This window comes from Biomphalaria glabrata, chromosome 8 (assembly GCF_947242115.1).
Source record: "Biomphalaria glabrata chromosome 8, xgBioGlab47.1, whole genome shotgun sequence".
Taxonomy (NCBI): domain Eukaryota; kingdom Metazoa; phylum Mollusca; class Gastropoda; family Planorbidae; genus Biomphalaria; species Biomphalaria glabrata.
The window spans coordinates 17,335,633-17,896,521 of record NC_074718.1 but is presented as its reverse complement, the minus strand read 5'-3'; the positions used below and the strand labels follow the sequence as shown (position 1 = coordinate 17,896,521).

The 560,889-nt window shown below is 36.0% G+C and overlaps 13 protein-coding genes, 11 long non-coding RNA genes and 1 pseudogene across 77 annotated transcripts in view; 14 read left to right on the top strand and 11 right to left on the bottom strand.

Moving 5' to 3' along the window:
- Positions 1-56,598: 56,598 nt before the first annotated feature.
- Positions 56,599-68,780, top strand: LOC129927909 (uncharacterized). 2 transcript variants are annotated; one of them, XR_008779563.1, is made up of 4 exons: positions 56,599-56,737; positions 62,018-62,113; positions 64,513-64,775; positions 66,689-68,780. It is a non-coding gene; the product is annotated as an uncharacterized LOC129927909 (long non-coding RNA). The 2 variants fall into 2 exon arrangements; XR_008779562.1 differs by having other exon boundaries at positions 64,510-64,775.
- A 4,734-nt stretch (positions 68,781-73,514) lies between these two features.
- LOC106064542 (MAM and LDL-receptor class A domain-containing protein 2-like) lies at positions 73,515-85,800 on the top strand. Of its 2 annotated transcripts, XM_056039118.1 has the most exons (4): positions 73,515-74,313; positions 74,405-74,515; positions 81,019-81,139; positions 85,587-85,800. In XM_056039118.1, the coding sequence occupies exons 1-3, from the start codon at positions 74,188-74,190 to the stop codon at positions 81,046-81,048; spliced, it is 267 nt and encodes an 88-aa protein (XP_055895093.1). In that variant the 5' UTR covers positions 73,515-74,187; the 3' UTR covers positions 81,049-81,139; positions 85,587-85,800. The 2 variants fall into 2 exon arrangements, with proteins under 2 accessions (XP_055895093.1, XP_055895092.1); XM_056039117.1 differs by lacking the exons at positions 73,515-74,313; positions 74,405-74,515 and adding an exon at positions 81,672-81,858 and having other exon boundaries at positions 79,064-81,139.
- Positions 85,801-87,338: 1,538 nt separating this feature from the next.
- On the top strand, positions 87,339-216,483 carry LOC106077022 (MAM and LDL-receptor class A domain-containing protein 2-like). Of its 6 annotated transcripts, none has more exons than XM_056039115.1 (9): positions 87,339-87,368; positions 90,300-90,386; positions 93,304-93,580; positions 94,525-94,686; positions 95,849-96,018; positions 96,114-96,224; positions 97,730-97,856; positions 102,391-102,588; positions 104,092-104,634. In XM_056039115.1, the coding sequence occupies exons 1-9, from the start codon at positions 87,354-87,356 to the stop codon at positions 104,346-104,348; spliced, it is 1,404 nt and encodes a 467-aa protein (XP_055895090.1). In that variant the 5' UTR covers positions 87,339-87,353; the 3' UTR covers positions 104,349-104,634. The 6 variants fall into 6 exon arrangements, with proteins under 6 accessions (XP_055895090.1, XP_055895087.1, XP_055895088.1 ...); XM_056039112.1 differs by lacking the exons at positions 87,339-87,368; positions 104,092-104,634 and adding exons at positions 89,348-89,521; positions 216,053-216,483; XM_056039113.1 differs by lacking the exons at positions 87,339-87,368; positions 94,525-94,686; positions 95,849-96,018; ... (2 more) ...; positions 102,391-102,588; positions 104,092-104,634 and adding exons at positions 89,349-89,521; positions 193,924-194,085; positions 197,316-197,488; ... (2 more) ...; positions 215,231-215,428; positions 216,053-216,483.
- LOC106060129 (multiple epidermal growth factor-like domains protein 6) lies at positions 129,931-132,838 on the top strand. Its single transcript, XM_056039120.1, has 2 exons — positions 129,931-130,062; positions 131,959-132,838. Exons 1-2 carry the CDS (start codon positions 130,014-130,016, stop codon positions 132,678-132,680), a joined length of 771 nt encoding a protein of 256 aa, XP_055895095.1. The 5' UTR covers positions 129,931-130,013; the 3' UTR covers positions 132,681-132,838.
- On the top strand, positions 148,421-165,520 carry LOC129927799 (C-type lectin-like). The gene is made up of 2 exons (XM_056039121.1): positions 148,421-148,585; positions 165,112-165,520. The coding sequence occupies exons 1-2, from the start codon at positions 148,534-148,536 to the stop codon at positions 165,366-165,368; spliced, it is 309 nt and encodes a 102-aa protein (XP_055895096.1). The 5' UTR covers positions 148,421-148,533; the 3' UTR covers positions 165,369-165,520.
- On the bottom strand, positions 153,917-158,196 carry LOC129927800 (uncharacterized). 2 transcript variants are annotated; one of them, XR_008779475.1, is made up of 4 exons: positions 157,610-158,196; positions 155,457-155,582; positions 155,038-155,106; positions 153,917-154,677 (listed from the first exon to the last, which is right to left on the bottom strand). It is a non-coding gene; the product is annotated as an uncharacterized LOC129927800 (long non-coding RNA). The 2 variants fall into 2 exon arrangements; XR_008779474.1 differs by lacking the exon at positions 157,610-158,196 and adding an exon at positions 156,778-157,599.
- Positions 216,484-223,787: 7,304 nt separating the features above from the next.
- LOC106076503 (uncharacterized) lies at positions 223,788-241,042 on the top strand. Of its 2 annotated transcripts, XM_056039119.1 has the most exons (5): positions 223,788-223,908; positions 226,046-226,997; positions 235,020-235,688; positions 240,256-240,376; positions 240,957-241,042. In XM_056039119.1, exons 2-4 carry the CDS (start codon positions 226,946-226,948, stop codon positions 240,348-240,350), a joined length of 816 nt encoding a protein of 271 aa, XP_055895094.1. In that variant the 5' UTR covers positions 223,788-223,908; positions 226,046-226,945; the 3' UTR covers positions 240,351-240,376; positions 240,957-241,042. The 2 variants fall into 2 exon arrangements, 1 of the variants encoding a protein (XP_055895094.1); XR_008779473.1 differs by lacking the exons at positions 223,788-223,908; positions 226,046-226,997; positions 235,020-235,688 and adding an exon at positions 239,472-239,712.
- A 3,484-nt stretch (positions 241,043-244,526) lies between these two features.
- Positions 244,527-245,030, top strand: LOC106058373 (40S ribosomal protein S12-like; annotated as a pseudogene).
- Positions 245,031-247,670: 2,640 nt separating this feature from the next.
- LOC106051288 (uncharacterized) lies at positions 247,671-252,190 on the top strand. Of its 2 annotated transcripts, XR_008779514.1 has the most exons (4): positions 247,671-247,685; positions 247,837-248,038; positions 249,300-249,433; positions 252,084-252,190. It is a non-coding gene; the product is annotated as an uncharacterized LOC106051288 (long non-coding RNA). The 2 variants fall into 2 exon arrangements; XR_008779513.1 differs by lacking the exon at positions 247,671-247,685 and having other exon boundaries at positions 247,832-248,038.
- Positions 252,191-252,958: 768 nt separating this feature from the next.
- Positions 252,959-260,139, bottom strand: LOC129927864 (uncharacterized). The gene is made up of 3 exons (XR_008779515.1): positions 259,993-260,139; positions 254,800-254,899; positions 252,959-253,117 (listed from the first exon to the last, which is right to left on the bottom strand). It is a non-coding gene; the product is annotated as an uncharacterized LOC129927864 (long non-coding RNA).
- Positions 260,140-261,232: 1,093 nt separating this feature from the next.
- Positions 261,233-265,698, bottom strand: LOC106051289 (uncharacterized). The gene is made up of 3 exons (XR_008779467.1): positions 265,386-265,698; positions 261,734-261,830; positions 261,233-261,364 (listed from the first exon to the last, which is right to left on the bottom strand). It is a non-coding gene; the product is annotated as an uncharacterized LOC106051289 (long non-coding RNA).
- A 524-nt stretch (positions 265,699-266,222) lies between these two features.
- Positions 266,223-272,845, bottom strand: LOC106051290 (uncharacterized). Its single transcript, XR_001214840.2, has 3 exons — positions 272,627-272,845; positions 272,334-272,433; positions 266,223-266,305 (listed from the first exon to the last, which is right to left on the bottom strand). It is a non-coding gene; the product is annotated as an uncharacterized LOC106051290 (long non-coding RNA).
- Positions 272,846-275,203: 2,358 nt separating this feature from the next.
- LOC106074519 (uncharacterized) lies at positions 275,204-281,981 on the bottom strand. The gene is made up of 3 exons (XR_008779516.1): positions 281,826-281,981; positions 277,825-277,915; positions 275,204-275,380 (listed from the first exon to the last, which is right to left on the bottom strand). It is a non-coding gene; the product is annotated as an uncharacterized LOC106074519 (long non-coding RNA).
- Positions 281,982-295,613: 13,632 nt separating this feature from the next.
- On the bottom strand, positions 295,614-298,476 carry LOC106074516 (uncharacterized). The gene is made up of 3 exons (XR_001218958.2): positions 298,309-298,476; positions 297,042-297,135; positions 295,614-295,723 (listed from the first exon to the last, which is right to left on the bottom strand). It is a non-coding gene; the product is annotated as an uncharacterized LOC106074516 (long non-coding RNA).
- A 4,648-nt stretch (positions 298,477-303,124) lies between these two features.
- LOC106074518 (uncharacterized) lies at positions 303,125-307,152 on the bottom strand. The gene is made up of 3 exons (XR_001218959.2): positions 306,922-307,152; positions 305,293-305,383; positions 303,125-304,647 (listed from the first exon to the last, which is right to left on the bottom strand). It is a non-coding gene; the product is annotated as an uncharacterized LOC106074518 (long non-coding RNA).
- Positions 307,153-309,394: 2,242 nt separating this feature from the next.
- LOC106072304 (uncharacterized) lies at positions 309,395-332,453 on the bottom strand. Of its 3 annotated transcripts, none has more exons than XR_008779566.1 (4): positions 332,344-332,453; positions 329,262-329,358; positions 315,255-315,379; positions 309,395-309,541 (listed from the first exon to the last, which is right to left on the bottom strand). It is a non-coding gene; the product is annotated as an uncharacterized LOC106072304 (long non-coding RNA). The 3 variants fall into 3 exon arrangements; XR_008779567.1 differs by having other exon boundaries at positions 315,255-315,345; XR_008779565.1 differs by lacking the exons at positions 309,395-309,541; positions 315,255-315,379 and adding an exon at positions 327,071-327,377.
- Positions 315,408-318,106, bottom strand: LOC129927912 (uncharacterized). The gene is made up of 3 exons (XR_008779568.1): positions 317,726-318,106; positions 315,870-315,965; positions 315,408-315,549 (listed from the first exon to the last, which is right to left on the bottom strand). It is a non-coding gene; the product is annotated as an uncharacterized LOC129927912 (long non-coding RNA).
- A 7,523-nt stretch (positions 332,454-339,976) lies between the features above and the next one.
- On the top strand, positions 339,977-382,914 carry LOC106072303 (zinc finger protein 664-like). 21 transcript variants are annotated; one of them, XM_056038892.1, is made up of 6 exons: positions 339,983-340,116; positions 341,285-341,421; positions 357,305-357,471; positions 357,701-357,868; positions 360,415-360,592; positions 377,704-377,889. In XM_056038892.1, the coding sequence occupies exons 2-6, from the start codon at positions 341,412-341,414 to the stop codon at positions 377,724-377,726; spliced, it is 546 nt and encodes a 181-aa protein (XP_055894867.1). In that variant the 5' UTR covers positions 339,983-340,116; positions 341,285-341,411; the 3' UTR covers positions 377,727-377,889. The 21 variants fall into 21 exon arrangements, 16 of the variants coding, with proteins under 16 accessions (XP_013088111.2, XP_013088110.2, XP_055894867.1 ...); XM_056038893.1 differs by lacking the exon at positions 360,415-360,592; XM_056038884.1 differs by lacking the exon at positions 377,704-377,889 and having other exon boundaries at positions 360,415-365,940.
- Positions 382,915-387,777: 4,863 nt separating this feature from the next.
- Positions 387,778-395,708, top strand: LOC106068094 (zinc finger protein OZF-like). 6 transcript variants are annotated; one of them, XM_013227396.2, is made up of 5 exons: positions 387,788-387,845; positions 389,881-390,015; positions 390,330-390,602; positions 390,891-391,055; positions 392,075-395,708. In XM_013227396.2, the coding sequence occupies exons 3-5, from the start codon at positions 390,471-390,473 to the stop codon at positions 392,969-392,971; spliced, it is 1,194 nt and encodes a 397-aa protein (XP_013082850.2). In that variant the 5' UTR covers positions 387,788-387,845; positions 389,881-390,015; positions 390,330-390,470; the 3' UTR covers positions 392,972-395,708. The 6 variants fall into 6 exon arrangements, with proteins under 6 accessions (XP_055894872.1, XP_013082850.2, XP_055894871.1 ...); XM_056038896.1 differs by lacking the exon at positions 387,788-387,845 and adding an exon at positions 387,857-388,128; XM_056038897.1 differs by lacking the exon at positions 389,881-390,015 and having other exon boundaries at positions 387,778-387,845.
- Positions 395,709-408,739: 13,031 nt separating this feature from the next.
- Positions 408,740-420,304, top strand: LOC106068093 (zinc finger protein 112-like). 2 transcript variants are annotated; one of them, XM_056038894.1, is made up of 4 exons: positions 408,740-408,874; positions 414,312-414,644; positions 414,909-415,067; positions 417,446-420,304. In XM_056038894.1, the coding sequence occupies exons 2-4, from the start codon at positions 414,513-414,515 to the stop codon at positions 418,352-418,354; spliced, it is 1,200 nt and encodes a 399-aa protein (XP_055894869.1). In that variant the 5' UTR covers positions 408,740-408,874; positions 414,312-414,512; the 3' UTR covers positions 418,355-420,304. The 2 variants fall into 2 exon arrangements, with proteins under 2 accessions (XP_055894869.1, XP_055894870.1); XM_056038895.1 differs by having other exon boundaries at positions 408,763-408,874; positions 414,480-414,644.
- Positions 420,305-435,041: 14,737 nt separating this feature from the next.
- Positions 435,042-471,395, top strand: LOC106053209 (zinc finger protein OZF-like). 15 transcript variants are annotated; one of them, XM_056038099.1, is made up of 6 exons: positions 435,042-435,188; positions 440,991-441,120; positions 441,908-442,036; positions 444,266-444,427; positions 448,805-448,862; positions 466,233-466,400. In XM_056038099.1, the coding sequence occupies exons 2-5, from the start codon at positions 440,998-441,000 to the stop codon at positions 448,823-448,825; spliced, it is 435 nt and encodes a 144-aa protein (XP_055894074.1). In that variant the 5' UTR covers positions 435,042-435,188; positions 440,991-440,997; the 3' UTR covers positions 448,826-448,862; positions 466,233-466,400. The 15 variants fall into 15 exon arrangements, with proteins under 15 accessions (XP_055894074.1, XP_055894073.1, XP_055894065.1 ...); XM_056038098.1 differs by lacking the exons at positions 448,805-448,862; positions 466,233-466,400 and adding an exon at positions 447,784-448,684; XM_056038095.1 differs by lacking the exons at positions 435,042-435,188; positions 448,805-448,862; positions 466,233-466,400 and adding exons at positions 435,487-436,391; positions 437,725-437,812 and having other exon boundaries at positions 444,266-448,684.
- A 24,724-nt stretch (positions 471,396-496,119) lies between these two features.
- On the top strand, positions 496,120-544,118 carry LOC106074118 (uncharacterized). Of its 2 annotated transcripts, none has more exons than XM_056039275.1 (3): positions 496,120-496,365; positions 530,512-530,569; positions 542,497-544,118. In XM_056039275.1, the coding sequence occupies exons 2-3, from the start codon at positions 530,545-530,547 to the stop codon at positions 543,444-543,446; spliced, it is 975 nt and encodes a 324-aa protein (XP_055895250.1). In that variant the 5' UTR covers positions 496,120-496,365; positions 530,512-530,544; the 3' UTR covers positions 543,447-544,118. The 2 variants fall into 2 exon arrangements, with proteins under 2 accessions (XP_055895250.1, XP_055895249.1); XM_056039274.1 differs by lacking the exon at positions 496,120-496,365 and adding an exon at positions 516,049-516,122.
- Positions 496,359-500,629, bottom strand: LOC106053723 (uncharacterized). The gene is made up of 2 exons (XM_013209323.2): positions 500,456-500,629; positions 496,359-499,492 (listed from the first exon to the last, which is right to left on the bottom strand). The coding sequence occupies exons 1-2, from the start codon at positions 500,469-500,471 to the stop codon at positions 498,615-498,617; spliced, it is 894 nt and encodes a 297-aa protein (XP_013064777.2). The 5' UTR covers positions 500,472-500,629; the 3' UTR covers positions 496,359-498,614.
- A 225-nt stretch (positions 544,119-544,343) lies between the features above and the next one.
- On the bottom strand, positions 544,344-545,403 carry LOC106074117 (uncharacterized). The gene has a single exon (XM_013234847.2). The coding sequence runs from the start codon at positions 545,401-545,403 to the stop codon at positions 544,453-544,455; it is 951 nt and encodes a 316-aa protein (XP_013090301.2). The 3' UTR covers positions 544,344-544,452.
- Positions 545,404-552,456: 7,053 nt separating this feature from the next.
- LOC106075834 (uncharacterized) overlaps positions 552,457-560,889 on the top strand; it is a 21,200-nt gene continuing 12,767 nt past the window's right edge. The window contains exon 1 of the transcript XR_008779502.1: positions 552,457-552,502. The gene's annotated coding sequence lies outside the window, so the exon portion shown is untranslated. The remainder of the gene's footprint in view (positions 552,503-560,889) is intronic.

Genomic DNA, 560,889 nt, shown 5'->3' with positions numbered 1-560,889 from the left:
AGTTCACTAAACTTATTCACTAAACTTATTCACTAAACTGATCTTCCAAGACATTGCGTTGGAGGGGATGGTTAAATAAAACCAAATATGTCACTATCCACACACCGTTCCTATGGGACAGTTTTTGTGTCGGACTTTGTTTAGAGTTTATTTATACACATTAGTAGACTTCCCGCTCCAGACTTCTAGTTCTGTATGACGTCATATTCGGCAGACATCTAATTCTGTATGACTTCATATTCGGCAGACTTCTAGTTCTGTATGACGTCATATTCGGCAGACATCTAATTCTGTATGACTTCATATTCGGCAGACTTCTAGTTCTGTATGACTTCATATTCGGCAGACTTCTAGTTCTGTATGACTTCATATTCCGCAGACTTCTAGTTCTGTATGACTTCATATTCGGCAGACTTCTAGTTCTGTATGACTTCATATTCGGCAGACTTCTAGTTCTGTATGACTTCATTTTCGGCAGACTTCTAGTTCTGTATGACTTCATATTCGGCAGACTTCTAGTTCTGTATGACTTTATATTCCACAGACTTCTAGTTCTGTATGACTTCATATTCGGCAGACTTCTAGTTCTGTATGACTTCATATTCGGCAGACTTCTAGTTCTGTATGACTTCATATTCGGCAGACTTCTAGTTCTGTATGACTTCGTTTTCGCCACACTTCTAATTCTGCAGACTACATTTTTGGCAGACTTCTAGTTCTGCAGTCTTCGTTTTTGACAAACTTCTAGTTCTGTAAGATTTCCTTCTCAGGAGATGAATAGTACGACTTTATACATATGGAAAACAAACTGCAGATAGAAAGTTGAGAGGAGCTAGTGAAAGTTTGAAAATTAAAAAAAAAACAGACCGAAAGTTGCTCAACAGGTTGTAACTAAAAGTTTTATCATAGTGACTGTCCCAAAAGAAGACGCTTTTTATTTTTCAAAACATTGGCAATAGAGTAGAAATTGTCAGTGTTGACATTATTGTTTCGGATATTTCCAGAGATAAGTTTTAGTTTTGACTAACTTTGGATGGATTTACTTGATTCAGAAGAAAACCTCAGCTGTTTCACTGAAGGGCGGAGCCTCCATGATGTATTGACGCTGGCGTGTACCAGCCTTCATGACACTCGCTTCTCACAAATAATGTGCTTTTGTTGATTTTTCTCCCAGTAATAGATAACTCTTACACCTAAATACATATTTTTAAACTCTAGGATTATGTCCTCTTGTTTCTTGTGATGGCCAACACTGAGCTATGGGCGTTGTCAACAGTGGGGGTAATATTATCGTCTGCTGACTTGATGAACGTCCGTGGCTCTCATTTTATATATATATTTGTCCTGATCATTCTAGACATTGAAACTTAGGCCATAATAAATTCGTTGAACATTTCAAAAGGTGCGTGGTTGGTAAAAGTACAATTGATTGCTAAGGTGTTGGCGGGGAAGGGGGGGGGGTGGTTGGAAGAAAGATCGAAAGGGTAAAAAATAATTATTCAACTGTATTCGATTCTAACAGCCCTGGGCTTTTGACAAAGAAATGGTTACTCAGTTACTCTTTAAGCTTGTTTTATGCCACAAATTATGTTTTGTTATATTTTTTTTTTACCTTCCATGTGGAGAGGTCAAGTCACTTAGTGACCTCTTCTTCAATACAACGGATTGTAACAGTTTTTAATGCAGGCCTATAATTTGGGAAGTAGCACTAGATCTTTAACAATAAAGATGGATATTTAATTTATTACATTTTTAAGAGTATAGGATAGATTGTAAATACATGAAATTGAGACAAAGTATACTTGTTTTACTAGGTGTTAGCAGTCAACCAGTCAACAAAACCATAATTCAATCATAGCATATGAGAGCAGATGGTAATACCACCAGGCGCCTGATTTTCTAAGTTGACAAATAAAAAGGAAGTCCAGAAATGTCAAGATGTTAAGTATAGTACAAACTAAACTGTTACAGTTTATAAACAGTCAACAAACAAACAAAAAAACACCGTTTTTTCCAGCAGTTCGCACAAGTAGAGAACCGCCATTCTTAGACACACCTAAGAGACAAATGGTGCAGACGCAGAGGCAGACGAGACTAGTCCTACCGTTCAACAAAGCCACCATATATGTCTGGTTCCGGATGGTTTACCAGATACATGGAGGAAATTGTTACGCTCTGCAGGACTACAGCGGGTGGTAACTACGCAAATGTTCGCTTGGGATGAACGCAATGTTTGTTTATTGTACAAATACATTCTTTCACAAAAGAATGTTTTATAGTTTGTCCAGTTCTCAAAGAGAAATCCTATATTTATATCCCACAATAGTCACTTAGTAGGACTGATTTTAACATGGGGTGTTAGCCGCAGGTGGCTAATCCCTAAATCAGAGTTTCTCAAACTGTGAGTCGCGCCTTATTTGCGTACGAATTGCGGGCAAAGGGAACAGGAAGGACATGTTGTATGTTAATGTAGAATGGACTGATTCTTTTATTTAGCATCGAACTAGATTTAAGAGTATGCAGTTACAAAGCATTAATATCAATATTTGGAAAAAGAAACATTAACGTCATGTTGTCATCACTGGATCTGTCGTATTGTTTTTTGTGGAAGAAAACATTTCCAGACGTCTTCGAAACTAAGATTTTAGAGTTGACCATCTTTCTTAATTCAGAGCGGTCAAAACGTTTTCTCTGAGGGGACAAAACATACCCGTTACAAAATATGAGAACGCAAGAATGATCTTATAATGATCAAGTCAATTACAAACAGATAAGCTTTACTGCTTCAAAAATTAAGCAGCTTGTAAGATTATAATGTTCTCTCACACTCCCTTGCTGGCTTAAAGGTTAGGGGGGGGGGTCGTATCTATTTCTTTTTGGTTTGGGATGTCGCTAGTAAAAGATAGAGAAAAACTGACAGAGACACAAGTATGGATATATTATCAACTTTACCGGAAGTATGGATATATTATCAACTTTACCGGAAGTATGGATATATTATAAGCTTTACGGGAAGTATGGATATATTATCAACTTTACGGGAAGTATGGATATATTATCAACTTTACGGGAAGTATGGATAAATTATCAACTTTACTGGAAGTATGGATATATTATCAACTTTACCGGAAGTATGGATATATTATCAACTTTACGGGAAGTATGGATATATTATCAACTTTACGGGAAGTATGGATATATTATCAACTTTACCGGAAGTATGGATATATTATCAACTTTACCGGAAGTATGGATATATTATCAACTTTACGGGAAGTATGGATATATTATCAACTTTACCGGAAGTATGGATATATTATCAACTTTACGGGAAGTATGGATATATTATCAACTTTACGGGAAGTATGGATATATTATCAACTTTACCGGAAGTATGGATATTTTATCAACTTTACGGGAAGTATGGATATATTATCAACTTTACCGGAAGTATGGATATATTATCAACTTTACCGGAAGTATGGATGTATTATCAACTTTACGGGAAGTATGGATATATTATCAACTTTACGGGAAGGATGGATATATTATCAACTTTACGGGAAGTATGGATGTATTATCAACTTTACGGGAAGTATGGATATATTATCAACTTTACGGGAAGTATGGATGTATTATCAACTTTACGGGAAGTATGGATATATTATCAACTTTACGGGAAGTATGGATATATTATCAACTTTACGGGAAGTATGGATATATTGTCAACTTTACGGGAAGTATGGATATATTGTCAACTTTACGGGAAGTATGGATATATTATCAACTTTACGGGAAGAGACTGCTTTTCTATTGAGCTATTTTGGAGATGGCGTCTCTTACAAAGGCCGCTGGAAACACAATTGAGACCAAAAGGAAATCTACTACCGAGGACAGTGGGGCGGTGACAAAAAGAGATCCTACTGTCCACCAGCAGACAACAGTTATGTCTGCACTAGATGTGTCAAAAAGTGTGACAGCTAGGACTAAGTTGTCACATGAACTAGTGCCCTCGTCTTCTGACTCCATGACAAGCTTTATTAGTATTATTGATTTTGTCACATTTTAAAGTATTTTGAATAGAAAAGGAGTTAAAAGGTCAATAATTTTCAATTGTTAATGCATGGGCTCGGCAAAGACATTTCACTGTGCAGTAGGCGTTCTACCGACAAGAGTGTTTAGAGATGTCAAAACTTGTGTCATCCTCATCATCAACCTCGTTGTCGTCATTATCATAACCATCTACGTCACCACTGTTATGAAGTGTGTGGGTATGTGTGTGTGTGTGTGTGTTTCTATGGCGACGTTGTGAAGAAGCAAGCGATTGGTACTGAATGATGCAAGATTGGTGGCATTGTCGTCAGCGGACTTAATTAGGACAGACGACTCCAGAACATGAGATGGAAAAGAAGTGCTACTGTAAAGAGTTTGATTTTGTTGAAAATACCATTTTATATTATTCCTAAAGTTTACTACATTGATTTCATTTCATCTCAAGTTGAATTTGATTATTTTGTAAACAATGTTATATTTAGTTGTTCACAAAAGAAATTATTCACGTGATTTCAAGTTTTCAAATGTTCAAATCTAATACGTTGACAGTGTTTTAGTTGTCTACCAGCGGTTTGGTGCTACAGGTCAACAACCATCCATAACAACCACCACCACCACCATCGTTCTCATCAACATTGTGTTGACATCCAGGTGATCCCCAAACAAAAGAAGCTGACATTATCCCTCTAAATCTCCCCCGCCCCCCACCCCGCCCCCGCCCTTTTCTGCTTCGCGCACAACCTGACTCCCAGTGTTACTTTACAATCATTATGTCGTATGCCAAAGAAATGTCTCAGACAAAAATGATGCATCCATCAAGGTCACGACCATAAGGTTAAAATCAGTTGATGTATGTTTTAATGGAGATGTGTAAAGCAGTAGAGTTTCAAGTCTGTTATTATGGAAGCGGTAAATAAATCACGTACAAGGCGTCTCACGCTCTTGCTGTCTCTCTCTCTCACTCTCTCTCTCTCTCTATCTGTCTGTCTGTCTGTCTGTCTGTCTGTCTGTCTCTCTCTCTCTCTCTCTCTCTCTCTCTATCTATCTATCTATCTATCTATCTATCTATCTATCTATCTATCTATCTATCTATCTATCTATCTATCTATCTATCTATATATATATATATATATATATATATATATATATATATATATATATATATTTATATATCCCTAGACGACTCTTGTATGGCCAACTAGGCGAAGGAAAGCGCTCGCAAGGTGGTCAAAGAAAGCGCTTCAGGGACACCCTCAAAGCTTCTCTGAAGGCGTTAAGCATAGTAGAACCAGCCACATGGGAGACAGAGGCACATGACAGAGCGCACAGGTTGCTGAGGGAAAGAGAACAACGCTTGCAGAAGAAAAAAGCCAGAGAAGAAAAGCAAGGCCAATGACACTAGCTCCAGCTGGAATAACCTGCCCAGTGTGCAGCCAAATATTCCGAGCTCACATAGGTCTCACCAGCCACATGAGGAGGCATAAAACCTTAGTGCAAAGTCCTCAGTCCCCTGGATGACAAAGTGGTCATCATCGAACCACCATGGACGGACTATAATATATATATATTCTAGTCGACCGGTGGCATAGCTTACCCCGCTATTTTGCAGGGCCAACCTTAGGCCACTGCTGCCTATGCGACCGCCTTGGGCCCTGCACTTTTATAAGACCCGCTATAATTTTAGGTCTATAAATTATTAAATTAAACCATTTTATAACTTATAACAAATTTCCCGCAGCCTCCTGTCGATATAACAGGAGGTCCTGGAAATCTCCTGAAATTGCAATTTATACGAAATGGTCTTGGAAATATCCGCAAATTATTAAAATCTTTTGAAAACTCATACCAATCTCCTGAAATATACAGACGAAAATTGTCATTTTTTTTTCACTCTTAAATTACCTAGGATAACTCCCTCCGTCCGAGTTGCAAAAATAAAAGAGTGATCTTTCCATTGTGTCCAAACACTTGAGCGTGCTCTGTCGCTTCGATAGTTACTACAGAGAAGATTACTCCCCCCCCTCCCCTTTTTTTTTAACGTGAGGTAGAAATAAAAAAAAAGAGTGATATTGCTACGGTCCTGCCCTGCTATGTTGTGATTATGTGTTCCCCCCCCCCCCTTCTTGTTTTCTCGTGGATTATCCGCAGAGTGATCTTTCCTTTACTCCCTACTACTCGTTTAAACTGTTGAGGGAAGAAGAGAATTATATATATATATATATATATATATATATATATATATATATATAGATAATAAGGTGTGCCTTCGAGTCCGAAGATTAGTGAGGAATGCAGTATTTCCCGATATGCCACCTATTTTTAGATCTTTATATTTGATGTAGCAACCAACCAGTCAATCAGATCATTCAATTGTTCGATCTTTTACCTTGAGAAAAATACGTACAAAATAGTTCTTACTAGTTCCAAGTTTTTAATAGCAATAGTTTGTTGTTGTTGTTGTTGTTTTAATCTAAACCAATGAATACGTTTCAGTCTTGTGTTGAGTTTGTACCCGTGTTTCACAAGCTCTGAGAACCATCGTTCTTGCCCAGTGATCCATATAATAAGCATCTTGTCTGCTCAGCTACTTCTCTGACTCCAGACTTTCCCGCGCTAATTTCTATCATTGGAACTGATTTAGGGCGAGGGTCTAGGAAGTGGGCGTGTCTACAGAAGCACGAACTTGGTTGGAAAGGGTTAAAGTATCAGCCTTATAGTCTAGTTCTTCACAGGATTACTTTTAATTACATCTTGATGGTATTTGGGGTTTGTGATGTTTTGATGATGTTTTTGTTAAAGTTTTGTTAATGTTTACTTAATTAAATATATCTTCCTCTCATCTTTAGCCTACGCACACACACAAAAAAAAGAGCAATAAGGTCTAAAAATTTACAAAGGCATGTAGCTTAGCTTAATCCCAGTGGAGCATAGGGCCTGAACAGTACTTTCCCATCGGACTTAGTGGGTCCATGTCCATCCTGCCGTCTTGTCTCTTGGTCTACTGATCTTCATCATGTTTGCTTTGGTTTTCCGGCCTTTCTCTTCCTCTGTGGGTTCCAGTTCAGGGCCTGTTTTTCAAAGCTTTGCATTGTCTGCCCAATCCAACACCATTTGCAATGTCTGCCCAATCCAACACCATTTGCAATGTCCGCCCAATCCAACACCATTTGCAATGTCCGCCCAATCCAACACCATTTGCAATGTCTGCCCAATCCAACACCATTTGCAATGTCCGCCCAATCCAACACCATTTGCAATGTCTGCCCAATCCAACACCATTTGCAATGTCCGCCCAATCCAACACCATTTGCAATGTCTGCCCAATCCAACACCATTTGCAATGTCACCCCAATCCAACACCATTTGCAATGTCTGCCCAATCCAACACCATTTGCAATGTCTGCCCAATCCAACACCATTTGCAATGTCCGCCCAATCCAACACCATTTGCAATGTCCGCCCAATCCAACACCATTTGCAATGTCCGCCCAATCCAACACCATTTGCAATGTCTGCCCAATCCAACACCATTTGCAATGTCTGCCCAATCCAACACCATTTGCAATGTCCGCCCAATCCAACACCATTTGCAATGTCCGCCCAATCCAACACCATTTGCAATGTCTGCCCAATCCAACACCATTTGCAATGTCTGCCCAATCCAACACCATTTGCAATGTCCGCCCAATCCAACACCATTTGCAATGTCCGCCCAATCCAACACCATTTGCAATGTCCGCCCAATCCAACACCATTTGCAATGTCCGCCCAATCCAACACCATTTGCAATGTCCGCCCAATCCAACACCATTTGCAATGTCCGCCCAATCCAACACCATTTGCAATGTCCGCCCAATCCAACACCATTTGCAATGTTCGCCCAATCCAACACCATTTGGGTTTTTTTCTTCTGATTTCTTGCTCTATCGTCCATCTTACATCAATGAAATAACACAAACGTTTGTTAGTCAATGCTTGGGGGGGGGGGGTACTTAGCTATATCTGGTTTATTTTGCCATGTACTCCTCCACTCTCTTTTGTTTTTATTTACTTCTTGGACCGGCCCGTTTACTCGAGTATCCTTTTTTTCCCTCTTTCTCCTCCCCCCACCTCTCCGAGTTCACAAACAGACTGTTTTACACTATTGAACTATTCTTTTGATTTTCAAGTTATTTCCAAATATTTGATAGGCTCTTTGACATTTTTTTGGTCTTGACCTTGTAATTACTTTTTACATCCAACAAATCCTAATGATGACGTCATACTTTAACACCCCCCCCCCAACGTTTACATTTTTTTTTCAATTTCAATAACACATTTCAGCATTAACCCTTTAGCACCGGGTATAGTCTAGTACGTGAAACGTTTCATTGAGTCGGCCCTCTTTAAAACGCCTTCCCAAGCACTTCTGACCTCCCAATCTGATATCGCCTTTCTCTCCGCCCCACACATATTTTCGACTCCCAGTATCACTTATTTCCCCCCCCCCCCCACACACCCTAGGTCTTAGGAAATAGTCCTACGTGAAATCTCTAAGTAGGCACAATATCGGTTGGAGAAAGTAACTTTTTAAATTATTGTATGCCTTAGGCTCACCTATCCAGCTGTTTATAATAATTATATGAAAATTTGGCGTCAATAATGGTCATAGAAGCTAATTGCAGGATGCCACTGAACCCCCAGTAGAGCCCAAAGACAACTCTGGATAGCCCACTAAGTGGTACAACTCTATCCTCAGACACAGTTTCATTACAGTATTTCTTTTTTATTGCGTTGGGTAATTTTCCTAAATAGGGATTTTAGTGTACAATATGTATTATGTATATTGACCTTGGCATTATTTTTTTTTGTTAATATATTTTACAATTTCTTTTTTTTTTTTGTTTGTTCGTGAGTCACTACCATAAGATCTCTATGAAAGTTATCCATATAGCTTTCTCTTCTTTGTCTCTCATTGTGTACCATGTCATTTAAAGAACAAAACCGGATACTCACGTTCCAACTGCAAACAAAGAGCAGATTGCTCTGTTAAACTATTGCCTGAAACTCTCCTTATAACATTAAGCCTTCTGACTTTGGGCGACGTACGCTTGTTCGCCTAGAACTTAAGCCAACACTAGAGGAGTAGAAAAAGACGAGGAGAGAGAAAGAGACATACATATTGGAGAGAGAGAGAGAGAGAGAGAAAGCTACACGAGAAAGATGTCAAAATAGAGACAGACATAAAAGTCAATTATGTGACAGAAAGATTTCAGAAACTCGTCCCAAATCTATTCAATTAAAAGGCGCTAAGATCGCTTCTTGTTAGCGGTCAGTTGGAAAATATACAAGGGAGCTAAGTCTCGCACTGAATCCTGGCAGATCATTAGAAATGTGGGAAAAGGGGGCGTGCAGGGAGGCAGCATGGGTCTCCCTGTTGGCTAGTAACCCTCATGATATGTATATGCAATGCTTTGATCAGTTTGAGTCCTTGCTTCAGGTCTTTGATGTTGTGGTGACGTCACAACCTCCTTCACATCAACAATAAACTTCATTATCTGCCGCCCACTCCACCCCTACGTCCTCTCACCTCAGTGCTTACAAAAACATATTTTAGTGTAGAAACAGGAGAACTCGCAGCGATTTGATGTAGTACAACAATGAAGATGCAATGTAGATAGCAAGTGTGACGCCGGTAAATGTAGTCCTTCTAGGCCTAGTCAGTTACAAGAATAAATCTTCAATGTAAAGAATGAAAAAACTTGATTTGTAGAATTAAATGACAAGCTTCTAGTCAGTGTCTAGTCTATTGTCTCTTAATCAGTGTCTAGTCTATTGTCTTCTAATCAGTGTCTAGTCTATTGTCTTCTAATCAGTGTCTAGTCTATTGTCTTCTAATCAGTGTCTAGTCTATTGTCTTCTAATCAGTGTCTAGTCTATTGTCTCATATATATGTAGAGCTCGTCCATAGTGATGGTCACTTTTGTCAGGGTCTGAGGAATTTGCACTAGCGTTTTGTGCCTCTTCATGGGACTGGCGAAACCTATGTCAGCCACACATTCGGCTGGACACTGGTCAAGTTTTTCCAACTGGAGCTTGTTTTCTTAGTGCAAAACGAATGAGTCGAATTCTAGTTAAAAATAGATCTATTCATTAAACAGAGTACCATTGAAGTCAGAAAGAATCTGAGGGTAGACATTTCACGGTACATGAGTAGTAGGTGTGACTTTATAGCTTCAGGGTCTTAGTTACAGTATGCACCTGTAGTTCAATGGGGCTACGTGATTAGAATAATTAATTTAAGGATTAGGTATAACAGAGGACTACAGACTCAAGTCCTAAACATTTTTTTACAATCAAATTTTTGTTAGAACGCGTTTGTATGTTTGTAAGACTGTTGAGGGAGGGTACAAATAAAAAATAAAAATTCATTTCATTTTTTTTCTTTAGCAACTTCACACGTCTGACAATGAGTTGAGTCATTGAGTCATTGAGTCATTGAGTCAATACAATAGGTTGGTATGTATAAGTTGATACCATTTATTAAGTAATATGCACCAGGATGAATACAGAAAGTGCTGAACTCCGGTGCAGCTGGTCTTAAGTTATGTTCAGCAATGGTTGATTAAATCCTGTTGTTAGGGAGTACAGCTTACACATTGCAGTCAAATGAGGAGTAAACATTTTAGGTCGCATCTAAATATTGAAACGTTCGTTTAGACCAAAAACAAATAAATAAATAAACAAATAAATAAATAAATAAATAAATAAATAAATAAATAAATAAATAAATAAATAAATAAATAAATAAATAAATAAATAAATAAATAAATAAATAAATAAATAAATAAATAAACAAATAAATAAATAAATAAATAAATAAATAAATAAATAAATAAATAAATAAATAAATAAATAAATAAATAAATAAATAAATAAATAAATAAATAAATAAATAAATAAATAAATAATACTAACGTAGATCGCCGGTGGTACTTCTCTATGATCTCTTGGTTCCAATCAATTGAAAGTCGTCATTTCTTGCAATGCTTGACTTCATAGGAAGTATTCTGAAACGACTCTTGTCTCTTCAACTCCGTGGAAATGTTTGCGTTTACTCTGGTGTCTTGACATCTTAGGATGTATTCTAAAACGACTCTGGTGTCTTGACATCTTAGGATGTATTCTGAAACGACTCTGGTGTCTTGACCTCTTAGGATGTATTCTGAAACGACTCTGGTGTCTTGACCTCTAAGAATGTATTCTGAAACGACTCTGGTGTCTTGACCTCTTAGGATGTATTCTGAAACGACTCTGGTGTCTTGACCTCTAAGAATGTATTCTGAAACGACTCTGGTGTCTTGACATCTTAGGATGTATTCTGAAACGACTCTGGTGTCTGGACCTCTTAGGATGTATTCTGAAACGACTCTGGTGTCTTGACCTCTTAGGATGTATTCTGAAACGACTCTGGTGTCTTGACCTCTTAGGATGTATTCTGAAACGACTCTGGTGTCTTGACCTCTTAGGATGTATTCTGAAACGACTCTGGTGTCTTGACCTCTTAGGATGTATTCTGAAACGACTCTGGTGTGGTTTTATTTTGAGAGCCACTTCCACTTCTAGTCTGCTTGACCTAAGTATTTTCCGTCTGAACGAATGGTCTGTAACAGAAGTATCTGCGTACACAGGGCGCAATCTTGTTTGTTTTATGCAACTGAACGTGATGGTGTAGAGGTGCCGCCTCACGCCTATGTTTTGTTGCACCCCATTAGAGCAAATAATTCTTTGTCCAGACATATTCACTTGAGTTTTCTTTGGGGGGGGGGGGGGGGTGGCGGAAAATTGAGACAGTTTTCACGTTATCAGATCAAATGTGAAGAGTTGTAAAAAAAAAAAAAGAGTGACTCGTGTCACTCTGCACAAACCAGGGTTTGCTTTAACTTCCTCTAAATGAGAGTTTGTGTGTCGGTAGTTAGCTCTTCAATAAGTTATCAAATCTATTCTGATTTGTTCTCCACTCAAAGTTTCACAAAGTTTGTCTCGAGACGACATTAAGACTTCTCTGTCTAAATGTGAAACTTAAAGCTAGCGTAAGACAGTCGATTAGTTCTTTCTTGTGTGTGTGTGTGAGAGAGAGAGTGTGTGAGAGTGTGAGTGAGTGAGTGTGAGTGTTTGACTCTCACGTGAAATTGAGTCAGTAAGAAGGACAGCAAAACAAAATCGAAATGAAGAGAGAGAAAAAGAGAAAGAAAGAGAAAAAGAGAAAGAAATAGAAAGAAAAAGAGAGAAAGGGAGAGAAAAAAAGATATAAAGAGAGATCTAATGGAAAGGAGACGACCACTGCGTTCAGATCTTATGTAATAGTGGTTTAATGGGTGAAGGTTATCTTTAAAGAGAGAGAAAGAGAGAGAAAGAGAGAGAAAGAGAGAGAAAAGAGAAAGAGAGAGAAAGAGAGAGAAAAGAGAAAGGGAGAGAAAGAGAGAGAAAAAGAGAAACAAACCAATAGAGAGAAAGAGACTAATAGAAAAAGTCAGCTGGTGAAAGAAAGAGAAAGGGGATTACAGAGATAATAAAAAAAAATAAAAATAAAAGATAAAAAGAAAAAATAGAGAGAGAAAGACACAGGACTCTCTAGTAGTCTAGAGCGTGAAATTACAAGAGAGTAAAAATAAAAGAGAGAGAGAGAGAGAAAGAGAAGTGAAAGAAAAAGAGAGCTCTACATATATACAGAAAGAGAAAACTGTAGAAGGAGAGACAGTGAGAGAAAGAGACTAAAGATTGTGGGGAAAAAATATAAAGAGAGTTGGAGAGATGAAGAGATCGAGGTGGGGGTCCCCCTCTCCGCCTTCTGGGACCAAATACTAACAAATGAGGCGCTACTCGAGTTCTACCATGTCTACACTATACTGCCCACTAATTTGTAACACTCACTGTCTGTCTGGTAAAAAGTTTGAACATGTTTTTTCTCCCACTTCCCATTCTCAAATCAAGTTGAAAGTTTGCACAATTATTCATTGTACCTGACAAAACATGCATCTATCAAAAACAAACCAAAAAATAACCGATTAGTTAATTAATCATAGGTAATCAATTATTTTGTTTGATATTGCAATAATGGGAATAAATGTTACGTAATGATGATAGATGTGGATACACTTTTTTTTCCTTTAGTATTAACAGTGATGTGTGTATCTCCCACTTGCCATTCTCAGATCCAGTTGATATTTTGCATAAACTAATTCATAGTCGATGGCAAAACACAAATCAATTTAAAAAAATTAACTAATCACTTAATCAATTCATAGTAATTATTTAATTCTGTTTTATTTAGCAGAAAGAGAGCTAAACCCTGCCATCTTGAGTGACTCTTTTCTTTTGATAAAGTTTTAATTTTTTTTTAAATTTAAAGTCTTTTGGTTTCTTTTGCTGATCAATTTTAAACCTATTTCGTTTGATCAATCTACTTTGTCATTGCATCTTTGTATCCAATAAAAACACTTTCCCTAATACAAAAACAAATGTAATCCTTCGCTGAAAGCGCTGTAAGCTATCAAGGGAAGTTCTATACAAACTCTGAATTCAGCCTGTTGGATATTGTCGCATTCGAAAGATATATCAGATTAAAGTTACGATAGTGATGTAAAACTTACATAGCCTAGTCATAGTCTAGTATCTTGACAACAACAAATCAAGAGAAGACAACGGATGGCCAACACGTAACTCCAATAAACAATAGCCACGGACCCACACATAAACCTCACAACAGAGACAGCCAGCTTCAGATTATTGCCTCACGCTGAGTTATGTTCCCCTGTATTTCCTATGGAATCAATTACCTCCTCTTGACTCGCTGGAAGACATTGGAAGAAGATGAGCTAGAAGGGGAGCTCATCGGTTTAATCATCAGCGACGGAGATGATCACAGTTTATCGTCTCCCCTTGGTTAGACTATACAGGCAACTTAGATAAGGTCACTGCTTAAATAATCCCCTTTATTTATTTTTTTCTACTCGTCTATCTTTTGTTGTTGTTGTTTTTATATATATATTTTTTTAGAAAATATATTTCTTTTATTTCAAAGCTTTTGTACACGATTTTTCGACCACTACTCAACCCTAGATCAAGCTGATAGTTTGCACAATTATTCATAGTCAATAACAATACACGAATAAAAAAAAAACATTAAAAATCAACAACAAGAAATACTTAGCTAACCCATTAGTGGTATTAATTTATTTAATTCTTTATAGTAAAAGGGAGTTACATCTTCCACTATTGAGAGATATCGCTGTGATTTTGCTTTTCTTCCCCGTTGATAAGCATTGTTTTATAAAAAGGTATTATTCTATTTTGCTTGTTCCATCTAGATTTCTTCAATAGACTTCTTGCGTCCAGAATTGGAAGAGAAGGCTATGGAGCCTACATCGAGTTTTTTGGCTTTGACTCTTTGGACCACCTGGTAGTGTTTGTAGTTTTAATGCGGAGACCATGGCAGTCTGTGAAGCTTTAAAGTCATTGACTCGGCAAGGGACATATGAGGGCAACACAGATTGTTGTGGTCACTGACTCAAAACCTGTATTACAGGCTTTGCAAAGCCCTGGACCATGGCCCCCCAATATCGACACTGTCATCATGGCCTCACACAACATAGAACAACACTATGACACCCATGTAATAATGCAGTGGGTACCGAGTCACATAGGTGTGCCTGGCAACACTATTGTGACCCACCAGGGAGTGCAAACACCACCCACCGAACAGGCTGCGAATCTTCATCATGCTCTGTCTATAATTCAAAAAACAAGCCCCAAAAAGCACGTGGAGTCTAGGAGAGCATGAGGCGCCCTGACCGCACCTCCCCAAGGAGGCTGTCCAGGCCTGAGCAAGCTATTATAGCACAGTGCAGGACAGGACGCTGTCTTGTTGGCTCATATTTCTCACGTTTGTACCAGACAGACAGTCAGACAAACAGACAGACAAAGTGAGTTGATATAAGCTTTGTTAAATAAAATACAATATATTATACACAACTAAAACCCAAATAAAACCCAACTAAAACACAACAAAAACACAACAAAAACACAACTAAAACACAACTAAAACACAACTAAAACACAACTGAAGACGTGCTAAACGTCAACTGCCTAACTCTGAACAGAAACATTCCAATACATTTTGAGAGAATGTCAGTTCCATCCTAAAGTCTTCAAATCTTGGACCTTGACGTGTCAATATAAACCTAAGAAAGTCATACAACCCAAAAATGTAAATTGTTTCTTATTTTTAAACAGAGAACAAACTTTTAAGGGAAATCTAAATTTAAATTGTATTTTGCTGAGGCACAGAGCACAGATAAACATTGAAACAAAAATAGCTGCATGTAAGTGTTCCAGCACAAGAACAAAACAAAGAGATTGATTTCAGAAAAGAAGCGCCTTAGAGTCCAGCATTAATTCCATCAGCTGATTTGTTCTTTCTTTAGCGATAAGCTCAAAAGACTTGATGTCATCATTTGTATCTTTATAAATATGAAAAGGGAATCACGCAAGTTTTGAAGACATACAAAATAACTAGCACGGCTCTATGATTACACAAATAAATATCACTTAATATTAATTGAAATCAGAGACAGAGAGGAATGAGTGTTTGTGTGATTGGGATGACGTCATATATTTATGAGAATGAAAATAAAAATAATAAAATTTTGTGAGAGTAAAGTCAAGAAAAGACGATATGATTAGATAATTGATAAATCTTTTCTCCTGACAAAACATTGATAAGTATTTAACCTATGTACATATGAAAATAAATAAGTGTATGTGTGTGCGTATATAAATGACCCCCAGAGGACTAAAATAAAAACAGAAAAATGTGATCACTAAAAAACAAAAACAAAGCAAAACAAAACAAAAACAACAACATTAATTTAAATTGAAATATTATACAGAAAAATAAAATCGAGGTGTGTTTTTTATTTCCCCACAGAAAAAATGTCCACAAAGTATCTCTCTCTCTCTCTCTCTCTCTCTCTCTCTCTCTCTCTATATATATATATATATATATATATATATATATATATATATATATATTGGTAGGCTGTCTTACAGTTGTAACTAAAGTTTATTAAACCTTTAAATGCTCATCATAATGTAAACTTGATTCTACACATGTGAAACATTTCATGGACTAAATCAAATAAATTTTTTTAAAAATTAAAAGCATTTTCTTCAATTTTCTTCTGAAACGTGAGCATAGCATACAGCTCTCCACGCGAATGATTTCGCCTTGCTTGCTGACACTGAACTCACTCTCAACCAATTCACTTTGACTGCCATCTCGTTCGGTCCAACCATTGACATAAGAAAAACTGAAGTAGTATTCCTGAAATATCCCATTAAAATCTGACCATCTTCACAGATCTCAGGCAAGTGGTCACTCCTTCAATTTAGAAAGCCACTCTACGGCATCTTGGAAGCTTGGTAACTGTCTCACTAAGACGTAATGCAGGAGTGTAATACGTAACAAAGGGGCCACGCAGAAACGCTTTAAAGACCAGCTTAGGCGCAAACTTGTCTTAGCTGACATAGAAGAAAGCACCTGGCTGCATGCGGCCTCGGAACGAGACTACTGGAGGTCACTCACGAAGGCCGCGGGATACACATTTGAGACCAAAAAGTAAATCTGCTGCCGAAGACATGAGTAATGTACAGAAAGCAACTAAGACTTATTGGGCTATTTACCCAAAAGGGCCAGCGCTGTAAATTTTGGAGCTTAAAGCCCCGAACTTAGTAACAAAGGGGCTTCATGGAAACACTGAGGCACCATCTAGCCTGGAACACTTGACAGCAGACGACTTTCAAAGGATACAACATAGATCTCTACTTAACATTTGAAACCAAGAATGAAGCTAGCCTGGAAAACGTGGAAAAGAGAACTCCAATCGACCACCAGCAGCAGGCAACAGATTTGAAATATTCATTCTAAGACATTAGTTAGGCCAGGTTCACATCTTACTTCACATTCACCTATTCTTTGGTTTGTGGACCGCTGGGGCACCACACAAAATCCGTCAACCTTCTTTCTCCATTCTTCTCTATCATTTGTCTTTGATAGAATTTCATTCTGATGTTCTTTCTGAAAATATTGAAACCTGCCTTTTTTACCTGCCTGTGTGGACCACTTCGGGGGCCGATTTTGAGTTTGTGTCTCCTCACAAACTGTCTTTGTAACCTTGTTTCTAAATGCATTTATTTAAAAGACATCCATTCTTCCAGCAAATCAAAATTCATTCACAATCTGGTGGTCTGCTATGAACGTAATCTACATCTGACCCGGAAACAGTTACATATTAAGAAATACTTTTTTAAAATTTGCTATGGGTAAGATGACATATATAATTTGGAATCATTTATAACTGTACACACTTGTATAGGTTACTCTCCCAGTCTTGCTTCTAGTATCTAAAATCTTAAATGAAGTCTGATTACTGCTTTAAAGGGAGAGCACCATACCATAGCTGCCAAATCTCTTATACTAAATAGATTTTTTCTCTTAAAAAAAGTAAACATTTTTTGTGTAAATGTAGTAGTTAGTATGACAGATCTTACTTAGCAATACAAATTAAAAAAATAATTTTTTTTTGGCAAAAAATCTAAAACCGTTTGCATAAATGTGTTAAAAATATAGCGTTTCCTCTTCTTCCCTAATAAGAATACTCCCGTGTTTGCTATTATTAATAGTGAGTAGTTGTAAAAGTGGTGTATTCTTATGAAAAAACTGCTTGCATAAGTGATTTAAAAAATTAAAGTTTTCGCTTTCTGAAAAGAAAAAAGTAGCCGTTGCATCAGAACCTTGAATGGTTTAAAGTATTATCATGTCGGATTTTCACTATCTTTTCTAGTTTACGAGGTCTAAATAGGACAGGCGGACAGACGGACGGACAGACTCTCACACAAAACTAATAGCGTCTTTCCTCCTTTCGGGGGCGCTAAAAATAGAGACAATAAAGTCATGCGCAGAGAAGAGCCTTAAAAATCCCCCATTTATTTTAACATCTAATTCTAAATAATTCTTTATCTGGAAAATTGAAAAAAAAAATCTCTTCCTATCTTGTAAATGAAAACAAAAATTATCAAAACAATATTCTAAGCCTTGTCTTGTCTCCCGTCTCATTGCCATTTAGAATCTTAAGTCATCTCGCTTTAATTACTGAGACAATAATAGAATAAACATTGTTTCTGTTGAACGTATAATTTTTATGAAGCTGCTTTTTAGAAATATAAGGCGACTATGATATTTACATTTTCTTTACGTCTCGATATAGGCGGGACGCTGTACGGTTTGGTTGGACTGTGATACCCAACAGAACTTTATTCTTGTTGTAAAATAGGTTTAAATGTTTTTGCATAAAATGTGGAGAAAAAAAAGAGCGCTTTTCTTAACATGTTATGATTGACGAGGAACCTAATTTTAATAGTGTAATTAATTCTTGAGAACTGAACACAACAAAAGACAAACAGAAGCCATAAAAAATGTTTTTTCCTTCGTGGTTTGTTAAACTGAGGAGGATGAGTATAAAAATAAAAAAAAAAAAAAAAAAAAAACTATTCTCAATGTGTGGTAAAAAAAAGTTTTAATTCTTTTAGTCTTCTTCAATTGGTTTGATGCGTCCTCCACAAGTGAGGTCTGAACTGATGTTTCTGAGTCTACTGATCGCTCGATAGGGAACTGATCCTCATTGGTTCATTAGTTTTGACCTAATTCGTTTTTATTCACAATTTTATTGAATCAGGTAGAACTCAATCTCAAATGTTTCATAAACAAACAAACAACAACAAAAAAACAACATAAAAAAACAACACTATTTTTTTTATTAATTATTAGTTTGAAGTGCAGAATTCTATTAGCTGACTATTTCTAGGCTATTAACACTGACATACAAACATTTGTAACTAATTTCAATCTGTGACTTACTTATTTAGCTGGCCAGAACTAATTCTATTACAGTCATGTGATAATTATTGTTTGTATTTTGAGCTGATTGCTAATAGAGCTCCCATTGCCACAGGTCATGACAATGTATTTATGAATAGCTCACTGTCTATTGGCCGCAGCTCATTATCGTTTAGTTACAATCAATTGTCTTGTAATCTTAGCAAATTTAACATTAATACTAACTTTATTAAACAAATTTTGTCAACCACATCTACACACAAACACACGTCACTAACATAGCGGTCACTCTGGGAGACACCGCCATATTGTATCAGTCAATAGACGATGTCACAACTTAGATGCTGTGGTTGTAGGGAATGCTTAAAGTGTAACAATGGTGTCAGAAGTGGTTAGATACAAGTAACACCTGTGATCTTAAGCAAATGTAGATATGGCCTTAAGTTGTTCCAGAATGTAAATTTAAATGTTAATTGTGAATTTAGTGCGTGTGTGTGTGTACTATATCAAATAATGACAACATATACCGGAAGTAAGTTAGAACTCAAAGTGAAACTTCACAGACTGAGGTTGACTTAAAAGAATATCTCACTACACCAAGACTGGAATATTTCAACTGATCATTCACTATATCTTCCCCGCGACACCTTCTCTGAGTATTCAACATAATGATAGGTAACAGTGACACTTACCTTACTGTCTTTCTTATGTCCAGTCAGTGAAGGTAGATGCCTCAGAATGGTCCATAATGTGTGAACAAAACAAAGAGAAGTAACTCCACTGGGTACTGCAGTTTAGTACGCAAGACGTCACAGCTACAGATCAAAGATGATTTCAATACTAGCTGGTTACGGTGTAACTCGCAGCTTTATTTACGTGCACTTCCGGTGTTTCAAATTATTAGAATTTTAGTTTTTAAAATTATGCATAAAAGGTTATTTTTTTTGTTCCCATTCGATCCACGAGTCTCTACGTTGGTGAGACCAGAGCTCACGACAAATTGTTGTAGACCAGGTGACGTGTGAGGAGCAAGGGAGACAACACCATTGTTGGCTGGTGCCGATAGATTATAGCCGCACAGTCTGCAAGTGGTACAGACAATGGGGGTGGGGGAATGGAAATCCTTCATAGTGGGGAATATGGTGGTGGTGGCTTGTGCTGAGTTGCCCCGGAGAGGGGAGAGAGAGAGGAAAAAAAAACACATTTCGAGTTAAAGATTTTAATTTATAGTAATGTTACTCAAGAGTGAAAGTGTGACAGACGTAAAGACATACATACTGAACAAAAGTATTGACAAGGTCATAGAGTTTTACAGTGTGACATAACATTAAAACATGTTCAACATTATACAGAGTGACATAACTTTAAATGTGTTCGAACAAACAAACAAACAAACAAACTCCCATCTAATGTAGAACAAAACAATCAAACATTCTGTCTCTGGCTAATCAAAAATTTATTTACAGACAAATAAAAGACTTAATTGAGCGAAAACTTTGCCATCGGCATGTCTCCAATAAACTGAAATATAACAATACAATAAAAATAAACAGCGCAATTAATTAACAAGAAACAGAGAAAAAAAATAAATCTTTATGGATTGGCCAATTGATTTCACTCAATTAACAAATACAAATGATCAGTTAGATCAACATATGGAAACTTTTAATTAAAATTTGTTTTTTCCAACTGGAGACATAACAATGTCTTCATTTATCCACCACAAACTTTCTTCATCTCTTGAGTTAGTGAACTACTCATTAACTAGCTCATGGCTCCGCCCACATCATCACACTAGCCTACAAATACTTTTGACCATGAATTCTAGTATCTGTTACCTTCCCCACATACCCCCAAAACTCCATTTCCTCCAGAGTCTATAGGACCTCAATGTTTGGATGAACAGGTCATCTCCATAACAACAAACAATCCTTTCACATTTCACGAAACACATTTTCAAAGCTTAGATCAACTCACTCTGTTTGTATGTGTGCGTATGTGCGACCTAAAGTTTGTACACGTTATTTCTCCGACACCCAATATCCGATGAAGCAGAAATTTTGAACAATTATTACTTTTATCTGACAATTATTTTGTTTGGTAGCTCAAACATGGGAAAGAAATAGTACTTGACTAAAGTATTGTTATAAGCTGAATTAGTTCCCTTAATTTTTTAGTTAGTCGTCAGAGTGAATACAAACACGAATAAGAAACAATAGATAACTCTACAATCTTCCATGTTCAGAGACTATTGCCTAGCAGAGTGGTCACCCCGTAGGCCTGAGGATCCTGAAAAGGCTTTAGCTTACAAGTTTCAATTCAAATCGTTTCCTTGTTGTTGTTGTTGTTTTAAAATACATTTACAAAGCGATCACTCAAATACCCAGTTTGTTCTACCTCTACCCCTGTCCAACTGGTCCATACAAGTGATAGGAACATAGCGTACGGAGAACGCTAAAAGCATGAACTTGCGCTAAACAAAAACAATTATTAGTAAAAATATTTCTAATCAGACAGATACCGTGAATTGATATAAGTTTTGTAAAAAAGAAATGTAATATTAACTACACGATACTTTGAATAAATATTTATGTAATTCAAATTTAAATTTTAATCAAAAAATTGAAAAGACCTGTGAATTACTTGAAAACACCAAGGGTTAAAAATTAACAACTACTTGTTGGCTGCTTTGATAATAAAATGTCTATTTTGTGTTTCAATAAAGTTTGTTTAGGGTTTAATTTCCTAAACACTTGACTGTCAAGATTTCATTTTAGAATGGATCATGTTTTATATTAGTGTCACATGGACAAAATTAAAACATTCAAATAGGTTATTACAAAACTTCTTTTAAATAACAGAACCATTTTAAAGGATTCAATATTGCGCTGATGGGTTTCATCTCTCATATTAAAACTAGAATTAGTAAATAGAGCCGGAAGTACCTTTTTCTTTATATATCTTTTGCATTTTTCAGTTCTCATTTTTAATTACACTGACATTATTAGGTTGTGAATTGAAGTGTACCTGAGAGAGACAAAAAATATGCACAAAAATACGGTTAGGATCAAACCCGATACAGGCTATAAATAGAAAAGGCATGAAACAAGCGTATGAAACTACACATCTACAGTACTTTATTTGACGAGTCTTTTACCCAAGATCTGTGTATATTTTTTAGGACTAGCCTTATTTTAAGTAGGCCTACCGCTATTTTCCGATACACAAGTTCACACACAAAAATAATAGAAATAGAAATAAGAATTGCAGAGATTTTAAAACTTTAATTATTTTTATAAGGTGTTATAAAGGAGTTACTGTAATCAATTGTGACTATTCATTAGCTATTTTGTGTCTGTTTTGTAATTTCTTAATGTTTTCTAGAGTTAGGGGGTCGTGTTTTCTCCTGATGTTTATACCTGCTTTCTCTTAGCAGATGTTGTGAGACATTGGTCCAAAATAATGCTAAGATTATGAATATAACAAAAGTCGCAAGTGAATGTATAAATGAAGTGGAAGTTGTTTAAGATGAAGTCCATTAAGTATAGTTGATTTGAAAAATTGATCTCACACATGCCATGGGCATTGTCATAATAGTCATAGATCTATAAAATCTAGTTCGAATCTGTAATCATAAATATTCAAGTCGAATTCGAATCGAATTCTTAATATTGTAACTATAGAACGAGTTACTACTTGAATTTAGATCTAGATTATAAATATATCTTCTTATCTTATATAATACAGACGTTACTTCAAAAAAGAAGATGATTACCTCCTACACGTCATGCATTTAGTCATGCATATTAACCAATGACCTAAACTCCGCCAAGTCACTGGTTTTCCTGGCTAGCTCAGGCAACCCATTCCATGCTCTAATAGCACTAGGGAAGAAGGAGCATTTGTACAAATTTGTCCTAGCATATGAAACGATGAATGTGCCTTTATCTTTGTGTCTTTCAGAGTATTTTATTAGCGGCCCCCAGTAAAGGGAAAAGCCGCTATTAGGTTTGTGTAAAATGGCTCTCTGTCCGTCTGTCAATCTCAGATCTCGAAAACTAGAAGAGATATCAAAAATATTATTTCACCATGCGATGCGGCTTGAAAAGTTTAGGTGCAACGGCTACTTTTGGTTTTCTAAAAGCAAACCGTTTAATTTATAAAATTAATTATGCAAGCGATTTGTTTTCATAAAAATACACCAATTCTAAAACAATTACCTAAATGTAAGGGCGCCAATGTTACAATATGTCAACAAAGAATACACTGCTATTGTGAATTTTTAATTATCCAAAAGTCAAATATATTTATAAAATGTACAAGAAATGTTCACAAGAAATATAAATATTAGTTAAAGGTGTTTTTTCTGGTCAAATAGCTGCTAAAATTAATAGAAAACATTTATGTTTGTTTACAAAAGCTAAGAATGCAATAAAAATTTAATTTTAAAATAATCAGATTATATTTATTTTTGTTTAGTGTCCACATCAGCATAAAAACCGTTTACTTTTGTGCGTTTTGTTTGTTGGTCGGTCACGTTTATATAAAAAACAACAACTACAATAAACGCTATTGAAAATCTTATTTAACCTTTAATTCTTTAATCTATAATAGATTGTTTCGGATATATATATATATAGTGTTACAAATGAACAGTGATAGGTAGAGGTCAACGTATGACCCCGGCGAGATGACACAGCAGCGAGTGTTCTCTGGAATCTACATGTACAAACAAAGACAGGATGTGACGTGTCCTCACGTGTTGTTCCAGGGGACGAACAGATCTAAGTAGGGGGACAGTTACTAATGAACAGTGACAGATAGAGGTCACTACGTGTGACCCCGACTTGATGACACTGCAGCGAGTACTCTCTGGAATCTACATGTATAAATAAAGACAGGATTGACGTTTCCTCACGTGTTATTCCAGAAGATACAAGCAGTGTTTGTGCAACTTTGGAGAAGCGATTAGGGACTCTATATAAGCCAGAAAGTTAATGTGAAAGCCAGTCGTATGAGTCGTGAGTGAGTCGTTGGTACTGTTGTCTACTGTGCGAGACAGTAGAAGAGAGATGTGTACTACTCGATGCAAGTTAACTAGGGTAGAGTTAACTGTCGTTAAAGTCTATACAGCGAACTACAGTGGACTTGAGCCGTTACAGTCGATACAGTCGATGTAAGACGTGTGCGGCTCTGATTCGGTAGACTTGAGTACGACTTGGTTCAGCTTTGGGAGACCTGGAGCGACACTGGGAAGTGTGTCGTTGGTCTGTTCTGTGGAATACGGCTCGATGCAAGTTGAGAAGAGATGAATTGCAACGAAGTGAAGAGATGAATTGCAACGAAGTATAGTTAACTGTAAACTGACAGATATTGTACAGTCTTCTACGCTACATGTTACAGTAACGAACTGTTAGAGTCATTAAAGTTATATGAAACTGAAAGTTTAGTCGTCAAGTTCTTTGCAGTGTTTTTATTTGTGTGCCAACTAATACATCTAGCCAGAAGATTCAGAAATACGTAACAATATGTATCATCGCATGGAAATGACATAAATGCCTGGGCATTAGCTGTGGTAGGAACGATGTCGCCCACACATCAGCCCCCCCCCCCTCTCTACGCAGCTGATGTACCCAAAGGATCGGCAGTGCCGATATAGTTTGGTTTGGGGTCAGCGGCGTCGCAGGTTCTGCCAGAGTGTAGCACTGGGTGCTGCAAACTGCCTTAAGGTCGCCAGCTCCTGATTTTTTCTCAGGGTTGACTCCCGAAGACTTTTTCATGTTTTTGGGTATAGCTGCAATGCAACAGAGGTTTGAATTCAGAGTTTTCCTTTTCCTAGGTGGGTAGCCAGCCAAGGCTAATGAGCCCCTCCTGCCCGAAGCTTACTGGTTAAGGCGCCAGTTACTCGCCTTTGCCTTTTCTCCTGTTAGTGAGAATAGTTCCACCGGACTTAATATCTGAGCCACACGTGAAGGCCAGGAGTTGGACTGGTTGTCAGAGGCTATTTGAGACGCAAATCATCAGGAAACATTTTATATAGGTAGTGGAGTGCTTACATCCATTACCACTTCCGGCAATGACAGGAACCGATGCTGTATTAAACTGAAACAAATATACTATTTTTAAATTTAATGTTGCATTGAGTCTAGGGATAGATTATCTAGGATTTATTTTTTTGGCATAAATCTAATCTAAATTACATCTAAATTATTCTAAATTTATATTATAGATCTAGATCTTAATTAAGAGTGCTAATAGGAAGTTAAGTTTATGTAGATCTACATCCTTATTCTAGTTCCATTTAAATAAAAATACTAATAGCTCTGTTGATAGCTGTGCTGAGACATCAAAGTACAAGCACGATATATCAATGCAGAAAGATTATCTAAAATCGCTCGTCTGACATATTGTACATATCCGGTAGAGATGACATGCCGTAATGTGTAATATAACTCTTTATCAATAATAGGATATTAGTTTGTAACCAGTTTGTTATTAAGAGCAATGCCTGGTCGAGCGGTTAGCGTGCTGAACTGATTTGTGTGTTGTTTGTTTTCATGTTTCGGATGTTCCTTCAGAGTTGACGATAGTTTACTTCCTAGTCCAAACCTCCCGCAGGACGACGGGGGATGGGAGCGGGCAGGGTTTGAACCAGGGACCATCGATAAATCCGAACGACAGTCCATCACGCAAACTACACGACCAGGCAGGGTTATACCCTGCCACTAGTGGATCCAGAACTTTGGATGGGGGGGGGATATGCCAGTTTGGGGGCTACTGGATGTTTTAAGATGATCTATTCTGATACTCTGTACGACAGATTTTATTGTACAGTAGTTTCGCTGAGCTTGTCAATTGTAGTCAAACTGGATCTCCATTAGATTGGATCTATAAAAATTATCTTATCTTAAAATGTTATTAAACCTTGGTTAGGCCAATAATAGAATATGCATCCTCTGTTTGCAACCCCTCAACTCAAGAAAACATTAAGAAACTGGAACAGACACAAAATAGAGCACTGATATTCATAACAAACGAATATTCACATTTGAGTAGATTAACACCTTTAGTAAAATCAATAAATTTAGAAAACCTTCAGGATAGAAGACTTAAAAGTAAAGTAGCAATTATACATAAAACACTGAACCATAATCTTCGAATACAAAAACAAAATTTAATAAAATACTCTGAAAGACACAAAGATAAAGGCACATTCCTCGTCCCATATGCTAGTACAAATTTGTACAAATACTCCTTCTTCCCTAGTGCTATTAGAGCATGGAATGGGTTGCCTGAGCTAGCCAGGAAAACCAGTGACTTGGCAGAATTTAAGTCATTGGTTAATATGCATGACTGAATGCATGACGCGTAGGACGTAATCATCTTCTTTTTTTAAGTAAAAACTGTATTATATAAGATAAGATAAGAAGAAGACAAGACAAATTTGTGTCTCAAGTAAATGATAAATTTGTTCAATTTCATTGTTTTTTTTTTTATCTAAGAGAAACTAGAAGATTTCGTAGAAACATATTTGATTTTACATTTTTAATGTTATTTCTTAGACATAAATACCACTGCATTGTTGACAATGCATTTTTTCCAGTGATAACTTAATAGCACGCACTGTTTCCTACTGATTCATTTGGTAAAATCTGTCGTACAGAGTATCAGAATAGATCATCTAAAAACATCCAGTAGCCCCAAAACTGGCATATCTCTCGTTGCCGTTAGATTAATTTCTCTCCCTTTATTAAAGACAATTATCTCCCCCAGGGGCACATCTCTTCGGCTCCCTACTCCCATTTGAGTGTGACCCCTTTTAAGTTAATAGGGCGGTACCCCTAACGTCCACCCCCTCACTCCCTGCTTTACAAGTAGGACTACACCAACGATATTAATTTCAGCTCCTGACAAATTTGCATAAGAGGCTGCGATGTGTAGTGACAAACACAGACGGTAGGGTCCCAGGAACTGTAAGAATTTTTTTACCGCCCCTGTACCACTGTTCACACTCCCCATGTAGAATGTTCAAGAAGACAAGAAACTGTTATTGGGGGTGGGGTGAGAGACGGTTGACAGTTGAAAAGGTTGGGAGGGAGGGCGCAGGGAGATATTCAAGGGGCGTCAAGGAGCGCGACAAGTATTTCTGAAGAAACAATATTTACTCGCATATTTCCCAGACATTGACTTTAAAAGAAGATTCTGTCAAGTGTGTGGGAAATACTGGCCCATTCGAACTTAGGGACACTTTTTTTTTTATCCTCAAAGTTTATGCATGTAAAGATAGACGCTGTGTTGCGTATGTAGCGAAGTTTAGGTCATTTTAAGGAGAAATAAATACAGCCAATCCAAATCAACAGAACTATTCCGTCTGTTAAAAATAGAAATGTGAAAGGTCGATAGTAAGAGCTGGTTCTACGAAAATGATCTTCAAAGGTCTATTAAGCTGTTCAACATTGTGTTTTGCTTCCCTCATTTGATGTTTATGTGAAGGTAAAAGAATAACTTGAGATCCCCCTTCTGTCGCTTGTTTTTGCGTCACTTGTTCTCATTGGTGGAAACTTGAATTCTACTCCATAAGCACGTTCATTGACATCTAATGGTGCAACTATATTATTGGAAGTGTATAGTAAGAGGTGTGGTTTGGGAAACTTTAGTGAAATGTAAATATATATATATATATATATATATATATATATATATATATATATATATATATATATATATATGGTGTATGCACTACACCATAATCATTTGTAACAACTGCAGTATTACATTAAAATACGTTATAAGCTTGCTACACATTTTATTGAATATCTGTCCATTAAAGGAAGTTCATATAAATATATAGATACCACAGTCACCATGCAGAGCACATATCAGAGAATAACACTCTATTTCAGCACTACAAAGCTAACTGTATAATGTCCCCTTGTTTTATCGCCCATCAAGTGCAGGTCTCTGGATCAACGTAAACTTCAATATTGCAAGTCCGACTGGCTTTGTGCATATTTTGTGTCACGTGATCTCATCGCTTTTACTTGCGCTAGATCTGGGCATTACGGCTCTCTCTAGGGCCTCATGGAAACACAACTGTACGTTCAATTGGATAGGGACTTCAGTAGAGCTGCTCTGTTGGTGGTTGTTGTTGTTTTTCTTTAGTAATGCACACATTGTTTGACATAGTTCCTTGTGGAGAATAGAGATGATTATTATTACTATTATTATTAAGAGAGGATTAAAAGATAAAGAATGGTCAATATTTACTAGAAGCTAAAAAGATTGTTTACTTGCATACATGTTGGCACGCTCTCATTGATTCCTGACTAAATTATTTTGTTTAAAATACATTCTCCTGTATAGCAGGAGTGCGCTGTACACATAATGTGCATCTAACTTTTGTTATTACAAAGCTTAGATTAACTCTGTCTGGTACAAATTATGGACACGTCATTTCTCCTACTTCCCATTCTCGAATCAAATTGAAACTTTATTAGTTAATGTCGTACAAGGATCAATAAAAACAAGGTTACAAAGACAGTATATGGGGAAACACAAACTCAAAATTGGCCCAGAAGTTGTCCACCCAGGCAGGTAAAAAGGCAAGTTTCAATATTTTCAGGAAGAATATCAGAATGAAATTCTATCAAAAGCAAATGACAGAGAAGATAGGAGAAAGAAGGTTGACAGATCTTGTGTGGTGCTCCAACGGTTGAGCAGACCAAAGGCCAGGTGAAAGTGAAGGTGAAGTTAGATGAGAACCTAGTCGAACTGGTGTCTTATAATGAGTGTCTAAGTGATCTAATTGTTTTGTACAGGGTCAATCTCTTATTGAAAGCCCCAAGAAAAAAAAACTTTCCTTAAAACAACAACAAATTCCTTTCGTTGAGTGTTTCCTGGTCTTGATGCACCTTTGCACTTCACGTGATAATATGAAAAACTTCGGCTGTGTTGTTTGTATATGAAAATAAAAATACACCACTTTTACAACTATTTACTATTAATATGTGTGTGTAGGTTTTAATGTTTTCAATAAAGATATAATTATGTCTATTTATTCGAAAATGAATTCTTTTAGTTTTTGTTTCTCCTATTTAAAAACAAATTGAAAGCTGATAAATGTCATACTGTGCAGGCCTCTGCTAGCAAGAGAAACATTTCAATATCATGTTCTCAGGAAGGAATCTGACTTTTCATTGTTTATATGTTTTACGTGTTTCGTTTGTTCCATCAGAATGGAAGATTATTACATCCTCCTCATCCAAAACTCATACAGGACACCAAAACTGTCGGGCGGCCAAAATGGCTCTGCCAAGACGTCGCGTACCCACCGCCAATAGTTTTATGTAGGCCTTAAACTTCGCTTCCATAGAAACAACAAAAATACTTCACTTTGATAGAAACAACAAAAATACTTCACTTTGATGTAAACTATAAAAATACTTCACTTTGATGTAAACTATAAAAATACTTCACTTTGATGTAAGCAACAAAAATACTTCACTTTGATGTAAACAACAAAAATACTTCACTTTGATGTAAACAACAAAAATACTTCACTTTGATGTAAACAACAAAAATACTTCACTTTGATGTAAACAACAAAAATACTTCACTTTGATGTAAACAACAAAAATACTTCACTTTGATGTAAACAACAAAAATAATTAACTAATGAGGAAACTATATTCAATAGTCCTTTAAGGAAAAATGTATGTCCCGTTGGGAATTTTAAGTTATTATTTACAAAAAAAAACAACTATAAATATTGACCTTAAAAAATAAATATTAGCCTACTAAAAACAAATCTTATTTAATAAGCTTATCTAGAACAAAAGCATTATTGATCTACAGAGAACATATATTATTATTTATCTACTAGGAAAATACAATAAAGCACTAAGAAAAAAGCTCTACATTAGATAATGTGCAATGTTCACTATCTTTAAAATAGTCCAGACTGTTGATTTCTGACACCAGTGTTCTAGAAATAAAAGAAGAGCATTGTTGAAAGGTTTCAAAGATTTGTTCAAATATTTTATTTTTTTTTGGGCTAAGAGTTGACAACAGACTTTACAGAGCCGGTTTTAAGTCAAACGTTTCGGCCCCAGGCGGCAATCTGGTGATAAATTCACCAAAAGGGTGATTGGCTTTTTGTAACCATCGCTGTACAAATTTGAAGATTGGCTTCAAGCAAATGTCTCAGAACTGTTGCTGAGAGAGCTGAGAGTTGAAAGTGTGTGTGTGTGTGTGTGTGTGTCAGTATGTGTGTTAAGTTGCGTGCGTGCGTGTTTGCATTTTGCGCACCGAGTCCATGAGGGGAGGAGAAATAAACACGTGTAGAGTCATATGTCAACAAGTTTGTCTTTGAGATTGAAGTCGGGGGTTCAAATCTTTTCTTGGTGAAACCGTAAAACAAAAGAAGAAATGTGACATCAACGTACTAAGTATTTGTGAAGGGGGAGGGAGAGGGTCTGATAGGGGGGAAGAGATGGGGATACACCCAAGTTGAGGAGCAGCAAAATGTTACAAACGACAGGCAACTCTGACCAGAACTATTCACCGGACACTGATGACCTTTCCACAGAACACGTTTTTTTCCCCTTCTTTTACCTGCACGTTTGCCCCAAACATCCAAGTTGTTGTTGTCTTTAGACCATGTGGTTAGTATCTAGTCTTTGGGTTGTTTGTAGGAGGGCCGGACAGACAGACTTATAGACAGACAGACAGACAGATAGATAGATAGATAGATAGATAGATAATCAGGATTGAAAACTATGAACTTTAAATATTGAAGATTCAAAATACAATTTGTTTATAGAAAGATATAAACAGATGGCTTACATAGGTATGTTGTTGTTGTTTTTTAATGCTCTTAAATGTCTATAAAATTCTCTTGTATAGATGGTGGCGGCAGTTGAAATGTTTAGCTCTGGAGTGTAGGAACTAAGTCCAATGAAGTTTCCTGTTTCTTTCAGAAAAACATCAGAGAAACATTTTCTTTCGTCTTCCAAAGCTTTGTTATTTCTTTCTCATGGAAATAAACAAATTCTAAATAAAAGTTTAATTTCTAAATATTACCGTAACTTGAGAGCCACGGCAATCCTAAACCAATGAACAAGATATAGACATAATTAAGATGTTCTATTTGTCTTCGAATGTCAAGATCAGAATCTTATGATCGATTGACGGGATGTAGAAGTCAATGAAATACTTTATTCCCCAACCTCTTCTTGTAAACATCTCAGACATAATACATTTCTGGACACTTTGGTTTTCTGAGAGCGGCTCTACCTTCCCAAACACTTTGCTTGCCAGACGTCCAAATGTCAAGGTCAGGAGAATCAAATATCATCAAGATATTGTCCGCCCGATGCCGAGTCTATTGAAAGACCAATTTCCGTTAAGCTCTTATCGACAACGACATTTCTAAACCCATTGTTTCGTCACTTCTAGAGCAAATAGTTTTCACGCTACTTAAAGAGTTAATAATTAATAGAAATAACTTAGATCTAGTTCTCTGGGAGAGATGAAGAGAAAGTAAATGGGAGAGAGAGAGAGAGAAAGGAGACAAAACTGGAAGAAAGAAAGACCAAGAGAGAAACAGAAACAAAATAAAATGGAGAGAGAAACAGAATGAATTGACTGAGAAGTATTAAACAGACTTCGTTTCGATTCAGAGAGTTTTACTCAAAGTGTCTAGAGAATTTATTAAAATGACCGAATGCAAGAAATCTTTAACTAGAACCTTTTTTCAGAAGCACTTGCGTCCTAGAGATGTGTATAGTGAATGGTGCGCTTACAACTTCGGGCAATAACAACTTTGCTTCATTTAATGAACAAATTAAACTGGTGAGTTTATTTTAGATAAAAGTTGTAACTGTTCATACAGAATATTATTATCAAAAATACCTGTATATCCAGGTAATAGATTAGACATAATGTGGACTGGTGAGCTATGACGCATCTCTTGTGTGGACTGGTGGTCAAGGGCTTGAATCAATCAGCATACAGTGTGACTAATAAATCAGAGATGAAAAGCAAACATGGATACGACTAAACTATTCTGAAGTAGCTCGTTCGTAAAATATACAATTCATTCCAGACAGACAAATATTGGGCGAATAGTTTGACAATGTTGTAGTTTTACAAAGGGCGTTATAATTATCTATCTATCTATCTATCTATCTATCTATCTATCTATCTATCTATCTATCTATCTATCTATCTATCTATCTATCTATCTATCTATCTATCTATCTATCTATCTATCTATCTATCTATCTATCTATCTATCTATCTATCTATCTATCTATCTATCTATCTATCTATCTATCTATCTATCTATCTATCTATCTATCTATCTATCTATCTATCTATCTATCTATCTATCTATCTATCTATCTATCTATCTATCTATCTATCTATCTATCTATCTATCTATCTATCTATCTATCTATCTATCTATCTATCTATCTATCTATCTATCTATCTATCTATCTAACTATCTATCTATCTATCTATTCATCTATTTATTTATCGACTCTTCCCGGTGGACTTTTTATTGCAACCTAATGTCCAGTAAAACTCTAAAAGACCAGATGTAAACATCTTTCAATATCAACTTGTAATAAGAAATAAAGAACACTGAAGATTAACCTAAAACAAGGCTTTATTAAACTAGAACGACACATGAACTGACGAAAGAGACTTGGACAGTAGCACACTAAATCAATGTTGTGAACACATTCTCACGACGTTACACAAACATAAACAAATAGCAACTATTTCACCACACAACTCTTGACTTTCCATTGACTCTAGGCCTACGTCTTTCACTGACTCCTCGTTTTATTTTATTTTACTAGCAGACAGTACTTAAGTTATCTTAACATGGCTGTGGACTTAACACAAGTGCGGGCAAGGGCAGGCTTAATTGCTTTGAAATGGTTTAGCGCATATCAGGGCTTGGGTCCAAGACGAAAAGGTGTACAAAAGAATGCACACTCCATGCATGTCTGGCATAATGAAGGGGTGCCGTATAATGGCGGTGGAGGGTTGTAGGGAAGAAGGGCAGTGTTACTTGTTTCCACAACCATTTTATGACATATTTTTAAAGAAAGAAGATTCCCAAATCAGACTCACTACTAATGACGTCACAGATTGCTAAATTATCGAAAAGATAACTTGTATTTTTCTACTTTGTTTTCATGAATGCATTCACTGTGACCGTCTTGTTACATCCTGACTCTGTTATTGGCTTCATCTTGTTTCATCCTGACTCTGTTACTGGCTTCATCTTGTTTCATCCTGACTTTGTTACTGGCTTCATCTTGTTACATCCTGACTCTGTTACTGGCTTCATCTTGTTTCATCCTGACGTTGTTACTGGCTTCATCTTGTTTCATCCTGACTCTGTTACTGGCTTCATCTTGTTTCATCCTGACTCTGTTACTGGCTTCATCTTGTTTCATCCTGACTCTGTTACTTGCTTCATCTTGTTTCATCCTGACTCTGTTACTGGCTGGCTTCATCTTGTTACATCCTGACTCTGTTACTGGCTTCATCTTGTTTCATCCTGACGTTGTTACTGGCTTCATCTTGTTTCATCCTGACTCTGTTACTGGCTTCATCTTGTTTCATCCTGACTCTGTTACTGGCTTCATCTTGTTTCATCCTGACTCTGTTACTTGCTTCATCTTGTTTCATCCTGACTCTGTTACTGGCTTCATCTTGTTACATCCTGACTCTGTTACTGGCTTCATCTTGTTACATCCTGACTCTGTTACTGGCTTCATCTTGTTTCATCCTGACTCTGTTACTGGCTTCATCTTGTTTCATCCTGACTCTGTTACTGGCTTCATCTTGTTTCATCCTGATTCTGTTACTGGCTTCATCTTGTTTCATCCTGACTCTGTTACTGGCTTCATCTTGTTTCATCCTGACTCTGTTACTGGCTTCATCTTGTTACATCCTGACTTTGTTATTGGCTTCATCTTGTTACATCCTGACTCTGTTACTGGCTTCATCTTGTTACATCCTGACTCTGTTACTGGCTTCATCTTGTTTCATCCTGACTCTGTTACTGGCTTCATCTTGTTACATCCTGACTCTGTTACTGGCTTCATCTTGTTTCATCCTGACTCTGTTACTGGCTTCATCTTGTTTCATCCTGACTCTGTTACTGGCTTCATCTTGTTTCATCCTGACTTTGTTACTGGCTTCATCTTGTTTCATCCTGACTCTGTTACTGGCTTCATCTTGTTTCATCCTGACTCTGTTACTGGCTTCATCTTGTTTCATCCTGACTCTGTTATTGGCTTCATCTTGTTTCATCCTGACTCTGTTACTGGCTTCATCTTGTTTCACCCTGACTCTGTTACTGGCTTCATCTTGTTTCACCCTGACTCTGTTACTGGCTTCATCTTGTTTCATCCTGACTCTGTTACTGGCTTCATCTTGTTTCATCCTGACTCTGTTACTGGCTTCATCTTGTTACATCCTGACTCTGTTACTGGCTTCCTTTTGTTTTATCTTCCACATCATCTGGAACATCGTTTCTTCTTACGCCGCGTACATCGACGTGAACAACATAGGTCAGTGAAGAATACAATCAGCACTTAGCCATGTGGTAGAGCATAACAACAGTCAGAGTCTCTCTCACACCCACCCACGCCAAACAATTCAACATTGCCACACACACACACACACACACACACACACACACACACACTACTCCCCCCAAACCTGATCCCCCAAAGTTCTGACACAATAAATAAACTGATTTCTTGTGTTACTCACACGACTGTGTCCTGCTCACTCACTTTGTTTTATCTTTGACTCACCCACACCCTTCATCCCTGCACACACACACACACACACACACACACATGAATATAGCTGCTCACCCTCAAACTCGTATCACAAAGTGTTACCGATGTGGCTAATTAATTATCTCACTAAATAGAAGCTAGCACTGACCTCTCGGGACCTTGTCTCGGACGTTATCATAACATGTGTTAAGTCTCAAGTTATGCTCTTATAAAAGAACTGCATTCAACATTTCATGTAAGTTCATGTTAAACAGAAAAATAACATTTCCATAAGCCACTTCATTAGAAAATGTCTTAAAGAAATATATAAATACTTTAAACATTTAAATTCCCAACAAGCAAGGCGTTCATTGTCCAGTGGTCACACATCACACATTAACTCACACTTACAACTTGTTAACAAGAGTGTCATAGAACTAACAAATAAGGTGTCATTATAATCAATTATCGATAAATGCTCTTTGTCGATTTCATTTTTAAAAAGCATATTCCATCTATCTGTCTGCCTGTCTGTCTGGGTGGATTCTTTTACAACTTTTTCTTCTACTTCCCAATCTCGGCTCAAGTAGACGTTTTGCACAATTATTTGTTGTTGATGACTAAACATGAATCAATAAAAAAAAAATTAACCAATTAGATAATCAATTGGTGGTAATTAGTATTATTTTATTTAGCAAACGGGGAGATACAATTTGCTATATTGAGATACACAGCAGATATTGAACGGTGCACTCCCTTTATCCAATGTAAGGTTTGTTTTTAATAAAAAGCATGTTGCATATTGTACTTCTATATATGATTGTGTTGCTATTATTAATTCTATGGATTAAAACGAGCTGGCATTTAAATCTTGTTTTAAAAATGGTAAACATGTAAGTGCATTTATGAACATTTATTATTTAAAAACAAAATGACCAAAATTTCACCTAACCTATAAGCAAACCAATAAATGTATTTCCAACATGATTAAAACACTTTAGTATTAGAAACGTCTTGCACAACATTACGCAGTTAATTGGAGATGGCTATCTGTCTGGTACACACCTTTTACACGTTCAGACTCCTACTTCCCATTCTCGGGTCAAGTTCAGACTTTACACAATTATTCATTGTTCATAACAAAAAAATGAATCGATCGAAAAATAGACCAATTTTTTGATTAATTTATCGTAATTAATTAATTTCAATTTAAATATAGACATTCTATCTAAGGGGAGGTAAGCCTTGTATAGAATATTTGGTCGTTTGCTTAAAATTTGAAACTAACAAAATCCAAAACTATACAAACCAAACAATTTTCTATTTTTATAAGTAGGCTACTCGTATAGCACAGTTGCGCAAGGAAATAAGAGCATGCAAACTCAAGACTTCGATTTCGAATTCAGACCCAGCAAATTAAAAAAAAATGCTTTTGAAAAAGTAGCTCGGAAAACACCTCCCAGATACCCTCTCCTAAGGCATTCTACTGGACCATATCATACTGAGCATGCTACAAGCATGAAAGTTGTGCCAAAAAGAAAACTAAAATAACCTTTATTATGACAAATACCAATACCCGTTTTACAAGATTTCCATCATCCTGTTGTCAAACACGGAATTAGGGCCCTTAGTGATACAATAGTACCACACAAGGTCCAATGTAGAGGTGCCTTGTAGCAGTCTCACTACCACCCAAGGTCCAATATAGAGGTGCCTTGTAGCAGTCTCACTACCACCCAAGGTCCAATATAGAGGTGCCTTGTAGCAGTCTCACTACCACCCAAGGTCCAATATAGAGGTGCCTTGTAGTAGTCTCACTACCACCCAAGGTCCAATATAGAGCTGTTTTGTAGCAGCCTCCCTACGACACAAGGTCCAATATAGAGGTGCCTTGTAGCAGTCTCACTACCACCCAAGGTCCAATATAGAGCTGTTTTGTAGCAGCCTCCCTACGACACAAGGTCCAATATAGAGGTGCCTTGTAGCAGTCTCACTACCACCCAAGGTCCAATATAGAGGTGCCTTGTAGCAGTCTCCCTTCCACCCAAGGTCCAATGTAGAGGTGCCTTCTAGCATTCTCACTACCACCCAAGGTCCAATATAGAGGTGCCTTGTAGCAGCCTCCCTTTACTCAATATACGTGTGTTTTTTCCATATATTTGTAAAGGTATTATTTGACATTTGGTTTGTTCTACTCACTTAGGATGATACTTATAGATTCTACTGTTGTTTCCAGGGGCAGGTCGAGAAGAAGCTCTATTTCCTACATAACTAATAGGCCTGTTTACTCAACACACACAAAAAAAAGGTTCGTTAACTCACTGGCCCCGTTCTTTCGTACAGTTATCTCCCTCTTGAATTCTCTGTTTCATTACAATGTCAAGTTTGACAACACAAGATAGACATGTACAATCTGATAGGGTGAAGTTCTCCCCCCTACGCGCCAAATTTTTAACTTTTGCCGTTTTGGAGTGAGACAGTGTGCTCGGCGCCCCCAGATATCTTTTTTTTTTCAACAAGTCACCCGTCTACGTCACATTTCTCAACACTCTCGTCTGCTCCAGAAGTGGGGGTCGAGAGAGTGGGCTCGGAGATTGTTATTTCACAAAACATCAGCCGGCTAGTGGAATGGTTTACAGTTACCATCAATGTGAATAGAGTGAGGGTTCGAAACTTCTCACTAAGTTGCGTAGATCAAACATTGGGGCTATCATCATGTTGACTTTTTGATTGGAAAAAAAATCATTATTTATCTAAACTTTATACTTTACAGCCAATTATTTTATATTTGTATAGATGTACTGATAGTATGTATATAGAAAAGTTATTTAAAAATGGACTATCTGTGATGAAAAAAAAATTACGTCGCTAAATCTGGACATTTTTGTTATTCTTGTCTTTAACTGTTCTTATATAAAGTATTTGGAGTTATTTTTTATGTTAGTTATGAGGTATTTGATCAAATGGTAGCAGGATGCTATGATATAACTAAAGACAGGTAACTAGTATTTCTGAGACGATATGACTATATCCTTATATTGATAAATACTTTCAGACTGAACTGTGTGCTTTGTTCTGTGTTGAGGATAAGAACCATATCGCTCCACAAGAAGATGTGCAGGCTGTGGGGTTTACAACTCACTTCTGTGATACAAGGAGCTGTGGGCTTTACAAGACACTTCTTTGATTCAAGGAGCTGTGGGCTTTACAAGACACTTCTGTGATACAAGGAGCTGTGTGCTTTACAAGACACCTCTGTGATACTAGGAGCTGTGGGCTTTACAAGACACTTTTGTGATACAAGGAGCTTTACAAAGCAATTCTGTCAAAACACTTAACTCATGAGATGTAAACAATGATTCACGATAGTGGATCTCACTTAATTTAGCAGGTCGTCTCTTCAATATTGATTAGCCATTTATGATATTCACCTAGTTACGCATAGGGTTTCTACCCAATGGTGCTGAACGTAAACATTCTATATGTGTCAGACGCGAATAGCTCAAAATTTTAGTGAAAATATAACAAAGGTCATTTCTCTATAAGGAAGTTCCGAAAGTTTTATAATAAAAAACCACAAACCTATATATACTACAATAAATATAGGTATTTGCTCTCTATTTACGATTTATTTAGGTAGGTGCTGTTTTACTATTAAACACCAAGTATAAGAATTTAGAAAAACCCAGGTTCGTTTCTTGTGCAACGCTATTCGCTAACACCGCATATATTTAAATTACATCAGTATATTTAGATTTATATATTAACATTTTATTCAATAGATATAGCCTGGCTTTATGAATGCGTTGGTAATATTATAGATCTAGAGCTACATATTATAGATGAGATTAGTAGATTTATACTAATAAATGAAGTGGAAGAGATCTATTGTTCAAGAATTTTAGACTCTACATATTTTTGTGTTCATCTCGTACAGCACAGCAGACAAACAAACAAACCGTTAAATCGCAACAGGTTCTGTGTCAACCGTTCACGACATTGACGGTTCTGCGTATATCAGTAGACCGTTGGCGTGGTCATATTGTAATGTACTAGTTTAGAGAGTAGGTTAGTTTTGTTAGTTAAATATATTGTGTATAGTTTTAGCGACGGTAAAAGTAATGACGTAGTAAGACAGACTAATGACGTAGTAGACTTAGGCGAACAAGGGACCAACATGGCGTTATGTTAGAAGTAGGTTGTGTTTTGAATAGTTGACCGTTAGAAACACTTTGTCTGAAAGTGATGTATAGAAGACGTCATTCTTCTAAAGTACTAGTCTAGATCCACTAGATCTACACACGAGTGATGGTATACCCTACTGCCACACTGTGTGCTTGTCTGTTCAACCTGTAAGGTTGCGTATTTTGTTCATTGGAGAGAGAGTTGGACTTAGCAATTTTTTTTGTATCTCTCTTGAGTGAGACAGCACCACTAGCTTGTCTCAGTATTGACTTTTGCATACTGTTGTTCCTGACCTGAAGATAGTGGAAGTGAAACATTGAGCTGGAACTTCATCTTTGTCGCCGTCAAGATTGTTTTGAGTCGTCGCAGACTACATTTTTGTCGTAGACCTCACCACACCTGTGAGCTTGTTTTCATCGGGGACTAAGCTGCATCACAGTTATTATTATTGAAGGATTATTATCGTCGTCATCAGTGAATCAGTCGCCATAGAAGAGATTCGTCGTAGACTTTTAGAAGACATTGAACTGTTGCTGCCAGATTGACTGCACTCTTGCCACTTTAGAACTCATTCGTCGAAGAAGAACCTGAGCTGTTACTGCCTGCCTTGAGGAACTGTGGAACCGGAAGACAGACAGACAGACTAATGACGTAAGAATGTATAATGACGTAGTAGACTTAGGCGAACAAGAGACCAACATGGCGTTATGTTAGAAGTAGGCTGTGTTTTGAATAGTAGTTGAATAGTACTTAGATATAACGACGTTTTAGGAAGACTGGACGGATTTCCCAGTGGTTAATAAAGTCTCATTTTATAGAACTGAATGTTGTTATCAACTATATTCAACTTGTAATGTTCTGTGGCTAATGTTAAGTAATAATTGATACATAGACATAGATCTAGTCGAAGTTAGATTAGATTAGCCCACAACAATATCACCACATGTGCACATGTCGTGAAACATTCAAATCAATAGTAAACACTGCACTCCTCATTAATCTTCGGAATCAATGACAGTCATTAAGTAGACTCAATATTTACATTTCAGATCGAATCTAGATTAGAAATCTAGATTCTATCTAGTCACTAGTCTGGATCTAGCTCTACTTTTCCAAAAAGGATTAATTATTAGATCTAATGGGCTACTATCTAGATTATTCTATTTAGAGTTTTTATCTAGATCTAGAAAGAATTCTATAGCTAGTCTAGATCAGACTCAATAGTACTATCTATACAATATTGAATATACTTCTACTTATAAATGTACTTTTCAACGCCAAGGCCTAATATACTAATATGTTTGTAAATGTTTGTAAAATGTTTTACATGGTTCGGATGTTCCTTCAAAGTTGAAGATAATTACTTCCTAGTCTAAACCTCCCACAGGACGACGGGGAATGGGAGCGGGCAGGGTTTGAACCCTGGACCATCGATAAATCTGAACGACAGTCCAGCGCACAAACCGCACGACCAGGCAGCCATCCTAGACTTAGTCTAAAAGACTCGCGAGATCTAGACTGCCCAGAGTTACAGTCTAGAGTAAATTCTAATGATCTTATATTCTATCTTGACAAGATGGTCGCCTTGTGTTTACAGCTATCAAAGATGAGTTCAATGTGTCGTTTTCTGGTATTCATATCAAACCGAACTCCTTAAAAGTTATTTAACTAATAAACTAATAACTTTAAATTATAGATAAAACTGAATTCAGAACTACTTCCACTAATTAATTTGAATTAACAACTTTCAGTTTAGGACTACTTTGTCCCACTACTGAATACTAATACGTACTCTAATACAAATACTTACTAATACTAGACTACTAATAATAACTAATAGTAATATAGGCTACTATATATATAGTTAGTTCTATAGGTAGATATATTGAATTGCATAAACATAGATCTATAAAATATACTTCTTCTTCTAGTTTAGGCATACTAATAGTTACTAAGATAGTAAGATAGGTAGATAAATAGTTTTATACTAGATCTAAAATTTTAGACTTGGAAGACTTATCAATAAGCCATAGCTTTCACTTTAGCCTTAAGCATTGTAAACTTTAAACTACATTTAGACTAGACTTTTAAAAACTAAAACCGAACAACAGTCATCATGAAATTGCTGTCTATTTATTCTGATAATTGCTAAATACATACTATTTAAACACAGATCTAGATCAGTCAACACTAAACTTAAAAAAAGAAACAGTCATTACCAATCATCACACTATAGATCAATGCATCTTCAAAAATAATCTAACATACACATCCAGGGGCGATCTTAGGGCAACTGCAACCTAGGCGATCGCAGTAGGCCCCGTGCTTTCATAGGCCCCCGCGCTAAATCTGGGTAATTATTAATTGCAAAATACATACGAAAAGTCATTCTCCAATGATTTACTTTATTCTAGATCTTCCGTTGACTTTCTGCTTGATGTAGATCTGGCTGCTCACTTTCCAACATGTTTGACACAAAGTTGATCGCGCTTACACTTGAGTCCTGGACAATAAGCAGAACACTAGGACCGAATGTTTTTAATTGTTTCTGTAAGTGCAGCAGCTCGTTAATTAGTTATCTTATCTTATATAATACAGACGTTACTTCAAAAAATAAGATGATTACGTCCTACACGTCATGCATTCAATCATGCATATTAACCAATGACTTAAATTCTGCCAAGCCACTGGTTTTCCTGGCTAGCTAAGGCAACCCATTCCATGCTCTAATAGCACTAGGGAAGTAGGTCTTCTGGTGTTTCTACTTTTGATAGAAATAATGACTGATATATTTTGGCTCTAATTGTTACTTTAAAATAGTTAATAGGTTAAAATCAGTTTATTTTGGTTGTCACTCCCATTCAAACTACCACTGGAAATGACCTCATTCTAACACGCCCCCCCCCCCACCTCTTACATACTAGTTTTAAGGGGAGAAAAGTGACACAATAAGTCACGAAGCAAAAGTATGTATGTGTGTTTGTATGTGTGTGTGTGTGTGAAAAGGGGGCGTAATTAAAAGAAGGTCGTTTAAATTCAACTTAACCTTGGCCCCTTTAAAATTTAGTGACCTAAGCATGTTAGAAATTAGTAAAATGTGAGCCATTTTATTGGAAATTTAAAAAAAACAACTTTGGAGGTGGGAATAGGTGGTTCTGGTAAAATAGAATGGTACATATATATATATATAACCTTGTAACATATGAAAAGGTGTAGCCAGTGTGTCGTAACATTATTTTGACATTAGTTTAACAATGGACACAACTATATGTAGAAATGCTGTAAAAAATACAAGATGATTATTTCCTTTTCTTTATTCCACCTCTAATACTTGTATGTATTGTTGAAGTTGCCATTGAAAAGTTTAAATAAAAACTTGAATAATTAATTTCGCTTTCACAAAACAAAAATATATAAATGACATCTGGACTTAGCAAGGTACAAAGCATTATGAAATCAGATTTTCTATAATTTATCTAGGTTTTAATGTTTAAACGTGACACAACGACGGACACAAAATTAATACCGCCCTGCCCCTTCAGATATATACTCGAGTAGCTTAGAAGAAGACGCGTTAGAGACATATGTTTACAATATTTACTTAAATGTCTTATGTACTTGATTAGCTGGCAACGTGTTGACAATTTAAAGTTGTAGAGGTCAGTGACTTGACCTTGAAGTCAATGTTACACCAAAGCATACCTAGGACTGGAACTGTCCGTCAGGAGTTTAGTATTCTTATTGAGCGTCATCTGGTCAGAGTTGACCAACAGCTCTTGACATGGGGTCAAGCTGTAGGATTAGACAGTAGAGGGTATGGGCAGGGGCGTCTGGTCAATTACAAGTCTGCATTTGACTTGATGTCTCAGAAAGTAGGCTGTGGGGTGCTGATGGATAAAGACTTCGTGCCTGGGATTGTGGCAGGCGAAAGGGAGGAGATATTAGAAGGGATGGATACCCCCCCATCAGCTGGTCTGGGCATTCGCCTTTTTTTTTAAATAATGCCCTCTGTGCCTCGAGACGTGAATGATAGAATTATGCATCGATTATTGTGTCAGGGGAAGTAATTCAATTAGAGTTCATTTCACGAACTGTTGAAGTGTAGTCTCCCTTACTTTAAATCGCCTACTAGCCAGTCTAGGCACCTAAGTAATGTATTCAACTCAATGCTAATATTTGTACACACTGTTTAGCTTTCAGTAGTTTGTCCATAGCAGCGCCACTCCTTGGCATTGTGACGTCAGTACTAAAAAAAAAGTTATAGTTCTTCTTTCAGACCTTGAGACCTAAAGGGTCGATGAAAAGGTCAGCTGTTTCTATGGTGGACTGATAACGAGGGTGTCATGTGGCCAGCACAACGACTAATTACTTTTATTTTCCTCAACTAAAGTCAGGTACTCATTAGGGTATGGTGGACTCAGGGGCGTCCTAAAAATCACTGAATTAATAAACCCAAGTTTTCACCGACTTTCGAAACCAGGGCCTCTTTACGACTCTACCTCCGCGCCCCGAAACAGTCACATGACAAAGTGTTCTATTAGATAAACCATGGTCGTTACGACTGAAGAAGGCCAGCAAATACTAATACTAATATGTATCATTGGGGGAAAATTTAAAAAAAATCGTACCATCACAAAACAGATACAAGACACAGATAGCAAAGACAAACAGACACAAAAACTCCTTTGTTCCCTTGGCAATCAAATCATTAAATAGAAACAATCTGATATAAACTTTTCACATCTGTCCAGACAATTGGAGCTGGTTTGGGGTGCAGTGGATGACCATTTTGCTCTACATGTTCCACAGTGCTTTATTTTTATTTTTTATAGTTATAATGTTTTTGTTTGGTGAAATGCACAAATTGTAAGACAAATTTCCTTATGGACAATAAAGATTATTATTATTATTTTGTTAGAAATGAACGAGTAGTCATTCTCTGGCGCTGCCAGGGCAGGGTCGAGTTTCGCTAAAGAGAAACAAAATTCATTGTAGTCCGTTTAACAGTTTCCACTGAGGAATTTTCTGGTGATGTGGCAGGTCTGCAGCAGTACCGCCCTCTGACAGGCAACGAGTATGTTCCTAGGAATGTTAAGGGCCTTGAAGGTGTCTGTGAGGTGAGTTGTTATTATCCCCTCGGTTGATATAACAATGGGGTATATTGTTATTTTGGACAATTTCCATAGACGCTTAATCTCCAAGCCTAGGTTCCCATATTTTCTTTGTTTTTCTATCTCAGTTTTTCTTAAATTATGAAACAGTGGTACGGCGATGTCGATAATGGTGGCGTTTTTTTCTTTTTTTATCAACGAACAGAAGATAATAATATTATTATTATTATTATTATTACTATTATTATTCAACAAAGTATTTAAACGATAGCAAACGAAATTGACATTCATACCAGAGTTTGACCTCTACATGACATCATAATAACAAGTGATGTTCACATCAGAATGTTGAATTGTATGTAATGATATAATTGCTAAGGGAACAAAGAAGTATTTATGTGACCGGTGTCTTCTATCAGCTCTGTGATGGTCAAATGTTAAAATCGTGACTTAAAAAAAGTATTTCTATTGAAATCTTGAGAGATTGCTTCAGAATGTTTTCTCGCTTTGTTTTTGTTTTTTTTTGCCTATTATTTAATTATGAACTTTGAGGATTTGACTCCATTTTTTTATTTTTGAAATATTTAGACAAGATTGTCTGCGCTTGGCTGACATTTAAAAAAAATCTGGACTTCTTTTGCCCTCACACTTTCTCTAAATAAAATTATTTGAACAGCAAAAAGACGAAGGTCTAGAGATGAAGGAAATCTACCAATTGTCCGTAATTATAACCAGAAAATCTTGTTTTTTTTTCTTTGTGTGTGTGTGTGTTAATTAGATAATCTTTTTTTGTGCGTATGTTTCGACCAGACAATCTAGTTTTGTGTGTGTGTCTAGGAACTAGGTATTTGTGTTGACCAGACCATCTAGATTTTTTATCGCTGATCAGACTTTAGGAATAATACAATATTGAGAGAGTCTCTTACATATAAATGTCTGCTTTCTTGTTCGTAGTCACGCTGGTCTAGATACTTTATTGACTAGATAGTAGTTGAAACAGTGACGTCTTAGTCGAATAGTTGAAATATTGACGTCTCAGTCCAGTAGTTGAAATATTGACGTCTCAGTCCAGTAGTTGAAACATTGACGTCTCAGTCCAGTAGTTGAAACATTGACGTCTCAGTCCAGTAGTTGAAATATTGACGTCTCAGTCCAGTAGTTGAAACATTGACGTCTCAGTCCAGTAGTTGAAACATTAACGTATCAGTCCAGTAGTTGAAACAGTGACGTCTCAGTTCAGTAGTTGAAACGTTGACGTCTCAGTTCAGTAGTTGAAACATTGACGTCTCAGTTCAGTAGTTGAAACATTGACGTCTCAGTTCAGTAGTTGAAACATTGACGTCTCAGTCCAGTAGTTGAAACATTGACGTCTCAGTCCAGTAGTTAAAACATTGACGTCTCAGTCCAATACTTGAAACAGTGACGTCTCAGTCCAGTAGTTGAAGCAGTGACGTCTCAGTCCAGTAGTTGAAACATTGACGTCTCAGTCCAGTAGTTAAAATATTGACGTCTCAGTCCAGTAGTTGAAACATTGACGTCTCAGTCCAGTAGTTGAAGCAGTGACGTCTCAGTCTAGTAGTTGAAACATTGACGTGTCAGTTCAGTAGTTGAAGCAGTGACGTCTCAGTTCAGCAGTTGAAACATTGACGTGTCAGTTCAGTAGTTGAAGCAGTGACGTCTCAGTTCAGCAGTTGAAACATTGACGTCTCAGTTCAGTAGTTGAAACATTGACGTCTCAGTCCAGTAGTTGAAACATTGACGTCTCAGTCCAGTAGTTAAAACATTGACGTCTCAGTCCAGTAGTTGAAGCAGTGACGTCTCAGTCCTGTAGTTGAAGCAGTGACGTCTCAGTCAAGTAGTTGAAGCAGTGACGTCTCAGTCTAGTAGTTGAAATATTGACGTTTCAGTCCAGTAGTTGAAACATTGACGTCTCATTCCAGTAGTTGAAGCAGTGACGTCTCAGTCCAGTAGTTGAAATATTGACGTCTCAGTCCAATAGTTGAAACATTGACGTCCCAGTCCAGTAGTTGAAGCAGTGACGTCTCAGTCCAGTAGTTGAAATATTGACGTCTCAGTCCAGTAGTTGAAATATTGACGTCTCAGTCCAGTAGTTGAAGCAGTGACGTCTCAGTCCAGTAGTTGAAATATTGACGTCTCAGTCCAGTAGTTGAAATATTTACGTCCCAGTCCAGTAGTTGAAATATTGACGTCTCAGTTCAATAGTTGAAATATTGACGTCTCAGTCCAGTAGTTGAAACATTGACGGCTCAGTCCAGTAGTTTAAATCCTGACAAGTTTTTAGAACAAGGCGTTTTAAGTTAACTTTCTCTTATTCATGTTTAGCTTTTACTGTCAAAAAGATGACTACATTTGTTATGTTTAAATGACTTGGTAAAGCCAATTAAAGTTGTTTTTTTATTCTGAGAACATTTCGCTAATTTATAAATCCTTCAATTTGGAAGCATTATTGTAACATCTAAGTGGCACAGAAGTTAACTAATGATCAAGTTCTATAGATAAACACAAGTGGACTCTTTTAACCAAAATGATTCTTGTTATGTTTTTTTTTTATGCCACAAAGCTTTTTTGTTTTAATGACTCCACAGAGGGCGCCGTCGTCTGTACAGTTTATGGGGCTTCGCCAGACACAGTCGAGATTCTTAGCTCGAACAGGCTGACTATAAAAGGAATAGGGATGCACTGGGCCTATTGTGACTGACCGGCGGTCAGATGAGACGCAGGAGAGAAGTTGAAGGCCGGTGCAGATTTGAGTGTGATTGGGGTGAGAGAGAGAGAGAAAGAGAGAGAGAGAGAGAGAGAGAGAGAGAGAGAGAAGGAAGAGAGGATTGAAAGAGAAACAGCAATGTATTTTCACTCATTTTATCCTTTCAACAAAAGCTTGATTCAGTATAGAAACAATTATTCAAATGATATTAGCTCAGCACACGTTAAGTTATCTATCATAGTAAGATCATCTCTTTAGAGTATTCTCTCTTTGTCGTATAGTTGTGAATCTAGTCATAAATCTAGTATATATATATATATTTTATTATATAATAAAAAAAAAAGGTGTACGAATCTTTGGGTTCTGACAATGAGAATCAGAAAATTAAAATTAAAGTCAGGGTCTTTTTTGGAAAGTAGTTACTTCATTCATGAAAACCAACACAGAATTTAAAATTTCATTCAATAATGTGATCATTCTGACTTAAGAAAGTCTGGGAGAACCGTATTGGAGAAGACGTATATCAAATACTTCTTTGTAAAAACCTTCTGAATTGAGCTTTTTGCAGAGGCTAGTCTCGAAAACATTATTAAGGATCCTACTATACTCGAAGAAACGACATATTTTAATTTAAAATTCAGTTTATTAAACATAGTTAATTAGGTGGATAATTTTGTCATTGGGGGGCACTAGAAAGGGGTAGTACATTTAATGGTCCGGCCTGCTGTACCTTAAAGTGGACGGCTTCACTGGTGCCCTTCCTACCCTTAAATCTCTCACATGTGGCTCCTAGCGCCATGCCCTGGAAAACTGCTTCGGATTTTGGACTAAAATTTTTAATAGCAGGATAATGCACCACAGAATATGCATTTTTTTTTTATTTTTGGGGCGGGGGCTGAACCCCTAACCTGCTTCTTGGCTACGCTTATGAAAATAAGTAAGACTTTGCAGCACCATGTCAACGTGTCTCACGCCTCCCTTGTGGGGACGCTTCTTACAGTTTCTGAAACATTGTTTAAGTTTGGTGTCTACATCGACAGTCTCCAGGACGCCATTTGGTCATTGAGTCTTTTGATTTCTGCTTCGAAATTGTTTCTTGTCAACTTTTGGCAAGCTGTAATGTTTACTTTGTCAAGTTGTAATGTTTACTTTGTCCAGTTGTAATGTTTACTTTGTCCAGTTGTAATGTTTACTTTGTCAAGTTGTAATGTTTACTTTGTCAAGTTGTAATGTTTACTTTGTCAAGTTGTAATGTTTACTTTGTCAAGTTGTAATGTTTACTTTGTCAAGTTGTAATGTTTACTTTGTCAAGTTGTAATGCTTACTTTGTCAAGTTGTAATGTTTACTTTGTCAAGTTGTAATGTTTACTTTGTCAAGTGGTCAATATTTGTTTCAAATTTATTGCTGTCCCCTCTCACTTGCTTTTTGTTTCTGCTTAAAGTCAATCACTACAGTCTAACTGATCTAACCGCAAATAATCTAGAATCAGCGTCTTAAGCGTAACTAGAATCTTCGAAGACATTGGATCAGATCATACAGGGAAAGCGCAACTCTGTACAGACTTAGCACAGCAAGAGTTATCCTGGACTTGTAATAAATGTTTACATATTTATTAAGGTAGGAAATGATAACTGTCAGTCTAGTTACCTCGAGGTCTGTGTTCATTTCCTGTCTCCAAGAGAACACTGTCTCATCTGTCGTCACGTGATGATTACAGTCTAGGACCACGTACAAGAACAGGAAGTTAAAAGAGGAGATTTAAATAAAGATAAACAAAAATTTTTGATATATTTGGCGTTTTGTTGATAAGAAGACTACTCGATGTACCTAGACCCTTCAAAACTGATGGCGTTAAACATTACAATAATAAAAATATAGAGTGTTAGCTGTTTACCCGACAAAGTATCGAAATTGTCTAAATAGCTTGGACAAAGTAGCAGCGACATTGTTCATATTGTTACGAATCTCACTATCCAGGCTCTCTGCAAACTGCACCATACACCAACTTAAAGAACTTGACAAGTCAGGGCTCCAAAATAACGTAAAGGTTTAATGTCCATAAATAACAGCCGATACTGTACAATTGGCAGCACGTAGAACAGTACAAATAGCTCTGCGATAACAAATATCTCTCCGATAACACCGTTCCGCCGTATCAAGTCTTGCACTGGCCTCTTCGTCTCGTTCCGGGCTTGCACTGGGTTCGACAGTTCAGGACTGACTTCACACACTTGGACTCGTTGTGTCGGACTCGATCACAGACCAAGATCAAGACGCCGTTCGTCTCAACTGTACTTGACAGTACTCCGCACTGAACCGTCGTAATGCTCCGTACAGAACCACACCGTTGAACTGTGCTGTAGTCGACCGTGTTCTGAACTCCTGTCGTGAACCCGCTTTCTGAACCGTCTTGACTGGACACCTCCGCTCTTTATATAGGGTCCCTACTGGCCTTCTAGAACCAGACGGAACGCCGCTCGACGTTTCTAGGTGGTCAGATGACTACAACTCTCGTGACGCTAATGAGCTCTGTTCACGACGGCGATTCTTCCCGAACCCTCTTGTTGACACTCGTCTCGGCCGATCGTCGTAACTCGTCACGGTTGACCGCTCGTCTAGCGCTGGCCTGGGGCGATTTGCGTCGGCTGACTACACTCACACCACTACCCCCATCTGTGCCACCACCAGGTTTATAACAATATTACCAAAAGTAAATGTCAGATTTAAGAGTGTCACTATTAACACTAAATATCTAGAACATTTTAGTTGTACAATATTTCTGTGACAATACCTCAAATCGTAGATTTTTGTAAAACATTTTAGAGTTGGAATGTTGTTAGGCTGTTAGTAGAAGTGGTCTTTCTTTTTTGTTTGAAAAATCATTATTTTCAGTTCAATATATATTCAAATCATAATCATTTTAACATAATAGATTTGCTTTAAAAATCGGATGTTGAAATTTGTTAATTAAAATTTGCATTACTCAAAGAAACATCTTTGTTCAAAATGTCTTTTGAAAGAGCTAATTTTTTTTTTAACCAAAATAGGTCAGCATTAAAATGACTAGTGTCTCTGTGCTGATGGCTAGTAGCTGAGCATATATAGAAGAATGACTTTAAACTTGACCTCCTACAAATAAACCTGAATATGACTAGTGTCTCTGTGCTGATGGCTAGTAGCTGAGCATATATAGAAGAATGACTTGGGACTGGAATCTCCTCCAAATAAACCTGAAAATGACTAGTGGCGAAAGTGTTCACAACTCTAAGGGAGGTAATTCAAATATAGCAAAATAGAGCCCTATTAAATCCCTTACATTGTGAAGGAACAAAAATTAATACCAATAATACATCTAGTCCAGATCATTCAATTGTATTTTTTAAAAAAAAGAAATATTGTTGTACGTTGTTATACATCTGATCGTCCATCAATGTTTTGTTTTAGAAATGTCAAAGATCTTTCAGCCAATAGTTCAATAATTTTCGTAATAACATCATTATTACTATCATCACATTCTTGCAAATTAGTTTGAACTCTACCAAATGTGACTTTATGTATACAGTCGCTCATCCGGACGTTATCCAGAATAATAAGATAGACTAAAATACTGCATATTTTACTTAATGGTTTAGTTCGGCGCGATACCCCCCATCTGAAGTTTTCTTCTATTGTTGGTAAAATGGACTGTTTATAATATTTCGCATTAGGTTATCTGGACGATCGATTTGCCGGACAAACATCTTTTTATCCGGATAATGGGCATTCCACTTTATAACAACAGCTAGGTTACAACAGTAGACACAAAGTGCCTCTCACTGAAAAAGATTCTATACAAGGAAGAGAGGAATGGAATGAAACAGATCGTGTGCCCAAAGGTCAGACTAAGGGTTGGGTGAAGGGGAATGAGATAATTTACTAGTTTACACATGGCTAAAGATATTCGCAAGTACATGGCCAGGAGAAAGAAGGAGCCACATAGCGTGCCCGACACAGATCTAAAAAGATTGACCTTCCAAATACTTTCTTTTCTAGTTTATATTTTTCTTCTACGTCAGTCCTTCCCACTGGCATGTCCACCGTCATTTTCATATCATCTAGAGCAATGTTTCCTAAACTGTGTTCTGTTGAACCCCAGTGTTCCACGAGGCCTGAATAGATGTTCCACGAGGCCTGAATAGGTGTTCCACGAGGCCTGAATAGGTGTTCCACGAGCCTTAATAGGTGTTCCACGAGGCCTAAAGAGATATTCCACGAGGCCTGAATACGTGTTCCACGAGGCCTGAATACGTGTTCCACGAGGCCTGAATAGGTGTTCCACGAGACCTGAATAGGTGTTCCACGAGGCTTGAATAGGTGTTCCACGAGACCTGAATAGGTGTTCCACGAGACCTGAATAGGTGTTCCACGAGGCCTGAAGAGGTGTTCCACGAGGCCTGAATAGGTGTTCCACGAGGCCTGAATAGGTGTTCCACGAGGCCTGAATAGGTGTTCCACGATGCCTGAATAGGTGTTCCACGAGGCCTGAATAGGTGTTCCACGAGGCCTGAATAGGTGTTCCACGAGGCATGAATAGGTGTTCCACGAGCCCTGAAGAGATGTTCCACGAGGTCTGAAGAGATGTTCTACGAGGTCTGAAGAGATGTTCCACGAGGCCTAAATAGGTGTTCCACGAGGCCTGAATAGGTGTTCCACCTGGCCTGAATAGGTGTTTCACAAGACCTGAATAGGTGTTCCACGAAGCCTGAATACGTGTTCCACGAGACCTGAATAGGTGTTCCACGAGGCCTGAATAGGTGTTCCACGAGACCTGAATAGGTGTTCCACGAGGCCTAAATAGGTGTTCCATGAGACCTGAATAGGTGTTCCATCAGGCCTGAATAGGTGTTCCATGAGACCTGAATAGGTGTTCCACGAAGCCTGAATAGGTGTTCCAGGAGACCTGAATAGGTGTTCCACGAGGTCTGAATAGGTGTTCCACGAGGCCTGAATAGGTGTTCCACGAGGTCTGAATAGGTGTTCCACGAGGCCTGAATAGGTGTTCCACGAGACCTGAATAGGTGTTCCACGAGGCCTGAATAGGTGTTCCACGGAGCCTGAATAGGTGTTCCACGAGGCCTGAATAGGTGTTCCACGAGGCCTGAATAGGTGTTCCACGAGACCTGAATAGGTGTTCCACGAGGCCTGAAGAGATGTTCCACGAGGCCTGAAGAGATGAAACTACTGGAATAATTAACTAGCAGGCCACCACGCGAATTAATCTCTCTAAAAAATAAGGGAAGTGTTTATTTATATCCTCAGAATAAGCGAAGTGTTCCATTAAGAAAAAAAGGTTGGGAAACGCTGATCTAGAGCAATCGTCTGCCAAACCTTCATCCCTCACCTTAACTTTCAGCTTCTCTATAAGTATATCCCTATCTGCAAACTGTGATTTCCTTCTATATTTCAATCATATTTTGTATTTGATCTGTCATTTTCATTATCAAAAGCTAAAAATAACAATTTAGCATTAATGACTAGGCTTAGGAATTGCTAATAAGTAGCTGATATACACAACTTTGATACAGATGCTAAGGTACAGAAACAAAATGTCAATCATATGTTATTAGCAGAGAGGGCGGAGTAAACTTCAGTTGAACAATCCAATACACACATGTTCATACTCTCAAAATATATTTTTAAAAAGTCACAATGCAGAGGCGAAGAATGATGTTTAACTTTTTTTTCAACATTAGCTAGATAATATAGGTAAGTGAAACACTAACTCTATAGCTAGATAATATAGGTAAGTGCAACACTCTCTAGAAAGATAATATGGTTAAGTGAAACACGAACACTATAGCTAGATAATATAGGCTAGTAAAAGACTAACTATATAACTTGGTAAAACGTGTTAGCGATATAATAATTTAAAATAGATAATATAGATTAGTAGAACACTCTCCGAGTCATAACACAAACTCTAAGCTAGATATATATAGATTATATAGTGAAACACAAACTCTATAAGCTAGATATATAGATTATATAGTAAAACACAAACTCTATAAGCTAGATATATAGATTATATAGTGAAACACAAACTCTATAAGCTAGATATATAGATTATATAGTGAAACACAAACTCTATAAGCTAGATACATAGATTATATAGTGAAACACAAACTCTATAAGCTAGATACATAGATTATATAGTGAAACACAAACTCTATAAGCTAGATACATGGATTATATAGTGAAACACAAACTCTATAAGCTAGATACATAGATTATATAGTGAAACACAAACTCTATAAGCTAGATACATAGATTATATAGTGAAACACAAACTCTAGAAGCTAGATATATAGATTATATAGTGAAACACAAACTCTAGAAGCTAGATATATAGATTATATAGTGAAACACAAACTCTATAAGCTAGATATATAGATTATATAGTGAAACACAAACTCTATAAGCTAGATATATAGATTATATAGTGAAACGCAAACTCTATAAGCTAGATATATAGATTATATAGTGAAACACAAACTCTATAAGCTAGATATATAGATTATATAGTGAAACGCAAACTCTATAAGCTAGATATATAGATTATATAGTGAAACACAAACTCTATAAGCTAGATATATAGATTATATAGTGAAACACAAACTCTAGAAGCTAGATATATAGATTATATAGTGAAACGCAAACTCTAGAAGCTAGATATATAGATTATATAGTGAAACACAAACTCTATAAGCTAGATACATAGATTATATAGTGAAAGACAAACTCTATAACTAGATATATAGATTATATAGTGAAAAACAAACTCTAGAAGCTAGATATATAGATTATATAGTGAAACACAAACTCTATAAGCTAGATACATAGATTAGATAGTGAAACACAAACTCTAGAAGCTAGATACATAGATTATATAGTGAAACACAAACTCTATAAAGCTAGATACATAGATTATATAGTGAAACACAAACTCTAGAAGCTAGATATATAGATTATATAGTGAAACACAAACTCTATAAGCTAGATACATAGATTATATAGTGAAACACAAACTCTATAAGCTAGATATATAGATTATATAAAACACAAACTCTATAAGCTAGATACATAGATTATATAGTAAAACACAAACTCTATAAGCTAGATACATAGATTATATAGTGAAAGACAAACTCTATAAGCTAGATATATAGATTATATAGTGAAAAACAAACTCTAGAAGCTAGATATATAGATTATATAGTGAAACACAAATTCTATAAGCTAGATACATAGATTAGATAGTGAAACACAAACTCTATAAGCTAGATACATAGATTATATAGTGAAACACAAACTCTATAAAGCTAGATACATAGATTATATAGTGAAACACAAACTCTATAAGCTAGATACATAGATTATATAGTGAAACACAAACTCTATAAAGCTAGATACATAGATTATATAGTGAAACACAAACTCTATAAGCTAAATACATAGATTATATAGTGAAACACAAACTCTATAAGCTAAATACATAGATTATATAGTGAAACACAAACTCTATAAGCTAGATACATAGATTATGTAGTGAAACACAAACTCTATAAAGCTAGATACATAGATTATATAGTGAAACACAAACTCTATAAAGCTAGATACATAGATTATATAGTGAAACACAAACTCTATAAGCTAGATACATAGATTATATAGTGAAACACAAACTCTATAAAGCTAGATACATAGATTATATAGTGAAACACAAACTCTATAAGCTAGATACATAGATTATGTAGTGAAACACAAACTCTCTGACCCACACCTCCCTCACCTTGTACTAGTTTATGGAGCCTTTAGTGTAAATATACTTCTACGGTTGATAATTATGTCGGATACTACTACCTACCAATTACTTCAATAACTTTCAAACATTATATTTTCACTAAGTACGTATATGCTAACAGATCTAACCAATTTAAAATGTACAGGTTAAATAGTAACTACATAAGAAACACCAGTACAGCTGTTAAGGAAATCTCTATACAAGTGTATTAAAATTGTTGAATCCTTACATTGACCTATTATGATGACAGATGAAACTAAGGTTTATAACTGTAATATAACTAGCGTTACACAGAACATTGAGTGGCAAAGTGATTTAACAAAATAACATAGTATAAGAAGGTGTCTGCAATTGACCCTAGTGGTTAACGCGATAATGTAAAATGGAACATATTAATTGTCCATTTAAATTACGTTCCACTTATATGCATATTAAATACACTTTTTCTCTTAAAAAAAGTAAAGATTTTTTTTTTGTAAATGTAGTAGTTAGTATAACAAAATTAATTTAACATAGCAATATATTTGAACAAACAATTTTTTTTACATAAAATCTAAAACCGTTTGCATAAATATATTTATAAATATGGTAAATAGCTATCTCCCTTACTAAATAACCTTCAGTGTTTGTTACTATTAATAGTGTATAGTATTAAAAATGGTGAATTTTAATGATAAATTGCTTGCATAGTTGATTTTAAAAATTAAAATTTTCGCTTTCAGAAAATATAAAAGTAGCCGTTGCATCTGAAATTTAAAGATCTAAATATCATGATGTCGTATTTTCACTATCTTTTCTAGTTTACGAGATCTAAACGGAACGGACCGATAGACCACATTAAACTAATAGCTTCTATTCCCCTTTTAGGGTTGCTAAAAATACTTAAAAAAAATCGTACACAAGGGAAAATCAACACAACGAATACCATGCCTCTTAAATACACGATTTATCTTATTTTAGTATAAAAACATAGTAACTATTAACTTTAAATAGTTACTTGGTGATTTTTTTCTATTTATCTAAATATTGTCTTTGACACTGAATACTATGTCAAAGTTTCAACTTGATCTGAGAAAGGCAAGTGGAAGAAAAACGTGAACACAATTTGTTCTATTTTATTACCAGACAGAGTCGAGCTGAATTTAAGCTTTGTAACATAAAAAAATATAAAAATACTTTAAAAAGAAAACAAAGCTACTATTAAGGGTAATTTTATCAATTAGTTTGAATCAGTCCTGTCATTATATGTACAATTAAACTAGATATCATAAATCTGTTCCATTAGAAATATTTTTACCAATTGTTTTTGCTTACCTTTAAGCTTTCTCAATGCACTGTGATTCTAACACTTGTTTGACCAGTTGTAAAAGGGGAAAAGAAGAAGGGGGTATCATGGGAATGTTTATCTGATATTTTTTAAAATCCATAAAAGAATATTCACTCAGGGCTCAAGAATCCTTAAGAGGACTAATTCTACTTATACCACCACATTTATTAAGTACGATTTCTTTACCTTGTTCAATATACCAACCAAAAAAATTAATTATCAATAGTTAATTAACTAATGATTATTGTTTTTTTTAAATTGATTCTTGTGTTGCTAGTTAAAAGAAATAATTGTGCGAAATTTCAGCAAAGCTTTCTAAATGATAGCATCCTTTCAATGAACATCAACAGCTAGTGTCAGTATAAACCAAGTGAAATGAAATTATCTTTGTCTTGAGTTTTCAACTCCAATGAACTTTGTCTCAACCATTGAGTTCAGACTGAAAACTTTTGGTATACTCTCAAAGACTTGTATGGCCACCTTTTAGAAACACCTCTGAGTTTCTATTCTTATCAATTGAATGAAAAACAATGGATGGGAAAACGCTGCCTGTTAACATGTGCTTGATAAATAGATTTCTTCATTGAGTCCAACTTACTGCACTAAGATGGCAGCTCTCAGGTTGGTCCTTTTGGCTATCGTTGGTAATGTCAACGCTGTGAACTTTACGCCTGGCTGCAGTTTTATTGGCGGTCAGTGTATGTACACTGTCCAGCTTGGCCACCAGGGTCAATGTGACGCACAACCGGTAAGCTTGTGACTTCAAAAGGATTATTAAAGTTAATAGAAGATAGAGTTACTTTATTTCAATGAATCATAAAAGTTAATAAAAATTAAGTTTCTTACAAGTGTTGTTAAAATTTCATCTTTAACTTAATCTAAACGTAGGGACATCCTATACTAACTGTCAACTCTCTCTCCTCTAACTTTTGGGCTTGACCAGGGGCGGACTGGGTATCAAAATCGGCCCGGGCATTACCATATAAACCGGCCCATAAATGGCATGTCATATATTTTCGGTGGGGGGGGATTTTAGACCCCCTCCGCAATATATATATATATATATATATATATATATATATATATATATATATATTGTTACGAATCTCACTATCCAGGCTCTCTGCAAACTGCACCATACACTACCAACTTAAAGAACTTGACAACTCAGGGCTCCAAAGTAACGTAGCACTTTAATGTCAATAAATAACAGCCAACACTGTACAATTGGCAACACGTACACTGTACAAATATCTCTCCGATAACACCGTTCCGCCGTATCAACTCTTACACTGGTCTCTCCGTCTCGTTCCGGGCTTGCACTGGGTTCAACAGTTCAGGACTGACTTCACACACTAGGCTCGTTGCGTCGGACTCGATCGCAGACCAAGATCAAGACGCCAGTCGTCTCAACTGTACTTGACAGTACTCCGCACTGAACCGTCGTAATGCTCCGTACAGAACCACACCGTTGAACTGTGCTGTAGTTGACCGTGTTCTGAGCCCCTGTCGTGAACCGTCTCTCGTGAACCTTGCTGTATTGAGCCCCTTTTCTCAACCGTCTTGATTGCGACACCTCCTCTCTTATATAGGGTCCCTACTGGCCTTCTCGAACCGGACAGAACGCCGCTCGACGTTTCTAGGTGGTCAGATGACTACAACTCTCGTGACGCTCCTGAGCTCTGTTCACGACGGCGATCCTTCCCGAACCGTCCTGTTGACACTTGACTCGGCTGACCGTCGAAGCTATATATTAGTGTGTGTATATGTAATTAATCCTCATTTTTTTCTACCCTAGAATACTCTCTTCCTATAAGTAGTGAAAGGCAGTACACACCGTCAAGGGACAGCCAGGGAGTCTGGGGAAGCTTATAGCGCTTCCCCAGTTGGGTCCGGGGCTTTGCCTCTCTCTCTCTCTCTCTCTATATATATATATATATATATATATATAGAGAGAGAGAGAGAGAGAGAGAGAGAGAGAAGAGAGAGAGAGAGAGAGAGAGATCTGTATATATTCCTTTAAAAGATAAGAGAAAGTAGAAATGTTAGAGAGGTACTTCTAAATATGAAAAGCTCTTGCTTCGTCCTAGTAGGCCTACATTCTCAAAAACGCGATTTGTATATGAATATATTATTTAAAATATAGATCTAAGTGATTCTAAATCTCCTTTCATTAAATATCGGATATGACAGCGCTATATAAATTTGTGTAATTATTGTAATAATTTTCATTATTAATGACTTCATACCAAGCATAAGTTTGCCATTAATCATAACGGTATAAAATTGATTTAGATCTAGATTTATGTTTTAATTAATTTTTTTTTGTCAGCCTTAAGAGTAGTACACAATAATAAATAAGAAACTTACTTTTTCTGTTCAAATCGCAGAAAGTAGAGCTTTATACCCATATTGACCTATGAATAAGTTGGGTGGTTTGCAATTTCGAGGTTGTGTGTATGTGTTAAAGTTAACTTCTATTAAGTTTTGTTTAAGAGCTAATTGTCTCCCCTTTTGCCGCGTTATATCAATGTTTTCTAACTTAACCTTTCCCATCCCTCTTTTTCATTAACTTTTAATGGAACCACCAAAAAACCGGTGAGGGAAGGAGCAAAACAAAAATAGGAGTGCCATTAAAGGCCCATGCCGACCAGCAAAATGATTCGGCCAAACACAGTCTCGAAGACATCAAAGTAGTGTTGAAGGCATACCGCTCGTGCATAGCAGAAAGTACGGTCTAACGTTTTACAAATGATAATACTTACAGTGTATAGTGTAATTCTTAAAATTATATTCTTGTTGAATTTTAAACAAAATTAATTGTAATAAGAATTAAAAACAAGAAAACGTGTTCGGGCCTTTGTGTCTTGCTGCTGTCACTTTTTTTTAAAAAGTAGTCTGCATTGAATATTTTTTTTCTTTGGTCGCGACCAGACCGGCCCATTTGGTACCGGCCCACCGGGCATTTGCCCGTTTGCCCATATTGCCAGTCCGCCCCTGGGCTTGACACTAAAATGTTTTGTTGGGAGGGGGCCGTTCCAATCAAAACGTAACATACTAGAATGCACTGGCCGAAACAAAAAAAAACGGGGAGTGGTTTTGAATTATTAAAAGTGTAGAAAAATACTAGAATTAGGTGACCAAAGGAATATAAGGGGGAGAATGGTTAGCGGACATGGTGAAAAACAAATATATATATCCTGGGAAAATATATAATAAAATATAATATAATATTGTTATAAACTTGGTGGTGGCACAGAGAGGGGTAGTGGTGTGTGTGTAGTCAGCCGACGCAAATCGCCCTAGGCCAGCGCTAGAGAAGCGGTCAACCGTGACGAGTTACGACGGTCAGCCGAGACAAGTGTCAACACGGCGGTTCGGGAAGGATCGACGGCGGTCCGGAAAGGTTCGACGTCGTGAACAGAGCTCAGGAGCGTCACGAGAGTTGTAGTCATCTGACCACCTAGAAACGTCGAGCGGCGTTCTGTCCGGTTCGAGAAGGCCAGTAGGGACCCTATATAAGAGCGGAGGCGACGCAGTCAAGACGGTCGAGAAAAGGGGCTCAATACAGCGAGGTTCAGAAAGCGGGTTCACGACAGGAGTTCAGAACACGGTCGACTACAGCACAGTTCAACGGTGTGGTTCTGTACGGAGCATTACGACGGTTCAGTGCGGAGTACTGTCAAGTACAGTTGAGACGAACGGCGTCTTGATCTTGGTCTGTGATCGAGTCCGACACAACGAGCCCAAGTGTGTGAAGTCAGTCCCGAACTGTTGAACCCAGTGAAAGCCCGGAACGAGACGGAGAGGCCAGTGCAAGAGCTGATACGGCGGAACGGTGTTACCGAAGAGATATTTGTACGGTCTTGTGTTACGTGCTGCCAATTGTACAGTATTGGCTGTTATTTATTCAACTATTAAAGTGTTACGTTACTTTGGAGCCCTGAGTTGTCAAGTTCTTTAAGTTGGTCGTGTATGGTGCAGTTTGCAGAGAGCCTGGATAGTGAGATTCGTAACATATAAGGAATATAAGGGGGAGAATGGTTAGCGGACATGGTGAAAAACAAATATATATATCCTGGGAAAATATATAATAAAATATAATATAATATAATATAACATATATATATATACTAGACATATGTTACCCGCGACCCGCGGGTCTTTATTTGCGCATTACTTTCGATATAGTCACTGAGAGTGTTTTGTAAACAATTAAACGAAATAATAACGTAATAAGTAAAGCGAATGTGTCAATGTAAAAATAGTGTGTATCAAATCAAAATAGCTAATAGGCTTCAATCCATTTTTTCTAATTAAAACATTTGCTTGTAATCCTACATATATTTGATTAAAATTTGAGATGAATACACTTAATTTTGTATGTTCATGTGTATAAAGTAGATCTTGAGGTAGACATAGATCTAGATCTAGACTAATCTAGAGTTAAACATTGGCTTTTATAGAGTTCATTCTGTGCTACGCATGCGTGAACTTTTTTGCATGAATGAATATAGGCCTATCTCAATACGGCTACGCAGCTTTAGCGAACAAATGTATTAAAAATGCTTTAGAAAAACAAATTTGAATGTTAAATTGATTAAAATATCAAATGAATGGACAATAATTAGTATGTTTATGTGTTAAAGCATAAAACTATCTTTGCGAAAAGAAGTTTTATCATCTTAGAGTTCAATAAGAGTTTTAGACCTAGGCCTAGGAATAGACTCGGTAGAGAGATGTGTTAATGTGTAACCATTTGGTAATGTCTAATGAAAGAATATTCGCCAGGAAATCTGTAGTCACAGATATCAGGAACTAACTTATGTAAAAAATGCTTTTGGATAATCTTGTGGATTGGATTTTGATGTATGCTAATGATCCTTTCACGTTATTTCTCTTTCGCTACGAAAATAAAATTAGTTTTGAGAAAATGGGTTTACCCGAAGTCGATACATTCTTATCTATTAAAAACGAAAAGAGCGATAGCTTTGTTAAATGAATGGGATTATAAAGTGAACAATTAAATGAAATAATGTTTAGTACGCGATTCATGAATGAATATAGATCTAGGCCTATCTCAACTCGGCTTCGCAGCTTTCGTAAGTGAATGTAGCTTTAGAAAACCAAATTTGAATGTTTATTTGAACAAAATATGAAATGAATGGACTTTAATTAATATGTTTATGTGTTAAAGTATAAAACTATCTGTGCGAAGAGAAGTTTTATCATCTTAGAGTTAAATTAGAGTTTTAGATCTAGGGATGGGATTATAAAGTAAACAATTAAACGAATTAATATTTAGTACGCGATTCATTACGGAATTGTCTAATGAAAGAATGTTCGTCAGGAAATCTGTAATCACAGATATAAGGAACTAATTAATGTAAAAAATGCTTTTGAAAAACAAAATTGAAGGTTAATTTTATTATATAATGAAATCAATGGATCTTCTTTTGTATTTTCATGTGTCAAAGTAAAAAACTATCTGCGCAAGGTGTATTTCTTAAAATTAGATCTAGGTCTAAATCCTTTCTATCTTTTCTCATGTCAACATTGTAGACATGGCCTAGATCCATAAAATACTATAGCTGTAATAGAGTCGGACAACTTTATTTTTTTTTGAGGGTCTTAAGTTTGTTTTAGGGCTACATTACATACACTACGGTCTAAGTTATTACCCAAGGAACATTCCTGCCTAGTTTTATCAAGATTGGTCAAGCGGTTTTGATGTCTATAAGTAACATCCATCCATCCATCCATCCATACATACATACATACATACATACATACACCTCACATTCTACTTTATAATATAGATATGTGTGTGTGTGTGTGCTTTAGAACATTTAGAAAAATGTTGGAGGCTTGTGCATGGTCATCTTTTAAAATTCAGACATTGTCCACTTTTGTTTAGACCCCGTAACTGATCGTAGCATTACTAAACCCTCCATTCAAATATAATTCTTGTTTTCTTCACTGGATGACAGTTGATTCAATCTTCTCTGTACTTCTCTGATTTCTACAGGTCCCTGTTTCCTCAGGAGCTGACTCCCAATGTTGTACAATTGTTCAAACAGACTTGGCAAACCTCCAGAAAGATGTTCAGAACTTGAAGCAACAAGTACGAGTTTAGAGAATGTGTTGTTTTTTTAAAAATGTATTTGTATATTTTTTTAACTTGTTGACTAATTAAGCTGTTGGTCAGGTCAGCGGGTGTTTACTTGTCTTCCGGCTGTCGTTCTAGCTGCGTTTAAATCTTACGAGCGCGTGTGATCCATTTTTAAATAGAAAAAACTTTCCTATTTCTTTGTTTAGTTATTGAAAAGCTGTTGTTGGTATTGCGCAGGCTGTCTCCAAATCTATTGAAAGTTCTATTTTATCTTTGCTTGTATTGTGATCAAAATATGTGCAACAAATTTTGTTATTCTTAAATCGAACTTTTAAAATAACAAATAAAAAGATTCATATAAACACTTAGCATTTTAAGCAGGCCACTGAAACATTAGCCCCCACCCTCTCTTAAAGAAAAACAAAAAGAGATTAAAAACCCCGTTTCAAGTTTAAGTGCAACGGCTACCATGGACGTAGCTAGGAATTTGGGGGCCCGGAGGATTGACCTCTTTGGGGACCCCTTGCATTTTGACATTCAACATCATGACATGAGATAATGTACTTAAGAAATATATAAGCCTACATTCAAATTGGTTCAGTATATCAGTAAAATTAACAAGAAATAATCATTAAGACTATTTTAATGAATAATACCGTTGTTTATTGGTGAAATAATGCACAAGTGACAAATCTCAATTCATATCGCTTCACGTTGTGCTTTCTGTGCAGCAAAGGCATCTATAACATCATCTACATCGATAGTGTCTAGTACTTGTGACTCCACTGGCATTAAAGCCATGCTGCTAAGCTTTTCTTGAGTCATTGTGATCCTGAGATAGTTTTCGATTTACTTAAGCTTTGAGAATGATCTCTCACATGATGCAATGGAAGTGGCCTGAGTTACAAGTATTCGAATAGAGGTTGCAAGGTTTGAGCACTCATCATTACCATATGAAGCCAGCTTCCTCAATATGTCAATTGGTGATTGTGGCACTGGTTTGTTGATAAAAAGTCCTCGTGCATCAATGACATTGAACAAGCGATTTGCCTGTATTTCATCAAACAAGAAAAAGGTAACACAGTTTTTCATCAGCGTGTCATCATCCATAGACTCCAAGAGATGTCTTTGTTCAAGAAGAAATCCAAAGGTGTCCGGTTTTCCAGCCTTTGGTATCTGTCCTTCATCTCCATATGAAGTCTGTCCAGCACTTCTGTTGCAACACGTTTAAATTGCAGTTCTATTGACAGTTCTACATCAGAACTCAACTTCCCATCAAGTCTTTTCTTTCTTCTGGTTGTTTTGATTACAGGGAATCCATAGTATTCACTATCTTTTTGTGCTTTTTCGAAGTATGGGTGATCAGTTTCGTCAATTTCTCATTATTTTGCAGAAAGCATGAAATAGTTTTAATTTCTTCAGCAGCTTCCCTATGTGCACTACTTCTCTCATCAAGAGACATTGTCACTTCTTCGACTGCTGCATCTTTGTATGAATCATCTTATTAGTCATACGTTTCTCCGATACGTTCATGGTCTCATTTGTTTCAGTGTTTTTATCAGGTTTCTTCTTAAGAGGATGATGAAATAAACTACCCTATATACCAAGTTACTTCCTGAGAGTAACAAGGCAATAGTCAGCGCTTCTCCTTGAAATTGAGAGTAACCTCACACGGAAAGTGTTATTAATCTGTGTAGATACATTCAACAGGGGCACTAACTCATATAGCAACGTGAAAAGCAAGATTACATGACAGTGACGCAATATTGATTTTAAAAACAAATTTCGGACACTCATTTGGGGGTCCCCCTCAAATGGGGGCCCGGGAGATCTTCAAATTATCTCCCCTCCTCCCCCACCCTAGCTCCGCCACTGACAGCTACATTTGATCTTTTAAAGCGGCTGTAGGCTTTGTTTGTCAGTCTGAACATGGCGCCCCTGAAGGAAACGTTCGTAAGAGAAGAAGATAAGTTTATTTAGGAAGAAGATAAGTTTATTTAGGAAGAAGATAAGTTTATTTAGGAAGAAGATAAGTTTATTTAGGAAGAAGATAAGTTTATTTAGGAAGAAGATAAGTTTATTTAGGAAGAAGATAAGTTTATTTAGGAAGAAGATAGGTTTATTTAGGAAGAAGATAAGTTTATTTAGGAAGAAGATAAGTTTATTTAGGAAGAAGATTGCACAATAGGTAGCGGCGGCCCTGCATATGGACTTGCACGCTTCTGTTCCGAGAAACTCGTCCACAACATAACCATGACCTTGCACTGCAGGAGCTGCAGAAATCTTAAAATAAACGTAATGCAACAGCTGCTTTATGCTACGTGACAAAAATAAAAAACAACATATATTGATACTTAACAAAATCTATAACTTTACATAGATAGATTTCAACATTCCTTTGTACTCAGTAGATTCCAGTCCTCACTGATGTCCTCAATAAAACCAAGTCAGACCTGAACGCATCACAAGAGTTTGCCGAGTCTTTGCAAGGAGAGAGAGAAGTTACAAAGGCTAGAGACAGAGATGAACAAGACAGAGACACAAAACGCTCACTTGCTCGCTCTTGCAAGGGACGAGATCGCATCTCTCAGAAGAGACCTGACAAACATGAGCTTACCTCTACGTACATGTCAGGCAGCCCTAGGGGTTACGACTGAACAAAATGTCACAACTGGTTAGTGCAGCATTGTAATTATAGGATTTTCAAATCTTAAATACAAGAGAACGCTTTCTAGTTCTCAATATATAAAGGAAAATCTCTGTAACGGATTCTTGTAGGAAATGTCATTTCTTCATCAATAATTTATTATTTAATTGTTTTATTTACTTTTAGTGTGATGATTCATTTTTCGGTTTACCCTTTTAGGCCATGCGATCAATGGGGCAGATGATGTTAAGGTCATCTGTTTCTTTGGCCAACCGTTAACGGGCAGGATTTTATGTGACCAGCACAACGATCAACCGCCTTTACTTTCCCCAACTAAAGTCAGGTACCCATTAGAGTTGGGTGGTCTCACAGTCTAATCTCGAAGTATAAAATTCTAGTCTTCAACTAGATTCGAACCCAGTATCCCAGGCTCGGAAGTCAAGCGCTTAATCACTCAACGACTGCCCGCCCCTTCCAGTTTTCCTTATAACAAAAGCAAATAAATGTCTCCTCATTCTAATACAGCTTCAATGTGTATTGAGAAAGTAATAGTGCGCCAGTCATTTTCTCTTTAATCTCTCCAAATTTTCTCTTTAATCTCTCTAAATTCTCTGTTTAATCTCTCCAAATTTTCTCTTTAATCTCTCTAAATTCTCTCTTTAATCTCTCCAAATTTTCTCTTTAATCTCTCTAAATTCTCTCTTTAATCTCTCCAAATTTCTCTTTAATCTATCCAAATTCCAGGACTAAGAAAATCTCTTGCTTTCACAAAGAAGCATTTTAAACTTGAGAGATTATGTCTCAATAGTTTTCATATGCTTCTTCGTCTTCAGCCCGCTTTCTTCGAGCTAGGCAAAGGCTTAAGATGTTATTTTCATCATCTGTGTAGGCTAAACTTTGAATGAATGGCAGGATTTGAACAGCAGTGGTGAGGATCACTGTCTATTAACTTGTTGTATATCTACACCATCAAGCCAATCAAAGGTCACTTTTTCCTTCTGTACCAACCTAACCATTACAAAAAATTAAATTTTTCTTGTCAAATTGAGTTCGATAAAGTTTAGAAATTAAAATACACAACAACCTCTACAGAAAACTTTCCTTATTTTCTTCTTGCGATCACAACAGCAACACTCGCTCTTTGACCACATGTAGCCTCTGCGTCAGTAAACATCTACCCAAAAAGCAATTTAACTTGTGGTCTTCACGTGTAGCTCACTTACTGGCTCCGGCCTAACTATTATTATTGACGGAAGCAAAGGCGATCAACTGGCTCTTAAATCATTAGGTTTCAGACAGAAGTTGCTGTTAACCTCAGTTGTCTTGGGCTAAACATGAGAAAGGCTTCTGAAGTCAACCCTAACAAAAAAAGAAGAATAAACGTGATCCTTAGGTACATTGCAAACAAAAAAAATAGTGCTACTCTCCTGCAGAACTCGGTGCACCGCTGGTCCTTGACTCTATCGAATACCTGCCATTTCTTCGGACGGATCAGCTGTGTAGGGAACTGCTCGGTGGTCGACAACTTTCAGGTTATAGCTGAAACCCAAACTTACATCTCATTGCTATGATATGCCAACAAATATGAACAGTGTATTATACAGAACAAATCATCTGACCAAACCTCATCGAAATTTCTTCAACGTGAACTGACAGCGGCATAAAATCTTGTAAAACAGAATCTCCTCTAATGTTCGTATACAAATATACTTATCGTTATTGCTATATCTTGGTCAGAGTTGGATATAGCAAAATATGTAGATTACGGTTATAGCTGCATGGTAACATAAAGCACTGTTCTCCTCCTTTCTCTTCCTGCTTATAGACAAGCCAATGTATTGTAACATTTTATATAGCTAGACTATAAGCTTATATATATTTATATATGACTGCACATTTAGTCGTTGTATTAGAGGGAAATAAACAACTGTATCTGACAGATTCTTTAAGTGGAGAGGTTCACCTGTCTTACTGTAGTTTCAACTCAACGGACAGCTGTGGCTACACTAAACTGAGTGGCACGACATCATTTTACTTGCTTCACACAGGAAGTTCCACTTTAACAGGACCTCGGGTTGAACACAGTAAGGGCATTAACACTGGTTAGTGGTTTATCTGACTAGAGTTAAGAGAGAGAGAGAGAGAGAGAGAGAGAGAAAGAAAGAAAGAAAAACTAATAAGCATGAGAAAGACAGAAAAGACATTACATTAATATTGTACTGTTGTTAGAGTGTTAATTTTAGCAGACACCGTAAGGTGAAAGGCCATTATTTATTGGTGTCATCTTTCTGTTAGATATTTTTAGATCACTGTCACAGATGCTATTATAGAATTATTTGTACATTTCACATTTAAAAGAAATATAAACCCTTACTGAGCCTCAGGAATTACCCCACAAATTTAGACCCTTGACAGCACCTCAGGTTTTACCCAAGACGTGATTATGATGTTGCAAATCTATTGGTTGATTTGAAATTAAACAAAAACATTTTTTTTAAAGAGTTAGCGCCAGAGAATTGGCGAGAGTAGAGAGAACGCCAGTCGATAAAATATTTTGATAGTAGTCAGTCGGTCTTCTAAGAGCTCTGTTTTAAAAGTCTTTGTGATATTTTGTGTTGATTGATTTGTAATTTGTACATAAGCTGTACTTACGTTTTATATTTAAATAAAGTTCCAGAGTTTTGTTTTAACAAAGAATCTTTTATTATGATTCTAGATCGTCATTTATTCAACTATTTTTAATTCAAGTAAAATCCCCGGCATCACAACACATTGTGACATTGTGGCATGTGTGTGTTGTGACAATCACAATAGCTAGAAGAGCTCTTTACAATCTGATTTATGGCTTGCAGAGTTTAGATGCAACGGACACTTTTTGACGACTGAAAGAGAATCGCTTTATTCTACACATTTATTGTGCTAGCCAAGCCATGTTTTTTTTTCTTTACAAGATAGGATGGGCCCAATGAATATTTTAGCAAGAATCTTGTTTTAATTGTTGAAACTCAAAAGTAATAAAATGCCAAAGAATCAATTGAGTTATTTGCACTTAAAAATAAACTGAAATACGTATCAGAAGTGTTATTTCAAAGAACTATTTAGCACTTTTATCACAAAAATAAACTCAAAAACTAATAAATAATGAGACTTCTGGACCTAATGACAATGGGCGAAACATAAATAAAGTCAAACGATCAATTTCAAAAATCCTTTGACTTGTTAACTTAAAAAAACAAAATAACAGACTTATATTACTTTTGTTTTTCAAAAAGGGAAAAATTCGTTTTTAATAGATTCTATTTCTCCTTTTATTTTGTTTTTCGATTAAACGTGATATACCGACAGACAGACGGCACAGAACTAGGCAGGGATTTTCATCTTACAGGAATCGATACAAAAAATGCAGATTTTTTTAAAAGTTGGAGACTAGCATTGCCCAATGTTTACACGAAAGGCACGCCACTTTGTATATGGAAGGCACGCCACTGTGTACTAAACTTTGAATAAAAAAAATGAATATCTTCACTTGTACCAGATCTAGTCCTACTATGATAAATTTGATCCAGTTGGAATTTTGTTTTAAAATTAGCTTTTGTGTAGAGCAACTTTCATGCTATTAATTAACACGCTTAGTGTCCAGTCTCTGTTGTAGACCACTGGGAGGACGGGGTAGATGACAGTGACCTAGCAAAGATACTTTACACCTGGTGTGGTGGCTCCTTATGATGCCATCCAAAAATTAAAAAAATAACACGAACTAATCTTAGAAAATACTTTTTCCCTCCTCCCCCCCGCCAAAAAAAAAAAAAAAAAAAAAAGAACAAAAATGGAAACAAAAAGTTTGGACCTGTCTACAAGGATGTGTCACAAACAATTAATACAAAAACATTTATCTTTTTTAAAACAACATAAGAAATAACTTTCTTTAAAATACAAATTTATCCTTTTTACAATTCATAGAGCGATTGTTGTTTTTATTTAAGAACTAATGAATATCTGATAAAAAAAAACAATGGAACATTTTTTACCCCGCCCCATCCCCCCCCCCCCCACCTCAAAAACTTGGGTGGACACGGACTTCAAAAACGGTTCTATCGATTTCATAGAAATTTGATAGTTGATGTACATCATTGGACAAAATGTACTAGCATGCTGAGCACTATGGTAAAACTCGTAGTTTGACTGTTATAAGTATAAAAAGAAATACATTTAAATTTGGCTAGAGGACTAGAAACAATGTATCAAAAACGGACCAAAAGTTCCATTTAAAAAACAAACTTTTATTCATTCTGTAATACAAGACAACAAAATCGTTCTATTGGTTGTATCAAGTATTTGCCTTTTTTGAAAAAGTATTTTTTTTTCATGTTTTTCTTAATTTTCTCTTGTTTTAAAATTACAATTTGATCAATTTATTTTATCAAAGGTTATATCAACTTACTCTGTCTGTCCGTCTGTCTGTCTGTCTGGTAACAAATTGTGCACACGTTATTTCTTCCACACCCAATTTCGGATCAAGCTGAAATTTTGAACTATCATGTCTTTTACCTGACAACACAACAATGAATTCATTAATTATTGGTCATTAATATTTTGTTTGATATCGAAACAAGGCGAATAAATGCTACTTCATGTGAGATGTGGCCGTGTATGCGGATTTATTTCCCTTATTAGATTTGATAATTAATTTTTCTCCCACTTCCTATTCTTGGATCTATTTGAAATTTTGCATAATTATTCATAGTTGATAACAATACACACATGAATTTTAAAAATTATTCAATTTATTAATCGCTTGGTGGTAAGCGTGGTCGAGAGGCTAAGTGCGCTTGTCTTGGATGCCTAGAAGGGGCTCTAGGTTCGACACCCGACTCGGGCAGAGTTGTGTTTACTGAGCGCCTAAAGGCAGCACGGAAAACCAACTCCATTCATCAAATGAGATTGGACCAAAGCGCTCTGAGCATGCTATAAGCATGAAAGTAGCGCTATATAAAAGTTATAATAATAATAATTAAACGTTTTATAAATCAGAAAAGGAGCTGGACCCTGTCATCTTGAGATAAATGACAGCTATTAGTGTTTCATTGTTGAATTTTAAAGTATTCTTTTTTCTTGTGCTTGTTCCTCGCAAGTAGAAACATGTATTTGATTTCACCTGTACAAACCTAGAAATGTTTTCAACTTTAGGAACCTATAAATGTTTTTAATCAGAAGAAATTTTTATACTGACTCCTAAAAGCAACCTATATATTGTTGTGGGCTAATCTAATCTGACTTCATGTTGTGCAATTATTACTTTAACATTAGCCACATAACATTACAAAATAGATAGACTTGATAACAACATTCAGTTCTATAAAATGAGACTTTATTAACCACTGGGAAATCCGTCCAGTCTTTCTAAAACGTCGCTATATCTAACTGCTATTCAACTACTATTCAAAACACAGCCTACTTCTAACATAACGCCATGTTGGTCTCTTGTTCGCCTAAGTCTACTACGTCATTAGTCTGTCTTACTACGTCATTACTTTTACCGTCGCTAAAACTATACACAATATATTTGTCTAACAAAACTAACCTACTCTCTAAACTAGTACATTACAATATGTTTTCACCTGTAGAAACCTATACATGTTTTTACCAGAAGAAACATATAAATGTTTTCCCCTTTAGATACATTTATATGTTTTCACCTTTAGGAACCTAATATCAGGTGACCGAGCCTCGCTCGGATGAATAATTTGTTAAGGAAGGATATATACCCGAAGTCATTTTGAGAATATTTTTGTACCGGGTGGCCGAACCTCGCTCTGTTAAATAATTTTGGAAGATTATATACCCGAAATCATTTTGGGAATATTCTTGTAATTACGAAAATGAACGATCGGATAAAGACTACTAATCTGTTCTGTTAGTTCTAATTGTAGGCCTAATTGTACATGTCGATTAAATTTAAAGTCTTTTAAGTCCTCCTACAGTCTAGACAAACTACAGCTCACGTCCGTCTTATAGTTTTACTATCCATCTTTTGCGTAAAACTATTGTAGGCTTACTATTATTGGCTTGGAAGAAAGTCTTTGCAATGTAACTTCTCTACGTTATAGGGTAAAACATGCACTTAGTGACAAAGTAAAATGGCGCATTTTTTCTTATTAGACTTAAATCATGGCATTAGTTTTCTAAAGAAACGTTTCCGTGGGGCACCTCTGTTACGCCAAACAATATGCTCGTTACCCATACGGGATACGTGCCCTGCCCAGCCTGACTGTCGGACTATAGGAAGTTCATACCGGCTTTTACCATCCATCCATCCTAGTGGTGCTATGGCCTGCTTTTACACATCCATCCATTCAGATCTCTCCTGGCCCTAACTCCAAGCTTTTTACCGAAGTTTATAGTTAAATGAAAAGAGGCTGCAGTGTACGCAAACTCGTTGACCGCTAGATGGATATCATGTTTAGTGTGAGCAAGTAAGGCGTAAAGAAGCTGTGTTATGACCATTTCCTTTGTTTTGGTACAGGAGAGGTAGACACTGAAGCATGAACACATGGTAATAATTCACCAGCAAAATAATAATAATAATAAGGCTTGTCTTAGAGTCCGAAAATTAATGAGGATTGCAGCTGTGACCTACATATCTTGCCACAACCAGGGCAAGCATAACCATTGTCCGTGATGCTCGATTAAGATTTTCTTTTAGCGTCTGCGTCTGTCCTCGGCAGCAAATTTTCTTTTGGTCTCAAATGTGTATCCGCGGCCTTTGTATAGAGGGAATTCTTTAAGTCCGACAGTTACGCTGGACAGAACAGTATCCTGTATGGGAGACGAATCTCAGACGAACGCATGCCAAAGGCAGTCTTTTTTGGTCAGATAAAAAGTGATCGACGTAACACTGAAACCCTTAAAAGACCAGCTTATGGCGCAAACTTGACTTAGCTGACATAGAAGAGAGCACCTGATTGAATGGGGCCTCAGGACGAGACAGCTGGAGGTCACCAGCAAAATAAACAACAAAGTAAAAGGTATCTACACCGCTCTACACAATTAAAGTGTAAACAACTTATTAAGCACTTAAAACACAATAACTAATCATATATCGGCACATTTAATTTCATTACTTTTCTTTCATAGTTCTATAATATATCAATCTACAATAAGATGGTGCGCAAATGTTTAATTAGGTCTATTGATCCTTTAAAACTCGTTATTGTTTGCAAAGAAATAATTTAGTGTTCTGCGATAAGCCTAGTGACGTAAGCAGCGTTTTTCCCGTTTACGTCATGGAAATTTTTCATTCATAAAACATTCTAGCCAAAATTAATTTTTCGATAATGAGGCATTTTCAAACCGATATAACGGTCGACCTCGAGTTTTCCCGATGTGGCCAATGAGTTGAGAATTTTTTTCTCACTAATATGCACATACCTTGAAATTTTAAAGAAAATCATTAGAGCCGTTTTTGAAAAAAAATTTATATATATATATATATATATATATATATATATATATAAATCCTATACTCTTAAGCGAGCAATTCTTGTATGTATGTATATATATATATATATATATATATATATATATATATATATATATATATATATAAATTTTATTTAAAAAACGGCTCTAACGATTTTCTTTAAAATTTCAAGGTATGTGCATATTAGTGAGAAAAAAATTCTCAACTCATTGGCCACATCGGGAAAACTCGAGGTCGACCGTTATATCGGTTTGAAAATGCCTCATTATCGAAAAATTAATTTTGGCTAGAATGTTTTATGAATGAAAAATTTCCATGACGTAAACGGGAAAAACGCTGCTTACGTCACTAGGCTTACCGCAGTATACTAAAATATTTCTTTGCAAACAATAACGAGTTTTAAAGAATCAATAGACCTAATGAAACATTTGCGCACCATCTTATTGTAGATTGATTTATTAAAGAACTATGAAAGAAAAGTAATGAAATTAAATGTGCCGATATATGATCAGTTATTGTGTTTTAAGTGCTTAATAAGTTGTTTACACTTTAATTGTGTAGAGCGGTGTAGATACCTTTTACTTTGTTGTTTATTTTGCTGGTGACCTCCAGCTGTCCTGAGACCCATGCAATCAGGTGCTCTCTTCTATGTCAGCTAAGTCAAGTTTGCGCCATAAGCTGGTCTTTTAAGGGTTTCGGTGTTACGTCAACCACTTTTTAGCTGACCAAAAAAGACTGCCTTTGGCATGCGTTCGTCTGAGATTCGTCTCCCATACAGGATACTGCTCTGTCCAGCGTAACTGTCGGACTTAAAGAATTCCCTCTATACAAAGGCCGCGGATACACATTTGAGACCAAAAGAAAATTTGCTGCCGAGGACAGACGCAGACGCTAAAAGAAAATCTTAATCGAGCACCGCGGACAATGGTTATGCTTGCCCTGGATGTGGCAAGATATGTAGGTCACAGCTGCAATCCTCATTAATTTTCGGACTCTAAGACAAGCCTTATTATTATTATTATTTTGCTGGTGAATTATTACCATGTGTTCATGCTTCAGTGTCTACCTCTCCTGTACCAAAACAAAGGAAATGGTCATAACACAACTTCTTTACGCCTTACTTGCTCACACTAAACATGATATCCATCTAGCGGTCAACGAGTTTGCGTACACTGCAGCCTCTTTTGATTTAACTATAAACTTCGGTAAAAATCTTGGAGTTAGGGCCAGGAGAGATCTGAATGGATGGATGTGTAAAAGCAGGCCATAGCACCACTAAGATGGATGGATGGTAAAAGCCGGTATGAACTTCCTATAGTCCGACAGTCAGGCTGGGCAGGGCACGTATCCCGTATGGGTAACGAGCATATTGTTTGGCGTAACAGAGGTGCCCCACGGAAACGTTTCTTTAGAAAACTAATGCCATGATTTAAGTCTAATAAGAAAAAATGCGCCATTTTACTTTGTCACTAAGTGCATGTTTTACCCTATAACGTAGAGAAGTTACATTGCAAAGACTTTCTTCCAAGCCAATAATAGTAAGCCTACAATAGTTTTACGCAAAAGATGGATAGTAAAACTATAAGACGGACGTGAGCTGTAGTTTGTCTAGACTGTAGGAGGACTTAAAAGACTTTAAATTTAATCGACATGTACAATTAGGCCTACATTTAGAACTAACAGAACAGATTAGTAGTCTTTATCCGATCGTTCATTTTCGTAATTACAAGAATATTCCCAAAATGATTTCGGGTATATAACCTTCCAAAATTATTTAACAGAGCGAGGTTCGGCCACCTGGTACAAAAATATTCTCAAAATGACTTCGGGTATATATCCTTCCTTAACAAATTATTCATCCGAGCGAGGCTCGGTCACCTGATATTATATATACATACATACAAGAATTGCTCGCTTAAGAGTATAGGATATGGGCCTAAACATAACAAAAAGATCTCGATGGATACCGGACTTTACTTGGCCACTATTGAAAGCAGCCAGTTTCAACCGGTCTATGGCTACTGTATCTATTTTTGGTACTCCATGAGAGGAAGTGACGTCAGACAACTGGATGTTAATATACGAGTAAGTTGAATAAACGAATCAAGAGACTTAGTAAATAGACTTTAAAGATTCTTCCCATTATTTCTACATCTTTATTTATTGTGACTTGTAGATTGGAGGAGGTACTGGCTACCCCGTCTGGTCCAGGTCTGGAGATCAAAAAGTAGACTGGTTGCTTGGTCAAGTTGACCTAGACAGTGAGTACACCTCACTTCCATTCAAGGTCAGTTCACACTATTGTGTTGTGTGTGTGTGTGTGCATATATTTAACTCTAACACCTAGAAGGTTTATTTTTTTATTTAACAACTAGATTGACTGGTTGATGGGCCGGATCAGTGCAGTGGTATTTTAGTCTAGGAACTTAGCGAGATGGGAGCTTGCACGTGATGTACACCATTACATATGCACAAATTTCCATATCAACACTTATGTTAAAACCATTTTTATTGAGCATATTGTCGTGGGTTACACGAAGCTTTGGCACAGCCGTTTTGGCGTAACCATTTTAACGCAGTTGTTTTTACATTAACAGTCATTTACGCGATACGTTCTGGTAGTACTCTACTAAAAGAAATTTTTTTTTATTTCACTAGACTAAAGAATATTTATAATATTGATTTCCCCATCTCTTATAGGGAAAATATAATTTCTTAATTTTGACTCTTTTCATGATCGCATGCTATGAACTATTGATGGCTGCCTAAGTAAAGTTCCCAATTTTGATCTTGTGATCTATGGGGCAGATGATGTAAAGGTCATCTGTTACTGTGGCCCACGGTTAACAAAGGTGTCATGTAGCCAAATTAAATAATTATGACTGACCAAACTAATTGATACAATTGCATTAAATAAATACGTATTTTTTAAAAATATTTTTTATTTTGTTCTTGTTTAGGGTTAGGGTTAAAGTTCATTTTCTCGTTCCAGATTTTATTAGCCGAGACGACAGTGATAGTGTTCTAGTGATCGGTGGCTCTGGCCCGTTATGTACGGTGACTGGTTAGTTCATCCCCTTGTCATTTCATCCCGGTCATTTCATCATTGGTCACTTCATTTCCGGTCACTTCATTCCCGGTCATTTCATCCTCAAATAACTATTTTCTTTAAGTCATTTTGTAATTGTGTTGTTAAGGGGTTGACTTTAAGAACTCATTTAATCTAATATATAAAAAAAGTTTATTTAGAATTGTTTCTTTGATACTTTGGACATTTGTTTATAATGTTTACAGTGTTTTCAATCCTCTCTCCATACCTGTTGAGAAATGAAAGAATATATATATATGGCTCCTTTTGTCTCGAAAGGCAATGGATGCGCCCAAAAGAGTCACTGGTTTTGGCTTAATCTTGAGACGGGGCAGAATCTGGTGTGGCTAATCAAGCCAATTCTAGAACGGCAGACTTTGCCACAATTCGTACATATGTATGCCTCTGATTTAGGGCTAGCAGACAGGGCAGCTTTCTTTTTATCCCTCTTGATTAAAGCCGCTTCAATTCTTTTGTTCTCAGCAAGGGTTGTCCCAGCACGCACAGTCTGTCTCCATGCACTCCGGTCTTTGGCTATGTTTTCCCACATACTTTCGCTGATGCCTGAGGCTCTCATGTCTCGCTTGCAGACATTTCTATATGTTAGTCTTGGGCGGCCCTTGGGTCTGACTCCTTCCACAAGTTCAGCATATAAGATATCTTTCGGGATTCTGCCATCTGGCATGCGGGTGACATGTCCGAGCCAGCGTAATCTTCTTTGTGTCAGGAGAGCATACATGCTGTTCATATTGGCCAATCTTAAAACTTCCTGATTGGAGACATGGTCCCTCCAAGAGATGCCCATTATGCGTCTCAGGCAGCGCAAGTGGAAACTATTCAATCTGTGCTCTTGGTACATGTATGTTGACCAGCTCTCACTGCCATAAAGGAGAGTGCTCACAACACAGGCGTTGTAGACTAGGATTTTGGTCGCTGTGGTCAATTTACCATTTTCCCAGACGCGCTTGGAGAGTTTTGCCAATGCTGTGGTAGCTTTTCCTATCCTTTTTGTCAGCTCGATGTCTAAGTCTAGGTTACTGACAATTGTTGAACCCAAGTAGGTAAATTCCTGCACCACTGAAAGGGTGTGGTTCCCAATTTGTATTATAGGTATTTCTGCGACGTCTTGTGCCAGAATTTCGGTCTTGGAGAGACTTATAGTAAGGCTAAACTCTTGACAAGCAGCTGCTAAGGCGTTCACTAGCTTCTGTAGACCTCCTTGTGAGTGAGATACGAGTGCCGCGTCATCGGCAAACAGCAGCTCCCTTATCAAGATACGACGCCTTTTCGTTTTGGCTTTAAGACGTGCCAGGTTAAAGAGCCTTCCATCGGATCTGCTATGGATGTATATTCCGTCTTCCAGGGATTTAAAAGCACTGGACAGTACGACTGAGAAGAAGATGCCAAATAGTGTAGGGGCCAGTACACATCCTTGTTTGACACCGCTCTTAATGGAGAATGGCCTGGAGGAAGAACTTTCAAACTGAACGGTGCCCTGCATATTTTCGTGAAAAGCTGACACTAGTTTTCTTAACTTATTTGGGCAGCCAATTCTCTCTAGTACAGCAAACAGACCGCTTCTGCTAACAAGGTCAAAGGCCTTGGTCAAATCAATAAATGCTATGAAGAGGGGCTGATTTTGTTCTCTGCTCTTCTCCTGTAGCTGCCGAAGAGAGAAAATCATATCTGTTGTAGATCTACCTGCCCTAAAGCCACACTGCGACTCTGGATAAACACGATCTGCCAGGATCTGTAATCGCTTTAGTAATACTCTAGCAAAAGCCTTTCCGACTATGCTAAGCAGTGAGATGCCTCTGTAATTGTTACAATCAGAGCGGTCGCCTTTATTTTTATAAATTGTAACAATGTTGGAGTCTTTCAATTCCTGGGGGACCATTCCTTGTTCCCAGCACAAGCTTAGCAGTTCATGGAGTGGTTTGATTAGGGCATGTTTTCCAGCCTTAATTACTTCAGCAGGAATGCCATCTCCTCCGGGTGTTTTCCCATGTGCAAGCATGTCAATGGCAATGCTCAGCTCCTTTACTGAGGGCGTTTCGTCTAATTCCGTCAAAACTGGAAGTGATGGGAAGTTGGAAACAGCATTTGGTGAGATGGCGTTTTCAATCTGGTAGAGTTCTGCATAGTGATCAACCCATCGTTCCATTTGCAGCGCACGATCGCTGATGATTGAGCCATCTTTTGACTTGAGCGGAGCACACTTGCTGGTGTGAGGTCCAAAGGCTTTTCTCATGCCCTCATATAGTCCTCTTATGTTACCACAGTCGGCACAAGATTGAATATCTTCGCATAGCTCCTGCCAGTATTTGTTAGCACATTGTCTCGCTACTCTTTGGGCATTGTTACGTGCAGCTCTGAGCCTTTTTAAGTTGCTTGGGGTGGGATCCTTCTTGTAGATTAGCATGGCTGCTCTCTTGTACGTAGTGGCAGTTTCCATTTCTGGTAGACTAGCTTCAAACCAGTCTTCGCTTTTCTTGGTTTTGTTTCCAAAGACCAGTGATGATGTTTGGTAGATTGTATCACGCATAAACGTCCAGCTTTTTTCTACCTCAGTCACAGAGAAGTTTTTAAAAGCTTCCTCTAATTTGTTCTCAAATTCGGTGCAAAGAACAGGATTTTTTGTGCTAGTAGTATTCAGGCGTGATTTTCTTTTTCCCTGTGATGTGTGGATCTTAGTTGGCAGCAGTCTTGTCCGGCAGGACACTAAAGTATGATCAGTATCACAATCCGCGCTTTGGTAGCTACGTGTCAGCAGTATATTTCCAATGTCCTTTTTTCGTGTCAGTATCATATCCAGCTGGTGCCAGTGCCCAGACCTAGGGTGCCTCCATGAGACACAGTGCTGTGGTTTTGTTTTGAAGTATGTGTTGGTAATGCAGAGCTTATGGTATGTGCAGAATTCAAGCAGTCTTTGTCCGTTCTCATTCATCTTTCCGATTCCAAAAAGCCCAAGACAGTCTGGCCAGGTAGTGTGATCTGATCCTACTCTGGCATTGAAGTCACCTAGAAGGATCATATGTTCTTTTTGAGGAATGTTTGCAATGGCTTCTTTAAGGTCTTCATAGAACTTGTTTTTGTCCTCCTGAAGCGAGCTTAGTGTGGGGGCATAGGCACTAATTAGAGTGACTTTTCCAGATGCTGTCATCATACTTATGCTTAGTAGCCGTTCCGAGCCACCAACTGGAGGGACTATCATGGGAAGAAGACTGTTCTTGACAGCAAAGACCACACCATGTATTAGAGTCTCATCCTGTGCTTTCCCTTTCCAAAAGAAAGTGTAGTCAGTCTCGCGGAGCATGCCGTTTTCGGCCAGTCGGGTTTCTTGCAGGGCTGCAATGTCGATATGTAGCCTTTTTAGCTCGTTGTTTATAACTGCCGTCTTCCTTGCATCGTCGATCTGCCTTAGATCATCAGTGAGACCAGGACACATTGTCCTGACATTCCAAGTGGCCAGTCGCATGACAGGGATTTTCTTTTTCAGTTTAATTTTTCTTCATTTGTTGCTTGGTGCAAGTTTCCAGCCTACTTGTCGTTTTAAACTAAGCTCTAAGCACCCATTAGAGCAGGCAGGCTGTGGCGGATCAGCACCTAACTGACTGGGGGCTGCCCAGGTTGAGACGGGCGGTAGCTGATCAGTGAGGCGCGAAGACCTCTCCCACCGTCAGAGACAACCCGTGGCGTCCATACATTACGCCAATCAAGTTGGACTTACAACCCGTAACTGTTGTCTCCCGTGTTGTTTTAGCCGCTTTGCAGCAGCACCAGAGTTTCCTCTCCGGGGCGCATTCCTGGGCCTTGGATAAAGGGGTCATGGGTGGCCCATGCGTCATGATCCCTCTCTCGACCTTGCTGATGTGATCCAAAGGAACGCATCGCATTACATTTGGCACCAACTCAGTTGCAGAAGCTGCCGGAGGGAATTTCGCAGCTGATACTCCCAACGCCTAAGGGGCTTCACTCCTGATTTCTCCTCGAGGTTGTCTCCTGAAGCCTCATTACCGCAAGGCAGTGAGGGTTTGAAGTCAGAGTACCCCTCTCCTAGATGAACTGCCTTACTAGGCTGACGAGCTCCATCTGCCCGAAGCTCCCGGTTTTGTGGCGCCAGGTATCCGCCTTCACCCCTTCACCTGTTAGTAAGAGCAGTTTCGCCGGGCTTAATATCTAAGCCACACGAGCAGGCCAGGTGCTGGACTTAGTTGTCAGAGGCTATTTGAGACGCATGCCATTAGGAGTATTTTATAGACAATGGGAGCTTAACCCCATTGACACCCCTGGCCATGACAACCTTTGAAATGAAAGAATAAATGTCAATAAATAAATACATTGTAAACCGGGGATTGTATTGGTAGATATTTTGTTTCTATTTCATGTAGGAATGTCAATATTATCCAGCGCATATTGCAGGATGTAATGATCAAAGGTCAAGGTGTTGCATGAGAGTCGAGAACGATTGGAATACTTATGGTCAAGCCGCTGATATCTCCTGAAGACCATCTGTCACTTTATTTTTGTCAATCGTTCTTTCTTGAATATAAACTTGTCATCTCACACCAAGATAGAACGTTTTATTTATTCGAAGAAACGCTGACTCCTAGAAATATACAACGCTAGCCAAACAATGGCAAGTACAGTAATAGGAATCAATGGATCGTCGTCTGTACTTTCTATCAAAAACCTATGTTATTATTTTAACATTTTCTCTCTATATATATAATTGTTACATTTGTATATTTTTAATAACATTTTATTCGATTCTTATTTAATGTGTCATTCTTTTAGTCACGTAACTGAAAATAAATATATGATTTATATTATTTTTGATGGATTAGAGGATGAAATGACCAGGGGATGAAATGACCAGGGCATGAAATGACCAGGAATCATAGGCCTAATGTACATGTATTAGATCGGTTCAAGAGTGGATAAACCTCTTAGTGTTAGCAAGGTGTGGTTAGTCTAAAGACCATGCTATTTGGTGAGTTAGGTCATCTACATGGATCTCGTTTCTAGCTAAATGTGGCTACATGAATAGACCCTGACGATACGTGTGGCTACCTGAATTGATCATGTCATCAACTTGAATAGATTATGCCATTAGCTAAGTGTGGCTACCTATATAGACCAGGCATGTAAATTACTTGAATGCTTACACATTGGTAGTTTGGTAGAAATGTCTTACGACACAAATGCAGCGCAGCGTTCCATTAGGAACTGAATACAACTCTTTGTTTCTTGTTCTTTAGCTTGACTTTGTTGCTACAACCAATGCCTACAGAGTGTACAACTCTTTGTTTCTTGTTCTTTAGCTTGACTTTGTTGCTACAACCAATGCCTACAGAGTGTACAACTCTTTGTTTCTTGTTCTTTAGCTTGACTTTGTTGTTACAACCAATGCCTACAGAGTGTACAACTCTTTGTTTCTTGTTCTTTAGCGCGACTTTGTTGCTACAACCAATGCCTACAGAGTGTACAACTCTTTGTTTCTTGTTCTTTAGCTTGACTTTGTTGCTACAACCAATGCCTACAGAGTGTAAAACTCTTTGTTTCTTGTTCTTTAGCTTGACTTTGTTGCTACAACCAATGCCTACAGAGTGTACAACTCTTTGTTTCTTGTTCTTTAGCTTGACTTTGTTGCTACAACCAATGCCTACAAAGTGTACAACTCTTTGTTTCTTGTTCTTTAGCGCGACTTTGTGGCTACAACCAATGCCTAAAGAGTGTACAACTTCGGGAACACTGTCTCATACTATATCAACTCAGATATTGGCATTGATGACGTCTATGTGTATAACACGTCCTGTGCAAGTAAGTAGAAGACGTCTTCTTGTCGGCGCTATTTTGTGGGCGCTATTTTGTCGGCGCTATTTTGTCGGCGCTATTTTGTCCTGGAATCGTGTTTGTTTGTAATAAGTTATTTATTAAATAATGTATACATTGATCGTGAACACGCGCAAAACTAATTGACTCAAAATATATCTAGACATCTCCTCAACGAAATCACCAGGAACTACCAGACAGTTTAAATAGCCAATCGCTGGGTGGACTTAGAGGCGTCCTAAGAATTTCCAAAATTAGTAATCTCGTTCTTCACTGAGATTTGAACCCTTGTCCCCTTGGTTCGAAAGCCAAGAATATTCTCACGTCCCCGCTTTCACGAGTATACTTTATAAAAAAATATTTCTAAAGAAACCTTATTCACCTTGACCACACTCTGTTTTGAAGTTTATTCAGCCTGGTAGCTTATAAATGAGAAATGATATTCTAGATTCCATGGACCGTGTCTATGTTACTAATGAGTGTTAAGATCTGAACTTGTTCTTCTCCAAATTTACCAAAGTGCCCACCAACGGCTGTCAAGCACACACTGAATAACGTCACTTCCTGTTACACGTTACACGCTACGCCAATGACGTGGGCGGAGGCCTATGACGTCTGCAGACGCGAGGGGTCAACATCAGCCCTTATCAGTATCGAGACAGAAGTGGAACAAAGGTTCCTTGTCAGCCAAATTATCCAAGACCCAGGTAGATTATCAAAGTAATTTTGTTTTTAATGCAGCGGGATAATTAATCAGAAAATATGCCGCATATTGTTAAACTAAGTTTCGATTGCCAACATAGCATTAATAACAGGGTATATCCTTGGATTTTTGTAATTTTTCTTCCGAAGATGTCCAGGGAAGTCTTTTGTGTGGTCGACTTGAGGTGTTCCCATTTTTCAGTAGCTTTGAGTTTTCAGAAGCATTTTGTAGTCGTGTTCGAAAATTCCGCAAACTGTATCTGGAGTTCAGGGTGGCACATCTTGCGTTCATCAGATTGGTGTGGTGGATTTTTTAGGGAGTAGATTGATCTCACAACATACCAAGAACAGTCTGCACTGTGATAAGACCTAATAAGCTTGACAAATTTTAAGCAATTAATTAGATCTAATTGATGCCAGTGTTTGGAGTGAGGATGCCGCCAAGATACTCTGTGCTGTGGCTTAGTCTAGAAATAGGTATTAGTGACACAGAGAGAGTGTAGTGACCAAACCTCGAGGAGCCTCTGTCCCATGGGCGTAGCCATGAGGGATGGGGTTCTTGGGGTTAACCCCCCCCCCCCAGAAATGAAATGAGTTTAAAATCTCCCTACAGAAAGTTTTGAGGTTGAAAACCTCCTCTTCAAGACTATTCTAAAGCAAACTACAGTAACCAAATTCTATGAGCGTAGCTAAGGGGGTTTTGAGTTTGTTTAAAAAAAAGATCCAGAGGTTTTTTTTAGTTTGAAACCCCCCAACAGATGTTTTTGACAATTAAACTTCCCTTTTCGATATAAAATCTAAAGCAAACTACAGTCACCAAATTCCAAGAGCGGAGCCATGATAGGTTACACATTTTTACCATTAATAAAGTGCTGAACTGGGAGTCGACCACTTAGTGACATTGTGACAGAGAGTCGCATGAGGTTTGCGGGACATGTTCTCTGACAAAATGAATTACGCAAAGCAGGAGTTGCGATGACATGGGGAAACAGGGATTTCCTTGTACAACTTGGCGCCACTTTTCATGGAGGACCTCAGAGCGGTGGACACTAGGTGGAGACAGCTTTCTGTCCAATGCGCCGAACGACGCGGAAGGATCTAAGTCCTAAGTAAGAACAGCAGATTAGGTTTTTGAACTAACATTTTTTATTAGCAGTATAATGCACTGTAGATACCTCAGAATATGCTTTTTTTGTTTTAAATACCGGAAAAAGTGCATGACGGCGGGGCGGGGGAGCTCTCAGCACACAGACCCCAGTGCTGGCAAGAACGGGGTGCTTAGAGGTTTTCCACTAACTCCAGGAAGAAAGTATTCTAGGGTAGAGTGAACGTCTTCCGAAAGAATGAAGGGTCAGAATGTAATAAAGATTAGTTATGCACAAACACACACACACACATTTACTTTTCCGACACCGAATTGTCCAATACAGTTTGCCTACTTCTTGCTCTAGCTATCCTAAATAGCTTTATATTTTCCTGGAAGGATTCCTTATAAATGCAGCCAGTCGTTTTTTTCCTATTGCAAATAGCACTTTTGCAAGCTGAATCAAACCATGGTTTTCTAGGCCGTTTTGGATTTCAGGAGGTTAGGGGTACAATTTTTCTGGCTATATCAAGTAGCTTGCTAGCAAAGGTATCAGCTAGACTCTTTTCATTTAGGATATTGTCTGTGATATTCTCGGAGCATCTTTTTTGGAATTGTTCCCAATCAGCTTTATTCAGCTTCCACCGCTGAGGTCGTCCCAATGAGGGGAGATTGTTAGTAATGATGATTGGAAAGTGATTACTTTCCCATAGATAATTGCTTACTCACCACTTAAAATCGTCCAGAAGTCCAGGGACGCATACGGTGAGGTCAATGCACGTGAGAGATCCAGTTCCTGGATGCAATTAGGTCGGTGATGCATCATTAAGTATGCTTAAATCATGTTGGAGGAAGATATCCCCCAGCATACGACCTCTTGTGTCAGTGTTGTTGGATCCCCACATAGTGCTAAGGGGGTTGAAATCCCCAAGGATTATGTAGGCCGAGGGAGTTGTTTTCTGAGGTCCTCTATGTCTCTTGGGTTTAATGGAGCGCCTGGAAGTAGATACAGGTTGCAGCAAGAGGTAACCTTATGTAGGGTTATCCTAGCTGCTACGGCCTGTAGTGTGGTCTGTAGTTCTACCCTATACTTCACAAAGATACAAACTCCACCTGATGCTCTCCTCAACAGTCCTGCTGTAAGTGCTGTAGCTTCGGAAACTGATGTTGTCTTTCAGAAATGTTTCCTCTAAGACGACAGCTACAGAAGTCTCTTATGTAGGGTTATCCTAGCTGCTACGGCCTGTGGTGTGGTCTGTAGTTCTACCCTATACTTCACAAAGATACAGACTCCACCTGATGCTCTCCTCAACAGTCCTGCTGTAAGTGCTGTAGCTTCGGAAACTGATGTTGTCTTTCAGAAATGTTTCCTCTAAGACGACAGCTACAGAAGTCTCTTTGGAGGTGTGTTCTTTGGGGGTGTTTTCTTCTGAGTTGGAGTAGGAGGAGGGGTAGGTGGGGTCAATGTGTCCGTCTGTGTGGCAATGGATTTTCCTATCTTAACCACAACTTGGGTGTATGTTTTTGTCAGGCCAAATTGGCCCTTGGGTAGGGCCAATACAGCCAATTTTGCCTGGCTAAAGATACATCGATTTCTTGCCTTGTACTCCTGAACGGCAACCTTCTGTTTCCATACAGGGCAGTCCTTGGAGTAAGCTGAAAGGCCAGCGTGACAGTTCGGGCTTTTGAACACAGATTCTTCGCAGAAACCCATCATAGTGTATCTTACTATCAACTTCTACAAGAAGTTCTGATGACTTATGCAGCTTGGATACACTCTTGGGCTCTCCCACTACTGACTTAAGTCCCTTGTAGATGAGAAAAGGGCTCATCTTTGTCAGGCTTTTCCCCTCTTCTGTGCACCTGACCACCAGAAATGATGGCCAGGTAGTACAGCTTCTTGTGGCCTCCTCCTTTTTCGCCTCTATTCTTCGCCTTTTGGCAAGTAGTTTTTTGGGTGTTTCTTTCCCATGGACATCAGTAATAATTTGGCACTTGTGCTCCCCACCCGCCATCGAGTTTAACAAGGGGATGGGCCATTCTGATGTTCAGAATGAGCCCGCCAGGGCTACACTGGTGCTATACTCATGTGTCCAATACAGCTGCTCCCTGATTGACCCTCCCGCCACTGCCCTCCTGCATATGTCGATGACCTATGCTTTTAGCTCAGCGTTGATCCAGGGCAGGCTATCTGGGTCTCAGGTCTAGAGGAACTTGAAGCCAAAATACTGTATTGTGGTAGTTTATACTCGGATAGACACCTACTCAAATACCAGGATCTCTTATCCCCCATTACCCGTCGCAGTCCACGGTCTAAAACGCAGGGAGATTTTAAAGGTAAGGAAACAGAGTGATGATTAGTGAAGTCGGACTGAGAAAAAAGAGAAGGCAGACACAATGATAGAAAAGAAGTAGGGCACTTTTGAGCTCCAAAAGTGCTAAGGAAAGAGGAGCGCAGTTTAACGTCATGTCTCGAGACGGCTCAAAGACATACTTTTATTTTCTCTCCATACACCGTATTGTGTATATATATGTACGTTGATCACAATAAAACTTTTGTTTTTACCTATTGTATAGAAGTTTCTCACTGCTTTACGTTTTTATATTCGGATTTCAATGTTAAAATAAACAACTTGATATTTCAAACAGCTTTATCTGTGGTGGGACAAAATGGTTTCTACACAAGCGGAAGTGACGTCGGGAATGAGCACAGCTTTAAGTGGACAGACACATGCATCCCTCAGTCACTTGGTCAGCCGGTTGGCACGCTGGTCAGCCTAATAACGTAGGTGGCAACCAGAACTGCTTGTTGATGCAGTACCCAGCTGATGACTACAAGTGGGGCGATATAGAGTGTGACAGCAAGCATCCTTTTATTTGTGAAGTCTACTACCAAGTTTAAGTTTTGTATAGAGTTTAATAACAAGCACCCTTTTATTTGTGAAGTGTACTAACATACCAAAGTTTTGTATAGAATTTAATAACAAGCATCCTTTTATTTGTGAAGTGTACTAACGGACCAAAGTTTTGTATAGAATTTAATAACAAGCATCCTTTTATTTGTGAAGTGTACTAACGGACCAAATGGTCCACAATGGTCTCTTGTATACAGTTTGATAACAAGCATCCTTTTAATTATAATCATCCTACTAATTATAATCACATTTGTATAGAGTTTGATCACAAGCATCGTTTTATTTGTGAAGTCTACTGTGAGGTTTAATTTTTGTAAAGAATGTAATACCAAGTCTCTTTTTGTTGTATATTTAAAAATAAAAATACAACCTACTTCTGATTGATTTCCAAGGCTTTTTTTAAATCTACTTTTTACGGACATCAACGAAAACATTTAAAAAAAACATAAAAAAAAACAAATTAGGAATGATGAGCATCCATGCCCACTGTATGGTACATTTAGTCCAAACCTTTTATGTTTATTTTAATGTAGCATTTAGTGTCAAGAGGCTAAATGTAGGTATATAAAGGGAGTTAAAAAGTCAGTCAGTCGTTGAAGTAGTTCTAGTTAGAAATGTTGCTTTTTCTTTTACAATAAAGTGTTGTTTTTTTGTATAAAATAGTTTCCATCACTACAAATTGTGTTTTAAATAAGCAAGTTGTTCCAGCGTGTAAATAGATCAGCTGCAATGTAACGGGTCTCAACTTGTACATCATTAGTGCTTCTTATCGGCCCTTTAAATCAAGGCACGTATGTGTGTAGTATGTTTGACCAACTCTAAGGTGGATCCCTCTAGTGGTGTAACATAGGCTGACAATGGGTCACGAATGCATTCCATTTTCCTAAGGGTAACAAATGTATTTTCATTGTGGCTCTAACATTTTCTGCTCTATAAAACGCCAAGCATTAATTTGGTACTTTCGTTTTTTGTTATAATTATACATATATTGTTAGGAAATTAATGACAATGAACAAAAAATAAAACTCCATACTAGCAATTGATCTCAATTTTCTTATGTCCGAATAGGTTGTACATCGTTATGTTAACTAACACAAAATTGTTCCAGACTTCGTTATTTTTGTTCAGCATTCTCCATACTATAAGAAGGCTGCTCACATCAAATATATTTAGATTTGTAAATCGAGGAAAATCTGTCGCTATCTGGACTTTTGTGATAAATAGATTTGGATTTATAATAGCTTTCTGTAAGATTACCATACGCAACTTATTCATCTTAAATCTACATAATTAATTTTTCATTGATTTTAGCCTTGTTCACAAAAAACGTTTATTTCTTAACTACATACTAGACATGGACACTCACAGCATCGCTTGTTGACTGCAATACGAAACAAACGTTGAAGAGTTCAAACTATCTGCAAATCATTGGATGCTATCAGTCATGTCAAAAGACCTTTCATTTGAAACACTTTAATATTGACATGTTCAGTGCTTCACAATGATAACAAAGAAGGTACATAATTAACTTAATGCAGAGGCGAAGTTAGCAGTTACACCTTTTTTTTTTTACAACGCTTGTATGAACTCACTCTGTCTGTCTGTCTGTCTGGTAAAAAGTTTGAATGAATACGTTATTTCTTCAACACCCGATCGCTGATCAAGTTGAAATTTTACAAATTTATTTTTGTACTTGACAAAAAAAAAAGATAAGTCCTATATACTTTGTGTGGAGAATTATGTCGCTGGTTTAAAGTTTGAAACTAACAATAGAGAACTATCCAACCTTCTATTTCCATAAGCACTTCGCTGGTACAGTGGTTAGTGTATTGGCTTGATGGGCTTGAGTCCTCGAGTTAGAATTTAAGTCGTACAACTTTAAAAACATTTTTAAAATATAAAATGCGTTTAAAACGTGATCACGGCAACATTCATCCAGTTACTCCCTTCCCCCTCCCTTTCCCAACTGGTCCAGACAACTTATAGGATCATAACGCACTGAGAAAGCTAAAAGCATGAAATTGCGTAAAACAAAACAGTTAGTTAAAATATTTCTAATCGCACAGATTTATTGTTGTTGGGCCAAGAACTATTATAAATTGAATGACTTGTGACTGTACCAAAATAATTGATACGATTACAATTTTAATAAGCTTTTTAATACGTTTTAAAAATTTTAAAATTATTTTTTTATAATATCTTGTTAAATTTTAGAGTGAAATTTATTAGGGCACTCCGAGATCACATCAGGGCACTCAATGATCTACACTAGGGCACTCCATAACCAATATTTTGGCACTTTATGCTCCACATCTTGGCACTCAATGGTCCCCATCAGGGCACTCAATAGTTCACATAATGGCACTCCATAGTCCACATCAGGGCACTAATGGTCCACATCATGGTTCTCCATGGTCCACATCAGGGCAATCAATGGTCCACATCATGGTTCTCCATTGTCCACATCAGGGCACTCAAAGGTCCACATCATGGTTCTCCATGGTCCACATCAGGGCACTCAATGGTCCACATCATGGTTCTCCATGGTCCACATCAGGGCACTCAATGGTCCACATCAGGGCATTCAATGGTCCACATCAGGGCACTCAATGGTCCACATCAGGGCATTCAATGGTCCACATCATGGTTCTCCATGGTCCACATCAGGGCACTCAATGGTCCACATCAGGGCACTCAATGGTCCACATCATGGTTCTCCATGGTCCACATCAGGGCACTCAATGGTCCACATCAGGGCATTCAATGGTCCACATCAGGGCACTCAATGGTCCACATCAGGGCATTCAATGGTCCACAACTCACCGACCTTTTTTGTTGTTTACAAAGAATGTGACGCCAATTTTTTTTTTACTGTAAACTTCAATGTTGTGGGAACAGCACAACGATTTACTACATACCAGTGTCAAGTGTTCGGCCGCTAAGTAATATAGCACCAAGGCCGTTGCTCTTGCGCAACACCTTAGGCAAACAGTCCAAGTGTTAGTATTATTAGCAGAAACATGATTGGTTGCCTGATCTTGTGGTCATCGTCTCAACTGCCAACTTCGATCCCCAGTTGTCCTGCAAGAAATTCGATGCAATATCTTAATTTCCGAAGGAACAATTAAACTTAGACAAGAAAAGACTACAACAATATAACGTTTTTAAAGTAGTCAAAGTAGCAGTTCTGACTGGTAGCGTCATGAGATTCATTTTATTGACATCCACGTTTGTATGCACACATCCTGGACAGTTTGTAGGTCAGCTTTAAATTTAGGGTTAGGGTTAAATTTAAATTTATTCTTGTTATTGTTACATTCAATTTTAACATTTAGCTCAGACTAATCGCGAAAAAAATGGTATAGTCAGAAAGACTTGGGTTTGGCCACATTTCGAAACGCCTTTGACTTTGTGATCTTATCATTTGACCTAAGTGAAATCAATGAAAACAATGGGTGATAAAACTTGAATTGATAACTCGTATTTGATAAATAGATCTCTTAATTTAGTCCAACTTATTGCACCAAGATGGAAGCTCTAGGGTTGGCCCTGCTGATCATCGTGGGTACGGTCAACGCTGTGGACTTTACGCCTGGCTGTAGTTTTATTGGGGGTCAGTGCATGTACACTGTCCAGCTTGGCCACCAGGGTCAATGTGACGCACAACCGGTAAGCTCGTGAACTTTTAAAGCTAATACGAGATTTAGAGAGAATGTTGGAATTAAGTTTCGTATTTACAAACAGAAGGTGAAAAGCGCAATTAGTTTTTTGTAGTCTGTACGTCTGTCTGTCTGTTACTTTTATGTCTCAAAAACTACAAGTGCTACCTTGAATCTGATTTCACCATCTTTTTTTTCTCGTAAAGTTTAGGTGCAAGTTTAGGGCTAATTTTTGTCTCCTATAAGTGAACAGGTTTTTTAATTAATAAAGCAACCCGTTCTTTTTCTTTAAAAAATATATCTCTTTTAAAACAATACATAAATGTCAGGGTAATTATATCAAAACGTATATTTACAAGTATATAGGAATATCGGCAATAACTCTGATAGCAAACAATGCTGAATATTTCGTCGCGACATTACTTTTATCAATGAAAACAAGACCATGGCTTGAATATTTCTTGTCGATGAGCGGATTCATCGATGGCCGACTCTGAGTTCGCTTAACAAAACAAACTCTCTATGTAATTTTGTTTCTTCACATCTTGGAAAAAAAAATTAAAACGTTGACACAGTAATCATTGTACAACTCGTTCATAATCCATGTTCCATTAAATACAGTAACTTACCGTCTCACTAAATACTGTGATCTGCCGTATCATTCAATTCAGTGACTTACTGTCTCATTAAATAAAGTGAATTACAGTCTCATTTGTTAAAAAAACCCTCATAAAATACAATCTCTGAAAAATAAGATTTAAAAAAAATGTTCTCTGTACTTCTGATAGGTCTCAGGAGCTGACTCCCAATGTTGTACGAGTGTTCAAACAGACTTGGCAAGCCTCCAGAAAGATGTGCAGACTTTGAAACAACAAGTACGTGTTTGTAGCATGTAGCATTTTGTTTTAACGTGTTTCTATATTTTCTTTTATCCTACTGAATAATCGGTTTATGGTCGGTGAGTGGATGGAGGTCAGTGGTTGCTTTAGGGTCAACGGTTGTTTGTTTCTGTCATGCTTCTGATCTAGCTTCAAATAGCAAGTTTTGTCCTCCTTCTAAGTTTTGTGCTGCCCACTTAGGAAAATACTGTCTCTAAGTTTTGTGCTGCCCACTTAGGAAAATAATGTTTCTTAGTTTTGTGCTGCCCACTTAGGAAAATACTGTCTCTAAGTTTTGTGCTGCCCACTTAGGAAAATACTGTCTCTAAGTTTTGTGCTGCCCACTTAGGAAAATACTGTCTCTAAGTTTTGTGCTGCCCACTTAGGAAAATACTGTTTCTTAGTTTTGTGCTGTCCATTTTAGCATTTATTATTACTTACTTACATATTACTCACATGTAAGTACATGTACTTACCATTACTATTCTTACAATGGTAACAATTTTGGCCAATGAATATTACCGCTTTTATTTTCTTATTGATCTGATATTTGTTACATAAACTGGTGCTGCATAACAACACATAAAGTCTCAGTAGGTTGGCCTCCTTCAGTGGTAAAACGACTATGGTTCATCTCGCGAGATGAAAGCCTGGGCATTGTTTATGGTCAGAACGATGTCACCCACACAGCAGTTCCCACCTCTCCGCGCAACTGATGTGACCAAAGGAACGAAATATCAGATACAGTTTGGGATCAGTAGCGCCGCAGGTTCTGGCAGGCTGTAGCATGGTGTGCCACAATCTGCCTAATGGTACCAGCTCCTTATTTTTCCTCAGGAGCTGTCTCTCGAAGCCTTTCCCGCGTTCGGGTATAGTCTCAAGGCAGCGGAGGTTTGGATTCAGAGTTTTCCTTCTCCTAGATGGGTAGCCAACCAAGGCTAACGAACCCCTCCTGGTTTAGGCGCCAGTTGCTCGCCTTTGCCCCTTCTGTCTGTGGTAACGGTTCCGTCAGGCTTAGTATCTGAACCACACATGAAGACCAGGAGTTGGACTGGTTGTCAGAGGCTGTTTGAGACACTAGGTTGTTAGCGTCAGAAGCGGTAATGGTCTTAAGCCCATCATTAACTATAAAAGTATCAGTATGATGACTTAATTAGTAGTAAACACTGAACAATTGTTTAATTATTTTTTGTTGTCAAAATGTTTTATCTTCATTTTCTTATTTATATGCATCTGTAATTTTCTTTATACATTAGAATTAAAAAAAAAAGATAAATAATAGTACTAAAGAAATCACTGTTTGAATACATAGAGACTTCATATTAAACGTAAATTGCATTGAAATGTTTTCACCTTCACCTATCGCTTAGTCTGTTGGAATGTTGGGGCATCACACAAGATTTGTCAACCGTCTTTCTCCATTCCAGAGTCTTGTATAGAACATCTTTCTATTTACACATGTGTTGTGAAACCTATCATATATCTCTCTATCGTGTGGTCATGTCAAGTTTTGCACTCATCCCAAATCTTGGGAATCGATTCCTATGCCTGACAGTAATTAGAATAGTTCTACAATTAAATGAATCTAAATATAATTGCTTAGCTAAGAATATTTTGAACAGTAAGTAGGAATCGATATTTTTTTTATAACCTGTTGCACATATTTATACGTACAGACTATTTGTAAACAATCTAAATATAACTGCACTGGTATAACTTCTGGATAATAAAAGTAGTAGGCAGCAAACTCTTGAATGCTGAAATTCAAAAGCTCTTGTTAATGCACGCTGTTTTTTCCACGTTAAAGACTAAATTTAAGTTTGTCTTTATTCATGAATGTTCAGCGAAAAAAAGGTGATTAATGATTAGAGTAAAACTAATTAATCTATGTATAGTAGATACTCTGGATAATGTAATTATGTTGAATATTTTAATTGGTAGTTGAATGAAGAGATAAGATTTGATTAGTCAATAGATCAAGAGAATTGTATACAGAGATCTTGTAAGTAAAGTTTCCCCTTTCAGACCTTCTGATCCAGGGGCTGGTCCTAACAAATGCGGGGCCCTAAGCGAAACGGTTTGCGCGGGGCCCATTCTGAATAGGGATAAGGATAATAAATGAACATTAAGATTGTGTATTAGAAAATTAATTTTCTTTGCCTTTTATTCATTCTTTACTAGGTACAAAATCACGATCAAATTAACTTTACGAGCCTTGCGTTTAGCGAAGTCATACAGTAAATCATCAAAATTCTGTTTCTGACATAGATCACGCTAAATTACAATAGCAGTATTGCCAAAATATTCAATCTATCTTCGTGAATTGTTGACCTCAAGTAATTGAATGACACCCCAATATGACAATTTAGTCTATTTTTCAGGAGATTTCAATGAGCCCGTGGAAAATCAGGAGGCCGCGGAAAACACTGTAATATAAGTTATTATAGTTGAATTTAATAATATACACCTAGAATTAGCGCGGGACCTATGAAAGTGCGGGGCCCACTGCGGTCGCATAGGCTGCAGTTGCCTAAGACCGGCCCTGTTCTGATCTATAGGGCAGTTGTTGGTCTTTGGTCATCGGTTAACGAGCAGGGTGTCATGTGGCCAGCACAACGACCAACCAACTTTACTTTCCCCAACTTAAGTCAGGTAACCATTAGAATTGGGTGGACTCAGGGTGACCCAAAAAATTCCCAGTCTTCACGGAGATTCGAAACCAAGACCCCCATGTTCGGAAGCCAAACGCCTAATACCTCAGCCACTGCACAGCCCAAAGTGAGATTGGTAGAAACATAAATTGATAGTTGAGTAAGTTCAGTAGAGTACATGATTGGATGAACAATACGATATATTGAACACCTACTTAAAGATATAATAGAGACTGATAGATAATACTTTTCTATTTCTATAGATTCCGGCCCTCACTGATGTTCTCAACAAAACAAGGGCAGACCTGAACATATCACGAGCGCTTGCCGAGTCGTTGCAAGGAGAGAGAGACTCTCTTCTGGAGATGTTACACAGGCTTGAGACAGAGATGAACAAAACAGAGTCACAAAACTCTCACATCTTAGCTCTTGCAAGGGACGAGATCGCTTCTCTTAGAAGAGACCTGACGAACATGACCTTAGCTCTACGTACATGTCAAGCTGCCCTAGGTGTCACAACTGGCCAGAATGTTCTGCCTGGTTAGTGATGTCTTGTCTTTATAGGAGTTCCAAATCTTAAGTACATGAACACGCTGTGTCGAGGTCTGCTTCAGTGGGTTAACACTAACGCTGTTAGGAAAATATTTATTATTTATTCTACAAGTTTAGTAATTTGTATTAAAAACGTTATCTTAATTAAGATAAGATAAAATACATGGATTTGTGTATGGAAAGCATGCATTCTTATATTATTTGTAAAGGACAAGGTTAGACTGTCTGTTAAATGCTAGAGGAAAAAACATTTTAAAATAAGCGCTTAGTAAAGAAAATGTCAAATATCTTTTGAGAACGTCCTACTAAACAGATCAATGGAAACATGAACACTATAGCTGTACTTAGCATCAAAAACAGAAGCATAATTATGCATTGTACAAGAGATATTAGACTCGAAGAATACCTTCCGGCCAATCATTACCTCCCATCTAGAGCTCCATCTACCGTTTAATCCACAAATCATTGTAAGCATTTATCCAACAATTACTCATTAATTTTTGACTCTGAGAGTGACTCATACAGGTGACCCCAAAATATTCAATATCCATTTTATATATATGTAAAACAAAACGTATCTTCTATAATGGCTGCCTGGTGGTGCGGTAAGCTGTCGTTTCGATGGTCCAGGGTTCTAGCCCTGCCCACTGCAATCCTTGTCCTTCTGAGGGAGATTTGCAGTATGATGTAATAATCTTCAAATCTGCACAAAGAAAAACAAATATATACAAAAAAAAAACGTATTGCCTTTGTCACACCTACAACGGTTTTGTCTGCGTTGGCTGTGGCAAAATATCTAGATTACAATTTGTTCTTCGTACCCAAATACAAATCTTGTATATTGTTAAATCATGCTAGACATTCTTTATGATAGCACACGTTGTTAGTAGGAAAAATCAAATAATAATAATAGAAAAAATAATTTTTTCCAGATTCTTTAAGTGGAGATGTTCACCTGTCTTACTGTAATTTTAACTCAACGGACATCTGTGGCTACACTAAACTGAGTGGCACGACATCATTTTACTTGCTTCACACAGGAAGTTCCACTTTAACAGGACCTCAGGTTGAACACAGTGCAGGCATTAACACTGGTAGGTGCAACATCTGAAATTAATTAAGAGTGAGAGATATGCAAAGAGAGAGAGAGAGAGAGAGAGAGAGATTGAGAAAAAAAAACACACACTTAAAGGCAGTAAAAAAAGCAAAACACTTGAACGCTGTACTGTTATTAGGCGAGAAGTGTTCATTTAATTGGTGCAGCCTGTGCTGTCACATTTAGATCTCCAGCAGGTAGAGCTCAAGTAAATCTGATTTCATCCTCAGTTGTGAAGGTTGAACAGCTTCTCTCTGTTTTCTCATGATAACTTTGCTGTGGTACTTTGTAAAATTCCTCTCTCTCCTTTTGTTTTCTTTCTCTCTCTTTCTCTCTCTTTTCAATTTTTTTTATATTTGTAAATATTTCACTAGTATTTGTGATCCAGTCTAGGATTCTATTTGGCCAGAGTAAGAATCTATTAGTCTCTATTTGTAAATATTACATATGCTCTCCCCTGTAGGCACCTAAATTTGTACCCACTTGTAGGAACATATATTTGTTTTCACTTGTAGAAATCTATGTTATATTTGTACTCACCTGTAGGAATATATATTTGTACTCACCTGTAGAAACCTATATTTTTAATCACCTGTAGGAATCTTTGTTATATTTGTACTCACCTGTAGAAACCTATATTTTTATCACCTGTAGGAATCTTTGTTATATTTGTACTCACCTGTAGAAACCTATATTTTTATCACCTGTAGGAATCTTTGTTATATTTGTACTCACCTGTAGGAACCTATATTTGTTCTCACCTGTAGGAATCTATGTTATATTAGTACTCACCTGTAGAAAAATATATATTTGTACCCACCTGTAGAAACCTATATTTGTTTTCACTTGTAGGAATCTATGTTATATTTGTACTCACCTGTAGGAATATATATTTGTACTCACCTGTAGAAACCTATATTTTTTATCACCTGTAGGAATCTTTGTTATATTTGTACTCACCTGTAGGAACCTATATTTGTTCTCACCTGTAGGAACCTGAATTTGTTCTCACCTGTAGGAATCTATGTTATATTAGTACTCACCTGTAGAAAAATATATATTTGTACCCACCTGTAGGAATCTATGTTATATTTGTACTATTCTGTAGGAACATATATTTGTACTCACCTCTAGGAACCTATATTTGTACTCACCTGTAGGTACCTATTTGGGCCTGGACATAAAAAATGAGCTCAGTACAGAACGGCAACCAGGGCTTCACACGGCCATTATAGAAAGCAGCCTGTATCAGCCGGCCAACGGCTATTGTATTTATTTTTGGTACTCCATGAAAGGAAGTGACGTCAGGCAACTCGACGTCAATATCCGGGTAAGTTGAATAAACGAATTAAGAATATTTAGTTAGTCAATACATTCCGAAGATTCTTCCCATTATTTCTACATGTTTATTATTGCGCCTTGTAGATTGGAGGAGGTACTGGCTACCCCGTCTGGTCCAGATCTGGAGATCAAAAAGTAGACTGGTTGCTTGGTCAAGTTGACCTAGACAGTGAATACACCTCACATCCATTTAAGGTCAGTTCACATAATTGTGTTTCTGTGTAAGTGTGCATATATTTGACTTATCAAGCTTATACTATCATCTAAAAAGAGATTCCTTGTTCATGGTCCCGAGTTTCGAATACTGGTATTTTAGATTAAGAACTTAATGAATGGGGATTTGCATATATTTAGGCGTTTATTATATTACATATGTAAGTGCAACCAAAAGATGTCTACTGTTGAAACAGTTCTTATTGAGTCCATTTATGTCGTGTGATAGGTTCAAGTATTTTTTGTTTGTCTTTGATTATGTTTTCTTATTTTTCTCTTTTTACTCCATATCCTTTGGTGGAGGGGTGGCTGAATGTTAAAGCGCTTAGCTTACCAACCGAGAAGTCCCGTTTCCAATCTTGGCGAACACTGGGAATTTAATTTCAAGATTTTCAAGACACTTCATGGATACTTACTTTAGTTGGGCAGGTACGTGACAAGCTCGTCAACCATTGGGTACAAGAAACAGATGGCTTTTTGATCGATCTACCTTATAGATCGCAAGGTCTAAATGGGGTGCCTTATTTGTTTTACCCAACATCAAATGTTAGAAATCAATCAGGCACAATGCAAACAGAGATGACTTGAAATGTCAACGATTTAATCAATGCATTAAAATCAATTGTTCTAGTTTCTTTAAGCTTACTAGATGCTTCCACGAGGAGGTCTGAAATTGAACTGAAGTCGGGTAGTTTCATAAGTTAGTTTTACTTTGTTTATATTGCTCATCATAATATTTAACCTATGTTTGTATTCTTTGCATCCAATGACATTGAAGTTGGAAGCTGTGTTAACAATGTTACGTTTCTTTCAAATTTGTTTCAACACAAAACGTAATTTTCGAGGTCAGAATTTCCTACTCCTGAAACGGTTGAACGTTTGCCGTTTCTGTAGCCATTGAGGTTTTACAGGGTGGGGTCGCTAGTCGGAAGAGATGGATACGTTTAAATACCTAGGCAGCATTAGAACAATCCTACCACGAGGTAGCGTGCCGAGTAGGAAAGGCAGGAAACCAAAAGCTGCGGCCTATTTGAACAAAATAAATAAAGAAATTTTAGGCAAAACTTGGACTCGACCACTTTTAATAAGGTTGCGACCGAGCATCGCATGAGGTTTGCGGGACATGTTCTCCGACACAATTACTTAAATCAAGAGTTACAATAGCAGGAAGGCCAATACAAGAAAAGCGCAAACAGGGACGTCCTCGTATAACTTGGCGCTACACTATCATGGAGGACCTCAGAGCAGCGGGAAGAGACTTGAGATAATGCCAGTGACATATCTTTATGGATACTGCTTGCTACCCAATGCGTTGAAAGGTTCGGGAGGATCTAAGCTAAGTGTGGCTACCTTACACGTAGCCTAAGGAACGTACCGAAATTCTTACTCATTAGTCAAACCCTTAAGCAGGACTCAATAATTATTAGAGACCTAAGGAAGCAGTTCCTTTAAGAGCTTTCTATTCCTCTTATATCTTTCTCACACAGCTTGACTTTGTTGCTACTACCAATGCTTATAAGTCCTACAATTACAACAATCGGAATTATGACTTTAATTACATCAACTCAGACATTGGGATTGATGACGTTTATGTGTACAACACGTCATGTGCAAGTAAGTTTATAATAATAATAATAATTTTATTTATAAAGTGCTGTTAACAAACAAAATGTAGGCTCAAGGCGCTGTAATAACATTACAAACACAAACATGACAGCTAATATGACAATTAATCTAAAAAAGTTTTAAACAAGTAGGTCTTAATGTTCTTCTTAAAAGTGGTGTAGCATGTCTGTCTGAAATGGGGAGTGAGTTCCAAACCTTTGGTCCGTGCACTGAAAAAGCCCTCAAATGTAGCTTTTGCGGGAGAAATGTGGCACCACTAAAAGCGTTGAGTCCATTGAGCGCAGGGCTCTCTGGGGGACTTATGGAGTAATCAGTTCGCTAAGGTACAAGGGCATCTCATTGTTATATATACACTGATAACAAAGTGTGGCGACTTTGTAATCGATTCTCGCTTACACGAGAAACCAATGGAGCGTGTGCAAGAGTGTAGTAGCAGAATATTGTCTTGTTTTTCTAAGGACTATTGAATTCGTGCGGCGTTGTTCTGAATTCGTTGCAGCTTGGCTATTTTGTCCGGGTATACCTGCTAGCACGGCGTTGCAGTAGTCAAGGCGGGAGAGTATGAATGCCACAGATAGCGTTTTTGTTGACTCCGTTGTTAAATATGGTCGGATCTGGCCTAATCTGTGCAGCTGCAGATAAAGACCTTTGCAGAGCTGACTTATGTGTGGGTCGAAAGATAGTGTTGAGTCGAAGAAAACTCCAAGATTCCGCACTACATGGACATAAGGAAGCTGGCAGTTCGTGATATAAAGAGAATCTGTGCTTTCGACTTTTGAGACTTTGTTCCGAGTGCCAATCTTAATTATTTCTGTCTTGTCATCTGCAAGTAAGTTTATGTGTACAATGAAATAGTAAGCTTACGACAGCTTTTAAAAGTGAACATTTCTAGGACTTAAAATTTAGCATCCTTCAGTTTTCTCAACTGTTTCATAGAACAAACAAGAAAAACATTTAAAAATACATTTTGAAAAAAAAAAAAAAAAAAGACAATATCTCCATGTGGCAGTCGTAATATTATAAAATGTATTTTTTAAATAAATAAAAAAATGGTTCAAACTATATAAAAAAAAAAAAGAAAAAAAAAAAAACTTAAAAAATTAAAATATTTCGGCATTAATGGTCCACTGCATCAGTGGATTAAAGACTTTCTGATAGGGAGAGAACAAACTGTAATAATAAATGGCTCTAAATCAACACCGATAACAGTAAACTCAGGTGTACCTCAAGAAACAGTCTTGGGTCCACTACTATTTTTAATTTACATAAATGATTTACCAAATTGCATTACTTTAGGAACAAAAGTCAGATTATTTGCAGACGCATGCATAATATATAGAACAATAAAAACAACACAAGACACAGATAGTTTACAAAGAGAATTAGATGAATTACAGAAATGGGAATCAAATTGGAGCATGTCTTTCCACCCAGAAAAATGTCAGTTGTTAAGAGTAACAAAAAAACTAAAACAAATTAATTCCACTTATCTTATTCATGGCAAACCAGTAACACAGACTAAAAACGCAAAATACCTAGGTGTTATAATAAATGAAAAACTGTCATGGAATCCACATATTGATGAAACTACAAAAAAATCAAACAAAGCATTAGGATTTATTAAAAGAAATTTCTATAAATCAAATAAGAACATAAAACTAAAATGTTATTTAACCTTGGTTAGGCCAATAATAGAATATGCATCCTCTGTTTGGGACCCCTCAACTCAAGAAAACATTAAGAAACTAGAACAGACACAAAATAGAGCAGTGCGATTCATAACAAACGAATATTCACATTTGACTAGAGTAACACCTTTAGTAAAATCACTAAATTTAGAAAGCCTTCAGGACAGAAGGCTCAAAAGTAAAGTAGCAATAATACATAAAACACTGAACCATAATCTTCAAATACAAAAACAAAATTTAATAAAATACTCTGAAAGACACAAAGATAAAGGCACATTCCTCGTCCCATATGCTAGGACAAATTTGTACAAATACTCCTTCTTCCCTAGTGCTATTAGAGCATGGAATGGGTTGCCTGAGCTAGCCAGGAAAACCAGTGACTTGGCAGAATTTAAGTCATTGGTTAATATGCATGACTAAATGCATGACGCGTAGGACGTAATCATCTTCTTTTTTGAAGTAACGTCTGTATTATATAAGATAAGATATATATCCGAGCCCGTGATTTCTACAATCAGATGCTTGGACGATATTACCGATTCGGCCAGCATCTTTACATATTTATTGGTGTTATCATTATATGGGCATCTAGGTATAGAACAAAACTCAAGACCTATACTTCTTATTTAGAATTCTTAAGATCTACTTCTAGATCTAGATAAAATCTATATTTGATTTACGTAAAATATAAGCAAAGCTTGGATAATCTTTCAATAAACGTAAAGCAACTTTAAATTTAACTCAGTCATCGGTAAATTTCGGCTCAATACGCCATGTTTTTAAATTGACTAATTCCAATGAGAGACCTGTTAATCTAGACTTAGAAGCCGATGCCACACTTTTCCTGCACATTGATTATTTTATTAAACTTTCGCCTTACATTCTGAAATTTCCGAGTGCGATATTCCTTTCAATAACGGGATAGTCCTTTCAAAATCGATGTTGGCTCTAGATCTACGTGTAGTTTTCAAGCCCAATTGACATTTATTAATTTTTTAATTTGAAAAATAAAACGGTTAAACTAGAGTTTTCCCTGTGTGGCCAACGAGCTAGTAAAATATTTTCCAGTGATATACATCTACTGTTAAATTTCTAGAAAAATGGTAAGAGCCGCTTTTGAAATCAACTACGCGTCCAGTTTCCATGCAGGTCCCTGAATTGCAATGGCGGATCTCTTTACCGGGTCTCTACCACAGTCTTCAAGTAGCTCAAAGAAGGTCTCCTTAGTTTCCAACAACTTCGACTCTTTCTAATCTCTGGATACACTGTTCTTTCTAATCTCTGGATACACTGTTCTTTCTAATCTCTGGATACACTGTTCTTTCTAATCTCTGGATACACTGTTCTTTCTAATCTCTGGATACACTGTTCTTTCTAATCTCTGGATACACTGTTCTTTCTAATCTCTGGATACACTGTTCTTTCTAATCTCTGGATACACTGTTCTTTCTAATCTCTGGATACACTGTTCTTTCTAATCTCTGGATACACTGTTCTTTCTAATCTCTGGATACACTGTTCTTTCTAATCTCTGGATACACTGTTCTTTCTAATCTCTGGATACACTGTTCTTTCTAATCTCTGGATACACTGTTCTTTCTAATCTCTGGATACACTGTTCTTTCCTCGCGTCTTCCTGTTCTGGTTCAATAGTGCGCTCGTACGCACCCCAAGCACTAGTCTATGGTTACAACAGAATTATGTTGTTCTCTTTCTGGTGTCTTGGCCGCTTCTGTGGCGGTAGGGAGTGGGTACGATTGTATCTACTTTTTTAGTTTCTTGGAAGGTACGAGTTGAATAGAGGTATTGTAAAAAACATTTATATTAAGCTAGAATTTAGTACATAAAAGTATTGCTGGTTAGGTAAGTTGATAGGCTGTCTCAATAACAATAATCACTTTAGTTCAGTACCAATACTTCCATTGTAATTTTTTTTTGAGTGAAAATTAAAATATGATCGATTTTTTTAAAATTGTTTATTAATATTACTTACGTTCAATCATATTAAAAAAATTAACCTTTTTCAAAGAATAAATCTCCAAATCAAAAAATATTTCTATTCAACAATGAACGATTTTTTTCTTTTGAAAAGTCATTAAGCATATTGTTTGTATGTCCTCTATTATTGTAATAACCAGGTGCCGTTGAATTTCACCCTTCTTTCTACTGTTGTTGTGTAAGGAATCTGCAGCTCATGATTCTGGTCTTGTCACACCTAGCTTGTGAAGTCTGGACTCTGCCTCATTGTAGCGAGCGGGTGGAAAAGGTCGTTAGAATAGTAGGCCAATAAAGAAGCAAAGACCGTTGGGTTGCCTAAGGACCAAATCCATTGCACTGGCGGGGAATAATACGGTCTGCAAGGCTGATGTGTTACAGATAAGGAATATAGGGGAGTTTCCCTGATGTGCTCAGCCATTAGCCTTGTTTATAATTCGAACTCCTTGGGATATGAGCCATCGGTAATAGGGAAGTAATTATTGACATCTGCTTGGATCTTTCCCAGACAAAAGTTCGTTCAGACAGGCAGATGGAGGAAGGCTTCCATGGGCCTAGAGTTCTAAGAGTGACAATGAGAAAGGACTTGATTAATCAAACGGAAAGGTAAACGTCATATCTCTAATTGCACCCAAACTTATTTCCAAACGTCTTGACATCTTGCTTCCGGGAGACGTTGCGCGAGAGAGCGAGGTGGACGTGTTGCACTAACGCTTTTAACTTTAAGCAAAATTCTAAGCGCAAGTCACTTAGTATTGCTCCACGACTCACAAAGGATGTTGCAGGTCACATGTTTATCCTATTGTTAAATTTCAAGATCTGAACTTGTTCTTCTCCAGATATACCAAGATGTCCACCAATGGCTGTCAAACACACACTGAACAACGTCACTTCCTGTTACACGTTCCATGCCACCCCAATGACATGGGCGGAGGCCTATGACTTCTGCAGACGAGAGGGACCCTATTCTGCCCTTGTCAGTGTTGAGACAGAAGCGGAACATATTTTCCTGGTCAACCACATCAAGCAAGATACAGGTATATAGCCATTTTTAGCGGCCCCCGAAAGGGAAAAGACGCTATTAGTTTTATGTGGCTTGTCTGTCCGTCCTTCCTTCCGTCCCGTTTAGATCTCGTTAACTAGAAGAGAGAGTGAAAATCCGACATCATAATATTTCAGACCATTCAAAGTTCTGTTGCAACGGCTACTTTTTTATTTTCTGAAAGCGAAAAATCTAAAAGTTTTAAAATAAAGTATGTAAGCAGTTTTTTTTATAAAAATACACCATTTTTACAGCTGTTCACTATTAATAGTAACAAACACCGGAGACTATTAAGTAAGGAAGGTGGTTATTTACCATACGTTACCACATTTATGTCAACGGTTATAGAATTTTGTCAATTTTTTTTTCTACAATTGTATTGCTAAGTTAAGTAAATTCTGTCATATTAACTACTACATTAAAAAAAAAATTGTTTACTTTTTTTAAAGAGAAAAAATCTAATTAGTAGGCATATAAGTGGAAACTAATTTAAAACAAACAATTAATAATGTTTTTTCATATTAACGAGCGCCTGAACTGCGGAGCAGTCAGTAAAGTATGGAACTCTTAACTAAATGAATTATTTATTTATTTTTTACGGAAATGTACTTCTTTTCTTGAGGCTTTGTAATAAAAGATTGACCCTTTACAAAACAATTACATCAATGAAATAATCCTTATAAAATATCAGTTAGGCCAGGTTCAAATCTAACTTCACATTCACTTTCACCTATCCTTTGGTCTGCTACACAGTTGGGGCACCACACAAGATCTGTCAACCTTCTTTCTCCATTCTTCTTTGTCATTTGCCTTTGACAGAATTTCATTCTGATGTTCTTTCTGGAAATATTGAAACCTGCTTTTTTACGTGCCTGGATGGGCCACATAGGGGGCCGATTTTGAGTTTTGTGTTTTCACACAAAACTGTCTTTGTAACCTTGTCTTTTTTTCTTTTACGAAGCAAAATATTTAAACCAAAAATTGGCATTTGATAACATTGCAGCAAAAGGAAAACATGAATATAAAAATTAAAGTAAAGGAAAAACCTTTTCAGACTTTGCAATCCACATCAGGTTCTTCTGTTTCTATGTCTGACTGTTAAACAGGGTGTCATGTGGACAGCTCAACAACCAACAGCCTTTACTTTGTTTTATCAAATGCCATGGTAACTTGATTTGAGTGAAAATTGAATATCCTAAATCTTCACCGGCATTCAACCCAAAACCCGAGAACTTTTGGTTCGGAAGACAAGCACTTTATAACCCCACCACGCCCCTAAACATAAATACACAGCGTTCTAAAACTTTCAAAAATTGAGCTTCTACTGCCAGCAATATAGTAACACTATGAACTTACCTTAGTGTTTATTTCTTGAACATAATAAAATTCGTTAATTTTTTAAATATTTTTTTACCTATTGTATAGAAGTTTCTGCACTGCTTTATGTTTTTAAATTCGGATTCAAATGTTAAAATAAACAACTTGATATTTCAAACAGCTTTATCTGTGGTGGGACAAAATGGTTTCTACACAAGCGGAAGTGACGTCGGGAATGAGCACAGCTTTAAGTGGACAGACACTGGCATCCCTCGGCCAGTCACTTGGTCAGCCGGTTGGCACGCTGGTCAGCCTAATAACGTAGGCGGCAATCAGAACTGCTTGTTGATGCAGTATCCAGCTGATGACTACAAATGGGGCGATATAGAGTGTGATAGCAAGCATCCTTTTATTTGTGAAGTCTACTACCAAGTTTAAGTTTGTATAGAGTTTAATAACAAGCACCCTTTTATTTGTGAAATAGACGGTACAAACCCTACGTTGTATAGGGTTTGATCACAAGCACCCTTTTATTTGTGAAGTCTACTACGAAATATAACTTATGTATAGAGTTTGATAACAAAGCATAAGAAACATAGGAAATACTTTACAAATGACACAAATAAGCTTATACGAAGTGTAATTGTATCACTTTGCTTAGAAAAGTCATGTCATTAAATTTGTAATAGATCTAGACCAAGAACAATAAATGATAATATTTTTACCATTTGTTTTGTTTAGCGCTACTTTATGCTTTTGATGTTCTCACAACGCTATGACCCTATCACGTGACTGGACCAGTTAGGAAAGTGAGAGGGGGGCGGGGGAGAAAGAAAGGGAGATCTGGTCTGATTGTATGGTCATTGGATTTTAAATACTTTATTACAAAAGAAGTCACGAATTCAAATTCTTGGACCAAGCCTCCTTTGGCCGAGGTGCTAACCACTCTGTTACTGAGGTGCTTATGAGTAGTAAGATTGTATAGTTAAATATTAGTTGTTTCAATTTAGATCGGCGACCTATAAAGTCAAGTACAATTTCTTTCCCTTGTTCGAGATACCAAACAAAATAATTAATTACCCACAGTTAAGTAACTAACTGATTATTTTTTTTATTGATCTTGTGTTGTCAGGTAAAACAAATAATTGTTCCGAATTTCAGCTTGATCCGAGATTGGATGTTGGAGAAATAACGTGTAGATTTTTTTAGAGAAATACATCTATTTTACATCTATCTATTTATCTATCTATCTATCTATCTATCTATCTATCTATCTATCTATCTATCTATCTATCTATCTATCTATCTATCTATCTATCTATCTATCTATCTGTATATGTCTATCAATCTATCAATCTATCTATCTATCTATCTATCTATCTATCTATCTATCTATCTATCTATCTATCTATCTATCTATCTATCTATCTATCTATCTATCTTTATATGTCTATCTGTCTGGCTGTCTATCTATCTATTTATCTATCTATCTATCTATCTATCTATCTATCTATCTATCTATCTATCTATCTATCTATCTATCTATCTATCTATCTATCTATCTATCTATCTATCTATCTATCTATCTATCTATCTATCTAGTCGAAAAAAAACTATTTTTTAAACAGTACTTATCAACGTAATTTCGAAGGACTGCAATTGGGTAATTATGAAGTACATTAGTAGGGACAAACTGGGTCACTTTACTAGGTTCTCCATTTATAATACATCTATATTCAGGTAAATTAAGCCTTCCTAATACAGTACAAGCCTGTCCAGGTAACTCTACTAGGCCTTCTGTATTCATTACTAGACATATATTATCCGCTGCTCTTAATTTGCGTATCACTGTCGATATAGTCACTGAGAGTGTTTTGTAAACAATTAAACGAAATAATAATGTTGTAAGTAAAGCGAATGCAGAATGCGTACTTGTAAAAATAGTATGAAATGAAACTATCAAATTAGCTAATCGACTTAAATCCATTTTTAGCGACCCCCGAAAGGGGAAAAGACGCTATTAGTTTTGTGCGAAATGTCTGTCTGTCTGTCCGTCTGTCCGTCCGTCCCGTTTAGATCTCGTAAACTAGACAAGATATTGAAAATCCGACCATTCAAAGTTCTGATGCAACGGCTACTTTTTTTTTCTGAAAGCGACAAATCTAATTTTTAAAATCAGTTATGCAAGCAGTTTTTTAAAGAGAAAAAGCTAATTAGTATGCATTATAAGATAAACCTAAATTAAGACGAATAGTAATCTTATAAACATGATTTTCGTGATCTTTTTTTTTATTGCGAATTTTTTTTTTTTTTTTTTTTTTTTTGAGCATTCGAATAAGAGATTGGACCTTTTTAAAACAATTACATCAAATATAAGACTTCAGTTAGGCCAGGAGAGACGCGGTAGCTGAGCGGTAAAGCGCTTGGCTTCTGAACCGGGGGCCCCGGGTTCGAATCCTGGTGAAGACTGGGATTTTCAACTTCGGAATCCTTAGGCGCCTCTGAGTCCATCCACCCAATTGGTACCTGATATTACTTGGGGAAAAGTAAAGGCGGTTGGTCGTTGTGCTGGCTACATGACACCCTCGTTAACCGTAGGCCACAAAAACAGATGAACTTTACATCATCTGCCCTATAGACCACAAGGTCTGAAAGGGGAACTAGTTAGGCTAGGTTCACCTATCCTTTGATCTGCTGTACCGTTGGGGCACTACACAAGATCTGTCAACCTTCTTTCTCCATTCTTATCTCTCATTTGTCTTTAATATAATTTCATTTGGATGTTCTTTCTGAAAATATTGAAGCCTGCATGGGTGGACCACTTCGGAGGCCGATTTTGAGTTTGTGTTTCCACACAAACTGTCCTTGTAATCTTGTTTTAAATAAAAACATTTGCTTGAAGGCCTACATATATTTGATTAAAATTTGAAATGAATAGACTTAATTTATTTTGTATGTTCATGTGTTAAAGTATAAAGTAGATCTTGAGTTAGACATAGATCTAGATCTAGAGTTAAATATTGGCTGCGCTTCGTGAAGGCTTTTCTCTGAGCATGCGTGACTTTTTGGGGGATTACCCTGTAGCAACATCCTCCTTAAATCTTGTCAATCTATAGATGCCAACGTTACACAAGCTATTGCATTACTAGTACTGACGATTATTTCCAGACGTGAATTCTAGTGACACAATTTCCAAGAGATATTTTAATTGGTGATTAATCACCAGAAATCGATATTACACCATTCAATATTTTAATATCTTTAATTGCAATCCTAAAATTAATAAACAAAAAGTCCAAGTAATATTAACTTAAATTATGAATGTTACTGTGATAGTATTAAAACGAATCACAACTAACAAGGCACCCCATGATTGCCTTAGTTTAAAATTTTAGACCCTAATATAATCCTCTACCTACCAATGTTATTTTTTAAATAATTGTCAGGATTATTGTAAAAACGTAGTTTAATCAATTGTATACTTTCAACAAATTATTTTTGCTGTACAGTGGTTTCAAGACTAAATGTGTACAACAATAATTCTTCGTGTACGTCTTAGATGACACATTTTATTACCAGACAGCGGGTTGAGCGTGCCATCATGATGTCAAGTATTCTAGGACTCTAAGAACATTGAGTCGATTATTGAAAGATGCCAAAGTTTATGTTAGTAGAAAAGATTGTAAGAGAAGTTCGGTAATCTCTGGTCATACTCTGGTGTTAGCTAGTACCCATGACCTGATGTTAAATGTTCGACTATCAATGTTGTGAATGTGATGTAGGTCAGAGTAAAAGGTAAGTCACGTATTGTACAGGTAGGTCTCCGTACAAGTTAGACTTACACAAACACTTCCAGAATTTTGTCACAACCATGACTCGACTAATTCATAGACAAGGGAAACAATAAATGATCATTCAGATGTAGTTAGAGATAACTCGTACCATTTGGGAATCAAACTTTAAAAAATTATTTTAACTCTTATGTGAGAATTGGGTTGTGTGCATGTCAAATAAATAATTGTATGTTCAGAATAAATGTTAAAATACAACAAAAGAGCAAATCCTACAACCTAAATTTAACAACCTATGAAAATGTTACAATATAATACAAAATAATTTTCTTGGTTTGCTATAATTGAAAGTTACCTAGAGAAGCTTGCATACTGTACCCTAAATGTAATAACTAAGGAATTCATAATTTTTAAAGTGCAGCAGATGCATAATATAGACATGTTAGTAATTATGAATAATCTGTTAGGCCCTTAGTTTATATTTTAGTTAGGTAGAGACGCACCATAGAAGACGTATATTGAACGGGACTAGTGACGCTTTGACTTAGTGGGTTGGAGGCTAAATAGAAACAGAAAATCAGCGATAGGATTCTATAGGGTAAAGACGTGGTTTATTGACAGAGACTTAGAATGTGGCCTTTTCATAGATTAAATAGTATCTTAATTGTACATCAGTGTTTCAGACTCATATCTCTACTTGTTAAATCGATGTTTTCAGTCTGTGTTGTTAGTTAATTACACTGGAATACACCCAAACAAGAAACTCATACATTTGCTGAGTAATTGGTCATAATCTGACAAGCATCAACAGTTGGCTGAAAGACAGACAGGCATCCATCACAAAATGTATGTACTATTTCTCGATGATGTCGACCTTATAACTGTGTGTACAGTTTGAAGACTGCATTTTAGTGGAACCGCCAAAGTGGCCACCTGCTACAACACTCCCCCCCCCCTCCATCCACTTGATGACAACAAGCTGACTGAGGAAACATCACACAAGTTAAGTAGAGTATGCAATCCAGGGAGAGGCAACCAAACATACTGGATAGAGCTCACTTCTTAGTTGCTGAGTAGGCCTGGCGTTTGTATCTCTCAGGTAGTGTGTACGGTCCTGTCAGCAACATGAACTTCACAGACACGTCAGTGCTGTCTTACAGATATGTCCAGACAAATATTTCATTCTTGGCAGCCAGTCTGCAGAGTTTCTGATTGATCCAAAGTTGCTGCAGTGACTGCGGTACCAACAGACCCAGAAAATGCAGCTAATTCATGATGCTGCTACTAGTATTTGATGGTCTTCCGGATGTCTGTGCTTGGACGAGGGCATCTGAAGAGTTTTCTTAATTCCAATGTCATTGTAGATTGGCGTAAGTGTTTAACCTGCCATTTTATCGAGCGGCTAACACGGACCGCAACTGCGCAAGACGTAAATAACTTGACCACTATGACTTTTACTCTTCACTCTAGTTCAAAGAACCTTTCAAATTTATCCCATCGAAAGACAGCTGGCTAGAATGTCTGCTCTTAAGAAAAAAAAATCGAATTAAAATTATGATTATTAGCAAATAACATTACCTCACGACTGAAGGCTGAATTTTTTATTTCACACCATTGATAGTGCAAGAATTGCAAGCCTATCGACTCTCAAAAGATCTATGTTTGCCCTATTACAATAATAACTTATCCTTATAAAACTACTTCAGTGGAAACACTACTTTTGAAATTGCTACTTAGAAAAAGTTAACTAAGTTGATGGTACAAAAATTGGCTACTGATAATCAAGGTGGCAAGGTGCACACATACACACACTAGGACTTGCACACGGGCGCTCTTGCACATGTTATGTTGTATGCACATTTCTCATATTATCAAATACAATCATTCAGTCATGTTTCAACTTGTTGTGGTGGATGTAGCCGATTGAATACTATTAGTTGATCCATAACAGATTCTATGTAAGATCTATGGAATGACTTGACTTTGTTAGTATGACTTTGTACAAGTCACGAAACAAGATAATTTCAAGATTTGACATAGTGTCATTTTAATGTTCTTTTTGTTTTAATTCTAGCTGTGTTTACAGCACACTCAAGGTCACTCTGTTGAGAGCTGGAACATCTGTCGAATCATGTCTCATCATGTCTAGTCATGTCTCATCATGTCTCGTCCAACTGTGTGCGTGTCTTTAAGGATAAAACCAAGACATGATGGTACTTACAGACCCTGATGTCTATTATCCTAGATGCTACGCTAAATTTTCAATGTCACATTCAGAAAGGACTTTGAATCATTTTTTTAGTCTGAGGTGTCCTATAAAAAGTCAATATATATAGTTATAGTACTCCTCTAGTATTTGGAAACGTTTTGTCGAAATATTTTGAAAATTACCAAATTAAGAAGTAACAACAAAATATTTCTCTTCTATTTCTTCTTTATGAAGCTGAATGTGAATGTTCTATATAATTCATTTAATGCTCCTTCATTGCTAGTGGTGTATTAGTTGAACTTGGAATAATGAAATTTTTCTATTAACAGTCCAGTTCATTATATCTACAAAAGACGGTGTGCACAATGTTTTCGTACGTCTGCTTATTTTATGTGGAACATAACAGAATTAGATGACAATTATATAGCAAAATCTCATAAATTTACAGTCATGTGAAGGCCCTCGTGTATTGCTTGTTATGTGTGGATAATTATTTTGAATTGGTAACACAATGGGCCATCAGAGATAATCGGAAGCAGGCACGCAATAAAACAGACAATGGAGAATAATACAAAACTTAAGGATTCACTTAGAAATGTATTTACATAAAATATACATAGAATATAAACAAGATTACAAAAAGAGTTTGTGTTATAACACAAACTTAGAGGCGGCCGCGTCGGATCAGCCTATTCGCAAGGAGTATTCAAGGCGTGATTTTGTTTTGATTGTATTGATAAATAATCTATCAATAGACGGAATGCAATATTAAATTTAAAAATAGTATATTAGGCTGCAACATTGCAATATTGATCTAGACGACGTTTGGAAATCAAAATCTACACTTTAAGTCTAGAAATTGAAATTCCATTTCCTAGTTAGACTAAAAAATGCCTTTATCAATTCGAGCCAGTTATCGAGTGTTTATAGACATTGGTGCACCGACTGAGTTCTTTTAGCATTTCATTTAAAAAATTAATTCCATTTCACGTCAAAAAATCCACTACGTCACACCGTCTACAAAACGCCTTCATCAATTCAAGCAATTTTTTGAGGGTTCATAGACATTGGTGCACCGAGTTTTCTACAATTACATTTAAAGAATCCACTGATATAACGTCAAAAGAAAAAAAATTCCACTACGTCACAATGGGCTAGACCCAAAAATGTCTTTATTAACACGAGATATTTAATGACATTGGTGCACTGAGTTCTAAACGAATTTATTTAAAGAGGATTAAAGCCGCATTTTTTGTGCGTTTTGTCTGCCAGTCTGTCTGACTGTTATGTTAATATATAAAAAAAAAGAACAACTAAAAGCTATTGAAAATTTGATTAACCTTTAATTTTCGTTTCGATACATCGCAATAGATTTAAGTATATATAATAGATTGTTCCAGATGTTGTATAAATAGTAAGAGAAAAAGAAATATCCAGATAATGTAACACCGCTAATTAAGGTTTTGGGATGGTCTTGTATAAAAATTAGATGTACCACAGCCTTGTGGAGAGATTTTCATTCCATACTTTGGTGTTTGGAAGTTGTTTTCCTTATCAATCGGATCATAATATTAACGATTATTAGATTTTGTAACGTTTTAGCTAGAAAATTAAATGTACTGTAAGAGAGAAGTGAGATTTTACATAAAAATAGACATAAAATATTTTTCATGAAAAATCTGGAACAACATCTTTTCGTAAATGCGAAGATTATTTGTTTTATTAATTTGAAGAAGGATTTCAAACAATTATTTGGCGTTAGTAGATTTTATATATAAAATTCGGAAATTTTTCGAGACAATTTGTAAAAAATGTAAATAATATAGGTCGAATTCTTTTAAAATTAAAATCCGGAACATTCTTTATTGATTAAAAAACTTTTGTTATGTTTCAGCAAGAAAATTAAATGTAAAATAAGTCTAAAAAGTGATTTTCAATAATCGTTTCTAGTAAATTACTTTCTTTTTTTTTTTTAAATCCTGAAAAACCTATTGTCAATATTTTTTAAATTTGTTCAAAGATGAAAATACGGAACAACTTGATATCGCTAATCAAATTATAGTAACGTATTGTCAAAGAATATAAGTGTAAAATTAGTCAATTTTGCGATTTCAAACAATCATTTGACATAATTCATTTTTAATAAAACAATATCCGGAACATTTTTACAGTTATTTTTACAGTCAGTATAGAGATTTTGATTTAGCATTTATATGCTTTTTTTAAAAAAAAGGAACAACATATTATTGATAATCTATTTTTGCAACGTTTAAGCATGGAAATTAAATGTTATATAGGTTAGAATGGCAAACAAATATTCGTTGGCATTGATTAGTTTTGCACAAAAACATCCGGAACAATCAATTGTAGATACTTGTAGATACTATTGAGATATTAGGGAGGAACATTAAAGGGTAAATTAGATTTTCAATAGCTTATAGGGTTATTGTTTTTTTTATTTAAGCGTGACGGACAGACCGACCGACCGACAAAACGCACAAAAATAAGCCACTTTTATTCTGATAGGAGCACTAAACAAAAAATAAATAAAATCAGATTATTTTTAAAATTATGAGGGAACTGATAGCACCATACGCTACTGCACGGATGTTGCTGCATAAAAAGTCAATTTTAAAAATGTGCGTGATATTTACATACAAAGTGCATTATTAGCCTTTATAAACAAGCATAAATGTTTTCTTTTAATTTTAGCAGCTAATTGACCAGAAAAAAAACACCTTTAACTAATATTTACATATGTTTTGAACATGTTTTGTACATCTTACAGAATATATTTGACTTAGTGATACTGAAATTATACATTGCATGTCTGCGATTTGTTAACATATTATTACATTGCTTCCTATACATTTACGTAATTGTTTTAGAATCGGTGTATTTTTATGAAAAAATCGCTTGCATAATTAATTTTATAAACTAAACGGTTTGCTTTTAGAAAAACCAAAAGTAGGCGTAGCACCTAAACTTTTCAAGCCGCATCGCATGGTGAAATAATATTTTTTCATTTCTTTTTTAATTTCGAGATCTAAATGTGACAGACGGGGAGAGGGTGCACATATCTCTTAATAATATATTTTATCATTACTATTTGCACTTTTTGAGAGAGCATGTCACCTTGTACTCAAGCTTATCTGAGTGTCCTGCCGACGTAGTAGCTGGCTGTGCTCCTAGGTGGAGGTCTTGCAGCTAGAGATGGCGCTGCTCCTAGGTGGAGATCTGGCAGCTGGAGATGGCGCTGCTCCAAGGTGGAGGTCTTGCAGCTGGAGATGGCGCTCTAGAGGGTCGCCGCTGACTTAGTGCCTGTGGAGTCTCAATCCAAAGTCACTGGGGTTGGTTGTGGACACAGTAGGGCGGGTTGCTGGCTACCATGGGCACTATGGGTGCTGCAGGCAGAGCTGATCTACCGTGGGCAGTGTTGTTAATAGGATCAGATCAGTAAATAGACGACTGCTATGAAGAATCGCTAAGGCACGTAGTATCAGATAAGTGTTGTTAATAGGATCAGTTTAGTAAGTAGATGATTGCTATGAAAAATCGCTAAGGCACGTAGTATCAAATAGACACGTAGTACCAAATAGGTGCCTAGTAGCTAATAGGCTGTACTCTCATGTACTGCGAAGTATCAAATAAGTCGTTAAATAAGCATGTCGTATCCATTAGGCACGTGATGCGGAATAGGCAGACACTTGAGGGAGGCATCAGGTATTCCACTACAAATAAGGAGGAGGAACAATAGAGTCTCGACTGTCAGCGAGCTGGTGAAAATTACAAAGTGTGGGCCTTTCCGAATTAGTCGATTTCCATAAAGGTCTGAAAGAGATGCGTAGGGAAAAGGTGTGGGGGGGTGGGGAGGAGAGATTTAAGATTCTATCCCACGTCGGTGGAACTGACCCAAAAGCAGAGTCGCACCTAGAAATATCAAGGAGCGTGTTGACACGGATTATCTCCTTGATCAAAGAGAGACGTGGGGGGGGGGGGGGGGGAGAATACAACAGGAAGTGTGAGGTGAGTAAGTTTGCCCAGATGGTGTCACCTATGAACACCAGACACCTGGAGCAGATGACCAACGCCCGTACTAGGACTTTGTTTCTTTCCTCTCGTCAAGGGGAGATAAGTGTTGTGATGTTGCTTATTCAGGCTGTCTTGAAGTCAACCAATTACTCTGCAAGCGTTTGGGTGTAATTGTTCGGGTGTATTCCGTGTAGTTGAACAACAATACATATAGAATAAAACAACACCTGTTTTAACGAGTGAAGAGATGTAGTCAAACTCTGATGAACAAGTTCACGTGGATTTATTCTGATAAAAGGCCACAGTAGAAGTCTCTGTCACTAAACACGTCGTTACCCTGGAGTATTCTATTGCTAACTGATTTTTCAGTCTCTAACCCAACATATCCCAAACGTCACTAGTCCCGTTCAATATGCGTCTTCTATGGTGCGTCGCTAAATAACTAACCTATATAAATAAGGTGTCTAACAGATTCCTCCCCCCCTTGAAAAAAAATATGTCAATATTTTTCCACTACTGTCAAGTCTTACAAGGGCATTTGCAATTTAAGGGGAAGACAACAAACATAAAATCTTGACATCTTCATCTTGACTTGACAATTCCTCATATTCATGTCAATGTTCATAACATTCCAGAATCATCTTCATTAGTACACAGTTCATCATGAAAGAAAATGTGGCATCTTATGGGCACGTCATACGTCACAAGTGTTCTTCACTGGCAGTAATCTGACAAAATACAATATTTCAAAAAACAATTCTAGACTTTATTTCCACATTCAATAAATTTTTCCTTACCACCCTTTTATACACTTTTGTCCATTTTTCTTTTATACTCACCCTTTTCCATAGAACTAACTTTCGTCAATGATATATGAAATGATTCACACAAAAAAAAAATATCCATACTTACTTTCAAATGTTTACATCAAATTTACTTATCTCCCTTTTCCATAACATATAAATGGTGTCAATATATTAATATATATTACATACTCAATATAATCATAGTTTATTTACAAAATTATTTCATTTCAATGTCATTCTAGACAATAGATCAGCTACAAGATTCACAGATCCACTAATAGCTTTCACTTCAAATTTATATTCCTGTAGTGATAAGAACCATCTATAAACACGACTGTTTTTCATGCTCTTTTGCTGTATATACTGAATAGGTTTATGATCAGTTAATAATATAAATTTCCTTCCTATTAAATAGCTCTCTAGCTTAGTAATTACCCATATTACAGCTAAGGCTTCTCTTTCAATGACACTATATTTTTTCTCATTGTCTTTTTTTTGTAGGTATTTCAATATTAAGTACTTTCTTTAAGTTATCTTCAATAGGGCTAATCATGTTGTTATTTACTTTATGTCCTAAGAAAATTATTTCCTCCAATCCTACTTTTTCTGCTTGAATTGTAAGTCCACTTTCTTTTATTATTTTGAACACTTCTTTTACATCTACCAAATGTTCCTCCCAACTATTATTAAAAATACATATGTCATCCAAATAGCAAATAACATTTTCTTTGTTTCCAATTATCATGTTCATCATTCTATTAAATGTGGCAGGTGCATTTACTAATCCAAAACTCATATAATTCCATTGAAAAATACCATATGGTGTTACAAATGCTGTGTAAGGTTTTGCATTTTCTGTTAAAGGTATTTGCCAATAACCTTTAGTTAAATCCAATTTAGTAAAAAATTTTGCTCCATTTAATTTATGTAAAATATCCTCTATATTTGGCATTGGATATGGGTCAAATTCTGTGATGTTGTTAAGTTTCCTATAATCAATACATAACCGTATATCTCCATTCTTCTTTTTGGCTATCACAATTGGTGAAGCATAAGGAGATGTTGATGGTTCAATTATACCTGATTCTAGTAAATTGTCTATTTCTTTCTTTACTTTGTCTTGTAAATGTAGCGGTATTCTATATGGATTAAGCTTGATAGGTTTTGGGTCTGTTACTTTAATGTCATGTTTAATAATATTTGTTTTTCCTGGTATGCTGGAAAAAATTTCTTTGTATTCCTGTATTATTTTAGTTATATCTTTTGACTTTTCCTTAGTTAAATTATTAAGATTAATCTTTTGCCAAGTTTGATTCTCTTTTGTTTCTATTACAGGTATTTCCTTAATATCATTTTCATTGTGATTTTCATTTGTTATTATCATCAAGCATTCTTCTCTTTCTGAAAATTTATTTTCTATTTCCTCCTGAATGTTTTGTATCAACTCATCTTCTCTATCATGATACAGTTTCAAATTATTTATGTGATATGTTTTAATTTTCCCATTTATTTCAATTTGATAATTCACATCACTAATTTGCTTTATCACCTTAAATGGACCTTTCCATTGTTTACCAATTTTATTTTTCAGGTCATTTATCAATATTAATACATTGTTTCCTACTTCTAGTGTTTTCAATTGTCTTTTCTTATTTATATTCTCATTGTGACAAGTCAAAAACTCGCTGTCAGAGTCACTCAAATTTATCACAGCATTAATTATTATTTTTCATTATTTATTTATTTTATTTTAATTATTTGTCCATCCTACCCCTAAATTACTCACCCGCGCCACCTTTTCCTCTCCAGGCTAGACTTAGTTGACCACCTTGGAGATAGCTAAGGCGCGTCCTTTCATTTATCTGCCCTTGATCGGGGAAAGGTAGACACGCAATCTCTTTTGTCTTGCCCGCCGGATGTCTGAAGGACGGTCGCGGTTGACACCACCTTGGTTTGAACGCAAGCTAATCCTTCTCCCCCCCCCCACGTCTCTCTTTGATCTAAGAGATTACACGGGTCAACACACCGCGTGATACTCCAAGGTGCGGCTCTTGTCGGACTTCACCCACGTGTAAGCTAATTCTTAGCCTAGGACATTTCCGGTGTCCGCCCACACTTTTCAGGCATATATATATAGTAAACCAACTCAAATCACCCTCTCTTTCTCATTCGAGCTGAGCTATCGAGTCTGGACTATATCACTTATTCTTTCTCCTAGAGGAATACCTGGTGGTAAGCCGAACTTAATCACAAGTTCCATCTTAATTACTCTGTGTATATTTCCATTGGATTTTATCATGTGTATTTTGCTTAGTTCATTTATATTTAATTAGTGCATTGTGTATTTCTCACTGGCGTAAGTAGAAGACATAAACATGTGCTATGTATATATTTTAAGTATTGCATTAATCTATTAATGCTACGTTGCTCAATTGATCATTGATGCAACCATGTATATATTTGTACATCTTATTTTATTTCTTTTATCTCGGTTGACAGCCTTGATAATCTTACTAGCGCACTGATACTGCGTCTAGAAAAGAGATATGAATTATCTTCCCTGTAATGGATTATCTCCCCTTTACTCATTTTACTCTAATGAGAGTTGCGCCGCTTGAAGGGACATTCAAGCACGCTCCATTGTTCTCGACCCACGGTCATATGCAAACAAAGCGTCTCGGTCTCTGACCACCGCCCAACTCACCCCCCCCCCCGTTTTCTTTCTTTACCCACCTGTGTTGTTTATTTGAGATTATTATTTCCCCTTCTATGTACATTTTTATATTATTACGTTCTCTTTCATGTACATTTTTATATTGCTACTATCTGCCATCTATTTTCCAAATCCCATTTGTCATCATCTCCCCTTTATGCTCTAAAGCAATTTTACCAATCTGACGAATGCACCTCAGTCGAGGGCATCGATAAGATGTATGAGAGAACATGTCCTAACTTGTCTTTATTTATCCGCAGCCTCCCTCAGGTGTCTGCCTATTTGTTTGATATCAAGAATCACCTACTATTTATGTGCTGAGTGCTATCCAGCACTGCACTGTCCTACTGAGACCTGCCTATTTATCGGATTACTTACCTGCCTATTTGCCTACTGGCCTATTTATGTGCTGAGTGCTATCCAGCACTGCACTGTCCTACTGAGACCTGCCTATTTATCGGATCACTTACCTGCCTATTTATTTGCTGTTGCTGTTCAGTGTCTGCACGACACTACTCAACTCTACTACTTGGCGCTATCGGCATTGCCCGCCTATTCGACAGCCCACCTGTCAAGCTATTAGGCGCGACGTCCCTAGAGTCAGATCTGTGCGAGACGTCATAGCTACGCCAACCCTCGGCAACTCACTGGACGTATCCTGTCAACTACGCTGCCCACGGCAGATCAGCTCTGCCCGCAGTAACCTTGTGCCCACGGTAGCTGGCCACCCGCCCTACTGTGCCCACTACAGATATTAGATTTTGGGGATTGAGACTCCACAAGAACTATATCGCCGGCGTCCCTCTATCCGCTAGAGCGCCACCTCCAGCTGCAGAACCTCAAGCCAGGACACAGCCAGCTGCGACATCAACAGGAATACCAGCTAAGTCAGAGGACAAAGTGACATACTCTCTTATTATGTGCAAGAGTGATGATTTAACATAGAATATACTAGAGATAAATGCAAACCCTCCCCCTTTTTATTATTATATGTATATTTATGTAAATAAATATCCTTTATTTTAACTTTTGTATCTATCTTTCATTGCTTTGTCTCGTTGCGTGTCTGCTCCCGACTCATATGCTGATAAGTGGGGTGTGATAGCATTAAAAATAATCATCCCCTAGACATAAAACGTGCCAAACACACGTCACATTTCCCCACCTGTCACATTTTGGCGAGCCCGTCCGTGGATTTAACCCATTAGTACAGCAGGCACGAACAGGCAGCAATAACTAAATTCCATATCAATATTTTTTTTCCTTAAAATATTTATAAGTATCAGCACTTCGCATTATCAAGAGTGTCACTTAGTTCATATTTTATTTATTATTATCATTGCATTTCATGTGTAATATTTTCTTGCAGGAACTTTGTGATTAACATAGGCAGACACCACATTCCTTTTGCACTCTTCCCTATAACTTCTAAGTAATTGCTTTCAGCAGCTCCTTCCTCGTCTCCACCTCTTACTCTATATTCTGCTTCATCCCCCTCATTACCCACCCCTCATCACTATGGCCAGTGGCACATTCTCCAAAGAGCACTCTGACTTAATGCAGAAAATAGCCGAATTCAAAGAAATAGCGGCCACCCTATTTAATGAAAAAGCAGAACGAACAAAATATGTGAGGGAACGTTTTGAGGCCTTTAGAAGAGAAGCTGAGGAAAAAGAAAGGGAAGAAAGAGAAGCGAAGTCTAAGCAAAGAATGATAGAAGAGGAAGAGGAAGAAAGGAGACTAGACAGGGAACATGAGTTAAAGATGAATGCGATTAAGCAGGAAATACTAGAAATTAGACAGCGCTATAGACCGCAGAGTTTGGAGCTGAACAGCACATCCGCAAGACAAGACCAGGAAGCAGAGGAGAGTGGAATCATGACTCATGTCGAAACAGAGCACACCGCCCCATCAGAGACAGAAGTTGCTTCTAAGGATGAAACTTTCATGCCTGATACTCCTCCTCTCAACAATCCCACATTGTCTACCCAGCCTAACCCTCCAGCTCAGTCTAATAGTTCTGTAAACGGCGACGTCCCAATCCAGCCCATGCCCTCAAGCAAACCCCAACCTAAAAAGGCACCAATCCAACGACCAGCCAAGCACGAAAACTGTAGTCGCCCAGCATTTAAGCCTAGTCATAACCAGAACAACCAAGCCCACCGTGACTGTAACAACAGCACTCGTGGCAACAAACCTAACCAAGCCTACCATGACTGCAACAACAGTATGCGTAGCCGCAAATCTAATCGCAACCGCCAAAAGCAGCAGGCCCCACAGACCATTTCAGTAATGACCTCGGTCCTCAAACCCTCTGTGACTAATCAGCAAACACAGACTGATAGAACAGCGGGCGACCCATACGTCATATCAACTCTGACTGTGGCCCCTGAAAACACTGCTTTTGGTCCTACGAAAACGGAAGTCCTACCGGCACTTCCTCACCCTGTCTCATCTTCCCCCGGGATAGAAACCATTCTGGTTAACGGGCGGTACGTCCGGTCCCTATTTGACACAGGCTGTGCGGTAAGCTCAGTTATCTGCAAAGCACTGGTTGATCCGGCCGATCTCACAGATAGAACTGTGACGATTCAGTCCCTTGACCGTGAGATTCCTCCAAAGATTCTTCCTATTGCTAGGGTGCACGTGGAGTGCAGATACGTACATGGCACCATTGACGCCGCCGTCATGGACAAGCCAGTGTACGACTTCATTCTAGGCTCCAAATATGTCCCTCTTGGAGAAGTCAACAAGCCATACTTTTCTCTGCCCGTTGGTAGATCGACGAAGCAGAAACGTGGCAGCAACCAGCAGGTTGGAAGCCCTGGTCGCCACACTAATACGCCTAGTCCCGACTCATCAGCGAAGCTCAAACCACTCTGCCCTAGCACTGACACTGCTAGGAAGTCACGAGTTAAGTCGTTTACCCGCGCTCGTGAGGGTCTTCTTGACCAAGGCTACTCAGCCAAAATTAAGCAACATTCCTCTGACATTGACAGTGTCAGAATGCCCCGAGGTAAGATGAACACTTGCTCTCGTGGACTCACTCCTTTTCATGGCTCTTCAGCCTACATTCCAAATCAACCTCTCCCTGGCATTGATAGTGTCAGGAAGTCACGAGGTAAGCCGAACCCTCGCGCTCGTGAAAACACTTCTCGCTATGGCTCCTCAGCCACCATTCCAAGTCAACCTTCCCCTGGCATTGATAGTGTCAGGAAGTCACGAGGTAAGATGAACCCTTGCGCTCGTGAAAACTCTTCTCAACATGGCTCCTCAGCCACCATTCAATATAAACCTTCCCCTGGCATTAACCGTGTCAGGAAGCCACGATGTAAGCCAGATTATCGCACTCGTGGGGACGTTCTCCGGCAGAACTCCACATTCTTTATCAGGCCACTCTTCCCTGACATTGATCGTGTCAGACGATACCGAGGTAAACTGACTAGTTACTCTCGTGAAGAAGCGCCTCACAGCGGCTTCGGAGGTAAGCCCCAACGAGCACACGTGCCTTGGGCACCCCGCCTAAGCCCCAATAACCCTCCCCAATCCGCCCCAGGAAGGAATGATTACTCACCCAATCGCCCAATCTACTCTCCCAAGCAACCCCAAAGGTTTCACCCAGGTGACTACAAATTCAGAGACGGAAATTAGACCACGGACAGACTTGGACAGACTCTCCTCCTGGCCTGGCTACCCCTTATTTTTCCAGATTTTTTTTCTCTAATGCTGTGATAACAACTGATCTTAAAGTTAGAGTGACATCAGTCTGCTCGCACTTTATGGATCTTTCTGCGATAGATCCATCTTGGCGGCGGCGTATGTGACAAGTCAAAAACTCGCTGTCAGAGTCACTCAAATTTATCACAGCATTAATTATTATTTTTCATTATTTATTTATTTTATTTTAATTATTTGTCCATCCTACCCCTAAATTACTCACCCGCGCCACCTTTTCCTCTCCAGGCTAGACTTAGTTGACCACCTTGGAGATAGCTAAGGCGCGTCCTTTCATTTATCTGCCCTTGATCGGGGAAAGGTAGACACGCAATCTCTTTTGTCTTGCCCGCCGGATGTCTGAAGGACGGTCGCGGTTGACACCACCTTGGTTTGAACGCAAGCTAATCCTTCTCCCCCCCCCCACGTCTCTCTTTGATCTAAGAGATTACACGGGTCAACACACCGCGTGATACTCCAAGGTGCGGCTCTTGTCGGACTTCACCCACGTGTAAGCTAATTCTTAGCCTAGGACATTTCCGGTGTCCGCCCACACTTTTCAGGCATATATATATAGTAAACCAACTAAAATCACCCTCTCTTTCTCATTCGAGCTGAGCTATCGAGTCTGGACTATATCACTTATTCTTTCTCCTAGAGGAATACCTGGTGGTAAGCCGAACTTAATCACAAGTTCCATCTTAATTACTCTGTGTATATTTCCATTGGATTTTATCATGTGTATTTTGCTTAGTTCATTTATATTTAATTAGTGCATTGTGTATTTCTCACTGGCGTAAGTAGAAGACATAAACATGTGCTATGTATATATTTTAAGTATTGCATTAATCTATTAATGCTACGTTGCTCAATTGATCATTGATGCAACCATGTATATATTTGTACATCTTATTTTATTTCTTTTATCTCGGTTGACAGCCTTGATAATCTTACTAGCGCACTGATACTGCGTCTAGAAAAGAGATATGAATTATCTTCCCTGTAATGGATTATCTCCCCTTTACTCATTTTACTCTAATGAGAGTTGCGCCGCTTGAAGGGACATTCAAGCACGCTCCATTGTTCTCGACCCACGGTCATATGCAAACAAAGCGTCTCGGTCTCTGACCACCGCCCAACTCACCCCCCCCCCGTTTTCTTTCTTTACCCACCTGTGTTGTTTATTTGAGATTATTATTTCCCCTTCTATGTACATTTTTATATTATTACGTTCTCTTTCATGTACATTTTTATATTGCTACTATCTGCCATCTATTTTCCAAATCCCATTTGTCATCATCTCCCCTTTATGCTCTAAAGCAATTTTACCAATCTGACGAATGCACCTCAGTCGAGGGCATCGATAAGATGTATGAGAGAACATGTCCTAACTTGTCTTTATTTATCCGCAGCCTCCCTCAGGTGTCTGCCTATTTGTTTGATATCAAGAATCACCTACTATTTATGTGCTGAGTGCTATCCAGCACTGCACTGTCCTACTGAGACCTGCCTATTTATCGGATTACTTACCTGCCTATTTGCCTACTGGCCTATTTATGTGCTGAGTGCTATCCAGCACTGCACTGTCCTACTGAGACCTGCCTATTTATCGGATCACTTACCTGCCTATTTATTTGCTGTTGCTGTTCAGTGTCTGCACGACACTACTCAACTCTACTACTTGGCGCTATCGGCATTGCCCGCCTATTCGACAGCCCACCTGTCAAGCTATTAGGCGCGACGTCCCTATAGAGTCAGATCTGTGCGAGACGTCATAGCTACGCCAACCCTCGGCAACTCACTGGACGTATCCTGTCAACTACGCTGCCCACGGCAGATCAGCTCTGCCCGCAGTAACCTTGTGCCCACGGTAGCTGGCCACCCGCCCTACTGTGCCCACTACAGATATTAGATTTTGGGGATTGAGACTCCACAAGAACTATATCGCCGGCGTCCCTCTATCCGCTAGAGCGCCACCTCCAGCTGCAGAACCTCAAGCCAGGACACAGCCAGCTGCGACATCAACAGGAATACCAGCTAAGTCAGAGGACAAAGTGACATACTCTCTTATTATGTGCAAGAGTGATGATTTAACATAGAATATACTAGAGATAAATGCAAACCCTCCCCCTTTTTATTATTATATGTATATTTATGTAAATAAATATCCTTTATTTTAACTTTTGTATCTATCTTTCATTGCTTTGTCTCGTTGCGTGTCTGCTCCCGATTCATATGCTGATAAGTGGGGTGTGATAGCATTAAAAATAATCATCCCCTAGACATAAAACGTGCCAAACACACGTCACATTTCCCCACCTGTCACACTCATGAGCACTTTGTTTGTACTTCTTATTGTTGTTATATGCTTGAGTCCATATTTCTTTCAATTCTGTTGTGATTGTTGTTTCACTGTCATTATTTAATTTATTCTCATTGTCTATTAGATTTTCTTTAAAAACATCTAATTCATCTCTGGGTTTTTTTCCATGTATTATTTCATATGGTGAAAATTGTGTTGCTTCATGGATGTTGTTTCTATGAGCAAATAGTACATAGTTAATGTAATGATCCCACTTGTTCGGATTATTCTGAATTATTTTTGTTAATGATCTTTTTAATGAACCACCATACCGTTCACATAAACCGTTACTCTCTGGGTGGTAAACCGAAGAGTATATGTGTTGTATATTGTATTGTTTAGTCCATTTCTTAAATTGTTCTGATTTAAACTGAGATCCCTGATTACTCAATATAATTTTAGGTATACCATGTCTTGTAATTACTTTTTGAGTTATGGCATTAATGATAATCTCTGCACTTGTATTTGATAATGGGATTGCCTCTGGGTATCTACTAAACATGTCTATTACTGTTAGAATGTATTTGTTATTATTTTCAGTTTGAATTAAAGGACCTATTAAATCAATAGATACTTTCTGAAATGGTTCTGTAGGTTCATCCATTTCTTGAATAGGTGCTTTATTCACTAAGCTTTTGTTAGATCTCTTTTGACATATGTCACATGAGTTTATGTATTTGTTGATTGTTGCTTTCATTTTGGGCCAAAATACTTGTTTTGACAAATTCCTATAACATTTCTTTACTCCCCTATGTGCTGCTAAATTATTATCATGTGTCATGATTAAAACATCTTTCCAATATTTCTGTGGTAAGACAAGTTGTTTTATTTTCTTGTTATCATTACTTGTTTGTCTAAACAATATTTTATTCTCTATACAAAATTTCTCCATTGGATTATTATTGTTTTTATCTGATATTCTTGAATAAATTTTCCCAATAATATTGTCATTCATTTGTTCTAATGCAAATGTGGGTGTTGTTTCTTTTTCACTTTGAGATATTTGTGTTTCAAGACTATTTTGTGTTTCATTTTCTATCTCTCTTTTCTTAACATCTGTATTTTCTATTTGTATTACTTTACTGGTTTCTTTTTCTTCATCATTACTTATTACATTTATTGTATTTTTCTGTTTCTCATCTTGTTTATCCATTGATCTTGTTATTACCATACTTGTTATATTTTGTGTTTCTATGTTTTCATGATTTTGTCTTATGTTTTTGTATTTGTTTTGCCAGTCTTCTAATTCTTTTCTTGAACATTCTTTAACTCCTTTTATGTTTCCTACTAGCATATCATATCTCAGTTCTGGTATTGCAATGCCATCACAATAACCATTGAAAAATGGAGTTTCAATGTATACCCTTATAGCTTTAAATTCTCTTACGGCTCCATCTGCTAATTCTACTTTCCTAGTAAACCCTTTATACCAATGAGGTTTGACAAATTTAGTTTTTACAGCCAAAGTGTTACAACCTGAATCCCTGATTAATTCCACCGGAATTTTATCTACAAATCCTGGGTACACTGCAAAATTGTTCCTATTTCCTTCCATGAAATATACCCTATCTGTACCTTTATTTTTGTATTCCCTACTGTAACTCCTATTTCTATAATTTCCCCTGTCATTCCTATCTCTACTCCTATATCTACTGTTATTTTGTTCATTGTATCTATTTCTACTTCCAGACCTACTATTCCCTCTTCTACAGTTAGCTGCTATATGACCTTTTCCTTGACATTTAAAACAGGTTATTTCACTATATTTTCTATTTCCACTATTTGATCTGTTTCTATTTCTACTTCTATCAACATTTTCTTTGGTGTATCCTATTAAATCTACTTTGCTCTTATCCCTATCAGAAAATGGTTTATTTGGATAGGCATTTTTGTATACTCTCATTATCTCTGTTATTTCATCTATAGTTTTTGGATTTCTTTCTCTAATAAAAGATTGTAACTGAGGATCACATTTATTTACAAAGTTGTCCACTAGAATAAAAATTTTTAATCCCTCATAAGAGTTTATCACTTTTTCTAATTTTACCCACTTATTGAAAAAATCCTTTTCCATATTAATGGTAGTTTGGGGTTCTATTTCTAATGATGGTATATTGTCAAAGTTTTTCTTTCTAAAAGTTGTAGCATTATGACCATAGGCATTCAATAACTCTCTTTTTAAAACCTGATAGCTATCATCAATATAATGGTCATGATTTTGGCATATTGTTAGAGCTTGACCATGAACAAAGTCTATCAAATTTCAGACCACTCTTCTTCTGGCATATTAAATGTAGACATTTTTGCCTCATATCTTTTCAGAAAATCACCAATGTCATCCTTCTGTTCATCAAAACTTTGTATCTTTCTCTTTAGCCATGTTTGTGAATTAGGGTTGTCCTTTGAGTGGTATAATTATTTGAGTTATTTGTGTTATTTCCTTGTTCAGTTTGGGCTCTGGCTTGTGCTGCATCCAATCTCATCTTCTCCATTTTAGCTTCATGTTCTCTCTGCCTTTCTTGGTCCTCTTTTTGCTTCTCATATTCTTCCTTTCTGATCCTATCTTGTCTCTCTATCTCTTGTCTTTGACGTTCTTCTTGTCTTTCTATCTCTTGTCTTTGACGTTCTTCTTGTCTTTCTATCTCTTGTCTTTGACGTTCTGTTTCTTCCCTCACAACTTGCTGTACATAAGCTGCTAAGTCCTTTCCTTTTAACTCCATGGCCTTTCCATCCTGCATAGCTGTTTCCTTAACCTCCTTAAGGTCCACATATGATGATGTAGCCATTGTGTTTTATATTTTATATATATTTTTACTTAGCCTATATTGGTTATGGCTATACTTTAAACTTATTTTATATTTAAGTTTTTACACACTTTTATACAAGTTTTAAATGTTATGTCTCTATCTATAGATTTAGTAAATGAGTAAATCTAGTCTGAGTTATGTTCAGATCTGTATATTAGATCTAGTATCACACAAATTTAAATCTATTATATTATAGTATATATAATAGTACCATTTAGGTCTATAGTTATCAAGAGCACTATGACTATTAGATCTAGTATGAATGATCAATTTTAAAATTTGATGTGACTGAAGTGTGTATAGAGTACTCAGTAGACTCTAAGACTGTCTAAGTCTAAGTCTAAGAGTAGATCAGATAGATCTAATCCAGAAATTATGGTTCTATTTAACCATATGAAACAAATATGTTTATACAATGTCAAATATATCTTCAACAAGATATATATATCTAGAATGTACTACCTTCATTCATCTTTCAATTAATAATATTTCAAATTAGAGTCTAGATGATTTAATGTACCAAAGAGATGTACAACAATTTGTAGATCTAAATTTAGCCAGACGACAGTGTTTGACTACATAGCCAGTTTCGGCATTATTCTCATGGCAAAATCATATTTGATTTTAACCGCTAGAACTAAAATTATTTTAGTCTGATTCACAATAAAAGAATCCTACCTGTACTTTCTATCATTAAGTGAAAAAAAATACAGATCTAATTAAATTAATAAAAATAAATAATTTAAAATAATATAAACAAATGAAATAATTAAATGAGACTATCGCTATGGGTTGGGATATGACAATATGGCACACAATGATAACGTCACGAAGTAACTAAGCAACAACGGATATGACGTTTACACAAACAAAACAATTACAACCCTAAACGTATAATATAGTTTTTCATCTAAATTATGTCTTCTACCCCGAACGGGTTTTAAGGCTTCAGCACCACCTGAATTTTACTCAGGCTAACATTCCAAATTTAGACAAAATCTATTTCTAAGGGCAATCTAAACATATACTAATAAGAAAAATGGCACTTAGCTTTTGATAAGAAAGATCCCTTTGTTCGGACTCCCGAATATGCTAGATCACAACAAATTCCACTGCCTCTCTTCTAGTTCTGACTCTGTTCTCCGGTGCTACCAGTGGATACAATCCGTGTCGAGTATCCCACGTAATGCCACAGATGTCTTGATATGCCACAGCAAAATGAGCAAAATGTTTCAGTTTCTTCGACGACTGTTGATGACTGTATGTGTAGTTCCGACGACTTTGTGTACACAGTTACTGACGAATAGGTTAACGGTTCTTCTGGCGATGACTTGATTTGTGTAGACGATTACTGACAAATAACAGTCTCTTGACGGCAACTTGATCTGGACGACTGACGAATAACGACTTTCTTGACGATGACTTGATCTGGGCTGAGGAATAACGGTTCTCTAAAATAGTTCACTGCTTCTGCTGCTACTCTGGTAGTACGACGAAGTTTGCTGTTGTACGTTGCTTCACTAGACCAAACTGTCCAATGTAGACTAGGTGAGACCAAGGTCACCTCCGACGACGTTCCGTTATACGATTAACGGTTTTCAACGAAATTAAGTGGATGTAGCTGTTTCCACAACTTCAATATCAACAAGTCTAGATATGGTCTAGACTAACGAATACTAAATAGATCAATGTTCAGTACTGATAAATATTACTTCACTAACCTTCCAAAGGTTAAACACAGTGACCGTTATAAAAGTGGCAAGCAACCGGTTCAATGAGCAAACTGCTCCACAAGAATCTCTCAAAGGGTAAGACGACAGAGCGATTTCGATTTAGTTAGCTACCAAACTTGTAGTACTCACAATACTTCTGACAGTGGGCAAACTGTCCTTCTCGAAACTGACGAGGTAAAACTTGATACTCGATGTGGCTCCTACGACGAAGAAAAAATATGTCCAACAGGTTCACTAACGATCTCTCACCCGTTATGAATGAACGGTTTCTCTGGTTGTAGGTCGATTCAGCATATGAAGATCAGGCTTTGATAATATACTGGTTAAGTCTACTCAACCAGACGTTGCGATGATTACTGTCCTGACGAAGGTCACCCTGAGTTAACGGCTCGTTGAACGTGCGATCAAACAGGCGACGACTGCATGTAGATCTAGAACAAAGTCACTCTGCGATGATGCTGTGTTCAGCCGTACTCCGATGAAACTTTATATCTTCGAGTGCACGACCTCACCTGAGTAAACGTTCTGCTTCGAGGTCCGGTTCGATGTTCGGGCGTCGGGGGTCGCCACTGTGATGTTGCTTATTCAGGCTGTCTTGAAGTCAACCAATTACTCTGCAAGCGTTTGGGTGTAATTGTTCGGGTGTATTCCGTGTAGTTGAACAACAATACATATAGAATAAAACAACACCTGTTTTAACGAGTGAAGAGATGTAGTCAAACTCTGATGAACAAGTTCACGTGGATTTATTCTGACAAAAGGCCACAGTAGAAGTCTCTGTCACTAAACACGTCGTTACCCTGGAGTATTCTATTGCTAACTGATTTTCCGGTCTCTAACCCAACATATCCCAAACGTCACTAGTCCCGTTCAATATGCGTCTTCTATGGTGCGTCGCTAAATAACTAACCTATATAAATAAGGTGTCTAACAGTGTATGCTTTAGGCAACGTTGTCGAAAAGCGGAAAAGGTGGTGGGGGGTGGTGGTGAAATAGGGCCTAGAAAGGGGAATTAATTAGGGTGAACTAAAAAAATAATACTAAATGCTGTGATAAAATTGAGTGACACTGTCAGCAAGTTTATGGCCTGTGACACAGACACAATCATATGACATAATCATATGATACATTCACAAGACATAATCATAGGGCTTATTTACTGACACGATTATATGACACAGTTACACTGCACAATTTCATCACTCAAGCATATGACTCAATGATATGACTCAATCCTATTACACAATCAACCAACCGAGAGGACACAGTTGGACGAGACACATCGTAGACCATATAATTCTTGGTGTAACGTCTCCTAGAGGTCTTGTAAAAAGTAAACCTTTAGTTCTAGGGTTTTGTTTATCATTTTCAAATTAAATTGTGTATGTACTAATAGTATATACTACCGTAAACTGTTTCCACATTATAACTGGTCTGGGAAATAAATCAACCACATCAAAAATCAATGTCATAATTCTAGATCGCTAAATACGATGCGGAAACATTTGTCAAAGAATTGAAGATGGTTCATCTTTCTCTTCATATCAAACATCAGAGACTTGCTCTTGTCTTCTAGTTTAGACTTATAGTAAATTGATGTCGAATTGGTTTTTGAATTTTAGTACAAAAACACAAAATAAAATCTTTGTGATTGAAAAAAAACAACAAATCAGATTAAAAAAAAAAAAAAAGCACGTATTTTTGAGACTAGAAATGAAGAAGTTGACATTATCTGACGACTACATTATCTGAGGATCGTGACAGTTTCAAACCTTATCTTGGTGATTTTTTGGTTTTGGTCATGTTTCTTAGGCACGTCTCGTTAAGTGACTTAAAGAAAAAAGTATAAGTACAGGATTATTACACGACATCTTTCAACAGAGAATTTTAATTCAACTTCCGACTAACAGACATATTGAAAGACATCAAGTAGAAGATGACTCCAATCATCCTTCTTGTCACTCTTGTCATTGCTGGATGTCTCGGTAAGTACAGTTACTCTCAAGTTCTTGTAACGGTCATTATGTGGCTCTCTTTCGATATACTGATGCTGCAATGAGTATGGGTTATTCTAGGTTGTCAGTGAGTCATGGGTAGTCTTAGGTTGTCAGTGAGTCATGGGTAGTCTTAGGTTGTCAGTGAGTCATGGGTAGTCTTAGGTTGTTAGTGAACCATAGGTAGTCTTAGGTTGTTAGTGAGTCATGGGTAGTCTTAGGTTGTTAGTGAACCATGGGTAGTCTTAGGTTGTTAGTGAACCATGGGTAGTCTTAGGTTGTTAGTGAACCATGGGTAGTCTTAGGTTGTTAGTGAACCATGGGTAGTCTTAGGTTGTTAGTGAACCATGGGTAGTCTTAGGTTGTTAGTGAACCATGGGTAGTCTTAGGTTGTTAGTGATGCATGGGTTGTCTTAGGTTGTTAGTGAACCATGGGTAGTCTTAGGTTGTTAGTGAACCATGGGTAGTCTTAGGTTGTTAGTGAACCATGGGTTGTCTTAGGTTGTTAGTGAACCATGGGTAGTCTTAGGTTGTTAGTGAACCATGGGTAGTCTTAGGTTGTTAGTGAACCATGGGTAGTCTTAGGTTGTTAGTGAACCATGGGTAGTCTTAGGTTGTTAGTGAACCATGGGTAGTCTTAGGTTGTTAGTGAACCATGGGTAGTCTTAGGTTGTTAGTGAACCATGGGTAGTCTTAGGTTGTTAGTGAACCATGGGTAGTCTTAGGTTGTTAGTGAACCATGGGTTGTCTTAGGTTGTTAGTGAACCATGGGTAGTCTTAGGTTGTTAGTGAACCATGGGTTGTCTTCGGTTGTTAGTGAACCATGGGTAGTCTTAGGTTGTTAGTGAACCATTAGTAGTCTTAGGTTGTTAGTGAACCATGGGTTGTCTTAGGTTGTTAGTGAACCATGGGTAGTCTTAGGTTGTTAGTGAACCATGGGTTGTCTTAGGTTGTTAGTGAACCATGGGTAGTCTTAGGTTGTTAGTGAACCATGGGTTGTCTTCGGTTGTCAGTGAGTTATGGATTGTCATAGGTTGTCAATGAGTCATGGGTTCTTATTAATGTCGATATTTTCTCGATTTCGATTGTCATAACACGAGGTATTTGTTCATTGGTATAGATTGTAGTCATTAATTTGAATAAGATGGTTTTGGTTCAAACATAGAATTACCAAACATTGAGGACTAACCAATCGCGTAGACAATACATAGATTCCAAATAATAGCTTAGTTAGAGAAAAAAACAAACATAATTAATAGAGTCTTTTGAAGAAAACCCAGACTTATGGGGAAAAAACTCTTTAGAAATATTCTGAACGTTTCCGTACGAAAAGAAGGAGAAGGTCTGCCTACAAAGTAGTTCCTTGCCATATCTTTATGTAATACTGTCTTAGAGTAATGGTGCTTACGAATGACTTATTTCAGAACTAACCCAGACCCTTATGCCAACCCTAAATTTTGAAATTGCATTATGAGTTTTACTTAGTTTATATATTACTATTACTATCCATGCATCATCTGCAATATAGATCGCAGGCTCTGAAAGATGTACAGCACGACCAGTTCTTTGTAGTCAGTAGAGAGAAATAAATAAATAGAAGTATATGAACATTTAGGGCACCGTCTTATGTGGAAATCCTTAGCTGGACTATTAATAGAATAACCTAAGTATGCCATGCTTACTTCTAAGACTCCTTACAATACTGAACAAGAGTTAAATATGATTAGAACGTATGGACCTCTACCATCTTCATTGAGTTGAAAAAAAAAACACTTATTTGTAACTAACTCTTTGTCCAGATATAGATAAAGTATAGCAAACAAACATATGTATGCAATAAATCGTTGTCAAGGTTGTTAAGCTCATTGCTACATTCTTTATTCTCAGGACTCGAGGAGAGGTCATTCGCTAGCTGTGTCCACAACTGTAATGGCGACATTGCTTGTGAGATTCACTGCGCACACACTAATCCAGTCAGAGCTTTAGGCAGCTGTAACCACCAGTGTCCACCCAACGATGTCGGCTGCGAGACTGCATGCTCTCATGAACACAACCAGAGAGCTCTGGGGGAGTGCCTCCATAACTGTCCCCCAATGGATATCGGATGTGAAGTACAATGCTCACACCAAAACGCAAAGAGAGCCCTGGGTGAGTGCCTACATCAATGCCCTCCAGGTGACGTCGGATGTGAGATTCAATGCGCCCACAACAATGGTAGACGAGCCCTAGCCGAGTGCCTGAATCACTGCTCAGGGAATCTTGCATGTGAAATTCAGTGCACCCACAACAACCCTGTGAGGGCCCTTGGGGAATGCTTACACCAGTGCCCACCCCTTGATGTCGGCTGCGAAGTCCAGTGTGCCCATAACAACAAGAGGGAACAGTGCATTAGTCTATGCCCACCAAATGACCAAGGATGCCACAGTGCTTGCTCTCACGAGGTCGTCGGCAAAAGAGAGTCTTGCATTAGCCAATGCCCGCCAAATGACCAGGGATGCCACAATGCTTGCTCACATGAGGTCGTCGGCAAAAGAGAGTCTTGCATTAGCCAATGCCCGCCAAATGACCAGGGATGCCACAATGCTTGCTCACATGAGGTTGTCGGCTAAATCAGCATCGTACATTAAGTAATACCTACATTAAGTAATACCTACTAAACTACTAAGACAAGTAACACTGTTTTACTTGATATAATAATGATGCCTTTTAATTAGGGCTATGTAATCAATTTGTTAATTAGTTAACAATAAAGACACTATTTCTATTATATAAGGTTTTAATTTATATGTAGCCTTTGAAAATAAAAAAAAAAAACGTGTGGTTTTTATGAATATACGATGCAGTATACATGAATACATACGAATGTGGCTCAGTTTTTATGAATATACGATGCAGTATACATGAATACATACGAATGTGGCTCAGTTTTTATGAATATACGATGCAGTTTACATGAATACATACGAATGTGGCTCAGTTTTTATGAATATACGATGCAGTTTACATGAATACATACGAATGTGGCTCAGTTTTTATGAATATACGATGCAGTTTACATGAATACATACGAATGTGGCTCAGTTTTTATGAATATACGATGCAGTTTACATGAATACATACGAATGTGGCTCAGTTTTTATGAATATACGATGCAGTTTACATGAATACATACGAATGTGGCTCAGTTTTTATGAATATACGATGCAGTTTACATGAATACATACGAATGTGGCTCAGTTTTTATGAATATACGATGCAGTTTACATGAATACATACGAATGTGGCTCAGTTTTTATGAATATACGATGCAGTTTACATGAATACATACGAATGTGGCTCAGTTTTTATGAATATACGATGCAGTTTACATGAATACATACGAATGTGGCTCAGTTTTTATGAATATACGATGCAGTTTACATGAATACATACGAATGTGGCTCAGTTTTTATGAATATACGATGCAGTTTACATGAATACATACGAATGTGGCTCAGTTTTTATGAATATACGATGCAGTTTACATGAATACATACGAATGTGGCTCAGTTTTTATGAATATACGATGCAGTTTACATGAATACATACGAATGTGGCTCAGTTTTTATGAATATACGATGCAGTTTACATGAATACATACGAATGTGGCTCAGTTTTTATGAATATACGATGCAGTTTACATGAATACATACGAATGTGGCTCAGTTTTTATGAATATACGATGCAGTTTACATGAATACATACGAATGTGGCTCAGTTTTTATGAATATACGATGCAGTTTACATGAATACATACGAATGTGGCTCAGTTTTTATGAATATACGATGCAGTTTACATGAATACATACGAATGTGGCTCAGTTTTTATGAATATACGATGCAGTATACATGAATACATACGAATGTGGCTCAGTTTTTAGAAACTTCTCTTAGCTATAACAAGCTCAATCTCTCTTGACGACCTGTTGGAAAGAGTTAACTGGGAAATTTCTATGCTGCCGTTCTGCAAACACAACTCAGCTCAAGTCTACTTCTAACTCGAGCACCTTGAATGTGGAAACATTATGTTGTGGCCCAAGCAAAGGGATATGCCTCTATTGCCACGTGCTTAAAATAGGAATTTTGTCTTCTGGATTCAAAACTTTTGGTTTTTAGATAAAATATGCTAAACACATTTTCATACTAATAAACAAAACCCTGATGTTTGGCGTAGTGATATAACTACACATAAGTAACTCTTGCAGTTTGGCGTAGAGATACATCTACACATAAGTAAACCTTGCAGTTTGGCTTAGTGATACATTTGTCTGGGTTTTTTTTTTGCAGTTTAAAAATTATACTGGCTTTCAGAAAGCACTTCGCCCACTCTAGAGTAGTCCATCCGCCACTTATAGAGTAATGCCATTGCAGTGGACCAATGAGACTTTTAATAGTTCTGCGGAATTTCTACCAAATGAATTTCAACTAACTGAATTTCAACCAACTGAATTTCTACCAACTGAATTTCTATCTTTTTTTTAGTCACTTAGACAAGAGACTCAGCAATAAAAATCACATTTTCATAATAATAAACAAAACCCTGATGTTTGGCGTAGTGATATATCTACACATAAGTAACTCTTGCAGTTTGGCGTAGAGATACTAGAGTCACTAAGACCAGAGACTCAGCAATAAAAAGCACGCTATAGTGCTCCGTCCATCGGTTACGTATATCATTCTAGTCAGCATAAGAAATACGTTCAAAGTTCTTAGAAGTATCCAAGTCTGGTAAGTCGAGCTCTACGGCTACTCAATAGGATGTAGTCGTTTTACCTTTTTGTTTTCTTAAGTCCAAAGTGTTAATTTTCAAAATTAAACATGTAAGTTTTTTTTCCCTCATAAAAATACATTTTTTTTAAATAAAACAATTCAGGGGAGGTAAGTCACTATAACAGGCAGTGACGCCACTAGGGTGGGTGTCACTCGGTGAAGTCACATTATGGTCTCTCCCCCCCCCCCAAGCTCCCAAAAAAAAAATTTCCCGTTGATTTTTTTCTTTTCTAGAACCGAAATAGCTTTTATTTAGCTAAATACCTACATTTATTAATAGTTAGACCACTGAAAAATGGTTGTCCATTTTATTTGTAAAGTTCGTTGTTTATAACTATTTATCTATAGTCGTCACAGATATTAAAATGTAAGATGAAAAATAAGAAACAGTCTTAACATCAACATGGGCTCTTTAGTAGACAGTCAAATGCTTATTTACGTAAACTGTACTACTTTAGACTGTCATGCTTGTAAAGACACGAATAACACAATTAAAACTTTCGTTAAAAAAATATTTAAAAAATTGCAAAAACAAAAAAAAAAAGAATGTTTATAGACTTAACATTTTAATGTGTACAAGATTTAATAAAATGCTTTTAAAATAAAAAAAAAATACTTTCCTTAGACAATTATGAGATAGTCGTGTTTTCCCAAATTAATGTTAGTTTTAAAAAGTATTTCTACATGACGTCACAGGCACGAAGATGCAGACAACAGTTGCAGACGTCATGACAAGATTGGTAGCGATTCTTGGAAATCCCATGGCATGTGTGTTGTAAACATTCAAGTACCGCCCAGTTTCATCAAGATTATCGCTACCTAGAGTTGTCTTCTCACTTTTGGTATTTGTATTCCAATAAAGAACTTTTGATAAATCATCAGTTACAGCAGCTCATTTTGAAACGAACATCAACAAAATTTTGGGTTGAATTCGTTCAAATGCATCTGCTAACTAAGTAATATCATGTAGTTTAAGTTGAAATTCAGCATTAAAAAGTATTGACCTCTGTTTCTTTTCTTGAATAGAGAGTTTGGCATCTAAAGATTGTTATTCTGACATTTTTTTTCTTTTTTTTTTCCCTATTGAAATGCCATGTTTTTATTTGAGTAGAACCCTTTCAATAATATATTGTTCTAACGTGTAAGGTTTTTGGTAGAGAAAATGTTAAAAGATTTCTTCATGGCCACCACTTTGTCATTCATTAACTCTGGTAGGCCCATTGGCAAATACTGGCTAATCCATTCTAGAGAGTGGGGGGGGGGGGGTGCTGCATAATTTGTTTAAATAATATTCAATAATATTAATACTCTTGACCATAAATGCCATAAATGCTACTTTTGATATTTTTATATTTTGTCGCTTCTCTCTCTCTCCAAGCTAAAATTATACGTATAAAGCATTTCGCTAGGCCTAAACAAATCTAGGAATCATATCAATCATAAGTATATATGAAATGGACGGGCTTAAATATTAAAAAATGTCCAATGTCATTCTTTTCTGTGCTTTGCAAAACTGCAACTAGTTCTATACAAATGTTTCTTACACATTTATTGAACTAACTATTCATTACTACGAGCACTTCAATCTACCTTTTGTGGCATATTTAATAGACAAAAGCTCTTCTATCATCGTTAAAAAAAGCATCAAAAATTACACTCACAACATTACCACATTTAAAGGAACTTTTTGAACAAACGTGCCTAAGAAAAATCGAAAAAATCTTGGAAGACAACGGCCACCCGCTCCATCAGAACTACGCCAGGTCGTCGCAAAGTGGGCGACTGCTGTCAATCAAAACAAGAACGGAGCGGTACAAAAACTCGTTCGTACCTCACTCGGTCAGACTCTATCACCGCCACTCATTGATCAGGGAACATGAAATGCACCAAGATACCTGTGTGTAGTCGCTGAATGAACTCTTCATGTTGTCTGTTGTATTTATGTGTATGTTTCTGTTGTGTTGTCTTTATATGAGAAACGAGTCCTTGTAATCACAACAAATTTCCGTAAGGATTAATAAAGCAGTCTTAGTCTTAGTCTTATCGCTTTATCGCCCTGTGCACAGAAACATACAGGACACTGAGGTCTACATATACAATTACTAGCAAAAAGAAATTACAGTAGACAGAGAGATCATGTTAGTTATGAAACTTCAGATCCATCAAGAAACCATCTCAAGACACTAACGACCTTAGTCCTACACAGCACGAAGAACAAGTGTAACACCTGCGACTTTGATTTAGAACTTAATTTAACAAGAGATGAATGTATGAAATCACAGACATTGTAATTACATCAACAAGAACTCGGTGTCAACAGAGAGGTCTTTTTAAAAATAAAGTGCAATCTCATGCTTTAATGTCATTTAATTTTAGGTGAAATGTGTCAGACATATCGTATAAAGTGGACACAGATTGAAAGAGTTACAACCTAAATAAGATTTAGTATCCAAGGATAATTACGGAGAATAGTAAGATAGCATTGTCGAGCAATGGTACACATCCAGGGGCGGACTGGGTATCAAATTCGGTCCGGGCATTACCATATAAACCGGCCCACAAATGTCATGTTATATATTTTCGGTGTGTGTGTGGGATTTTAAACCTCTCCGAAATTTATATATATATATATGTATATTAGTGTGTGTCTATATGTAATTAATCTTCATTACATTCTTATCTTTCATTCTTTCAATCGTTTTTTCTACCCTAGAACACTCTCTTCCTATAATTTGTGGAAAGGCAGTATACACCACCAAGGGACAGCTAGGGAGTCTGGGGGAGCGCTGTAAGCTCCCCCAGTGGGGTCCGGGGCGAAGCCCCGGATCCAAGCATTATTTCCGTAATTTTAAGCTTTAAAAATGCTTATTTTGAGGTATCTACAGTGCAATTAGCCTGCTACTCTTCCGCTAAAAAAAATCAAAAACTAAATCTTCTATTCAGTGGAGTCCAGCGACTGGTAGAAAAAGGTAAAATGCTTTAGTTTTTGTATTGGAGGTGGGGGGGGGGAGGGAAACAACAAAACCCCTTTTGGCTACGCTCATGAAATTTGGTGACTGTAGTTTGCTTAAGTTGGCTGCACTGGGAAAGTAAGTAAAGTTTCCCTTTCAGACAATGAGATCTGAGGCCGGTGATGGTTCACTACATAGTGAATTTATACAAAAAAGAAAATACAATTTCAACTCTAAATAGACTTAATATCCTAAACTTCATCAGAAGTCAACAGGCTTGTCAACAGGACCAGAACTGGTTGGTTTAGTGCTCTGTGTGGTCATCTGGTCTATCTTGACATCAAAGCCGTGACACGATCAACAAGATTCTTCTAAGTACTGTCATTCAGACAAATACGACAGGTACGAGCAAACGAGCCAGATGTAGGAACTTCTGGTAGTCTCTCGCGGCCTCTGGTAGTCTCTCGCGGCCTCTGGTAGTCTCTTGCGGCCTCTGGTAGTCTCTTGCGGCCTGGGATAGTCTCTTGGGGCTCGGGTAGTCTTTAGTACCTTCTGGTTACCTGAAAAGTTTAGTTGTCTACAACAAAGCTAACAAAATGTAGACACAGCTGTATATTACATCTTAAATATAAATCTCGTCACAACTGGCAAAACTTGAAAACTTACAGTAAATAAACAATATCATTAGTACAATTATGTTTACTGCAATAAATAACATCAGTAGGGTTCTAGGGTTTAACACTGATAAAATTCTTTTTACGAGCCCCCATGTGACCTAAAGAGGATTCATGAACCAATATGAGTTCACATTACCTAGTAGCGGGTATAGCTAAAAATATTCAATTAGAATTATAGCTAGATTTAGGTATTTAGATCAAAAGGTCAGTGTTAAGTGTGCTGGCACGTTCGTCCAGAGGTGTGCTGGCCCCTTCTTGTACTGCCTCGGTTATTATGTATAACCTCTAGGTATACAATTCAACTAATGAATGCAACAAAAGACTTTACAAAGTCGCAGGTAAACATATTTACAAAGTTTATTTACATGAGAAAAATAAATGGCCATCAACTCACAGGCAGACCACAAAAAGTAAACAAAGGATACTCGAAAATAATATGGCACACAGCCCTAGTCATATTGTTATAAACCTGGTGGCGGCACAGATGGGGGTAGTGGTGTGTGTGTGTAGTCAGCCGACGCAAATCGCCCCAGGCCAGCGCTAGACGAGCGGTCAACCGTGACGAGTTACGACGATCGGCCGAGACGAGTATCAACATGATTGTTCGGGAAGGATCGACATCGTGAACAGAGCTCAAGAGTGTCACGAGGGATGTAGTCATCTGACCACCCAGAATGGTCGAGCGACGTTCTGTCCGGTTCTAGAAGGCCAGCAGGGACCCTATATAAAGAGCGAAGGTATCAGAGACCAAAAAGTCACAACTTCCCGATCTACAGTTCGTTACAACGGCTCAGTACAAGTCAGTGGCGAGACAGGGAGAGACCAGTGCAAGAGTTGATACGGCGGAGAGATATTTGTACAGTCTTGTGTTACGTGCTGCCAATCGTACAGTATTGGCTGTTATTTATTGACATTAAACTATTACGTTATTTTGAAGCCCAGAGTTGTCAAGTTCTTTAAGTTGGTGGTGTCTGGTGCAGTTTGCAGAGAGCCTGGATAGCGAGATTCGTAACAACTGGTGTCAGAAGTGGGATCGGATCTGCAATGGCTACTACGAAAACGTTAGACCAACTCCTTGTTAAGGAACTGAAGGAAGAGCTCCGTGGTCGAGATCTGAAGACAAGCGGCAACAAAGAAACCTTACAAGAACGCCTTCGGGAAGAACTGGTGAAGGAAAAAGAAGATCCGGACACATACCTTTTTGAAGTCGAACCGGACTTGCTGGAACAGCTCACCAGTAGAATGCAGCAACAGATCACCAGTACCATACAGGAACAGATGGCAGCTATGCAGGGACAGATGGCAGCTATGCAGGGACAAATCGCCAGTAGCAAACAGGAGCAGATGGCAGCTATGAACTCGGGGCTAGAAAACACCAATTACAAGATAGACGCCATGGACACGGGAATCAAAACGGAGTTATTGACAATGAACCAACGCATACATGCTGTGGAGGAGAGAATCACCAGCATTGACGAGCAGATGAATCAGAGGGTCGACGCAGTAGAGAAGGCCATCGACGAAATGAAGATACAAGTCCAACGCAAGCACACAAATGTACCAGAAGCAGATATGACGTCATTTGTACCTGAAGTATTCGGGAAAATGAAGCCCCCCGTATTTGATGGTTCCGTGTCCTGGTCAGTATACAAGAAGCAATTTGACGCAGCAGCCAAAGTTAACAAATGGAACAGTGAGGAGGAGAAAGCAACAGCCCTTGTGTTATCCCTAAGAGGAAAAGCCTCCGAATTGCTACAGTCTCTACCGAACCAGCAAGACTTCGCCGCCCTTGTCCAGGCTATGGAACTCCGATACGGGGATGAACATCTGCAAGAAGTATATCGTGTGCAACTAAAGACCAGACAACAGCGCCTCGGTGAAACACTACAGGAGCTAGAGACAGACATCGAACGCCTCGCACATCTGGCCTACCCAACAGCCGCACAAGATTTTCTGGAGGTCATTATCACAGACGCCTTCATTGATGCGCTTCGAGACCCCGAGTTAAAGAAAGCCACCAGAGTTAGTGGTAGACGTAAGGCCAGTGAAGCCCTCGTATACGCTCTCTCATATGAAGCCGCTAAAGACGCATCTGGGAGCGCTCATCAAGGCCGAAAGTTGGAAGTCAAAGAGGAAGAATTTGAACAACTTGTGAGAAGGGTGACAGAGGCACTAGATGAACGACAAACAAACCAGATACCAGAACATCAACTTAGGGCTCCTGTACGGTGCTGGAATTGTGGTGAACTCGGTCATATACAAAGAAGCTGCACTAGAAGATTTCCACAAGCTGGAACCCATCACAGATCAGAAAGGTATGCACGACCAAGTTCCCGGGGCTACCAGGGAAACTAGCACGCGCCGGCTTCGAGGGGCGGAACCCGGCGACACAGAGAATGAGAGCCCCTACAACCATCATCCCGGTCGCCGTGCTAGGACAGAGTAAGAGTCTGAAAATCATCGGAAAAATTGGATGTCAAAAGTATCACTTCCTCCTAGATACTGGTGCCTCACGATCAGTCTTCCGGACGGATAAAGTGGACAATAGCAAGAAAACGCCAGTTAGAGCCTACTCGTTGAAAACAGCCAGTGGAGAACTGATGCCCATAAAAGGCCTGATCGACACAACAGTCGAGATCGGGAATCAGTCATTCGAACATGAATTCCTGATTGCTGACGTCACAGATGACTGCATAATAGGGCTCGACTTCATGTTGAAATATGGCTTTTCCTTAAATATCGGCGGAGGCACTTTACAATGTGGAGACCTCGAAGTACCCTTGCTTGGCGACGAGAATGAAGAAGATGGCCGAGTCAGAAGGATTAAGTTGGTAGAAAATACAACCTTGCCTGCCAAGTCTGAAATGATCATTTGGGGGAAAATTGAGGACGGCTATCCCACGACAGGAACAGCGCTGGTAGAAAGCTTGGACACCAACCCCAACGGGATAGCAGTAGGAAAGGCACTAGTCACGATTGGGAAAGACCAAAAGGTACCCGTAAGAATTGTGAACCTCGGTACAGTAGAGAAACACTTTCGGAAAGGTAGCACCATCGCTGGTTGCCATGCTCTTGAGATGATAAGAAACTGTAGCAGTGACAACCCCGTCGAAAGACTCGAGTCCAGTGAACCGCAGGTTACTAAATTTCTGACAGAAGTCAAAACGATATTGTCGAAAGAACAGTACACCAAAGCAGAACAATTCCTCAGAGAGTTTTCTGACATATTGCCATCTGATGAAATGGACTTTGGGCGGACAAATCTAATCCAGCATCGAATAGACACAGGAAACACTAGGCCTATACGACAGCAACCACGTCGCCTGCCGCTAGCAAAACACCAAGAAGCTATGGACATCATAGAACGAATGAGGCTGCAAGGGGTTGTTGAACCATCCAACAGTCCATGGTGTTCACCCATCGTCTTGGTAAAGAAGAAAGATGGATCCACGAGATTTTGTGTCGACTATAGATTATTAAATGACGCCACACACACAAGACAGCTACCCGCTTCCTAGGATTGACGACACATTGGACACACTTGCTGGGTCACAGATCTTTTCCACCCTTGACCTGAAGAGCGGTTACTGGCAAGTAGGACTACACCCCGAGGACAGAGATAAAACGGCCTTTTCTGCTGGTAATGGTCTCTGGCAATTTACCGTGATGCCTTTTGGACTCTGCAACGCCCCAGCCACCTTTGAAAGACTAATGGAGCATGTGTTAAGAGGACTCAACTGGACCACGTGTCTTGTCTACTTAGATGACATTATCGTCATAGGCAGAACCTTCGAGGAACATATCGCAAACCTGAAGGAAGTATTCGCAAGAATCAGAAACGCTGGAATGAAATTGAATCCAAAGAAGTGCTCCTTGTTCAGAAGGAGCGTCAAGTACCTTGGGCACATCGTGTCGAAGGAAGGAGTCAGCACAGATCCGGATAAAGTTGAAGCCGTGAATGAATGGCCGATCCCCGCTAATATCCAGGAGTTAAGAAGCTTTCTTGGACTCTGCACGTACTACAGACGTTTCGTACCAAACTTCTCTAGCCTCTGTAGCGCCCTTCATCAATTGACAGAACCGAAGCGGCCGTTTATTTGGACAACGGAATGTCAGGAGGCCTTTGAGCGACTTAAAAAGACTCTTGTTTCATCACCCATTCTGGCCTACCCGATACCAGGCGAGACATTCATACTTGACACCGATGCGAGCAGTACTGGAATAGGCGCTGTCTTATCCCAAAAGATAGATGGAACTGAGAGAGTCATAGCTTACTTTAGTCGGAGCTTGTCCAAAGCCGAGAGAAACTACTGTGTTACAAGACGTGAGCTACTGGCAGTTGTAGATGCCATACAACATTTCCACAAATACTTATATGGGCAAAAATTCATCCTTAGGACAGATCACGCTGCTCTTCAATGGCTGTTGTCATTTAAAAGTCCTGAAGGACAAGTCGCCAGGTGGATTGAACGTTTACAAACCTATGACTTCGAGACACAGCACCGAAAAGGACAAACTCACCAGAATGCTGACGCGCTGTCTCGACGACCTTGCAGAATGGAATGTAAACACTGCAGCAAGGTTGAAGAAAAGGGGGGTATCATTGATTGCCTACGTCTTGGAGTGCAAGCTTGTGGATCATGGTCCGACGAAAGAATCCGAGAAGACCAGTTAAAAGATGAAGATCTGGCTCCCATTCTGCTTATGAAGGAAGACGGACAAAGACCGGAATGGCATTACCTTTCTGATAAAGGAGCTGCTACCAAGGCATATTGGGCGCAATGGGACTCACTGACAATTGACAACGGAGTTCTCAAGAGGGTCTGGGAAACCGCAGATGGAGAAAGCAATCGCTTGCAGCTGTTGCTGCCTAAAGTGAGAGTTGCCGAGGTGTTGCAAGAAATCCATAATAATTCTAGTGGGTCACATTTAGGTGTCAACAAGACCTTTGAAAAAGTACGCCAGCGGTTTTACTGGTTCGGCTACCGGGATGATGTAGAAGAATGGTGCCGAAGGTGCGTTGCGTGTGCAGCAGCGAAGGGTCCGCACAGGAGAACGAGGGGACGTATGCAGCAATACAACGTCGGTAATCCCTTCGAAAGAATAGCGATTGATGTAGCCGGACCGTTTCCTGAGTCCCAGAGAGGAAACAAGTACGTTCTAGTGGCGATCGACTATTTTACTAAGTGGCCTGAGGCGTATGCGATACCAAACCAAGAAGCCACCACCGTAGCGGAAACACTTGTAGAAAATTGGATCAGCCGATTCGGTGCTCCCATAGAGTTACACTCCGACCAGGGCCGAAACTTCGAATCCAAGATCTTCCAAGAGATGTGCCAGGTACTCGGCATCGAGAAGACACGCACAACCCCTCTTCACCCCCAGTCAGACGGGATGGTAGAACGATTTAACCGAACACTGGAACAACACCTGTCGAAAGTCGTCGATGATCGCCAAGAGGACTGGGACACCTATATCCCAACGTTCCTCATGGCATATAGAGGATCGATTCACAGCACCACTGGTTACACTCCAGCAAAGATGTTGTTCGGCCGAGAGCTGCAACTACCATGTGACTTGCTATTCGGGATCCCGGGAAATGTGCCAGACTCTTCAACAGACTATATCGCAAATCTCCGAAAACGGATGGAGAAAACTCACGCTCTTGCCCGCAGGAACATCAAGATCAACAGTGACCAGATGAAAACAAGGTACGACAAACGGGCCAATGCCGCTGGGTTTCATGAGAACGATCTAGTTTGGCTGTACAACCCACAAAGACGAAAAGGCAAGTCCCCAAAGCTTCAAAAAGACTGGGAAGGACCCTACCGAGTGATAAAAAGAATCAACGATGTTGTGTATCGAATACAGAAGAGCCCAAGGTCGAAACTGAAGGTTGTCCACATCGACAGACTCAACAGGTACTATGGTGAAGCTGGATCTGCCCGGGACGGACAGATCTAAGGAGGGGGCAGTGTTATAAACCTGGTGGCGGCACAGATGGGGGTAGTGGTGTGTGTGTGTAGTCAGCCGACGCAAATCGCCCCAGGCCAGCGCTAGACGAGCGGTCAACCGTGACGAGTTACGACGATCGGCCGAGACGAGTATCAACATGATTGTTCGGGAAGGATCGACATCGTGAACAGAGCTCAAGAGTGTCACGAGGGATGTAGTCATCTGACCACCCAGAATGGTCGAGCGACGTTCTGTCCGGTTCTAGAAGGCCAGCAGGGACCCTATATAAAGAGCGAAGGTATCAGAGACCAAAAAGTCACAACTTCCCGATCTACAGTTCGTTACAACGGCTCAGTACAAGTCAGTGGCGAGACAGGGAGAGACCAGTGCAAGAGTTGATACGGCGGAGAGATATTTGTACAGTCTTGTGTTACGTGCTGCCAATCGTACAGTATTGGCTGTTATTTATTGACATTAAACTATTACGTTATTTTGAAGCCCAGAGTTGTCAAGTTCTTTAAGTTGGTGGTGTCTGGTGCAGTTTGCAGAGAGCCTGGATAGCGAGATTCGTAACAATATGTTACATTATCGTCACATTCTGGTTATCAAAAATACAGGTCAAAGGCCTCAGGTCAACACATGACCACTTTTGACCATTGGGTTACAAACTTCCGGCTTACACAGCCAACTAAAGGTCACATGCTTCAGGTCGAAATACGACCACTTTTGGCTACACTATGGTTACAGGCTTCAGGCTTACACTAGCCACTTTTAGCCCCCCCCAAAAAAAAATGGTCATGATGAACTATAGGCTTCAGGAAAATCTATGAGCCTACAAGCTTCACAGAATCCAACCTATAGCCATCCGTTTGGTAAAGCCCATCTGATGATTCAATACGGGTTGAATCCCTCAGAGACAAGGCTATAAAAAATATGTAAAGTCCATCTGATGATTCAATACAGGTTGAATCCCTCAGAAAAGGGTTACAAAAATATGTCACGTTTGGGAGTACCCCAGGATGCAGAACATCAGGGTAAAAAAAATATACTGCCTGGAAATCATTTGGGCTATATCTATTAATAAATACATTATATAAAATACAATAATACTAAAGACATACTTAGCCCAAAGATCTCCAGAGCAGGGCACACTTCTCCGAGTACCCCATGACACACGATCACTAACAGAAAAAATACTATACACAGCACAGGTCAAGTGGTCAAGCTGGTAACTCAGGAGCAAGTGGCAACTAAACACAGTTTCCAAGGCCTTTTATAAACTACATAAGGGGAATCACTCCTAACTATACAAGTAATCAAAAATAGTTATTTCCCCATTATGTCACATAGGTGTAAGCCTAATTCTATTCAAAATATATAAAGTTTAATAAGGCATCGAAAACTGGATGTATGCTTTCGTAGGCTTACATAATGTATTCTATTTATACATGAATGTAGTCTGAAAACTATAAACACTACAATAGTAGCCTTAATAAGTTTCAAACATTTTGGTATTACTTATAGATTACAAAAAAATAAAAATAATCACAAGAGCAGCATTTCAAGTGTCAATCTAGTCATGCATGTTGATCTGTGACTTAAAATATGCTAAGTCATTGGTTTTCCTGGCTGACTCAAGCAACCCATTCCTTTAAAGTGGTATCACCTCAAATACAAAACTAGGTGTCTATCTAGCCGTCGTCCTCCCTACATTGCTCTATGCCTCAGAAACATGGATAGTGTACAGTTAACATGCAAAGAAACTGAATCACTACCACGACATGTCTGTGAAAACTACTGAATGTCAAATGGCAAGACAAAATACCAGATACTGAAGTCCTTCAAAGAGTGGGTCTGCAAAGCATCCACACAATCCTGATGCAGTCCCAGCTGCGATGTGCAGGACACGTGGAAGACCCTAAACGACTCTTGTATGGCCAACTAAGCGAAGGAAAACGCTCGCAAGGTGGTCAAAGAAAGCGCTTCAGGGACACCCTCAAATTTTCTCTAAAGACGTTCAGCATAGACCTAGCCACCTGGGAGACAGAGGCACAAGACAGAGCCTCATGGCGTCGCGCTGTAAAAACTGGCGCACAAGTTGCTGAGGAAAAGAGAACAAAGCAAGGCCAATGACACTAGCTCCAGCTGGAATAACGTGCCTAGTGTGCGGCCGAACATTCCGGGCTCACATAGGTCTCACCAGTCATACGAGGAGACACAAAACCCCAGTGCAAAGCCCTCAGCCCCCCTGGATGACAAAGTGGTCATAATCGAACTACGATGGACGAACTATATATATATGACAGCGCTATATAAATTATTGTAATAATTTTCATCATCAATGACTTCATACTAATTATAAGTTTGCCATTAATCCTAACGGTACACATATTAATTTCGATCTAGATTTATGTTTTAATTAAATAATATTTTTTTTGTAAGCCTTAAGTGTAGTATTTTTAGATCTATGTTATTACAAATAAACAACTTACATTTTTTCTTTGCAATTCGCAGAAAGTAGAACTTTATACGGTTATACCCATATTGAGCTATGAATAAGTTGGGTGGTTTGCAATTTCGCGGCTGTGTGTATGTGTTTAAGTTAACTTCTATAAAGTTTTGTTAAAGAGCTAATTGTCTTCCCTTTTGTCGCATTATATCAACGTTTTCAAACTTAACCTCTCCCATCCCTCTTTTTCGTTAACTTTCAATGGAACCATCAAAAAACCGGTGAGGGAAGGAGCAAAACAAAAATAGGAGTGCCATCAAAGGCTCATGCCGACCAGCAAAATGATCAGGCCAAACACAGTCTTGAAGACATCAAAGTAGTGTTGAAGCCGTTGAAGACCATGCCGCTCGTGCATAGTAGAAAGTACGGTCTAACGTTTTACAAATGATAACACGTACAGTGTATAGTGTAATTCTTAAATTTTGTTCTTGTTGAATTTCAAACAAAATTAATTGTCATAATAATTTAAAAAAAAAACACAAGAAAACGTGTTCGCTCCTTTGTGTCTTGCTGCTGTCACCAGACAGGCCCATTTGGTACCGGCCCACCGGGCATTTGCCCGTTTGCCCATATAGCCAATCCGCCCCTGTACACATCAATAGTCCAAATGAAGTAAATAGATCTCCGATGATATTTAGTATGCATCTAAGTGTTTTGAGTGGTATCTATATTAATTCTCTAGGTTGCCCAACCATGCGGGATACCGAGCACGCACGCCGACTCTCGATGAAAACGTTTTGGAAAAATAACTCAAGTCGGACGCAGTGCTTTTTTGTGACGGTACGCACCGGTACGGCGTACGGGCACTTTTTTTTATGTGAGGTAAAAAGTATTACTTTTCTTGTATTTTATCTTATATGATAACACAGACGTTATTTTAACGTTTATTATTAATTTATTAGTAGTTAAAAGTTAGGCAATCCATCACTTAAAAAAAGCACTGACCCCAGGTAACTTTCGCGGCAAAAAAAAAAAAAGAGGGGGCGGGGAAAAACAATCTTCTCTGTATATATAATTCTCTGCGGGACAGCACGCATGCCGACTCTATAAGCCTGCTTGTTTGCCCAAACCCACCCCATTTGGACAACTGTGTTTTCAACCGTCACTAAATAGTGGCTCGGCTAGTATAGAAAAAAAGTCTTTAAAATATCTGAACAATAATTACATCTCGATTTTGGTTGATAAACAATGTTGATATATAATTTCGCCAACCTTATCATTCACTATTAATAGAACATTGAACTAAAGATTATGAAGGTTGAGTATGCTACTCAAGAGCCATAACTCAATTTTTCTCCTAACCATTTGCGAAATCTCGATTGTCTGCCTAACAATCCACTCGAGGTGTAAACGTAGAGTCTTTGTTATATCTTCTTTATAAAGAAGCCTGCTATTGTAGGACTGGTAGATGTAGAATACACTAGCTGATTAGATAAGACTATAATTGTCCACATATAAATAAACTGCCTTGTCATGAAGAAGTCTAGAATTAATCGTGGTTTGTACATCGAAGCTTCATTGTTTTCTTTTCTCTCATGCCAAACATTATATACACAGTCCAATGATTACACTCCATTTCGTATCACTGACTTTGATTTGTCACTATGTGACAGGTAAATATGTCACGTTATTATTACTGATTTAATAGAAATTTAGGTAGCGCTATAGGCTTGTTCTTAAATGGACAGCATTCTTTTGACTCGAGATGGCGTTAGTGTACTAAAAATTGAACGCTGTGACGTTACGTTAATCTAACAGAAGAACTCCTTTAGAGTTTGGTTGTTCAGTGGTTAGGTGCTAAACGTCCAAGTTTTTTTTTCAGTTCAAATCCCTGTGGAAAAACTGGGATTTGGTGAACCCAGAGTTTATCCTAATCAAATGTGTACCTGAATTAGTTGGAGAGGGAAAATATGGAGGTTGTAAGTTGTGCTGGCAACATGACCCTTTAATCCTAGATACAAACGAGTTAAACATTATTTGCACCAATTATCGATTACTGAAACTTTGGAAAGTTAAGTTATAAACTTAATTTCTACAGCTACATGTAGGTACAATTAACAAATGTCATTCCAATTTTTATATTACAATTGATGCTGTGATAAATATAAAGTATGCTATTTGACTGTGCATACACTGGAGAGAAATGGAAAGGAAAAATATATTTTAGTTAAAATTAAAATACAAAATTGTTTTCGTGTGAATTAAAAATATCTCAGAGATAAACTTTAACTGAATAGGAACTTAGGGACGGCTAAATTGTGCTAGACTGGGCTAGACCGTGCTAGATTGGCTGGACCAAACAAAGAAAAAGGATTGTGCTAGACTGTGCTAAATTGTGCTAGACTATGCTAGACTGTGCTAGACTTTGCTAGGCCGTAGTAGATTGTTCTTGACTAAACAAAGATCAAGGACTAGATTGAAATCTACTTTTTTCAGAATATCATGCGATTCTCTTTGCATCCAAAGCTCATCATCTCCAACACTCTTTGCTTACATTTTCTTTTATTAGACGTAAAAACGTTCAGGTTAGGACAGCGAAAATCTTGCCACTCGCCAACAACTTTACACATCTCGGAGTTATTGACTCAAACAAAGGGACAAGATATGAATAACTAGCTCGTGCTGCACAGTCCAATGACAAAGGTTTAAGCTCGCTTGTCTTGGCGAAATTCTTTTATGCTTGCGAATCTTAACCGCACAATTAGAGAGAAGGATTCTAGACATGGAATCAAGTTGCCATAGAAGAAATATATTTATCATATACAAGCGAAGAAATTTAAAATAGTAATTATGAAATTTTTAGAAAAGATAGGGCTAATAATCATGGAGGAGTTCTTTTAGCAATAAAAAACACTCTTATAGCAGAAGAAATTACCTTACCTAACTCAAAAAATGTAGAATCAACATTTTGTAAAATTAATACAACCTCAACATCCCTAATAATAGGCAGCATTTACAGACCACCAAATTCTAGTTTAGAATACATGCAGGAACTATGTAATCAGATTACTACACTTAAAGAGACAAATACAAATGCAGTTTTTTGGATTATGGGTGATTTCAACCTACCTGATATAAATTGGAAAACACTAACCATAGATAAACACCAAAACCTTAAGGACATAAATGAGCTTTTCATAGAAACTTTACACAACCTAAGTTTAGATCAAATCATTAAAAAGCCAACTAGATTAAACAACACATTAGATCTCTTCTTAACCAACAGACCTGGATTAGTAGTTGATTATGAAATTATCCCTGGTCTATCAGACCATGAGATCATAAAAATACACAGTCAGATAAAAGCAGTAGCCAATACAAAACCCAAAAGAAAAATCTTACTCTGGAATAAATGTAACCTGACACAACTACACCAAGCTGCACTAAACTTTCAACAAACATTCTTATTAAAAAAAGACATTAACCAACCAGTCGATGACCTCTGGAATTTCATTAAAAACCATCTTAAAAGCATTATAGAAAATCATATGTCAACTAAATAGATATCAAACCATGGAACTATACTAATGGAACACCAGCTTCGAGTTTTTTACAAAGACAAAGAGAGTCGAAGTGCCGTCGCGCATCTTTTTTCGCGCACCATACCATTTTGAAAAATCGATGAGGATGCCAAAGAAGAAATTTACTCCGAGAGCCACTTGGATTGACCTTCATTGAGAGTAAAACTTCCCCACACTATATTTTATTAGATCTGTAAAAACTTTATCCATTTTCTGACTATCTGATAAAATAGATACAATTTCCCTGAATAAGAGATCGTCACAAAAGTTATTTTTTTCGATCACCCTATAAAATGCCACTTATTTTCCAAAAAATAGAATCTAAATTCCGAAAATATAAGCTTTCAGTGTTTCTGTGTTTGGTTTATTTACACTAAATCTGGATATAGACATGTCTACCGTTCCGCTAAATGCGTATTTGTTACGATATACTAAATTGCATGAAATAAAAATAGGAGGCCTAATACAGTTTTGACACTCCAAGCTACGCATTTCTAATCGTTTTTTTTTATTATCTAAAGGACTAGGCTATAGGCAAACATGTCTCGTGGGAAACAAAGAAAAAGTTAATCTTGATATATATAATATTGTAGCCTAAATAAAATGACAAAAAAAAAAAAAAACAACTAAAGCCTAATCTAAAATGAAATAGATCTAGAGCTAGATTTTCTTGGACGAATGATATAAAATAAGTATAAATAATAAGTCATATAGGCCTAAATCTGATAGATCTAAAACAAATACTGATAGAGTCATTCATTAATTAATTATTAGAATTACTTGACTACCAACTGGGTATTTTTATTGCCAAAATACAATGTATTTTATGTGCATTTATTAAAAACAACAACCAAAAATTAAGCGTTTGACGCAACTAGATCTAATATTAGTAATATATAGATTCTAGTTCTAGATCCAGAAAGCTACTTCTCTAATTCAGTTTTCTAGTTAGATCTAGATGTCTAGACCAGTAGATCTAAATCTAGTAAGGGTTTTTGTCATGGAATAGATTTATAAAACTTCAGCCACCTACTGATCACGATATGACAGATAGGCCTACTCTCTCTACTACTAGAAGTCTAGATTGACTAGATCTACTCATCATCTAGTAGATCACTACATTTGACTAGATGATTACTAGTAAAATTCAATGTGTACTTCCGACTTTAGCTCAACAAACAAGTCTACTCCAAAGTATAGATCTACTAGTAAAGTCACAAAGTGTAAAGGATCATTATATATTCACATTAAAAAAATTATAGGCCTAAATGAATCGAATAATCAGTCACTAATTTGACTAATCAGTAATCTAAATTGTAGTTTTTTTTAAATGGCAAGTGTTATTGATGACTTCTGACTTGTAAACCAGTTGCAGAGATTCTAGTTTTTATTTTGATGACATGTTACAATATATCAATGATATTTAGATAAACGCAAGTACCTAGTGGAACAGACAGAAGGACCATTTAATATAAGGCAAAGAAGTAAGATGTTTATAATCCATCAAACTCACAGAGGACTAGTGTCATTTGTGACGGCATTTCATGCATTTACAGAAGCTACAAACTATTCTACAAAAATGATAGGGTTGTCTTTGATTCCGAAGACTTATGAGGAATGCTATGTTTCCAGTGGCTACTCAGCCCCAGCTGTGACCTACATATTATGCCACACTGAGCACAGGCGTAACCATTGTCCACCTGTGGTAGAATCAGTTGTTTTTTTCTTTTTGCCGTCTACCCTCGGCAATTAATTTTCATTGGTGTATACCACACCTTTGTAAGTGACCTCCAGCTGTCTCGTTCTGAAGCTGTATGCAACCAGGTGCTCTCTTATTCTATGTCAGTTAAAGCAAGTTGGCGCCTAAGCTTGTCTTTAAAGCATTTCTGTGGTACCTCTTTATGTGCATATGACATGTTAGGCAAATAGGTTTTGCCTATCGGAAGGCCATTTCGAAAAGTATAGGTGTTTAAAATGAAACTCCAAACATCTGGACTTCCAGTAACCAAGAAAATAAGCTTAGGATTCAAAGAGACGACACTGGCATTTCAACTAAGTAAAATTAATAGCAACTTTAATTGCAGTCCACCAATCAAGATAAAAAGAAACAAGTGTGGCTTCAATAGCATTGATGATATTTAGTTTACTTTTATCTCATTTACTAGTATTACTATTCATTGACTAAGGTTTTTTATTGTCAAATATGCATAAGTACATGTACTAGTTCCTGCAATTTGATGAAAAATAATAATTAAATTGTGTGTAGTCTATATACAAATGTTTATAAGAGATCACACATTAGCTTAATTTACTTAATTTCAAAACTATGATTTTGTGTTCTAACTCTACTTAAATTATATTTTATATATATATATATATATATATATATATTTTTATATTTTATTTTAAGAATGCAAAGTTGGAAATTCTGTTCTGATGAAAAAAAAAATTAAAATAAAGTAGATGTTTATGGTTTCTTTGTATTTATTTTTTAGTTATATATTCATTAAAAATTAATTGTCATTAACATTTACTTGAAGTAAAGATCAAAAACACAAATTCAATACATGATCAGCTCTCAATTCATGCAGATCACAGCCCATCACTTAAATGTATTTACTGTCAATTCTACACACTATTCATTTCAAAATGTTGCTTTAAATTGTTATATGACACAATCAAAGTACTGGTACCTCACATTGATGTAGGCCTAAAGCAGCTGAAATAATTACAAATTTTCATTCAATAACTTGTACTGTCATTTATTATCAGACGTGTTAAAACTAATGACCTGTATCATCATCATCATCATTGGCCTCCTTCAGTTGTAGAAAGACTAAGGTTTCATCTCAGAGCACACTTCCTCATGTGGCTGTGGAGCCCTATTTTGGAGAGACACTCCCGTCCACAGCACAGGTTAAGGTGGCTTTTGCTTCAGTGGTAGAGGAGCTGGCCGTTTTTTGGATTGTACGTTTTTCTTCCTGAGCTGAGACCCATGTACTTTCACTGTCCATAGCTTTCTTGGTCACTGTCTCTCTCCATCTGTTGCGGTCTAAAGCTATGTCTTCCCAATTGTCAGTATTGATGTTCACTGATTTGAGGTCACGTTTTATTACATCTATGTAATGGAAGTGAGGGCGACCAGTTTTTCTTGTGTCAGTAGTGTGTTAAAACTAATGACCTGTATAAATAATTTATTAAGCAGGAGCATCAACAAATCTTGAACAATAATTGTCTACAGAAAAACTTTATTCTTATCCAAACAATATACATTTACAATGTATTTAGGAAAGTTAATTTATGTTTATACAAATCTATATGGCCTAAAGATTATAGTGTATTTTGATGTGTGAATACCAAGTTACATTATTACATGAAAATAGTGTACTAATTTTTTAAATATTCTGGGTAATAAAAATAAAAAACTAATGATACAATAAAATTGAAGCATTAGTCAAAAAAAGAAAAATTTCACTCAAGATCTATGTGAACTCTGCTTGAAAAAAATCATTTTGAAATTAATTAAAAAAAAAAATTATGGTTCTTTAGTCAATGGCAATTATTTAACAATTTCATGATTATCCATTCATTTCAATATACTTATAACTGAAAAATAATTCATAAGGTTTAGATACAACCATTTGAAATAATGATTATAATTTTTTTCTTAATTTGCTTAATTCAAATCTAATATAAACAAGATTTCCTCTGTCAAGAAACTTATGAAGGAACAACATGCATGTTCTTCTCAGTAAGGGAATTAAGAATATTTAATTGATGTTGCTTTTTTTTTGCCAACATTTTAAACCTTTGCACCAGGTTTTAGTTTTAAGGAGAATGCACCATATTTTATATGTTTACTTTTGTTAGATTCTTATTTTTAATTTTAAAAAAGTAAAATTTCCCTTACCACTCATCCACTGCACTCCCTCTTGATTTAATGGGGCTCAGATTAATAGTTTTCAAGTACAATATCAAACAGATTTAAAGAAATACTAAATCCAAACCTGTTGGCTGAATGACAGGATATACATAAATATGTATACAGCTTACAGTATAATATATATATATCTTAAATTAAAATTGGTCCAAGACTTTTATTTTGCAACATGATGGAATTTTCCTTTCTGGTGGTGCTATGCAGGAGTCCAAGAATCTCATCTTTTCTCATAACAGAAAGTTATCTAGTTATAAAAATAAATAAAAGGATTTAAAAAAAATAAAAATATGTGTGACATATGTGTTGACCATGCTAAACGTATATATGTTATTAAGTATAGTTATATAATTTTGCCATTCTAAAAATAGTCTGTACCTAAAAGGAGCTACTGCGTTAATGTGTAGACATGGCCCTGACCTTAATAGTTATGAATTATTACTATAGGTGAAGGCAGATGTTCAGTAAATGTGATGCACATTGAACTAATCTAAAAGTAACTATAACATATATTATGATTTACATTTTCATGGAAAACTAGTTTTTCAAAAATACAAGTACTTCAGCTTATGAGAAAAGTACATAGGGAAAAATTGCAGTACCTTACCTTTAAGAGGTGCAACCAATCAGTGACTTTTCAGGAATGCATGCCTTTTTCTTGCATTTCCAAACATAACTGTAATTATACAATTAGGCATATTGGTTAATTTCTTTTGAAAACATTAAAATAAAAAAAAATATTATTAAATTGAAAACGTTGTTGTATCAAACATACAAATTATCAGACAATTTTGCCTAATTTCATCTAACAGTTTATTGTAAAGGAATGGCCTGCACAACAGCCAAGGTATATTAGGCACTCATGAAAGATGAATGTGCTTAAGACTGTTATAAATAAAAAAAAAAAACTAGAGAAAAATGTTAAATTCCATCCCAGATATTTGGATGTTGCTTGACCATGAAAATCACACAATACATAAAACATCTATTAGATAACTAAAATAAAAATTGTATAGTAGTACTTACATTAAATATTGAATGGATGCCAATATTATTAATGTCTGCCCAGAGAGTAGAAATAGTATAAGTATGATCCTTCAGCCATTCTGGTACATCATCAGAACTGGTTGCCATGGTTCTACTTGTTAATAACTGAAACATTACAAACATTTTTTTAAATTTATAATTTATCACAGACTAGAATAGAAATGTTGCCAGGAAAAATACCAATGGTTAGAATACACCTGATGCTACTTTTGTAGCCTTATTACTGGTTAAAATGCACCAAAACTTCATTAATTAAATCTGATAAGAAACATATATGTATCACACAAGTCCAAGTTTATCAGAGTGTCATAGCAAATAATTAACTAATTATGTGAGTTTTATATGAAAGTACTGAATTTCAGGGGATAGATCCAACTTGACACCACATCATTTATTATTTCATGAACTCATGGGTCTGGGCATGGCATGGAATGGAAACTATTATTTAATATACATGGGGTGTAGGCAGGGCATGGATTATAAATTGTCTTGTATAGATTAGATTGGGTAAAACTGCCAATCGAAGGTAACTTTTACTGATAGATCTGGATCAATTATAAATTTATGGGACCTAAGCCTGCATAAATTTTATCTTTTATTTATATATTTTATGTACATATATAACTAGTCTAGAATCTATAATTATATCTTAATAATAATTTTTGTAGATGTCATATAATATCTAACTTATTAAGTATAGATCAGTAGATTTAGAATTTTAGCTAGTGAATATTTTTATATTCCTAATCTGAACTGGATCTATATATCTAGAATTTAGATCAGTAGATTTAGTATTTTAGGTAGTAAAAACTTTTATATTCTAAATCTAAACTGGATCTAGATCTAATTATTCTAGAAGACTAGTTGTCAAGATTGACTACACTATGGCTAATGCACTAGCTTAGTAGGCCTACTAGATAGATCAAGAGACAGAGTACTAATAGACTTGTCTTGCCTCGTTGGGCCTCTAAAATCAGCTACAGACTTTAGAGACAATTTAGGAAGGTGAATATCGATCCAATTCAAAGATCTACAATCTACATGTTAGAGTCTAGCTAGAGATGCTAGATCTAGTCTAGAAGGCTTATCAATTAAAAATAAAATCAATCATTTCTAAAGTTTGTAAAATTATATGTAGATCTAATCTATCTATTTATAATATAATAAAAATCTATGCCTACTTTTTAAATATTTAAAATGATATGGCTGATGATATTAATTATTTTAATTGAGACATTGACATACTGTCACATACAAAGTAACAAAATAATTAATCTTATACTAACTCATAGACTCATACCGTATTGTATTAAACCTTCGAGTTTACGTTCCACTATCTTGACTTGACTATATTGACTAAATAAAGGGCACTATGATTATAGATGTAGATTATTATCTATGATGATGATGTTTATCAACAGGTAGATCTATAAGTAGTATCGTCACTATAAGTATAATAAGTATAACCACTGCATTCTTTTCATTCATTGTCTGTATCAATAATCGTGTGAATGTGATGTGAAAGTGAAGTCTAGATTTAGATAGAATTGATAGATTATAGATCTACTATTAAAAAGTATTAACTATACTAACTATAGTGTCTATACTATAGTCATAGTATAGCCAGTATGACTCGTATGAGTATACTCATATACTGTAAAAGTGTATACTAAGTCTAAAGCTATAGACTATAGACAGACTAGATGATCGATAGATCTAGATCTAGGTGTCTAGACTAGATCTATAAATATTCATATTCATATTGATCTCATGTATCATAAATGTATGGTCTAGATCTAGATAAAATAGAGTGGATCTCATGACTGTCTATATTAGATCTATTGATTTTTTTTAAAACGTTAAATAAATCTAGACCTTAGTCTTTAACTTTAGTCTAGGTGTTGTAGATCTATATGATTCTAGATATTATACAAGAGATCTAGATCTATATATAAGTTCGGTTTTTTAAAAATTCGCATTCGAAATTTTAAATACCCAGATTTAAGTATTTATATACCCATATTGGTAGGTCCGAGTTAATCATTTATTAGATCTATTAAAACATGTCTATATAAAAGATTATTATTTTAAAAATATATTATTATATAAAAGATATAGTTATGAATATTTACTTTAAAAAATTAAACAAATGAATTTTTCACTTTTGCCAATTAACACTCTGGCTAGCAAAAAGGATGACTCCTCAATACTGTGAAAAGACGATAACTGCATGAGTTGGTTTGGAATTGTATTTTGTAAGACTAATTTTCAAAACATATCCTTCATGAGAGAGAACGAAAAAAGGTTGTCAAAAAAAAAAAAAGCTGGCTGGACTACGCAAATAATGGACCAGCGTCTCTCTCTTGATATCTTGTTAAGAACATTGGTGACCGGGAAAAGTGGATGGTTTGGTTGCGCGGGACAGATGATAATAATGACATGCACATAAAAAATAATTCCAGATTTTGTGTAAAATACCCAAATGAGGAAGTACTGGAAACACCTATTTTAACGAAGTGGCCTTAAAAAAAAATCTTTTGTGACGATCCATTATTCAGGGAAATTGTATCTATTTTATCAGATAGTCAGAAAATGGATAAAGTTTGTACAAATCTAATAAAATATAGTGTGGGGAAGTTTTACTCTCAATGAAGGTCAATCCAAGTGGCTCTCGGAGTAAATTTCTTCTTTGGCGTCCTCATCGATTTTTCAAATTGGTATGGTGTGTGAAATTGGATGCGCGACGGCACTCTGATCATAAAATCTCGAAGCTGGTGTTCCATTAGTATAGTTCCATGATCAAACAAAATAAATAAATGCTGGTTTAATAATAGACTAAAGAAGCTTTGTAAACAGAAGGAAAACCTCTATAGAAAATTTAAAGAAACTAATGCAGAAAGAGTTTACAAAAAGTATATAAAAATTAAACACTTAACCCAAAAAGTAAGCAGACAGCTGCAGAGTGAATACATAAACAATGTAATATCTAAAGATAACAACAAAAACCTATGGTCATACATTAAGTCTAAGAAAATGGAAACAACAGGCGTAGCGCCATTAAAAGATGAACATAACATAATACATAATGATAATGAAACTAAAGCAAACATTCTAAACAAATACTTTGCATCAGCATTCTCAGCCCCAGGAGACAAAGACATATTACTGAATTTGAACCAAGTAGACAACATAGAAGATATAGTAGTACAAGAAAATGGAATTCAAAAACTATTAGCCAACACCAAACCAAATAAAGCTTCTGGACCTGAAGGTATTCCAGCTAGATTACTCAAAGAACTAAGTAATGAGCTAGCCCCAGTGTTCAAAATACTCTTTCAGGCTTCACTTAACCAGGGCAGAGTACCAAAGGACTGGAAAGAAGCTAATGTCACCCCCTTATTTAAAAAAGGAGAAAAATCTGACCCAGGGAACTACAGACCAGTATCACTTACCAGCATCACATGTAAAATCCTAGAACACATAATATGTAGCAACATCATAAACCACTTAGACAAACATAATGTCCTCACACCATACCAACATGGCTTTAGGAAATATAGATCATGTGAAACACAACTAATAGGACTAATTGATGATTTTTCAAAAGGTTTAGATAATAGTGAACAAATAGATGCTATCTTACTAGATTTTTCTAAGGCTTTTGACAAAGTTCACCACCATAGTTTGCTTAAAAAAAATTAAAATATTCCGGCATTAATGGTCCACTGCATCAGTGGATTAAAGACTTTCTGATAGGGAGAGAACAAACTGTAATAATAAATGGCTCTAAATCAACACCGATAACAGTAAACTCAGGTGTACCTCAAGGTACAGTCTTGGGTCCACTACTATTTTTAATTTACATAAATGATTTACCAAATTGGATTAGTTCAGGAACAAAAGTCAGATTATTTGCAGACGATTGCATAATATATAGAACAATAAAAACAACACAAGACACAGATATTTTACAAAGAGAATTAGATGAATTACAGAAATGGGAATCAAATTGGAGCATGTCTTTCCACCCAGAAAAATTTCAGTTGTTAAGAGTAACAAAAAAACTAAAACAAATTAATTCCACTTATCTTATTCATGGCAAACCAGTATCACAGACTAAAAACGCAAAATACCTAGGTGTTATAATAAATGAAAAACTATCATGGAATCCACATATTGATGAAACTACAAAAAAATCAAACAAAGCATTAGGATTTATTAAAAGAAATTTCTATAAATCAAATAAGAACATAAAACTAAAATGTTACTTAACCTTGGTTAGGCCAATAATAGAATATGCATCCTGCGTTTGGGACCCCTCAACTCAAGAAAACATTAAGAAACTGGAACAGACACAAAATAGAGCAGTGAGATTCATAACAAACGAATATTCACATTTGACTTAGAGTAACACCTTTAGAAAAATCACTAAATTTAGAAAGCCTTCAGGACAGAAGGCTCAAAAGTAAAGTAGCAATCATATATAAAACACTGAACCATAATCTTCAAATACAAAAACAAAATTTAATAAAATACTCTGAAAGACACAAAGATAAAGGCACATTCCTCGTCCCATATGCTAGGACAAATTTGTACAAATACTCCTTCTTCCCTAGTGCTATTAGAGCATGGAATGGGTTGCCTGAGCTAGCCAGGAAAACCAGTGACTTGGCAGAATTTAAGTCATTGGTTAATATGCATGACTAAATGCATGACGCGTAGGACGTAATCATCTTCTTTTTTGAAGTAACGTCTGTATTATATAAGATAAGATAAGGATTGCTGTTTGATCCTAAAATAAATATTGCCCAACCCCACCCCCGAAAAAAAGCTAAGACTATTGGTCTAAACAGCCCACAGGTTGTGACGCTTCAGGTCAGTATTCAGGGCTACTATAATGATTAATCTCAGTGAGTCTGAGATTATTTGTTTAAAGAATTCATTTGTGGATTTATGAAACTCATTGATGATATTGTGTTATCTTATCATGTACAATACAGACGTTACTTCAAAAAAAGAAGATGATTACGTCCTACGTCATGATTTTAGTCTAGCATATTAACCAATGAGTTAAATCCCTCCAAGTCACTGGCTGGATCAGGCAACCCGTTCCATGCTCTAATAGCACTAGGGAAGTAAAACTCTGGTTTGACTGTTATAATATTTTGAAGAGTAATCTAGTATTTAAATGTTTCTTAGAGGTCAAGACAATGTTTATCATGATCACATACATTAGCGTCCTGCTTGACTTCATTAAAGAGTGAAAGAAAATAAAATTGACGTTCAGGAACATTTGTGCCCATCGTTTGGTTTGGATCACAGACTTGTATTATATATATTTAATCTAGACTAAAAACACAGCAAAATGTCCTATCGGATTGTAATGAATGTAACTCTTTTTAAAGCTGGAAGCGAATTCGCCTTATGCAAATTAGTTTTTTGTGTCAGAATGGTAATTATCTTTAGTTTTCAAAATCTAGAAACAATACGATATATATATATATATATATATATATATATATATATATATATATATATATATATATATATATATATATATTCAACTAAATCTATAATATAATTTAAAAAATTATTTTCTTTTAGTTCCCAGGAAAATAGCAAACTATGTCACATTTCGAGTCAGTTTCAACCATCCTAGTTCTAAATATTCCAAGCCTGTTGATTTTAATCGTCTTATGACTTTAGATTTTTCATTTAAATGACTCTTTCGTAACTCAGTTTGCGAAATAGAAAAATTGTATAACATTATAAAATCTATTTTCAACATAATTTGTATTATGCATAGTATGTGTGATTCAGATCTAGGTTTGAAAAAAAAAACTTCTTTACAAATTAACACTCTGTTTTAGGACATTATCTTATCTTATCTTATATAATACAGACGTTACTTCAAAAAAGCAGATGATTACGTCCTATGCGTCATGCATTTATTCATGCATATTAACCAATGACTTAAATTCTGCCAAGTCACTGCTTTTCCTGGCTAGCTCAGGCAACCCATTCCATGCTCTAATAGCACTAGGGAAGAAAGAGCAATTTGTACAAATTTGTCCTAGCATATGGAATGGAAAATGTATCCTTATCCTAGTGTCTTTCTGGGTAATTTATTAAATTTAGTTTTTGTATTTGAAGATTATGGTTCAGAGCTTTATGTATAATTGCTACTTTACTTTTGAGACTTCTATCCTGAAGGCTTTCTAAATTTAGTCTTTTTACTAAAGATGTTACTCTAGTCAGGAGTAAATATTCGTTTGTTATGAATCTCACTGGTCTTTTTTGTGTGTGTCTGTTCCAGTTTCTAAATGTTTTCTTAAGTTGAGAAATTTCTTTTAATAAAACTTATGCTTTGTTTGATTTTTTTTTAGTTTCATCAATATGGGGAGTCTCCATTCTGTAATCCAAGTGAGAGCGTACTTCACCCATGTACAGTCCTCTCAGCACATCTGCTCTCGCTCCCAACTTCATTCCAGCTAGTTTTTTTTTCACAATGTTTAGCTTCTCGGAATCTGTCTCTCGCACCTGATGGATATGGTCGCACATAGTCAGTTTCTGATCAAAGATGACATCGAGGTACTTGGGCTTTTTATTCCATGCCTGAATCTTACCGTCCATCCGTAGCTCAACTGGTTCCTTCAGTATGTCACGTCCGAGCGTAAACAAAGAGTGGTTTACCTCGAGGTTCACATTCTGGCGTAGCAGGATAAAGTTGTTAATGCCTGCTGAAGAGTGCCAATGAGCTGCTGGCGATCTCTCCCTGATTCCAACGCAATATCATCCGCAAACAGAACCTTGTGGCATTTCAAGAGAGCCGGTTAGTCGTTGATATAGACGAGGAATAGCGTAGCGTACAGCTGAGTGCCGACCCCTATTCCAGTGGAAGTTTACTTGACATGTGCTTACCAACATGTGTCTATACCGTCCGTTTCGTAAGGAAATTTTGTATTCACCAGCATATGTGAACCGACACCTAGGTTCATCAGTTTCAACAACAAACCGAGCTTCCATACTCTGTCATAGGCTTGCTTGAGATCGATAAATACCGCTAGCGTTGACTGACCAGGTCGATTTGTGTTGCCCCATTGGAAGCCGTCCACCACCTTCTACATGAATAACGTCACTTGATCGATCGCATTTCGTTGCCTCCTGAACCCGCCCTGTTCAGGAGCAATGAGACCCTTCGTTTCTAGGAACCATGTGAGCCTTCTGTTGACCATGCGTTCGGCCGTCTTCCGAACGTTGAACGTCAACGAAATGGGTCGATAGCTTTCCGTACGATTTAGGACCTTTCCTTTCTTGAGAAGGGGAACGCTCGTCTGCCACTCGCCAAGCCTTAGGGAAATCCCCTTGAGCCTTAGGGAAATCCCCTTGAGTCCACGTACGATTGATCAATTCCAGCAGTTTCTTTCTGCCGATGGGGCCGAAATTCTTCATTTCGTTGCTGAGTTTATCTGGCCCCGGTGCCTTTCGCAATTTCGAAGTGCAATGTCTAGCTCTCCGTGGGTTAATGAATGTGATCGTCTCATCCTCACCATAGACCATACTGCGTTTTGCTTTGGCCTTCTTGATTCCGTCTAGAGCTTTCGACACTTAGAGATGGCCGCAAAGGCACGGTTTAGAGCGTCCGACATTTTACAGGCTGTGATCACACATGCCTTGAGCCGTTTGCAGGGGCGCTGCTGCTTTTGTTTTTTTCGCCCTGGTCAAGTTATTGAGAAGTTACCATGCCTGGCGCCCGTCTGCGAGATCTAGGTTAGCAAATGTGTTGGCTCATTTTTGTCTCGGACCCTCCGTAATGGCTTCTTTTACCTCTATCGAAAGCTTGTTATAAGCGCGTCTGGTTTCATTGGTTTTTCGACGACTGCGCTCCCTGTCTGCAGCCTTCCTCAGTTGAATTTGCGTGAAAATTGAAATTCCTAGTCTTTACCTGGATCAGACACAAAACCCGAAAACTTTTGGTTCATAAGCCAAGCGCTTTATAACATAGTCACCACGCCCCTAAACATAAATACACAGCGTTCTATAACTTTGTAAAATGGAGTTTCTACTGCCTGCAATGTAGTATCGCTATCAACTTGCTTTAGTGTTTATTTCTTGGTTCGTGAAAACTCTCCAAAGTAATTAAATCCAATAACTATTCATTGCTAGTTTTATAACGTGAGTTTGAGTTTTGACTTTTTTGGCACATCGGCACACTTTAGGTCATGTCATGCCCGTAATCCCTGATAGGTTACTCCCCCTTATAGCACAAGGGTTAAATTTTATTAGTAAAGTTTTTTAAAAACTATGTCGATTTGTTATAGTCTTCATTGTTCTCCTAGCTGAAATCAATGGGGTGTCTTTCCTCCCTGATTTTGAACTTTTGGAATTCTGGCGTGTGTGTGCAGTGGATGATTTATCTGCTGTTGAGGATGCAAGGCAGTTAGTTATATCTCTGGGGAACGTTAAAGTTCGTCCTTGGTTTTTCATATGCCCTATTGCATTTGATTCTTTCTGTTTGATTCACCTCACTGCCTTCCAAACTTCTCTAGCCGACTTTAGGCATACAGACTGCAGACAGATTTCTCCAGGAATTCCTTTTGGCTGACCGTATGGTTTGTCTACTTGCTCTAGCCATACTGAATACCTTTAGATTTTCCTGGAAAGGATTCTTTATAAATGCAGCCAGTCGTTTTTTCCTAACGCCAATAGCACTATCAACTTCTAGAAGAAGCTTTGATACACCCTGGGGCTCTCCCACTACTGACTTAAAACCCTTGTAGATGAGAAAAGGGCTCATCTTTGTCAAGCTTTTCCCCTCTACTGTGCACCTGAAAACCAGAAATGTTGGCCAGGTAGTACAGCTTCTTGTGGCCTCCTCCTTTTTCGCCTCTATTCTTCGCCTCTTGCCCAGACACAAATCTGGAAAAGTAGTTTTTTTGGTGTTTTTTTTGTCCATGGACATTAGTAGTAATTCGACACCTGTGCTCCCAACCTGCCATCGAGCCCAACAAGCGGACGGGCCATTCTGATGCTATACTCAGACATGCGACCGATACAGCAGCTCCCTGATTGACCCTCTCACCACTGTCCTCCTGCATAGGTCGATGACCTATGCTGGTAACTCAGCGTGACTAGCCGGTTGACCCAGAGCAGGCAATCTGGACCTCAAGTCTAGAGGAACTTAGAGCCAAAGTACTGAATTGTGGTAACTTATCCTCGGATAGACACCTACTCAAATACCAGGATCTCTTTATCCCCCCTTACCCGTCGCAGTCCACGTCAAACGGACTGGTCTAGGACGTAGTGAGATTTTAAAGATAAGGAGACAAGAGTGATTGGTAATGTAGGCAGACTGAGAACAAGAGGAGGCAGACACAATGATAGAAAAGAAGTAGGGCACTTTTGAGCTCCAAAAGTGCTAAGGAAAGAGGAGCGCAGTTTAACGTCATGTCTCGGGACGGCTCGAAGACAGACTTTTCTTTTCTCTACATATACCTTATTGTGTATATATATACATTGATCACAATAAAACTCATTAATTTATTTTACCTATTGTATAGAAGTTTCTGCACTGCTTTACGTTTTTTAAATTCGGATTCAAATGTTTAAATAAACAACTTGATATTTCAAACAGTTTTATCTGTGGTGGGACTAAATGGTTTCTACACAAGCGGAAGTGATGTCCGAAATAAGCACAGCTTCCAGTGGACAGACACTGGCATCCCTCGGCCAGTCACTTGGTCATCCGGTTGGCAAGCTGGTCAGCCTAATAACGTAGGCGGCAACCAGAACTGCTTCTTGATGCAGTACCCAGCTGATGACTACAAGTGGGGCGATATAGAGTGTGACAGCAAGCACCCTTTTATTTGTGAAGTCTACTACCAAGTTTAAGTTTTGGATAGAGTTTAATAACAAGCATCCTTTCATTTGTGAAGCCTACCACACAGACACAGTTTCGTATAGAGTTAAATAACAAGCATCCTTTTTTATGATACTAAGTCTCATTTTGTTGTATAGTTAAAAATAAAAATACAAACCACTTCTGATTGATTTCCAAGGCTTTTTTTTTTTAAATCTACTTTTTACGGCCATCAACGAAGATATTTAAAAAAAAAACTTCAAAAAGAAGATTACAAAGAGTTTGTGTTACACAAACTCAGAAGCGGCCCCCGTCAAAGTCGGATCCCTGTCGGATCTGCATATTCGCAAAAATATTCAAGAGGTGATTTAATTTTGATGGTCAAAAGTAATAATGTTTCAAAGATTCATTTGCCGTAAATTGAAATTAAATAAAAAATAGTAGATTAGTTTTAGTATATTAAAACATTACAATATTGATCAAAACGTTTGGAAATGAAAATCTACACTTTTTTTTACACTTTAAGTTTAGAAATTGAAATTCTACATCTTAATCTAGTCTATTTTAGTCTAAACTAAATCTAGAAAATCTAGATCTAGACTCTAAAATAATTTTAATTAGAATATAAATCCAGATCTAGATATACTGTAATAAAAATCTAGATCTAGTTTTAAAAAATCTAGATTAGATCTAAATCGGGATATCATTCCTTTTTTAAACGCGAGTCACATAACGAGGCTTAATAAACATTACTATACCGAGTTCTTTTTTCATTTCATTTGAAGAATTAATTCCATATAACGTCAGAGGGAAAAAAAACACTACGTCATACGGCCTAGGTAGACTAAAAATCGCCTTCATCCTTACGAGCCATTTATCGAGTGTTCATAGACTTTGGTGCACCGAGTGCGTTCTTTAAGCATTTCATTTAAAGAATTCATTCCATATGACGTCAAAGGAAAAAAAACACTACGTCACACGGCCTAACTAGACTAAAACTTACCTTCATCATTACGAGCCATTTATCGAGTGTTCATAGACATTGGTGCACCAAGTGCGTTCTTTTAGCATTTCATTTAAAGAATTCATTCCATATGACGTCAAAAGAAAAAAAACACTACGTCACACGGCTTAGTTAGACTAAAATATATTTTCATTAATACGAGCACTTTTTCGAGTTTTAATAGACATTGGTGCACCGAGTGCGTTCTTTTAACATTACATTTAGAGTCCATTCAAATGACGTCGTGGAAAAAAAAATCCATTACCCGTACCTCGGAATAGGTTACTACCGGTACCATAAAAAAATGTCTTTATTTACACGAGATATTTAACAAGGGTTCATAAACATTGGTGCACTGAGTTCTAATAGAATTTATTTAAAAAGGATCAAAGCCGCATTGTTTTTGCGTTTTGTCTGTCAGTCGGTCTGTCCGTCATCTTGATATAAAAAAAGAACCACTAAAAGTTATTAAAAATTGATTAACCTTTATTTTACGTTTCAAAACATCGCAATAATTTTTAGGTATGAGCACAATTGAAAGGTGTATATAATAGATTGTTCCGGATGTTTGTATAAATAGTAAAAGAAAAAGAGAATTTCAGATAAATGTAATACCTTTAATTAAATTTTTTGGATGGTCTCGTATAAAAATTAGATATACTACAGCCATGTGGAGAGATTTTCATGCCTTACTTTGGAGTTTGGATTCTGTTTTCCTTAAAAATCGGAACATACTATTAACGATAATTAGTTTTTTACATGTTTTAGGTAGAAAGTTAAATGTACTGTAAGAGAGTAGTAAGTTAAAATATTTTTCATAAAAATCCGTAAAAATATTATTTCGTAAATGAGAAGATTATTTGTTTATTAATTAGAAGAGGGAGTTCAAACAATTATTTGGCGTTAGTAGATTTTTAGATAAATGCGGAAATTTCTGGCGACGATTTGTAAGAAACAAAATCCGGAACTTTCTTTATCGATTACAAAACTTCTATGTTATGTTTTAGCAAGAAAATTAAATGTCTAAAAAGTAGTTTTCAGCAATCAATTCTAATAAATTACTTTTTTTTAAAGCCCCGAACAACCTATTGTCGATATTTTTAAAATTTGTTTAAAGATGAAAATACGAAACAATTTGATATTGATAACCAAATTATAGTGACGCATTGTCAAATAATATAAGTGTAATATTAGTAAAGTATGCGATTTCAAACAATCATTAGGCATAATTCATGTTATTAAAACAATATCCGGAACATTTTTACACTTAATGAAATATAAGTCAGTATAGAGATTTTGATTTAGCATTAATATGCTACTTACATAAAAAACGAAACAAAATATTATTGATAATGTGTTTTTGCAACGTTTAAGCATGGCAATTGAATGTAATATAAATTAGAAGAGCAAACAAACATTTGTTGGGGTTGATTAGTTTTGCACAAAAAAATCCGGAACAATCAATTTTTAGATACTTAAAACTATTGAGATGTTACGGGAGGAACATTAAAGTGTAAATCAGATTTTCAATAGCTTTTAGAGTTCTAGTTTTTTTTATCTAATCGTGACGGACAGACCGACCAACAGACAAAACGCACAAAAATAATCTTCTTTTATTCGGATGGGGGCACTAAACAAAAAATAAATAAAATCTGATTTTTTTAAAAAGTTTAAGGAATTGGTTTAGTACCTGAACATGTAGCGACGTTACGCTACTGCACGAAAATCGCTGCATAAAAAGTCCATTAAAAAAAATGTGTGTGATATTTACATACAAAATGCATTATTAGCCTTTATAAACAAACAGAAATGTTTTCTTTTAATTTTAGCGGCTAGTTGACCAGAAAAAACATCTTTAACTATTATTTATATTTGTTGTAAACATTTCCTGTACACTTTTAAAATATATTTTACTTAGTGACACTGAAAATACACAAAAATTGTCCATCTTTGTTAGCATATTGTATCATTGCCTCCCTTACATTTACGTAATTGTTTAGAATTGGTGTATTTTTATGAAAAAATCGCTTGCATAATTAATTTTATAAATTAAACGGTTTGCTTTTAGAAAACCAAAAGTAGCCGTTGCACCTAAACTTTTGAAGCCGCATTTAATGATGAAATAATATTTTTCATATCTCTTCTAGTCTTCGAGATCTGAGTGTGACAGACGGACAGACGGACATTTTGCACAAACCTAATAGCGGCTTTTTCCCCTTACGGGGGCTGCTAAAAAATTATTAGAAATGATGAGCATCCATGCCCACTGTATTGTGCATTTAGTCCAAATGTGGCGACCTTTTAGGTTTGTTTTAATGTAGCACTAAGATGTCAAGAGGCTAAATGTAGGTGTATAAAGGGGCTTAAAAAGTCAGTCAGTCGTTGAAGTAATTAAAGTTAGAAATTTTGCTCTTTCTTTTACAATAAAGTGATTTTTCTTTTGTTAAATGTTTTCCATACTAGAAATTATGTTTCAAATAAAAAAAGTGTTCCAGCGTTTAAATAGATCAGCTACAATGTAACGGGTCTCCACTTGTACATCCTAAGATCTTCGTATCGTTCCTTTAAATCAAGGCACATATGTGTGTAGTATGTTTGACCAACTCTAAGATGGATCCCTCTAGTGGTGTAACATAAGCTGACAATGGGTCACAAATGCATTCCATTTCTTAAGGGTAGCAAATGTATTTTCAATGTGGTGCTAACATTTTCTGCTCTATAAGACGAAAACTATAAATTTGAAAATTTCGTTTTTTATTATAGTCATACATATTTGTTAGGAAATTAATTAGACTGTAAAAAAAATTACTCCATGTGTCACGGCCTGTATATTTGTACCGGCCTGGGCGGTTCTGAATTAGTCTGCCTCTGTGTGATGTAGTTACATCTTCTGGTACTACTATCATGTTCTTTGTCTTCTTAATTAAATACTTTCACACACGCACTAGATTTGCAGGTGTGTAAGAACACTAACATAACTGAACTCTCCGACCACAACATTTAGAATCATTAATAGACACAATGGTAGCAGACATGGTTTGTATTGACATGATATATATGAAATAGTTCACAAAAGATATTGGCGACTTCAGCCCATCATAAATTATACACCCAACGAAAAAAACACTGAATACACAATAATAATTGCTTTATACTTATACATTATGTGAGCTGGCGATCCTAGGTCTATTTTTTATCTATTCTTATCTGTTGTTAATTTGTAAACTATCTAGGCTAGTGCGTGCATGGTTCCCGCCAGCTCTTTTACTTTAGAAGTTAGTTTGTACGAGTCATGACCTGGCTCTATAAATAGAACAGGTGCGGTCAGTTCTTGCTTTTTTCCGGTGTTGACCGTTGGTCAGTGTGACCATGTAGAAGAAATAATTATTTAATTGTTGTGCTTATATTCAGCTGGGACCGCCTGTAAGTTGTGAAATTGTTTTATTTTTACTTGATTAGGATTGATTTTTGATAGATTGTTGTTAGATTGTTGTAGATTGTTTAGATGTAAACGGATTAGTGCCGTGCATCTCAGGCTAATTACTTAGTTAGCCATTGTCTATGATGGAACCGGAAGGTCCATTAAGCTAGATAGCGTCACCCCTTCCCCCCCCCCTTAGCTATCCCTAATAATCCCCTTATTGTTTTTCCATACTATGTCTATTTGTAAATATTTTATTATCTTATGTTTCTTATGTATTTTTATTAATACTTTATTGTTAGGATAGCCGCTCTATTAAGTTGGCAATTTGTCCTACTTTTTAAATGTAAAAGATGGCTGCGCCCTAAGCATCGCTGTCATGGCGGCTTTTGTAGAGCCAAATTTAGCTTATATTTATGGTAGTTTAGCCTGACCTGTGTTGGTTGTGGCTTAGAAACTCATGTATTGCTTTTATTAGCTACATGTAGGTAATTGAAATTATCTCATGCTTGTATTGGGAGTATGCGCTAGACTAGGTCTAGACCAGTCTAATTCAAGTAGTTCATTATTTTATTTTTCTTATCTGAATATTGTTTATATTTGTAATTGCAGGCTATAATTCCTGCTGTCATTACATCTACTGTATGCTGTAGTTACGTCTACTGCCATTAGTCTGCCATCGCCTCCTTGTACCTTTTTTTTGTTATATGTAGACTAGTTTATTGTAGTGTGTTCAGTTAGTGTAGAATAGTGTAGATATAGGTCTAGGGTAGTAATTGTAGTGATTTAGTTAGATAGTGGGTTTGGTTAGTTTGTTAGTGTTGGTAGTGGTATAGTCTGGTGGATTAGTTGTTTATTTCTAAATTTATTTTTTTGTATTCATCTACATTTTATTGCTTTGTAAGTTTGTTGTAAATAAAGTGTATATAAGTTCTGTTTTATAAATTTAGTTTAGTTTGTTCTTTTAGTTAGCTAGATTAGTTTAGTTTAGTTTAATTGTGCTGTCTGGTTGCTTAGGCGACTCTAGCCCCTTGGTCGCAGACCGAGGTGCACAGATTGGGCCCACCCAGTAGAGCTACCACCGCCTACTGTTATAAAATTTAATAATGAGCAGCAGAAGAGAATAGGCCACTCCCACTCGCGCCTGCCTGACCTGCTCACAATTACTGCACTGGGAAAAATGTAACGCTCCTCTCTCTACAGGAGTCTAAGATCAATTTAGGTGTTCACCCCGTGGTCAGTTACAGATCAAAAATGTCTCGTGCTAACTGCACGGAATAGTCAAATGACTACAAGTCACTAAATGTTAGAGGGGTTCTAAAACTGGTGTGTGACATACGCCCCTTCCCCTGGAAAAGATTTTTGAAAAAAATCTTTTGACAAAATTACATATGTGTCACGATCATCAATGGTGCTAGATGTCACGTTGAAGATTATCTTGATCTAAACAGCACAATCATTGATCGTGATTGCCGAGGATTTAGAAATCATCAGTTGATAAGATAATCATTTAGAAGTTGCTAGTTGATAAGATGATTATCTAGAAGTTACTAGTGTCACAAAACGCTAGCAGTGTGCTGGCGCCTGCTTGAACTGGTCGTAGTCTGGGGTGATTCTGGAGGCCCGACTGTTGACGCTGGAACTTTGGTGGCTTTAGCCCTGGTCGAGATTTTGGTGTTAGTCTATATAATAAAGATATGAAACTAAACACCGGAATATAGTTAGAAACTATAACTTTAAACTGTAACTTTATTTACACACAACATATAAACTTCCAAATGAAATGTCATATATATATATATATCAACTACTAATGGAATTGATAAAAAAAAAAATTCTTTCTTTAACACCTCTACAACTAAAAGAGAATTTGGGAAAAAAAACTTCTTAGGTATACATTCGTCTACCTATTGGCAGAAAAAGTAAAAATTTTAAAAAAATTGCTACAAAGTTACATTGAACCTCTCAACAATGAATTCTAGTCACCCATTGAGGTCGCGCACACACACACACAAGTGAACAAAGAAGTGCCGTAGTAATTCAGTTAAACGAACCCAATGGATACAATGCAATGAATAGTATATAAATACTCAGCTATGTAAAGAAGAAACAAATAGATACATAGTAGTAAGACATCTGGTATTCATTTCGATACCCGGAGTATCTGAATATGTAGTCTCCGTGTAACAAGTAAATAATAGGTATAAATACAAGCAGTTTTAACATACATGAGTATAGTGTATAGAACTAAACTAGATATGTAGATATACGAAAATCAAAATTAAGATACTTAATCTAATACAACTCTGAAAAGATATGACAATAAGCACGAAAGGCTGCATACAAAATAAAAATGAGGATTTGAATCAAATCTACTTAAGCTGAAATAAAATAAATGATAATAAAATAATAAAAATGAAGTTAAGTGAATACAATAATGCAAATGTAGATTGACTGACTTGTGCACATTTGGTTCATACAGTGGCATTATCAATCATACTGTCCTGCAAGCCTATTGTATAGGATAACGGCCCCAACAGAAACATCATGTTCCCCTGAATGTCGGGGTCCAGGGCTTGGGCTGCCCTGGCTTTCTCCTACTTTCTCTCTATCAGTATAGAACTTAAGTAAGTTTCCATGGAGTAGTTTTGGACCCTTAGGAAATTTAATCCTATAATCATTAAGCCCAACCTTCTCAATAACTTCATATGGTCCCTTCCATCTTACTAATAACTTGTTCTGGTCGTCGGACAACAGAACGAGGACTTTTTCACCAGGGGAAAACACCCTGATTTCGGCCTTTCGGTCATAATACCGTTTGGCCCGAGCACTAGCCTTCGACAACTCTTTCATGGCGGTCTGGCAGGTGCTTTCTAATTTGTTACGGAGATCCACCACGTACTGATAAGTAGTGCGTATCTCAGGAGTTTCCTGTTACCTCACCCATAATTCCCGAAGAATTTGACTAGGGCCCCTAACAGTTCTCCCATACAACAATTCAAAAGGAGAAAAACCCATACTCTCTTGAGGGGCCTCCGTATATGCAAATAGGACGGCGGGAAGATACCTGTCCCAATCGTGAGTTCTCTCACCACACATGCGTCGAAGCATGTTCTTCAAGGTCCCATTGAACCCTTTAACCCGCCCGTCACACTTGCGATGGAACGGGGTGGTAACCAATTACCTCATCGACAACAAACGGGTAATTTCACCCACAAGTTTTGATGTAAACTGTGCCCCTTGATCGATGAGCATTTCCCTAGGGACTCCAACCCGGGCAAATATCTCAACCAAGGCCTCGGCCACTCGAATTGTGTCAATTGAGCGGAGTGCAAACGCCTCTGGATAGCGCGTTGCATAATCAACTAGAGTGAGGATATACCGATTTCCTCGTTCAGTGGGTGGGTCAATCGGTCCCACGATATCCACTGCAACTCTAGAAAAAGGGGTGTCAATCAAAGGCATTTGACCCAGAGGAAGCTTCCCTGTTCGGCCTCTGGGAGATGTGCGTTGGCACATGTCGCAAGAGGCGCAGTAGCGTTTTACATCGGCGCTTAACTCAGGCCAGTAAAACTCTGCGGAAACTCTATATATGGTCTTCTTAGACCCGAGATGTCCCCCACATAACATTTCATGCCCAACACGCATGACTTATTCACGGTGATCCTTCGGAACAACCAACTGAGTAGTTCTCATTCCTTCTTTATCTATAAGTTCTCTATATAAGAGACCTTCCTTATGGATAAACTTCTCAGAGCCCCATGTAGACTCTCTAGTTCTCCCAATACCTGCCCATTCTCTCTGTTGAACGAGAGTGGGATCTGACTGTCGGGAAGTTTTAAACACATCTGGAGATATACCGGTGGGTGGACAAGGTGGCGTGGCAAGTGGTTTGACAGCCGCCTTTTCCCTTCTAGCAATGATAGTGATAGCTGCCCCAATTTCTACGGGCGAGCTTGGGGAATCCACCCCAGCCCCCTCAGTAAAATGCGAGATGTTGGCCCCCTTGCCTCATCCGTTTCCAATGTATCAACTACATTAGGTGAGCTTGAGCACATCATTCCAGCCACCTCAGCAGAAGAAGAGATGTTGGCACCCTTTGCCGCATTCTCTTTAGATTGTGTGTCACATAAATTAGGTGAGCATGGGGGAATCACCCCATTCACCTCTGCAGAGGACGAGATCTTGGCACTTCTGGCCTCACTCTCCTCAAAAGTTACCTTAGCTGAATCCCCCCAATTAGGATTTGGCTGAAAAGGATCTGCAGCGCCAGGTATGTTTCCAACTACACAATCATATAGTAGATGATCCAACAAATGGGCCTCCACTCCCCCAGTAAAATAAGGCGAATCTATCTGCACCATGGCAGTCGCCACTTTCAACATAGTACTGTCGATGGTCTTAATCCACCTAAATCGACCCGTACGCTTAGGTGCCAGGGTAGATCGCACAACTACCACTGAGCTCCCAGTGTCGCGTAACACTTTAATAGGAGTTCCGTTCAGGAACCCATTAGCTATGGGACGTCTTCCCTCTTCTTCTCGCCAGACCACAGGTTTCCTCCCCCTTCCCTTATGGTCTGCTTTGGGTTTGGGAGCGGTCGCCCTCCCTTCCTGTACAGCACCTACCGGATTCACCTTCCGAAGGTCGCATGACGTGGATTTGTGCCCTCTCTTCCCACACTTATAACAAACAATTTTTGCATCCCCCTCGCTTCGCCTATTATCGTACCTGCCTGCCTGTCTACCATCTAAGCCTCCCCTTGGACTAAATGTTACCCTCCTATCAGTTGCGTAATTGGTATGGGGTTTGGAACGACTCCCCATGTATCCTAGACTGGATCCTTCCCCCTTGGGTTTAGATTTCGATGTTTCTTAACTCCTCGTCGCATGTGCCAGTCTATAGTTTTCGGCCAACTCTAAGGTTTGGTCCCAGGACGTGGGGTTTCTTTCCTTTAGAAATATTGTAAGCCCTTCTGATGCCCCATCCAATAGCTGATCAATCAGCAGTAGCTGAAGAAGGCCTTTGAATGTCTGTTCGGCCCCAGACATTTGCACCCATTTATTTAGGTACCCTTTGATTCTTGTCCCAAAAAGTTGATAAGTTTCTCCCCTTTCTATACGAGCTGTCCTAAATTTCCCTTTATACCCATCACTAGTGTATTCGAAGGATTTTAACAAGGCTTCCCTGAGAGATGGGTAATGTTTCGTCACCTGCACCTCGTACCTCATTGCAGTATTGAGGGCTTTTCCTGTCAATAGGGACAGCAGATAAGTGGCCCAGTCATCCTGGGACCACCCAACAGTTTGTGCATGGCGTTCGAAGCGAGTGATGTAACTATCTAACTCATCCACCAGTTCGTCAAATTTTGGGAGCTGTGGGGGTTTAAAAGGGTTACGGGGTGTATCTAAAGAAGAGCTTGTTGACGAGTTATCACCGGTGTCTGCTTGTCTATTTAACCTAGCTAACCCTATTTCCTTCTGAGACTCTATCCTAGCTAGTTCTTTCTCAGACTCTAACCTAGCTATTTCTAAATCTTTGTCGGCCCTTTCGGATGCAATCCGTGCTAACTCTAACTCCTTTTCTCTATCTGCCTTCTGTGCTTCTCTCTCTGCCTGGCGTTCGGCCCTATCGGCCTCAAGTAACTCTAGCTCTAACTTCCTCTCATTCTGAGCAAACGAGAGAATGTCCGACTCAGGGACACCGATACTCCTACCTAGCGAAATGAACTCTTGAAGGTCTCTTACCTTAGCCATTACAGAATTGAAAGTATAAAAGTTTTTATTTAATATGGAGGTAGAAGCTACAGAGAATTAGAAACTATGAGAGTATTCTAATGGCAATTTGCGCACAGCAGAAAATGAACTAATTTATAAGAATTAACAAGTACATGAATAGCCAAATAGGAAAAGATATCTGAATAGAGTCTAACGATAATGAATAGACAAATCAAGGTCTAGATTAAAAATAGTAGCCTTAAAACAAACAATGTAAACTATAGATTACACTAGACTCCCACTAGCAAGGACAGTATGGCGACAATAAGGTAACCACTGAATAAAAATAATTATATAGTGCAAAAAGTCAGCCTACCTTACAGCATGGAATTTTAGTTAAAAAAAACAACACAGCAGCTGAAGATCCAGTCTCTTGCGCTGATCCGACGAAACTTGTTTTTGAAATTTTTGATTAATTTGATTTTGTATTTAAAAAAATAAAATACAGTGGCATAAAATTAACTTAAAGTCAATGTCACCACCACTGTAAGTAAATTATATCCATACGATTCACAACAACACATCAGCAGTATCAGCAGCACATTCTGGACTCGAGTCTAGTACAGTAAAGTCAAAGTAAAGTCCTAGATCTTACGGGTGTACACTTAGACTTAGACTCAGGCTCTGAAGATGTAGACTAGACTGTAGTGGTTTCTCGGCTTGAGGTCTATAGTAAAGTCCTAGACCTTAGGGGTGTAGACTTAGACTCAGACTCTGGAGATGTAGACTAGACTGTAGTGGTTTCTCGGCTCGAGGTCTCTAGTAAAGTCCTAGACCTTACGGGTGTAGACTTAGACTTAGACTCTGGCGATGTAGGCTAGACTGTAGTTGAATAGCAGGCTATCAAGTCAGTTACATTTGACTGGTTCCACTGGATTCTAGTATAATGGCTCTGCCCCCAGCGACGATTGTGGCTAAAGTATCCGAAAAAAAAAATCAGCAACAGTTCCAAATATACAGCAGTTGATCAATCAAAGACGAGCCGTCCACTTTAGTTTATCAATCAAGGACGAGCCGTCCACTTTAGTTCCGAACGTACAGCAGTTGATCAATCCCGGACGAGCTCCCACTTTAGTTGTCACAAAACGCTAGCAGTGTGCTGACGCCTGCTTGAACTGGTCGTAGTCTAGGGTGATTCTGGAGGCCCGACTGTTGACGCTGGAACTTTGGTGGCTTTGGCCCTGGTCGCGATTTTGGTGTTAGTCTATATAATTAAGATATGAAACTAAACACCGGAATATAGTTAGAAACTATAACTTAAAAGTGTAACTTTATTTACACACAACATATAAACTTCCAAATGAAACGTTATATACAGGTACATCAACTACTAAACTAAGGTCTCTAATCGCTATCAACGTTAGATTTCACTATCAGTTTCTCATACAATATTGAGAAGACAAGCAGAAGCGGGAAATACGACCGTCCGCTCTACAAGACCCACGCCAACTAACTGTGCCTTTCTCAGAGCAAAAAATCCTCCCACGTGGACTACACCGCAACACAGTGGTTACGTCCCCTTGCATCATCAGTGACGCCTAACCTCAGTGGTTACGTCTACATGCATCATCAGTATCTGACCAGTGATGACCACTGCCCCTTTCCCCAGATTTCCCAGATCACCCCGCCCTCGTTGTAGCCTAGGTACTCTGGTCCAGTGACAACAAAATAAACATTCCAATAATAAAACAAATCTAATTAAAATATATTAAAACATAAATAATGACATTAGATCTAAAATATAAATAACAGTAACCAACTTAAAACTTTACACAATAACTAAGGCCATGGTAGTGGACTGCGGTTGTTCTGCTACACACACACAAACGGTTGTGGGCTCACGGCGGTTTGTGACAACTAGTCGATAAGACGATCTAAGTATGTTATTATTGTAATCAATGAAGAAACTTCTCTTCGACAAATACAAATACTTTAATCATGGGCGTAGCCAGGATTTTTTTCGGGAGGAGGGGGGATTGGGGGGATTTTTTATACGAATCCGCAAAAAATATATTTATATTGTTACGTATTTCTGAATCTTCTGGCTATATGTATTAGTTGGCACACAAATAAAAACACTGTAAAGAACTTGACGACTAAACTTTCAGTTTCATATAACTTTAATGACTATTAACTCTAACAATTCGTTACTGTAACATGTAACGTAGAAGACTGGACAATATCTGCCAGTTTACAGTTAGCTATACTTCGTTGCAATTTATCTCTTCACTTCGTTGCAATTCATCTTTTCTCAACTTGCATCGATCCGTATTTCACACAACAGACCAACGACACACTTCCCAGTGTCGCTCCAGGTCTCCCAAAGCTGAACCAAGTCGTACTCAAGTCTACCGAATCAGAGCCGCACACGTCTTACATCGACTGTATCGACTGTAACGGCTCAAGTCCACTGTAGTTCGCTGTATAGACTTTAACGACAGTAGTCCACTCCAGTTAACTCTACCCTAGTTAACTTGCATCGAGTCTTACACATTTCTCTTCCACTAGAGCCGCACACGTCTTATATATTCTGTATCGACTGTAACGGCTCACTCACGACTCACTCATGACTGACGTTCACATTAACTCCCTGACTTATATAGAGTCCCTAATCGCTCCTCCAAAGTTGCACAAACACTGCTAGTATCCACTGGAACAACACGTTGACCTCAACCTATCACTGTAACATTCATTTCATTTGTAACAATATGTATGTGTGTGTTTGTGTGTACATAATCTTTATTACATTATGACACTTCATTCTTTTGGAAGAAGCTTATTGTGCCCTAGAATTTCTTCCTGGAGTTAGTGGAAAAATTGTAGACTCCCCGTCTTTGCTAGCAAGGGGGTCTGGGGGAGCTCCCCCAGCGCGGGGCGAAGCCCCGCCGCCAAGCACTATTTCTGGTATTTAAAAATGCATATTCTGAGGTAACTACAGTGCATTTTCCTGCTATTAAAAAGTTTTATTTCAAAAAAATTATGCTATTCTTACTGACTTAGACCCTACCGCGCCGTTCGGCGCGTTTGCCGTCAAGCTGTTTCCACAAAAATCTATCACTGGTAATGTCTGAAGCCTCTTCCCACCTGCTCTGAGGACCTCCATAAATGTATGGCGCCAAGTTGTACTTAATAGAATGTCATTGCAACTCTTATTATGCGTAATTCATTTTGTCGGAGAACATGTCCCGCAAACCTCATGCGACGCTCTGTCACAATCTTACTAAGGGTCGACTTCCAGTTCGGCACAGGATTTCCTTGATTTAGACCCGATCTCTATAACTGACTCCAAAAATCTCTCTTAGCCATCTTTGTTGAGCCACATTCAGTGTTTTTTAATTTCGCAGATGACTGTTCACTGCACTTTATTAATGGAGCACAGCCACTTGTAGAAATGTGTAACCTCTCTTGAATACGCTCTTGGCATTAGGAGACTGTAGTTTGCATTAGATTTTATATCGAAAAGGCAAGTTTTATCGTCAAAATCATCTGTGGGAATTTTAAACTAAAAAATCTCTGGAATTTGTTTTTTTTTAATTGAAAACCCCCTTTAGCTACGGTTATAGAACTGTAGTTTGCTTTTGAATAATATTGAAGATAGAGATTTCCACCTCAAAACGCTTTGTAAGGGGATTTTAAACTCAAAACCATCTGAAAGGGTTTTAAACTTTAAAAAAAAAGCCATCTGTAGGAGAGGTAACGCTCAAATAATTTTAATGTGTAATTTCCTTTTTTTTTTTATATTGAAGAAGTATTTTTGTGCATCAAATCCATCTGAAGGGGGGTTTAAACTCAAAACCCCATTTGGCAACACTCATAGCATTTTGAGTGCGTAATTTGCTTTTTTTTTTTGTTTTTTACATTGAAGATGTATTTAGTAGTTTTAAACCCCACTGACGGGGGGTTTAAACTCAAAAACCCTTTTAGCTACGCTCATAGATTTTACAATGTGTAATATCCTTTTTTATATTGAAAAGGCATTTTTTAGCTTCAAACTCCACTGGAGGGGAGTTTAAACTCAAAACACCTTTGCTTACATTCATAGAATTTTGAGTGTATAATTGGCTTTGTTTGTAATATTAAAAAGGCATTTTTTTACCTTCCAACCTCGCTTCAAAGCCCGTTTAGCTACGCTCAATTAGCTGCGTAATTAGCTTTTTTTTTTATTGAATAGGTAATTTTTAGCTTCAAACCCTACTGAAGAGGGGGAGGGGGGTAAACTCAAAACCCCTTTAAAAATTTGAGTGTGTAATTTGCTTTTTTATATTAAAAAGGGAATTTATCGGGAACTTTGGTGGGGTTTTAAAATCAAAATCTTCCTTAACTGTGCTCTTGGAATTTGGGGATTGTCGTTTGCTTTTTTTTTTTTTGGTTTTGTTTTATAAAAGGGGGATTTAACTGCTAAAACCCCTGGTAGGGGTTTTTAAACTCAAACCCCCCCTGGTAGGGGTTATAAACTCAAAATCCCCCTGGTAAGGGGCTTTAAAATAAAAAATTATTGGCTGTGATGGGGCAAGTGATGGTTAAGTATTAAAATCACACCTAAAATAAAAAAAACCAAAGCAAAAAATTAGTCACTAAAGTCCGTATCCCCCCCCCGCAGGGATTTCATTTCGGGGGGGGGGGATTGAACCCATAACCCCCCCCCCTGGCTACGCCCATGACTTTAATTCAGAACTTGAAAAAGCTATTCATAATATTTACAATGATATACTGTGATTGAATAAAACATGTAAAATAAATTTCTACTAAATTAAATGATCTACACAATAATATGATCATTTCATCTTCCTTTGAGTTCCAACACGAGACTCTAGAACATCTTCTCTCTAACACGTTCCGCTCGACACTGACGGCAATCTAGAATCTTTCCCGGGCTCGAGAGCGTTACCACGTGACTAATATCTCTCCGTCGCATGGCCAACCAATAAAATACTACTTAACATACAATAGTTAACATTTCTGACCAATTACAACTATTCTAATAAAAGGTTTCTGTCTACTTGGATATCCCCGAGCTAGCTGAAATCCATTCGACTACCTTGGGCTAAATATAGACAAATCGTACGTGACAATATGATGGTAACATCACTATTTATATGTCTACTGGCTTAATCATTTATGTTGTTAAGTTTAATCTAATTAGTCACTTCAATACTAATAAATTAATTCTACATAAGTACTAATGTCATGACATTCATTTCAACTATCAATAGTTCCACATAATATTTACAAATAGATTGTTTAACTCTCAAAGTGCTGGCTTAGAAAAATATACATTACTTTGATTCCATTTATTATACAAGTAAATTATTGAAAAAATCAATACAATTTGAAGATTTAATCTCCAGAAAATATAATTAAATAATAACAATTGATCAACTATTTACAATTATACCGAAAAGTTTTTGCATTAGCATGTTTAATTGCTGTTTGCTCATTCTGCTAACATACATTGCCATCTTAATTCTTAGAAGAAAAAATTAATGTTATTTTACATCTAATGATTTTATATAATATAACATAACATAAAATATCCAATGTGTATCATTTGACACACTGAGTGAATTTATTCAAGTATTTCCAAATAGAGTTTACATAGATCTATACAAGTATATTTGTGTCCAGTATTCATAATATCACTTTACGTTTCGTCACCATTATACAAGGTTATAGTGACATTGCATATGACTGTTATTAATAGCACACATATATGGTAGTTAAATTAAAATAGCATAAAAAAAATATTTTGTTTGTAAACATGATAGTATTCAGGTGTATACCATTTGGAAAAAATCAACAATATTTACATTTGTGAGTTATTTAAAAAATTAGGTCAGCAGTTCAAGTAGTTCACTGTTGTTTACAATATGCTTGTTTACATTACTGTGTATGCTTACTAATCATGTACACAATCAGCACATCTAGTCATTATCATATTCTATATTATTGTCAAATTAGGATAATTAAATATGTAATGTACAATTAATCATGAAATGATAGTACAATAGCATTAAGAAAGGGGAAAAAATGTCATCATGACCCAATAAAATGGTACTAGATAAAGTAAGTGTAACAAAAAGTGTTATGACCTAGTTACATGATAGCAAGAAAAAATGTCAAAACGACCTTCTTGAAAAAATGTCAAGTTGTTTCTAGTTACCTTGTGAAATCACTCAGTTCAAATACTTTGACTAATGTGTACAATATCATTGTCCTCAGTTGTGTCTGTATTTTACCCAGGAATCTAGTTCAGTTTTATGGTTAAATCTCTAACTCCATGTGTGTTCCCTATAACAAGATCTTGGGCAGGAGTATCCATGACAACTACTTCTATTTGCTCTGGCCGCCATTAAGAAAAATAGTCAACTGTATCCTTCCGCCATGCTTTGATTCTCTTAGATGTTTTGACAAATGTTGAATGCCCTGGGTTCAATGTGTAAGGTATACACACTTGAAAAAGTTTATTTCTTAAATATAGAAATCAATATAGAATATACATTTACACTCACAGAATCGCTTGTTGACTGCAATACTAAAACTCAAACAAACTTTTAAGAGGTCAAACTATCAGCAAATCATGTTATGCTATCAGTCATGTCAAAAGACCTTTCATTTGAAACACTTTAATATTAACATGTTCAGTGCTTCAGAGTGATAAAAAGAAGGCACATATCTTAACTTAATGCAGAGGCGAAGGTAGCAGTTACACTTTTATTTTTTTTTACAAAGCTGGTATGAACTTACTCTATCTGTCTGTCTGTCTGTTAAAAAGTTTGAACACGTTCTTTCTCCAACACCCGATCGCTGATCAAGTTGAAATTTTACAAATTTATTTTTGTACTTGACAAAAAAAAAGATAAGTCCTATATACTTTGTGTGGAGAATTATGTCGCTGGTTTAAAGTTTGAAACTAACAATAGAGAACTATCCAACCTTCTATTTTCATAAGCACTTCGCTGGCCCAGTGGTTAGTGTATTGGCTTGATGGGCTTGAGTCCTCGAGTTAGAATTTAAGTCGTACAACTTTAAAAACATTTTTAAAATATAAATTGCGTTTAAAAAGTGATCACGGCAACATTCATCCAGTTACTCCCTTCCCCCTCCCTTTCCCAACTGGTCCAGACAACTTATAGGATCATAACACATTGAGAAAGCTAAAAGCATGAAATTGCGTAAAACAAAACAGTTAGTTAAAATATTTCTAATCGCACAGATTTATTGTTGTTGGGCCAAGAACTATTATAAATTGAATGACTTGTGACTGTACCAAAATAATTGATACGATTACAATTTTAATAAACTTTTTAATAAAGTTTTTTAAATTTTAAAATTATTTTTTTTATAATATCTTGTTAAATTTTAGAGTGAAATTTATTAGGGCACTCTGAGATCACATCAGGGCACTCAATGATCTACGCCAGGGCACTCCATAACCAATATCTTGGCACTTTATGTTCCACATCTTGGCACTCAATGGTCCATATCAGGGCACTCAATGGTCCCCATCAGGGCACTCAATTGTTCACATAATGGCACTCCATAGTCTACATCAGGGCACTCAATGGTCCACATAAGGGAACTAATGGTCCACATCATGGTTCTCCATGGTGCACATCAAGGCAATAAATGGTACACATCATGGTTCTCCATAGTAATAGAAAAGCCTTAGTTTGCATGCAAGGACAAAGAAGCCACACAGTGGGTATAAAAAATGGTGTCCCCCAAGGAGGAGTCCTATCCCCAACACTTTTCCTAATATTCATAAGCGATCTAAATCAAAACCTACCCAAAAAAGTTAAGAGCAGCATGTATGCAGATGACCTTGCCTTAATTAGCACAGAAGAATATGTAGGAACATCGAAATTTCGATTACAAGATGCTCTTGATAAACTCAATAATTGGTCCAAAGACTGGGGCATGTCCATTAACACAAAAAAGACAACATATACCATATTCTCACTGTCAACAAAACAACAAACAATAAAATTAACATTAGATAAGGAAGCTTTAGAAAAAAATGACAGCCCTACTTATCTTGGAGTCACCTATGACCCGAGACTAACCTGGAAAAACCAAATAGATAAAACACAGAGTAAAGGCATCCAGAGACTATCCCTCTGGAAAAATTAGCTGGCACAGATTGGGGAGCAAATCACAACATCCTGAAAAAGACCTATACCAGTTATGTAAGACCTGTACTAGAATATGGTGCCACAGCATGGGGCTCAGCAGCCCAAACCAACCTTAGAAAAATAGACAAGATTCAAAATATTGGTCTAAGGATAATGACAGGAGCAATCAAAACAACACCCATAAGAGCTATGGAGGAAACCGCTGCCCTGATCTCTCTGGATGAAAGAAAAGAAATAAAAATCCTTTCCCAATTCACAAAATTGGAAACCTTGGAGAGGCACCCACTCAGAACAAAAATCCACAAAACTGGCACAAAAAACCGTCTCAAAAGGACCAATTTCATACAGGAATCTCTAAACCTAAAAAAGAAACACCAACTTGAAAAAATTACTCTGGAATCCTCGATACACTATAATGAATCTCCACCCTGGGACGAAAGCCCTTTTCCTACTATAAGGGACCATATTGAAAACATAAAAAGAAAATCTGATTACAGACCAACAGAGCTCAAGGAAATAGTGAACTGTTTTCTACATACCAATTACCCTTGCAATCAGTGGATCAGAGTTTACACGGATGGCTCATCCCATAAAGCCACCACAAATGGAGGAGCTGGAATACTTATCGAATGGCCAGATGGAGGAAAGCTAGAAAAATCCTTTGCAACTGGAGAGCTCTCTGACAGTCACAGAGCAGAAAGGGAAGCACTAGCAATAGCTGCTACCATGCTAGCAAATCATCCAAGTTCCCCTCACAGTCAGATTGTCTTTCTAACAGACGCAAAAACAACCCTCCAAAGCCTGCAAAACTCTGATTCCCCTTATATTAAAAACCTCAGAACAGCACTCACAAAGCTCAACCACAACAGCAAAAAAACTGTCATTCAATGGATACCAGCTCACATACAACTAGCAGGAAATGAGAAGGCTGACACACTCGCCAAGAGTGGGAGAACAAACTCACAAGTAAACTCTGCTCTCTATCCAGAAGAAATGAAGAAATTAATTGTAGATAAAATAAATGAGAAATGGACGAGCTATCCCATCCAAATCACAAGAAAGATGATGCTTACTATAAGCTATCCCAACAAGACCAACGTCTAATCTTTCGACTCAGGACCGGACACAACAGAATGCGACAACACATGTTCCGGAAGCTCAAAATTGGAACCAGTGAAATCTGCCCATGTGGAGTATCACCAGAAAATGCCGACCACGTCCTCCAAAACTGCTCTCTCTACCAAGAGGCCCGTATAAGACATTGGCCCCAAATCACCCCAATAGAAAGAAAACTATATGTAGAGCTCCCTGATTTGGAAACCACTGCGCAGTTCATCTCATGTATTGGTCTAGTCATATGAACACTCCAACATAACAATGAGAACGATGAAGAAGAAGAAGAAAAATGGTTCTCCATGGTCCACATCAGGGCACTCAATGGTCCACATCATGGTTTTCTATGGTCCACATCATGGCACTCAAATGGTCCACATCAGGGCATTCAATGGTCCATATCAGGGCACTCAATGGTCCACAACTCACCGACCTTTTTTGTTGTTTACAAAGAATGTTACGCCAAATTCTTTTTTACTGTAAACTTCAATGTTGTGGGAACAGCACAACGATTTACTACATACCAGTGTCAAGTGTTTGAACAAGATTCAAACCTGACTTCTTTCTTTCGGCCGCTAAGTAATATAGCACCAAGGCCGTTGCTCTTGCACAACACCTTAGACCAACAGTCCAAGTGTGAGTATTATTAGCAGAAACATGATTGGTCATTGTCTCAAATGTCAACTTCGATCCCCAGTTGCCCTACAAGAAATTCGATGCAATATCTTAATTTCTGAAGGAACGATTAAACTTAGACAAGAAAACACTACAACAATATAACGTTTTTAAAGTAGTCAATATAGAACAGTAGTTCTGACTGGTAGCATCATTTTATTCATTCTATTGACACCACTGGCGGATCCAGAACTTTGGAGTGGGGGGGGGGGGCGATTTTTTTCCAAACCCTAACCCTAACGCCCAGTAAACCCTAACCCTATGCAAAAACGTGCGTACAGCATATATATATATATATATATATATATATATATATATATATATATATATATATATATATATATATATATATATAGGTTCCCGGTCATTTCATCCCCGGTCACTTCATCCCCGGTCATTTCATCCCCGGTCACTTCATCCCCGGAAACACTATAAACACATTAGTAACAAGTCATAAAATGTCAAAAACCATTCTACATAATCATATTTGTATACAAAATATTTAATTGGGGATGAAATGACCGGGGATGAAGTGACCGGGGGATGAAGTGACCAGGGGATGAAGTGACCAGGGGATGAAATGACCGGGGATGAAGTGACCGGGGATGAAGTGACCGGGGATGAAATGACCGGGGATGATGTGACCGGGGATGAAGTGACCGGGGATGAAATGACCGGTCACCATATATATATATATATATATATATATATTCGATACATGAGAATAAAATAAGACTGTTTCTCAATCTACGGCGAAAAAAAAAATGGAAAAAAAACAGTCATGTTGAGGCCTTTCTCTTGCACTCTTGGGGGTCTGGGAAAGCGCTGTAAGTTTCCTCAGTGGGGTTCGGTGTGAAGCCCCGACACCCAAAACCGTTTCCTTGCATTTTTCACTGCAGAAACGCATTCTCCTGACATCTACAGCTCATTGTTTATCAGTGGGGTTGGGGGGGGGGGGGGTCGGCCGAGTGGGGGGGGCGATCGCCCCTACCGCCCCCCCCCCCTGGATCCGCCAGTGATTGACACCCACGTTAGTACGCACACATCTTGGGAAGTTTGTAGGTCAGCTTTAAATTTAGGGTTAGGGTTAGAGTTAGGGTTAAATTTAAATTTATTCTTGTTATTGTTACATTCAATTTTAACATTTAGCTCAGACTAAACAAATGGGATAGTCTGAAAGACTTAGGTTTGGCCACATTTTGAAACGCGTTTGACTTTGTGATCTTATCATTTGACCTAAGTGAAATCAAGACAACAATGGGCTATAAAACTTGAATTGATAACACTTGTTTGATAAATAGATCTCTTGATTTAGTCCAACTTAAAACACCAAGATGGAAGCTCTAGGGTTGGCCCTGATGATCATCGTGGCTACGGGCAACGCTGTGAACTTTATGCCTGGCTGCAGTTTTATTGGAGGTCAGTGCATGTACACTGTCCAGCTTGGCCACTAGGGTCAATGTGACACACAACCGGTAAGCTCGTGAACTTTTAAAGCTAATACAAATCTAAAGAGAATGAAGGAATCAAGTTTCGTATTTACGAACAGAAGGTGAAAAGTGCTATTAGTTTTAGGTTGTCTGTCCGTCTGTCTATTTGTTGTTCCGTCTGTCAGGTTTATGTCTCAAAAACTACAAGTGCTACCGTGAATCTGATTTCACTACCTTTTTTTTCTCCCAAAGTGTAGGTACAACAGCTCATTTTGTCTCCTAAAAGAGAACAAGTTTATTTTTTAAGTTAATAAAACAATCCATTCTTTTTCTTTACAAAAAAAAAATACAATTTACCCTCTCAAAAGTTAAAAAAAAAAACAACTCGTAAAATTCAATATCTTTAAAATAACATTTTAAAAATCTTTTGGTACTTCTTTTATTTCAACAGGTCGCTGTATCCTCGGGAGCTGACTCCCAATGTTGTACAAGTGTTCAAACAGACTTGGCAAATCTCCAGAAGGATGTTCAGAACTTGAAACAACAAGTACGAGTTTAGAAAATTAAAAAAAAAGTGTTTTATATTTTTTAACTTGTTAATATTGGCTATTGGTCGGTTAGTGATGGAGGTCAGTGGTTGCTTAGTGGTCATCAGTAAGTTGTTCGGGCCTACCTCTAAATAGCAATTGTTGTCCTCCTTTTTAGTTTGTGCTGTCTATTTAGAAAAAAACTGTTTCTATTTTTTTGTGCTATGTATTTTAGCATTTATTATTACTTACCTACATAGAACTCATATATATTACTTACTATTACAATTTTTACAATAACAATTTTTTGCCATTGAATATTACCGCTTTTATTTTCTTATCGAGCTGAAATTTTTACACAAATTCGTGCTGCGTAACAACATGTATGATAAAGTCTCAGTATGGCTTAATTAACTAGTAAACCAGGAAAATTGTTTTATTTCTTTTTGATGTCTAAGTGTTTTATCTATAGGACTTGTAAAAGCTAGCAATTATATCGTCATTTTCTTATTTCTTATTATCTCTAATTTCGTTTGCTTTTGGTCGCCCCCATCAAAAGGTAGGACCTGATCTTTGTAATGAAAAGAATAAAATTAAAAAAAAAAAACAGATTAATGCTAATATAACAAACTGGTTACAAACTAATAGCCTGACGATTTTAGATAATCTTTCCGCATTGATTTGTAGGGATGTAGATCTACATAAACTAAACTTTTGATTTAGCACTCTTAAGGTATACATATATATATATATATCATGGGCGTAGCCAGGGGGGGGGTTGGGGTTCAACCCCCCCCCCCCCCCGAAATGAAATCCCTCCCCCCTTGGGGGGATCGGAATTTAGTGAATGATTTTTTGCTTTGATTTTGTTTATTTTAGGTGAGATTTTAATACTAAACCATCACTTTCCCCAGCACAACCAATGGGGTTTTGAGTTTAAAACCCCCTACCAGGGGGTTTTGAGTTTAAAACCCCCTACCAGGGTTTTTTGAGTTAAAAACCCCTACCAGGGAGGTTCGAGTTTAAAAACCCCTACCAGGGGTTTTGAGTTTTAAACCCCCTACTTGGGGTTTTTGCAGTTAACTCCCCCTCTTGTATAAAACAAAACACAAAAAAAATGCAAACGGAAATCCCCTAATTCCAAGAGCACAGTTAAGGGAGATTTTGATTTAAAAACCCCCTCCAAAATTTACGATAACCCCCCCCCCTCTTCAATATAAAAAAAAAAGCTAATTACGCACTCAAAATGTTATGAGCGTAGCTAAATGGGTTTTGACTTAGTTTTGAGTTTGAACCCCACTTCAGCGGGGTTCGAAGGTAAAAAATACCTCTTTAATAATAAAAACAAAGCAAATTATACACTCAAAATATTACGAGTGTAGTCAAAGGGTTTTATAGTTTAAACTCCCCTCCAGTGGAGTTTGAAGCTAAAAAGTATCTCTTCAATATAAATAAAAGCAAATTACTCACTCTAAAATCTATGAGCGTAGCCAAAGGGGTTTTGAGTTTAAACCCTACGCCAGGGGGGTTTGAGGCTAAAAAAAAAATCTTCAGTGTAAGAAAAAAGCAAATTACGCACTCAAAATGCTATGAGCGTTGCCAAAAGGGGTTTTGAGTTTAAACCCCCATTCAGAGGGGTTTGATGCTAAAAAAGACCTCTTCAATATATAAAAAAAAAGCAAATTACACACTAAAATTATTTGAGCGTAGCCAATTTAATCGGGGGTTTTGAGTTTAAACCCCTCTTCTACAGATGGCGTTTTTTTTAAAGTTTAAAACCCCTTTAGATGATGTTGACGATATAAAATCTAAAGCAAACTACAGTCACTTAATTCCAAGAGCGTATTCAAGAGAGGTTACACATTTTTATCAGTGGCAGGGCTCCCTTAATAAACTACAGTGAATAGTCATCTGCCGAAATTGAAAAACACTAAAAATGTGGCTCAACAAAGATGACTAAGACAGATTTTAGGAGTCAGTTATAGAGATCGGGTTTAAATCAAGGATATCCTATGCCGAACTGGGAGTCGACCCCATAGTAAGATTGTGAGAGAGCGACGCATGAGGTTTGCGGAAATGTTCTCCGACAAAATGAATTACGCATAAGAAGAGTTGCAATGATATCCTAGTACAACTTGACGCCACTCATTCATTGAGGTCCTCATGGCAGGTGGGAAGAGGCTTCAGACATTACCAGTGACAGATTTTTATGGAAACAGCTTGACGTCAAATGCTCCGAACGGCGCGGGAGGGTCTAAGTCAGTAAGAATAGCACATTAGGTTTTTGAAATAAACTTTTTAATAGCAGGAAAATGCAGTGTAGATACCTCAGAATATAAATTTTGTTGGCTTTCAATACCAGAAATAGTGCTTGGCGGCGGGGAGATTCTACCTTGATAATGGCTAGCGCTAGACGATCGAGGAAACATCGCCGCCCGAGGTGTAGAGTTGAATGGAGAAAGAAGGTTGACAAATCTTGTGTAGTGCCCAAACTGCCCAGCAGATCAATGGATAGGTGCAAATGAATGCAAAGCTAGATGTGAACCTGGCCTAACTTGTTTCCCTTTCTATAGGGCATATGATGTAAAGTTCATCTGTTTTTGTCACCTATGGTTAACGAGGGTGTCATGTAGCCAGCACAACGACCAACCGCCTTTACTTTTCCCCAACTAATGTCAGGAACCCATTAGAGCTGGTTGGACTCAAAGGCGCAAAAAGATTCGGAAGTTGAAATCCCAGTCTTCATCAGGATTCGAACTCGGGACCTCCGGTTAGGTGGCCATATACTTTACTGCTCAGCTACCGCGCAGTTTACGAGATTAACATTAATTTTAAATTAGGTTTAACTTATAATGCATACTAAATAGCTTTTTCTCTTTAAAAAAACTGCTTGCATAGGTGATTTAAAAAAAATAGATTTTTCGCTTTCAGAAAAAAAAAGTAGCCGTTGCATCAGAACTTTGAATGGTCTAAAATATTGTGATGTCGGATTTTCACTATCTTTTCTAGTTTACGAGATCTAAACGGGACGGACGGACAGATAGAAAGACGGACAGACATTTCACACAAAACTAATAGCGTCTTTTCCCCTTTTGGGGGCCGCTAATAAAATCTGCTTATTTAGAAATTTTTAAGGAATTTGTTTAGCACTGTACCATGTTGCGACGTTATGCAACTGCCGAAAGTCGCTGCATAAAAAGTCCATTTTAAAAAATGTGCGTGATATTTACATACAAAGTGCATTATTAGCCTTTATAAACAAACAGAAATGTTTTTTTTTTAATTTTAGCAGCTTAATTTTGACCAGAAAAAACAATTTTAACTATTATTTATATTTGTTGTAAACATTTCTTGCACCGGACCATGACCCCCCCCCCCCAAAAAAAAATCAACACTGTCATCATGGCTTTACATAACATTAAACAACGCTATGGCACCCCTGTAATAATGCAGTGGGTACCGATTCACGTAGGTGTGACTGGTAACACAATTGCAGACACTTTGGCCCACCAGAGAGGGCAAATTCCACCCACTGATCAGGCTGTAAGCTTTCATCAAGCCCTGGCTATAATACAAAAAACAGAAATGGAAAAGTGGTTTGACTGCTGGGACAAGTCCCAAAAAGCCCGTGGAGTCAGGGAGCGCATGAGGCGCCCTGAACGCACTTCCTCGTGGTGGAGGCTGTCCAGGCCCAAGCAAGCTATTATAGCACAGTGCAGTACATGTCATTGTCCTGTTGGCTCATATTTCTCGCGGCTATGGACAAATTTTGATTCACGGTGCCCCCGCTGCGAGGAAGAAGAGGAAACCGTGATCATATTCTGTTTGACTGCCCCAAAGTTGCTGATCTCCGTCTCGACAGGTCTGGGAAACCCAAAATTCTCAACCTGTATGGCGACATTTATGCACTACGCAAGACAGCAGGGTTTCTGTCCAGGGCTTTTGCAAGAGAGGATTTGAGCCTGCCAAGCCCGCATTCTAATGGAGTTTGATGATGATGTTGAAGATGATGTACATTTTATAAATATATTTGACTTAGTGATACTGAAAATACATGGAAATTGTCCTTTCTTTGTTAGCATATTGTAACATTGCCTCCCTTACATTTATGTAATTGTTTAAGAATTGGTGTATTTTATGAAAAAATCGCTTGCATAATTAATTTTATAAATTAAACGGTTTGCTTTTAGAAAACAAAAAGTAGCAGTTGCACCTAAACTTTTCAAGCCACATCACATGGTGAAATAATATTTTTCATATATCTTCTAGTTTTTGAGATCTGAGTGTGACAGACGGAAAGACGGACTGACATTTTGCACAAACCTTTTAGAGGCTTTTCCCCTTACGGGAACCGCTAAAAAAGTAAAGTTTCCCCTTTCAATCCTTGTGATCTATAAAGCGGAAATGTTGGTATTGGCTCATCGGTTACGAGCAGGGTGTCATGTGGCCAGCACAACGACCAACCAACTTTACTTTCCCCAACTTAAGTCAGGTAATCTTTAGAATGGAGTGGACTCTAGGTCACCTTAAAATTCCGAAATTCAAAATCCCTGTCTTTACCAAGATTCGAACCCAGGACCATAAGTTCGGAAGCCAAGCGCTTAACCACTCAGCCACTGCGCACTCCAACGTGAGATAGACAGAAACATAAATTGATAGTTGAGTACGTTCAGTAGAGTAAATGATAGACAAACTGTACGTTATATTGGACACCTACTTAAAGATATACAATAGAGACTGATTGATGATTTTTTAATATTTCTATAGATTCCGGCCCTGACTGATGTGCTCAACAAAACGAGGGCAGACCTAATCACATCACGAGCGTTCACCGAGTCGTTGCTAGGAGACAGACACTCACTTCTGGATATGTTACACAGGCTTGAGACAGAGATGAACAAGACAGAGACACAAAACTCTCACATCTTAGCTCTTGCAAGAGACGAGATTGCTTCTCTTAGAAGAGACTTGACGAACATGACCTTAGCTCTACGTACATGTCAGGCTGCCCTTGGTTTAACGACTCGACAGAATGTCGTGCCTGGTTAGCGATGTCTTGTCTTTGTATGATTTTTAAATCTTAAACACGCTGTGTCGAGGTCTGCTTCAATGGGTTAACACTAACGCTATTTGGAAAATCTCTATTTTTTTATTTTACAAGTTTAGTAATTTGTGTTAAAAATTATTATCTTATATAAGACAAGGTAATTTTATTGGTCAAAATAAATGAATTTTTATATTAAAAGCGTGAAGTTCTTTATTATTTTGATTAAAGGAAGGATAAGAATGACATTTTTCTTTAAGCTAGGGGGTAAAAGACATTAAAAAAAATACGCGCTTAATAAAGAAAATGATTATGTCAAATATCTTTTTTGAACGTCCTAATATAAATGGAAACATTAACAATATGGCTTTACTTAGCATAAAAAACAGAAGGTAAATAATGCATTTTACATTGATATTAGCACTAGAAGAATACATTCCAGACCAAATATTTACGCCCATCCAGTATTCCATGCACCGTTTCATCCATAAATCATCTTAAACATTTATCCTACCATTAATTCATTAAATTTTACTCTGAGATTGTGAGGAAATGTTACGAAAAGCAGGGTGCCAGAACATTCTTCAGCAGCAGACGTCTTGGTTGGCTTTGCCACGTTCTTAAAATGCCAGTAGGTCAACTTCCACAAGATATTCTGTATGGTGATCTAACAGAAGGCAGGAGAGCCACTGGTCGCCCACTTTTACGGTATAGAGATGTATGCAAACGCGACATGAAACTCTTCAAAATCAACACTAGCAGATGGGAAAAAGTGGCACCGGAAAGATCCACATGGAGAGCGAGCATAAAGGAAGATTCCTGGATTGCAGATGTCATACACAACAGAAGCAATAAGAAGGGTGAAAATGCAACGGCACATGCTAATTACATATGGCCAACCTGTGACCGCAGTTGTGTATCAAGGATTGACCTCTTTAGTTACACAAAAAGTTGCAAAGGGAAAAGATTGTTTCTCGAGATGTAAAATGCCACAGAGAAAGTTACTCATACAGGTCTCCCAAAACATCATTATCAGTTACACATATGTAAAAAAAAAACGGGATCTTCTATAATGGCTACATGTTGGTGTTGTAAGCGCTGTGGACTGTCTTGTCGATGGTTCCAGGCTCTAACCCTTATCATCTTGCAAGTGGTTTGCTGTAGGGTGTAATAATCGTCACATCTGCACAATTGAAACATGTGAAAAACAAGCAGACAAATCTATACAAATGTACCTATTGTTATCGTTACACCTTCAAATGTTTTGTCTGAGTTCGATATGGCAAAATAATTAGATCACAGTTAGGTCTTGATAGACGCGTGAAATACTGTAGTCTTACTTTATCTTACAACTCAAAAACAAATCTTGTAAATTGTTAAATAATGTTAGAGCTCCTTTGTGATAGCACTTGTATACGTTGTGAGTAGGAGAAATAAAGTAGTTAAAGAACACCTTTATTTTCAGATTCTTTAAGTGGAGATGTTCACCTGTCTTACTGTAGTTTCAACTCAACAGACAGCTGTGGCTACACTAAACTGAGTGGCAATACATCATTTTACTTGCTTCACACAGGAAGTTCCACTTTAACAGGACCTCAGGTGGAACACAGTGCAGGCATTAACACTGGTAGGTGCAACATCTGAAATTAATAAAGAGTGAGACAAAGACAAACACAGAGAGAGAGAGAGAGAGAGAGAGAGAAAACACTGAAAGACAGTATAAAACAATACTGCAATGCTGTATTGTTATTAAGCGAGATGCCTTCCTTTATTTTGTGCAGCCTGTGATGTCGGTCTTTCACGTTTAGATCTAAAAAAAAAAAGATCTAAAGTAAATCTGATTTCATCATCATTTGTTAAGATTGATCAGCTTCTTTGCGTTTTTTTATAATAATTTTGCTGTGCTACTTTGTACAATGTTTCTCTCGTTTTTTTTGTCTTTCTTTAATATTTTTTTCGAATTTGTAAATATTTCACTAGCATTTTTGATACAGTCTATTAATCCATTTGGCCAGAGTAAGATTCTCTAATAGTCTCTATTTGTAAATATTTCATATTCTTTGACATGTAGAAATCTATATTTGTTCTCTACTGAAGAAATCTATATTATATTTGTTGTCACCTAAAGAAATCTATGTTATATTTGTTGTCACCTAAAGAAATCTATTTTATATTTGTTATCACCTGTAAGAAACTATATTTGTTCTCACCTGTAGAAATGTATATTATATTTGTTTTCACCTGAAGAAATCTGTTATATTTATTCTCACCTGTAAGAAACTATATTCGTTCTCACCTGTAGAAATCTATTATATTTGTTTTCAACTGCAGAAATATGTGTTATATTTGTTCTCACTTGTAAAAAACAATATTTGTTCTCACCTGTAAGAATGTTATATTTGTTGTCACCTAAAGAAATCTATGTTATATTTGTTATCACCTGTAAGAAACTATATTTGTTCTCACCAGTAGAAATGTATATTATATTTGTTTTTACCTGAAGAAAACTATGTTATAATTGTTCTCACCTGTAAAAAAACAATATTTGTTCTCACCTGTAAGAATTCTATGTTATATTTGTTCTCACCTGTAAGAATTCTATGTTATATTTGTTCTCACCTGTAAGAATTCTATGTTATATTTGTTCTCACCTGTAAGAATTCTATGTTATATTTGTTCTCACCTGTAAGAATTCTATGTTATATTTGTTCTCACCTGTAGGCAGGTTTAGGATTTATTTGGGTTGTTAACTAGCAGTACACAATTAAGGTCCCGGGGTTTACCCTGACAAGAACATCACTCATACACAGTCGTACATAGAGTGACCAACTAGGTGAATAGTTTAAATAACAATAAAAATAAATGAATTTAATTGTATGAAACATATATGTATATGTACAATGAGGATGATAAATAGACAATAAATATATTAGATATGTATATATGTATAATAGGTATATATAAAGATATTATTCAATAATTAATTTAATCACCTTTGCTACTGCTATCAACTTGTCACCCTGGTTTTATGGTCCACCAGACTCTGACCGACTGGCGTCACAAAACTGCCAACCTCGGTAATAGTAAAGTTAGACCTCAGATAATTGCCAATTTGACAATGACACTGAAAAAACTAATTTATATTTCTGAGACGGCAAGCGACGCCCACAACTCCAACACTGGCACCCAATAAACAAATAAACACAATACTCTCAACTTCTACACTAAAACTAGAAATAGTGACAACCTCATACAACATACAATAATAGATATCACAAACGAATAACTCACCCTAAACAGGGGTTCCAAAGATCCAACTGAACAAGTCAGAGAAACTGGTACAGACACATAACGTTTTACGGGCCAACACACAATCCGTTACAACCAAATTCAGAGGCTGAACTGCCTCATGACAAAGAATGACCGATAGATGTCACCGGACTTTGTGACGTAGCAAAACAATTCAAAACAAAAAAAAATACAAGACACTCTCGCCCCGTACACATACTACGAGTAGAGGAAATAAAACAAACAGAGTTAGGAGAAAGAAAAAGACACTTGTCTATACTACGCGACAGGCCGGTCCTACAGATTGCGGGTAAGTGAAAAATTAATATTTTGTATTTGAAAATAAATTCTCTTTGCGTTTTATTAATACTTTAGTAAGTACAAAATCACTATCAAATTAACTTAACGAGACATCTTCAGTAGATAGTAGTTTTCCAACAAAAAGCCAATAAACATTCAGATCTGTCTTTCAGGTTTACTATTGACTAATAAAATATCGCTTTTATTAAGAGGTCGAGATAGATTTAGATGATTTAGATCTATATTTGTATGTCAGTGACTATTAAAGTAAATTAAGATTTTGAGCTTCTTGTTTGGTTAAAATTCGCCTTATTATTAAATTTTTATTGAATGAAAGCTGACAATGCCGTTTTTTTTATCGCGAGTAGGATTGACGTTGTCCATATTTAATGACACCCTGATTTGCATTAGTTTTCAGAAGATTTTAATAATTTCATTAGATTTTCATGATTTTTATTTTACAATTTCAGGAGAAATCCAGGAACCCTTTGATAATAAGTTAAAATGGTTTAATTTAAATAATTTACACCTAGAATTTGCGCGAGGCCTATGAAAGTGCGCGGCCGCATAGGTTGCAGTGGCCTAAGACCGGCCCTGCCTGTAGGAACCTATATTTGTTCTCCCCTGAAGAAATCTGTTATATTTGTTCTCACCTGAAGAAATCTATGTTGTATTTGTTCTCACCTGTAGAAATATGTTATATTTATTCTCGCCTGAAGAAATCTATGTTATATTTGTTCTCACCTGTAGGAATCTATATTTGTTTTCAACTGTAGAAACCTATGTAATATTTGTTCTCATCTGTAGGAACCTATATTTGTTCTTTTCTTTTAAATATCTATGTTATATTTGAACTTACATGTAGGAACCTATATTTTTTCTCATCTGTAGAAATCTATAATATATTTTTTCTCACCTCTAGAAATCCATGTTATATTTATACTCGCCTGTGGGAACCTATATTTTTTCTCACCTGTAGGAATATATGTTATATTTGTTCTCACATGTAGGAACCTATATTTTTTTCTCACCTGTAGGAATATATGTTATATTTGTTCTCACATGTAGGAACCTATATTTTTTCTCACCTGTAGGAATATATGTTATATTTGTTCTCACATGTAGGAACCTATATTTTTTTCTCACCTGTAGGAATATATGTTATATTTGTTCTCACATGTAGGAACCTATATTTTTTTCTCACCTGTAGGAATCTATATTTTTTTTCTCACCTATAGGAATATATGTTATATTTTTTCTCACATGTAGGAACGTATTTGAGCCTGGACATCAAAAAGGAGATCGATACAGAACGTCAACAAGGGCTTCACTCGGCCACTATTGAAAGCAGCCTCTTTCAGCCGGCCAATGGCTATTATTGTATCTATTTTTGGTACTCCATGAGAGGAAGTGACGTCCGACAACTGGATGTCAATATCCGAGTAAGTAGAATAAACAAATTAAGAAGATTTATTTAATCATTTCTGAAGATTCCGTCCGGTATTTCTACATGACTTTATTTATTGTAACTTGTAGATTGGAGGAGGTACTGGCTTCACCGTCTGGTCCATGTCTGGGGATCGAAAAGTAGACTGGTTGCTTGGTAAAGTCGACCTACAAACCTCACATCCATTCAAGGTCAGTTCACATATGTGTATTTGTGCATGTATTTAACTCTAATACTGCTAAGGGTTATACTATGATCTAAAAATAGATCACTTGTTCATGGTCCCGAGATCCGAAAACTGTTATCTTGGTCTAGGAACTTACTAAATAGGGGTTTACACGTATCAGGCGTAGATCTATATTACATTACATTTATTTTATGCCCTCTAACATACCTTCTGTTGAAATGATTCTTATTGAATACATTTATGTTGTGGGATAGGTTTGTATTTTGTTTGTCTCTGATAATGTTGTTTTTTTTTTAAATCCATATCTTGTGGGTGGTAAAGAGCTTAGCTTTCGAACCGAGAAGTCTAGTGTTGTACTTAATAATAACAATACCATGTTACATTCAAAGCTTTATTTCACTGAATGACAAACAACTACACACATAGTAGAGTTCACAACACGGACTACGAAATACGGTCAGTATACAGGCTAACAAATGTAACAAACACTAAGGGGTGACAATCCAAATAAGCACATTCACGACATTCACCCCACGTTTAATTTTATACATATGACACAACATCAAGTAGTCAAAGCAAATACAAAGATTAATAAAAATAAGCATCTAAACACATCTGCAATACTGGTTAATAGCAAACTGTTTATCAAACACATTAGTATTAGTCTGTTAAACCCGGTAGTTGGGTCTTGATTTTCTTTCTCTCAGGTTGTAGCGGCAGTTTGGATCGGCACTATTAGTACTCTCAGAATCATTACTAACAACATTACTTGGTGACTCTATGGTCGGGGCTTCAACCGAGTCCATTTCCCCCGATAGGGGTGGTTTGGTTGTTCGATTAACAGGAGGGTTCAGAGAAGAGTTCTCTGCGTTGTTTTCTGTTTCGCATTGAAGTGAGGGTGTCGCATTCCTGGAAGATCCGTCTCTCAGTACAGGGGGTCTCACATTCTCTGTGAAACAGTCTTTTTCTTTGGACGCCAACAATCTTAAAGAGACAGTTTCTTCTCGGCCCGTGGATGTTTTGATAAGAGCGTATTGAGGGTTGCTGTTCACAAGCTCTACCTCCTCTGTTAAAGGGTCATACTTAGAGGATCTATTATTTCTTTTTAACAACACGGGACCAGGAGATGTTAACCACGTTGGTAGGGATGTTCCAGAAGTACTTCTGCGATAGTATCCAATAAGTCTCTCATGTGGAGTTTTATTCGTCGCCGTACACAAAAGTGACCAAATTGAGTGCAACGCGTCTTGCAGTACTAGTTCCCACTGAGATGTACTCAAGTCCTGGGAGTGTAAAGCTAAGGTTATAGCTTTCCAAAGGGTACTGTTCAGTTTCTCTATTTGACCATTTCCTCTAGGATTGTAAGCCGTGGTCCTGCTCGTAGCAACTCCTCTTTCATTAAGGTACTTCTGTACTTCAGCAGACATAAAGGAAGTACCTCTGTCGGTATGGACATAGGAAGGTAGCCCGAATAAGGCGAACAACTCATTTAGGCATTTAACAACAGTAGCAGATGACATATCTGGGCATGCAAAGGCAAAAGGAAACCTAGAGAATTCGTCGATCATGGTAAGCAGATATTTATTGCGTGAGTTGGAATGGAGAGGTCCCTTAAAGTCCATGCTTATTCTTTCGAATGGCTGAGTGGCTTTGATTAGTTGTCCTATTGGTGGCTTGAAGAATCGAGGTTAAGTTCAGCACATGACTGGCACTGGTCGATCACTGTTCTGACGTCATCGGTGGAAAAGGGTAGATTTTTTGATCTCAGAAAATGTAGCATTCTTGTTACACCAGGGTGACACAAACTATTGTGGAGTAATTTTAGGTCGTTACGTGACATTGCGAATAAGTAGCGATTTCTGCTGAAAGTGTCAGCAGCAGTGTTCTGTGTACCTGGTCTGTAAACGACGTCGTAGTGAAAGCAGGATAGCTCTAACCTTCACCTTTGGATCTTCTCATTCTTGATCTTGCCTTTATTTTGTCTACAATACATAAAGGACACGGATCGCTGGTCTGTGACAAGGGTAAAGGGTCTTCCGATAAGAAAGTGTTTCCACTTCCTCAAAGATTCTACTATTGCATACGCTTCTTTTTCCACTGATGAGTGCCGCCTTTCGCTTTGCGATAGTGTCCGGGAAAAGAAAGCCACAGGCCGGCCGTCTTGATTAAGTGTAGCTGCTATAGCTATGTCAGACGCATCTGTCTCCACTGTTAGAGGGCGAGTGTAATCAATGATTTACACGGCGGATTCCTCGAGCTCGTCCTTTAGGTTCTGGAATTCCTCCGGGACAGGAAATCGTTTATTTTTAGCTAAGAGGATGATTTTGTCTGAGAAGTTAGGAATCCATAGAGAATAATAAGCCAGCAGGCCCACTATTCATTTCTGTTTTCGCAGGTTCGACGGAGCATTTAATTCCCGCAAGGCTGTGAATCTTTCTGGGTCAGGCTTGAGCTGACCTTTAGATATTTCGTATCCCAGCAGTCTGACACTATGTGTTCCTATCTCACTTTTAGCTTTGTTGAAGGTAATACCATACTTCTGAGCTACTTTGAAGAATCTCTGCAGGTTTCTATCATGAGATTCGGTATCATGTCCACAGATGGTCACATTGTCCACATAAGCGAATGTATTTTCTAGTTGCTCATCTTCGATTATTTTATCTATGGTTCGCTGGAAACAAGCCACTCCATTTGTAACTCCAAATGGAATTCTTCGAAACTGGTAAAGTCTACCCCCAGCCTCGAAAGCTGTATATGGCCTTTCTTCTTCTTTAATCGGGATCTGATGATAAGCATTTTTGAGGTCCAGAGTGCTGAAGACAGAAAACTGTGATATCTTCTCCGCTAATTCATCCATTCTTGGCATGGGATAGGCGTCTAGCAGTGTATATCTGTTTATCGTCTGGCTTTAGTCAATAACCATCCGTCTTTTGTGCCTCTCATTTGCTGTTATTAGAACCTGTGCCCGCCAGGGGGACTTTGAGGGTTCTATTACTTCTTTTTTGAGTAGTCTCTGAATCTCATCATTAATAAACTTATAGTCCTGTAGTGATCGTCTGCGTGACTTAGTTGCCACTGGAGTGCAGTTTGGAGATAAGTTACCAAAAAGACTAGGCACCTCTACTTTAGCTGGTCTAAGAGTACTTACGCACAGAGGTGGTCTCTTTCCACAAAAAGGAATTTGTAGATTCTCGTGTAGGCTCATGAAGTCCAAGCCTAGAATAACATCTGAACACAATCCATCTAAAAGTGACAGTTTAATATTTTCATATGTTTCATCTTTGAGTTGAATGGTAGCAAAGATATGGCCTTCAGTAACTCGAGACACGTGAGTAGAAGCCATAAATATTCTGTCCACGGAGGTTTTTATCGGCCATTTGTGACTCCTGGCAACTTGAGCTGATACGTAACTCTCACAGCTTCCAGTGTCTATCAAGGCTTTAAGTGGCACCCAATTGAGAAGAATCAAGGAGGTTGATTTGCCTAGTCCTAAAGAGTGCAACGTAGCGAGGGCAAATGCTGTAGATTTTCTTGACTTGCAAGATCTCTGAAAATGTCCCTTCTTGCCACACTGATTACATGTGGCTTCACGTGCGGGGCACTCATTACGAGGATGTCTTCCTCTGCCACAGAAGTAACACTTGATAGATACAGCGCTTACCTCTTGTTATGTTAGAGTCAAATTAATCGAGGCTCGTAGGTCAGGCAACTGGGGAGCGACAGAATCAGCAGGGTGTTCTCTTACAGCATTTGTAGTAGCCCCACTAGTGGTTTCTGACTGTGACTCGTACAACAACGAAAGTTGATAGGCGTGTTCAAGTACTCTGGCTTCCTCAAATGCATCCTTCAACTTTAAATCTGTTTTCTCAAGAAGACGTTTTCTAATGCTGTTGGAGGCAATCCCTGTGATGAATGCATCGCGTATGGACTCGTCACGATGTTGCTCAGCTGTCACGGCTTTGAAATTGCAGTCCTTGGATAGACTGCGGAGTGTTTGAAGAAAGGCATCAACGCTTTGACCCTGTTCTTGTCTGCACGTGGCTAACTTGTGCCTTGCGAAGACCTCATTATTGGGCTGCACATAGATGTTGTTTAGTGACTGGATCGCTTCCTCATATGTTTCCTTGTCACTAATCATCTGGTACACCGATGGCGAAATGTAGTTAATTAGTAGTTTCTTGTTATCTACATTTTCTATAGTAACTACAGACAGAAAGTTTTTAAATGTTTCGTACTAGTGCAGCCACTTTTCTTGTACTCGAGGTGAGGTAGGTTCCACATCGAACCTTTCAGGCCGAAGTAGTCTATCCATGTTTAGACAGATTCAGTGAAATAAATTGTTGTACTTAATTATAACAATACCATGTTACATTCAAAGCTTTATTTCACTGAATGACAAACAACTACACACATAGTAGAGTTCACAACACGGACTACGAAATACGGTCAGTACACAGGTTAACAAATGTAACAAACACTAAGGGGTGACAATCCAAATAAGCAAATTCACGACATCTAGGGTTCGGATCTCGGTAAAGACTGGGATTTAATTTCAAGATTTTCAGGACACTCTGAGTTTATCCAACTTTATTGGGTACTTACATTGGTTTTGGTGGTAGATGACAAGCTCGTTAACCGTCGGCCAAAGAAACAGATAGCCTTTTTTTTTTATTTATCTGCCTAATTCTGAAATTCGATTAAAGACTTGTATTTTAAAAATAAAAATGAGTTGCATTTTGTGTAAATAGCTCATAATGTGCATACAAGTACCTTGAAATGGGACGTTGTGCGCATAACGCTACTTACAAGTACATTGAGGTTGGACGCTGTGTACATAACGATACATATAAGTACATTGAAGTTGGACGCTGTGTACCTAACGCTACATACAAGTACATTGAGGTTGGACGCTGTGTACATAATGCTACGTACAAGTACATTGAAGTTGGACGCTCTGTACCTAACGCTACATATAAGTACATTGAAGTTGGACGCTGTGTACCTAACGCTACATATAAGTACATTGAAGTTGGACGCTGTGTACATAACGCTTCATACAAGTACATTGAAGTTGGACGCTCTGTACCTAACGCTACATATAAGTACATTGAAGTTGGACGCTGTGTACCTAACGCTACATACAAGTACATTGAAGTTGGACGCTACTACCACGACGTAGCGTGCCGAATAGAAAGCATTTTCTAAAAGCTGCAGCCTATTTGGACAAGTCAAGATAAATAAAGAAATTCTATGTAGCACTGGGACTCGACCACTTGCAGGACATGTTCTCTGACAGAATGAATTACGCCTACCAAGATTTGCAATGGCTGGGAGGCAAATACAAGGAAAGCGCAAACAGGTAATTTCTCGTTTAACTTGGCGCCATTTTATCATGGAGGACCTCAAAGCAGTGAAAAGAGGCTTGAGACTTTACCAGTGATATATTTTTTATGGAAACAACTTGCCGCTCAAAGCGTTGAACAACGTTGTTAGATCTAAGCTAAGTCTGGCTACCTTACTCGTAACTTAAAGAACGTACCGAAATTATCACACATTAGTCAAAGTCTTAAGCAGTACTCTATAATTATTCGAGTCAAACGGAAGCAGTTCATTTATGAGCTTTCTAGTCTTCTTATTTGTTCTTTTACAGCTTGATTTTGTTGCTACTACCGATGCTTACAAGCAATACAATTACAACGCCGAGAATTATGACTTTTATTTCATAAACTCAGACATTGGCATTGATGACGTTTATGTGTACAACACGTCATGTTCAAGTAAGTTTATGTGTACAACACGTCATGTTCAAGTAAGTTTATGTGTACAACACGTCATGTTCAAGTAAGTTTATGTGTACAACACGTCATGTGCAAGTAAATTAATGTGTACAACACGTCATGTTCAAGTAAGTTTATGTGTACAACACGTCATGTGCAAGTAAATTAATGTGTACAACACGTCATGTTCAAGTAAGTTTTTATGTGTACAACACGTCATGTGCAAGTAAATTAATGTGTACAACACGTCATGTTCAAGTAAGTTTTTTTTGTACAACACGTCATTTGCAAGTAAGTTTATGTGTACAACACGTCATGTGCAAGTAAATTAATGTGTACAACACGTCATGTTCAAGTAAGTTTTTTATGTACAACACGTCATCTGCAAGTAAGTTTATGTGTACAACACGTCATGTTCAAGTAAGTTTATGTGTACAACACGTCATGTTCAAGTAAGTTTATGTGTACAACACGTCATGTTCAAGTAAGTTTATGTGTACAACACGTCATGTGCAAGTAAATTAATGTGTACAACACGTCATGTTCAAGTAAGTTTATGTGTACAACACGTCATGTGCAAGTAAATTAATGTGTACAACACGTCATGTTCAAGTAAGTTTTTATGTGTACAACACGACATGTGCAAGTAAATTAATGTGTACAACACGTCATGTTCAAGTAAGTTTTTTATGTACAACACGTCATGTGCAAGTAAGTTTATGTGTACAACACGTCATGTGCAAGTAAATTAATGTGTACAACACGTCATGTTCAAGTAAGTTTTTTATGTACAACACGTCATCTGCAAGTAAGTTTATGTGTACAACACGTCATGTGCAAGTAAGTTTATGTGTACAACACGTCATGTGCAAGTAAGTTTATGTGTACAACACGTCATGTGCAAGTAAATTAATGTGTACAACACGTCATGTTCAAGTAAGTTTTTTATGTACAACACGTCATGTGCAAGTAAGTTTATGTGTACAACACGTCATGTGCAAGTAAATTAATGTGTACAACACGTCATGTTCAAGTAAGTTTTTTATGTACAACACGTCATCTGCAAGTAAGTTTATGTGTACAACACGTCATGTGCAAGTAAGTTTATGTGTACAACACGTCATGTGCAAGTAAGTTTATGTGTACAACACGTCATGTGCAAGTAAATTAATGTGTACAACACGTCATGTTCAAGTAAATTAATGTGTACAACACGTCATGTTCAAGTAAGTTTATGTGTACAACACGTCATGTGCAAGTAAATTAATGTGTACAACACGTCATGTTCAAGTAAGTTTTTATGTGTACAACACGTCATGTGCAAGTAAATTAATGTGTACAACACGTCATGTTCAAGTAAGTTTTTTATGTACAACACGTCATGTGCAAGTAAGTTTATGTGTACAACACGTCATGTGCAAGTAAATTAATGTGTACAACACGTCATGTTCAAGTAAGTTTTTTATGTACAACACGTCATGTGCAAGTAAGTTTATGTGTACAACACGTCATGTGCAAGTAAGTTTATGTGTACAACACGTCATCTGCAAGTAAGTTTATGTGTACAACACGTCATGTGCAAGTAAATTTATGTGTACAACACGTCATGTGCAAGTTAGTTTATGTGTACAACACGTCATGTGCAAGTGTGACAAGGTGGATTAGGATTTTGCCGTTTAGGGTGTCTAGGGGATTTTATGATCCCGACACTTGCACATATAATCTACAGGTACAACGTTATAATGCAGGCAACAAAAACTAGAATGTAAAATTATGTACAGTTTATAATACAAGAAAAATAATTAAAAGATGAAAGGCTGTACAGTTGCTAGGATGGGATCTAGCGTATTTACACGTATAAGTCTATCATCATTACATTTGAAAACCAATTGGTCTGAGTGGTTGCTTAGCTTTAGGTCCGGTTTTGCACTGATGAGACGTGTGTGGCTGGTGCTGACGCTGTCTGCTGGTGGGCTGGCGCGGTGGATCCAGGCTCCGGTTGCAGTCCAACGATGTATGGCTGCAGAGCTCAGCTGCAGCAACCATTCCGTCAAGCCAGTGACGAGTCTGTGGCTAGCGTTGTTGCTTGAACACTTATGAAGTTAAGTAAGACGGTATCGGCGTTAGGTTGATAGGACACCTAGTGGATGTTGCCTATAAATAAAAGCTGCAACGACATGATGTACAAATCGGTTTAGCCATAATGATACTACTGGGACGTAGATGCCTTTCCATGAAGGACATCTTTAGAATGATGTAGAGAAACAATAAACTAGTTTCACAAATAGTTAAAGGGCTAACAAGTAAATATTGCATCCCACCAAGAGAAGTAACCGGAAACCCCATAAAGGGAAATCACAACCAGTGATAAGTAATAATGAAATAGGAGTAATGTACACCAGTCACGGTGAGATCATTATGTACATCACTTACGTAAATGAAATGAAGGGGGAAGGGGAGATCTACGACTGATACTCGCCCAGGCTTTCACGTAAGTAAACATGAAGCATAAGTAACTACACATGATTCTATCTAAGTAATACATCTTGGCCAACATGGCCGATAGAATAAAATATATAAATGTCTGGTAAAATGATATGCTTACAGAAATATTATGATAATTCCCTGCCAAGGAATTAATCAACAACAATATACAAAAAGGGCTCGTGTTGAGCGATAATTTATAATTTATAAATTAATTACAGCTGAAAGGCTAAAAACATGTAAGAATTATTAATGAATTCTAGTCCAGATAAAGGGGATGACTTTGGACATTTTGCCATAAAAGTCATGATATAAAATATATACGTATCTACTTATATTATCCATGATAAGAAATACACAAATATGTACACAAATAATGTAGTAAATAAATGAACAAATATATATACACATTATTAAGTAAAATGGTTCTCAAGCACTTTACTAAGTTACATACCACCAATCCAAAGTGTAAGAAATAGGGGATGAAATGTGTAGAGCTCAAGAAAGAGATCTATGCGCTCCCTGTGGGCTCTCCAGCAAGAAAGAGATCTATGCGCTCCCTGTGGGCTCTCCAGCAAGAAAGAGATCTATGCGCTCCCTGTGGGCTCTCCAGCAAGAAAGAGATCTATGCGCTCCCTGTGGGCTCTCCAGCAAGAAAGAGATCTATGCGCTCCCTGTGGGCTCTCCAGCAAGAAAGAGATCTATGCGCTCCCTGTGGGCTCTCCAGCAAGAAAGAGATCTATGCGCTCCCTGTGGGCTCTCCAGCAAGAAAGAGATCTATGCGCTCCCTGTGGGCTCTCCAGCAAGAAAGAGATCTATGCGCTCCCTGTGGGCTCTCCAGCAAGAAAGAGATCTATGCGCTCCCTGTGGGCTCTCCAGCAAGAAAGAGATCTATGCGCTCCCTGTGGGCTCTCCAGCAAGAATGAGATCTATGCGCTCCCTGTGGGCACTCCAGCAAGAAAGAGATCTATGCGCTCCCTGTGGGCTCTCCAGCAAGAATGAGATCTATGCGCTCCCTGTGGGCTCTCCAGCAAGAAAGAGATCTATGCGCTCCCTGTGGGCTCTCCAGCAAGAAAGAGATCTATGCGCTCCCTGTGGGCTCTCCAGCAAGAAAGAGATCTATGCGCTCCCTGTGGGCTCTCCAGCAAGAATGAGATCTATGCGCTCCCTGTGGGCTCTCCAGCAAGAAAGAGATCTATGCGCTCCCTGTGGGCTCTCCAGCAAGAAAGAGATCTATGCGCTCCCTGTGGGCTCTCCAGCAAGAAAGAGATCTATGCGCTCCCTGTGGGCTCTCCAGCAAGAAAGAGATCTATGCGCTCCCTGTGGGCTCTCCAGCAAGAAAGAGATCTATGCGCTCCCTGTGGGCTCTCCAGCAAGAAAGAGATCTATGCGCTCCCTGTGGGCTCTCCAGCAAGAATGAGATCTATGCGCTCCCTGTGGGCTCTCCAGCAAGAAAGAGATCTATGCGCTCCCTGTGGGCTCTCCAGCAAGAAAGAGATCTATGCGCTCCCTGTGGGCTCTCCAGCAAGAAAGAGATCTATGCGCTCCCTGTGGGCTCTCCAGCAAGAAAGAGATCTATGCGCTCCCTGTGGGCTCTCCAGCAAGAAAGAGATCTATGCGCTCCCTGTGGGCTCTCCAGCAAGAATGAGATCTATGCGCTCCCTGTGGGCTCTCCAGCAAGAAAGAGATCTATGCGCTCCCTGTGGGCTCTCCAGCAAGAATGAGATCTATGCGCTCCCTGTGGGCTCTCCAGCAAGAAAGAGATCTATGCGCTCCCTGTGGGCTCTCCAGCAAGAAAGAGATCTATGCGCTCCCTGTGGGCTCTCCAGCAAGAAAGAGATCTATGCGCTCCCTGTGGGCTCTCCAGCAAGAAAGAGATCTATGCGCTCCCTGTGGGCTCTCCAGCAAGAAAGAGATCTATGCGCTCCCTGTGGGCTCTCCAGCAAGAAAGAGATCTATGCGCTCCCTGTGGGCTCTCCAGCAAGAATGAGATCGGACGATGAAATATTGTCCATATACACGTGGAGAGTGGTGTGTGGCCGCAAATGTGGCGCAGACTAGCTGGTATTATTTGATAAAGAGATGCCCGCTTGACCGAGACGAAAGTTTCCCGGGGATAGACGTCGCGGGAAGGCGTGAATAAAAAGACCATGAAATCGGTCGGCTCGCGTCCTTTTGTGTTATGCCCAGGTGGTCATAGAACGATAGGGGGAGATGAACGGAATTGGTCATGGCAAGATAGATTACACCTGGATCTGGCTAGCGCCAGCCGATCAACGTTGCCATAGGCGTTTGAGTTTAATGGGCTCTTTGAAGTGGGCCAGCCTCTCCCGGAAAGGGGAGGGTTCAACGAATGTTTGCCAAGATAGATAGAGTGAGTGTGCTCTTGTCAAGAGTCTAGTGTGACCCGTGTCAAGATGGGGAAAGTGAAATGTGACATCGGTGTCAAAATGGGTGGGGGTTTGATTTGAAGGATGGTAACTGTGTTTTATTTGAGGGATGGTGGCTGTGTTTTTTAGCACTTGATTGGCCAAATTAATAAAATTGATGATAACAGAGTAATTAAAATGATTAAATGCTTGAACCTGAATGATACTTTGAGTGAGCTAAAACAGGTTACCACAGCAAGTAAGTTTATGTGTACAACACGTCATGTGCAAGTAAGTTTATGTGTACAACACGTCATGTTCAAGTAAGTTTTTTGTACAACACGTCATGTGCAAGTAAATTAATGTGTACAACACGTCATGTGCAAGTAAATTGTTTGTACAACACGTTATGCTCAAGTAAATTTTTTGTACAACACGTCATGTGCAAGTAAGTTTATGTGTACAACACGTCATGTGCAAGTAAGTTTATTGATACAACACGTCATGTTCAAGTAAGTTTTTTGTACAACACGTCATGTGCAAGTAAATTGTTTGTACAACACGTTATGCTCAAGTAAATTTTTTGTACAACACGTCATGTGCAAGTAAATTAATGTGTACAACACGTCATGTGCAAGTAAATTAATGTGTACAACATGTCATGTGCAAGTAAATTAATGTGTACAACACGTCATGTTCAAGTAAGTTTTTTATGTACAACACGTCATCTGCAAGTAAGTTTATGTGTACAACACGTCATGTGCAAGTAAGTTTATATGTACAACACGTCATGTGCAAGTAAGTTTATGTGTACTACATGTCATATGTGAAGCCCCGACGCCAAAAGCGTTTTCTTGCATTCTTCTCTGCAGAAACGCATTCTCTTGACATGCTAGTAAGTTTATGTGTACAACACGTCATGTGCAAGTAAATTTATGTGTACAACTTGTCAAGTGCAAGTAAGTTTATATGTACAACACGTCATGTGCAAGTAAATTTATGTGTACAACTTGTCAAGTGCAAATAAGTTTATGTGTACAACAAGCCATATGCAAGTAAGTTTTTTGTATACAACACGTCATTGCAAGTAAGATCAGGACGGTCTTAAAATGTATCTATCTTCAGTTTTCTCAACTATTTCATACAACAAACAAGAAAAAAAATAATTAAAAATACAATTAACATGATTGCACAAACTCAGAGGCGGCCCCAGTCGGTGTTGGATCCCTGCTTTACATGTTTTGGAGGTTCTTTTGAAGTTTTAGTTTAGGTAGATCTACATTCTTATTCTAGTTCCATTTAAACGAAAATGCCAATAGCTATGTTGGTAACTGTGCTGGGACATCGAGCAGACGTTGCCGAAGTAAAATTCGATACCTTGTTCTTTTTTCAATTATATAAATATGCTCGTCTAACATATTGTACATATCCGTTATTTGTCACCTCTTTATGTGTAATATATCTCTTTTGATCAAAAATAGGCCATTATTTTGTTCTTAAGATAACAGCAATCCCTGGTCGTGCAGTTAGCGCGCTTGACTAATTCAACGGCTTCATATCCTGCTCTATGTCATCCTCGTTGTCCAGCTGGAAGTATGGATAAGGAAATGTTTATATTTAACTTCAAAAAAACCTCCAAATTTATAGTCTAGATCTAGTAAACATAGATCTGAAGAACTTCGCCAAAAAAAAACTTTTTCGATAAATAGTATTCAAGAAAACTCTAGTATAAATTGTGAGTAATAGTCCCAAATTTATTTAGCTAGAAAAATATCAGATTGAGTAAAGATTGGGAAAAGGCGACTATGAAAACGTTGTTTGAGTTTAGAACCTCAATCATGACTCTTATACTGAAAAATTTCGTTTGAATTCTAACTTTTCCAATGCAAAGTCTTTCTTAAAATACTTATGATAACTTCATGTGAAATTACAAAAACTCTGTCTGGAAATGGGAGGGGCGGTAGAGTGAAAATGATTAATCCTCGCTCCTTTACTCATTTCTGCTAAAGATTGCATTTGGCATTAAAGAATAGGTATGGGGCGACTCGATATAAGAATTTAATTTATAGTATATATAAATTATATTAGTGACAGATTTTTTTTAATTTTGTAATTTCTTAACTATAATACAAAAAGAAAAAGTATTGATTTGTCCGATGGGGGAAATGCGATTGCATGTATCGCCCCTCCCACCTAGTACAACCCTTTTTCATTTAAATTTACTAATGATACAATTTGAGATTAGAGTATGGTACGACATATTTACAATGGGTCACATATCAATACGTAGTTTATATTATATAGATATTCAACTAATTTTATTCACAAACTATGATTCCCCACAAAAAAAGGACCGCCCCCCCCAGCACCCAGAGGGCTAGAGTGGGGAGGGCAGTACATGCAATCGCCCCCCCCCCTCACCCCACCGAATCGGCCAAAATACCAGAAAGGGAGCGACATAATATAAAATGTATATATTAATTCAACTAATTTTGTTCACAAACTATGATTTCTCCATAAAAACGGACCGCCTCCCCTCCCACTCAAAGGGTTTAGGTGGGAAGGGCAGAAGAGGTATTCGTCCCCCCCCCCCCACCAATCGGCAAACAGGGAACAACATAATATAAAGATCGGTTAAAATATCAATAACAAGTTACAAGTATATAGATATTTAATTGATTTTGTTAGCAGGCTGTGATTTCTACCAATAAATTGGACCGCCCCCCCCCCACTCGAAAGTGTAGTGGGGGGGGGGGGGGGCGGGATTGATACCATCGCCCCCTCCCGACCCCACCAAATCGGCCAACATACTAGAGGGGGGGGCGAAATAATCTAAAAATAGGTTGAAATATAAATAATTAGTATATATTTTTAACATAAGTAATAAATTCGTATACAAATTGTGTGAATCCTGTACTAAAGTTCGTCCGCCCCCCCCTTGGGGGGGGGTCGGCCGAGTGGGGGGGCGATCGCCCCTACCGCCCCCCCCCCCCCCTGGATCCGCCAGTGAGTCTGGTGTGAATGTACACTTTGGTTTCTTATAGTTATAATGTTTTTTGTTTTGTGTAATGCACAAATTGTAAGACAAATTTCCTTACGGATAATAAAGATTATTATTATTATTATTATTATTAAACATTAATGCACCGAGTTATTTTGCATTTCATTTGAAGAATCCATTTCATATAACGCAAAAGGAAAAAAATCCATTGCTTCACACGGCCTAGTTAGACTTAAAAAATGTCTTCATGAATATGATCAGGATGTCAAGGGTTCACAGACATTGATGCACCGAGTAGTTTTAGCATTACATTTATAGAATTCATCGAATATCACTACCGAATAGTTGGCCGAATATTAATAGCTACTATTTAATATGCACAAAGTGGTCCTCGTTCCATTAATGTCTGTTGTAGAATGTATTAATGTTTATATTAAAACAAAATAATGTGCTTAAAAATGAGCGTTTATGAATATGCACCAAACATCGTTTATTATAAAGACAAGGCGTGTTAATATAAATAGAAATGAAACTTTACATCATAAATGCGCTTTACATACAGAGCAGCAATGGCTGGCACATTTTTTCAATTTGTCTTCACCTTTGAGTAGGTTGGTTAACATGTTAAAATGCTACATTCCTTGACTACGCCATGCTGACCAGACGTCTGTCTAGCTGTGCAGATATATCTCCAGAGGTAGAGATAAACAATTATCACCCCCTTTTTATTTGTTTAGTCAATCATATTGAGTTTATTGATAGACAGGTGACCACAAGTTAAATACGATAGACGTAGGTTTAATGTCAGCGTATTGACACTCTCTAGAGGTCACACGCTTCGAGGGAACTGAGTTTGTTTATTTGGCAGTAAATCTTTATTAGGGTCTAGACTACAAGAGCCACACCTCTACAAGGGTAACCAGGTATATTTCCAGTGGTATAGATGAACCACTCCCACCCCTTGTATTTATTTAGTCCATCACATTGAGTTCATTGATTGACAGACGACCACAAGTCAGATACGATGGACGTAAGCACTCTCTAGAGGTCACACGAGGGAACTAGGTTTGCATACTTAGTAGTAAATCTTAATTAGGGGGCTGGACTTTAAGCCACACATCTACACGGGTAACCGGACAAGGAGTTTGCTTATTTGGAGAAACATCTGTATCACGTGGTTTGACTAGTGGCCACACCATTTCACGTGTGCCGAGTTACTTGGATATAAATCTAAATGAGTAAGCTGAACTAAAGATCACACACCTAAACGAGTGATCCTTAGCTACACAGAACACAAACCGCAAGATTTTATAGCTCAGTAAGCTAGTCACTAATTATTTTTTTAGAGAAAATCTATATTAGCTTTAAAGACACGACCAGGCCTATCTTTAAATAATAGACATTGACCATTTTTAAGCCAGAATGAAAAAACACAACGTGCTAACAAAGGATACTTACACTGTCAATAAATAGTACAGTAAAATTACTTTCTCTAACGTGTGAACTTGACTATTACTCCTGCAGTGAAGTGTCTTCATTTACGATATTCTGAATCATTTGTAATAGTCAAGTAACTAACTTCTCATTATTACTAATTTTCTGTTTTACTTAAGATGCGTACTTAGCCACTGTGTATCAGGCCAGGGCGACTTTTACACACTTGACATCAATAGGCTTACTATTGTTCCCTTTGTAACAGTAACTGAAACCACGAATACAATCAGTAATAATTAAGGAAGATTTTTCTAACATACGTTCTTTGCATTTAATGTTTCTTACATAAGCTCAATAAATAAAATAAAACAAAGATGTGCATGTTTGCGTGTGTGTATTCTTTGCCTTGCATTAAAATCTTTAGAACTAAAGCTAATAACATTGTATAATTCTTTTGACTTAATAAATAACAGAAAACCTTACAGTAAATTTTAAAATCGCATAAAAGAAACTGAACAATATAACCGCAGTTGGATCTAGCAAACAAAAAAATATGCTGGAGCGTAAAAAAAAACAATGACCTTTGCAACTAGTGTACAGGTCTAATTTATCTACATGCTTGACTGTTAATAAAATATCGTTTTCCGCAAATGGATGTATCTAAAACAAAAAAATAATAATTGATCTACTACGCTTCAGATTCCAACTATTAAATAACAGCTACTATCAGCATTAAACCCTTGAAGCCAGAACCAAAAGCTGTCTGTAGACTACAAATTACAAACTTGATGACCAGGTTGTTAGTCTGAAATTCATAACACATACATCTAACCACTATACAAGCCAGATTGCACTTTTGAGAGATTTACATGAGTAAAGTAACAAGTTAAATATATACTTACATATTTTACATTGACCCTCCCACACACAGTTGGTGGTATCGTACATACACACAGACACACTCATACTACACAGATTAATTTGTGATAGGCCTATTCGTTTATAAATACTGTTAAGCTTGAATACATTAATCAGTAACAAACAATAACAAAACAATAAGATATATAAAGGAAAAAAAATAATACCAACCACTATAGGTATGTTATCTAACAGTAACGTAAAATGATCAGCAATACAAGCTATTTACAAGACACTTAGGTATTTTTCTCCGGCTCCGGATGAATATCATTTTTTCTTTTCAGCAATATGAAACAGTACTATCCGGTGCATATATATTTATAAAGTCTAACTATATTTTTTTCTGCGTTTAGTTTGTCTATCCGTCATGTTAATATAGAAAAAAAAAAGACTAAACGCTGTTGAAAATCTGATTAAAATTTAATTTTCCTTCCGAAACATCGCAATAGTTTAAAGTTTCTATAAAAGATTGTTCCGGATGTTTGTATATATAGTGAGAGAAAAAGAGAATTCCAAATAAATCTAATACAGATAATTCCATTTTTTGGATGATCTCGTACGAAACTTAGATGTACCATAGTCTTAGGGAGAGATTTTCAAACTATGCTTTGGTGTAGGAAGTTGTTTTCCTTAAAAATCAGATGATATTATTAATGAAAATATTATTTTATAACGTTTGAGCTAGAAAATTAAATGTAGTGTAAGAGAGAAATTTGATTTACAAAAAAAGAGTTTCATTGTTGTTGTTTTTTAAATCCGGAACAACCGTTTTTCGTTAATGAAAAGAAGATTTTTTTTTGGTTTATATATTAGAAAAGGGATTTCAAACAGTTATTTGACCTTAGTGGATTTTTCATATAAAATTCGGAACAATTTTTGCGACGATTTGTAAGAAAATCAAAGTAATGTAGGTCGATGTCTTTTTCAAAACAAAATCAGGTGGAAACGGTCGTTAGAGCCGTAGGCCAATAGGGAAGCAAAAACATACAAAACCATGTTGGGGTATTAAAGAACCGAGTTCAATGGCGGTTATGAAAGAAGCCCAAAAAAACATGTCGCTGTCCACACACCGTTCCTCAAAGGACCACTTTGGTCTGCACAAATGATGTGGTACAGAGAAGGAATATAGAGGACTTTCCCTTATGTGCTCGGCGATTGGTCTCGCTTCTAAGTCGAACTCCTTGGGATATGAGCAATGGGTTATAGGGATAAAATAATGTACATCTACCTGGATCTTTCCCAGACAGCAGTTTGTTCAGACGGAGGTAAGCTTCCATAGGCCTAGAGTTCCAAGAGAGACTCAACTCTTACGACAAAAACGGAAAGTTAAACATCATATCTCTGGTCATCCATTGCACCCAAACTTGTTTCCAAACGTCTTGAAATGTTGCTTTCGGGTGAGGTTGAGCTTTAGAGAGTGAGGTCGACGTGTTCCACCAATGCTCTAGCTTAAATTGAAATTCTCAGCACAAGTCACTTAATATTGCCCCATGACTGACAAAGGATGTTGTAGGTTACATGTTAATACCATTGTTAAGTTTAAAGATGAGAACTTGTTCTTCTCCAGATTTACCAAGATGTCCACCGATGGCTGTCAAGAACACTCTGAACAACGTCACTTCCTGTTACACTTTCCACGCCACCCCTATGACATGGACGGAGGCCTATGACGTCTGCAGACGAGAGGGGCCCCATTCTGCCCTTGTCAGTGTTGAGACAGAAGCGGAACAAAGGTTCCTCGTCAGCCACATCAAGCAAGACACAGGTCTAGTGTCATTTTTGTATTTTGTCTTAAAGCAGCAGGATATTTAAACCGAAAATTGACATTTGATACCCATTGCAGCAAAAGGAAAACATGAATATATAAATCAAAGTTTGTTTGACCAGGGCGTCATGTGGACAGCTCAACGACCAACGGCCTTTATCAAATGCCAAGTTAACTTGATATTTGGGTGAAAATTGAAAATCCTAGTCTTCACCGGGATTCGAACCAAAACCCGAGAACTTTAGGTTTGGAAGCCAAGCGCTTTATAACTTAGCCTCCAAGCACAGAATTCTACAACTTTCTAATATTGAACTTCTACTGCCTGCAATCTAGTAACACTATAAACTTGCATTAGTGTTTATTTATTGATTCGCGAAAACTCTCCAAAGTAATTGAATTCAATTGGTATTCTTCATTGCTAGATTTACATCAAGCAATATCAAAAATAGACTTATTATTTCTCTACATACTTTTCTATTTTATACTATATATAATATATATATGTAAGTTGATCACTATAAAACTCAATAATGTATGTGTCTATGTTATAGAACTTTCTGCACTGCTTTTTGTTTTTAGATTCGGATTTAAATGTTAAAATAGACAAATTTATATTTCAAACAGCTTTATCCGTGGTGGGACAAAATGGTTTCTACACAAGCGGAAGTGACGTCGGGAATGAGCACAGCTTCAAGTGGACAGACACAGGCATCCCTCGGCCAGTCAATTGGTCAGCGGGTTGGCACGCTGGTCAGCCTAATAATGAAGGCGGCAACCAGAACTGCTTGTTGATGCAGTATCCAGCTGATGACTACAAGTGGGGCGATATAGAGTGTGACAGCAAGCATCCTTTTATTTGTGAAGTCTACTACCAAGTTTAAGTTTTGTATAGAATTTAATAACAAGCATCCTTTTATTTGTGAAGTTTACCATATAACCACAGCTTTATATGAAGTTTAATAACAAGCATCCTTTTATTTGTGAAGTTTTCTACCAAGTTTAAGTTTTATATAGAGTTTAATAACAAGCATCCTTTTATTTGTGAAGTCCACAGCCGGACATAACTTTTGTATAGAGTTTAATAACAAGCATCCTTTTATTTGTGAAGTTTTCATATTGGATGAGACTCTTTAGACATGTAAACGACAAATCACGGTTTATAAATACTTTAATCTTTATTAACACTGAAAACACTTTCTTGTTCATAGTCCTCCATTTCGGTTCTTCTCCCCTTTCAACACGCAATCGCACCATTTCACATTCTACCAAGTATAAGTTTTATATAGAGTTTAATAACAAGCATCTTTTTATTTGTGAAGCCTGGCCTGAAACACTACTCACAGAGTTTTATAACAATGCATAAGAAACTAAAGAAATACATTACATACTAGATGAAAAAAAAACAATTTATACTCAATGTAATTGTATCAATTAGTTTAGAAAAGTCATGTAATTAAATTTGTAGACCAAGATCTACACCAAGAACAATAAATGTGTGCGATTGATTAAAATATTTTGACCAATTGTTTAGTTTAGCGCTATTTCATGCAATTTAGCTTTCTCGACACGCTATGATCCTAGCACTTGTCTTGGACCAGTTGGGAAAATTTGGGGGGGGGGGGGGGGTTAAGGAAGAAAGAAAGGGTTATGTTGATAGATTTTATGTTAATTGGATTTTAAAAGCTTTTACAAAACAAAATAAAGGGGAAACGAATTCGAACTCTTGGACCATTGCTTATGAGTAGAAAGATTGTATAGACTTTTTGTTTCAATTTAGAGCAGCGACTTATAAAGAGGACTACTTCAGCTTATACCACCAATTAAGTTAAGCACAATTTATTTCCCTTATTCGAAATACCAAACAAATTAATTAATTACCCACAGTTAAGTAACAAATTGATTTTTTTTAATTGATCCTGTGTTACCAGGTAAAAAAATAAATTACTTTGAATTTCAGCTTGATCCGAGATTTGGTATCGGAGAAATAACTTTTACAAACGTTTTATCGACAGACAGAAAGAGTGAATTGATATAAGTTTTTCATTAAATGTCAATTAAAAAATTCAATCATAGTGAAATCTATCTATCAATCTACCTATCTATCTATCTATCTATCTATCTGTCTGTCTATCTATCTATCTATCTATCTATCTATCTATCTATCTATCTATCTATCTATCTATCTATCTATCTATCGATCTATCGATCTATCGATCTATCGATCTATCGATCTAATCTATCTATAGAACATGACACGATCATACGACACAACTACATGACATAATTACATGACAATGAGATAGCAAAATAACATAACACTTACAGACACAATCATATAACACAATCATATAACACAATCGTATGTTACATTCACAAGACATAATCTTATCTTCTTATCTTATATAATCATAATATTAATAATAATATATTAATAATATTAATATAATCATATATTAATCATAGAGCTTATTTACTGACACGATCATGTGGCACAATTACACGGCTCAGTTACATCACACAATCATATGACTCAATCATATGACACAATAAACAAACCGAGAGGGCAATGAGCTTGACAATAGTTTAGTTTGTTCAATTGTCTGATATGTCTGATATACTCTTGAATACAATCTCAAAAAACCAGACCATGCCGCTAAAATCCCATTTCACATTGACCTGTATCATAGACATACAATTCTTGATGTAACGTCTGATGGTGGTCTTGTAAAAAAGTAAACTCTTTAGTTCTAGGGTTTTGTTTATCATTTTCAAAGCAAAATTATTTATGTCCTAATAGTATATATTTGTACCACAATAGAACTGGGAAAGAAATCAACCAACCCTGATGTCAAATTGTTTCTTGAATTTAGACTTGAAATTGTTTCTTGAATTTAGACTTGAAATTGTTTCTTGAATTTAGACTTGAAATTGTTTCTTGAATTTAGACTTGTAATTGTTTCTTGAATTTAGACTTGAAATTGTTTCTTGAATTTAGACTTGAAATTGTTTCTTGAATTTAGACTTGAAATTGTTTCTTGAATTTAGACTTGAAATTGTTTCTTGAATTTAGACTTGAAATTGTTTCTTGAATTTAGACTTGAAATTGTTTCTTGAATTTAGACTTGAAATTGTTTCTTGAATTTAGACTTGAAATTGTTTCTTGAATTTAGACTTGAAATTGTTTCTTGAATTTAGACTTGAAATTGTTTCTTGAATTTAGACTTGAAATTGTTTCTTGAATTTAGACTTGAAATTGTTTCTTGAATTTAGACTTGAAATTGTTTCTTGAATTTAGACTTGAAATTGTTTCTTGAATTTAGACTTGAAATTGTTTCTTGAATTTAGACTTGAAATTGTTTCTTGAATTTAGACTTGAAATTGTTTCTTGAATTTAGACTTGAAATTGTTTCTTGAATTTAGACTTGAAATTGTTTCTTGAATTTAGACTTGAAATTGTTTCTTGAATTTAGACTTGAAATTGTTTCTTGAATTTAGACTTGAAATTGTTTCTTGAATTTAGACTTGAAATTGTTTCTTGAATTTAGACTTGAAATTGTTTCTTGAATTTAGACTTGAAATTGTTTCTTGAATTTAGACTTGAAATTGTTTCTTGAATTTAGACTTGAAATTGTTTCTTGAATTTAGACTTGAAATTGTTTCTTGAATTTAGACTTGAAATTGTTTCTTGAATTTAGACTTGAAATTGTTTCTTGAATTTAGACTTGAAATTGTTTCTTGAATTTAGACTTGAAATTGTTTCTTGAATTTAGACTTGAAATTGTTTATTGAATTTAGACTTGAAATTGTTTATTGAATTTTAGTAAAATAACAAAATATAAAATGTCTGAGAAACTTTGTAAATAAAAAATACAACTAAGATTTTCGTTTCAAAGCACGTATTTTTGAGACTACAAATGAAAAAGTTGACATTATCTGACGATCGTGACAGTTTTAAACCTTATCTTGGTGATACTTTTTTTTGGTTTTGGCCATGTTTCTTAGGCACGTCTCGTCACGTGACTTAAACACAAAAGTATAAGTACAGGAGTATTATATATTTTTTCAACCGAGAATTCTAATTTAACTTCCGACTAACAGACATATTGAAACATATCAAGTAGGAGATGACTCCAATCATCCTTCTTGTCACTCTTGTCATTGCTGGATGTCTCGGTAAGTACAGTTACTCTCAAGTTCTTGTCATTATGTGGTTCTGTTTTGAGATACTGATACTGCAGTGAGTATGGGTTGTCTAAGGTTGTCAGTGTTTCGGTGAGCTATGGGTTGTCTTAGATGTTAGTGAGTTATGGATTGTGTTAGGTTGTCAGTGACTTATGGATTGACTTCAGTTGTCAATTAGATATGGATGTCTTAGGTTTCAGTGAGCTATGGGTTGTTATTAATGTCAATATTTCCTAGGTTTTGATTGTTATAACACAAGGTATTTGTTCCTCGACATTGCTGTAGTCGTTTATTTAAATACGATAGTTTTATTTCAAATCTACAATGACCAAACATAGGACCAAACATAACGGAATAAGCAATCGCGTAGACAAACTATTGTTTTGGAATAATAGCATGGTTTAAAAACAAAAACTTACTAATAGGATGTCTTGAAGAAAACCTAGTCCTAGTGAAATAAACTCTTTTGAAAATGTCTGAACTTTTCCGTACGAATGGAGAGAGAAGGTCTGTCTACATAACAATTCCTTATCATATCCTTATGTAACTCTGGTACAGTAGCTAATGACAATAACATCAAATGATAGTACTGTACGGTGTTCTGGACATAGTGACTTTAGAACCAAGACCTTGATCCAAACCCTATATTTTGATATGGTTTATATTTTGTCTCTGTGAAAATATGCCGATAATTAGGAAGCCTACACATTAGAATTCATGATCTAAAAAAATATTTTTCCATAAAATATTTTTACTTTGTCTATATTTTGTTTGTCTATGTTTTTAGCTGCGCGATGTAATGTCAGCTACGTGATGTAATGTCAGCTACGTGATGTAATGTCAGCTACGTGATGTAATGTCAGCTACGTGATGTAATGTCAGCTGCGCGATGTAATGTCAGCTACGTGATGTAATGTCAGCTACGTGATGTAATGTCAGCTGCGTGATGTAATGTCAGCTACGTGATGTAATGTCAGTTTTAGATTTTAGGCTATCCAGGCAAACATTTTCTTCTAGTTTAAACACTAGGTGTTTATTTTCAAAACATTTCAGCATACAGATTTTTATACTCCATCAATAAGTTTTTATTTAAAAAATCAAGAAAAAAAAAACAACTTAACATTTTCAGCAGACGCATGAATTAGGCTCTCGCACAGAAATCTAAAGGATGTATCTCTACAGCAGCGTCACGCCCTGACAGGCAGGACAGGATTTCTACTTTCAGTTATTTGAGATAGAGGCCCATAGAATTCCATGTATTCAATTTGGTGCCATATATGACGTTCGAATACGAGAACGCTTCAAGTGATGTGGTCAATTGCTGAGCTTCAAAAGCGAGGGGTCTCGGGTTTGAATCACGGTGAAGAGTTAGATTTTAACTTCCGATATTTTTAGACGTACATAAACCTTGAGAGCACCGTTTGATGTAGAAATCATTTGCTGGACTATTCATAGAAGAACTCGATTAAGCAAGGCTTACTGGTAGACTCCTTGCAATAATGAAGCATCACAAAGACATCAATCCTATATTATAATTTTTAGAAGCATCACAAAGAGATCAATCATATATTGGAATTTTTAGACCAACAGCAGCTTAATAGAGGAGGAATTGATTTAACAGAAACTTTTTTATGTTTTTTGTTTTTATGTTACATGTTCTTCACATACAGATAAAGATTACGCAAATAAAAAGACGTATGCAATCAATCGCATATTTCTCCATTATTTATTCCCAGGACTTGAGGAGAGGTCATTCGCTAGCTGTGTCCATAACTGTAATGGCGACATTGCTTGTGAGATTCACTGCGCACACACTAATCCAGTCCGAGCTTTAGGCAACTGTATCCATCAGTGTCCACCCAACGATGTCGGCTGCGAGACTGCGTGCTCTCACGAACACAACCAGAGAGCTCTGGGGGAGTGCCTCCATAACTGTCCCCCAATGGATATCGGATGTGAAGTACAGTGCTCACACCAAAACGCCAAGAGAGCTCTGGGTGAGTGCCTACATCAATGCCCTCCAGAGACGTCGGATGTGAGATTCAATGCGCCCACAGCAATGGTAGAAGACCATTAGCTGAGTGCCTAAATCACTGCTCAGGAGATATTGCATGTGAAATCCATTGCACCCACAACAACCCAGTGAGGGCCCTTGGGGAATGCTTACACCAGTGCCCACCACTTGATGTCGGCTGCGAAGTCCAGTGTACCCATAACAATAAGAGGGAACAGTGCATTAGCCAATGCCCCCCAAATGATCAATTCCAATCTTGTCCCACGGATTAGAACCTATTTCGTGCTGTATTAATTCTTCTCTCTGATTTGCTGGCTTGTTTTTCTGACAAATGTAACAAATATTTCCTTTATTCGAGCTGATAATCCAGGCCAGAAAACTGTTTCTTTTGCTCTTCTTTTCATTGAGTCTACTCCCAGATGTGCTGCATGGAGTTTTTCTTCTATTTCCTTGCGAAGTGATATCGGTATGATTATTTGTTCTCCTTTCAACAAGAGTCCGTCTTCGTATGTTAACATGTCTCTTAGTAAAAAAATAATGTTTGAGTTCAGGTAGACTATTATGTTTGTCTGGCCATCCATTTAGGATATACTGAATAAGTGTTTGCATTGTTCTATCTTTCTCTGTCTCGATTCTGACTTTCTCCAGCACTGCATCTGGTATTGCCAGTCCGACTGTATTGACACAAACATCAGGGATATCACTCTTTTCCTCTGATGAGTCTCTACTCAATTTTTTTTCCTTTGACATATTGAAACTGGATATCGTAACGATAAAGACGCATCATTAGACTTTGTAGCCTTCTCGGAGCAGAACTGAGTGGTTTTTGAAGGATGTTTTCCAGTGGTTTATGGTCATTCTGAACTATAACTGTCCTGCCATACGTATACTGGTCAAAACGTTCCAAACCAACAACCACTGCCAACAATTCTTTTTCAATCTGTGCCCATCTTTTCTGAGTATCAGTTAATGATCTAGAAGCATATGCTATTGGACTGCCATCTTGTAATAACGCTGCTCCCAACCCATTTCGGCTACTATCTGCTTGTAATGTAAGCTCTTTGTTAGGGTCAAAATATATCAGTGTGCCATGAGTCGATATTTTCTGTTTTATCTTGATGAAAGCTCGTGTGCATTGATCAGACCAAATAAATGGTGTTTTCTTTCTGATCAACTCTGTTATGGTCTGTAAATCTGTCGACAAGTCTGGAACAAATCTTGCAAGATATTGAACCATGCCACAGAATCTTCAGACTGATGAAATATCTTTTGGAGCATTCAAACTCAAAATCGCAGATACTTTGTTCGGGTCTGGTTTTATTCCTGCTTCTGTAATAATATGACCCAAAAATTTAATCTCATCTGTTCTAAAAACAGACTTTTCGTGGTTCAGTTTAATCTTCTTTTCTTGACATCTCTTCATCAGCTCTCTTAGGTTAATATCATGATTATTCTTCCGACAATTTAATGGCTAACTCATAGTTTCGCCAGCTCCGGTGAAACTTTTGCCAATTAGCGGCCATGTTTCCTTCTACCTCGAGCGGCTCGGGTACAGGAAGGAAATTTCTAGCTGCCATTGCACGGCGTAGCCTCGAATTGTTGCCTATTTATTATTGCAAACAATAAACCTTTATATACTGATTAATGATTAGCTCTGATCATTAATACACCGCTGCCACCATGTTAAGTAAGATCTAGGTTCACAGTCAGCAATAAACAAACAACAACCATTAGTGTCATGGCGGAGAATGATCCATTATTATATTGAACGCGTGCACCTTGGCGTAGTGATACATCTACACATTAGTAACTCTTGCATTTTGGCGTAGTGATACATTTGTCTGTTTTTTTTTAGCAGTTTAAAAATTACACTGGCTTTCAGAAAGCACTTCGCCCACTATAGAGTTGTCCATCCGCCACTTATAGAGTAATGCCATTGCAGTGGACCAATGACACTTTTAATAGTTCTGCGGAATTTCTACCAAATGAATTTCAACCAACTGAATTTCTACCAGCTGAATTTCTATCTTTTTTTTAGTCACTTAGACAAGAGACTCAGCAATAAAAATCACATTTTCATAATAATAAACAAAACCCTGATGTTTGGCGTAGTGATATATCTACACATAAGTAACTCTTGCAGTTTGGCGTAGAGATACTAGAGTCACTAAGACCAGAGACTCAGCAATAAAAAGTACGCTATAGTGCTCCGTCCATCGGTTACGTATATCATTCTAGTCAGCATAAGAAATACGTTCAAAGTTCTTAGAAGTATCCAAGTCTGGTAAGTCGAGCTCTACGGCTACTCAATAGGATGTAGTCGTTTTACCTTTTTGTTTTCTTAAGTCCAAAGTGTTAATTTTCAAAATTAAACATGTAAGTTTTTTTTCCCTCATAAAAATACATTTTTTTTAAATAAAACAATTCAGGGGAGGTAAGTCACTATAACAGGCAGTGACGCCACTAGGGTGGGTGTCACTCGGTGAAGTCACATTATGGTCTCTCCCCCCCCCCCCCAAGCTCCCAAAAAAAAAATTTCCCGTTGATTTTTTTCTTTTCTAGAACCGAAATAGCTTTTATTTAGCTAAATACCTACATTTATTAATAGTTAGACCACTGAAAAATGGTTGTCCATTTTATTTTTAAAGTTTCTTGTTTATAACTATTTATCTATAGTCTAAACGTATATTAGAATGTAAGATTAAAAAAAAGAAACAGTCTTAACATCAACATGGGCTCTTTAGTAGACAGTCAAATGCTTATTAACGTAAACTTTACTACTTTAGACTGTCATGTTTGTAAAGACATGGCTAACACAATTAAAACTTGCGTACAAAAAAAGTATAAAAAAACTGCAAAAACTAAAGAAGAATGTTTATAAAATTAACATTTTTATGTGTACAAGAATTAATAAAATGCTTCTAAAACACAGAAAAAAAAAATTTCCTTAGACAATTATGAGATAGTCGTGTTTTCCCAAATTAATGTTAGTTTTAAAAAGTATTTCTACATGACGTCACATTCACGAAGATGCAGACAACAGTTGCAGACGTCATGAAAAGATTGGTTTTAGAGATTCTTGGAAATCTCATGGCATGTGTGTTGTAAACATTCAAGTACCACCCAGTTTTATCAAGATTATTTTTTGCTGCCTAGAGTTGTCTTCTCACTTCTGCTATTTGTATTCAATATAAAGAACTTTTGCTAAATCATCAGATACAACAACTCATTTTGAAACGAACATCAACAAAACACCATGGCCGCTAAAACAAACCTTTTTGGGTTAAATTTATTCAAATGTATCAGCTACCTAAGTGATATCTTGTAGTTTAAGTTGAAATTCAGCATTAATAAGTATTGACCTCTGTTTATTTTCTTGAATAGGGAGTTTGGCATGTAAAGATTGTTCTTCTGACATTTTTTTTCTTTTTTTTTTCCCTATTGAAATGTCATTTTTTTTAAATTTGAGTAGAACCCTTTCAATAATATTTTTCTCTAACATGAAAGGTTTTTGGTATTGAAAATGTTAAAAGATTTTTTCATGGCCACCACTTTCATTAATTCTGGTAGGCCCATTGGCAAATACTGGCTGATCCATTCTAGAGAGTGGTGTGGGGGGGGGGTACTGCATAATTTGTTTAAATAATATTAATACTCTTGACCATAAATACCATAAATGCTACCTTTGGTATTTTTATATTTTGTCGCTTCTCTCTCTCTCCAAGCTAAAACTATACGTATAAAGCATTTCGCTTGGCCCAAAAAATCTAGGAATCATATAAATCATAAGTACATAAGAAATGGACGGGTTTAAATGTTAAAAAATGTCCAATGTCATTCTTTTCTGTGCTTTGCACAACTGCAAATAGTTCTATACAAATATTTCTTACCCATTTATTGAACTAACTATTCATTACTACGAGCACTTCAATCTACCTTTTGTGGCATATTAAATAGACAAAGCCTCTGCTATCTCTTTATCGCCCTGTGCACAGAAACATACAGGACACTGAGGTCTACATATACAATTACCAGCAAAAAGAAATTATAGTAGACAAACAGAGAGATCATGTTAGTTATGAAACTCCAGATCCATCAAGAAACCTTCTCAAGACACTCACGACCTACACAGCACGAAGAACTCGGTGTCAACAGAGAGATCTTTTTTTAAAATAATGTGCAATGTCATGCTTTAATGTCATTTAATTTTAGGTGAAATGTGTCAGACATATCGTATAAAGTGGAAACAAAATGAAAGAGTTACAACCTCATTAAGATTTAGTATCCAAAGAATAATTACTGGGAATAGTAAGATAGCATAGTCGAGCAATGGTACACCACAATGGTCCAAATGAAGTAATTAGATCTCCGATAATATTTAGTATGCATATACGTGTTTTGAATCTATATTAATTCTCTAGGTTGTCCAACCATGCGGGCTACCAAGCACGCACGCCGACTCTCGATAAAAATGTTTTGGAAAAAATAACTCTTCAAGTCGGACGCAGTGCTTTTTTTGTGAGGACCAAAATATTACTTTTCTTGTATTTTATCTTATCTGATAATACAGACGTTACTTTAACGTTTATTATTAATTTATTAGTAGTTAAAAGTTAGGCAATCCATCACTTACCGGGACCTATTTCTTAACAAAAAAAAACCCACTGACCCCACGTAACTTTCGCGGGAACAGAGAGCGCTGCTCAGCCAAAAAAAAAAGGGGGGGGGGAGGGGAAAAACAATATTCTCTGTATATATAATTCTCTACGTCGCCAACCAATGCGGGACAGCCGACTCTATAACCCTGCTCGTTTGCCCAAACCCACCCCATTCGGACAACTGTCTTTCGGGAAGTGTTCAACTGTCACTGAATGGTAGCCCGGCTGGTATAGAAAAAAGTCTTTAAAATAACTGAACAATAATTACATCTTGATTTTGGTTGATATACAATGTTTATAAATGATGTCGCCAACCTTATCATTCACTATTAATAGAACATTGAACTAAAGATTATCAAATTTGAGTATACTACTCAAGAGCCATAACTCAATTTTTCTCCCAACCATTTGCGAAATCTCGATTGTCTGCCTTATAATCCACTTTCTAAGCAAACGTAGAGTCCTTGTTTCATCTTCCTTACATAGAGCCAACTACTGTTGTAGGACCGGTAGATATATAATACACTAGCTGATTAGATAAGGCTATCATTGTCCAAATATAAATAAACTGCCTTGTCATGAAGAAGTCTATAATTAATCGTGGTTTGTACATAGAAGATTCATTGTTTTTTCTCTTATGCCAAACATTATATAAACAGTCCAATGATTAAACTCATTTTCGTATCACTGACTTTGATTTGTCACTATGTGACAGGTAAATATGTCACGTTTTTATTACTGATTTAATAGAAATTTAGGTAGCGCTATAGGCTTGTTCTTAAATGGACAGCATTCTTTTGACTCGAGATGGCGTTAGTGTACTAAAAATTGAACGCTGTGACGTTACGTTAATCTAACAGAAGAACTCCTTTAGAGTTTGGTTGTTCAGTGGTTAGGTGCTAAACGTCTAAGTTTTTTTACAGTTCAAATCCCTGTGGAAAAACTGGGATTTTAAGTTGATCCCAGAGTTTATCCTAATCAAATGTGTACCTGAATTAGTTGGAGAGGGAAAATATGGAGGTTGTAAGTTGTGCTGGCAACATGACCCTTTAATCCTAGAAACAAACGAGTTTAACATTATTTGCACCAATTATCGATTACTGAAACTTTAGAAAGTTAAGTTATAAACTTAATTTCTACAGCTACATGTAGGTACAATTAACAAATGTCATTCCAATTTTTATATTACAATAGGTTTTGTTGGACTAGTCCGTTTCGTTTCTTTGATTAAAAAGAATTGGGCCGGAAGTCGCTTTTTTTATTTATTTATTTTATGAGTATTTTACCCAAGATCTGTGTTGTTTTTTTAGGACTAGCTTATTTCATGTACCCGGCATTTTCCGATACACAATTTAATACACAAAGTAATTGTTGAAAAAAATTGTAGTGATTTTAAACTTTAAATGATTACTTTAAAAGGTGTTACTCTAATCAATTTGAATATTATTTTGTTATGAATGTCACTGTTTATTTTGTGTCTGTTCTAGTTTCTTAAATTTTTCTTGAGTAAAGGGGTCGTTTTTCTCCTAATGGGTATACCTGATTTCTCCAAGCAGCCTTTGTAAAATATTGGTCCTAAATAATGCTATGTTTATAAACGAAAAATCGCATGGCTGCATTATGATGAATGTACGTGTTAGTTCAATAAATTTTATATTACTAGGTAACTATAAATAACCGCATAAATAGATGTAAGTTTCATTTTTTTTTCTGTTAGATAAAGTCATATGGCAAATTTTTGTTTATATCCTAATTCTATAAAGGAATAATAATAGAATTATACAGTAAAAATAATCACTAAGTTTTTCTTTTAATAGTTTTGAAAGTATAACTGAGTTTGTGTTTTTGCAGATGTACACAAGCTACACTATGAGTCAGTCCATCTCTTCTGACTATTTAGAAATGAGAGTAAAAATGTATATTTCGATATTTTTAGCCTAAATTTAAGAAGTTACAATCTTCAAACAACTAATATATAGCCTCTTCCATAAAACTTTGTACTTAAATAATAAATTTATCCAATGCTCGAAATCCTGCTTGTATACTTAGGCCCTATTTAAATCGATCCGGTATTAATGTATTAAGTAGCAATAACCCCGCAAAATAAATTAAATAAAAGAAGATTGAGATATACATATATTTTTGTGACGGTACGCACCGGTACGGGGTACCGGCACCTTTTTTCAATGTCGGGAAAAATGATTACTTTTCTTGTAATTCAACGTTAATTGTTAATTTATTATTAGTTGAAAGTTAGGCAATCTATCACTGAGTACAGGAGCCTCTTTTTTATTTTTACAAAATAAAAAGCACTTTATATACTTTCAGCTGACATGCCGTATTATTAAAAACACCTCTATGTGAACTTCTCAATCATCTAGAGTCTTAGACAGTCATTATTTTAGACTAGATTTAAGTAGGGTCTAGACCTAGATTTAATAGGCCTATTATTATAAAAAAAAAATAATCAGTCATTATAGACATCATTCGCAATTTTATTTTTAGGTCTAGGCATTGAAAAGTAAATCTATTAATAAACTAAAATCGATCTAAGTCTAAGTACTAACTTATTAATTAAGTCATTATAAGTAAAAGTATTATAATGAATATTGTATAGATCTAGATTGACTATATTATAGATAGATCTATAGATAGATCTCTAGTTTAGTAGATTAAGTATAGAGTATAGTAAACGTATTACAGTATTATTAAATCTATGTCTTATGTCTATGTCTATATCTAATTAATTCTAATAATCTAATAATTAAAAAAACTTTAGTCTTTATTAATATCTAGACTTTTTTCTTATAAAAACTGACTATATGCATAGCATAGGCTAGACTCGGCAATCTAGTCTCAAGATAGAATCTATACTATTACTAGATCTATTCGATTTTTATATATACATCTAGACTAGAATTAGATTATAGATCTAAATATACTAATGGAGAGATGATATGAGGTGTTAGCTAATAGCGTTGCTCAAGAAACAAACCTGGGTTTTTCTAAACTCTAATACTTGGTATGTAATAGTAAAACAGCATCTACCTAAATAAATCGTAACTAGCATACAAAAACCTATATTTATTGTAGTATATATAGGTCTGTGGTTGTATTTTATATAGCCTTCGTAACTTCTTCTATAGAGAAATGACTATTTGTAATTTCTTTTAATTAAAATTGGGCTATTTGCGTCTGACACATATATACATTTTATGTTCAGCAACAAACCCTATTGATGCTGTGATAAATATAAAGCTACTATTTGACTGTGCATACACTAGAGAGAAATGGAAAGGAAAAAATATTTTAGTTAAAATTAAAATACAAAATTGTTTTCGTGTGACTTAAAAATATCCAGAGATAAACTTTAACTGAATAGGAACTTAGGGACGGCTAAATTGTGCTAGACTGTGCTAGACCGTGCTAGATTGGCTGGACCAAACAAAGAAAAAGGACTGTGCTAGACTGTGCTAAATTGTGCTAGACTATGCTAGACTTTGTTAGGCCGTATTAGATTGTTCTTGACTAAACAAAGATCAAGGACTAGATTGAAATCTTCTTTTTTCAGAATATCATGCGATTCTCTGTGCATCCAAGGCTCATCATCTCCAACACTCTTTGCTTACATTTTCTTTTATTAGACGTAAAAAGTTAGGACAGCGAAAATCTTGCCAATCGCCAACAACTTTACACATCTCGGAGTTATTGACTCAAATAAAGGAACAAGATATGAATAACTAGATAGTGCTGCACAGTCCAATGACAAAGGTTTAAGCCTCGACACAAAAATCAAATTGGTTCGCTCGCTGGTCTTGGCGACATTCCTTTATGCTTGCGAATCTTAACCGCACAATTAGAGAGAAGGATTCTAGACATGGAATCAAGTTGCGATAGAAGAAATCTATGTATCACATACAAGCGAAGAAATTTAAAACAGGATTGCTGTTTGATCCTACGATAAATATTGCCCAAACACCCCCCCCCCCACCGAAAAAACGCTAAGACTATTGGTCTAAACAGCCCACAGGTTGTGACGCTTCAGGTCAGTATTCAGGGCTACTATAATGATTAATCTCAGTTGAGTCTGAGATTATTTGTTTAAAGAATTCATTTGTGGATTTAGGAAACTCATTTATGATATTTTATCTTATCATGTACAATACAGACGTAACTTCAAAAAAGAAGATGATTACGTCCTACGTCATGATTTTAGTCTAGCATATTAACCAATGACTTAAATCCCGCCAAGTCACTGGTTTTCCTGGTTGGATTAGGCAACCCGTTCCATGCTCTAATAGCACAAGGGAAGAAGGAGTATTTGTACAAATTTGTCCTAGCATATGGAACGAGGAATGTGCCTTTATCTTTGTGTCTTTCTGAGTATTTTATTAAATTTTGTATTTGTATTTGAAGATTATGGTTCAGTGTGTGAGCAGGTCATGAGGCGCGAAAGTGGACCTTTTTCTCTGCTCAACATTAAATTTTATAACAGTAGGCAGATGTTAGCGCTACTGGGTGGGCTCAATCTGTGACACCTTAGTCTACGACCAAGGGGCTAGAGTCGCCTAAGTAAGCAGACAACTAGACTAAACTAACTAACCTAAACTAAATGAAAGCAAGAACAAACATTAATTTAGGATAAATAAAGCAAAACGATACTTTATTTACATACTAAAATAAATTAATAATAAAAAATAATATATACACTAACCACTACAACTGAACTCAGCAACTAGCTTAAACCCTCTAAATTTACGCCACTACAAACACCAACAAACTAACCAAACCAACTATCTAACACAAACTGATAAAACCAACTATCTAACTAAATCACGACAACTACTACACTAGACCTAGATCTACACAAACACACTACAATAAACTAGTCTAGATCTACAATATTCTACTACTACAACCAACCCATAACTAAAACAAGAACACCTTAGTACCTTACTATCCACTAAGAACAGACTTACTGTCACTTAGACTCTAACTTAGTATAAATAAGCCACTAACTAAGCCGACTAAGGTAGCAGTAACACTACGGACACAAAATAACACTAAACCTACAGCAGAGTAATAGCAGTTATATTCAGCAGTTATAATCAGCAGTAATAATAGCCTGCAATACATAAATGCCAAACTATAAATACAAAATCATATATTCTACTAGATCTAGAGCATGAACAACATATTCATATCAGGCTAAGCCGGGCGCCGCCATTTTTAATACAGCTTGTTGGGAACAACTGCCAACTAGAAAATAAAACTAAATTAAAATATATCTAGCATATCTACACACAGTTTGACATAGATCTAGTAAAAGAAAATATAAAATATTTCTACACTTACAGGCCGTCCCAGGTACAGGAATAAAAATTTTAAAAAGATTAAATAATCATATGCCAGATTACGTAGATCCTCAACTGTCACACAGACAGCGATATACTTTACTGACCGCTGGTCAACTGTACAGGATGTAGCATGGGTTTAACTATTTATACTAAACGCCCTAACCCATATAAAAATATGCGGAAGTACAATTATAAAATCTGACAATATTCTATACAAAAGAAAATAGCTAAAATTACATATAAAAATAAATCTGGGAGCGCAAGCTCACGAGTGTTTTATGTCTAATTGCTACTTTACTTTTGAGTCTTCTCTCCTGAAAGATTTCTAAATTTAGTGATTTTACTAAAGGTGTTACTCTTGTCAAATGTAAAATTCGTTAGTTATAAATCTAACTGCTCTACTTTGTGTCTGTTCCAGTTTCTTAATGTTTTCTAGAGTTGAGGGGTCCCGAACAGAGGATGCATATTCTATTATTGGCTTAAACAAGGTTAAATAACATTTATTTTGTATGTTCTTATTTAATTGATATAAATTTCTTTTAAAAAATCTTAATGTTTTGTTTGATTTTTTTTTAGTTTTTCAATATGGGGATTCCATGACAGTTTTTTTCATTTATTATAACACCTAGGTATTTTGCGTTTTACTGGTTTACGATGAATAAGATAAGTGGAATTAATTTGTTTTAGTTTTTATTTTTGCTACTCTTAATAATTGCCGTTTTTCTGGATGGAAAGACATGCTCTAATTTGATTACCATTTCTGTAATCCATCTAATTCTCTTTGTAAAATTTCTGTATCTTGTGTTGTTTTTATTGTTCTATATATTATGCAATCGTATGCAAATAATGTGACTTGTGTTCATGAACTAATGATATTTGGACCATCAATGCCAAGATATTATAATTTTTAGCGGACCCCGTAAGGGGAAATGTTCATTTCTCTGCCTGTCCGCCTGTCACACTCAAATCTCAGAAACTAGAAAAGAAATGAAAAATATTATTTCACCGTGCGATTTGGCTTGCAAAGTATAGGTGCAACGGCTACTTTTGTTTTCAAAAAGCGATCCGTTTAGTTTATAAAGTTAATTATGCAAGCGATTTTTTTTTCATAAAAATACATCAGTTCTAAAAAATTACATAAATGTAAGGGAGGTAACTTTTCAATGTGTTAACAAAGAAAGGAAACTTTTTGTGAATTTTTACTATCACTAAGTCAAATATATATATAAATAGTACAAAAATGTGAACAACCAAATATAATTACTTAGTTAACTGGTCTCTGGTCGATGAGCTGCTCAAAGAAAACATTTCGGCTTGTTTCTAAAGGCTAAGAATGCACTTTGTATGTAAATGTCAAGCACATTTTTTAAAATGGAGTTCTTATGCATCGACTTTCGAAACTAGTTACCTTAAAAAGTAGAACCTCATGCATTTAAAATCACACTTCTGTGTTACACTACATTTAATTTTCTAGCTAAAACGTTACAAAATCTATTTTTCTATAATATCTTGCTTCGGATTTTTAAGGAAAACAAAGTATGGTATGAAAATCTCCTCCACGAGGTTATGGTACATATAATTTTTACTAGACCATCCCAAAAAATTTAATTACTAGAATTTGATGTATCTGGGATTTTCTCTTTCTCTCTCTATATATATATATATTTATATAAACATCCGGAACAATCTATTTTAGATACTTATTACTATGGCCATATTGCGGAAGTAAAAGTAAAGGTTAATCAGATTTTCCATAGCTTTTAGTTGTTTTTTTCTTCCGATATTAACATGACTGACAGACTGACTGACACACAAAAAGCATTAAAAATGCGCTTTTTTATCTTGATTTTTTTCCTTTGACGTCATATGGAATGAATTCGTTAAAGGAAATGCTACAATAACTCTTTGCAACAATGTCTATGAGCCCTCGTTACCTCCCTCGTGTTAATAAAGACATTTTAGTCTAATTTGGCCGTTTGACGTAAAGGATTTTTTTATGGAATGAATTCTTCTAAGGAAATGCTCCTAGAACTCGGTGAACTAGTGTTTATTAAATCTCGCCAAGTTTCTCGTATTCAAAAAAAAAAAAGACATACTAGCTAGATTTAGATCATATCTAGTTGTTTTTTTTTACATAAATCTAGATTTTTTACACTAGATATAGATTTTTTTACACTAGCTCTAGATTTTTCTTACACAAGATCTAGATTTATATTCTAATTAAAACCATTGTAGACTCTAGATCTAGAATTTCTAGAATTATATAGACTAGAACAAGATCTAGAATTTCCATTTCTAAAGATTATCTGAAATCGATCTTACATATTGTACATATTTGGTAGTTGTCATGCTGAAATTTGTAATATATCTCTTTATTAATAATAGGATATTAGTTTGTTATTACCTTAACAGCAATGTCTGGTCGTGCAGCCGCTACTAGACTGATGATCTCGACGGTCCCGGGCTCATAGCTGTTTGCTGCCATGCCCCGCCGTCTAGCATGAGGTTTAGACTACAAAGTAGATTATCTTAAACCTTGAAGGAGCATCCAAAACATTTAAAATATTTTACAGAAAAAAACAAAAACATTTTTACAACGTCAAATGAGTTTTTAACAAATTATTTCTTTTAATAATCGAAGCAAAGTCACGTCTTGAATATTCCTTGTAAATAGGCAGATCCAATATGGATACGACGGATGTCGCCTATGAGTTTCTGTGATAACACAACTCTCTTTGTAATCTTTTTTTAAGCATACTATGGTGTTGAACGTAGTCAAAGGCCTTGGAGAAATCTAATAAGATAGCATCTATTTGCTCACTATTATTTAAATTTTTTGAAATATCATCAATTAGTCATATTAGTTGCGATTCACATGATCTATATTTAAAAAAGCCATGTTGGTATGGAGTACGGACATTTATTTCTCTAGGTAATTTATGGAGTTACTGCATATTATGTGATCTAGGATTTTATATGTGAGGTTGGTAAGTGATACTGTTCTGTAGTTTTATGGATCAGATTTTTTTTGATTTTTTTTAATAGGTGACGTTAGTTTCTTTCCAGTCCTTTGGTTCTCTGCCTTGGTTAAGAGATGCCTGAAAAAGTATTTTGAACACTGGTGCTAGCTCATTACTGAGTTCTTTGAGTAATCTAGCTGAAATACCATCAGTTCAGTTGTTGTTCTATAGAGGGCATTATTGAGCTTATTTCTACTAATGGAGTCTACTTCAGTTTAGGTTTTAATGTAAAGATTTAGTTTATGTGTTCTTTACCTTAGGGCTTTGAATGGCAGCTGAGTCATATCGATATAACATAAACAGAAAAAAAGTGTTACAATTGTGTAACAATGTCATTGAGATCCAGTTAATTTATTTCAGCTGCAGCAGTTGAAGACAGAGATGTTGCTTCTTGTCTTGCCTTCAATTGGTGTCACGGTGATCTTGCTTGTCGTGAATATTGTATGTCGCAGAACTGGATAATCAAGAGAGATATAGCTTCATGCTTGGCTTCATGTCCAGCTGGTGACCATCTATGTCATGACCGATGTATGGCTCCAATAGGCAAGAGAGATATAGCTTCATGCTTGGCTTCATGTCCAGCTGGTGACCATCTATGTCATGACCGATGTATGGCTCCAATAGGAAAGAGAGATATAGCTTCATGCTTGGCTTCATGTCCAGCTGGTGACCATCTATGTCATGACCGATGTATGGCTCCAATAGGCAAGAGAGATATAGCTTCATGCTTGGCTTCATGTCCAGCTGGTGACCATCTATGTCATGACCGATGTATGGCTCCAATAGGAAAGAGAGATATAGCTTCATGCTTGGCTTCATGTCCAGCTGGTGACCATCTATGCCATGACCGATGTATGGCTCCAATAGGCAAGAGAGATATAGCTTCATGCTTGGCTTCATGTCCAGCTGGTGACCATCTATGTCATGACCGATGTATGGCTCCAATAAGCAAGAGAGATATAGCTTCATGCTTGGCTTCATGTCCAGTTGGTGACCATCTATGCCATGACCGATGTATGAATCAAATAGGTAAAAGATATGTTTGAATTTGTAATCAATGCAATCATTTTTCTATAGAATTATTCGTCAAATATAAATTAAAAAACGAAACGTATATCAACTTATTTTGTCTTTGTGTGTGTGTGTCTGTCTGGTACACTATTTGTGTATGTTATTTCTCCAAAGTATAAGTATTTGGTGTACCTAATATTAATTAATTTTAAAAAATTACCAATTAGGTAGTCATTTATTACTAATTAATTTTTTTGCTTCGTATAAAAAAAAGGAAATAAATACAACTTATTATTATAGAGTTATTCCATTTCTTACGTTTTTTGACATTTTTATCCACTCCCCATTTTGTAGAATCATTCATAGTCGTTGATAATACATGAATCAACAAAATATTAACTAATTAGCTAATTCTGATTTTTATAGAAAAAAGTGAGCTTATTCCATCAGTATTGAGTTATATGACCTTGATTTTGCGGCTCTTCTCTAGATACTTTTTTAAAAAGAGGTTTTAAATGTTTTGCTTTTCATACAAATATATTCACGACGTTTACACAGTGAGTTGTGTCAGACTAGTTACTGTCTTTAAACTATTTTTGTTTTCATTTGTTATTATATTTTTAGTACCAAATTTATTGCACGGTCAGGCAAAAAAACACACACACACTCTCAAACACACGCCATGAGTTTCAAACTTTCACGATGTTTAATACAACTTTAAAAAAAGATTATCCCAATCTAAAAGGAGACTAGGAATTAATCCAACCTGTCCAGGTAATGATCAGTGACATAAACGAAATTTCATTTGCATTTCGAAGTTCAGTCTGAGAAGCCAACAGTGTTGCCTGTCTGGATCATACAGAGTTTATATTATTTCAACATGGTTTTAGCCACAAGGTAAACTTACAATGGACCACTTAGATCTAGGATGAGTTTCTGACGTTTTTCCATTTATTTATACTTTCCTGAACCGTTTACTGCTTGATGTAATAATATTTAATGTAGTAGACTAGATCTAGCACATTTACTCAGATACATTCATTAAACAATTCTGAAAAACTTTACTAAATAAGGTAGTTTAATTAGGGTTTTCTTACACGAAGAGTCTATATGTACTTTTAAAATTTGCTTTAAATGTGAGAAGTGTGGGTGGTTGATAGAAACTTATAGGTTACCTATTATGGGGATCTATATATATAATTCTTTTCATGGCTCAACAATTTGGACAAGAAGTTAAAGAAAGATCACTCTTTTATTTCTGCAAGTCGGACTAGAGTTACCCTTCGAAAAAAAAAAGGGGGGGGGGTTGGAGAACAAGTAGTATTCAGCTGTCACTAAATAGCAGGACCGGACTTTACCATTGTGACCAAGAAATCATGGAAAGATCACTCTTAATTATTTCTACCCCACGTAACTTAAGCGAATAAAAAAAAAAGAGGGGGGGGGGAACAAGTAATCTACTCTGTATTCAGCAGTCACTAAATAGCAGGGCCTTAACCATGTGGTGCCCTATGCGAAACAGATTTCGCGGGGCCATGTTTGAGTAGGGATACGTATAGTAAGAGAATATTAAGTGTACTTATACATTCGTCTTTGCATTTTATTCATTCTTTACTACGTACAGAATTACTTTATGATCTTTGCATGTAGTGAGTCATACAGTATATCATAAAATTTCTATTTCCTACATAGATTACGCTCAATAGCAAGAATTACCAAATGTTTCAATCTATCTACGAGAATTGTTGATCTCAAGTAATTCTTCATTAGTTTGAGGCGCGAGAAGCTTCTTTCACCAGATTCCACAATTACGGGTATTTCATAATACCGTTTTTTTTTTTATCGTGCGTTTTCCATATTGAATGACACCCCAAAATCACAATTTTTGTCTATATATTTCTGGAGATTTGTATTAGTTTTCAAAAGATTTTAATACTTTCCGGAGATTTCCAGTTTGTGTGTGTGTGTTTGTATATTTTGCTATTTCTATTTCTATTTTTTTTTGTAGCAAAATCAAAAATAAATTAGAATAACTCAAAAGAGCTTCAACAATTGTTTTTAGTAAATGACTTTCTCCTAAAATCCTGAACAACCAATTTTCGATATTTTGTAGAGTAAGTCCATAGGGCATAAATTTGTTTTTAGTTAACAATCAGGAACAGTCACTATCGATAGTTCAGTAATGTCCAAGAATATTAAGAGTAATAAAAGTCAGAAGTGCGAGTTCAAGCCATCATTTCACGTAAGATCCGGCACAACTTGTATGGTAATTATAGTTAATGAAATACAAGTCAGCATAAAGACTTACAACTTTTTCAGCCTTTAAATGTTTTGTCTTTTTAAAAAATATGAACGACTACTTTTTGATGAAATGTTTTTTTTTAATTAAGAAAATTAAATGTTAAATAAGTTAGCATAACAATTCCAAACATTCATTTTCGTAAATTTTCTTTTCACAAAAACATCCGGAACAACATAATATACAAACTAACATTTTTGCAATGTTTTGAACGGAAAATTTAAGGTGAAAACCGATTTTCAATAACTTTTTGTATATTTTTATGCGATGTAAACGTGACGGGCAGACAGACCGACAGTCAAAATGCAGAAAAGTAAAGCGAATTGTATCCTGATCGGCAGGGGAGGTGGTTACTAAAAAAATATTTTTACTTAAAACTTTTTTGTGGGTCTAGATTTGTACTTTTTACCGCGGACACAACGCTACTGCACGAAAAAAAATAAAAAAAATATGCGTGATATTTAGTTTAACATACAAAATGCATTCTAAGTCTTTATAAACAAACATAAATGTTTTCTTTACAATTTTAGTGGCTAGTGAACGAGGGAAAAAACACAATTTAATTTTTATATTTCTAGTGAAAACTTTTTAATATTTTACAAATATATGAATAAAATATAAAAAAACTAACAAACAAAAAAAACCATCTTTCTGTTACCAAATTGCTAATATAATCTCTCTTACATTATGTTTTAGAAATGGTGTATTATCATGAAAAAAATCGTTTGCATAATTAATATTAAAAACAAACAAAACAAAAAAAAAAGCTGTTGCACCTCAACTTTGCAAGCCACAACGTATGGCGAAATATGATTTGTCATGTCACTTTTAGTTTTTGAGATCTGTGTGTGACAGATGGACAGACGGACATTTAAACAAAACTAACAGAGGGCCGCTAAAATAATTCATATCTCAAAAAATATATTATACTAATTGAAGTAAAAATGTGCGATTTAGCTTCATGCTGACCCTCTGTCAAAATCAAGCTAAGACTGTATGGTCATATTACGAGATTGTGGCGGACTGGGTGTTGAAATCGAGCTGGGCATTTCTATACACAAATTATACATTGTATAGCATATGACAGGTATCTAATTATAGGCCGACTTGTTATTCAAATCATTATGTGAAGTTTTATGATTTATCGCTAGCTGTACCCTTGAATACAGTGAACTACAGACTACGACATTTAAAATATTATCTTCTGAAATGGTTCTATTTTAAAAATCAAGAAAAATATTTGTTCAGAAAACATGATCTGTTATTGGCGTAGTGCTTTTCAGAACGCCATTTATTTTTGAATGTGTCTGTTCTTTAATAACATGACAAATTCCATAAACGCCTCAGCTGTTGTAAAGGTTTGAATAGGTCAATAGAAATATTGGGTCTTTATCTTATTTCAAATTAATAAATAATTAAGTCAACTCAAAATGTTCAAGTTATTGATCTTTTACATTCAGCAATAAAGGTCAAGGTTATTTGGTGTGTATTTATAAATTCTTATCTTTGGTGAAGTAAAGCATTTTCCATCTGTTTGATCTCTATAAAGTAAGCTGAACGCATTTCACAGTAACCCATTCGAAATATCTGCACTTAAAAGTCCAGTATTCATAGATACATACAAAAAAAAAAGTGTAGCACAGTTGAGAGGCAGACTCAATTGGTTAATTTTCACCATGAAGTTTCTCTACATCTTAAGTCTGCTCCTCCTGGCAGTCTGTTCAGTGCTGGCTGGCAAGTCTGGTAAGTGACGTCACGGTACATCCATGTTTATTTTTTTCCTTAGCACGTCTCATGAAAGATGACGTAGATGTTTTGATGTAGAACAAAGCCGATGTGAAAGTGTCTCAAAATGTTCTGGACATTTCCATGTGGCTGAGATTTTTTTTTATTCCATGTGTTTTACACTAAAAGATGCTTTCGAGTTTGTCAAAACAAAAGGAAGAATGATGCATTTAAAAAGCTACTAAACTATCTTAGTATCAACACATTCAACAGGGAAAAGTTTCTTCCAGGTCCACTTTATATGTGTGGTACCAGAGACAGAGAAAGCAGCGACTATCTGGGCAAAATGACAAGCAAAGAGACTTCAGACTTGAGGTCAAGTACGAACTTTACAGCCATTTTATTGCGCACAGACACTAAGTGTCACGTGGTAAGACATGCCAACGGTTGCTAATAACAACGGAAGCTGTTTTATACACCTCATTGTTTCGTAACATGTTTTTTGCTTTGTTTAGTTTTGTTTTTGTAATTTGTAATAATACAATTTGTAAACCTCTTCAGATCTGAGGGAAGTCTTGACATACAAGGACTGTCTTGAGTTTTGTGGTGATGACATTCCCTGTGAAATGGCCTGCAGTCTTCACTATCCAAGTTAAAAAACACCGCAGTCAATGAGTTACATGTACGTTGGCATTAAGATTATTGTCACATACAAGACTGTCTTGAGCTGAGTTGTTAAAACTTGGCTCTAGGTAGATAGATAGACAAACATAAAGGCATATTGTGACAGATAAATAGATAGATAGATATATAGATAGATAAATAGATAGATAGATTGATAGATAGATAGATAGATAGATAGATAGATAGATAGATAGATAGATAGATAGATAGATAGATAGATAGATAGATAGATAGAAAGATAGATAGATACATAGGTAGATAAATAGAAAGACAGACAGACCGACCGAACCGAAAATGCAAAAACATAAAAAAAGAAATTTATGAAGACTAGCAGACGGCGCTAAGGTAAATAAGGTAAAAAAAAAATCTACGTTCTATAAGCGGATTGAGAGAGAGAGAGAGAGAATGAGAGAGAGAGAGAGAGAGAGAGAGATTTAAGAAATAAATACATATATATACATATGAACTAAACTGATTTTAAAATATAAATAAATATAAAAGAATGGTCTGAGAAATATTACATTGCCAGCTAACACAATACACAGAATGATGTTTTCATGTTGTACTTTATGTTTCAGTTGATGTCTTAAAATGCATTGACACGACCTTCTCGAGAAACGGGATGATTGGAATAAAAGATGTAAATAAACTAATAACAAGCCATTGACTTTGTTCTTGTTGATGACTCACTTGGTCTCAATGGGCGGAAACACATTTACCAACTTTTAGATTTAATCCTTGCATTTACGTTGCGTTTTGGTTCAGGAGGTTCACATCTTAAATTCGTGTTTTGGAACAAACGTTTCTAAATCTTGGAATTAAAAAAGTCAGATTTTGGAGTAGAGAACTTAAAATACACTGTTTGTCTATGTCGAACCTGGGAAAATACTGGGCTTTATCCGAGAGGTGGGGGTTAACTACAAAAATTTAATTTTTAGGGTAAAATAATTGCAAATATATATTTGCAAAAGATTTTTATTAAATTATATAAATTTTTACTACTTGAGATATGAATGGAACTTATTTTTAATAACATAGCTGTATTTATCACTGTATAACATTTAAATCTTGAGCTATAAAGGGAAGTAACCCTTGAGGGTTTATGCGCACGACGTGGCCTAAATTATGCTGATGTGCCTTAAACCAAAAAAAAAAAAAAATCAAATACATTTTCTTTGCATGGTCTGACTTAACGCGGAACTCCAGTACGCATACGTGGAATAGAAATCATACGACTGCCACAGTGTCTCGTTTTGAAGCCTGATAATTGTTGAATACAGTCGGATGAGAATAATGCACAAAGTCCAAAAATAAAATGAAATGGACTCAGTTTTTGTGTTTCACTACCGTTGACCTCGAGTGTAAGAGAACTGAGACACACATATCTTCTGTTCACATCGAACTAATGCCTGCGAGATAACAAAACGTATTTCTATTGACCATGTTACTCTTGTAGATTTATTGGGTGTCATTTCTTAGTATTGCCAATTGAATGTGTAAACCAAGAGGAAGTCATGAGTGATAGGACCTGTCTAAGACGCAATAAATCAGCGGTTCTCAACATTTTTAGCTTGGCGACCCCTTTTTACAATTCCTCGCTTATTCGCGACCTCCAACATTAAATTATTTTCTTTTAAAACTATGATGTTACAAAATATTAATTAGAAGCCTAATGTAAATATCTGATTTGCAATGCCAAAGCTTAATGTTTAATCACGGTACAGTATGTAGGCCTAATTATATTCTTGAAATATATATTTCTCCTTATTAGCAATTACAAATAAATGAAATAAATATATTACTGCAAATCGATGTAGGTAGAACAGAGACAAATAGAAACATGGCTGCAAACGCTTGATCCAGAATTGGGTCGAGGTCTATTTAAAGAGAAAAGTTTCACTGTTCAATTATTTCTGTCTCCTAAACATCTTCAACTTTGACTTTCAATGAGTTTCTGGCAATGTGCAATGAGTAGAGTTGGAAAGTAGGAGGAAATGTTGTCTACAGACATGCGCAAATGTTCTTTCACAGAAATTATCATTTTATCTGTTTGCCAGGTTCAAAGTCATTTCCCTCATAGAGAGCAGATACGATTGGAAATCTGTAAATATTATTTACGTTACAAATGACATACTCCTCCCCCTCCTTGCTTTAACTAATGGGGCAGGCATAGGAAACAATGGTGCATATCTTACAAGTGTGTCCAATAGCTGCGGAGAGACAACTGAAGGGTCACATGAACTGAATGGAGGAGTTATAAGGAACTAACTTACCAAAGCACTACGGGAAGCCAATACTTTCCTCCCCTGCTACCATTTAGAGTTCATCCAATTTTCATGTTATCCAATGTGTTATGGCAGTGATGCCCAAACTACGGCCCGTGGGCCAAATCCGGCCCGCAACACGCTTCTATCCGGCCCGCCTAAACATTGGAACAAAATGTAAAAAAAAATATATAGAAATTAGAATGTTGAAAAAATATTCTCACTGTTTCCTTGAAGAATTCCATCTTTATGTTTGGTATTCTAATATTTATAGTTAATAATTTTTTTTTTAATTCTAAGAACGCAAGTGTTGTTGTTTTTTTTAATGACGATAAGACTTGACAGCTATTTTTAATTTTTGGAAAATTCCGCTTCTGTCTTGAGCTAGCCGTGTCATTGAAACCTTGTGTGTGAAACACAGAGAATCATTGATGCACCATTTTGGGTCGTTTTCTTTTGATATCAAAGCGATTGGTACCCTATTGTTTAATGTTTGTGATTTAATGAAATGGGAGAGCTTAAGAAACGAAAAGTGAACTCTGAATGTAGAAACTTTCAGGAAAAGTGGACAGATCTTTACTTTTTTGTGGAATAGGATAGTAAGCCAACATGTTTGATTTGTAAAGAAAGTGTGGCTGGTTTTAAAGAACATAACATTAAAAGGCATTATGAAACCAAACACATATGGTGGCATTCTTGGTTTGAGCCGCGTAGACAAGATTGTCAAGTTACGGGGACTAGAGTTTGGGGGATTGACGAGAATATAGAACAAAAACAGACAAGAAAATGAGTGTGCCATAAGGGCCAGCTACAGAGTTGCTCACATCTTAAGTAGAGCAATGAAACTTTTTTCCTATGGCGAATGTGTAAAAAAAGTGCTTGTTAGCAGGGTTGGAAGAAATGTGCCATGAAAAGAAGAATCCAGTAGAAGCTGTCAAGCTGTGTAAAGGTTTTGAATCTGGCCCATGTCATGATAATTTAACACTGTACATTTCATCAAATCACAGAACATTGAATCACAGAACTTTCAAAGATTTTCTGACATTGAGTCCGAACATGAAGACGTTCTATTTCACAGTGAAGTGAGGGGCTGGCCGAGGAAAGGTGTTAAAACGTTTTTTTTTTTGATTTGAGACACGAAATTGAAATTTTTATGACGGAACAAGTGTCACACTTGATAGACCACTCATGGTTCTGGGATTTGGCTATTTTATGCGACATAACATCTAAATGAACTCAACACCAAACTACAAGGGAAAGACTAATTGATTTCACATGTGTATGCACACATAAGCGTTTTTCAAACAAAATTGCAACTCTTAATTCAACAGGCAGAAAGGGTCCATCTTGTCCACTTTCCAACCTATACTCTTCAAAATGATAAGCAGCTAAATATGTCTTTCCCAAAAGAAAGAATGATCCATCTTCTGAGGCTCTTGATGAATAATTTCAGTGAAAGATGTGTAGATTTTCATAATTTCAAAAATGAAATCCGTCTTTTTGAAAATCCATTTGCTGCCAATGTGTCAAGTGCCCGGACAGACCTACAACTAGAACTGATTGACTTACAAAGCCAGACACTCAGCTTGACAAATTTCAAATAAAACTATTAAAAAAAGCTTGTTGTATTTTATTTTATTTTTGGAGATATGGTTCGCGACACGAATGCCGAAAATTAAAATGGTCCGCAGACCAAATAAGGTTGGGCATCACAGTGTTATGGATTTCTAAAAAAGTTTACGTATTAAAATTCAAATTTATGGATGCCTTATTCAACCTTTTTTAAAACGTACAATGTTAAGTTCATATATTACGGATTTTTCACATATGTATATATTAGATATTCACTTAACCTTTCTCAAAATAATTGATATGAAAGTCAACAGACAGTATCAAAGATACATGTTTCAAAATGTCTGACGCGGAAGGAGATGATGTCCAAACCTCAACACCAAGTGCTGCCAAAGACTTCAGTGCTCCTATGGATATATATGAGGCTTAGCAAGAAGTTCTTAAAACAGCTTTAGTGCATGATGGCTTATGTAGAGGTGTTAAAGAAGTCACAAAAGTATTAGTCATTAGACAAACGACAGGCTCATTTGTGTGTGTTAGCTAACAGTGTTGATGAACCATTATATACTAGCTCATTGAAGCTTTATGTGCAGAACATGGAATCAATCTTCTGAAGGTGGATGATGCCAAGAAATTGGGTGAATGGGCTGGCCTCTGCAAATTAGATAAAGAAGGCACATCAAGAAAAGTTAATGCACGTGGGGCTGTAGTTGTTTAGGATTATGGTACAGATTCTCAGGCTCTCGGTCGATATTGTCAAGAATTATTTCAAATCCAAGTAAAAAAAATGTCTGCATTTGAAAAATTAAATATATATATATATATATATATATATAAGTTAGATGAAAAACACTTTGACTTTATAGTTAACACACAATATGCATTAATCTGCATTAATTGAAACCTATACAAATATATCTGCTGGACAATCAAAGTGTTTGAACATATTCTGATTCCGTTGTCTGCAGCATCTTTCCTCGAATAACAATAGAGTTAGTACATTTCAACGGACAAAAACTTAATATGTGACAAGTTTTACTTATTAGAATGGACAAAAAAAAAAACTATATTTTCGATAGACATAAGCGACCCCTGACAAATTTTCAGTCGACCCCCAAAGGGGTCGCGACCCACGGGTTGAGAACCCTTGCAATAAATTGACTCGCAGTTTTGAAAGTCCCGAAGAGTCTTTGACCTAGAGCTGAGTTTTTTTCGAATTCTTGTTTTAATTTTTTTCTCCCTTCCTATGTCTACATTGGTAGCTCACTTCCAGGCTCGGACTTGCCAACTTCTTCTTGTTGCGACAGACAGTCTCGGACTTGCCAACTTCTTCTTGTTGCGACAGACAGTGTCACAGTCCAGTTTTAGAACCTCTGTGACATGAAGTGACACTCAGTCACCTATTGTAATACTCCGTGCTGAGAACACGAGAATAAGTTTTAAGGACTCTAAAATAAGGGGCAATGTTAACAAGTTAGTGAAGAACTCCAGCAGAGAGTGGATGTACGATTTTCTCTGTCTGTAATATGTACCTTAATGAATTTGATCTAATGTTAACTTGAGAGATTTCTTCGGACTCATATTGTGAACATTTCATTGATGTGATTACTTATTCTACATGGCATGAGCAGCCAGTATTTATTGGTTTATATTTTGTGACGGCTGAAGTCGCCAGTATATTTTGTGAATTATATTTTATGTATAATAAAATTATCGTCTGCTACAAGAGCGTTTATTAATGTTTCGGAACGTTTGTGCTTGAAGAGTTCAGTACGCTAGTATACGCACGCACCTGCAAATATAGTGCGTATGAGAGAGTATCTACTTAAGGAACAATACCTACAACACACGGACACATTCACGTCGTCACGCCTACAACCAGAACCAGGCAGCGACAGACAGGCTCTGACTTGCCAACTTCTTCTTGTTACCACAGACAGGCTCGGACTTGCCAACTTCTTCTTGTTGCGACAGACAGGCTCGGACTTGCCAACTTCTTCTTGTTGCCACAGACAAGACATCTGAGAAATGCAAGAACTGTGCTGAATCTTTACATATTTCACAGACATTATTTCCTTTGTCAGTTCTCAAACTCGCTTGAAAAATCTTCCTCCACTAAGCATTCCTTCTTACGTATCTAGATGTCATAGTTCCTGTTTTCTTTCAAAATAAACTTCAAAATTATTATTCTTACCAGTACACCAATCTTAGCTAACCTTAATTGATTTTTCGATATATAGTTGCAAGTGCAAGTTTTTTTTTTTTTAAGGATGTTTTTTTTTAATTTTACTTTTTTTTTGTCAGTCGGAGATCTAGATCTAGTGAAAACCGTATGAAAGATAAAAAAACAACAACCAGTCACACTTGTAATAGTCCTTTATTTACACTGTGACAATGTTTAGGTCTATTTATAGATCTAGTTGTTGTACACGTTCTCATTCACTACAGTCTTGACATTTCAAATTGAGCTCAACTTCTTGACACAAACACACACACATATTTTTATTCAGATATTTCGTGCTCTTGGTACAACACATTTGATCCTCACTGATCTAGGGATAATTCCTTTGTTTTGTTTGTTTGTAAAATGTTTTACATGTTTCTGATGTTCCTTTAGAGTTGAAGATAGTTTACTTCCTAGTCCAAACCTACCGCAGAACGACGGGGGATGGGAGCGAGCAGGGTTTGAACCCTCGACCGTCGATAAATCCGAACGACAGTCCAGCGCGCAAACCGCACTACCAGGCAGCCATTCCTTACATTCACACTGTCAATCATTTAGATATTGAAGAATTAGACCTAGATCTGTGTAGAATTAAATATTACAAAAAACTGGAACGAAGGAAATGTTAATGAGTTCTTTAAGTGGAATGAAATATAATATTGCTCTTTAGATATTTAAATATTAGCTTTAAAAACATTGCGAATAAATTATTTTTTTACAAATTTAACCGCTGCCATCATGGAAATGGCTTAGCTGTTCAATCTACCCGAAAAATAAATACAGTTTAAATTATCGTACTTTTTGTCTACGCAAAAGGGTAAATCAGTGACTATCAGAGAGTTACCAGGGCCAAGAATTCTATATTGTTGATACATTTTTTGTTCATGCACAACATTTCATAAAAAACATGATGATAGAATATTTCTAAAACTAGATCTATATTGAACATTTCAAAGAAATGTGCAGTATGTCAGGGAACACTCTCATCGAATGCTCTATGATATTATAATACATTTCTTAGAACTAAGAACAGCTTTATCTCACAAAGACTTGTGTAAACTCAGTTATTTCTGTTGATGTGTTACTACTTTGGCTTGCAATCTTTTTCATCTTTCTTGGCATCAGATATGATTTCCTCTACATAGCACAATGGAACATCATGAGATGATGGTAAAGAAAGAAAGTATGTGAAGGTCTTTCTTTCAACTGAAGTGTCAGAGACAAAACGTAATGGAAACTATATTTTGGTAAATTAGGACTTCTAGGGTTTAACTATAGTGTCAGTATACAGTAAAGCTTCATTAGTAAAGGTTAAGACTTTTTGTGTTTTTTTTTTTTAATTCTTATCTTGGGTAAAAAAAAATCATTTTCCATCTGTTTTATTTCCACAAACTTAAGCTGAAAACATTTAACTTAAAAACACATTGGAAATATCTGACCTATCATACAAGTGATCTCAGATACAATCAAGGAGTGAGTAAAGGGCAGTTTTTTAGTTGACTACCAAGCAGAGAAGATTGTTTGACTTTGACTATGAAGTTTCTCTACATCTTAAGTCTGCTCTTCCTGGCAGTCTGTTCAGTGCTCGCTGGCAAGTCTGGTAAGTTGACTATCTGTACATTTATGTTTCTTACTTTCACTTGCACCGTCTTATAATAGTACATTAAGTGAAACTATCACATCTCTGGTTATACGATTTAGCAGACGTGGCAGTAGAAATTCTCTAAGCCAGGATGAAAGTGTCTAAATTAAATTTAGATGGACACTTCAGTATGGCTGACAACCAACTTTCTGTTCGACACTAGAAGGTGATTTAAAACAACAACAAGTAGCTTGATACACTAACTGTGACCTTGAAATAGTGTAGTATCAACACCTTCAACTGGGAAAGATTGGTTCAAGTCTTTTGAGTGTAATACTGTGAGTTTAAAATGACTCAAAAGAAAAGAGAACAGCCAAGTAGGAGGTAACGACCACAAAAGAAACCTTTAGTTCAAATCTGAGCTTCACAACTGTCCATTGTTACACCGATTGTGTCATGTGAAAAAAACATGATGTGGGTCGCTAATAGCTACGAAAGATGTTTTGTAGACTGTTTTTTAAGAACAAAACGAAACCATGTCGTAAAATTACAATAGTTCAAGAAAAGTCCAAGGGAGCTAACACATTAATGAACTTTTGACGCTATGCACAATCTGGACATTTCTAGATCTAATTCTATATAGGGAATTAATTGTAAGGGGGCTAAAGGGAAAAGTTGGTCTCAAATAACTGTTGTACTTCATACTAATAATTTCACTTTAGATTTATGAATTTTATGTTTAGTGCATTTCTGTGGCATTTTACGTCTCGAGATACGATCTTTTCCCTTTGCAACTTCTTGTATGACTAAAGAGGTGCATTAACATGTGAAGTATTCTACATGATTTGTTTCTATAATTAAAGTTTCTAAAATAAAATTAATCAATTCGTATTTTAGATCTATAAACATTAAATGATACTCCCGGATCTCCGGCCTACGCTTGATGTTGTATACCTAAAGTGACGTCCAGAATAGCTACAAAGTACTAACCAACGTCAGCGGTGTATTGTTATTTAAGATCCCTATAAAAAAGTTGTCACTGCGGGTCTATTAAACTAGCTTACTCTAGAAATGAATAAGGCTTTCTAAAGAATTAAATGTGCTCTATTGTAGAAAAAATGTGGCAAATTTTTTTGTAGACATAATAGGAAATTCTATGATGAACATTTTCAGAGACTAAGAGTGTGTTAATCTCTACCCTTACATCTCGTGATGCTGTACGGTAAATGTTGTTGTTTTTTTTGTAATAAGTAACAATCCTTATTGTAAATAATTTCAGGTCTCCGGGCGGCAGCTACGTACAAGGAATGTATTGAGTGGTGTGGTGATGACATTCCTTGCAAAATAGGCTGCAGCATTCATTATCCTAATAAATAAATCTACGGTACTTTGACTTTAAGACTATTCTCACAGGTACACAATTTGATGTTAAAACCTTGCTCTAAACCAGGGGTGGGCAACCTTTTTCTACCGAGGGCCGCATTTTAAAAAAATGGGGACGGGGGGGGGGGGCCGCATATGTATATATATGCACTAAAATTTAGAAATGACAAGAGTTAGCAATTTCTTGAACTAATTTTACGAAAGATTTTTTATTATTTAGTTGTGGTCTGCTTAGATCACAAAATTTCACCACAAATGTGTAGTAGTACTTAATATAAAGCATATAACTGTTTATTCTCGTGCATAATTTTCCAGAATCTTGGAACTAGCTAGCTAGTTGTTGTTTTTCTTGTGACTGCTGTCAATTACAGTCAATCATCATCGATCTGTTCTAACACTTGATTATTTTCAAACAAAAAAAGTTTGTTCACAGATGAATGTGGTTCCAAATAATGTGAAAGTTTAACAGCAAAGATTTTATTAAACTCCCGCGAAAGAACTGGCTGGAACTTCTTTTTCAGATCATAATTTGCTTGGAGGTATTTCCTCTAGAGCTGAATAGGCTTCTGCACTAGATGGTAAGCTGAGGGTATTGAAAACTGGTTCCAAGTTCTTGAAGTGTCAAAATTTGCTTTCAGATTCCACAATCAAAGAATCCAAATAAGTCTTGTACTTTTCAACCATTTCACTAGAAATAGTTTCACCTTTCACCAATTAAAATGAGAAAACCTGATTACACTTGCTGGCCTCAAGAAATGGAATAGCTTTGTTTGAAAAGATTTAAGACGCAAATACATTTCATGTACAAACAACATGTTGCAATTCCTCCGATGATAAACATGAAGTCTGCCTTCAACTCTTCATTAAAATATTAGTAATAAAGTCACTGTCAATGTCCTTTTAGAAACCTAACAATTTCTTCATTGAGACTCCATATTCTTCAAATGCTAGGCCAGTGAATAATACTGTGTTACCGAACATAGGAATGTTTTGTTTCCAAATCTTCAAGTACTTTTCGGAACTGCCAGTCAGGGCCGGCCTTAGATAATTGAAGGCCCTAGGCGAAGTGAATTTGGTGGCCCCCAAATAAAATAGAAAAATGTAAATTAACTGCGAAAAAACTAAAAGTATGCAATTTATTAAGAACCTACTGTACTTCAACAATAACATTTAGGATAAGTTTCGCTATTTCTTCTCTAAATTTGATAGAATAGAAAGTCTCGTACGAGACCGGCAGCTGCATAGTTTACCCACGAGCACGCTACTCTGCCTCATCGTGGCGCTCGTGTGGAAACGAACATATTCTGAGTGCAACAAAGTAGTTTAGTAAAGAAGTGTCTCTTTTACTAGTGAACAGACAATCTAAAATTTCTACCGGGGTTTTGGAGTTATTTTGTAGAGTATCCTTAATGATTCCATTCCATCTGCTAATTCTCGCCCACATATATCTGCTGACGGGTCTGTTGATGACGTCAATGCTTGATCGAGGCTCGCTGTAAAGTTGCGCATGTCATCACGCTGAAGACTCTTGAAGCTTACAAGTAACACAAATAGATTGTAGTTTGATTTTAGCTGGTCAAATCTCGGCTGTAAGGATCGAATTGCAGTGTCTACAATTGTGTTGAAGCATTTTTTCCTGTAGTCATCTCACTCATTTCCAGGTGTGAAGTTTTCCACAGATTTATAATGCTGCCTTTTCCTTTGACTTTTGGCTGGAAAGATTGCAACTACTTCCATGTTTTCAGCCAATTCCTTTGCTGTCACAAGAATCTGACCAAACTCATCAACTCTCAGATTCCTGAGCTAAGTCATCAAGTTGTACGAGTCCATTGCAATGCTCAGACCTACTGTTTCACCTTGCAGTTTATTTCTCAATAAGTAGACTTGTAAGAGCATGTCATACCATAACACAAGTAACACTAAGACTTTCTACTGTTTAAATGTTTCGTAGTGTTTCTGATTCACTTTTAATTATCGCATCATTAGTCTCTTCAGCTAATTCTTCGAGTGCATTACAGATCTATATTCTTATGCCAGTGACTATTACAGTAAATAAAGAATTGGAACTTCCAGCTTTGTTTGAAATTTGCCTTATTTTTAGATTTTTATTAAATGAAAGCTGACAATGCCGTTTTTTTATTGCGCATAGAATAGGCGTTTTTCATATTGAATGACAACCCAATTTGTTTATTTTTCACGATATTTTTATGAATTTCAGAGGATTTAAATAATTTCAGGAGATTTTCAGGACTTTTTGGTATATTTTGCAATCTCAGGAGATTCAGTTTAATTTAATAATTTACAACTAGAATTAGCGCGGGGCCTATGAAAGTGCGGAGGCCCACTGCGGCCACATAAGCTGCAACGGCCTAAGGTCGGTCTTAGATAGAAAGATAGAAAGTTATGGCGTTATGCACGTCATTTAAAAGATAAAAAAAAACAACAACAATTAAACTGAATGAGAAAGATTTGGAGAGAGAGAGAGAGAGAGAGAGAGAGAGAGAGAGTGAGAGAGAGAGAGAGAGAGAGAGAGAAGATGTTTAATGAGAAATAGATATAATACCCTAAATTTGAAATTTAAAAAAATTAAATAAATATAAAAAGAAAGGTCCGAAAAATGTTACATAGTTAAGAAGCACTAAACATAACTGAATGTTTTCAAATTGTATTTTTGTTTCAGCTGATGCCCTGGAATAAATTGTCTCGTCCTTCTGGAGAAACTTACTGACTGTACACAAAATGCAAATATATATATAAGCAAATAAAAAATTATAAAATACTTTGTTACTTTGAAGAGTCTTTACTTTTTATATATGTGCAGAAACATATTTAGTAAATCGTCGTAGCAGGTAATTACGTTGCTTTACAGTGCATGACAGTCATTGCTATACTTGCAGTCTCCTTTTCTGAACAAACTTTGACTTGAACTATAAAAAGTCATTTTGTTTCCAACCCTTGGCTTGAAACGTCTCACTTTAAAACTTCAAAGCATATTTTCTTAACTGCTTCATGATCTCGTTTCGAAGTCTGTGGATTGCTTTATAAATACGGAGGAGGCCTATGCACATGGTCTTGTAAGAATAAAATAGAGCCATGATTTTGTCTGAACCAATTTTTGTTTAAATGAAATTCTCTTTTATGACAAGAAATGTGAGACATTACTCTAATGTACTCATTGGAAACTAATGCATGCAAAATCTTTGATAAAAACTAATTTCTACTTAAGTATGTCAAAGTTGTAGACGTCCTCTCTTATCAATGTCTGTTGAATATCTAAATACGCAGGTAATCTGGAAACCACATCTAAAGGCAAGGAAGAACTTCAAATTATAGAAATAATCTCATTTAGCTACAGCTATATTTGATTTTTTTTTTACTGTCAATTTTTAAATTAACTTACTTTTGAAAGAACAGATTGCGTGTTTTTAAACATAAGTTAATTCATTTCATTTAATTTAAAGATTTCGTTGAATTCAAAAGTACCAATAACATGTCAATGTAAAGAAAGTTTTTAAATCACACATATTCAACTCTTCTTTCAAAGAAAGATAAGAATTCTTTGTGAGCGTATTTTATTGCTGTACAGGCTAAAAAGTGAGCTTAATTTATTTGGTAAACCATTTCCATACAATATCTCAGGAACTGACCGCTATATTGCAGTGGTATCATGAATTGATAATAAGTCTACAGTATCCTGTGCATGTTGTGCAATCACTGCAAGAGAAATGAAACATTTAAAAATATATATCAGACAATTGAAACTGCAAACCTAGACTTTAACAGCACAGCGCCAGCGCTCATCAAATGCTTTAAAGAAAGTAGTTTCTTTTAAGGTAAAAAAGTATTTGTTTCAGATGATGCAAAACTCAATAGTTTTTATAGTTAGCAGTCAACATGGAACATATTTAACTTTGTGATACTAAAAATAAAAAAAAAATGTCTTTCTTTTATAACATAGTGTGACATGACATTATCTCCCTTACATTTATGTATTATTTTAGAATTGGTGTATATTTATGAAAAATTCGGTTGCATAATTAATGTTATAAACAAAAGGGTTTGCTTTTAGAAAACCAAAAGTAGCCATCGCACCTAAATTTTCAAGCCGCATCGCGTGGTGAAATAATATTTTTCATTTCTCCTCTAGTTTTCGAGATCTGAGTGTGACAGACGGAAAGACGGACATTTTTCACAAACCTAATAGCTGCTTTTCTCCTTACGGAGGCCGCTTATAAAATTAACCTTCAAATTAGTGTTTCAAAAAAACATTTTTTACATAAATTTGTTCGCTATAGCAGCGAAAATTTGACTTTAGCCGCGTTGACGTAGCCTACATTTCAATAGCTCCATTCATGTGTCGCACAAATATAACAAGCGCAGTGTAAACATACTAAAATTTGAAAGGCAAGATGAGACCCTATATAGGGGATATTAAATATACTAACATACAATAGTTAATAGGCTTATCAAGCCCTTGAATTCACTTTTATAATATCTAGATCAACATCTATCTAGACACACACACACACCGAATAGTAAAAAATGATATTCAGCCGGAGCCGGAACATGTCTTGTGTTGCTAAACGTTTTACGAAACTGTCAAATAACATGTGACTTATATTGGTTGGTATTTTATCTTTTTATATACCTTTTTGTTTTAAACTCTGTTACTGATTGATTTATTAAAGCTGAACAGTATTTATAAACAGAAATTAATCTGTGTAGCATGAGCGTGTGTGTATGTACGAGGCCACCAACCACAAAGGCTGTTTGTGGAAGGGTGAATGTAAAATATTTTAGTATATATTTAACTAGTTACTATTGTAAATCTCTCAAAAGTAAAAAAAAAACACATTTATTGTAGGACATATATATATATATATATATATATATATATATATATATATATATATATATATATATATATATATATATATATATATATATATATATATATATATATATATATGTATAGTCTAATATAAAATTATTTTATTTTTACAAAAATTTAGGTCGATTATCTATTTTATAATAGCTTCATTCATACTATTTTTGCATTCACGTTCGCTTTACTTATAGAATTATTATTTTGTTTAATTGTGTCTGATACACCATATCATTAACTATACAATTGATATAGAAATTAAGACCCGCAAGCCGCGGGTAATATATGGCAAGTCGAAAGTGGCGTAGCTAGGATGGACGAGGATGGTGGAGAATTTGAAAATGCCTCCGGCCCCCACTTGAGGGGGCCCCGAAATGAGTATTTTTTACATTCAAAATAAAATATTATGCAAAATGCAGGGACCCCAAAAGAGGTTGAGCTTCCAGGCCCCCAAACGCTGGAAAATTCCTAGCTACGCCCCTGCAAGTCGGATTTTAAAGAACAAACATACGTTTCACAACGTGTGGCTGGAGCACACAGCATGGCGAGGCATGGACTTATACAATCGTTTGTACACATCTGACGTTTTAGGAAGGTCTCGTAGGGCTTCCCTATAATAATGAACAAATCAAATACACTTCTTGTTAAGCACATACAACCAAAACACTGACCATATAGGACATACAACTGGCTATATAGGACATACAATCAAAACACTGACCATATATGACATACAACTGGCTATATAGCACATACAACCAAAACACTGACCATACAGGACATACAACTGGCTACATAGCACATACAACCAAAACACTGACCATGTAGGACATACAACTGGCTATATAGCACATACAACCAAAAAGCTGACCATATAGGACATTGTCACAGCCTGGTTCTTGTTGTAGGCGTGATGACGCGAATGTCTCTGTGTGTTGTAGATACCTCTTCTGGTACTACCATAATGTACTTCTTGACTAAATATTTTCTTACCCGCACTAGATTTGCAAGTGCGTAAGAACACTAATATACTAAACTCTCTAACGACAACATTTAGAATTATTAATAAACACTCTGGTAGCAGACATGAATTTTATTGACACAATAATATAAATCGCAAAAGATATTGGCGACTTCAGCCATCACAAATCACATGTCCAGAGAAATATATTCTGAATACAAATCAATCATAATAACCTGAGTACATGTACATTACTCCACTGTAAAAGATATCCATAGCACTCCTCTCTACGGGATTCTGAAATTAACTGAGGTGTCCACCTCGTGGTCAGTCCCCGACCAGGAAAAATCTCGTGCTAACCGCACGGAATGGTTCAGTGACTACTATTCACCAAATATTACAGGGGTTCTAAAACTGGTATGTGACAGACATACAACTAGCTATATAGCACATACAACCAAATCAAAGAACATATAGGACATAAACCTAAACACTGGCCACATAAGTCATACAATCAAAAGAATTTATATATATAATACAACGAAAACACTGGCTATATAGGACATATAAACAAAACACCGGCCATATAGAACATACAACCAACGCACTGGTCATATAGCCTATAGGACAGGACATACAACCAAAACACTTTTCATATAAGACAGACTACTAAAAACACTGGCCATATAAGACACATAGCCAAAACGCTTTCATGTAGGACATACATCCGAAACACTGGTCATATAGGACATACAACTTAGACACTAGCCATATAGGGCACACAACCAAAACAATGAAAAAATAGGACGTACAACCAATACACTTTTCATATTGGACATACAACCAATATACTGGCACTGTAGGACATACACCCAATATACTGGCCATGTAGGACTTACAACCAATATACTGGCACTGTAGGACATACAACCAATATACTGGTCATGTAGGACATACAACCAATATAGTGGCACTGTAGGACATACAACCAATGTACTGGCACTGTAGGACATACAACCAATATACTGGCATTGTAGGACATACAACCAATATACTGGCCATATAGGAATTACAACCAATATACTGGTATTGTAGGACTTACAACCAATATACTGGCATTGTAGGACATACAACCAATATACTGGCCATGTAAGACTTACAACCAATATACTGGTCATGTAGGACATACAACCAATATACTGGCCATGTAGGACATACAACCAATATACTGGTCATATAGGACATACAACCAATATACTGGTCATGTAGGACTTACAACCAATATACTGGCCATGTAGGATATACAACCAATATACTGGCACTGTAGAACATACAACCAAAATACTGGCACTGTAGAACATACAACCAAAATACTGGCACTGTAGAACATACAACCAAAATACTGGCACTGTAGGACATACAAACAAAATGGAAAGAATGTCCGTAAAAAAAATGTGTTCAGAATTTGTTCACAATATTGAGTTCACTAAAAAGGAGATTTTTTCATCTATGACTTATGTCTAGATTGCTGTCGTGTTGATCTACCTGGTGAGCCTTAAAGTGCTGATAAGATTTATACTGTTAAGACGTGGGGTTGAACTAAAGAAAACAAGTCACCGATTCCCCGAGCACAGGTATCTCTCTGATTGTAGAAGCACAATCCAACTATGATCAATCAATATCCCCGATAAAAAGAAATAATGTCACAATCTCCAAATCAAATTGACATATCCCGATTCACTAACACAAATTAAAGAAAACAATCCTCACTCAATAAATCCAAAATCATCACTCAAGTTTCTTAACACATTTACACACTAGTTCAGCATAAACAAAAATCACCCTACTTTGCACGTGGAAACAAAATGGTTAGTCATGGAGGAATAGGATTACTTTAAAAGATATGAGCTAATTTGTATACACTACTGAACACTTTAATATCCCAGTAACTGGAGCCAGCTAAAAACGATTCTTCAGGACGTGACAGCTAAGGTCATGGAATAATGCAACAAACCCAACAGAGACTGTTATGATGAGAACAATGTGGAGATTCAAGAGCTGTTAAAGAAAAAACACAACTGCTATCGTTATGTTCTTACAGAGTATAGGGTGTAGCCAGCCTCCTTTCAGTTAGCGACCCCTGGCTCGCCAAGCGTACCTCACTGAGGGCAGCTATGTCGACATCTAGCCGAGCCAACTTTAATGCCACCAGTGCAGACTTCCGTTGAGGGCATTCACTTTAGTTGCTGTCCTGTAGGTGCGGACATTCCAGCAGGTGACTTTGAGAGGTATCCTTTTATCGACTCGTTTGGGACAAGTCATTTGTGGGCTAAGTACTGCATTGCCTCCAGCCTGCGCAGAGTATTTTGAAAGTGATAATTGGCTCGCGCAGACCAATACCACTCTTTAAAAAAAATTCAGTCCACAGTACCACAGATGTCTGAGACGTCTGTGAACCACAGATAGCTGTAGGTGTTATATCGAAGTTTCTGTCTCCTAGACTGGCTGCCGACCAAAGCTATAGAGCTCAGTCTGCCCAATGGACGAATAGTTGACTTGGTTCTACATCTTGAAGATAGTTTTCATCTAGATCTAGTCCTAGAACTTGTAAATACTAGTAAATCTAGTAATGATAGATGATAAAAGTCTAGCCCTAGCTAGAATCACCTACTAGCCTTTTTTAGACTAAGTACTTTATTAGACCTAGACTTGACTAGATAGATCTATATAGTCTCTAGATCAAGATGCGATCTACGCGTTTTCCTTCTCTCTGACGATTGTTTGAATACGTCATAAGTAAAATTACAATTAAAATACATTTAGAAAACTCCTGCTTTGTTAAGTTAACGTTTATATTGCCAACATGTATAATGTATATTGTATAGGACGATACTCTATCAAGGGAAAAAAATTGTAATTGATTGACGTCGTGGTATAAGGTGAATTAGTTCTATTTATAGGTCGTCCTCTGAGTCTTAGTGAACATAATCATGAAAAATAGGATGAGAGTACAGAAATTATACATAACTATACAATACTCCATATTCATAAGCACTCCACTAGCAGAGTGGTTACTGTGTAGGCTTCAAAAGCCTGAGAAGGCTTCAGCCATGAGTTCTCATTCCGCTATTTTATTTTGTAAATGCTTTTTTGTATTGTTAGTTTATATTACTCTATATCTATTACACATTTAACTACATGACTGATCCAAACTAATTCATACGAATAATATAATCTTTGTTTTTTTTTTTAAAAGTAATTTTAACAATTTTTCTTGTTTTTCAATTACCTTTGTACATCCCAATATTCATGTTTATAGCAATGCTCAAATTTTGTGACTACTTGGTGGGAAGGGGGACGTATCTGGGAGAAGATTTTGTTTTCGTGCTGCCTTTAGGATAGCTGAAGTCGGGATTCCAATACGCGTTCCCAAGGAAAAGGTGCTTATTATAGAAAAGTGCCTCCCCTAAAGTTTTTCATGTAAAAAATTTTTTGAATTTTTAAGAAACATCTGCTTTGCTTATTTACATTTTAAAATTTTGCTTTCAGAAAACAAAAACAAAAGCCGTTGCACCAGACGTTGCGCAATCTAAAATATCAAGAAATTGGATTTTCTATATTTTTTTTTCTGTGATGTAAAACGGGAGGGATATTCGCTAAAAATTCAAAAAACATTCGATGAAAAAACAATATTTTAAAGAATTGGCACATTGATTTCTATTTGTTCATTTGTATTTCATTACCTTGTTCTGATCAAATTTCAAAACTTGTTTTCGTTTGTTTATCAGAAAATGTTAGATTTGGTATGGAATTATAGGAGAATACATGTTCTTTTTACATAACATAAAAGTTTATAAATTCAAAAATCAATTTGGTTTAATGAAGTCAAATGAACATTAGCATTGTCAATTAGGAGTGAAATAGTTAAAGCATGTTATATTTCTTTACTTTCTTCTAAGCTAGACATTAAAGGATGTCTAGAGGTCGTCATTTTGTGCAGTTATTTGATGGCCAATGATGACATCCCCTTACATTAGAATGCATCGTCATATTGTGTGGTGCCTAGTTTGGAAACATTGACCTAGTTGTTTGACTTGGATCACAGAAACTGCGAGGTTTACTACTCTTCACCTTAGTTGTTTAAACAGATGAGATTAAAGTAAGTTCAGTATCGACAAAGTCAGTGAAAATTATTAAGATGATTCAGCTTAAAAATTAAAGATTAGGTTGTTTTTTTTTTTTGTTTATGTTAAAAATCTAAGATCTTAGGACAACAGAAGTTTGAGAGACATCAAAACGTATGAATTTATACAGAGCTAAGGAATGGCCAATGTATTATGTATTGTATAATTAGTTTTTTTATGTAGTGTATTACTAACATTTTCATGTAGTGTATTTCTAAGTCTCTATGTTTGGAAAAAAAAAAGAAAACAAAACATTTCAGACATTTTGAAGACGATAAAATAAATTATGAGCAACAAATATATGACCAAAATATAACAAATACAAATGTGTTTCATATGTTTGTAATGTTTTTTTCTAAATTGAAGATTATCCTACCCCAACCCTCCCACAAGAAGGCAGGGGAAGGCGCAGGGCAGGTTTTGAACCCGAGACAATCGAGACGACGGTCCAGAGCGCATATCACATGACCAGGCAGTGATCTAAGTGTTATTGATTAAATACTAGGATACATGTAAACGTGCTAGATTACTCAATGTTTTTGTTTGGTGTCAAGTTTACCTTGTGTGAAGACTACGCAAACAGCCAAGAAGACAATAACAAAACACAGAGTGTAGACTTTCATTGCGGTGATTGGTACATGTGGAACAACTAGCTGAATGTCTACTGAACTAAATCACTCATAAGAATATGGGTCATGGTTTAGACATGATTTTTTAAAGATATAATCTGCTCTATTCTTGAATAGGACCAGAAACATACAAGATAATGAACAGCTAATGAGTGTTAGTGACATGCGTCTAGTTTCAATGTCAAAATGAGAAAGACACACAAAATATATATTGACAGTTCTATAGAAAGTTACACGCGTTATAGTCCTTAGACGATTTTATGAAAATAATGAAATTGTTTAATACCCAACTTATATTTTTATGACTAAAATGTATTTTATAATGATTATAATCTTATCCTATTATAAAAGACTTGTATTTGTGTAATGCCTAGCGTTATAAAACCATTTAGGACTCTGGAGAGAGCGAATAGAAACAAAGTCCCCATAATATTAAGTGAAGCAAACTTGATATCCGTTTTATTTCTTTTTTAATTGTCAAGATCGAGTAAAGACATACCCTTCATTCAACATGCATTCATCATTTTATCACTTTTTCAGAACATTCTATTCTACCAGTTCCATTGTGTAGCTGAAGAAACAATCTAAAGTTGACATTTTCCCCATTGAGCCATGTCTTACAACAAGACTAAAGCAGCTCAGCTTTCGTCTCTTATAAATGGAGAAGTTTATATAAAGTCTTTTTTTCTGTTAATATAACACTGTGAAATTGTTGAACAGTATCTAAAACTATAGAACTGGTGCTCACATAAGATTTTTGAGAATTCACAGATTGGGGCCTTTTAGTTAAAAAATATATTAATTGTATTAAGAATGACTAATTAAGATTAGACACAATTGGTTTGAACAAATGATGTATAATTAGACCTTCAGTCCTCGTCTGGTTACAAAGTAGACATTTATTATTGTAGCAATAGGTCGTAGTGTTCACTCACATTTCTTCAATAACCCGATAGGGTAGTATGCTTTAAATGCTAAAGGTAGCCTCTAAACAGAGGTAGCACGTATGTAGTGATAGTTAGCATAGCAGGAATGAAGATTGTAGGTAGCATTACAACAGAGTTGTATATCAAACGTTATAAAAAAATAATGTTATTGTGAATTCAATACAAAAATAAGAACAATAAAACCAACGAAACAAAAAAACAAAATAAAGATCCAAAGTTTTAATTTACTTAAGTTTAATGGTCTTAAACGTTCACCCTTTCAACCTCGTGTATTTAGTTCAGTGCAGAGCAGGTCTGGAGAGGTCAGTGCGATCGAGTACATAGTTAGCTACAATAGGCACGACAGTAACATCCCCTGAAATAAAACACATTCTCTGTTATTGTTTTGTATGCATAAAGTTAGTAAAGCATTTTTTTACTAGCAGAAGAAAGGCGTACCTCCTAAAATTTCAGTCTAATCCGTTTGGTGGTTCTAGAGATGTCGTGATAGATCAGTGAGGAATTGAATTAATGGTTAATGATCTAGCATTTATATTTAGATAGATTTACATTTTAGCTTATTATATCTATTTTTCAGAATATCAAAACAATGTTTCAAAATATTTGTTATACTTGTTATTATATTTTAATAAAAAATATACATAGATGTGGGTTAAAACACCCAGTTCTACTAGTACTACATTTAGTGGTCTAATCACGGATCACAATCGTGTCGACGTCTCACCTGATACACTTGTCACGGCAATGTAGCAGTCTGCACGGGTTTGGGAAACAATGCACGTGCCCTGACTTACATCTGTGCTGTGGCCTAAACGTTTGACCTGTGGAAATCAACGTGTCATTAAACAGTTAATGACTCTGGTGACATCTGTCACACGCTAAATACTGACAAGTCTAATTAAACAACACTATTATAAATGTGTGCAAGTGAATCAACCTCTCGCACATTGTTTATATACAGTGGCGTCACTCGGGTCGGTGTCACATGGTGCGGTTAGCTCAGGATGTCAACCTCCCCCCCCCCCCCCAGCTATCAACTTTATCCACATTTGCCAACAGGAATTTATTTTTTGAACCAAATACATTAAACTGATTACTTATTTTCATTAATTTGTGCACAAATGTCAAGTTAGTCCATTCTATTTGAAAATCCCATTGTTTATGACATTTTTCAATAGTTTTGTTTATTTTACAATGTATATTTATTAAAATCACTTAAACATGTTTTTTTATTTTGTTAGACTTTTAGACGGAAACGGTATAACATTTTGCCGTGTTATTCAAACTTCTAATAATGTAAGTTTGCCGCTACCTTAGACATCGTTTGGTCTCGGAAGCATTTAAAGATACCCATCGAGGTCAGGGGCGAACCGGGAACCAAGTATTTTCCATCATTTCTTAGCTTTAGAAATTCATTTTCCTAAAGTCTATTAAGTACCATTTCTATTAGAAAGAAGGTCAAATAAAATTCAATCAAGAAGAGGTGAAGAGTGAGAGACATTCGAGGCAGTGTTTCTCAAACTTTTACCGTTGGCGCCCCCGCCCACTAAACTTTTTTTTGTTTTGAAATAGTGCTATGTACATAAATTTTAGACTTTTGTATAACAGAAAACGTTATTTCTGGAGATAGTATTAGAGAGGCATCATGTTCCCTATCCATCCAGCAAGTAGGTCTGTTGAGGTACCTTTTGCTTTTCAAGCATTTTCCTTCAACATATTGTACGTCCCGAAGTAAGCAGAGCCCATGTCAACGTGACATTATAACGGAGGGGGACGTTTCGATAAAGAAATATTTTCTCTGAGAGAAGAAGCAGGAGGCCTATTTGCAAATGACCAAACCCACCCATGCCACGTATGCGGCCGGCTTTTTAAAGCAAGGATTGGACTTTACAGTTACCTTCGAGTCCATAGGAAATGAGAAATGTGCTCATCTTCGACCACGAATATACATTCTCCAATACACTATTTATACTAGTTTTTTTTAAGTTGCTAAAATTAAGTCTATTAATGAAGAAGGCAGCATTGGCCAATACTATTTTACGAGGGATGTTCAAAATGTCTTAAGATCATCTTCATGTTCAGTAAGAGGCCTTGCCGCGAACTTTTTAGCTTTTGTCACACGAAGGTCGTCAACATAACGATGTTAAACACTTGAGAGAATTTCGACCATTCTGACCAGAGAATTTCGACCATTCTGACTAGAGAATTTTGACCATTCTGACTAGAGAATCATGTAAGTATAGAAGTTTTGAAACGCCTTCTTCAAAAAAAATGTAATCGATATTTTTACAGACGCCTCACACACAAAAACGATAAACGTTTTAAAAGATCCTTTTTAGTAAAAGATACGAGGTCTTTACCTTACACTATTTTAACTTTTTAAACATTAATAATGTCATTTCACTGGATTAATATTCAACATTTGATGGATAATTACAAAGAACAGACAACATTTTAATAAACCTTTGTAAAATATTTGAATTGCTTCACTCTCTCCCCATTGGTTAGTGCGTCGTGCCCCCAAAAGAGAACGTCGGCCCCCTTCCCAAGGGGTGCCCCCCACCACAACATAATAAAAACTGCAGTAGTTCTTGTGAGTTTGTAATGGGCTTGTTGTCCTAAGATAATACTCATCCGTAGAAAGGCGTCTTGTAGCGTGCCGTTCTGTTCACGCAAAAAAACGTCAATATTACGATGGTACGTTAGTCGAGAGATATTGGTTTGTATTGCAGTAAAAACGGGGTAGACTCTAGAATCACGTTGATGTATATGTTTTCTTTAAAAGAACTTTTTGAATCGACGTAGAAAAGTTCTACTTGGACGATAAAACGACGTCACTTAATTAATGATTTATTTGTCTTAAAATTGAGTAATAAAGTCTCTTTCGCCTAATTAATACTAAAATATAAAATAAATACAATGCAAATACAAATAACAACTGCATCCCCCTTGTTATCACGTAACCTTTTTTGGCCTTTTTTACCAAATAAATAAAATAAATTATAGTTTTTATATAGCGCTACTTTCATGCTTATAGCATGCTCAGAGCGCTCATGCTCAGAGCCCAATCTCATTTGTGGACCAGTGGGGGGGGGGGGAGGGGGTGTCTAGAATGTTTTCCGTGCTGCCTTTAGGCGCAAGTCTGCCCGAGTCGGGTGTCGAACCTCGAGCCCCTTTCATAGGTAGCCAAGCCAAGTTCAAGCGTACTTAGCCTCTCGACCACTCTTCCCCTAAATAAAATATATGCAAGGTCTTAAATAAAATATATAGATCTAGATAACTACAGTAAATATGCCTAGATATATTTTGGTATATATCTTGAGATTTATTTATTTTTGAATTTACTAGTTTTTGCCGACAATATACTTTTCCGTTTGGGATTTTATTTTCTAGTTTTTGCCAGTATTCAATTTTTTTTTAATTCGAAGGTCACTCCTCCTGCACCCTCCTAGCGACGCCACTGTTTATATTACTGAACATTTGACTTTAAAATGTGGTTAAAACCTGTTTGAATATTGAAGGTGTACATTGTTAGAGGTTCCTTGTCCTCAAGGAAGAGGGCAGAGGATGGTAGCGGGCAAGATTCAAGTCCTGGATAAGGGTCTGAGTCGTATGCAACACCAGAGTAATCCAATGTTTTGATTAAATAATTTTTATTAATTAACTAATATAAGCTTTTAATAATCATGCACAATACTTTGCAATCATTAGAAGAAACCTTTTAATTGCCATAAGTCAACTTATTGGATTTTTTACAAGCATATGTATGGGTCATGTATAAAATAAAGAAGCAGTCTTCACAATGAAAATAAACTGTCCAGACTATCTAGTGGCGACCTGTACTGTGTGATATAAAGCTGATATTACATGCTATGTAAAAGTAATAGGCCAGCGTTCAGTAAATGTATTAGTTTTGATCTTACAGTCACCACTCTTGTTCGATCGTTTTCATTATGATTTCATGAAGACCATTACGTATAGACATTACCCAGTGGTACATTAGGAGCAAAGCGTAAAGCTTCCCATCGATAGGAACTAGTCATTTACTTTTAAAATCAAATTACGCTTAAAATAGTTTCAAGTTGAAAGTTCAATGCACAATGAGACCTGACTGCGCTGTGTATGAGTCAACAAGTACCACTCATACTTCCTCGATGTTAAAAGAGTGTTTTGACCAGACCTCACTTTTCATGTTTTTAACAAGGAAAAACGCGCTATACAAATGCAATAATAAATATAACAATTAGCATTTAATGAAAGAAAAATTTGAACTATTATTTGAGATGATTTGAAAGTGTAAGACTACTGAGCGTAAGAACAATACGACGATTTAAAATCAAAAACAGCTGAGACATGAGATATAAATAGTTACATACCTGGCTTTAGTAACAAGAGAGACATGAACAGAAGTACAAATAGGCAAGTCTTCATGGTTTGTCTACAATAACGTCCAGTAAGACTAGTCCAGAAAATACGTCAATCAGGAAGTAAGAAGTAAACTAACAAGGGTCACGTGAACACTGACTTTCTAGCCGGAACTGACCTTTATGGAAGTAAGCAAGTGGCCAGAGGCTACTAATTTTGAAAATTATTCTAAAACAGAAATGTAATAAGAGTTTTGTTTACATTTTGACGAGTTTTCTTAAAATGTACACTAGAAAGCCAAGGTAAACAATCAAAATGTAAACAATCAAAATGTAAACAATCAAAATGTAAACAATCAAAATGTAAACAATCAAAATGTAAACAATCAAAATGTAAACAATCAAAGCAAACTTCACACTTAGATTTAGGCTCATGAAACTTCATTTTATATATTTCAATATTTACATTTTTTTTATTAATTGAACAATCTGATGAAACAAAGAAAACATAGGTGTAGCACTACATTATCAACAAACAGAAAACAATCAACAATAACTCAAACACGACCAATACCGCCACCACTCGCAACAACAGCTACAACAGCAACAATAACACCATCCTCAGCTCCACAAAAACAACAACAACGCAACACCATCACCAGCAGCGTCAATGACTTTCCCCCTGACGCCCACAGCAACACCACCAGAATGACCAATATTATTTAAAGTCACCCAAACATAAAGGCCTCTCTGAACAAAGAAACACCCCAGAGCGCTTCTAACGTGAACGTCACTAGTACCAGTCACCCAAACAAAACGTCATGTCTGAACAAAGAAGCAAGACTAAGATAATGGCATATTTCTTTATTTATATTTCATTCCCAAATCTCTCTGCTGGCTCGGAACTTGAATTCGATGGTTAGGTCAGTTTTCTTGAAATGTCAAGGACATACGTAGGTACAGTTGCAAGTGCTGAGGAGAATAAAATATTTTAGAAGATAAAACTATATTATATAAAACTATATTATATAAAACTATATTATATAAAACTATATTATATAAAACTATATTATTAATATGCCATTTATAGCATCATATCATTGTTTTTTTCATTTCGCCATTGTTTTTCCTTGTTATATTCAAACCAAGTCCACCGAGATATAACACATATATTTAAATGCATTGTAAAATAGTTGACATTTTTGTTTTCCAGAATGGTCGCTGGTTATTTAAAATTATTTGCTTTTGTGATTTTCAATTTTTTTTTTTTTTATGAAAGTGTTCTTTAAATTTGATCTATGTGCCTTTACTTTTAGTCTAATTTGTTTGAAACCTATTGTCTGCTATGTCTCTCACGTCCCAACTATAGTTCGTTCTTTTCTGAAATACACTTCTCTTACATCGAGTCATTGGACAGAAGCTTTTGTTCAAAGTCTGATCGTCAGTCTTTTCTTTAGAAACTGCAAGCGAGATAATTCAATTTAATGTCTGTCTTGGCTTGTGTATGAGTTAGTTTTCTTGGCTGATGCTCCATGATGTGTGTACATTTGTCTCACCTCAAGAGCTAAACGACTACCTTTGAGTGGGGAAAGCTTTTGTGCGTATGTGTGTGTGTGTCGAAACCCTTAATCTTAAGCTAAGAAATAGCCTTAGCGCATTAATTTCTAATATTTTCAAACATTTAAAACAATAGTGCACATCAAATATGGACAGACTAAGGGATAGTAAAGGTAAAGATAATATTTATATATTTGTGAAGTTTTCCTTTCACACCAAACAGAATATAGCTAAGATAATGTAAAAGGCATCTGATTTTATGGCAAACGGATAACGAGGGTGTCATGTAGTCAGCACAGCAACCAACCGCCTTTACTTTCCCCCAACTAATTTCAAGTACTCGTTAGAGCTAAGTATGCCGAAATTAAAAGTCCAAATCTTCACCCGGGAACCCGGGACACTCCGGTTCGGAAGCCAAGCGCTTTAATAACTCAGCCACCGAACATGTACACAAAAAAGACTGCAATATATTTAGATGTAGATCCGTACATTAATTATTGCCGCGTGGTTATCCTCTTTTTTTTATTTCCTACTCATAGTACTTGTACGGGGCGAGAGTGCCTTGTATGTTTGTTTTGAATTGTTTTGCTACGTCACAAAGTCCGGTGACATCTATTGGTCATTCTTTGTCATGAGGCAGTTCACCCTCTGACTTTGGTTGGAACGGACGGTGTGTTGGTCCGTAAAAGGTTATTATATCTATAGTCTGTACTAGTTTCTCGGACTTATTATTCAGTAGGATTGTTGGACCCCTGTTTAGGGTGAGTTATTCGTTTGTGATATCTCTTATTGTATGTTGTATGAGGTTGTCACTATTTCTAGTTTTAGAGTAGAAGTTTAGTTTTGTGTTTATTTCGTTTATAGGGTGACAGTGTTGGAGTTGGATATACTGAGCTCGAGTCTATGCTAGTGTGGGCGTCTCCTGCCGTCTCAGAAATATATATTACAGTTTTCAGTACCATTGTCAAATTGAAGATCATCTGAGGTCTAACTTTACTATTACCGAGGTTGGCAGTTTTGTGACGCCAGTCGGTCAGATTCTGGTGGACTCTGAAACCAGGGTGACAAGTTGATAGCAGTAGCAAAGGTGCTTAAATTAATTATTGAATAATATCTTTATATTTATATTATATATATATATATATATATATCTAATATATATATTGTCTATTTATCATCTTCATTGTACATACATATATATCAGTTTCATACAATTAAATTCATTTAATTTTTGTTATTTGAACTATTCACATAGTTGGTCACTCTATGTATGACTGTGTGTGAGTGATGTCTTGTCAGGTGGAACCCCGGGACCCTAATTACATACAGCTATTGTAAACCTGACAATTATGTTAATATAAAACACCATGTTAATCGAACTTAAGTATAGAGTATCTAGCTATCTAACAATATTTTTTATTGCTAGCTAATCACCAATATATTTAAGCTGCTAGCTAGTCATGTCATCGATATTTTTTAAATTGCTAGCTATCTACCAATACTTTTTAAATTGCTAGCTAGTCACCAATATATTTAAGTTGCTAGCTAGTCACCAATATATTTAAATTGCTAGCTAGTCACCAATATATTTAAGTTGCTAGCTAGTCACCAATATATTTAAGTTGCTAGCTAGTCACCAATATATTTAAGTTGCTAGCTAGTCATCAATATTTTAAAAATGCTTTCTTTGAAAAAATAAAGTGCACTTTTTCTCCACTTGGGTGTCATCCCCTAGTGGGTTTCTGCCGATGCGGACAGCACCCCACTTTTAACGATATAAGTTCGAGTAATCAAACAAAGCATTAGGTTTATATAAACTGAATTTGTTCCAGATCTGGGTGCCACCTTTAACTAACAAAACAAATCATTGATTTCAAGAGACGAAATGAGAAGTAGGGCAGGTTCATGGGTTTGTCAATATTAACAACAAAGTTAATCCCTAGATACTAACTAATAATTGTATTATTCACCACAAAGTAATCTGTGCACATTCCATGAAGAAATTTACAAGATAATGGAATAGGTGGTTAGGATTATCCACTCCCATGTGACTAAAACTTTTTCCATCGTCAATTTAAGTATCACTAATTGAGGTAGAGCGAGAGAGAGAGAGAGAGTATGCAGATAATCTGCTGCAAGTTCGTTGAATATTGTGTAAACGTTTCACTTCACTGAAATAAAAGATGTGTCTTCTTGAGAAGAGTGTTCCCTATTCAGAGCTAACGAACGGTCTGTGGATCCAGATCTTTGAGTTCATGCTGGATCTTACTTCTCGTCTAAATCAGCTTCATTGTTAGATACAAGGACAAAGAAACACATTGGTTTGATGTTCAAAGATACATATTTGTTTGATGTTCAAAGACACACATTTGTTTGATGTTCAAAGAATTAATTTGATTAAAAAACATATTTTTGCTTTTTGCCGAAGAATTTGAAAGAGTAAGTCCGATTCATTGCCCATGCCAATTGAAATATTGCTGAGAAAAGAATTCTAAGATTGACAGGAGCCATTTCAGAACAATACTGTCATGTATTAAGTCAGCGTTTCTCGGAAAGTTCAAATACTATAAAAACAGTAAGCGGCGTTAGATTTTCTTTAGAGTATATATACCGATAGCCAGAATGCCACTGTAATGTATTATTACCAAACAAATTATGAAACGATCGTCAAGTTTCAATGAAAATAAAAAGTGGCGGTAACAAATATAAACAAGGACATACTGCTAGAGGATACAAAGGGCACTTTTAGTGACTGTAACATCTCCTTGTTTGAAAGTAGACATGTTTTTTTATTGGTTTTTCTTTGATTTTCTTTGTTTTTTTTACAATTGTCATTCCAAACTAGATGTTGCAGATCACATCTTCGTTGTTGCAGATCACATCTTCGTTGTTGCAGATCACATCTTCGTTGTTACAGAATACATTTTTCAACAAACAAATTGACTGTCCATCAATGCGTCGAAGCACTATTGCGGGATCAAACATTTCTTTTGTGAATCAAATTCAATTAATAATGCGCCATCGTATTATAGTCAATAGAAATAAGTTCATTATGGAAGAACTCATGAACACGGACATTGAACAAAAGAAAGTTAATAAAAGAAAAGAGAGTGACTATTTTTTTATATATATATAATTTTTTTTGCGATATAGTTCAAGCAGGAATTCAGAGACCCCGATGCGACATTTGTAATGAAGTTCTCTCTGCCGTATCTATAGAGATCGAACAAAAGTCCGAACTTTGCCGAGTAGTTTACTTTAGACTCAGATGGCAAGACAAGTACCACAATTAAAACAAATCAGCCTCTGAATCTTCTTGTTTGGTGGCTCCCTGAGTTTTGAAACCTCACACCATTACCAAAGAGTTCTTGTCAGCAGCCAAAGACATTGCTCGTTTTGATTGGAGCCAAATGTATGAATAAATTTAGTGCTATTTCCATACCTGATGACACTATTCACAGGAGATTAGTTGACATGTCTTCTGATACTAAGGGAATGATATCAACTTCTTTTACAATATTTAGCGTCCAGCTTCATGAGTCTACAGGCGTTGTCAATTGTTCACAATTAGGGTAACGTGGGGCGAAGGGCCCATCGGGGTAAAGGGCCTTTCCTAATTTTTATGCGAATTGCTTTTTAGATGTTACAAATTAAGACTTCCTGAGATACCTTACATCCGGCCATTGAGTGCCTACTAGTTCCGGTATACTTAAGATATATTCATAATGGCGATTTTAAAGATTTTTTTTAGACATCGTCTTCCATTTCCAACATTTTATCTTTATGAAACATGTTTTTTCTGCCTGTCAGTTATCAAGTCTAAATACAGAAATAAACCTGATGCAGAAAATGTGAATTCCAAATCTAGTGAAATAAAAACAAGCTTAACTTTCGCACTAACATTCGCGTGTTTGTTATTACTGTGGCCACGTTTTCCATGATAAGTAATACTTTTTTAGCGGCCCCCGAAACGGGAAAAGACGCTATTAGTTTTGTGCGAAATGTCTTTCCGTCTGTCCGTCCGTCACGTTTAGATCTTGTAAACTAGAAAGATATTGACAATCCGACATCACAATATTTTACACCATTCAAAGTTCTAATTAAAACGGCTACTTTTTTTTTTCTGAAAGCGAAAAATCTAATTTTTAAAATCAGTTATAAAAGCAGTTTTTTTAAAGAGAAAAAGCTAATTAGTATGCATTATAAGTTAGACCTCAATTAAAACGAATAGTAATCTTGTAAATATCATTTTCATTTTTTTTTTATTGCTTTAGCACTAAATCACATTTCGAAGCATTCGAATAAGAGATTGAGCCTTTTCAAAACAATTACATCAAGTATAAGACTTCAGTTAGACCAGAAAAGGCGCGGTAGCTGAGCGGTAAAGCGCTTGGCTTCCCAACCGGGGGCTCCGGGTTCGAATCCTGGTGAAGACTGAGATTTTCAACTTCGGAATCCTTAGGCGCCTCTGAGTCCACCCAGCTCCAATGGGTACCTGATATTAGTTGGGGAAAAATAAAGTCGGTTGGTCGTTGTGCTGGCTACATGACACCCTCGTTAACCGTAGGCCACAAAAACAAATGAACTTTACATCATCTGCCGTATAGACCACAAGGTCTGAAAGGGGAACTAGTTAGGCCAGGTTCACATCTAACTTTGCATTCACTTGCACCTATCCTTTGATCTGCTGTACCGTTGGGGCACTACACAAGATCTGTCAACCTTCTTTCTCCATTCTTATCTCTCATTTGTCTTTGATATAATTTCATTTGGATGTTCTTTCTGAAAATATTGAAGCCTGCCTGGGTGGACCACTTCGGGGGCCGATTTTGAGTTTGTGTTTCCACACAAACTGTCTTTGTAATCTTGTTAAATTGTAAATTATGTATGTTACGTGAATATTATAACCACGCAGTAAAAAAATCAATAAAAATGAAAGTCATAAAATATTTTTGTTTAATTTAGCAGAAATGTATTTTACTCTAAATAAATATGATACGTTTCTAACAATGAAATGAACATCATAGATATTAGTTTTATACATTTTGATAACCATTTTATAACATTAGCTAAATCAAATTGACCTAGACCTATGACAAATTATTTTTCTTTATGGTTTGTGGGTCGCCTCCTAATGACAAGTTGTATTAGGGGGTCGCGGAGCTAAAAAGTGTGAGAACCGCTGGTGTAGGGTGTCACAGTGTAAAAGAGATCCCCATCAAATAGTCGTTGACTGTCAGCATTTAGGACTTTATATCGTTCATCTGGGATCTTGATTTGACTTACCAATAAGGTTTGTGTCTCTAAGTCTTGTAATTAGTAAAGTAAGTGATTACAAAACACTAAATATCAAATTGGAAAACCTTGCTCAAATTAACCCTATATTTAGCTCACATTGTTTACCTTATGCACGTATCAGGGCAGTTAGAATACATGCATGGGCTGACCAGACAAATCGGAGGTTGGCTGCATGCAATTCTCTCTATGAGTAACACAGGTTGACCTACATTTATGATAACAAAATATACTGTACTTTGTTCGTTTTAAAGTCCAAAAATTTCTAATAAATTATTTTAAGTTATTGATAAATATAACTATTTAACTATTATCAACTATTTCAATTAAACATGGCTTAATTATATTTTGTTACTCCTTACGTAAAATGTTGTTATTAAAACATATAGAGAGAAGCCTACCTTCAGTTACAGCGTACATAAGAAACACAAAGAAACGAAGACAATAGAAATATTTCATGACCATATTTGTTTCACTTCTAGAACAAACTCTACAGTGTTTGACTCCTGCACGTTACAGAAAGTAGATTAGAACATCGTTTTTGTTTTATAATAATGCAACACATCAGTTTGAACAAAAAACGTAAGGCAAGTCTATGACCTCCACATCTAAGTGTACAAGTTGATTGAAGTGGAATGGCGACTAGAGACACGGGCCTAACAAGTTTCAAAGTTATTTTGTTGGGAAATTATTAGTAGAAAAAAAAATTCTTTTAGATGAGATATTTTAGAAATGATAAATAAAGAGTTGTTACTGACTTACATTATACAGATGTTCACTTTCTGATATCTCTGTTATGGAGTGTATGTGTGTTTCCTATGTGGTTGGGAAATGGACCATTTATGTAAATTGTAGAGAGAGAGAGCATTAATTAAATGTGTGTCTTGTAGAATGTTGCAAGATAAAGCGGTGCGGCCGCAAGCTGTTCTAAATACGCCTGACGACTAAGGAAAGCCAGAGTGTAAGGACGTGTTTTTCTTGTGAGTTACATTCGTTTAATTATCAGTTTATTTCATTTCATCTCAAGTTGAATTTGTTTCTTTATTGTAATCAAAGTTTTATCTTATCTTATATAACACAGTCGTTACATCAAAAAAGAAGATGATTACGTCCTACGCGCCATGCATTTAGTCATGCATATTAACCAATGACTTAAATTCTGCCAAGTCATTGGTTTTCATGGCTTGCTCATGCAACCCATTCCATGCTCTAATAGCACTCGGGAAGAAGGAGCATTTGTACAAATTTTTCCCAGCATATGAAACAAGAATTTTTGCGTTTTTAGTCTGTGTTACTGGTTTGCCATGAATAAGATAAGTGGAATTAATTTGTTTTAGTTTTTTTGTTACTCTTAACAACTGACATTTTTCTGGGTGGAAAGACATGCTCCAATTTGATTTCCATTTCTGTAATTCATCTAATTCTCTTTCTAAAATATCTGTGTCTTGTATTGTTTTTATTGTTCTATATATTATGCAATTATGTTTTATGTATAATTTCATCTTTATTTTTGAGCCTTCTGTCCTAAAGGCTTTCTAAATTTAGTGATTTTACTAAAGGCGTTACTCTAGTCAAATGTGAATATTCGTTTGTTATGAATCTCACTGCTCTATTTTGTGTCTATTCCAGTTTCTTAATGTTTTCTTGAGTTGAGGGGTCCCAAACAGAGGATGCATATTCTATTATTGGCCTAACCAAGGTAAAATAACATTTTAGTTTTATGTTCTTATTTGATTTATAGAAATTTCTTTTAATAAATCCTAATGCTTTGTTTGATTTTTTGATAGTTTCACCAATATGAGGATTCCATGACAGTTTTTCATTTATTATAACACCTAGGTATTTTGCGTTTTTAGTCTGTGTAACTGGTTTACCATGAATAAGATAAGTGGAATTAATTTGTTTTAGTTATATTTTTAAATATTTATTATTATTCACCAAGAAGTTACTTAAGTTGTAGAAGTTAAAATACAGTACGTCTGCATCGGTTTAGTTGTCCACCAGCAGTCGGCGACTATCAACCTCGATCTCACATACTCTCTGACACCAACAACCAAAGACTTTAAACCTTCTCTTCTTTCAATGTACATCCAACAACTTGAACAAGTCACAATAAATCCTCAACATATCAAAAGCAATCTTAACAATACATTTGAAAGATTTATTAAAATTACAATCACTAAATATATTCTCCTGTCACTACACAAACTATTTGTGTTCAAACTTATTTATTCATATTTTGAAAATAGTTGTGTGCTTCTGTAAGGCACGTTCAATCTTCTTTCTCGCCTCACGAGTACAAGGCATCTGATTCACAATGTCTGTTCTTTTTCTGTTTTGGAATTCTGATTGAATTTATTGTTACTAAGCTTGCATTTTTGTCTGTTTCCAAAAGTAACTAGCAGCAACTTTATTACATTATAAACTTTAATTTTTAGCGGACCCAGAAAAGGGAAAAGACGCTATTAGTTTTGTGTGGAATGTCCGTCAGTCCGTCCAGTTTAGATCTCGTAAACTAGAAAAGATAGTGATAATCCGACATTATATTTTAGACCATTCAAAGTTCTGTTGCCACGGCTACTTTTGTTCTTTTCTGAAAGTGAGAAATTTTATTTTTTAAATAAAAAATGCAAGCAGTTTTTTCATAAAAATACACCACTTTTTACAACATTGTGTGTTATTTAAAATCACATAATTATGATCAATTTTATAACTTTCATTTCAGTCAATAACTTCTGGCTTTGCTCTATAACTTTCAACTATTTCACACAAAAATTTTTCTCAAATTTTCTTAAAAGAAATAGAACTCTTGAAAACCTTACATTAATACTCGTAATGTTCATACTCATTAACAATTTTTTTGATAACTTTATCACAATCATCATAGAGAAGTGATCAAAAAGTACATAAAATATCAAAGCTATTTTGACAATTAACAATTTTAACAATTAATAGCATTTTTAAATGAACAAAAACACTTTTGTTTTGTGTGTGTCCTCCTTTATTCCATCCAGTTTATTGACGTCATACAAACAATGTTCAATTCTGTTTTCAATATACGATAGTTTCCTTTATTTTTTACATCTTATAGCCAAGTTTTCCAAAGTTAGACTGTAGGATGTTAGACTGTACAGTAATGTCCACAGTTGCATGTTCTGGCAAATACAAAAGAAAGTAAAAAGCATTTATATTTTCACAAGTCCTTAAATAGCAAAACTTGTTGGTGTAGTGATAAGTGAACATTTTGTTGACCAAACTATATATATATTTTGTGTGCTCTTTAGAATTAAATGTTTACATTTGGCTTGAAGAGACTAAGGAGGATTAACCTTCAAGCTCGAATACAAGTCGTCCATTTTTGTGTTCTTTCTTCCTGAAACGTTTTCCAGTCAAGCGATAGAGTCATAGCGGATTGAAAACGCTAGAAGCATGAAATTGGGTTAAAAAAAGACAATAGCTAAAAAAATTATTAATCGCACAGATTTATTGTTGTTGATCTAAATCTATTACAAATTTAATTATATGACTGATCCAAACTAATTGATACAACTACACTTTATTATTAGTTTTTTTTTAAAGTATTTTATTTTCTTGTTCTTATTTAGTTGGCATCATTGATCTTCCAATATCATCAATATCCACTGTGTATTTAAAACTAAATATATATATTAAAACTTTTATTCAACGATATCACTTCATTTACAACCTGATACGTTTAATGTTATAAAATCACATTCTAATAGTACCATGGGCGTAGCCAGAATTTTGTTTCGGGGATGGGGGAGCAAGCACTATTTCTGGTATTGAAAGCCAACTAAATGCATATTCTGAGGTATCTACAGTGCATTTTCCTGCTTTTAAAAAGTTTTATTTTAGAAACCTAATGTGCTATTCTTATTGACTTATTAAACCCTCGCGTTCGGCGCATTTGTCGTCAAGCTGTTTCCACAAAATTCTGTCACTGGCAATGTATGAAGCCTCTTCCCACATGCTCTGAGGACCTCCATGAATGTGTGGCGCCAAGTTGTACTAGGATGTCATCGCAACTCTTATTATGCCTAATTTATTTTGTCGGAGAACATGTTCCGCAAACCTCAAGCGACGCTCTGTCACAATCTTACTAAGGGGTCGACTCCCAGTTCGGCATAGGATTTCCTTGATTTAGACCCGATCTCTATAACTGACTCCTTAAATCTGTCTTAACCATCTTTGTTGAGACACATTTAGTGTTTTTCAATTTAGGCAGATGACTATTTATTGCACTTTATTAATGGTAGAAATGTGTAACCTCTCTTGAATACGTTCTTGGAATTAGGGGACTGTAGTTTGCTTTAGATTTTATATCGAAAAGGAAAGTTTTACCGTCAAAGTCATCGTCAAAGTCATCTGTTGGGGGTTTTAAATTTAAAAAATCTCCATTTAGCAACGGTCATAGAATTTGATAACTGTAGTTTGCTTTAGAATAATATTAAAGATAGAGGTTTTCCACCTCAAAACGCTCTGTAGGGGGATTTTAAACTCAAAACCACATGGAGGAGTTTTAACCTTATAAAAAAAGCCATCTGTAGGAAAGGGGTTTAAACTCTACGCTCAAATAATTTAAGTGCGTAATTTGCTTTTTTTATATTGAAGAGGTATTTTAGCATCAAACCCTTTTAGAACAGGGGTTTAAACTCAAATCTATTTTGGCATCGCTCATAGCATTTTGAGTGCGTAATTTCATTTTTTTAATATTGAAAAGGTATTTTTTAGCTTCAAACTCCACTGGAGAGGAGTTTAAACTCCAAAACCCTTTGACTACACTCATAGAATTTTGAGCGTATAATTTGCTTTGTTTTAATATTAAAGAGGTATTTTTTTTACCTACAAACCCCGCTGAAAGGGGGGTTAAATTGAAAACTGAGTCAAAATTCATTTAGCTACGCTCATAACATTTTGAGTTCGTAATTTTCTTTTTTTTTTATATTGAAGAGGTATTTTTTAGCTTCAAACCCTACTGAAGAGGGATGGGGGGGGGGGTTAAACTAAAACCCCTTTGGCTACACTCATAGGATTTTGAGCGTGTAATTTGCTTTTTTATATTGACGATGGGGTTTATCGTAAATTTAGAGGGGGTTTTAAAATCAAAATCTTCCTTAACTGTGCTCTTGGAATTTGGGGATTGTCTTTTGCATTTGTACGTCCCCTGGTAGGGGGTTTTAAATTCAAACCCCCCTTGGCTGTGCTGGGGCAAGTGATTGTTAAGTATTATAATCTTATATACAATAAACAAAATCAAAGCAAAAAAGTCACTAAATTCCGATCGCCCCCTGCGGGGGGGATTTCATTTTGCGGGGGGGGGGGTTGAACCCCAACTCCCCATGGCTACGCCTATTTAAATTTAGATAATGATAATAAATGTGTTTGATGCAACCAAAGAATGTTTAAAAGAGAAGACTTTCAACAATACTTAATTGAATGTAAGATGGCATGTGATTGGGTTGTAAGTTGTGATATCTACAGTAAGACGGGTTGTGAATTGTAGTATCTACAGTAAGATGGGTTGTGCCTGAGTTGAGAGTGGGTTGCGAGTTGTTATATCTACTTTAAATTGACTTACTCAACACATTTGACTGGACAGTTAGCCAGCATACACCCGCTGATGAAACAATCTATCTGTCCTATACACAAACTGTCCAACAATGACCTACCTAGAGAGCAATCAAAACATTAATTAAAATCGAGCACCTACACACAAACGAAACATTGTTTACAGAAAAACAAGACTAACAACACATTATGTAATGAAGAACAAGACATTATGTAATGAAGAACAAGACATTGTGTAAAATCTAAAAACACATTATGTAATGAAGAACAAGACATTATGTAATGAAGAACAAGACATTGTGTAATGAAGAACAAGACATTGTGTAAAATCTAAAAACACATTATGTAATGAAGAACAAGACATTATGTAATGAAGAACAAGACATTATGTAATGAAGAACAAGACATTATGTAATGAAGAACAAGACATTGTGTAATGAAGAACAAGACATTGTGTAAAATCTAAAAACACATTATGTAATGAAGAACAAGACATTGTGTAATGAAGAACAAGACATTATGTAATGAAGAACAAGACATTGTGTAAAGACTAACAACACATTGTGTAATGAAGAACAAGACATTGTGTAATGAAGAACAAGACATTGTGTAATGAAGAACAAGACATTGTGTAAAGACTAACAACACATTATGTAATGAAGAACAAGACATTGTGTAATGAAGAACAAGACATTGTGTAATGAAGAACAAGACATTGTGTAATGAAGAACAAGACATTGTGTAATGAAGAACAAGACATTGTGTAATGAAGAACAAGACATTGTGTAATGAAGAACAAGACATTGTGTAATGAAGAACAAGACATTGTGTAAAGACTAACAACACATTATGTAATGAAGAACAAGACATTGTGTAATGAAGAACAAGACATTCTGTAATGAAGAACAAGACATTGTGTAATGAAGAACAAGACATTGTGTAATGAAGAACAAGACATTGTGTAAAGACTAACAACACATTGTGTAATGAAGAACAAGACATTGTGTAATGAAGAACAAGACATTGTGTAATGAAGAACAAGACATTGTGTAAAGACTAACAACACATTGTGTAATGAAGAACAAGACATTGTGTAATGAAGAACAAGACATTGTGTAATGAAGAACAAGACATTGTGTAATGAAGAACAAGACATTGTGTAATGAAGAACAAGACATTGTGTAATGAAGAACAAGACATTGTGTAAAATCTAAAAACACATTATGTAATGAAGAACAAGACATTATGTAATGAAGAGCAAGACATTGTGTAATGAAGAACAAGACATTGTGTAATGAAGAACAAGACATTGTGTAATGAAGAACAAGACATTGTGTAATGAAGAACAAGACATTGTGTAAAATCTAAAAACACATTATGTAATGAAGAACAAGACATTGTGTAATGAAGAACAAGACATTGTGTAATGAAGAACAAGACATTGTGTAATGAAGAACAAGACATTGTGTAATGAAGAACAAGACATTGTGTAATGAAGAACAAGACATTGTGTAATGAAGAACAAGACATTGTGTAATGAAGAACAAGACATTGTGTAAAATCTAAAAACACATTATGCAATGAAGAACAAGACATTGTGTAATGAAGAACAAGACATTGTGTAATGAAGAACAAGACATTGTGTAATGAAGAACAAGACATTGTGTAATGAAGAACAAGACATTGTGTAAAATCTAAAAACACATTATGTAATGAAGAACAAGACATTGTGTAATGAAGAACAAGACATTGTGTAATGAAGAACAAGACATTGTGTAATGAAGAACAAGACATTGTGTAATGAAGAACAAGACATTGTGTAAAATCTAAAAACACATTATGTAATGAAGAACAAGACATTGTGTAATGAAGAACAAGACATTGTGTAATGAAGAACAAGACATTGTGTAATGAAGAACAAGACATTGTGTAATGAAGAACAAGACATTGTGTAATGAAGAACAAGACATTGTGTAATGAAGAACAAGACATTGTGTAATGAAGAACAAGACATTATGTAATGAAGAACAAGACAGTGTGTAATGAAGAACAAGACAGTGTGTAATGAAGAACAAGACATTGTGTAATGAAGAACAAGACATTATGTAATGAAGAACAAGACATTGTGTAATGAAGAACAAGACATTATGTAATGAAGAACAAGACATTGTGTAATGAAGAACAAGACATTGTGTAATGAAGAACAAGACATTGTGTAATGAAGAACAAGACATTGTGTAATGAAGAACAAGACATTGTGTAATGAAGAACAAGACATTGTGTAATGAAGAACAAGACATTGTGTAATGAAGAACAAGACATTGTGTAATGAAGAACAAGACATTGTGTAATGAAGAACAAGACATTGTGTAATGAAGAACAAGACATTGTGTAATGAAGAACAAGACATTGTGTAATGAAGAACAAGACATTGTGTAATGAAGAACAAGACATTGTGTAATGAAGAACAAGACATTGTGTAATGAAGAACAAGACATTGTGTAATGAAGAACAAGACATTGTGTAATGAAGAACAAGACATTGTGTAATGAAGAACAAGACATTGTGTAATGAAGAACAAGACATTGTGTAATGAAGAACAAGACATTGTGTAAAATCTAAAAACACATTGCACAATGACTAACAACACACTGTGTAAAGTCTTTCAACACATTATGCACACATAAAAGACACAATGTGTAAAACAAGTAAAACTTAATGACAAGACTCACCCGACTATATAGCGTCCCTTTTTTTCGACAAAATAGCGCAAGACAAAAAAAAAACTCGGACTTATAAATGATAGTATAAAAGTACGGACTTTGGTAAATGAAGGTAACATTTGACCTTATTCTCCTTTTTACCAAAATTTAAAATTTATATCTTGCTAAAAAATATGATTTTGAAATGTAGTGACCTAATTCAATTGGTAGGTATGTGATGATGATGTGTGTTACACATATGCGTTTTAGTATAATCAGAAATTGTAATTGTCAGCAACATATCTCTTTGATAAAACCAGCGCGTCTCTTCAAGAAACATTGGCAAACTTGAGCATGTCAGGATCAAGTTAAGTTGGCGGTCACTTTTTTGCTTGCTAATTTTTGTTTAATCTCATTACTGCCTTCGAAGAATTAAATGATGCTCCGCCATATGTACGGGATTCGTATGACTATTGGGAGAACAACTCTATTGGTCGCCAGAGACAAAACCGCAGAGAGACTCAGAGATTTCCGATAGCATTGAGTACAGAACAATTTACCAAGTACAAACAATTCAGTGGAGGCATAGCACAAAGCATTTCAACTTTATATCGACGGTCATCAACCCCAAGGTCTACAAGTTAATCTTTCACTTCCTCAGAGAACAGGAGAACACTGAGAACAAGATTCTAAGATACAATGCTGGAGAAAGAAGTAAAGCTGCAAGCAAGACAAAGTACAGCTCCAACTTAACAGACGTCTTGCAGCTCTATTGCCAAAGTACAGAAACAAGCCATTGATTGAGTACTTGACATTGCATACAATTTAACATTGTCAAAGATTTGTGTGTGTAAATCTGACAACTACTGAAGTATGTTTGTGAGTTTTTGAAAAGCATTTTTGGATTATAAATAAATGCTGTATTTTGGAAGTATTCATTTAAGTTTATTATAATTCTTGCAAAATGTTTGCATATTTATATTTAAAATATCTAAAGTGTTTCCTGTTTCCTGTTAAAATGACTGAAAAATATTTTTTCCGCGCCATTTTGTTCGCACTATTTTTTTCGGCGTTATTTTGTCCTCACTATTATGTCTAGACTCACAAGACATTATGTCTAGACTCACAAGACATTATGTCTAGACTCACAAGACATTATGTCTAGACTCACAAGACATATGTCGAGACTCACGAGACATTATGTACACATCTATAACACGATGTTGGCGAAAAATGGAAATAAATATGAAAAAAATAACGCATTAAAATGACCAGATAATAGTTATAAAATAAAAATATAGTTAATTACCTTCAACTGCTACCATTGCAGTCAAACATGCCAAAAGGCAAAGAAAAACGAATAACTTCATTGTTGGACACAATAACTCGCCAACTAGATCAGTTTTAAAATAAGTCGATCCTATCTCTTAGGTTGTGTAATTTAAAACACATGTTCCAAGATAATAGAATAGTAATTAGGAAAACGTCATTAGAGACAGCTTAGATTAATAAAAAGTTGATGATCTATGTACACAGTTTGCCTGTCTGTCTGTCGGTCTTTCTGTCTGGTAAAATTTCTGTACAAGTTATTTCTCTCATTCCCATTCTCGAATCAAGTTGAGACTTTACACAATGAAGACGCTTATGAACTTTTGAATAAGACTTTGTTCCCCTGAAGTTTTTCATTGAAAAGTGAGGTAATTTTTTGAAAAATCTGCTTGCATATATAACTTTAAAAATTAGATGGTTCACTTTCGGAAACGAAAAAAGTAGCAGTTGCATCAGAACTTTGATTGATCTAAAATATCATGATATACGATTTTCATTTTCTCTTCTAGTTTCTGAGAACTAAACGGGATGGACGGACAGACGGACAGAAGGACGTACAGACAGGCTACACAAAACTAATAGCGTCTTTTCCCCTTTCGATGGCCGCTAAAAAAACAAACTTTAAAGCTTTTTTAATGGACATTCAACAAAAGTTGCATCATTTAACAAATAACGCAAACTCGAGTTTTGTTTGTTATCCTTTAATAAACTCTGTCCTTTTTTCTCATTGAATCAATAATCAATTTACTATTTGATATTGGAACATTTTGTTCTTTATCTTGTACATTTTACAATTAATTGTTCAAATGTTACCATAAACATTTATAGCCACAGTTACAAGTTCTGGAAAATAAAAAAAAAATCAAAATGTATTTCACTAAAAATTAAAGCAGATTTCATTATGAACACTACGAAGCCAATCCACTACATCCAAACAAGAAGCATGTTTAGTATAGTTCCATGGTTTAGTGAGCTAATTTCTTGATTTTCTCCTTTTAACACTGGAACTGATGCACTTTACTAAAAAAACCCTTCTATCCCGACATATTTCTATTTGTTGAACAAATATTTTGCCAAGATCAACAAGGCTGCCAAGAAGTCCCCAATGTCCAAAGCCATTGATAAAGCTCGCAAAGCTGATGAAAAAAAAGACCGAAAGGAACCACAGACCGAAAGTGCTGAGGGAACGATGAACTCCCCATTCTCGATAGGCGAGCTTAATGCTGCCATAAGGAAATGCCAGCTTAAAAAGGCTCCCGGGCCGGATGGTATTACCCCCGAAATGCTTAAACATGTAGGGGGGAAAGGAAGGGCCGTGCTCTTGGCATTCGTAAATAGAACCTGGGCAGATGGTCATCTGCCCAGGGCCTGGAAACGTGCCACCATTATTCCTATACCAAAAAAGGGAAAAGATGCTTCCACTGCTGAGGGCTACAGGCCCATCTCACTCACATCTTGTGTGGGAAAGATGGCTGAAAAAATGGTAAATGAGCGTCTGGTTTGGTACCTTGAGAGTGCCCGTCTTATAGCTCCAGAACAGGCTGGTTTCAGGGCTGGAATGTCCGCTATAGACCAAGTCAACATCTTTGTGCAGAGCGTAGCAGATGGATTCCAAAGGACCGAAAGCACATACGCAGTCTTCATTGACTTAAAACAGGCATATGATAAAGTATGGCGGCCTGGTTTGCTTCATAAGATAAGAGCCGTGGGGGTGCGGGGACGGATATATTACTGGATTAGAGACTTCCTACAAGAGCGTACAATAAGAACAAGGATGTACGGAGAAGTCTCAGGGGAAATGACCCTCGAGCACGGCCTCCCCCAGGGCTCCGTCCTGTCATGCGCCCTTTTCACGGCCTTCATAAATGACCTACCGGCTCAGCTAAAATGCCAAAAGCTGCTATATGCTGATGATATTGTCCTTTGGAAATCCGGAAGGAGTGCAACCTCTATACAAAAAGTGCTACAAGAAGACCTCCATACGCTCTGCTCATACACACAAAAATGGAGGCTAGAAATAAACACCTCCAAGACGGTCTATTCTCTGTTCACGCTCGGGACTGGCATTCTCGGGCAACCTTTCCAGCTCTCCCTCAACGGAGTGGCTCTCAGCATGGAAAAGCTACCCAAGTACCTTGGTGTAACTTTAGATCGCAAACTAAAAATGTGTGAGCACATCCAGGATGTTGTAAGAAAGGCCTCAGGGAAACTTTGCATTGTGCGGAAGCTGGCATCCACGAAGTGGGGAGCCCGAGCAGACATGCTCCGATCCCTGTATTTAGGAGCAGTCCGATCACAGATAGACTACAGCCTACCTGTGCAAATTTATGGCTCTAGGACTGCTCTTGAACAACTTGATAGAATACAGTCCCAAGCACTAAGATTTGTCTGTGGAACCTTTAGGACAAGTCCAGTGAATGCGGCTGAAATAATGGCTAATATAGCTCCACTAACCCTTAGGAGGGAAAGGTCAGTACTGACCTGCTATGAGCGGTATAAAAGGCTGGATAAATACCTCCCAGCTAGAAAACTAGTGGATGGTTGGAGATGCAGAAGACGTATCCAGATGCAGTCTTTTATGCATCATGCCACTAGACTATCTGATGAAGCTGGCCTCTCCACCAACCGACAAAACATTCAACGCTTTCATCCCCTTCCCCCTTGGTGTCGCCCGACAACCCCAGACATACGCTTGAAATTAGTAGACCCTAATGCCACTAAGCAAAGCCGTTCATCTAACGACCTTCAAATCCTAGCTTTGGAGACCATTAATACTTTCAAGCCCAGTGCTATTTTGGCATACACTGATGGATCGGCATCAATAGATTCTGGAAGAGCAGGCTATGGAGCCTACATCGACTTTCTTGGCTCTTACAAAGTCAAAATCTTTGGACCATGTGGTAGTGTTTGCAGTTTTGATGCGGAGACCATGGCAGTCTGTGAAGCCTTAAAAGTCATTGACTCTCAACTCGGCGAGGGACATTTGAGGGCAACACAGATTGTTGTGGTCACTGACTCAAAATCTGTGCTTCATGCTTTGCAAAGCCCCGGACCATGGTCCCCCAATATCAACACTGTCATCATGGCTTCACATAACATCAAACAACGCTATGGCACCCCTATAATAATGCAGTGGGTACCGAGTCACATAGGTGTGACTGGCAACACAATCGCAGACTCTTTGGCCCACCAGGGAGGGCAAATTCCACCCACTGATCAGGCTGTAAGCTTTCATCAAGCCCTGGCTATAATACAAAAAACAGAAATGGAAAAGTGGTTTGAGTGCTGGGACAAGTTCCAAAAAGCCCGTGGAGTATGGGAGCGCATGAGGCGTCCTGACCGCACTTCCCCGTGGTGGAGGCTGTCCAGGCCTGAGCAAGCTATTATAGCACAGTGCAGGACAGGCCACTGTCCTGTTGGCTCATATTTCTCGCGGCTATGGCCAAATTTCGATTCACGGTGCCCTCGCTGCGGGGAAGAAGAGGAAACCGTGCCTCATATTCTGTTTGACTGCCCCAGACTTGCTGATCTCCGTCTCGACAGGTCTGGGAAACCCAAAATTCTCGACCTGTATGGCGACATTCATGCACTACGCAAGACAGCAGGGTTTCTGTCCAGGGCTTTTGCAAGAGAGGATTTGAGCCTCTCAAGCCCTCACTCTAAAGGAGTTTGATGATGATGATAATGATGATCTCCCTTCCCATGGCATTAGAAAGTATCGTCCAAACGGGATAAAAAAAATATTATTTTTTTAAAATTAAAACACACAAATTGAGTCTTGTAATAATAATAGACTAATCATCAAAATGTAATATTCTAATTGTTTAAATGTAAATCAAGGCAAAGAAACATGTCCAATGTTAAAGTGATTTGAAGCAGACAAGACTTTACAGAATACTGATGTAAACATCATTCAATGTAAGATCACTTGTGACAGAGTTACTTACTCAACACAACCAGGGCATTTAACCACCTCACATGGACTGATGATACAGACCACTTGACCTATACACAGACTGTCCAAAAATGACCGACCTAGATATCAATTAAATATTTTGTTTAAAGTGGGTTCATTGCTGGGGACTTCGTAAGCACTGAAAGAATTACTTTTAAGAAAGTTGTTTTCAATTCTTAAAGAATGGGGTAAATACAGACGAAAACACCAAAACCTTAAGGACATAAATGAGCTTTTCATAGAAACTTTACACAACCTTAGTTTAGATCAAATCATTAAAAAGCCAACTAGATTAAACAACACATTAGATCTCTTCTTAACCAACAGACCTGGATTAGTAGTTGATTATGAAATTATCCCTGGTCTATCAGACCATGAGATCATAAAAATACACAGTCAGATAAAAGCAGTAGCCAATACAAAACCCAAAAGAAAAATCTTACTCTGGAATAAATGTAACCTAACACAACTACACCAAGCTGCACTAAACTTTCAACAAACATTCTTATTAGAAAAAGACATTAACCAACCAGTCGATGACCTCTGGAATTTCATTAAAAACCATCTTAAAAGCATAATAGAAAATCATATACCAACTAAATACACATCATACAAAATAAATAAATGCTGGTTTAATAATAGACTAAAGAAGCTTTGTAAACAGAAGGAAAACCTCTATAGAAAATTTAAAGAAACTAATGCAGAAAGAGTTTACAAAAAGTATATAAAAATTAAACACTTAACCCAAAAAGTAAGCAGACAGCTGCAGAGTGAATACATAAACAATGTAATATCTAAAGATAACAACAAAAACCTATGGTCATACATTAAGTCTAAGAAAATGGAAACAACAGGCGTAGCGCCATTAAAAGATGAACATAACATAATACATAATGATAATGAAACTAAAGCAAACATTCTAAACAAATACTTTGCATCAGCATTCTCAGCCCCAGGAGACAAAGACATATTACTGAATTTGAACCAAGTAGACAACATAGAAGATATAGTAGTACAAGAAAATGGAATTCAAAAACTATTAGCCAACACCAAACCAAATAAAGCTTCTGGACCTGATGGTATTCCAGCTAGATTACTCAAAGAACTAAGTAATGAGCTAGCCCCAGTGTTCAAAATACTCTTTCAGGCTTCACTTAACCAGGGCAGAGTACCAAAGGACTGGAAAGAAGCTAATGTCACCCCCCTATTTAAAAAAGGAGAAAAATCTGACCCAGGGAACTACAGACCAGTATCACTTACCAGCATCACATGTAAAATCCTAGAACACATAATATGTAGCAACATCATAAACCACTTAGACAAACATAATGTCCTCACACCATACCAACATGGCTTTAGGAAATATAGATCATGTGAAACACAACTAATAGGACTAATTGATGATTTTTCAAAAGGTTTAGATAATAGTGAACAAATAGATGCTATCTTACTAGATTTTTCTAAGGCTTTTGACAAAGTTCACCACCATAGTTTGCTTAAAAAATTAAAATATTTCGGCATTAATGGTCCACTGCATCAGTGGATTAAAGACTTTCTGATAGGGAGAGAACAAACTGTAATAATAAATGGCTCTAAATCAACACCGATAACAGTAAACTTAGGTGTACCTCAAGGTACAGTCTTGGGTCCACTACTATTTTTAATTTACATAAATGATTTACCAAATTGCATTAGTTCAGGAACAAAAGTCAGATTATTTGCAGACGATTGCATAATATATAGAACAATAAAAACAACACAAGACACAGATATTTTACAAAGAGAATTAGATGAATTACAGAAATGGGAATCAAATTGGAGCATGTCTTTCCACCCAGAAAAATGTCAGTTGTTAAGAGTAACAAAAAAACTAAAACAAATTAATTCCACTTATCTTATTCATGGCAAACCAGTATCACAGACTAAAAACGCAAAATACCTAGGTGTTATAATAAATGAAAAACTATCATGGAATCCACATATTGATGAAACTACAAAAAAATGAAACAAAGCATTAGGATTTATTAAAAGAAATTTCTATAAATCAAATAAGAACATAAAACTAAAATGTTACTTAACCTTGGTTAGGCCAATAATAGAATATGCATCCTCCGTTTGGGACCCCTCAACTCAAGAAAACATTAAGAAACTAGAACAGACACAAAATAGAGCAGTGCGATTCATAACAAACGAATATTCACATTTGACTAGAGTAACACCTTTAGTAAAATCACTAAATTTAGAAAGCCTTCAGGACAGAAGGCTCAAAAGTAAAGTAGCAATAATACATAAAACACTGAACCATAATCTTCAAATACAAAAACAAAATTTAATAAAATACTCTGAAAGACACAAAGATAAAGGCACATTCCTCGTCCCATATGCTAGGACAAATTTGTACAAATACTCCTTCTTCCCTAGTGCTATTAGAGCATGGAATGGGTTGCCTGAGCTAGCCAGGAAAACCAGTGACTTGGCAGAATTTAAGTCATTGGTTAATATGCATGACTAAATGCATGACGCGTAGGACGTAATCATCTTCTTTTTTGAAGTAACGTCTGTATTATATAAGATAAGAAGATAAGAAAAATACTGAAAAAATTTGAGTCGTCAATAACAACATTCCCTGACCACATATCATCAAACACAAACAACACACTGGTTTAAGACTAACAACACATTAGGTGCAGACTAAAAACATATTATGTACAGACTAACAACACATTATGTACTGACTAACAATACATTATGTACAGACAAACAACACATTATGTACAGACAAACAACACATTCTGTAAAGACAAACAACACATTATGTACAGACAAACAACACATTCTGTAAAGACACTGTGGCGACGAAAGTATTAAATTTAGTGTGGGCGAGGTATATTTTGTGATGCCCTCTTGTGAAACAAAAATATGTATATTTTAAATATAAAATTTAAATTGACCCATTTTTATTTATTTAAAAAATTTAATTGAAGAGATACTAAAAAAAAAAAAAAAAAGAAACAGAACTTCATTAAAATAGTAAAGTAATTTATCTTAGAAGCTATATTTACCTCTATTTTAATAGATGCCAAAGCTAAAAATCTAAACTAAAGTCATTGCTCATGCCTACTCGCATGACTATCTCTTCTTTTAGAATAGGTTAACCTACTTTTTAAATTTGAGAGAACCAAAATGTTCAAAAGATTTTCTTTAAGTACATATATCTTGAATTCCTATAAGTAATTGTAGAATTAATCTTTTTTTTTCATATCTATTTCATATTGGCCATAGAGACATTATAATATTTGTTCGGGTCCTTCATCATCGAACATTCTTTTCTTCTATTTAAAAACTGTTTACCAATTCACTTTTTTTTTCGAATCTAGTTTTTTTTTTTTTATTGTTTACTTACATAATATATACGAATGCTCAAAAATATCATCTTCATTAAACTTGTAAAGAATAACATACACACGCGATAATATCTTCTACCATACATGTGATGATTTAATCCTGTGATGCCTAAAATACGGCTTGCGGGCCACATCCAGCCCGCGACGTAGCTCCTTCCGGCCCGCCGAAACTTTGGCAAAAAGTGTAGAAAATCCCCTCTCATAAAAAAAAGTTTGAAAAAATAGTATCTTTCTTTATGTTAGGATAAATTGATTGGTATCGATAATAAACCACCATATTTTGTTTTATAAAGATAGAATGGCTCTTTCAAAGGACATAAACAGTTTTTGGAAACCAAACACATAAATAAATGAATCGGCATTTTTGGTTGATACGCCATTGCTAGATTTCACCTAGAAAAGAAGGATTGATGAGAATATTTACCAAAAATAACCATTTTCCGACGGCGAATTCATAAAAAAGTGTTTGCTAGCAGAGAAGGAAGAATTGTGTTCTGAAAAGAAGAATTCTGTTGATGTTGGCAACTTTTCTCTTGAAATACAAAGCGAGAGAAAGATATGGATAGATATCTCCATTCAAATCTAACCGACAAACCAAATTTCGAAATGTTTTCTATTGCCGCTGACAAGTCTACCAACATATCTGATACCGCTCAAAATCTTGGTATTTATTCGCGGTAAAAACAACAGTTAGTAGCTATGGGGAGCATGCATGGGACCACCAGTGACAAAGTCTGGTCAAAGAAGTTTGAACTATCACAGAGGATCTTTCTCTTGCTTGGGAGAAATTAGTGGGAGTGACTACTGAAGGTGCAACAAGTATGTTTGACAGCAAGACTTATTAGAAAAGTTGTCTAGTCAAATTGAACCGAGCCGAGACCTTGATGGCTTCATTGAATTATTCACCAGCAAAACATCTGTGGCAATGTGTCAAGCTTGACCATGTGATGATGATCTTGGTCTGGACCATGTGATGATGATCTTGGTCTGAACCATGTGATGATGATCTTGGTCTGGACCATGTGATGATGATCTTGGTCTGGACCATGTGATGATGATCTTGGTCTGAACCATGTGATGATGATCTTGGTCTGGACCATGTGATGATGATCTAAGTCTGGACCATGTGATGATGATCTTGGTCTGGACCATTGGATGATGATCTTATTCTGGACCATTGGATGATGATCTTGGTCTGGACCATGTGATGATGATCTTGGTCTGGACCATGTGATGATGATCTTGAGATTGAACAAAGTTTATAGTTTCGAAAATCCCTCTGCGACCAAGGTTTCAAGTGCCCAGACAGAGCTGAAACTGGAACTTGTTGACTTACGAAGCTAAACATCCCTGCTGGACAAATTTCCAGTGATTCAGATCATGGATTTCTACTTCTTGTTGCTTACAGAAACATTTCTAAATCTACGAAAACAAACTTTAACGATGATAACAATAATTACTTATTTGTGAGAACAAACCTTTTCAGTGATGAATCGGGTGACACCCATAATACGTAATGGTCTCACGGAAGAACATACAGAACTCTAGATTCACAGCTCCAACTCGACATTTCATTTATGCAGCCGGATATTATTAAAATTGATTTCGATAAAGTTTCATGAATCAATGTAAGTACTAGATTCAATGGTTTCTAATAAAAATGTTTTATTGTCTATTTCATGTTTTTTTTTTTATTTGCTTTGTTCTGCTGATGTGGCCCGCGACACAACTGTCGGAAATTAAAATGGCCCGCCAACCGCATAAGGTTGAGCATCACTAATTGAATCAATTCTAAACTGACATTTCTTCCACCGCAAATCGCAATCTTAGGGTGTGTCTTCTATTTTTTTTTTAAATTTCCAACTTTCATTGCATTCACATCTAATTGCTACAACGCCGCCTTCCCTCTGTCTAGATTGTGTTTTCCAGCTTGGTTACTAAAAAAAAGGATTCCTAATAAGGGTTTTGATTGGCTCTCTACCCGTTGTGAATTATACAAGTATTGGAATGGGAAATACCCAGCACTGGCCTCAGATAATCCCCACGAGAATAATGAGATAAAAGAGGATCTAGATGTAATTGTGGCTAGACTGAACGAAAAATGTGTTATTCTAATTTTTGTTTTTGTAGCTTGCGGCTTTTAAGCTATGCATAAGCCTTCGAGGTTAGAGGCCCCTCAGACCGCAAATCATTTATCGGTGACCCTATTCATTTACGCTCTTTTCTTCCTCACACTATGTGAAGACTAACTACACATTATGTAAATACTAACAACACATTATGTAAATACTAACAACACATTGTTTAAAGACTAACAATACATTGTTTAAAGACTAACAATACATTGTTTAAAGACTAACAATACATCGTGTAAAGACTTAAAACACATTGTGTAAAGATAAATAAGATTATGTAAAAATAAAACATACACTATGTAAAGACTCTAACAACACGTCATGTAAAGACTCACAACACTTTATGTGTACATCGGAAACACGAGAACTAATTGTTGAGGAAAAAATACAAATGAATATCAAAATAAAATACGCACAACAGAACTCGAGCTATTTTTTCAAATATAAAAAAATCACATAATTACTTGCGTTGGCCAATATTGAAGTCATGCATACCAAAAGGCATAGAAATACTAAAATCTTCATTTCTTTTCAGCTATACCAGGTGTCTTTTTAAAGAGTCAGTTGTTTATATCCTATGTATTTAAAAAAAAATGTTAGATGATAATTGAATGTTGATCAGGAGAACGTAATTAGGAAAGAAGAATTGATTCGGGAAATTTGAGATCACTGCAAGTCAGACAACACAGTGTTGTTTTGGGTTTTTTTTTGTTTTACTTTTTTAAAAGTATATTTCATGCGTCTTGTAGGCTGGGTTGTCTTGTAGACTGGGTTGTCTTGTAGGCTGGATTGTCTTGTAGACTGGGTTGTCTTGTAGGCTAGGTTGTCTTGTAGGCTGGGTTGGTCTTGTAGACTGGGTTGTCTTGTAGACTGGGTTGTCTTGTAGGCTGGATTGTCTTGTAGACTGGATTGTCTTGTAGACTGGGTTGTCTTGTAGACTGGGTTGTCTTGTAGGCTGGATTGTCTTGTAGGCTGGGTTGTCTTGTAGGCTGGGTTGTCGTGTAGGCTGGGTTGTCTTGTAGGCTGGGTTGTTTTGTAGGCTGGGTTGTCTTGTAGACTAGGTTGTCTTGTAGACTGGGTTGTCTTGTAGGCTGGGTTGTCTTGTAGACTAGGTTGTCTTGTAGACTGGGTTGTCTTGTAGACTGGGTTGTCTTGTAGGCTAGGTTGTCTTGTAGACTGGATTGTCTTGTAGGCTAGGTTGTCTTGTAGGCTAGGTTGTCTTGTAGGCTGGGTTGTCTTGTAGGCTGGGTTGTCTTGTAGGCTAGGTTGTCTTGTAGGCTGGGTTGTTTTGTAGGCTGGGTTGTCTTGTAGACTAGGTTGTCTTGTAGACTGGGTTGTCTTGTAGACTGGGTTGTCTTGTAGGCTGGGTTGTCTTGTAGACTGGGTTGTCTTGTAGGCTAGGTTGTCTTGTAGGCTGGGTTGTCTTGTAGGCTGGGTTGTCTTGTAGGCTAGGTTGTCTTGTAGACTGGGTTGTCTTGTAGGCTAGGTTGTCTTGTAGGCTGGGTTGTCTTGTAGGCTAGGTTGTCTTGTAGGCTAGGTTGTCTTGTAGGCTGGGTTGTCTTGTAGACTGGGTTGTCTTGTAGGCTGGGTTGTCTTGTAGGCTGGGTTGTCTTGTAGACTAGGTTGTCTTGTAGGCTGGGTTGTCTTGTAGACTGGGTTGTCTTGTAGACTGGGTTGTCTTGTAGGCTAGGTTGTCTTGTAGGCTGGGTTGTCTTGTAGGCTAGGTTGTCTTGTAGACTGGGTTGTCTTGTAGGCTAGGTTGTCTTGTAGGCTGGGTTGTCTTGTAGACTGGGTTGTCTTGTAGGCTAGGTTGTCTTGTAGGCTAGGTTGTCTTGTAGGCTGGGTTGTCTTGTAGACTGGGTTGTCTTGTAGACTGGGTTGTCTTGTAGGCTAGGTTGTCTTGTAGACTGGGTTGTCTTGTAGGCTAGGTTGTCTTGTAGGCTAGGTTGTCTTGTAGGCTGGGTTGTCTTGTAGGCTAGGTTGTCTTGTAGACTGGGTTGTCTTGTAGGCTAGGTTGTCTTGTAGGCTGGGTTGTCTTGTAGGCTGGGTTGTCTTGTAGACTGGGTTGTCTTGTAGGCTAGGTTGTCTTGTAGGCTGGGTTGTCTTGTAGGCTAGGTTGTCTTGTAGACTGGATTGTCTTGTAGGCTAGGTTGTCTTGTAGGCTGGGTTGTCTTGTAGACTGGATTGTCTTGTAGGCTGGGTTGTCTTGTAGACTGGGTTGTCTTGTAGGCTAGGTTGTCTTGTAGGCTGGGTTGTCTTGTAGGCTAGGTTGTCTTGTAGACTGGATTGTCTTGTAGGCTAGGTTGTCTTGTAGGCTAGGTTGTCTTGTAGGCTGGGTTGTCTTGTAGGCTGGGTTGTCTTGTAGGCTAGGTTGTCTTGTAGGCTGGGTTGTTTTGTAGGCTGGGTTGTCTTGTAGGCTAGGTTGTCTTGTAGGCTGGGTTGTCTTGTAGACTGGGTTGTATTGTAGGCTAGGTTGTCTTGTAGGCTGGGTTGTCTTGTAGGCTAGGTTGTCTTGTAGGCTAGGTTGTCTTGTAGGCTAGGTTGTCTTGTAGGCTAGGTTGTCTTGTAGGCTGGGTTGTCTTGTAGGCTGGGTTGTCTTGTAGACTGGGTTGTCTTGTAGGCTAGGTTGTCTTGTAGGCTGGGTTGTCTTGTAGGCTGGGTTGTCTTGTAGGCTAGGTTGTCTTGTAGACTGGGTTGTCTTGTAGGCTAGGTTGTCTTGTAGGCTGGGTTGTCTTGTAGACTGGGTTGTCTTGTAGGCTAGGTTGTCTTGTAGGCTAGGTTGTCTTGTAGGCTGGGTTGTCTTGTAGACTGGGTTGTCTTGTAGACTGGGTTGTCTTGTAGACTGGGTTGTCTTGTAGGCTGGATTGTCTTGTAGGCTGGATTGTCTTGTAGTCTAGGTTGTCTTGTAGGCTGGGTTGTCTTGTAGGCTAGGTTGTTCCTATTACAAGAATCCCAGTAAGACTCGAATGTAGAACTAAGAGGACCCTTGGCCACATGGTAACCTATTTAACTGTCAGCAATTTAAATAGAGACATTGACACCATCGTGCACTTTATTTTTTTTTTAAATTTTCATGCAACACAAAGTAAACCTACAAAACAACAACTTTATTTATAGATAAATATTTATTTAAACTTCTATTTTATAGTATAGATACGCATTTATTCTGTATATAAAATAATTTTCAATAGTAAAATATATAACCTACTAAATCTATAAATGTATTGTTAAGATTTTTATACTTATAATTTTAATGACAAGCATTTTGAAGTAGAAAATATTGATAATTGTTTACTACTACTACTACTACTACTAATCTTTATTATCAGTGAGGAAAATTGTCTTAAAAATAAATGCATTACAAAAGCACTATAACTATCGAGTGTAGAACATATGTTTACAACAGATTCACTTAAAGGTTACATGTCTTGTATCTCCTTTTTAATGACTGACAGGGACGCTCTAAAAATCCGGAACTCAAAATCCCAGTCTTTCACCTTCACCTATCCTCTAGTCTGTTGGACCCTTGGGGTACCTTACGAGATTTGTCTTCATTTGTCTCCTTCTCCATTACTCTGTCTTTTGCCTTGGATAGAATTTCATTCACTGACAGTCCATTCTTTGGTGTCCTCTTTCCATCACTTTCTCTGTCTTAGTTTTCTTCTTCTTCCTGGTTTTGTTCCCTAAAGGAAGGTCTTCCAAATCTTTAACAAGATTTAAATCTGATACCCCTGGGTTCGGTAGTCAAGTGATTTACCATTCAGCCACCACATTTCCATAAAGTACCGTAAAGACATTAAATTTCTAGATTCAATTTAATGTACGTAGCGTGAAGCTAATTAATATGTCATATACTCTTGGTCATTCATTTTAAAATGTAACTAATAACCTGTGACTCTGCGGTTTTAAAGCATTCAAGACTGTGTGTCATAAATTATTGCTAAGTTGGGACAAATCTTTAATCACAGAACAATCACAGAACGAAGTCTGGCGAATGACACTCATTAAATATTGTACACAAGTTATTTAAGACATTGACATGGTCTTGGAAATGAATTAAAAATAATTCAAAGACTTTCTTCTGGATACACTCCCCTGCTCGACTGACTTGCCTTCAGCCACCTGCGGCATAAAGCTAAGACAAGGTATTTAATGTATCCATAAACTAGGCTAAGCTTCTTGACTTAACTAAACTTTCTCTCTTGCCCAACTTTTTAGTGTAATTTTATAAATAAATATGAAACATACAACAGAAAGTTAATATGAAACTAAAATTTAAACAATAAAATGTTTTTTTATTTATTATATTTGTATATGTGAAACATGAAAATGTAATTGCTGCTTTAGATGTTATAAAGTGCAGGTATGGCCACAGTTACATGTTCTGGAATAAAAGAAAAAGAACCACGTCATGGAATTCATATAATGAACTAGTGCTCTTTCTTACATGGAGACACTAAAAGTCTGTTCTATAAGAGACAAATCTTTAAGTAGATTCTCTCAAATTGGTTAGCATCGATATAGAGGAAAGTTTAAAAAAAAAAAAGGAAAGCCATTTTGAACACTTAATAGTTAGACACTCTATATAGAAGTTCTACGCTCGTTTGTTTGTTTAGTGGGTAACACAAAATGTATTGGATACTTATATCTGTACTGTTTCTTTTTTGTTCTTTTATTCCTTCATTGATGAAATAAGTCTTTCAGTTTTAACTAATGGAGAAAATGTGCTATACTTTAATCCTGTAGACTTACATTAGACTGAGTAAATCTTTGGATTCACTCACTAGTGATACTTTAGTCCTGTAGACTTACATTAGACTGAGTAAATCTTTGGATTCACTCGCTAGTGATACTTTAGTCCTGTAGACTTACATTAGACTGAGTAAATCTTTGGATTCACTCACTAGTGGTACTTTAGTCCTGTAGACTTACATTAGACTGAGTAAATCTTTGGATTCACTCACTAGTGATACTTTAGTCCTGTAGACTTACATTAGACTGAGTAAATCTTTGGATTCACTCACTAGTGATACTTTAGTCCTGTAGACTTACACTAGACTGAGTAAATCTTTGGATTCACTCGCTAGTGATGCTTTAGTCCTGTAGACTTACATTAGACTGAGTAAATCTTTGAATTCACTCGCTAGTGATACTTTAGTCCTGTAGACTTACATTAGACTGAGTAAATCTTTGGATTCACTCACTAGTGATGCTTTAGTCCTGTAGACTTACATTAAACTGAGTAAATCTTTGGATTCACTCACTAGTGATGCTTTAGTCCTGTAGACTTACATTAGACTGAGTAAATCTTTGGATTCACTCACTAGTGATGCTTTAGTCCTGTAGACTTACATTAGACTGAGTAAATCTTTGGATTCACTCACTAGTGATGCTTTAGTCCTGTAGACTTACATTAGACTGAGTAAATCTTTGGATTCATTCACTAGTGATGCTTTAGTTACAAATACAAATTTAAATACCAGGGAATGGGGATTTACCGGAAGAGACCCTCAACGTGGTCTTGTACTCAGAAACAAGTTCACGTTGGTGTCTCTCTTTTCATCCAACCTACTGACTCGGTCACTAAAAGCTATAGACTACTGAGTCCAAGATATACAAATAGAGACACTTTCAAGTAAGTCATTTGTTCTTGTATAACTACTACTAATAATGTCATGTGACTTCAATATGTAATGACTTACTCAACGCATCCTCCTGGACAATTAGCAAACATGCAGGGACTGACAAAACAAGTCGACTGTCCAATACATAGACTGTTAATCAACATGGGAAGGCCTGAGATTGAGAAACATATTGAACATGTCTGATTGATTGCTAGTAAGTTTGTATTAAGCATCACACATATTGCCTATGATAAGTGAAAGGCCAAGATGTTTTGCAGTTGGTTAATGTCAATGTGTGATACAATAATACACAATGCTATGTTCTGCTCAAAGTCATTTCTCGAATTGATTGCGATAAAATGGATGTGTTACTAAACAGTTTCAAGATAAACTAATCAATGTCAAGGACGCTAAATTGCGTTTCTCTGTTGTCACTACAAAAAGAATGAGCTACAATGTTAGCAATATCTCAAGGCGTGATAGTTGGTCTTTTGCATGATAGTTGATATTTGGCGTTACTGTTGATAATTTGCAGACAAAATATAAATAGCATTTTCTATTTTGAATACGGGAAAGAAAATGTACTTGACTGAAGAGGTGATATAAGCTGGATAAGTCACCTTTATAGGTCGCCCATCTAAGTTGAAACAAACAATACATAACTAAAAAATCTTCCCTAGTCATAAGTACCTCACTAGCAGAGTGGTTAGCTCGTCGGGAAGAGGAAGCGTAAGCCACGTATTCGAATTCAATTCGTTCCCCATTTTTTCTGTAAATGCTTTTAAAAAACAATTATTGTAAAATCTACCCAGAAATTCTTTTCCCTCCCCCCCCACCTCCCATTTTCCCAACTGGTCCAGACAAGTGATAGGATCATAGCGTAGTGAGACAAGTGATAGGATCATAGCGTAGTGAGACAAGTGATAGGATCATAGCGTAGTGAGACAAGTGATAGGATCATAGCGTAGTGAGACAAGTGATAAGATCATAGCGTAGTGAGACAAGTGATAAGATCATAGCGTAGTGAGACAAGTGATAGGATCATAGCGTAGTGAGACAAGTGATAGGATCATAGCGTAGTGAGACAAGTGATAAGATCATAGCGTAGTGAGACAAGTGATAAGATCATAGCGTAGTGAGACAAGTGATAAGATCATAGCGTAGTGAGACAAGTGATAAGATCATAGCGTAGTGAGACAAGTGATAAGATCATAGCGTAGTGAGAAAGTAAATAACATGAAAACAAAAACAATACGTAAAAACATTATTAATTGCAAAGATTTTTTTTCAAGTAATTTTTATGTTTGTCTTGTAATAGTTGATAAGAATTAGAAAACAAACCTACCTTCAGTCAATGATAGAGTTGCAATAAATGTCAAGAGACAAAGTACAACAAAAAACTTCATTGTTAGAATGTAATGTTACTCTAGACACAGTCAAGTCTTGAAATGACAAGTAAGTCAATGTAATGTTACTCTAGACACAGTCAAGTCTTGAAATGAGAAGTAAGTCAATTTAATGTTACAGAGTGATAAGAAGCGAAGATAAGATAACCTCGAAAAACAAACATCGCCTGTAACTGGAAATTTCTATTCACAATTAAAGAAAAAACATATTAACACAAACACACACACAATCAAACACAGAAGAAAAACATGCACACACACACACACCAGACAATCAAACACTTCCTCACAAGCATTTTACGTTTTTTTTCAATACTAATTGATTCGAAGAAAACAAAAGATGTATATGCTAAGCCAGTGCAGACCAAATGACAGATACCAGCGTGATTGATTCCAAAGTATCAAAGGCTTGAAGGCAGAATGCGCACCTAGGCCTACGGAGAGATCACAGAACACAAGATACATGCCTCTAGTGCTGAAATAACTTGATGCCTTTATTTTGTGTTTGCGCATACAATAAAAGAACAAAATTGTTTAAAGGAATTTTTTAGCGGCTCCCTAAAGACGCTATTAGTTTTGTTGGGTCTGTCTGTCCGTCCGTGCGTCCAGTTTAGATCTTGTAAACTAGAAAAGATAGTGAAAACTCAACATTATGTTATTTTAGACCATTCAAAGTTCTGATGCAACGTCTACTTTTTTTGTCTTTTCTGAAAGCGAGAAATGAAATTTTTTAGATCCACTATGCAAGCAGTGGTTTTGTTTTTCATAAAAGTACACCAATTTTACAACTCTTAACTATTAATAGTAACAAACGCGAGTAAGCCAGATGACTATCTACCATAATTTAGCACATTTATGCAAACAGTATAATAGTTTTTGTCAAAAAGATGTTTTTGAATTGTCTTACTAAGTTAAGTTATCTCAGTCCTACAAATTAAAAAAAAAATGTTTACTTTTATTTTTGAAAGAGGAAAAATCTATTTTTATGCATCCAAGTGGAAAATAATTTAAAACATCAACTAATAAGTAGTGTGTCATACTTTACACGTGGATTTTAACACTCAAATATATGGAATCTCAAAACTAAAAGGAAAAGGGTTGGGTTTTTTTAGGGAAAAGTTTTATATGCTGAGGTTTTGATTAGAGATTCCCCCTTTACAAAACATTAGATAATATATCAGACTAGTCTACCGGCGGCGTAGCATACGCCGCTATTTTGCAGGGCCGGCCTTAGGCCACTGCAATCTATGCGACCGCAGTGGGCATCGCACATTCATAGGACGCTAATTCTAGGTGTATAGATTATTAAATTAAACCATTTTATAACTTAAAACAGATTTCCCGCGGCCTCTTGCCAATTAACCAGGAGCTCCTGGAAATCTCCTAAAATTGCAAAATATATACTAAAAAAGTTCTGGAAATATCCGGAAATTATTAAAATCGTTTAAAAACTCAAACAATTCTCCAGAAATATATAGACAAAAATTGTCATTTTGGGGTGTCATTCAATATGGAAAACGCCAATCCTACGCACGATAAAAAAAATATGCAATACCCGTAATTGTGGAATCTAGTGAAAGAAGTATCTCGCGCCTCAAACTAATGAAGAATTATTTGAGGTCAACAATTCTCGAAGTTAGATTTAAGCATTTGGTAATTATTGCTATTGAGCGTGACCTATGTAGGAAACATAATTCTTTTGATATACTGTATGACTTCGCTACACGCAAGGCTCGTGTAGTAATTCTGTGCGTAGTAAAGAATTAATAAAATGCACAAAGACGAATATATTTTCTAACACATACTCTTAATTTTCACTTATTATTCGTATCCCTACCCAAACTGAGCCCCGCGACATCCATTTTGCATTGGGCCCCACAAGTGATGTGGCCATAGACTTGGAGTTCACGTTTTTTTGACAATGGTTGAAAGGTCATAGTGGAGTCTAATTGCAGTATTAATCCCATTTCTCTTCATCCGTGATACTGTCTTTGTAAGTGTCTCCTAGGATTTAACTATATCTTTATAGCTACCAGTTCATCGAATACATATGAATATTAACAATGTAATAATAATAACATTAATCAATCTCCGCATCCTAAGGAATCAAGTCGTTAGTTGAACTAACAAAAGACAGCCACACTTTTGTCACAAGCACGTCTTTTTGTATTTATGGAGACAAGGTTGTAGTTGTTGATAGTTTGTAGTTGATAGTTTCTGATATTCTTTATGAAAATATTGAAACCTGCTTTCTTATCTACCTGAGTGGACCACTTTGGGGGCCTTTTTTGAGTTTGCGTTTCCACATAAACTTCCTTTGTAACCTTGTTTATTTTTTTTAATGGCATAACAACGAAAACTTCAAATATGTAAATGTAACAAAAACAAAAACACAGATTAACGAAAAGCAATACAAAAATTATATTATTAAAGCAATGTTTATCTAGGGGAAGATCTATTATATCTCAATATTGTAGAAATTAGCACTATTTGGGATGTTTGGCAGAGAGGCTAAGTACGCTTGAGCTTGGCTAGGCTACCTATCAAAGAAGCTCAGGGTTCGACACCCGACTCGAGCAGAGTTTTTTTTTTACTGAGCGCCAAAAGGCAGCATGGAAACCTTCTCCCAAATACCCCTTGACCCACTAATTCACAAATGAGATTGGACCATAGCGCTTTGAGCATGCTATTAGCATAAAAATTGCGCTATATAAAAACTATGTTTTAAATTGAAAATAACTAGTTAACAATAATTAATTGACTCATCATCGGTTAATTTTTTTTATTGATTCATGTTTAGTTCACCTTCAGCTTCATCTATCCCTTAGTCTGTTGGACCGTTGGGGCACCAAACAAGATCTGTCAACCATATTTCTCCATTCGTCTCTGTCGTTTGCCTTTCATTCAATGACTGGCCTGTCAATACTCAGAAGTTGTCTTCCAATCCAATCCAATCTTTTTCCTGATACTGTACCATGAAGGAAGGTCTTATCGAGCCCTGAGGACCTTGTGATGTGGCCATATTGTTTGAGTTAACGTTTTTTTTTTATTGTGCTTAGCAGGCCATCGTGGGGGTTCAATTACTGTTTTAATTCTGTTTCTAATCTCTTCATTCTTGATGCGGTCAAGTGACACCTGGGATCCTATTGTAGCATCTTCCTAGCAAAGGGACGAAGTTGGTACAGAAAGTTTTGTCAGGTACAATAAATAATTATTTAAAATTTCAGCTTGATCCGGGAATAGATCTGGGAGAAATAATGTGAACAATTTTATTATAAGGGGACCAAACCCTACATATTTAGCCTTTTCTTTGAATACTGAATGATTAATTTCCATTGTCGGTATCAAACAAAAAAAAATTACTAATAGTTATTTGATCAATCGGTTATTTCTTTTTATTGATTCAAATTCTGTCTATGCCACAGAATAATTGTGCAAATTTTCAACTAGATTTGAGAATGTGTGTGGGAGAAATAACAGGTTCTAACGTTGCACCAGATAAAAGGACAGACAGAATGAGTTGATATCAGCTTTGTAAAACATAATAAGATAATTTTATTTTTTTGTGTTGAATTTAATACTTTCATTTTGATTCGCCCACAATTATTTCATAAATTATTTTAGAAATACTGTCGTAGAAGTCAGTCGCGTCATGATGCTGCCATTTCTGACATTGAGCTTTGAAATGATTGTATTGAAATGTTTCTCCTTCAAGTGATGGTGCTGGTTGATGGTTAAAAAACAACTGTGTAACCTTGGCAACCCTAGAGTGTGCTTATAACTGCATAACACAGCCCAGCACAAGGTGACAACGTAGAAATGAACAGGTTTATTCTCTCGTATTCAGAACATTGTAAAAGTCCTCTGTAGATTTGTCTGGTAGTTTCCAATGGACTATTCTATTTCGTTGCAATATTTACCTAGCCTAACAGTCACACGTTACCGTCGCGTTCATTATCTGTCTTTAATAGTACAGGTCATAAATGTAATCTTTATATTTATCACATATTGTATCTCATGTAATATATATACGTACACCCCAAAAACAATAATATAATAAATATGGACACAAAAAAACACTTGCATTATTGAATAATCTGGTCAGTAAAGATATAATACATTGTGTTACTAGTTCCATCAGTGGCGAGCTTGTACCATTCAGAATCAACGCTATAAGTGGTTCTCAAATAGAAGTGGATTCATGCACACAGTATTGGTTATTCAGTCCTTCTAATTCAATCAATTAAATCCAATAAATTAGAGAATCAACGAAAAAAACGCAAATTTAAAAACAAATTCTGACAATACAAGGTTATAAAGACAGTTTGTGTGGAAACACAAACTCCAAATCAGCCCCCGAAGTGATCCACCTAGAATCTTCAGCAGGATTCGTACACGGGATCTCCGGTTCCAAATGCTTTACCCCTCAGCCACAGCATTTCCATATATTAATTTAGCGTACTCATATATTTAAAAAAAATAATAATAACCTTATCCATACATTCAAAATTAATAACATGATACATGTAATAAAGAGAAACTAAACCACAATTATTCTTCTTACAAAATTAGATAATTTGGCAAAAGTTATTGACCTACTTAAGCTAGACTAGTGAGCAGTGAGATTCATAACAAACGAATATTCACATTTGACTAGAGCAACACCTTTAGTAAAATCACTAAATTTAGAAAGCCTTTAGGACAGAAGACTCAAAAGTAAAGTAGCAATTATACATAAAACACTGAACCATAATCTTCAAAAACGAAAACAAAATTTAATAAAATACTCAGAAAGACACAAAGATACAGGCACATTCCTCGTTCCATATGCTAGGACAAATGTGTACAAACGCTCTTTCTTCCCTAGTGCTATTAGAGCATGGAATTGGGTAGCCTGAGCTAGCTAGGAAAACCAGTGAGTTGGCAGAATTTAAGTAATTGGTTAATATGCATAACTAAATGCATGACGCTTAGGACGTAGGGCCTAATCATCTTTTTTTTTAAGTAACGTCTGTATCATATAAGATAAGGAGATCTACAGTTGTGTACAAATGGCTTAACAAGACTTTCCCCTTGCAAATAAAAATAAATATTAACATTGTCATTTGTCATACAAACAAGACATAGTTCTAGCTAGATCTAGACCTAGTTCTAGTTCTAAATCTAAATTTAAAATCCAAGTCTAGGTCTAGAACTAGATCTAAGTCTAGATCTAGAAATAGATCTAAGTCTAGATCTAGAACTAGATATAGAATCTTGATATAGAATCTACTTTATCTAGACTACAACTTGTATAATTTACACGTTTAATCTTAAAAGTAATAGACCTAGGCCAATGTTATGATCAAGAATAGTAGGCCTTTTGTTACTAGGTAATGGTGTATCCGATTCATTGCTTAATGTAACACTACTGTTTCCATAATAAATAAATCTGCCCTCCTAAGTTGTCAGAAGATAAGTTATTGCCTTAATAATTAAAATTGTATTAATATATCTAGATCTGGGCTCTATTTAGTCTTATTTAGACTATAGCTGTCAAATGTAGGCCCCTATAATGAGGACAGCTCAAAACTGCGTGCTATAAAAGTAGTTCATTATTTTTTTAAACTTATAACTAAAACGAAGTTCGTATCAAAATTCTTTTTTAAAAACAACATTTGAATCAGTATTCTATTCAATGAGTTAGTTAATAAATGGAAAATATATTTTATAATGATCCATTGATTTTTTAGATGCAAATTTTTTTGTACCAATGCGCGAATCTAGGAATGAAGCTTGAGTTATTAATTAAGAAGTCCATGACTTTTTAAAAAATGTTACCTACCCTGCAAGTTTTTTTCATAGAAATGTGGTGTAATTTTTTGAAAAAACTGCTTGCATATATAATTTAAAAAATTAGATTGTTCACTTAAGGAAAAGAAAAAAGTAGCCGTTGCATCAGAACTTTGAATGATCTAAAATATCATGATGTTCGATTTTCATTTTCTTTTCTAGTTTCTGAGATCTAAACGGGACGGACGGACAGACAGACGGACTGACAGATAGGGCACACCAAAGTTATAGCGTCTTTTCGCCTTTCGGAGGCCGCTAAAAATATGAAACAAGACCAACACAAAAAAAAACAAATGTTGTTTTACAAAGTCTAAAAACAAATATTTGAACAATATTTTTTTAATGAAATAAAGCTTTGTTTAGTCAATTCGGCATTTGAACTGTTGCTTAGAAATGTCACCAACTGCTCTTTGTTTTACAGACAGGTATGTCCACATGCACAGGTTCTGTTGGAAGAAAGTCGTTATTAGACTTGAAAAAAAACATAAAATGTATACGTAGGCCCTACATTAAGCGTCTCACTTCAGATTGACTTTGAAATATTCAAAATGTAAATATTAAATGATAAGTCTTTTAAAGGAAAAAAAAAGGAACAAAGTTAATTAAAAATATAAAATGATGTTATTGTAGCGTTCACTTGACATTCTCATTGGATTTGGTATATTTGTTTTTAAATTGTAGTTATTATAATGTTTTTCATTTTAGAAACTCTTAGATGGAAGAATAGACCAATCCTGAAATTTACTGTTAGGTCATTGGAAAACAGATGATATGTATTGTCATAAATTCTAAAAAATAAATTATCTTCCTGAATTAAATCACACAACACCTAGTTTGGTAAAATATTAGCTATAGCAATTCAAGAAGGGTTGTCTTTTTTGTCATTGATGTAAGTAAATATAACCTGGAACCAATTTGGATCATTCTGAATATATGATATTAGTATTATTAGGGTGCAAACATACACTTGAGAATACACACAAGGCTTTGTGGTATACATTAGTCATAATGTAACGATATTCGTTAAAAAGAAAAACTATTACAAACATCATATCTTTCTATTGTGTGCACTCTAGGGAACAGATACTTACTGAACACAAGTGCCTGGACAATTTGCTACCATGCAAGGATCAACAAAGCAAAAGACTGGCTGTAGACATAGACTACTTGCTAAGGGTAAGCCTAGATTAATGAAAAAAATATTAATTATTGCCAAGAGTTAATACACAATTATATTAGGTTTTTATAGCTAAATATACAATTTTTGGTCAATAACATTCATCTACTACTAAGTGGCAATTGTAACAATTTATGATGAATTATTTTTCATTTGGCAAAAAAACGTACAAGTAATTAAAGAGTTCAAATAGATTAAGCTACAACACAGTTATCATGGCAGCTTTTTACACGACCAAAAGAAGCATCACATTAATTGATATATTGATTGAATAGATATTGACCGTCATTCTCTATATTTCTTAAATATCTTTAAAACAACTTTAAAAACAAGTCAACAACTGATACACACATATTTATATATACATATATATATATATATATATATATATATATATATATATATATATATATATATATATATATATATATATATATATATATATAACAACTGAAATTCAATATTTCTTCTATCTTTACTTTGTTTGGGTCCTAAGCTCCGTTCTATTTACAATATCATTTGGTAATAAAACATTGTGATTGCCACCACTCATCCTGAAGCCTACATGTGATTCTAATGTACAGCTGTAGTCATGGGCGCCCGCAGGATTTTTTGCAAGGGGGGGGGGTGTGCAAGTAGCCACCCCTGCTCAAAGTCGTAGCTTCACCTTTTAATTACAGAGAAAATTAAAAGAAAAGGACTGGTGCCGCCTCCCACCTCCTCCCCCCCCCCATATTAAGTGCAATGTAAATACTTGTTTCATGAAATAACCCCCCCCCCACCTCAACATATAAACAAACTATTTACTGTACACGTTGCTCAGTTTATATCAATGGGGCCCTCCCCTACAAACGGTCGATCAAAATAAAAATGCAAACGCTGCCGAAACTGTCAATAACTTGACTACTGAATTGCTTCTCGTCGCGATGGACAAGCTGGCTAAAATGTGGCTAATAGATTTCAGAGGGTTGCACGTACATGGTCAGCCATCAATTCCTGATATGCCTAGGTCTGTCTACTACAAATGAACTTAGGTTACCAGTGGACGCACTACTTGTTCAGTTACTTAGATTTATAATGATTTGATGGTGCAAAAAAAAAATGGATAGAATTTGGCTCCTCAGAATCCAGGGGGGGGGGGAGATAGTGCACCACCGTGCACCCCCCTGCGGGCGCCTATGGCTGTCGTGATGAATTCGTAAGCTATATAGATTTAAAGCAATTTGGCTACATTATGATACTGCGTACAATTGTGAATGCTTATCCAAGGTCGCTCACACTATTTATAGTTAGAGGTTTTATGGGGGAATGACTAGGTGGACTTGTAACTATGGCTGAATTTACTTCTATTGCAGAATGTCCAATGGGCTCACAACTACCTTTAGACACACCGACTGCGGCCGACATGTAACTTTGTTCAACTTTGTTATTTGACCTTTTTTTTATCTTTACGTTTCTTATAGAATTTATTTGACCCTAACCCTTATAATGCCACTAAAGGAAATATTTTGCCCAGAGAAAAGAACTCGACCTAATTTCTTACCTTCAATGACTGCTACACAAGCAAGGAATGCCAGAAGACTAAGAAATAGGAACAGCCTCATTTTGTTCAATGTTAATGTTTCCTTGACAAAATAAAATCTTCAAACGACTTTAATGGAATGTTGCTATACAGAGGTCACAGAACTAAGGAGATAACCTAGATTCTAATGTAAAAGCTAGCTCATAATTTTAAACCTTTATACACTTTCATTGAGTCATTAGAAGTGAAATTGATATAAGATAAGACCTAGACTAAAATACCAGAAGTAGGTCTTCTTCGTGTGACCTTTCAATTGAAATCTAATTTTAAATACGCATATCTAACATAGTCAAACTTACATTTTATTTTTTTTTTAAACAGACAAAAAAATCACACTATCTGCTCATTATTTTTTAAATGTCTAAAATTTTCCTAAAATGTGTTGTCCCATTTCACGAGTTTATATGCGAAATATCAGCTCGACAGGATAATGAAAAGTTGTCAAAATATATGATTTATTTAATATTTGTGGGGGGTTTTAACAATACATCTATTCAAGTCAGAACTTAATGGAACCAGCAGAAACCAGGATCAAGGAAAATGGACATCTGATCTCAAAAACGCCTCTAACCAATTTTCCTAAGGATTAAACAGTTGATGTATATCTCTGAGAAAAGAATGACTAGCTCGTTGGCCAGACTGTATTTAAAGTTTAATACTGGAGGTATTGTTTAAAAAAAAATATATTTTTAAAATGTTTTTCTTGTTTACTTTTGAATATTACTAGAAATTGATCGCCTAGTGGAAATTGAACAAGTTAGGTCAACTTATCTGTTCCAAAACACGTCAGAAGTGTAGCAAGCGAACAAAAACCTCTCATTGGTTTGAGTTGAAACAAAATTGAGGCAAAGTATTTGATATTACTCTGGATAAGGTAACATGGAAATGTTGAAAAGAGTTGAAAAAAGGATTACTCGATAACAAATTGAAGACATTCTGGCATATAGCTGATGATGGCTTGTGGCCTGGAGAAATGGCGAGTATTAGTTGTGGCAATATTCCATTCCTCCCAGATAGTTCACAGAACAATCAATATATTATGTTCATGCACTAAGTGTTTTTCTATTAATTAAAAAGTCTAAAAGCGAAGATTGTTTATAGTTTATATTGAATTTCAACAGATGACCTTTACATCACATGCCCTATAGATGGCAAGGTCTGAAATGGAAACTTTTATAATGAATTTCGGTTAATTATAAAATCATAATAACTTTCAAATGTTACAAATGTTCCTATCTATGACTGAACCAATTTCTTTAACAATTATGTGGAGCTTAGATCTTATGTTGAGGAAGACATGAAGTCACAAGCAATAGCCAGCAACAAAACTGTAAAGGAAGGATTGCAATGCATTTAGAAACAATGTATAAAGAATCAATACCAAATTGTTGACAAAGCTTGTATCAACTCACTCTGGTACAAATCTTGTAAACGTTAGTTATCATTCTCTGATCATGTTGCCTGCTTTCCCTTCGAGAGAGGGGAAATTTTAGAGACCGTTTCTTTCAACGTTCGTCGGTGCGGCGGCTTAGTGAAATACCGGTGTTTCTGGAAACACTGGCTCCGAGGCCTTTCAACGTTCATGGCGCGCTGTAGCGTAGCACGTCAGGCTCCGTTCTTTTCGCCTCCATAACTAACCTTGTGAGTCAGATGCAGAGACAACTAGGTTCGCGATGCTCCCCCACACGCCGGGGGGGGGGGAGGGAAGACGTGTGGCTGTTTTTACATTGGTCACCTGGCCTTTAAAACCGTAACCAAAGCGACCTTAAAACTCACTGCTCGCTTCCTTTCACGCTTCCTTTCAATTGCTCTAAGGGAGTAATTCTCAGCATGGTTCGTTACTAATGAGGTTTCTGATTCGGATCATGTTGTCCAATTATTCCTTGTAGATGACAACGAACGATACAATCAAATAATGAACCAAATAGCTAAAGTGGCCCAAGATGGCGTGAATGCTTGTAAAAACCAATTGTGGTAAAAATCACCCAGATATTTAAATCAGTCACCCCCCCCCCCCCTTTCCCAACTGGTCCAAGACAAGTGATAGGATCATAGCCTGTTGAGAAAGCTAAAAGCATGAAATAGCGCTAAACAAAAACAATTTACAAAAATATTTCTTATCGCACAGATTTATTTTTGTAGGTCTAGATCTATTACAAATTTAATGACATGACTGATCCAAACTAATTGATACAAAGCTTTGCTCTTTTTTTTTAAAGTATTCTTCTTTTATATATTTTTGCTCGTTTTAAATAAAGTGAAACTAATATGTGTATTGCATTTTTCAGATGTACTAAGGTGTTTGTTGACATCTGTACATATTCCATTTGCTCTGTAAAAATATTGGTTGCAAATATATGATAAGAAAATATTGCCAGCGACCGATTAAAGAAACAATAATACTTTAAAATGAAAATGAAAAAATGCAAACATGTTTAGATATAAATCTATGATTTTATTAACACGTTTCATCCGTCATATTCTAAGATGAACCTACAGAAGTCAAAGGTTGAAGTGCAAAGTTCATAGTTAAGTAAAATCGATACACATTGCATCACAGTAGTTGGATTCTCTACAGATTCTGAAAAGAAAATGTAAACTTATGTATACCAAATAAAGCATCTGGACCTTATGGTACACTAGCTAGATTACCATCGAAGAACTAAGCGATAAGCTAGCACTAGTGTTTCAAATACTTTATTCATGCATCTCTTAATCAGGTCAGTTTACCAAGGGAATGGGGGGGGGGGAAGGTAACGTCACTGCCCTATTTAAAAAAGGAGAAAACTCTGACTCAGGAAACCTTCACATCATTAATTTCTCCGACACAGACTTTTGACTTTGGAAAGACCCGCTTTATAATGCGCCTCTTACACATACACGTACTGATTGTTTGGGCCCGTTAATTCTGGTATCACTTTTATTTATCCACTTCCCCATCCCCCACCAACAACAAAAAGTTAGTCCTTAGTATGACTATAACTTTTCTTCGCTTTCTCAATTCTATCTGAATTATATTTCAACCGTAACCCCTCTCTTCCTTTTTTTGGTTAGTTTTAATTTAACTGCAAGCAATGAACGTATTAGACACCACATTCATTTCTTCAAACCATCAGTTTCAGGCTTGGAGAAACAAGGAACCCAATAGAATCTTACATTCCTGTTCCCCTTTATACATTTATTTTGGTACTTTTTTCTCTAAATATGAGGAAGTGTCAATTTGGCTTTATTGATTGTACTCGTTTATTTGAACCCTTTTGAATGTAGCAAAATGACAATAGAACTAGATTTATCTTTTTAACGCTATTTGGATTCGTTTTTTTTTTATTTAGTCTAAATGGATCCATCGATTAATCGTCACGCACTTTTCAGATTTTTAATCTCTATATATAGCATCTATGTTTAGTTTTAAATATTTTATCAACATTCTTTAATCATTAAAAAAAATCTTTTTAAGTCATTTGAAAAAAAGTAAAAAAAATGTGCTTTTAAAATATGGAATTTGATATTTTTTAATGCTTAATACATAGAATGCGACATTTTGGGGGTAAATGCCGAAAAAAAAATTACAAAAGTTTGATAGAGCTACATAGCCGTATTTATGAACTGTGGTCGTTAGGTTGCAAATCTATCAAAACCTGTTGTTAGTGAGCCCCTGGAAACAAAAGCAACGTGTGCACACATTTCCATGAGAGGGCTCTCAATCAACGAGTGGTATTTTTGTGTTTATATAGTAGAAGATTAGATTATTTACAAAATATTAAACTATTCTAGTTTACAATAATATAGTATAGTTGGAAATATTTACACAATATCGCATATATATTTATACTGAACACTCAACACAGAATACTGTTCAGCATTTTTTCATTTAATACCAAGAGGTTTGGAAGTGTATCCTTTTCATCATTTTAGTTTTAAAATAATTCTAGAATATCTAGAACATTCCATTCTAAGCCCAATTCTCCTACAACCCGACCCCCTTTTTCCTTAAGAAACGTATTCTTTGATAGTAAAGAAGATTGATGTACATGTTATCTCCGATGTCTTAATGGTAAGACCCAAAAAGTATTTTCTTTAACTTGCTAATTGGGAAGGACAGTTTCCATTGGACAGACAATATTTAAGTGTTATAAGGTCGCGCTGTTATAGAAACTATAAAAGTACATTAAAATGGAATATAATAAAATAACAGAGCCTTTGGAATACTCTCGCTTATTACGAAGTGTACTTTTGAATTAGATATCCTGTACATTATATCAAAGTCATCAAGTAACCAAGTCAGTCATCGTTTGCACTTCGTCGCTCCCCTAAAGTGACAGAGTATTTCTAGTTTCCTACTTGAAGCCCAACTGAAATACATGGAATGTAAATAATAAATCAAACACACAAATATTTGCCCGTCGGCTCTTAAAATAGTTACTTTTGTCTTCGTATGAAGTCATTTCAAAGCAGGTTACTTATGTGCTTATCTACTCTATATACTATGTATGAGCTTATCTTCTCTGTAGACTATGTATGAGCTTATCTACTCTATAGACTATGTATGAGCTTATCTACTCTATAGACTATGTATGAGCTTATCTTCTCTATAGACAAAGTATGTGCTTATCTTCTCTATAGACTATGTATGAGCTTATCTACTCTATATACTATGTATGAGCTTATCTACTCTATATACTATGTATGAGCTTATCTACTCTATAGACAAAGTATGTGCTTATCTTCTCTATAGACTATGTATGAGCTTATCTACTCTATTGACTATGTATGAGCTTATCTTCTCTTTAGACAAAGTATGTGCTTATCTACTCTATAGACTATGTATGAGCTTATCTACTCTATAGACTATGTATGAGCTTATCTACTCTATAGACTATGTATGTGCTTATCTTCTCTATAGACTATGTATGTACTTATCTACTCTATAGACTATGTATGTGCTTATCTACTCTAAAGACTATGTATGTGCTTATCTACTCTATGGACTACGTATGAGCTTATCTACTCTTTAGACTATGTATGTGCTTATCTACTCTTTAGACTATGTATGTGCTTATCTACTCTATAGACAATGTATGTGCTTATCTTCTCTATAGACAATGTATGTGCTTATCTTCTCTAAAGACTATGTATGTGCTTATCTTCTCTATAGACAATGTACGTGCTTATCTTCTCTAAAGACTATGTATGAGCTTATCTACTCTATAGACTATGTATGTGCTTATCTACTCTTTAGACTATGTATGTGCTTATCTACTCTATGGACTACGTATGAGCTTATCTACTCTTTAGACTATGTATGTGCTTATCTACTCTTTAGACTATGTATGTGCTTATCTACTCTATAGACAATGTATGTGCTTATCTTCTCTATAGACAATGTATGTGTTTATCTTCTCTAAAGACTATGTATGTGCTTATCTTCTCTATAGACAATGTATGAGCTTATCTACTCTATATACTATGTATGAGCTTATCTACTCTATATACTATGTATGAGCTTATCTACTCTATAGACAAAGTATGTGCTTATCTTCTCTATAGACTATGTATGAGCTTATCTACTCTATATACTATGTATGAGCTTATCTACTCTATATACTATGTATGTGCTTATCTACTCTATAGACAATGTATGTGCTTATCTTCTCTATAGACAATGTATGTGTTTATCTTCTCTATAGACAAAGTATGTGCTTATCTTCTCTATAGACTATGTATGAGCTTATCTACTCTATATACTATGTATGAGCTTATCTACTCTATATACTATGTATGAGCTTATCTACTCTATAGACAAAGTATGTGCTTATCTTCTCTATAGACTATGTATGAGCTTATCTACTCTATATACTATGTATGAGCTTATCTACTCTATATACTATGTATGAGCTTATCTACTCTATAGGCAAAGTATGTGCTTATCTTCTCTATAGACTATGTATGAGCTTATCTACTCTATTGACTATGTATGAGCTTATCTTCTCTTTAGAGAAAGTATGTGCTTATCTTCTCTATAGACTATGTATGAGCTTATCTACTCTATAGACTATGTATGTGCTTATCTACTCTTTAGACTATGTATGTGCTTATCTACTCTATGGACTACGTATGAGCTTATCTACTCTTTAGACTATGTATGTGCTTATCTACTCTTTAGACTATGTATGTGCTTATCTACTCTATAGACAATGTATGTGCTTATCTTCTCTATAGACAATGTATGTGTTTATCTTCTCTACAGACTATGTATGTGCTTATCTTCTCTATAGACAATGTATGAGCTTATCTACTCTATATACTATGTATGAGCTTATCTACTCTATAGACAAAATATGTGCTTATCTTCTCTATAGACTATGTATGAGCTTATCTACTCTATTGACTATGTATGAGCTTATCTTCTCTTTAGACAAAGTATGTGCTTATCTTCTCTATAGACTATGTATGAGCTTATCTACTCTATAGACTATGTATGAGCTTATCTACTCTATAGACTATGTATGTGCTTATCTTCTCTATAGACTATGTATGTACTTATCTACTCTATAGACTATGTATGTGCTTATCTACTCTAAAGACTATGTTTGTGCTTATCTACTCTATGGACTACGTATGAGCTTATCTACTCTTTAGACTATGTATGTGCTTATCTACTCTTTAGACTATGTATGTGCTTATCTACTCTATAGACAATGTATGTGCTTATCTTCTCTATAGACAATGTATGTGCTTATCTTCTCTAAAGACTATGTATGTGCTTATCTTCTCTATAGACAATGTACGTGCTTATCTTCTCTAAAGACTATGTATAAGCTTATCTACTCTATAGACTATGTATGAGCTTATCTTCTCTATAGACAAAGTATGTGCTTATCTTCTCTATAGACTATGTATGAGCTTATCTACTCTATATACTATGTATGAGCTTATTTACTCTATATACTATGTATGAGCTTATCTACTATATAGACAAAGTATGTGCTTATCTTCTCTATAGACTATGTATGAGCTTATCTACTCTATATACTATGTATGAGCTTATCTACTCTATATACTATGTATGAGCTTATCTACTCTATAGACAAAGTATGTGCTTATCTTCTCTATAGACTATGTATAAGCTTATCTTCTCTATTGACTATGTATGAGCTTATCTTCTCTTTAGAGAAAGTATGTGCTTATCTTCTCTATAGACTATGTATGAGCTTATCTACTCTATAGACTATGTATGAGCTTATCTACTCTATAGACTATGTATGTGCTTATCTTCTCTATAGACTATGTATGTACTTATCTACTCTATAGACTATGTATGTGCTTATCTACTCTTTAGACTATGTATGTGCTTATCTACTCTATGGACTACGTATGAGCTTATCTACTCTTTAGACTATGTATGTGCTTATCTACTCTTTAGACTATGTATGTGCTTATCTACTCTATAGACAATGTATGTGCTTATCTTCTCTATAGACAATGTATGTGCTTATCTTCTCTAAAGACTATGTATGTGCTTATTTTCTCTATAGACAATGTATGTGCTTATCTTCTCTATAGACAATGTATGTGCTTATCTTCTCTAAAGACTATGTATGTGCTTATCTACTCTATGGACTACGTATGAGCTTATCTACTCTTTAGACTATGTATTTGCTTATGGACTCTATAGACAATGTATGTGTTTATCTACTCTTTAGACTATGTATGTGCTTATCTACTCTATAGACTATGTATGTGCTTATCTATTCTATAGACAATGTATGTGCTTATCTACTCTATAGACTATGTATGTGTTTATCTACTCTATAGACAATGTAAGTGTTTATCTACTCTATAGACAATGTATGTGCTTATCTACTCTATAGACAATGTATGTGTTTATCTACTCTATAGACTATGTATGTGTTTATCTACTCTATAGACAATGTATGTGTTTATCTACTCTATAGACTATGTATGTGCTTATCTACTCTATAGACTATGTATTTGCTTATCTACTCTTTAGACTATGTATGTGCTTATCTACTCTATAGACTATGTATGTGCTTATCTACTCTATAGACTATGTATGAGCTTATCTACTCTATTGACTATGTATGAGCTTATCTTCTCTTTAGACAAAGTATGTGCTTATCTACTCTATAGACTATGTATGTGCTTATCTACTCTATGGACTACGTATGAGCTTATCTACTTTATGGCATGTGCTTATCAACTATATAGGCTACGTACATGCCTATCTACGCTATGGACTACGTATGTGCTTAGCTACACTATGGACTACTTACGGAAGACAAAAATATGGACACAGTGACGTGGTGCAAGGATCATTCAAGCAGACGACACCGTTCTCGCAGGCTCTAACTTGTAGAGGTGTACCTAGAACAAACGGAGCTAACTTGTAGAGGTGTACCTAGAACAAACGGAGCTAACTTGTAGAGGTGTACCTAGAACAAACGGAGCTAACTTGTAGAGGTGTACCTAGAACAAACGGAGCTAACTTGTAGAGATGTACCTAGAACAAACGGAGCTAACTTGTAGAGGTGTACCTAGAACAAACGGAGCTAACTTGTAGAGGTGTACCTAGAATAAACGGAGCTAACTTATATCGTATGGCACAAAGTTTGTAGGAATACAACTTGACATTTTTAATTCCTCGTAATTGTATCTCTAGAGCCTACATTTTTAAATGACTTTTGTAAACAATTGTGTTGCTGCAATTAATATTGGACTTCACTAGTTCTCTTTTAAATGTAATATTTTCAAATTTAAAAAATTTACGAAGTCTGGTAATACCTTGGTTCAATAATTGTTTCTTTAGTTCAACTTTCAAAAGTGTTCTAATTTACAAACTGAATAAAGAAAGTGTAAAAAAATAAAAAAAATAAGCCAACACAAATTACCGGAAGTCACCATCGCAGTTGTAGAAAGTATCACAAAACAAACAAATAGAACTAGTTTCCTCGTCATTTCAATTAATGTACCGTCAGGCAGTGTACCTTTGAAAAATACAGATGTCAGTGAAACAGAACAAAAAAACTAGTACGATAAAATAAATATCAGAGTTGCAGGTAGCATGTAGCAAGGATGCCTAGAGATTGTGATTGTTGATCTATGCCTGTAACGTGGTAGAAACATATAGACCTTGGAACTATATAAAGGCTTGTCGTTTATTGATCAAGTTAGTTGCTGTAAGTCGGACACACAAGTGAACAGTAGAGATTGTTAGTTACCATCTAAACCTAAATGTTGAACAAATGTCTTATAGGTTGTCCTACATTCACACACCCCATACTAAACTCATTTAATAATTCCCTCACTGAAATACTGGCATCTTCTTTTCATTTATCTCATCTTACTGTGAGCTTGCGCTCCCAGAGCTATATTTTTATATATTTTATTTTTATAGGCTAGTGCCAAACTTATTATTTGTACTTCCGCTTTTTGTGTATAAAAAGTTATGCCACGCTGTTTTAAAAAAAGTTGAGTGTGCATTTGACCAGTGGTCAGTACCATATCTGTCTGTGTGACAGCTGAAGATATTTGTGGTCTGTCGTCTAATTATATTTTTATTCCTGTACCTGGGACGGCCTGCTATTGTTACTGCTGCTTTTAGCTGCTTTTAACTGTTCGCTTTTAGCTGCTGTGTTACTGCTGAAATACATGCTGCTGTATCTAATATTGCTGCTTATAATTGCTGTTGTAGATCTATTCTAAGTCTAGGGAATCTAGTGTTATTTTGTTTCTGCTATTGATAGTTTTGTTATTGTTTCTGTAGATCTATTGAAGTCTATTCTAATTCTAGGGAATCTGGTGTTATTTTGTTTCTGCTATTGATAGTTTTGTTATTGTTTCTGTAGATCCATTCTAATTCTAGATCTAATTCTAGGGAAGCTAGTGTTATTTTGTTTCTGTAGTGTTGCCTTATTAGTGGCTTAGTTATATTTATAGTCTGTTTCTCAGTTCTGTTCTTAGTGAATAGTAAGGTACTGAGCCTAAGGACAAGGTGTTCTTGTTTATAGTTACGGGTTGGTTGTAATAGTAGGATATTGTAGATCTAGACTAGTTTATTGTAGTGTGTTTATTGTAGATCCAGGTCTATAGTGTAGTAGTTTTAGTGATTTAGTTAGATAGTTGTTTTGATCAGTTTGTGTTAGATAGTTGGTTTGGTTAGTTTGTTAGTGGTGTAGGTTTAGAGGGTTTTAGTTAGTTGCTGAGTTCAGTTGTAGTGTTAGTGTATATATTATTTTTTATTATTGATTTATTTTTGTATGTAAATAAAGTTTCTTTTTGTTTAACTAAAGTTTGTTATCTTGTTTTCACTTAGGTAAGTTAGTATAGTCAGTTTTCTGGTTACTTAGGCTACTATAGCCCCTTGGTCACCATACCGAGGTGCACAGATTGAGCCCACCCAGTAGCGCAAACATCTGCCTACTGTTGGTAAATTTTAATGTTGAGCAGCAGAGAATAGGTCCTCTCCCACTCGCGCCTGCCTGACCTGCTCACATTACCAAAAAATTACAAAAAATTTCATTCACAGTTCTTACTGCATTAACGCAACTGAAATCATAACGTTTCTTTCTCTCCTAATCAGGCCTTCTGTAAACACTGCCTGAGTTCACGTGTGTCAGCTGTAACTACATTTAACACTATCGCGCTGCCCATAGGGTTATAACAATATGTACGAATAGAAGAATATATAATTCACAAATACAAAATGAATGCAACATGACAGTATGAAATAAAAAATAAAACAAACCAAGAAGCTGAAGAAAGCACTCTTTCACTGAACAGTCCAGTCTCCACAGACTGTGTTGATTGATCACATTAACAGGACATGTAAACACGCTTTATGTTTTGGTGATCTATAAACAAATTTGCTAAACATGCGTCTTTTAAGAATTGATTTAACGAGTTTACGTAGAGAGATTGTGTTCGACTCGCAGGTTGCTACTTAACATTATACAGCTTTTATTATTAGTTTATTTATATACTAGCCAGATATAACCTGCGGCTCGCGGGTCTTAATTTGTGTATCACTGATATAGTCACAGATATAGTGTATTAGAAGCAATTAAACAAAATTATAATGTTAGCCATAGTAGCCTAGTTAACGACTAAACACTTTGAAATCGTATTAACCTACATCCAACTAAATCCGAAATAAAAGACTTGTAAAGTTTCTGTTCTACGCATGCGTGACCTTTCGGTAATGTTTAATTTAAGAAGTGCGCGATATTATGAATGGAGCTATTGGGTTGAATCGAAGTTCTTGCGCACGAATGTTTGTAAAAATGCTTTAAAGACACAAATTTGAAAGTAAATTTGATGAAAATATGAAATGAATGGACAATATTTTGAATGTTCATACGTTAAAGTATAAAACTATTTTAGCGATGATTAGCTGTATCGTCTAAGAATAAGATCTAGGCTTTGAGAGATTTTTTGTTCTGCGCGTGCGTGACCTTCCGGCTTATATTACAAGATCCATAAAATAGAAATACTTTCATAGAGTTGAGCAACTTTTTTTTAGAGTCATAAATTTGTTTTAGTGCTTCTTTACATATGTTACTTTGCAGTTAGTATCCAAGGAACATTTAATTTATCAAGATTGGACAAACAGTTTTTATTTCTATTCGGGACATCAGAGGCGGACTGGGTATCAAATTCGGCCCGGGCATTACCATATAAACCGGCCCACAAATGTCATGTCATATATTTTCGGTGTGTGTGGGGGATTTTAAACCTCTCCGAAATTTCTATATATATTAGTGTGTGTCTATATGTAATTAATCTTCATTACATTCTTATCTTTCATTCTTTCAAACGTTTTTTTCTACCCTAGAACACTCTCTTCCTATAATTAGTGAAAGGCAGAATACACCACCAAGGGACAGCTAGGGAGTCTGGGGGAGCGCTGTAAGCTCCCCCCGGATCCAAGCATTATTTCCGTTATTTTAAGCTTTAAAAATGCATATTTTGAGGTATCTACAGTGCAATTAGCCTGCTACTCTTCCGCTAAAAAAAATCAAAAACTAAATCTTCTATTCAGTGGAGTCCAGCGACTGGTAGAAAAAGGTAAAATGCTTTAGTTTTTGTATTGGAGGTGGAGGGGGGGGGGAAACAAAACCCCTTTTGGCTACGCTCATGAAATTTGGTGACTGTAGTTTGCTTAAGTTGGCTGCACTGGGAAAGTAAGTAACGTTTCCCTTTCAGACAATGAGATCTGAGGCCGGTGATGGTTCGAACTCCTCCTCTCTCGGCTACGCCTATGTGTTTTATCATAGTTGTAAGCCTAATTCTATTCAAAATATATAAAGTTTAATAAGGCATCGAAAACTGGATGTATGCTTTCGTAGGCTTACATAATGTATACTATTTATACATGTATGTAGTCTGAAAACTATAAACACTACAATAGTAGCCTTAATGAGTTTCAAACATTTTGGTATTACTTATAGATTACAGACGTTTCTTCAAAAAAATAAAAATAATTAGGTCCTACACATTTCACGTGTCAATCTAGTCATGCATGTTGATCTGTGACTTAAAATATGCTAAGTCATTGGTTTTCCTGGCTGACTCAAGCAACCCATTCCTTTAAAGTGGTATCACCACAAATACAAAACTAGGTGTCTATCTAGCCGTCGTCCTCCCTACATTGCTCTATGCCTCAGAAACATGGATAGTGTACAGTTAACATGCAAAGAAACTGAATCACTACCACGACATGTCTGTGAAAACTACTGAATGTCAAATGGCAAGACAAAATACCAGATACTGAAGTCCTTCAAAGAGTGGGTCTGCAAAGCATCCACACAATCCTGATGCAGTCCCAGCTGCGATGTGCAGGACACGTATGTAGAATGGAAGACCCTAAACGACTCTTGTATGGCCAACTAAGCGAAGGAAAACGCTCGCAAGGTGGTCAAAGAAAGCGCTTCAGGGACACCCTCAAAGTTTCTCTGAAGACGTTCAGCATAGACCTAGCCACCTGGGAGACAGAGGCACATGACAGAGCATCATGGCGTCGCGCTGTGAAAACTGGCGCACAAGTTGCTGAGGAAAAGAGAACAAAGCAAGGCCAATGACACTAGCTCCAGCTGGAATAACGTGCCTAGTGTGCGGCCGAACATTCCGGGCTCACATAGGTCTCACCAGTCATACGAGGAGACACAAAACCCCAGTGCAAAGCCCTCAGCCCCCTGGATGACAAAGTGGTCATAATCGAACTACGATGGACGAACTATATATATATATATATATATATATATATATATATATATATATATATATATATATATATATATATATATATATATATATATATATATATATATATTCTTTACCAAATAAGAGAAAGCATAACGGTTGGAGAGGTACTTCTAAATGTAAAAAGCTCTTGCTTTGTCCTAGATCTAGTACATTCTCAAAAACGCGATTTGTGTATGAATATATTATTTAAAATGTAAATGATTCTAAATCTCCTTTCATTAAATATCGGATGTGACAGCGCTATATAAATTATTGTAATAATTCTCATCATCAATGACTTCATACTAAGCATAATTTTGCCATTAATCATAACGGTACATATATTAATTTCGATCTAGATTTATGTTTTAATTAAATAATATTTTTTTTTGTAAGCCTTAAGTGTAGTATTTTTAGATCTATGTTATTACAAATAAACAACAAGAAACTTACATTTTTTCTTTTCAAATCGCCGAAAGTATAACTTTATACGGTTATACCCATATTGAGCTATGAATAAGTTGGGTGGTTCGCAATTTCGCGGCTGTGTGTATGTGTTTAAGTTAACTTCTATTAAGTTTTGTTAACGAGCTAATTGTCTCCCCTTTTGCCGCGTTATATCAATGTTTTCTAACTTAACCTCTCCCATCCCTCTTTTTCGTTAACTTTCAATGGAACCATCAAAAACAGGTGAGGGAAGGAGCAAAACAAAAATAGGAGTGCCATCAAAGGCCCATGCCGACCAGCAAAATGATCAGGCCAAACACAGTCTCGAAGACATCAAAGTAGTGTTGAAGGCCATGCCGCTCGTGCATAGCAGAAAGTACGGTCTAACGTTTTACAAATGATAATACGTACAGTGTATAGTGTAATTCTTAAATTATATTCTTGTTGAATTTCAAACAAAATTATTTGTCATAATAATATAAAAAAAACACAAGAAAACGATTCGCTCCTTTGTGTCTTGCTGCTGTCACTTTTTTAAAAAGTTGTCTGCATTTAATTTTTTTTTCTTTGTTCGCGACCAGACAGGCCCATTTGGTACCGGCCCACCGGGCATTTGCCCGTTTGCCCATATAGCCAGTCCGCCCCTGCGGGACATACATACAAACATACATAAGACTTGTCTTCGAGTCCGAAGATTAATGAGGAATAAAGTATTTCCTCCAGCCTGCGCAGAGTATTTTTATAGTGATAATTGTCTCGCGCAGACCTATACCACTCTTTAAGTTAAATGCAGTTCACAGTAGCACATACATACATACATACATACATACATACATACATACATACATAGTTCTTACTTTATGCTTTATGTTATAGATTTCAAGTTTCATATGTATCATATGTCGGAATATTAAATTGTTAAATATTAAATAGACTTTGAATGCTTAGACCAGCATCTAATCTGATAGTGTTGATACATGCTGCGTCTCGATTCGGGAGTTTCTTACCAATGGAACTGGTAAGAGCTACTCTAATTTCAAACCTTGTCTGCCTTTAGGTGCTATGACTACCACAGTAAACCTCGTGTAAAAATCAAAAGTGTGTAGCTATGAAAAGTTTCAATTAATTAGGATATTTTTCTGACAATTCCTACAACTCACCTGGTGCCTAATGTAGCATTCCTTATAATAACACTACCGAGGTCAAGAAAGCAGTTATGACATGATCTTTCTAAGGAAAGTCTCTTAAAGTGGAAGTTGTGGTGACGTTCAAATCGCCCATCCTTTATCTCATGAGATAGAAGTGTAATTATAGATTTTAGAGGCAGCTTGCAGCATATTGTGCTACAACCTAGAGCTACAAAGGCAGTCAAAATGAAAGATAATAGCAATATATACATAATAAAAAACTCAAGATAGTCAAATGAATACAAAAGTTATAATAATATAAGTGGCAATTTAGATTAAAAGTTATAATTATAAGAATAATAAGGAAAAAACAAACTATCAGATTGCACATTTCACAAACAGTGAAATGGTTATCCAGCACCTAACTGCAGTCAACACAGCTACACAAAGTATGAGAAGTACCAGGTGGCCGAGCCTCGCTCGGTTAAATCATTTTTTTAAGGAAGGATATTGACCCGAATTCATTTTGGAAATATTTGTGTAATGACGAAAATGAAGACTCGGGTAAAGACTACCAATCTGATGAGTTGCTTTTGTGTTCTGTTAGTTCTAGATGTAATTGTACGTGGCGATTACAGTAGAAAGTTTCTTAGGTCCCACGAAAGTGTAGACAAACCGCAGCACACATCATGTCGTTTTACATCTTTTTCATAAAACTCTTGGCACATTAATGGCCTGGAAGAAAGTCTTTAAAGTGTAACTTCTCAAATGACTACTTTCAGGCATTTAATATTAAAAATAGTATATTTATTATGACTTTAGGAGAAACATCAAGTGAGGCAAATTTTCTACCTTGTAGGTAAACATGCACTTAGAAACACAGTAAAGTGGTGCATTTTTCCGTAGGAGACATACAACATACATACGATTTATTTAGCCAAACTCTCGCCTGGAGGCGTAATATAGCACTACTGGCCCTGATCAGATACTTATCAACCTCCCTTAAAAGCAATGGGTCATGTGATACTATTTTTCCCTGATTTTTGAAGTTGTCTACCACGTTAAGGGAGGGTCTATTCACGTGATCTTTAGGGCTGAATAGATTTTATTTGGTGACTTATAGAATATGACTTCCGTCAGGGGCGTAACTAGGGAATTGGGGACCCTGGGGATTTACCTCTTTGGGGGCCCCTTGCATTTTAACATTCGACATATGACATTAGATAATGTACGCACAAATATATACGCCCAAAATCAAATTGGTTCAGTATTTCAGTAAACTTAACAAAAAATAATCATTAAGACTCTTTTAATGAATAATACCGTTGTTTATTAGTTAAACAATGCACAAGTGAAAAATCTCACTTGATATCGCTTCACGTCGTGCATTCTGTGCAGCAAAGACATCTATAACATCTTTCTAGTATTTGTGACTTCACTGACATTAAAACCATGATAAGCTTTTATTGCGTCATTGTGCTCCTGAAATGGTTTTTGATGAACTTGAACTTTGAGAATGATCTCTCACGTGACGTAATAGAAGTAGCCTGAGTTAGCAGTATTCGGAGGAGGTTGCAAGGTTTGAGCACGTAATTACCATATGAAGCCTGTTTCTTAAATATACGTCTATTGGTGATTGTATTACTGGTTTGTTGATGAAAAGTGCTAGGGCATCAATGACATCATTGAAAATGAGATTTGCCATTTATTTCATCATACAAATAAGAAAAGTAGGACAGTTTGTCATAAGCATGTCTTCATCTAGCATGTGTCTTGGTTCAAGAAGAAACCAAAGGTAGGCCTACCCGTTTTCTTTCCAGCCTTTGGAATCTGCCCTTCATCTCCATATGAAATCTGTCCAGCGTTTCTCTCGCAATACGTTTGAATTGCAGTTCTATTGACAGTCCTACATTAGAACTCAACTTCCCATCAAGTCTTTTCTTTCTTCTGGTTGTTTTGATTACAGGGAATCCATAGTATTCACTACTTTCTTTTGCTTTTTCGATGGATTGGGTTTTTGTCAGTTTCTCATCATTTTGCAGAAAGCATGAACGAATACTAATTTCTTCAGCAGCTTCCCGTATGTGCAGTCCAATTTTTTGTAGTTTCTTCTAAACTATATTAATTGGGCGCGGGAGCTTTAACCAGAATTCCAGATAGGCAAAAAATTCATAATTTTCCACTGCACGAAGAAGCTTCTGTGCTAATATTATATGATATTATGTCATTGTTGGTTGTTTATGTTTTGTGCGAAAGCAAAAGTATTCAAAGCATACAAAAGTGGGACAGATCCATATCTCGTTATGCTTTAGTATAGAAATACTCCGATAAGCGGACTGCCGTATTCACCATCACAACTGCTGATTAGTAGAAGACTCAGGGAATCATTCCAACTGATCCCAAACTATTGAAACCATCGGTAGCTGAAAATGCAGAGACATAACTCAACGAACGGCAGATGAAAAGCAAAGTGAAATACGATGCAAAAGCAAGACTACCTAAAGATTATTCTGTCGGAGAGTTTGTCTTGGTCAAACATAGCAGAAAGCAGTTGTCATAAAAAAAAAACATTCAGCACTCAGATTTTACATCATAAAGACAAACGATGGAAAAACATACAGAAGAAATCAACGCTTTTTGAATAAGAGTTTCGATGAAGACATCTCTGGGTACTATGATACCGATGAAGACACTGAACAGCAAACTGTTGGAACAAACGAAACAGACAGTTATAGACCAACGTCTAGAGAACTTGTTGTGCCAGTCAAGACAACCAGAAGTGGACTAATTGTTAAAGTTCCTAGTAGATATCACTCTTAAGAACTTTAAAAAGAAAGTATGTGATAATAGCTTCAAAAAGATATTATATGATATTACGTCATTGTTTTTTGTTTATGTTTTGTGCGAAAGCAAAAGGATTAGATGGAAATACAAAGAAAGTTTTCATTGGATAAAGGAAAGATGAATAGAGGGGTAATAACTCGAGTGTGAAGGTTAATTCTGAAATTATAGACGCCAAACCCGAATAATGGACTATTCTAGCATTATTAAGAATAACTTTTGGATCTGTTATACTCGATTCTCCAAATTTTGCTTTAAGGTTAATTAGTATAGCCATAAAATACACGCCATTTAGATCTATTATTAGTAAAGGTAACAAGATACCTGGAATTCGCTGTATATCATGCAGTTTTATTCGTGGCTAGAAAATTTTAAATGTAAAACTAACTTTTAACAAAACTTTGATCTCTGTGGAAAAAAAATATTTTTAAAATGTCAACAAAGTCAACGTACTGATAGATCTAGATCTAGGTTTAGTCATTGTTATAAATTTAATCCATAAATGTTGAAAAAAAAAAGACACCCGTTGACACTATTTGTCAATCAAATATATTAATTTATGTATTTACAAATAAATTTCGGACACCCATTTGGGCCCCCCCCCCTTAGGTGGGGACCCGGGGGATCTAAAATTCTTCCCCCTCCCCTCCTTAGGTACGCCACTGACTTCCGTTTTTGCGAGGTTTATAGTTACAGCAAAAGAGGCAGTTACGTACGCAAATTCGTTGACTGCGAGCTGGAGTTTCATGTTCAGTGTGAGCAAGTAAGGCGTGTTATGACCATTTCCTTTGTTTAAGTATGGGACATTAGACTTTGAAGATTGAACACATTGTAATAATTCACCAGCAAAATAAAATATTACCCTACATAGTTGGACTATGTTAATTATTCTAAGCTATATGATCTTAGAATAGTTAGTCTTACTTTGAAAAGAACATTTTCATTCATAAAACATTCTAGCCAAAATCCTTTTACTTTTTGACCAATTCAACTAATTGAAGGACAGATGAAAAAAAAATGAAAGAGATTTTTCTCCACCATGTATTAAAGCGTTTCTCAAATTGTAGGGCGCGATTCTTTCATGGAACGTTAAGTGCTAGCAAGGGGGTTCTCGAATCAGTGTTTTTGCTGCCTATTATAAGTCTATATAGGAGTATTAACTAATTATTAATTTTAGTGACAGGGAGCAATGTTAATTTCCTAGAGGTTATGTAAGATGATGTCATAGAAAGTTATGCTATTAAATCAAATGCTATAGATGCTGAATAAATGAGATATTTATGTAGTCATGGCATGTATATCTTGTTTATGTGGTCATGGTATGTATATTATTTATTTGGTCATGGTAAGTACCGTTTGTTTCTTTAATGCTTACTTATAAAGTTGTGTTAGAACAAATCCTTTAACAATTTGTCATGGACTCCTAGAGCTGTGAGTGCTGAAGCGAAATTGTAGTTCAGAAATGTTTTAGTTTTATTATCATTGTGTGTTACGTCATCTTCTCCTTCTAATTGGGGGGGGGTATTGGTTCTGTTTCCAAAGGGCCATAGATTTTCAGAAAGCCTCAGATGTCTGTCTGGTACAATTTTTGTTCACGTTATTTCTCACACACTCTTGGATCAGGTTCAAATTTTGCACAATTATTTCGTGTACCTGATAAAACGAAGAATCAGTTTTAAAGAAATTAACCAATCATTTAATTACTTATTGGTAGTTAATTATTTTGTTTGGTATCGAACACAGTGGAAATAGAGCTGGACAAAAGCGGTGGTAAAAGTTTCATAAGTCCCCTTTATACATTATGTAGAAATGTAGGTCGTCAATTAAAAAGTTTGAAACTAACTATAGATAGCTATGAAACCTTCTATTTTCATAAGCCTTTCACTTGTTCAGTAGTTTATGTATTGGCTTGAGGAAAATTGAGACGACGGATTCTAATTCAAGTTGTACAACTTTTTTTTTTATAAACTACATTTAAAAATGTATATTGTTAGTCTAGATCTATTAGAAATCTAATCACACGACAGATCCACATTAATTGATAAAATTACACTCCACATAAGCTTTGTTGTTTTTTTTTTAAAGTATTTTGTATGTTTTTCTTGTTCTTGTTATTAATTGCAAAATGCTATCACAAGGAGGAACTCCCCATTCCATCAAACATGCCTAGACATGTACCCTTGCAATTAATGTTTTCTTGACGCTAAACCCGTGACTCTACTTGTTAAATCTTGAACTTGATGCAGTTTCCTTAGATACACTAAGTCTCATTTGAACTCGATGTTTTGTTCTTTGTCAACATAAAAAGTTTAGAACCGTCGTTTTAATGTGAGACTTGGACTGAGCTCATTGTTTATTTTAGCGTCGAAAAGTAATGCTAGGCATTCACTTACAACTTGTTATTATTTCAGAAAAACAACAACACAAAAGACTCATTGAATTCTAAGACATTTACTAAGTCCGAGACATAAATACAAAAATGTACAAATTTATTTTTCAATGTTTTTATCAGCTTATGGTAGCGTTTAAAATAATTCAGCATTTATTCAAGAGATAAAAGGTGAACAATACTAATTGAATTCATATTAAAATAAGTAAAAAATGAATTGAGCATATCAATATAATAGATGTAGAGACAATAGGAAGAGATGCATAGAAACATTGGATTCAACGTTTGTGTCCAAAGTCTATGGTATAGCAAAGCCGAACTGTGGGGCACAGATGTAGCCACAATCACAGGTGCTGGAAACAAAAGAAAACAAAAATATTATAATATTATTAAAAATGTTTTACTATTCTGGTTTCTGATATCGTAACAATATTATCAAAAATAATGTTTGTGTAGAAATCGTACTTACATTGCTGTTATATTTTACAATAAACTCAGAAACATTCGGAATTTAGATCGGAGTTACCAGATGTCCAAGATATTGAAAATAGTATTTATAAGATTTCCAGCAACATGTTTTATTATGACCTCAGTGAGTGTCCATGAACAGTCGAGCTTGCACTCTATTATGACCTCAGTGAGTGTCCATGAACAGTCGAGATTGCACTCTATTATGACCTCAGTGAGTGTCCATAAACAGTCAAGCTTGCACTCTATTATGACCTCAGTGAGTGTCCATGAACAGTCGAGATTGCACTCTATTATGACCTCAGTGAGTGTCCATGAACAGTCAAGCTTGCACTCTATTATGACCTCAGTGAGTGTCCATGAACAGTCAAGCTTGCTCTCTATTATGACCTCAGTGAGTGTCCATGAACAGTCGAGATTGCACTCTATTATGACCTCAGTGAGTGTCCATAAACAGTCAAGCTTGCACTCTATTATGACCTCAGTGAGTGTTCATGAACAGTCAAGCTTGCGCTCTATTATGACCTCAGTGAGTGTCCATAAACAGTCAAGCTTGCACTCTATTATGACCTCAGTGAGTGTCCATAAACAGTCAAGCTTGCACTCTATTATGACCTCAGTGAGTGTCAATGAACAGTCAAGCTTGCACTCTATTATGACCTCAGTGAGTGTCCATAAACAGTCAAGCTTGCACTCTATTATGACCTCAGTGAGTGTTCATGAACAGTCAAGCTTGCGCTCTATTATGACCTCAGTGAGTGTCCATAAACAGTCAAGCTTGCACTCTATTATGACCTCAGTGAGTGTCCATAAACAGTCAAGCTTGCACTCTATTATGACCTCAGTGAGTGTCAATGAACAGTCAAGCTTGCACTCTATTATGACCTCAGTGAGTGTCCATAAACAGTCAAGCTTGCACTCTATTATGACCTCAGTGAGTGTCCATGAACAGTCAAGCTTGCTCTCTATTATGACCTCAGTGAGTGTCCATAAACAGTCGAGCTTGCACTCTATTATGACCTCAGTGAGTGTCCATGAACAGTCAAGCTTGCTCTCTATTATGACCTCAGTGAGTGTCCATAAACAGTCGAGCTTGCACTCTATTATGACCTCAGTGAGTGTCCATGAACAGTCAAGCTTGCACTCTATTATGACCTCAGTGAGTGTCCATAAACAGTCGAGATTGCACTCTATTATGACCTCAGTGAGTGTCCATGAACAGTCGAGATTGCACTCTATTATGACCTCAGTGAGTGTCCATGAACAGTCAAGCTTGCACTCTATTATGACCTTTGACCAAGAGAAGGAACCTTAGTTTAAAACTGAATGACTGTGTGTGTAAGTGCATTTTTCTTCATCGTCTTGTTTATTGTGTATTTAAACATCATCATCTTACTTGATGCTTGCCGTTTAGTTTCTCCCTTTAGATTTGCAATACTATAATTACTAAAGTCTTATGGTTTTGATTCGGGATATCTGTTATTATGTGATTGTGAAAAGTTTTTTCAAAGCTATCGAAAAAAAAAGAGTCAGTGAAATACTTTGCTTTTGTCCCTGACATGTCGTAAGTTTGTTGTCCCTGACCTAATGTAAGAGTGTTGTCCCTGACCTAATGTAAGAGTGTTGTCACTGACCTGATATATATATATAGTACATTGTCTTCTCGGACATTAAGACTTAACTAAATTATTAAAATAAAACAGCACATTTAGTAAACATTGATTTATCGTTTTTAGCAAATATTTTTATGTAAACTTGTTTGAACTTACTGGACACATCGAACTGGACAATCAGACATCAAGCATGGATCATCAGAGCAGGACATTGCATTAAAACAGTTCCTGTTTAACACTTGTTTTGGTAGACCTATAAAAAAAAACAATGTTAAATCTGAAATAAAGTAGAAAGATACTAAGCATCTGTTTCCAAATGTATAAATTCCTTTAGTTTGACCTAGTACAACTTGGCGCCACACTATCATGAAGGTCCTCAGAGTAGGTGAGAAGAGGATTTAGAATTACCAGTGACAGATTTTTGTGGTAGCAGCTTACCACCCAATACGCGGGAGGATCAAAGTCAGAAATAATAAATAAATTTTGAAATAAAACATTTTAATAGCAGAATAATGCACTGTAGATACCTCAGATTATGCATTTTGTTGGCCCTCAATAACGGAAATATTAATTGGATGCGGGGCTCCCTCAGACCCCCTTGCTGACAAGGGCGGAAAGTCTACAATTTTTTTCACTAACTCCAAGAAATCTAGGGTACAATGAACGTCTTCTGAAAGAATGAAGGGTCATAATATAATAAAGATTAATTATGTAGACTCTCTCACACACACACATATACATATTGTTATTTTGAGACTTTTGTGAAGGTGTGTGGTTGGTTATCTGAGTGAATGTGAAAAGGGTGAGTGCTCTAAGGTATGGGCAGAGCTTTAAAAAAAAGCTTCTTTCTTGTTATGTTAATTATTTTGTTGAAGTTTTATTTTTACTTTTTAATTTTAATCACATTTACCTAGACTTATGAACGAACATTTGTGGATAAAGGTCGCTGCCAATAGCTCAGTATCACTGGGACAGTTTTTGTGAAAGACTTATGTTTTATTCCTATGTTTCACAACAGCTCTAGTAATAAAACGACTTGCTTAGAATCATGTTGTTGCAAATGTGTTTTTCAATACGTTATACATAATGTAACAATATTGTAATAACTTAAGTGAGGCAACTCAACGGACATAGACGTTTATTTATACGACATCACAGGTACACAAAAGCAACATCTTCTCTTAGCACAGTCTCTCCATATTGGCTCTCTACGTGGGCGGAAATCGTTCTCCTCTCTAATGTTGACATCCTTTTAGGTCTAGTCTATAACAGTGCGCACCTCTCTACTAGCCTTGATGGCTGTGCGCATGGCAGAGTTATAACATTGCCCCCTTCTTAGAGCTTTTTGTCCCGAAAAGAAACAGTGCAGTGGAGGTTTGACAGTTCAGGTGGAGGTCGATCGGTAGCCATCTGCATAGTTTTCCTCCAGTGCCGCTTTCTCTTACTCCAGTTGACCAGGTTGTTGTTGCGACAATGACTTGGCCATTTGACACACAAAGAGATAGTGTCGAGCACTGTTTTCTTCAGCACAGCCTTTGATCGGACATGCTGTCTCAGCAGACCTTCCAATAGACGCCTCTCAAAGGAGCTGCAGGTTCACATGCAGCCACGTTGCAAACAAAGTCCAATGCACCGCAGTCATCCTCAGCTAACAGTCTCACGTCCAGAAGATAGGTCTCTTCAGGTTCAATTGGAAAATGTCTTCCTCTTGACATCTCAGATTTAGAGTGGTTTGATTGACATTCATCTATGCCAATGTCGATGATGATGGTAGAAGTACATATGCGCTGTTGGTGGTTTTCTTGGAATCTAAATTCTTTGTGTGATGCGCCGCACGTACAATTCATGGTAAACTTCTGGATGCAGTTGTCGAGCTTCGAATTTCCCTCGTGAGCACCGGCAGATAGGCAGAGGTCTTTAAAGTCCATAGAAACAGGCTTGAACGCAGACCCAACGTTGTCTTGATCAGTCCAGCTCATTAAGGTACTGGTAACAGGTACAACAGGAACAAACGCTTCAGGCACATAACAGACTTCAGTTAAGGTACTGGTAACAGGTACAACAGGAACAAACGCTTCAGGCACATAACAGACTTCAGTTAAGGTACTGGTAACAGGTACAACAGGAACAAACGCTTCAGGCACATAACAGACTTCAGTTAAGGTACTGGTAACAGGTACAACTGGAACAAACGCTTCAGGCACATAACAGACTTCAGTTAAGGTACTGGTAACAGGTACAACTGGAACAAACGCTTCAGGCACATAACAGACTTCAGTTAAGCTACTGGTAACAGGTACAACAGGAACAAACGCTTCAGGCACGTAACAGTCTTCAGTTTCTTCATTTGTCTCTTTCCCTTCGATTCGGTACATTCCCTTGAGATCGTCGCAGCAATCGTTGTCACGTTTCGCGTCTTGAAAGTCATCCTCGCAACACAGTCAAAGAAGGCGCTACAATCCCCAGCGCCCCCATCACCACTGTTTGTGCAGCCACAGTCCTGACCAGGTAACTGCCCTTTCACTAACGAGTTTATTTCTTCTTTCGCTTGCGACACAATTTTAACACTTTGGTCTATTTTGCCTTCTACTTGCAATACACTTTCATCTACCTTGTTCAACATTATGTTCCTGCTCATGTTCCGCATCATGATCCTAATCGTGTTCATTTGTTCATTAAATGCATCCCCACAGTCCTGGATCTTGCCAATGACATAAACAATCCCAGGTGCAATTTCAAATTGATAGGTCTTCTTCATCGATCAGAGCTTGCCGCAGACTAGCCGTGAGCGTTTCCCTGCTACCGACGGGTTTTAAACCTCGGTCCCAAAGCTCTTGTCTTAGCTCTTTAATTAAGAGCTGATGTAATAGCTTCAACGATGACATAGAGATCGAATCCTACCTCCTCTAGATGTTTATTTACAGGACATCACAAATACATGTAGAATAACACGTCTTGAGCACAGCATCTTTACATCAGCTTTCACTTGGGCGGAAATGGTTCTCTCCCCCATGTCAACATCCAACTTAGTCTTGTCACTAATAGTGCGAACCTTTTTTCTGCACTAGCCTAGATTGCGGTGCGCATGGCAGAGTTATAACAATATATACATATATAGACTTTCTTGCAATAGTAGAACCTGAGATACATGAGATTATCAGACTACGTAATAATGGCTGCCTTGCGAAAAAGTATTAGTGAACTAAATACTATGTACTAAAGCAATACAATCATTTACCATAAGTCACTGTTGCAAGTGCAATTAAAGTAACAAAAGAAAGAAATGTACAATGTTTCATTATGACGTCGACGTCTCTAGTGACAGACTTTGCTTTGAAATGCGTTGACTATAAAATGTTTGGCTTTATATTAGTTCAGAAAAAAAGGATGTAACTTGAAAGGAACAATCAATCAAACAACTTTTGCCTTGTAGCAATGTCCTTGTGTTAGGCGATGACCACAAACTAGTTAGATATCAGGATATGTGACAGGAAAACATTCATAACACAAACTTACAATCAAACACAAACACACGCATACTCCAAAAACAAACATTAATCTCGTCGTGCCTGGTGGTTTCGTTTTGTTTAAAATTTTAGTTATCCGCTTTTTCGAAAATGAGATTCAATTCATTGTTTATCATTAAATCTATCCTTGACATTAGAATGTAAAAATACATAGAGATCTAGATCAATATTAGAGACATCACTGATGTAAACAACATTCTACAGAATGATAAACTATACATGCTTCTAAATTTGTTATTTTGATTAGACTCATTATAGATTTTGGACAAAATAAAAACATTTTTTTAAACTTATAAACTTTTCATTCAGTTAGATTACAATGTGGCAAACAATGTAAGCTTTAACCTGTTGTCTTTCTGACTAATTCATTTTTATGTTGTATAAATTTGTATGCGTCTTGCGAAAAAAGACACACTTGGAAACAGGTAAATGTGGGAGAGTTCTCAACCGTAACGGTTGTAAGGTCTGTAATGTATCTATGGCGGCGTTGTGTGTTTTTATAGTTTTAGGACTGGATTACTTAAATTTGGGATTTCCTTTTAGCGACGCGACTTGCACATTATTTTGGACGGAAGTAGTTCTGGGATAGTAACGGCAGTTGGAGACGCACTCTTCTAGCTAAGGCAAGACGTTGTTTTGATTAGTAACTGACAGAGGAATGAGCCTCTTCTTTAGGAATGAAAGGTAAATTTGAAGTTGAACAAGCTGAATCAAGTTATTTTCTAAATGTATATGTATGGGGAGTGTTAGCGAGCCGCAAGCCCTGAATGTGAGTTATTAATCATTTTAAAGTACAGTTAGATCTGCACAACATGTCATATCACCACAACAGTGTGTGTTATGGTTTGTTAATGTTGCACGGCGTTTTACTTGATCTATAATAGAAGACGGTTGGTCGTTGTGCTGACAACCTCGTTAACCGCAGGCCACAGAAACAGATGACCTTTACATCATCTGCCCTTTAGACTTCAAGGTCTGAAAGGTGAACTTCTTTTTTTTTATAATAGATGACGACATCAGCAATTAATTGTTCCCACTTCCTAACAGTGTTTAAATGACGTCATTCTGCTTAAACTTTTTCGTGCTAAACCAGGTTGAAATCTAGGTCATCCTCTAAAGTTTACTCGAATTGTGACAAAATAAAGTCTATTACCTGCTCTCAAGCAGCTACAAAAATGACGTTCTTTTTATGCTCTATTTCTTAATAATGCTATGATACACTAAGCACATCAAAGAGACAGAGAGTGGGTCATTATCTGAGAGACTAGTGTAGAGTCTTGTCGATTCAAACCCGTCAATGCTTCTCAGCCACAGCGTGCAGCTTGGGTGAAATGGTCGTTAGAGAAGACGATGAGGTCAGTAGGTAAACAAAACAGAACCCCCATTCGGGTGGCTAATGAGAGAGAACATTGAGCACTGGTTGGGATGGAAAAGATACTGAAGGAAATGTCTCTGTCCACAGACTGCACGGCTAAGGTGTTACAGAGAAGGAACTATGGAGGAATAAACCCGGTGTGCTCTGTTCGGTCTTAACACCAGAAGATCACAAATATATGTCAACACCAGAAGGTCACAAATATATGTCAACACCAGAAGATCACAAATATATATCAACATCAGAAGATCACAAATATATGTCAACACCAGAAGGTCACAAATATATGTCAACACCAGAAGATCACAAATATATGTCAACACCAGAAGGTCACAAATATATGTCAACACCAGAAGATCACAAATATATATCAACATCAGAAGATCACAAATATATGTCAACATCAGAAGATCACAAATATATGTCAACACCAGAATGTGTATCTGTCGACTGCAGAGTATCGGCAGCACCAACTCAATACCAAGTTTGTCTGTCAGCAGTGTCGCCTTACTCAGGATGTCATCCGTGACGTGTTCTTCAGCATGGTCAAGTTACATATTGTGTCATTAATGTGACTGCTGATGTGCTGTTGAGCGGCCACTTATGCTAAGGTGGACAGACTGCAACATCACGGAAACTCGTTCATGAACAGATGAATAATTGACAATTAAAAGACAAATCAGAAACATGCGAGAGGCAGACACCGATTAAACATTTGCAGTTTTCAGGTTTCACTTACATCCTTCATTTTAAAATACGCCCAACTGTCAAAGATCTTCTCAAAGTTATGACAGAAAGCGCGAATAAATTCGTATTTCTCAGTCCATCGTGTCTCACACAAAAGAGGTAAATTTAGCATCTACGCTGTCGCTTGGGTACATCTGAAACGGCATTCAGGTCAATGATAACAAGTTTAAGTGTGTGTGACTCGCAACAGACAATATCTGCTTTTGGATATTTTTCACAAATCTATGCCTGAACACACTTATGAATGCTATCCATCACGGGGCAGCCATCGTAGCCTTATCTTATCTTATATAATACAGACGTTACTTCAAAAAAGAAGATGATTACGTCCTACGCGTCATGCATTTAGTCATGCATATTAACCAATGACTTAAATTCTGCCAAGTCACTGGTTTTTCTGGCTAGCTCAGGCAACCCATTCCATGCTCTAATAGCACTAGGGAAGAAGGAGTATTTGTACAAATTTTGTCCTAGCATATGGGACGAGGAATGTGCATTTATCTTTGTGTCTTTCAGAGTATTTTATTAAATTTTGTTTTTGTATTTGAAGATTATGGTTCAGTGTTTTATGTATGATTGCTACTTTACTTTTGAGCCTTCTGTCCTGAAGGCTTTCTAAATTTAGTGATTTTACTAAAGGTGTTACTCTAGTCAAATGTGAATATTCGTTTGTTATGAATCTCACTGCTCTATTTTGTGTCTGTTCCAGTTTCTTAATGTTTTCTTGAGTTGAGGGGTCCCAAACGGAGGATGCATATTCTATTATTGGCCTAACCAAGGTTAAATAACATTTTAGTTTTATGTTCTTATTTGATTTATAGAAATTTCTTTTAATAAATCCTAATGCTTTGTTTGATTTTTTTGTAGTTTCATCAATATGTGGATTCCATGATAGTTTTTCATTTATTATAACACCTAGGTATTATGCGTTTTTAGTCTGTGTTACTGGTTTGCCATGAATAAGATAAGTGGAATTAATTTGTTTTAGTTTTTTCGTTACTCTTGACAACTGACATTTTTCTGGGTGGAAAGACATGCTCCAATTTGATTCTCATTTCTGTAATTCATCTAATTCTCTTTGTAAAATATCTGTGTCTTGTGTTGTTTTTATTGTTCTATATATTATGCAATCGTCTGCAAATAATCTGACTTTTGTTCCTGAACTAATGCAATTTGGTAAATCATTTATGTAAATTAAAAATAGTAGTGGACCCAAGACTGTTCCTTGAGGCCTTGGCCGAGTAGTTTGTCCATGTGAAAAATGTACATACTGTATTCGCTAACAATGACGTTAGACACAGAAAGTGCGTCTCTCTTAACAACAATGACAAAACCAATGAATTCCTATCGAGTACAATAGCCATCAACAAATCCAACGCCCAATCACATCTATTCAGTGCCAGATAATGCCGTTAAATCACGCTGCTGCTGCTGCTGCTCGTATGTTTTGGTTTCTTGCTGCTGCCAGTGCTCCGTCGATACCAATCAACGTTTTAACTCAGATGTCATGGGAACAAATTTCTTATATCTCTTCTATCATAAACTGATGGACTTGTTTAACCTGCTATTTTATCGAGCGCCTACACTGACCGCAACCCGGCATATCGTAAATACATTTAGCAAGATGAGCAAGATGACTGCACTCTTTAACCTTGTTCAAGAAACTTTTACATATATCAAATCCAAAGACATCTGGTTAGAATTTTTCCTCCAAGACAAAACAACAACAACAAACAAACAAAAAAAAATCAACATATTCTTGGTATTTACTAAATAAAATGATAATTATTAATTATGTGCAAATAAAAACAAATCGTCACTACTAACGTGCTATAGAATATTAGAATATTGAATTGCAAGCCTATAATAAAGCGCACATGGACGGACATGAACTACAGATTAACCTATTATAGTTTATTACTATAATAGCTTATCATAATTAACTTAATTACAATGGAAGCACTACATGTTAATTTGCTTCCTAGCAGAAGTTAATTGATTTGAAGGTGTAAAAAATTGGCTAAAATTTGGCTACTTAGAACAAAGAGAATTATGAGAGTATGAGTGAGAAAGCAAGAGACTGAGAGAGAGAGACTTACAGACAGACAGAGAGACAAAAACAGAAAGAGAGAGAGAAATAAAGAAAGAGAGAGAGAGAGAGAAATAAAGAGAGAGTATCTTTTACCTTTACCTATCCCTTAGTCTGTTGGACCGTTGGGGCCCCAGGCTATACTCGTCGACCGTCTTCCTCCATTCCTCCCTGTCTTTTGCCTTAGTTAGAACCTCTTTTAATGGCAGGCCGGCCCGTCCAATCTTTAATGTTGTCCTCCGTTCGCTTTCGCTCTCTGCCTCTTCTTCTTTATCTTTATTCCTTCTCTGAAGGAATGTCTTTTCGAGCTCCGAAGATCTTGTAATATGGCCATAGATTTTAAGCTTGCGTTTTTTTTTACTATAGTTAGCAGTTCATTTTGGGGTCCAATCGCTGCAGAAACCCTGTCTCTAATCTCTTGGTATGTGATGCTGTCTTTGAATTGAATGTGATACCTAGGATCCTTCTGTAGCATCTCAATTCTATTGCTAGGATCCTCCTCTCTAGCTCTGCAGTCAGCGTCCAAGACAAGCATATTAAAATGCGGCTATAACCAGGGAGCACTTTAGTCTGATTTTGGTGTCGAGGGCTAAGCCTTTGTCTTTCAATATTATTTTAAGTTTTGAGGGGGCTTCTATGGACTGTGCTATTCGGGACAGTAGTTCGGGTTTCGTTCCCTACTTTTATCTTTACCTTTACCTATCCTTTAGTCTGTTGGACCGTTGGGGCACCAGGCAAGATTTGTCGACCGTCTTTCTCCATTCCTCCCTTTTTTTTACCTTGTTTAAAACCTCTCTCAATGGCAGGACCGTCCATTCTTTAATGTTGTCCTCCCATCGCTTTTCTGTCTGCCTCTTCCTCTTTTCCCTGGCACTGTTCCCTGAAGGAAGGTCTTTGCGAACTCCGTAGATCTTGTAATGTGGCCAAAGGTTTTAAGCTTTCGTCTTTTTACAATAGTTAGCAGGTCGTCATAGGCTCCGATCGCTACAGTAACCCTGTCTCTGATTTCTTGGTTTGTGATGCGGTCTTTGAATGTGATGCCTAGGATCCTTCTGTAGCATCTCAATTCCATTGCTAGGATCCTCCTCTCAAGCTCTGCATTCAACGTCCACGACTCGCAAGCATATAAAAATGTGGCTATGACCAGAGAGCGCATCAGTCTGATTTTGGTGCCGAGGGCTAAGCCCTTATCTTTCCATATTATTTTAAGTTTTGAAAGGGCTGCTGTGGACAGTGCTATTCGGGCCAATAGTTCGGGTTTTGTTCCCTCATCTGAGACAATAGCTCCGAGGTATTTGAAGCTGTTAACACTAGTCACCTTTTCGCCTCCAATACTGATGCCCCTTTTAAAGCCCTGTTATTTTCACTTTTTGTTCTAGTCTGCAATGCAAGATATCCGAAGACGAATGTTATTTTTAACTTTTTCAAAACAATTATTAAAGTTTGCCCTTCTTGGATCTTGAAGTGCACTGCTTCAAATCAGTTGGTGGGTTGCACAAGACACTCTCGTGAACCATGGGCCAAAGAAATATCACCTACCCTATAGATCGTGATGTCTGAAACGGGTACTTACATTTTTTGTTTCTTGACTTGGCCAGATTTGAACAGCTAAGAAAGATATAGAGGGCTAAACGATCTTCTAAATAGGTTGATGTTATTTCATATACACGGAAAAAATGGTTGTATCTAAACGGTTATATTAATTTTACATTAAAATACCGGTATTCCAGATGTTTTAAACCTCTTTAAAAAAAACGCAAGAGCTTGGGTGATTTTTCACACTGCATCCACAGCAGGGATGGCAAGAGCCAAAAGTGGCACATTGCACGATTACAAATGGCGCACTAAAGCCCCGAGAAAAAAAAACAAGAAAAAGCATGCCAGATTGTAAAAAAATATTATTAAATTAATTCTAGAAAAAAAAGCCCAACAGGAATTTATTACGACGCCAAATTGACTAACATGATTATAATAATAATTGGCCCAAAAGCAGAGAACAAGATGACAATATTATTTTTAGCATCGAATTAGTCTGTGTTCTTGTTCGTTCTCTTGTTTTCATTAGTTTTCAACGACTATGCTAAACATTTATGATATTGCAAAGTTATATAGTTTTATAAGAGGAACTTCTGAACGTTTCATCTCATATAAGTAGGCCTACATTTAAAACTGCAGGTTAAGGACAATTATATCAGTCAACTTAATGTGGATTTTAAAAAAACACTTTACACACCATTTAGAAAAACATGGAATTGATTCAATTTCCACTTTAAAAAGAATAAAATGAATATTTTAAGATCAAGTTAATTATACAGAATCATTAGACAAAATAAATTATTACAAGAAGCATTTGATAGTCGTTTTAATTATTTTACTTGCATTTATAAATCCAATGTCACTTACTGAATGATGCTTAGTAATGTACAAATAAAATTTATTAATCTCAAAGCATAGAAAGTAATGAAATTGAAATTTAATGAACTTTCCTTACTTCCAAATGCATCTGAAATGATTAATTTCTGGCGATCATTAACATCTGGACATTTTTCATAACAAAGAATATTTGCCCAAACTTATGCCAATTACATCGTATCAATATACAGATCAGATGTGCGCAAGCATTTTATACATCAAAATGACCAACAATTAACTGAGGTGCCTGTCCGAATTAAATTTGAGGATCGGTCTGTGGCGTTTACTTACCAATTTAACCCCAAATATTATGGTTAAGGCCAAGCAAAGTAAAAATTCTCATTCAATGTAACAATATAAATCTTACCTGTATATGAAATTATTTTTATTAAAAAAAACCTTCTTAGTAGGGTTCATAAATTTTTAGTTGTACATTTAGAAATAATCAATTATAAGTATAAATACTAATTAATAAATGTCCATAAAGTATGTGCCAACACCATTATATGTATGATAGTGATCATACATGCTATGTTCAACTGACCAAATACGTTTCAATAACTATACTTTCATAGACTGAAAGTGGGTAAAGTGTGGCGCACGCGAATTAAAAAGAAAAAGAAATTGCGCAAAGAAGCCAAAGGTTGGCCACCCCTGATCCATGGCGACTCGTTGCTAAATATTTGGGACCACTGAACTCGGTCATTGAATTAAATTATCTTTAAGGGAAATTCCCAAAGGTTAGCGCTAAATTGAGAACACTTTTCAGGAAATACATTCAATGTAACCTACAGTTTTGATATTGTTGAATGAAGAAGATCTTGTAAATTGTATGTAGCTGGTGTTTTTAATTTGATAGAGGTAAGAGCTTTCATTTGTTCAAAGTATAACACTGTGACGGAATTTTAGAATAAAATATAGTTGTATGTTCCATGAAGAGATGATTTGTTTCGTTCTATACGAATGACGTACTGATAACCTGTTCCTTGAACTAACTTTCAAACTACTTCTAACACAGAATTTACAGTGTCACAGAGAACGGAGCTTAAAAGAAGCATTTCCTAATTAGTACACCAATTTATAATGTCTGTTTTAGGCAAAATCTGTGGCATGCGGTGGAATTTATCACCGGTACTGGCTATAGGGTCTAAGATATGGGCTGACTAAATATCAAACGTTACTCTCAATAGATACTCCCTATTAGTTTACCTAGTATCGATTTAGGAAAGTTAACGATACTTTTAAAATTTCTCCATGTTTATTTGTGTTACATACAGGGAACATTTCTGTTCCATTAGGTTGAAAGAATTATCTGCCAGTTATGCAATAACAGTTGTTACAAATAATTCTTGGACACAGATCTGAAGTAGTGTCAGACGAAGTATCCACTGGGAAAATTCTAGTTTGACCGTTATCATTTTTCGAACTATAAAAGAAATAAATATAACTTTGAATAGAAAAAGAGAAACTATTTATATTGAACGGACTATAGGTCTACGTCTTCGGATATTTTCACATGAAGGCATTATTCATTCAAGAGTTGAATAAATTAGTGTTCAGGAGCATCGTCTTCTAAGTCTAGATCTAAATGCTTATCATTGGAATATTATAAAGTCTAGATCTAAAGGCTTATCATTGGAATATTATAAAGTCTAGATCTAAAGGCTTATCATTGGAATATTATAAAGTCTAGTTGTAGATCTATTTACTTTTTACCTTTACCTATCTCTTAGTCTGTTGGACCGTTGGGGCACCAAGCAAGATTCGTCTTTCTCCATTCCTCCCTGTCTTTTGCCTTGTTTAGAACCTCTTTCAATGGCAGGCCCGTCCATTGTCCTTCCACCGCTTTTTTTTTTTTTTGTAGATCTATACATTCGTTTAACCAGAATTTTTCTCTGGTGGGGGAGGGGGAGTAAAAAATGTTTTAATTTTTTAAAAATATGTCATTAGTGATTGATACTAACTAATCACTCTATAAGTAAAGGAGGTATAGTCTTTTGAAAAATCATTTTTGTTATGTTTTGACCAGAGCTACTGTTTATACAGGCAGATAACCAAATCATGACGGCCTTGGTCGGGTCTTGTGACAATTGGATAGGAGCGTCGCAGGTGAACCTTTTGTACAACGCTTATATCAACTCACTCAGTCTGTCGATATGATTAAAAGTTTGTACACCCAATCTCGAATTCAGCTAACATTTTGTACAATTATTTCTTTTACTTGATAACACAAGAATCAATTTAAAAAAAAAAGAATTCTTAATTAACTATTGGTAATTAATTATTATTTTTGGTACAATGGAAAGAAATCGTACTAGAGAGATGTAGAGGTGTAAGTTGATTTAGTCCACTTGAGGACTCTGGGTAAACATTTCTTTTTACATATATTTAAAATATGATCATGTAAACATTCACCAGAATACCCCCTTCTTCCCTCCCTCTATCACTACTGGTCCAGACAAGTGATAGGATCATAGCGCATTGAGAAAGGTAAAAGCTAAACAAAAACAATTGATAAAAGTAGGCCTATTTCTAATCGCACAGATTAATTACATCTACGTCAGTCAGATATATAATTACATGACTGGCCAAAACTAATTGATAAAATAAATTACACTTCATATAAGCTTCTTTTTTTTTAAGTATTTGTTTATGTTGTTCTTATTTCTCCACCTAGTCTTAAGCAAACAAACTGTAACAATAAATGGCTCTAAATCAACACCAATAACAGTAGACTTACGTGTACCTCAAGGAACTGTCTTAGGTCCACTACTATTTTTAATTTACATAAATGATTTACCAAATTGCATTAGTTCAGGAACAAAAGTCAGATTATTTGCAGACGACTGCATAATATATAGAACAATAAAAACAACACAAGATACAGAAATTTTACAAAGAGAATTAGATGAATTACAGAAATGGGAATCTAATTGGAGCATGTCTTTCCACCCAGAAAAATGTCAGTTATTAAGAGTAACAAAAAAACTAAAACAAATTAATTCCACTTATCTTATTTATGGTAAACCAGTAACACAGACTAAAAAACGCATAATACCTAGTTACTTAATAATTACCTAATAAATGATAAACTGTCATGGAATCCCCTCATTGATGAAACTATCAAAAAATCCAACAAAGCATTAGGGTTTTTTTTAAAGAAATTTCTATAAATCAAATAAGAGTATAAAACTAAAATGTTATTTAACCTTGGTTAGGCCAATAATAGAATATGCATCCTTTGTTTGGGACCCCTCAATTCAAGAAAACATTAAGAAACTGGAATAGACACAAAATAGAGCAGTGAGATTCATAACAAGCGAATATTCACATTTGACTAGAGTAACACCTTTAGTAAAATCACTAAATTTAGAAAGCCTTTAGGATAGAAGACTTAAAAGTAAAGTAGCAATTATACATAAAACACTGAACCATAATCTTCAAATAAAAAAAAAATTAAAAAAAAATTAATAAAATACTCAGAAAGACACAAAGATAAAGGCACATTCCTCGTCCCATATGCTAGGACCAATTTGTACAAATACTCCTTCTTCCCTAGTGCTATTAGAGCATGGAATGGGTTGCCTGAGCTAGTCAGGAAAACCAGTAACTTGGCAGAATTTAGGTCGTTGGTTTATATGCATGACTAAATGCATAACGCGTAGGACGTATTCATCTTCTTTTTTGAAGTAACGTCTGTATCATATAAGATAAGAAAATAATTTACAAAAAAAAATTATGTAAGTCAGTAGGCTTACTTGACAAATAAATATTGATGTTGTGTTTTGAAGTCTTATGTTTATGTGTGTTGATATTTATGTTGATGTTGTATTCAAATGTTTTATGAGATGTTGTGTGCTGATGCATTCACATAAAACACTCATAAGTATTTTGTTGAGAATTAATTTGTATTGATCAACACCACTAGCGGATCCAGAACTTTGAAGTGGGGCGGGGCAATTTTTTCCAAAACCCTAACCCTAACGTCCAGTAAACCCTAACCCTATAGAACGTAAATATATATATATATATATCGATCGCCCCCCCCCCCGGGATCCGCCAGTGATCAACACTAACAAATTTATACACGTGGTAGAAATGTCTAGATTTTACTTGCATGTCGTTGTGATTGTTTTGTCCTAATTACTGAGACATTTTAATATTTCATACAGACAGCCTTGACAAAATAGAAGTCAGCTGAACAAATGATGGATCTAATTCTCAAAAACACAGTCAGGAATGATTGCATCAGCTTCTATTTTGGATTTTACTGATGAAATCAGGGGTGATTCTTTCCTTAAAGAAACTGCATCAGCTTCTACAATGGATATTACTGATGAAATCAGGGATGATTCTATCCTTATAGAAACTGCATCATCTTCTTTAATGGCTATTACTGATGACATCATGGGTGATTCTTTCCTTATAGAAACTGCATCATCTTCTTTAATGGCTATTACTGATGACATCATGGGTGATTCTTTCCTTATAGAAACTGCATCAGCTTCTACAATGGATATTACTGATGACATCATGGGTGATTCTTTCCTTATAGAAACTGCATCAGCTTCTACAATGGATATTACTGATGAAATAAAAAGTCTAATTTATAACTTAAAACATTTGTCATTCTTGTTTTCAAAAGATGCTTTAGATCAAAGTTTGCTGAGTTCTTGTTGGTATGGTCACATGCATTTAATTCCCTTCATTATTGAAGCCGGTGCAGACTTGGAGACTACAGACAGTAACGGATTTACGCCACTAGCATTGTGTATCTTAAACTCTCAAGAATGCTGCGCCAAGCTCCTAGTCTCTAAGGGAGCTAATGTGGAAGCAACAGATCCCAATTTGAATACACCACTTATATTGTGTGCTCTTAACAGGGAGACAGGCTGTGCTAGAATACTTTTAGAAGCCGGAGCTGACGTGAATGCGGTCAATATATAGGAAATACACCGTTGATTGTATCGTCTTGCTTTAGCTCATCCATTAAAGTGACAACATTGTTGATTCACTCTAGAGATATCAACGTTGAGCATAACAACAACGAAGGCTGCTCTGCATTACTTTGTGCTGTAGAAGTCGTGAATTTAAACGCTGTAAAACTATTAATTGATGCGGGTGCTCTTGCAAATGAGGATACACATAGTGAACAAAATAAGAAACTTAACCTGAGTTTAAAAAACATAGCTGTCAGAAAAGGAATTTCAAATTTGGTAAAAATTTTCAAAAAAGAAAAATGCAGTGGGCAAAGTTCAATGCTACTCGCTGCATTAAAAAGAGATTTGGAATCTCTTCAGCTTTTGTCATGCATGAATAGAAAAATTTTAAATACAACTAGAGAATCATCTTTGAACAATTTAACTTTATTTTTACAATTCCTAAATCAAAATAACCATTCTGTCTCTGGCACGGACATAGATCTCCTTCAGATTTTGTTGAACACGACGTTGCAATCATCACCAACTTCTGATGAGAAAGAGAAAGTAATGCAACTTGCCGTCTCAATAGGCAACATAGAGATCATAGAACTTCTCGCAAAGAATCAATGTAATATTTCTAATGAAGCTCTCAAGTCAACTTGTAATAATTTAGACTTGCTAAAATTTTTGTTAAAAATGTTTCATTCTATTAATAAAGTGGATAGTAGTCAAAAGCCTGTCTACGAAGGGTCGGCTTTAGAAAAAGCCATGCACAGTGAACGAATAGCAAACGCGAGTTTATTAATTCATTGTGGAGCTTATTTAGATGTAGAACAAGCGCTTAAGTATGCAGTAGATAAAGGCAATGAAATGTCTTTACAGTTTTTATTAACAGAGTATAATGCTAAATCACTGGAATGTATTAATTCATCTGACTTACTTCATATTGCCGTCAAAAACAGTTTAATTTCTATCATTAAGATGTTGTTAGATCATGGAGCTGACATTAATCAAATCCAATACGGTAAATCTCCACTCACTGCAGCAGTTGATATCGAAGTCATAGAACTGTTGTTGTCAAGAGGAGCTGATGTCAACTTGAAAATCGGTGTATATGAGACATATCCAATTCTGGAATTCGTTTCTTTAGATTTCACGAAAGCACTTTCAAGAAAATGGTCAGCGCTTAATCCATTTTTTTCCAATGGACTGGAATCCTATCAGAAAAGAACTACTGAAGAAATAATCCAACTTCTCATTAGTTATGGAGCCAGCACTGAGGTCAGTAATTACCGCGGACAAACTGCGTTACACATCGCTGCCGAAATAAAAAATTCATCTGAGATTATTAAAATGTTAATCGCTCATGGTTCCAACGTCAATAAGACTGACTGCTGTGGTGAGACAGCCCTTTTTCCTGCAGTTCAAGACGGTTGCTTAGAAAATATTAAAATACTCATTGAAGCCGGATCAGACGTTAACTTTGTTTGTGATGACAGAAAAGAAACTGCTTTATTTAGAAGTTTAAATTGTACGGTCTTGTCGTTGTTAATTCAGAGTGGTGCTGATGTAAACTTTCATGATAGAGAAGGCAATACTGCATTGTTACACGCTCTTCAGTCTGGGGAATTAGAAGTTTTTCAAGTTTTAGTTGAAGCAGGTTGTAATCTTAACCATACTAACAACAGGGGAGTTTCTGCTTTAATTTTAGCTGCTAAATTAGTTAATTTGGAGTTGTTAAAATATTTAATTACTTCTGGAGCAGACGTCAGAGAATCAAATCACAAAAATATAACAGTTCTCTCTGTGTTGTTAGTAAAGTTATGGAATCACCTGGACCAAGCAATGGAATGTATTGAATTTTTTGTAGATTATAGCATACCAATAGTCCACTCGTGTGTAGCTCACGTTCTTATTTCTTCAGGATGTTTGTCTCTTATACCTAGATTTATATCCACTGGTTTAGCTCCAGCCTATCTTTCAATATCAAAGAATGTTTACGCTTGGTACAAGTCCACTACCTATATTTCTCCCCTAGCTCTAGCTCTTACTATGAATCACTCAGACTTGGCTCAGTATTTGATTCAAATCAGATTCCTTATGAGGTCCGACATTTCAATCTTGTCTGGAAATGAAACCATTCACGAACATCTTGAATGTGAGGGCAACAAAAGAAGCTTGGAGTTATTGAAGACATTTTGTTGTCAGCCATTGTCTCTGGAAACATTATGTTTCATTGTCGTATCAGACGTTTTAGGTCCTTCACATGACAGAAAATTAAAAGTTAAAAAAATTGGACTTCCAATGCAGCTTCAGGATATGTTGTCGTTTAAACACGCATTGGACTTTGAGTCACCATTAGATAATGCAGCTAATAAACGGAATTTATCTGTATTTAAATACTCTTTGCAACAAATGCAGCTTTTAGAGTCTGATGATGAGGACGATGAAACCACCAGTGACTTCTATTCTTCAGACGAAGACGAATACTGGATGTACCTTTAACACCTTGCGATAGATTAGCATTTCTCAACATGAATTTAGGAATTATCTGAAGGTTAAGGATGGTATAAGTAAGATATTTACAACGCCATTGTTTTTTGTTTTGTTTTTATTTTGAAAGTGTGTAGTGTTAAAAGAGAATAAATAAGATACTAAGAGACATATAGTATTAAAAAAAACACAGAAATTTTGGGATAGACTACAATAAAAATTGTATGCTATGTGAAAACAAAAACTATATTTTTCTAGACTATTTAACTTTTGAAAACATATGATGATTTACATTATTATAAATTGATGAGTTTCTATAAAACTGTCGAGTTTTGAAAGTAAATTTTGTTTTGTTTATAACTAGTCCCGCAGCATTCATCTCGTTATGTTAATAGTTTGGCTAACAATGTATAGAAACTAAAATCTTGAATAAATTAAAACATTTAATGACACTTACTGAAAAGTTTACTAAATTAGTATTTTCTCTTTTTGTTGATAGAAAAACTATATAAAATTCACCCATCGTATTTAAATTGTATTTCCAAAAATACTTGACATTATTTGATATGCTTAGTAAACAAAATAACTTGTATATAGTCTACTAAGTTCATTATAGGAATATTTCTAGAGCAGTACATAGTGGGGCTTATCTTACACTACGTTTCCGGTTGCCTCAACAATAAATTGATCAGTGTACAATAGAAAGACAAGAAATGACAGCGCAAACACACAAAAAAAAACTACTATGGTATGGAATAAAGACATGATCAACCTATGTCGTAAGGGTGCTTACAATTATTGTTTTGACAACACTCATCTTGTTGTTTCTTATTTAATAATACAACTAGATGAGAAGTTGAGTGACGAATATTCTCTTGAGTCTTTCACATGTAGCCTATATCTATAATAGGTATCATGGGCGTAGCCAGGGGGGGGGGGGGGTTGGGGTTCAAACCCCCCCCCCGAAATGAAATCCCCCCCCCCGAAGGGGGGAGGGGGGAGTCGGAATTTAGTGACTGATTTTTTGCTTTGATTTTGTTTATTTTAGGTGAGATTTTAATACTAAACCATCACTTGCCCCAGCACAACCAAAGGGGTTTTGAGTTTAAAACCCCCTACCAGGGGGGTTCGAGTTTAAAAACCCCTACCACGGGGGTTCGAGTTTAAAACCCCTACCAGAGGGGTTCGAGTTTAAAAAACCCCTACCAGGGGGTTTGAGTTTTAAACCATCTACCTGGGGTTTCTTTAGTTAACTCCCCCTCTTCTATAAAACAAAACAAAAAAAATGCAAACGAAAATCCCCTAATTTCAAGAGCACAGTTAAGGAAGATTTTGATTTTATAACCCCCTCTAAAATTTACGATAAACCCGCTCTTCAACATAAAAAAAAAGCTAATTACGCACTCAAACTGTTATGAGCGTAGCTAAATGGGTTTTGACTCAGTTTTGAGTTTAAACCCCACTTCAGCGGGGTTTGAAGGTAAAAAATACCTCTTTAATAATAAAAACAAAGCAAATTATACATTAAAAATGTTATGAGTGTAGTCTAAGGGGTTTTAAGTTTAAACTCCCCTCCAGTGAAGTTTGAAGCTAAAAAGTACCTCTTCAATATATATAAAAGAAAATTACTCACTCTAAAGTCTGTGAGCGTAGTCAAAGGGGTTTTGAGTTTAAACCCCCCGCCAGGGGGGTTTGAGGATAAAAAATACATCTTCAGTGTAAGAAAAAAGCAAATTACGCACTCAAAATGCTATGAGCGTTGACGAAAGGGTTTTGAGTTTAAACCCCCATTCAGAGGGGTTTGGTGCTAAAAATACATCTTCAATATAAAAAAAAAGCAAATTACACACTAAAATTATTTGAGCGTAGCCAAGCCAATCGGGGGTTTTGAGTTTAAACCCTTCTTCTACAGATGGCTTTTTTTAAAGTTTAAAAATCCTTCAAGTGGGTTTTGAGTCTAAGATTCCCCTACAGAGCATTTTGAGGTGGAAAATCCCCAACAGAAGATTTTGACGATAAAACTTCTCTTTTCGATATAAAATCTAAAGCAAACTACAGTCACTTAATTCCAAGAGCGTATTCAAGAGAGGTTACACATTTTTACCAGTGGCAGGGCTCCATTAAAAAACTGCAGTGAATAGTCATCTACCGAAATCGAAAAACACTAAATGTAGCTCAACAAAGATGGCTAAGACAGATTTTAGGAGTTAGTTATAGAGATCGGGTCTAAATCAAGGAAATCCTATGCCGAACTGGGAGTCGACCCCTTAGTAAGATTGTGAGAGAACGACGCATGAGGTTTGCGGGACATGTTCTCCGACAAAATGAATTACGCATAAGAAGAGTTGCAATGATATCCTAGTACAACTTGACGCCACTCATTCATGGAGGTCGTCATGGTAGGTGGGAAGAGGCTTCAGACATTACCAGTGACAGATTTTTATGGAAACAGCTTGACGTCAAATGCTCCGAACGGCGTGGGAGGGTCTAAGTCAGTAAGAATAGCACATTAGGTTTTTGAAATAAAACTTTTTAATAGCAGGAAATTGAAGTGTAGATACCTCAGAATATGCATTTTGTTGGCTTTCAATACCAGAAATAGTGCTTGGCGGCGGGGCTTCGCCCCGCGCTGGGTAGCTCCTAGCGCTCCCCCAGACCACCTTGCTAGTAATGGCGGGGAGTCTACAATTTTATGGAAACAGCTTGATGGCAAATGCGCCGAACGACGAGGGAGGGTCTAAGTCAGTAAGAATAGCACATTAGGTTTTTGAAATAGAACTTTTTAATAGCAGGAAAATGCACTGTAGATACATCAGAATATGCATTTTGTTGGTTTTCAATATCGAAAATAGTTCTTGGCGGCTGGGCTTCGCCCCGCGCTTGGGAGCTCCTAGCGCTCCCACAGACCCCTTTGCTAGTAATGTCGGGGAATCTACAATTTTTCCACTAACTCATGGAAGAACCTATTCTAGGGCACAATAAACGTCTTCCGAAAGAATGAAGGGTCAGAATGTAATAAAGATTATGTACACACACACACACACACACATAAATACATATAATTTTTTTTTGCGGTTTGGGGGGGGGGGGTGAATTTTCCCCAAAAACCCCCCCCCGAAAAAAAATCCTGGCTACGCCCATGATAGGTATAGACTTACAATAATACATTTGTGCGAGTGAAAATATTTTTGCGGCCCCCGAAAGGGTAAAAGCCGCTATTAGTTTTGCATTGTCTGTCCGTTTGTCTATCCATCGGTCTCTTTAGATCTCAAAAACTCCTATATTATATTATAGATGTTGTAATGTTTTGAAGCAACAGCTACTTTTCTTTTTTTTTAAACGCAAACTGTTCAATTTTAAAAATTAACTATGCAAGCAGTTTTTTTTTTTCATAAAAACAAACCCTTTTTACAACTATTGAATATTAACCCTTAACAGTAACAAAATAAAAGCATGAGACTAAAGGAGGCATTTCTGCTGTACAGTTTTAAATACTTATTGCAAACTATATTGTCATTTTTTGAAAACAAAAAGTTTTGAAAAATATTTGAATTATATTAGATTAACTATCGTTGTTACCTTGTTGTTAATTTATTTTTTGTTTAGCGCAACTGTCATGCTTATAGAATGCTCTGTGCGCTATCGTCCATTTTGTGGACCAATTTGGGGTGGACGTAGAATCTAGGATAAAATTTCCGTGCTGCTTTTTCAAAAGATTTTTTTTTTGAGCTGCTCAAGTCTAATTTTGAACTTAGGATCTCACGGCTCAATGATTGAAGACCGACGCATTAACCACTGAGCTACACAAAAACGTATAAAAATAGGAAGTTTTATAGTTTAAATAAAAATATAAATATTTTTAATGTAAACGGCCTAATTCTTTACACAAGGCTTATCTTTCCTTAGCTTAGTACATTTCTTTATTTTAAAAAATCATTTACGACTAAGTGATCAATAAATTTGTCAGTTTTTTCATAGATTCATTGACTATAAATTTTGCAACTTAATCCGAGAATGGGAAGAGGAAGAAATGAACTATACAGATTCCACCCAGACAGACAGAATGAGTTGATACAAGCATTGTAAGAAAATAAAAAGAAATATAATAGACTATAAAATAATAATATTTTTCAAAATGCTTTTTTTTTTTAATTCTAGATGTTAATACCTTAAAAATTGTAAAAAAAAAATTAAGACTTTTTTTTGTATAAAACTCGTATATACCATAGTGCTTCGCTATGCTTTCTATGACATTGGAAATGTTCTTTACATCGACTTGCAAACTTTTACCTTCCATCTCCTTATTCCAACCATTTTCTCCATCATTCCAAAGGAACTCATCATCTGTATGAAGACATTCATACGGACAAAAATAGCATCCCCTGATTGGAGCCCAGGTGATGTGTCATGGGACCCACACGACATTATATGTTACCGACGCTATATTTCTTGCTACCCACACAGTGTTACGTAATACATTAAAAAAGCTATCACGTTCACCTTCCCCCAGATACCCTCTTCTTTCTCTCCCCTCCTTTCCAAATGGTCCAGACACGTAATAGGATCATAGCGTAATGATAAAGCTAAAAGCATGAAATTGCGCTAAACAAAAACAATTAGTAAAAAAAAAATATCTAATCGCACAGATTTATTTATATTACTCTAGATCTATTACAAATTTAATAACATGACTCATTCAAACTAATTGATTCAATTAAACTTAATATAAACTTTGTTTAAAAAAAAAGAATTTGTTATAATTTATTAATATGTGTTGACATTATGGTCTTTTTATATGTTATTTTGTGTAAAGTATTTATATAACCCTTAAATTATTTGATTTTGTTCTTGACCTAATTTAAATGTGTTTATTTCTTAGATTTTCAAGACTGTATTTTATTATGTAACAAGGTTAAAAAGACAGTTTGTGTGGAAACACAAACTTAAAATCGGCCCCCTAAGTGGTCCTCCCAGGCAGGCTTCAATATTTTCAGAAAGAACATCCGAATGAAATTATATAAAAGACAAATGAGAGATAAGAATGGAGAAAGAAGGTTGACAGATCTTGTGTAGTGCCCCAACGGTGCAGCAGATCAAAGGATAGGTGCAAGTGAATGTAAAGTTAGATGTGAACCTGGCCTAACTAGTTCCCCTTTCAGACCTTGTGGTCTATATGGCAGATAATGTAAAGTTCATCTGTTTTTGTGGCCTACGGTTAACGAGGGTGTCATGTAGCCAGCACAACGACCAACCTCCTTTACTTTTCCCCAACTAATGTCAGGTACCCATTAGAGCTGGGTAGACTCAGAGGCGCCCAAGGATTCCGAGGTTGAATATCCCAGTCTTCACCAGGATTCGAACCCGGGACCCTCTGTTCTGAATACGCTTTACCACTCAGCTACCGCGCATCTCCAGGCCTAACTGAAGTCTTATAAATAATTTAATTGTTTTGAAAAGGCTCAATCTCTTATTCGAATCCTCAAAAAAAAAAAAAAAAAAAAAAATTTCGCAAAAAGAAAGAAATGTTCAAGAAAATAAAGTTTATAAGATTACTATTCGTTCTAAGTTAGGTCTAACTTATAATGCATACTAATTAGCTTTTTCTCTTTAAAAAACTGCTTGCATAACTGATTTTAAAAATTAGATTTTTCGCTTTCAGGTAAAAAAAGTAGCCGTTGCATCAGAACTTTGAATGGTCTAAATTATTGTGATGTCGGATTTTCAATATCTTTTCTAGTCTACCAGATCTAAACGGGACGGACGGACAGACGGACAGACGGACAGACATTTCACACAAAGCTAATAGCGTCTTTTCCTCTTTCGGGGGCCGCTAAAAAGACATTATTTAAATACAGCATTAACTCTTTCTAATTTTAAGATTTTTGTCATTGCGATTTGTTGTAACATGGACCTTCTAGTCACATCGAACTGAACAACCGAAGATCAAGCACTTCTTTTGATAGGAAAAGACATTAACCAACCAGTTGATAACCTCTGGGATTTCATTCAAAACTATCTTAAAAACATTCTAGAAAATCATATACCAACTAAATACACATTAAACAAAACAAAATGCTAGTTTAATAATAAATAGAAGCTTTGCAAACAGAAGGAAAACCTATATATAACATTTAAAGAAACTAAGGCAGAAAGTGTTTATGAAAAAAAAAATTATAATTAAACACCTAACTCAAAAAGTAAGCATACAGCTGCAGAGTGAATACATAAACAATGTAATATCTAAGGATAACGATAAAAACCTATGAAAACGGAAACAACAGGAATAGCGCCATTAAAAGGAAAAGATAACTTAACACATATTGATATTGAAACTAACGCTAACATCCTATCAGCATTCTCAGCCCTTAGAGGCAAAGACATTTTACTACATGCATACCATGGGCGTAGCCAGGCGGGGGGTTGGGGGTTCAACCCCCCCCCCTCCCCCCCAAAAAAATAATGTCGGAGTTTAGTGACTGATCTTTTGTTTTAATTTTGTTTATCTTAGGTGAAATTTTAATACTAAACCATCACTTGCCCTAGCACAGCCAAGGGGGTTTTGAGTTTTAAGCCCCTACAAGGGGTTTTGAGTTTGAAAACCCCTACCAGGGGGGTTTAAGTTTTAAAACCCCTACCAGGGGGTTTTGAGTTTGAAACCCCCTATCAGGGGTTTTGAGTTTGAAACCCACTACCAAGAGGTTTTGAGTTTGAAAACCCCTACCAGGGGGTTTTAAGTTTAGAAACCCCTACCAGGTTGTTTTGAGTTTGAAACCCCCTATCAGGGGTTTTGAGTTTGAAACCAACTACCAAGAGGTTTTGAGTTTGAAAACACCTACCAGGGGGTTTTGCATTTAAATCCCCCTCTCTATAATACAAAAGAAAATCCAAACGACAATCCCCAAATTCCAAGAGCACATTTAAGGAAGATTTTGATTTAAAACCCTCTCCAAAATTTACGATAAACCTCTCTTCAATATAAAAAATGAAATTACACACTCAAAGTTGTATGAGCGTAGCCAAAGGGGTTTTGAGTTTAAACCCCTCTTCAGCTAGGTTTGAAGCTAATAATACCTCTTCAATATAAAAAAAAGCAAATTACGCACTAAAATTCTTTGAGCGTAGCCAAGCCAATGGGGGGTTTGGAGTTTCAACCCCTCTCCTCAAGATGGCTTTTTTTTATAAGTTTAAAACACCTCAAGAAAGTTTTGAGGTTTAAAACTCTCCAACAGATGATTTTTTACGATAAAACTTCCCTTTTCGATATAACATCTAAAGTAAAATAGTCACCTAATTCCATGATCGTAGTCAAGAGAACTTACAAATGTCTACCAGTGGCTGGGCTCCATTAATAAAGTGCAATGAAATTGAAAAGTACTAAATGTGGCTCTACAAAGATGGCTAAGACGGATTCTAGGAGTCAGTTATAGAGATCGGGTCTAAATCAAGAAAATTATATTCCGAAAAGGGAGTCGACCCCTTAGTAAGGTTATGACAGAGCGTCGCATGAGGTTTGCGGGACATGTCCTCCGACAAAATGAATTACGCATAATAAGAGTTGCGATGACATCCTAGTACAACTTGGCACCACACTTTCATGGAGGTCCTCAGAGCAGGTCAGAAGAGGCTTCAGACATTGCCAGTGGCAGAATTTTGTGGAAACAGCTTGCCAGCAAATGCGCCGAACGGTTCGGGAGGGTCTAAGTCAGTAAGAATAGCACATTACGTTTTTGAAATAATTTTTTTAATAGCCAAATAATGCACTGTAGGTACCTCAGAATATGCATTAAGTTGGCTTTCAATATCAGAAATAGAGCTTGGCGGCGGGGCTCCGTCCCGCGCTGGGGGAGCTCTCGGCGCTCCCCAGACCCCTTGCTGACCTGGTCGAGGAGTCTACATTTTTTTCACTAACTGCAGGAGAACCTATTCTAGGGCACAATAAACGTCTTCCAAAAGAATGAAGGGTCAGAATGTAATAGAGATTAATTATGTACACACACACACACATCTATCCATACAAACATATTTTTTTTTGGTGTTTTGAACTATTTTTTTTTAAAATAGCATTATAATGCACAATAGATACAACAGATTATGTTTTGAATGCTTGAATCACCCCCAATCCCCCCCCCCCAAAAAAAAAATCCTGGCTACGCCTTTGCATACATACACCTTACTTTATATTACAGATATGAATATTTCGGCTGAACGGGTAAAACTCATTTTCACACCATATTTCTATTTTCGTGGCCAAAAAATAAATGAAGGGAATAGAGATCTATAGCTATATTCTGCATTTTTGACATAGATCTTAGTTCTACATTTAGTCCAGTAAATCAGTAATACCCAAAGTATGGCGCGCAGGCCTGGGGTCATATCCGGCTATAATATACTATGAAAACGGGTTTACCCGATTTGACACAAAATTTCGTTCTTTAATTAATAGAGAAACAGTTTTGTCTACTTAGGGCCCTCCGGTTGTGGGAGAGACATCAAAACTTACTGTACTTACACTATACGTGACTACCGTCTCCGCCATGATCTAAAAGGAACATTTATGCGAAATTTTATCCAGACACTGAGACAGGTCAAACGGTTTTGATTTTATTTTTTATTGGGGACATTTTAGATCTAGATCTAGTTATTAATTATTATAATTCTATATATATAGTATATATATAGATCCTAGACGACTAGACTAGAATTGACTAGATTCTAGATCTACATTTTAAATTCTATTCTACCCTCTAGACAGTAGTCTGACAGTGAGTAGACTCTAGATTTAGGTTAGGTTATAGACCTCTATTTATATATTAGATCTAGAGTCTAGTTATTAGATTATAATTAGATTTAGATCTAGTCCCCTAGCACTACTACTTTACTACTAGATCTAGAATCTAGTAGATCTAGTTCTAGACTGCTGAAGTGCTAGAATATTTACCAGAATCTGGTTTAACCAGATTGTCCAGATTACTGATCATGAGATGTAGATCTAATTGTAGAAAGGATCCTAGATCTAGAACAGAGAAAGTAAAGAGTGAAAACAAACTACTTTTCACTTTGACTTATAACTAATTAGATACACTAGATCTAGATTCTATAGACTTAGTACCTTACACTGTCGTCACTGTGACTGTTGATTACTGATTAGTAAAGACAATACAGTGAGGTGAGTGACTGACTGAGTGACTAGATTGTCACTAGATCTACACACTCACAGTCAGACAGTGGTACTTTTTGAGACTCAAGCAAGCTTTGACTGCACTGAGTTTCTTCCCTGACCATCGTACCACACAGTTTGTAATATTAACCAAACATGTCAATAAAATCATACTTTCAAAATGTTCTTTATATTCATGTCATTTTCTGTTAAATCTTGATATAAAGTCTATAGTTTCGACCGAACAGGATGAATGTCATCTCCCATTATTAAGACATGGGTTATTGATTTATTGCCAATACTATCAATAACGCATGTCTATATAATATATACTCTAATATCTTTTTCTATGGATTAACAGAGATGTCATATATATAAATGCTATTGATGGACAACTTTTTAGATGATTTTTCAATTCTAGATCTCTTGGTTTACTCGCTCATCATAGTTTCCTAGAAATAATCACACATAACTTTGCCACCCCCACTTTTTTAAGCCCACTGAGTATGCTAATATTATGGATTGATGACGACAGTTTCAGGTACACTGAGTGTCCAGGCAGGTGAGATGATGCCAAAAGAATAAAAAAAAAGTTTGGCATGACTGAGCCTTGAACCTGCACCAACAACAAAATAAAAAAGACTGCTCATATCCATTCCATATTATATGATCTATCCATATCCAAGCCACATATATCCATTCAACGAGGCCACACATAGAGATCCATCCATCTTTGATGTCTTTGTAACTTTATTTGATGAGTGTGTTGTATAAGTTTTAATAGATTTATTATAATTTAATATAGTAATGTTTCTATCAAGAATGCACATTTTTATATGTGTAATTATTAAACTAGAACATCAATATACAAGATGGCTTCTCAGTTACATGTATAAACAGAAGAAAGATGGAATTAATCTGTTTTCAAGAACTAAATCTAGATTTCTTTCACTTATTTTTGTAACAAGTCACAAAACCACAATTAGATTCTACTTATTACTAAGCTTGTGTAAATGTTTGTACACATTATTTCTCCCACATCCAGTCTCTGATCAATCTGAAATTTGGCACAATTATTTCTTGCACCTGTCAAAACAAAAACCAATAAAAATAAATAATTACCCAGTCAGATACCTAATTATTGGTAATTATTTTTTTTGTTTTGTATTGAACAAGGGAAAGAAATTGTACTTGAAAGATTTTGTGGTATACGTTGAATTAGTCCCCTTAATACTTTGTGTAGAGACTTTGGTCATCGCTTGAAAGTTTGAAACTAACAATAGATTACAATATAAATGTATTTTTTATTTTATTTTTACAGGGGCTAATATTGTAGTTACATAGAAACAATTTTAATGTTGCTTTATCAGGACATTTTTGTTTTTTATAGTGGCATAAAAATATTGGGCAGTATCTATATAGATGCTTAACAACCTTAAGATTTAAATATTGAACTCAATTCTGTTAAAAAATTCAGGTGAAGAACCAATTGTTGTAATATCAATTATGGAGGACATGAAACATCCCGTAAATGAACTGAGAAATGCCATTAAAATTGAGGCTATGGAATGGTCTCAGGAGTCAGAGGCTATGGAAATCTTTACTGGTCGCACTTTTACATTTTTTGTAGAAAATGATGTGCAGGTAAGACTTAATTATTACTTTTGAAACTGAATTATTAGTTTTCATTTTTTGAATATTATTATTTAAAATATGTTCTGTTGGTAAGTATTTTCATATTGGAGAATAATTTTTATGATATATCTCCCTCAAGTTTTCTTTTTCACCCTTTCTCTTAAAAGCGAAAGTCCCCTACTGTCTGTAATGAATAACAATAAAATTTTAATGAAGAACCCACATTCTATTCCTAAAGTCATCTAAAAAAGGAATGCACTCAAGATCAAAGATGGATGATGTGGAACAAGACTTTACCAATGCTCTTAGAAATGTAATGAAAATGGAGAAGATAGATTCCTCTATTTATTCAGAGACAGAAGAAATCTCCTCCACTGGTCGTACTTTTGAAGAAGAAGAGTCACAGGTAAGACAATTGTATTCTAATAATTAGGAATTTTTTTTTTTTTTTTTTTTTTACATTTTTTAACTTTACATTGACATCTTTGTGTGCCCTTTATTTTTATATTTAAGTTGATTTTTTTTTCTGTTTCTTTCATGTGACACATGAGCAACAGGTACTTTCTCTATAGTAAAATTAAAATGGATTTTCTCTATGGGATATTTCTTTCATATCACAGTATGACAAGAGATAAAACTTATTGAAGATTATTAAGTAATTGCAGTAAAAAAAATTATATTTATGACCTAATTAACATTTAAGTAAATTACTTGAGAGTAAAAGGAAAAAACAACAACAATATTTTTAGGGAAATGACACATTTTGGTGAAATATTGGCAAGATACTTAATGACCCTCACTATCAAACCTGCAATAAAGTAAAAAAAAAAAAAAATTAAAGCAAAAAAAAATGTACTTTGTACAATACTATAACTTATAGAAAATTTTACATTTCTCTTTTTAAATTATGTGTTATTGATCGATCGAGTATGGCACGGAGCACTCTGGGCGACAATGGAAAAGTACAACATTAATAAAAACATAATCAAAGTTATCCAGAACCTCTACAAGGATGCCACCAGTGCGGTGTACTTCAACAATAATATTGGGGACTGGTTCAAAACCACAGTTGGAGTAAGACAAGGCTGCCTACTGTCACCAACACTCTTCAATATCTTCCTTGAAAGGATAATGGAAGATGCCCTCGAGGGTGACCTGGTGATGCGCATTGACAAGACTTCCGCAGCATATGGCATGCAAATAAATGCCGAAAAAACTCAAATTATGACCAATAGCCATCAGGGCTTTAAAAGAGGCATCAGTATTGGAGGTGAAAAGCTAACTAGTGTTAACAGCTTCAAATACCTCGGAGCTATTGTCTCAGATGAGGTAACAAAACCAAAACTATTGGCCCAAATAGCACAGTCCACAGCAGCCCTTTCAAAACTTAAAATAATATGGAAAGATAAGGGCTTAGCCCTCGGCACCAAAATCAGACTGATGCGCTCTCTGGTCATGGCCACATTTTTATATGCTTGCGAGTCGCGGGCGTTGAATGCAGAGCTTGAGAGGAGGATTCTAGCAATGGAATTGAGATGCTACAGAAGGATCCTAGGCATCACATTCAAAGACCGCATCACAAACCAAGAAATCAGAGACAGAGTTACTGTAGCGATCGGAGCCCATGATGACCTGCTAACTATTGTAAAAAGACGAAAGCTTAAAACCTTTGGCCACATTACAAGATCTACGGGGCTCGCAAAGACCTTCCTTCAGGGAACAGTGCCAGGGAAAAGAAGAAGAGGCAGACAGAAAAAGCGATGGGAGGACAACATTAAAGAATGGACGGGCCTGCCATTGAGAGAGGTTCTAAACAAGGCAAAAGACAGGGAGGAATGGAGAAAGACGGTCGATAAATCTTGCCTGGTGCCCCAACGGTCCAACAGACTAAGGGATAGGTAAAGGTAAAAAGGTTATTGGCTCCAAATTATTCTTTTACCTTTGCTTTTTTGTCTACCATCTTTTTTTTTTAAATATAGATATATATATATAGATATCAATAAATGATGCTCCATAAAGTAGTATTGGCTTAACAATGGTGTTGAAGAGCCTCATCTTGGTGGTGGGGCTTATTTCCCTAGATCCCCAAGTGTTCTTCAGCTGATAGAAGGCTGCTTGAACTTTACCAAAGCAGATTCTGACATCTGCATCTGTTCCTCCATGGCGGTCTAGGATACTACCAAGATAGGTGAAGCTTTGCGCCTTATCTTGGACTGTAATGGGTGTATTGTTGGATGCCTTTATCTTGAACACCTTTCTCTTCCCTCTAATTATGGTAAGGCTCATTCTAGCTGAATTTTTCGCAACGACATTTATCTTTTCCTGCATCTGCTGTTGTGTGTTAGAAAGAAGAGCCAAGTCATCTGCAAAGTCTAGGTCATCTAGCTGTTTCCACAGTGTCCGCTGTATACAGTTCAGCTTCTGGTCTGTTGCTGTCTTCAAGACCCAATCTATGGTAGTAGAAACAAGACTTCAAATATGTCTGTCAGTTGTCTACCATGCACTATTCTGCAAGTTATCTCCTCATATGACTTCTTGATGATATTTGTAATTTTTTTAGGCACTTCATAGTGTCTCAAACGTCTCCAAAGGATCTTTCTGTTCACGCTGTCAAACGCCTTCTCATAGTCTATAAAACTGACATAGAGAGAAGAGTTCCAATCCATAGACTGTTCCAAAATTATGTGTAATGTTGCTATCTGATCTTTGCATGATCTCTCCTTTTGAAAGCCGGCTTGTTGGTCACAGAGATGTGGAAGTACAGCATCTTTCATTTCGTTTAGCAGAACGGCAGTTAAACACTTTTCCTGGATGGACAGTAGTGTTATCCCTCAATAGTTGGAACAGGAACTAAGATCACCTATCTTTGGGATTTTTTTGGAATACAACTCTAGTATCAGATTAAATTGTTTAAAGTGTTAAATATTTAAATTTTTTTATTTTATCTCACAGAAAATAATGGTGAATCAAAATCCAGAAATGACTTTCAATCAAGATAGGTACAGGCATGCTACAAATAGTTGTTGCAAAGATGGATATTCTGAAAACTTAAAAGATGAACATTTTTCTTATTGTAACAAAAAGTACCAGCTGGTTTATGCAGAGAAAAAATCATATTTATTTCAAATAGGTACAGAAACTTTTTCTTCGTCAAAAATAAAAAATGAGATGATTTACCTAGGTAAAAAGCAATTCACTTGTAAAATCTGTCAGAAAAGATTCCCTTACCCCTCCTACTTAAAAAACCATGAGAGAATACATACTAATGAAAGGCCATTTAAATGTAACATTTGTCAAAAAGGATTCAATCATTCTTCAAACTTAGCTTGCCATAAAAAAATACATTCTGGAAGAAAGCCATTTCTTTGTACATTCTGTCAGAAAGCGTTCACTGAGTCCTGTCACCTTAAAAGTCATGAGCTTATACACTCTGGTTGAAAGCCATTTAAATGTAAAATTTGTCTGAAAAAATTCAAACAGTCTTCTGGCATAATACGCCATGAGATTCTACATTCTGATAAAAAGCATATAAATTTAAAATTTGTCAGAAATAGTTCACTGAGTCCTTTAACTTAAAACACCATGAGGTAATATTGTGGTGATTTCTGTTTTAACGTGCCAAATTTGTCATGACCTTATGTCTATGATTGTCAATGCTAATTATAAAGCTTATTATCAGCTCAATCTGTCTGTCTGTCAGGTAAAAAGTTTGTAAATGTTGGATCAAGCTGAAATTTTGCACTTATTTATTTCATCTGACAACTCGTTGATAATTAATTATTTTGTTTGGTATCTCAAACCAGGGAAAGAAATTGCACTTGACTGAAGTGTTAGTATGAACTGAATTAGTCGCTTTTTTTAGGTCGCCGTTTTAACTTTCTAGCAAACAATAGATAACTATACTATCTTCTATTTTCATAGGTGCCTCACTAGCAGAGTAATAATGAGGAGGCATGAGCCATGAGTTCAAATTCAGGTCTTCCTCCTTTTTTTATAAATGTTTTTAAAAAGCTAGTACGGTAAAAGTTCACCCAGATATCCATTTCATCTCCCCCCAACACACACACTTTTCCAAATGGTCCAGATAAGTAGGATCATAGCATATTGAGAAAGCTAAAAGCATGAAATAGCTCTAATAAAAACGATAGGTAAAAATATTTATAATCGCAGAGATTTATTTTTGTTGGTCTAGAATCCCTAGATCTATTACAAATTTAATTACTTAACTGATCCAAACTAACTGATACAATTACACTTTGTATAAGATTTGATTTTTCTTTTAAATATTTTTTTTTGTTTTTTATTGTTTTTCCTATCTGTATATATAATGGCACCAGCAGAATCGATTGCTGGGAAAATATCGAATGACCAAAATACACTTGGCTCCCTGTTCATTTGCTGGATTGTGGTTTGTACCTATCAATGGTCCTGGGTTTAAACCCTGCCTGCTCCCATCCCTGTTGTCCTGCGGGAGGTTTGGACTAGGAAGTAAATTATCTTCAACTTTGAAAGAACATCTGAAACATGTTAAATATTTTAGAACAAACAAATACTTCTAGACTTCTTTTTCTTTCTTTTCATGAACTCCTTCATAACACTAATTCAATAATTCACAATACAGCACTACTTGACAGCTATTCTTACACAACCACTGAAATAATAAATCCACATTGCAAAAGCACTTAACTATATTGATACAATTGAAAGACTGAACTTTTCTAATTTCTTCACTTAAACCTTACTTTCACTAACAATGGACTTCAATATAGAAAGTATTCAAATATTTAAAACAACTTATGAACCTGCAACTGCTCTAGGACCTGCTAAACTTCAAGGACCCACTATAACTCATTGACTTGTAACAGCTGAAGGACCCCCCGACAAACTCTTTTTCCCTCAATTTATACCTTTTTAAATCATCTAAATTGTCTTTTCATGAATCATAAAAACTTCTGTTCCAAATATTTCTTTTATCTATCATCTTCCTGAAACTGACATATGCAAATTTTTTCCTGACCACTTTTTCGGATTGGTAAACATGTGTTTTCTTTTGTGAACTTGATGTGACCTAACCCTTTCTAGAAAGAAGTAGAATGAGGTATTGATTCCTGACAAATACATTCTAGATCAATGCTCTGTAGTATTTTTGACTCCACTAACATTAAAGCCATGCTGCTAAGTCTTTCTTGTGACATTGTGCTCTAGGGATAGTTTTTGATAACTTGAGTTTTGAAAATGATCTCTCAGTGATGCAAAGGTAGTGGCCTGAGTTAGTAGTATTCAAATGGAGATTACAAGCTTTTATAAAAGTGTCATTACTAGATGAAGCCAGCTTTCTGTGTGTCGATGGTTGATTGTGGTACTGGTTTGTTGATGAAAAGTGCTTGTGCATCAATGACATGAACAAGCGATTTTCATCTTTCATCATACTAACAGAAAAAAGTAATATGGCTTTTCATGAGCTTGTCATCATTTAAGACTTCAACAGTTGTCTTGGTTCAAAAAGATACCCAAAGGTGTCCACATGGTTTTCCAGTACTACTGCCCAAACAGGTTTGATTTGCTATCAGTTCTATTAACAGTTCTGCATCAGAACTCAACTCCCCATCAAGTATTTTCTTTCTTCTGGTTGTTTTGCTTACAGGAAATCCATCATTCACTTACTTCTCCCGGGTATGGGAGATTCTAGGTTTTCTTTGTGACCATGAAAGCTCAAGTTGGTTTTTGCTAATTACTTGGATAGCTGCTTCTACATGCTTCAGAATTTATCTTTAATACTGGTGATTTTTTTAAATGTGCACATGAAACATATGTGACAACTCATCTGGTTTTGCCTTAAGTCATTCTTCTTCTAACTTCCATTTCTAAAAAGTTTGTCTGTGGTGGACATTCCAAGTGTGAAGAAAAGAGGAGCCAAGATTGATTGCAACTTTCTCCTGATGGAAACTTTCTAGTGAAACATGATGATGTCAAACTTTGTGATTTATTTTGTGTAAACTTTGTTGGAAAGAAGTACTCTTCATCTTTTTTTTTTTTTAGAACCAATAAGATATCCTGTAATACAATCTTTGCTTGCAGTTCCTCAGGCAAACTTCCAGCCAAGATATTAATTCTTTGTACTTAGAGTTTCTTCAACTTCCGAAGAAAGTGATTTTGGAACATCATCACTTGATTCATCATCTGTATCACTTACTTCAAATGTTTTCTCTGTTGGCTTAATGTTGTTTGCACTGTTTCAGAAGATCTGGGAAATACCACTGCTTTCAGGGGGTTTGTCGGCAGCCATGTTGTCTATGTCTTTGTTGAGTTTTTCCTGGGTGGGTACTTCATCTAGCTCATTCATTGTGGGTAGCTCAGTGATAGCGTTGAGGGCTGAGGCATATACCAAGCTTGTTGTTGCATAGATTTCAGAGTAATGTTCGACCCGTCTGTGCATTTGTTTGCTTTTGTTTAGTGTCAAATTTAATTCTGAAATTGTAGAAGCCAAACCTGAATAATATGGTAAATTCTAGCATTATCTAGAATATAACTGTTATACCCAAGTCTGTACATTTTGCTTTATCATGAATTGAATTTTGCTGAATATCATCATACAGTTTTTATTCCTGGTATCAAAGACAAATATTTCTAGTTCTTGCTGCAGGCATATATTCGGTATCATTTTAAAAGAAGGTAGATGTGCAAGAAATCTAAGTATATTTGTGTTTTAAACTTAAAATTAACTTAACAAACTTTGATCTCTGTGATCAAAAAATAGAATTAGAAAAATGTAAACAAAATCAAATTACTGATAGATCAAAATCTAGTTTTAGTCTTTCTGTTATACATGTAATCCATATATGATGAAAAAGGCAACTTTTGGAACAATTTGTAACTCAAATATACACAGGTATTGCTTTTGTCATTGGTATTTCATGTTACACAAAAATTTGGTGAAACATTATTTAAAATGTTTTAACAATAAAACATGCATATTTGACTTCCAATTTAAAATAGAAACAATAATAAGAACAATCACTCTCGCATCTGGAAGTGATTTAAAAAAATATTAAAGGTTTAATAATTCTAATAATAATGAAACAAACCCTATATACCAAGTTACTCCCATATGGGTTACAACATCAAGTTACCATAGTTTACTGCCTGTTCTGCTTCATGTGCAAGTTCCTATATGCAATCCTTTTTTTCCTTCTTTATACTGGAAGACAGGTCTGTAAGCCTCTGCACAGTCCATTTGAGCCCTTACTTTGGTGTTGTTAAGAATTTCTTTTCTTTCCTAAACTTATTCCTTGAATTTCTGGATTTTTAGGTCACCCCTAAGTCCATCCAACAGTAATGGGTACCTGACTTTAGTTGGGGAAAGTAAAGGCAGTTTTTCGTTGTGCTGGCCACATAAAACTCTGCTCATTAACCGTTGGCCAAAAGAAACAGATGAGCATAACATCATCTGCCCCATAGATTGCAATTTATGAAAGCAGAAACTTTACTTTTTTTTTAGGCTCGGCCAAGATCCACTCTTTTTGTGCATATTTGACCCTTCCTTTAATTAAAATGAGAACATTAAATGATTATTTTTGGCAAAAAGCCATTTATGTCATTTGCCAGGAAAGATTGCAAATAAAATTTTGTTTTATTTAACATAACCAGTACTTTTGGAATTTCCTTTAGGATAGCTGGGGTGGGCGAGGCTTGAACATAACAATCGAGACAACAGCCCATAGTGCCTACCACTTTTCCAGGCAGCCAGCTTAAGTTTTTTGTAATAATAAAACCCACAAAATGAAAAGAGTAGAAGAAATGTGGATAAAATAATTAAATAAATAACAATTTCACTACTTAATTCTTGTACACTAAGGTATATACAATATGTATGTCATTTGTGAAAGTGTGAGTGTGTAATCAAAATGTTATTGTATAGGTTAGCTGGGATGAATAAGAGAATGACAGAATGAATTTGACTAGAAAGTTACTTATCATTTAGGTAGAAATAGTTTTAAGTGTTACATTTGTATTTATACATTTAATAAATTTTTAGTAACAAGGATGAATGTTTCATTAAATAATAATCCCTAACAAAATAAATGAAACTACAAGTAAAAATTAGAGATAATGAAGATCATTTATATCACTTGTACATTGGTAGCCAAGTTATTTCAGTAGATTTTGTAAAGAATCATAAAATCTTTTTTTAAAATATAGTTTATTTTCTATTATTATAAACAGTTTATATGTTAGCATATAAAAAAGAGACTACAAGAACACAGAGTAGAACAGTATTAAGTTTTAGGAAAACTTTTTTTTTATTATTTTCAAAAAGTTTTTATTCATATTATCATTTTTTTTTAAATCTCAAAATTACCTATTTTATTTAGAAAAGTAATATTTGCTCTTAGGAACTGTTCAATATTGTCTTATATTAATGAATAGCATGTCTAAGGAGATACTTGGTATGAATTGCAATAAAATATGTATGCAGGACTTTTATTTGTGTTATTGCTTTTTTACTTGATAGTCCTTAGTTCAAGTTGTATGTTGTGACTTTTAAATGCTCTACTTTTTTAATTAAATTATTGAATCTTAAAATTCATCAAGTAAATTGTATCATGCTGCAGAGTATACATACGTCACGGTTCCAGCTAGTACCCAAGGAACATTTGTGCAAAGTTTCAAGATTAATCAAACGGTTTTGATTTCTTTACATTCTACTTTATAGTATAGATATATATATATATCGACGATGTAGAAGAATAAAATGAGCATTTATACAGACAAGAAAGTGTTAGTTATTGTCTACTAGTGGGAGGTTCAACTTTTTCAATGACACATTCGTCTTTTTAATTATAATGTTTTAATAATAATAAAATATTTAGATTATATCACCAATTAGTCAAGTTCAATTTCTTTCACTTGTTAGATTCCAAACAAAATAATTGATTACCAATAGTTTATTAGCTAATTGGTTTATTTTAAATGACTGTTTAATGCAGAGTTAATTAGATATACATTTAGGCTTGACACACACAAACCTTAAAAGAGCAAAAAGAAATAATAAAAAAATTGAATGTGAAACAAAAAAAAAAAGCAATTTTCTTTACAAAGTAATAATTAGACTGGAAGGGAAGATTCGGGAAATGTCACAATGGCATCTCCGTTAGTAACCTTGTGTTGGCTCCAAATAGACATTTAGCCGATGAAAACCGAAAACTTTTTCAAATCTATTCAATAACATGAAAGAGCAGCAATATAAAATAGTATGAGTTGCTACTTCTGTGGACCAAATAGGGGGGGGGGGGGCAATACGGCAAGCTGAGTGTTTTTGTCATACATAACTAGGCCTACTTATAGACAGTTCCTCCAATCACAAAGTTGCTCGTGGCACATATGTCTTCAAATATCTCACCATTTTCCTTCACCTCACATAATCCATTCATTCCCATGATCTCCTCATATCCTCTGTTGTCATTGCCTAACTTAGCATTGAAGTCGCCCTTTATGATGATGTTTCTTTTAGTACGGCCCTGTATGATGGTAGTCAGCCTATTATAAAAAGTGTCTGTCCTTCTCCTCCTCTCCACCGTCGTTTGTTGGGGCTTAGGATTGAACAATAGGCCCCTATCTATGTTAATCCTCTTCAGCACTATGGAATGAGGCTGTTATTATCCGTGGTCCATGCGCTTCCCATCCAATGAGTACTCTTTGAACCCGCTTAAACAGCATCAGGACTACTCTTTGAGTGTGTGTAGCCTCTTGTTCATGTCCTGAGTATAAAAGTAGCTCCACTGAAGTCAGCCCTGAACCAGTCCATCTTGACTCACTGATTCCTAAGATGGTGAGCTTGTACATTTTCATCTCAGCAGCCACTTGCGCTGTCTTCCCAGTCTCATACATGGTCCGGACGTTCCAAGTACCGATGGTGGTCGTGGTCCTCGTAGAGATAATGGTCTTCGGCTTGTTGGCTTCCAGATGACTCTGGCATTCACCGACATGCGCCATAAACCTTCCAGCTGGAGGTCCATCTTCTTACAGGTCAGTGACTTCTGTTGATTTGCTGTTTGGAGTTTCTGTAGTATATCGTGGTTTTTCTACAGGGTATAGTAGTGTAGTGTAACTGAGTTGATTTTCTGCGTGCGTCCAGCGGGTCTGAAGGTCATGGCCATTGTGTGTGTTTCATGTCCAGTGTGTGTGTGTGTATAGACTGCATCAGTGGTATGCTAGACGTGCTGGTTTCATTCACTGTTTACTGTAGTCTAATTTTGTCGAATAAAGCCATGTTATTGGTATTCTAGTCGTTATCATTTCATTACAATTTATTCGACAAAATTATGTATCTGGATTAGTGTTGAATTCCTTAATTTACAATGGATAAATTACTCAGACCGAAAGAGTTGGACATTGATCCTAATGCTCCCCTGGCCTCAGAAAAATGGACTCACTGGTATGACACATTTCAGAATTTTCTTTCATCCATCAAGGATATAAACGAAGACTTTAAACTAAAGTTGTTGAAGAATCACGTATCTGCTACGGTTTATATGCTCATCAGTGATGTATCGTCCTATTCGATGGCCATAGACACACTCAAGACTACTTATATTAAGGTAAAGAATGACATTTTTGCTAGACATTTGGTTGCTACATGTAAACAGCAGCCGGGCCAAACGGTAGAGTCCTTTATGCTAAAGTTGCGAAGCCTGGCCCGGGACTGTGACTTTAAAGAAGTAACTGCTGAACAGCACAGAGACATTTGCATTAGAGACGCCTTCATAACTGGTCTGGCATCCAACACTATTAGACAGCGGTTACTGGAAAAGACATCTCTTTACAAAGCGCTTTTGACGAAGCTAGAGTGTTAGAAACAGCCATAACGCATGCTCAGGCTTACAATTCAACGAACGAAATCTCCTGTGGGGCAATGAAAACACCAACTAGCTCCCATCTAGAAACATACATTTCTAACGAAGACCAGGAATTAAATGCCATTAAGTCGCTATGCTACTTTTGTGGTAGGAGGAGACACTCTAGGACTGAATGCCCTGCTCGAAATGCATTATGTCATCAGTGCGGTAAAAAGAGACACTTCCAAACTGTTTGTAAATCAAGTAAAACAACAGCCAACAAAGCTGGCAGCAAAATATCACTGACCAGTGTGATAACTCCATGTACCTTGTCATCAACGCATTTCTCTGGGCTTACACAGTCTACGGCCCAAGTGAACGTCAACGGGTTGCTGTTGCAAGCTCTCATAGACACTGGCAGCTGTGAAAGTTACATATCAGAAGCCATCGTTAAGAGAAATAAATGGCCAGTACGTCCGTCTACAAACAGAATATTCATGGCCACTACACATCTTTCTGAAAAGACATTAGGACATACATTTGCCGATGTCCAGTACAAGGGAGAACACTACAAAAAGGTCAAACTTTCTCTACTTGCTGGATTGTGCTCGGATGTAATCCTTGGTGTAGACTTTATAAGTCTTCATAAGGAATTGACCATACCGTACGGAGGAAAACGCAATCCTCTACACATCTGTGGTCTTAAAGCAGCACGAGTCGAAACACCGAGCCTATTCAGTAATCTAACTTCTGACTGCAGACCAGTGGCTACTAAGTCCCGAAAGCACACAATAGGTGATAACAAATTTATTGAGTCCGAAGTTAGAAAACTCCTCTCGGACAAAATCATTGAACCTTCAAAGTCTCCCTGGAGAGCACAGGTGCTTGTGACAATGAGTCGAAATGAATTGAAACTGCTCCATGACTCTCTGTGTCATCCGGGAGTAACAAGACTATGGCATTTAGTGCGAGCGAAAAACTTACCTTTTTCTTGTGAAGATGTCAGGCTGGTTGTCAACCAGTGCAGAATCTGTGCCGAAGTGAAACCCAGATATTTCAGTAATTCTAATGGAACTCTAATTAAGGCGATGCAGCCTTTCCAGAGACTAAGTATGGACTTCAAAGGACCGCTCCCTTCTACATCTCGGAACACATACCTGCTAACCATAGTTGACGAATTTTCAAGATTCCCGTTTGCATACGCCTGTTCTGATATGTCAGCTTCAACAGTAATCAGATGTCTAGAGAATTTATTTGGACTATTCGGAATGCCTGACTATGTACACTCTGATAGAGGTACCTCATTCATGTCAAGAGAGGTGCAGCAATTTTTACACGAGAGAGGGGTGGCCACAAGCAGGACGACCCCTTATAATCCCAGAGGGAACTCTCAAGTAGAAAGGCTAAACGGGTCATTGTGGAAAGCTATAACTCTGGCCTTAAAAACTCGAGGACTCCCGGTTTCCAAATGGGAGCAGGCGTTAAACCAAGCCCTGCACTCTCTTCGTTCTCTGCTGTGTACCGCTACAAACGAGACACCTCACGAGAGAATATTCAAGTTCTATCGCAGGTCCACCTTCGGCAAATCACTCCCGACATGGTTAGCTCAACCAGGAAAAGTGTTGTTAAAAAAGGGAGTCCGTGCATCAAAATATGACGATGGTACAATAGCTGTGGACTTAATTACATGCAACCCACAGTATGCCATTGTAAGACTTCCTGATGGAAGAGAAGAAACAGTGTCATTGCGACATTTGGCCCCAGCTCCAAGAGAGGGACAATCAGAGGTGTATCAAAATATGGAACATGAAGACTTTGAGCCGGAGACAAACCCTATAACACAGATGCAGGTGCCTACTGACCATGTGACTATAGAACCAATGGCTGCTCCTAACACACATGTACAACAAGGGGAAAATGGACATCAAGAAGAAGTAAATACAGGGGCTGAGTCTTCAGTTAGAGAGCCGCCGATGTCACCAACTCCAAGCGACGGCAGTATACCTAAGACCAAGAACGAGCAGACCTAATTATAAGGTCTAACATTTATTTAATTATTTTTCCATATCACAAGTTCTAACTCAGTATCTGTAGGCTTAATATGACACACTTTGAACTGATCATTTTATAGTGTATAGCTTTTCTAGTTAGGCTTTTGTATTGTATTACTTATTACATTATTATTCAAGACAACTGGTCTTAATATTTGTATGCATAATAAGACACTTAGGGACTGATAATTTATAGTGTATAACGTGTTTGTTTATAGTTATACAATGCTTTTCAATAGAGTAACTCTAAGTATTCTGTAGGGATACTAAGGCCTCTTATATCGATGTCCTTCACTATTATTTACATGTTTATGTTCCTATAACTTTTAGGCGGGGTGATTGTAGTGTAACTGAGTTGATTTTCTGCGTGCGTCCAGCGTGTCTGAAGGTCATGGCCATTGTGTGTGTTTCATGTCCAGTGTGTGTGTGTGTATAGACTGCATCAGTGGTATGCTAGACGTGCTGGTTTCATTCACTGTTTACTGTAGTCTAATTTTGTCGAATAAAGCCATGTTATTGGTATTCTAGTCGTTATCATTTCATTACAAGTAGCTAGCTCTACGCACAACCCTCCTCCTTTCTCATCCGGGCATGGGACCGTCCTAAGGCGGGACTCCGTAACAGAATGTGATATATAGTTCGTCCATCGTAGTTCGATGATGACCACTTTGTCATCCAGGGGGCTGAGGGCTTTGCACTGGGGTTTTATGCCTCCTCATGTGGCTGGTGAGACCAATGTGAGCCCGGAATTTTCGGCCGCACACTGGGCAGGTTATTCCAGCTGGGGCTAGTGTCTTTTGTCTTGCTTTTCTTTTGTGGCGTTTTTCTTCTGCCAGCGTTGTTCTTTTTTTCTCAGCAACCTGTGCGCCAGTTTTCACAGCGCGACGCCATGATGCTCTGTCATGTGCCTCTGTCTCCCAGGTGCCAGGGTCTATGCTGAACGCCTTCAGAGAAGCTTTGAGGCCCTGACCCTGAAGCGCTTTCTTTGCCCACCTTGCGAGCGCTTTCCTTCGCTTAATTGGCCATACAAGAGTCGTTTAGGGATGCGGTGGTCTTCCATTCTGTAGACGTGACCTGCCCATCGCAGCTGGGACTGCATCAGGATTGTGTGGATGCTTTGCACACACGCTCTTCGAAGGACTTCTGTATCTGGTATTTTGCCTTGCCATTTGACATTTAGTATTTTTCTCAGACATGTCATGTGGAAGTGGTTTAGTTTCTTTGCATGTTTACTGTACACTGTCCATGTTTCTGAGGCATAGAGCAATGTAGGGAGGATGACGGCTCTATATACCCCTAGCTTGGTGTTTGTGGTGATACCACGTCTGTTCCAGACATTTGTAGACAGTCTGCCATAGGATGCACTGGCCTTGGCGATACGCAGGTCGATTTCACTATCGATTTTTCCATTTCTGGAGAGTGTGCTGCCAAGATATGTGAATTTGTCCACTGCGTTTATATCCTGTCCATTTATAGTAATGCTTGGATCCGAGTAGGCTTTCCCAGGAGCAGGTAGATATAAAACTTCAGTCTTGTTCGTATTGATGGTAAGGCCAAAGTCTGAGCATGCTCTTGAGAAGTCACTGACGATGCTCTGCAGATCATTTTCAGAGCAGGCATTTAGGGCACAGTCGTCAGCAAATAGCAAGTCTCTGATTACTGCTGTATTTGTTTTTTATTTTGCTTTAAGCCGCCTCGGGTTAAATAGGCCACCATCAAATCTGTATGATATATTTATCCCTTTGTTTTCTCTATTTGTGAATGCATCTGTCAGCATAGCGGAGAACATGATACTGAACAGTGTAGGTGCTAGGACACAGCCTTGTTTTACCCCGTTTGATACTTCGAAGGGCTCTGAAGGTTCTCCACTTTCTTGGACACGAGCCTTCATGCTATCATGAAATAGTCTCACCATGGTTATGAATTTTTTGTGGACAGCCATACTTTGACATGATCTTCCAGAGTCCTTCTCTGCTAACAGTGTCGAAAGCCTTTGTTAAGTCGACATATATTGAGAACAGGTCAGCATTTTGTTCTTGGCATTTTTCCTGGAGCTGCCTTGCTGCAAAGATCATGTCAATGGTTCCACGCTCTTTTCTACCGCACTGGCTTTCTGGTAGTAGACCATATTCTATGTGTTGCATGAGCCGATTTAGTAGGATGTGTGCAAGGATTTTCCCAGCAATAGAGAGAAGAGATATTCCTCTGTGGTTGTCGCAGATCTGGCGGTTTCCTTTTCGCTTGTATAAATGAACAATTTAGGCATCTTTAAAGTCTTGTGGTATTGACTCTTTTTCCCACATAATTAAGAAGAGCTTATGAAGTCTTTCAATCAGGGCTAATCCACCTTTTTTGTAGACCTCTGCAGGAATGGAGTCAGCTCCTGGGGCTTTTCCGCTTGCGAGCTGTTGAATGGCAAGATCGGTTTCCTTTAGCGTAGGGGGGTCATCCATTTTTTTCATTTACTGGTACTTGCTGTAGCCTGTCTATGGCCTCTTCATTTATGATGGAAGGTGTATTGAGAACCTTTTCGAAGTGCTCTGCCCAGCGTTTTAGGATTTCTTCCTTATCTGTCAATAGGATTGTCCCATCAGCATTTAATAGAGGGGATGAGCCTGACTTTGTGGGTCCATAGATTTCGTTTATGGCATGGTAAAAGTTCTTCATGTCGTGCCTGTCAGCAAATTCCTGTATTGTTTCCACTTTCTTGCTAAGCCAGGTATCTTACATTTGGCGAAGCTGTTTTTTGCACATTTTTGCGGATGTTAGTGAATGCATCTTTAGTGGACTGGGAGTTTGGGTTGTTCAGACACAATTTGTGGAGCTTGTGCTTTTCGTCTAATAGTTTTCTGATCTCAGTACTGTTTTCATCAAACCAGTCCTGATGCTTTCTCTCCATAGGACCGAGTATGTTTAATGCTGTGCTATAGATAGCTTCTTTGAAGCATTCCCAGCTTTTATCTACATTTGATTCAGTTAGAACGGTGGACTTGAGGCAGTTCTCTATTGCATCTGCAAGCGACTTTTCAGTTTTGTCATCTGCTAAGCTGGCCGTGTTTAGCCTTTTTAGGGATTTTGATTTTTGCGGACGTCTCTTTGGTTGGATACGAATGTTTAGTTTTGTGATGATGAGGCGGTGGTCTGTTCTGATGGTCAGATTGTCTGGTGATGACGTAATCTATGAGGTGCCAGTGTCTTGGGCGGGGATGCATCCACGAAGTTCGCTTTCTCATTGGAAGACTGAATATTGTGTTTGATATGAGCAGCTTGTGTTCAGCACAGGTCTGGAGTAGTAATAATCCATTGCTGTTGCATTGACCTATCCCAAATTTGCCTAAGACTCCGTAACAGAATGTGATACATGGGCACTAGTGTATCCATGAAAAGACAGGGGGAGGCGGTAGTTGGAATCAATAGCGCCCCCTCTCCAAACCACACATCTTAAAGAAAATTAGTGTAATATAGGAATAGTTATTTTTTTTATTTATCTCGCTCTAATCACACCCGACTATGCTCCCCTCCCCCCAGAGTGGAGGGGCCTGACACCACGGACATTATCTGACCATAAAATGCTCGCCAAACAATCTTGTAGAAGGGCCAACCTTAGGCATAGGCAAACTAGGCAGCAACTTTGGGCCTCCCTGATAGCAAAGATTTTGGGCCCAGTAAGGGCCCCAACTGTGCCAGCCCATACTAACCATATGGGCCCCAACTGGGGGATGAACATTGGCCGAAACGGGTGCCCTTAGACTGAGTCTGGGCTCAGTCAGGGGGCCCAGAAAATCCCCTTGTGAAACCCGTGTGGGGCCAATAAGGGGAAGGACTTGTGGGCCCCAACAGGGCCAAATATACTTGGCCCCTAAGGGGGCATTAATGAAAGCCCAAATGGGGGCCCTTAAGGGGCGAGTCTGGGCTTAGTCAGGGAGCCCAGATGACGCCTTGATGGAAACCTCATGGGGCCAGTATGGGGCAAACATTGAGGGGCCTGAAAGGGCTAACCACATGGGCCCCATTTGGGAGATGAACGTTGGCCCAAACGGGCGCCCTTAGGGCTGAGTCTGGGTTCAGTTAGGGGGCCCAGATGAAGCCGGATGGATCCCTCATGGGGCCAGTATGGGGCAAACATTAAAAAACATAAGTTGACAACCATAGACGCATAGATCTACATGTATAGGCCTATATGTCTATGCTAACTAGATTTATAATTTAAAAAAAATCTCACGCATAAAAAGTTATTAAAAGCTAAATATCGATAAGGGAGATCAATATGCTTGTCAACAACATGGCGGCCGTTCTAGGTTTCTTAAAATCTTTTTCAAAATAACGACTTAGTAACGTCTGTATTCTAGATCTAGATCTATATAAATCTATCAAGTATAACTCTAAACTTATAAAAAACCGGGGTATTCTGCGTAGCTACAGTCTATAGACTATAGTCACCTAATCTAGATCTAATTATTCTAATACCGATTTAGTGTACTTAGAATCTAGATCTAGATCTAGTTTGCCCAGTTTCTGAGTTTGGTCATTTAATAAGGTGTGATTTTGTGATGGGAAGCTTTACCCTAGATTCTAGGTCTAGTAGGCTTAAAGGAAAACTCCGATGGTTTTGACAATTTTTGATATAATATGTGTTTTGATTTATAGATAATGAATATATTATTCTTTTTTTTTATTTGCAAGAATAACTTAGTAATTGATGTTTTTGTGACATAATTTGTCTTAAGTTTGAGTTGAGTGAACTTAAGTACTAGACCTCTAGATCTAGAATACTGAATTGTAACTAGATCTAAGTACTAAAACTAAAATAAAGTAGTATAATTGTGTAATTATTTTATTAATATTGTAGTGTATAAGTAGATCTATTGCTATGAGTCTATTATTAAATTGTCTATTAATATTATATTTAATAAGTTGTAAGATAAGAATAAGTTCAATAAGACTATATATTGATTATATTATAAGAAAATAATTTAATTTAAATAGAGCACTGTTAAAAAATGTAGGCACTGCAATAACATGACAAACAAAAACACAAAATTAAAATGACAAACTAATCTAAAGTTCTAGAAGCTTTAAATTTTAAACTGTAGGTCTTAATGTTCTTCTTGAATGTATTGTAGCATATATTGTTTGTCTGAGATCAATGGGGAGTGAGTTCCAAACCTTGGTTCAGTGCACCGAAAAAGCCAGCAGGCCATAGCTTTTGAGGGAGAAATGTGCCACCACTAGAAGCGTTGAGTCCATTGAGCGCAGGACTCTCATAAAGTGATCAATTCGCTAAGGTGTTTAATAAGGGCATTTCTTTATAAATTATAAATACTGTGGAAGTGGGGTGGCTGACTTCATGTTTATCATTGGATACATTGCAATGTTTTGTTTGCAAATGAAATGTATTGAGCATCTTAAATCTTTTCAAACAAAGTTATTCCACTTTTCGAGCCAGCGAGTGAAATCAGGTTTTATCATTTTCCTTAGCTGAAAGGTGAAACTATTTCTAGTGAAATGGATGAAATTACAAGACTTATTTGGGTTCCTTGATTGTGGAAGTCAAGAACTTGGAACTAGTTTTCAATACCATCAGCTCACCATTAAATGCAAAACTCCAATTGGTAACACGACTGGAAGGATTAGTCCTCCCGTAGAGCCTTGGCAAGAAACTCTGCTTTTAGGCGTGGTGCCTTTTTCTCAGCAGCAGATTTCCTTATTCCATATTTAAGACAAATATGCATGAGAACTAACATTAATAAAGAGAGTTTATGTAATTAAAAACTCTAGCTTGCTGGTTATTCGTACTCACACATTACACACAAACTTGTATGTGCATCTTAAATCTTTTCAAATAAAGTTATTCCACTTCTGAAAGGTGAAACTATTTCTAGTGAAATGAATGAAATTACAAGACTTATTTGGATTCCTTGATTGTGGAGTTTGAAAGCAAATTTTAATACGTCAAGAACTTGGAACTAGTTTTCAATACCATCAGTTCACCATTTAATGCAGAAGCTTTATTTAGCCCCAGATGACATACCTCCAAGCAAAATATGACCTGAAAGAGTAATTCCAGTGAGTTCTTCCACAGAAGTTTCATAACTGCCAGAAGCTGTATTCCCATACTTAAAAAAAAATTGCTGCAAAGCTTTCACATTATTCAGAACCTAATTCATCTGTGAACACGCTTTATTTCGTTTGTTTGAAAATTATGAAGTGTTAGAACAGGTCGATGCTCACTGACTGTAAGTTGACAGCAGTCGCAAGAACAAAACAACTAGTAAGCTAGTTCTATAGTTACAGAACATTATGCACGGATGTAAACAGTTAAATGCTTCACATTAAGTACAATTGTACATTTATGGTGAAATGTTGGGATGTAAAAAGACAATAACAAAATTTAACCCTTTGAACGCTTGCGGTAGATTAACCTCTAAACATCAGAATTGTAATTCCATTTTGTATGCACTCATTGTAAAACAGCTCAGCACTTTAAGGGTTAAAAAATTATTCGTAAAATTAATTCAAGAAATTGCCAACTGTTGTTGTAATTCCTCAATTAGGAGTAAAAAAATGTATGCGGCCCGCTAGTCCCCAAATTTTTTTAATGCGGCCCTGGGTAGAAAAAGGTTGCCCACCCCTGCTCTAGACTAAAACTGTCTAGTAGAGATGATTAGTTACTAGATCTAGTACTCTAGTATTGATTGAACTTGACTTCTAATATATATATATATATATTCTACTAGACTAGTACTAGGTCAGTAGGTGAGTGAGGCCAGGCTTTTATGCTTATACGTAATTATATATAAATAAAATATAGTGTGAAGTGTGGGTGTTAAACAAATTAAGCCAGTAGCATCCATTTTCATGTTTGTATTTGTATTGCTCCGAAATGGTTTGACCTTAGAAAAAAATGATAGTATCAATTAACTCCTCATCCTTTTAGTTTTGTCTATGAAAAAAAAATTATATATATCTATATATATATATCACTCCACAAGAGTAACACAGTAACATTTCAGTTTCAGACTCAATGTATTTTGATGAAATTAGATGTCTAGATCAAGATTCTAAGTATTGATAGAGCTTTTTTTTTTATTAAATTTATTTAAGTTTATTGATGCCTTTTATGTTTTCTAATTCTAAGTTAATAAAATTACAACAGAAGTTTATATTAATAAATAAAAGCTTTATACCAGTATCAACTAAAAGGATATATATAAGTTTGTAACCCAGCCTACTTTAAGCAAGATAAAATCTTAAGGCTCTGTTTTTTATTGGAGTTTGAATGTTTGTATATTTTTTTTTTACACAAATACATTTTTAAATGTTTATTTATTTACTTTCATTTTTATTTTCCTCAGGAACAATGAATGTAGTTGCTTAGTCACACAGTTAAATATTGATGCCATATCAAGGCATTTATGTGCTCTCTAGTGACATTCAAATATTGGGACATATCTAGATGTTATATGACATTCAAAATTTTATAAAGAACTCAGATTTTGTCAATAAAGACACCCAAAGAATTAATTCACTTATCAATAATAGATGATATGGAACAAAACGTGAATGAATGCAGAAATGTTATTAAAATTGAGAAAATAGATTGGTCAGATACTTCAGAAAACAGCTTTGCTAGTGAAACTTATGAATTAACTTTAAACGAAGAGGCACAGGTAAGCTACATCGTAAATAAGTAGTAAAACTTAAGTAAACTATTATTATAAAATATTATTATTTTAAAATATTGTTACGTTCTTCTCTATCAGCCCTTCTGCAAACACTGCCCAACAGCACATCTAACACAAGAACTTGACAAAATAAGCTTCAATAAACAATGTGGGCGGTTTATTTACAATTACATCGACAACAGCCAATAAACACAATTGGCTACAGTAACTTCAAATGCTTTGCTACACAACAGAACTGCCTAACTAATCACTACAAGTCTCTCTAGCTCGTACAGCTACATTTTCGAGGATTCACTTCGTAGCACTGCTTGCTGTTCTGGACTCGACTCTGTTTCTAACACACTGTCTCTCGTCTGTAAAGGCTTTTTGGTCACATGACCATAACATTGGTCATATTGAGTGCATTAGCAGTAATGTCCCATATTCAACGGCCCTTGACCTGTGTGATTGGCCTGAATCATGTGTGTCAGTAGGCCGCACACACATTAACCCTTTCAGTCTGCCACTAGAGTTATAACAATATAGAAATGAAAAAAAATGTATGCCTATTTTCAAATGTTGATACTTATTATATTTCTCCCTAAAGTTTTTTTTTTACTCCTTCAATTAAAAATTAAATCCCACTAATATCTTTACTGAATAACATTCAAGATTTGAAGGTAGAAAACACATTCTATTTCTAAAGGCATCAGAAGAACAAAATCATTCACGATCAGTAATGGATGACATGGAACAGGACTTAACCAATGATCTCAAAAATGTTATAAAAATTGAGAAGACAGAATCATCTTTAGATTCAGAGACACAAGAAATTTCTAGTGTTCATACTATTAAAGAAGAAGAGACACAGGTAAGACAATTGTAATATCATACTTGGGAATTTTTTAAATATTTATTTTTACCTAGAAAAACCAACTTCGTTTACCCTTTGTAAAAAAAAAAAGTAGATTTTTCTTGAGCTGAATATCTACATATAATAGGGAAAAAAATAAAGTGCTTTTTTTTATGTAACGTAGCAGTAAAGTAACTTTAAACTGTCTATCTGGTTTATTTCCTTTTTATCTCAGTTGGACAAGAATGACATTTTAATTGTAGAGTATCAACAAATAATAGTGTAAAAAAAAATATGTTTAGAAAATATGCATGTCTATGTCTTATTATAGAAATCAAAACCATTTGACCAATCTTAATAAAACTTTGTATGAAAGCTCCTTAGATAATAGCATTGATCTTAGGACATGTAAAGTTTTCCTACATGTAGGCATCTTGACATTGACTTCTAACTAATTAATAATTAATTTTTGATGCTATATAATAATTAGAAGTATAAGAAATAACACTTCTGAGTAGCAATGTAACTTAACTGTTTATTACAAGTTCTTAACTATTTTTTTTCTAACTCAACTGCTTACTCAAAACTAACTGTTATGTATGGAGGCATGGTGGCTGAAGGTCTGAAAAGGGAACTTAACTTGACTGTTATGTACACAGCGTAGTGTGATTATAGAATGGTGTTGAATGAGGGAGAAGGGATTTCAAGAATGGAGTAATGTAAACAAGGTTATTATTTACATAGTATTATTCATTGATTAAAGTTCTCATAATCTACTGTTTATTGTTCTGTTTTGGTGTATGATTAAGAGTACTGACTGGCTTGTAACTGACTGAATAACCTTAGGCAAAGTTAGATGGGTTTACTCCAGCACATGGCTGTTGGCTGTTCACTAAATTGTCAGTTATATTAGGGTTCAATTAGTATATCACAAGTAAGAGATGACAGTTTGTTTTTTTTTCTTTTTATCCAGAATTTAGTGTCGCAATACAACCATAGTATCAAGTACAATTATTGATATTTTTTTAATTTATTTTATCTTGTAGAAAAAAATGGTGACTCAGAATCAAGAAATGACTTTAAACCAAGATTTGTATGCTAGAAACACTCCACACAAAGATGAGAATGATGTAAACTCAGAAGATGAGGAACAAAATTTTTCTTATAGCAATAGATCTCAGAGAAAGAAAAAATCTGACCGAGCTCATATAGGTACACAAACATCCTCTACTTTATCAAAAGTAAAAAAAAAGTTGGTGATTCACTCAGGTAGAAAGTTATTTCAATGTAATATTTGTCAGAAACAGTTCACTAGATCTTCTAACTTAAAACACCATGAGACAATACATTCTGGTAAAATGCCATTTAAATGTAAAATTTGTCAGAAAGAATTCACTCAGTCCGCTCACTTAAAAAGCCATGAGAAAATACATTCCGGTATAAAGCCATTTCAATGTAAATTTTGTCAGAAAGAATTCAGTCACTCCTCTAACTTAAAAAGCCATGAGAAAAGGCACTCTGGCATAAAATTTACATGTAAAATTTGTCAGAAAGAATTTCTTCATCACTCTAGCTTAATAACTCATGAGAAAATACATTCTGGTAAATCACTTTTTAAATGTAAAATTTGTCAGAAAGAGTTCATTCGGTCCTCTCACTTAGAAAGTCATGAGCTAATACATTCTGGTATAAAGCCATTTAAATGTAAAATTTGTCAGAAAGAATTCACTGAGTCCTCTAACTTAAAACACCATGAGCTAATACATTCTGGTGAAAAGCCATTTAAATGTGAAATTTGTCAGAAAAAATTCAGTCGTCTTGGTAACTTAAAATGCCATGAGCAATTACATACTGGTGAAAGGCCATTTAAATGTCAAATTTGTCAAGGTGATTTTACTCGGCTCGCCCACTTAAAACGACATGAAAAAATACATTCTGATAAATAAGCATTTAAGTGTGACAAGTCAGAAACATTTGTTCATTAAATCTTTTTAGAATGCCTTCTGACACATCATTTTGCCATTTAAATATCACATGTGTCATTTTGACTTCTTTACATTATTAAGATTGAATATACATATGATTGGTTAAACATAATTAAATGTTTAGTAGCACAGCCATTAATTAACATAGCTTATTTAAAATTCTGAACTTTGAAGAAACTAAACAATATACTCTCTGGGAAGACCTTTTAAATTTGTGTTCATGTTTATTCTGGCAAAAATACTTCTAAATTATTTGTTCTTCATAAGTTGCTAATATTCTTTCAGAAATGAAGATAAATACTCCACAGTCCAAACTCCCTGCAGATCAGTGGCATATAAAAGTGGGTAGGGTGTATACTCAGAAGCATCATTACACCAGTGTGATTTGCATACAAAATGACCATACAAATATAAATCAGAAAAAGTTAACAAAATCTGCACTTTTTAATCAGTATCATATGTTTCATCATTGGGAAAATTATTTAAATTTGAACTCTGTCTGCAATATTGTTTCCTGTTCATAAGCTTAAAATTTTGTGCATCATCTTCAAAGTGTAGATCTGTTATAGGACTATTATAAAATGTAGTAGATATATATACATTTTCTTAACCAGGATTCTTTCATGGGGTGAAGGAATGGATCGGTTCAAAAAATGTTTCCTTGGTTGTTTTTATTAATCTTATATTTATTAATTATTAAGAGAAAAAAACAAACATTTCATTTTATGTTGTATAAAGAAGGTATTGTCTTTTTTAAAAAGTATTTTAATGTTTTTCTCTCTTACAATACTGTTATTTATTTCGTACCATTGTGGAAACTTTTAGGTGAAAACGGCTATAACAATTTTCCTAGAAATTCGACAGTTGCTGCATATTGTTTGGAAAAGAATTACTAGCTCATTGGCCACACTGGAAAAAACTCTACTCTTGTATAATTTAAAAAAAAAAAAACTAACAAAATTTAAATTTGGCTAGAGAATGAGAAAATATTTATCTTGGACAGGCTATACGTCTTAGACTATTTCCCCATATAGGCATTATTCATTCAAGAGTTGATAAATTGGTTCTCGGTCATTTCATCCTCTGATAATTTCATCCCCCAGTCATTTCATCCCCAATAAAATATTTTTATATTCCATTGTTTAATAGTGCTGTTAAGACTTTGACTTTTAAGTCCTCATTTCATCTAATATATAAATATGATTATGTAGAATGCTTTTTGACACTTTTTGACATGTTACTAATGCGTTTATAGTGTTTCCTCTTCCACTTTGCATTCTTGATGAGAACTCTTATAATATATTGTAAATTTGGGTGTGTACTTAGCTGTAGCGCTTCTATTGGATGTGGGGGATGTAATATTATAATATTCCCCTGCGCATGACGTAATGATCAAAGGCTAAGGTTTGGTGGAAGTAGTGAAAATCATTTGAGAGATAGAAGTGCGATTAGAATAATTAATTAGAATAGTCTAGTTGTATTTGAATGTATGAATGAAGGTTTAATTATATAAATGTGTTTATACATTGTCTAAATTGTATTTTTATGACATCATTTTCTTGGCTGCATTTTTAGTAACAAGGATGCTCGTTAAATTTATTTCTTTATTGACTACAATGTTCTATTTTCAATAGTAGTTTAATAATGTCTTTTTTTTATGCTAAACACTTTTTATATCCTTTAATATGGTAAATGTAACACAATACAATTACGAAAACCGTTTCTATCATTGGTACCATGGTAACTCAATCATTTCTTGAAATTTAGTAAGGAATTGTTATAACAAATTATCGTAAAATTTACTTTTACATGTTAGCTTTATTTTCATTTATGATATACATTTTATATTTCTTTGCATCATATAAAAGAAAATAGAGTGCATCAGTTTAAAATTGTAGGAAACATTTTTATTGCTAATAGAATAGTGTTGTTGTTTTTTCTTTAATGTGCAAGAGCTTTTTTTTTTTTATGAACTTATTATTGTTTTATACTAGTCTAATATGATGTTATATAAGGTATTTATCACCAAACAGTGAATTGCAATAAAATATGTATTGGTATGCAGTGCTTTTATTGGCATTATTCATTTATTGTTGGACTGAGTATCGTTAACTCGTACATTAAAACTTATGAAATTCTAAATAATTTAGTCTTTATTTTTAGTTTAATTTTTGAAACCTAGAATTTATCAGATAACACTTATATCAGGTATGATACAATAAGAAATGGTTGAAATCCTAAAAAGAATTGATTAAGGCCCATGAGGGGACTCAGGCTCAAGGAGCCGTCTCTCACAATAGACTGATGTGATTAAATGATTAGTAAAGAGCCAATCCTTCATTCCTGGCCTCTGGATAAAAGCATAACCTGAGGCCACGAAGCTCAATCTTGACCCAAAATGGACATTATGCAGAAACATGGTCAAATTGTGATTCCCATTTTGTTTCTGTAGGGAATCAGAGGAAATAGTGGCGCATAGCTTGAATGAGAGTCTCATCTCTGTCAGAGGTACTGGTGGCGCATAGCTTGAATGAGAGTCTCATCTCTGTCAGAGGAACTAGTGGCGCATAGCTTGAATGAGAGTCTCATCTCTGTCAGAGGAACTAGTCGGGTGCATAGCTTGAATGAGAGTCTCATCTCTGTCAGAGGAACTAGTGGCGCATAGCTTGAATGAGAGTCTCATCTCTGTCAGAGGTACTGGTGGCGCATAGCTTGAATGAGAGTCTCATCTCTGTCAGAGGAACTAGTGGCGCATAGCTTGAATGAGAGTCTCATCTCTGTCAGAGGAAATAGTGGGGCGCATAGCTTGAATGAGAGTCTCATCTCTGTCAGAGGAAATAGTGGGGCGCATAGCTTGAATGAGAGTCTCATCTCTGTCAGAGGAACTAGTCGGGTGCATAGCTTGAATGAAAGTCTCATCTCTGTCAGAGGAACTAGTGGCGCATAGCTTGAATGAGAGTCTCATCTCTGTCAGAGGAACTAGTGGCGCATAGCTTGAATGAGAGTCATATCTCTGTCAGAGGAAAAAGTGGGGCGCATAGCTTGAATGAGAGTCATATCTCTGTCAGAGGAAAAAGTGGGGCGCATAGCTTGAATGAGTCTCATCTCTGTCAGAGGAAATAGTGGCGCATAGCTTGAATGAGAGTCTCATCTCTGTCAGAGGTACTGGTGGCGCATAGCTTGAATGAGAGTCTCATCTCTGTCAGAGGAACTAGTGGCGCATAGCTTGAATGAGAGTCTCATCTCTGTCAGAGGAAATAGTGGGGCGCATAGCTTGAATGAGAGTCTCATCTCTGTCAGAGGAACTAGTCGGGTGCATAGCTTGAATGAAAGTCTCATCTCTGTCAGAGGAACTAGTGGCGCATAGCTTGAATGAGAGTCTCATCTCTGTCAGAGGAACTAGTGGCGCATAGCTTGAATGAGAGTCATATCTCTGTCAGAGGAAAAAGTGGGGCGCATAGCTTGAATGAGAGTCATATCTCTGTCAGAGGAAAAAGTGGGGCGCATAGCTTGAATGAGTCTCATCTCTGTCAGAGGAAATAGTGGTGCATAGCTTGAACGAGAGTCATATCTCTGTCAGAGGAAATAGTGGTGCATAGCTTGAACGAGAGTCATATCTCTGAGCGCTGACGGGCACATGTATTTACAATAGTGATACTCGACCTGTAGGGATACTGAAAGGCACTACGCCGAATATACTGTTTCTTGATAGGGCATTATGCAAATTGTAGCCTAGACATTCTTCTGGTTACTTGAGGTTTTCATTAACGGTATTAACGAAAATTGGTAATAAAAAAAAGCACTCTACTACCTTTGCTGGCTACCCACCTTGTAGAAGTAATGCTCTGAGTTTAAGATGCATGCTACTAGCCCAAATAGATCATTAGATACATTTCATGAAGTCACCCCTTAAGAAAAATCCAAGAGCTTATGATCTTAACGTTGCATGCAGAATCTGTGACATCGCAAATTGTACAGTCACCTTCTGTTCTTTTGGGGAGGGGGAGAACAGCTTTGTTGGCGATATCGTTTCGATCCCAGCTTACAATGCTTTATTCCTAGAGGCAGTTTTTATACAACGAACTGTCCATACCTTTAGATTGTGTGGAAACAAACTCATAATCGGTCCCTGACAGGCAGGCATAAAAGCAGTTTTCAATATTTTCAGCCAATATAAACAGCAAAATATCAACAACCACAACTTATCTCCGCCAATATTAAAATGTTCCCAATATAATATATTGTTAGGCGACTAACGACATGATACCACAGGATACAGAGATTTATTAATGTTAATATTATTAGCCTACATTAACAATATTCATATGTATTCTATGAACCTATTGTTATAAAGAGATCGTTCATTGTAAACCTGGCCTAACTGATGACATTGAATGATTATCTAATTTTGGTTTTCTAAAAAGCCAATCTCTCATTCCATGCTTCAAGAAAGAAACATTTCCTCTTGGTTAAATGTCTAAACTGGTTTCTTGCACACATTGCACTCCACATGTAGGCCTATAATAAGCTATAGACCCATTTTGTCGGTTCATCCACTTCTGTAAACACTTATCTTGTTGCTTTTGAGTTTTCTTTTTAATTCTTCACATAATGACGCGGCTAGAGATAGTGCCTAAATGATACAAAGAAAAATTCCACCTTTTTTTGGAGGACAAAGATGTCACAGTGGACTAGACACGGCGTCTATAAATAGCTATGTATGACAAATACACTCTACTTGTCATAGTGTTTCATCCCCTCCCTTATTTAGTGCACAGAAGTAGCAACACACATACTATTTCATCTTGATGCTCTATCATTTCAAAGAAGAGATTTGATAAAGTCTGATTTCCATCTGTCTAATCTCTATTTGGAGACATCACAAGGTTATTAACGGAGATGCCATTGCAACATTTCCCGAATCTTCCCTCCCAAGCCACAGTCCTATCCTTACTTTCTAATAACTTTGTTAGGGATAGGGATTCTTTTAAGTTTGTTTGTTATGTCAGGCTACATTTGTAAGCTCTCTATATCTAATTAACTCTGTGCATTGAGCAGTCAATTAAAATTAACCAATTAGTTAATTGACTATTGCTAATAATTTTTTTTTTCGAAATAAGTGAAAGAAATTATACTTGACTAATGTAGTGATATAAATAGTTTATTTATTGTTATTAAAAAAAACGATGATTAAATTACATTACTGATCATGGCGCAAGCTTATTTAAAGCCCAGTGGCGTAGCATCCATGGCTCGAAGGGGTTCAATGAATCCGGGCCCACGACCATATAAGGGCCCACACCCGATGGTGAAACAACCATGGGGCTAGGAAAACATAAGCTCTACCTTATGCCTCCATAAAATGCTTAGTATTTACATACAATATCTGGACTTATATGGGGCCCCATGTCTTAAATCTTAAGGCGCTTAGGGGTTTCATATCGCCTGGTACCATGACTCAGGACCAAATGTGGCCTGCACTACACTGCTATTTTGTAACAAATGGTTAAACATTTAAAAAGTTTCCTTAAATATCATGAACGTCATATCAAACTTTATATTAACTTCAAAACATTAACCCGTGTTTTCACCTAGAGTCAGTGTAAGGAACTGCTTACATCAGGTTCATTGCTGCTTAGCGTAACTGTATTGGGGAGGATGTTTATATCAAAGCGATAATTACATTTATCGTGGAATATGGCTGCTTTGTCGTCTGGTATGTGCACTGGAAAGTCGTTCGGATGGTCTCAATGGTCTCGGGTTTATACCATGACACAGCTTCAATGTTGTTTGTTTTCCAATCGTATCGTCAAAAAAAAAAAGTAATAGGCCTATTAATTACTTAACTTCATCAATAAGCTTCCCAAACATACAGACAACATCAAAGACTGAGAACGTTGGTGGATGTAAACAAAGAGCTTAGTGAAGAAGTTGACATTTACTGACGGAAAGTAATTCATCGTAATTCATTGCATAGTGAATGTTAGTTTTGACTTTAGAATGCAACAACCTTTCATTTAATGGTCATCGCGAAGAGTATCGCTTTGGTGACATGAGTAACAACGACAATGTCTAAGTAGTAGGCTACATACATTCTTAAGAAAACAAACAGATTCTAAACGAGATAATAGATCTGTTGGGTAATGCAATTTTAGCACAGCATCTAAAGGAGATTCCATCTGCGCCATTTTTCTCTATCAAGGTTGACAGCACTCAAAGAGAATTAAAAATGTATTAAATTAACATTATTTTCTGAAAATGTTTTGTGAACTCCGATGACGAACTACCCAAAGAAATTGCAATCAGAGAAACATTTGTAGGTTTTCATATTTGTGATAACCAGAAGTCTGCAGGATTGAATGAACAAATGCTCTTAAGTAATAAACTATCATCATCTTTCTTTAAATTACATACGATGACAAGACAATGATGACTTTTCAATATGAGCGAACTGTACAATAGCCTCAGTGGCGTAGCTAGGCAACAAAAGCAGTCACTTGCGCATTATATTCACTAGCTGTGTTAAACAGTAGTTGAACATGGTCGTCAATGAATCTGCCAGCTGTGTTCATGAACTCGCATTGGAATGTCTTTTAGTAAATGTACTGATACATACAAACTACTGGATTTCTTTGTCACACAAAGGGGGGAGGTGCCCATCAACATATTCTTGAGCCGGGCCCACGGGTACCTAGCTTCGCCACTTTTAAAGCCAATATATTTAAATGTGAATATTTTTTCCCCATTAATTTATCTTTTTTTCATGTTTGTATGTTATTACTATTATTACACAATTTATATTTAGTTTTTAGTTATTACATAAAGTACAAAAGCATGTTTGCATTATAAATGAATTTCACTATCTAGATCTAATAGATGAGGAAAAAAAAAGACAAAAACAAACTGAAAAAAGTTGGTAAGTAAATCAGGGGAGATAGTCTATGGTTGAGCCTTGAAAACAAAAAATGGCGTATTTCCAATAGCAATAAAATACGGTACAACATGAAAAAAAAACTTACAAATAAAATATAGATATATTTTAAAAACTATTAACCTGCGCTAAAATAAAATTGCGTATTTGTAACCTGAATTTTTCTGCATATCCTTCAAATAATATAGAACCCTGTGATTCTAAGACTGCTTTATTGATCCTTATTCCTTCAGTTTCCAGTTTAGTAAATAGGAAATTTCAAATTTGTTGTGATTACATTAATTACAACTACAAGTCACTAGTGAAGTCGAAGTTCAAAGTCAAGTTCACATTACAAGCGTAACAAGGTCTTACAAGGACTCTAGCTTTCTCATTAAACTCATTTATAAATAGATCTAGTTCTATTATTAAATAGTCAAATAAAGACAACACTGTCAACAGAAACATTTATCATTTGTCCTTAAATAGGCTTAAAGGCTTAAGTAAGCCTTAACATACACTATCATGACTATGATAATCATAATGATATACGCAACATCAAGAGTTCAATCCAGCGACTACACTCTACACACAGGTGACACATAGGCATCCTGGCTCTTGGTCCTTTTCATGTTTCCTGATCAACGAGTGGTAGAATTTAAGTCATTGATTAACATGCATGACTAGAGCACTAGACGCATGAGTATAAGATAAGATTTAAGATCTAATAGTCTGACTGAGTAATGTACGAACAAGTTTTTGTACCGCTCTGTTCTTGTCGTGATTGACAGTAGTCTTCCACTTTGTGTCGATTTGATGTTGTTTTGATGGAATGGGTGGCTGTTGCCTTCAAAGATTTTTCAGATTTTTGCTCAAAAAGTTCATTTAAATATGGTCGTGTTTTGCATGTGATTTTTGGTGCCCTTATAATGTTTTCTAGGCGGCACAACAGTTTAGATGAAGCGTTGCTTTGCCAACAAGTTATGCCGTGTGTTAGCAGATTTTGCATAGTTGCGCCTTAAAAATTATCTAGGATCTTCTTATTTAGTTTAAAGCTAATGAGTTTGTATTGGAAAAATAGCCACACTGGGTTGTTTTCTTTGTCAGAGTTCCAAAGTGGTCTTCCCATGAGACCTTGTTATCAATGATGACGCCTAGATATTTATATGACTTCACTTGTATTGATGTTGTCTTTATCTGCAGTTCGTATCTGGCCACTTACATTAATACCCATTTGAGTGAGGGCTTGAACTTAATATTTAAATAAAATTAATTTTTACATTAAAATTTAAGATTAGATAAAGATTTTGTTGATTATCTATTTTAGATTTTTTTTATTGATAGGAAAAATAAATTCATAGTAGTTAAACTTAAATTTTCTTTTAACTGTACATAATAGTATTTTGATAAGAACTAGACTTTATCTAATTTGTTTAAAATTGCTCTGTTAGAACCAAAATACCCCAAAACAACCTTTCTGACTTGAAAAAATCTGAACATGCAGTATATAATATATACTTTTATAAATTTTTTTTATATTATGCTTTAAAAAATTTCCTTGAACAGAACTCATGTTATGTTTCAAAACTTTTATTTCTATACTAGTACCTACTAAATAAATAATACAAGTTTGTAACCTAGTTCCTAAAAGGATGTGAATGAGGTCTTTTCTAAGCAAGATAAAACCTTATGGCGCTGTTATTTTTATTGTGCTTTGAATCTACAATATAAAATTTTTGGATGATAACATATATGAAAATAAAACTGTCCTAAAATTGTCACAGTAAATATAAAGGCCTCTTAAAAGTGTGAGTGTTTGTGCACAGTTGTTGTTAGTTTTTTTTTTGGGGGGGGGGGATAAGATGGTTTGTGAAGATGAGTTATAAAATAAATTCTAAATAAGGTGCCAATTTATCAAGATCTTTGACTGACTCAATGAAAATAAACATGTGAAGAGCTGACAAAATTGCAAATAGTGATGTTTCTTCTTTCAAACTTTTCTGCGGGATGGGGTGTTTCACTAGATAATATTGTGTATATATATATATATGTGTGGGGGGGGGGGGCATTATAAGACAGGGAAATGGAAGGTTACAACTTTTGTGCATCCTCCATAATAGGGGGTTGTAGGCACTTGTATTGAAGGTTGAAAGAAAACAAAAATAAAGGGACCAGACCAGTTTAATGATGGATTTAAAAGTATTCAAGGTGATATACTAAACACACATATACCAACCATTTCAAGAGTAGTGCAGGTACAGGTATAGTTATGTGCTTTTAGAATTCAACAACAGCTGTTTTATTAGAAGATACACTGTGTTATTCTAAATAATATATATGTATATGCCTTTTTAGATCCAGATCTATTGCTGACAAAATGAAAATAAATATGTAAAGTGTGGACTATAATGTTGCTAATAGGGATGTTTTTTCTTTTAAACTGTTTTTTTTAAAAGGGTGTTTCATGTGAAAAAAATAAACATATTATTAGCTAGTGCATGTGTATTTTTTTTTCTTACATACATACATTTTTAGATGTTAACTATTTCCTTTCATTTTCTTTTCACAGGAGCAATTAAATTGTAGTGGCTTAGTATTTAAGACCTTTATGTTTGTCTAGTGTCATAAAAATACTGGAAAATATCTATGTTTAATAACATTCAAAATTAAAATTCTGTTAATAAAGACTCTTAAATAATTGATATTAAATATGGATGACATGGAAAAAAACTTGAGTGAACGCAGGAATGTCATAAAAATTGAAAAGATAGATTGGTCAGATACTTCAGAAAACAGCTTTACTGGTCAAACTTATGAATTAACATTTGCAGAAGAGGCACAGGTAAGTTCAATTTTTACATATAGGGAGAAAAACTAAAGTAAACTATTTTTATTAAATATATTTTTAAAAATATAGAACTAAAAAAAAATATGTGCCCCATTTATAACACTTTTTTATTCTGTTGACTAATATGTCCGTATCAGAGAAGAACTTATGAATGAGATATATATATATATATACCTAATTTTTTTTTTTAATCACTCTTTCACTTAAAAATGTAATGCCCCTAATATCTTTAATGAATATCATTCAAGATTTTAAGGTAGAAAACACATTCTATTTCTAAAGGCATCTGAAGAACAAATTCATTCAACATCAATAATGGATGACATTGGACAAGACTTAACCAATGATCTCAAAAATGTTATAAAAATTGAGAAGACAGAATCATTAGATTCAGAGACACAAGATATGTCCTCCAGTGGTCATACTTTTGAAGAAGAAGAGACAAAGGTAAGACAGTTGTAATGTGATACTTAGAAATATTATTTTTTTTTTACATTGAAATGAGAACAATATAAGTACCCTATATAAATAAGTTGATTTTTTTTTCTTTACTTGAATAGTACCTATTTCTTTCATGTGACACATAACACATAAAATAGTAATAAACTACCATTCTGGGATATTTTTTTCATATTACAGTTGGATAAGAGCCACATATTTTGCTTTAGAGTATCAACATAGTCATGTGAACCACTGCACTCTTCCTTAATCTTTGGAATCAAATACTTTGCCATTATCATTATCAACAAATAATTATTTAGAACAAACGTAAAGCTCTGAAAGGTTGAGTCTAGTGTTGTATGTGTTCATGTATTTTAGAACATTAACTAATCATTGGGCGGCTAAGCGGTAAAGTGCTTGGCTTCCGAACTGGGGTCCTTGGTTCGAATCTTGGTGATAACTGGGATTTTTAATTTTGGGATCTTTGGGAGCCTCTGAGTCCACCCAGCTCTAATGGGTACCTGATATTAGTTGGGGAAAAGTAAAGGCCATTGGTCATTGTGATGGTCACATGACACCCTCGTTACCCATTGGCCACAAACACAGATGAACTTTACATCATCTACCCTATAGACCACAAGGTCTGAAAGGGGAACTACTACTTTTACACAGATATCTTGGTCCTTTTCATGTTTCTTGATCAATGATTAATTAATCATTAATATAGTCTGACAGAGTAAGGAACGAAGAGTTTTTGTCCCACTCGGTTCTAGACTTGATAGAAGTCACCCACTTCGCAATGACTTGATGTAGTTATGATGGAGCATGTGACTGTTGTTCTAGACTTGATAGAAGTCACCCACTTCGCGATGACTTGATGTAGTTATGATGGAGCATGTGACTGTTGTCTTCCAAGATTTTTTCTATTTTTCTGAGACATTTTTGTTCTTAAAATTCATACAACAAATGCAACTCTAGTATCAGATAAAATTATTAATATTTTGTTTATTTATTTTGTCTTGCAGAAAATAATGGTGAACCAGAATCAAGAAATGATTTTAAACCAAGATGTATATGCTACAAATACTCCCAACAAAGATGAAAATGATGTAAACTTAAAAGATGGAAACAATTTTTCTTACAGCAAAAGAACCCAAAATAAGAAAAAATCTCATATAGGTACACAAACATTGTCTACTTCATCAAAAGTAAAAAATAAGCGAGTGATTCGCTCAAGTAAAAAGTCACTACAGTGTAAAATTTGTCAGAAGGTGTTCTCACGACCCTTTAACTTAAAAAGTCATGAAAAAATACATTCTGGTCAAAAGCCATTTCAATGTAAAGTTTGTCACAAAGAATTCATTCAGTCCACTCACTTTAAAAATCATGAGCTAACACATTCAGATATAAAACCATTTAAATGTAAAATTTGTCAGAAAGAGTTTGCTTACTCTTCTAGCTTAAAATGGCATGAGAAAAGACATGATGGCATAAAATATGCATGTAAAATTTGTCACAGAGAATTCAATGACCCCTCTAATTTAATAACTCATAATAAAAAACATACTGGTAATATGCCATTTAAATGTAAAATTTGTCTTAAAGAGTTTTATCGGTCCCATCACTTAGAAAAACATGAGTTAATTCATTCTGGTATAAAGCCATTTAAATGTAAAATTTGTCAGAAAGAATTCACTGAGTCCTCTAACTTAAAACACCATGAGCTAATACATTCTGGTGAAAAGCCATTTAAATGTGAAATTTGTCAGAAAAAATTCAATCGTCTTGGTAACTTAAAATCCCATGAGCTATTACATACTGGTGAAAGGCCATTTAAATGTCAAATTTGTCAAGGTGATTTTACTCGGCTTGCCCATTTAAAACGACATGAAAAAATACATTCAGATAAAAACAACTATTAAGTGTGACATGTCCAAAACATTTGTTCATTTTTAGAATACCTTCTTTTCGCCATAAACCTTTTTAAATATCACGTTTCATTTTGACTTTGTTACAATATTAAGATGAAAAAAATATAAATGTTTTTATTTTGTAATACATAACCTAATGTTATATATCACAGGCATAGTTTATTAACATTCTGAAGTTTGAAGAAACTATATATATATATAGCTCCTCATTTGTGGTCGAGGATGATCACATCTCTCATATGTAGTCCAATCCTTGCTTTAAAAAGCTGGCCACATACAAAGCAAGGATAATTTGGGTCTAATGTAGATATGTCTTTTCTCAGCCTTTTGTTCTGCGTTCTTGCTGGCCTTACTCCTTGCTTTGTATCTTGAGACACAGAAACTTTTTTTCATGTTATTAAGAGCATTTTTCCAGCCTTGAATCTCCATCTCACACTCCTTGTAAGCGCTCAAATGGTATCGTTATAACTCTAAATAATATACTCTCTGGAAAAAGATATTTAACTTTTTATTGAGAACAGGCATTCCTTAATTTTAAAACTTCTATTATATGTATCTCATGACCATGCAGTTATATATCAGAAAAACTTAACAAAATCTTTAAGCTTTAATCATTTTCATATGATACATATATAAATTGAGGAAAATTTGTAAAATAAGAACTTTTATAATTTTTTTAGTGTTTTTATTTTTCTTTCTTTCCTATTTTCTTTTTAAATAAGTATGTTTTTATTATTTTCTAGTTTGTCAAATTACTGTTTAACACAAACTTCACCTTCATCTATCCCTCTGTTTGACCATTGGGGCACCACACAAGATCTTTGAACTATCTTTCTACATTACTCTCTGTCCTTTGCCTTGGATAGAATTTTATTCACCAACAAGCCTGGCATCGCTTTCTCTGTCTTCTTCTTCGTGGTACTCTTCCCTGAAGGAATGTTTTTGTGAGCCCTGAGGACCTTGTAATCTGGCCATAGTGTTTGAGTTTACATTTTTTGACAGTGCTTAGTAGGTCATCTTTGGGTCCAATAGCTGTATTAATTCTGATTCTAATCTCTTCATTTGTGATGCTGTCTTTGTAAGTGACACCTAGGATCTTTCTGTAGAATCTTAGTTCCATTTCTAAGATCCTCCTCTTGAGATCTGCAGTCATCGTCCAAGATTCGCATGCATATAAGAATGTGGCGTGACCAGGTAGCACATCATTCTGATTTAGTGTCAAGGGCAATGCCTTTGTCTGTCCAGATTGTTTTGAGTTTTGCAAGTGCTGCTGTAGACAGCAATTCTGGCCAGTAGTTCAGGTTTGGTTCCCTGAGACAATGGCTCCAAGGTATTTAAAGCTACTGACACTTGTCAGCTTTTTGCCACCAATGCTGATGTGCCTTTTATAGCCCTGTCTTCTATTGGTCATAATGTGTTTTTTCAGCCTTGATTTGCATTCCATATTCTGCATAAGTCTTGTCTATGTGCGTCACCAAGTCAGCTAATTCTTTTTCTGTCCCTAATAGTTCTATAACAAGTATTTGACCACAAAATTTATTGAAAAAGAACAGTTAGAAGATTCACTTATTTCTATGAAAAGTTTAGAAAATCAAATTCAATGTTTTCATAAAATATTTTGATGTTTTTGTAACAAAAATGAGAAAGCATAGTAGTTTGTAATAAGTTACTAGTTAAAATGAATGGCTTGCCACTTTTTTTTTAAAGAAAGTGTTTAAGAAATTACATTTAATGTTGGACATTTTTTTTAAAAAAACATTATTGAAAATATAAATTTTATAAGCATATTGAAAATAATATTTTTACTTGTTTTACATTACAAGTTCTCATAGACATGATATATAGTAATCATTAAAACAATCTGTTTTGTCAATTTGTATTTCAGTTTTATAAATAATAAAGCCCTTTTTTTTAGTTACCCAAAATCTGACTTTTAGAGACAACAAGGTTGCTAAGTATGACCACTGTATTTTAGAAATCACTTTGGAGAAATAGTTTGAAGTATTAAAGATGGTTTATGCATTTAATACATTTTACTATCTTGCAGCATATCAGTAACAATGATGGTAACATGTTATATTTATTTCAATATTGAATAAAATGCTAAATATTTTTTTTTTTTTTTTTTGTGAAATTGCAAAACGTGTTTTTTTATTACTTATTAGGATAAATGTAACACAAACAAAAATGTATATGCCATTATATGTAAACAAATTTTATAACTTGTACCTTGGTAACCCTGTCAGTTCTGTAAATTTGGAAAGAAATGGTTTAATAAATTGTTGTAAAATTATTATTATTTTTTTTTTTGAAATGTTACTTTTTCTTGAATTATGTACTTTTTTTTAATTAGTTAGCAACTCATAACAACAACAATGGGGACATGTGCTGCAACTGTATACAATTGTAGCGAACATTTTTAGTAATATTTGAATAGATTTGTTCTTCATTTTAAAAGTACTTATTCAGAGTTGCCAACAAGTACGCATCGCGTATTTTGTACGCAAATGGACACGAAAATACAAATTTTCCCTATCTACGGAAAAAAAAAGTTGTTATTGCTAATTCTATATAGATCAGTGCATCAATGCATGGAAATGGACTATTCTTAATCTACCACTAGATAGATCTCTTAGTACCGGTATCCCTTTTTTTTTACGATTTAAATGTTTACTAGATTGTAACTAGATCTAGATCTTACTGATCTAAATAAAGCGGAGTTCCTTTCGATGTGTTGATTTATAAGAAGTCTTCCAACTGATTGGGAATTAATTGATTGAGTAATTCTTATTTATGTAGACTGGATCCAGAACCAGTGGCTTAGCAAGGTACCCGTGGGCCCCGGTTCATGAATATCCTGGTGGGCCCCCCTCCCCTAATAAGACAAATGTGGATGACAAAAAAAAAAGAGTAATTTGAATGTATCGATACACTTACCAATGCAAATAGAGCTTTTGATATATAAGTAATAGTGCCATTGCGTTTGAGTTCGTTAGGGCTCCATACAGGTAATATTGTCTTCAAAGTCAATGTTTGTACAACTTCTTATCAGAATTAAATGACTCAATGTTTCAAATGGACAGACAAATGTTTTATGAGTTCTATCTCCCACTATACGAATTTACATTAAGAGAATACTTCTAGGTGTAAAACTATTAAACATTGATTAAACTATTATTTCGATGTCCATTATTTAACAGTAAATGGATGTAACATTTAATTACTGAAGTTTTTCTGACCTTTTCAGTAGCCAATCCAGAAACAAGTTCTTTTAATTCTACAGTAAACACAATGCGCTGATTTTGCCCGAAGGCCATGCTACGATCCACTCATATTGTAAGCACCATCATAGCTTTAGCCTCGCAGTTTAGTTAACGATGATTGGGGATTATTCATTACTTGGGATTATCAACTTTTGATAGGGGCCTATGTCTTTAGTGCTGTCACCAATGAAAGAGAAAAATGGCGTGGATTGGATTTCCTTTAGTGCCGGTATTTTTTGCCAGAACTACTTTGTCCAAAAGGTATTATCTCATGTAGAATCTGTTCGGCTTTGCTTTCTTGTCCAATTTCAATATTCATAGCATTACTTTAAATAAATCCTGGTTTGAGGTATGAGGTTATCAATATAGGCCTAAATGCGTTAACTTTCTTAGAACTATGCACCAAGTTTTAACTCAATACTAAGTATTATTCCGACCAGGGGCGTAACTAGGAATTTGGGGGCTCGGGGGGATTGACCTCTTTGGGGGCCCCTTGCATTTTGACATTCGACATATGACATGAGATAATGTACGCAAATATATATAAGCCCAAAATCAAATTGGTTCAGTATATCAGTAAACTTAACAAAAAAATCAGTAAGACTCTTTTAATGAATAATACCGTTGTTTATAAGCTAAATAATGCACAAGTGACAAATCTCAATTCATATCGCTTAACGTCGTGCATCCTTTGCAGCAAAGACATCTATAACATCATTTACATCGATCCTTTCTAGTATTTGTGACTTCACTGACATTAAAGCCATGATAAGCCTTTCTTGTGTCATTGTGCTCCTGAAATGGTTTTTGATGAACTTGAGCTTTGAGAACGATCTCTCACATGACGTAATGGAAGTGGCCTGAGTTAGCGGTATTCGAGCCATGAATGCTACGCCACTGGCAGTGGCATAGCAAGGTACCCTTGGGCCCGGGTTCAAGAATATGTTGGTGGGCCCCCCCTCCCCCCGGCCAATACAACACATAGTTTGTGTGACAAAGAAATCCAGTAGTTGGTATGTATCAGTACATTGACTAAAAGACATTCTAATGCACGTTCAACAACAGCTGACAGAATCATTGAAGACCATGTTTAAGTATGTTTAGCAAAGTAAACCTAATGTGCAAGGGGCTGCTTTTGCTGCAACAATAAATGAAGGCTATTCAGTGGCGTAGCTAGGGTGGAGGGTGATGGTGGCCCGAAATGAGTGTCCAAAATTTGTTTTCCATTAAATATTAAATATTACGCCTTTATATAATGTCAGGATGTCGAATGTCAAAATACAAGTGTCCCTAAAGAAGTCAAGCCTCTCGGGACCCCAAATCCCTAACTACGCCATTGGGGCTATTGTACTGTTCGCTCATATTGAAAAACCATCCTTGCCTTGGCATCGTAAGTAATTTAAAGAAAGATGGTGATATTATATTACTTAAGAGTATTTGTTCAGTCAATCCTACAGACTTCTGGTTCTCACAAATATGAAATATTACAAATGATTTTCAGCAATTTCTTTGGGTTGTTCTACATCCGAGTTCACAAAACAATTTCAGAAAATAACGCAGATTTAATAAATTTTTAATTCTCTTTGAGTGCTGTCATGCATGATAGAGAAAAATGGCACAGATTTAGTTCTCATTCAACTAAAAAGTCAACATCTTTAATGTTTCCCAAAGTAACAAACAGAATATGATGTTTCTTTTTCTTGTTTAATACCTATTTTAAGTCTAAATCTAGAGTTCCGGTTATGGAAAAAAAAAAGATTCTTACTTTAAAAATAAAAGCAGAAAAAAAAGGTACTACTATCAACGGCTTAATTAACATAGATGGAAAAAAAAAAAGAAAGAAGGAAGTATGGGACCCAAACGTCACCACCAACGCACCGTCATGACATAGCAATAAACCTGATGAAATCAGTTCCTTACAATGGCTCCAACTGAAAAACAACGGGTCAATGTTTTGAAGTTACTATAAAGTTTGATGACGTTCAGGATATTTGAAGGAAACTTTTTAATTTTTTTAAACATTTTTTTTTTTTTTACAAAGTTGCTGTGTAGGGACGGCTACAATTGGTCATTAGTCATGGGACAAGGCGACATGAAACCCCTACGCGCCATGCATCGTCGTATTTACAGTTCAAAAGGCTTTAAGCTATTTGAGATATGGTGCCCCATAGAAGTCCAGATATTGTATGTAACTACTAAGTATTTCATGCAGGCCCTAAGCTAGAGCTTATGTGGCATAGAGGGGCCCTGGACCCATGGTTGTTTTACCATCGGGTGTGGGACCCTAAATGGTCGTGTGCCCGGGTTCATTGAACCCCTTTGCGCCATGGATGCTACGCCACTGATCTCCTGAGATTTCAAAGTTATACAGTTCTGAACAATATTCCGTCCATCTTTTTAACACATCTTTTTCCTCAGTTAAGCATCTATTGTTTTTATTAGCGGCCCCCGTAAGGGGAAAAAGCCGCTATTAGGTTTGTGCAAAATGTCCGTCTGTCCGTCTGTCCGTCTGTCACACTCAGATCTCGAAAACTAGAAGAGATATTAAAAATATTATTTCATCATTAAATCCGGCTTGAAAAGTTTAGATGCAACGGCTACTTTTGGTTTTCTAAAAGCAAACCGTTTAATTTATAAAATTAATTATGCAAGCGATTTTTTCATAAAAATACACCAATTCTAAAACAATTACGTAAATGTAAGGGAGGCAATGTTACAATATGCTAACAAAGATGGACAATTTTTGTGTATTTACTGTATCACTAAGTCAAATATATTTTTAAAATGTACAGGAAATGTTTACAACAAATACAAATAATAGTTAAAGACGTTTTTTCTGGTCAACTAGCTGCTAAAATTAAAAGAAAACATTTCTGTTTGTTTATAAAGGCTAATAATGCACTTTGTATGTAAATATCACGCACATTTTTTTAAATGGACTTTTTATGCAGCGCTTTTCGTGCAGTAGCGTAACGTCGCAACATGATCAGGTGCTAAACCAATTCCTTAAACTTTTTTTAAAAATCAGATTTTATTTATTTTTTGTTTAGTGCCCCCATCCGAATAAAAGAAGCTTATTTTTGTGCGTTTTGTCTGTTGGTCGGTCTGTCCGTCACGATTAGATTTAAAAAACTAGAACTCTAAAAGCTATTGAAAATCTGATTTACCCTTTAATGTTCCTCCCATAACATCTCAATAGTTTTAAGTATCTAAAATTGATTGTTCCGGATTTTTTTGTGCAAAACTAATCAACGCCAACAAATGTTTGTTTGCTCTTCTAACTTATATTACATTCAATTTCCATGCTTAAACGTTGCAAAAACACATTATCAATAATATGTTGTTCCGTTTTTTATGTAAATAGCATATTAATGCTAAATCATAATCTCTATACTGACTTATATTTCATTAAGTGTAAAAATGTTCCGGATATTGTTTTATAAAACATGAATTATGCCTAATGATTGTTTGAAATCGCATAAGGCTTTTAAAAAAAGTAATTTACTAGAATTGATTACTGAAAATTACTTTTTAGACATTTAATTTTCTTGTAAAACATAACATATAAGTTTTGTAATCGATAAAGAAAGTTCCGGATTTTGTTTCTTACAAATCGTCGCCAGAAATTTCCGAATTTATTTAAAAATCTACTAACGCCAAATAATTGTTTGAACTCCCTCTTCTAATTAATAAACAAATAATCTTCTCATTTACGAAATAATGTTTTTACGGATTTTTATGAAAAATATTTTAACTCACTACTCTCTTACAGTACATTTAACTTTCTACCTAAAACATTAAAAAATCTAATTATCGTTTCCGATTTTTAAGGAAAACAGAATCCAAACACCAAAGTAAGGTATGAAAATCTCTCCACGTGGCTGTAGTACATCTAATTTTTATACGAGACCATCCAAAAAATTTAATTAACGGTATTACATTTATCTGAAATTCTCTTTTTCTTTTACTATTTATACAAACATCCGGAACAATCTATTATATAAATTTTTCAATTGTGTTCATACCTAAAAATTATTGCGATGTTTTGAAACGTAAAATAAAGGTTAATCAATTTTTAATAACTTTTAGTTGTTTTTTTTATATCAAGATAACGGACAGACCGACTGACAGACAAAACGCAAAAACAATGTGGCTTTGATCCTTTTTAAATAATATCTATTAGAACTCAGTGCACCAATGTCTATGAACCCTCGTTAAATATCTCGTGTAAATAAAGACATTTTTTTTATGGTACCGGTACTAGCCTATTGTGAGGTAATGGAATTTTTTTTCTTTGACGTCATATGAATGGACTCTTTAAATGTAATGTTAAAAGAACGCACTCGGTGCACCAATGTCTATTAACCCTCGAAAAAATTGCTTGTATTAATGAAAACATATTTTAGTCTAACTAAGCCGTGTGACGTAGTGTTTTTTTTTTCCTTTGACGTCACATGGAATGAATTCTTTAAATGAAATGCTAAAAGAACGCACTCGGTGCACCAATGTCTATGAACACTCGAGAAATGGCTCGTGTTGATAAAGGTGATTTTTAGTCTAGCTAGGCCTTGTGACGTAGTGTTTTTTTTTCTTTGACGTCATATGAATGGACTCTTTAAATGTAATGTTAAAAGAACGCACTCGGTGCACCAATGTCTATTAACCCTCGAAAGAATTGCTTGTATTAATGAAAACATATTTTAGTCTAAATAAGCCGTGTGACGTAGTGTTTTTTTTCCTTTGACGTCACATGGAATGAATTCTTTAAATGAAATGCTAAAAGAACGCACTCGGTGCACCAATGTCTATGAACACTCGAGAAATGGCTCGTGTTGATAAAGGTGATTTTTAGTCTAGCTAGGCCTTGTGACGTAGTGTTTTTTTTTTCTTTGACGTCATATGAATGGACTCTTTAAATGTAATGTTAAAAGAACGCACTCGGTGCACCAATGTCTATTAACCCTCGAAAGAATTGCTTGTATTAATGAAAACATATTTTAGTCTAAATAAGCCGTGTGACGTAGTGTTTTTTTTTTCCTTTGACGTCACATAGGAATGAATTCTTTAAATGAAATGCTAAAAGAACGCACTCGGTGCACCAATGTCTATGAACACTCGAGAAATGGCTCGTGTTGATAAAGGTGATTTTTAGTCTAGCTAGGCCTTGTGACGTAGTGTTTTTTTTTTCCTTTGACGTCATATGGAATGAATTCTTTAAATGAAATGCTAAAAGAACGCACTCGGTGCACCAATGTCTATGAACATTCGATAAAAGGCTCGTAATGATGAAGGAGATTTTTATTCTAGCTAGGCCGTGTGACGTAGTGTTTTTTTCCTTTGACGTCATATGGAATGAATTCTTTAAATGAAATGCTTAAAGAACGCACTCGGTGCACCAAAGTCTATAAACACTCGATAAATGGCTCTTATAGATGAAGGCGCGATTTTTAGTCTAGCTAGGCCGTGTGACGTAGTGTTTTTTTTTTCCCTCTGACGTTATATGGAATTAATTCTTCAAATGAAATGAAAAAAGAACTCGGTATAGTAATGTTTATTAAGCCTCGTTATGTGACTCGCGTTTAAAAAAGGAATGATGTCTTGATTTAGATCTAATCTAGATTTTTTAAACTAGATCTAGATTTTTATTACAGTATATCTAGATCTGGATTTATATTCTAATTAAAATTATTTTAGAGTCTAGATCTAGAGTTTCTAGATCTAGTTTAGACTAAAATAGACTAGATTAAGATGTAGAATTTCAATTTCTAAACTTAAAGTGTAAAAAAAAAGTGTAGATTTTCATTTCCAAATGTTTTGATCAATATTGTAATGTTTTAATATACTAATAAACTAATCTACTATTTTTTTTATTAAATTTAAATTTAAATTTACGGCAAATGAATCTTTGAAACATTATTACTTTTGACCATCGGATGGCTGCCTGGTCGTGCGGTTTGCGCGCTGGACTGTCGTTCAGATTTATGGATGGCCCAGGGTTCAAACCCTGCCCGCTCCCATCCCCCGTCGTCCTGCGGGAGGTTTGGACTAGGAAGTAATTATCTTCAACTCTGAAGGAACATCCGAAACGTGTAAAACATTTTACATCAAAATTAAATCACCTCTTGAATATTATTTGCGAATATGCAGATCCGACAGGGATCCGACTTCGACGGGGGCCGCCTCTGAGTTTGTGTAACACAAACTCTCTTTGTAATCTTGTCTTGTATTGTGTTGGTTCTTCCATGCTTTGAGGTAGTGAGGTCTTTCACTAGTTGGTACGCTTTTTTACTGTCATTCCTGTTAAGTCCCTGTTCAATTTTTTGACACTTATTCTCTACCTACTTTTTCTTCGCTTCTTTCATTCCCTTTCTAATCCGTTTGTTAACGCTTTTGTATTCGTGGACAAATTTTGGGTCGGACAACTTTTTCCCTTTAAGCTCCCGTCGCTTGTCACAGAGTTGGAGTATATCCGCTGTTACCCAGGGTTTTTGGGTGGGCGAGCTTCCCTAATATTTCCAGGGCTGTGTCTGTGACTTCTGTGTTTACAATATTGACTTGTGTGTCGGTATCTGGTCATTGCAGTCCAAGATATTGAGGGCTGCAAAGCGTCTTCATACGTGTGCCTCAAATCTGGCAGCTACTTGAGGGTCTTTCAGCTTATTCAGGTCAAATTTTATCCTGGTAGGTCCTTGTTTTGTTACCTTTTTTTTAGGTGTAACTTGAGGGTCATTATAACAAGGTCATTGTCGCTTCCAATGTCAGCTCCAGGAAAACTTCTTGTTTTGGCCGTATGGATGCTTGCCTTAAAACGCTGTTGTACCATGATATAGTCGATCTGGTTGTGGTGTTCTCCGTTCGGACTGTGCCATGTGGTTGTACGCGATTTTTTGTGGCATCCTAGTGTGTTAGCCAGTAAGAGATTGTTGTATTTCGGAGAAATTCTAATAGTCGTTGACCTCGTTCATTGGTTGAGAGGTTACTGTATCTTCCACAAGTGCCTTTCCAGGTTTGGTAGGAGTCGCTTCCAATCTCCTTGGTAACCCGGGCGACGGCCGAGCCGGTATGGATTTATTTACGGTCATTATCTCATTTGGTGTAAAGAGGGCTTAGATACTTACATGGCGGCGCCCATCCCTCTCCATGCTTGACCACAGCCGAGTACCTCCAATTAAGTGGTTCGCCTTGGTCCTGAACATATGGCCGTTGTAGTCCATCCTGGGACTCTTCCGCCCTGGCCGGTGACCTTAATCTAGAAGGCCTTTCGCCCAGTAGTGCCATGTTATCACCACCCCCTCACATGGTTTAGTCCGCCAGCTGAAGCGGTTTTCCAGGGCATGGTGCGTGGAGCCACATGTGAGAGATTTAGGGGTTTGAAGGAGCAGCATGCCTAAGCATCAAAGGTACTACTTCTTTCCAGTAGGCCTACCCCCTATGTCCCTTTATTACATTCCGAATATTCATTCTTTCTGAAGACTTTTATTATATTCTAGTTCTTCCTGGAGAAAGTGGAAAGACTGTATAGACACCCCGCCCTTGCCGGTTAGCAGTGGCGTACGTAGCTAAGGGGGGGGGATGGAGCCTGCGATGGAGGGCCCTCAAATGGGTGTCCGAAATTTGTTTGTGAATACATTAATTAATATATTTGATTGACAAATAGTGTCAACGGGTGTCTTCTTTTTCAACATTAATGGATTAAATTTATAACAAAGACTAAACCTAGATCTAGGTCCATCAGTACGTTGACTTTGTTGACATTTTAAAAATATTTTTTCCCACAGAGATCAAAGTTGTTTTTTTAAAGTTAGTTTTACATTTTAAATTGCACATCTTTAATAGATTTGTTGGCGATTTATTTTCCTTTTAAAAGAGATCAATTATGTGCTTGCAGCAAGAACAAAGAATATTTCTCTCTGTGTTGCCACGAATAAAACTATGATATACAACCTGGCAGCTTTTCATTCTGCTGAGATAGATCCAACAATTGTCACCTTTTTGGAACTGTACATGAATTGTTCAACTTTTTTTCAAAATTAACCCCAGAGATGGGCCAAACTGAAAGAAGATAAAGCCGGGATTTAAAAAAAAAGAGTAATACAAGAGAAGAAGCTACGTCGGGAGTTTCCTTGCATCTCGACAAAATCATCATACTGTGGAAGAACCTTTTTGAATCAACAACTGAAAGAATGAACACTAGAAGCAGTGCGCAGAATCTGTTCTGTTGTCACAGATTGATATTAACATTAACATACAGTAGACATTTATCAATATTAATGATAATAATAACGGAGACTGATTATCAAAGTAGACATAGAAGACTCTCTTTTTGTTTCCGTCAAATCCTTTTGCTTTCGCACAAAACATAAACAACAAACAATGACGTAATATCATTAAATATTAGCACATCCTTCCTTTTGAAGTTATTATCATATCCTTCCTTTTAAAGTTCTTAAGACTGATATCTAGAGGGAACTTTAACAATTCGACCACTTCTGATTGTCTATAACTGTCTGTTTCGTTTGTTCCAACAGTTTGCTTTGTCTTCATCGGTATTATAGTACCCAGGGATGTCTTCATTGAAACTCTTGTTCAAAAAGCGTTGATTTCTTCTGTATGTTTTTCTATCGTTTGTCTTTATGATGTAAGATCTGAGTGATGAATGTTTTTTTATGATAACTGCATTCTGCCATGTTTGTCCTAGACAAACTCTCACTTTCTCTCCATCAGAGTAATCTTTAGGTAGTCTTGTTTTTGCATCGTATTTCACTTTGCTTTTCATCTGTCGTTCGTTGAGTAATGTCTCTGCATTTTCAGCTACCGATGGTTTCAATTGTTTGGGGTCAGTTGGAATGATTCCCTGAGTCTTCTACTCATCAGCAGTTGTGATGGTGAATACGGCAGTCCGCTTATCGGAGTATTTGTATACTCGAGAATAACGAGATATGGATCTTTCGCACTTTTGTGTGCTTTGAATCCTTTTGGTTTCGCACAAAACATAAACAACCAACAATGACGTAATATCATATAATATTAGCACAGAAGATTCTTCGTGCAGTGGAAAATTATGAATTTTTTGCCTATCTGGAATTCTGGTCAAAGCTCGCGCGCCCAAGTAATATAGTTTAGAAGAAACTACAAACGTTTGGACTGCACATATGGTAAGCGGCGGAAGAAATTAGTATTCGTTCATGCTTTCTGCAAAATGATGAGAACAATCCATCGAAAAAAACAAAAGAAGGTAGTGAATACTATGGATTCCCTGTAATCAAAACAACCAGAAAAAAGAAAAGACTTGATGGGAATTTAAGTTGAGTTCTTATGTAGGACTGTCAATAGAACTGCAATTCAAACGTGTTGCGACAGAAGTGCTGGACAGATTTCATATGGAGATGAAGGGCAGATTCCAAAGGCTGGAAAGAAAATGGATACCTTTGGGTTTCTTCTTGAACCAAGACACATGTTGGATGATGACACGCTTATGACAAACTGTGTTACTTTTCCTGTTTGTATGATGAAATAAATGGCAAATCGCTTTTTCAATGATGTCATTGATGCTCGAGCACTTTTCATCAACCAACCAGTAATACAATCACCAATAGACATAATATATTGCGGAAACAGGCTTCATATGGTAATTACGTGTGCTCAAACCTTGTAACCTCCTCCGAATACCGCTAAATCAGGCCATTTCCAGTGCGCGTCATGTGAGAGATCATTCTCAAAGCTCAAGTTCATCAAAAACTATCCCAGGAGCACAGTGACGCAATAAAAAGGCTTATGGCTTTAATGCAAGTGAAGTCACAATACTAGAAAGTATAATATCGATGTAGATGGTGTTAATTTCATGGGCGTAGCCAGGGGGGGGGGTTCTTGGGGTTCAACCCCCCCCCACCCCGAAATGAAATCCCCCCTTGGGGGGGGGGGAGTCGGAATTTAGTGATTGATTTTTTGCTTTGATTTTGTTTATTTTAGGTGAGATTTTAATACTAAACCATCACTTGCCCTAGCACAACCAAAAGGGTTTTGAGTTTAAAACCCCCTACCAGGGGGGTTCGAGTTTAAAAACCCCTACCAGGGGGGTTCGAGTTTAAAAACCCCTACCAGGGGGGTTCGAGTTTAAAACCCCTACCAGAGCGGTTCGAGTTTAAAAACCCTTACTAGGGGTTTTGAGTTTAAAACCCCCTACCAGGGGTTTTGAGTTTTAAACCCCCTACCTGGGGTTTTTGCAGTTAACTCCCCCTCTTCTATAAAACAAAACAAAAAAAATGCAAACGAAAATCCCCTAATTCCAAGAGCACAGTTAAGGAAGATTTTGATTTTAAAACCCCGTCTAAAATTTACGATAAACCCCCTCTTTAATATAAAAAAAGCTAATTACGCACTCAAAATGTTATGAGCGTAGCTAAATGGGTTTTGACTCAGTTTTGAGTTTAAACCCCACTTGTAAAAAATACCTCTTTTTAATAATAATAAAAAAGCAAATTATACACTAAAAATGTTATGAGTGTAGTCTATGGGGTTTTGAGTTTAAACGCCCCTACTGTGGAGTTTGAAGCTAAAAAGTACCTCTTCAATATAAATAAAAGAAAATTAATCACTCTAAAATCTATGAGCGTAGTCAAAGGGGTTTTGAGTTTAAACCCCTCGTCATCTTCAGTGTAAGAAAAAAAGCAAATTACGCACTCAAAATGCTATGAGCGTTGCCGAAAGGGGTTTTGAGTTTAAACCCCCATTCAGAGGGGTTTGGTGCTAAAAATACATCTTCAATATAAAACAAAAAGCAAATTACACACTAAAATTATTTGAGCGTAGACAAGCCAATCGGGGGTTTTGAGTTTCTTCTACAGATGGCTTTTTTTTTTTAAAGTTTGAAACCCCTCCAGATGGTTTTGAGTCTAAGATCCCCCTACAGAGCATTTTGAGGTGGAAAACCCCCAACAGAAGATTTTGACGATAAAACTTCTCTTTTCGATATAAAATCTAAATGCAAACTACAGTCACTTAATTCCAAGAGCATATTTAAGAGAGGTTACACATTTTTACCAGTGGCAGGGCTCCATTAATAAACTGCAGTGAATAGTCATCTACCGAAATCGAAAAACACTAAATATAGCTCAACAAAGATGGCTAAGACAGATTTCAGGAGTCAGTTATAGAGATCGGATCTAAATCAAGGAAATCCTATGCCAAACTGGGAGTCGACCCCTTAGTAAGATTGTGAGAGAACGACGCATGAAGTTTGCGGGACATGTTCTCCGACAAAATGAATTACGCATAAGAAGAGTTGCAATGATATCCTAGTACAACTTGACGCCACTCATTCATGGAGGTCCTCATGGTAGGTGGGAAGAGGCTTCAGACATTACCAGTGACAGATTTTTATGGAAACTGCTTGACGTCAAATGCTCCGAACGGCGTGGGAGGGTCTAAGTCAGTAAGAATAGCATATTAGGTTTTTGAAATAAAACTTTTTAATAGCAGGAAAGTGCACTGTAGATACCTCAGAATATGCATTTTGTTGGTTTTCAATATCAGAAATAGTGCTTGGCGGCGGGGTTTCGCCTAGCGCTGGGGAGCTCCTGGCGCTCCCCCAGACCCCTTGCTAGTAATGGCGGGGAGACCACAATTTTATGGAAACAGCTTGATGGCAAATGCGCCGAACGACGAGGGAGGGTCTAAGTCAGTAAGAATAGCACATAAGGTTTTTTAAATAGAACTTTTTAATAGCAGGAAAATGCACTGTAGATACCTCAGAATACATTTTGTTGGTTTTCAATATCAGAAATAGTGCTTGGCGGCGGGGCTTCGCCCCGCGCTGGGGGAGCTCCTAGCGCTACCCCAGACCCCTTTGCTAGTAATGTCGGGGAATCTACAATTTTTTCACTAACTCATGGAAGAACCTATTCTAGGGCACAATAAACGTCTTCCGAAAGAATGAAAGGTCAGAATGTAATAAAGATTATGTACACACACACATAAATACATATATTTTTTTATTTTGCGGAGGGGGGGAGGTCGGGGGGGGGGGGGGAGAAAAAAATTCACCCCCCCAACCCCCCCCCCCGGAAAAAAATCCTGGCTACGCCCATGGGTGTTATAGATGTATTTGCTGCACAGAATGCACGACGTTAAGCGATATGAATTGAGATTTGTCACTTGTGTATTATTTAGCTTATAAACAACGCGTATTATTCATTAAAAGAGTCTTAATGATTTTAAAAAAAAAGTTTACTGATATACTGAACCAATTTGATTTTGATCATTTTTTGCGTACATTATCTCATGTCATATGTCGAAAGTCAAAATGCAAGGGGCCCCCAAAGAGGTCAATCCCCTAGGCCCCCAAATCCCTAGCTACGCCCATGAGGGTAGGGGGTCTGGGGCAGAGCTGTGAGCTCCCACAGCGGGGTCCGCAAAGCACTATGCATAAAATGGAAAAAAATAAATCATAAAACGCTATATTTATATTGTTCAGTGCTACATAGTCTTCGTTGTTTGTTTTTGATTTTTGGGATGGAGAGCTAGATCTATAACTTCCTCTTAAGAAATAACAAAGATTTTGCTGTAGTGTAGAGTGTAGAGTGAACGACAAAATGATCATCACGGCTCAAGATTAGATCTAGAATCTAGAGTGGTAAGCGTAGATTCTAATATTAGAGGTGCCACACTTAAGGTGCAAAATGATTTGCATTAAATTTAAGACTGTCACAACTCAGGACTTAGCAGTGAATAGCAGGGCTAGACTACTACTACTACTTTTACTACTACTAGACTACTACTACTACTAGTCTAGTAGTAGTTACTGTTAGTAGTCTAGTACTACTCAGACTCATCACTCAACTCATCAGTCAGGCTCAGTCACTACTGACTAGTCTAGGCACTCTTGGCTGCCTGGTCGTGCGGTTTGCACGCTGGACTGTCGTTCAGATTTATCGATGGTCCCGGGTTCAAACCCTGCCCGCTCCCATCCCCCGTCGTCCTGCGGGAGGTTTGGACTAGGAAGTAATTATCTTCAACTCTGAAGGAACATCCGAAACATGTAAAACATTTTACAAACAAACATAGGCTCACTAGGCAAGTCACCACTAATACCAATTATTCAATTATTTAGATTAACAAAATTTACTTTATTAACCAATCTGAATCAATGCCAATACCCCACACCAGTCTCTCTGATGAGTCTGACTCTTACTCAAGGCTCAAGGTGTCACTTCACTAGCATAGCTACTTTAACTTTGTGTCATTTGTCATACTTTGTCTTTGTGAATTAATTGAATCAAACTTTCATTAAAAAATTCAACTATGAATGATTGAATCTAGAAGCTAGATCTATTTATCTAAATGAAAATTTTATTTTTAATTTAAATCTATGGTAATTTTCATGTTATAACTTATGAATAGGTTTAACACTATTGCTGCAATTTTACGTTGAATTTTTCTAGCTCCGTAATGGTTACCCTTAGCAAAAAACTGGAAACTTCTATTTGTCATCCATTTGTCAATAAATATATTGTTGTAACCCTGCCTTGCACCAGTGCTTGAGGTGCGCACTAGCGCACTAGTGAACGTAAACAAGAAGACACTAGAATGGAGAGAAGAACAGTGCATCAGGGACTGTGAAGAGTCTGAATGTTTGGGAAACTAAGAGGCCAACTTTTGTGCTGCCTGAAGGCTGTAGTAGGGACCTGGAGCGAAGCGGGGAAGGCTGTCGTTGGTCCACATTCGGGTTAAGTAGCAAAGGACTGGTATACTTAGTAGTAAGACTCTGAGGAAGCTGAAGGATGAATCATCATGTTATGTGTTTAACCTAGTGAATAAACACAACTATTATTTCCTGTTAAACTGTGTTGAGTTGCATGCCTATTCGTTAAGTGCCTAGCCGAGAGTTGCAACAATATCATGATAAATTTTATTATATATATATCAGACCTGCCTACCGTTACGCAAAATGCGTATTCGTTACGCAAAATCTCCCAAAAATGACCGTCAGTATGCAAATACGCATTTAACCCGTCGCGTTACGCATTTCGTATCCTTTTTTTTCCCCCTCTCTTGACTAGCTTACGATCGGTCACGGAGGTCACGCTAAGCCGTCCTGTTGGGTCACGGTTGGGGGGAAGGAGGAACAGAAAAGGTGGGGGAACACAGTGACATTGTGTTCAGATCTATACGTTGATTGGTTCTTATCGGAATTAACAATTAGATTTAGTCTAGAAATGAAGAACGCGAGAGTGAGGGAGTGGCGGGTTGGTACCAGGTTGGTACCGTCATTTAGCTGATACACCAACGTGGCTTTTTTTTTTTTGTAAGTTCATTAGTAGAAATTAATTATGTTGAATCCCTGATTCCCATATTCATTTGTAAAGAAAAAAATATCGAAATGCTATCGATTCAAAACACATTGAGTGACATTGTAGATATCTAGTCTAGATCTAGATCTGGATTCTAGATCTAGAATCTAGATAACTTGTTATACAGGAATAGATCTAGCAGCTTTCTAGCTAATCATTACGTTATGTCATGATTCTGTACATTACTCTACAATCTAGATGTAGATCCAATTTAGTTGTAGTATGATTTAGATTGACTAGATTTAGATCGATACATCTACTACCATATAGTCTAGATCTAGACTAGATTCTTAGTCTTAGTATAGAATAGATCAAGGATGAAGGTAGGCCTACGAAAGTTTGGAGTAGACCTACGTTTGTAGCGGATCCACGGCATCGGTAATACTCTTGAGCCCAGATCTAGAGTAGATTATATTAATTATATAGACATAGATCTAGTCTAGATATCATCTCTGTTGTCGTATTGATCTAGATTTAGATTGTAGATCTAATCATGACATCTAGATCTAATATATATATATATATGACAAAATAGTGGATCGCGTAAGTGTTACGCATTCTGGTGCCAAAATACGCATTTTGACCATCAGCGTTACGCATTTGGACTTTTTTTGGTAGGCAGGTCTGATATATATATGTGTGGTTTTGTTAAGCTACGCATAGATATATATAGTTAGTGTGCTAATATTATAAGATATTACATCATTGTTTGTTGTTTATGTTTTGTGCGAAAGCAAAGGATCGGACGGAAATAAAAGATAGTTATATATGTCTACCTTGATAAAGACAGTCTCGTTATTATCATTATTAATTAGTAACGTCTACAGTAATTTATTATTAATCTGTGACAACAGAACAGTTACAATAAAATATATGATGTGAAGAGAGTCAGGTCAATGGGGTCCAGCGCTAGCATTAACGAACACCATTCCCCGCTCTGTACACTAACGAACACTATCTGTACGCTAATGAACACTTCAATGTTATTGTATATATATTATATTCTTTTTTATTTTAATATCAATTTCTTTTTACACCAACTCAAGACAGACAGATTAGAGTCTTTTTTTCCCTCTTTCAATTGTTCCCTTCTCTGCTAACCCCTCAACTTCATAAAGGGCTATATATTGTGACTTACCTGGTACCCCCCCCCCCCCCCCCCCCCCCCGAAAAAAATAATTTGTGGCCCCTTGTGTCTATCCCGCTTACTCAACTCAGTGATTGTGACCTAATTTGGTGCCTGATCAATCAATAATTGTCCATCCCGCTTTTTTATTCTGGTACAGTGTTGTTGATACCATGCTAAGTACCTACCTAGGCTTGTCAATAAAAAATTAGAGCGCCAATGAGAGTAAAAAAGAGAGAAAGCAGGATTGTGCCAATCATAAAAACAATTTTGTTTTATACACATTATATGTCCAACTCTGCTTCTCATTAGAACTATGTTTAGCGATATTCCTTTTCTTTTTACCCATTCACATCACACTTGGTTTAACATCTAAGACAAAAGCAAAATTAAGTAAGAAAATGTTAGATCTATACAAAATAAATCAAAGGAATGTCCATTTCCTGACCTTGATATGCATTTTCAACATTAAAATAGCGTTCGTTAGTGTCATTGATTGTGACTATTGAATATTATATTTACATATTTACACAAAGACTTGTGTGTTTTTTAGGCCTATTTAGAAACATTTTGGATAGTTCATGTGTAGCTGATACTTACATTTTCTATTTTCTAAAAAAATATCCTTAACCCCAGACCTACCCACCTTTTGTCTTAGAAGGAAAAAAATGGCATCATCCTACCAGTACTTTGAACCGGTGTAAAATCCTTGTTTTTCAGAGTAAACGAAACTAAATGTGACTGAACTATAAAGAATTGGAATATAAATAAAGACAATACAGACTAGTTTTATCATAGCTATCAAAATAAAGGCTCATTTTAACAAAGATTATGGGGTATTTGATAATCTCAGAAAATAAGGCATGTTCAGAAGATGAAAATTACTAAATAATATTTTTAATATTAGAATTAATCAATTTAGATTTTAGTTTGATCTAGTCTAGGTGATTAGCTAGCTGCTACTAGACTCTAGTAACTCTACTAGCTCTGAGTACTCTCACTCTATAAATTGAGTCTTAGTTATATAGATCTAGAAATCTAGATCTAGAGACTAATTAGACTAGAGGCTTAGATCTACTATTCTACTTTATTGACTATTGTCTTTAGTTTAATTTAGGGTTAGTACGTAGACTTCTTAGGACCTAGAATGGCTTTAATTTTAATAAATAAAATTAATTAGATTTTAATTTTAGATCATCATTGAGTAGGCCTAGATCTAAACTCAGATTCAAAGATTGTCATGCCAGATTTCAGTAGAGTAAATATCAGTTTACCAGTCCTTTTTTTTTTCTCAACCAGTCAGTTACTTTTGAATTTGCTTATAAGTTTGAAAAGGAAAAAAACCTTTCAATTTTATACATATATGACACGAATATGAAGTCAATGTCTTATAATAAATCTAGTTTAAAATTGATCCTTTAAATGTTGATTTTTATATTTATTACTAAATGAATATATAGTTCGTGTTTTACCTCTCCTGAAATTGTGCTCCTGAAATACTAATTTTAGAATGGTGGGGGTATCCTGGCTACATCACTTGCACCTGCACTAGGTATTGTCTGAAAGAATGTTGTAACCAGAAGAGGAATTCATAGATACCATCAGTTTTTTCATAGGTCAGACTGTTATAAGAGCTATAAAAATTGAAACGTGGAAATGGCTGCCAGCGGGCTTAATTTGCTCAAACTTCACAATGAACTTTAATATCAGGCATCTTGTACCCTCACCAAAAGTAACACATTGTTACTGGTAACTAAAATGAAAAATGAGATTTATTATAATGGAATAACACTCCATTTTTTCCATTGCCAGACATCACTACCCCTTCCAATTTCCAGCTCTTTTACAACTGCGCAGCTCATTTCTTTCTGGAATAACATCGGACAGATTTATAAGTTAACTCTAAACCCTATTTGTGTTAATTCTTTGTCTTTTTTGTTTGTTTTTAGCTGATGAAGGCCTTGTGGCCCAAATGTCTTACCTGTATATTTGTTTATTTTATTGCTAATATAACAGGTTATAAACACCCACTTATTAATTTAAAAAAATACTATCTCAAAGAATGCTATATAAAGTATTTGTAAATTAAATTAAATTTTCTTTCATTTAAAAAAATTTAATCATTTAATATGCACATTATATTTAAGTTTTAAAAAATGCAAATTTTTAGGGTTTACACAATGTATTAGGTTTATCGACGTTTATTAGGAGAATATGTGCACACTATAAATGAACACTTTTTAACCCTGACAGTGTTGTTAATTGTAAGATTTAAAGTACTTTTTGGTAAGAATGAAAAAAAAAATGTTTAAAAGAACTTAAAGTTTCTGACCCATCAAAATATAGATTTTTTCCTCTTTTGTAGAGTCCCCTTTCTTGTGGAGGCTCCTTGACTGTAGCCCTGGACTTGAATCCTGCCCTGCTTGTATCAACTAAATAACTGATATAACCCAGTACCTTGCATGAGTTGGTTGAGGCCTACTTTGAGCAAGATAAAACCAAATGGCTCTGTTATTTTATTATAGTTTGAATTTTTTTTTTTTTTTACATATTTATTTTTACATGTTTACTGTTTCATTTTTTTTTTTTCACAGGTGCAATTAAATGGTTGTTTCTAAGTCACACAGTTATATTGATGCCATATCAAGACATTTATGTGTTGTCTACTGTCATAAATGTCTAGTGTCATAAAAATATTGAGTATTATTTATGTTAAATGACATTAAAATTTTAATATAAAACTCTTTTTTTTATTAATAAAGACTCTTTAAGAATTATTTCACTTAATATCAATTATGGGTGACATGGAACAAAACTTGAATGAATGCAGAAATGTTATTAAAATTGAGAAGATAGATTGGTCAGATACTTCGGAAAACAGCTTTACTGGCCAAACTTATGAATTAACTTATGCAGAAGAAGCACAGGTAAGTTCAGTTTTTACATAAGGAATAAAACTAAAGTAAACTATTATTATTAAGTATTATTTTAAAATAAAGAAATGTAAAAAATGTGTTCCTCATTTATGATTCTTATGTTTTGTTCTGTTGAGTAATGTGTTCATTTTGGAGCTTAGATATCTCCCTACATTTTTATTTTTTTTAAATTTTCACTTGAAAATGAAATGCTCCTAATATTTGTTATGAATACCATCTGAGATTTTAAGGTGGAAACATTTTTTTTTTCTAAAGGCATCTGAAGAACCAATTCACTCAAGATCAAAGATGGATGACATGGAACAAGATTTAACCAATGATCTCAAAAATATAATAAAAATTGAAAAGATGGAATCTTCCTCATATTCAGAGACACAAGACACTGGTCATACTTTTGAAGAAGAAGAGACACAGGTAAGACAATTGTAATGTAATACTTAGGAATATTTTTGCATTACATTTTTGTTTACATTGGAATAAGAACAATGTGTACCCTATGTTTTTTTTTTTTTTCTACTTGGATAGATCATATAGGTGAACAGCTAATTCTCAGGACCTAGTTCTTTCATTTCTATTTCTTTCATGTGACAAGGGAGAATAGTGTTCTAGTTAGACAATCCTGTAAGGGCAAGCTTGAACTTCTCACCCACACATGTGATGTCAATGAGGTTTTCACTTTTCTAATTTGATGACTTGAGTTGGGACAGTATCAACAGGAGACAAGACTTTTCTTCAAGTTGTTGAAAGATGTGAATTTAGTTGACTTCAAGATGTATCTTTTGCTCTCTTAATAACCCAGCAGATTATTTTGTGAGCTGGCTGACCAATGGAGGTATTTTGTCTTGCTACTTTACTTCGTTCTCCAGCATTGTACCTCAGAATCTTGTTCTCGGTGTTCTCTTGCTCTCTGAGGAAGTGAGAGATTAACTTTTAGACATTGGGCGGGGAGATGGCCCTCAATAGAAAGCTGAAATGCATGGTGTCCACCCTCCACAGAATTGTTTGTTCGTGGTAGATTGTCCTGTAATTGATCTCTAGCATTCAGTAATGCTTTCAGAAATCTTGAAGTCACTCTTCGATTTTGTCTCTGGTGACTGATATAGTTGTCCTACCAATAGTCATACAAATTCCCTATATCAGGCTAAGCATCATTTAGTTCTTTGAAAGCAGTATTTACATGGGCAGGTGGAACAATGAGATTAAACAAACATTTGATAAGTGATTAACTTAACTAATCCTGATACTCCTAAGTTTGCCAATGTTGCGCCCTGGTTTGATTAAAGAGACAAGCATCAGATTAAGATATCTGATTATACTATAGCACACATGTGTAAAACACACATCAAGATATACCAAGTCCTTAAACTGGGTCACTACATTTCAAAAATATATTTGTTAGCATATTTGTTATGCATTTTCAACATTTGTTAAAAAGGAAAATGAGATTATATTTTTAAGTACTCTCTTCCTCTGCAAATATGGTATACTTCTAGATCTAATAATAATGAAGACGATAGAGACCTCAACAAAAAATGCTCCCTAGGACTTTCTCTTACTGAAATCCTGTACTTTTATACCCTTTATATATTAATCTGTGCTACTTTATTTGGAAATTTCGCGCTATTTTGTTGGGTCACCTGCACAACATTATGAATGGAGCTATTAAACTGTATGTCAAGATGGCTAAATTGGCTGCTATAGCAACCAAATTTATGTACAAATGTTTTCAAACACAAATTTGAAGGCTAAATTTATTAAATAGTGAAATGAATAGACTATATTTTGTATGTTCATGAGTAACAGTAAAAAATATCTTTGCAAAGAAAAGCTCTAGAATTAGCCTTTGCAAGTTGTTCTGTACTTCATGTGTGTGACCTTTCGGTAGTGTCTAATGATATTTATGTATATATTGTTATGGCATGATTAGGTATTTGTTATTGGTTTCGTAAATAGGGGAAGTTTGGACTTAGAGACAATGATGTGACTAGTAAAAACAATAATAGAATTTGAGGAAGAATAGCCAAATATCAACCGATGTAAACAGAATACTCTTGACAGCTTTAGAGATAGAGCTTTTTATAAATGTAGAGATTTAGCTTGACTACATTCAAAGCTTCCCTTCGTTATTATTAAACTTCTTGTTCAGCATTTAGTATCAGCGTCTACTACCTTATATTGTTGGCCTTTCGCCTGTGTTATTGGGTCTCGTTATTTGAATGTTACCTCTGTTTGGTGTATCTGCATTAGTCACAGCATAGAAGTGCCTAACTATATATATATATATATATATATATATATTTTTTTTTTTTTTTTTATTTATTTATTTATATATTTTTCTTTGGATAAATCTAAAAAGAACTTATGATTAACAACTTGAAATGTAGTACCTGAATTATAAGTACAAGAAATAGCACTGCTAACTGACTAGCAATGCAACTTGACTGTTTTCTACTTTTTTGTTACTGACTCAACTGCTTAACTCAAAGCTAACTAAAATACTGACTGAATACTCTGACTACTAAAACTTGACTGGCTCACTTGAGTGCTGACTGGCTTACTTGAGTACTGACTGAATAACCTTAGACAAAGTTAGCTGGGTTTACTCCAGCACATGGCTGTTGTTAATACTAATTCACTCAATTGTCAGTTATATTATATTATTAATGAATATATCACAATTAAGAGGTGGCAGTTTATTTACTTTTCTTTTTCTCCAGAAATTAAAATATCTAAATACAACTCTAGTATCAGATAAAATTATTACTATTTTGCTGATTTATTTTATTTTGCAGGAAAAAATGGTGAATCAGAATCAAGAAATGACTTTAAACCAAGATGTGTATGTTACAAACACTCCTCACAAAGATGAGAATGGTGTAAACTTAAAAGATGAGGAACAAAATTTTTCTTTGAGGAATAGATCCCAGAGAAATAAAAAACCTGACCAAGCTCATATAGGTACACAAACATCATCTACTTCCTCAGAAGTAAAAAAAAAGGTGGTGAATCAGCCAAGAAGAAAGTCAGTTCAATGTAAAATTTGTCAGAAAGTGTTTAATCGGTCCTTTAACCTAAAAAGTCATGAGAAAGTACATTCTGGTATAAAGCCATTTAAATGTGAAGTTTGTCAGAAAGAATTCAGACAGTCCTTTCAATTAAAAAATCATGCGCTAACACATTCTGATGAAAAGCCATTTAAATGTAAAATTTGTCAGAAAGGATTTGCTTACTCTTCTAGCTTAAAATGGCATGAGCAAAGGCATGATGGGATAACATATGCATGTAAAATTTGTCAGAAAGAATTCAATGATCCATCTAACTTAATAATGCATAATAAAAAACATTCTGGTGAAATGCCATTTCAATGTAAAGTTTGTCTGAAAGGGTTTTATCGGTCCCATGACTTAGAAAGGCACGAGCGAATACATTCTGGTATAAAGCCATTCAAATGTAAAATTTGTCAAAAAGAATTCACAGAGAACACTAACTTAAAACACCATGAGCTAATACATTCTGGTGAAAAGCCATTTGAATGCAAAATTTGTTTGAAAAAATTCACTCAGCTTGGTAGCTTAAAATCCCATCATCTAACACATACTGGTGAAAGGCCATTTAAATGTCAAATTTGTCAAGGTGAATTCACTCAGCGCTCTCATTTAAAACGACATGAAAAAATACATTCTCGTAAAAAAAAACTCTAAATGTGACATATTAGAAACATTTGTTCTCTGAATTGTATTTAGAATACCCCTACTGACATTATTTGAAAATAAAACTTTTAAATTATTATATTTTTTATGTTTTCTTTATATTAGTAGGATAACTATGATTGTTTACTTTGGTAAAACATAATTTAATGTTATATGGCACTGACCTTACTTACTTATTAACATTTGTTTATAAAATCCTTTTTAGAATGTTTTCTGACACATCATTTTGCCATAAAACCTTTGAAATATCCCATGTATCATTATGACTTCTTTACATTGTTAGGATTAAACTAAAATATGATTGTTCACTTTAGTAAATCATAGCCGGATAAGACCTGCTGCCTCAGTCAAACTTGAATGTTACCTTCACATTATTTTATTTTGCCATGAAAATAAAAGTAGAGCGTGAAAATGGGTTTACCCCATCAGCCGACATATCCAATATAAATTTCTTTAAAAATGGGTTTACCTGATCTGTTTAAAAGCTTTGTTATTTAATAGAGATACAATTAGGCATTTTTTGTCTATTTTTAGGCCCCTACGTTTGTGGGAGGAATATTAAACATACACTATGATCTACGCCATGATGTAAGATTCTTTAATGCTAATTTTTATCAAGATTGGTCTGGCTGTTTGATTTTTATTCAGGAATACACATACATAGGTTTTACTTTCTGCTTTATGTATTAGATGATTTAATGCTATATGGCACCGACATAGCTTATTGCATTTTAAAGCTTAAAGAAACTAATCAATGTATTGGATATCTTATATTATTTTAAGATATCACTGACTGACATATATATATATATATATATATATATATATATATATATATATATATATATATGGGTGAATGTGTAATTCAAATTTGATTGAATAGCTTTAGTTAGAATGTAGGAGGAAGAATGACAGAAAGCATGTAATAGTTAAGTCAGAGGACAGTGTGTAATATCAGGTTTGAGAAAAAATCTGTATTTTAATGTCTCAATATTTATAATTAGAGTTTCTTTTGTGAACCTGCTATTTAACCTTGTAGAAAGAGCAGAACAGCTGTAACAATTCACATTACTTCCTCAAGAAAAACAAACCTATTAGTTCTGTAACAAGTAAATGACCAAAAAAAAACCCAGGTTTTTATTTATTAAAAAGAGAAGTTTAAGATTCACATATTTATATCACATTTTTTAAAAATCCAATTTCAATGTATTCTTGTATTGTTATGATCTTTATTGTAATTATAAATGAGGAAGCATTGTAGATAAAATAAATCATATTTCATTTTTGTGTCAGGTTCTTCATTTTATAAAATGTCATTTGTTCTAGTATTTATTGAAATGTTTTTAAGAAAGTGTTTATGAAATTATATTTACTGATGAACACATTTTCTTTTCAATAGAAGTTTATTAAAAATATTCAAAATTTTCATATATATGACATTATTATTAGGACAATCTGTAGTGTATAATTCTATTTCATTTTTATAAAAAAAGGTTTCATTATATAAATGCCTTTATTTTAAGTTTACACAGCCAATACCACTGCATTTTAGAAATCATGGCTAAGAAGTTACTTATCATATTGGAAGAAATAGTTTTATTTATTTAAGTTGTCTTTATGCATTTTATAAATTTTATTAATACATTTTTTTTCAGCATTTCTGGAGCAATGACCTGTATTTATTTCAATATTGACTTTAACTTTTAATAGTATTTTCATTAATGTATTGTAAATTATAAAACATGTTTTTCCATTCCTCTAATTTTATAAAATAAAATGTGTCCAATCAAAATGTACATACCGTTTTATGAAAATAATTGTATCACTTGTACTCTGTAAATTTATTAAGGAATGGTCTTAATAAATTATCATATTTTTTTGTAAAAATTAGCTTTATTCTTTTTAGTGATATACATTTTGATAAAAGCTAATATCAACTGACTACGTCTGCCTGTCTGATTTTTTGTTGTTGGTCTAATTTTATTACAAATTTAAGTACATGAATTATCTAAACTAATTGATAAAATTACATTTCGTAAAAGCTTTGCTTTTTAAAAAAAAGTCTTAAAAAAGTAAAGATGATAGATCTAGAATATTATTATTAAAAAGGACAATAAAATAATTTTACTATTTGGTAGAGTATCAAATGGCATTAGAAGCAGTCAAATGAAAAAGCTTTACGTGGATGAGATGTTCAGAATTCCTCCTTCTATATTCTCACAGATCTACGTTATTATGGCAGCAAGAGGTGGTTTTGTACTGTCTGTCCTATATGCACTACTGCATTATTCCCCTTCCCAAAGAACATTTTTAAAAGAATGTTTGACTATTTCATGTACGCTAACTGTGACATATGGATTGCTGTCTAGTCTTTTGCAATGCTAGTGATCTAACAATAATTAAAAAAACTAATTAGTTACAAAAAAAAAAAAAACGGACAAAACTATCTCTTGTTCTGTGCATGATAAATACTTACACGAAACAAAGAGATGTCTCATTCTTTTCAAAGAAATAATACAATGAACGTAAATAATGGGACCGAAACATTACGCGCCAAAACGACCTTCGCACCAAAAATGGCTGCGCCAAAACATCCTACTTCGAACTGTGTTGTATGGAACGCCACCATTTGTAAGCCTTCATGCACTAAGACCCCGTGCTTAGACAAATCCCATGTTTCACAGTCCAGGTATGACCATGATATGGAAGAAACTGTGTGGGACAAACTATATGCTAATGGCAGAGCTGGGTTTGTCACCAGTCCGTTTTCTTTATTTACACCCACACACACCCTTTTCCATTCCTTTGACCAAGACAGACTCAACCTCGGGTCACTGAGGTCGTTTAGCTTTTAACTACTGAGGTATTTCACTTGAATAACTTCCCACCCCTTATCTCTGGTAAAGCAAAGAGGGACATCATGAGCTGGTCACTGGAAACGCCATCGTCTTGATGTGATGTCATCCTGGACGTCTTAGCTAACTTCTGTTCTCAACGCCCTTCCCTTTTTACTATTGAGACTTTGTTTTCTTTCCCCACTTTCTCTTCCCTCCCCTCTTCTTGACATTCTTTCATTTTCTCCTACCTATTACTACCCTCCCAAATTGTGAATGTGATTGTTGTGCATCTGTGTGTGTCGTATCGTATGAGTGTGACTTAAATAACCCACATGTGGTGTATTGCTCCAGTGATAAAAAAATGTGAGGCCTAGTAGGTCAGAAATGTCTTTGTTGGTTATGAGATAGGAACACTGAGATAGGAACACTATGGATATTCAGCGGAGTAGAAAGAGAAAGTGGGCATTGTTTTCCTATTGAACTTCAATTCAATTATCAATTAGGATGTAAAAACAACACTGCTGTTTAAATTACAACTCCATTTTTATTGACATGACAAGAAAGTGAAAAAACTAACACGAGACTTCAATACACACTAATAACATACTTGAGAAAAACTTGCGAGCACGTGAACACACTGAACAGTAGGACAAGGGAGACAACAAGTAAACACACACACACATACACAACATACATACACATAAATACATGTCAATGTAACATCCTCCGGTGTTTGAGGTTAGTCATACACGCATATTATAGTCATTAGTTCTTGTGGATTTGACCACTCGGCCTGACCTAGTTGTATAGGTTGTCGACCTATGAGACCCGTCTTCTTTTCAGACATCCTTCAATGCCTGAGTGTGTAGAATGAACTCCTCTTTTCATTTCTAGTCGTAGTGACTTAGGGCACTACTACTCTTTCACCTTTGAATATAAGCCCCTCTTGAACTGACATTTCGTCTCTGAAATTATAATAAGGCGTTAGCTGATATGGTAGAAGATGCTTGCCTTCTGGCCAGCTTTGATTAATTGTGATTAGAAGTTTTTGAAGCGTCCTATCTTTCTCTGTTTCTTCCTTTAGTCTCTGTAGTCTTTCTTCCCCAATTGATAGGATACTGGCCATATTTATGAGCTCAAACTCCCCTTGACTGTTTGCTGATGACTTGACACACAAAATAATCAGCTCTGTAAGGGTCTATGGTGCCTTGTTAATAGCGCTTAATAAATTAAATTATTATTATTAAAAGAAGATTCATTGGTGCATTGTTTTATAGTGATTTGCAGGAGCTTGCATTCAGCATAATAGTATGAATACGCTCTCATCTCACTTGCTCCATGTCAGAAATGTGAGGTCAAAACAACACAAAAAAATTCATATACCTTCTAACTGTTAAACATACAGTCATGATTTATACACCTTTGGAAAGTTCTTTCAAATTATATTAACGACGCACTAACGAAAAATTGTTTTTTCAAAGATATTTTTTTTATTTGACATCCCTAAAATATCTAACCTCTAACTTTAAGCTTGACATGTTGTAGCCATAACGTAATTTAATCTTCGTTGTTTTTATGATAGTAAAAAAAATATCTTTACCATCACATCGTTCAAGTATATTTCTTTCACTTGTTCTATTCCAAACAAAATAATTAATTACCAATAGTTAATAAACTAATTGGCTCTTTTTAAATGACTGCTTAATGCACAGGGTTAATTAGATATATACCGTTAGGCCTACAAATACAAACCGTAATAGAACAAAGAGAAAAAAATAAAACTATTGAATGTAAAACAATGAACAATATAAAAATAATCAATATCCACAACAAAGTAGAGAACGTCATGATTGGATTGTTGCATGGAAGGGAAGTTTCGGGAAATGTTACAATGGTATCGCCGTTAGTAACCTAGTGATGGCTCCAAATAGAGACTGGGCCGATAAAAATCAAAGACTTCAATGAGATGAAAGAGCAGCAAAATGAAATAGTATGAGTGTTACTGCTTCTCTGGACCAAATAGGGGAGGAGACACTGCGACCAAGTATTGACCAAGTAACTCGCCTTACCTTAAATTGCCCCCTTCCCCATTTCAAGCATACCAGTGATCCTAACAGTGGCTGACATAATACGGCTATGACACTTAGTTATACCGTGAAGACTACGATCGTGACCTCGCCGCTACGATCATATGTGTCGGTGCGTGTTGAAAGGTACAGAAGAAGAAAGGGAGAAAACAGCCACCGGTACGGTACTATGGAACGGTAGGAGAGAAAAAATTGCCTTGGGACTCCGTTATACTAGTGAATTAATGAAAAGATAGGGGTGTCAGTGTTGTGTTAAAGCCTTTGCTCGTTTGCCCGGGTCCCTGACATTCAACAGGCACCTTCGTGCTTACAATACATAATTGACTCACTGTTAACAATGTAATTGTTGAATGACATGAATATAAGTAATAATGACAACTGATGGAGTAATGACATGGTCTTAAATATTCTAATATTGTGGTTATAGTAATTAAATGTTAATTCTGCACCTTGCTATCACACAACGCAACACAATAGTACGTTCAACACTGGCCTACTGCCTATAACAAACTCCAATGTAATCTTGATAATCCCATAACTAGCTCCCTGTAGAGACATAAGAAAAGACAAGTTGAAAGTTCTATTCCCAAAACGCTAAGGCAGCGAAACAACTGCGAAATGCAGTAATGCCTTAAATTCTCACCCTAAACAAGGGAACACAGAAGAATCTCAAACACACGACGTTACACCAGCATAATAACAAAACCACTCCATCAGCTGACAAGCAAGGCAACCAAGAAAGTGCGTTCAAAAATTGTGCACTTAATAAATATTGGTGCTAGAATGCCATAACCTACGCATCGACAAGGGGGAGCGGAATCGCTACCCACCCCCAACCAGACATTGTTCAACAAATTTAGTGTACGGTACCTAATAGAGGAGTAGTTGTATTTTTTTCTTGATCAAGTTACACTCGACCTCTACCCCCCCCGCCCCCCAATCTTGTAGCTGGACTGTCCTTAGTCACAGGCAAACTAGGCAGCCGCCCTGACCGATTGGTTTAGGTGTCGCAAAGATTCAAGAATGTTTTTAAATAAAAAAAAATTGCGAAACGTGAATCAAATCTCAAGCAGAACTCTATGGTCACTATGGATCTATATCTTCTAGCCTAGCTCTAATTTTAAGTCTCTACTTTGATTGAAGGTTTATTCACAAATATTTAGATCTACTTGTTAGATCACATATGTTAGAAGACCATTGTTTCTTCCTTGTGTTGACATTTGGAAACGTTATTTCTAGTCTGGTGATCATGAATCATCTATGAAGCGCATTATTGCCATCGGCGCTATGTGAATTCCTAGATACAGCTGATACAGGACAGTTTATAATTCATTGCTTATTTTAGTTCTTAATTTTATTGCTTTTCTATTTCGTTTGAGGCCACACTATTCACTTGCCTTGGGCCTCCCTATTCGTTTTACCTCCAATTACGTAAGGCAGGCCCTGCCAGTAGACAGTAGACTTCACTGAGGACTGCCGGCTAGGATAAAGGGGATTACGTCATCACTAGATCTGTGTACGCTTAATAAAATCAATCTTTCTCTTTGTGATGAGATTTGTGATATAATTTTATGAAAAAATAGGGCACTTGAAATTCATTAGAAATGTTCTTAAGCGAAAAATCACATGGCTGCATTATGATGAATGTACGTGTTAGTTCAATATATTTTATATTACTAGGTAACTATAAATAACCGCATAAATAGACGTAAGTTTAATTTTTTTTTTCTGTTAGATAAAGTCATATGGCAAATTTTTGTTTATATCCTAATTCTAAAAAGGAACAATAATAGAATTATACAGTAAAAATAATCACTAAATTTTTCTTTTAATAGTTTTCAAAGACTAACTGAGTTTGTGTTTTTGCAGATGTACACAAGCTACACTATATGAGTCAGTCCATCTCTTCTAATTGTTTAGAAATGAGTGTAAAAATATAGGCTTCGATATTTTTAGCCTGAATTTAAGAAGTTACAAACTTCAAACAACTAATATATTGCCTCTTCCATAAAACTTTGTACTTAAAAAATAAATTTATCCAATGCTCGAAATCCTGCTTGTATACTTAGGCCCTATTTAAATCGATCTGGTATCAATGTATTAAGTAGCAATAACCCCGCAAAAAAAAAATAAATGAAAGAAGATTGAGATATACAAATATTTTTGTGACGGTACGCACCGGTACGGGGTACCGACACCTTTTTTCAATGTCGGGAAAAATGATTACTTTTCTTGTAATTCAACGTTAATTGTTAATTTATTATTAGTTGAAAGTTAGGCAATCTATCACTGAGTACCGGAGCCTCTTTTTTATTTTTACAAAAAAAAAAAAAAGCACTTTATATACTTTCAGCCGACATGTCGTATTATTAAAAACACCTCTATGTGAACTTCTCAATTATCTAGAGTCTTAGACAGTCATTATTTTAGACTAGATTTAAGTAGAGTCTAGACCAGGCGCGGACTGGCTATATGGGCAAACGGGCAAATGCCCAGTGGGCCGGTAACAAATGGGCCGGTCTGGTCGCGACCAAAGAAAAAAAATTCAATGAAGAAAACTTTTTAAAAGAAGTGACAGCAGCAAGACACAAAGGCCCGAACACGTTTTCTTGTTGTTGTTTTTTTAATTCTTATTACAATTAATTTTGTTTGAAATTCAACAAGAATATAAAAAACAAAAACTATACACTGTACGTATTCTCATATGCAAAATGTTAGACCGTACTTTCTGCAATGCACGAGCGGCATGGACTGCTTTGATGTCTTCGAGGTTGTGTTTGGCCTAATCATTTTGCTGGTCAGCATGGGCCTTTGATGGTACTCCCATTTTTTTTGCTCCTTCCCTGCCCCGTCTTTTAATGGTTCCAATGAAATTTAACCAAAAAGAGGGATGGGAGAGGTTAAGTTAGAAGACATTGATATAACGCAGCAAAAAAAAATAATTAAAAAAAAAAAGATAGGCGCGACAATTAGATCTAGCTCTTTAACAATACTTAATAGAAATTAACTTTAACACATACACATAACTTTTTAATAACATAGATCTAAAAATACTACATTTAAGGCTTTCAAAAAAAATTATTTAATTAAAAAATAAATCTAGATCTAAATCAATTTTTATACTATTATAATTAATGGCAAACTTATGATTAGTATGAAGTCATTAATGATGAAAATTCTTACAATAATTACAATAATTTATATAGCGCTGTCACATCCGATATTTAATGAAAGGAGATTTAGGCCTATATTTTAAATAATGGGTCATGGTATATTCATATACAAATCGCGTTTTTGAGAATGTACTAGGACGAAGCAAGAGATTTTCACATTAAGTAAGTACCTCTTTAACAGTTCTGCTTTCTCTTAGGCCTATCTTTTAATAGAATGGGTTGCCTGAGTTAGCCAGGAAAACCAATGATTTAGCATATTTTAAGTCACAGATCAACATGCATGACTAGATTGACACATGAAATGCGTAAGACGTAACGATCTTTTTTTTTTTTTGAAGAAAAGTCTGTAATCTATAAGTAATACCAAAAAAGCTTCAAACTCAATAGTCTGCTATTGTATTGTTTATAGTTTTCAGACTACAAACATGTATAAATAGAATACATTATGTAATCATAAGAATGCATACATCCAGTTTTCGATGCGTTATCAAACTTTATATATTCTGTAGAGAATTAGGCTTACACGTATAAAATAACACATGGGCGTAGCCGGGAGGGGAGGGTCTTCAAACCATCACTTGCCTCAGACTTCATTGTCTGAAAGGGAAACTTTACTTACTGCCCCAGTTCAGTCAACTTAAGCAAACTACAGTCACCAAATTTCATGAGCGTAGCCAAAAAGGGCTTTGTGGTTTCCCTTTCCCCTACAATACAAAAGCTAAAGCAAAACTATAGTTACCATTTTCTACCAGTCGCTGGACTCCATTAATTAAGTGCAATGAATAGCAGATTTGGTTTTAAAATATTTTTTAGCGGAAGAGTAGCAGACTAATTGCACTGTAGAGACCTCAGAATATGCATTTCTAAAGCTTAAAATAACGGAAATAATGCTTGGTTCCGGGGCTACGCCCCAGACCCCACTGGGGGGGGGGGAACTCATAGCGCTCCCCCGGACTCCCTAGCTGCCCTTTGGCGGTGTGTACTGTCTTTCCACTAATTATAGGAAGAGAGTATTCTAGGGTAGAAAAAACGTTTGAAAGAATGAAAGATCATAATGTAATGAAGATTAATTACATCTACACACACACTAATATATATATATATATATATATATATATATATATATATATATATATATATATATATATATATATATATATATATATATATATATATACTAGACATATGTTACCCGCGACCCGCGGGTCTTTATTTGCGCATTACTGTCGATATAGTCACTGAGAGTGTTTTGTAAACAATTAAACGAAATAATAATTTAATAAGTAAAGCGAGTGTGTCAATGTAAAAATAGTGTGAATGAAGCTATCAAATCAGAATAGCTAATAGGCTTAAATCCATGATTTCTTCAAATTAAAACATTTGCTTGTAGGCCTACATATATTTGATTAAAATTTAAGATGAATAGACTTAATTTTGTATGTTCATGTGTTAAAGTATAAAGTAGATCTTTAGGTAGACATAGATCTAAATCTACACTAATCTAGATTTAAAAATTGGCTTTTATAGAGTTCATTCTGTGTTTGCATGCGTGACCTTTTTTCATGAATGAATATAGGCCTATCTCAACACGGCAACGCAGCTTTATTTAGCGAACAGCGAACGAATGTATTAAAAATGCTTTAGAAAAACAAATTTTAATGTTAATTTGATTAAAATATGAAATGAATGGACAATAATTAGTATGTTTATGTGTTAAAGCGTAAAACTATCTTTGCGAAATGAAGTTTTATCATCTTAGAGTTCAATAAGAATTTTAGACTTTGGCCTAGGAATAGACTCAGTAGAGAGATGTGTTAATCACTGTTAATGTGTAACCATTTGGTAATGTCTAATGAAAGGATGTTCGCCAGACATTACCCGCGGCCTGTGGGTCTAAGTTTGTGTTTACTAATCTAGTGGATTGGATTTAGATGTATGTTAAACTTAGCTAATGATCCTTTCAAGTTTTTTCTCTTTCGCTACGAAAATAAAATTAGGTTTGCGAAAATGGGATTACCCGAAGTCGATACATTCATATCTATTAAAAACGAAAAGAGCGATAGCTTTGTTAAATGAATGGGATTATAAAGTGAACAATTAAACGAAATAATTTTTAGTACGCGATTCATGAATGAATATAGATCTAGGCCTATCTCAACTCGGCTTCGCAGCTTTCGTATAACGAATGTAGCTTTAGAAAACCAAATTTGAATGTTTATTTGATCAAAATATGAAATGAATGGACTTTAATTAATATGTTTATGTGTTAAAGTATAAAACTATCTGTGCGAAGAGAAGTTTTATCATCTTAGAGTTGAATTAGAGTTTTAGATCTAGGGATGGGATTATAAAGTAAACAATTAAACGAATTAATATTTTAATACGCGATTCATTACGGTATTGTCTAATGAAAGAATGTTCGTCAGGAAATCTGTAGTCACAGATATAAGGAACTAATTTATGTAAAAAATGCTTTTGAAACACAAAATTGAAGGTTAATTTTATTATATAATGAAATCAATGGATCTTCTTTTGTCTTTTCATGTGTCAAAGTAAAAAACTATCTGAGCAAAGTGTATTTCTTAAAATTAGATCTAGGTCTAAATCCTTTCTATCTTTTCTCATGTCAACATTGTAGACATGGCCTAGATCCATAAAATACTATTGCTGTAATAGAGTCGGACAACTTTATTTTTTTTAGGGTCTTAAGTTTGTTTTAGGGCTACAATACATACACTACGGTCTAAGTTGGTACCCAAGAAACATTCCTGCCAAGTTTTATCAAGATTGGTCAAGCGGTTTTGATGTCTATAAGTAACATACATACATACATACATACATACCCCTCACATTCTACTTTATAATATATATATATATATATATATATATATATATATATATATATATATATATATATATATATAAATTGAGTGGGTAAAAATCCCCCCCCCCACCGAAAATATATGACATGGCATTTGTGGGCCGATTTATATGGTAATGCCCAGGCCGATTTTGATACCCAGTCCGTCCCTGGTCTAGACCTAGATTTAGTAGGCCTATTATTATAAAAAAAAAATCAGTCATTATAGACATCATTCGCAATTTTATTATTAGGTCTAGGCATTGAAAAGTAAATCTATTAATAAACTATAGGCCTAATAGATCTGTCTAAGTACTAACTTATTAAATAAGTCATTATAGCCTAAGTAGAAGTATTATAATGAATATTGTATAGATCTAGATTGACTAGATTATAGATAGATCTATAGATAGATCTCTAGTTTAGTAGATTAAGTATAGAGTATAGTAAACGTATTACATTATTATTATATCTATGTCTTATGTCTATATCTAATAATCTAATAATTAAAAAACTTTAGTCTTTATTGATATCTAGATTTTTTTCTCTTAAAAACTGACTATAGGCATAGCATAGGCTAGACTCGGCAATCTAGTCTCAAGATAGAATCTTACTATTGCTAGATCTATTCGATTTGTATATATAGGTCTAGACTATAATTAGATTATAGATCTAAATATACTAATGGAGAGATGATATGAGGTGTTAGCTAATAGCGTTGCACAAGAAACAAACCTGGGTTTTTCTAAACTCTAATACTTAGTATGTAATAGTAAAACAGCACCTACCTAAATAAATCGTAACTAGCAATCAAAAACCTATATTTATTGTAGTATATATAGGTCTGTGGTTATATTTTATATAGCCTTCGTAACTTCTTCTATAGAGAAATGACTTTTGTAATTTCTTTTACTGAAAATTGGGCTATTCGCGTCTGACACATATATAATTTTTATGTTCAGCAACAAACCCTATTGAAATATTACCATATTCAGAATATCCTCAAACCTTAGCTGAAAATTAAAATATAAAAAAATAGACCGTCTGAGGACAACGGCTTTTGTTAGCACGAGATCGGAATAATATGTAGGTCATGACTGGGTTTGCGTATTCAGTCAATTTTTTTTCTTTTCAAGACCAATTTTTCGTTTTTAAATGTTCTTTCTGCCTTATGTTCATGTCTTTTCAGAATTATATGACCCTAATTTAGGGTCATATTTTCCCTTATCATTCACTTATAGCACACGGTGAAACGGACATCTGTAATGGGCGTGATCTTTTTTAAGATCATTCTCGTGCTAAGTAAGAAGTCTTTGTGGCGGAAATTTTTTTTCACACAAAAATCATCACTATTGAGCACAAGAGTCAAAAGATATTCGACCAAACTCAGATAAGAAAGTCCAGGAGAATCACACTAGCGGAGATGTTTTGAAATGTTTTCTTCAAAAAAGTTTTAACCCATATTGCTGCATGCGCCTATCGCGGTGTACATATGACAAAGTCTTTTTAGAAGATGAAACGTCGTCTCTTTCTTGTGATATTTTAATTTATAAACATTGGTAATTAATTTTAATAACAACAATGAAAATAAAACCTTTCTTGGCCGCACCCCCCCTTTTTGTTGTTGGTCGGTCGTTGGCTTGTTGCTCCAAACAGCCAGTAGTCTACAACTTAATGTAGATCTACATCTTCAATGAGCCCCCCAAAAAAATTTCTACGCTTTAATAACAGCCATTTAACATAAAAGTGAAAATGTTTTTTTAAAATTGAGTTTTTAATTACTAGATCTACTTAAAAGGCGTGGTATTTGACTAAACTGGACTAAACAACAGTAATATGTAGTAAGAAAGAAAAAAAAATGTTTTCACTGCTCTGCTTCTGTAAGCGTCATTTGAAACAAAATATTACAGCTAACCCACGAAAATTCAAGGTCAGAGATGATTTGGCGCCCATGGAAAAAAAAAACCCTAAGAATCCCTGGCGCGCCTCTTCATTTTTTCTTATTAAAAGTTTCCAAAATAGCTTCTTATGTAAGAATATCGTTGTTGTTTTTTTTTAAATAGTCTCCAAGGGATAATGGAATAATTCGAATTTCTATAAAATATTAAAATATTTGAGTAATTGTTTTTATTATTTTACTAAAAATTAAAAAAAAATAAAGGTAACCCTGGAATATTGGAACAATATGTTGGTCGCCCCTTACATTCAGCCGCCTGCGTGCACTTCACACATTGCACAAAAGGCAGCGGTGGGTCTGGATATAGGCTATCAATCCATTCATTCCTCTATATGTACTTTTAATGTAATCACATAAACACGCGACGAGAATATAATATCCAGTGGATGATTTAAACCCTAAACCCTAACCCTAATTGTGGTGTGAACTATTCGTCGTGGACAAACTGTCGGTGACCCGGTTGTCGGTGAGATATGTCGAGTGAGCGAATAGTCGGGTGAACGATTTGTCGTAGAATCCATTTCCACCCAGGCTCCACTATGAGTCTGTGATGTTTTTATTTGTATTTGTATTTAGGGTTTTTGACACATCGGCACAATTTAGGCCATGTCGTGCCCGTAATCCCCCAGGGGTTATTCTCCATTCGTATCACAAGAGCTACATTTATTCAGTTAAGTCCTTAAAAACAAGGTCTATTCACAGTTAAGATAACAAAAATTTATTAATTTAATGAAAAATCTGTTGTAAATATTACATGTTCACAATTTCTATGCCCTATCACAAATCAAACCTTCGTAGACAACCCCACCTCTCGGACAAAGCCCAGCAGGGTCGACATTATCAAACAATGTTTTTAATTTATATGATATTTGTAAAATGTTTTCTATGTTTCGGACTTTCTTTCAGAGTTGTTCAGAGTTAAAGATGATTTACATCCTACTCCAACCCCTCCCCCCTTTCCGCAGGACGACAGGGGATGGCAGCGGGCAGGGTTTGATCCAAGGACCATCGAGACAACTGAACGACAGTCAAGCACGCCTACCGCACGACCAGGCAGATAGTAAGTCCGGGTCACAACTTTACATATGTCTATATTTAGATTAGGAGTACACAATTCATGGGCGCCCTCAGGGGGGTGCACTTGCATTCCCTTGGATTCTAAGTAGTCAAATTCAAGCCTATTTTTTGCACCATCAAATTAATTATAAATTCTAAGTAGCAATTGAACAAGTAGTGCTACCACTGAAGTACTGTTGTAGTAGACTAGCCTTACCTTCTCAGGAATTGATGGTCAAGAATGTATGCGAAACTCTCTGCATTCTGAGTAGTCAAATTTTAGCCAATTTTTTCACACCTTCAAATTAATTGAATTCTTCTAAGTAGTAATTGAACAAGTAGAGTGCTTCCACTGAAGCACAATTATAAGGATAAGCTATTACTGTCATAAAATAGAATAGGCTAATCAGCCGATGGCCGACCATGTACACTTTTTATAGGCTTGCAATTATTTGCACTATAAAGGGAGTGAAATATTCTATAGCACGTTAGTCGTGACGATTGTTTTCATTTGTACATAATTAAAAGTTTTTGTTATATTTAGTTAAGGCCTAGAATAAGATACATGTTTTTTTTTATTCGTTTTTTTTTTTCATTAGAGGAGAAATCCTTCCCAGCTGTCTTTCGATGTGATACATTTTGAAATTTCTTTGAACAAAAGTGAAGAGTACAGTCATCTTGGTAAATGTATTTGCGTCTTGCGGAGTTGTGGTTTAAGCGCTCGATAAATAGCAGGTTAAACAAGTGCACCAGGTTACGATGGCAGAGGATATAAGAACTTTCTTCACTGTCGTCCGAGTCGAAACGGAGCATTGGCAGCAGTAAGAAACAAACAATTAAATACGTACATCATGATCATGATTTAACTGAATTGGCTGGGTATTTTGTTGATGAAACTGGAGATATCTCAGGCATTGCCTTTGGGCGTTCGGTTTGTTGATGGATATTGCATTCGAGAAGACTTCAATGGCTTTGTACTTGATGTTCAAAGAGACGCACTGTCTGTCTAGTGTCATTATCAATAAATACATTATGGACAAACTATTCGGCCAAGGCTACGATGGTTACCCCGTGATGGCTAGCCTTCAGAATTGTGTTCAGCCAAGAATTCGTGAAAAATATCCAATAGCAGCCTTGGTCCGTTGCGCGTCTCACTTAACCTTGTTATCAATGATCCGAATGGTGTTTCAGATATACGTAGTCTAATGCTGTTTGTGTCATCAAGGATAGGCCTACTATCTCTTCCGGAACAGTCCTAAGCGTTGGTGCTAACTTTACCTCAATTGTGTAAGACATAGTGGACTGAGAAATACGAATACATTCGCGATTTCGGTCACAACTTTGAGATCTTTGACTGTTTGGCTAATCTTAAAATAACGGCTGCTTGAAGCCAGACAAACTGAAAATGTTTATTAAGTGCCTGCTCCTCGTATGTTTTTGATTAGTCTTTTTATTGTTGTCAGTTATTAATCTGTTCTTGAGCCAGTTTCCCTGATGTTGCAGTCTTTCCATTTTAACATAGTGGCCGCTCAACGGCACATCAGCAGTCTGATTGACATAATCAAAACTAACTTGACCATGTGTGGAATTCTTCAGGGATGACATGACAAGTAAGGTGAGACTGCTGGCGGACAAACTTGGTCTTGAGTTGGTGCTGCCGAGAATTGGCAGTCGAAAGACGCACCGAGTAAAACCCATGTTTTTTTTTTTTTTGGGGGGGGGGGGGGAGTTAGTACTGAACACGGCTTTACATTCCGTTTCTACATTAACGTCTGTTTTGTCTACAATGAGCAAATATATTTGTAATGAATTAGATATCATTGTAACATATACATATATGTTAAGGCTACTACATTATAGAAGTTTTGTAAAGGCTGGTTAGGAAATGTGAAAATGTATAAGTTGTGGAAAGTAGATATGTAGATTTTGCACAGTGTATATTTTATTTTGTTTTGATTTTGTTTGATTATAATTATTCTATTAAAATTACATTTGTAAGAAAATTATCGAAACTGTGTGGTAGAAAAACATAAAAAAAGAAACGTCAAGACTAGAATGATACTAAGAAGTAAATAGGCATTCGGTTTGAATCTATGGTATTAAGAGTGTACTGAGTTAGTTATATGCCGAGTCGTGTTGTTGAGGGTAGAATATGCATGGAGCAAGATAGACTTGGTTTGTTTGCTCATAATTACAGTTATTATTGTGATGAATTTAATTGTTATTTAACGTGTTACGTGTCATTGTAAGTGTAAATGTGGAATGGTGCGAATGCGTGTTGAAAGGGGAAGAGAACAAAATGGAGGAATAGAAACTAAATAGTGTTTATAGTGTTCATGAAGATTAAATTAATTTTAAACTATGACGTTGACGTTTTCTGTGTTGAAATATTGTTAAAAGAGTCTCTTCATATAACAAAATGTAACACACCCCCTTGCCAAAAATCCTGCGGACGCGAATGAGTACACTATAATATAGCGAAGAATAGCCTACAGTGATTTTAACAGAAACATTTTTACAAGGCTAATTCAGACAAAGACACACATTTGATATTTATTAAGGGAAATAAATCTTGCAGTACTGATAGATATGGCTATAAAAATTAAGTTCTTCCCCTTTAATAAGATTTTATTCATGATTTTATTATTATTTTTTTTTTTTTTTTTAATTTTCGAAATTGAGAGTTACTCCCTCTTGGAACATTAAAAAAAAAAACAATTAAAAAATCAATTTATTGTCAATACTATTAGATAAATTATTATTAGATAGATACAGATCTAGATCTAGATTATAATTATAGATCTATGAATATCGTGTTTCTGAGTTATTATCATCCTTATCATCTATTAAAAAAAGTAAAGATCTATTTTTCTAGATCTATTCTATAGTTATAGAATATTATAGACATGACATAGACTATGTCACTATCACTATGTCATAGTCGACATAGACATAGAGTTCATAGACATAGATTGTAGATCTAGGTCTAGCTAGAATGATAGATCTAGATTCTAGAGATATAGTATAGTATAGATCTATATAGAGTCTAGATAGTTTTATTAATTAATAATTTTAAATTTATTAATTAGGATCTTCTACTCTAGACTAATAGTAAGTAGATCTAATAATAATCTAATAGAATCTAGATCTAGTAATAGTAATTAGACTTAAGAGTTAGAGTAGTTTATGCTATTCGGACACCTATAGGCCCAAATTTGAAAGTTTGACTTTGACAGCGCATTATTTTACAATGGTTTGACATAGAAAAGAAAATGACGTATCAAAATCTTCTTTAGTTAAAGGAGAATAAGGATGACTACTTATATTTGTTCCCCAAACCTATATTTGTTATCAATTTAAGGTCAAAGAGGCCGTGTGTTTTCATTTAATTCGGACACATTTGACCCACATTATTTGATTCCGGACACCATAATTTATTTCGGACAGTCTCTATATTTAGGCATCAATAAACTCAGATTTTAATTCTATATTAACATTAACTAAATTTTAAGATCCCCAGGCATAGCCCCTTACATGAAATCATTACGATGTTTTCAAACTATGCATAAATACGAACTGAATCCTCTATATTCTCTCTATATAAATCTAGATCTAGATCTATCTAGTAGGTCTAGATCTAAGCATTTAACTTCATTCAATATACCAAGCTCAGTCCAAACATTTGCCCATTTATTCTCTATTAAAAAAAAACATCAACAAACGAACAAATATAATATAAGATAATTTTTATTGATGTCCAAAACTGGCTGTCCAAAATAAATTTTGGTAAGAAAATCGTAATTTAATTCAGACACCGTATTAATTTTTTTTTGGTATGGAATTAGAAAACTTGGCTTATGAATCAAATAAATTAGCTTCAAAAACAGAATAAATATTGCCGGGCTCATTAGTATAGACTTAGCCAATCAAAAAATATAGTCTTAACTCTAGGAAGAGGTAAAGTCATCCGGGTAACATAGGAAAAAACAACAACCTGACTAACAAATTTGAAATTCGTTTTTCTTACATAAAAAGATAGCTAAATGGAAGGAAATTGGGTTAGAATCATTGGGAAAATGGACAAGCACATTATACAGCGCGCTAGTTTTATAATACATATTAAAATAATTATTTAATGACCACAAAAAATAGCGAATGTCCGAATTCATGTAATGTCCGAAATAAATAAACTACTATAAATAGTAATAACTTACCTTTAAACTTTAACTTTACTTATACTACTGTAATAGGTTTAAAAGTTTAAATAATACTTTAAATGGTTTAATTATCTTCTGGCCTTACTGGCTAGATTAGATTATTTTGATTGTTCATCGTTTACAATTACATTCGATAGTTGAAACTAGATCTATGTCTATACTATTATTACTTAATCTAGATCTAGGTCTAGATCTCTCTAGTCCTAGTAATAGATTATTCTAGAGTCTAGAAATCTAGATCTAGATGTTAATGTAACATTATAATAATAATTATACAATACTAGATCTAGTAATAGTCCTCAGAGTCAGATGTCTCATACCCACTCATGTCATGTAGATTAACAATTGTAGATAGTAGAGGTATAATATATATACTATAATAGCTAGATTGCCTTGATTGATCTATAAATATAAATAATTTAAATAATTAGTAGATCTAGAATTCTAAAATCTAATCTACTTTATTATCTAGATAATCTAGATCTTTAATCTATATTCTATATAGATTTACTTCATTCAGTGGCATAGCTAGCAATGTACGGGTGGTGCGAACTTCCCGGGGCATTAAGTGGTGGGGGCATATCAAATTGAGGACAAAAGTTCTCAGCAAAACTAACATTGTAATTACATTTAAATTATAAATTTAAAAAAAAAATATTTATTTGTTTTGGTAATTTGTTATGCCTGATATTTAAAAAAAAATTAAATTAAATTAAATGAATCAAATTTTACCAGACTTGTTTAAATCTAGGAGGGCAATGCACTTTTACACTTTTTTAAGCCTTACACGATGTTACTTCATTTTCAATGTACTGGTTATGGACAAGTTTACCATGGTGTTTTTTTTTATTACTAAATATCAATGGTCCAATCTCTTTTGTGGACCAGTGGGGGGAGGGGGTATCTTGGAGAAAGTTTTCCAACTACTCAGTAACCACAACCCTGCTAGAGTCAGGATTTGAACTCAAGCCCCATTGTAAGGTGGCCAAGCCGTAACTAAGCAGTTTTAGCCTCTCAGCCACACATCACTTGCTTAGAGGGAATTTGAAGTTTGTCTGTGACTAGGTAACAATAATGACAGCAAGGCTCAAGATTTAATAATAAGCAAGAGGGAAAAATGTGGATAGATAATCTGTAGAGAATCTTGGACATCATCCATTTTCTCTTAAAGCAGAACCTGGCACTCTGTGGGCATCACGAGCATGTTGAAGAATTGGCAGTACAAAATCAAAGAAATATTCTGGAGTGAAATAACTATCCAAGTACGATCCATTCTTGAGAGACCGAATACATACATGTCCCAACACAATAAAAACAAATTATTGTACATAAGTGCTCAGGAAAAAAAAAAGTAGAAGAAACAAATATTTCTAGATTATTTTCCACAATACACTTAACATCTAAAATCTGGTTCAAAATTTTATGATACATTGTCATGCAGAGCCTCAAAGACGTATTAAAGTAAAGTAAAGTAAAGTTTCCCCTTTCAGACCTTGCAATCTATGGGGCAGATGATGTTAAGGTCATCTGTTTCTGTGGCCAACGGTTAACAAGCAGGTTGTCATGTGGCCAGCACAACGACCTCTACTTTCCCCATTTAAAGTCAGGTACCCATAAGAGTTGGGTGGATCCAGGAGTGCCCTAAAAACCCGAAATGCATAGTCCCAGTCTTCACCGACATTCGAACCCAGGACTCCAGTTTCGGAAGCACTTAACCACTTAGCCACCGTGCCCCCCTGAAGACGTATTGGCCACAAGAAAAAGATAGGTTCATGAAATAAAAAACCCATAAGAACAATGTCATGATAAATATGAATTATAGTCATCTTTATTGAACCCTCAGATGGAAATCAATCTCAATGATTCTCCCAGCGACATAGACAAATAAGAATTTTGTCTGTGGTCTTTAATAATTGTCACAGTTTCACCACAAGTCTCCAAAATTCCAAAATCAAGAATCTATTACAGTTTAAAAAAAAAAAATGTCATTCCCTGAATATGGCCATCATGATTCGCATATTTTTTTTACTATTGATTTTAAGTGCGGCTACATGCAATCAAATTTTTTTTCTAAAATTACTTTGATGAAGAAATTTTTACAATCAACAATGACAAATTTACAACTACCGGTAACTAATTTGGCAAAGTTGTCTATTGAACAAGACCATGTGGAAAAAGAAGATTTCAATAAAATTATCAATAGTTTGCCGGCAAGAAAGCACCTGAGATTCACTTATATACATATATATATTTTTTTTGTAAAATCAACTTTTTTTTGGGTGAAATAGCAATGCTTATATTAAATTCATATGTTTTTTTTTTTTGTTTTTTTTTTTTTGGGGGGGGGGGAAGTTATTACAGAACACTGCTTTACATTCCGTTTCTACATTAACGTCTGTTTTGTCTACACTGAACAAATATATTTGTAATGAATTAGATATCACTTTATTTCGAAATTTGAAACTTTTCGCTGTTTTAAAACTTTTTTGTATGGCATCATGAGGAACTGCTGCACAGGACATCAAATACCCTAGCTACGCTACTGATATATTTATATTAATTCATGATTTTTTCTAGATCTCTAGATTAGTTCTAGATCTAGGAATATTCTAGATTCTAAGTCTAGATAAGTTAAATCTAATTTTTCTAATAATCTAGATATAGACTCTAATAGTTATATAGATCTAGACTATTCTAGATTATTCTAGATCTATAATCTATTATTACTATGGTTATATAACTATAAGAATGCAAGAGATTGCTTGGCATAGGATTCTGCTCCAAACCCAACTAGGGGAGCTTACAGCACTTCCCAGATCCATTAGCATCATCATATTTTTTTCCCTGCTATGGTTGAGAAACACTTTATTAAATTCACACATTGCACACACATATATGTCTATATAAATATATATATATCAAAGGTTCTAGATCCACTCCTTTTGAAGAATGTTATATGCAAGTAGCAGTGCTCTGTCTAGCTACTACCTATAGGCTATAGTGTAATGTATGTTTTGTGATCTAGAGTCTGTTGAGAATTGAGAATTATTCTTAACATATTTCCTGGATAACTGATCAGGCTAATTGTTCTATAGTTTTGGCATTTTCTCAGGTTTCTTTTTCTTGGGCATTGGAATTTATATAATTAATGATTGGGTCCATTCATTTTGGGCATATTTTTTTGTCCCTTATTTTCTGGCAGATAGTCCTAAAACATTTAGTTATATGTGACCTGCTGCATTTAAAAGTTCTGATAGTATGTTATCAATTATAGTGCACTGGTTACTGATCCATTATTATTATATTATAGCTTTTTTTTATATAGCGCTACTTTCATGCTTATAGCATGCTCAGAGCGCTTTGGTCCAATCTCATTTGTGGACCAGTGAGGAGTATCTAGGAGTTGGTTTTCCGTGCTGCCTTTAGGCGCTCAGTAAACACAACTCTGCCTGAGTCAGGTGTCGAACCTCGAGCCCCTTTCTAGGTAGCCAAGACAAGCCAAGTTCAAGTGCACTTAGCCTCTGGACCATGCTTCCCATCCATATTTCTTTTGTAAACTTCATTTTTATTCATATTTCTTTTGTTGGTTGAATTGTATTCTGCCAGCAAGAGATTAACCTTGTTCTCTTTTAGTTCCCTTCTTGCCTCACATAAATAAAGAATGTCATTTGTGACCCATGGCTTAATTTTCCTTTGCTTTAGGCCTATAATCTTGGAGGCTGACTCATTATAGTATATCCATAAAATGGTAATTGAGTCAATGTCCTCTTGTATAAAGTTGAGTGCTATTAATTTCCCTCCCATTGTAAAACTGATGCCTTGTGCAAATGACTATCCTTACGTAGACCATCTAGAAATGTCCATGGTCATACTTCCACTACATCTTTGGGTCTTTGAAATTTTCATTGTTGTATTTAATGCTAGGATTTGTAGGCTTGCAAATCTTTTTTTAAATTTAAATTTCACAGTCAATAAGACACCATTTCATAATTTTAGCTTTTTTTTACGCTTGAGTTAAACCTCAAAGAAAACAGGATTTAGTGACTCAGTTGATCTAGGCGTGTGCTTTATCTGGTTGTTTTCCGCATAGTTTGTGTGTAAATAAATTGTTAACTACTGTGATTTTATAGCTTCTTTTAAATTCCAAGAGTCTTATTCCTCTATCATTGGTTTCTACTAATAAAAATGCCCTGTGTTTCTAAAATTCATCATTTCCTATCCTATCGATGGAGATGTTTACTTTTTTTTTTCTAAAGAAACAATTATATTGTAGTTGCTTACGCACACAGTTTTATTGGTGTGATATATATATATATATATCCAGACATATATGTGTTGTCTGGTGTCATATCTATGTTAAATGACATTCAAAGTTTTTATATAGAACTTAAATTCTGTTAAAAATACTCTTAAAGAATTAATTCACTTAATATCAAATAGGGATGACATGGAACAAAACATGAATGAATGCAGAAATGTCATTAAAATTGAGAAGATAGATTGGTCAGATACTCCAGAAAACAGCTTTACTGGCCAAACTTGTAAATTAACTTTTGTAGAACAGGCACAGGTAAGATACATTTTTACTTGTTTATTATTTTTATTATTATTATTACATTATTATAATGTCATATAATGATCATCTAAATAATCTAATTGTTTTGTAAAGGGTCAATCTCTTATTACGAAAAAAAATCATTTCCGAAAAGAAAAAAAGTTGATGTTTCCATGCAATATGTGTCATATTGCAGCTCATGGGATAATATGAAAAACTACTTATTAATTGTTGTTTTAAATTATGTTCCACTTATATGCATACTAAATAGATTTTTTCTCTTTAAAAAAAAAGTATACATTTGTTTTGCAAATTTATGTAGTAGTTAGTTTGAAAGATCTTACTAAACTTAGCAATACAATTGTGAAAAAAATAATTTTGACAAAAAATGTAAAACTGTTAGCATAAATGTGTTAAAAATATGATAAATAGTCATCTCCCTTACTAAATAGCCTTCCATGTTTGTTACTAGTTGTAAAAATGGTGTATTTTTATGAAAATAGTTGATTTTAAAAATTAAATATTTCGCTTTCAGAAAAGAAAAAAAATAGCCATTGCATCAGAACTTTGAAAGGTCTAAAATATCCTGATGTTGGATTTTCAAAATCTTTTCTAGTTTACGAGATCTAAACAGAATGGATGGACGGACAGAAGGATAGACAGACCACACAAAACTAATAGAATCTATTCCCCTTTTGGGGGCTGCTAAAAACCACTTTTTCACTTACAAATTAAAAGCCCCTAATATTTTGTATGAATATCATTCAAGATTTTATGCTAGAAACCACATTTTATTTTGAAGGAATCTGACGAACCAAACATGGATGACTTGGCTCAGGACTTGACCAATGATCTAAAAAATATTATAAAAATTGAAAAGATGGAATCCTCTTCATATTCAGAGACCCAAGAAATTGAAGAAGAGACGCAGGTAAGACAATTGTAATGTAATACTTAGGAATATTTTTGTATTACATTTTTTTGCATTGGAATTAGATTAATATGTACCCTATATAAATAAGTTGATTTTTTCCCTTTGTTGAATAAATCATATTGTAATAGACTAAAACAACATGAGCTTTAATAAACACAATGATTTTATTAGTCTCTATTTATGTTCTTTGTGTGATAAACAACTTGAGATAGATTAATGTAAAAAATAAATTATAAGTACAAGAAATAGTAATGGTAACTGACTAGCAATGTAGCTTAACTGTTAATTAGAATTTCTCTACTATTTAGTTACTAACTCAGTTGCTTACTCAAAACTATCTTTATACTGATTGAATACTCTTACAGAAAACTTGACTGGCTCACTTGAGTAGTGACTGGCTTGTAACTGACTGAATAACCTTAGACAAGGTTGGCTGAGTTAACTCCAACTTATGATGGCTGTGAATAATTCACTAAATAGCCAGTTATATTGGGGCTCTCTTATTATGTCACAACTTAGAAGTGACAGTTTACTTTGTTTTCTTTTTCTCCAGAAATTGGTGACCGGTCATTTCATCCCTGGTCACTTCATCCCCAGTCTTTTCATTCCCAGTTATTTCATCCTCGGTTACTTCATCCCCCGCCCGGTCATTTCATCCCCCAATCATTTCATCCCCAATTAAATATTTTTCTTTTTCATTGTTTAATTGTGCTGTTAAGACTTTGACTTTTAAGTCCTCATTTCATCTAATATATGATGAGGATGAGGTTGCGTGTCAATGTGTTATGCGCCAGGAGGCCCATTGACTCCGACTTCAGCCTGCTTTTCTTTCTGGGTATGCTCCCATAGCCTTTGATCATCCAAGATCATCTGCAAAGCAGCAGGTGTTTATTTTCGGAGTTTTCTCTCCTAGATGAACTGCTATCCCTAGCTAACGGGTTTCATCTACCCGGGTTTAGAGTTAGAGCGCCCTATACTCGCTTTTTGCAATCATTTCCCTGGATTTCTGAGATGTTTTTAGTAAATATTCTAACCACTGGAATACTTCACCTCATCCTCCATGACTGCAAACCAGTTGGTCCGCGGCTGTTTATTTGCTATTCACAGCTAACCCTTATATCTAAGGGTCTTTCCCCTATCCGCCACCTGGGGACGCACTTGGTAGAAGGTGGTAGCTCCCCCAAATGCCGACCACGTCCTCCAAAACTGCTCTCTCTACCAAGAGGCCCGTATAAGACATTGGCCCCAAATCACCCCAATAGAAAGAAAACTATATGGAGAGCTCCCTGATTTGGAAACCACTGCGCAGTTCATCTCATGTATTGGTCTAGTCATATGAACACTCCAACATAACAATGAGAACGATGAAGAAGAAGAAGAATCTAATATATAAATATGATTATGTAGAATATATAAATATGATTATGTAGAATATATAAATATGATTATGTAGAATGCTTTTTGACACTTTTTGACATGTAACTAATGCATTTATAGTGTTTCCTCTTCCACTTTGCATTCTTGATGAGAACTCTTATATTATATATCTGGGTGTGTACTTAGCTATAGCGCTTCTATTGGATGTGGGGGATGTAATATTAGAATATTATCCTGCCCATGACATAATGATGAAAGGCCAAGGTTTGCTGGAAGAAGTGAAAATCATTTGAGAGATAGAAGTGAGATTAGAATAATTATGACCATGCCGCTGATAACTTATCATCAAAGGCCAAGGTGTGGTGCAAGTAGTGGAAATCTTTTCAGAGATAGAAGCGATTAGAATAATTATGACTGTTCCGCTGATAACTTATCATCAAAGGCCAAGGTGTGGTGGAAGTATGACCATGAACATTTCTAGATTGTCTACGTATGGATATTCAGTTGCACAAGGCATTAGTTTTACAGGCTAGCGCAGGCACTGAAGAACGTCCAAGGAAGAAATATGCAACACTAGCAAAGAGAATAACAAATTTGTTCAGCAATATGAATTGATGGATCGTCTTCTGTACTCACAATCGATAGCCCAACTATCTTATTGGTGTAGATCAGCGGTTCTCAACATTTTATGCTCGGCGACCCTTTTTACAATCCCCCATTTAGCCGCGACCCCTCCCCCACCGCACACACACAGCAATAGAAGAATTGACAATAACAATCCTGTTTTTCAATGGTCTTTGGCGACCCCTGGCAAATTTTTATATTTTATTTATTTATTTTATCTTACAGGAAAAAATGGTGAATCAGAATCAAGAAATGACTTTAAACCAAGATTTGTATGCTACAAACACTCCTCACAAAGATGAGAATGATGTAAACTTAAAAGATGAGGAACAATTTTTTTCTTTGAGGAATAGAACCCAGAGAAATAAAAAATCTGACCAATCTCATGTAGGTACACAAACATCCTCTACTCTATCAAAAGTAAAAAAAAAAGTGGTGAGTCAATCAAGAAGGAAGTCAGTTCAATGCAAAATTTGTCAGAAAGTGTTCAATCGGTCCTCTTACCTAAAAAATCATGAGAAAATACATACTGGTATAAAGCCATATAAATGTTTAGTTTGTCAGAAAGAATTCATTCAGCTCACTCAATTTAAAAATCATAAGCTAACACATTCTGATGTAAAGCCATTTAAATGTAAAATTTGTCAGAAAGAATTTGACTACTCTTCTAGCTTAAAATGGCATGAGAAAAGACATGATGGGGTAAAATATACTTGTGAAATTTGTCAGAAAGAATTTACTTATCCCTCTAACTTAATAGCTCATAAAAAAAAACATTCTGATAATATGCCATTTAAATGTAAAATTTGTCTGAAAGAGTTTTATCTGTCCTATTACTTAGAAAAACATGAGCGAATACATTCTGGTATAAAGCCATTCAAATGTAAAATTTGTCAAAAAGAATTCACTGAGTCCTGTAATTTAAAAAACCATTTAGTAATACATTCTGATGAAAAGAAATTTCAGTGTGAAATTTGTCTGAAAAAATTCAATCATCTTTGCAACTTAAAGTGCCATAGGCTAATACATACTGGTGAAAGGCCTTTTAAATGTCAAATTTGTCAAGGTGATTTTACTCGGCTCGCTCACTTAAAACGACATGAGAAAATACATTCTGGTAAAAATAAAGTGTGACATTAAAATATTTGTTCTCTAAATTGTTTTTAGAATACCTTCTGGCACATCATTGTGCCATTAAACTATTTAAATATTTATGGATCATGCTTTCTTTAAATTATTGGGATTTAAAAAAAAAAAATATATGATTGTTTACTTTGGTAAAACATAATTTAATGTTATATAGCATTGACTTAATAAAATTCTGAAGTTTCAAGAAACTATATAATATATTTATGTGTGGATTAAAAGTGGGTATAGTGTTAATACTAATAAGCATCACAACACCAGTCTGGTATGCATACAGTATTATATGACCATGCAGTTATATATTAGAAAAAGTTAACACAATCTACTAGCTTTAATCATTATCATATGATTCATTATTGGGGAATTGTTTTAATGTTACCTCTGTCAGTCTTTAAGCTTTAAATACCATAAGATTATTCTGCATAAAAAGCTAGATGCGTCCCAAAATGCAATTGTGCTTATTTTTTAAAATTATTTTTCTTTCTTTGTGGACCAAAAAAAAAAAAGGCAGTTTCACAAAGATAATTATTTACATGCTTAAAATGAAAGAAGAGAAATGAAATTCATTTAGATAAATTTTAATGTAATAGCTTTTGTCATATTTTCACTTAAGATTTAATTACAAACATTGTTGTTTAAAATGAACTCCATTTTAATAATATGAACAAGAAGACAAACAGAAGACTTCCATCACACTAATAACATACCCTATAGGCCTACTTGAGACAAACACCTGAACATGCTCAACAAGGGAGACTGCATCAAGAAAAGAAAACATGACATCATCCTCAGTCTGGAGTCAAATATATATTTCCACATTGAGGTTGTTCTAATGTTATAGACATAAATACACACATATGAAACAGCTTTAATAATTTTTTTTTACATTTAGATTTAAAAAAAAAAAGGTTCTTTAATTAAAGGAAAATGTTTTCTTTGTCCAATTAACATTGACAAGAATGACATTAACATTAATGCTTTTTTTAAAGAACATAATCTCCTTCATATAGCATACAGTGCGGTTATTGTTCTCTTAATAACTAATGAATGTTAGATTTTAAAAAAATGGATTCTATTGTGGCAGAGAATAAAGCTGTGTATACTCAAATGTTATTTTTGTGCTTTAATAGAATTAGTCAGAGTTACAGTAGAACCATGGCATTCATTTGTTAAAGAGCAGAACAGCTATAACAATTAACATTATTTCTTCTTCCATAAAATCAAACTTATTAGTTCTGTAATAAGTCAAGTAAAGTTCCCCTTTCAGACCAAAGTTTTATTACTAACATTAGGCCTATCAAAAGTGGCAGAGTTAGTTTAATTTTATGAGTTTATAATTTGCACATTTGTGAAAGTCTAATCCATTTTTGATTGAATAGATTAGTTGGAATGTAGGAGAGAGAATGACAGAAAGCATGTAATAGCCCAGACAGTCAGAAGATACTGTGTAATATTATAATAATAATAATAATAATAATAATCTTTATTATCTGTAAGGAAATTTGTCTTACAATTTGTGCATTACACCAAACAAAAAAAATTTTAACTATAAGAAACCAAAGTGTACATTCACACCAGACTCACTCATAATTTACATGTGACAAAGTTTATACCAGATTGTTCTTATTTAATGATTTGATTGCCAGGGGAACAAAAGAGTGTTTGTGTCTGTTTGTCTTTGCTATCGGTGTCTTGTATCTCTTTTGTGATGGTAAAATCACAAAATCCTGACACAAAGAGTGATTCTTTATTTCGAGGATCTTGTTAGCTTTTTTATAGATGTTTGTCTCAAACAACTGCCCAAATGGGGTTTGTTTTTTGCCAATGATTTTGCCAGCAGCATTTAGGATTCTATTGTGGCAGAGAATAAAGCTGTGTATACTCAAATGTTATTTTTGTGCTTTAATAGAATTAGTCAGAGTTACAGTAGAACCATGGCATTCATTTGTGAAAGAGCAGAACAGCTATAACAATTAACATTATTTCTTCTTCCATAAAATCAAACTTATTAGTTCTGTAATAAGTCAAGTAAAGTTCCCCTTTCAGACCTTGTGATCTATAGGGCAGATGATTTAAAGGTCATCTGTTTCTGTGGCCTATGGTTAACGAGGGTGTCCTGTGGCCAGCACAATCACCAACTGCCTTTACTTTTCCCCAACTAATGTCAGGTACCCATTAGAGCTGGGTGGACTCAGAGGTGCCCAAAAGATCCCAAAATTAAAAATCTCAAACCCAGGACCCCAGGTTCAGAAGCCAAGCACTTTACTGCTCAGCCAACAATATACTTCAACTGTCAAATTTCTAAGTAAATCGTTAAATTTGTTTTCGAGATCAGTATATTCTTATAATAATTAAATTACCAAAAAATTTTTTCTTTTGTTAAAAAGAGAAATCTGAAGATTTAATTTTTTCCTATGAAGTGTTAAAAAATAAAAAATCATGTTTCTTTCTGATAGTGTTATGGTGTTTAATGTAGGCCTAATATAGATGAGAAAGCATTGTAGTTTGCAATAATTTAAGTTACTCATTAAAAGAAATGGTTTGCCACTTTTGCATTTTTAAGAATTAACGTATTTATGTTTTATTTTTTTCATCAGGTTCTTCATTTTATAAAATGTCATTGTTTTAGTTTTCATTGTCATGTTTTAAAAAAGTGTTAAAGAAATTACATTTACTGACGGACAATTTTTTTTTAAATAAAGGGATTATTATTAAATATATCAATTAGCATATTGAAAAGTAACAATTTAATTGATTGGCGCTAGCTGTTCTCATAGACATGATATTATTTTTAAAACAATTTGTAGTGTCAAATTGTATTACAGTTGATAAATAATGGTTTCATGTTAAATGCCTCTTTTTATTAATCTAACATTACTTTAAGAGACAACAGGTTGACACAGCACTGACACTGCATTCTATAAATCATGGCTAGGAAGTAACTTAACATTTTGGTAGAAATAGTATACATTTTACTTTCACTACATGTTTTGCAGCATATCAGAAGCAATTATGTTTTATTGATCTAAATATTGATTGAAATGTTTAGTAGTAGTATCATTGTGTTTTGTTTTGTTTCATTGTAAAACACGTTTTCCCTTGCTCTAATATGATAAATATAACACAAACAAAATGCACATAGCATTATATGGAAATAATTTAATCACTTGTACATTGGTAACTCCGGTCAGTTCTGCCAATCTGGTAAAGAATGGTTTTTACAAATTAACGTACATTTTATTTTCTAAATGTATGTATATTTTCTGTATTTATGTAGGCCTACCGGAGTAAGTATTTGTATTTGCTGCAACTGTATAACATTTTAGGAAACATTTTTATTACCGTTCCGTACTACTGGAACTTTACTTTTCAATTTGAAAAATACTTATTGCTATTAGAAACGAATTATTATTGTTGTATATTTGTCTCATCAGTGTTCACACTCGATATTTAATAACAGTTCCATATTGTGAATTACAATAAAATATGTATGCAGGACTTTTGTTTGCGTTATTAATTGATTGTTGAACTAATTATCGTTAACTTTGTATGTCAAAACTTTTAGAAAAAAATTCTCATTAACTCTTAGTAGTTTTTTGTTTATTTTTATTTTCCTAGGATGTATCAGGCAACAGTTAAATCAGGTCTAATTCAATGAGAAATTGTTGAAATCCTGGTAAGTTATTACGGCCCTTGGTGTTTTGGTAGCTTGTGTGTTCACATCATTAAGCTGGAGCAATAAAAAATAAAACAGTGCAGAACGGGACACAGATCCACAGGTGCATATTTTGTCTAGTTCCGGCCAACGAACGTTATGGCGCATTCATGACAATTTGTCAGAGGTAACAGGCTAACGGGAAGGTACTGGGCTTTGTCCGGGGAGGTGGGGTTGTCTACGAAGATCTGATTTTTGAACTGTGAACATATAATATTTACATAAGATGTTTACCAAATTATTAAATTTTTACTATTTTTAACTGTGAATAGACCTTGTTTTTAATGATTTAACTGTAAAGAATTTAGCCCTTGATATGTAAAGGGAGAGTGATCCTTAAAGGATTACGGGCACGACATGGCCTAAATTGTGCCGATGTGCCTAAACTCAAACAGGAACATGTCCTCTAGTGGACTTCCTAAGGACGCTCTAGCTAACATTGCACATTTGGAGGATACAGGAAAGGATATGCCAAACCATTTTATCTGCCACGTTGTTTTGTTTTGTTTGAATGAGGCAGTACACTGCGGTGACTTCTGTTTCACATTTCTCTGAGGTACCGGTATAGAAACACACAATCTCTCGTGAGCTCGGCCTCTGTGTGTTAGAAACATTTTGACCAATTGTTGTGTTCAGCACAACTTCATGCTTTTAGCTTTCTTAATGTGATATGATCCTTTCGCTGGTCTGGACCAGTTAGGAAAAGGAAGTCTGTGGGCTGGGGGGTGAAGGGGATATCTCTGTAAATCTTACCGTGATCGCATCTTAAATGCCTAAACAAAGGTATGAAACTTGAATTCAAACTCAGGGCTCAAGCCTTATCAAGGGGACTTATTCAACTTCTTCCACCACATATATCAAGTATGATTTCTTTCCCTTGTTCGATACCTAACAAAATGATTAATTAATCGTCTAAGTTTTTTTTTTTTATTGATTCTTGTTTTGTAATGTACAAGAAATAATTGTGCGAAGTTTCAACTTGATCCAAGCCTGGTTGTAGGAGAGTAACGTGTGCACACTTATGACCAGACAGACAGATTGAGTTGATATACACTTTGTACAATGGACGAGGGTATGTGAGAAGGATTCCTTGTTTTGTTCTATGGCCTAGATAGTATTGAACCGGTTAGTGTGCTATACGGCTATTTTGGTCTATAGGTATCCAGAAAGTTTAAGGGTTGAGTTTTTTCCCCTAAGAGGCTACTGTACTGTACATGTAGGCCTACATCAGGTTGCCGTGGAAAAGCACGTGTTTCTATGTTCTAACAAGAAAAATAAAAAAAAAGCGTAGGCTACTTGTATCAATTAGTTAGGATCAGTCATGTAATTATAATAAATCTGTCCTAGATCTAGACTAACAATAAAAAAGCATTTATGAAAATAAATAATAATAAAAAAAAAGGGAAAGTGTTGAAATCAAACTTGTGGGCTAAAGCCTTCTTATGCTTCTCAAACCAACGCACTAACGACTCTGATTAGACTTTGCTAGCGAGTCTATGCATATGGAATATTGTACAGTTATCTATTGTTTCTATTTCATATTTGTGTTCATTGAGACGTCAGCCTAATATAAAGGGGACTAATTCAGTTTATACCATCACTTCAGTCAAGTACTATTTCTTTCCCTTGTTTGAGATACCAAACAAAGTAATTTATTACCAATAGTTATTTAACTAATTGGTTAATTATATTTTTTTTTATTGATTCTTGTGTTGTCAGGTAAAAGAAATAATTGTGCACAATTTTAGCTTGATCCGAGATTAGGTGCGAAACTTCATCCGAGATTGGGTGTCGGAGAAATAACGTGAATAAACTTTTGTCCAGACAGACAGAGTGAGTTGATATAAGCTTTTTAAAACAAAGGGGGTGGGGTGGGAACGTGGCTAAACTTTTTAATGAATTCTTTTGAAAACCCGTGGTATAATATGGCTATTCCGCAAAAGTCAGTTTGCGTAAGTCATGGGACCACAGTAGCATGTGTATGCAAGGACAAAAAATGTACAAATAGGCCTACTCATTCTGACCTAGTGCTATTCGACCATGGAAAACCAATGAACTGGCAGAGTTTAAGTTATTAACATGCATGACTAGATTGATTTAGGGACGTAAATATCTTCTTTTTTTTTAAAGTAACATCGTTATTTTAAAGGATAGATCAAAATAAGCTCATATCGCACACTTATAACTTATAGCACATCCATTTGGCTTGGGCATTAGGATCACGCATAGTGAGAGTGGATACATAATTTTATTATTTGTGCGCGAATGTTTTCTTTTTTATTTGCTTCTGTTAGTTTATTTATTAGCCGAATGTCTAGCAAACTAAGAAGCTTCGAGTTTACTCTCAGCTTAATCGTATGGTATGAAATTTTTTGATGTGAATACTGTCAGCAAAACTTTGCAATCGAATATTTTATGCAACTCTGTGTGGCAATGCAGCTAATCAAAGGCCTTGTTGCATTTCTTAAAAGAAAGTACCGTGAAACTGGTTTCTCTAATGTGCTATGATCACAGGAAAATGAAATTTTTTCGAAATGAACGTCAATGAGAAATTCAAGGAACAAAAACATGGTGAAACTAAAAATGTTGCCAATAGTTATAACTAAGTTTGGTCAATTTGATGTTCAGCTAGATTGTAAGATTTCTTTTTTTCCCCGTATTTTTTTTTCTTTTTTAATCTAATTTTTATCCTCATGCTTTAGAAAGATTGACAAAGAAACTCAAATTAGGCCCGATCTCTAGCGATCTAGATAAACAAAAAATAATAGCAACAATAGTATCAATCCACTGTATGCACTTTTAATGTAAACAAATCAAACGCGCGACAAGAATAAAAATTAGCAATATGTTACTATCCAGTGAACGATTTGTCTTGAACTAACTGTCAGTGAACCAGTTGTCGTGGAGCGATACGTCGGGTAAACAAACTCGTAGTCGTGTGAGCGAATAGTCGGGTGAAAGAAATGTCTGAGAACGATTTATATCTTGGAACACGTTTCCGGCCAGGTGCCACAATGAGACAGGGAGCGATCCTGGATCACAACCATAGACCTTTATATCTAGATATAAATCTAGATCTAGAATAGCAGTATAGAGACCACTATATTGTAGCAAAGAATATACCAGTAGTGAGAAATAAACATTTTCACATTCAGACACAAATTTTTTATTTTGATTAAGGGAAATAAATGTTGATAGATATGGCTAAAAAATTACAGTTATTCCCCTTAGATATATAAAAACTATATGTGTAAGCTTTTATGCTTTTATTATTATTTTTTTTAATTTTCAAAATGGAGAGTTATATAGATCTAGAGATCTACTATTCTACTCCCAGTGTTAAAAGAACTCCTAGAAGACAGAAGCCAAAAGTACAAAAAAATGTAAAATCAAAAAATGGTTATCCTACACTACACAGATTCAGTGAATTATTTTGCTAGCTTGACTTGGTTTAGTAACTAGATCTAGATCTACTCTAGTGGCCGCTGTACTCATAATACTTACCTTAGACTTATTAACGTATGTCTTAAATTATTGTTGATCTAGAAATCTGGGCTCTTATTAATAAATTAATTTCAGTTATTATACTCTATAGACTATGGATCTAGATCTATAATAGTAATTATTTTGACATCAATAAACTCATATTTTAATTCTAATCTATATTAGAATTAGAATATATTAATATTAACTAAATTTTAAGATCCCCAGGCACAGCCACTCACATGAAATCATTAAGATGTTTTGAAATTATGCATAAATACAAACACAAAAATAAAAATATGAACACACTTTTTCTACCAAAATAAGGTCACTCAGAGTCACTGGGATAGTGACAGACTTCTACACCTACTTTAAGTTTAAGACTTATTTTATGTTTGCATGATTAGATGTGTGTTGAGTGTATGTGTATTTTGTTTATTCATTTAATAAATTTCTAATAGAGATGATCTTTTGTAGTATAGTACAGGCTAGGATGGACATTCTTGCCTAAATGTTTGCATGATTAGATGTGTGTTGATTGTTTGTGTTTTTTGTTTATTCATTTAATAAATTTCTAATAGAGATGATCTTTTGACTTTTGTAGTATAGTACAGGCTAGGATGGCCATTCTTGCCTAAATAGCTGAATCCTTGGTATAAATCTAGATCTATTCAGTAGGTCTAGATCTAGCATTTAACTTCATTCAATGTACCAAGCTCACTGTAAACATTTGTCCATTTGTTCTCTATAAAAAAACAACAACAAACAAACAAAAATATAATAGATATTAACATTGATGTCCAAAACTGGCTGTTTGAAAAAAATTTGGTAAGAAAATCATAATTTTATACAAACACCCCATTAATATTTTTGGTATGGAATCAAACAACTTGGCTTATGAATCAAATAAAACAGCTCCATAAACAAAATAAATATAAAAATAAAGATTTAATGACCACAAAAACAGCGAGTGTTCGAATTCATGTAATGTCCGGATTAAATGAACCACTCTATAGCTTTAGTCAGCAGCCAGTCTAGGAGACGGAAATTCTGATATAGAACTAAAACATACTACGACTATCTGTTGTTCACAGCCGTCTCAGTTTCTGTGCTACTGTGGACTGCATTTAGTTTATAGAGTGATATTAGTCTGCGCGAGCCAATTATCACTTTAAAAAGCGCAGTCTGGAGGCAATGCAGTAATTTACGCAGACGGCAAAAAGAAAATCTTAATCGACCACCAATGGATGTTTTCAATGTTTCGGATGTTCCTTCAGAGTTGAAGATAATTTACTTCCTAGTCCAAACCTCCCGCATGACTACGGGGGATGGGAGTGGGCAGGGTTTGAACCCAAGACCATAGATAAGTCCGAACGACAGTCCAGCATGCAAACCGCACACCAGGCAGCCATCCTGTGACAATGGTTATGCTTGTCCTGGATGTGGCAAAATATCAAATTTAATCTGTAGGTCACATCTGGGGTTTTGTTGCCACGGGAAATACTGCATTCCTCATTAATCTTCAGACAAGCCTTATTATTATTAGATCTAGATTAGGCCAGACTTTGACTAGAACTAGACAGAGCCCAGAACTCTAGATATTTATATAGATCTATAAGCCTATATTATAGAAAGAAAATTGGTCACTGAATGTTGAGACTAAAAGTAAGAATATCAATATTGACTCTAGATCTATAAGAAAGGCTGTACATGTCCGACCTCCAGCATTAATAGCCTAGATATATATATACTAGATTAGATGACCTAGAATATTGATCTAGACTCAGTCTAGAGTATCTTAGGATTTAGATACTTTACTATATCTTAACATCTTTAGATCAGTGTTTCCCAAACTGTGTTCCGCAGAACCCTAACTAATGTTCCATGAGGCCTGACCAGCAGCTAGGGTGGGGAGAGGGGGTCAAAATTTTAAAATTCCCCTGGGCCTCACTTGAGGGGTCTGCCAAATGAGTGACCAAATTTTTTTTCTACATTAAATATTAAGCCAATGCCATGTATCTTGCTATTCATGTTGTTATGTAAATTAGTGACCATGTTGTATGCATTCCACAATTAGACTTATTTATTTATTTATTAAGTACATATCTCATGTCATGATTTCAAATGTCAAAATACAGGGCGTCCCGAGACATGACGTTAAACTGCGCTCCTCTTTCCTTAGCACTTTTGGAGCTCAAAAGTTGACCCGCTCTGGGTCAACCGGCTGGTCATGCCGAGCTACCAGCATAGGTCGTCGACCTATGCTGGAGGGCGGTGGCTGGAGGGTCAATCAGGGACTGAGTATAGCACCTGTGTAGCCCTGGCGGGCTCATTCTGGACATCCGAATGGCCCGTCCCCTTGTTGGACTCAATGGCGGGTGGGGAGCACAGGTGCCGAATTAACCAAAATATATATGGAAAAAAAACCACACACAAAACTACTTGCCCCAGACCTATGTCTGGGCAAGAAACGACGAATTGACGATAAAAAAGAGGAGGTCCCAAAAAGCTGTGCCACCTGGTCATCATTTCTGGTGGTTAGATGCACAGAGGAGGGAAAAAGCCTGACCAAGTTGAGCCCTTTTATTATCTATAAGGGACTCAAGTCAGTAGTGGGAGAGCCCAAGAGTGTGTCTAAGCTACACAAAACAATGGAACTCCTTGTAGAAGTAGACAGCAAGACACACTCTGATGGGCTTTTAAGATGCAGAAGACTCTGTGATCTCCAAGTGGAAGTCATGCCACACAAGAGTCTGAACACCAGCAGAGGTGTAATCAGCTCTAGGGACCTACTGGAATGTTCCGAGAAGGAAATAGTGGAGGGCATTGAAGGAGTCACCCATGCCCGGCGCATTACCAGGCGCAGGGAGGGTGAGGAGGTCAAAACCGCCACTATTATCCTCACATTCGGAACTAGGACACCGCCAGAGTATGTGAAGGCAGGATACCTACGAGTTCCAGTGAGGCCCTACATACCTAACCCCATGAGGTGCTTCAAGTGCCAGGGTTAGGGACACGGCGCGGCAGTCTGCAAGAGGAACACTGTGTGTGCCAGATGTGCTGGAGAGGGTCATGAGGACAAGGGCTGCACAGCCCAGTTCAAATGCCCAAACTGTCAAGCTGGCCACTCAGCCTACTCCAAGGACTGCCCTGTGTGGAAACAGGAGGTTGCCGTGCAGGAGTACAAGGCAAGAAACGGATGTACCTTTAGCCAGGCGAAATCGGCTGTACTGGCCCTACCCAAGGGCCAATTCGGCTTGACAAAGACCTACGCCCAGGCTGTTGCTAAGAAAGGAAGATCCATAGCCACACAGACGGACACATTGACCCCACCACCCCCTCCTCCTCCCCCAACTCAGAAGAAAACACCGCCAAAGAACACACCTCTGAAGAAACAAGAAAGCCCTGTTGTCATGCTAAAGAACAGGTTCTCTGTGCTCGCTGATGAGAGCATGGAGACTGAGCAGCATGTCAAAACCAATACTCCGGGAGAACCCGGAGACATCATGTCTGACACAGGTTCTCCTCAGAGAACCCAGCCAGACACCCCAACCTCTACCGAGTTAGAGGTTGACCAACTCCCTAAGGGGAGAAATCAAAGTGGAGAGGATGCCCGAGGTGAGAGAGGAGGAAATAACCTCCGCTCTAACCAGAGGGATCTCCCCTCTCCAGAGAGAAAGACTTCCCCCAAAAGGGGGTTGTCCTCCTCTCCATCCAAACCCAAGAATAAAAATACCAAGGTCACTGGAATAAAGGGAAACCCCTCCGGGGGCCTCCCAAGGCCAAATAGCTCCAAGTAGGTCATCTAGAATAAGCCATGGATTCCAGAATTGTACAGTGGAATTGTAGAGGCCTCAAGGCCAATTACGAGGAAATGCAGCTACTGATGGACTCTGAGACTCCTGTAGCTGTCTGCTTACAGGAAACATTTCTGAAAGATTGCATCAGCTTCCGAAGCTACCGTGCTTACAGCAAGAATGTTGAGGATGCAGAGAGAGCATCAGGTGGAGTCTGTATCCTTGTGAAGGATAGCATCCCCCATGAGAGGGTAGAACTACAGACCACACTACAGGCCGTAGCAGCTAGGATAACCCTTCACAAGGTTATCACTTGCTGCAGCCTGTATCTACCACCAGGCGCTCCATTAAACCGAACAGACATGGAGGACCTATTGAAACAACTCCCCCGGCCTTATTTAATCCTTGGGGATTTCAATGCCCATAACACCATGTGGGGATCCAACAATACCGACACAAGAGGTCGTATGCTGGAGGATATCTTCCTCCAACATGATTTATGCATACTTAATGATGCATCACCGACCTACTTGCACCCAGGAACTGGATCATTCACATGCATTGACCTCACCGTATGCGTCCCCTGACTTCTGGACGATTTTAAATGGTCAGTTAGCAATGATCTACGGGGAAGTGATCACTTCCCAATCATCATTACTAACAATCTCCCTTCATTGGGATGACCTCAGCGGTGGAAACTGAATAAGGCTGATTGGGAACAATTCCAAAAAAGATGCTCTGAGGATATCACAGAAAATATCCTCCATGAACAGAACCCAGCTGATACCTTTGCTAGCAAGCTACTAAGTTTAGCCAGGAAAGTTGTACCCCTAACCTCTGCAAATCCAAAACGGCCTAGCAAACCATGGTTTGATACAGCTTGCAAAAGTGCTATTGGTGATAGGAAAAAATGACTGGCTGCATTTATAAAGAATCCTTCCCAGGAAAACCTAAAGCTATTCAGGATAGCTAGAGCAAAGGCTAGACAAACCATACGGTCAGCCAAAAGGAATTCCTGGAGAAGTTTTGTCGGCAGTCTGGATGCCAAAACTTCTGCTAGAGCGGTTTGGAAGGCAGTAAGGCGAATCAAAGGGAAAGAATCAAATGCAATAGGGCATTTGAAAAACCAAGGACGAACTGTCACGTCCCCCAGAGAAATAGCTGACTGCCTTGCATCCTCAATAGCAGAAAAATCATCCACTGCACACTACACGCCAGAGTTCCAAAAAGTCAAAACCAGGGAGGAAAGACACCCCATTGATTTCAGGTCAGAGAACAATGAAGACTACAACAAACCGTTCTCGCTTGAGGAACTGAGGGAATCGCTGGACAAGTCACATGACACAGCGCCTGGAGAAGACGAAATCCATTACCAGTTCCTCAAGCACCTTCCCGAACCCTCATTGGCAGTCCTGCTAGGGGTCTATAACTGTGTGTGGCAAACAGGCGCTTTCCCAAACAGCTGGAGGAAAGCCACAGTTATACCGATACCTAAACCGGGAAGAGACGGCTCTGACCCAGCTAACTATCGACCAATAGCACTAACAAGCTGCATCTGCAAAACCATGGAAAGAATGATTAACAGTAGGCTGGTCTGGTACCTGGAAAGGAATAAAGTGATCTCAAACTACCAGTGCGGATTCCGGCAGGGGCGGACAACAACTGACCACCTGGTAAGGCTGGAAGCTTATATTAGAAATGCATTACTCAGAAGAGAACATCTAGTAGCTGTATTCTTCGATATAGAAAAGGCCTATGACACAACCTGGAAACATGGCATTCTACGTGACCTGGCGCTTATGGGGCTTAAGGGACACCTCCCCCGTTTTGTGGAGGAATTCCTGAAAGATCGAAAATTTCAGGTCCGAGTGGGCAACTCCGCTTCTGACACTCATGACCAGGAAATGGGTGTACCCCAGGGCAGCATTCTGTCAGTCACCCTGTTCAACATTAAAATAAATAGCATCATAAATGCGCTGTCCCCTGGCATAGAGTGCTCTTTGTATGTTGATGACTTTGTCATTCTTACTTATGGGAAAAACATGAACACCTTAGAAAGGAAATTACAGTTATGTTTAAACAAAATTCAGGGTTGGGCAAACTATAATGGTTTCAAATTCTCTGACTCCAAAACAGTTAGTATGCATTTTTGTAATCTAAGGGGGCTCCACCCAGACCCTGAACTATTTATACACAAAAAGAAGATCCCTGTCGTGAAAACTACAAAATTTTTAGGCCTCACCTTAGATTCCAAATTTAATTTTCTCCCCCACATTAAGGAACTTAAGAAGAAATGCCAAAAGTCATTAAACATACTAAGAGTACTCAGCCATACGGACTGGGGAGCTGACAGAGATACCTTGCTGCTGCTCTATCGGAGTCTAATTCGATCCAAGCTAGACTACGGATCCATAATATATGGAGCAGCAAGGAAGTCGTACCTAAAAATACTGGAACCAATACAAAATGCTGCCCTGCGTCTCTGTCTCGGCGCGTTTCGTACATCACCTATCCCAAGTCTCCATGTGGAGGCTGGAGAACTTCCCATGGATATAAGAATGAAAAAGCTTGCAATGCAGTATATAGTCAAGCTAAAATCCAACCCCACGAACCCTGCTTTTGACTCCATATTTAACCCCACAGAGGTAGAATTATACAATCGAAGGCCTAACGTCATACAGCCGTTGGGCCTTCGAATGAGAGAACCCATCCAAAATTTAACCCCACCCATTGACCAAATCTCTAAAATAGAAACCCCTCAGAATCCTCCTTGGCTAATGAATAAACCTAAATTAAATTTATCCCTCCTTAATTTCAAAAAAGAAAATACAGACCCAAGCATACTACAAGTCCACTTTAGGGAACTGCAGGAGAGCTACGGAGATTGTGGCACCATCTACACAGACGGATCCAAAATGGAGGGAAAGGTCGCGTGTGCCTGCTCCTTTCGGAACAAAACAATCTCCCGTAGACTCCCCGATGGCTGCTCCATCTTTACGGCCGAATTGCACGCAATATTGCTTGCACATATGGCCGTAAAAGCATCAGAAAGGAGTAAATTTATAATCTGCTCCGACTCCAAATCTGCATTGCAAGCTTTGGGGCGGATGAAGACTGACATCCCATTGGTACATAAGAGCCTGAAGCTGTTGGACCTAATAACAGCCGACCGTAGGGATGTCACCTTCATCTGGGTCCCCTCCCATGTTGGCATTGAGGGAAACGAAGCCGCAGACAGAGAAGCAAAGAGAGCCCTAAATCATGCGGTGTCAGGAACCCAAATTCCCTACTCGGACCTGAGACAAAGTATTGCCTCTGCCACCTATCGAGAGTGGCAGAACTGATGGGAGGCTGAGACTCACAGTAAACTCAGGCAGATTGTGGCGGATGTCAGGTGGCGGCCCACATCTAAGGGTCTGACAAGGCGTGGTAGCACAACCATGTCCAGACTTAGGATTGGCCACACCTACATCACGCACTCTTTTGTACTGAAGAGAGAGGAGCCCCCACTTTGCGAGTACTGTGACTCTCGCCTCACCGTGGAACATATCCTCGTTGATTGCCCCAGATACCAGGATGTCAGGGCGAAACATTTTAGAGCCACTAATCTAAAAACACTATTTAATAATGTCGACCCTGGGAAGGTACTGGGCTTTATTCGGGAAGTGGGGCTATCTACGAAGATCTGATTTCTGAATTTGTGAACATGCACTATTTACATTAGATTTTTACCAAATATTTAAATTTTTACTACCTTTACTATTTTAACTGTGAATAGACCTTAATTTTAATTATATGACTGTATAGAATATGGCCCTTGTTGTTTAGAGAGAGAGTAGTCCTTAAGGGACTGCAGGCACGACATGGCCTAAATTGTGCCGATGTGCCTCAAATCAACAACAATCAACAACAATCAAAATACAGGGGCCCCTAAAGAGGCCAAGCCCTTGGGCACCAAATTCCTAGCTTTGCCTCTGAGCTTGACTAGGTGTTCCACAAACTACTGGAATCATTAACTATACAGTAGTTCTACACGGTAATTAATCTCTTTAAAAAATACAGATAAAAAAAGATTCTTGGTAACAAAAAAATTCTGTTTAACTTCACTATCAACTTTGAACTGATCTAGATTCTGACTCTAAAGTTTAAGAAAGATACAATAATTCTGGTTGAGTTTTTTTGAACATTTCAAAACAAGCTGCTCTGCAAAGCAAGATTTCTTATGTTGAAACAAAGTCAATGTATAGAAACAGACTTGATGCCATAGTAGATATTATAAAAAATTCAGCTTAACAATATCGTGCCTGATATCAAGAAATTATGCTCTTCTAGTACACAATTCCCTCAATCTTAGACTTACTTAGACTTAGGTCCTCCCGCGCCGTTCGGCGCATTGGGCGGCAAGCTGTCTCCATAATGATCTGTCACTGGCAATGTCTGAAGCCTCTTCCCATCTGGTGTCCACTGTTCTGAGGTCCTCCATGAAGGTGTGTCGCCAGGTAATACGAGGACGTCCCTGTTTGCGCTTTCCTCGTTTTGGCTTCCATGTTATCGCAACTCTTGGTGTGCGTAATTCATTTTGACGTAGAACATGTCCCGCAAACCTCATGCGACGCTCAGTCACAACCTCACTAAGTGTTCGACTCCCAGTTCGGCAAAGGATTTCCTTGTTTGAGATCCGGTCTGTGTATCTGACTCTTAAAATCCGTCTCAGCCATCTCTGTTGAGCCACATTTAGTCTTTTCTCAGTTTTGACAGATGACTTCCACGTCTCACATGCATATGTAGCAGTTGGAATGACGGTTGTGTTGAGAAGGTGTATTTTTGTCTCGAGTCCAATGGCTTGGCTAGTCCAAATAGGCTGCAGCCTTTGGAAAATGCTCCCTGCCTTTCCTATTCGGCACGCTACATCATGGTAAGCGTCTCCATCATTTGTTATGATGCTGCCAAGGTACGTGAACTTGTCCAGCTCTTCAAGCTTTGACTCGCCAAGTCTGACGGGGACACCCTTTGCCTTATATCCCACTCGCATAATTTTAGTCTTATCCAAGTTTATGCGGAGGCCAATTTTGGGTGCCTCTCTGTCTAGGCTCTCCGTCATTTCTTGAATGCATTTATTTGTAGCCCCGAGTAGTGCAACATCATCAGCAAAGTCCAAGTCCGTCAATCGGAGTTGTTCATGCCATGGAATACCAAAGGCAGTCTGGTTCATTGCTCTCCTCATTATGTAGTCGATGGCTAGGAGGAAAAGGAAGGGAGATAAGATGCACCCCTGTCTCACACCTGTCTCGATTGTAAAAAACTCTGTTGTTCCCTCTTCTGTTTTAATGCAGCAACTAGACTGACTGTAAAGGTGTCGTAGGATCTGGACGAATTTTTCTGGTATACCGTATTCTCTAACTATTTTCCATAGTGATTCTCGGTGGACACTATCAAACGCTTTTTTGAAGTCCACGAAACTGATCGTTAGCCGTTGTTGGTACTCAAAACTTTGTTCTATGATATTTCGTAAAACGAAAATCTGCTCTGTACATGATCTGCCTCTTCGGAAACCTGCTTGTTCTTCTCTGAGCCTTTCATCTACAGACTGTTGAAGCCGTCTCAACAAAACAGTGCTGAAAACTTTGCCTGGGACAGAGAGGAGAGTAATGCCCCTCCAGTTGTTACAGTCTGCCAAGTTGCCCTTTTTTGGAAGCTTTACAATCACTCCCTTTTGCCAGTCCTCTGGGACTTTTGAAGTTCGCCAACAGAGATTTAAGAGATCAGTCATTCTGTTAACAATGCACTGTCCCCCATATTTTAGCATTTCTGCTGATATCATGTCTAGTCCTGGTGCTTTGTTATTATTTAGCACTGCAATGGCCATGGTAACCTCCTCAGCAGTTATTGGGTCTGTCTTGACCTTGAGATCATTGTCTGGAGAGGGGTCCTTGAATATGTAAGTTATGTCTGGCGACAGTTGGTTAAGGGTCTCTTTAAAGTGCTCTACCCATCTTGCATCCTGTTCTTCTTTCGTTAACAAAGTTTTGCCTTGCTTGTCTTTTATTGGTGCCCCATGTCCACTCTTTGCTCCAGTGAGATCTCGGACAATACGATGGAGGGTTTTTGTGTCATTTCTGCTTGCAGCTGCTTGTGCCTCTTGTCCTTTCTGCTCAATCCAGTCCCGTTTATCTTGCCGACAGCTTCTCTTTACTTTCAGATCTGCTTCCCTATAGGCTTCTTCCGCTAGGCTGCGATCCTGTGTTTCATTTTTCTGATCTCGTCTACGTTTGGCCTCTTTCCTCTCATCTATCAATTTCCATGTTCTGTCTTGTATCCCTGTCTTGTAATTCCCTCAATCATTAAACCTTTAAAAAATGGCGTCCCCCAAGGAGGAGTCCTATCCCCAACACTTTTCCTAATATTCATAAATGATCTAAATCAAAACCTACAAAAAAAAAGTTAAAAGCAGCATGTATGCAGATGACCTTGCCTTAATTAGCACAGAAGAATATGTAGGAACATCGAAATTTCGATTACAAGATGCTCTTGATAAACTCAATAATTGGTCCAAAGACTGGGGTATGTCCATTAACACAAAAAAGACAACATATACCATATTCTCACTGTCAACAAAACAACAAACAATAAAATTAACATTAGATAAGGAAGCTTTAGAAAAAAATGACAGCCCTACTTATCTTGGAGTCACCTATGACCCGAGACTAACCTGGAAAAACCAAATAGATAAAACACAGAGTAAAGGCATCCAGAGACTATCCCTCTTGAAAAAATTAGCTGGCACAGATTGGGGAGCTAATCACAACATCCTGAAAAAGACCTATACCAGTTATGTAAGACCTGTACTAGAATATGGTGCCTCAGCATGGGGCTCAGCAGCCCAAACCAACCTAAGAAAAATAGACAAGGTTCAAAATATTGGTCTAAGGATAATGACAGTAGCAATCAAAACAACACCCATAAGAGCTATGGAGGAAACCGCTGCCCTGATCTCTCTGGATGAAAGAAGAGAAATAAAAATCCTTTCCCAATTCACTAAATTGGAAACCTTGGAGAGGCACCCACTCAGAACAAAAATCCACAAAACTGGCACAAAAAACCGTCTCAAAAGGACCAATTTCATACAGGAATCTCTAAACCTAAAAAAGAAACACCAACTTGAAAAAATTACTCTGGAATCCTCGATACACTATAATGAATCTCCACCCTGGGACGAAACCCCTCTTCCTACTATAAGGGACCATATTGAAAACATAAAAAGAAAATCTGATTACAGACCAACAGAGCTCAAGGAAATAGTGAACTGTTTTCTACATAACAATTACCCTAGCAATCAGTGGATCAGAGTTTACACGGATGGCTCATCCCATAAAGCCACCACAAATGGAGGAGCTGGAATACTTATCGAATGGCCAGATGGAGGAAAACTAGAAAAATCCATTGCAACTGGAGAGCTCTCTGACAGTCACAGAGCAGAAAGGGAAGCACTAGCACTAGCTGCTACCATGCTAGCAAATCATCCAAGTTCCCCTCACAGTCAGATTGTCTTTCTAACAGACGCGAAAACAACCCTCCAAAGCTTGCAAAACTCTGATTCCCCTTATATTAAAAACCTCAGAACAGCACTTACAAAGCTCAACAACAATAGCAAAAAAACTGTTATTCAATGGATACCAGCCCACATACAACTAGCAGGAAATGAGAAGGCTGACACACTCGCCAAGAGTGGGAGAACAAACTCACAAGTAAACTCTGCACTCTATCCAGATGAAATGAAGAAATTAATTGTAGATAAAATAAATGAGAAATGGACGAGCTCCCATCCAAATCACAAGAAAGATGAGGCTTACTATAAGCTATCCCGACAAGACCAACGTCTAATCTTTTGACTCAGGACCGGACACAACAGAATGCGACAACACATGTTCCGGAAGCTCAAAATTGGAACCAGTGAAATCTGCCCATGTGGAGTATCACCAGAAAATGCCGACCACGTCCTCCAAAACTGCTCTCTCTACCAAGAGGCCCTTATAAGACATTGGCCCCAAATCACCCCAATAGAAAGAAAACTATATGGAGAGCTCCCTGATTTGGAAACCACTGCGCAGTTCATCTCATGTATTGGTCTAGTCATATGAACACTCCAACATAACAATGAGAAAGATGAAGAAGAAGAAGATTAAACCTTTTATATACATATCATTATAATTCGAATTTGGTTTAATTTTTTTTTAAATTAAAAGAATAGAAAAAATCTAACTTGAAAATAAGCAAAATGTATGCTAAATACTCCAAATGTGGAAAATGTTCTGTTAAGGAAAAAATTGGGAAACAATGAATTTGCAATGAAACTAAATAGATACCGGTAGATTTAAAAAAAAAAAAAGTTAATTAGAACAGAAGTCTTGACAATTTTTTTGGCAAAATTTGAGCCTTTATTTAAAAAAACAAATTTCTGACAGAAAAAATGAAATTTTACAATGACAGTGCTATAACTTTTTAACTGTTATTAAAGATATAACTAAACAAATTTTTTTATTAGAAATGCATGATTATTGTAAACAGTGAATAGGCTTCCAAAAGTTAAAAAGAATTTTAGAGGGATGTAGATGTGAACCCAAACATAAATGTGGAATGCTGGTAGATGCTGTAGATGTGAACCCAAACATAAATGTGGATTGCTGGTTCTTTAACTGTAAAGGTGTGGGGGTGGTGGTGTTGTGTTATTGTAGACAATAGGCTTGATGTGGGTAGATTTGACACCACACTAGACTAAGGTATGATTCCTGGTTCTATATACTTAAAGGCATTATTACAAAATTGACATTCTAAACTACAATCAGTAAGTGTACTTATAATAAGCTCTCAACAATGAAGTAAGAGGATCACAAGTTTACTACTAAATTTACTCTACATATAGGATCTATATCATGTAAATATTTCCTTCTAGAGAATCTAGGTACAATATAGTGAAGATTCAAGAATATTTCAATGTCATAATACCAGACTTAAAGAAGCTATAATTCAGTTATCCCCTAAGTGCTAATAGTAACACAAAACCAGATACATAGGTGCAGGAGTCTACTTAAGTACTTTGAACAGTGAAACTGAAAACAATAGCAAGAAAAACAGCCTACACACATCCAGGTCCATGTCAACTACTCCCAGTGACGACTGGCCTAACACACATAACCTCCCCTGAATTAAAATATCCATGTTAAAGCATAGATCACAAAAAATAAACCTTAAACACACTAAAATATATACCCCCCATCCCCCAACAAAACTCCTAGCAATTATGTCGTAATATTTATAAATCATAATTTCAAACATGTTTTTATTTTATTATTTATAAAGTTACACTCTTCAAAGAAGTAGTGACAGAAAAAAAGTACTTTTTCCTGTTCAAAAGGCTGTATCTTCTTAATGTTTAGAGATGTCTAAATACAATTTTCAACAGAAATGAAGTTAGAGAGAACTGAACAGAAACCCATAATTATGAGTTTTTACTTATTATTAAGCCTAAGATATGTTTGTGAAATGTTTTACATGTTTCGGATGTTCCTTCAGAGTTAAAGATAATTTACTTCCTAGTCCAAACCTCCCGTAGGTTGACAGGGGATTGGAGCGTGCAGGGTTTGAATCTGGTAGTATTGATGTCCAAATGACAGTCCAGCGCAAAAACCACACAACTAGGCAGCTATCTCCTAAGTGCTTATGCTCATGCACAGTGCTACTCTGTGATCTGTCTATCCACAAGGCAATCTGTAGAAATAGTAAATGCATCTCAAGAAAATAACTTTCCAAAATGAACATTTCTTGCTATATATGATCCAATTGGTAAAAAAGCACTTGCACACTCCTGTCTGTAAAAATCTATATATAATTTAAGTTTGTAACATAGTTTCTAAAAAGAAATGGATGAGACCTATTTTAAGTAAGATAAAACCTTATGCCTCTGTTATTTTTGTTGTGGCTTGAATGTTTGAATATTTATATTTTTTATCCCTATACATTTTTAGATGTTTATAATTAATTTTTTTTTTTTCAGGAGCAATTAAATTACAGTTGCTTAGTTATTTGATGTAATATCAAGACATTAATGTGTTGTCTAGTCTCATAAAATTATTGGGAAATATGGATGGTAAATGACATTCAAAATTATATTATACAACTCAAATTCTGATACCAAAGACACCTGAAGAACTAAATCACTTAATAGCAAGTATGGATGACATGAAACAAAACACGAATGAACGCAGAAATGTCATTAAAATTGAGAAGATAGATTGGACAGATACTTTAGAAAACAGCTTTACTGGCCAAACTTATGAAATAACTTTTGCAGAAGAGGCACAGGTAAGTTCAATTTTATATGAGATAAATTATTTTAATATCAAATTATTATTAATAATTGTTATTATTTAAAGATACAGAAGTTACAAAAAATGTATGAAAAAAATTATGATAAGACTTTTTGTTTCTGTTGAGGAGTTTGTACATGTTGGAGGTATATATCTATAATGATAAAGATGATATTCCATATTTTAATTTAGAGTCCACATTCTATTTATAAAGACATCCAAAGAACAAATTCATTCAAGATCAAAGATGGATGACATGGAACAAGACTTTACCAATGATCTCAAAAATATTTTAAAAATTGAGAAGATAGAATCCTCTTTACATTTAGAGACACAAGAACTTTTCTCCAGTAGTCATACTTTTGAAGACAAAGAAAAACAGGTAAGACTATTGTAATTTAATACTTTAATATTTTTAATCAGTTTTTAGTTACATAGGTGTGTTGGTAAGGTTAAGTTCTTGCCTAGGTACGTGAATTTTTCTTTTGTTGATTATCTGAACATAAGTGAAGAAATATGTAGGCTATTTTCATGTGACATAGGGACAAAAGATAGTTTCTCTATAGTAAAATAGCAGCGGATTGTCTCTCTGGCTTATTTCCTCCATACCACATTTGGATGAGATCCACATTGTTTTTAGTGTATCAACAAATAATAGAAGAGATAAATCATAACAATGATCTTGAGGATAACAAATTATTTAAAAAAAATGTACAGATGTTTTATTGAGAAAGTTGTCACGATATGTTTTATTATATTTCTTTGGACATGCCATATTTGATGGCATTGACACACATGTGGTGTGATATTGGCAAGATACTCAATAACCATCACTATCAATCCTAGAATAATGTATAAAAAAAAAAAGATGAAGCCAAAAAAAAAATACATTGTACAATACTGTAGGTTTAAGAAATTTTAACATTAGGTTTTTTTAAACCAAGTGTGTCATTTGTTTATTCCTTATATATATATGTGTATATTTATATATATTGTTATGTATTTCTCTTCTTCTGGCTAAATGTACTAGTAGACAAAAAAATAAAAACACTGCAAAGAACTTAAAAACTCAACTTTGAGTTTCCTATAACTTTATTGACTATACACTCTAGCAACTTGTCACTGTAACATGTAGCTGAAAAGACTGTATAATATCTGGTAAATTACAGCTCACTATACTTCATTGCACTTAAACTCTTCTCAACTTGCATTGAGCCATATTCCACTCTACTCTGCTGTTCCGAGTCCTATTCAACTCTACCTAATCAGAGCTGTACACGTCTTACTTTAACTGTATTGACTGTAACGACTCAAGTCCACTGTAGTAGGCTGAATAGTCTTTAACAACTCCAGTCCACTCCAGTTAATTCTACTCTAGTTAACTTGCATAAAGCCATACCTCTTCTACAGTCTCGCACTGTAGACAACTATAACGACGATTCCACAATGCTAAATTTCTGGGCATGGAAAGTTAATGTCCGATTGGAAAAATAAATGAGATTAATTTGAGTAATGTTCAAACTGGTGGCCTTCAGCGTCAATACATTGCTGAGTATGAGTCAAAACTGATTCTGTACATCGTATCAAAGTGTCCACTGAGATTTCTGCTCACACCGCCTGAATCTCATTCCACAGTGTGTCCAGGTTACGTGATTTATGCTTGTACACTTCATCTTTAACTGTGCCCCATAAGAAGAAATCCAGCAGTGTGAGGTAGAATGGGAAATCAATTGTCTATGACAGTTCAAAGTGTGTATACATTTTTTTGATGCACCCTATATATATATATATATATATATATATATATATATATATTCATATATATATATATATATATATGTATATATATATATTCATATATATATTGGGCAGCGTAGAGAATTATAAATACAGATTTACTTATTATTGGCTGAATAATCTGACTACCTAAGACATGAATGCCTCTCTTGAGAACTGACTGGCTACATACTGAATAAATTACCAGTACATGGCTGTGTGAGAACTCAATAGCCAGTTATATTGGGGTTATAAAATATATCACAACTAAAAGGTGATAGTTTTTTGTTGTTTTTTTCTACAGAAATTTTAATGATTAAATACAACTCAATTATTGTTTTGTTCTGCAGAAAAAAATGGTGAAACAGAATGAAGAAATGACTTTAAACCAAGATTTGCATGTTTTAAATACTCTTAACAAAGATGAACATTCTGGAAACGTAAAAGATGAAGAACACAATTTTTCATTCAGAAATGGGACCCACCATCTGGTTTATTCTGAGAAAAAATCTGGCCAATCTCATCTAGGTGCACAAACATTCTGTACTTCATCAAAAGTAAAAAATGATGAGATGGTTCACTCAGGTAGAAAGTCATTTCAATGTACAATTTGTCAGAAAGAGTTCTCTAGATCTTTTTACTTAAAATGCCATGAGAAAAGACATTTTGGTAACATGCCATTTAAATGTAAAATTTGTCAGAAAGAATTCAGTCACTCCTCTAACTTTAAAAGCCATGAGCTAATACATTCTGGTATAAAGCCATTTAAATGTAAAATTTGTCAAAAAGAATTCACTCAGTCTGGCCACTTAAAAAGCCATGAGACAATACATTCCGGTATAAAGCCATTTCAATGTAAAATTTGTCAGAAAAAATTCTGTCACTCCTCTAACTTAAAAAGTCATGAGAAAAGACATTCTGGGATAAAGCCATTTACATGTAAAATTTGTCAGAAAGAATTCAGTCACTCCTCTAACTTAAAACACCATGAACTAATACATTCTGGTGAGAGGCCATTTAAATGTGAAATTTGTCATAAAAAATTTACTAGGTCTTCTCACTTAAAATGCCATGAGTTAATACATTCTGGTAAAAAGCCATTTAAATGTCAAATTTGTGAAAAAGAATTCACTCAGTCTTCTAACTTAAAACGCCATGTGCCACTACATTCTAGTAAAAAGCCATTTAAATGTCAAATTTGTGAAAAAGAATTCACTCAGTCTTATAACTTAAAATACCATGTGCAACTAAATTCTGGTCAAAAGACTTGTAAAACATTTAAGTGTGACATGTGTCAGAAACATATGTTTACTAAATCATGTTTAAAATACCATCTGGCATGTCATTGTGGTATAAAACTATTGAAATGTCACATATGTTCGAGAGAATTTGTTACATCATTAAGATTAAAGAAACATATGATTGTTCACTTTCGTTAAACATAACTTAATGTTATATAGCTTAGACATTGCTTTTTAACATTCTAAAGTTTGAAAAAACACAATTTTATACACACTTGGAAAAATCTATTTAAATGTTAAATTCAGATTTGAAAATTATTACATACTAGCATAAACGTCTCGCATGACGGCTGGGGATAGCAGCAGGATTTGGTTTTAACCTAAATCATTAAAATAACAGTCCACTTGACTACCATATTGAGTACCATATTCAATTTTTTTATATTTATAAATTAAAAGATACAAACGAAGTGTAAAAAAAAATTTATAAGAATAGTTTAATAAATAAAATATGTTTTGAACAAAATTTGGTACTATGGTACACGGGCAGTTACAGGGTCAATTTTTTTTAGTTTAACTTGAGAATCCTCCAATAAAATAATTTTCACTTAAAGTTATTCAACAAAAAAAAAAATCAGAAGAAAGATTTATTTATTTCTATGAAGCTATAAGAAAAACACAGTTCAATGTTGCAGATTTTTCCTGGTGTTGTATGAATGGTACCAGTAAAATAAATGAGAGTTGATCACATTTTACCATAACTTACAATGAATGGCTATACACTTTGATAATTGATGAACTTAACTATAGTTTGTACTTTATAAAAGATGTCATAATTTTGTGAAATCAAGTTCTACATATTGAAAATGTCTTTGTTCTAGTTTTCATTGCACTGATTGCAGTCTGTACTTATGAAGTTATTTTACGAATTAATTTTATTGACATTAACTTTATTAAAATTGACAATCTCAATATTATCTGTTTACAGTTACCATTTCTCATTGTTATGATATTAATATGTAGGGTCAGTTCCCAGTCATTTCATCCCCGGTCACTTCATCCCTGGTCACTTCATCACCAGTCATTTCATCCCCTGGTCATTTCATCCCCCGGTCATTTCATCCCCGGTCACTTCATCCCTGGTCACTTCATCACCAGTCATTTCATCCCCTGGTCATTTCATCCCCCGGTCATTTCATCCCCCGGTCATTTCATCCCCTGGTCATTTCATCATCTGATCATTTTATCTAACAATTAGTAATTGTAAAAATCATGAAATGAGCACTATTTAATATTGGCCTATTCATTTTTGATTTCAATGACAAAAAGTATAACACATTAGATAAGAATAAAATTACAATTAAATAAACTATACAAATTGTACATATATAAACATAGAGGTCATGTAGAAAATTGTTATTCTGATATGGGTGAAGTCAGCCTTCATTAGAAAAAAAAAATATAAGAAAACCTTATCTCAAGGCCAAGAATGACGCGCCCAATTTCAAGAAAGAGCGATTGAAAAATAAAATAAAGTGAAACATGGTTGTTGTGGTGATTATGTTTGTATATAGGATTGTAAACAGCAGTTGATAGAACCTGGGTTATAAGATTCAAGGAATTCTATGTTTATTTATTATTTTTTCTATTTTTTTATTGTTCTATTGGTTGGGACCGAGAGACAGCGCTTCAAGTTTTGTTATTGTTGTCAGAGGCGAGAGTTATGGAGCCTAGTTGTACGTTATAAGTAATATAGAAGTCAGTTGGATGTGTTGTCTACAACTACAGTTATCCTGATTCCTTTTATTAAAGTTATATTTTTTTGTTAATTTATCTCTAGCGTCTATTTGAGTTATTGAAAGAGGTATGTTATGTGTCAAGTATAATCCAAGGAAGGAGTTCACAACTATCACAACTTGCACCACACCTTGGCCTCTGATGCTAAGTTATCAGCGGCACAGTAATAATTATTCTAATCGCACTTCTATCTCTCAAATGATTTTCACTACTTCCACCAAAACTTGGCCTTCGATCATTACGTCATGCGCAGGATAATATTCTAATATTACAACCCCCTCATCCAATCATAGAAGCGCTATAGCTAAGTACACACCCAGAGTTACAATATATTATAAGATTTCTCACCAAGAATGCAAAGTGGAAGAGGAAACACTATAAACGCATTAGAAACATGTCAAAAAATATCAAAAAGCATTCTACATAATCATATTTATATATTAGATGAAATGAGGGCTTAAAGTCTAAGCCTTAACATCATAATTAAACAATGAAAAAAGAAAAATATTTAATTGGGGATGAAATGACCGGTCACCGTGGGGTCAATTAAATTGATGATTTAAAAGTCTCTTTTCACAGTCTAATTGCATTTCAATGTATGACTGATGGTTAGATTATATAAATGTCACATTTTGATAGTTAACTAGTTAATTAAAAATCTCTATTCTAGAGACAACTGTGAGCAAAGTGTTCTGTATTTATGTTCTTGGATAAAGACATGTCTTCTTGTAGTGTTTTATTGCGTTACTAAAGAAGGTTACTCCCACTGGATTCGGTCGAAATAGTGTTTAGGTGTTAAAGTTGTGTTTCTAGGTTAGGAAAACATCGTCTTAGCTATATCTTGGGTACCGGTAGACTATTTCATGACTAGCATAAACCTTCAGTTTAGAATGTCCAGTAATGGTTGAGCCTGTGCCCTATTATGAAACTTGAGAAGCATTTCCTCCAGCATCCTGAACAGGTGAAGTCTGTTGATTGGTTTCTAAATGATTTTTTTTTCAACGAATTCCCCTTTTCACTTTTTGTACCTATGTGTGTTTTCAATATAACATCCCACAATAAAAAATCTCACAAATACGTTTTGCAAATGAATTTTGTATATGTTTTTGTGAATTTGTACAGCCCGCTTTATAACGTCCCAAAACAAACACACAGAAACATTTAGAATGACAGATTAAAAAAAAACCTTAGAAATTATAATTATATAACATTAGTATATATGGCGGATGGATAATAAAAAAATCATTGGGACAAAAATGCCATTTAAGTTTGGAGATTTAACAACTGGTTTTAATCATGAACATGGCTTAGTCGTTCTATGTTCATGGTAAAAAGTAAAAAGTTAGATGGGGTGGGTATTAATATATTGTGTTAAATAATGTCGCTTGCAATAGTCTGAAATAGTCATTTCATTTTTGCGTTTTCTTTTTAAACGTTATAACTCTTACACACTCATATTTTATTGCGTGAAGACCATTTATTTCACTAGTACTTCCTACCTACCTATCGAATGCGATTAAAGAAATATTTAAATTTAACTAATAATATTGGCGTTAACCTCCAGTATACACAAATAATAAGTTTGGTACCGTATCTTAAAAACTATATAGTGACGCGAATGACAGTATAATTAAACAAAGAACAAAACAAACAACAACAAAAAAACAACAACAACAAAAAACAACAACAACAAAAAACGATGATGTGAAGGAAATGCGGTCTATAAAATTAGAGTTCAACTGAAGGTAGAACAAAAAAAATCCACCTTAATGGTGTACCGTCACGCAGGAATCTTTTTCGTTGATCTTTTTCTGCACAACGTCATACTGTAAAAAACTAGTGCTGTGATTTGTACTTGTTACTGTCACCTACATAATAGGTTATCACAACTTATTCGAACCATTGCTTACCAACTTCCTAACGTGTAATCAAAGAAAAGATTCGCCTTGTCCTCATGAATAGCACTGATAATAATATTTAATCTAGCTCATGCACAGACCAAGCCATACACCACTAGACGACATCGACTTCTATGAGTTCTGTCTGGTCCAGCGCCTACAGCGTTTGAGTCGTTGTTTTCTTCAGGTAGGATATCACCTGTAGTTCCAGCAGGAAAAATATACAAACTTCGGACTTGAAGAGAAGAAAAACGAAAAACTCTCCTTAAATTTGCTAGAATTCTCCTAAAATTTTTATCCAATATTTTTGTGTAAATATAATTTTCTTAATTCTAAAATTGAAAAAGGAGTGTGTGTAGGCATTCTGATTGCTTGATTGGCGGCTTTCTAAACCTGTCACTCGAGTAAACCGCCTTTTACCCATTTGTGTGCTTAAGTGTGACCTGGTGATTGAAGACGGCCTTGACTGAAGCCAGCATGTCACCTGGCATTATTTTTTAAGAGTTTAGAAAGACCTCTTCTGCCGACAACGTCAAAGGCTTTCGTCAAATAAAACATACGCTAAATAGGTGTTTATCTCTCTCTTGAAATTTCTCTTGCAGCGGTTTTAGCGAATGTCTTCCAACTCGGATGTTTAACGCGGATTCTTAAAATAATGTAGTAAGATACAATAATCAATGAAAAAGTGCTGCAAAGAGCAGGGAAGCAGAACATACGTGGCTTTTTTTTTTTAGATGCCTTGGCTGGCTTGGACATGTTAACAGAATGTCAAAAGTTTGACTCCCACAAGACATTCTGTATGGTGATATAATAGAAGGCAGGAGAGATGCAGGTCGCCCACTTATAAGGTATACTGATGTATGCAAACTCAACATTATTAAAAATCGACACTACCGTACCAGTTGGGTTAAAAAGGCACTGAACAGATCCACATAGTGATCAAGCATAAAGTGTTTGGGGATATGATTTTATTGCTAGTCCGGATGACACAAGATACAGCAGGGTAACGAGATATATTAATGTAATTTTAAGTAACAATGACATTTTTTGTTATAATTAAAATGTGTGCTGGCCCCAACCCTCTTCGGAATACTCATGTAACTGCTCTTCTTTTTTTTTTTTTTTTGTCTTGACAAATTCTCCGAAGGCCTCCATTTCAGAGTTATTGACAAACTTAGGAACACAACGAACAATCAGAACTATCTTTGATAAGTGCTATGCTCTTCAAGGATGACGCAGCGGTAGTGGCGCACACTCAATTGGAGCTAATGTCATGCTTCTCTCAGGCCTGCTAAAAGAGTGCCTAACTATTAGTACAAAGAAAAGAAACGTGATGAGGCCACCTTATACAACACTCTACCCTCACTGATGAATACATGCTTGATGCTGTACAGGAAATCTGTTACTTAGGCAGTCATGGGCGTAGCCAGGATTTTTTTCGGGGGGGGGGGAGGGAAGGGTTTTGGATTCCCTCCCGCCCCCCCCCCCCCCCCGCGGAAAAAAATTATATATATATGTGTGTGTGTACATAATTATTCTTTATTACATTCTGACCCTTTCGGAAGACGTTTATTGTGCCCTAGAATAGATTCTTCCTGGAATTAGTGGAAAACTTGTAGACTCCCCGCCCTTGCTAGCAAGGGGGTCTGGGGGAGCGCGCGGGGCGAAGCCCCGCCGCCGAGCACTATTTCAGGTATTGAAAGCCAACAAAATGCATATTTTGAGGTATCTACAGTGCATTATCTTGCTATTAAAAAGTTTTAGTTCAAAAACCTTATGTGCTATTCTTACTGACTTAGTCTTAGACCCTCTCGCGCCGTTCGGGCGCATTTTCCGGCAAGTTTTTTTCCGCAACTCTTATTTTGCGTAATTCATTTTGTCGAAGAACATGTCCCGCAAAACCTCATGCGACGCTCTGTCACAACCTTACTAAGGATTCGACTCCCAGTTCGGCATAGGATTTCTTTGATTTAGACCCGATCTCTATAACTGACTCCTAAAATCTGTCTTAGCCATCTTTGTTGAGCCACATTTAGTGTTTTTCAATTTCGGCAGAAGTCTATTCACACTTTATTAATGGAGCCCAAGCCACTGGTAGAAATTTGTAAACTTTCTTGACTACGCTCTTGGAATTACATGCCTGTATTTCGCCTCAGATTTTATATCGAAATTGAAAGTTTTTTCGTCAAATCATCTGTTGAGGGGTTTTAAACTAAAAAATCTCTGGAGTTTTTTTGTTTTTTTTTAAAATTCAAAACCCCATTTAGCTACGATCGTAGAATTAGGTGACAGTAGTTTGCTTTAAAATAATATTGAAGAGAGAAGTTTTCAACTCTAAACGCTCTGTAAGGGAATTTGAAACTCAAAACCATCTGAAAGGGTTTTAAACTTTAAAGAAAAAGCCACCTGGAAGAGGGGGATTTAAACTCAAAACTCCTTTGGCTACGCTCATAGATTTTATATTGTGTAATTTGCTTTTTTTTATATTAAAGAGGTACTTTTTAGCTTCAAACCCCAACTGAAGGGGGGAGGGTTAAACTCAAAACACCTTTGGCTACGCTCATAGAATTTTGAGTGTGTAATTTGCTTTTTTTTACATTGAAGAGGGGGTTTATCGTAAATTTTGGAGGGGGTTTTAAAATCAAAATCTTCCTTAACTGTGCTGTTGGGATTTGGGGATTGTTATTTGCATTTTTTTGTTTTGTTTTATAGAAGAGAGGGATTTAACTGCAAAAACCTATGGTAGGGGGTTTAAAACTCAAAACCCCCTGTAGGGGGTTTTAAACTGAAAGCCCCTGGTAGGGGGTTTTAAACTCAAAACCCCTGGTAGAGGGATTTGTATCTCGAAACCCCCTGATAGGGGTTTTTAAAATCTCAAAACCCCCTGGTAGAGGGTTTTTAACTCAAAACCCCCTCAGCTGTGCTGTGGTAAGTGATGATTTAGTTTTAAAATCTCACCTAAAATAAACAAAATGAAAGCAAAAATAAGTCACTTAATTTCGTCCCCCCCCCACCCTGCGGGGGGGGGGATTTCATTTCGGGGGGGGGGGGGGGTTGAACCCCCCCCTGGCTACGCCCATGCTAGGCTTCACAACTCAAGATGACCTTTTTGAAGTAACGTCTGTATCATATAAGATAAGATAAATGAGATAAAGGCATATTCCTAATATATCAATTTAAGACTTTATGTAATATTTTGATAGAATTGGTCATTTAATTTACAGAAGTCTAATAATACTGTATTTTTTAATGTTTAATAAGTACCGTAATAAATAATTAATAATACATATCTGTGGCATTTTACGTCTCGCGAGACGATCTTTTCCCTTTGCAACTTCTTGTGTGACTAAAGAGGCCAATCCTTGATACACAGCTGCGATCACAGGTTGGGCATATAAAATCACCAGGCGCCATTGCATTTTCACCCTTCTTTCTGCTTCTGTTGTGTATGACATCTGCAATCTGTGACCCTTCCTTTATGCTCTCTCACCATGTGGATCTGTCCAGTGCCACCTCTTCCCAGTTGCCAGTGTCGATTTTGAAGAGCTTCATGTCGCGTTTGCATACATCCGTATAACGTAAAAGTGGGCGACCAGCGGCTCTCCTGCCTTCAATTAGATCGCCATACAGGATGTCCTGTGGAAGTCGACCTACTGGCATTCTACGAACGTGGCCAAGCCAGCCAAGGCGTCTGCTGCTGATAACAGAGCGGATGTCCTGGCATCCTGCTCTATGTAGCACTTCCTCATTGGTTATCTTATCTTGCCACCTTATTTTAAAGATCCGCCTTAGGCATCGGAGGTGGAAGACATTCAGCTTTTTTTCCTGCCATGAATAGGTTGACCATGTTTCACTTCCGTACAGCAAGGTGCTCAACACACAGGTCCGGTAGACTAGGGCTTTGGTACTGCTAGTCAGCAATATGTTGTCCCAGACTCTTTTCTGCAACCGTGACATGGGGGCCATTGCCTTGGCTATCCTGTTGTTTATGTCTTTATCCAGTAGAGTGTTGTTGGATATGATGGAGCCAAGGTAACAAAAGTGATCAACAACTTCTAGTGGTTGGCCATTAATGCTTACTTGAGGTGCAGTGTTTGTGTTTTGGACAAGTATCTTAGTCTTGCTTTGACTGATGTTTAAGCCGAACTTCTGGCAAGCAGCAGATAGTTTGTCAACCATGGACTGTAGCTGAATATCAGAATCAGCCACAATAGCTGCATCATCGGCATACAGGAGTTCCCTGACGAGTAGCTTCCTAACCTTGGTTTTTGCCCGCAGCCTTGATACATTAAATAGTTTTCCAGAGGATCTTGTATGGAGAAACACACCTTCGTTTATGTCGCTGTACGCATAATGCAGTAGACAGGAGAAGAATATGCCAAACAGAGTAGGTGCGAGCACACATCCCTGCTTGACACCACTGCAAACCTCAATTAGTAGCACTTTTGAAGGCCTCCAAAGATTTTGGATTAGGCTTTGTCTTGTGAGCGAGGTGTGCAGATCGTTTTTTCTCGATGCAAGGTTCCATATGTGCTAGATTCGCCTCAAACCAGTCTACATTTTTGTGTTTTTGAGGCCCAAAGGCGGTGATTGCCGAACTGTAGATTACGTCTCTTAATTTCTCCCATCTGATCGAGATGTCTTCTTCATCACTTAACGAGGGGATTGAACTGTTCAGGAGCTCGCCAAAGAGTGCACGCTTCTCTGGGTCACCTACATGGTTGACGTTAATTCGCCTAGTTCTGGGTTGAGTGGAAATGTAAGCCTTCTTGAGAAGTAGTTTGATTTTGCTTAGCACTAGTGAATGGTCTGAGTTGCAGTCCGCACTATGGTATGAACGGGTGTGGATGACACTTTTCAGATCCATCCTTCGGGTGATGCAGAGGTCAAGCTGGTGCCACCTTTTTGAGCGTGGGTGCTGCCAAGAGACTTTATGGCGTTCCTTGCCAGAGAAGAATGTGTTTGTTACACACAGTTCATGAGAGCTACAGAACTCGAGTAGCCTTTGGCCATTGTCATTTATTTTGCCAACACCATGAGGTCCCAGGCATTTTGGCCATGCATCATTTCCATCACCAACACGGGCATTAAAGTCTCCATTTATATAGAGGTGCTCGGATTTTGGAATACTTTTAATTACGTCCTCTAGAGCTTGAAAGAATCTGTCTTTGTCCTCTTCTGGTGCAGCAAGGGTTGGTGAGTAAGCACAGATTATATTAACTTTGCCTTGCGGTGATGCAAATTTCATGTGTGCTACTCTTTCATTGCCAATGGGAAACATTGCAATGCAGGGGACGAGACTGTTTCTTATTGCAAAGTCGACGCCATGTATTCTAGGGCTTTGTTCTGGTTTTCCTTGCCAGTAGAATGTATAGTTGCTTTCTGTAAGAGATCCACTGTCTGCCAGTCTGGTTTCTTGCAGGCAGGCCACATCAATGTTTAGTCTGCTGAGTTCTCTGTCGATGATAGCTGTTTGTCGCATGTCGGTGACGAGTTCAGGGTCAGTATTGAAGCCAGGACACATTGTCCGTATGTTCCAGCTTGCTAAACGCATTAATGTTGAGGGTTTTCTTTTCATTTTATTTGCAGGTGCGGGTGAGCAGCTTGCTTTTTGATTTTGTCTTAGCACCAAGCACCCAGTGGTGCGGCAAGCTGTGGCGGGATAGCACTTTATTGTCCGAGGGCTGCTCGGCTTAAGGCAGGCAGTAGCTATCCAGTGAGGCTAAAAAGCCCCTCCTACCGTCAAGAGTGGTCCCTGGCGTTCCAGCTTACGCCAATCAGCTAGGAACTTATCACCGGTAACTACCACTCTCCGTGTTTTTTCAAAGACATTACTGTCAGAGATGGAGTGACCTCTCCATTGCTGGGGGAAAGCCTGGGCGGTAAATTTGCGAGTGCTGGGCTGCCCACACGTAAGCACCCGCCTCTCTTCCATACTGACCGGGTCCAAAGGGATGGCGAGCCATCACAATTTGGGGACAGGTGGCTGCAGGAGTTTGCCAGAGAGCAGTAGTCTTACTACTGTCCCCCGCCTACGGGGCTCCAGGACCGGATTTTCTGTTAGGGTTTACTCCCTTAGCCTTAGACCTTACAGGGACACACACACAAGGCAGTGCGGCTATTGACCTATAGCTAGGGGTTTGGTTTGTGGGCAACAGGGCGTGTCCGCACGCCGACGGGCCATGCCTGCCTCACATCTTGGGGCCAAACCTCCTCCGAGACCCTTGCAGTTTAGCCTAAGGCTTCGCAGCCTCAGTTTCTATCTGCCACCACGAGGAGGTACTGCATAGGACTTGCTGTGGAGAGGCTATGTACTGGCAAGAGAGACTTACAAAATTGCTCCCCTTTCACAGATGCTAGCCAGCGGTGGCAACAAGTTAAGCTACCACACTAACGCTTCACACAGCCATTGGACAGACGGTACTGCATAGGACTTGCTGTGGAGAGGCTATGTACTGGCAAGAGAGACTTACAAAATTGCTCCCCTTTCACAGATGCTAGCCAGCGGTGGCAACAAGTTAAGCTACCACACTAGACGCTTCACACAGCCATTGGACAGACATATACAAGCCTAATAAATGATAATAAATAGTATTGGAATTCTATATTACAGAATTCGACTTTTTAATTAGAAAAATATAATTAAATTGAATGCAATCGTGTTTCCAATCTAGTTTTACTAAATCTAGATCTATCTTATTGTACATAAAGATCTAGAAACAAGATCTTAAATGCTAAACAATTTAGCCAAAATATTGATGATTTTGATCATCAATCTGCAATTTTTTTTTTACTCCAAAGTTTTGAAGAAATGCACATAATTATTAAATGGTTTTTTTTTTATTATTTATCAACTAACATTTTTCTACTTATTGATTCGCTCTATTTTTAAAAAGGCTCCAAACAGACAGACAAACAAAAGTTAAATGCACAATTTAAAAAAATGTATTTAATCTAGCTAGTGTCTACTTGGCTATATTAAAAAAAAACATGTATCAGAAAGGTAGATTAGATTAAAAAAATTGCTATTTTCAGAATGTTTCACAGTCTGAAGATCCTGATTTTGAATATGAAGAGTATCAAAATGATTTCCTTTGAAGACCCTTTCGAAACTTATAATAACCTAATGAAAAGATTACTATTTGCAAGGGATAGGAAGATTGTTGTAACTTTGTATGACATTTTTGAGCAAAGTAAAACAATTTAATGAACTTCTGCAACATAATATTCACCTACATAATGACTATCATTTTGTTTTCTTTTTATTACATATCCAGAATGTTCCCTTGATAATTGCTTGTATTTCTTTCATTAGATCCATTTGGGCCTCAACACTTTGATTTCGAACCTCGTGAACCTGGTAAGAGATTTTAAAACCATTGCAATGCTAGGTCAATAATGTAATAATGAAGTCAGGACTGTGTAATTGCCCCTACTTTATTCTCTTTTTTTTTTTTGGCGTAATGTTGGGTCCAATGAGGCAGCGATTACACGAAATCAACTACGTCTGCTTCCGCTCAGACGGAAATGTATATAATCTTCGACGTGTACTGTCCCATACAAAAACAAAGGAGATGGTCACAACAGAGCTTCTCTAGGCCGATTATTGCGCCCTTATAGCTCACGATAAACATGATTTCCAGCTCGCGGTTAAAGTATTTGAGTACTCTGCCTCCTCTTTTGATTTATCAATAAACCCGGAAAACAGAAGTCACCCAATAAAACCTAATCAGCCCCAAAATCACTATAAATGGACACTCTCCTTAGCGTGGTAGACCACTTAACGTAACTAGGAAGCATAGTGTCAAACGACGCATCGCTTTCAATGGAAGTTAATAACTGACTGGCCAAGATCGGTAGTGCTTTTGGTTCTCTCAACTTTCTTTATGGATCTGAGAGATGGGTACTATACAGAAAGCAACGAAGACTTTTAGAACGCTTTCACCAAAAATACCCCCAATCATGGGCATATGGTGGCAAGACAGCACTACAAACAAAGATGTCCTTGCGAACGCCGTTATGGACAGTATAGAGGGACTTCTTATGAATAGACGACTACGCTGGGAAGTTCACGTATTCCGTATGGGGGACGAACGTATGCCTTTTTGGTGAGCTGAAAGGTAGTTGATGTAACAAGGTGCCCCACGGAAACGCTTTTGTGACAGGTTTTCGCGTGTGACGTGCGTTTGGCTTGTTTAATGTCTAGGGGATAATTTTTTTGAAGTTATCACACACCAACCCGTCAGCATATAACTCGGGAGCAGGCATGCAACGAGACAAACAATGAAAGAGAGATACAAAAGTTAAAATTAAAGAATATTTATTTGCATAAATATTTACATAGAAGAATAAAAATGGGGAGGGTTTGCATCTATCTCTAATCAATACTATATTAATCATCACTCTTGCACTTAATAAGAGAGTATGTCACTTTGTCTTCTGAACTTAGCTGATGGTCCTGCTTGGGTCGCAGCTGGCTGTGTCCTAGCTTGAGGTTCTGCAGCTGGAGTTGCGCTCTAGCGGATAGAGGGACGCCGGTGATTCAGTTCTTGTGAAGTGTCAATCCAAAGTTCTAATATCTTTAGTGGCACAGTAGGGCGGGTGGCCGGCTACCGTGGGCACAATGGTACTGCGGGCAGAGCTTATCTGCCGAGGGCAGTGTCGTTAGCAAGATAAGTCTAGTGAGTTGCGGAGATCTGGTGGAGCTATGACGTCTCGCACAGACACGTGGTCTATAGGGACGTCGTACCTAATAAGTTGACAGGTGTGCTGTCGAATAGGCAGGCAAGTAGAGCCGATAGCGCCAAGTAGTAGATCGCAGTGCTGACTAGCACCAAATAAAGTAGTTGATTGATGTGGAATAAGTAGGCAAATAGGCAATTAAGTAGGTTGAAGAGTGGCTGTCAAACAATGTCGAATAAGTAGGCAGACACCTGAGGTAGGCTGCGGATAAACAAAGACAAGTTAAGAAATGTCTCTCATGCATTTTATGGATGCCCTCGACTGAGGTGCATTCTTCAGATTGGAAAATTGCTTTTAAGCACAATGGGGAGATGATGACAAATGGGATTCGGAAAATAGATAGCTGATAGTAGCAATATAAAAATATACATAAAAGGGGAAATAATAATCTCAAATAAACAACACAAGTGGAAAGAGAAAGGGGGGACAGACGCTGATCAGCGACCATGACGCTATTGTTTACACATGGCCGTCGGCCATAAACAAAGGAAGGAGCTTGAATGGGGAGAGCGTCCGTTCAAGGGGCGCAACTCTCGTCAAAGTAGAATGACTACAGGGGAGATAATTCATATTTTTTTCTGCCGAGATAAAGGAAATAAAATAAGATGTACAAATATATACATGGTTGCATCAACAATCAATTGAGCAACGTAGCATTAATAGATTAATGCAATACATAAATATATATATTTTTGCCATGTTTATGTTTTCTACATACGACAGTGAGAAATACACAATGCACTATTTAAATATAAGTGAAATAATAAAATACACAAGATAATATCCAGTGAGAAATATGCACAAAGTAATTAAGTGGAACTGTGATTAAGTTCGGCTTACCACCAGGTATTCCTCTAGGAGTAAAAGTGAATGAAACAGTCCAGACTTAATGTCGGCGAGAATAAGAAGTGAGAGAGTGTCTGTCGCGTCTTATTCTACATTATAAAGGTCTGGAAGAGGTGGGCGGAAACAGGAAATGTCCTAGGCTAAGGATTATCTCTCACGTGGGTGAAGTCTGACGAAAGTTGTACCTTGTAAGGGCCAAGAGGCGTGGTGACACGAATAATCTCCTTGATCAAAGAGAGACGTGGGTGGGGTAGAAGAAATAACGAAGCGTGTTTCATCCAAAGTGGTTTCGACGTGAAAGTCGGACATCTGGCGCCTAAGACCAAATTCATAACCATGGTGAGACTATTTCATGATGGCATGAAGGCTCGCATCCAAGAAAGTGGAGAATCATCAGAGCCCTTCGAAGTATCAAACGGGGTAAAACAAGGCTGTGTCCTAGAACCTACACTGTTCAGTATCATGTTCTCCGCTATGCTGACAGATGCATTCACAAATAGAAAAAACAAAGGGATAAATACATCATACAGATTTGATGGTGGCCTATTCAACCCGAGGCGGCTTAAAGCAAAATCAAAAACAAATGCAGCAGTAATCAGAGACTTTCTATTTGCTGATGACTGTGCCCTAAATGCCTGCTCTGAAAACGATCTGCAGAGCATCGTCAGTGACTTCTCAAGAGCATGCTCAGACTTTGGCCTTACCATCAGTACGAACAAGACTGAAGTCTTACATCTACCTGCTCCTGGGAAAGCCTACTCGAATCCAAGCATTACTATAAATGGACAGGATATAAACGCAGTGGACTAATTCACATATCTTGGCAGCACACTCTCCAGAAATGGAAAAATCGATAGTGAAATCGACCTGCGTATCGCCAAGGCCAGTGCATCCTATGGCAGACTGTTTACAAATGTCTGGAGCAGACGTGGTATCACCACAAACACCAAGCTAGGGGTCTATAGAGCCGTCATCCTCCCTACATTGCTCTATGCCTCACAAACATGAACAGTGTACAGTAAACATGCAAAGAAACTAAACCACTTCCACATGACATGTCTGAGAAAAATACTAAATGTCAAATGGCAAGACAAAATACCAGATACAGAAGTCCTTCGAAGAGCGTGTGTGCAAAGCATCCACACAATCCTGATGCAGTCCCAGCTGCGATGGGCAGGTCACGTCTACAGAATGGAAGACCACCGCATCCCTAAAAGAAAGCGAAAAGAAAATCTAAATCGACCACCTGCAGAAAATGGTTATGTTTGCACTGGTTGCGTCAAAATAAGTAGATTGCAATTGGAGCTGCGTAGCCACGAGAAATAGTGCATTCTTCATTAATCTTCAAACTCGTCTTATTATTATACATCAACCATTATCCCCCCCCCCCCTTTTTTTTGTTACAAAGCTTATAATAACTCTGTTTATAGATGTCTAGTAAAAGGTTTGAACATGTTTTTTCTCCCATTTTCCATTCTCGGATCAAGTTAATACGTTTGCACAAGACATGAATCAAGTTAAAAAATATTAGTTAATTAGTTTATTAATTATTGGTGGTAGATTTTTTTTTATATCGAAATAAAGGAAATACATGCTACTTAATGAGAGGTATGGATTTATTTATGGATTTTGATCCATTTTTTCTCCCACTTCCCATTCTTGGATCTAGTTGAAATTTAGCATTACTATTTTTACTATTTATAACAATATATGAATCAATCCAAAAATTAACCAGTTAGTTTTAATTACTTAATTTGAGTTATATAGCAGAAAGGGGGCTAACCCTTCCATTTTAAGATAAATGGAATTAATTAGAGATTCTTTCCTTTAGATAAGATTTGTTAAAATAAAGTAATCTTTTTTTTTGTATTGCTTCTTTTGTTACGTATATTTCAAGTGTTTGAACTTATTGCTCACTTTTTTCGATGAATGCTAACACGATATGACATTGGTGGTATTTTTTCTATGCTTTGAGGTAGTGAGTATAAACCAAATGGAATGTTTTTTGTTTTTTTTAACTATGGTTTCTACTCAGCTATCAGGATCTGACAACCTCAAAGCATGGAAAAAGTACCAATATACAAGACACAGAAACATTAGATATATGACAAAGGAAGGTGCTGTTCAGATTTGTACAAATTTAAAATCTCAGGCGATCACAATTTTCAAAAAGTATATGTAGTATCCAACATCATCGAAAATCCTATTTTTCTCGCGGAAGAAGCATCAGCGATTAAAGCACAGTAAAAGGCTAAATCAACTGGAGTAGACATTATTCCTGGCGAAAATCTAAAGGCTGGAGGATAAACTTTGATAAACGAAATTCAGAAACTTTTAATCTATATCAGGCAATCGAGAAGACGATCCTGGCAATGGAATTGAGATGCTACTGAAAGATTGTAGGTATCACTTACAATAACCGCATTACAAATGAAGAAGTAAAAAACAGGATTAATACAGCAATCGGATTTCACGAAGACCTGCTTAATACTGTTAAAAAAGCAAACTTAAACTCAATGGCTATATAACAAGGTTGTCAGGTTCTTGTATTCTTGTATTTATCAAGTTATTATTATATATTTCCAATGCAAATATTTATTAATATTAAATATTATTTCAATTTGTATTATTGTTATTATTTTCTGAACTTATAATATTTTGGCTCAAGTTCAGCCTGACAAGCACATCATACACATATAGTTGTAGATAAAATAATAAACTAAGTGTATGATGTAAATAACAATAAAATTTATTCTTGTGATATATTTACAAATGACTGATTCATGATGACTGATAATAATAGTATGAAATATCAATATGTAATAATATGTAATCTACAATGATCCAGTTAGTCTCCTTAGATACAGAACATTCATATAATTATGAAACACATAGTATATTACCTTAACTATAATAAGTAGTTCAATGGATCACCTAGTCCTTCAATCTCAAAAACAACAACTGGTAATATATGTAGATCTAGCCTCTAGATCAGGTACTGTCCACTGACGACAATTCCAAAAAGTAGAAGTTCATAGTTGACACTACACCATCAGGTCTGACCACTGCAACCCGCAGTCTGGAATCTTGAACCTCAGACTCATGTACAAATCCACGTGCACACCAGACGACCAACTGAGAGAAAGACCTCAGTCCTGTAGACTGTAGACCTAAAGTTGTACTCTCAATATAGAACTGAGACTGAATAAACAAGTCTTGACACTGAGACTTGACACAGAGTCTAACATATAGACTTGACACTAATACTTGAAATAGAGTCTTCAACTGAGACTACGACTAAAACTTAGTCTTGACGCTAAAACCCTATAGAAGATAAAAGAAAGGATTCTTCTAATCATCTATATCTAGTCTAATTATAGACTTACAAATACGAACGAATTCAAATAGAAAAACTATACAATGAAAAATAAAACTCACCCTAAACAGGGGTCAAGATAATCCAATAAGAAAATGTCCAAGGCAAATGCTAAGGCTATCCAATAACAAAAACCAAGGAGAAATTCCAGAGCTCTCAAAACACGTCTATCTGTACCAACGTACAAAACAATGGAGAGACTGTACTAGACGATAAATGACGCAAATCACACACACACTAAATTTACGTCACTAGAAGTTGTGACAAGCAACAAAAGCTCAGTCCTCTAGTCTACACAGAAAATATTAATAATGTAATGACGTCATCAATATAGTGATCAACGCCGCACTATCAATTAGAGAACTAATTCTACTATACAGTTACATAGATAACTGCGACAAAGGTTCACAGGGCTCGTTACGACCTTTCTTAAGAGAACAGTTTATCCAGGGAGTGTTGTTTCGGGGTTTAACTCAACCATACCGAAATAAAATTCCATCCCTAAACAAACATTTTTACATATTTATATGTTTTCGTCGTTGGACTCAGTAGTTAAGTAAATATGCAAGAAATCAAGCAGCCAGAGGAAAGCTTTAGCTAACTCCATAAGCGCAAAAAAATATAAAAAATACATTAAATTAAAAAATTAGCAGACTTACTATTACTTACCAAATTCCATAAGCGCAGCCAATGAAGTTGGGAGACTCTCCCCTATCCCTTTTCAAACAAATGTCTTCGAAAATTCAACCAAAATGTGAGCAGGTCAGGGGGCGCTGGAGACATTGTTCTGCTCAACATAGATTTTATTAACAGTAGGAAGATGTTAGCGCTACTGGGTGGATTTCATCTGTGACACCTCAGTCAACGACCAAGGGGCTAGAGTCGCCTAAGCAACCATACAACTAGACTAAACTAATTAACTAAAGCAAGAAACAAACTTTACTTGAAATTAAATACTAAAAAATGAAACTTTATTTACATAAAAATAAATCAATAATTAAATATAATATATAATATACACTAACCACTACAACTGAACCCAGTAACTAACTAAAACCCTGTAAATCTACGCCACTACAAACACCAACAAACTAACCAAACCAACTATCTAACACAAACTGATCAAACCAACTATCTAACTAAGTCTAAATCACTAAAACTACTACACTAGACCTAGATCTACACTAACACTAAAACAAGAACACCTTAAAACCTTACTATTCATTAAGAATAGACTAAGCCACTATGTCGACTAAGGCAACACTACAGAAACAAAATAACACTAGACCTACAGCAGCAGCTTAAAGCAGCAATATTAGATACAGCAGCAGTAAAAATAGCAGGCCGTCCCAGGTACAGAATAATAAAATAATTACACGACAGACCACAAAGATCTTCAGCTGTCACACAGACAGAGATACTGTACTGACCACTGGTCAACTGTACACTCAACTGTTTTAAAACAGCATGTACATCACTTTTTATACACCCCACCCTAACCTATATTAAAATACGCGAAAGTACAAATAATAAATCCGGCACTAGCCTATAAAAAATAGAATCCATAAAAAGAGCTCTAGTTTATAAAAATACACATAAAAAATAGCTCTGGGAGCGCAATCTCACAAAAAGCACGAGTAAAACTAAAGCAAACAAGATTAACCAAATATCACTGGCGTAACTAGGAATCTTTATGATTTAAATCTCCCCCTAATATAACATTTGTACACATTAATCCTGATTTCATACTAGTGGTCTAGCACTATTTATAAAGTACAGTAAAGATTAGATTTGAAACTTGACCTTGCATTTTCCTTTAGTTAAAAGAACAGAATTTGGCGATGTAGATATCCTTAGAAAAATGCATTTTCTACAGAAAAAAAAATTAGCAGTCGATAGGGCAACAAACGGCGCTTCCCCAGATCTATTTGATGCCAAAATACACAAACTTCCAACTGAAAGTAATATCCTGACTACGCCCATGATTGGTGGTTACTTTACAAAAGGCAATAGCTATTTATACAAATCTACTTTAATAAAAAATGTATTAAAAAAAAATATTTAAAAAAAAAAGTAAGGAGACACATTCAGTGTCTTGAATTTCTTTAAATCTCTCTCTTCTTCAGTTTGAGCTTTTCTCTTGTATCTATACATTTTGAACTAGTCTAGTTGTAGATATATACAAGATGGTGTCTTAAATGTAATATTCATTTTAATTAATAGTCGACATAAAAACAGTAACCTCTTTAAGTTAATTATTCACTGCATCAAGAATTTAAAGTTTAACCATGCCTTAATTGAGTTTTTTTTTATCAGTGACCTATGGCTGGAAAGGTGGTCCTTACACATCATGTGTCGGAAAGAGTATAGGAATATAATAGTACAGGAATATAACAGATAGGAATATAATAGTATAGGAATATAAGAAATACCAATTGCGCCAGCCTCTTTTGGTGAAGAACTGACAACTATATCTATCAACATTGTAGAAGTTATTTCCCTTATTCAATAAAAATAATCAATTGCCAATAAAAAATAAATTTCTAAACATTTTTTTATTGATTCATCTATTATTAGTTAAAAGGAAAAAAATTGTTTATGGGTGAAATAGCCATAACCATTATTTAAGAAGACTAAACCCTACACTTTTAGCCAAATTAACTGAAGGAATAATTTCCCTTCTTAGTATCAAACAAATTGAGTAGTTATATTGAGGTGCAGATCTTAGAGAGGAAGTGGTTACACCCTTAGAAAAGATACAAACAACAGAGCCAGATAGGCCTTAGAGTGAAACCCCCAGGGAACAAGTAGAGGAAGACCAAAAAATAAACGTGGCAACGCAGTACTGTACAGGAAAGAGCTGGAAAGCTATTAAAATTATGCAAGAGACCGTGGAGAGTGGTGTGTTATTACTGAGGCCCTATGTTTCACGAGGAACGCAAAAGAAATATGATGATGATGAATTAATTGACTAGTTGTTTCATTTTTTCATTGATTCATGTCTTGTCTATCCCATTGAATAGGCCTAATTATGCAATGTTTCAACTTGATCCGAGAGTGGGTGTGGAAGAAATAACGTATACACACTTGTACTAGACAGACAGAGTGAGTTGAAATAAGCTTTGTAAAATGTCTAAAAAAAACTATATTACAATCGCAAACTTAATTATTTTGAATTGAATACTTTATTGTATGCTTTTTTATTTAAAACTATTTCATATTCCTAAAATAGTAAAATATAACGCTTAATCATGTAGCTATCAAACGTTCCTTCCACTGTTAAAATAAAGCATAAGAATGTCTCTCATCAACAAACTATTCAATATCAGATCATTTATGATTGCGATTAATTCTTATAAAACATATTTATTACAGCCTTCAATGTGAAAACTTGCAGATCTTCTTGTGTCATAAGCATAGACATAAATATATTTTATGTGTATGGTCATAATGCTTTATGACCTTACTTTTGCTTTCTTCAACGTGCAGTAAATTTTTCCCAACCCAATTTTCTTGAGTACATAAAATCGTAAGCACAAATTTTTATGCCAAGCTAAATATGCGTCGCCATTATGCCCTGTTATGCGCTTTTGTCTCCCTTGTGACTACGTATATATATCAAAATTATGTATAGCTTTCACGCATTAAGAATATTTTTTTTTCAACTTTTACTCGCTCTGCATCTTCGTGGATATGCGTTGGTGTTTCGTCGTTAATGTAGCTGTATCTGCCGGATTAAATGGCAATTACAATTTTCTTTCGTGACAGAGGAATACAGCAATTGTTGCTTTCAATTTTCTTTTCTTTCCTTACGCTTCTTTTTTTTTATCCATGTTTTGTTACACGTTTTCAAGTGCTGAAGATTTTGAATTGATTTGTGAATTATTTCTTGGGTGCCTGAGACCTTGCGACCAACTGACCAATGAAATAAAATAATACACATGTGTCTGGAGACGCCATCTGAGACAGTTTCCTTAACAGTGTAGCTTTAGACAACTGCATACGATATCGGGAAATTTTTAGCACTAATCAATACGTTTAGGGCGCTGATATAGATTCTCCAGAGTAGATTCACAATAACACAACTATGAAAAGACTAAAACAAAAATCGACAAATGTTGTTTGGTAATCACTTTGAGGCTTAAAGCTTACCAGAAGCACTATATATTGGTAGAGCTTACAGGCTAATATCTTTTTATAGACAGTGTAGCCAGTAAATTATGTTAAAGATCTTTTAAAAAATGTTGCTTTCAATCAAAGTGGCTCATTCGGCATCCTCGCCGGCCCATTTAGGTACTGGCCCACTGCAATTGTGAAATCTTCAGACTTGATTAGGGATAAACTCCACAGTCCACGACTTACCTTTAATCGAAATTCTTCCTAATGGTTAACGGAATTATGGCAACACATTCTCTAATTCACTTTTTTGAAGATAGAAAAAATAAAAATGAGTTAAGACCCTCTTTGAGACCCTGCAATCTTTAAGACAGTTGGTGTAAAGGTCGTCGTTTCTATTGCCGACAGTTAACCAGGGAGTCAAGTGGCAAGCACAACAACCAACCGCGTTTATTTCACAATTATAATTGGGTGATCTCAGGAGCTTCCTACAAAACCTGAAATTCAAAATGTCTGTCATAACCAAGAATCGAACTCGAGACCTCTCCTAAGCCTAGCGTTTTACTACTTATGCCTACACGCCCTTAGTTTGGAAGTGAGTGAGACATTAATATTACTTTCGTGTGTTGTTTGAACTCGCCGCCCCAGTATTTCATAATGACTCTTGTTTTGTTGCACCCATTTAAAATAGAAATATTCTTTAGGGTGAAGTTTATCAAGACTTGGACTTAGTGGAATAGATCGCTTTGCTATCTAGCAAACGGATTTTAACTTGTGTTTGCTGAGCAAGTAAAGAGAACAGTACGGAAACCTTCTCCTACATCCGACATTCTATTGCATGTTTGCAAGAGTCTAGATCATAGCAAACCCATCACCCTGAAGCAAAAAAAAAAATAAATAAAAATAAAATTGCGCCATACCAAAGTAATTATTAACATTGCGAAAAATAAGAAGTATAAAAATGTTTTTTTTTATTAAATAAATGATGTTATTAAATGTACAGTTATAACTAATAATCGCTTTATAAAACATTATAATCGTGTATGTTTGATATTGTAACTTAAAAATAAATTAATGAAAATAACTAAGTCCTTCACCTTGTCATACGTACACACAAAAACATCTAAGATTAAAAAAACGTACGTTAAAAACATTTACACTAAAATGAACAAGACGCCAAAAAGTCTATAAAAAGAAAATGAATGGAAGGAACAATTATAGGCCAGTAAAAACTATCGCTGTAGAGCCTACTGCTACTGTACCATCATACAATGCTGAAGCTAAAGTTCACTTGTTTTAATATATGCTTATATCGAGTGCATAGAATTCTACATTGCATTAATTCCATTCTATTAGTAATTATTAACTCACTTTATTTTTGCAATGAAATTAAATCATTATACAACTATAGAGTACTTCTTCAAACAATAGAAATCACATTGACCTCGCTACAGTGGCGTAGCTAAAGTATATGATGCCTGGTGCGGTACCTCATCTTAATGCCCCCCCCCCCCCCCCAAAAAAAAAACACTAACTAATTAAAAACATTGCAAAACCTTACTTTTTGTTCAAAATAATATGCATTCATTAATCAAATATTGTTAATTCACTTTTACATAAACATACTTCAAATGAATTTTACACGCTTTCTTGCTGGCAAAAGTATCAATAATTTTATCGAAATCAATTTTTACCACCAGATCTTGTTCAAAGGACAAAATGGCCAAATTAGTGAGTCGTTAATTTGTCATCGTTGATCGCAAATAATTCTTTATCAGTTTAAGTTTGGAAAAACTTCTCTCGCATGTAGCGACGCTTACCGCAATAGTCAAAAATATGCGAATCATGATGACGATATTCGGGACTGAATCATCTAGCTGCTATTTTTTTTGAAGAGCTCAACAGGTCCTTGTTTTGGAAGTGCGGATGCTTCTGATGAAACTGTGACAAACCGTTGAAGCCTCTTTCGCTCCAGCAGAAATTCGTTTTTATCAACGTCTCCAGGAGTACTATCGAGAATGATTTCGACCTGAGGATTCAATAGCTGGGAAGGCGACAAAAATTCATATCTATCTGCTACATCATGAAGTTACTCGAATCGGTTAATTATTTCTTGAACAATTCTGTCCAAGGTAGAATAAATTTCCCTTCGTAGTTCTTCTTTGTATGTAAGTACAGAGTCTTCACTTTTCTCACCAAGCATCTTTTTCTTATGGCCAATACGTTTTTGAGGTTCTGTACTGATTCTCAGATCTGAGCACACGCTTTCGGTAAAGGTAATGCTGACTTCAGCGATGTCCTCTCGATTACTACTTAAAAATGTCTCTAATGTTATTAGTTTGAGTGAGCAGTCTCGAATAGACAATCCTTGTTTTTGAAGGTAGACTTGCGCACCATTAATTTCAGTTAATACTGGAGCCCAAAATCCAAGATAGGTGAGAAAATTAAAAGACTGAATAGCAACCAATAATCCACCTGCTTCATATCTAGTCGATGAATTTTCATCTCTGCTAGTTGATGTCTTCAGAGTTTCTAAACTTTTAGAAAATTTATACCTAACCATCTTGACGGCTTCTCCTCTGGCGCTCCAGCGGGTCTCGACTAAACGTTTAAGGCTAGTTCCGGTTATTTTGATGAGGATATCCCAGCGGTGTGTTGAAGTTGAGAAAAAGAAGTGTGAATGGTCCAGTGTACCAAAAAATGTTACCGAATTGACTTCAGCTTCAGCAGCTCGAATTTCTGCTAAATTAAGAGAAAGGTTTGAGCAGGCAATGAATTGTGCTTTGGGACTGACTTCTAGAATACGTTTTTGGACACCGTAGTTTTGACCTTTCATGACCGCAGCATTATCATAGCCTTGACCCCTGCAGTCCATTATGTCTAAGCCATCCGAACGCAGTTTCTCTAGTATCATCTCAGCGATTCCAGCAGCATGATTGTCCTTTGTGTCGATGAAGTCAGCAAAAGACTCACGAACCTGCATTCCGTCATTATCCATGACTACGCACCGTAAAATTTGGGAAGTTTGAACCAGCTTTGAGATGTCAGGTGTACTGTAAAAAATAATTGAGAAATATTTGGCTAGTTTTACTTACTGTATGATTTGTTTTTAGCGTGATCCCCCAATATTGTAATAAATTCATTTTGTATTTGTGGAGACATGTATGTATTCGGTCTGGAACAAAGCTTAGTTCGAAGCATATGCTCCCTCAAGAGTGGATTGTACTTTGATAGTAATTTTACTAACTCTCCAGGTTTTCTTCTCTTGTATAATCAAATCTTGGGCCTTGTTGTCAATATTGTTCCCTACTCTCAGGCGAACTTCAAGTTCCCTCCAAGAAAGCGACGACTGAATGTGAGCTCTGCTGATCTCATGTTTTTCTGTTTTCGGGGATAACCTCCACCAGTCATTGAATCCATCTTTGGATTTAAATGAAGATTTGGTACTTGATCTTGTTGAGAAGAGTATGCAGAGAAAGCAAAATAAGGATTCTTTTTTTGGCGAATAACACATCCACTTTCTAAGAACTTTCTCGCCGTTTGACATTTGCCGGAAAAACCAAGCCTTTGAAATCTTTCTAGTCTTTTCTTTTGCTGATTCTTGATGTCTATACACCTCTCTGAATTGACTGTCCATACGCTGAACTGTTTCAGAACCTTGAGTGACAAGGTGTATGCGAATATTATCTGTGATGACATCAGGCCTATCTAAATGTCGTTCAGTCTAGAGTTTATTATCCTGCTTTCTGTATTGTTTACACTGTTTAATGGTTCAGCTTCTTCAGTATGAATTTTTGAGGAGTGTATTAAAGGCATGCTTGTGTGCTGTCCTTTAGTCTCTAGAACTTGCGGTATTGAAGTATTTTCTTCTTTTTCATCATTCAGGATGTCGGCCTCATCTTTTTTTTTTCTGGATTCAATGATAACCGTCTCATCTTGCTTTGTTGCTTTTAGTTGTTCTGTTTATTCGTACCAATAACAGCTTGCCTATAGGACTCTGGCAATGATGTGACTTGAAATTGTCTCGATGCTTCTTTAGACTTAAGAAATTTAAGAAACGCACCTCACTGCGGTCAAAGAAACTACTTTATGCGGATGACATTGTCCTCTGGTCAACCGGGAAGAAAGCCGACCAAACACAGGCGGCATTTACAAGCAGACCTCCAAACCATCTCCTCGTATTGTGACAAATGACAGATTCAGAGAAACGTTGCCAAAACAACCTGGTCCCTGTTCAGCCTAGGGATCGACATTCTTAAGGCTCCATTCGAGCTTAAACTCGGTGGGCTGCGACTCCAACGTGAAAACACGCCAAAATATCTCGAGGTAAACATGGACAGAAAGTTGTCAATGTTCCAGCACGTCCAGGAAGTTGAAAGAAAAGCCTCAGAGAAGTTAGCGTTACTAAGAAAGCTGGCCAGCACAAAGTGGGGTGCCAAAGCTGACATGCTACGCACATTGTACTTAGGGGCAGTCAGATCACAAATTGAGTACAGCTATACAGTTCAAGTATATGCTAGTAAAACTGCCCACGAATCACTCGCCCGAGTATAATCACAGGCACTAAGGTTTATTTGTGGCACCTTTCGGACAAGCCCCAACAAACGATGCTGAAATCTTAACAAACGTGTCCCATTTACATTTAAGGAGAGAGGGCGATACTTATTGCCTACGAGCACTACAAAAGGGGCGACTCTAGGCTAGCCACCACAATCTTAGTGCAACAGTGGAGAGAGAGGAACCGCATAAAAATGCGATCGTTCCTCCACATTGCGGCCACTTTGTCAAAATCAGTTGGGCTCTCCACTGATAGAATTCCTATTAGAAGAATTAGTACTTGCCCTCCGTGGAGGAGATTCCGGCCCCACAAATAAACATGTCCCTTATAGGGCAAGAGGGTGCCACCAAGAGGCGATTAACACCTGCCATACTCCAAACTTGGCATCAGCTACATTAGTGTCCTACCTATCAGATGCCATTTTTTGTTATACGGATAAGTCGGTAATGAGGGACGATAGATCTGGGTATGGGGCCCTTATAGTCTACCCAGACCGGACAGAACCAGAGATGCCGATTTCTCCGTCTGAGCTTAAAAGAGTTTTGAGGCGCCAGCCAGACTAGTCAGTCTTGAGCACTGTTCATCATTTTGTTTACGTTACAGTATTACAATTAACTAGTTAGTAAACAAAAAACTCGTAGAAAACAAAGGCTAGCTTATTTAAAAATATTGACATTACAATAGAATTATTTCCAAAATTAAACTATAAAAAATTGTAAAGAAATGAATAAACTAAGACAATTGTTTAGAGCTAGAGTTTAGTAATAAATTTGTAAACTCTATATCTAGATTAAACCAATGGACTAAACAATGAAGTAAAAAAAAAGTTGGCCTATCTTCTTCTTCTTCTTTATATTACAGAGCATCGATCAGTGTAGTAACAACATGTACCGTGTGTCCGAAATAAATCTAGTAAATTAGATACAAACTGTTCTATAGCTTACATTGTATTGAAGAAATAGTCAAGGAGATGAAACAAAATTACGACATGACTAGTTTATAAATCGTTAGTTCATGTTTAAAATACAGTAGTTTATGTTTGTTCGTGTCCATACAATTAGTCGTTTTTACTGAAACGCTCAGGGAAATAGGAAATTAATACACATTGGGGGAATTTTGGTGCCCCTCTCCACTTGGTGCCCTGTGCGGCCCGCACCACCCGCACATTGGTAGCTACGCCACTGCCTCGCAATGCAGTGTGCGTTACAATAAAAATGTCAATACAGAAATTTCCGATATCGCTTTTTTTTTTGTCTCTTAAGAAATGGAATTCCCGAAGATTATTGTAAGACTGTAAATCTTTCTGGAAAAAAACTTAAGACTAAGACTAAGACTAAGACTGCTTTATTGATCCTTACGGAAATTTGTTGTGATTACAAGGACTCGTTTCTCATATAAAGACAACACAACAGAAAAATACACATAAATACAACAGACAACATAAAGAGTTCATTCAGCGACTACAAACAGGTATCTTGGTGCATTTCATGTTCCCTGATCAATGAGTGGCGGTGATAGAGTCTGACCGAGTGAGGTACGAACGAGTTTTTGTACCGCTCCGTTCTTGTTTTGATTGACAGCAGTCGCCCACTTCGCGACGACCTGGCGTAGTTCTGATGGAGCGGATGGCCGTTGTCTTCCAAGATTTTTTCGATTTTTCTTAGGCACGTTTGTTCAAAAAGTTCTTTTTAATGTGGTAATGTTGTGAGTGTAATTTTTGATGCTTTTTTAATGATGTTTTCTAGACGTTGCAACAGTTTAGATGAGGCGTTGCATTGCCAACAACTTATTCCGTATGTTAGCAGATTTTGTACAGTCGCGCCGTAAAATGTCTCAAGGATCTTCTTGTTTAATTTAAAACTGTTGAGTTTGTATAGAAAAAAGATTCGCTGGGCTGTTTTCTTTGTCAGAGTTCGAAGGTGGTCTTTCCATGAAAGCTTGTTGTTGATGATAACGCCTAGATATATAAGGTTCCGTACTTGCCATTTTCAATAATAATAATAATAAAAAAAACTAAGTATGATTTGTGAATTTCCTCTTCAAAAGACTTCTTAAGGCAATTTAATCTAAAAATAGATTTATTCTAAACTCTATGTAAAATATCACTAATGTAGCACTACTTCTAGTATATTATATTTGTTACGTCTTGTGAAAAAGGAAAGGAACACATGCATATTATAACTCTTGTGGTTCCAGCATGGCGCGCTAATGGAAACGTCTGTTAGTGTAAGGAAAACGGTAATAAACCTGGTCCCATTTAGGTTACTTCGGTGAGCTTTTTTTAAAAAATATAATTATCAAAGGTTGCACCAAAGGGGCCTTCATCAGAGACCCGTTGCTGGAGTGGCGGCCCTTACAAGGTTCCTAGCAGTAACAGTCTAGAAATATGAATTTTATATCTAACATAAAAAATCCAAAGAATGTTCACATATAAATTGTGTGTGTTTTGGGGAGGAAATTAGTTTAATACGGCTCATTGGAGGTGAAGCTATTTTATCTCGACTAGCAATAAATAACTATAAAAATAGCTTAAGGTCTAGATCTTTAAATGACGACGTAAGATATGACGCATATTAAGCATTTTCTAAATCGCTAGAACTGGCGTCAATCATTCATGCAATTATATTTAGTCTAACAATAAATAGATAATAATTATTGTTTGCTAAGGTAAAAGAAATCATTGTGCAAAATTTCAACTTGATCCGAGATTGGGTGTAGCAGAAATAACATGCACAAACTTTTTACCAAACAGACAGACAGACAGAGTCAGTTGATAAGAGCTTTTAAAAAGGAGGGGAGGCTTTTAGAAATATAGGCCCTATAGCTTGGGAACAAATAAGCCGGTGTGTAATGCTAGCTGTTTGTTTAAATAATGACATGTTTACAAGCCATGAGGTTGTACGTAATGCGTATCTGGAACAGAATTCTGTCCAAGTGAATTTCTGTAAGTCTGGTGCCAGGCATATCTCAAATAACGTTTCTTCCTCTCTGTAGCAGTAGTTGGATCTTTTAACCAAAAGGTCGGTCTAAACCTAGGATGAAAGCTAATCTGAAATGTTTTTAACAGCCTAATCGTTACAAATGTAATTTGCTGACAAAATTAACATAACGTTTGAAACTCATAACAACTGTGTATTCAAAATATTTAGTTCTCTACTAGAAAAACAATTGACTGTAAATCGTAATTTAATGGTGATGAAAAAAAAGTGATTTCCTCTGCACTCGTGTAAGGCTTAGACTGGCCCTAATGTAGAATAATGAAGGGAGCATTTGTAATTTTGTGAAAAAATTGAAGAACTTTTTTTCAAATATTTTATAATGAATTGTATATTTGACAATTTTTATTTTAGTTACTTTTACAAATTATACTTTTTAATTTTAATAATTGTTAGCATGCATTTTTATGCTTATTTAAAGAAATACAGACCAATAGTTATGAGATATTAATAATTTTGTTAATATTTTCAATCATATATTTATTCATATATAATATTTAAAATAAAATTAATATCATGATAATACTTAATTACATTATATTATAAAATGATTTTGAACATGAGTTAAAAAATATATGGAGAAATGAAATTAATTGATTTATGTTAAGATTCAGAAATGTTAAATTTTATTTTTTTTAATCCTAAAATAAATGTCAAATGTAAATATAAAAAAGGATGACCATGTTGTAAGTTAACTTTTGATCTAACAAGATGAACAAATATCTAGTGATAACCGAATGCACTACCATTTAATCCAGAATGTAAATTTCCACAGTGGATTAGATTATACCACAACCAGTCACCATCATACCCAATACACTGGACATGTGCTCCACTACTTCCTGGACACGTGCAAGTTGTATAAGTAAACCTAGTTCCATCTCCCTCCTCTAGTCTGTCCTTACATTGACCAACACTGACCTGTTTCGAACAACCATGGGGATGTGACACTATAAAGTTTATTCTATGTTTAGATTTAGAGGCGGAGTATCTGGTGAAGACATTTTTCCAGATATTTTCATAAAGTTTACACATTTTCAATAATTTATTGCCAATATTTCTGTCACATGTCACACATTTCAACTCACAACGATCAGAATTGATGTCTTTATCTACAACTCTGACATCGTTAACACTGATCACTGGACTATCGTCTCTGTCATAAAACAATCTTAAGCTAGTCTGGTTTTCCTGAACATCAAAAATCACATGTGTAGCTGTGTACACAGAAAATTCCCACCAGACTTTGCTGGGTGAATTTGAATCTTGACATTTTCTACACCAACACTTTGTGTAGTCAGTATGTCCATGAACTCCATCTTGTATGACTCCATCATGAAACTTATTTACAAACCACACACTTCCACTTCCTCTCCTCCACTTTGGTGAAGTGATCATTTTAACATCTACTCTAACTGTCAGGTCAGCTGTAGCTTTGATGAGCTCAAATAAATCATTATCTTGATGACCTTCGGGTAAATGTTGCAAGGTGAATGTATCAACAGGTATAAACTGTACATGACCTGGATTCTTCTTACAGTTAACAAGATATTTGTGTAGATCATCTTCTCCACCTTCTGACTCCTGAGTTTCATGATCAACTGGAGAAAAGTAAATACAACTGATCTAATAATTAAAACATAATGTGTTAATTCAATCAATAGATATTTATTACATATATCAAGTCTCTTTAATGTCTTGATCTGTTTAGTTAATACATTAATAATACTCAATTTTTACCAATGTGTACAACTTCAGGGAATGATATAAAATTTTAAGAACTCTCGTTCTCTGCAAATATGGCATAATTTCAGATCTATTAATATTGAAAAATATAGAGACAATAACAAAAATGCTGCCCAGGACATTAAATTACTTATAATAAGTTACTTTTATACACATAATATATAAGTCCGCGCTATTTTGTCTTGCGCTATTTTGTTGGGTCACACACAACGTCATATATAAATATTACAACTTTAACAGTTACTTCAAAAATTATTCTATATCTTTAAAAAAAAATACATGATGTTTTCTAGGCGGCGCAACAGTTTAGATGAAGCGTTGCCTTGCCAACAAGTTATTGCGTATGTTAGCAGGTTTTGTATACTCGCGCCATGAAAGAGATAAAACATCACAAAAGACGAAATAAAATAAAAACAAGACAATGTGAAGGTTAAGAACTTAATGAAATAATGTTAGTAAGTCATAGACTGTAACATTAATTAATGTATTATAATATATCCTATGTGTTTCAGACGAAGTGACTTTCAAAAAGTGTTTATCATTCGCATAAAACAAACAAAGTAAAAAGTATGGCAGACAATGGATTCAAACTAGGGACCCCGGTTTGGATGCCAAGCACTTTATCGCTCAGTCACCGCATCTGCATTTTAATTCTTATCCATTTATTTAACAATTGCAGTATGTGTCAAAATATATTATAATAACTTTGAAAAAAAACTTACAGATTGTTCCTTTGAATTTAAAATATATTTATTTGAATTGAATAATAAACAAATAATCATAGATAAAATTATAATACTTTAAAATATGTGTCTTACTTATCAATTTCGACATATTTTAATGATGTTCTCAATACAACTTTTCATTCAATCGATGTCCTACTGCAGACCATTTGTCGTTTGAATCTTAAATGAAAAATTTTTTTTTTAGTTTTAGTTTTTACAAAACTGAATAAATTTGCAGCATACAACACTCTCAAAGTAAAATTCATACGTCTTTATATAATATTTGTTATCTGTAAATGGATTTAATAAGTGAAAAATCAGCTATCATAAAAATTTTTAAAATGGTTATCTACAATGAAAATATTATGTTTTTTTTTAAACATGACATTATCCTCGTGATATCACTCCCAAAAAAAAAATTGATAATTTATCAGCCACACCGAACGGGAAGGAAAAAGTTTATCAGTATGGTTTTTATTTTGATTAGATTCAAATGTATTAACGACTCATGTTAAAAAGTACAACACTATTAAATTGTGATAAAATAGAAAATCTAAGATACTTTCAGATTTATTCAATACTGTGTTTCCTAAATTATCCTAAAGGTTTCTTTAAAGCCCAACTGCAAAAAGTAAATTTCGACGAAGTAGGGATGCTCTACTTATTTTGTTAGTTTCACATTTTATTATAAAGTTTATATCAACTCACTCTGTCTATCTGTCTGGTACAACATTTTTACATATTATTTCTCCAACACTCAATGTCGGCTTGAGCTGAAATTTTGCACAATTATTTATTTTACCTGACAACGCAAGAATCAATAAACAAAAGTTAAGCAATTATTAAATCAACTATTGGTAATAAATTATCTTTTTTTGTAACTCAAATAAGAGAAATATTGTTCTTGACTCAAGTGGTGTTATAAGCTAAATTTGTCGTCCCTCTAAATTGAACTAAATATAACTCTACAATCTTCTCTAGTCATAAGTACTTCACTAGCAAAGTGGTTAGCATGTCGGCCCGAGGAGGCGTGAGCCACGAGTTCTAATTCAGGTCGCTTCCTCTTCTTAAATGCTTTAAAAATCCAGTTACGGTAAAATCCACACAGATATCCGTTTCTTTTTCCCACCCCAGTTTCCTCAACTGGTCCAGACAAGTGATAGGATCATTGCGTACTGAGACAAGTGATAGGATCATTGTGTACTGAGACAAGTGATAGGATCATTGCGTAGTGAGACAAGTGATAGGATCATTGCGTACTGAGACAAGTGATAGGATCATTGCGTAGTGAGACAAGTGATAGGATCATTGCGTAGTGAGACAAGTGATAGGATCATTGCATAATGAGGCAAGTGATAGGATCATTGCGTAGTGAGACAAGTGATAGGATCATTGCGTAGTGAGACAAGTGATAGGATCATTGCGTACTGAGACAAGTGATAGGATCATTGTGTACTGAGGCAAGTGATAGGATCATTGAGTAGTGAGACAAGTGATAGGATCATTGCGTATTGAGACAAGTGATAGGATCATTGCGTACTGAGACAAGTGATAGGATCATTGCATACTGAGACAAGTGATAGAATCATTGTGTACTGAGGCAAGTGATAGGATCATTGCGTAATGAGACAAGTGATAGGATCATTGCGTAATGAGACAAGTGATAGGATCATTGCGTAATGAGACAAGTGATAGGATCATTGCGTAATGAGACAAGTGATAGGATCATTGCGTACTGAGACAAGTGATAGGATCATTGTGTACTGAGGCAAGTGATAGGATCATTGAGTAGTGAGACAAGTGATAGGATCATTGCGTATTGAGACAAGTGATAGGATCATTGCGTACTGAGACAAGTGATAGGATCATTGCATACTGAGACAAGTGATAGAATCATTGTGTACTGAGGCAAGTGATAGGATCATTGCGTAATGAGACAAGTGATAGGATCATTGCGTAATGAGACAAGTGATAGGATCATTGCGTAATGAGACAAGTGATAGGATCATTGCGTAATGAGACAAGTGATAGGATCATTGCGTACTGAGACAAGTGATAGGATCATTGCGTAGTGAGACAAGTGATAGGATCATTGAGTAGTGAGACAAGTGATAGGATCATTGCGTAGTGAGACAAGTGATAGGATCATTGCGTACTGAGACAAGTGATAGGATCATTGCGTACTGAGACAAGTGATAGGATCATTGCGTACTGAGACAAGTGATAGGATCATTGCGTACTGAGACAAGTGATAGGATCATTGCGTACTGAGACAAGTGATAGGATCATTGCGTAATGAGACAAGTGATAGGATCATTGCGTAGTGAGACAAGTGATAGGATCATTGAGTAGTGAGACAAGTGATAGGATCATTGCGTAAAGAGACAAGGGATAGGATCATTGCGTACTGAGACAAGGGATAGGATCATTGCGTACTGAGACAAGGGATAGGATCATTGCGTACTGAGACAAGGGATAGGATCATTGCGTAATGAGACAAGGGATATGATCATTGCGTACTGAGACAAGGGATAGGATCATTGCGTACTGAGACAAGGGATAGGATCATTGCGTAATGAGACAAGGGATAGGATCGTTTGGTATTCGTTAAAATATTTTCCCACTGCTGTATGTGTTATTTGTTGGGTTGCTTGTCCACGTGATGCCGCATATTTTAATTGCCTTCTCTATTTTAAGGTTAAAGGGGATGTTTAAGGGGATTTCCCACCTGCCCAATCCCATAATACAAGATTTATTTATGTTGATTTTTGACCCGCTTGCCCTCCCAAATTGAATAAACTTATCTATGATTGCGGCTATGTCTTTTTCTGAAAAGGGAAAAAGGGTGGTGTCATCAGCGTATGCTTTAACTTTAACTACGGGAGTGGGGCCTGGGATTTTTATCCCCGTGATTCCACTATCTAGCCTGATGGTTTCTAAAAGGGGTTCTAGGCAAAGGGTGTATAAAAAGGGAGAAAGGGGACACCCTTGTCTAACAGATCTTCTAATAGGGATACTGCCACTAAGGGTTTGGTTTATTATGAGTTTGCTTGTGGCATCAGTGTAAACTAGCTTTATGTATTTCTTCATTCTTCCATCTGTCTTCGTCTTGTCTAGTATTTTGAAAAGGTAATCATGGTCTATTCTGTCAAAGGCTTTTTCCTGGTCAATAGAAAAGAGGGCTGCTTTCAAGTCTTTGTCTTTACAGTAATATATAATGTCTCTTAAAAAATGGTTAACTTCGTCGATGTTTTTGTCTGGGTTGCTACAGTATTGGTCCTGTCCTATTAAGTGTGGTATGAGGGGTTTTAGTCTTAAAAAAATCATTTTCGTCAGGAGTTTGTAGTCGGTGTTTAGAAGTGAGATCGGTCGAAAGTCGCTAGGTGAGGTGTTGTTTTCTTGTTTTTTTGGTAGAAGTGTAATGTATGCTAAGTTGAAATCTCTAGGTAACTGTTCTGTCACTAACATGTCGCTGTATAGATTTAATAGTAGGGGTCCTATTTGGGGAAAAAAGGCTTTGTAAAATTCAAACGTCAGACCGTCTGGGCCAGGGTTTTGTTGTTTTGTGTTGTATCTAAAGCAGCCCTCAGTTCGTCTAGCGTAAAGGGAGCGTCTGTCTCTATCTGTTCTGTCATTGGTATTTCTTTGCAGTTCTGTAAAAATACTTTTTGTGCGTTGTCGTCCGTCTGTTCCTTGTCATACAAATTAGTAAAGTGTTTCGTAAATGTGTCTGTTATTTTGTCCAGGTCGTGTATAGTTTCTCCTTTACTATCAACAATGTTGTCAATAGTTTTGTCAATTTGAATGTTTTGTTCTGCTGATAAAAAAAGTTTGTTAGGCCTTTCGGTTATTTTTTTACTTTTGCACCTCAATTCCGCTCCTTTGTATTGATAGTTAAATAGTTCTTCTAGTTGTGTTAGTATATGTGTTTTGGCTGCTTCGTCTTCTTCGTGTGTTAGTAAATTTTTAAGTCTTTCCTCTTCTTTTTCCTTTTTGAGTTAATTAGTGTGGCCAGTATTTGGCTTTGCTGCTTAATGGAGCTTTTAATTAGCGTCCATATTTGTGTGACTTTGAAATGGGGTGTGTTTGAGTCATGTAAGATATTTTTGAGGAGGTTTGCGATTGTTTTTAAATAGAGCGGGTCATTTAGGAGGTCATTGTTAAGTTTCCATATCGGTGTTTTTTGTTTTTTCTTTTTTAGTTTTGGGTTCAGCAGTTCCACTAAAACTCATTTGTTGTCTGTATATTGTAACGTCTCTACGAGATGTGTTACACTTTTTGTTTCGCACGCCCTTGGCACATACACTCTATCTATCCGTGTTTCTATTTGGTGTGCCTTGTCCCTGAACGTGGTGACCCGGCCCGTGACCTCTACTTCTCTATAGGCATCTACTAACCGGAAAGCCTTGATGACTCCCCCCAAAAAGTCATGCGTTTTAATTGTTACATGAGGAGTAGGACCCTCTGTGTTTGTGTTTTGCTTGTCTAATTGGAAATCAATGTAATTTAAATCACCCCCTACTATCAAATTTTCTCCTGCGTACTGAGTGTGTAGAATGTCACTTAGCATTCCAAAAAACTCGTGTTTCTCTTTTTTTTTGAGCGGGTGCATAAATGTTGACTAACGTGTATGTGTGTTTTTGTGAGCTTGTCCTAATTATTACTATCCTCCCGCTATTGTCTTGATATGAGTGTGTGGTTGAAAACCTATTGGATGTTTGTAAAATGGCTGTCCCTCGTGGCTTTCTACCTAAACTAAAATAACCCTCCTGGAGGCCCATAAGAGACACTGCTTTTTTGGCCTTGTACTCTAACTGTGTGTTGGTCTCTTGCAGAAAGATAAAATCTGGCTTGTATTTCCTTGTGAGGTGTGCTATGTATGTGTGTTTATTGTTAAGCCCTCTGATGTTGAGTGTCAAAATTTTGATGTCTGCCATGAGTGTGTGAGATTGGTTTGCGTGTTTGTTATTCTATTGTGTGTGTGTGCGTTTTATCTTTAAGAGTTGCTTTGTTGTTTATGTGTTTGAATGTGTTAGGGTCCTCGCCCTCATCTATGACTAGCACTGACGGGGAGTCTGGAAAGTTCAGCTCGAGCTTGAACTGTTCTTCCTCTCTTTTCTCCTCCTCTACCCGGGGATGCTCGTTTAGATCCTCTGATGAGGAAGAGAGAGAGAGGGCCCTCTTTCTTGTTATTTTGGTTGGGGTGGTGGCTGCTGAACTTGCCCCTCCGGATGTTTTAATTTTTTTTACTTTGCTTAGATTTGTTTTCAGGGCTGTTAGGTGGGGGGAGACCACTTGGAGTAGCTCCCATAGCTTCTATTTGTTTTTTCCCCCTCCTTTGCTGCTTTAAAACATTGTAAAGCCATCTTTTTTTAGCTGTTGATCAATCTTGGATTGCTTTTTCTCTCCCTTCCCTTTAAGGGCCATGGCATAGGAGATTTTCCCTCCTACCTCCTTTGCACCTTCTGTGGGGTTTTGGTCCCGTCTGGGGTTCGCCCTATTTGGACACTGGTTTGACCAGTGCTGATCCTGTCCGCAATGCCAGCACTGTTGTCTACGTCCCGGGATGGTCACGAGGACCTTGTAGGTCCTCGGATCGTCCTCATATCGTAACTGAATATAATGTTTGCGGAGTTTGATCCAAGCCGCCCACTTATCTGAGTTGCCTAGCTTGATTGGCTCTATCTTGGAGCCTTCTTCTGCAAAGGCTCCAAAGATTTCTCCTATCTTTGATTTGTTTATGGTTGGTGCTACCCAGTGAAGGGTAACCCTGATTTTTTCGTCTTCTAAGGTACAGACATCTACCTTGAAGTCCTTATCATTCCCGAATGATTTCCCTAGTATACGGGTTCTCGGGCGGATGTTGGGACCAGGAACCAGACAAAGGGGTTCTCGAAGCGATAGAGAGAACTCACTTCGTCCGGTGTTAGTTTCAGGCACTCTATTAGGCTCGCCATAGTGGCCTTAACAGCCCCTTGGCCTGACAGCTTTAGAAGCAAGGTACCTGAGGCGTGGACAAGTCCACCATCCAGGTCCTTTTTTTCAATAAAAAATGTCTTAACTGACATTTTTACAAGGGTTTATCACAAGTACAGAGACAGAAAAGAGACGATAACTACACTACAAACTACACAGTACTTTACTACACAACCCTCGCGCCGTCCACTCTAAACAGTAACACACAAAAATCCGCAGAATCACAAAAAAACCCACAGAAACACAAGTAATCCACAGAAATAGATCCTCAAGTGTTAGCTACTTAATCAATCTACTATTCTTTTTTTTTTTTTTTTTTTTTTTTTCAAGAAATTACAATTCATTTAATATCTACTAATTTGTAGTCATTTTCAAAAAATTAAAAACAAAACATGAGTGGTCAACAAATTACAATTCATTTAATTTCTACTAATTTGTAGTCATTTTCAAAAATTAAAATAAAATAATAGTGGTCAAGAAATTACAATTCATTTAATTTTTACTAATTTGTAGTCATTTTCAAAAAAAAAAAAAAAAAAAAATAAAAATAAAACAATAGTGGTCAAGAAATTACAATTCATTTAATATCTACTAATTTGTAGTCATTTTCAAAAAGTAAAAATAAAACAATAGTGGTCAAGAAATTACAATTCATTTAATATCTACTAATTTGTAGTCATTTTCAAAAAATTAAAAACAAAACATGAGTGGTCAACAAATTGCAATTCATTTAATTTCTACTAATTTGTAGTCATTTTCAAAAATTAAAATAAAACAATAGTGGTCAAGAAATTACACTTCATTTAATATCCACTAGTTGACAACGCCTTCAATTGTAGTCAAACTGAATTTAAGTTATCTTATCTTGTAGACATTTTCCAAAAAAAATTAAACGAAACAAAGGGAAATCTGTAGTGTGATTGTATCCAATTAGTTTATGTTTCCTTTTAAGCACTTGGCATTGTCATTGTCACTTTATGGTTAAAGGGGACATAATGTATTGCTCTTGGTGGTAGTACGAAGAGGAAAAAGTGACTGATTTCATCCTAAGCCTCCATTCTGTCTCGTCAAATAGTATTTTAGACATATAATAATATTTAATTTTACACAACAGAACAATATCTTTTCTATAAAGTAATACAGAGAGAAAGGACTTCCTTGATAAGTGGCCTCAGTATTTTTGCTTTAACAGTAACAATCTTCTACATAAATGAGTTTATTAACAAAGCTGCACAGCAACATTAACAATCTTTCCTGAAATTGACTTTGTAGCAATGCTATGTTCCCAGGTAGTAGCAAGTAATTAGGCAAGGCAAGCTAATATAGGTTTTATACAGCTGCCTTGTATATTTAAAAAGACTGATCAGGGAACAGGTTAATCCCTCTCACGACAATTTTTAAAGGTCTCCTTGAGATGTAAGAGGGCTACTCTAGCATCATCAAGGTGGCCCTTGGGTCTGTTAGAATCGTTCTGGGATAGTTAACCAAGCAAAGGTGCTGCTGTATCACAATTGTTCAGGGTTCTGTTAGGGTCATGTGTAAATTATTTCAGGATAGGGGTGTCGATTAAGGATTCTTTTTTCTCTCATTACGAGGGGTTTAAAAAAAAAAAAAAAAAAAAAAAAAAAAAAAATTGATAAATAAATAAAAAATAGTTAATTTGTCTTAAACTATTACATTATTCATAAAAGATTCTTGACTTTCAATTGTCTGCCCTTGTCTATATTCTTTAGTATTATTGGTTTTGGTTATTTTTGTTTCTAGTCTCTTCGCAGGCTCCATTCAGTTGCGTCTTGTTTTCTTGTTCCTTTGTTTCCTAGTATGTCTAGGATGAGGCTGCCGCTAAGATATAGACATTGTCATAGAGTTCTTGTAACGTTTCCACGGGCTTGTCGTGTTCTGTGAGTGTTGTACAGACACACTTGATGTTGACTTGTGACATGCTCTCCGATCATGTGATCAAAGAGGACGTAACCGCGAGGGAGAAATAATTCTTCAAAAGTGTTGACTTCCCTTTAAAAGACAGTTTCTTTGTAGTTTTCCATAGATAAATAAAGTTCAATTTGATTCCTATCCCGCATCTCTTAGCCCAAACTCTCTTTAACCCAGGTACATACACACTCTCACACACTCGCATAACCTCTTAAACTAACTGACATAATACAAATAGAGTAACTTTACAGATTGATTACAGTTTACAGTATTTAGATTTTTATCTCTGAGGTCTGACAATTTAGTCAAGGGCAATAAATTATACAATAATTACAATTCCTATCTAACCAGTATAATTATCAATTCTATGTTCAATTATTTTTCTAAATATTAACTCTAGATTATAAGGATTTAAAGATACATTGTTATTAACAACTTTAATTCTACTGTGCCACACAAGACTTCTGTATTCACTCACTATTATTAGATTAAATTTATGAATCATCTTACTTTTGATTTTAGGCAATTTATTTAAAACAATAGCTAGGTTAAGGTTAACATTGGTGTTACAGTTTGCCTCTAGTAGGACTTTCATAGTGCATCTAACATTATCAAATATTTTACATTTTAAAAACATATGGCTTTCATTGTTACCATTATCTGTGTGACATAAAACACATGTGTGTACATTTCTTTTCTTACTTCCTACAGGGGTCATCCCGAAGATTAGTCTGTATGTTATTTCTCTGGCTTTGGGTGTAATGTGTTTGCTGTGTAGATTTATAAAAGTGTCTCTGAAATCTATTACACCTAACTCTCTACTCCATTTGATCCTATTGAATAATCTTTCTTGTAACTGTTTCTTAAGTGTTGTATATGTGTCTTTTAATTGACTGTGTATTAGATGTTCATTGCCGGGGAGTATTCTTGATATGGATCTGTAAAATGGATGTGTGTTTGTACCAAAGTGGTGTGGGGTGTCATTTTTTATTGGAATTATTTTATTTAACCTTAAGCCGTAGTAGTATATTGTTAATAAAAGTTGGTGGAGGTTCTGTGATGTTTGCTAAATAAACTATCTTCGGGATGACCAGGTTGTTTACTAGTATTGCTCTACCAAATATAGTAGTTGCTGTATAATGAAATCTTTTAAGTGTGTTTTTGGTTTTGTTTAAAATATTTTCCCACTGCTGTGTGTGGTAATATGTTGGGTTGCTTGTCCACGTGATGCCGCATATTTTAATTGCCTTCTCTATTTTAAGGTTAAAGGGGATGTTTAAGGGGATTTCCCACCTGCCCAATCCCATAATACAAGATTTATTTATGTTGATTTTTGACCCGCTTGCCCTCCCAAATTGAATAAACTTATCTATGATTGCGGCTATGTCTTTTTCTGAGGAGGGAAAAAGGGTGGTGTCATCAGCGTATGCTTTAACTTTAACTACGGGCGTGGGGCCTGGGATTTTTATCCCCGTGATTCCACTATCTAGCCTGATGGTTTCTAAAAGGGGTTCTAGACAAAGGGTGTATAAAAAGGGAGAAAGGGGACACCCTTGTCTAACAGATCTTCTAATAGGGATACTGCCACTAAGGGTTTGGTTTATTATGAGTTTGCTTGTGGCATCAGTGTAAACTAGCTTTATGTATTTCTTCATTCTTCCATCTATCTTCGTCTTGTCTAGTATTTTGAAAAGGTAATCATGGTCTATTCTGTCAAAGGCCTTTTCCTGGTCAATAGAAAGGAGGGCTGCTTTCAAGTCTTTGTCTTTACAGAAATATATAATGTCTCTTAAAAAATGGTTAAGTTCGTCGATGTTTTTGTCTGGGTTGCTACAGTATTGGTCCTGTCCTATTAAGTGTGGTATGAGGGGTTTTAGTCTTAAAAAAATCATTTTCGTCAGGAGTTTGTAGTCGGTGTTTAGAAGTGAGATCGGTCGAAAGTCGCTAGGTGAGGTGTTGTTTTCTTGTTTTTTTGGTAGAAGTGTGATGTATGCTAAGTTGAAATCTCTAGGTAACTGTTCTGTCACTAACATGTCGCTGTATAGATTTAATAGTAGGGGTCCTATTTGGGGAAAAAAGGCTTTGTAAAATTCAAACGTCAGACCGTCTGGGCCAGGGGATTTGTTGTTTTGTGTTGTATCTAAAGCAGCCCTCAGTTCGTCTAGCGTAAAGGGAGCGTCTGTCTCTATCTGTTCTGTAATTGGTATTTCTTTGCAGTTCTGTAAAAATAATTTTTGTGCGTTGTCGTCCGTCTGTTCCTTGTCATACAAATTAGTAAAGTGTTTCGTAAATGTGTCTGTTATTTTGTCCAGGTCGTGTATAATTTCTCCTTTACTATCAACAATGTTGTCAATAGTTCTGTCAATTTGAATGTTTTGTTCTGCTGATAAAAAAAGTTTGTTAGGCCCTTCGGTTATTTTTTTACTTTTGCACCTCAATTCCGCTCCTTTGTATTGATAGTTAAATAGTTCTTCTAGTTGTGTTAGTATATGTGTTTTGGCTGCTTCGTCTTCTTCGTGTGTTAGTAAACTTTTAAGTCTTTCCTCTTCTTTTTTCCTTTTTCAGTTAACTAGTGTGGCCAGTATTTGGCTTTGCTGCTTAATGGAGCTTTTAATTAGCGTCCATATTTGTGTCACTTTGAAATGGGGCGTGTTTGAGTCATGTATTATATTTTTGAGGAGGTTTGCGATTGTTTTTAAATAGAGCGGGTCTTTTAGGAGGTCGTTGTTAAATTTCCAGATCGGTGTTTTTTGTTTTTTCTTTTTTAGTTTTGGGTTCAGCAGTTCCACTAAGACTCCTTTGTGGTCTGTATATTGTAACGTCTCTATGAGATGTGTTACACTTTTTGTTTCGCACGCCCTTGGCACATACACTCTATCTATCCGTGTTTCTATTTGGTGTGCCTTGTCCCTGAACGTGGTGACCCGGCCCGTGACCTCTACTTCTCTATAGGCATCTACTAACCGGAAAGCCTTGATGACTCCCCCCAAAAAGTCATGCGTTTTAATTGTTACACGAGGAGCAGGACCCTCTGTGTTTGTGTTTTGCTTGTCTAATTGGGAATCAATGTAATTTAAATCACCCCCTACTATCAAATTTTCTCCTGCGTACTGAGTGTGTAGAATGTCACTTAGCATTCCAAAAAACTCGTGTTTTTCTTTTTTTTGAGCGGGTGCATAAATGTTGACTAACGTGTATGTGTGTTTTTGTGAGCTTGTCCTAATTATTACTATCCTTCCGCTATTGTCTTGATATGAGTGTGTGATTAAAAACCTATTGGATGTTTGTAAAATGGCTGTCCCTCGTGGCTTTCTACCTAAACTAAAATAACCCTCCCGGAGGCCCATAAGAGAGACTGCTTTTTTGGCCTTGTACTCTAACTGTGTGTTGGTCTCTTGCAGAAAGATAAAGTCTGGCTTGTATTTCCTTGTGAGGTGTGCTATGTATGTGTGTTTATTGTTAAGCCCTCTGATATTGAGTGTCAAAATTTTGATGTCTGCCATGAGTGTGTGAGATTGGTTTGCGTGTTTGTTATTCTATTGTATGTGTATGCGTTTTATCTTTAAGAGTTGCTATGTTGTTTATGTGTTTGAATGTGTGTTAGGGTCCTCGCCCTCATCTATGACTAGCACTGACGGGGAGTCTGGAAAGTTCAGCTCGAGCTTGAACTGTTCTTCCTCTCTTTTCTCCTCTTCTACCCGGGGATCCTCGTTTAGATCCTCTGATGAGGAAGAGAGAGAGAGGGCCCTCTTTCTTGTTATTTTGGTTGGGGTGGTGGGTGCTGAACTTGCCCCTCCGGATGTTTTAATTTTTTTACTTTGCTTAGATTTGTTTTCAGGGCTGTTAGGTGGGGGGAGACCACTTGGAGTAGCTCCCATAGCTTCTATTTGTTTTTTTCCCCCTCCTTTGCTGCTTTCAACCATTGTGAAGCCATCTTTTTTTTGCTGTTGATCAATCTCGGATTGCTTTTTCTCTCCCTCCCCTTTAAGGGCCATGGCATAGGAGATTTTCCCTCCTACCTCCTTTGCACCTTCTGTGGAGTTTTGGTCCCGTCTGGGGTTCGCCCTATTTGGACACTGGTTTGACCAGTGCTGGTCCTGTCCGCAATGCCAGCACTGTTGTCTACGTCCCGGGATGGTCACGAGGACCTTGTAGGTCCTCGGATCGTCCTCATATCGTAACTGAATATAATGGGGGAGTTCAGTCTGTTTGCGGAGTTTGATCCAAGCCGCCCACTTATCTGAGTTGCCTAGCTTGATTGGCTCTATCTTGGAGCCTTCTTCTGCAAAGGCTCCAAAGATTTCTCCTATCTTTGATTTGTTTATGGTTGGTGCTACCCAGTGAAGGGTAACCCTGATTTTTTCGTCTTCTAAGGTACAGACATCTACCTTGAAGTCCTTATCATTCCCGAATGATTTCCCTAGTATACGGGTTCTCACTCGGGCGGATGTTGGGACCAGGAACCAGACAAAGGGGTTCTCGAAGCGATAGAGAGAACTCACTTCGTCCGGTGTTAGTTTCAGGCACTCTATTAGGCTCGCCATAGTGGCCTTAACAGCCCCTTGGCCTGACAGCTTTAGAAGCAAGGTACCTGGGGAGTGGACAAGTCCACCATCCAGGTCCTTTTTTTCAATAAAAAATGTCTTAACTGACATTTTTACAAGGGTTTATCACAAGTACAGAGACAGAAAAGAGACGATAACTACACTACAAACTACACAATACTTTACTACACAACCCTCGCGCCGTCCACTCTAAACAGTAACACACAAAAATCCACAGAATCACAAAATAAACCACAGAAACACAAATAATCCACAGAATTAATCCTCAAGTGTTAGCTACTTAATCAATCTACTATTCGAATGCTCAAAAATATAATAAATTCGGGCAATAATATAAATGTTATGGAAAATGAAGTTTATAAGATTACTATTTGTTTTAAATTAGGTCTAACTTATAATGCATACTAATAAGCTTTTTCTCTTTAAAAAAATACTTGCATAACTGATTTTAAAAATTAGATTTTTTGCTTTCAGAAAAAAAAAAGTAGCCGTTGCATCAGAACTTTGAATGGTCTAAAATATTGGGATGTCCGAATTTCAATATCTTTCCTAGTTTACGAGATCTAAACGGGACGGACGGACAGACGGACAGAAATTTCACACAAAACTAATAGCGTCTTTTCCCCTTTCGGGGCCGCTAAAAAAGCATCGCATATCACTCGAATACAGCTACCATCTCGAAGAGCTTTTTAATGAAAGATGCCTTTCCAAAACACTCTCGATTCTTAATGACAACCTGCACCCATTAAACCACTGTTACATAAGAACTAAACGAAGCAGTCGTCTGCTTTCTATTAGGACTAAAATAGAAATATTTAAAAACTCCCTTATCCCACTTTCGGTCAGAGTGTTACAAGATCAAATGTCGTCATCGAGAAGTACATAGAAATCAAATTCATAAACCGCTGGTTGTGAATGTGTATGTGTTTCGTGTGTCAATGTTGCTCGAATTTTTCATCTATACTGTTATTGTACAGTAGTTACGCTGATGTTGTCAAATGTAGTCAAATTGAATTTCCATTTGATTGGATCAATAAAATTATCTTATCTTAAAGAAATTACTAACAAACCAAATATAAGAGCAAAGCAAGATATATATAGTCTTATTTAGGGATAAGCAATGGAGGCCATAAGTTTTATTGGTTAAGATACAATGTAAGTATGGTCAAGGGGATAATAAAAATAATCATTGAGTCAGTTGCTACCCTATGTCCAGTGGGAATACTAAATGTATAAGTCTATTCATCATCGTGTTGAACATAGGAGAGGATGAACGTCAGCGTTAATAGTGAACTTTATGGAAAGTGTAGAGACAAATCACACGTGATCTAAGGGCTGACTAGCATGGCGAAGTGACTAGCATGGCAAAGTGACTAGCATGGCAAGGTGACTAACATGGCAAAGTGACTAGCATGACAAGGTGACTAGCATGGCAAAGTGACTAGCATGACAAAGTGACTAGCATGGCAAGGTGACTAGCATGGCAAAGTGACTAGCATGGCAAGGTGACTAGCATGGCAAAGTGACTAGCATGGCAAGGTGACTAGCATGGCAAAGTGACTAGCATGGCAAGGTGAATAGCATGGCAAAGTGACTAGCATGGCAATGTGACTAGCATGACAAAGTGACTAGCATGGCAAGGTGACTAGCAAGGACTGAGTAGCCGAGTGTCTAGTTGACAAGAGGTTTAAGAGTTGTCAACTAACCATGTGAGGTTTCCAACTACTAAGTCATCTATAAACATAATTAAAATATACAGGTATGACGGTGAACATATAATACAAGCAACGCATCATCGAGATTATTCATAGAATAAAACCCAGAATCACACGAGATATCAAAAATAATGCAGTAAATAAATGAGCTCTGACTTTTTTTTAAATCCGCGAAATAATTTACGATATTCGAAATGCAAAGTACTGAGTCTGAAGGAACACAGAATTTAGTCTCCAGTTTATACTTCCCGTCTCTAGACCCCGTCACCTCACCTTTCTGTCATAACAAGGAGATATGGGATGCTAAAATTAATTTATTTTATTTTTAAAAATTCAAAAAGTAATACCCAAATTGACCTTATCTTTAGTATGATTATTATATTATTTGAATATATACTGAATTAATGTAAATTAGTAGTTGGTAAAAATGTATCAATTATTTGTTTTATAACTCTTTAAAGTTAGGCAGCCCATATTACCTCGCCTTAAAAGTATCAAAAGGAATCCGCTTTCTGACATGGAGCGATTGTCATTCATATATTAAGTCTTTATGTTACTTTTACATAAAAAATACAATATTTCCTTCCCTTTAACCACAAATCAACATAACCAAATTTTCTCAAAATGACAATGCTATGTTGTAAAAAAAAATAGATTTTTTTTCAAATCTGTACAATTTAAACTAAACAAATAACTTATATATTTATAATACTATTCATAATGCCATACTTGGACATATATCCAAATCATTGACTATTTATTAATTAATTAATTATTATTCTGTTTATTAATGAGACAATGTCAGACTAGAAGAAATACTTTATTCATCTTTAAATACTAGAAACACAGGTTAAACAAATTAGGTATATCATTTGAAAGGCAACGTCACAACCCATATTCACAACTATAACTACCATCAATATGTATTTTTTTTTTATTATTTATATTAATATATGGGACTATAACTAAAGTTTCCTCTCCATACCTCGTTATCTATAGGGCAGATGATGTAAAGGTCATTTGTTTCTAAGGCCCACGGTTAAAGAGGATATCATGTGGCCAGCACAACGACCAACTACCTTTATTTTTTTCCCCAACTAATGTCATATAAAAATAAGAGCAGGGTGGATTTAGAGGCTCTCAAAGATCAAGAAATTAAAAATATCCCAGTCTTCACCAGGATTCAAAGCCAGGTCCAAAGTTGTGAAGCCAGGTGCTTTACCGCTCATATTTGACATGATTTCTAAAGGAAGTTGTGTAACCAATGATCTAAACACGAAGAATGAAATCATTTGTCTGTTTAACACCACAATCTTTTTTTCAAAACAATTGTGTTTATCTGCTCATTCTTTACACGCTTACGTCAGTCTACCAATATTCGCACAGCTTTTAATAACACACAAACCAAATAACCATGTCTCATAGCCTAGTCTACAAATAGATATGATTTTAGGGAACATTTTTCAGCTATCTTTTCTATTTTCTAGTAAAATCTTGACTTTTTTACGTGGTATTTTTTATTGTGACATTATTTTTTCACGACAGTAAACTATTGTAGACGTGCACAGAGAGGTAAATATTAGATTAATTATATTTTAATTATTCACTAATGATTTAGAAAAGGTAACGCTAAAATTTTAGGCTAAATTCAAAACATTAAAGTTATTAGGTGGACAAAAAATTATGCTACATTAAAGTTGGGCAAGATAAATATTAGAAATATATCAATGACATCATTTTTTTGTTATGCGACTGTATTAGCTCGTCGTGTGAACATCTTTAAGCTAGGGAGCCTAAGATAAAAATCATCCCCAGAGCTTTTAAGTTCCCGCACTTTTTCATTTTAACACTTACTCAACACACATGCACATACAGTCTTAACTTTACAAACAGTCCAACTTTAAATTACATAAGCATGAAATAGAAGCTTGTTGTAGTGTAAATGAGTTGTTTATTTTCTGCGTGCGTCCAGCGTGACGAAAGGTCATGTCCAGTGTGTGTGTGTGTAGTCATAGTAGTTAAGCAATGTCGTGCGAGATGTGCTTGTCTCGTCCACTGTCTACTGCTATCTTGTCCAATAAAGCTATGGTATTGGTATTCTATTATTCCAATACAATTATTTACAATTTACAATAATAATTTAACTAAGGTAAAATAATTTCATAAACCTCTATGTTTTTTTTTTCTTTTTCCGTGGGGGGGGGGGGGGGGGGGGTATGATCTTGTTTAATAAAGAAAAAAAATGATTGTAAGAAATAAGAAATCTTAACACATTGCCAATATGGGACAATAAAGCATTGATTGTGTTGTCTCTTCTCTCAGGCATAGGCTGATAAGAACTTTTAATCACGTCTTTATGTATAAAGTAGAAAAGGACATTTAAAACAAGTTTGTATTAAAACGTAGGATAAAGTGCGAGAAGTGAGACCTACTGGAAATACAAGGGCGCATATAACATTTGCGTAAATCATAGACCTAAATCTTTTATATCTAGACTGGACATGGAAATCTTTTAAAACTACACAAAATGTCTTGAAATTTTTTTTTTAAAGTTGAAACAAGGCGTTGTTTTGTAAGGTAGTTTTAAGAGGTAATTTTCCCCCACCCTAATCTATGTAGCATATAATTTAATTTTTAGATCTAGATCTAGTAATCTTCTTATACTATAAAGTAGAAAGTAAGGCGTATGTATGTATGTTACGAATGGAAATCAAAACCGTTTGATCAATCTTGATAAAACTTGGCAGAAATGTTCCTTGGGTACTAACTAAGACCGTAGTGTATGTAATGTGGCACTAAAACAAACTTAAGACCCTCAAAAAAAAAGTTGACCAACTCTATGAAAGTAATGTATCTTTTAAATCTAGGTCACAGAGCCATGTCTAGGCCTACATGAGATAAGACGGAGAGGTCACGCATGCGCAGAGATGAAAATGTCTAGGTCTAAATAAGCTCTCATTCAAGAAAACATAATTTTGTACTTTTACACATGAACATACAAATTAGTGTTGTTGATGGTCTATTTTGTTGATGAGTCTATCTATGTTACTGGTGCATGCGAGTCCATATGACACAACAACAGAATGAATCAAGAATATACTTAATAACGCAGGCTGATAACTTCAACAATTTAATAAACAATAAAAAGGGCACAGTCCTCTGTCGTCGCTAGCCTAGCGTCGTCCTCTTAGGCGTCTTGTCCGTTATTCTTCTTGTTCATCAACCTACTCTGTTCTTACTCGTCACATTACTTAGGAAAAACCCGATTCACATCAACTTCTACGCATCTTGTGTCATTACATATTTCCTCCCCCCTTTATAAAAAAAAAAATTTTGTCAATTTTTTTTTTTTTTCAGTCTAAAACACTATCCCTACTGTCATGTCTGTACAATATATATGGCCAAAATTTAGGGGAAAGACAAAACAAACATATATCTTGATCTTGATGGACATCATCATGTTTCCCATCTTCATCAGTTCCCTGGTGAAATTGTCCATGTTCCTATGTCACAAAGTTCACACTGTAGTTAAATGTTGACACCAAGAAAACAATACAGTTCCAATACAGTTATTAGTAAGAAAATATCTGGTATGCGGTGTTCTAATCATCACTCATTGACGATAAAATAGTATAGTACAGTGTAATAGTTTCACCAACCAATAGTACTAAGTCCATCAAGACATGTATACAGTCCCCATACGACGATGCCTTTGTCGATTCCACAGACATAAAACAGTTTTTCAGAGTAAATACACATGTATATAGTCCACATACGAAGATGCCTTTGCTGACTCCATAGGCATAAAACAGAGTTTTTCAGAGTAAATACTGTTATTGGCTATATGTACGTTGGTGGTTGCCTCATATCACACCAAACCCCTGCTGTCAGACAAAATGTAATATTTGTGTCAAAACAACTTTCCAAATTATTCTACCTAACTTTTTTGTTGGGTACCAATAAGTATATTTTCTCTCCACTTACCATTTCCAAACTGACCTAGCCTTTTACTAATGGATGATAATGATTATATAAAAAAATAATGACTGTAGATGATCATACTTACTTTAATTTACACCTTTGACTTCAATTATTGAAATTTTATAATTATCTCCCTTGATTTAATAAAATTCCCAATTTATATTTTACTGAGTTATCTTCCTTTAAAGGAAATAAAATATATATAGTCCATATATAAACAACTTATTCATACCCATTGACTAGAACATATACATATATATACATGCATAAACAAATCAAAATGAATAATCATTATTTACAACAGTTTATCTCACTGTAACTCTTGACAACATGTCAGCTACAATATTAATTTCTCCCCTAATAGCCTCCAATTGAAAATTATATTCTTGTAAAATTAGAAACCACCTGTATAATCTACCATTTTTAATACTTTTTTCTTGCATAAACTTAAGAGGCCTGTGATCAGATAACAATATGAATTTGTTTCCCAGTAAATAGCTTTCCAACTTAGTTACAACCCAAACAACAGCTAAAGCCTCCTTCTCTATGACACTGTATCTCTTCTCAGTATCAGATAATTTCCTACTTACATAAATTATTGGGTGTAATTTATCATACTGTTGCATCAAACAACCTCCTATAGCACTACCAGAAGCATCAGTAGTGACATAGAATATTTTAGAAACATCCGGTAATCTCAATATCAAATTTGTAGAAAAAATATGCTTAACTTTCTCTATAGCTTCTACACACTTTCTATTACAAGTCACTTTTCTAGGCTGTCCTTTCTTTAATAACTGGTTTAATGGATCAACTATCTCTGCTAAATTTGGTATGTATTTTCTATAATAGTTTATCATCCCTAGTATTGATTTAATCTGTTTTTGTGTTGTTGGTATTTCTATTTCTAATATCTTCTTTACATTATCTTCAATGGGACTGATAGTATTATTTTTAACTCTATGTCCTAAAAATGTGATTTCTTCTAAGCCTATCTCTACCTTTTCTGCTTGAACTGTTAGACCATTTTGTTTAATTAACTCAAAAATCTCCCTAATTCCTTTTAAATGTTCTTTCCAATCCTCATGAAAAATGCATATATCATCTAAGTAACAGATTACATTTTTTCTATGACCCATAACCGACATCATCATCCTATTAAAGGTAGCTGGAGCATTTATAAGCCCAAAGCTCATAAAGTTCCATTGGAATATTCCATAAGGAGTGATAAATGCAGTATAAGGTTTAGCTCTATTGGTTAAAGGAATTTGCCAATATCCTTTTGTCAGATCCAATTTTGTAAATACTTTAGCATTGGACAATTTGTGTAATATGTCATCAATGTTAGGCATAGGGTAAGGATCAAATTCAGTTATTTTATTTAACTGTCTATAATCTATGCATAACCTTATATCCCCATTCTTTTTCTTTGCTATAACTATTGGTGAAGCATAAGCTGAATTGGATGGTTCTATTATTCCTAGTTTTAATAAGTTGTCTATTTCATCTTTAACTTTTCCCTGTAAGTGTAATGGAATCCTATAAGGCTTCATGAAAATAGGTTTGTCACTAGTTAACTTTATGTCATGCTTTATGATATTTGTTTTTCCTGGCAAACTGGAAAAAATTTCTTTAAAATCATTGATTACATTTATTATGTCTTTTGTTTTTTCTGGAGATAAATTTTCTAAATTCAGTTTTTCCCATGTTTGGTTATCTTTAGTTTCTAGTATAGGAATATTTTTAATATCATTTTCATTAGTTTCCTCATTGATTAAAACAATTAAACATTCATCTACTTGATTTTCATTTTCCACAGTTTCTGTATCTAACTTTTGAATTTGATTTTCATTGTTTACTTCTGTATCCAAATTTTGAAATTGATTTTCATTTCTCTCATTGTATAACTTCAAATTATTTATATGATATGTTTTTATTTTTCCATTCATATTAATCTTATAGTTTACTTCACTTGTTTTATTTGTAACAACAAATGGACCCTTCCACTGTTTTCCTAATTTGTTTTTTAAGTCAATTACCAAAAGTAATACCTTGTCTCCTACCTCCAATGTTCTTAATTTTCTTTTTTCATTTAAGTTCTCATGTACTATTTCTTTATATTTCATGTTATTCTCAAAAGCTTCCGCCCATATTTGTTTTAAATCTAAAGCTGTTTCATTGTCATTTTCCTTTTCTATTTTATTGAAGATCAAACTTTCTTTAAAAATTTGTATTTCATCCCTAGGTTTCCTTCCATGTACTAACTCATATGGTGAAAATTGAGTTGCCTCATGAATATTATTTCTAATAGAAAATAGAACAAAATTAATATATTGATCCCAGTTTTTCTGATTATTTTCTACAATTTTAGCTAAGGATCTTTTTATAACACCGTTAAGGCGTTCACAAAGCCCGTTGGCTTCCGGGTGGAATGGCGATGATTTAATGTGTTCTATACCATATTTTAATATCCATCTTTTAAATAACTCAGATGTAAACATAGAAGCATTGTCTGATAGTAATGTTTTTGGTATCCCATGTCTGACTATGAACTTTTGATCTAAAGCATTAATAATATTTTCTGTGTCTATATTGGATAATACCACTGCTTCAGGATATCTACTGAACATGTCTACTATTGTCAATATGTACTTATTATTATGTTCTGTTTTAGTTAAAGGTCCTATGATGTCTATTGCTATTTTTTGAAATGGTTTATTTGGTTCATCCATTGACTGTAATGGAGCTTTACCTAATTTACCCTTAAGTCCCCTTCTTTGACACATATCACATGATCTTATGTATTTTGATATGGTTCCTTTCATTTTAGGCCAAAATACTTGAGTTGCTAAATTTCTAAAACATTTCTTTATACCCCTATGTCCACTTAAATTACTGTCATGTGACAAAATCATGACATCCTTCCAATACTTTTGTGGTAAGACTAATTGTTTTATTTCTCTATCATTTATTTTTGTTTTTCTAAATAGTATTCCTTCTTCTATGACATATTTCTCCATTGGGTTATTATTTCTCCTGTCACTAATTCTGTCATATGTTTTCCCAATGATGTTATCTTGTTTTTGTTCTTGAGCCAATTTGTTTATTCCTTTCAATTCTTCTGTTTTCATTTCTTCAGTTCCATCTTTCTGTTTTTCTGCTTGCGTTTCGTCTTGTTTTTGACCTTGTATTTCAACCTCTTTCTCTTTATCTTCTTCACCATTAACTATTTCATCATTCATATCAATAAGTTCCTGAGTTTCTTGTTTTGGCTTGTTCTTAGATCTGGTTATTACCATATTACTAATGTAATTATCTGTTTCAGTATTCCTATTCTGCTGTAACCTTTCATATTTCTTTTCCCATGCTTCAATTTCCTGTCTTGAACATTCCTTCAAACCTGTTAAGTTTCCAATTAACATATCATGTCTCATGTTAGGCATGGCTACTCCCTCACAATGGCCAGTGTAAAAAGGTGTCTCAATAAACACTTTAAATACTTTAAATTCCTTTATACTGCCATCTGCCAACTCCACTTTCCTTGTATATCCCCTATAATATTGCGCCTCAATGAGATCAGCCCGAACCACGAGTGTGTTACAGCCACTATCTCGGATTGCCTTTATTGGAACATTGTTAATAAAAACTGGGTAGAAAGCAAAATTGTTTTTATTTTCCCTAACAAAAAACACTCTGTCAGAATCTCTATTTTTATATTCCCTGCTTTTACTCCTATTGTATGTGTTATTATTGTAATTGTTGTTGTAATTGCTGTACCTATTCCTACTGTCTGCTCTGTAATTATTTCTACTATCTGTCCTATTGTAATTATGTGTACTACTTGATCTATTATAATTATTCCTACTGTTTGACCTGTTTTGTGTTCCCCTGCATCTCATAGCCATATGTCCTTTTTTCCCACATCTATAACATGTAACCTCCCTGTTGTTTGACCTATCTCTACTGTTGCTATATCTAAAATGTTGGCTATCCCTACTTCTATTTCTACTTCTTTCATTGTTTTCCTGTGTATATCCCACTAGATCAATATTCTTTTTATCTTTACATGAAAAAAGGTTGTTGGGATAGGCATTTTTATATGTTCTTATTATCTCAGTAACATCATCCAAAACTTTGGGATTCCTTTCTTTGATAAATGATTGTAATTGCGGGTCACACTTAGCTACAAAATTATCAAGTAATATAAAATTTTTTAATCCCTCAAAGGTACTGTCAATCTTCTCAAATCCCAGCCATTTATTAAAATAGTCTTTTTCCAAATTTATAGTGGTTTGTGGTTCTATCTGATTGGAAGGTGTGTTTTCAAAATATTTTTTTCTGAATGTGCTGGCATTGTGTCCATATGCATTCAGCAATTCCTTTTTTAAAATTTGGTAGCTATTTTGTACAGTATGATTATGGTTTTGACAAATTGTAAGAGCTTGCCCTTGTACAAAGTCTAACAAAATTTGAGACCACTCTTCCTCCCTTATATTACAATTAACCATTTTAATTTCATATCTCTTTAGGTAGTCTGAAATACAATCTCTAGCCTCCTGAAAGGGTTGTAGTTTTTTCCTCAACCAATGGTTGTTATCACTTGAAATATTAGTGTTGTTTGTGTGATTATTACAATTATTGGTTTCAATGTGATTGTCTGGGGCATTGGTAGTATTAGTATTAGATCTATCATTAGTATTAGTGCTATTAACTTTTTGTTTATTTTGTTCAGCTTCAATTCTCAATTTCTCAAGATCATATTGTAATTTCCTATCTGCTTCTTCTTTTATTAATTGTGCTTCCCTATCCTTTTCTTTCTCTCTACGCTCTGTTTCTTCTCTTCTTTCTTTATCTATTCTATCTCTCTCTATTGTCACCATTTGCTGCACATAGCTAGTTAGGTCCTTCCCTTTAAGTTCTAGCTGTTTAGCCTCAGCAATAATTTGCTGGCGAAAAGTCTCCATATAATCAAAGTTTGGAGCTGTTGCCATTATGCTTATTTTATTTTAAACAATGTCTCAATATAGTTTTGATATGGCCTCCCTATTGGCCTAAATATCACAATTTAGTTTTCACAAAAACTCACTTTCAAATACTTCTTGTAATATATATATATATTTAAATACCTTTGCTCAATGTTATATTAACAAATATTACCTCAGTGGACTTACTCACAGCCACAATACTTGAATACAACTCAAAATTTTATATCACCTTAATTCAGTGGACTTACTTTAGACCACATAAACAAATATCAATACCTCAATACTTAATTCAATGGACTTACTTCTTGCCAATAAATACCCCTAGGACTATTCTAGTCACTAGTCTAGATTCAATACAACTTCAATACAACTTCAAATAGATAAATCAATATTATACCTCCAACAGTAAATCACAATCCAGTGATACTGACAAAAAATTTTATTCTGACCAATTAGACTGTGTTTAAACACATCTATAAAATAATGTCAACCGATTAATCGGGACAAAAGATCTATATATAAATAATTACTCCTTAGACTCAGTTGTCCTCAGGATAAAATAGATCTAAGGCTCTCATAGGTATAACAATTTAGTTAATACCTGGAAACAATCTAGAATTTATAATCTAGATTAAACGTGGCTTACCTTATCTACTTAAGATAAAATTACTAATATATAATAAGAATAATGTAAAATAAACGTAATAAGACACAAAAAAAATAAATCTATTCTAATGAGATGAGACTTTTTAGAGGAAGTATACACTGAAAGAGACAAATAAAGATAACTTCACTTGACTTCTAAAAAAAAATAAAATGTACGTGGATACGAACAAAACAAGACAATCTAAACAATCATTGAGACTTTATTAAATGGAGCAGGTCCACTTTCTAATGTGTCCTATAATGACGCCCTTATCAGGCAACCTGCTCTTAACAAAGATCTACTGTCCCTAATAGACTTAATTTAATAATAATGGAGAGAAAAAATAAACTTATCTTTAGTTAGATCCCCTTTGTTCAGTCCACGGAGCTACAACGGTCAGTTCCACACAAGTTCCCCACTGTCTTAGTCTTAGGCAAGGCAAGGTGTGCTCCCACAATGGCTACTCGACAGGCAGTACTGAGTAAGGCCAATCTCTCCTGTTGCTGCCACAGTATGGTACGGTTCTCAGATAAAGTCCTCTGGTAGGGTTCCAAGGTTCCGGTTCCACTTGATGATCTGTTGGTGCTGGCTTCTGTCTTCAGGTCAGGAACATAAGTCAATACTGAGACAAGCTGGTGGTGCTGTCTCAAGAGAGGTAAAAAAAATGACTAAGTCCAACTCTCTCTTTTGATGAATATAAATTAGTCAACTTTACAAGTTGATTAGATGGTCACGCAGTGTGGTAGTAGGGTATACCATCACTCGTGTGTAGATTAGATTGCAAGCTCAGCAACACTGCAACAGTCAATTAATAGCTTGAAAAACAAACCTGACAAGGTGACTCGATCCAACGGTCAGCTTGTAGATACTAGATATGTAGACTCAGATGACTTTCCGTACTCACAATAAACAGATAAACCTGACAAAATGAGGTATCTTCACTCTTGAGGTATATAGGTAGAGGTATACTGACGACGGACTGCCCTAAATCACTTCAACGGACGAAATAGTTCTGGATTCAGACACAATAGATATAGATCTAGTCAATATAGATCCAAGTTCAATCTAAAAATATCCAACATGGCTGACAAAGCTAGACGCTGGTAACGGTTTCGAATTTTCTCTAATAGAAAGTCTAGATCCACTGGAACAAAGATGCCAAAATCCAGCTGCAGTCCAGATAATTAGCACAGACGTAGGGTAGATCTAGTAGAAATAAACGAATGTTAATCCAGTACTTCTCCAGTGTACTTCGCCAAGTGTAGAATTGTAGATAGATATATCCAGAACACGAAGTTAACTAGATTGTAGATCAAAATGACGCCCTGGCCGTCGGGGTCGCCACATCTGTTGATGGTCTATTTTGTTGATGAGTCTATCTATGTTACTGGTGCATGCGAGTCCATATGACACAACAACAGAATGAATCAAGAATATACTTAATAACGCAGGCTGATAACTTCAACAATTTAATAAACAATAAAAAGGGCACAGTCCTCTGTCGTCGCTAGCCTAGCGTCGTCCTCTTAGGCGTCTTGTCCGTTATTCTTCTTGTTCATCAACCTACTCTGTTCTTACTCGTCACATTACTTAGGAAAAACCCGATTCACATCAACTTCTACGCATCTTGTGTCATTACAGTGTCTATTCATTTCATTATTTAATGAAAATTAACCTTCAAATTTGAGTTTACAAAACATTTTTTCCATAAAATCGTTTGCTCTTAATGTAAATAGCTTTAAACGTCTTGACATACTTTTCATTAACTAGTGGCACCATTACATATGCCGCGTAGTTATATAAATGAAATGAACGTCATAGGTCATAATATCGCGCATTATAAAGGTATATTATTAAACTAATAAACTACTTACATAATACAATTTACTTTCCATTGTATTTTTCAAAACGTTTAAGACTACAGTTACCAATTCGATTTAATTTTAAGTCTTCATTTTCAATTTACTTTTTTCTTTCAGATTTACTTATGTGCATTTAGGCCTGATAACAACATAGCTACACATATACATTAGCCGTGTTCACAACATTTCATTCATCACAGCCTACAGTATCTAGGGCAACACAAAATCAAAGTGTATAGTCTTTTACTATAATAGACTCAAGTTTCTATTTATTGACTAGACTGCTGTAGCATTCAAATGGTTTAGATTCTAGATGTACATAAAATTAAACTAACAATGTTATATAAACAATTACATTCACGCGTTCGATTTTATTATAAAATATATTTTATCGCTTTTTGTCACCCACTCATGTGTCGTGCACACCGCTATGTAAACACACTATGATTGGACTGGCTACATAAGGCTCTATATGGGGGATAATACATATACTAATATACAATAATTAATAAGCTTCTGGAGCCATTGAATTCACACTTACGATAGTAGGTCTACATCTATTATAATAGTATCTAGACTCTAGATCTAGATCTAAATTAATGTAGAACTTCAAGCAAATGTTTTTATTTAAAAAATGGATTTAGGTCGATTAGATATTTTGGGTTCCCGGTCATTTCATCCCCGGTCACTTCATCCCCGGTCACTTCATCCCCGGTCATTTCATCCCCGGTCACTTCATCCCCTGGTCACTTCATCCCCCGGTCATTTCATCCCCGGTCACTTCATCCCCGGTCACTTCATCCCCGGTCATTTCATCCCCTGGTCACTTCATCTCCTGGTCACTTCATCCCCCGGTCACTTCATCCCCGGTCATTTCATCCCCTGGTCACTTAGTCCCCGGTCATTTCATCCCCTAATATTTTCATCATCTGATCATTTTTATCTAACAAATTTTAATTTTAAAAATCATGAAATGAGGAATATTTAATGTATTCATTTTTTATTTAAATGACAAAACTGTAACACATTAATGTTTAAAAGGAATTAAAGAAAAACTTATACAGGCGACATAATATCCCGAGGATGGGTAAACTCCGCCTTTATGAGTAAAAAATAAAACCTTATTTCAAGGCTAAAAATGACTCGCCCATTTTCAAGAAAGAGCGATTGAAAAATAAAATAAAGTTAAACATGGTCGTACTTTCACCACACCTTGGCCTTTGTAATAAGTTATCAGCGGCACGGTCATAATTTTTGTAATCGCACTTCTATCTCTCAAAAGATTTCCTCTACTTGCACCACATATTGGCCTGTGATGATAAGTTATCAGCGGCATGATCATAATTATTCTAATTGCACTTCTATCTCTCAAATGATTTTTTACTACTTCCACCAAACTTGGCCTTCGATCCGGATAATATTATATTACAACCCCCACATCCAATAGAAGCGCTATAGCTAAGTACACACCCAGATTTACAATATAATATAAGATTTCTCATTAAGAAAGCAAAGTGGAAGAGGAAACACTATAAACGCATTAGTAACAAGTCATAAAATGTCAAAAAGCATTCTACAGAATCATATTTATATATAAAATATTTAATTGGGGATGAAGTGACCGGGGGATGAAGTGACCAGGGATGAAGTGACCAGGGGATGAAATGACCGGGGATGAAGTGACCGGGGATGAAATGACCGGGGATGAAATGACCGGGGGATGAAGTGACCAGGGGATGAAGTGACCAGGGGATGAAATGACCGGGGATGAAGTGACCGGGGATGAAGTGACCAGGGGATGAAGTGACCAGGGGATGAAATGACCGGGGATGAAGTGACCGGGGATGATTTGACCGGTCACCGCTATTTTGATAGCTCCATTAATACTTTTTTTTTAAATTCACGCATTCGCTTTCTTGAAGAATTATTATTTCGTTTAATTGTTTCCAAAACACTGCCAGTGCCTATATCGACAGTGATACGAAAATTAAGACCCGCGGGCCGAGGGTAACATATGGCTAGTCTATACTATAAAGTAGAAAGTAAGGCGTATGTATGAATGTTACGAATAGAAATCAAAATCATTTGAACAATCTTGATAAAACTTGGCAGAAATGTTCCTTAGGTACTAACTTAGACCATAGTGTATTTATTGTAGCCCTAAAACAACTTTAAGAACCTCAAAAAAAAAAAAAGAAATGACCAATTCTATGAAAGAATAGTATCTTATAAATCTAGGCCATATTTACATGATGTGTCTAAATGATGAGACAAGACGGAGAGGTCACGCATGCGAAGAGATGAAAATTTCTTAGATCTAAATTAGCCCTAATTCAAGAAAGCATAATTTTGTACTTTTACACATGAACATACAAATTAGTGTCTATTCATTTCATTATTTAATGAAAATTAACCTTCAAATTTGTGTTTACAAAACATTTTTTACATAAAATCGTTCGCTCTAAATGCGAATAGCTTTAGCCGCATTGACACACTTTTCCATAACTCGCGAGCATCATTACTTGCGCAGCGTAGTGATATGAATGAAACTAACGTCAGAGCTTTCATTATAAAGGCATATTATTAAACTAATAAACTACTTACATAATGCAATTTATTTTCCATTGTGTTTTAAAACTATTTTACCCTACAACTACCGATTAGGTTTAATTTTAAGTCTTTATTTTCAATTTACTTTTTTCTTTCAGATTTACTTATGCGCATTTAGACCTATTAACAACGTAGCTACACCTATACATTAGCCGTGTCGACATTCATTTCATTCATCATAGCGCAGTTTCTAGGTCAACACTATAACCTACTATATCTAGGCTATTTTCTAGGGCAACACAAAGTGTATATTCTTTTATCATAATCGGCTCAAAGTTTTTATTTCTTGACTAGACTACTGTGGCATTCAAATTGTTTACATTCTAGATCTAGATCTAAATAAAATTAAACTAACAATGTTATATAAACAATTACATTCGCGCTTTCGATTTAATTAATAAATATTTTTTTATTGCTTTTTGTCACCTACAGTTTACAGTATTTACCAAGGCAACGCGTATTGAGGTCATGAACTTTCGGCTCTAAATAAAATTAAAAACAGATGTTGGCTTTTTTGACTAATAAATTGAATAAGCTCTATTGTGCGTTATTTTTAGAATTAAATAATTGAGAGTTCAATATTGTACTCTCTTAAATATACATTTGACTATACTTTTAATGAAGAATACACATTTTAAAAACAAATCTAAAACCTACTTTCATTTTATAAGATGTAAACAAGACAGCGAGATCTTTACTAGATCTAGATCTAGATCTTTCTTTGCTAATTATAGATCTACCCTATTATACAGAAAACATTTCAACTTCTATTTGTCTACATATAGCTTTCATAATTGAAACAAAAACAAAGAAAAACTTATTTATTTATAAATAGATCTACGTCTAGAATATAGATCTCTCCACAATCATTCTCCGCTTGGGTAAACCATCTATCTCTGTCATCTATGTAGCCTTTAGGTGATACTTATACTAGAAATATCTAGATCAAGAAAGTCTAGATCTACTTATTAACTTACACTTTATACATAATAATTTTTTTAAAAATACTTTCTTCAATAGCAGTCTACACCAAGACAAATGCCCTGACCCCACAGACAAACTGGTACAAAATAAAGTCTATTCATTTCATACTTTAATTAAATATATGTAGGCCTACAATAAAATGTTTTTATTTGAAAAAATGGATTTAGGTCGATTAGCTAATTTGATAGCTCCATTCATACTATTTTTACATTCACGAGTTCCCCATTCGCTTTACTTATACCATTATTATTTCGTCTAGTTGTTTACAAAACACCCTCAGTGACTACATCAACAATGATACTAAATTAAGACCCGCGGGCCGCGGGCAACATATGGCTAGTTGAACATAAAAAATAAGAGTACTCTCGTCTCTTAATTATTATTTTGCAATTTCTGGATACATAATATAGAAAGATCTAGGTAATCAATCTATTTAATTGTACATTAGATGATTAAAATCAATAGACATGTTTCATATACTTGCGTGAATATATAGTTCTGTGATTAATAACCCATTTAAAAAAAAAAATCAGAGAAATGAGTTTGCATTATTTCTAAACTTTGAAAACTAAAGACCGTTACTTTTCTAAGACGAAAAATATTGCTTTTCCTAAATTTGGGGCGACTTCCCTTGCAGCTTGAAAAAGAGTTATATACATAAAAATCTATACATTTATAGTTCTGTGAATCGATCAATGGTGGATAAGAATTTGTTTCCGATTTCCAGTCAAGATATAATATTATTGTCTGTGCGTAGACATTTTCTTTTTATTTTTGTTGTAAGTATTCTCAAGTATTTATATTTTTATGAAATTAATATTATTAATCATTATTAATCATTTACTAAATTTAAAAAAGAGGTTAATATAAATGCCATTTTTTTTCTTTTCTAGTCACTTTTCACCTATTGAACATCCCTTTGAACGATGGACAGACAGCTGATTTTAGTGGGTAGGTGAAATTTGTATAATTTAATTTCCAATTCAAATACGGAAAGTGCTTTCTTTTCTACTTAATAATGCATATTAAAACAAGGTAAAAACAGTTTGTTTGGGAACACTTACTCAAAATCGGCCCCCGAAGTGGTCCGCTTAGGTAGATAAAAAAAGGCAGGGCTCAATATTTTCAGAAAGAATATCAAAAACTATTAACAACACTTAATCAAGTACAACCCTAACTTCGTCGATACAAAAACAAAGAAATGTGCTATTGTATTGTTAGTTCGACTAACGACTTGATACCACGTCATTATTATTACATGGTTAATCTTAATTAATATGTATTCGATGAGCTGATAGTTATGAAGATATAGTTAAATCGCAGGTGTCACTTACAAAGACCGCATCACGAATGAAGAGATTAAAACAGGATTAATGCAATAATTGGATCCCGTGATTACCTGCTAACCACTGTCATAAAAAGTAAACTCGAAGTCTATGGCCACATCACAAGGTCATCAGGACCTTCCTTCAGGGAACAGTTTCAGGGAGAAGATGAAGAAAACAATGGGAAGATTACACCAAAGAATGGACCGGCCTGTAAGTGGAGGAACTTCTATCAAATGACAGAGAGGAATGTAGAAAATCGGTAGACAGCTTTGCGTGGTGCCTCAATGATCCTACAGGCAAAGGGATATGTGAAGATGAAGTTCAATGGGAACCTGACCTAACTGATGTTATTGAATGATTGTCTAATTGATCTAATTTTGTAAAAGGTCGATCTCTCATTTAATGCCTCAACAAATATAACTCTTCCCTATATAACATTTTCCCTTTATTTAAGTCCGAGTAATAGGCTGTGTTCTGTTACAGTTCACGTTTATAATATGGAATACTACTTATTAATTGTTGTTTTTAATTAGATTTCACTTATATGCATATTAAAGAGTTTTTTCTCTTTAAAAATAGTTTTTTTAAAGTAGGTAAAAATATGGCTTCTCATGTCTCGGAAGACAATGTAAAAAAAAAAATATTGACGAAAAAGCTAAAACCATTTGCATAAATGTATTAAAAATATAGTAAATAGTCATCTCCCTTACTAAATAATCCAATGTTTTTTTTATTATTAATAGTGAACAGTTGTACAAATGGTGTATTTTAATGAAAAAAAACAACTACTTGCTTAGTTAATTTTTTTTTCGCTTACAGAAGAGAAAAAGTAGCCGTTGCACCAGAACTTTGAAAGGTCTAAAATATAATGATGTCGGGTTTTCCATATCTTTTCTATTTGACGAGATCGAAACCGGAGGGACGGTCAGCCAGCAGGGCCGGTCTTAGGCCACTGCAACCTATGCGGCCGCAGTGGGCCCCGCACTTTCATAGGCCCGCGCAATAAGAAATCTAGGTGTAAATTATTAAATTAAACCATTTTAACTTATCATTAAAGGGTTCCTGGAATTCTCCTAAAATTATAAAATATAGGAAAAAGTCATGAACATCTCCTGAAATTATTAAAATCTTCTGAAATTTCATACAAATCCTAAAACAAAGTTTTCATTTCGGGGTGTCATTCAATATGAAAAACGCCAATCAGCTTTCAATCAATAAAAATGTAATAATAAGCCGCATTTTAAACAAAACAAGAAATTCAAATGCTTAATTTACTTCAATAGTCACTGGCCATATAAATATAGATCTAAATCTATCTCGACTTCTTAGAAAAAAATCAGCAAAAGCGATATTTTGCTAGTCTATAGTAAATCTAAAAGACGGATATGAATGTTTATCGGCTTTTTGTTGGAAAACTACAATCTACTGTAGATGATTCGTAAAGTTAATTTGACAGTGATTTTGTACTTAGTAAAATATAAATAATATGAAAAGACGAATTTCTTTTCTAATACGAAATCTTAATTTTCACTTATTATCCTTATCACAACCCAAATTAGGACCCGCGCAATCCATTTCGCATAGGGCCCCGCAACCTGTAGGACCGGCCCTGGCAACCAGACTACACAAAACTAACAGTGGCTATTCCCCTTTCGGGGGCGCTAATAAATTAGAGACATCTTTGTAAGAAAATATACAGCTTAGTTGACCTAAAGTCTGTTATAAACAAATAGACCACGTTAAAAAACACAGAAATAGATGAATATCGCTAAATGGAACAGCTGTAGTTAGATCCAAAATTTTAATCTAGACCCAGTTCTAATTATAACTTTCTGATAATACCGTCAAACAGATTTTTTAAAAAGGAAATTAAGTCTACGAAGGGGAAATTAAAGCCTATCCATTACCTTCAAAATTCTCGTGTAATATCATAATGATAATTCTAAACTATATATAATTATTTAGAAATTAATAAGAAATATATTTTAAATATTGTTATAAACCTGGTGGTGGCACAGATGGGGGTAGTGGTGTGAGTGTAGTCAGCTGACGCAAATCGCCCCAGGCCAGCGCTAGACGAGCGGTCAACCGTGACGAGTTACGACGGTCAGCCGAGTCGAGTGTCAATAGGACGGTTCGGGAAGGATCGCCGTCGTGAACAGAGCTCAGGGGCGTCACGAAGGATGTAGTCATGTGACAAAGCTAGAAACGTCGAGCGGCGTTCTGTCCTGTTCGAGAAGGCAAGTACGGACCCTATATAAGAGCGGAGGTGTCGCAGTCAAGACGGTTGAGAAAAGGAGCTCAATACAGCAAGGTTCAGAAAGGAGGTTCACGACAGGGGTTTAGAGCCTGGTTCACTACAGTCCGGTCGACTACAGCACAGTCCAGCGGTGTTGTTCTGTACGGAGCATTACGACGGCTCAGTGCGGAGTACTGTCAAGTACAGTTGAGACGACTGGCGTCTTGATCTTGGTCTGCGATCGAGTCCGACACAACGAGCCTAGTGTGTGAAGTCAGTCCTGAACTGTTGAACCCAGTGCAAGCCCGGAACGAGACGGAGAGGCCAGTGCAAGAGTTGATACGGCGGAACGGTGTTATCGGAGAGATATTTGTACAGTGTACGTGTTGTCAATTGTACAGCATTGGCTGTTATTTATTCAACTATTAAAGTGTTACGTTACTTCGGAGCCCTGATTTGTCAAGTTCTTTAAGTTGGTGGTGTATGGTGCAGTTTGCAGAGAGCATGGATAGTGAGATCCTTAGGTCACTGGTGTCAGAAGTGGGATCGTATCGAATTGGATAGGAACGGATCTACTATGGCTCGTCTGAAACTGCTGTACGAACTCGAATTGAAAGAACTGAAGCGAGAGCTACGTGATCGAGGGCTTAAGACAAGTGTAAACAAAGAAACCTTACAAGCACGCCTCCAGGAAGACATAATGGAAGAAGAGGAAGATCCTGACACGTATCTTTTTCAAGTAGAACCAGATATGGAGAAGCTTTTAACCTCATTGCTAGGAAACATCAATTCCAAGATAGATGCCATGGACACCAAGATAGATGCCATGATAGATGTCATGGTCTCGGGAATCAAAACCGAGTTAGTGGCTTTGAACCAACGCATACCTGCTGTGGAGGAGAGAATCATCAATACTGACGTTTGTTCAGATGATAAAACCAGTGAGAGGAGCCTTGGTGGTGATCACGAGAACCCATTGAAACCTGACGAAGCCGTTGAGAGACATATGAAAGTCGAGAGATACCAGCCAGGTCTGCACCCAAAAGACGTTGGTCCAGCTGCCAAGACTTTGATGAAAGTCTTGATGGTGGTCAAGAGAATCCAAGGAAGTTTGACGTTGAAGTTGATGGACATTTGCACGATGAAAGTCATCGATAACGTCTGAAACCAACAGACGATTGGTCCGCTGCTGAGACGAGAGAGAGAGGTCCTGATGGTGAAGAAAGCCGAATAGAGCCTGAAGCCGAAGACGAGGGACCTTTGCACGAGGAGTTTACCAACCTGCCCCAACAGCATGCTCCCCAGACAATGCTGAATATGTTGTCCTGTCCCACAATTCCCTGTCCTGTGGATTTGAAGCCCATCCCAGTCTTTCTTCGCAAAGCCCTATGAAGCCACCTCTTTGGTCAACAATCTTAGTTATCCCTGCCCTTACATCCTATACCTCTCCATGTGTCAAGTGGCTGCCCCCAGTACAGAACGACAAAAAAGCGATGCAACCACAACGTCACTGCAACAAGAGAAAAATAAACTGGAGGAAAAGAATGCGGCGTTTGCGTAGTCCAACGTGCATGGGGATGCAACCAGGGAATCACTGCAGCCACACGAGGACAAACTGGCGGAGAAGAAGAAGAAGGCTACTTTTGTTGAGTGCAACATGGATGACGATGCGACAAAGATGTCGATGCAACCAGATGAAGGCTAACTGGAGGAGAAGAAGAAAACAATTTGTGAATTCAACGTGGATGGCGATGAACGCAAGACGTCCATGCAACCAGGTGAAGGCCAATTGGCGGAGAAGAAGGAAGCTACCATTGCTGACTGCAACATGAATGGCTCCATCAATCTCAAGAGGCAAGCCAACTGCCACTGATCGACCCCCGCCTGCAGCGATGAAACTTTACAGCCAATGTCATGATGTTGATTCTGTCCGGGACGGACAGATCTAAGGAAGGGGCAGTGTTATAAACCTGGTGGTGGCACAGATGGGGGTAGTGGTATGAGTGTAGTCAGCCGACGCAAATCGCCCCAGGCCAGCGCTAGACGAGCGGTCAACCGTGACGAGTTACGACGGTCAGCCGAGTCGACTGTCAATAGGACGTTGTGAACAGAGCTCTGGGGCGTCACGAAGGATGTAGTCATGTGACGAAGCTAGAAACGTCGAGCGGCTTTCTGTCGGGTTCGAGAAGGCAAGTAGGGACCCTATATAAGAGCGGAGGTGTCGCAGTCAAGACGGTTCACGGCAGGGGTTCAGAGCCTGGTTCACTACAGTCCGGTCGACTACAGCACAGTCCAACGGTGTGGTTCTGTACGGAGCATTACGACGGTTCAGTGCGGAGTACTGTCAAGTCTTGATCTTCGTCAGCGATCGAGTCCGACACAACGAGCCTAGTGTGTGAAGTCAGTCCTGAACTGTTGAACCCAGTGCAAGCCCGGAACGAGACGGAGAGGCCAGTGCAAGAGTTGATACGGCGGAACGGTGTTATCGGAGAGATATTTGTACAGTGTACGTGTTGCCAATTGTACAGTATTGGCTGTTATTTATTCAACCATTAAAGTGTTACGTTACTTCGGAGCCCTGAGTTGTCAAGTTCTTTAGTTGGTGGTGTATGGTGCAGTTTGCAGAGAGCATGGATAGTGAGATTCGTAACAATATGTTGTTTTTTTTAAGACAATACCTCCTTAATTAAAATTCAAATATAATAAAATAACTTGTAGTTGAACGTCCGCATTTTCTAAAACTGCCAGCTGGGAATACATAGGGGAAGGTGGGGCTAGTTGTCACAGTTTTCTGATTTTGATGTTTTAAACATATTTAGAATTCATTGATTCTCACCAAACTTAACATGCTGTAACTTAAACATTCAGACAACAATTAGAGTAAATGAAATAAACTTTATCTCTTTTTTTTATCAAAGTTATACAACAAAAAAGTTGCTGGGTTGAGGTTGTGACAATTTGCCCCACACCGGGGTAAGTGACACAGGCATATGGTAAAATGTCACACATTTAAAAAATCACCATATTTTGCTATGTCTAAAAGAAATAGCATATTAAGTCAAGACTTTGTTCTTGTAGTAGTTTCCTTGACTGGCCGTCGTGAAAGAATGATATATATGTGAAGGTTCTGAAAAGTTTTGGACCTAACAAGGAAAGCTGTAGGTTTTTCTTCAAAATAATGTTTATTTTTTTCTATATAATATTTGTATAATATCTGTTTACTTCTTCCAGCAATGCACCCACTTCCAACCTATCTAAATAGTAGGACCAAGTAACTTCTTTCCTAAAATAAATGTTGCGCTCGGAGGACATCTTTTCTGTATGTTGATGCTGGCATAACATTTGTAAACAGCATTATTTAAAGAGAAAGTCGCTTAATACTATTTAATTATCTATTTATGTATCACAATAAAAAGGAATAAATAAAACAAATAATTATTAATAAACAAATATTAATATTAAAATTTGTTTTTAAAATGCTTAATCTTCATTGGGGCAAGTTGTCACAACTGTGACAAATTACCCCAACCTGTGTGACAACTTGCCCCACAACAATTTTCAGAACATTTATTTTAATAACATTTTATTGGGTCGAGCTTTAAGAAAAAAACTAATTTCAATGTGTAACTAATACACAGAGATATGAAACAGTGTAATGTTAGACAATCATCTCAAAATTATAAGTGTTTTTCAACAAAATTACACAAAAATAAAATTCCACTTTCCGAACAGTCAAAAACAATGAATCGTAATAATTTTAAAATGCGGAAAGGTATCGACTTCATTTTATAACTATTTGTAAATGTTTCCGTAAACATCTCAGCTGTAGTTTCACATTTTTGATAGCGCATCACATTATATCGAAATAGTGTATGTGACAACTTACCCTTGTGACATTTCACCCCACCTTCCCCTACTTAATGCTATTATTAATTGATATGTTTATTATAGGTATGAACATCTAGGTCTAACACTTGACGTAAAGTTCTGATTTAGAATCTTTTAAGTTCTAGTCTAGATCTACATCTAAATTTAGAATGTAAATGTAATCTATATTAGACTTACTTAAAAATACAAGAAACGCTTATAAACTTGAATAAAGTTGAAGCAATTTTAAATTTACTGTCATAATTACGGTTATACGCCTGTCTACGCCATGTTAGCTCTAGACCTAGATTTGTAAGTCTCTAGACAAATTTACATTTATTTTATTTTAGCTTTGAAAATTTATAACGGTCAAACTAGAGATTTCCCCATCTGACCTAGTAGTTTCTAATTCTTTTCTCAGCGATAGGCTGGCTACACATCAATCATTACATTTCTAGGAAATCATTAAAGCCGTTTTTTAGATCAAATCTATGCCCAACTTTTATAAAGGACTGACTTAAATAAAGATATTTTTTAAAAAAAGTAGTCTTGTTTCATTTGCTTTAGCATTTTATTCCTTTTTTGTTTGATATTAAGATTTGATATTAAGGTAGCAATCGTAGCAAGCAGACTTTAATAAAACATATACATCAAATATCTACTAGTTGAAAATACTAATTTATACTTTTATATGCACATTTTTAGCAACCCAATCGAAATGCGATGTGTTGTTGTTTTATTTTCTAAGCAAAGCATTCAACAGTAAATCACTTATCAAATAAAATACTGACGTTACTTATAGAAATGTATGCCAACCAATGACGTAAATTCTGCCAAGTCATAGGTTTTTCTGACTGGTTGAGGCAACCCATTCCATGCCCTAATAGCACTAGGTAAGAAGGAGCATTTGTACAAATCTATCCTAGCATATGAAACGAGGATAGCATCTTTATTTTTGTGTCTTTCTATGTATTTTATTAGATATTGTTTTTGTATTTAAAGATTATAATTCAGTATTTAATGTATAATTGGTACTTTACTTTTAAGTCTTCTGTCCTGAAGGTTTTCAAAATATAGTGATTTTTCTAAAGGTGTTATTCCTCACTTCACTGAACATATTCCCATGTCATTCTGGCGGGGATGGGGGAGGAAAGTTTAATATGCTGGTGTGATCTACGTATTCCTCCACATCCAGGCAGACAAAAACGTTTTAGGTGGTCGGTTTAAGCTCTCTTTTCCACGTCGACGGTTGTGCTCAGCAATAGATTTTTTGAGCTCAAATGTGTATACCACGTCATTTTAAAGACATTTTCAGCATTTTGGAAGTTTTTTCTAACAGATGCTTTCTTCTATGACAGTGAAAGCAATCTACTTATCCATTTTTCCAGAACCAAGTGGCAATAACAATAAATCAACACCTGGTTTTGATATATATCTAATTTAGAGAGAAACGCCTCCTTACTACTAATACTCACATAAGAGATAAAACGATTAACTTTTATAACTTTACAGACGAATTTTGACTGACAAGACGGTGGACTTCAATTGTCCAATTTACTACTAATAAGAAAAATTCGTAAACATCATTGACATCGCCGTGCCAGTATCCTACAATAAAGGGAAGTAATGAAATTGAAAAACGATGCAAATAAGAACATCTATGCTTAGAAATAAAGCGACAATGGAAGCTATCTGTTTAAACAATACAGTCTGTTGTTTTAGAAGTGAAGGGATAATGACAACTAGCCTCGCATATACATTGGAAGCCCTAAGCATTCCTAAGAGGAGCCTTATTGTCCGTCAAAGGGCAGTACTGCTGCAGACCTTTCACATCATCAGTAGATTTTTTAGTGGACACGTTTGAATGTACATCCATGAATTTTGTTTCCTTTTAACGAAGCTCCCCCCTGACAGTGCTAGAGAATGAAAATTCATTTATTTCCATAATAAAAAAAAAATAACTTTATTACCATTGAGGAAATGTGTCTTATAATATGTGCACTATATGTAAACATAATTATAACGATATCAAAATAAATGTACATTCATATCAGTTTCACTTCAACATTCAACATTAGACCTAAATCTGAAGTGGATAATCAAAAGTTTGATTGTATTTGATGATGTAAAAAGACTTCTTGGTCTTTTTGTGATCTCTGTTTTCTATCTTCTATCTTATGGTAGAAAGTTGTCATGAGCGAAAAGAAAGCTGAATTCAAAACTCTGCTGCCTTGCAGCTATACCAAAACGTGGAAAAATGTTTTGTGCGTCAACCCTGACAAAACGAAGGACCCTGTGACCATAAGGCAGTTTGCAGCACACATTGCTACACCCTGTCAGAGCCTGCGACGCCGCTGATCCTGAACTGTATATGTCGTTTGCAAAGAATTACATAAGAAGCTTTTAATGTTATAACTCATACCACCGATGTGCCCTTGAACTGTATTGTCGCTTAAAGAAATTTATTTAATAATTTCAGATGTAAGTTTGTGTAAAACAGTTTTTAAAACAACTTCAACGGCTGGTGAAATCAATGTTTTATCTATACGATTTGCCATATTTGGCTATAAATAAAGAGAATTTGTAAGACGCTCACAAACCACTATCTTCCAGTGTAATTAGTTTCATATCGTCATAAAAAGTCACTTAGGCAACCACTTAAAGGCATGTAAGGAATAAGTCCCAATTTTAAATAATCCACGCTGTACAATCTACATTTCCTTTTGTTAATCATTACTTTCATGTAGACAAAATTAAGCTATTTAAATCAACATTGAAATTAAATACAACAATTTTTCTTTTGATTAGCAGGATAAATATTTAAAGGATTAACTAGGGTAGGCTACAATTCATATATATTTTATGATTATGTATTAATTATATTAGTTATATTAATGGGATCTGAAAATTAAAGTCAAGACCTGCTTAAATGAAATCCTTGATCGTAGACCCCTGTGGATATCACATAGACCCCAATTTTCTTTTCACTTTCTTAAACCTCTTGGAAGCCTCCGTAGACCCCTGGGAGGTCTATATAGACCACTTTTGGAATCACTGATCTAGATCAAAGTTGTTCCCACATCGGCTTAGAAAGGACTATTGCATTCTTGAAAAGACTATCGCGTACTAGAATTTCCGAATCTAAGACAGTATTGATTTTAGAGTATACAGTAATGTTAAGAAAATATTTTCTCTTAGACTTGTAAGTCTAGACCTTTATTATAAAGTGTAGTAGATCTATTTTCTCTACATTCGCTTAACCAGGATTTATTCCGGATGCATGAATAGAGGGCTGGGTAAAAATGTTCCATCTGTTCTTTAATCTTTTATTGACTAGTTATTGAGAGCTGTATATAGAAGGCGTTGTCTTTTTAACAAGTATTTGAAATGTTTTTCTTGTTTTACACAAAATACTGACTTAAGTCTGACTGAATTCTGATTATAAATGCGCAATATAATCAAAAACTGAGTGGGAAAAACAAGATTTTAATGGGATCTGAATTTATTTCCACTAAGCTGGAGGTTGAAGATAAAAGTATTCAAAAGTATTAGCTCAATATTATGTCCATTACATAAACGCTAACAATAACAGACTAGACGAAAATAAAAACAAGGTTACAAAAGACAGTTTGTGTGGAAATACAAACTCAAAATCGGCCCCCGAAGTGGTCCACCCAGGCAGGCTTCAATATTTTCAGAAAGAACATTCGAATGAAATTATATCAAAGACAAATGAGAGATAAGAATGGAGAAAGAAAGTTGACAGATCTTGTGTAGTGCCCTAATGGTCCCGCAGATCAAAGGATAGGTGAAAGTAAATGTAAAGTTAGATGTGAACCTGGCCTAACTAGTTCCCCTTTCAAACCTTGTGGTCTATAGGGCAGATGATATAAAGTCCATCTGTTTTTGTGGCCTACGGTTAACGAGGTAGTCATGTAGCCAGCACAACGACCAACCACCTTTACTTTTCCCCAACTAATGCCCGGTACCCATTAGAGCTGAGTGGACTCAGAGGCGCTCAATCTCTTATTTGAATCCTCAAAAAAAAAAAAAAACAAATTCCGAAATATGAAAAAGCGCAGGAAAATGAAGTTTACAAGATTGCTATTCGTTTTAAATTAGGTCTAACTTATAATGCATACTAATTAGCTTTTTCTCTTTAAAAAACTGCTTGCATAACTGATTTTAAAAATTAGATTTTTCGCTTTCAGAAAAAAAAAGTAGCCGTTGCATCAGAACTTTGAATGTTCTAAAATATTATGGTGTCGGATTTTCAATATCTTTTCTAGTTTACGAGATCTAAATGGGACAGACGAACAGACTGAAAGACGGACAGACATTTCTCACAAAACTAATAGCGTCTTTTCCCCTTTCGGGGGCCGCTAAAAATCAATCGTAATAGAATTAAATAGCTGCAGAGTCTCGTTCTAAATCTAATGCGCGAGTGACCTCATAAATCAGGAAAGGTTATTCTGGGAAGTTTCAGATCTTATGACAGTCAAACTATATCATTTTACTAATGAATATCTCTTCTACTTGCCGTAAAATGAATAACAGATATCTCAGTGTCTTAGAATTTAGTAATGATATAAGCCTAAATAATTCGTTTCTAATGTTTAGATATAAAATAGATCTACATTTATATAATCAGATTTCATGGAATACAAACGTTAAAATAAAGTAAAAAAAACACAACAACTGTCAAATGCCAATCTAAACCTTCTCTAGACCGAACTCTATATAATTATACAAATTAATGATCAAAGTAAGGTCCATATAAATGATAACAATTTTCAAATTATAGTTAAATATTTAATTTGATTCTTAGTAGTCTATACAAACTGTTTGATGAACACATAAGTAAGATTGAATCTAATTAAAGATATATATTAATTAAATCATAAATGTATATTATGCACTAAACAATTGATCAACTCATTTTTTTTAGAAAACTTATTTCAGCTCGTCTGGTCAAAAGTTTGTACACTTTCTCTCTCCCATACCCATTCTCGGATTAAGTTAAAAATTTTGCACAATTAGTCAATGACAATAACAAGACATAATCACATAAAATATGTTATTAGTCAATTAATTACTGGTAATTAATTATTTTAATTTGATACCAACTAGGGAAAAAAATCCTTCAGTATTCACAGATATGGCAAAATATATAGGGTTTCGTTATCTTAGCTAAATAAAACACTTTATTTCTCCCACACACATTGAAACATTAAATAATCATTTATTTTATATTAGAACCAAACAGACCATAAATAAAAAAAAATAATCAATTAGTTAATTAAGTAGTGACAACCAAATAAGGGAAATAACCTCTACATTTTTGTAAAGATATAGCTGTAAGTGCGGCGTTCTTTCCCTTAGATAAGCTTTGTTTTTATTTAAAGTTTTTTTAAATATTTTGTTTGGTATTTCTTGTTCTCCAGGTGATCATGAAACTCAAGAGTCTGAAGGTGGAGAAGCAGAACTACACAAATATTTAGCTGGCTGTAAAAAAAATCCAGGTCATAGACAGTTTATACCTATTGATAAATTCACATTGAAACATTTACCCGAAGATCTTCAAGACAAGGATTTGTATGAATACACCAAAGTTATAGCTGATTTGACAGTTAGAGTAGATGTTAAAATCACCAGTTCCGAAAGGCCAAAGTTTTGGCCATATCCATATTTGACCACTCAACCATATCCATTTTACAACATGAGGGGCAGAAGACACTTTAAGACAGGAAGCGGAAAAATGTGTTATGTGAATAAGTTTCAAAGTGGGGAAATGATTAATAAAGATTTTGCAGAAAGTAAGTACACAAAGTGTTGGTGCAGAAAATGTCAAGATTCAGACACAGCCACCAATGTTTGGTGGGAGTTTTATGCGCACACAGCCACACAACTAATTTTTGATGACATTGAGGCCAGCCACACGACCTTAAGATTGTTTTATGATAGAGACGATAGTCCAGTGGTTAGTGTTGCTAAGGTTAGTGTTGTAGATGTAAACACTCAAGAAGACTGGTGTAAGTTGAACTGTGTGACATGTGACAAAAATATTGGAAATAAACTGATGGACATCTGGAAACGATATGAAAATGTCTGGAGGAAAGTTTACAACAAATACTTCTACTCTAGAGATCAACACAAATTTACCTTTATAGTGTCACATCCTCATGGCTGTTCTAAGCAGATCAGTGTTGGTCAATGGATGGACAAACAAATGATAGGTTTTAGTACCAGGTTCACCTATACAACATGCACATGTCCAGGAAGTAGTGGAGCACATGTCCAGTGTGTGGGTTATAATGAGGGATGGTGCTATCATCTTGTTCACTCTGGCAGTTTTAAGTCTGGATTAAATCACAGTGGGCATGATTGGCTTTAGTGAAGTCTTTTTGAGAGTTTAAATAGAAGATGTGGTTCCCAAACCTTTTTTGTCTCGCAGACTCCTTGCCATGTTTTCTGGTTTTTAGTAGACCCCCGGCTTAACTTAAATTGCATTTTCGCAAAATCATCTACTCTATTTTTTGCTAAAAAAATAAATGTAGTGAGTTGAAGAGTTAAAAAGTAATTTAAAGCTATATTTTAAGTTAGATATTTATCTTTTTTATTGATAGAGTTACAATTTAAATCAATTAAAATAGAAACTTATAACTCGAATCACCAAACACACTTGTACATCATCCGTTGGTACGGATATTGTTTCATATAGGAATTTGTTGCTGTATGAAGTAGTCCTCTAAACATAAAATATTAATTAATTAATTGGCCTTAAGTATCATTGTAAGTTTTCGCAAAGAGCAGTTTCTTGTGTATTTCGTTTTCTTTGTTGTGTGGCTTAAATATTGGATCCGCAAGACTGTTTTCAATATCAGGAGAAGGGGAGAAGGCGAATAACTGGCGCCTAAACCAGTAAGCTTCGAGCAGGAAGAACTCATTAGCCTTGGCTTGCAACCCACCTCTGCTGCCTTCCAGCTATACCCAATCATGGGAAAGGTGTCGTGGGTCAAACTGGAGAAAAAATAAGGAGCCCTAACCCTATCACAGAGAGAGAGAGACAGACAGAGATAGATTGTGATTGATAGAAAATTTACATTTTAGAAATTTAATGTTTACACAAGTTTATACATCTCAGCAGGAAAATATTTGCCTTGATAAAGACGAAGCATATGTTAAAGAAAAGTATTTATATATATACATATATATATATATATATATATATATATATATATATATATATATATTATTCTAATTTTCTAAATTAATAATATAGAAACAATAATATCATTCTTTTTTTATTTTGGATGTAAAAAAGAAAAAAAAGTATTTTAATAATTAAAAAACATGTTTTTTTTTATTTACACATTATAGCAAATGAAATAAACAATCCACTAATGAGCTTCACTGTAATTTAATCCAGACTTCAAACTTCCACTGTGAACAAGAGAAGACCACCTTAACCCTGTCCCGGCATTGGACGAAAAACACTGAACATTTCCTCCGCTACTTCCTGGACATGTACAGGTTGTATACAAATATTTAGATGTAGAGCTAAAACTAGCTTCCCCTACCTTTTGATCGAATTTCCATTGACCAACACTGATCTGTTTAGAACATCCATGAGGATGTGACACTATAAAGCAGAACTTGTCAGTACAACTAGACTTATAAAATTTCTCAAATACTTTTGATCTAACATTGTTTAAATGTTCCCATATTATCATTAGTTTATTTCCTAAATTCGTGTCGCATGTGACACATTTCAACTCGCACTTGTCATTCAGAATATTAATATCAGAAACACTGACATTATCAACAATGATCACAGGACTATCTTCTGTATCATAAAACAATCTAATGGTCGTGAAGCTGGCCTCTAAGTCATCGAAAACAACTTGTGCGGCTGTGTACACTTTAAACTCCCACCACACATTGCTGGGTGCGTCTGAATCTTGACATTTTCTACACCAACATTTTGACTTGTCACTACGTCTATTATCATCATGTTGATTGTCTCCATTTTGAAATTTGTTTACACACCACACTCTTCCACTTCCTGTCCTCAAATGTTTTGTATCGTGCATGCTAAAAAATGGATATGGGTGAGTTGTCTGTGGCCAAAACATTGGTCTGTTTGGACTATTCGTTGTAACAGCTACTCTTACTGTCAGATCAGCTACAGCTCTGATGTATTCATATATCATTGTCTCGATGTGCCCAAGGTAAATGTTTTCTGGTGAATGTATTAACAGGTATAAACTGCTTATGACCTGGATTCTTCTTACAGTCAGCAAAATATTTTTGTAGATCAGATTCTCCTCCTTCTGACTCTTGATTTTCATGATCACCTGAAAAACGGGTAAATAGACTTGAGTTGATCAATGTTTGGAACACATCGCACAGTATTGATTTGATCACTACATATCTATTAATAAATTGTCTAATAATGTTATCAGATAATAATTTAAGACAAAAATTACCTATTAAAGGACCTTTATAATCCTGGGAATAAAAAGTATTTAATATTAGAAAAAAATGCCTCTAATAACGTAGCAATACTAATGTACAATAAAAATTGACAAAATATCTAAAACCATTTGCATAAATGTGCTAACAATATGGCAAATGGTCATCTCCCCTACTAAAGAGCCTCTCGCGTATGTTACTTTTAATAGTAAATAGTAGTAAAAGTGTTGTATTTTTATGAAAAAAAAAGCTTGCATACGTGATTTAGAAAATTAGATTTTTCACTTTTAGAAATTAAAAAGTAGCAGTTGCATCGGAACTTTGAATGGAATAAAATATTATGATGTCAGATTTCCACTATCTTTTCTAGTTTACGAGATCCAAACGGGGCGGACGGACAGACATTTCACACAAAACTAATATGGTCTTTTCCCCTTTCGGTGGCCGCTAAAAATACATAAAAAAACAAAGCTGATAAATGTAAGTGTAAATGTATCGATTAGCTTGGATCAGTCGTGTAATTAAATTTGTGATAGATCCAGACCAACAGCAATAACTCTATGGGATTAATAATATTTTTACCGACTGTTTTTGCTTAGCGCTAATTTCAGGCTTTTAGTTTTCTTGTTGGGCTGTGATCCTATCACTTATCTTGACCATTTGGAAAATTGTAAGGGGGGGGGGGAAAGATGGCGATATATCTGGGCAAATTTTATCGTAATTGGTTTTCAGAGCATTTTTAAAAAAATAAGGTGGGGAACCACCTGAATTCGAAATCTTGGCTCTGGCCTCTTCAAAACGACGTGCTAAACACTCTGCTTGTGAGATACTTATAACTAGAAAAGATTGCATAGCTATATATTTTTATTACAATTAAGAGTGGCGACCTATATAGGGGACTAATTTAGCTTATATCACAAATTCAGTCAAGTACAATTTCTTTCCCTTGTTCAATATACAAAACAAAATATTTATTTACTAAAAGTTTATTAACTTATTGTGTTTTTTTTATCTTTGTGTAGTCAGGTAAAAGGAATAATTGTGCAAAGTTTCAGCTTAATCCGAGATCGGGTGTCGGAGAATAACGTGTACAAACATTTTACCAAACAGACAAACAAAGTGAGCTCATATAATAAGCTTTGTAAAAAAGCCTTTTTTTTTAAATGTTTAGAAACACCGACAGACTGATTATAATAATTAAAAATTGCATGGAATATTTATCTATTTAGATCAGCAGTTCTCAACCTTTTTGTTGCCGCGACCCTCTAAAACGATTACCCACAAGACAGCGACCGCAACTTTTTTTTTCGTTCATAGGCTTAGGTAATGGAAATTTGCTATGTTATAAAATCGTTATCGTATTGTCTGTATCAGATGTTTGAGGCCTTTTCATTAGTGGAAATTTAACAAATAAAAAGCTTTATGTAATTGTAATGAGTGTAAAATAAATGTGTTTTATAATTAAATTGCTAACAAAAGTTTATCTTTATAACTTGCATTTATTAGCTTTTCTTTTGCGTATTCACCGTATTCATGTGCTTACTTATGTAAGAATTTTAAAAGTATGGCAAAACATGGAGGATGATGTTCAATAAGGTCAACTCCATTGCTACAAATAAATACGTCAACGTGAGTGGGAAGGTTGTGGGAATCTGTGTCAGAGTACAGTGAATGCCATCTTCAGCATCAAGTCTACTTGTTTTTTTTAGACTGGATAACTAACAGGCTGGTAAACCTTGTTCCGCTAAAATTTGTGCCAATTGTTAGAAATGGATAAAGAAGGCGCAACACAATCTCGAAGTGGGATATGACTGCAAACACGTGATCCAGAATTGTGTCACTGACATTGAAAAGAAATCATTAGCTGCATCGCTTTTGATGAGCCCAATAGACTCTTTCTGTCTCCGTGACAGCTTCAACTTAGACTTCTAGAAAGTGTAAACATGATGTCATGTAGATATAGAATTTCGGTGAAATTTCACTCGATGCTAGTGCTGATGTTCGTTGACATAAATTGCCATTGTAGTCGGTCTGTCAGATACAGCCCCCTTTTTTCCTCATAGAAAGCAGAAAAAGTTGGCAAGATTCAAGTTTTATTTTCATCTACTTTTGTTTGCCAAAGTTGATGTTTCATTGGGACGAAAGGATCTTTTCATTCAGACAAATCGATGTATGTGTTTGATACTTACATTGAGGCATTTAACTATTCAAGGTGACAAAGATGTCTACCAGTTCGGCTATTTTCTGTATATTTTCTCTCTAATAAAAAACAAACTTCTCCAAGAAGATTAAAAACAACTTTATAGAACCTAGCCTCTCGACAACCACGTCAGATCCGTGTGAAACAGTAGAGCAAGGTGAATCAATCAAACTCAGTAGAAAGAAATAACTGGAAGGGAAAATTGAAAAATAGCTTCAAAAAGGGATGTTTCACTAACTCATATTGCCATCTTTATCCTCGAGCAAAATATCCATCTTCTTAAATAAGTAAACCTACTTTTTTAAATTAAAATTGTGTTTGACGATTGCTTCGTAATTTAACATTCAAACATCTGGATAATGCCCCTTTGTTTTATCACATTAAAGCGTATACCAACTATGCTTGTTACATAAAATAAATAAATAATAATACAGATGATAAATTAACAAAAACCAAATTAGCAATGTACTTGGGCGACCCCTGACAAATAGTCATTCGACCCCCAAAGGGGTCGCGAATCTAGTATCTCATTGTATTTGGTGCAATTAAATCATAATTATATCATATTTTCCATTGAAGAAATAGATATATTTTTATCTAAATAAATTTTGAATAGTAGGCCTATTCCTTTTTCGTGATATCGTCTAATTATATAAATGTTCAATTTCTATTAGGCTCGTAAATTTATTAAATATGTCTCTCTCAAAGTATTGCAGATAAATATTGATTAAAATGTGCCTACATGAGTTCTATTTTTTTTCTATTTGTTAATTTAAAATTATCTAATTCATATCTATAATTTATCTAAATGTTTCGAAATGTTGATAAACGTTTTCATTTACATTTTCATTTGATCTGATAATGAATTGTTTGCTTTGTTTTAAATAATTCATTTGTTGTTTAATCTTCACTTTAACCTATCTCTTAGTTTGTTGAACCATTTTGGCACCACACAAGATCTGTCAACCGTTTTTTTTTTCTATTCCTCTCTGTCCTTTGCCTTGGGCACAATTTCATTCAATGACAGGCCAGCCCATTCTTTGTGATTGTCTTTAAATCACTTTCTCTGTCTTCCTGTTACTTAACTCTTTCTCTGCGTAATTATTTACCACATTCTGATGGAATCAACGTTTGTATCGTCGGTTAGGAGAGAAAGAGTTAAAGATGTTCTTTAAGATTGTAATTATAGTAACATTCTAGCCCAAACCTTACGCAGGAAGACAGAGGATGGCAGTGGGCAGGATTTGAAACCGAGAATTTGAGTCCATCACAGTCCAGAGCGCATACCACATGACTATGCAGTCATCAATTGCTTTTTAAAATAATTTTTCTAAAGATTTTGTGTTCCTTGGGGAGCTCAGTTGTCATCTGTAAAGCAATACAGGCAAAATGGCAGGTTTAAATTATTTCAGCTACATTATAAGAAGCTGTTACTTGCAAAATAGAAGTTTGCGAGACAAAGGTGCTGCTGACATGATATGGCGTTTGGCTGGTTATTGACATGATTACGTGAGGACTAGAAGTACAATAACAATAATATAATCTGATTTAGAAAGATACTCACTCGTGCTATAAATACTCGCAACAGGATGTCCTCGAGTCAACCAATTACCTAATACAGATATACTTAATTTGACTTACAAGACGTTGGATTTTAATCGCACAGATTTACTGTTTATCAACAAACAAACGAAAAGTGAAAAAATGAAACAAATTGGCCACAAAAAGTGTTTAGACAATTCGTTCAGTCAAACCTCTGTGGGAAGGTCTTGAATCAGAAACATTCGATGATGTGTTTAGCGCTGTACATATCATTTCAAACGTTATACTACAAAACTTCTAAGAATTTTCTGACAGAAATAGAGTCCGAATATGAAGACATTCTAATTTAAAGTGAAGTGCACTAGGTAAGCAGAGAAAAGGTTCAAAAACCTTTTTTAAAATATGAGACATGAAAGTGAAATTTAAGTGACGGAGAAAGGAAAGCAAGTGCCTCAACTTCACGACTCCTTCCTGGTTGTGGGATTAGAGGCTTTTTCAAGGGACATCAGATCATATCTAAATGAACTCAACAAAGTACAAGAAAAACATGTTGATTTCAATTATGTAATCTGACACAAGATTAACGAAATTCATTTATTATGCGAAAAGGGTCGAAACCATAGGGCCTTAATCGCCTCATAGACGAAAATCTAGATGCTTTTCTTGGTGTTTCATCAATACATTGAGAATCTCATAAGCTGGTTTCGGATAGACTTCCTACATTCAATGAATTAATACATTATATCTACGGGTTTCAAATAAAAGGGCGTTATTTTTTATTTAATGTTGTTGTTTTTTTTTTGTATCTTTTTTTTTTTGTTACGTGACATGAAAGAATGGACGGGCCTGCCATTGCAAGAGGTTTTAACTAAGAGAGAAAACAACAAAAGAACAGAGAGGAATGAAGAAAGATGGTCGACAACTCTTGCATGATGCTCCGGTCCAGCAGACTAAAGGATAGGTCAAGGTAAGAACATTAGTGTCGGATATTAAAAAGGCCACAGGGCGAGTAGTTTTTGTCAACACTGTTTTATCTAATAAATATGTTAATTAAATATTATTACACGTACATAGTTTTTGCTACTACCTAATCAAACCGAACCCAAATTTGAACTTAAGAACTGACCGAACCAGAACTATACTCGTCATCGAACCGAACCGACCTCGAGCTTACATTTGATGGAACTGAACAGAACCTGAACCTGAGCATCACACGTATTTATGTAAATATCGCCGTGTCAGAGTATTGTTATTCCGCTGTGACTTAATATGGCCACCTTTTATCTATAGTAAAGCATAGACTAGAACAATGTTGAGGCCTGATAAGGGTGTGTTTCTAGCTGGAAATGTTAAAACACTGCTGAAAGATAACTGACCCAATCACTACTATTAGATCAATCACTTCTGTTAGCTAACGGAATTAATCTTTGTTGCTAGATAACTGAATCAATCACTGTTGTTAGATAATTGACTCAATCACTGCTGTTAGATAACTGAATCAATCCCTGCTGTTAGATAATTGACTCAATCACTGCTGTTAGATAACTGAATCAATCACTTTTGTTAGATAACTGACTCAACCATTGTTGTAAGATAATTGACTCAATCACTACTCTTAGGGAAATATTCAATCACTGCTGTTAGATAACTGAATCAATCACTGCTGTTAGATAACTGACTCAATCACTGCTGTAAAATAACTGAAACAATCAATGCTGTAAAATAACTTAATTAATCACTGCTGTTAGATAACTGATTCAATCATTGCTGTTAGATAACTGACTTAATCACTGCTGTTAGATAACTGATTAATTACTGTGGACATAAAAGTGGGCGAATGGAATGAAAATATAATTTATTGAAGTCAAGTTCATAAAACTGTTTCGAGTTTAAGTTGACTCGTATCATTCTCCCTCTCATTTGGCAATAATGAAAACGTACCTGATCTTTTTCTTCAGTTAAGTAAGAGATGACACTATTGATGCAATAAAAATAAGAGCACACAAAAGGAACCTAATAAAAAACAACAACCAAGGATGAATTTATTAAACATCGTTTAAATTAGTTTAATAATTATAACTTATACACAAGTAACTATACATTTGTTGAACAAATGTTAAATGGTGATAGATATTTTTTGGCATATTGATTAGTTGAAGCTAAAATGGGGCTTCAGATGTTAAAAGTATATATTTTTATTAATAAACTTAGGTTATATAAAAACATTGGACAGAAATGTTGATGAATTGTTAAAATACTTACGCATATAAAACGTCAATTGAAAAATAGTCCACCATTTCACTAGAAATAAACAGTCAAAAATTTTTTATTCAAATAATACTATTCTCTCGTGTTTTACTATTTGCTATTAAAATATCTTTGAAAAAAAATATTTCTTTTGCATGCATTATGAGTTTATTTTTTGTTTACTTTAACAGCATAGATATGTAAAAAAAAAAATAGTACTAAGCGAGAAATATCGCATTTTTTTAGTTAAAAGGATGATTTATATTTTAGCGTTATCAGCTCATAAAGATCATGAGGCATAGAATGCAGAAATAAGGTTCTAAACATAGACTACTAGACTGGAAACCGGAAATAAATTAATATCCGCGACTGATCGCTCGTGAACATTATGTAGACAGTTGGATCAAGGCGTTGTTTTGTCAAGTAGTTCAAAGAAGTATAGTTGATGTTTTTTATTCGACCCTAACTTATGTAACATATAATTTTATTTTTTAGACCTAGATCTAGTAATTGATTATCAAAAATACACACAAAAAAATCACAATTTAGTGTTGCATTCAGTCTTTTGATAAAGAAGATTATATATCTAAAAATTGCAAAATAATAATTATGAGACGAGAGTACTCTTATTTTTTATGTTCATTTACTAGATCTAGATCTAAAAAAAATATAAATTATATGTTATATAGGTTAGGGTGTCCGAACGACAGTCAAGCGCGCAAACTGCACGACCAGGCAGGGTTCATACCCTGCTCGCTGCCATTCTCCCTCGTCCAGCGAGAATTTAATTATTTATCCAAATTAAATCACGTCTTGACTATTCCTTGCGAATAGGTAGATCCGACATGGATCCAACTCCGACTGGGCCGCCTCTGTAATCTTGTTTTTTTTGTTTTGTTTTATAGAAGAGGAGGTTTTGACTGCTAAACTCCCTGGTAGGGGGTTTTAAACTCAAAAACCCCTTGACTGCGCTGGGGCAAGTGACGGTTAGTATAAAATCTCAACTAAAATAAACAAAATCAAAGCAAAAAATCAGTGATTAAATTTTGATCCCCCTGCGGGGGGATTAAATTTCGGCTACACCTAAGTTGGATATGTATGTCCCGAATAAAAATCCAAACTGTTTGACCAGTCTTGCTAAAATTTGAAATAAGAGTTCCTTATATCATCGCGGATGTTAAATTATTATTATTATTATAGCTTTTATATAGCGCTACTTTCATGCTTATAGCATGCTCAGAGCGCTTTTGGTCCAATCTCATTTGTGGACCGGTGGGGCGGAGGGGTATCTAGGAGTTGGTTTTCAGTGCTGCCTTTAGGCGCTCAGTAAACACAACTCTGCCCGAGTCGGGTGTCGAACATCGAGCCCCCTTCTAGGTAGCCAAGCCAAGCCTCTCGACCACGCTTCCCACCATGATCTTCTTAAAAAGGGACGTATGTATTTATAATAAAAAAAAAAGAGCCACCTAAAGTTGAAGTCAATGGCTAAGGCCTCCTCAAGCCAATAAGGTAACCACTGTGCCAGGTAACTGCTTATGAAAATAGGTTTTATAGTTATTTATACTTATTTTAAAAAAATTCTACAAACAATAACAGAGATAATTTCAATGTTTAGCACCTAATCAGTCAAGTAAAATTTTTTCCCTTGTTCGAGATACCTAACAAAATAATTAATTACAAACACTTAATTAACTAATAAGCTTAATAAAAAATATATTTCTACTATGACCACCGCTTCAATAAACAAAACCTGCTACAACACTGAAAAAAAAGGAGCTACTTTTTTAAAATTTCAGTTTTCTGCTTTGTCTTAAAAACTATACTAAGTGTATTTATTAAAAATATTACTCTGTTTATATCATACGCTAAACAATGCCTAGATTTACTTACATCGGAATCTCTTGTCCTCTGTATATTTGATTTAGAACAAACTTAAACGATCTATAATGAACTGTTACCAACCTTAGACTGACATGAATGAGGTCACCTTCTCGAATTCTCAATGTTATAGCCAAAGCAAATAACCGCTATTAAAATCAATCGTTAAGCCTTACCAAGCTTAGTTTTTAAACATTAATTTTTTATCCGTTAGAGTTTAATGTGTATGGGGTATTAAACCATAGTTATACTTGTGGGGGGAAAATACGATAATAGTTCTTTACAAAATTGTATCTTCTAAAAATTATTGAACAATAGACTATTTTATTAATGACTGTTACGTATAGGAAAGTTCTTTTCGGATATAAAATCTTTTGTTTGAATAGCTATTCCAATGATTTTTAATTTGAACGTAACTTTGTAAGGACTTAATTGTTCCACAAATATCAACAGTTCCTGCTGGTGTTATTTTTAAATATAATTTTACAACCGCGTCACACTTTCCTGTTACACATTATAGTGCCAAATCAGATTTACTTAACACTTAAAAGACGATATTTAGGGGTATGTGTGTGGTCTAGATTTCATTTATGAATTTTTGACATGTCTTTATTATGATTCCGTGTTTGAGCACTGCTTTAAATCATTCAAACTTGCAGGTTGTTAAAACTAGAAAGTAAATATCTAGATACAAATATAAAAATTATAAGCAAACATTTTTGTAAAAGATATATCGTTATTAGTTAAACATTATAAAAGCAATCGAGTTTTGTGATTAAAAAGTTTAAGAATCCATTTCATACATTAAGATAGCTGCTTGCGGTTTTCGCGCTGGACTGTCGTTCGGACTTATGGATGATCCCTGGTTTCAATCCTGCCCGCTGTCATCCCCCGTCGTCCTGTGGGAGATTTGGATTAGAAAGTAAATTATCTTCAACTCTGAAGGAACATCCTAAACTTGTAAAACAAACACGGCTATCTAGTGGCCAGATGGAGTTAAATGTTGTCTGAAAGTAGTTTTTATGTGACCAGCACAACGACCAATTTACATTTTCCCTACAATAAATATTAGTTTAATTTTAGCTATCCTTTATTATAAAGTGACCTCAATTACAACACTTAAAACTTTGGCCAGATTTAAATAGAAAACAAAATACCAATGTATAGGTGACGGAACGTTATGGCAGGAGAACCAGTATACAACAAAAACTAAAATCGATCTTCTATATTTTTGCATTGAAGCGTAAAGAAAATATTGATTACGGGACCAAACAAAAAGTGACTTGTTCCACACTTACACGATAATCTTGAAGTACCATTATAAGGACAAGCAGAATACAAATATGACATTATTATATTGATTTTTGTTTTAAATATCCATAAGTCAAGGTGAGATTATAGAGAAAAATGTAGCGGTGACATGTTTGATCTATTATTTTGTTTGTGTGTGATCGTGAAAGACAGATAGAGTTACACGAAGTAATGAACTGTTAATACTTAATACTACTTAAGAAATAAGAAATAAAGGTATGACATAAACACATCTCCAGTCACAAGATAGTTTAGTCTACTAAGTTAACTACAATAATGTCCGGGTCATTTTGTTATCAATCTCTAAATCATAGTCAAAGTTTGGGTTCGAAAAGAAAACGTTGACGTTAAGAGACTTTCCTTATGTGTATCAAACGATACAGTCATCGTTCTAACTAGGATGTATCTGGACAAAACATTTACTTGTTTCGTAGTGAAATAATCAGGCGACATACGTTTTTTCTAGATATTTTGCCCAATATATGTGTGCATATATGGAAATGAATTAATGCAACAAAAAAACATAATTTTTAAGACCATTCATCCTTTATGAAGCTTATGACCTTTTTGTAAGATCGATTACTTCTCTCTTAATATTTAATAATGATCGATAAAGAAGGATGTAGTTTACCCCGCCCAAATCACCTCGCCCCACACCTGAAAAAAAAACAACAATATATATATATATATATATATATATATATATATATATATATATATATATATAAATATATATATATATAATTCTCTTCATGGCTCAAAAGTTTGAACGAGTAGATGTAAAGGAAAGATCATTCTTTAATTTCTGCGGATAGAATTACCTCACAAAAAAAAACAAGAAAAGGGGGGGGGGAAATAGTTTCACACTTCACAACGGATGGCTGCCTGGTCGTGCGGTTTGCGCGCTGGACTGTCATTTGGATTTATTGATAGTCTCATCTTCCCCCTCCCATCCCCCTTCGTTCTGCGGGAGGTTCGGATGAGGAAGTAAACTATATTTAACTCTGGATGAACATCCGAAACATGTAAAACATTTTACAAACACTAAATAGCAGCCCCGAACTTAACCATTGTCACCAAGAAGTCATGGAAAGAGAACAAGTAATCTACTATGTATATTAACCCGTCACTAAATAGCAGGGCCGGAATTAACCATTGTGGGGTCCTATGCGAAACGGATTTCGCGGGGGCAAAGTTTGAATAGAAAAGCGGATACGGCTTTTGACAAAGTTCATTGCCATAGTTGTTTTTTTTTTTAATTAAAATATTTTGGCATTGATGGTCTTTTGCATCAGTGGATTAAAGATTTTCTGATAGGGAGAGAACAAACTGTAATAGTAAACAATCTAAATCAACATTAATAACAGTAAACTCATGTGTACCTCAAGAAACAGTCTTAGTTCCACTACTATTTTTAATTTACATAAATGATTTACCAAATTGCATTAGTTCAGGAATAAAAGTCAGATTATTCACAAACAATTGCATAATATATAGAACAATAAAAACTACACAAGATACAGAAATTTTACAAAGAGAATTTGATGAATTACAGAAATGGGAATCAAATTGGAGCATGTCTTTCCACCCAGAAAAATGTCAGTTATTAAGAGTTACAAATAAAACTAAAACAAATTAATTCCACTTATCTTATTCATGGTAATAACCAGTAACACAGACTAAAAATGCAAAATACCTAGGTGTTATGGTAAATGAGAAGCTTTCATGGAATCCCCATATTGATGAAACTACAAAAAAATCAAACAAAGCACTAGGGTTTATTAAAAGAAATTTCTATAAATCAAATAAGAACATAAAACTAAAATGTAAATTAACTTTGGTTAGGCCAATAATAGAATATGAATCCTCCGTTTGGGACCCCTCAACTCAAGAAAACATTAAGAAACTTGAACACACACAAAATAGAGCAGTGAGATTCATTACAAACGAATATTCACATTTGACTAGAGTAACACCTTTAGTAAAATCACTAAATTTAGAAAGCCCTCAGGATAGAAGACTCAAAAGTAAAGTAGCAATGATACATAAAACACTGAACCATAAACTTTAAAGACAAAAACAAAATTTAATAAAGACACAAAGATAAAGACACATTCCTCGTCCCATATGCTAGGACAAATGTGTACAAATGCTCCTTCTTCCATAGTGCTATTAAAGCATGGAATGGGTTGCCTGTGCTAGCCATGAGAACCAGTGACTGAATGCATGACGCAGAGGACGTAATTATCTCCTTTTTTGAAGTAACATCTGTATTATATAAGATAAAATAATCGATACAATTACACTTCGTTTAGGCCGGTAAGAGGGAGCTCTTGTTCACTTTTGCTGGCCTAGAGTTCCAAGAGTCGAAGGCTCAACTCTACCTGACAGTTTCAAGAAGAAGAAGATGAAGCGTTCTCATACAGTATATCATAATAATTCTGTTTCCAACATAGATAACGCTCAGTAGCAAAAATTACCAAATGTTTTTTAAATATATTTTTGAGAATTGTTGACCATAAGTAATTCTATATTGGTTTGAGGCGCGAGAAGCTTCTTTCACCAGAATACACAATTACGGCTAATGCATAATGCCGTTTTTATTTATCGCACGTAGGATTGACGTTTTCTATGTTGAATGACACCCCAAAATGACAATTTTTGTCTATATATTTCCGTTTACGGAACTTTAAGGACTTTTTCACATATTTTGCAAATTCGGGAGATTTATACACTTTGAATTAGCGCTGGTCCTATGAAAGTGCGGGTATTATGAAAGTGTGGGTCAACAATCACAAAGAGGAGAGGCTCAACCAATGGGCATCAGGAAACACAGGCAGAGCCATGTACAAAGAAATGACTACGCCTAACAAACTGGACAGTATTAACTTCTTCCCCCGCAAAGAACAATCTACAATCTTCCAACTAAGAACAGGACACACACCACTATTAAATTACCACCTGAACAAAATAAACTCCACACAACTCCCCCTTTGCAGACACTGCGCCCACCCCTTTGAAACCGTAAACCATATCCTCTTTGAATGCCCCTCCCTAATCCACCTTAGGCAGACCCTACTTCCACTACAGCCCAACATAACCAACACCCTGTACAGCAGTGCTGAACAACTGAAGAAAACAGCACACTTTTTTCCTTGGCACAGTCTGTAAAAGAGCTCACAGCTCAGCAGCAATAAAGCTGGCTAGAAGAAGAAGAAGGGGCCCACTGCGCATAGGTTGCAGTGGCCCTTCAAAATAGTGGCGAATTCTACGTCGCCAGTTGACTAGTACATAGGGCCTACTATTACGTAATTTTTTTTCTTTTAAACTACTTTTTAGCGCCCACTTCAGAGGAAAAGCAGAGTTTATGCAAAATATTCGATGTCCGTTCGTCCGTCTGTCCTTCTATCACACTCAGATAAAAAAATCTAGAAGGGAGATGAACATTTTTATTTCAACATGCGTTGTGGCTTGCAAAGTTTAGGTGAAACGGCTACTTTTTGATTCTTAAAGTAAAGCTTTTTTTTTCATAAAAATAAACCCATTCTAAAACAATACACATGTTAAAGGTCTATTTGCTGATACGTGTAGATGTTGATGTTGCTCGAGAGTTCGTAGCAGACGCAATCAACAGAATGAACAAGGAATATACTTAATAACTCAGGCTGATAACTTCAACTCTTGTTGTCGCGAAAAAAGCGAAATTAAAGCAAAAAAAAGCAAATTACACACTAAAATTATTTGAGCGTGGCCAAGCCAATTAATGGGGGTTTTGAATTTAAACTCATCTCCTCCAGATGGTTTTGAGCTTAAAATCCCCCTACAAAGCGTTTTGTAGTGGAAAACCTCTATCTTCAATATTATTCAAAAGTAAATTACAGTTACCAAATTCCATGATCGTAGCTAAAGTGGGTTTTGAATTAAAAAAAAACAAACAACAAAGTCCTGAGATTTTTTTAGTTTAAAACCCCAACAGATGATTTTGGAGATAAAACTTCCCTTTTCGATATAAAATCTTAAGCAAACTACAGTCACCTAATTCCAAGAGCGTATTCAAGAGAGGTTACACATTTCTACCAGTGGTGGGGCTACATGAATAAAGTGCAGTGAATAGTCATCTTCAGAAATTGAAAAACACTTAATGTGGCTCAACAAAGATGGCTAAGACAGAAATTGAAAGCACTAAATGTGGCTCTACAAAGATGGCTAAGACGGATTTTAGGAGTCAGTTATAGAGATCGGGTATAAATCAAGGAAATCCTATGCCGAACTGGGAGTCGACCCCATAGTAAAATTGTGACAGCGTCGCATGAGGTTTGCGGGACATGTTCTCCGATAAAATGAATTACGCATAATAAGAGTTTCGATGACATCCAAGTACAACTTAGCGCCACACATTCGTGGAGGTCCTCAGGGCAGGTGAGAAGAGGCTTCAGACATTACCAGTGACAGATATTTGTGGAAAGGTATCTAGTGCATTTTCCTGCTATTAAAAAGTTTTAGTTCAAAAACCTAATAAGCTATTCTTACTGACTTAGACCCTTCCGAGCCGTTCGGCAAATTTGCCGTCAAGCTGTTTCCACAAAAATCTGTCACTGGTAATGTCTGAAGCCTCTTCCCACCTGCTCTGAGGACCTCAATAAATGTTTGGCGCCAAGTTGTACTTAATAGGATGTCATCGCAACTCTTATTAATTAAGAGTAATTCATTTTGACGGAGAACATGTCCCCCCAGTGGCGTAACTACCAATGTGCGGGTGGTGCGAGCCGCACAGGGCACCAAGTTGAAAGGGGCACCAAAATTCCATCAGTGTGTATTAATTTCCTATTTCCCTGAGCTTTTCAGTAAAAACGACTAATTGTATGAACACGAACAAACATAAACTACTGTATGAACTAAAGATTTATAAACTAGTCATGTCGCTATTTTGTTTCCTCTCCTTGACTTTTTCTTCAATACATTCAAGTCACATCGTTACCAGAGACCACCGACTATAGGCAAGCTGTTATTGGGTATGAATTAACTGAACAATTAAAGCAACAAAGCAAGATGAGACGGTTATCATTGAATCCAGACAAAAATGATGAGGCCGACATCCTGAATGATGAAAAAGAAGAAAATACTTCAATACCGCAGGTTCTAGAGACTAAAGGACAGCATACACGCATGTCTTTAGTACACTCCTCAAAAAGTCATACTGAAGAAGCTGAACCATCAGACAGTGTAAACAATACAGAAAGCAGGATAATAAACTCTAGACTGAACGACATTGGAGATTGGCCTGATGTCATCACAGATAATATCCGCATACACCTTGTCACTCAAGGATCTGAAACAGTTCAGCGAATGGACAGTCAATTCAGAGAGGTGTATAGACATAAAGAATCAGCAAAAGGAAAGGCTAGAAAGCTTTTAAAGGCTTGGTTTTACCGCAAATGTCAAACGGCGAGAAAGTTCTTAGAAAGTGGATGTGTTATTCGCCAAAAAAAAAATTTCCTTATTTTGCTTCCCTTGCATACTCTTCTCAACAAGATCAAGTACCAAATCTTCATTTAAATCCAAAAAGGGATTCAATGATTGGTGGAGGTTATCCCCGAAAATAGAAAAACATGAGACCAGCAGGGCTCACATTCAGTCATCGCTTCTTTGAAGGGAACTTGAAGTTCGCCTGAGAGTAGGCAACAATATTGACAACAAGGCCCAAGATTTGATTATACAAGAGACGAAAACCTGGAGAGACTACCTGAAGAGAATCTTGGACATCATTCGTTTTCTCTCAAAGCAAAATCTGGCACTTGGAAGTGCAACATCAAGGCAATTTCATGGAATTAGTAAAATTACTATCAAAGTACGATCCACTCTTGAGGGAGCATGTGCTTCGAAGTAAGCTTAGTTCCAGACCGAATACATACATGTCTCCACAAATACAAAAATGAATTTTTACAATATTGGGGAATCATGTTAAAAACAAATCATACAGCAAGTAAAACAAGCCAAATATATCTCTATTATTTTTGACAGTACACCTGACATCTCAAAGCTAGATCAAACTTCTCAAATTTTACGGTACGTTGTCATGGATAATGACGGGATGCAGGTTCGTGAGTCTTTTATTGACTTCATCGACACAAAGGACAATCATGCTGCTGGAATCGCTGAGATGATTTTAGAGAAACTGCGGCAG

Bases quoted from the DNA above. Each gene is read 5' to 3' on its own strand.
- LOC106064542 (XM_056039117.1), top strand. From the start codon at position 80,600: ATGCCTACAGAGTGTACAACTCTTTGTTTCTTGTTCTTTAGCTTGACT. The intron at 81,140-81,671 runs GTAAGTAGAAGA...AATTTACCAAAG, and splicing joins GTATAACACGTCCTGTGCAA to TGCCCACCAACGGCTGTCAA. The intron at 81,859-85,586 runs GTAGATTATCAA...TATTTCAAACAG, and splicing joins CCAAATTATCCAAGACCCAG to CTTTATCTGTGGTGGGACAA.
- LOC106077022 (XM_056039110.1), top strand. From the start codon at position 89,381: ATGGAAGCTCTAGGGTTGGCCCTGCTGATCATCGTGGGTACGGTCAAC. The intron at 89,522-187,338 runs GTAAGCTCGTGA...TTATTTCAACAG, and splicing joins GTCAATGTGACGCACAACCG to GTCGCTGTATCCTCGGGAGC. The intron at 215,429-216,052 runs GTCTAGTGTCAT...TATTTCAAACAG, and splicing joins CCACATCAAGCAAGACACAG to CTTTATCCGTGGTGGGACAA.
- LOC106060129 (XM_056039120.1), top strand. From the start codon at position 130,014: ATGACTCCAATCATCCTTCTTGTCACTCTTGTCATTGCTGGATGTCTC. The intron at 130,063-131,958 runs GTAAGTACAGTT...CTTTATTCTCAG, and splicing joins TGTCATTGCTGGATGTCTCG to GACTCGAGGAGAGGTCATTC.
- LOC129927799 (XM_056039121.1), top strand. From the start codon at position 148,534: ATGATTACACTCCATTTCGTATCACTGACTTTGATTTGTCACTATGTG. The intron at 148,586-165,111 runs GTAAATATGTCA...TATTTCAAACAG, and splicing joins GATTTGTCACTATGTGACAG to TTTTATCTGTGGTGGGACTA.
- LOC106076503 (XM_056039119.1), top strand. From the start codon at position 226,946: ATGATTAAACTCATTTTCGTATCACTGACTTTGATTTGTCACTATGTG. The intron at 226,998-235,019 runs GTAAATATGTCA...AATTTATTTCAG, and splicing joins GATTTGTCACTATGTGACAG to CTGCAGCAGTTGAAGACAGA. The intron at 235,689-240,255 runs GTAAAAGATATG...AAACCTCTTCAG, and splicing joins CCGATGTATGAATCAAATAG to ATCTGAGGGAAGTCTTGACA.
- LOC106072303 (XM_056038883.1), top strand. From the start codon at position 377,896: ATGGAACAAAACGTGAATGAATGCAGAAATGTTATTAAAATTGAGAAA. The intron at 378,019-378,718 runs GTAAGCTACATC...CTATTTCTAAAG, and splicing joins CTTTAAACGAAGAGGCACAG to GCATCAGAAGAACAAAATCA. The intron at 378,884-379,911 runs GTAAGACAATTG...TTTATCTTGTAG, and splicing joins TTAAAGAAGAAGAGACACAG to AAAAAAATGGTGACTCAGAA.
- LOC106068094 (XM_056038897.1), top strand. From the start codon at position 390,471: ATGGATGACATGGAAAAAAACTTGAGTGAACGCAGGAATGTCATAAAA. The intron at 390,603-390,890 runs GTAAGTTCAATT...CTATTTCTAAAG, and splicing joins CATTTGCAGAAGAGGCACAG to GCATCTGAAGAACAAATTCA. The intron at 391,056-392,074 runs GTAAGACAGTTG...TTTGTCTTGCAG, and splicing joins TTGAAGAAGAAGAGACAAAG to AAAATAATGGTGAACCAGAA.
- LOC106068093 (XM_056038894.1), top strand. From the start codon at position 414,513: ATGGGTGACATGGAACAAAACTTGAATGAATGCAGAAATGTTATTAAA. The intron at 414,645-414,908 runs GTAAGTTCAGTT...TTTTTTCTAAAG, and splicing joins CTTATGCAGAAGAAGCACAG to GCATCTGAAGAACCAATTCA. The intron at 415,068-417,445 runs GTAAGACAATTG...TTTATTTTGCAG, and splicing joins TTGAAGAAGAAGAGACACAG to GAAAAAATGGTGAATCAGAA.
- LOC106053209 (XM_013208721.2), top strand. From the start codon at position 466,409: ATGGATGACATGAAACAAAACACGAATGAACGCAGAAATGTCATTAAA. The intron at 466,541-466,759 runs GTAAGTTCAATT...CTATTTATAAAG, and splicing joins CTTTTGCAGAAGAGGCACAG to ACATCCAAAGAACAAATTCA. The intron at 466,928-468,671 runs GTAAGACTATTG...TTTGTTCTGCAG, and splicing joins TTGAAGACAAAGAAAAACAG to AAAAAAATGGTGAAACAGAA.
- LOC106074118 (XM_056039275.1), top strand. From the start codon at position 530,545: ATGGACAGACAGCTGATTTTAGTGG. The intron at 530,570-542,496 runs GTAGGTGAAATT...CTTGTTCTCCAG, and splicing joins CAGACAGCTGATTTTAGTGG to GTGATCATGAAACTCAAGAG.
- LOC106074117 (XM_013234847.2), bottom strand. From the start codon at position 545,403: ATGAAAATCAAGAGTCAGAAGGAGGAGAATCTGATCTACAAAAATATT.